This window comes from Orcinus orca, chromosome 3 (assembly GCF_937001465.1).
Source record: "Orcinus orca chromosome 3, mOrcOrc1.1, whole genome shotgun sequence".
Taxonomy (NCBI): Eukaryota; Metazoa; Chordata; class Mammalia; order Artiodactyla; family Delphinidae; genus Orcinus; species Orcinus orca.
Genome location: NC_064561.1, coordinates 87,194,526 through 87,771,241, shown reverse-complemented (window position 1 = coordinate 87,771,241; position 576,716 = coordinate 87,194,526). Strand labels below are relative to the sequence as shown.

General features: G+C 38.1%; 3 protein-coding genes and 2 long non-coding RNA genes across 16 annotated transcripts; 3 read left to right on the top strand and 2 right to left on the bottom strand.

Moving 5' to 3' along the window:
* Positions 1 to 135,354: 135,354 nt before the first annotated feature.
* DTWD2 (DTW domain containing 2) lies at positions 135,355 to 290,850 on the bottom strand. The gene is made up of 10 exons (XM_004267481.4): positions 290,750 to 290,850; positions 288,385 to 288,512; positions 286,709 to 286,846; positions 236,726 to 236,975; positions 229,187 to 229,975; positions 198,760 to 198,850; positions 194,662 to 194,756; positions 191,688 to 191,880; positions 141,433 to 141,561; positions 135,355 to 136,087 (listed from the first exon to the last, which is right to left on the bottom strand). The coding sequence occupies exons 5-10, from the start codon at positions 229,402 to 229,404 to the stop codon at positions 135,917 to 135,919; spliced, it is 897 nt and encodes a 298-aa protein (XP_004267529.1). The 5' UTR covers positions 229,405 to 229,975; positions 236,726 to 236,975; positions 286,709 to 286,846; positions 288,385 to 288,512; positions 290,750 to 290,850; the 3' UTR covers positions 135,355 to 135,916.
* Positions 290,851 to 291,303: 453 nt separating this feature from the next.
* DMXL1 (Dmx like 1) lies at positions 291,304 to 416,222 on the top strand. 4 transcript variants are annotated; one of them, XM_049708505.1, is made up of 46 exons: positions 291,304 to 291,583; positions 305,218 to 305,343; positions 308,415 to 308,486; positions 311,301 to 311,379; positions 315,921 to 316,053; positions 320,764 to 320,830; positions 322,110 to 322,288; positions 326,362 to 326,551; positions 328,097 to 328,265; positions 331,681 to 331,893; positions 333,754 to 334,007; positions 334,115 to 334,799; positions 334,890 to 335,011; positions 337,702 to 337,791; positions 337,872 to 337,974; positions 338,115 to 338,234; positions 338,521 to 338,742; positions 340,887 to 342,572; positions 343,796 to 343,903; positions 345,034 to 345,203; positions 345,718 to 345,815; positions 346,800 to 346,965; positions 347,787 to 348,042; positions 349,177 to 350,270; positions 350,723 to 350,914; positions 353,382 to 353,458; positions 355,681 to 355,808; positions 356,326 to 356,574; positions 356,908 to 357,021; positions 361,644 to 361,822; positions 366,638 to 366,768; positions 371,540 to 371,625; positions 373,037 to 373,238; positions 374,501 to 374,618; positions 377,848 to 377,910; positions 386,575 to 386,661; positions 389,221 to 389,342; positions 389,710 to 389,851; positions 393,280 to 393,330; positions 393,589 to 393,649; positions 397,771 to 397,898; positions 401,797 to 401,889; positions 404,449 to 404,540; positions 409,738 to 409,790; positions 412,130 to 412,347; positions 414,038 to 416,222. In XM_049708505.1, the coding sequence occupies exons 1-46, from the start codon at positions 291,497 to 291,499 to the stop codon at positions 414,260 to 414,262; spliced, it is 9,300 nt and encodes a 3,099-aa protein (XP_049564462.1). In that variant the 5' UTR covers positions 291,304 to 291,496; the 3' UTR covers positions 414,263 to 416,222. The 4 variants fall into 4 exon arrangements, with proteins under 4 accessions (XP_049564462.1, XP_049564463.1, XP_004267530.1 ...); XM_049708506.1 differs by lacking the exon at positions 356,908 to 357,021; XM_004267482.3 differs by lacking the exons at positions 356,908 to 357,021; positions 393,280 to 393,330.
* Positions 416,223 to 423,084: 6,862 nt separating this feature from the next.
* On the bottom strand, positions 423,085 to 425,022 carry LOC117200565 (uncharacterized). The gene is made up of 2 exons (XR_004482159.2): positions 424,712 to 425,022; positions 423,085 to 424,599 (listed from the first exon to the last, which is right to left on the bottom strand). It is a non-coding gene; the product is annotated as an uncharacterized LOC117200565 (long non-coding RNA).
* A 169-nt stretch (positions 425,023 to 425,191) lies between these two features.
* Positions 425,192 to 547,727, top strand: TNFAIP8 (TNF alpha induced protein 8). 8 transcript variants are annotated; one of them, XM_033423817.2, is made up of 2 exons: positions 425,192 to 425,349; positions 546,013 to 547,727. In XM_033423817.2, coding segments are annotated over exons 1-2 (567 nt in total). In that variant the 5' UTR covers positions 425,192 to 425,348; the 3' UTR covers positions 546,579 to 547,727. The 8 variants fall into 8 exon arrangements, with proteins under 8 accessions (XP_033279708.1, XP_012387646.1, XP_049564464.1 ...); XM_012532192.3 differs by lacking the exon at positions 425,192 to 425,349 and adding an exon at positions 485,381 to 485,837; XM_049708507.1 differs by lacking the exon at positions 425,192 to 425,349 and adding an exon at positions 509,099 to 509,120.
* Positions 547,728 to 565,022: 17,295 nt separating this feature from the next.
* LOC117200566 (uncharacterized) lies at positions 565,023 to 572,886 on the top strand. Of its 2 annotated transcripts, none has more exons than XR_004482160.2 (2): positions 565,023 to 570,613; positions 571,902 to 572,886. It is a non-coding gene; the product is annotated as an uncharacterized LOC117200566 (long non-coding RNA). The 2 variants fall into 2 exon arrangements; XR_007476392.1 differs by having other exon boundaries at positions 571,897 to 572,886.
* Positions 572,887 to 576,716: the final 3,830 nt, after the last annotated feature.

Below are 576,716 nucleotides of genomic sequence, written 5' to 3'. Positions count from 1 at the left end.
TCAGACACCTGTTATGGTCAAAAGGTCCTTCCTATGAATCTTCTTGAAGATGAAGCACTTTTGCAAAAGAAATCAGAGTATAACAATAACTATCTATAAATGACAAGAGACTTAAAAAGTCACTGTTAAACACCTGATCACAATGTAATTGATAAAGAAACTTGGTAACAGAAATTATAACCAATTATAATCCTAACCCTTGAAAACCTTAATCTCTAGCAAAAACCAAGAAGCAAGTAACTGTGATTTCCTGATTGGAAAACTTAATGCTTTAGTCTTCCTCTCCTAAGCAGGCAAAGGTAGGTAAACTGAGACCCACTCAGCAATTAATGTTCCAATATTTTATCCTATTTGAAACGACCCATGAATTCTCTTCTTTCAACTTTATTTTAGTTTCAAGTTACCAAAATCTGGAGAGACTATATTAGATAGACATTCCCAAAACATAATTGTTTCTAGAGAGTTTACCTAAAAGCTCTTTTATTTTCTCTTTTACTCTTAGAGATCACATAAAATTAAAGTTCCAGAGAGCAGAGGTAGATCATTTACATCTCAAAGGCCCAAGAGAAATGCCAATTCCTTCTAGAAAGCTAGCTTAACCAGTTACAAAAGTCTCACTTTGATACAATAGCAGAACCATTAGAGACCATTGTTCTCCAGATCTCTTGGCAGCCCCCATTCATCAAGGACAGCCACCACAAGGTCCCACATAATAGTGGACAGCCACCCTGAGATTTCCCCCACATCTTTCAGGATCATCCCTGGAACTTTTGGGCCCCAAGTGTTAGTGGATGGCCAGCAATATCACAGAGTAGTTTAGCTAACTTCTCGACACACATACACATTCTTGATAACAACTAATAACAACAGGAGCTAACCTATTATGAGAACCCCTCTATGACAGGCACTGTTCTCAGCACTCTGCTTGTATTAGCTCACTTTATCCTCACCATAACACTATGATGCAGTTACTATTATCATCCTTGCTTCTCATGTGAGGAATCAGAGACACAGACGAGGTAAGTAACTTACCCATGGTTACACAGCTAGAAAGCAAGGAGCTGAACCTAGTCGGGCAAGTGACAAGGCACATATTCTTTATCTCATCTATACTGCTGTATGTAAGCAATATGATTATTATATCCACTATGCAAAACTTGGCATGGGAGGAGGAATATCAGACTACTTTTCACTAGTCTTGTCACCAGGGTGACAGTTGAACTCACAGCCTAATCCAAGTGCTGCTTATGCAATAACAGTATTATAGATAGAGAAAAAGAATAACCACTCTTCCATCCTGACCCCTGGTTGACCCTCCCTCTACTCCTCTATGCCACTACTTTTTTTAAACTTTTGAATCTTATTTTATTTATTTTTTTATATGGCAGGTCCTTATTAGTCATCAATTTTATACACATCAGTGTACACATGTCAATCCCAATCTCCCAATTCATTACACCACCACCACCACCACCCATGGCTTTCCCCCCTTGGTGTCCATACGTTTGTTCTCTACATCTGTGTCTCTATTTCTGCCCTGTAAACCAGTTCATGTGTACCATTTTTCTAGGTTACACATATATGCGTTAATATACGATATTTGTTTTTCTTTTTCTCACTTACTTCACTCTGTATGATGACAGTCTCTAGATCCATCCACGTCTCAACAAATGACCCAATTTTTTTCCTTTTTATGGCTGAGTAATATTCCATTGTATACATGTACCACATCTTCTTTATCCATTTGTCTGTCAATGGGCATTTAGGTTGCTCCCAGGACCTGGCTATTGTAAACAGTGCTGCAATGAACATTGGAGTGCATGTGTCTTTTTGGATTATGGTTTTCTCTGGGTATATGCCCAGTAGTGGGATTGCTGGATCATATGGTAATTCTATTTTTAGTTTTTTAAGGAACCTCCATACTGTTCTCCATAGTGGCTGTATCAATTTACATTCCCACCAAGAGTGCAAGAGGGTTCCCTTTTCTCCACACCCTCCCCAGCATTTGTTGTTTGTAGATTTTCTGATGGTGCCCATTCTACCTGGTGTGAGGTGATACCTAATTGCAGTTTTGATTTGCATTTCTCTAATAAATAGTGATGTTGAGCAGCTTTTCATGTGCTTCTTAGGCATCTGTATGTCTTCTTTGGAGAAATGTCTATTTAGGTCTTCTGCCCATTTTTGGATTGGGTTGTTTGTTTTTTTAATATTGAGCTGCATGAGCTTTTTATATATTTAGGAGATTAATCCTTTGTCCATTGATTCGTTTGCAAATATTTTCTCCCATTCTGAGGGTTGTCTTTTCGTCTTGTTTATTGTTTCCTTTGCTGTGCAAAAGCTTTGAAGTTTCATTAGGTCCCATTTGTTTATTTTTGTTTTTATTTCCATTATTCTAGGAGGTGGATCAAAAAAGATCTTGCTGTGACATATGTCAAAGAGTGTTCTTCCTATGTTTTCCTCTAAGAGTTTTATAGTGTCTGGTCTTATATTTAGGTCTCTAATCCATTTTGAGTTTATCTTTGTGTATGGTGTTAGGGGGTGTTCTAATTTCATTCTTTTACATGTAGCTGTCCAGTTTTCCCAGCACCACTTATTGAAGAGACTGTCTTTTCTCCATTGTATATCCTTGCCTCCTCTGTCATAGATTAGTTGACCAAAGGTCCATGGGTTTATCTCTGGTACGCCACTACTTTTTGTAGGATCCAAAGTTCTTTGGGCATGTCCTGTTAACGTCTATGTCCTCTGGGCTTCATGCACCATCTAGCCCATCTCAGGAGCTTAATAACAATTTGTTTAGGTGAATTGAAGAAGTTCTACTCACGTTAGCAGTTCCTACCTAATTCTGGTCTGAGTCTGGGGTTAATGGTGGTCTGAGTCTGGGGTTAATGCCTTAGGAAACTCTAACACCTGGCCTTTAGGATTAAGTGGAGATTGATAAATGACATGCCTAATTCCCACCTGGGCTTTGAACCAATCAAGTTCAAATTGGGAATTTGATAAGAATAAGACAGATGGAATCCAAACACAGTATCAACATCTTACTGATTGAGTTAAGCTGATATTGTAAAATGTGATTTATATTTGTGGGTCCGTGGGCTTCACAACCCTGAATTCCATAATTAGACTTACTCACTGAGTTCTAGGAAGTACTGCACCAGGACAGGATTCCCTCTGGTAGGAGAACTGAGGCATTTTATGAGCATGCCCTCCTCTTGAAAAGAAAAGAAAGAATGGACTGTCCATGCCCATTTTCTCCTTCAACGTCGCCAATGAAATTGTCATTCTTCTTCCCCTGGGGAGAAATAAGTAAGAGGGCGGCTGTAGAAGAAGAAAGAAGAAGAAGAAAAGAGGCGGTAGAAATTTGGCCTTCTACTTGCTATGACCCTTGGGTGAATGAGAACCTGAAAGTCATGAAGAGAAAGCTTTGGTAGGACTGAGGACAGCTGATAGATTTCATCATTGGGTTGAGTGCTTAGTTATTACAAATTATTTACATTCCTATTTCTCTCTCTCATCTGTATAATGTATATATGCTGCATTTAACATCAACAATTAAAATTTTTCACTTTTAAGTTTGTGCTGCAAACCCAGAGGAATTAAGTATCACATAAACAGAATCTTCTAAAAGTTCAGCCCCAATTTTTATTGTGTGATACAATCCTGAACTAGCCTGTAAGTTTTTTGAAAATACAGATTGTTTTACTTCATTGTATTCCCTAGAATACTATGCATATAGTAATTTATCTACAAAAGTTTTCCCATCAATGCATTTATTTTTTTTCATTTGCAGTGTTATTTTTAAAATTTTTATTGGCGTATAGTTGCTTTACAATGTTGTGCATCAATGCATTTATGATGGAAGAAATCATAAGGAAAAAAAAATCTCATTGGCTATTCAACTTGTAACTCAAGAAGGAAGAATATATAGGCAGCTCAACTTATTAATCATTTATTCATATGTCAGTCTGAGGCACTAGGAAAAGATTTTCCCATAGAAGGTCTACAATATGTATCTTTCAATACAAAAATAACTAGAGTTAAGATTCATCTAAGTTTCAGATGAAAGCACTAACATCTTACCCCAAAAAGAACATTCTAGCATTGCACTCTGGACCTAGGATGGGGCACGAAATACAAAGAATGGAGACTGGGGGGATGGGAATGGGGACCGAAATGTGGGAGAGAGAGGCAGAGGGCCATGAGTCTGGAGTCAGAGAGCCGTCCAGAGTTTTTACCTCTCCTCCTTCCTTCCAGCTCAGCTGCCCCAACTAGATGCCCTAGCCCATCACTAGAGACAAGTGGCAAGCCAGAGAAAGGGGCTATAGGTGGGAGGAGAGAACTCTGTAGCAGGAAAGGAGAGGGGGAGGAAAGGGACAGGGGAAACACTGTTGTCCAGTAAGGAGGAAGGGGAGTCCAGCCAGCTGTGGCTAGGGAGGTCTTTCTTACGTTACCACCTGGGAGACCCTGGACTAATTATTTAACCTCTACCTGGTACATGCAATAATCAATTATTTACTCCACATGAGCCAAGTTCTAAGCACTTGTGTCATCTCATTTAATTCTTAAATAAATATTCTTAGGAAACAGAGGCCCAGAGAAGCTAAGTGTCATGGACACTGATGTCACCCAGATCTCCCTTCCCTGAAGGACCGTTGCCCCAGCTGCTGGCAGAGAGCTTTCCACTCCCAGCCCTTCAAGGATGTCTCAGCAGCAGAGCTGCCTCTACTAAAGTCACCCCCCCGCTCAGGGTGACCCACCTCCAATGACTGACCACTGTGAGGATATCTCTGCCCTTCTCGAGACAATTCTGTAGGGCCGTACTGGCTCCAGAGCTCTGCGACATGGCTGCCCGACTTGTCTCTCTGCCCGGTCCTGCTTCTGTCCCCTCCTTTCCTCAGGTGTTAGACCAATAATACTCCAGAGTAAGTAACTTGTATGCTAAACTCATCTCAGAGTCTATGCCCTAGAAAATCCAAACTGGGACACTAAGTAACTTGCTCAGGGCCCAAGGACCCACAGTGGGGACCCAAATCCAAGCAGAATGGTCCCGAGCCTGAGTTCCTAACTGCTCTGCTCCACTGCCTTCCACCGTGAGCCATTACTCCTTCATTACCCAAGACTCCTACCACAATCTACACAAACCCTTTTATCTAGACCTGACTTTTCATTAGGTAGACGGTTCAGGTAAAGATTTTTGCCTCCAAATTGCCACACAGAATTTTAACTAAACAAGGGAGAGGCATGCAGCCTTCTGTCTTTGGGGGTAGATCTCATATTAATAGAATCTCCCCTAATTCCATCTATCCCCTTTTTCAAAGTATTTTCCGTGGCATGCCAAGTCAGTGAGAACTTAAGATTTCCTGAACCCCAGAAGGGGAGAAACTAAAGTCTACAGAGCAAGCTCCCTCTTTAGATATCCCAGCTTAAAACTGACCATTTTAAAATTTGGTGAGAGATTGTCCACCCAATCTAAGAAGCTAAATTTCTAAAAGCTCACTTTCCATAATGCACAAGCTAAAACATTTTCCAAGTTAGTATTTTCTTCCACTCTGTTGGTATCCTCAGTTTAAATAGTGAGCCCAATTTCCACAGTATAGAAGGCAAAAACTGCCTGATATTGATTTAAACAACTGTGAGTTCCCCAATATACCTTGTTTTGATTTTGTTTTCTTTCTGCTTCTGCTGTGGGGTTCGTAGCTACCTCTTCTACGATCACAGCATTTCACTTACAAACACATCACACTGTCTAAATTTAACCTAATTAGCAAGTCAGAGCACCTAACCCTCCAGCATTTTCCCACTCCCCCAGCCACCCCCAGGTGCGATAGTCTCAGTTGTCAATGCAAAGTCATTTCCAGAAACCATGAGAGGATAAATGGAAACTGGTCCTGACCACAGAGAAAACAGTCATGTCCCCTCCATTTTCTGGCACCCGACTTTCTTTAATGGTTTTTACCTCTCATTAAAGAGTATACCAATTTCCATGGCTGCTGAAGAGCCTCAGGATAATCCAAGCTGATGCCTTTCATTCTACTTCCTGGTGTGTTTGTAATCAGGATGGGGCACTACTACGAACCCCATCTTAGATCTGTGCTGTTCTGTGAAGTAATGGTGTTCAATCATCATGCAGTGCATTTTCACCTTGCTTCTGATTGTTCTGGTCATGTCTGAGATGTAGCTTTGATGCATACATTGAATTGAAGAAAAAGGAAAAAGTAACAGAAAGAAGAGAGAGGGATTAGTAGCTCAAAGTCTTTTAAAATCTTGATCTCATTGAAATGAAAACATACTTTATCTACCTTCTTTAGATTTTGCTGATTGCATTAATTCCAGATGAAAAGTAAGTCAGTAGGTGCCTTTTTTTTTCCCACTCTCGTGAAGTTTTTCTACAGGGAGCCTGTAAAGGAAAACTGTCTCTCTCCTAGTGCTCTTAGGCAAAGCATTGAAGTACAATCCCAACAAAATCAAAGTGACAACTAGAAGGTACCCCTAATCGCCAGCTCTCTGAGTTCTTTCAGGACTTGAATACAATTGTCAATTATCAAGGCCTCTTTGTAGACCAGACAAGTAACAATTAATGCAAAGTCTAAATCAAACTTGCCAAAAAGACACTGCTGCCTTTTTACTTCTGATAGCAGTATCCAATGGCAAACCCAAGATCAAATAGTAAACTAAGGTATTCAGAAAAGCCATCAAAGTAACTATAAAATAACTTATTAAAATGTGTTAGTAATTGTGTTTAATGCAAATTCACATGGTCACAGTTACCATATTTTCCAAACCAAAAATGAACACATATCCAATACATGGTATGACCATAAAATTACTTCAGTAACTCTCTAGTGAGTGACTACTGCATGCTAGGCACTGTTCTCAGCACTGCAGATGAAGTTGTGAACAAAACAGGCAAGGCCCCTGCCCTCATGGAAGTTACATTCTAATAACAATTAGACATAAAATTTAATATTCCATAATCATATCTCTTCCATCCCCTTCACATCTAAATCATAAGAAAATAATGAAAAGGGGTTGAAAATTGGACCAAGAAATACTTAGGAATTGAGAAAGTCTACCAGTTCCTTGGGAGGAGGGGCTGGAGGAAGCTGAAGGGACTCACTCTCTTTACTGTCGTCTCACTTCTCTGATTGAATGACAGAACTGTTTGTCCACACAGTCCAGTCCCCTTCAATGCTAAATCACATTTAAATCATTCTAGACTAGAGAAAATTTATGCCACTTTTAAATCTTACATGGCATCCAAAGGAGATTGGGTTCTATTGGACAAGAAAAAAAGGCCTTAGTGAAATCATTTGGGTTTTTCAATTAAACTGGAATCCAGAGAGAACAATGAGAAAATGGTTGGACAAGGAGAAATGGAACTAAGTCTCTTCCTCCCCAAGCTTTCAAGACCAAAGTTATTTCTATCCGGGGAAATGAGAAAAGAATCATATGACTTACAAGCCCTTGGAGGGAGATCTTACTGGATAAAGCATCGTTGTTAAATACAGTCTTCAGGCCGCTGAAAGGAAGCAGTAATCAGGTATCCACACTTCTGCTCCCTTGACACTTAGTACTATTTGTCTGAATTTTCCTTTTAATGTTTCCCCCTTTCCTGTTGGTTGCTGTAGCATGCACTCAAAGTAGAAGTAGGGTTAGCAGGTTGGGAAGACTGTCTCACTTAGATGGTTTATTATTGGGGAGAATGGGGATGAAAGAACAGATTTTTTTCTCCCTCTCTGTATATACATTCCCTAAGCATCTTCACCCATTCTTTCAGTTTTATCCATCATTGATGTCTAATTCCAAATCTCTGCATCTAAGCATCAATATATTTTGTAGATGCCACACTAGTATTTAAAACTCAGCAGAGCCAGCACTGGCTCATGGCTCCCCCCATGTCCTACATACTGCTTCTTTTCATGTATCCTGTATCTCAATGGAGGGCACCACCATCATGTCCAAAGTCACCCACCACTCAAGAAAAATTGTAAGACGTACATGCAGCAGTTACCTATAACAACACCTGAGAACCATGAAAAGACACAGCTGAAAGAATTTTAAAAGGTCAAAAACAAATGGAAAAACATCCATGTTCATGTATTGGAAGACATAATATAGTTAAGATGTCCATACTACCCAACGTGATCTACAGGTTCAACACAATCTCTATCAGTGGTGGTAGCCATTAAAAAAAGTGAGAAAGAGAATGAATGAGAGGCCACGTTATTAGAAAATAACTTTTAAAAGAGACTTAAAAGACTAAGAGACTTGATTGGATGAGAGAAAATGGGCACGAATGAAAAATGGCCACTGGACTTGACATGTGAGCCTCTCCAGTCCTTCCCTCCTGAAGTCTGAGTTTGGGGAGGGTTGAAGTATGGGAAGAGATTAAGGGAATTGATCTCTACATCCACTTCCTTTCCCCATCCTTATTTAAATCCATCCTCTTTAGCCATGCTATTTTTCTTTTTCATTTAAAATGTCTTTGATTTTTGTTGTTATCTTCCCTGCTCTGCCCAACAGAAAATATAGCAATCACTCCTCTGTTCCAAGTTATTTATGAATATGTTGAAAAATGCACTCCTCAGATTTGATGTGTTCAATGGGCACTTCCTTTCTCTCCACTTTCTAAACTGAAACCAATACCCCATCAGTAACCACCCAATGAGAAGGCTGCACCTTCTCCCCATAATGGAGGGAATACCATAAAATGTCTTAAGAGAAAACGTGCATTTCAGAATAAAAATGGAATATGGGGAAGGATGGGGAATAAACTCCCCCCACCAAAGGAGGAGAGACATATAAGACTACATTGTGTTTTCAGTAGACAAATTAGCAGGATCTGTGCAAGTGATTTTCGCATAAACAACAAAGACCTCCCCAAATATTTCCTTCAATACATTGAGCAATATGCCCCAAAGCAGCCCTGAATGGGAGAAAGAAGCAAGAGGCTATCGGCCAAGGGACACTTGAGTCTTTGCTTTTATGTAATTTATTTCTTGTAAGTGACCTCTGCCACTTTGGCTTTATGTGTGGGCACTCACCCTTTACAAGCAAATACAATTATGAGCCATTTTCCTCTGTGTATAGTTAGATAATGAATTCTTCCTGTTGCAAAGTGACCTCAAGAGCCCGGGACCTCATTTCATCTCAATTTGTGCCAATGAAACGCTTGACAAATTGCTCTTTTTAGTCATGTATAACTTTGGGTTTTAGTCCTAAGCATTGTTGTGCTTCTGACAAGGACAAATCGGGCTATACGATTTGTTTCCTATCCTTTGTGGTGCCAGTGATTACAGAACCAGCTGGGTGGGATCAGCATTGAGTACTTCTTTGTGATTCATTTGCTTTGAGTACAATTACTGCAAAATCACAAAGTCCTGGATGGGCTAAAACCACCAAATGGAAAGCAAACTTACTTTAAATACGTAAGCACAGAAAGACACATACACATGAAGAGTGCAGTTTCAAGAGTATTCTTGGAATGTTAACCATTCCTTAGTCTCTAATACAAATAATTTCACATTTCTAGTCAGAGTTTTTGTTCTATGAGAGACCTAAGCAGAATAATGTTTCTCCTGGGGCTCTTGGCAAACACTGAAGGTCTCCTCCTAGAATTCTGTCATCTCTTTTTTGAACACAGGTGATAAACCAAATTTGCACATTGTTGATCTAAAACCTAAGTCTTTAACCTGAGCATAACAAAAATCACATTAGGAGACATGCCTGTCCAAACACTACAGTAACTGTGGCAGGTATGCTTGGAATAGCTGCCATTTGCTCATCTCTTCTCAGCCTGAAATTATTTGAGCTTCACCTGTTTCCATCTCAAATTATCCTATAATTGCCTTTCATATTATAGGGTTACACCAAAAGTAGCTACCATACCAACTGGCACCCAGACATCAGGGACATGGAATTGGCTGTCTCTTTCCTCACCTCATATGCTCTGATTAGTGTTCATACAATTACCTAAGGAAAGAAAAGTTTGCCTTAAATCTAGAAATTTACAACAGGAGTCATCTAACACATTCTTCAGTATGAAGTGCTCCCCAAAGTCACCCCAAAGTCACAAACCTTTATTTTTAAAATCTGCCAATTTGTTTGCTGTTTTGAAAATATACCTGCATAATTTGATTCTTGCTTTCCAAGTGGGAATATCAAAATTACATAATGATCATTGTGCACTATTTTTAAGATTTTTGTCTCAATTATTTGAAAAATAAAAGCTACTTTCAAACTTCCCAAAACTGACTTGGAAAAATTTCATGCACTACCCTTAGCTGGTTGTGAATTCCTGTTATGTCAGCCTCTAAATCAAAAGATATTAATGCTTACTCTGTTTTCTTAATAGAAGATTGTTTAACAGTTTGTGAGTACCTTTCCAAATAGGAAAAATGCTTTAAAATCTTATGGAAAACAATTTCTCTATTTGAATTTTTATTATGTGTACTGCTTTTAACTGATCATTAAAGTCTTCAGAAGGCCAGGAAATAACAAGGGCAATTGGGATGGGATCTACTATCCTCCACCTTGACACCTTCAAGTCCCGTGACCTGGGGCAGACATGTGGCTTCTCTAAACTTGAATTTCCTCATCTTTAAATATGGGAATAACTGGACTTCATTTCAAACAGTACAGTGGAACAGGTACTGTGAGCATCCCTCCCACTGACAATAACCAAAAATACTGAATAACATATTTTAAAAATCTTTTAAAATCCATCACTGTCATGGCAAGCAATAAGGACTCTTCAGGGCAGGAAAAAAAGAAGTGAACACTGGAATATAGAAAGGTGAGCAGAGCTCCGAAGAAGGTTTTCATCCTGAGGTCATCAAGTTAACCCAGTGACCCTGAGCCTCAGTTTTAAAAGGGGAAAGGAAACAAGCCTCAAGCTGCCTAGAGCTGTCTAATAGGAAATGTCTTCATAAAGTAGACTCTAAAGGCCTACGGAAGAGTAAAATAGAAATAAATGTTCCTTTCAGCAAGGGACAAAAAAGAAACTTAACATTTCTCAACCTGGCCACTGGTCTCCTCTGATATTTCATAACCATCACCAGTCACCATATATGCTTCTAGCCTGAGTTCTAACACTATCTTTGTGATCCAAAAAACATCAACCTAATTACATGAGTAGTGTCACCAAACATCCATCAAAAACAAACATAAATCCTATTTGGAGGAATGCACATTTTTTTCAGACTATAAAAATCCCATTAAATAACTTTCTAAGGAATATAAGCTCAGAGTCCATAGAATAATACCATAAAACACACACACACAAAAAAAACCCCAAGAACCAGAAGAAATCAGATCTACAAAGATTTTATCCACTGAAATTATCAAACTCAGATTATAAAATAAGTGTATTAAATATGTTTAAAGATATAAAAAAGATACTTAAAATATAAGAAGAGAGTAACTAAAATAAATAAATTTTGAAAAACTAAAACTTAAAGAAAATATAATACTTGAAATTTTAAAAATATATGCATGAAATAAATGGTAAACTAGACACAGCTGAACAGAGAATTTGCAAACTCAAAGGTAAATTTGAAGACATTCAGGATGCAGCAAAAATAGGCAAAAAGATCACAAAAAATAAACCAAAGAAGGTTAAAAAGCATGGCGGATAGAGTAAAAAAGGCTAACATAATCTAATCAATATCCAGCAGGAAAGAAAGAAAGAAGGAGATGAAATATACAAAGAGAGAGTGGCTGAGAGTCTTCCAGAACTGAAGTAAGATTATAAATCAGGTTTGGGTAGAGTAATCTTCCTGGGTAGAGTAATCTTCATTGTAGGCTTTTCTCTTTCATCACTTTAAGTATGTCCTGCCAATCCCTTCTGGCCTGCAGAGTTTCTGCTGAAATTCAGCTGATGACCTTATGGGGACACCTTTGTATGTTTTTTGTTTTTCCCTTGCTGCTTTTAATATTTTTTCTTTGAATTTACTTTTTGTTAGTTTGATTAATATGAATCTTGTTGTGTTTCTTCTAGGGTTTATCCTGTATGGGACTCTCTGAGCTTCCTGGACTTGGGTGATTATTTCCCTTCCCATGTTAGGGAAGTTTTCCACTATAACTTCTTCAAATATTTTTTCAGACCCTTTCTTTTTCTCTTCTTCTTCTGGGACCCCTATAATACAAAGGTTGGTGCATATAGTGTTGTCCCAGAGGTCTCTGAGATTGTCTTCAATTCCTTTCATTCTTTTCTCTTTATTCTGCTCCTCAGCAGTTATTTCCACCATTTTGTCTTCCAGCTCACTTACTCATTTTTCTGCCTCAGTTATTGTTATTGATTCCTTCCAGTGTATTTTTCATTTCATTTATTGTGTTGTTCATCTCTATTTTTTGTTCTTTAGTTCTTCTATATCTTATAGCAAAGATCAATAAAACTAAAAGCTGGTTCTTTGAGAAGATAAACAAAATTGATAAAGCCTTAGCCAGACTCATCAAGAAAAAAAGGGAGAAGACACAAATCAGTATCATTAGAAATGAAAAAAAGAAATCACAACCAACACCACAGGAATACAAAGGATTATAAGAGACCACTACAAAAAAGTATATGACAATAAAATGGACAACCACAAAGAACAGACAAACTCTTAGAAAGGTACAATTTTCCAAGACTCAGACAAGAAGAATTAGAAAATATAAACAGACCTCTCACAAGTAATGAAATTGAAACCATAATAAAAAATCTTACAACAAAAAAAAGTCCAGGACCATATGGCTTCACAGGTGAATTCTATCAAACACTTACAAAAGAGCTAACACCCATCCTTCTCAAACTCTTCCAAAAAATTGCAGAGGAAGGAACACTCCCAAACTCACTCTACGAGGCCACCATCACCCTGATACCAAAACCAGACAAAGATGTCACAAATAAAGAAAACTACAGGCCAATATCACTAATGAATATAGATGCAAAAATCCTCAAAATAATGCTAGCAAACAGAATCCAACAACACATTAGAAGGATCATACACCATGACCAGGTGGGATTTATCCCAGGGATGCATGGATTCTTCAATATACGCAAATCAATCAATGTGATACACCATATTAACAAATTGAAGAATAAAAACCATATGATCATCTCAATAGATGCAGAAAAAGGATTTGACAAAATTCAACACCATTTATGATAAAAACTCTCCAGAAAGTGGGCATAGAGGGAACCTACCTCAACATAATAAAGGCCATATACAACAAACCCACAGCAAACATCACTCTCAATGGTAAAAACCTGAAAGCATTTCCTCTAAGGTCAGGAACAAGACAAGGATATCCACTCTCACCACTATTATTCAACATAGTTTTCGAAGTCCTAGCCATAGCAATCAGAGAAGAACAAGAAATAAAAGGAATACAAATTGGAAAAGAAGTAAAACTGTTACTGTTTGCAGATGACATGATACTATACATAGAGAATACTAAAGATGCCACCAGAAAACTACTAGAACTAATCAATGATTTTGTAAACTTGCAGGATACAAAATTAATGCACGGAAATCTCTTGCATTCCTCTACATTAATGATAAAAAATATGAAATAGAAATTAAGGAAACACTCCCATTTACCACTGCAACAAAAAGAATAAAATACCTAGGAATAAACCTACCAAAGGAAACAAAAGACCCGTATGCAGAAAACTATAAGACACTGATGAAAGTAACTAAAGATGATATCAACAGATGGAGAGATATACCATGTTTGTGGATTGGAAGAATCAATATTGTGAAAATGACTATGCTACCCAAAGCAATCTACAGATTCAATGTAATCCCTATCAAACTACCAACAGCATTTTTTATGGAACTAGAACAAAAAATCTTAAAATTTGTATGGAGACACAAAGACCCCGAATAGTCAAAGCAGTCTTGAGGAACAAAACAGAGCTGGAGGAATCAGACTCCCTGACTTCAGACTATACTAGAAAGCGACAGTAATCAAGACAATATGGTACTGGCACAAAAACAGAAACATAGATCAATGGAACAAGATAGAAAGCCCAGAGATAAACCCACGCACCTATGGTCAACTAATCTATGACAAAGGAGGCAAGGATATACAATGGAGAAAAGACAGTCTCTTCACTAAGTGATGCTGGGAAAACTGGACTGCTACATGTAAAAGAATGAAATTAGAACACTCCCTAACACCACACACAAAAATAAACTCAAAATGGATTAGAGACCTAAATGTAAGACCAGACACTATAAAACTCTTAGAGGAAAACATAGGAAGAACACTCTTTGACATAAATCACAGCTAGATCTTTTTTGATCCACCTCCTAGAGTAATGGAAATAAAAACAAAAATAAACAAATGGGACCTAATGAAACTTCAAAGTTTTTGCACAGCAAAGGAAACCATAAACAAGATAAAAAGACAACCCTCAGAATGGGAGAAAATATTTGCAAATGAATTAATGGGCAAAGGATTAATCTCCTAAATATATAAACAGCTCATGCAGCTCAATATTAAAAAAACAAACAACCCAATCCAAAAATGGGCAGAAGACCTAAATAGACATTTCTCCAAAGAAGACATACAGATGGCCAAAAAGCACATGAAAAGCTGCTCAACATCACTATTTATTAGAGAAATGCAAATCAAAACTGCAATGAGGTATCACCTCACACCAGTTAGAATGGGCACCATCAGAAAATCTACAAACAACAAATGCTGGGGAGGGTGTGGAGAAAAGGGAACCCTCTTGCACTGTTGGTGGGAATGTAAATTAATACAGCCACTATGGAGAACAGTATGGAGGTTCCTTAAAGAACTAAAAATAAAATTACCATATGATCCAGCAAACCCACTACTGGGTATATACCCAGAGAAAAGCACAATTGAAAAAAACACCTGCACCCCAATGTTCATTGCAGCACTAATTACAATAGCCAGGTCATGGAAGCAACCTAAATGCCCATTGACAGATGAATGGATAAAGATGATGTGGTACATGTATACAATGGAATATTACTCAGCCATAAAAAGGAAAGAAATTGGGTCATTTGTTGAGACGTGGATTGATCTAGAGACTGTCATACAGAGTGAAGTGAGTCAGAAAGAGAAAAACAAATATCGTATATTAACACATGTATGTGGAACCTAGAAAAATTGTACAGATGAACTGGTTTGCAGGGCAGAAGTTGAGACACAGGTGTTGAGAACAAACATATGGACACCAAGGGGGGAGAGCTGCAGGGGTGTGGGCTGGTGGTGTGATGAACTAGGCAATTAGGATTGACATGCACACGCTGATGTGTATAAAATGGATGAGTAATAAGAACCTGCTGTATTAAAAAATAAATAAAATTAAATAAAAGATTTTTAAAAAATTAAATTAAAATTGCTAGGAAATATAAAAGAATCTACAAAAGCTCACAGAAAACATTATACATCATGGCTTAATTGAAAACAATCATATTTAAATCAAGAAAAATAGAAGGATGCCCATATGACCATTATCATTTTCTTTACCATAATGTGCTGGAGGTCCCAGTCAGCACATTTTGGTAAGGAAAATAAATAGATAAGGAGTGGAAAAGAAGAAACAATCTGTCATTAGTTATAGATAATTTCATTTTCCCTGTATAAAACCCAAGAGAATCAGTTAAATTATTAGTTTACAAAGTAGCTAGATGAAATCCATACATATAATTGTATTGTTTTACTTGCTACCAAAAATGACCCATTTAACTGTTTTTTTAAAACACCATTTATAATAGCAACAAAAAACCAAGGTACCTAGAAATAAATGTAATAAAAGATATGTGAGCACCATATGTGTAAAACAATAAAATTTCATTAAATGAAATTAAAGAAGATCTAAATCAATTAATAATATAATATGTTCATAGATATGAAGACATAAAAGCCATAAAAAAGTAAATTCTTCTCAAACTGATCTGAGATAAATTAATTCTGATAAAAATCCAGGCTTTTTACAATGCTTTATAAGCTGGTTCTTCTAAATTTATATAAGAAACAAAAGGTCACAGAAACAGACTCATAGTCATGGAAAACAAACTTATGGTTACCAGAGGGGAAAGGCTGGGGGACAGATAAATTAGGAGTTTGGGATTAACAGATACAAACTACTATAAATAAAATAGATACACAACAAGGTCCTACTGTATAGCACAGGGAACTATATTCAATATCTTGTAATAACCTATAATGGAAGAGAATCTGAGTAAGAATAGATATGTGTGTGTATATATATATATAATTGAATCACTTTGCTATGCACCTGAAACTATTAAAATATTGTAAATCAACTATACTTTAGAGTTTCCCTGATGGCGCAGTGGTTAAGAATCCACCTGCCAATACAGGGGACATGGGTTCAAGCCCTGGTCTGGGAAGATCCCACATGCCACGAAGCAACTGAGCCCGTGTGCCACAACTACTGAGCCTGTGCTCTAGAGCCTGTGAGCCACAACTACTGAGCCCATGTGCCACAACTACTGAAGCTCATGCTCCTAGAGCCCATGCTCCGCAACAAGAGAAGCCACCACAATGAGAAGCCCCTACTCACTGCAACTAGAGAAAGCCCGCGTGCAGCAATGAAGACCCAATGCAGCCAAAAATTAATTAATTAATTTTTAAAAAAAGAAAAAAAAAATCAACTATACTTTAATTTAAAAAAAATCAAAAGTAGTCAAGACACTCCTGAAGAAGAAGAATGTAGATGTAGAGGGATACCCCCACCAGATATCAACATGTATTATAAAGAGGAAAATCTGATCTTGGGAATAGAGGATTCCTTTAAAAAGACACACACACAACCATAAGTTGTAAAGGAAAAGATTAATGTATTCAACTAAATTAAAATTGAGAACTTCTGTTGGCAGAAGGCTACCATGAAAAATAAATAAATAAAAAGACAGGCTATAAACTGAAAGAAAATTTGTGACACTTAGGACTAACAAAGGATTCATATTCAGAATCTATAGAGAAGTACAAATCAACTAGAAAAATACAAAACAAAAGCGGGAAAAAGTGGTGAATGACAGGAGCATTTACTTTACAGAAGAGGAAACACAAGCATTGAAAAAGATTCTCAATCTAAACTGCATTAAATGCAAATTAGAACCACACACAAAAAAATACTATTGTAGGTCCATCAGACTGGCAAAAGTAAAAAAGCCTAAAAATGACAGAAGCTAGGAAAGAGTTAAAGCAACATATATTTAGACATTGCTAGTGTAATGTAAATTTGTGCAATTGCTTTGAGAAACAATTTGGCATTGTCCCATGTATGTGTATTGTATATATGCATATCCTACGATCCTAGGTATCTACATATAGTTCATTCCTAGCCAGCTACAATCAGAGTATAGTTATTCATAATAACAATTTTGTAATAGGGGAAAAAAAGGAAACAGTCCTGCTAGTCATATCAGTAGACTGGAAGATAAATTGTAGAATTTTTAATCAATGAAATACTATTCAGCAATAGAAAATAATTAACTACAGGTAGCCGCATCAACACAGATAAATCTCAAAAAAACTTACAAGACTCAGAAAAACTGTAAGTCAATAGGACCACGTACAGTATAATTTCTTATATGTAAAATTCAAAAGCTGCAACACTGAACAAATTTTTACATATTCAAACAAAGCAAAAGGATAACAAACACAAAATTAAGCATATTAGTTTCCTCTGAAAAGCCAGCAAAAGGTGGATGGGCTCTTGAAAGATACACAAGGACCTTCAAAAGTACTGGAAACATTCAATATCTTAAACTGAGTAAGACCCACATCTGTGTGTTGGTGTTACTTTTTTTTTTTTCCGGTACGCGGGCCTCTCACTGTTGTGGTCTCTCCCGTTGCGGAGCACAGGCTGCAGACGCGCAGGCTCAGCGGCCATGGCTCACGGGCCTAGCCACTCCGCAGCATGTGGGATCTTCCCGGACCGGGGCACAAACCCGTGTCCCCTGCATCGGCAGGCGGACTCTGAACCACTGCGCCACCAGGGAAGCCCTGTTGGTGTTACTTTTAATATCTCCCACATACATTGTAGTATTCCTTTGTACCCATGCAGTATTTAATAAAATTATTTATATGGGATTAATAACCCTTTCCCATCTACATGCAGGGATATTGTGATATTGTCTGATGATATTGTAACTTTGTAATCTGTTAACTCTTAATCATATGTAAAAATTATAAATATATATAAAAAACACATATCTAATGTTAGATGCATAACAATAATAATGTGTTCCATCATCTGTTATGCTTGGACCATGAGCCAGGAGAGCTTTGATCAGGAAATAGAATTAAATGATTAAAAGCAGAGAGACCCAGACCTTGGAGAACTGAAGAAATGTGAGCACGAAAAACCACCAGAGAGAAGTGTGTTGGGTTCTGGAACAGTTAGAGACTGTGTTCTAGAGGGGGAGGATAGCTGACTCCGATGAAAAATTCTAGCCACTCAGGCAATGCCAAGATCAACCAGCAGCCAGGTTGAGGCTTGGGAACTTTCAGGAGTGATCCTGCAGAGCGAGGGATCTGGGTAGACCAGGAGTGAAACAGGAAAGAGCAAAAAAAGTAAAAGTAGACTATACACACAGAGGCAGGGAAGAGACCAGCATAAACCGGAAAGGGCCAGAACGCTGTACAGAGCACTTGTACATTATCAGCTGCACTCTTCTTTTTTCTGACCCATAGTTATTTCAATTATTAGCGCTTCATTAATTTTTTTTTTCCTGTTGCACTTTAAATCAACAACCATTGTGTAGCCACATGAGAAGGAAAAACAGAAAGCTATTCAGGGCATTTCTTGGGCTGTAGTCTGAAGAAAAGCAAAACCCAGGGACAGCACACCAGCAACATTGGCCCACAGATGTGTTCTCATTGGCCTGCCCTGCAGTGCCACTGATGTTGTTGTTTTAACTTGAATTAGTTACCAAGGATTAAAACCCAGGTTTCTGGTTTGAGTTGAAATCAGAAGATATGGCAACACAGGGCCTGGATTACTAACAGCCATCTTCTGGAATGGAGCAGCCCCTACCTGCTTTGGGAGTGGAAGCATTCTGCAGTTCACAGAGGTCCCCACCCAGGTGACCCCACTCGTGTGTGTAGTCTGCTGTCCCCTGTCAGTATCTGACTCTGGTCACCTTGTTTGTACCTTTGGGAGGACAATAAAGATAACCATAAGTTTCAAAAATTAGTCTCCCAAATTGGGTGCTTGGGGGAGCAGCCCTTCACCTTAAAAATGGAAGAAGTAGGAAGAGACTCTTTTCAAAGTTCCCAGCTTGTCTTATGGTTTCAATTTTTATGTGCATACATTTATCATTTCCAGCCCAATGAGAGCAATAAAACAAGAATCTGTGATTACATAAGTTTCATTTGGGGAAGTTCAATGACCCTTTTAAATGTTTCATTTTTCTTGTTATTATTTTTATTGACCTTGCTAACATCTGACCTGAGCAGCTGGTCTTTGGAGAGCTGTCATAGGTGACCACAAGCTGGTGACCAGACACAGGGAAACATGAGGCTACAATGCAGTACAGCTGCCGTCTGTTTGGAAACAAAAGGCACTGCCAGTCCAACCTAACAGGCAGCCACAAAGAACAAGAGGTTCTGGGGTTAAATCATGGGGTGGATCAGGGATCTAGGAAGTGCTGTAATACCAACAACAGCTGCAAATCAAAGCAGAGCTGCAGGAGGAACCCACAGTAATGTCTGGATCTTTCAGGATACACAAACACACCCAGCATCCACGGTCCCTGGAACAAGAGGTAAGCTAGCCCCTAGAGAAGACCAAATTATATAAACCCACCTAACAAAATATCAGGGCAGAGAAGAAGCAGGTACAAATTATCAGGCCTTGTTGATAATACCTTCTTGTTGATGTGGTATATCAATATAAACCCACACTTTTGGGGTGAACCAGAAACCCAGTAAGGTGGTCTTGATCAACTAGTTTCATTTCAATACATGTCTCTCCCTTACTGAGAGATGCCCAATTTTTTCCACTGGGACCCAAACCCACTTTAAGTGGCCCTGCAGAGTAATAACACAGAGAATAAGCAGACTACCTTCTCCCATAAACTAAATTCTCCATGGTTCTATATTAGGCACTTATAGAAATTCTAAAAATTTAAATTGTCACTTATTATACCAATGCAAGAAGGTATGTGGAACATCTTAGTCCAGAGAAACATCAGGTTCAGGTGGCATTTCTTCCTTTCCTTGCTTTTTTTTAGAAGTTGAAATCAGAATACAGAGTTACTTGAACACACGAAGTGGTCAGCTTGTCAACAGCATGATTTCTTATCAAGAAGAGAAAGCAATATTAAAAATCAGAAGACTTGATCTATAATCTTAAGCCATAATCTAGATCCAGCTCTGCCACTTACTAGCCAAGTGATCTTGGGCAAGTCACTTCACCTCTCTAGACCTCAGTTTAATCACCCATAAAATGAGAATAAGAAAAATTGAGCCCTGTAACTACTGGGGTTGATAGGGGATCCAATAAAATAAAGCATGACAATACATTTCAGCAGGATGTAAAAATGCTTCACTCTTGTAGAAGACTATTAGTGGACCATTTTATATGCTGCCTTGCACTCATGCCAGGCTCATTTCAGTTTCTAGACAGGAAAGCATATAACAGGTACAGAAGAACCCAAGGGAAGGTTTGTAGTCATAACACAAGTATAATGGTTAATTTTATGTGCCAACCTCACTGGCCACCAGGTGCCCAGATTAAATATTATTTCTGGGCGTGTCTATGAGAATGTTTCCGGGTGAAATTAGCTTTTGACTTGGTGGACTCAGTAAAGTAGATGGCCCTCTCCGGTGTGACTGGGCATCATCCAATCCACTGAGGGCCTCAATAGAACAAAAGGCAGAAGAAAGAGGAGTTTGTTTCTTTTTTTCCTGCCTCACTGCTTAAGCTGGGACATCTCATCTCATCTTCTCCTTCTGCTGGACTGAGATTTACACCCTTGGCTCCCCTGGTTCTCAGGCCTTCAAACTCAGACTGAATTACATGACCAACTTTCTCACAGGTTTCCCCTTTGCAGATGGCGGATCCTGGGACTTCTCAGCCTCCGTTCATCACATGAGTCAACTCCTCATAATAAATCTCTCTATCTGTCTACACACACACACGCACATGGACACAAGTACACGTGTGTGTGTGTATCTTTGATTGTTGTTTTTCTGGAGAACCCTGACTAATGCAATAGACAACACTCAACCCCTGGGTTATCTGTTCAAAATAGATGGAAGAAAAGCAGAACTGCACATCATTCCTTCTGATGTAGCTGGCCTTAGCTGGCATTGCGTATCCACAGTCTCAACAACTCAGAGCAAGAAAGGCCTCCTCCCATTCCCCATTTCCTACCACACTAAAACCCAGGATTACACATCTAACTGAATGTTGTTCAAAGTTTTTCCAAAACGAACGATCAGTTTTACTCCTCTGAATTAGATCTCCCATGTTTCGAAAATTCTACAACTTTAAGTTTGGATGTGGAGCCAACAGCAGTCATATATCCAGTCTGAAATCTGCATGGAGCATTTCATAAGTACTCAGAACAAATGTGACTCTTTTATCTAAGTCATACAACGCAGTATCTAGCTAGATTAGACCCTAATAAGAATCATCAGTTGAAAATAAAAAGAATTAAAAAGATGCTTCCTGTTCAGATGTTGGCTTTCAAAATATGATATACTCTTGGTCAAGATATTTTAAGTGCTTTGTTTAAAATACTGACATACATGAAAATTTTAAATGACCCCCTATTCTCAAGTCTCTGTTGCATGCAATAACTTAATTTTTAAATATTTTAGTATGTAATATTCAATGTATACAATGGAATACACGTGAAACATATATAAGCTATGAAGCATAATAATACAAAGGACATACACAAGCCCACTATCCAATTTAAGAACTAGAACCCGTTTTAGTAACAGGAGTAGAGAGAATAAAACTAATGATTCAGGGTCTTGCAATGCCTGAAAATCATTATTCCAAACATCAGAATGCAGGGCAAACTGTCAATTAAGGGAAAATTGTTTCTTCACACCCACTTTTCCAGGGATATATGAATTAAAAACAAAAAAAAATAGCCAGATGAAGAAAAGCTTAAGTCAAAGGAATGACTCCCTAGTGGCAGCATTCAAACACTAGTGATGGACCAGTTGGTAAACTATCTTAGACAAGGAGCCCTCTTATATATAAGCAACGGCCAACTTCACCCATTAGGAAAAAAACAAAAACCTTGTAGGCAACACAATTATGAAATTCCATTATCTTCAAGTATAAACATGAGGAGCCGAGACCCAAGCTAAAAACAGACAATTCAGTCAAGCATTGTATTTTAAAATCTTGATTTGTAAACTACTCTTCATAAGAGATAAATTAACACAGGGCCACCAGCTTCAGTAAGTTACAGAGAGATATTATATTGAGGCACAACCCTAACTCTGGTTCTCCGCATTGTCAGTCTCTCCTGCCCAATCTTGGGTAGCAAACATACTTAGGCCTTTTCTTAAAGTGAAATCTTCTAGATCATATGCATTGCTCTGAGTGGCTCTTCTACTCCTGTTTCAGCAGTTCTGACTTTCATATAAAGAAGACAACACTAAATTCCAGTATGGCTTCTCAGCACATAGATCTTAGCACAGTAGAAGATCTAATGGACCAGTGGCAAAATTCAATCTGTATGACCTTAAGGAAATTTAACACTCTTCTGTGCTTTTCAACCTCCTCCTCAGAAACATGAGAGAACAGACAAGATAAATTCTAAAGTCCATTCCAATTCTAAAATTCTGAAACTGCCTTCGATTTTTTTTAACATCTTTATTAGAGTATAATTGCTTTACAATGGTGTGTCAGTTTCTGCTTTATAACAAAGTGAATCAGTTATACACATACATATGTCCCCACTGCCTTTGATTTTAACATTCAATCTATTTGTTAAAAGAAACGCATGATTCTTTTTTTTTTTCATTTTTGGCTGCTTCCGGTCTTAGTTGCGGCATGCTGGATATTCATTGTCATGCGGGATCTTTTTGTTGTGTCACGCGGGCTCTTCTGGGCTCTTCCTTGTGGCACGCAGGCTTCTCTCTAGTTGTGGCATGGCACACGGGCTCCAGAGGGCATGGGTTCAGTAGTTGCGGCATGCAGGCTCTAAAGCGCACAGACTTAGTTGTCCCATGGTATGTGGGATCTTAGTTCCCTGACCAGGGATCAAACCCACGTCCCCTGCATTGGAAGGTGGATTCTAAACCACTGGACCACCAGTGAAGCCCCAAAATGCATGATTCTTTTGTGCTATCCCTGAAATCTTAGAGGAAAGCCTCTCACCTCTGCCTTCCAATGTATTCTAATTTAATCCTTCTCTTTCCTGACTTCCAAAGTGTTTTTGTGGATTCTCTTTGGGATTAGAAATGAATCTTCCTCCAACCTAAACCAATGCCTAAAACAAAAAGGAAGACTAGGGCAAAGAATCTAGCATCCTTATGATTAAGTTTTCCCCAGAAGAGAACCAAGTTTACCCTGATCCACTTGACAAATACACAGTCAAGCAGCACCTCTTCTGAAGCTTATCAGGGTGGTGAGACCTTTTTACTAAGCTCTGTATTAAAAATAACTAACTCTACTCTCAACAGCCTTCCACTTTAAGTAAGTTTATTCTACTAAGAGAAGCTGTTTCTTGGGAGACTATTCTTAGAATTGTCAAATCTTTTTCACAATGAATACCTCTAAACCTATTTTGAATATAACAAAACAGACTTTAAACACAATATATAGAATGGTTTGATTACAAAGAGGTTCTCATTAATTAGGTTTGGGATAGTGTGTTTTATTCCAATGAAAGTCAAATATCCCCTGCCTTCCTTATCATCTTCTTGCCCATCTCAATTAAAAAGTTCAGACATATTGCAGGGTGAGGGGTGTTCCCAGGGAGCCACTGCTATAGGTATGAGAGAAGAGAGATCCAGCTAACTACAAATATCTCTCACTCAAAGTTCTGATAGTTTTATAACTGATTGCTTCTCCCCAGCCATGAAAATTTCAGTTCAGTTCACATAAAAGTTGAGCCACTCTTATTAATAATACTTAGAAAAAGAGGATGAATCCAGAATAAAGGTGGGTTCCTTCTCAACCAGGTCCAGCATGGTGTCACATTCAGAAAAAGACATTAAATTTGAAATCCATAAAAAACTGAAAGCAATCTAAATCATTAATTCAGTCTCTTGAAAAATGCCAAAGGGATCACTCTACATTATACTCAAGAGTATAAAGCCCTCTTCACCCATCCATTTGTAATAAGTAGCCCTCAGTACAGCTTGGCACTTGCACCACGCTCCTAATCTTACTCTTCAGCCCTCCCCCAAATAGTTCCTCAAAATTCAGCCCAAACTGGGTCTTCTCTCCCCATAATTCAGGGTTTTTCTGAGCAAAGCCTTTCTTTCAATATGAACTCGTTACACTTTCCAATATAAATCTGATGTAAATTGAGCCCTTCTTGGTTCCTTTCAGTCCCCAATTCTACCCATTATACTTTCAACCAAACCCCAGACCCATTGCTGCTACTGATAGCAAAAGACATGGGGGGAGAGGAAATATTCATAGTCAATGTTTTCAACCAGGTCATGAGGGAACTAACAGTGGCTGGTTATGGTCTATGAGCATTTAGCATTAACTCTCACCCCTTTCTATATACTTTCCTGTAAAGATGGGTCTTGAACATGAAAAAATTAGGTTCAAGATGCATATTAAGTTATTCCAATGAGATACATTTGCAGGAGTTTGGGGAGTAAGGAGGAGGCCATCTTCCTGCTGCTATTACTACGGACCAAGAGGTTCAAAGGGATGTGAGGTTTTGTAGCCAGCCTCAGGATTCGGGATTCCAGATGGAGACAGGCAATTACAGCAGCAACAGAAACCACAGCTGGAGCAGTTTCCTGATCTTTGGATTCCAGCTACAGTCTAAACACTTGAAATCAATAGATAAGAGGTAGCTCTCTGACTTCTGCTCCTCTGGTCCTTCCAAGTTTCTAAGTCCCTATATTAAATCCTTCCTGAAATATCCAGAGTGATTTCCAAGTTTGGCCCTGAACTGACAGATATTAAGGGGTATAAAGAAAGAAGATAAAGCAAAAGGCAAGGAGAAAAGAGTAGAGATTCTTCTGCTGGCACCTTTGAGACAGACAGAGAAAATTGTGACAAAGTAAAATTGGCATTATCCATTAGGAAAATGCAAATTGAAACCACAATAAGGTACCACTTCACACTCACTAGAATGGCTAGAATAAAACATTAGATAACAAGTATTGATAAAGCTGTGGAGAATTTGAAATTTTCATACACTGCAGGTAGGAATGGAAAATAGTGCAGCCACTTTGGAAAACAGTTTGGCAGTCCCTCAACATGTTAAACATAGAGTTATCTTATGCCTCAGCAATTCCACTTCTAGGTGTATACTCAACAGAAGTCAAAATATACATCTACACAAAAATGTTTACACAAATATTCAAAGAAATATTATTAATTATAGTCAAGAGGTAGAAACAGAACAAAAATATATCAAGCAATTATTGGATAAATAAAATGTGTTGTATCTATACAACAGAATATTTTTCAGAAATAAAATAAATGAAGTGCTCATACATGCTACAAAATAGATGAACTTGAAAACACAATGCAAAGTAAAAGAAAGTAGTCACAAGGACCACATATTGTGAGATTCAATTTATGTGAAATGCCCGTAGTAGGGAAATCTATTGACACAGAAAGTAGATTAGTGGTTGCTTAGGGATGGGGACTCAAGGAATAATGGATAAGGGGTGCAGAATTTCTTTTGGGAGTAATAAATCTGTGCTAAAATTGTGGTGATGGATGCACAACTAAATATATACTGAATACTGAATATATACTAGTATACTGAATATACTAAAGACACTGAATTCCACACTCTATATGGGCATATTAAAAGGTAATATACAGCTCAATAAAGTTGTTGCTTAAAAGATGCAAGGCAAATCTTGGGAAAGAAAAATGGAGCTGGAGGAATCAGGCTCCCAGACTTCAGATTATACTACAAAGCTACAGTAATCAAGACAGTATGGTGCTGGCACAAAAACAGAAACATAGATCAATGGAATAGCATAGAAAGTCCAGAGATCAACTCACGCACATATGGTCACGTTATTTTTGATAAAGGAGGCAAGAATATGCAATCGAGAAAAGACAGCCCTTTCAGTAAGTGGTGCTGGGAAAAGTGGACCACTACATGTAAAAGAATGAAATTAGAACACTCCCTAACACCATACACAAAAATAAACTCAAAATGGATTCGAGACCTAAATGTAAGACCAGACACTATAAAACTCTTAGAGGAAAACATAGGCAGAACACTCTATGACATAAATCACAGCAAGATCCTTTTTGACCTACCTCCTAGAGAAATGGAAATAAAACCAAAAATAAACAAATTGGACCTAATGAAACTTAAAAGCTCTTGCACAGCAAAGGAAACCATAAACAAGATGAAAAATAACCCTAAGAATGGGAGAAAATATTTGCAAATGAAGCAACTGACAAAGGATTAATCTCCAAAATTTACATGAACCTCAATATCAAAAAAACAAACAACTCAATCCAAACATGGGCAGAAGACCTAAATAGACATTTCTCCAAAGTAGATATACAGATTTCCAACAAACACATGAAAGGATGCTCAACATCACTAATCATTAGAGAAATACAAATCAAAACTACAATGAGGTATCCCCTCACACCAGTCAGAATGGCCATCATCAAAACATCTACAAACATAAATGCTGGAGAGAGTGTGGAGAAAAGGGAACCCTCTTGCACTCTTGGTGGGAATGTAAATTGATACAGCCATTATGGAGAACAGTATTGAGGTTCCTTAAAAACTAAAAATAGAACTACCATATGACCCAGCAATCTCACTACTGGGCATATACCCTGAGAAAACCATAATTCAAAAAGAGTCATGTACCACAATGTTCATTGCAGCTCTATTTACAATAGCCAGGACACGGAAGCAACCTAAGTGTCCATTGACAGATGAATGGATAAAGCAGATGTGGCACATATATACAATGGAATATTACTCAGCCATAAAAAGAAACAAAATTGAGTTATTTGTAATGAGGTGGATGGACCTAGAGTCTGTCATACAGAGTGAAGTAAGTCAGAAAGAGAAAAACAAATACCATATGCTAACACATATATGTGGAATCTAAAAAAAGAAAAAAGAACCTAGGGGCAGAAAAGGAATAAAGACATAGACGTAGAGAATGGACTTGAGGACACGGGGAGGGGGAAGTGTAAACTGGGACAAAGTGAGAGAGTGACATGGACATATATACACTACCAAATGTAAAATAGATAGCTAGTGGGAAACAGCCGCATAGCACAGGGAGATCAGCTCGGTGCTTTGTGTCCCCCTAGAGTTGTGGGACAGGGAGGGTGGGAGGGAGGGAGACACAAGAGGGAGGGGATATGGGGTGTATGTATACGTATAGCTGATTCACTTTGTTATAAAGCAGAAACTAACACAACATTGTAAAGCAATTATACACCAATAAAGATGTTAAGAAAAAAAGATGCAAGGCACAATGAGGAAAATATTAAAAATAAAAAATGAAGTTGGACCATGTGTAAGGGGGGAAGGCATTAAGGCACAGGTGCAGGAGTGTAGAGATAATTCCTAGTGCTCTGACAAATTCTTCTAATGTTCTTACAGAAAGATTTTCAGGAAGAGTTTAAACTCAGGAACCCTACACACTAGGGAATATCTACTCATCTGAGGTGATAAAGTATTTTCTATGTCAATTATCTAACTAATTTTGCATCTCAAAAACTATGATGGCAGTCATACCAAGATTTAGACATTAAATGACAAAGACATTAAATATTTGAATGGAATATCTGATACACAAAGGCAAATTTACTATGAAACTAATGAAGCTTAACCTTCATTCCTCCTCACTTGCCTGGGCCCCTTCTAAGGCCCTGGGAAGAGCCTTGGCAATGAATTCACAAGATCACGTGTTCTTATAAAATTTGCAAAAGTAAGGTATTTTTAAAAATTGATCAAGACTGGGGTTCTTTCCATTTAGACTGCCCTTCCATCACCCTTCTTCTTATTTGGGGTGGCACTGGAGTTGCTGCCAACATTTTGGGGATCTGGATATGGGAAAGTTGAGGAGAGATATGTTTAGTTTGGTATCAGGTATATATTTATGTGGTTCACTGTCAACTTCACACATCTCTTTTCTACCATCTACATACTTCCAGTGCCAGGTGCTGTAGGCCACATCCATATTGTCACACCACCTCCAGCTCTCCCAACTGTGTGTCCCCTTTCCCCCTCAAACCTCACCTTAAACAAAGCATGCTAGAGGAAGGATTGATGTATCTTATTCTCTCTAAAGAAACCTAGATTATAAAATTGTTATGTAAAATGTAAGGAAAATTATGCAGCCAAAATGCCTCATGCAGTTTCTTAATAAAAATATTATGTTAGTTTCCGAATTTTGTGAAGTTTGTAGTATTGGCCAGCTTTCCTTTAATGTGTTGTATGTTTTGATTTCTCTCATTCTAAATCAGCACTCATATCTAATCAGTACCTAACAGTGTATTTTTAAGCTTGTATTCTTTTTCTTAAAAAGGGTCTCCCAAACTGTATAATAATCTTCAGGCGCCACAGAACCTGAATCTATCCCTGGAGAAATATTCCTTTCCTCTTTGAATCCATCTTGTGTAAAGAGAGTAAAACAAACATACATGAATCTCAGTGAAAAGGCTGGACCTACCAAAGTTGAAGAGATGTGAATGGCAATGATTTGCACTGTGCCCCTTAATATTAAGTGGGTATAAAATGTCACTGGCCTTGTCATTATTTTGAGTAGGAACTTACTTGTCTTAATTTGGTGAATGGAAAAACCATTCCAAAGAGCCTTCACAGATTTACTTAGAACCTGGCCCCCTCTTCCTCAACCACAGATTCTTCTGCCATATAATTTTCAAGAACATGACTCTCACAGTTGGGCAACAGATGCTATATACATTTGTGATATAATCAATCATGTGTCTGAATAATGTATGTAAAACTATTCTCAAATTTTTAACCTGAAATCCCAATAGTATCACCTGCAAAAGATTATTCATATGAATAAAGAGATTTAATGAAGTTGTCAAATATAGAATAAACATAAGAAAATACAATTAAAAATTGATTGATTGATTTGGATCCCTACCTCAAAAAAAAGTTCAAATTGACTTAAAAGATAACAATGTCAAAATAAAACCCTAAAACAGTTACCTAAAAACACACATAAGACTTTCTAAATGCTCTAAATTTCATGTCAAAACTAGAAATCAGAAACAAAAATAATGAGTAATTTGACTACATAAAACTTTTAAAAGTTCTACATAACCAAAATAAAAACCATAAAACAAGATTAAAAGCAAAATATAAACTGGGGGAAATATTTGCAAAAAGTTAATCTCCTTAAGCTCTAAAAAATACCAAGACTTAAAAGTACAAGACTAATGCCTCAAAAATATATGAGTAGAGGATATGAATAGGAAATTGACAGAATGGAAAATCCCAGGATACAGGAAAAATATTAATTCAAATTAAAGAAACCATGACATACCACTTTTTGCCCACTAAATTGTTAACTTCTTTTCCCTGTGGGCTAATAATACTCAGCTTTAGGGAAGAAGGGGAGAAAGAGACATGTTACCACTTTTATAGAGAGCAATTTCACTATACATGTCAAAAGTTTTTCAATGTTAATGCATTTTTACCCAGCAATTTCATTCCTAAGAAAGAGTTCTAAGGAAATATTGTTTATAAAATTTTAAACTTTCAGAGAACCTGAAAACCCATCAATTAGCAATCAGTTAAATAAACAAACTATTAGTTAAATAAACAAACTATGGTCCTTATAACAGAATACAATGTATCTATTAAGAAAAATATTATAAAAAATATTTATGTCATAAAACATAGACATATTATGTTGCTAAGTAGAAAAAAGGTATATTATAAAAATATATGCAAGATACAATTCTTATAATTAGAGAAAAAGCAAGGTAATGGTAGTAGTAATAGCTGACATAAATACTCGTTATGTGTTTCGCATTGTTATAAGCCCACTGCATGTATTATCTCATTTAAATTTCACAACAATCGTATGAAGTAGTCACTATTACTATCTTTAACTTATAGTGGAGAAAATGAGGCATCAAGAAAACAAATAATTTGCCCAAGGTGAAATCAGGATTTGGACCCAGGTAATCAGACTCCTGCTCCTGTAGTCTTAACCACAATGCTAATTTCTGAGTTATATGATTATTAGATTAGAGGAATAGACTAGATTAACTGTCATGTTTTAGTAAGAAATTCTCCCCAAATATCAATAACATTTACATCTAGGAAATAGGATTATGGGTGGTATTTATTTTCTTATTTTTATTATCTGTATTTTCTAAATTTTCAACAAGAAATGTAAACTGCCACAAAGAGAAAGCAGAGATATTAGTTCTTATAACCTATTCTTTCTGCTCCTTTCCTATCAGTAGGTATAAAATAATTGTTCTAAATATCACTATTTCTACCTGTATATCAAGAGAAAGACCACCCACAGAACCAAAATATTTTAAAGTATTTGCTACCTAATCTTAAAGGCAAGGAAGTCCACCATTCTGGATTTCAGGGTTCTCTTTCATGATGGAAAAGGGAGGGTGAACATGGCGGGGAGGGAGAAGTGAGTGTGAGGGACAAGGTTTTAATCTGTCACAAACTAGTAAAAACTTTGTCTCCTACAGAAGTTGTTTTATTTATTCATTCATTCCAAAACTTAAATTCAGAAGTTTAGTAATTATATTAAAATCAAAATGGATCAAAGGGCCAGATGTTGCAGGCAGGATGACTAATCAAACAGAGCCTGGGTAATGTGCTTTACGCCTTGCTCAATGGGAAGTAATTACTCTAACATTAGCTTTACAGTGTTTAAACAACCATTTCATTATATTTTTTCTGCACTGATTAAATTTTCTCGGCATTTCTAATGCATCATTACATCTGCCTTGCATTTAGATAATGCACAGCATTGCTACCCATTAAAAAGTCCCTATTCTCTTTCATCACCTTAATAAATCTAATTTGGCTTTATTTGCATAAAGTTTGATAAAGAGTGATTAGCCCTCTTACAAATAGCATATCTTGGATGAAAATATCTCTTCTATAACTTGGCTAAAACAGCTCTTCACAGATTTATAAGTGAACCCCCCAGCAATAGCCACCTAAAAGTGAGGGGGGTAAAGGAAAACTTATAGCACAACTGCCGCTGTAGAATTACTGCCTGTGCCTTCCAAGACTGCTGTGGGGTGGATATGATAACCATGGGACCATCTAAGGCACTTTGCTTCTTATTCCTAAATATATAGCCTAAGGAATTATAATAGAGGACAAGAACATCAAGAATAAAAGCTCACATTTTTAGCCTTCTACTTCAATATTCACATTTACCCTCAACACATAGAGACTCAGGACATTTTAGCCCTTGCCCAAGTAAATGAACTGTAAAGTAATCTCTGGAAGATATTAGCTAAGATGAGAAGCTCTGCCAAGGTATCAGATATGCCAGGCAATTACTTACAGAAACTCAAACTATGCCAAGTCCTCAGGGGAACTTTTTTAAGCACTGCAAATAAATGGATTGTGTTGGTGAGTAATAGGTGATGACATTGATTCTGCCCTTTGAACTTAGGGTTTTGATAACAGAAACTCAAAACCGCGAAACAAGTGCCCTTGGAAATCTGAAATAGAGAGCACGAGGTCCTAAAAGGAAAGAGAATATCCACTGAAATCAATATGCCATATACTGCCTTTGCACTAGAGAAGATGATACTGGGAGTGGAGTGGAAAGAGCAACCCCTCATTTAATTCTTGTGACAGAATCAAGCACTGCAAAAACAGACTCCACCAAGGTTTGAACTCTCCCTTCTGAGTCAGTGACTCACTGTCCAATTCTATGTTGCTATTCATTCATCCTAACATAAGCCATTGGTTTTCACTTTCACAATGGGAAAATTACTGTGTATTGTAGAATTTACTAGATCCAAGTTCAAAGTCCTGTATTTCAAAACCCTGGACCTTCCCTACCTACACATCTCTCTCCCTTCCGTTCTCCCCTCTCTCTTATTTCCCCTAGTTCTTGAGCGTCCTCATGGGTCTACAGCTCATGTCAGAGTCCCACTCTGCCTGCTCCACTTCATCCCATTCTCACAGAACAATGTACAAATCCTAACATAATGACAGAAATTACAAAGTTTTTACTCAGTTTTGTGGGACTTAACCTCTACTAGGCTGATGGCCAGTGATGAGCAAGGGAGTCAGAGACAGGCTGCATATTCTTAAACAACAAAAGCTGTTATATAGAGGGAAATTTGACTCTGAAACTAGCCACCTAAATAACTAACGATGAAATCTTTAATGTATGAGAAGCCTAGGAATTATGAGAGTAATATGATAATTTTTCCTTTTCTCCAGGTGAGAAGAGCTATCGTACCTGATTGCTGATTACTCCTCCAGCCCTAAGACTCCTATCTCTCTGGGATGTGTGATTATGGGCTCTGATTTCACATGAGTTATTTTCTTATCTCTCTTCTCCCTTCCAGAATGGCCATCTTTTGTTAAAAAGAGAGAGAAAACAAAAAAGGGTTTTTTTGCTTCAGTCTATTGGAGTAGTAAGTACTTTTATTCTCACTCAAATTATCCAATGGGCAAAACACTCATTTCAACATAATTGATCTCATTATCTGTGAAAAGGAAAGATATAGGATTGATCAGAACACCCAGAGGTGGGATTGACTGATGGTTAGATGAATGACAGCTCCCTTTAAGATAGGCTGGCCCTCCTACAGCTCTTAGGCTCTGAAGCCATTCACTATCGGAACCACTTTTGCCTGGATGTAGCCATTTTCAGACATATTTCCAGAGAGGTAATGACATCAACTATATCCTTTCATCTTGAGTTTTACTTTACTCCTTTAATTCTGAGTTCTACTGCAGACGATGCAAAAAGAAATGGTGAAAAAAGAAACGGTGACTATCTTCAAGAAGATTATAATTAAGAATATTAATTCAACTTTAATTTCTATAATATGTGAATATTTTGACTGAATCATAGTTAAAATTTTGTTGGACTGGCATTTTGCCTTAGGCAATGTAATTTCAAAGTCTTCAGTATGCTCCAGTCCAGTGGTTCGCAAAGTGTGGTTCCATGACCTGCAGCATTATGTCACTTGAGAAGTTATCAAATTCTCTGGCTCCATCTAGGCCTACAGAAAAAAAAAGGTCTGGAGATGGGTCCAGCAATCTGTGATTTAACAGCCCCAGATAATTCTGATGCAGGTCAAAATCTGAGAACTTCTAATTTAGACTAACAAGTCTCCCAACTGTTACTACTCTTCAGAAGTTTCTTTACAGGTGATTGATTATTGAGGGACACTAAAAGAGATACCTAGTCACATTCATTGATTAGCACAGAATCTATGAGCTCATGAAAGAGAGTGAGAACACAATTCCCAGTTGGGTTTCAGGCCAGTAGAGGGTAATGGGCTCCTCAAAGAATATCACCAGAAAGAGTAAGTCCAGCAGCGTGGGTCAGACTGAAGAGTAGGCCTGAATATTAGGGGAACCTATGGCTCCTGGTACAGTCTATAAATCTTTAAGGTCTTTTGGGACCCTATGGTTCTATGAGGACAGAAACAGAGGGGGCTAATTGAATGGTCAGAGAGAGAACACCAGGGATCAGTGGACCTCGAGGAGGTCAGCAGTGGCACAGGTAGCAGCAAGGTTAGCCACCATGAACCACCAAGTAACTGACAGCAGACCACAAAACAGGGAGACTAAATTTTGAGAAGCTCTATTTCCAGAGGACGTATAAAAAGAGGATCTGGGGGAAAGGATGCAGAAAAAAGACAGAACTTCCTGTTATCCAAGTCTCTGGGGGCTAAGCACATTGGTTTCTACAGTTTTCCTGCACATAAGGTGCCATTCTTCTGACGGCAGGTGAAGCCAAGGAACGTAAGAGGTATATATTAGTGTACATGTACGTAGTGTATTCAGGAGCAGAAAAAATTCAGGGTTTCCCTTCCTCCATTCTCTGACAAAGACCTACGTTATCTCCCCGAGGCAGAATGGCTTTGAAAGGCATAGAACAGACCACACAGATGTCCTCACTGGTTTATTATAGCTTCCTCAGGGCCACCACCGCCATAGGGACTACCAGGAAATTTGTCCCATGGAGGGGGCTCTCACCCTCTCCCAAGCCACCACGCCACCTGACCTACAGGATGATCACTGTCCAGACTCGCAATGCTTTCTATTCAAATCACCTTCTAGGTTGACCAACCTCACCTCTCTTCTTATATGTCCTCATTTCCTGTCTATTCCCAAACACATAAACTCTCAACTGTACCCTACGACATTCATGGTCACTTATGAACAAATTCTGTTTATCCTCAGCTCCGATTGCAACTTGACTATGCCTCAAAGAGACTGCTTCCCCTGAGGCCTTCTCAGATGACGGCTATGTTTTCTCCCACAGCCCCTGAACCCGAGTTGAAGATTTTTGACCCCGACCTACCTACCACTGCCAAGACATTGCCTGTCTTCCTCCTCTCGTCTGCTCTTCTGAAGGCCACAACACACTGCTGTGTCACCAGCCACTTGCTGATGTCATCTGTTGACCGTGAAGTCACTTTCCTTCATTTGGGAAAGACTGACATCTGGAGAGATGTATTTCTCTCTAACAATACTTTCTACATTCTTGCTGATCTCAGTGTCCATGTATGCCTGGTTTCCTATATCTTAGCCTCTCAGTTGCTGAACTTCCTTTCCTCCAAATATCTCTTCCACCTCATATCCACTCACTCCAGACCTTGCTGTCACACCACATTCAAAATCTTGAGTGCCCACTTTCTCCTGTCCTTCCAAATGATGTATTCATGTGCTCAATTCCAATCATTCTTCCTCCCTGCAGGGACTTCCAGTCCACTGAGCTCTCTCAGTGTTCGCACACTTCCATGTTCTCACTTTCCTCCAACCCAGCTTAGATTCCATGGTCTAGGAACTCTAATAACTTCCTTGAAAATACTCTTAGCTCCTTTGCCCCCCTTCCTGGCATCATATGTATCTGGCAAACAAACTCTGGAAAATCCCAACTCTCTACATACAATATGACTACGTCTACACAGCTAAATAGTTTAGGAGAAAATCACCCATGACATATGACATATCTCCCTTTAAATATTATGTCCACAATTCTCAAATGTGCCCTCAGTATTAACCAGCAATTCTGTCACACTTCCCAAGTAAATCTGCCTTCCTACTATCTGAGTTAATCATTGTACAACTTCTCCTCTCTTCTGCAATAAACTTCTCATTCTTCAGAGAGACCAAATAAATGCAATCAGATAAGAGCAACCTATCTTCCCCAACCAAATCATTAGTAGGTTTGCACCAGTACTCATCTGGTTTTCCTCCTATTATAATAAGCACAGTAGCCTTAACCCTGTCTAAGATGCCCCCATCCTGTGTAAAGTCAACCCCTCTATGTCTGTATGGATTCCATTCCCCCCTCCTACTCAACAATTTTAATCACTCTCCCGCCTTCAAAAAAAAAGTATTTTATTACTCTTTCTGGCATTATTTCCATCAGTAGATAAGTTTGCCGTATTATTTCCCAGCTCAACAAATAATCCCTTGACACACATCTGCCTCCAAGCTCTGCCCATTTCTCCCCTCCCTTCACAGAAAAGCTTTCTACATCTCTCATCTAACTACTATGATCAAGTCTTTGCCCACCACTTCATAGAAAGGGTATCTATCAAAATCACCATGAACCTCTATTTTCTGCCCTCATTTTTGTCAATATATGGGAAGTTTCTGCAGCAACTGAATGCTCCCTAGATGAGAGGATACTGTAGTATTTAGTCATGGACCTTCCTCTCTTCTCTGTCCACTCTCTCCCTAGGTGATCCAATCTCAGGATGTCTCCTGCTGCATCGTTTGGTTGTATGTATAGATGCAGTGAGTCAGGACTGGGAGGATACTAGGGAAATACCATAATGTATTCGTTTATAAACTTATTGTGAATGTTTCCTTCTCTTCAGTCAAATTATACCAGGATATTATCTGAGTCCCATAATAGATTGAGCATCATGTAGCCAACAAAATCTCCTAAAAGTCATCCAGCCAAGACATCTCTAGTCTTTCCTATACTTTTATGTTATTTCAGAATCCTAATAGATAGGTCATGACAAATTAAAAAGGAAGACAGTATTATCACTCTCTAGAATCATTCTTCACATCTTAATATTGGGGATACCCTTTATACAAGGTTCAAATAAGTATTCAACAAAACAGCCTCAAATTAAAATTTTACACATATAGGTACTCAAATAAATGGTCATCCTTTGCCTCTTCAGAATGTGAATTTGAAAGAGAAAAATATTTCTAGTTAAGGTAGTCAGAGAAAGCTTAAAGAAAGCTAGCATTAAGTTGGATTTTGAATTCTGGATAGAATTACAAAAAGAAGTTATAACAAATACATGAGGAAGGAGAAGAACAAAGTGAATATGGAGAGAGGTAAGTACATCAGACTGGCTGAGGCATAGAGTTGGAGCTCGGTCTCATTTGGGAATGATATATAATGCCAGGGTTTGCTGTCATCAGTCCTCATAGAACCTGGAGTCCAACATCAGGAAGAACCTACTACCTGCTGGAAGGACCCCATGATACCAACCTGCTTCTCTGTCCTCAGCCTGTTGCTTGTGACCATGATACCATGCCTGCTATTCAGCCTATGTGTCCTGACTTCCTCTTCTTGCCTGCTTCCAGGGTCTTTCCAGATCACTCACCCTGTTTAAGTGCTCTCCCATGCTCTAATCCCAGCCCTTGGAGCAGCACTGGCCTATCAACAACCAAACTCGTACCATTGCCTCTTTGGAAAGTGAATCCCCAAAAGAAACCTATCTCTGATCCAACATCACAGAAACCAATAGGGAAGCAAGCACAATGGCCCATGTTTAAGGGAGAAACTGTCTGATCTATATTGTAAGGACAGGAGTGATGGTATGTACATATGTAGAAAAAGACTAAGAATTTAAAAATTAATTGATTTGATTGAATATAGCTCCACAAATGAGAGTGAGTCTCCAAGAGTAGAAAAAGGGCAACAGAAATAGGAAAAGGAGAAGAAGGCAGGGGATGAAAATGAACTCAGCTCTGTGACACTTCACTTGTTTCACCAGACCCAGAAATATGCAGTGAATATTTGTTGACAGACTAAATAAAACAGCTATTTTTTTTCTTTTTTTTTTTTTGGTGATTTAATTTCTACTTCTTTATCTTCTCCTATATACATGTAAAAACGCCCAAGCCTGGCTATTACCTTGTGTTAATTCTCATTGCATTTTTAAAAGTTAGGCTATGTAACACACTTTCAGAAAGTCGGCAGGGTGTAAACGACCTATCTCATCATTTTGTGTCACATTCCCTATGAGATTATGAAGTACTATGTGCTGTATGAACCATGGCACATTTTGGTCATCACTGTGTTCTCAATTTCAATTAAGGCTGAGAACGTCTGATGAATAGATGGGGGTGGCCAGGGGAGGGGAGGGAAGGGTCAGACAGGCTGATGGTCACATGAGCAGCCTGGCATATACTTTTTTGTTTTTTTTATTTTATTTTATTTACTTATTATAGAGCAGGTTCTTATTAGTCATCCATTTTATACACATCAGTGTATACATGTCAATCCCAATCTCCCAATTTATCACACCACCACCCTCACCCCCTGTCTCTTGGCCCCCTTGGTGTCCATACATTTGTTCTCTACATCTGTGTCTCAACTTCTGCCCTGAAAACTGGTATATCTGTACCATTTTTCTAGGTTCCACATATATGTGTTAATATACGATATTTGTTTTTCTCTTTCTGACTTATTTCACTCTGTATGACAGTCTCTAGGTCCATCCATGTCTCAACAAATGACCCACTTTCGTTCGTTTTTATGGCTGAGTAATATTCCATTGTATATATGTACAACATCTTCTTTACCTATTCTTCTGTCGATGGGCATTTAGGTTGTTTCCATGACCTGGCCATTGTATATAGTGCTGCAATGAACATTGGGGTGCATGTGTTTTTCTGAATTATGGTTTTCTCTGGGTATATGCCCAGCAGTGGGATTGCTGGGTCATATGGTAATTCTATTTTTAGTTTTTTAAGGAACCTCCATACGGTTCTCCATAGTGGCTGTATCAGTTTACATTCCCACCAACAGTGCAAGAGGGTTCCCTTTTCTCCACACCCTCTCCAGCATTTGTTGTTAGTAGATTTTCTGATGGTGTCCATTCTAACTGGTGTGAGGTGATACCTCATTGTAGTTTTGATTTGCATTTCTCTAATAATTAGTGATGTCATGGAGCGTTTCATGTGCTTCTTGGCCATCTGTATGTCTTCTTTGGAGAAATGTCTATTTAGGTCTTCTGCCCATTTTTGGATTGGGTTGTTTGTTTTTCTAATATTGAGCTGCATGAGCTGTTTATATTTTTTGGAGATTAATCCTTTGCCCATTGATTCGTTGGCAAATATTTTCTCCCATTCTGAAGGTTGTCTTTTCGTCTTGTTTATGGTTTCCTTTGCTGTGCAAAAGCTTTGAGGTTTCATTAGGTCCCATTTGTTTATTTTTGTTTCTATTTCCATTACTCTAGGAGGTGGATCAAAAAAGATCTTGCTATGATTTATGTCAAAGAGTGTTTTTCCTATGTTTTCCTCTAAGAGTTTTATAGTGTCCAGTCTTACATTTGTGTCTCTAATCCATTTTGTTTATTTTTGTGTATGGTGTTAGGGAGTGTTCTAATTTCATTCTTTTACATGTAGCAGTCCAGTTTTCCCAGCACCACTTATTTAAGAGACTGCCTTTTCTCCATTGTATATCCTTACCTCCTTTGTCATAGATTAGTTGACCATAGGTGCATGGGCTTAACTCTGCGCTTTCTACCTTGTTCCATTCATCTATATTTCTGTTTTTGTGCCAGTACCATGTTGTCTTGATTACTGTAGCTTTGTAGTATACTCTGAAGACAGGGAATCTGATTCTTCCAGCTCTGTTATTTTCCCTCAAGACTGCTTTGTCTATTCGGGATCTTTTGTGTTCCACACAAATTTTAAGATTTTTTGTTATACTTCCTTAAGAAATGCCATTGGTAATTTGATAGGGATTGATAGGGATTGCATTGAATCTATAGATTGTTTTGGGTGGTATAGTCATTTTCACAATATTGATTCTTCCAATCCAAGAACATGGTATATCTCTCCATTTGTTGGTATCATCTTTAACTTCTTTCATCAGTGTCTTATAGTTTTCTGCATACAGGTCTTTTGTCTCCCTAGGTAGATTTATTCCTAGGTATTTTATTCTTTTTGTTGCAATGGTAAATGGGAGTGTTTCCTTAATTTCTCTTTCAGATTTTTCATCATTAGTGTATAGGAATGCAAGAGATTTCTGTGCATTAAGTTTGTATCCTGCAACTTTACCAAATTCCTTGATTAGCTCTAGTAGTTTTCTGGTGGCATCTTTAGGATTCTCTATGTATAGTATCATGTCATCTGCAAACAGTGACAGTTTTACTTCTTCTTTTCCAATTTGTATTCCTTTTATTTGTTTTTCTTCTCTGATTGCCATGGCTAGGACTCCAAAACTATGTTGAATAATAGTGGTGAAAGTGGACGTCCTTGTCTTGTTCCTGAACTTAGAGGAAATGCTTTCAGTTTTTCAACACTGAGAATGATGTTTGCTGTGGGTTTGTTGTATATGGCCTTTACTATGTTGAGGTAGGTTCCCTCTATGCCCACTTTCTAGAGTGTTTTTACCATAAATGGGTGTTGATTTTGTCAAAAGCATTTTCTGCATCTGTTGAGATGATCATATGGTTTTTATTCTTCAATTTGTTAATATGGTGTATCACACTGATTGATTTGCATGTATTGAAGAATCCTTGCATCACTGGGATAAATCCCACTTGATCATGGTGTATGACCCTTTTAATGTATTGTTGGACTCTGTTTGCTAGAATTTTGTTGAGGATTTTTGCATCTATATTCATCAGTGATACTGGTGTGTAATTTTCTTTTTTTGCAGTATCTTTGTCTGGTTTTAGTATCAGGGTGATGGTGGCCTCATAGAATGAGTTTTGGAGTGTTCCTTCCTCTGAAATGTTTTGGAAGAGTTTGAGAAGGATGGGTGTTAGCTCTTCTTTAAATGTTTGAGAGAATTCGCTTGTGAAGCCATCTGGTCCTGGACTTTTGTTTGTTGGAAGATTTTTTTTTTTTTGCTGTACGCGGGCCTCTCACTGTTGTGGCCTCTCCCGTTGCGGAACACAGGCTCCGGACGCGCAGGCTTAGCGGCCATGGCTCACGGGCCCAGCCGCTCCGCGGCATGTGGGATCTTCCTGGACCAGGACACGAACCTGTGTCCCCTGCATCGGCAGGCGGACTCTCAACCACTGCACCACCAAGGTAACCCGGAAGATTTTTAATCACAGTTTCAATTTCATTACTTGTAATTGGTCTGTTCATATTCTGTATTTCTTCCTGGTTCAGTCTTGGAAGGTCATATCTTTCTAAGAATTTGTCCATTTCTTCCAGGTTGTCCATTTTATTGGCAAAGATTTGCTTGTAGTAGGCTCTTAGGATGCTTTGTATTTCTGTGGTGTCTGTTGTAACTTCTCCATTTTCATTTCTAATTTTATTGTTTTGAGTCCTCTCCCACGTTTTCTTGATGAGTCTGACTAATGGTTTATCAATTTTGTTTATCTTCTCAAAGAACCCCCTTTTAGTTTTATTGATCTTTGCTATTGTTTTCCTTGTCTCTATTTCATTTATTTCTGCTCTGATCTTTATGATTTCTTCCTTCTGCTCACTTTGGGTTTTGTTTGTTCATCTTTCTCTAGTTCCTTTAGGTGTAAGGTTAGATTGCTTATTTGAGATTTTTCTTGTTTCTTGAGGTAGGCTTGTATTGCTATAAACTTCCCTTTTAGAACTGCTTTTGCTGCATCCCATAGGTTTTGGATTGTCGCATTTTCATTGTCATTTGTCTCCAGGTGCTTTCTTATTTCCTCTTTGATTTCTTCAGTGATCTCTTTGTTATTTAGTAATGTATTGTTTAGCCTCCATGTATTTGTGTTTTTTATGTTTTACTCCCTGTAATTGATTTCTAATCTCATAGTGTTGTGGTCGGAAAAGATGCTTCATATGATTTCAATTTTCTTAAATTTACTGAGGCTTGATTTGTGACCCAAGATGTGATCTATCCTGGAGAATGTTCCATGTGCACTTGAGAAGAAAGTGTAATCTGCTATTTGGGTATGGAATGTCCTGTAAATATCAATTAATCTATGTGGTCTATTGTGTCATTTAAAGCTTGTGTTTCCTTATTAATTTTCAGTTTGGATGAACTGCCCATTGATGTAAGCGAGGTGCTAAAGTCCCCCACTATTATTGTGTTACTGTCGATTTCCTCTTTTATAGCTGTTAGCAGTTGCTTTATGTATTCGGGTTCTCCTATGTTTGGTGCATATGTATTTATAATTGTTATATCTTCTTCTTGGATTGATCCCTTGATCATTATGTAGTGCCCTTCCTTCTCTCTTGTAACATTCTTTATTTTAAAGTCTTTTTTTATCTGATATGAGTATTGCTACTCCAGCTTTCTTTTGATTTCCATTTGCATGGAATATCTTTTCCATACCCTCACATTCAGTCTGTATGTGTCCCTAGGTCTGCGGTGGGTCTTTGTAGATAGCATATATACGGGTCTTCTTTTTGTATCCATTCAGCAAGCCTGTGTCTTTTGGCTGGAGCATTCAATCCATTCACGTTTTAGGTAACTATCGATATGTATGTTCCTATGACCATTTTCTTAATTGTTTTGGGTTTGTTTTTGTAGGCCCTTTTCTTCTCTTGTGTTTCCCACTTAGAGAAGTTCCTTTAGCATTTGTTGTAGAGCTTGTTTGCTGGTGCTGAATTCTCTTAGTTTTTGCTTGTCTGTAAAGCTTTTGATTTCTCCATTGAATCTGAAAGAGATCCTTGCTAGGTAGAGTAATCTTAGTTGTACATTCTTCCCTTTCATCACTTTAAGTATATCATGCCACTCCCTTCTGGCTTGTAGTGTTTCTGCTGAGAAATCAGCTGTTAACAATATGGGAGGTCCCTTGTATGTTATTTGTCGTTTTTCCCTTGCTGTTTTCAATTATTTTTCTTTGTCTTTAATTTTTGCCAGTTTGATTACTATGTGTCTTGGCGTGTTTCTCCTTAGGTTTATCCTGTATGGGACTCTCTGTGCTTCCTGGACTTGTGTGGCTATTTCCTTTCCTATGTTAGGGAAATTTTCAACTATTATCTCTTCAAATATTTTCTCAGGTCCTTTCTCTCTCTCTTCTCCTTCTGGGACCCCTATAATGCAAATGTTGTTGCGTTTAATGTTGTCCTAGAGGTCTCTTAGGCTGTCTTCATTTCCTTCATTCTTTTTTCTTTATTCTGTTCCACAGAAGTGAATTCCACCATTCTGTTTTCCAGGTCACTTATCTGTTCTTCTGCCTCAGTTATTCTGCTATTGATTCCTTCTAGTGTATTTTTCATTTCAGTTATTATATTGTTCATCTCTGTTTGTTTGTTCTTTAATTCTTCTAGGTCGATGTTAAACATTTCTTGCATCTTCTAGATCTTTGCCTCCATTCTTTTTCCAAGGTCCTGGATCATCTTCACTATCATTATTGTGAATTCTTTTTCTGGAAGGTTGCCTATCTCCACTTCATTTACTTGTTTTTCTGGGGTTTTATCTTGTTCCTTCATCTGGTACATAGCCCTCTGCCTTTTCATCTTGTCTATCTCTCTGTGAATGTGGTTTTTGTTCCACAGGCTGCGGGATTGTAGTTCTTCTTGCTTCTGCTGTCTGCCCTCTGGTGGATGAGGCCATCTAAGAGGCTTGTGCAAGTTTCCTAAATAAAACAGCTTTGAGCTCTGACTAGATGAAGTTTTGGATATTTGCATTACAGTATGTCATAATCTCCTGAGTGAATTGTTTATATTTTTAATTTGAACTTTAAACATGCAACTGTCATTTTAGTAGACCAAATCAGACAAACAACAAGAATTATTTGCTACCTGGCCTTTGTTCTAACTTTAATTCTTTTAGAAATGCACAAGAAGATTCCATTCACTGTAGTAGGAATGTCAATGAATGTAATTGACTTCATCTGGAATACAGAGACAGTCCTACAAAGCCAAAAATATATATAAACCACTAAGCCTAGAAAAACATTCACTTATCAGTATTGAAGGGGTTTCTGAACTGCAGTGTTTCTTTACTCAGAATAAGAGCATTTGGTCTCTCCAGCCTCAATCGGTAAGTTTAAGCTAGAATCCAGAAACATTACCACAAGAAATCCTTAGGTTTTGCCAACTATGATTAAATGTAGTTTTTATGGTGGTAGTGCTTGGTTTTTTGTATGTTTGTACAGCTTTTTAAACTGTAGCTCAAGTAGTAAGCTTTATTTGAAGTGGTAAGAAACCCAAAATATCTTATTAAGGATTAAATTTTTTCAAGCCACTTGGATCCTGCTAAAAAGAAAGGAAGGAAAGAAGGAAGGAAGGAGGAAAGAGAGGGAGGAAGGGAAGGAAGGGTCCATTAGACTGATGTGGCTTTAATGTCCTGGCGGCCCACATAAGCAAATCAAAATCTAAGCCTGCAAACGACTCAAGGTTGTGAAATCAAAACTCAAAAGACAACCAATCACAAACAGCCAAGTAGGCTTTGAGCTCTAGCCAACCAAATAATTTTCTTTCTTTGCTTCCCACTTTCTCTACACGAGGGTTTCCCCTGGCTCCAGAGCACTTCTAACAACTTCTGGTTTGGTGCTGCTCAATTCCAAAAAATTTTTGCTCAAATAGACACTTAAAATTTTTAACATGCTTCAGTTTATCTTTTGAAGGAAGGAAGGAAAAAAAGAATGAAGGGAGGAAGGGGGGAGGAAAGAAAGAAAACTTCATAGTGCATTGACTATACTTTAAAGTGTTTGCCATCCATGTTTATTTCCCTGATGATTTTCCTCCCTTTCCTATTTGTCTCATGTATTCCTAAAACTCTGAAACAATCTCCTCCAAAACAGTGGACCCTGCATCTCAGCATTTAGTCTGATTAAGACACTTAGCCATGCCTACCATCCCTACAGACATTGAGCTCCAGGAAAGGCAGTTAGCCCATGCCTGATGCAGGGTAGGCACCCAAAAAACTAAACAAATTAATGAAAGGATAAACAGATGAATATGGTTATGTTCTGAAGCAAATGAACTCCAATAATACACAATGCACACTTTAGGTTTCTCAAACTTCAGATATCTGCACAATAGCTCACTGATTTTACTAAAACAGATTTCTTGGAAAGAAAGTTTCATATGACTACAGTAAATGCAAAACCAGTATCAGTTGACAGAAACAGGAAGCAACTATGAAAACAATAGATGTTCAATTTCTTGAATAAATGTTCAATTTCTTTACCTGGTAGGTGGTAACATGAGAATTTTTATCTTTTTTTTGGCAACAGCTTTATTGAGATATAATTCACATACCATAAAATTCACTCATTTGATATATATAAGCCAGTGGATTTTAATATATTCACAAATTTCTCCACCTTTCTCCAAATGGCTTCTCAATCCAGAACTGGGATTGATTTGCTGTGCAAATCCAGAAAACTTGCACAGGGCCTTTTCCTTTAAGAAGATGAAATTCAGATTATATTAACTGTCTGCAAATCAAATATTCTGTAGTGTGGGCATGCATCTTAATTGATTAAAACAGATTTTCTTTGGGTACTTGCAGTACTGGGTAGAGCGGAGGAAAGAGTCCTGCATTTTCTGCCCTTACAGCTATTAAATTCACATTGTGTGCATGTCCCTTACCCCATGCAGGATCGCAGGTGACAGTTCCACAACACCACAGAAGCTTCCTGAACATCAGTCCCCAGTGGGATCCTGATGAGAGGATTTCTTTCCCTTCACTGGGTAAGGTTCAGGATTCCTTAGTGCAAGTATGTGTATCAAACACTAAGCAGCTAGAGTCCACCTGTCAAGGATAACAAGTCCTCTGATTAAAAAATAAAGCCCATTCATGGAACTGGGGGTTGCCTGCCAGCAGGCTCTTTGCCACAGCTATTTTGAAAACTGGCAAAGAAGTGGGTGGAAAAATCATTCCTCACCCTAACAGATGAGTCTTCCCTCACAAAATAGATGAATTTAGAACACCTCCTTAGTCAGACTCATAAAGGCAAAGGTACAGAGGATTTTATGGAAAATGCTGACCTCCTAAGAATTAGTTTTTAAACTGAATTTTCCACTCTTGAGATGTTTGATAAACTCCTTGTCTCTCCTACTAAAGGTCATGCCAGAAAGTAACATACATGATTATTCACGCTGATCACCTACCTTAGCCATGTTTTACTCATGTCAAGTTTATACCCCAAATTCAACCTAATATTAAAATGTCTACTTATTATGAAATAACTTGCAAATTAGCATCTTCTAGCTTCAAACATGAATTCTAATTTGAATTTTTTTGAAATTTCAAGTAAAATATGCCCTAATATAAAAACAAAGAAAAAAATATGAATGCTGGGGAGAGGTCAGAGGATTTTAGTAGCCATTCAAGAGGACTGGGCATAGGAGATAGGTTTTCTTCCTGCTTCAAGTCCTTTCTTGGACTTCAAATATAGTGTAAGTGCCTGACATTAAGCTTTTGATTGCCAAGACATCATTTCAAAGACATCCATCTCAAATAAACACACTGCCAGCTGTATGACACAGCTACTAGCGAACCAGCTAGATAAAAAACAAGGAACCCTCACCCATGAAGTCCCCCTTTTAGAGAGCCCTGGAGAACTTAGGTAACTGATCACTTGAGTGACTCTGCTTCTTCATTCCTGCTCCCTAATTCCCACTCTTATGTCTTAAATTCACCAATAGTGAACCCTCAAAACCCCAGGTATCCCACCCTCAACCCTAATGAAGGCAGAGTCCCAGGTCCAAGCTCCCTCCATCTCTCTCAACCTCCACCTCATTGTGTGTCTCTTCGGACCTGAAAGTAATAAGCCTTTTTTTCGCCCCCCAGAGTTCCCTGATGGTTGTCGTTGAGGTGTGTCCTACAGTCATTATAAGAACCACAAAGGCCAGTCCAGCCACAGCATCAGCTCTGGTGCAGGAAATGTCTGTGGGGCTCGCCACAAGTAATAAGGGCCCAGGTGAGTCCCTCAGTCATTTCTAGCAGATAGTGTCACTATCAATAGGCTGAGATGGACACATCAGGTCACTCTTCAACTTCTCTGAATTAGAATTTATTCTCCTGAAGTGAGAAAAAGAATGATTGCTAATAAGGAATTTAGCCTGGGATAAGTAATGGAATTGACATCAAAGTTGGTTTCTTTCCACTAAGTGTATTAATGAGTTTTGATAATACAACACATATCCAAGGTACTTTAAGTATGTTGCATTGTTTTATTTTATTACCCAGCCCAGTTGGGGTAAGGGATGGGGGAGGGCTGTGTGTAATGAGAAAAGAATTCTTGTACTGACTATATTACATGATTCACATTCTTTTCACAATTTCAAACATATCTGAAATTGACTGCATCATAAAAACACAGTTGTCCAGTTGGGATTGTGATGTGTTGCCTGTGCATATGTGACTTTAGTTGTTATTACTGGAGACCTGTCAAGTTATGCCTATATTTGTTTATAAATTATTACATAGAAATTTACAACTGTGAAATCACATTTGACATTTGGGCAGCACAAGTAAATAAGAGGTGTGATATATAATTGAAATATATTCCTGAGATGCAAAAACAATATAAACACGAATTTAATGTGACAAATTAAATGTGACAGATACATGTAAGCATAACTAAGAACTGCAACTTGCCTTAATAAAATGTGTTTTAGGAGCCAATACTATTCGTATACTTTAAAGTATAATGACAAACTACTGACACAACTTCAGAGAAAAAATAGTGAGATTTTTACCATCAGCTCACATGCATTTTAAGAAGAAACATGATGGTCCTTAATGGGCATGTCTGTGTTCCTGAATGTCTCCTTTGTCCTATTTACCATCCAAGTAACCTAGAGTTCAAATTTAGCATAATTTGTAGTTCAGTTTTAACTTCGTATTTCCAACACTTTTATACCTCAGCATTGCTGTTTTCTAATCATATTATCATAAATTCATAGTATACAATCTATTCATACAAATCAAACATCAGACAAAATTCCCCAATTTTTAAACCTATTTTAAATTCCCCCTTTAAAAATTAGTTTAAACATGCCACACAACAGTAATACCAGCTAATGTCACAATGTGGCATTTAGTAGCTGTATTAGTAGCTTTGGTCATTGAATACAAGTTTACGTACGTTGTTTAAAATTGTATCTTTTCACATGTATGCTAGCTGATGACTTAGAAAGCAGACACTAGCAAACCAAAATCTTGAAAGAGACTAGAGGAAGGAGCATATCAACTGGTACATTTTCATAATGTGAGCCCCACAAGTATTTTCAAAAACCCCAAACTCTGAGGATGACTATAACTCAGATTTCATTTTCAAGAAAGTGAAATATTGGGTGTATTCTGATCAGTTGCCTGTTTGGATAAATTTTTCAAGTAGGAGTGCTTTCAAATTTCCAGCCAACACAGTCATATTTTTTCCTTTCACAAAAAACAAGATCGATAAATTACATCCTGGATTTCTATTCCTTGATCCCATCCTGGTCTCCAGCTTTTTGCCTTTTATGAGATGTACCCAACAGTACCCAGCACAACTCATCCATCTGACATGCCCACTCTTTGCCACTGTGGTTCAACATCCACAGCAATCTTTTGGGCAGGAAGCCAATCGTGTTTCCTTAGAAATCTTGGTTTCTGGAAGGAGCAGCCCTCTGTCTTCCTCATGTCAATGTGGGGAGGATCCCTTCAGTAGTTTTAATGTATTTATACAAGAAGATTCTTTCAAAAGAAAAGTGTTGGCCCAGGATCAAAGCAAAGTCATAACTAAATAACCCACAGTCTTGAAGTTTTACAACAAGCCATGCTTAAGAAATCAAAAAGACTACCATGAGAGAGAAGTATTCATGAGAGAACACAGTATATTAGAAAGGGTCAAGGGGTGGACAGCTAGAGGAAGTAAAAGCAAAATGCATGGAGAGGGCCAGAAAGAAGCAGGAAGAACCTCTTGGTGACCAAGAGCCAGAGCCAGTTATGCAGTTCTGGAGAAAGAACATCAACTGCCCTCACTGGCCTGGCTAGATTTTTGTATACTCAGGTGGAAATGTCAAGGGTAAATGTCCAGCACTCTGTTCAGAGGAAATGCCTCTGATCTTACCTCACCTCAGCTTCTCTCAAGCAGATCAAAAGTACAAGGCAGGCAGCTTTTGTCTTGAAGAATGAAGATAAAGGAAGGTACTTGCCAAGATGCAAAGCGGTTTGAAGTACAAGGTTGTCCAACTGGCAAAAGCATGAAAAAGAAAATGCATTTTTCATGACTGGCACTGGAATTGGGTCATAAAGTTCTACCTACAATCTCAGCAGTTCTACCCAAGAGGAAGTGATTCTTTGCTTCTGTGCTATATGACCATGACCTTCTCAATCACAGTTAGTTCACATGAGATACTGTAGCCAAAGTCTAAAATTTTTAATTAACTAAAACAACCTGTGGTATTATAGAAATCTTACAAATAAATCAACAGTTCTAATTACCAGTGAATTATATATATTAGCTGTTTGAATAGATACACCTTGCTCTTTATTAGCTCCATCCTTCTCTTGAAGAGTTAAGTCAGCCTGGATGGGCAACCATCCCTTAGAAGGCATGGAATTTCCTAACTACAGTCTGTTCATCCACAGTTACTGCTACCTCTTAGGGTGGCACCCACCGAGTGGATGGTATAACTAGAGGGAAAATTAGGCTCTCAGGGAGATAGACAGGTAGTTTTCAACTTTTCATGAGGCTGATTGTAGGCAGGGCTGTAACAGGAAGAGGTGGGATGACAATCCTACAAGCAAGCTGGAGAGAAAGAACCAAAAGCATGATCTGTGGCCACAAGAAGCCAAAGCCCTCTGTTAACCCAGAAATCAAAGAGGCCTTTGCTCCAAGGAATCCATAAGGCACCAGAGAAAGCCTTCCAAAAGGCCAACACCTGAACAAAGTGCAACCTATACCAGCCAAAAGACTGCAATTTGAGGCAAATGGGAAATACATAACATCAGGAAAATCAGCTTCCCTGGAAAGACAAGCTGAATACAGCTTTGGGCATGTCTGGAATCTGTACTGAAGAAAGGTTTGCCAGCCTAACAAGAGAGGGGAATGTCTAGGGAAGGCTCAGTCCTTGATACAGAAGAAGCTCAAGGCCTGGAATATTAAGAAAGGGGTGCCAATCAAGAATGCCAAGAGAGGAGGACCACACGCAACTCACTGGGAACAGAGAATAGAACCAAGTGTTTTGGGGTTCTAGAGACACAGCTACTGTGTACATGGGACCACAATTTGATGTCAAAGACTGAAAAGAAGGATCTAGTTCCACCCCACCTACTCCATCACCCTCCTCTTCTATTTGTTTATTCTCCAGTCTGCTTTTCTAACCTCACATTGGCATAGAGGCTGTCCCCCCATTCTTCCACTTATTTCTTCTGACTCTTCTCTCCTTTCCTCTCATTTTATGCTTCCTCTCTTTTATTTTCTTCTCCCTTTTTCCACTTTAAGTTCTCACTGCTACAATTTCATAAATGTTGAATTGTGACAAATTTTCCTAATAGGGAGAGTAGGAGAGATACAGAAGTGACAAATTAAGGGTATTGAAGTGAGTATAAGTTGTGCTACTCCTGTATGATTTCAAAAAGCTAATAGACTTGAAACACACTTATAAGGCTATTTACATGACTTTTCCCCAGCTTACATTCCATGACATGCTCATTACCTTTATTTAGTCCACCAGCAATGTCTCTGAGAATCATACCTTTCAAAGTTATAACAGCAGCAGCTCATCCAACAACTCAGAAACTAGAGACCATTCTCCCATAGTTCCAAAACAGGTCAAATATTAGGCTAGCCAAAAAGTTAGTACTTTTTGGCCAACCCAATGTTAATGTAAAATAAAGCAATTTTTCTTGCATCATTTGTTCTATTGATTTTCTTTTATTTTTAATTGAAGTATAGTTTGCTTATAATATTACATTAGTTTCAGGTGTACAACATAGTGATTCAAAATTTTATACATTATACTACATTTAAAGTTACTATAAAGTATTGCCTATATTCCCTGTACCGCACAATATATCCTTGAAGCTTATTTATATTATACAGAGTAGTTTGGATCTCTTAATTCCCTACCCCTGTCTTGCCCCTCCTCCTTCCCTCTCCCCACAGGTAACCACTAGTTTGTTATCTATTACCTATGAATCTGTTTCTGTTTTGTTATATTCAGTTGTTTGTTTTATTTTTTAGATTCCACATACAAGTGTCAATATATAGTATTTGCCTTTCCCTGTCTGACTTATTTCACTAAACATAATACCTTCCATGTCCATCCATGTTGTTGCAAATGGCAAATTTTCATTCTTTTTATGTCTGAGTAGTTTTCCACTGTGTGTGTGTGTGTGTGTGTGTATACACCACATCTTCTTTATCCACTCATCTGTTGATGGATACTTAGGTTGCTTCCATATCTTGGTATCTTTTTGAATTAGTGTTCTTGTTTTCTTTGGATAAATACCCAGGAGTGGAATTGCTGGATCATATACTACTTCTATTTTTAGTTTTTTTGAGGATTCTCCATACTGTTTTCCATAGTGACTGTACCAATGGGTTCCTTCTTCTCCACATCCTCACTAGCAAATACTTGTTATTTCTATTCTTTTTGATGATAGCTCTTCTAACAGGTATGATGTGATATTTCATTGTGGTTTTGATTTGCATTTCATTGATGATAAATGATGTAGAGCATCTTTTCATGTGCCTGTTGCTCATCTGTATGTCTTCTTTGGAAAAATGTCTATTTAGGGTTTCTGTCAGTTTTTCAACTGGGTTGTTCATTTTTTTGTTTTTTGGTGTTTTTTGGTGTTTTTTTTTTTTTTTTTTTTTTTTTTTGCTATTGAGCTGTATGAGCTGTTTATATATTTTGGAGATTAACTCCTTTTCTGTCAAATGATTTGCAAATATTTTCTCCCATTCATTAGGTTTTTTTCCATTTTATCAATCATTTCCTTAGCTGTGCAAAAGCTTTTAAGTTTAATTGGGTCCCCTTTGTTTATTTTTGCTTTTGTTTCCTTTGCCTTAGGAGACAGATCCAAGAAAATATTGCTACAACTTATGTCAAAGACTATTCTGCCAATGTTTTCTTGTGGGAGTTTTATGGTCTCAGGTCTTACATTTTGGTCTTTAGTCCATTTTGAGTTTATTTTTGTATATGGTGTGAGAAAATGTTAAAGTAGAATTATACTTGTTACAGGCTATCCTCCCACAGTTCCAAAATATTAATCCTCCCACAGGTCAAAAATATTAATGTAAAATAAAGCAATTTTTACATCATTTGTTCTATTGATTTTCATGCTTAGAAATCTGTCCCTTCAGTTTAATAGTGCAATGGACTGAATGTTCATGTCCCCCCAAAATTCATGTGCTGAAATCCTAACAACCAATGTGATGGTATTAGGAGGTGGGGCCTCTAGGAAATGATTAGGTCATGAGGATGGAGCACTCATGAATGGGATTACTGCCCTTATAAAGAGACTCCAGAAAGCACCCTTCCTCCTTCCACCTTGTGAGGACACAGTGAGAAGGCAGCCACCTATTAACCAGGAAGCAAGCTCTCACCAGATACGGAATCTGCCAGTGCTTTGATCTTGGAGTTCTCAGCCTCCAGAACTGTGAGAAATAAATGTTTGTTGTTTAACCCACCCAGTCTATGGTATTTTTGTTATAGCATTTCAAAAGGAATAAGATGAATAGTGACCTGTATTTTCTTCTATGGGTTTTATATGTTCATATTTTACACTAAACTCTAACCTTTCTGGGATTTATTTTTATATATGAGGTGGGAAGGGAGGAGGCTAACTTTCACTGATTTCCCCAATATTGTTTATGCACTAATCTATAGCTTTCCCATTGTTTTATAATATTCCATTATCATCTTTTAAGTTTTACTGGGGTCAGGATTTTAGGGAGTCTATGACCTGTCTCTGTGACCATGATTACATAAGTATTATAATATTATTTATCACTTATGTTTAGTAAAATGCATAAAGGATAGTATCCCATGAGAAGTTTTAATTGGTCTCAGACCTATCAGAAGTTCTGGGTTGCCACAAATGGAATATAGAACAAATCTAACCACTATCATTAGTTTCTGGATTTTTTATCCCTATGAAAAACTCAAGGGAATTCCCTAGTGGTCCAGTGGTTAGGACTCCACATTCTCACTGCCTAGGGCCTGGGTTCAATCCCTGGTTGGGGAACTAAGATCCCACAAGCCATGCGGTGTGGCCAAAAATTTTTTTAAATAAAATTAAACTTTAAAAAAAATAAAAGGATGCCAAAACCTCAATAATCACATAAATAATATTTAACAAAAAAAAAAAAAGAAAGAAAAACTCAAAACCAGGTGGCTGAGATGATGTAAAGCAACTTCAGAGAGAATCCTTCTCACTCTGTAGCAATTGTGTTCTTTACAGGAGACGTACAATTGATACTCTTTGCTTAGGTTTTATTTGCATTTTTCTATGTCTCTGCAATGTACAGGATTTAAAGGAGACAAAGGAAATTCTAAATTGGGGGAAGTTATGCTCAGCTACAACATGGTACTAATTTCATTTAGACGGACAATAGTCATCTGTCAAGATCCTCCTACTGAGACCCTTGGCTGTCTGAAGCCAGGAAAATACAGCAGGATGTCTAAAGACCTGGAATATAAAACTATCCTCCCTGTTCCAGTTTCTTTAACAATCTGAGCAATTATGTTATTAAAGACAACAAAACGAACATCAAGAAGAAGAGGGAACTTCAGAATAGATGGTGATTAAATGAGTTTGCCCACATACTTTTTTTGTTTTTAAAAGAAATATCGCTGGACTCTGGCAGAAAGACCAGTTATAAAAAATAGGCTTTGACTCCCTAATAAATTCCCCTAGGTAGATGAAATACAGGTTACCAAGCACAAAGTGATGGTACCCACTGTGCTAAAAGAATCTTAAATCATTATGATTTAAAAATAAAGTTCACATATTATTAAAAATTTCAAGCTAGCTATAACTGAAAGACAAAACAGTCCCCAGAGAAAACTCCTATCAAGATCTGCAAACTGTTTTGTAATTTACAACTTAAACTCTTCAAAATTAATCAAGTTTCAGTCTCCTTCAGTACTCAGAATTAAACAGTCGCTCCTTTCCTTCCACACTTCAACTGCAGTGTAATTTATACATATATTTGTGTCACAAGTCTGTTTGTGTGTGTGTGTGTTTGTGAGAGAGAGAAATAGAGAGATAGAGATAGAGATTGAGATTCATTAACTTATTAATTAGTTTTGATATTTAATTCAGGTTCATACTGTGAACTATTGCATCATTATCTGAAAATAACCCCAATGCTGTAATAAGAACACAATCCCAATTTCTACACAACAGAATATTAATGCATATATGTGGACTCTAGAAAAATGGTACAGATGAACTGGTTTGCAAGGCAGAAATAGAGACACAGATGTAGAAAACAAACGTATGGACACCAAGGGAGGAAAGCAGTGGGCGGGGGGAGGATGACCTGGGAGATTGGGATTGACATATACATACTAATATGTATAAAATAGATAACTAATAAGAACCTGCTATATTAAACAAATAAAATAAAATAAAGAAGAGAAATACCAAAACCACACACACACACACACACAAAAAACAATTTCTACAGGACAGAATATCACCTGTAAATAAAAAAAAGAGAGAGACTCTCTTTAAACTCCAAACTCAAAGAACAATTTGTATTACTTGTATCCCAAAAAGAGAGTCTTTCTGGAAGTCTCACTGCTGGGTTCCTTTAAATAAAAATTTCCCTTGGAGCACTTAAAACATATTTACTTTTCCAAAAATTCAGTTGACAAATAACTTTTCACATAAGCAGCTGTTACACTAGGTAAAGCAAACTTTCACATATGTTTACCTTCAAACCATATCATTTAGATTTAAATGTACTAAAATTCTGAAACATCATTTTCTGAAAGGGATGGTTAATTTTGGAGGGAGTGTTGCTGGGAAGGTCACAGAAACATTTACGGCAGTGATGGAAAAGAGGAGGAAGGGAAAGGGTGTCACGAGGCAGAAGTGAAAAGAAGGGTGCAGGTGGAGAGAGTGACATGAAGACTCTCACTGTTGCTTCATACAGCTGCCAAAAAGCAAAGCTTTCCTCCCTCGCCCACTGAGGTTTATGTTGACAGTCTACGAGCTGACTATGCATAGCAAATTGGCCAAGGGACCGCAGAACAAGCACAGCAACAACCCATAAGTCTTGGCCACCTGAGCCACTGGTGGCTTGAGACCACAGACCATCACAGCTAGTGGAAGCAGGCACAATGAAAACAACATACTTCGTCTTAGACAAACGTGCTATCACTTGAGGAGGTCGTGGAAGTAGCATAATAGAAGTTGCAAGGACTGAATGTTTATGTCCCCCCTCCCTGGTTCATATGTTGAAGTCTAATCCTGAATGTGATGGTATGAGGAGGTGGGGCTTTTGGGAGGTGATTAGGTCATGAGAGTGCAGCTGAAGAGACCAGAGTTGTGCCTTTCTGCCATGTGAGCACACAGCAAAAAGAGAGCCATCTGTGAACCAGAAAGTGGGTTTTCACCAGACACCGAATCTGCCAGCACATAGATGTTGGCCTTCCCAGTCTCCAGAATTAAACTGTGTGAAATAACTTTCTGTTGTTCATAAGTTGCCCAATCTATGGTAATTTGTTATCACAGCCTGAACAGACTAAGATAGGAGTACATCTTCAGTGATGGAACTGTAGACCCTAGTGATGCAGCAGAGTATCTGATAACCTCATTAGCATGCATCAAATTATTCCAGGTAGGTAACCAGCAAATCTGGCCTAAGTGTAAGGCCACAGGTGAATGAAAGATTCAGGTGGGCACAGGCAAACCATATCAGAAGAAATATGTCTCCCTAGACTTAGCTTAGAATTTGGGGTGGAGAAAGTTTGAGTTGGGGCAGCAGTTCACATTACAACTCTTTCAGTACACAAGCATAAGACTAATCGTGAACAAATCATAATACTGAAACGTGGCATGTGTGGATCTCAGAACAATGCATGGAAGACATAATGGCTAAAGAGTCCAGCTCACAATAAAAGAAAATAGCACCAGCTCTTAAGAAATTGCTGGGCTTCCCTGGTGGCGCAGTGGTTGAGAGTCCACCTGCCGATGCAGGGGACACGGGTTCGTGCCCTGGTCCAGGAAGATCCCACATGCCGCGGAGTGGCTAAGCCCGTGAGCCATGGCTGCTGAGCCAGCACGTCCGAAGCCTGTGCTCTGCAACGGGAGAGGCCACAGTAGTGAGAGGCCCGCGTACCGCAAAAAAAAAAAAAGAAATTGCTGTCTTTGGGGAACATATAAAAGTGAACAACTGGAATGCAATGAAAACCAATGTGCCTGGTGCTGTGGGTGACCAGAGGAAGACCTATATTCATACATGTAGCTTTTGGAAGCCCTAAATGTAATCAGCTAGACTTTATTTTTCAAACATAGCACCTATTTTTAAAGTTAAATCCATTGTTCATAAAGTGCACTGTTAGCGCTTTGGATCTTTGGATGTCAAGCCCTTCCCAAGAGACAGATACCCTCTAGGCATCTAGGTGAAGACCCAGAGTCCTGCATATTTTCCTCAGACTTGGGAGACTGAGGATTCGTGGACTTAAAGTTCAGAGACATTAAAGAAGCAACCTACCAGTTTGTTTTCTGTATCTATGAGTCTGTTTCTGTTTTGTTGTGTTTGTCTGTTTTGTCTTTTAGATTCCACATATAAGTGGAATCAGGTGGTTGCCAGAGGACAGGGGTTTAGTGCAGGGAGGCAGACAAAGAGATAAAGAGGACTGGGATACAAACTTCCAGTTATAAAATAAATAATTCGTGGGGAGGTAATGTACAACATAGGGAATGTGGTCAATGATATTGTAATAACTTTGTATGGTGACAGTTGGTAACTAGACTTAACATGGTGACCACTTCAAAGTGTATATAAATATTGACTCATACAATGTACACCTGAAACTAATATGATATTGTATGTCAATTATACTTCAATTTAAAAAAAGCAATGTACAGACTCAGGGTATAGAGTATCATTTTTTTAAGTCAATATCCAGTTTTACAACCAGTAATTCATGAAGAGAGGACAAACCATGGAAAAACAAACAATTAACAGTGATTGAGATAATACAAGTTCCTAGATTCTTTTTAAAAATTCAGTTTTTAAAGACAAATTAAAGCTAAATTGAGAAAAAGTATAAAAAGTGATATGGGAGCACACCCAAACAGCACTTTGGTTCTTTAACAACTAAAGTTAGTGTTTCAAGTAGTGGAAGAAGATGTGCCCAAATAATGTGAGCTCCCTGAGAGCAGGTACTTTGAGTCTTTCATGTTCACATACCAAGAAGCATCTACAAACTGAATTTCACGTTGAAATTCAAAATAAATGCCTGTTGAATGAAACAATGTTGGTAAATTCTGTACTGTTCTTATTCAAGTTGGAAAGAATTAAGACACAGCAAACTAATTTTCTATCCCTATCAGTATATATTGCAGAACTTAGTAAAGCAATATCTGACAAGACAAAAAACTTAAATTCAAATATCTTACAGAAGACATGAATTGGGGGAATATATCTTCATATCATATAGCATTTCTATGAAAAAAATAAGCAATCCAATAAGCTTAAAACAAGCTTTTTAAAAGAATAATCTAGGCTAGTGAACGTTTACTATTCTGGTATTTTTAGTCCCACAATGAAGCAGACTTTTACTAGACCTGTACTAGCCATTTCAACAAAGGGCAACCTGACAGGGGGAAAACTGTGCACACAGATCAATCAACAGAAGTTCTTCCAACCAACAGCCTTTACCCAAGAAACATTAGGGGGCTAAGTCAAGTTTCTGTAAAAATTAATTCAAATTTTACATGATATTACTATGCCTTCCCCTTGGTGAAAATGTCTTAGCTGGCTCAAAGCCTGTATCTATGTATTTTTTTAATCTAAATAAGCAATGATAATTTTGTAACCTGAGCATGCAGTCTTACCATTCATTGAGAAAGGACATCTGTATTTGTAGCAGTCACTGTTAGTTCTCCAATAGTTATTTCTCCCATCCTCCTGCCATCTCAGTTGTATCCTTCCACTTGCTCTCTGCTCTCAGCAAATCTGTTCCATTCATCATCCTCTCTCTCTTTCTCTACAGTCAATCTTTCCTTAATTCCATTCATAAAATAAATTACTAAAATTACTCCTATATTTTCAGTCTTTAAAAAATGTACTTTATCAAGTCTATGCACTTCCTTTAGCTTCCATCTTTATCTCTTTCCCCTCTATGCCAAGTCCCACTGTCCTGCCTGAGATATCTAGTCTACACATATTGTGTTCACTTGTACACCTCCCACTCAACTCTCATTCCATTATAATGTGATTGCCACCCTACACCATTCTACTGAAAGCACTCTTTCAAAAATTATATGGGCAATTCAGTACCTAAATCTAATGGGCCCTGTACTAGACATGCTGATCAATTCACCTGCCAAACTTCTCCTCTGACTTAAAGTAGCCAGTCCACAGTCCTTCTGAATGAATCTGCTGTGCCATGGATCACAGGCTCTGTCAAATAGGCCTGGATGTTCTCTCTACCATGAGATTCACCCCAAGCAACTCCAGAGCTCTCACAACTGATTAACCACAAGATATCTAATCTAAAGGCAGCCAACCCATAGGATGGGCCAGAAACTAGCGATTTGTGTGTACAGGCTCAAAAAGAAAAGCTTGGCTAGGTTCCCTCTCTCCCAAATTTGAACAAAGATCAAAGGAAATTTAGCAGTTGGTGAGGAGGGAATGTAGGCCACTGTGGCCAGATACGAGAAACCACAGAGAAGGATGTTGGCTGAGAACAGATAGCAGCAGTTGCTCAGAAGTGGCCCCTGGGAAAGGGGTGGAGGGAATAGCTTTGGTTCCTGGTGGCTTTCCAGATTCCAGTGGCTGGTGCTTTTGTGGTCCAGTTGTGTTTTGTTTTTGTTCTCAGGTCTACCTGAAATTCCATAAGTATCCTTAAAATAAATCCCAATTGCTGTAGCTTGAGTAGATTTCTTCCGAGCAAAAGATCCTTTTAAATCCTTATTTTATTTTGCCTCCTTACAACATTTTTCACTACTGACCAGTTCCACTTTTCTGAAATTTTCTCCTCCTTGCTTCTCTGACTGAAGGCTCCTCTGCTTCATCTCCTACCTCTCATTTCTTCTCAGTCTCCTTTGAGGGCTCCCCTTCCTCTGCCAATCCTTTAAATGTTTAGGATGTTGCAGTTCTTCTGTTGGCCTCAAATCCCTCTCCCCAGGAGCCCTTACTCACTTCATGTCCTCAACTCCACTCCAGCTGGAAACTCTTGGGATGTTTTTTATTCTGTCCAACTAACATGTCTTTTTGGAGAACTACATTTGCATTTATTAGAATTATCACTAAGTTATTCATCATATGGTTTTACATTTTTCATTTCAAAAGGTAGTTTGTAATATTATGGTGAATGTCCATGAAGAAGTTCTCAAAAAAGTAGCACATTAATGTGTAATGACAATTCTTCAACAGATATCTGATAAAGAGACTTCAGTAGAAGAATCTAGAGCAAAAATAAAATCAAATAAAACTTGGATGGATCTTCTGTTTAAATTTGTTCAAAGGGTTTTGGTTATATGCAGGAATCTTGTAATTTCAATTTTTATAAAGGTTGTACATGAATGTAATGATTAGGACTAAAGTCAGCTATGACTTGGGAAAAATCACTAAATATATGTAAGATCATTATGATAAGAAGGGTGTCAAGAATAGATTTAGTATCATAGAAGTTTAAAGAAATTTAAGGTCATAATATCCCATTGTCTCTTTTTACAGGTGAAATCATGGGGAATCAGAGAACACATGATTCGCCTGAAGTGACACAGCTACCTCATAGCAGAGTTGGACAGTCATTAAGATCACCTGACTCCTTGCCCAGAATCCTTGCTGGCATACCATGATCAACCAAATGCTCTCAAACTTATCAAGAGCAAATTGGCAAGAAGACATTTGCAGATTGAAGAAGACCTAGCCAGGAGGGCATTTATCCTCTCAACAGAATCACCCTCTATTACACATTTTCTTCCCAGTAGCCTACTGCATACAGGAGACAGGAAGCAGATGTTCTGAAAGCAGGGGTGTGAGAAAGGCAAACTAACACCTTCTCTTTGATGAGCTTGGAAGGACTCAAACTGCTCTCTCTAGAGTAGTTATGACAGCTGCTGAGATGCAGCAAAGCTTTGATCCAAGAGCTTGAGGTCCCAGAGCCATGAAGTCACCCCAGGAAGAGAAATAGGGTGAGCTTTAAATCAAATTTGGTAATTCAAGTCTGGGTGTGAAATATATTAAAATTAGAAAAAGTGGTGACAGACAAAAAGTTAGTGAAAAATGTACCAAATTATTTCATTAGAAAATTGCTCCAGAGTACCGTATTTAAACATAGTGTTTCCCATGCTCAACTGGTTTTTCTAAGGCGAATATGTATATGTGTGTATGTAAGAGTACATATATACCTCTATGTATTTATGTGTGCATATTTACATATATATGTATTTACCATTGAGAGAGAGAGAAGGAAAATTACTGCTGGAGCTTAAAAAGAGAACCTCATCTGAATTGGGAAAAATTAAAATCCTGTGGCTCAAAACACTAGGCATCTACCACTTAGTGACAGCATTTCCAAACTGTAAACCTAGCTTTTTTAAAGAGTAAAATGAATCTTTTCAAAAGCACATAAAATGTTCCAAAGTTATAAAACACTATATATTTATATATATATGCTTACATATAGTTATATATATAACTATACGTATTTCTTGTCACTTTGTGTTACATATGTAGAGCTATATATAACTATGCATATATGTTATATATAGTTTTATATACCATATATAGCCATAACCATATATTCACATACGTCATAGTATATAGTCATATGCTATATATAACTATACACACACACACACACAAAGTGACAAGAAAAAAACATCTGCAGCTTCTGGTTAAACTTTTCATATATTATGCCAAGAGAAAACATGGCCTGACTTCTCAGGGAAGGACTAAATACTGAAAGCCAAAGGAGCCATTGAACTGCAGCTGTAGTTGAATGGCTACTTTGAATTCAAAATTCCAGAAACATCTCAACTATCTACTCTGTGCAATCGGCCTATGTCAGATGATTTATATCCTGAGATAACCACATCCAGGGTAAAGTCAACATCTCTCTTTAGAACAGCAGTGCCACAGCCATAGCATGGTATATGCTTTAGCAGCTAATTTTTTACCTGTCAGGCATGGATGAAAATGCCCTTTTATGGCAATGTGCAGAGTCAGCCTGTAAACCTTAGAATCACCTAAATATTCTTTCTTAGTCTTCAAAATCAGCTCTCAGTTCCAAGTCAAAACTCCTTTCCCCAACTCCAAGGAGAAGGTCCACATTTCTAGCCTTCCTGGCCCCACGCAGCCCTTGAATATTCTCCCTGGCCTGGCCCAGCTCAGCTCTGGACATGTTAAATAGTGGCTTCCCAGCTCTCCCCTTTCCCAGCCCTCTGTTCTATCCTCCCTTTTCCTAAATGACCAGGGACCCTTAAACCTTGCCCTACATCCTCACGCTTTTTAATGATTCTCTCCTTTCTCGTAACACCTGATTGTCTACTCCGTAGGCCCCTCCCCTCAGGGCCACCTGCTAAAACCAACACTCCAAATCCAGCATATGCTTCCCAACAGAAGCTGTCAAGCCATCCTCACTCTGTACAGACAGTGACCTGTACTAAAGCCAACACACAATATAATCACTCAGCCTATCAGACGAAAGTGTTCTCAATCTACACACATTTCAGGAAGTTTGCTGTAAAAGGAAAAATTTTCAAAGGCAAGCAGAAATGAATCTCTCTCCTTGGAGACTGTCACTAACACTCCCACTTTACCACAGTCCTTAGCAATAGGAAAGCAACAAATTGATTCTTCTTTTGTATTTTTAACGTCTTTACCTCTTGTCAATGCACTGCTCTGTTTATAAGCAGCAAAATGTTTGGGATCAAACATCTGCTCCTCAAATCTGCTGCTTTTGGCAGGGTTTTCAGTGATACCCAAGACCACTATTTTGAACAATTTTAGGAATTCTCTATGATCCTTACTAAGGGCCATTCTCTTAAAATGCACTGGATTGCACGCTCTCATTGGGTATATTTACCTAACACAGAGAGATTTGCCTCTCTCTAGGTTTAATGCAGCCAGGAAATAAAAGTATGTTGTATCTCTTTACTCTGACTCCTACTAAATCACTCTCTAGCATACCCCATTTAGTAATTTATTGTGTTTATTGTCTGTCCACCACATAGAAAGTAAGCTCCAAGGAGGGCAGGGATTTGTCTTTGCTCTGTGATTAATCCCAATGGCCTATAACAGTGCCTGGCACAAAGTATAAGTTCAATTTATTTGTTGAATTTATCAAGTGAATTAATCTCCTGCTATGAAACTTTAACCTAAATGCTTTGGCACTTGGGATGTTGAAATAAGATACACATTTTGAATGGAGAAATACCTGTGGGCTTTGAGTGAAAAGTAAAATGAAATCATGAACATTCCGTCCTACACTAATGGTACAAATTACTCCAAGAGGGGTAAGAAACATAACATTTCTTGGTGTTCCACAATGAATCAATTCTGGCTCAATACCCCCACAGAATAAGTCTTTTGAGAAATCCAACAAAAGTCATCTTCTTGGATTGCCTTCCCTTCCATTCTTTCAAACAAGACATCTAGAGCCATGGGGTCCAGAAGAATGGGACAGGAGTTGCTATTCTATTTTGGTCACTGATACTCTCAATCTATGGTGAAGGAAATGACTGCTCCCATAGTCCTCTCTCCATCCCAAGCTCAGCAGCGATAGAGAACACTCACTGAAGCACCCAAGAATATAGCATCCAGCATCCAGTCTCCATGGGCACCACATGGCTATCTCCATGTGAGAGTCCTCCATCCACAAAGGCATTGCTTTTCAGTGAGATCAGATCTCCATTACTAACTGAAACTATAAACCCCAGTGCCTTTCCCAGTCCTCAAGTACCATACAATATTCCAGAATGCCGATCATTTTCCTCTTAAGTCCTTTCCCTTCCCATCTCTCAAACAAACAAAAAAATTATTCATACCTATTTTGCTATCTCTCAGCGGTTTTTGATGGCTTGTCCTTATAGAAGAATTGACCTCAGGCCCTAGAAACACAAAAATATCTGGTTTGCCTTTCTCAGGAGACAAATAAAATCCAGGTTTGGGCTTCCCTGGTGGCGCAGTGGTTGAGAGTCCGCCTGCCGATGCAGGGGACACGGGTTCGTGCCCCGGTCCGGGAAGATCCCACATGCCGCGGAGCGGCTGTGCCCGTGAGCCATGGTCGCTGAGCCTGCGTGTCCGGAGCCTGTTGCCCTGCAACGGGAGAGGCCACAACAGTGAGAGGCCCACGTACCGCAAAAAAAAAAAAAAAAAAAAAAAAAATCCAGGTTTTATGATATTCCTGATGGTGGTATAGTGGGGGATTCAGCTAGGATTGGGTTCAGCTGCTTGTGAAACAAACTAGAAAATAACAGTGGCTTATAAAAGACAAATTTTTACCTTATATCCCTTAAAAGAAGTTCTGACATAGCCCCTTGAGCTTGTATGGAGTCTTCTATCTTAATGCTCCACCAATTTTATTTTATTTTTTAACATCTTTATTGGAGTATAATTACTTTACAATGGTGTATTAGTTTCTGCTTTATAACAAAGTGAATCAGTTATACATATACATATGTCCCCATATCGCTTCGCTCTTGTGTCTCCCTCCCTCCCACCCTCCCTATCCCACCCCTCTAGGTGGTCACAAGGAACCGAGCTGATCTCCCTGTGCTATGCGGCAGCTTCCCACTAGCTATCTATTTTATGTTTGGTAGTGTATATATGTCCATGCCACTCTCTTACTTTGTCCCACCTTACCATTCCCCTTCCCCATGTCCTGAAGTCCATTCTCCAGTAGGTCTGTGTCTTTATTCCCCTCTTGCCCCTACGTTCTTCATGAGCATATTTTTTCTTTTTTTTTAGATTCCATACATATGTGTTAGCATACGGTATTTGTTTTTCTCTTTCTGACTTACTTCACTCTGTATGACAGACTCTAGGTCCGTCCATCTCACTACAAATAACTCAATTTCGTTTCTTTTTATGGCTGAGTAATATTCCATTGTATATATGTGCCACATCTTCTTTATCCATTCATCTGTCGATGGACATTTAGGTTGCTTCCATGTCATGGCTATTGTAAATAGAGCTGCAGTGAACATTGTGGTACATGACTATTTTTGAATTATGGTTTTCCCAGGGTATATGTCCAGTAGTGGGATTGCTGGGTCGTATGGTAGCTCTATTTTTAGTTTTTTAAGGAACCTCCATACTGTTCTCCATAGGGGCTGTATCAATTTGCATTCCCACCAACAGTGTAAGAGGGTTTCCTTTCCTCCACACCCTGTCCAGCATTTATTGTTTGTAGATTTTTTGATGATGGCCATTCTGACTGGTGTGAGATACATAACTGTAGTTTTCATTTGCATTTCTCTAATGATTAGTGATGCTAAGCATCCTTTCATGTGTTTGTTGGCAATCTGGATATCTTCTTTGGAGAAATGTTTATTTAGGTCTGCTGCCCATTTTTTGATTGGATTGTTTGTTTTTTTGATACTGAGTTGCATGAGCTGCTTGTAAAATTTGGAGGTTAAACCTTGGTCAGTTTCTTGATATGCAAATATTTTCTCCCATTCTGAGGGCTGTCTTTTCATCTTGTTTATGGCTTGCTTTGCTGTGCAAAAGCTTTAAGTTTCATTACGTCCCATTTGTTTGTTTTTATTTTTATTTCCATTTCTCTAGGATGTGAGCCAAAAAGGATCTTGCTGTGATTTATGTCATAGAATGTTCTGCCTATGCTTTCCTCTAAGAGTTTAATAGTGTCTGGCCTGACATTTAGGTCTTAAATCCACTTTGAGTTTATGTTTGTATATGATGTTAGGGAGTGTTCTAATTTCATTCTTTTACCTGTAGCTGTCCAGTTTTCCTAGCATGACTTACTGAAGAGGATGTTTTTCTCCATTGTATATTCTTGCCTCCTTTATCAAAGATAAGGTGATCATATGTGCGTGGGTTTATTTCTGGGTTTTCTATCCTATTCCATTGATCTATATTTCTGTATTTGTTTCACTACCATACTGTCTTGATTACTGTAGCTTTGTAGTATAGTCTGAAGTCAGGGAGCCTGATTCCTCCAGCTTCGTTTTTCTTTCTCAAGATTGCTTTGGCTATTCAGGGTCTCTAGTGTTTCCATACAAACTGTGAAATTTTATGTTCTAGTTCTGTGAAAAATGTCATTGGTAGTTTGATACGGATTGCATTGAATCTATAGATTGCTTTGGGTAGTATAGTCATTTTCACAATGTTGATTCTTCCAATCCAAGAACATGGTATATCTCTAAATCTGTTCATATCATCTTTAATTTCCTTCATCAGTGTCTTATAATTTTCTGCATACAGGTCTTTTGTCTCCTTACATAGGTTTATTCCTAGGTATTTTATTCTTTTTGTTGCAGTGGTAAATGGGAGTGCTTGCTTAATTTCTCTTTCAGATTTTTCATCAATAGTGTACAGGAATGCCAGAGATTTCTGTGCATTAATTTTGTATCCTGCTACTTTACCGAAATCATTGATTAGCTCTAGTAGTTTTCTGGTAGCATCTTTAGGATTCTCTATGTATAGTATCATGTCATCTGTAAACAGTGACAGCTTTAATTCTTCTTTTCCGATTTGTATTCCTTTTATTTCTTTTTTGTCTCTGACTGCTGTGGCTAAAACTTCCAAAACTATGTTGAATAATAATGGTTAGAGTGGGCAACCTGGTCTTGTTCCTGATTGTAGTGAAAATGGTTTCAGGTTTTCACCATTGAGGACGATGTTGGCTGTGGGTTTGTCATATATGGCCTTTATTATGTTGAGGTAAGTTCCCTCTTTGCCTACTTTCAGGATGGTTTTTATCATAAATCGGTTCTGAATTCTATCAAAAGCTTTTTCTGCATCTATTGATATTATCATATGGTTTTTATCTTTCAGTTTGTTAATATGGTGTATCAGATTGATTGATTTGAGTATATAGAACAATCCTTGCATTCCTGGGAAAAACTGCACTTCATCATGGTGTATCATCCTTTTAATGTGCTGTTGGACTCTGTTTGGTAGTATTTTGTTGAAGATTTTTGCATGTATGTTCATCAGTGACATTGGCCTGTAGTTATCTTTCTTTGTGACATCTTTGGTTTTGGTATCAGGGTGATGGTGGCCTCGCAGAATGAGTTTGGGAGTGTTCCTCCCTCTGCTATATTTTGGAGGAGTTTGAGAAGGATAGGTGTTAGCTCTTCTCTAAATGTTTGATAGAATTTGCCCTTGAAGCCATCTGGTTCTGGGCTTTTGTTTGTTGGAACATTTTTCATCACAGTTTCAATTTCAGTGCTTGTGATTGGTCTGTTTATGTTTTCTACTTCTTTCCGGTTCAGTCTCAGAAGGTTGTGCTTTTCTAAGACTTCGTCCATTTCTTCCAGGTTGTCCATTTTATTGGCATATACTTGCTTGTGGTAATCTCTCATGATCCTTTGTATTTCTGCAGTGGCAGATGTTACTTCTCCTTTTTCATTTCTAATTCTATTGATTTGAGTCTTCTCACTTTTTTTTGATGAGTCTGGCTAATGGTTTATGAGTTTTGTTTATCGTCTCAAGAACCAGCTTTTAGTTTTATTGATCTTTGCTATCATTTCCTTCATTTATTTCTGATCTGATCTTTATGATTTCTTTCCGTCTGCTAACTTTGGGGTTTTTTTGTTCTTTCTCTGATTGCTTTAGGTGTAAGGTTAGGTTGTTTATTTGAGATGTTTCATGTTTCTTGAAGTAGGATTGTATTGCTATAAACTTCCTTCTTAGAACTGCTTTTGCTGCATCCCATAGGGTTGGGTCATATTGTTTTCATTGTCATTTGTTTCTAGGTATTTTTTGATTTCCTCTTTGATTTCTTCAGTGGTCACTTCGTTTTTAAGTAGTGTATCATTAAGCCACCACGTGTTTGTATTTTTTAAAGATTTTTTCCTGTAATTGATATCTAGTCTCATAGCATTGTGGTCAGAAAAGTTACTTGATATGATTTCAGTTTTCTTAAATTTACCAAGGCTTGATTTGTGACCCAAGATATGATCTATCCTGGAGAATGTTCCATGAGCACTTGAGAAGAAAGTGTATTCTGCTGTTTTTTGGATGGAATATCCTATAAATATCAATTAAGTCCATCATGTTTAATGTATCATTTAAAGCTTGTGCTTCCTTATTATCATTTTGGATGATCTGTCCACTGGTGAAAGTGGGGTGTTAAAGTCCCCTACGATGATTGTGTTACTGTCGATTTCCCCTTTTATGGTTGTTAGCATTTGCCTTATGTATTGAGGTGCTCCTATATTGGTTGCATAAATAATTACAATTGTTATATCTTCTTCTTGGATTGATCCCTTGATCATTATGCAGTGTCCTTCTTTGTCTCTTGTAATAGTCTTTTTTTTTAAGTCTATTTTGTCTGATATGAGAATTGCTATTCCAGCTTTCTTTTGATTTCCATTTGCATGGAATATCTTTTTCCATCCCCTCACTTTCAGTCTGTATGTATCCCTAGGTCAGAAGTGGGTCTCTTATAGAGAGCATATATACAGGTCTTGTTTTTGTATCCATTCAGCCAGTCTACATCTTTTGGCTGAAGGATTTAATCCATTTACATTTAAGGTAATTATTAATATGTATGTTCCTATTACCATTTTCTTAATTTTGGGGGGTTTGTTTATTGTAGGTCTTTTCCTTCCCTTGTGTTTCCTCCCTAGAGAAGTTCCTTTAGCATTTGTTCTAAAGCTGGTTTGGTGGTGCTGAATTCTCTCAGCTTTTGCTTGCCTGTAAAGGTTTTAATTTCTCCATCAAATCTGAATGAGATCCTTGCTGGGTAGAGTAATCTTGGTTGTAGGCTTTTCCCTTTCATAACTTTAAATATGTCCTGCCACTCCCTTGTGGCTTGCAGAGCTTCTGCTGAAAGATCAGCTCTTAACCTCATGGGGATTCCCTTGTATGTTATTTATTGTTTTTCCCTTGCTGCTTTTAATATTTTTTCTTTGTATTTAAGTTTTGATAGTTCGATTAATGTGTGTCTTGGCATGCTTCTCCTTGGATTTATCCTGTATGGGACTCTCTGTGCTTCCTGGACTTGATTGCCTATTTCCTTTCCCATATTAGGGAAGTTGTCAACTATAATCTCTTCAAATATTTTCTCAGTCCCTTTCTTTCTCTCTTCTTCTTCTGGGGCCCCGATAATTCGAATGTTGGTGTGTTTAATGTTGTCCCAGAGGTCTCTGAGACTCTCCTCAATTCTTTTCATTCTTTTTTCTTTATTCTGCTCTGTGGTAGTTATTTCCAGTATTTTATCTTCCAGCTCACTTATCCATTCTTCTGCCTCAGTTATTCTGCTACTGATTCCTTCTAGAGGATTTTTAATTTCATTTATTGTGTTTTTCCTCATTGTTTGTTTGCTCTTTAGTTCTTCTAGATCCTTGTTAAAACTTGTATTTTTCCATTTTATTTCCAAGATTTTTGGCTCATCTTTACTCTTATTACTCTGAATTCTTTTTCAGGTAGACTGCCTATTTGCTCTTCATTTGTTTGGTCTGGTGGGTTTTTACCTTGCTCCTTCATCTGCTGTGTGTTTCTCTGTCTTCCCATTTTGCTTAAATTACTGTGTTTGGAGTCTCCTTTATGTAGGCTGCAGGTTCATAGTTCCCATTGTTTTGGTGTTTGCCCCCAGTGGCTAAGGTTGGGTCAGTGGGTTGTGTAGGCTTCCTGGTGGAGGGGACTAGTACCTGTGTTCTGGTGGATGAGGCTGGATCTTGTCTTTCTGTTGGGCAGGACCATGTCTGGTGGTGCATTTTGGGGTGTCTGTGAACTTATTATGATTTTAGGCTGCCTCTCTGCTAACAGGTGGGGTTATGTTCCTGTCTTGCTAGTTGTTTGGCATAGGGTGTTCAGCACTCTAGCTTGCTGGTCGTTGTGTGGAGCTGGGTTTTAATATTAAGATGGAGATCTCTGGGAGATCTTTCGCCGTTTGGTATTACATGGAGATGGGAGGTCTCTGGTGGACCAATATCCGGAACTCGGCTCTCCCACCTCAGAAGCACAGGCCTGACACCCAGCAAGAGCACCAAGACCCTGTCAGCCATATGGCTCAGAAGAAAAGGGAGAAAAACAGAAAGAAAGAAAAAAATAAAGTTATTAAATAAAAAATTTTAAATAATTATTAAAATTTTTAAAAATTGGGCTTCCCTGCTGTCGCAGTGGTTGAGAGTCCACCTGCCGATGCAGGGGATGCGAGTTCATGCCCCGGTCCGGGAAGATCCCACATGCCGCAGAGCAGCTGGGCCTGTGAGCCATGGCCGCTGAGCCTGCGCGTCCGGAGCCTGTGCTCCGCAATGGGAGAGGCCACAACAGTGAAAGGCCTGCATACCAACAAAAAAAAAAAAAAAAAAAAAAATGTACAGACACAACCCTAGGACAAATGGTAAAAGTAAAGCTGTACAGACAAAATCACACAAAGAAGCATACACATACACATCCACAAAAAGAGAAAAAGGAAAAAAATATATATATGTAAAAAAAAAAAGGAAGAAGAGAGCATCCAAATCAATAAACAAATCTACCAATGATAATAAACTCTAAATACTAAACTAAGATAAACATAAAGCCAGGAACAAATTAGATGCAGAAAGCAAACACGAAGTCTACAGTTGCTCCCAAAGTCCACCACCTCAATTTTGGGATGATTCATTGTCTATTCAGGTATTACACAGATGCAGAGTACATCGAGTTGAATGTGGGTATTTAATCCACTGCTCCTGAGGCTGCTGGGAGAGATTTCCCTTTCTCTTCTTTGTTTGCACAGCTCCTGGGGTTCAGCTTTGGAGTTGGCCCCGCCTCTGCGTGTAGGTCGCCTGAGGGAGTCTATTCCCTCCCAGATAGGACGGAGTTAAAGGAGCAGTGGATTAGTGGGCTCTGGCTCACTCAGACCAGTGGAGGGAGTGGTACAAATTTGGGACGAACCTGCAGCAGCAGAGGCCAACATGACATTGCACCATCCTGAGGCACGCCGTGTGTTCTCCCGGGGAAGTTGTCCCTGGATCCCGGGACCCTGGCAGTGGCGGGCTGCACAGGCTCCCAGGAGGGGAGGTGTGGATGGTGACCTGTGCTCGCACACAGGCTTCTTGGTGGAGGCAGCAGCAGCCTTAGCGTCTATTGCCCGTCTCTGGGGTCCGCGCTGATAGCCGCGCCTCCTGCCCATCTCTGGAGCTCCTTTAAGCAGAGCTCTTAATCCCCTCTCCTCGCACACCCCAAAACAACGGTCTCTTGCCTCTTAGGCAGGTCTAGACTTTTTCCCGGACTCCCTCCCGGCTAGCTGTGGTGCACTAGCCCCCTTCAGGCTGTGATCACGCAGCCAACCCCAGTCCTCTCCCTGGGATCTAGCCTCCGAAGCCGGAGCCTCAGCTCCCAGCCCACCCCCCCTCCCCCTGCCCTCTATCCCGGCGGGCGAGCATACAAGCCTCTCCGGCTGGTGAGTGCTGGTTGGCAGCGATCCTCTGTGCGGGAATCTCTCCTCTTTGCTCTCTGCTCCACTGTTACTGCGCTCTCGTCTGTGGCTCCAAAGCTTCCCCCCACCCCGTCCCCACCAGTGAAGGGGCTTCCTAGTGTGTGGAAACCTTCCCTCCTTCACAGCTCTCTCCCACTGGTGCAGTCCCCGCCCCTATTCTTTTGTCTCTGGGTTTGTTTTTTTTTTCTTTTGCCCTACCCAGGTACGTGGAGAGTTTCTTGCCTTTTGGGAGGTCTGAGGTCTTCTGCCAGCATTCAGTAGATGTTCTGTAGGAGTTGTTCCACATGTAGATGTATTTCTGATGTATTTGTGGGGAGGAAGGTGATCTCCACATCTTACTCCTCTGCCATCTTGAAGGTCTCCCCACTCCACAAATTTTAGCATGCCATCCATGACCTAAGGTGACTGCTCATGCATTGACCACATGGAAGAGGGTAAAGGGTGCATGCCAGATGTCTTATAAGATTTCCCAGCACTGTCATAATCTTTCACTACATCTCATTGGCCAGCACATAGTCACAGAATCAGACTAGTTATGAGGGAAGCTGGAAAGTAGTCTTTGTCCCATATGGCCAGATTGGATATTGGGGAAGGCAACGAGCAGTTTACACTCAGAAGGTGAACATTCATCGTGTTCTTTCATGAATTGGCAGCAGTGAAAAACAAAGCCCAGAGTTTTCTCAATAGGTATTCAAGCTGTGTTAAAATATTAATAAATAATTCTTTTATTTTTCCAAGTTTAAGACCCACCTCAAGTCTCAATTACTACTTGCCTCTACTTTGAATCAAGGTTAGGGAAAGAGATGGTCATTTGTCATCAAGAACTTCTTCCCAGAAGTTGTTCTGCCATCTGACTTGGTCTCAGATGCATAGATATTCACAGATATATAATAATGAAAGAAAGGGATGTAAGAAAAGAAAAAATCTAAAATAAAGCCTAATTTCCAATCTATGAAGGTTGGAAAAGAGGCAATGAAATAATAGAGTAGGTGATATTATCCTGTCCCCACCTCATCTCCCACCAAATTATAAGCTTGAAGAATTTGCATTATTGTTTTATATTCTCTAGAATCTTCTATATATTCAGCACTCAATGTATCTTTGGTACATTGAGTTGAAAATGGATAACAATGTAAACATAAGTAAGAACTTGAGTCATCAGGAAATAAACACTTTGACTTAAGAGGATATTGCAAGCTGTTCAAACACTGGCCACACACATCCTACTTGAAGGATCCATTACATGTCTTTTAGAATGTCACAATGTGGATGGAATTAAAACTCAGATGCTATCACCTAGGTAGGTAGAGACCTATCTTCATATCCTCTAGAAGGATATTAAACTGTATCTCTGGGCTTTCAGAATATATAACAAGGGAAACTGATCAAGTCTGGGGGTCTAGGGAAGGTTCCCTAGAAGAAGGGGCATTTGCTGTGCATCTGAAGGAATAAAATTATCAAGTGAAGAGGGAGAGGAAGAGATTCTACGTGGGGGATACAGTATGTGCCAAAGCCCTGTGGTAGGAGAAATAGAACTCGCTCAAGGAACTGAAAAAAGGACAGTGTGAGTGAGCATAAAGATCAAAGGGGGGAACAGTGCAAGATAAAGTTGGAGACTTACAGTATCCACTGGGATTCTTTGGTTGTGAGTCACAGAAGTGAACTCTGCCTCTTTCATCAAAATAAGGAGGAAGTTTTTTGGAAATAACTGAAGAACTCACAAAGTTAAAGGATGTTCATAAGATTTAGTGCCATCAAGGACACTGGTGATCTTACAAGTGCCATCTGGGTGGATCCAGAGTGAAATGGCTTGAAGGGTTATTAGTAAGTAGGGTGAAGGAGGCAGTGAGCACAGACTGGCAGTTGGGAAGTTTGGCTATAAATGGGGAGGTCAGAGAGAATGTGTTGGTCTTGGATATGGATGCAGGGTCAAAGAGGGCATTTTCTAAGATTAAGGAGTCTGGAGCATACTTCAATGCCAATGAAAGAGAGGTTAAGTATACAAGAGAGAAGGGATCATGTTTAGCACAGGTTTTCAAAAAAGAAAAGAATCTATATCATAGGCGAAAGAATTGTTCTTAGCAAGAAGGAACAGTTCCACGATTGCATGCCAAGAGAAGAGGAAAGAAGTGCAGATGTATAGAGATTCCTTTGTGGTGGTAAACGGACTCATTTCCCAGTTTCCTGATAGTTTCCATTTTGTTTTTGAAGTAGGTCATCTTCTGAGACAGGGAAAGGTGAGAGGTGAGTAAAGACGATTAGGAAATCTGAAGAAAGTAGAGAAGGTTTAAAAAGTCATTGGGGAGAGTGGGAGAATAAGGAACAAGAAATACAGCAGAGATGCCAGGTAGGGTTGAGGACCCAGTTGAGAGGCATGTTTCATATTCCTAAATACTGGTGCAAATGTGATATCGTACCCTAAAATCCTTTAAGCCAAGAACCGTCTTTGCATTCTCTGTAAACACAAGTGGGTGCTCAACATATTCTCATGGTTTGTCTATTTTCAGGCCTCAGTACCAAGAATAACTATGCCTCTCTCTTAACTTATTACTTTGTTTCTTATTTTAGGAACTCAATAACATTTAAATCAATTGCTTGAAATATTGGGCTTCCCTGGTGGCGCAGTGGTTGGGAGTCCGCCTGCCGATGCAGGGGACACGGGTTCGTGCCCCGGTCTGGGAAGATCCCACACGCCGCGGAGCGGCTGGGCCCGTGAGCCATGGCCGCTGAGCCTGCGCATCCGGAGCCTGTGCTCCACAGCGGGAGGGGCCACAACGGTGAGAGGCCCGCGTACCGCAAAAAAAAAAAAAAAGTAAATTTATAAAATGGTAAATTTAGGGGAAATAAAATGTATTCTTCCCTCTTAAAAATGGTTTATTGTTACTATTATAAAAGCTAGGGGAAATATTTAAAATCATAGTCTCAATATACTACAACCACTTTTAGGAAAACAAGTACTTTAAACTTAAGCTTCTTAATGGCAAGAGTTACTTTCAGTGTACTTCACACTAAATATCAGTGCTTTCTTTGAGTTTAAAATATCTAAAAGATAATCAAGCTGGCATAATGGTTAAGACTGTAGATTCAAATCTCCATTTGACTTTTCTCTGCCTGTGTGACCTCATAAAAGCCCCTAATCACGCTTTACCTCCAGATTGTTATGAGGGTTAAACGAGTTGATATAAGAAATGCTTAGAATAGTGTCTGGCATGTAGTAAGCATTCAGTCAGCATTTTACAAGCATTTACTGCTTCTATTGTTGTTTGTCATTGTCTCCATCATCTAAAAGATGTAGAAACTGGTATTTCTCCCAAGCACCACCAGAAGCTTAACACACCATGGGTAACTAATTTAGTTTAAGTTATAATGACTGACATTGGTAATGCTGGTCCTTTGGTTTTAAGAACATCTTATTTGCATTATCATAATGAGATAAAGCATACCTTCCTTTGTATTCAAATGGCAGAACCAAAGAACTAAAGACCCCAAGTTTATGTGAAAGAGAGTCAGACTGGCCTAGGAGCAGGGTGCCCTTAAAAGCATCCAAGCAGGGGTGAGAGAATCCCATTCTCTAACCTGTTTCACACTCTCACCACCAGTGACACAGAAAGGCAAAACTTGGCTAGGCCTTCTTCACCTACAGCTCAGGTCTCTGTACGCTTAGGTGGTTTTCAGGAATCTTCTCACCAACTTCTATAAGTATCCCCTCCAACGAAGTTCTTTTCAGTTCCTCAGAAATCATCCATCAGTCTTTGGTCCTCCTGGGCCTACTGGCAATTAAAAAGCAAACAACAAACAAAAATTGGCATCAGACAAACTGAAGTCCTCTGCTCCTCGGTTCTGCCACTCAGTAACCAAGGAATTTTGCAAGTTCCTTACACTTTCTGAGCCCTAGTTTCTTTAACTGTAAAGTGGAGGTAATAATTAGAGAAGACTTGTTTATATCTGTCCAGTGATAAAGCACCTGGGTTACCTTGTTCTGATGGTCTCAAGCAGAAACCACTCACTTCACACTGTCTTCTACTACAGGATCCCATCCTAGAAATCCTGACTCAGTCACAGGTACCCATAAACGAACTCCTTGTATATCATACAGAATCATATATATCACAGCAGTACCCATTCCCTGTGTTAACTACCAATAGTCAAATGTTTCTGTTACTAATTCTTTTGCTATTCCTTCCAGGAGCCTGAATTCCTGAAATTCAGCTTATAGCAGAGAGGTTTATATGAATATAAGCAAGAAGGAGAGACATGTGGGTGATAAGACTAAATGGTTCTGGTCAATTTATTATACTAACTACAACAAAAGCATGGAGGAGAGTGGAATCCTTTACTGAAGCAAACTACAAAATTAATTTTTAAGGATTTGATCAGTGATTACTCCAGGAATAAGAGTGTATTGTGAATAGTGAGGGCAATGATAAACTCCAGGGCCTTTTCATTTGTATAATAAACTGTATTATGATTGTTTATGATTTATAAAGCCCATGAAACCTACAAACACATCAATTTGTAGACAGGTATTTTTCCAGTCTCTGTTCTTGAACATGAGTACTTTTTGAACTTGAATGTACACCAGCTTCGAAACACACACTAACACATTTTACTTACATGGTTGACCCTTGAACAACACAGGTTTGAACTGCACAGGTCCACTTACATGCAGATTTCTTTCACTAAATACTTACTACAGTATTACACAATCCATGGTTGGTTGAATCCATGGAGGCAGAACCATATGGAGGCATGACTGTAAAGTTATAAGCGAATTTTCAACTGTGCATGAGGGTCAGCACCCCAGCCCCTGCATTGTTCAAAGGTCAACTGTATACAGTTAACTTCAGAAAGCTAAACTCCTCTTTAAATTTGTCAGGGTTTTTTAAAGAAGTTTGGTAAATTAATAAACTATCATAGTAGTTTTGGGTTAAAATTTGGAGAATGCCAGACAAATCTACATTATCCTTTATTCTATAAGTTAAAAGATCCCATCTGTGTTATCTAATGACAATTTAGACAAGAAACGAGCATGTTCTCCTTACAGTCTTCCCCCTTCCACTGGCTTCATGCAAAGGACTTTGAGACCCTAGGAGATGGAAGAGCCACAAGATGGTAGGAGTCTAGGGCCCCAAATTACCACAAGGAGGAAAGTCATCTGCCCATGGACCAGGAAAACCCACTGTGTTATCCAACTGAAATGTTACAGCTTATTTGTTGCAGCAGCTGTTACTCCAACCAACACAAAAATTAAACGCCTCTTGTAAATACTCAGACATAATTACAAATCTTTCCCTAACATAGCTACAATTTAGAACAAGATATAAGGGAATGGTACTCAAAGGCAGATGTTAAGACATTCCTGAGCAAGCATCATATATGATTATCATTATCTGATGACTCCAAACAAAGGGATTTTTGTAGACAAATGGTCTCTGTTTTTCCCCCACACACCTGAGAACTAGTATAAACTCCCAGATATAATTGTGGGTCTCAAAAAAGTGACCAACAGGGAATAATGGCTCCTCTTATGAGGAAGAGGAGAAATACAGCCTGCTCCTCGCAACAGTGCGATTGAGACTCCTTTCCTAGGCCCAGCTATATTTTCCCTCATCTTTTCTAACACCCCAAAACACTTCCAGGAAATATATACCACAGTAGTACATCAGAGCAATTTTGTTTCAGCACACTCTAGGCAGCTTTATTTTGGCCTGTATCTACCTGCTTAAGTTTATCAGAAAGTGGTCATTTTTTTGGATATACCCGTATTCAGCAATCACAACATTCCTCCCTTTACTTGCCTGCTTTTCATCTTTTCTCTTTTCATTTCAAACTATTTATTTTAAGCTAAAACCCTTTGACCCTTTGACCATCTTCTTCCCATCAGAAAATTTCTTCAACATCTGGTCTTGCTAATTTGCTAGACTTCCCTCCAGCATCTGAACTTTAAGGAATCATATAAAAATATTTATTGAATTCTTGAAGTGACCCCTGTAAGTAGAGGACACTGATTAGACTGAGCCCTTCCTTTCCTAAACTTGTATTTTAGATACATCTGACCAAACAGTTTTCAAACAGATAAAAAGTGGTTTCCTCACATTAAGCAATAAAAAACTTTTGGTCAAATGGAATTCTCGTTCATTTGAAAAAGGATTGGACCCATGGAAGAATTCAGGATGAGATGCAAGTACAAGCTTGGTTGTTAATTTTTCCTTGGGTTTTTTCTTTCTTTCATGAAAAGATTTAAGACACAGCTTTATACATTTAGGGGCATATTACTCAATTTACAGGAAATTCCTGGATGTTCTATAATTAAAAGCTAGCAGGACATCACAAAGGACTTAACTTATATATGAGATAATCTATTCACATTATTTCCTGGGAACAGAAAGGGTGGCATCAATAAGGAAGGCAAATATTACTAACTGTCCATAGACTTCCTTTCATTTCCGTGGGTACAGCTACAGCAACTTCCCTCTCTGTTTCCCTCTGCTGAATGTAAATGCAGTTTAGTAAGTGTATTGAGTGTCTACTATATGAAAAGCCGTGGAAATTCAAAAATGATTAAGTCATGTTCTCAGCCTCCAAGGGGCTTTTGATCCAGGGTAATAGATGCAATAAAAGGAATGAGATTTGGGATGATGAAAAAAATCTGGAAATGGATAGTGGTGTGTCTTCACAACAGTATGAATATATTTCATGCCACTGAACTGTGCACTTAAAAATAGTTAAGACGGTGAATTTTATGTTATGTATATTTTACCACAAAAAGAGAAGGAATAGAGACTCCCTCCTTCTTCTTCTGTCAGAGGAAGAACGAATCAAGATAAGCCAGCTGGTAACAGCACATTCTTTGAGCAAGAGAGGAGCAGGAAAAGCCAGCATGTAGGTCCTTCCCTTTAGGCTGCTCTCAGGCCCTGGTGATGGCAAAGACCCACATGCACTGCAGCACCATGACAGGTCACATATTGCTCCTGGAGGGCAAAGCCAGGGTCAGGCCAGCAGGGAAATGCTCTTTTATAGAGATGTATATGACCATGTTATCTCTGAGGAAAATTAACTCATGGTTTTTAAAGTTGTGCTCCCTTCAGAGACAACCCAGTAAAGGCAGTAGCTGGGCTCCTGCTCTCACAGAGGGCAGGGCCCAGTCACAGGGCCACATGCTCAGGAGGGCCCCTGTGTTTGGCTTAGTGCTCTGTTGTCACCATTTTTAAATTCTTAAGAATTTTTTTGACAAAAGGTCCCATATTTTCATTTTATACTAGGCTCAGCAAATTAGGTAGGTCACCAGTCCTACAGAGAGGGGAGGACACAGCCCCTTTTCCTCCAGAGCCTGTGTGAAGGGCAGAGAAGAAGGGCAAAGCTTGAGAGGACACACAGTCTGAGACATTTCTCGCATTGTGAGAAGCCAAAAGGAACCCAGGGAGAGAGATCTCCTATGGAAAGGAGTAGAGTTGTCCTGTGAGACCAAGAGACCCAAAGATGGGGTTGCACAAGAACGTGCATGCGTGTGCGTGTGTGCACGTGCACTTGTTTGTGGTGTTTGTGTGTGCATGCACACACACAGTAGAGTATGAAGCCAGTTAGAGGTGGACACAGGATACACAGGTCATAAGTTTGAAATGCCTTCCCTTGGGGAGTACAAGGCAACTTCTGAGTTAACTAGAACTTATACCTCTATAAAGTCTTTCTTCGAATACTCAACCCTTCAGAAAAGAGCTTTATATACTGACATTAGAGTAGGTTACGTGGGTCTGGTGGAGGCTGATAGAAGGACTGGGATAGGCAAGGTAGCTTTGTCCCTTTCCTTCTGAGTGACACTGCACAACAGCATTGGCGCCAACCTGTCACCTCACACCCCAGGCTTGCAGGAGGCTTTCTGAAATGACAGTCTCCCATAATATGGAAGGCACCCAAGAAGCTCCAAACTTCATGACACACATCTATAGTGAAGAATGGCCTTTAAGAAGAATGAAGGACCCAAAGACCTTCAATATTGTGTTGAAAAATAGATTATGTCATTATTACATAATCATTATCTCTTTCTGTACTGTTTGAATTTTTTTTTTTTTTTTTTTTTTTTTTTGCGGTACGCAGGCCTCTCACTGTTGCGGCCTCTCCCGTTGCGGAGCACAGGCTCAGCGGCCATGGCTCATGGGCACAGCCGCTCTGCGGCATGTGGGATCTTCCTGGACCAGGGCACGAACCCATGTCCCCTGCATCGGCAGGCAGACTCTCAACCACTGCGCCACCAGGGAAGCCCTGAAATTTTTATCATGGATATATATAACTAGCTTATTGAGGAATGTCTACTCATTGGGATGTAAACCTGATTTTTTTTTTTTGCCAGTAACTATTCCTAGATGTCTTAAATAAGTAATGCCTTCCTTAATATCATCTTGATCCAAATTTTAAAAGTTTTCAGACATTCTGACTTATACAAACAGTATCCTTTCATTTCCTAAGACTTGGCCCTACTTATTTTAAAAGTTTCAGTGTTACATCTGATTCTAATCTCATCTCTCTTACCCATCCCAACCCTAGGCATAGGCCAGAGCTCTGACTTGACTGGCCTGAAATGGACAGGTGGGCTGCATGGTCTGGTTTTCACATCATTCCTCTCTCCTTCCTCTACCTGCTGCTGCTTCCTTCCCTATGAGGGTGGGGCTGAGGTAGCAGGAGGAGAAATAAGAAGTGCCCTCCTGACTGGGCCAGGTCACAATCCTGCCTGAGGATGGCAGTAATTGCTGTTCTTGCTCACTGTATATGTTCTCTGGGTGGCTGGTGTGGACAGATGGTGGCTCCAACATGATGCCCTGGTAAAAGTTCACTCCCCCACCTCATTGTCCCTAATTCTCTGGCAAAGCAGACATCCAAAAAAGGGATAAAAATGACAGTCACGGGACTTCCCTGGTGGGGAAATGGTTGAGAGTCCGCCTGCCAATGCAGGGGACACGGGTTCGAGCCCTTGTCCGGGAAGATCCCACATGCCGCGGAGCAACTAAGCCCGTGTGCCACAACTACTGAGCCTGCGCTCTAGAGCCCTCGAGCCACAACTACTGAAGCCCGCGAGTCACAGCTACTGAAGCCCGCGCGCCTAGAGCCCGTGCTCTGCAACAAGAGAAGCCACCGCAATGAGAAACCCGCTCATCGCAACGAAGAGTAGCCCCCGCTTGCCGCAACTAAAGGAAGTCCGAGCGCAGCAACGAAGACCCAACAGCAGCCAAAAATAAATAAATAAATTTATTAAAAAGAAAAAGTGACAGTCACCTTTTTCATAGGTTTCCTTTAAACAAACAAACAAACAGGAATTCTTTGGGGACCTCCATCTGGCCTTAGGAAAAGGAGCATTTCCTCCACAGAAATGTGAGGGGAGGATAGCCTGTCTTCTCCTTGTGTGGAGGGAAGGCGGGTGGCATTGAGCTAATTTCTGAATTTGTTTAGATCTTAACCCTGAGAGGAGGTAGCTGAGCCACCTGCTGGCTTTGCTCTGAACCAAGAATGTGAGATTTAGCCAGCATTCTGGGATAACCTGAGCCTGCTTGTTACATCTGTATTAACTTTATTAAAAATGAAATAAAATAAAATTATAGTAATATATGACCTGTGCAGTGACAGTAGAGGTATACCCAGAGAACAATTTCATAACACAGTGGAGGGGCACTGCAACAAGACGAAGAGAAGAAGGATCAAGAACAATTTGCTAGAGGAGAGAATGTCCTACGTTCATGATGGGGAAACAACTTATCCTGCTGGAAATGTTGAGGAGGAGCAAGGTTTCTCAGCATTGGCACTACTGACATTTAGGCCAGATAATTCTTTGTAGTGGGAGGATGTTCATGCATCCCTAGCCCCTCCCCACTAGATGACAGTAGCATCCCTCCCCAAGTTATGACAACACAAGATGTCTCCAAACATTGACAGCCCTCACCCAGCAGAGCAAAATTGCCTCTGGTTGAAAACCACTGGGATAGATTTTTACAGACAGATGGGAAATCATGACCAAAGCCTCAAGGCGTGACATAGCATGACATTTCTGTAAACTACACATAGTTCCATATTACTAAAGTGTTAAGGGCAATGCAAGGAGTGGTGGGAGGTAGGAGTGGAGAAACATGGGAGCCTGATAAGAGAGGGTCTGATAGAGCATGCAGAGGTGAAGGAATGTCATCCCTTTTGTGATAAGTCTCAGGAAAAGAAATGACATATAGGCTCTGAGTTCCAGACAGATGGTAAGAGGGCATGGGAAGAATAAGACTTTAGGCAGTTGGATCACTCAGGAGCTTGTCAGAAGTCAAGACACAAGATGATGAGGGCTTCCCTGGTGGCGCAGTGGTTGAGAGTCCGCCTGCTGATGCAGGGGACGCGGGTTCGTGCCCCGGTCTGGGAAGATCCCACATGCCGCAGAGCGGCTGGGCCCGTGAGCCATGGCCGCTGAGCCTGCACATCTGGAGCCTGTGCTCCGCAATGGAAGAGGCCACAACAGTGAGAGGCCCGCGTACTGCAAAAAAAAAAAAAAAAGACACAAGATGATGGAAAGCACCTGAACTGGAGGAGTGGCAGGAAGAACAAGAACAGGTTGATATATATAGGAGGCCCGGGTGGATGGCCCTGAAGCTAATGACAAGAGCATACAGAAGGATGGGTGATCACATTCCATGGCTGGGAAGGAGGAAAACAAACGTGCATGTGTTGAGTTGTGGGTGCCTTCTTTCTCCTCTTGCTGGTAAATTTAAGATCTTAGCCTATGGAAATCTATTTCATCTTGACAGTTTTATGGATTTTCCAAGGATGAAATGTTCTGATTTCAAGCAACAAGGATGTTATATTTTGATTCTTACCACCTTAGGTAACTCGTTCAACACGTGAAGCATCACAGACAACACAGTCGTGCTTTGACAATAGTTTAGAATCCTTCATTTTCAAATGCCATTGTGACATTACTCCAACATTGACCAAATCATCAGCAAAAAGTTATCATGGTTTTGATATTGTCTCTGGAAAACTTTAGAGAGGCAAATGTACTAGAAGAAGAAGAAGAAAGGGCCTAACAAAGAATTTGATACAAATGACTTTGTCCCAGGTTGATACTTTGTTTTAGAAGAGAACATGGCTACAACTTAGCTTTGATGCATTATGAATTAACTCCAACGGAAACATTTCTGAAAAACTATGCAGCAACAGTACACAAATACAAAGCAATGTTTGTTGTAGAACTGATGAGCAAACATCATCAGCATTTTTTTTTTTTTGCGGTACGCAGGCCTCTCACTGCTGTGGCCTCTCCCGTTGCGCAGCACAGGCTCCGGACGCGCAGGATCAGCGGCCATGGCTCACGGGCCCAGCCGCTCCGCGGCATGTGGGATCCTCCCAGATCGGGCACAAACCCGTGTCCCCTGCATCGGCAGGCGGACTCTCAACCACTGCGCCACCAGGGAAGCCCCTCATCAGCATTTTTAATGTACTATATGGAGTGAATCTTTTAAAAGGAGATTCAGCTCCTAAATAAACTTTTCATGGTAAGCAACCCAGGAAGTTAGACTTTATTATCCTCTTTTCCTGTTCTTCTCAGTGGCCCAGATCATTTAAACTGATAAACAGCAGCTGAACTACACAAAAAGCTCCTGATAAACAGCAGCTAAGGGAGGGCAAGAAAGTAGCAAAATTCAACTATGCTGACACAGATCTTGATGAAAATCCAAAGACTGGCATATGTGGTAGCAACAGTGCCGCAAATGACACAGAAAAGCATTTGCCCAATCCCTTGAGTATATTTTTTGAACACTAATGTTACAAGAATGTATAAAGGATTCCATTTCCTGCCTGATACATTTTTTTCCCAGTTTCTTGCAGGGCCAAATGAAGATCTGGAGACTCTTCATATAATCACATGAGAGGAAGAAGCAAACTAAGGAAGTGGGGTAGGGAGGGGAGAGGGAGATTAAGAGTAATTTGTTCTGGGTTAAAATATTATACATGGGGTAGGATAAGGGTGTCCACATTTCTTAGGCATCCCTTGATTAATGGCATCTGCATTTCATTCTTGGTTGCCAATGCAAATTGCTTCACTTCTCTAAGAAACATTGTCCTCATCAGTCAAACGGAATCAGCACCATTCTGTGAGTAGAGGCTATACTGGTGTCTAATTTGACTGCTTTAGAAATACCTCTAGAGCAGTGCCACTCTAAGAACAGTCCACGAAGCAGTAGCATCAATATACATCATCCAGAATTTGTTAGAAATTCTGAATGACAAGCTCTACCCTAGATTTACTGAATGTATCAGAATCTGCATTTTAACAAGATATTCAAGTGAAGTTGATGGTTGATGCACTGCCCTAGAACCAAGCCACTGCCCTGCAAGCTGCCTGTTCCTAGTCCACTACTAGGTAAGTACAAGAATTAGATGTAAGGATTTAAAACTTTCATAGTCATGCGACATTGACACTGACATGTGGCCACATCCAAGGAGCAGTGGACTCATGTCCTTCAAAAGGAATGAGCCAGTGTAGGGTTTCAGCATTTGTGTGGTGAGTTGCATGTGGCACAAGCTGCTACCAGTCATGGACAGAAGATGACAACATCATCATGATGAATTTTAAGAAAGAAAAACTAGTTCTTTGTCACAGAGTCTGAAAAAGGTCGGCAAACTTTTTCTATAGAGGGCCAGATAGTTAATATCTCAAGCTCTGTAGGTTATAAAGTCTCTGTAGCAACTACTTAACTGTCATTTTAAAGCAAAAGCAGCAATGGATGATGCGTAAGCAAATGAGCATGGCTGTGTTCCAATAAAACTTTATTTACCAAAACGGGTGGAAGGAAGATTGGGCCAACAGGCTATATCCTGTGCCAACTCCTATTCTAAAGGATGACTATTGGCCAAATATAATGCCACCAGAAGATTATGCTGAATCCACTTGACACAATACAACCCTCACTTTTAAAAACTGAGGAGGTGATGACACAAATGGCCACTGCCCATTACTTATAATAGGGATTTACCCTACTTGCAGTGGCCACAGAAACAGAACCTGCCCTTCCCCTTTTGTTCCTATAATAGTGGGAAATCCATGAGGACAAGGCCAAATACATCTGGACAACCCTCAGCTGCTACCCTAGCAAAACAAGAGGATCAAAAAGGAAACATCCGGGCTTCCCTGGTGGCGCAGTGGTTGAGAGTCCGCCTGCCGATGCAGGTGACGCGGGTTCGTGCCCTGGTCCGGGAAGATCCCACATGCCGCAGAGCGGCTGGGCCCGTGAGCCATGGCCGCTGATCCTGCGCGTCCGGAGCCTTGCTCCACAACGGGAGAGGCCACAGCAGTGAGAGGCCCGCGTACCGCAAAAAAAAAAAAAAAAAAGGAAACATCCGCAGCAGAGAAGGAAAAGTTAAGTCTCCATTCCCCTGTTCAGGGGTCTACAAACTATAGCCATTGATGAATGTCATCTGCCAAATCCAGCTTGCCATCTGGTTTTTGTTTTTTTTATTTTGTCTGCGTTGGGTCTTTGTTGCTGCACACGGGCTTTCTCTAGTTGTGGCGAGCAGGGGTCACTCCTCATTGCAGTGCGCGGGCCTCTCATCGCGGTGGCTTCCTTTGTTGCGGAGCACGGGCTCTAGGTGCACGGGCCTCAGCAGTTGTGGCTCTCGGGCTCAGTAGCTGTGGCTCGCGGGCTCCAGAGCTCAGGCTCAGCAGCCGTGGCACACGGGCTTAGTTGCTCCGCGGTATGCGGGATCCTCCCAGACCAGGGATCGAGCCCATGTCCCTCACATTGGAAGGTGGACTCCCATCCACCTGTGCCACCAGGGAAGTCCCTTGCCATCTGTTTTAGTAAATAAAGTTTTATTGGAACAAAGCCATGCCCACTCAATTACATACTAGGCTGCTTTTGAGCTACAGTGTCAGAGTAGAGCAGCAGCAACTGAGACCTAACGGCCCACAAAGCCTAAAATATTCACTATTTAGATCCTTACAGAAAAATTGGAATCTCTGCTGTAGTTCCTGTCATAACTGGCAGCTCCTTGTTCCAGAATGCTCCGAGCAAATGGAGAAGAGGATGGGTTTCTATGTTGCCATTACTAGGATGGCTGCCAATTACTTTCTCTGAAAAACCTTCCTTTGCTAAACAAAGTAGAATAGTCAGGGAGGCTTCTTGCTGAGTTTCTCCCAACTTTCTTGGTGGCTTTCAAGTTCCTTTTAAGTAAGTTCTTTTCCTATTAAAAATATATAGACAGAGTTACTTATTCATGAGGCAGTCTACCAGTCATGTTAAAGGCAGCATTAACTTGGTGCCATTTTACATTAAACTCACACAAAGAATATTAAAAGCCTTGACAGCAAAAAGCTTGACAGGACAGACAATAACAACCTTGCAGCTAGACCTCTGGAACATTTCCAAAGTGGACGAACAGTTGCTAAACAAATGGGTTCTCTCATTTCCCAGAGAACTGGGGGCTGTTTTTGTCAAAGCTTCAAAGAATAGAAAGCATCATAAACACATAGAGCAAATTTCCACAAACAAAACCTTCCGGTCTTTGAATTCATTGTAAGTAACAGTCCTAACACAACAGGAAAGTAGGCTGCAACGGTTTGGGTAAAAGCAGAAACCCACCAAAAAAGCTCTGTGTAACATAGTGTTAACAAAACACAGTTGTGTCACTTTTAGCCAGTTGGAAGGAAGCAAGCGCTCCATCAGTTACCTCATGTTTCTCCAGTGGCAACCTTATAAGTACTACTAGTGCCACCTTATGGTCATCTGGTACTATTGCATGCCCCTAGTCACATGTTGGCCTCATTTTCCCCAAGCCAGTGAATAATGTGTATTGTACAATAGAATCATGGACTCCTGGACTCCTAGAAAAAGACCTCCAAAGATCTCTAGAGCTCTTCACAGGTTACAGAGATCCCAGACCAAGTTGCCTTTGAACTAACTTTTAATACTGCAAATGCTTCTTTGAGACCAGGTTAGCCACACTGGAAAGACAAGGATTGCATCTAACTCCACTTCTTGGCTTCAAAAGCTTGAGACTTCTCTGTCAGCAAGAGAGAGAGATGACTGTACTACTAATATCCCACTCACTTGCAGTTCTCCCCCCACCCCAAAGACAGTCAGGCAAAGGGCAGTCATTAGAGAACACAAGACGTACATTACTATTTGGAACCACTTTCCCCTGTTAAAGAGGAAAGGAACTCAGGTTTGGGACAAGACTGCCATGCTCCCCATGGCATTAGGGGTCAAATACTGGTTGGAAAAGTAGTTGTCCTTGTGTTTTGTAACTTTGCTGCAGAAATTAGATTAAGTAAATAGAGGGAGTACCCAGCACCTGTTGGAAAAAAAAGCCCACCTACACAACCACAAGAATAGAACTGGTCTCGCTCTTCACACACAGGATGTCTCTGCCTTTCCTGCCTCCATCCTCAATCACACTCTGGATACAGAACAGAGTAGGGCTTGGCCAAGAGGTCTCAAGAAGGAAGATCAGGAAGGGAAGGTTTAAAGCATGACAGGGAGATGAGGCCCAGTGGGAAATATATCAGGGCCTATGGGGAAAACGAGAGTTTCATTGGCTCTTTCTTGACAAAGATGTGGGCCTGGCCTACCTGTGCTAAATCTTTTGCTTCTGATTTGAAAAACATTTGGCTTCCTGAAAAGTAAAAACGATTAGAGGACTTTTCTTAATCCATCTTGTACATCCTCAGAATTGACATCAACAAGCCACAAAGGGAGCTTCTACCAGTACTCCCTGGGCAGAGTAATGATAGCAGTGATGCAGGGCCAGTGTGGCCCAGGATCCCCAAGGGGAGGGAGCGGAAGGATGTTCATAGGTATCCTGGGCTCTGTCAGGAAGAGGGAGAAATGCATCCCTCTGAGGAAAAAAAAAAAGGCATTTGTCTCAAAGAAAAATGGTTGCATTGGGGGGGAAATGTCATACTTAATGAAGCCAACCAATGGTAAAAGAAGCAAGCTGTAACCTCCTCGGAATGTTAGAAAAACAGTGTTTGTGCTGAGAAGATATTGTTATGATTTACATGTATAGCTGTCGTTTATTGATGAACACTGTTTTTCTTTAATCATACAGGCATCTATTACCCCTGTTGTACAGACGATGAAACTGAGGTTCAGGAAAGTTCAGTAACTTTTCCAGGGTCAATAGGGAGTCAGTAGGAATAACCCCAGTTCTGTCTCCAAGCCTATGCTCTGTCCACTCTGCCCCCTGTTTCCATGATGATAGAGGTTGGTTTGCTCTCGCAAATAAAGCCTGCACATGAGCACTTGTATTGAAATCCTCACATTTCTGAAACTGAATACCTGAAACACAGATTTCCACGTTGAGATCACAGACCTGCCGAAGCGCTCCTCTACAGCTCTCTCCCCACCCCCAAACTCCCAGCTGAGATGGACCAGAGGGCCCGAGGCTGACTTGAGCAACATCTCGACCTGCAGCCTGAGCCATGGTAGCTATGCCAACTCTTGCCAAGTCAACAGTCTGAAATGCTGGGCTTCCCTAGTGGCGCAGTGGTTAAGAATCTGCCTGCCAATGCAGGGGACACGGGTTGGAGCCCTGGTCCGGGAAGATCCCACATACCATGGAAAAACTAAATCTTTGCACCACAGCTACTGAGCCCGTGCACCACAACTACTGAGGCCCGCGTGCCTAGAGCCCATGCTCCGCAACAAGAGAAGCCACTGCAATGAGAAGCCCACACACTACAACAAAGAGTAGCCCCTGCTCGCCACAACTAGAGAAAGCCCGCGCACAGCAACAAAGACCCAACACAGCCAAAAATAAATAAATAAATTTAAAACAACAGCAAAAAAAAATATCAGAAAAGTATTTTTTTAAAAAAAGGAAAAAAAAGCCTGAAATGCATGGCCCATTCTTAACCCCACACAGTCATCATCTCACTGTCATCTTTTCTGTCTCCTGCACTTTTTACCTGGACTCTTCAGGGCGAGAAAATGGGCTACAACTTACAGGTAGACATTTTACACTGAGCTTTGCCAAAGACTCCAGCAGCAGACGCCAGCAGGACCCTCAATGATCGAGCGATAAGGAACATCTCCACAATGACTAGAGAAGATCCCAAAGACAGCACAAAGACCCTGAAAAGGACTAACTACCCTACAATGGTTTCCTTGAGGCCCCCCTCACTGATACCCATATAGCACCCTAGGGAGCAGGAAGCAGAGGGGCAAATCTTTGAGAGGAGGGGAATATCCTTTTCTGGCAGAAGTTTGAATTCTGAATTTGAATAAATATTTATCCAAAAGACACTGAGCTCACCTAACAGACTATTTAAAAACAGAAGAAACTCAATTACCAAGTAAGTTTTAGATTTATTTTTCCTGCTCCCAAATGGAATATAGGATTGAGGACAAGGTGAGATCACTTATGGAAAATAAAGAATACTACTTGTTTTGCACACTTCAGTTGTAATGTGTAAATGTCCCACATGTGCTTGTGTGTTTGTGTTATGTTTTATATCAGATAATCCAATTTCTTTTTTGACATGGTAAATCCATGCAAAGATTTCAGTAAGGCATTTTTATAAAGTCTCCTATGATATCTTTGTGAACAAGATGGAGAAATGTGGGCTGGATGATAACACGCTTATGTGAATTCTCATGCTGCCTATATTTGTTCCTTTTTGGACACCAAATTTTCAGTGAGACATTGACAAAGTGGATTTTCCTGTAAGAAAATGGTCAGAATGACGAAAAATCTGGTAATCCTATCCTAGGAGGGATGAAATGTTTTATCTTTGAAAAATGAAGACTCTGGGGGAAGCGGGAAGGGGTACGCATCTGTGATGGAATGGAATGAGTATACTCTGCAAGGCAACCGAGGTTCAAATCATGAATCTTCCTTTACTACAAAATGCTTTGTGCCATCCACATGCACTTACCATGCTCTGTATTGTAACTCCACCGTTTGCAACAATGTCTGCAGGGCAGAGTGGGCAATGCAGGACAGTGGGAGACAGAGAGCCAGAGCTAGAGAGAAGGGGGTAAAAAAATGAGAAAACTTGGGAGAAGAATCCACAGCCCCAAGGAGATATTAATATTCACAAAGTAAGTTCATATTATAGATATGGCATTTCTGGAACAATTCCAGATGGAAGGCAACAGGGTTCTATCACAAAGCAGAGGGAATATGGCTTCAGAATGGTCAAGTGGGGTGGAAATGGTAGGAGGACCAAATCTGGAATAGGGCTGTATCCAAGGGAGGTCCTTCTAAGAAATGGTGGGAATGATTACAAATGGGCCAAACCTGGATGTGCACCTGGTGAGAAAAGAGCTGGAAAGTAATCCCTTGCCACTCTGGCTATAAGGGAGGATTTCTCAAAAACTCTCCTGAAGGAGAGAGATGTGAAGAAAGTCCAGGAAGAAGGGGATTTGTCTGTCCCAGAGGAGACAGAGAAAGCTGCCCCCTTTCTAGACCAACTGGACCATAGACTTGCCTGAAATTCCTCTTTAGGATGATCATTCCCTTGCCTTAAATGTAAATGCGCCTTAAGAGTTTCTTATCAAAATGCCAGTAACCTTGGGAGAAATAATATATTAAGCATTACAGTGCATTAAGACCTTAATGAGGCTTAGTTCCAGTAGTGACACTCATCTCCAGTAGTGGCAGCAAACTGGGATCCAGACGGCAAGTTTAGGAATCTGCTTTGTCTAGTTTAGATAACTGGTTGGAAGACCAGACGAGGGCATGATGCGTTGCCTGGAGTTGGAGGGTCTTGGCAGGCAGAGCAGCCTGAGAGCCCTGCATATCTAGAAGCAAGGACAGTTGGAGAATGAGGTCCAGGAAAGAGGAGAAGGACAACAGAGGGGATGTGTGAGGGTTCCTGAGTCAAACCTCACCCACATCATGGTCCAGCTAAGGGCCATGCCTACCTATTGCTGCTTTATTTCACATCTTTTTGCCAACAGCAAAATGAACATGCACTCACTCAGTGAGTTTCTTCCATTATTTGAAAATATTATTAATAGAATAACTGAAATAAAACCATTTGTTCATTTATAAAGCATGAAGTCACTAAGATTAGATGGTTTTATCGATGTCCTTCAAAGCAAAAATTAGACATTTGTCTTTTGCAAAATGCAAAGACTCAGTTTCTCCTTACCTTTTTTTTCACTCCCAGAACCCAGAAAATACTAGAAGAGAGAGAAAGGAGACACCGAGGAAGCCAAACTAAATGCTCCAAAATAAGTGCATTAAAAGCATGCATTTCAATTACATGCTACATGCAAGCCATTTCAGTTCTCCTCATCTTAGAAAATAAGAGGGAAGCCCAGCGGTCTCCTAAAATCAGCTATATCAATAGTTCTCTGAAGAGACAGCTATCAGAAACAGAGAAACACCCAAACTAAGAAAGCTCAACAACCTGGAGTCATCTGCACAGAAATAACTCTAGTTCTTTCCATGAGGACACTGGAATGTTAAAGTTTACGATTAAAGCAAGGTTATTAAGAAAAGATAGAATAGGATTAAATTATTTTAGGAATACCTGCCTTCAGCTAAGCGTCACAACCTTTATTATCTGCATTCTATATTGGTGTCCTTCTAATAATTGAAATTATTTAATATCTTAAATGCATCCCTAGGCATAGAAGAGTTAATAAAGATCAAACAGCCACTGAATTCTCAAGTCTTGGACTGATGAGAGGCAAGTAATCACACATATGGGGTTGTGGTCGGGAAAAAAAATGTGGAAAGGGTTAATGTGTTACATAAGATCAGACGTGAATGGGACTCAACTATCTTGCAACAAACACGAAGAAACACAGAGACCTGTAGAAATAACATGATACAAAAAGACTCCAGAGAGAACAGATTAGAGATTCACCAAGCCAACCTATCTGAGACGGCCCTTCACTTCTAACACCAAGAGGTGGAGTGTGAGAGCTTGGAGGCTCCTCAATAAATCAGGTGGCAGGGGCCACTGGATAGGGTCTTCTCATTCCAACTCACCTGCCTAGATCTGACCCTGACTTAGTTACATTCCCATAGGTATTACTCCTATAGAGAATAATCTATAGTCTATCTGAAAAGAGTTCACTCCACCCCACCCAGGGGGGTTGCATCAAAAATACACACTAGCTCATGGAGCGCAATTTGTGAGAGATTCACTGGTATTTCTAGGACTGAGATGGGGAGGACATAGGATATAAAGGATATAAATTCCTATTTAGTCCACACCTTCTCAATAAACATTTTTAGGAAAGCCTATATGAGGAAGATATTAAATATGATTAGCCTCACACAAGTCAGCATAGAAATTCAAAAATCTATCAATTACTAAAAACAGGAAATTTTATTCACCAGGTAGCACTTTCACAAAATACTGTTTTTAAAAATAAACTATTTAACTAGACAAGAAAATTATATGTTTTTAAACAAGTTACATTTTGTTAGATGTGATAGACACTTACCGTTGCCTTTCCAGCTTCCATTACACCTTCTTATGCCCTTAATTTTCAGAATTTACCCCTTGCTCTCTTTCAATCCACTGGACTGTTCAGGGCTCCTCAGGCCCCAGAGGAAGTCAGAGACCCAGGCCTAAGGCAACCAGTGCATAGTATTTCCCTACATTATATTGATGGTTGACGAGGGGGTGGGCATGTGATCTAAATCAGTTCAATCAGAGTGAATCCCAGAGGTTTTCCAGGATCACCTGGAAAAGAGGCAGAGGGTAGTGAAGCTCTGAGGCTGGAACAGGTGCAGCAATTGCTGCTGCCCATGCAGGGAAGACAATCTGGAAGAAGCAGAAATGGAGAGATGGAGAGAAATGGAGTCCTGGTGATGTAATCTGAGCCCCTTCATCGAACAGCCCTTACTTAATACCTTTCACTTTTGACAGCCATTAAATTCCCCTTTTGCTTAAGCCCATTTGTGTTGGTTTTCTGTTAATAACCACTAAAATCACTGGCTGTAATGATTTCATATAAATGAGATGCTACCCTATGGAAATGTGTATTTATAGAGCCAATATGACTGTGCATCGGTTAATACTTTTCCCTCTTTCTCTAGATTCTGTTTTCCTCTTATGCTAAACCTCAGGAATTACAAATTCTTCCAGATCATAGGCCTCTCAGCTTTTGCAGCTATAATCTAACACACAATGGAATATTTCTTCTCGCTTTCTTATAACCCCAAAATCAGAATTATTTATTTTCACTGAATTTTCCTTAATTTTTTTCTCACTAAAGTTTTCTTAATTTTTTCTTAAACTTTTCTTAACTTTTTTTCACTGAAATCTACTACAAAACATTTCCTCTAGAATAAATGTTTTCCCTGAAAACTGCAATGACAGAGAACAATGGGTTTGAAATGGTAGATAATTCAAAAATTCCTCTTACGGATTATTCTCAAAGATAATTATCACATTTGGCCTATATAACATTAAGTTGTATGTAAAATATATAGAAACAGTTTAAAAGGGAAGTAGGGCCCCAATCTAAAACAAGCAAAAAAACAAAAACAAAAAAACCCTGCCTATGAGTAAAAGAGTCAAATGTATTTCAGACATGAGTCCAGCACAAAGGGTTACTCTAAACCAACCACATATTAGGTTGCCAGCTTCAAACCCAAGTCACCCTCCCACCAACCTCAGAGCCAGTTCTGGGATCCCTCAGCAAGGTTAGCCTAATTCCTCTTGGCTCAGCCTGAGCTGGCTCTCTCTCTGCACAGCAGTGTTCACATGCCCTGCGATGGAGAGAGCGAGCCTTCAAAGTGTTTCTTTTTGAACAGGCATAAAGTGCCTATTGAAGCCCAGAAAGCCGCCTCATTGTGGGGCTGACCTCGCCATGCTGCTCACATTCCCCAGAGGTACGGACAGTAGTTAGAGCTGAGGAAATGTCATTCAGCAGTTTTGTGCAAATGAAATTTGAGAAATTTGCACGATACATGTGGAGCCCATTGTTCATATCTAAGCTTGTTAGCTGTTTTCCTCCTGGGAGCACAAAAGCGTTACTGAGAGTAAAAAAGAAATCCCACTGGATGAGGGGAAACCTGAGGGGCCCCCCGAAGGACCCTTCACTGCAGGCCTCATTTCATGCCAAACGACTTCTGCAGAGGCCCACTGAAAGGAGGTCACAGGTATTTACCTTTCTTCCCCGTCTGTTTCAATCAGTTTTACAGAGAAGAAGCGAAAATGCCAATACTCTCCTCATTCTTGAGCCCTCAGTGCATTCATTTTGCAGATTTCTTATGGAAGAGTAGACTTTTAAAACAAGAAAATGTCATTGGAACAAACTTAAGCTTCATCTACAGATACACTGATTTCTTACCTTAGCTACACTGGATTACATCCACCAGTCCTGTCATTTCTTACAAGTGATACTATGTCAGAACAGAATAGTGATTGCATTTATGGCCTAACACACCCTTAAACATCACCCACCTCTAATAACACTGCAACAATGCTCACACAGAGAATTGTACAGGGGATGAGAAGAAGACAGAATAATAGTTTATAAGTACAGTTATTTGATTATTCGGTTAACATATGTAAAGAAAAGTATAAATAATCCAAAAGAGTGGATATTCCAAAATCTGTCTATATTTGCCCTTGTATATATGGTTAACTATGTCTGGTAATTAACCTCAATTAATATATTTGTTTTCTTAAATGTTAAATGTTAATTAAATACATACTTTATGCCAGGTACTGTGCTAAGTGCTAAAAAATGAAAAAGAAATATCTGCTTTCAAAGGTTCTTCCCTGTGGTAAGAAAAACAAGAAAATGGACGAGATTCTATAAAGTTTAAGTAAATAATGTAGAGTATTAAGGGAAATGAACACACATTCAGGCGCAAGTGTTAACAGAACAGGCCACATGGCAAACTGCCAAGAAGCTTCTCAGGATGGACTTACCTTGCTAAATTTGCATGTACGCGGCCTGGCCTCCTCCCTGGAAAGCTCAGAAATCTGATTTTGTCAGCACACCAAGCATGAATCTGTCTCTGTAACATTAACTTATATTAACTGAGCTTAACAATACTAATGCATAACCCAGAATTCTAACTAACTAGTTTATAATGAAACTTGCACTGTCATGAGGATTAGGGACAGAGGGCTTGTGATGACACAGCATGTGCATTCTGCTTCTGAAGACAGATCTACCTACACATTCTCAACCTCACTTATATGCAGAAAAATACCTAGATAATTACAGAGTCAAAACTAGGGAAATTACTTGAATGCAACACACATTTGATGACTTCAGGCTATGACACCATGAAGAATCCAACTACACACTAGTGAGACCTGCTGAGAATACCTGAACAGTCAAGACGACAGTCACCCTACCCCTGGCCAAGGCAACAGCATGCTTTCCCTGATGACCAACCTACTTCCTCATTAACTCATTTTTTTAATATACTTGATTTTAATGTATGTACATATTTTTATGACTACAGAAAAACTGAGAACAAAATTTAAATTAGCTGTAATCACCTCCTAGATATTGGAATGCATTTCCCCCCAATCTTTATTACATTTGCATAGATAGACAGATAGATGATGAATGTATGTATATATGCACATACATATACATATATATGTATATGTACCCATGGTAAGCTGGGGGCTCTGGAATGTCATGTCAGCATGGTGTCATACCCAAAGGTATTTCAGTTCAGCATCTAAAATAATTGAAGAGTAACTTAAGTATTTGCAAAAGTCCCTCGCAAAATAAAAGAAAAAGCAAGAATATATCTAGCAGAAATTCTTAAAAACCTTTTACCTCATTTGATTTATTCTCTCTCAATTCTCTCCCACCCCAAAAATATATTTAACCCCTTCAAAATTCACTCAGTCTTTTCAAACCAACAAGCTTTCTTGCTTGCTCCTTTTTCTTCTTGGTCTTTCCATTTCCAGTGTAAATATGGCTATTACCCCATCAGCATCAACGCCATTCAGCAACAATTTTCCCCACTAATCTGTAAGCAGAGTAAGGGAAGTAAACATGTCTTTCTTCTTTCCAGATAAGCCCTAGTGCCAAACAGAGTGTGTTAATACGTTTGTGATCACTGACAATACACACACACACACACACACACCTATACACACTCACACACACAGGGTTTTACAGAATTGAATTAATCCTCTATATACCTTTGAATCACTTACATTTTACATTGTGAGCAATTTCCAAAGTCATAACAATTTCTTCCTATAGACTTCTTATCAGTTGCATAATATTCCACTACATAACTATTCCATAATGTCATCATTTCCCAATTTGGATTTTTTTCCCTTTTCTCTGTATAAATAATGCCTCACAAAACATCTTTGCACAAAACTGTCTCTGATTATTCCCTTAGAATGATTTTCTAGAAGTGGAATCACTGGACTTGACTCAATATGAACTTCTTAAGGTCTCAATACAGACTGCCAAATGGTTTTACAGAACAGTTGCAATTCCAATCCCACAGTACATAAGAGTGCCCTTCTCCCTGAACCCTTATCAGCACAGAGTAGAGAAGGGTTTTTTGCCTTTATCTTTTCAAAACTGAAATTTGGAAAACAATATATTTCTTTTAGATATATTGATACCTTCAGTAAAGACTGACTTGAACTTGGAGTCGATATGTATTAAATCTTACATATTACACAGTTAAAGTTTCCAAGGTGACCCTACATCCTCTATTTCCAAGTTGCTGCCTTAAATTTTTCTGGAACAAGGTGAAGTGTAAATGAATAACATTCTCTAAGTTCTGGTTGAGCACCTCACTGCTGCTCCCAGGCAAGATAACTGAGGACTATGAGCAATAGAAACATGTAAGAAAAGCTTTAGGGGGTCATTGAAGGCTTTTTAGAGGAGAAAAATGATCAAAGGGAGTTTTGAACAAAAGCTCTTTAACAGCTAGACCATGGAGGTAAGTGCACATCCTGAATTGTTACATTAGTGGCCCCCAGTGAACCATGTGTCCTGGCATCCAGGTCCTTGTAGAGTCCTTTCCCACACTGACTCTGAACTCAGCCACATGACCTGCTTTGGTCAAGGGAATATCAGCAAATATGACACCATGGAGGCTTTATAAGCACCCATTCATTAGGACTAGCCGGCCATCATGTGAAGAAGCCCAGATGAAAGATCACAAAGACAGAGAGGATCAGTCATCCCAACTATTCCAACTGAGGCACCAGACACATGAGGAAGGCCATATGAGATCCTCTTATCCCAAGTCAAGCTGCCAGCTAACTGCAGCCACATGAGTGAGCTCAAGTGAGACCAAAGAAAAAATGTGCAAACAAATCAGAGTTGCTTTCATCCATACATCTAGGGATTTATGCAGCAATTGACAACTGATCCAACACATTCTAGGCATAATAAATAGCATTCATTCAACATGTATTGAGCACTTGGAGTGCACAGTCCTAAAAGAGAGACTTGCATGTTAATAAAATAACTACACAGTGTGACAAAGGCTGTAATACTTGATAGGTATTACAAAGGATAATAAAGGAAGGAGTTCTCTACCCTACTTTGGTTAGTCAGCAGTTTCACAGGAAAAAAGAAAAAGACATCAACTTTGTCTTGAAAAATGACCATGCAGACTCAGAAGAAAAAGATAATCATGGGTAGGGGCAATGACAGTGCAGAGATGAAGAATAAAACAGGATGTTCAGGAACCTGCACATTACTTCATCTAGTAAGAGTACAGGTACGTGTTGGAGAGAAGAAAAAGACGAAGGTCTTCAGGCTCAGATGAGAACTAAATAAATTCTTAGTAGCTCCATTTTACAAATATTACGTGGGACAGTCAAAATAGGAGTAAGTTTGTACTCTTAAGCCTACACTAACCTGCCTTTCTAGAACGTCCAGCTTGTTTGGATCTAAATGCATCACTCTTTATAAATGTCGCATTTCAGTTTGAGCTTAGGTGATAAGGTATCAAGTTGGGGAGAAGTATTCTGCAGTGATGGATCATATCCCACTCTGGATAGCTCATTCAGCAATAAGGTTATTCCAGTGAATTCCTCATTCTATGTCCAATATCTAACATATAATTCAGCTTGATTTTAGAAATTTTGTCTTAAAATTATAGAAACCTGATATGACTTCGCCCAACAAACAAATTTTAGACAATTTAGGGAATGGATATAGAGACCCAAATGATATCCAACAAATAACATGAAACCAGCAGCATTAGACTTTGAGTATAGTAATTGTCTATACTAATTAAAGAATTAGGTCAAGTTTGTTGTTTTAAACAAGCCACTAAAATTTTTGATACAAAGAAGCTGAGAGTAAAATGAAATAGCATGAGCTTATCCTTAGCTGGGAAGAATTAATTTATTGAGTCTCTAAACTCCATTTCCACGTAAAGGCAGGATTTTATATTAGTAAGAATATAACATAAGAACAAAAAGAATAAAGTAAAGACAAAGTCAAATTCTAATTTGTAAATATCTATACTGGGGCTGGTTGTCCAATAACTGTTTTATGTGTAAAAGAGAGAGCTATAACTCGCGACCTGGTCTAAGAAAATGTGTTAGGTACAAGCTCAAGAACGGCCCTCCACACAGACACACACTATGAAGATCCATCCCAGAATAGATAGTGCCCCCCTAACCTCATCAGTTGTTGATATGTACAGAGGAGCCTCCCTCTCACTCCAGATAAGGCATGACAGACCAGGCAACAAAATTAGTGAGGGTCAATATAATAAGAGTCAGCAGTTAATCGATTGCAGAAGGAAAGCTTCACTGAAAGGAGCCAGACCTCTGTTTTCTCAGGATAATCAAATGCCTGACTCATGCAGACTCATAAAATTGACTTGTTTTTTTCTCGGTCTAATTGACTGATGCCTGCGTATTACATAAACCTTAGGTGTCCTCAAGATAAGACTTAATACTATACTACTAAAGCCAGACATCTAATTACTTTCATTCCACATGAAAGATAGCCCAGTGAAATGGACGGATGTTTTTCCCACCAAGACAAGACCTTTCTTTCAAAGTGTCAGGGAGCTGTGCATAAGCCCTACTGAGGAACATCTTCTGTAAGTCATGCCAATCAGATAAATCTTTAGCTATAAATAGTAAAGATGAAGTTATAACTATGAAATACATTATACGCGTAACTATTACTCTGCATTCTGTTTTGCTTGTTCAAAACTGACCCTAATATAGTATTTTACCACTTTAAATCTGATTTTTATAAATCATAGAATATTAGACTTAGGAGGAACTTTAGAACTTTTCTAGCCTAATAAATCAAAAAGCAAAACCTCATGTACAATATCTCTGGAAAGCTATACAACTGAACTTTATTATGTTTTTCTCTTGCAAAATTTTTAGTATTTCTGATTTAAGAAATCCTCAGATCAACTCCTATCTTTATATTCAAATATTTTTCAAAAATTTAACTATATATCTTTAAAATAAGTAGTTTCTAAATGTGGTTCTTATCCAATATCTCCAGCAGTTAATATTTTGAGCACATTTTCAAATATATATGTATAAATTACATACATGTGTTTCTTTACTATTAAATCAATAAAATACATACATCAATATGAATTTTTAATTAAATCATTTAGAAAAATAAAGAGTTCTGTATGACCCATTAAACATAGTAGATTATACATGCACATTTATCACTACTTTGTCCCAACCCCACAAAAGTGACAGTAAAAGATTTAGAGATGACAGAAACCTGAAATCTTGCAAGTAATGGGGGCAGGGGTGGGGGCCTGAGAGAAGTAAAGTGACTAGAAAGTTCAATTCACAATACAGATTTCTTCTAGAAGCACTTAGAAACTAGAGGCACTGTGTAGAAGTTTGGGTTGGAACATGAGGACTGGTTGGAAGATCCCATCTCCACTTTACATAGCTAAATGACTCCCCTCACACCTCACCGCAACCTACACATTCCAGCAAAAGACAGTAAGTTTACTTTCTAGAAAGCTTTGCATGGTTGAGTGAGGCACTGTACTGAGAATGATTAAGTTAAATTCTACACACAGAAAGATGAGCCCTCCAGTCCCCTTCCTTTATTCAGCTACCAGAATGCTAGAAGTCAAGTTTATTCTATCCATGCATGAAACTAGAGATTCCTCTGAGGAAATGGAACTGGTAAACGAACAGCTACACTATTTGGCCATTCCAAAGCGAAAAACCCTGCTCATTGCCTTTCTACCCTATTATGGAGCTCCCCAATAGATAAGCCTCAATTGTACATACAGAAATTTCATTAAGCTTTTTAGTGTCTCATTCATTAATATGAACAAAGAGCCAAAGATCACCAGAAATTTGAGAAAGGTCTCTAGCATGAAAAATAGAGATCAAAACTAATAGAGAAAAATAGGCACTCAGAAGAAATAGAGCACAGGTTAAAAACAACAAACTATAGTCAGAGCTCTAACAGAAGCTATCATAACTCTGAAACAAGAATAATGTGTTATAGTCAAAGAATAAACATAGAAAAAGAAAGACTTCTTGGAGATAAAAATGTTAGCCAAAAAATAGTTCAATATAAGGATTGGGAGATAAGAATGACAAAATATACCAGAAAGTAGGACCAAAAAACAGATGGAAAACAGGAAAGAAATAAGAAAATTAAAATCAACATAGAAGTTCCCATATCTAATTAATAGGAGTTCTAAAAAGAGAAAAAGGAAGTAACTAAAACAAAAATAATACAAGAAAAAGTTTTCAGAACTAAAGGATATGAGTGTCTAGATTGAAAGGAACCAAGTACACTGCACAATAAAAGAAGAAATATCTACAATAAGACATATAATTGTGAAATTTCAGATCACTGGATGAGAAAGGAACTTTTATAGAAGTTCCCAGAGAAAAACAAAACATCAGAAATCAACATGACATTGAATTTCTTGATAGCAACTTTGGAACTTGGAAGCAGAGGAAATAATGCCTTATGAAGAAAAAAAAATATTTTTAAACTACAACACTATCTTCATCAAAACTATCAATCAAGGCACTTCAGACATGCAAATTCTTGAAAAGTTTATCTCCCACATGCCTTCTACCAGGAAGTCACTGGAGAATGGGATCCATCAAAATCAGGGAGAAAAGCAACAAAAAGGAAAACATGAGACAAAACAAACTAAGAAATCAACAAAGAAAAGAGGCAAAGGAATTCCAGGATAGTGAAGAAAAGTCAAAGGATGATAGCTATGTAGTAGATCTAGAAAGCAATCAATCCATTGTAATAATAATGTAAATACTGAATGTTAAAGAAAAATTTTACATAATCATACTGAGACAATGGCAGTAAGGCAAGAGTATGAGTAAGCAGAATATAGGAGAACAAAATCCTCATCTTTCCCAACAGAAGTCAACAGGCAATGTCTACAACAGAAAAATCAAGAAATAGTAGTATGGGTGTACTATTTAGAAACATAAAGGTAAGTGGCAAAGGAAAGAGCCTCTGGGGAAAAGGAATAAGGGTAGCAATGGGTGTAACTGGGAAACACTATTTTTCTGTTATAAACTTTTTAATGTTTAAGCTTTGTACATGTATTTCATTCACAAGAAATTAAGTTACAAAGGAAAATTAATAATTCTAATATATTCTTCCTGGAAGTGAGAGGATTATAGACTCTGAGTATGCACATTCCACTTTGGAGACCATCATTTCATACAATAAAACAAATAAGACCTTATTTCAATATAGCAAGTCTTCCTAGGAGCTCTGCAAATGACAAGAGATCACAGAAAAATATAAAATTCAGAGAGAAGGCTCTAGCCTATCTCAAATAATCTATAAACAACATTTCATGTAAAACCAGGTAGCCTATCTAGACTAAGTCAGTTCTAGACATCCAGAAGCCCAGTTCCCTTTCCCTGTACAAAGCAATGATTCTGGTTCCATACTGATTGGAAAAACCACCTGGAGGAACACTAGTTTAAAATGCAAACTCCACAGTCTACATGGCTCCATGGGTTTTTATTTAGTAGAAAGTATAGCACTGGAACCCAGGAATCTGAATTTTTACAATTGCCACAGGTCATTTTATGTCACTGATGCCCAGATCTTAAGAAAGAACATCAAGGTGTTCTTCCTAAATTCCGTATTTTAAGGGTAGGGATTGGCAAACTTCTGTAAGGGACCAGAGAGTTCATATTTTAGGCTTAACCAACCATACAGTTCTACTGCAAGTAATCATCTCCACTGTTGTCGTGTGACAGCAGCCATAGACAATATGTAAACAAATGACTGTGGCTATGTGCCAATAACAATGTAGTTGTGGACACCAAAATTTGGATTTTATACAATTTTGACCTGTTACTAAATATTATTCTTCCTCTGCTTTTTCTCAACCATTTAAAAATGTAAAAGCCATTCTCAATTCCAGGGCCTTACAAAAACAAGTGGAAGACCTGATTTGGTCCTCAAACAGTATTTCCCTGACCCCAGCTTCAGGGCACTCCACAACCACTAAATGAGCAGTAACACCAAGAGGAGTCCATGTGAGGAAGGAAGCTCCAGAAACCAATCAGAAAAGATCTGTTATTTGACATAAATCAACCATAAAACCTCTAATACAAACAAAGCAAACAGCAAAATTGGTGCTTCCTCCCCTCCACATGTATCCTATTAGGGAGAATAATTTATGACTTCCTCCCACTCCCTGCAGTCTTACCCCATTCTTCCAGAAGCATTCCTTGATGATTATATTAATCTGATTTCACCCAAATAAAAAATACTAGGTGGGAAAGGTGAGCACACAGAGTGATTTCCTCAAAGTCCTTTCTTCTTCTATGATTAGGACTCCCTTCAAGAATCAGGCTTTCAGAGGGATTTCACACTGTCTTCTTAGTTTAACCATATGAATTTTTAGGTTATCTAAGCAAATCAGAGTTTTGGGCATCCAATAATATGCTTAAATTTTAAAGTTCTCTGAATAACCAGCTACCATAATACTGAACAAGGATCTTAGCATCTAAATAAATCATTCATCTTGTCATTAACTTAATATTTATTGTGTGACAATATAGGATGCACAAGTTAATAAGATTATATCATTAAACTAGGAGGTGGCTTACAGAAATTGGTCCCTAAAATTCATTATGGGTTTATAACCCTGATAAATTCTACATCAGTTTATAGGGTTTCAGAAGCATTTTTTTGACCAGAACATTAAATGATTCTTCTCTCAGGTTTCAGGCTTCCACTAAGATGATCTGGCACCTGTGAGGCTTTCTCTGTCTCACATTTTTTTCCTTTCAAGCACCCACATTTAAATTAACAACAATTTCAATTAAAGACTAGCTTGGAAACATCTGATTTAAGGTTCCCGCCCTTAATGTTTAGTATAAAAATACACAGACCATGCTGACATATACAGCATTACACTGTTTATCATTAATGTATTGTTATTTTAGATTTTTTTGACTGACTAAATAAGCTTATTAGTATATGTTTATATCTTCAAGTTATAAATCAGAGTGTTTTGCAGGAATATAATCATTTAAACTTTTCATAAATAAAATTTGCATATTAAGATCTCAAATTACATCTTTGATTTCATCATGAGAGGCAACTGATGATTCCAAAACGTAGTGCAATTTTTGTTTGGTTTGTTATAAGTTGAAAATAAAAAGGAAACGGATACTTCTGCGCAGTGTTTGCAGGCCTTGGTCAATACTGAAATAATTGCATGGCCTTGGAAATGAACTGTCTACAATCTGCTAGCAGCTCTGCCCCATTTGCCTCTTAGATGCCACTTCACATTCAGATCAAGAGTTTTCTAAAAGTCAATGAAACTGTGATTTGCCCCATCTTTTGAGTAATTCTTACTGATTTGATCAGTTACTCCACCTTAAAATTCCTTAAGACTTGAAAAATACTAATGTCAGTACCAGCCAGGAGAGCAGATGTGTAGAAAAGTAAGCAAGAGACGGCACTGGCATTTCAACTCTATATTCAGTTGCATCTCAGAGGTGCCCAGAATTGTTTCCAATTCAGTGTAAATTCTTCCCTGAAATCCTACAGTCCTACATATTACATACACACATGGGCATTCTCTCCCCTTCTTTCTCTTTCCCTCCCTCTCCCCCCCGCCATTTTCTCTCTTCTTCATTTACTGCTCCACACCCACCCTACTCTTGATGCTCTCCAGAAAAGCTAGCCACTTCAACAGTTTTACATTCACCTAACAAAATTAAAATACTTCCTCAGGTGCACATTCTATAACATATGCTTTTAACACCTTGTCTCAACTCAGGAGTAAAAATTAAAATAAAGCAGAGCATCAAGATCTCACATAAAAACTCTTTAGATTTACATGAAAGCAACAGAAACATAACCACTTTTGCTTTAGTCTCTGGTATGCATCTTCAATATGCCCTACTCACCGCCCCCCCCACCAGATATAAACATTCTAGGAAGGTGTAGAGAACAGTGGAAGGTGAGCAGCCTCTGAATCTGTGATCAGTTAGATCCAGTGCTTTGTAGGGCTCCTTAACCCACTGTCCCGTGCTTGTCACTTATTTTCAAGACAGACACTATTCCTTCAAAGCAATTTGCTCATTATTCCTATACAATGAAATTTTTACTCAAGTACTCTAGTTGGAATCAAAATTGTGTAAAATGTTTCAAGTGCAGACAGAAGCAGGAATCAAAATTGTGTAAAATGTTTCAAGTGCAGACAGAAGCAGCAGAATATGTCCTCACTAACCCTGCCTCCACCCCAAGGAACAAAGATTTTGAACAAGCAACTCAGTTCATATAGAAATATGATAGTTTTCCACCAGAAAGCTTATACTAACGCTTCTGGCAAATGTCCATGTCCACAGTAAAAACTGAAAAATCTTAGAAACAATATTCTTGTCACTGTTAATCTGTTCCATTTTTGTACCTTTAGATTAGACAGACATGATGGGAGCAATATATCAGCAGCTATACCTACAGTGGGATTCGAAAACAAAAGGTAGAGGCTCAACTGACCACGGGAGCCAGGCAAGTAACACATGTGACTGTGCTGGGCCAGGGAAAAGTGGAAACTGAAGAATACCTGTCCAAAGGTATGGAGGTCAGGCAACACTGACCTCCATCTGACTGTTGCCACGGAGGAATATAAGCTCAAGGAGGCAAAATCTTTTAATTTTTTGAAAGAAAACAGAAATCTGAATTCTTAAGTGAGATTTCCAATATGAAATGCCAGCAACTATTTCTTTTAAATTAAACAATGTGCAGGTTGTAGAAACATTTTATTTCACAGGCGACCAGTCTGTCATATCTATATATCTAAAACAAATTGTTCATCACAGCATCTCCAACTCTACCATCAGGGAGCAACTCTCTTGAATGAGTCTGTGACAAACCTGAGGCAAGAAGTACCACAGAATGATGTCCCACTCACCATCTTCCTTAGGACTAGTGACTGGATGCTTTGGTAAGAGGAACACAAGGTCATGATTAGAAGTGGACTAAGGCAACGTTTGCTCTCTTCTATCAATGGCCACCTTAGTGTGTGAGATAAAGGTGAACTAGGTTGAGAATGCAGGGAAGCTCCACAGAACAGTGGCTAGCCTTCTGTAGAGAGATGATTTAGCAAATACCAAGGGGACAGAACAAGTCCAGATTCTACTGTGTTACACAGCTGTAACCCTAAGGCTTGGATCCCAGCTCCTGATGATGCCAGGGGAAGGGCTGATACATCCTCCAATAATTCATCTTCAAAATCCTACATTCCAAGGGCTGGGGCCCTTGTCCAGAGCCTTCATTCAGCACTGTCACACTTTTGTGCTGTGCTCCAGAAGGTGAAGGTCAATGAGGAACTGAATTCTCCTATTGCTCCTCCCCACTCTAGGTTTTTTTCAATAGATGCTGTTACAGGCCGGAGTGTACTGTCCAGTCACCCACTCTTTCGATGCCTTTAAATGGACCTAGATGAGGTTTTAGGGAGAAAGCAAGGTCTAGACTTTAGGTGAGAAAGATGAAAAGAAAGTCTTTGAGGTTTAAATATGATCAAGCCCAACTCCCTGGGGTTGAAAGTAAAATGGGGGTTTAGGCAGGACAGAAACCTTGCCACAAATGCAATTAATAACAATTCCCCTTCATCAGAACTCTCAGTAATCAGTAACAGAACAGGGTCCAGTGAAAGCAAGCAAGCTGGGATTCACAACCAACAATGGGAAGTTAATTATTGTTGTTATAGAAAAGAAGACTGATAAAAGCAGAAAATACTGTAACATTACAACTTGCAGCTACATATTCGATATCAGCCAAGATCAGCTAGTAAAGTCTTGATATTGCTCTTGTACATTCCTGCTGTTTCAGGTCAGCATAAAAGTGACTGGTTATAATAGTGATCAAAAAATAAGTTTTTGTTGAAAGATATTTTGACCTGTTAAAAGCTTATACAGATGAAGTTATGTTAAGGTACAAAGGTTTGGGCTCCCCAAAAGTTTTAAAGTAAAAGAAAAGATATCCACAATTCTATATGAAGAAATGTTACCTAATTACCTGTAAGATCCACGAAAATTTCAAATGAAAATGTTCATTAAGGTAGATTGGATTATTGGAAGTCAAATTTAGATGAAAGAAAGATGACTGTAAAATAAAATTAACATGAAAAAACGTTAGCAATTATTTTGTCATAGACTTTGAGTAAAAAAGACGATTTTTGGGGGGCCAAAAAATTTAATATTACAGAAAATATTAATCAGTAATTAAACAAATCAGAAGAGATCCCCAACACTCTGAAGCCTTACAATGTCCAAGTGTCTGATGCAAAAGTAATATAAATGTTGACTTTCTTTCAAATCAATGGACACCTTCATGAAGGATTTATACTACAAGAGCAATTAGGCTTGATGTACAAAAATGGTGAAGTGTTTGGGTTTTCTTTTTAACTCAAAAGGAACAAACTACAATTTCTTCACCATATTTTCACAGTAAAACTAGGTCGATTTCCACTTTCATATTCTGCACTGAAGTATTTGAATAATAAATAAACAATCAAGAGATAATTTTCTTACATTTAAGAATATGAAAAAAATTGATCCATGTTGTGGATGCAATTCCAGATAGATTCCTAAAATATTGTGGAATATATGTATAACATCCTGACCCAATTATTCTGATGGGGATAGTGCTCCTTGGGATATATATATGCAGGTATATTTTTAAAGAAATAACTTCAATAATTTTATAAAAATTTTCTACTGTATTTCATAAAGGAATCTTTGTGACCAGGGGAGGGACTTACTGTTCTCAAGACTGATGGCTACACAAGCCTCTTAGATAGCCTCATCCACCAGAGGGCAGACAGCAGAAGAAAGAAGAACTACAATTCTGCAGGCTGTGGAACAAAAATCACATTCACAGAAAGAGAGACAAGATGAAAAGGCAAAGAGCTATGTATCAGATGAAGGAAGAAGGTAAAATCCCAGAAAAACAACTAAATGAAGTGGAGATAGGCAACCTTCCAGAAAAAGAATTCACAATAATGATAGTGAAGATGATCCAGGACATCGGAAAAAGAATGGAGGCAATGATGGAGAAGATGCATGTTTAACAAACATCCAGAAGAATTAAATAACAAACAGATGAACAACAAAATAACTGATATGAAAAATACACTAGAAGGAATCAATAGCAAAATAACTGAGGCAAAAGAACGGATAAGTGACCTGGAAGACAGAATGGTGGAATTCACTGCTGCAGAACAGAATAAAGAAAAAAGAATGAAAAGAAATGAAGACAGCCTAAGAGACCTCTGGGACAACATTAAACACAACAACATTCACATTATAGGGGTACCAGAACAAGAAGAGAGAGAGAAAGGACCCAAGAAAAAATTAGAAGAGGTTATAGTAGAAAATTTCCCTAATATGGGAAAGGAAATAGCCACCCAAGTCCAGGAAGTGCAGAGAGTCCCATACAGGATAAACCCAAGGAGAAACACACCAAGACACACAGTAATCAAATTGGCAAAAATTAAAGACAAAGAAAAATTATTGAAAGCAGCAAGGAAAAAAACGACAAATAACATACAAGGGAACTCCCATAAGGTTAACAGCTGATTTCTCAGCAGAAACTCTACAAGTCAGAAGGGAGTGGCATGATATACTTAAAGTAATGAAAGGGAAGAACCTACAACCAAGATTACTCTACCTGGCAAGGATCTCATTCAGATTCGATGAAGAAATCAAAAGCTTTACAGACCAGCAAAAGCTAAGAGAATTCAGCACCACCAAACCAGCTCTACAACAAACGTTAAAGGAACTTCTCTAAGTGGGAAACACAAGAGAAGAAAAGGACCTAAAAAAAACAAACCCAAAACAATTAAGAAAATGGTCATAGGAACATACATATCAATAATTACCTTAAACGTGAATGGATTAAATGCTCCAACCAAAAGACACAGGCTTGCTGAATGGATAAAAACACAAGACCCATATATAAGCTGTCTACAAGAGACCCACTTCAGACCTAGGGACACATACAGACTGAAAGTAAGGGAATGGAAAAAGATATTCCATGCGAATGGAAATCAAAAGAAAGCTGCAGTAGCATTATTCATATCAGATAAAATAGATTTTAAAATAATGTTACAAGAGACAAGGAAGGACACTACATAATGATCAAGGGATCAATCCAAGAAGAAGATATAACAATTATAAATATATATGCACCCAACATAGGAGCACCTCAATATATAAGGCAACTGCTAACAGCTGTAAAAGAGGAAACTGACAGTAACACAATAATAGTGGGGGATTTTAACACCTCACTTACACTAATGGACAGATCATCCAAACAGAAAATTAATAAGGAAACACAAGCTTTAAATGACACAACAAACCAGATATATTTACTTCATATTTACAGGACATTCCATCCCAAAACAGCAGATTACACTTTCTTCTCAAGTGTGTATGGAACGTTCTCCAGGATAGAGCACATCTTGGGTCACAAATCAATCCTCAGTAAATTTAAGAAATTGAAATCATATCAAGCATCTTTTCTGACCACAACACTATGAGATTAGAAATCAAGTAACAGGGGAAAAAATGTAAGAAACACAAATACATGGAGGCTAAACAATACGTTACTAAATAACCAAGAGATCACTGAAGAAATCAAAGAGGAAATCAAACAATACCTAGAGAAGAATGATGATGAAAACGTGACGATCCAAAACCTATGGAATGCAGCAAAAGCAGTTCTAAGAGGGAAGTTTATAGCTATACAAGCCTACCTCAAGAAACAAGAAAAATCTCAAATAAACAATCTAACCTTACACCTAAAGGAACTAGAGAAAGAAGAACAAAACCCAAAGTTAGCAGAAGGAAAGAAATCATTAAGACCAGAGCAGAAATAAATGAAAAGGAAACAAAGAAAACAATAGCAAAGATCAATGAAATTAAAACGTGGTTCTTTGAGACGATAAACAAAATTGATAAAGCATTAGGCAGACTCATCAAGAAAAAGAGGGAGAGGACTCAAATCAATAAAATTAGAAATGAAAAAGGAGAAGTTACAACAGACACCGCAGAAATACAAGGGATTCTAAGAGACTACTACAAGCAACTCTATGCCAATAAAATAGACAACCTGGAAGAAATGGACAAATTCTCAGAAAGGTATAACCTTCCAAGAATGAACCAGGAAGACATACAAAATATGAACAGATCAATCACAAGTAATGAAATTGAAATTGTGATTTAAAATTTCCAACAAACAGAAGTCCAGGACCAGGTTGCTTCACAGGTGAATGCTACCAAACATTTAAAGAGCTAACACCCATCCTTCTCAAACTCTTCCAAAAATTGCAGAGGAAGGAACACTCCATAACTCTTTCTATGAGGTCACCATCACCCTGCTACCAAAACCAGACAAAGATACTACAAAAAAAGAAAATTACAAACCAATATCACTGATGAATATAGATGCAAAAATCCTCAACAAAATACTAGCAAACAGAATCTAACAACACATTAAATGGATCAAACATCACGATCAAGTGGGACTTATCCCAGGGATGCAAGGATTCTTCAATATATGCAAATCAATAAATGTGATACACCATATGAAAAAATTGAAGAATAAAAACCGTATGATCATCTCAATAGACGCCGAAAATGTTTTTGACAAAATTCAATACCATTTATGATAAAAACTCTCCAGAAAGTGTGCATAGAGGGAACCTACCTCAACATAATAAAGGCCATATATGACAAACCCACAGCAAACATCATTCTCAATGGTGAAAAACTGAAAGCATTTCCTCTAAGATCAGGAACAAGACAAGGATGTCCACTCTCACCACTATTATTCAACATAGTTGTGGAAGTCCTAGCCATGGCAATCAGAGACGATAAAGAAATAAAAGGAATACAAATTGGAAAAGAAGAAGTAAAGCTGTCACTGTTTGCAGATGACTTGATACAATACATAGAGAATCCTAAAGATGCCACTAGAAAACTACTAGAGCCAATCAATGAATCTGGTAAAGTTGCAGGATACAAAATTAATGCACAGAAATCTCTTCCATTCCTATACACTAATTATGAAAAATCTGAAAAAGAAATTAAGGAAACACTCACATTTACAATTGCCAAACAAAGAATAAAATACCTAGGAAAAAACCTACCTAGGGAGACAAAAGACCTGAATGCAGAAAAGTATAAGACACTGTTAAAAGAAATTAAATACGATACCAACAGATGGAGAGATATACTATTTCTCAGATGGAAAGAATCAGTATTGTGAAAATGACTCTACTACCGAAAGCAATCTACAGATTCAGTGCAATCCCTATCATACTACAGAACAAGAAGAAAAAATCTTAAAGTATGTATGGAGACACAAAAGACCCTGAATAGCCAAAGCAGTCTTGAGGGAAGAAAACGGAGCTGGAGGAATCAGACATCCTGACTTCAGCCTATACTACAAAGCTACAGTAATCAAGACAATATGGTACTGGCACAAAAACAGAAATACAGATCAACGGAACTGGGTAGAAAGCCCAAAGATAAACCCATGCACCTATGGTCAACTAATCTATGACAAAGGAGGCAAGGATATACAATGGAGAAAAGATAGTCTCTTCAATAAGTGGTGCTGGGAAAACTGTACCACTACATGTAAAAGAATGAAATTAGAACACCCCCAACACCATATACAAAAATAAACTCAAAATGGATTAGAGACCTAAATGTAAGACCGGACACTATAAAACTCTTAGAGGAAAACATAGGAAGAACACTCTTTGATATAAATCACAGCAAGATATTTTTTGATCCACCTCCTAGAGTAATGGAAATAAAAACAAACAAATGGGACCTAATGAAACTTAAAAGCTTTTGCAAAGCCAAGGAAACTACAAACAAGACCAAAATACAACCCTCAGAATGGGAGAAAATATCTGCAAACGAATCAACAGACAAAGGATTAATCTCCAAAATATATAAAGAGCCCATGCTGCTCAATATTAAGAAAACAAACAACCCAATCCAAAAATAGGCAGAAGACCTAAATAGACATTTCTCCAAAGAGGATGGACAGATAGCCAAGAAGTACATGAAAAGTTGCTCAATACCACTAATTATTAGAGAAATGCAAATCAAAACTACAATGAGGTGTCACCTCACACCAGTCAGAATGGTCATTATCACAAAATCTACAAAAAACAAATGCTGGAAAGGGTGTGGAGAAAAGGGAACCATCTTGCCTGTTGGGAATGTAAATTGATACAGCTACCATGGAGAACAGTATGGAGGTTCCTTAAAAAACTAAAAATAGAATTACCACATGACCCAGCAATCCCACTACTGGGCTTATACCCAGAGAAACCCATAATTCAAAAAACATATGCGGGCTTCCCTGGTGGCGCAGTGGTTGAGCATCTGCCTACCGATGCAGGGGACACAGGTTCGTGCTCCGGTCCGGGAAGATCCCACATGCCGCGGAGCAGCTGGGCCCGTGAGCCATGGCCGCTGAGCCTGCGCATCCAGAGCCTGTGCTCCGCAACGGGAGAGGTCATGACAGTGAGAGGCCCACGTACCTCAAAAAAAAAAAAAAAAGACACATGCGAGGCAAGCTTCAAGATGGCGGAAGAGCAAGGCGTGGAGATCACCTTTCTCCCCACAGATACATCAGAAATACATCTACATGTGGAACAACACCTACAGAAAACCTACTGAAGGCTGGCAGAAGACCTCAGACCTCCCAAAAGGCAAGAAACTCCCCACATACCTGGGTAGGCCAAAAGAAAAAAGAAAAAACAGAGACAAAAGAATAGGAAAGGGACCTGCACCAGTGGGAGGGAGCTGTGAAGGAGGAAAGGTTTCCACACACTAGGAAGCCCCTTCGCGGCCGGAGACTGCAGGTGGCGGAGCGGGGGAAGCTTCGGAGCTACGGAGGAGAGCGCAGCAACAGAGGTGCAGAGGGCACAGCAGAGAGATTCCCGCACAGAGGATCCGTACCCAACAGCACTCACCAGCCAGAGAGGCTTGTCTGCTCACCCGCAGGGACGTGTGGGGGATGGGAGCTGAGGCTCCGGCTTCCTAGATCGGATGGCAGGGAGAGGACTGGGGTTGGCTGCGTGAACACAGCCTGAAGCGGGTAGTGCACCACAGCTAGCTGGGAGGAAGTCCAGGAAAAAGTCCGGAGCTGCCGAAGAGGCAAGAGATTTTTTCTTGCCTCTTTCTATCCTGGTGCGCCAGAAGAGGGATTAAGAGTGCCGCTTAATGGAGCTCCAGAGACAGGCGCGAGCTGCGGCTATCAGTGCAGACCCCAGAGACAGGCATGAGACGCTAAGGCTGCTCCTGCACCCACCAAGAAGCCTGTGTGTGAGCACAGGTCACTATCCACACCATCCCTCCCGGGAGCCTGTGCAGCCCGTCACTGCCAGGGTCCCGTGATCCAGGGACAACTTCCCCGGGAGAACGAACAGCGCGCCTCAGGCTGGTGCAACGTCATGCCAGGCTCTGCCACGGCAGGATCGCTCCGCACTCCGTACCATTTCCTCCCCCCAGCCTGAGTGAGCCAGAGCCCCCGAATCAGCTGCTTTTTAACCCTGTCCTGTCTGAGCAGGAACAGACGCCCTCAGGCGACCTACATGCAAAGGCGGGGCCAAATCCAAAGCTGAACCACAGGAGACGTGCGAACAAAGAAGAGAAAGGGAAATCTCTCCCAGCAGCCTCAGGAGCAGCAGATTAAATCTCCACAGTCAACTTGATGTACCCTGCATCTGTGGAATACCTGAAAAGACAACGAATCATCCCAAATTGAGGAGGTGGACTTTGGGAGCAACGATATATTTTTTTTTTTTCCCTTTTTCTCTTTTTGTGAGAGTGTATGTGTATGCTCCTGTGTGTGATTTTCTGTGTATAGCTTTGCTCTTACCATTTGACCTAGGGTTCGGGCTGTCCATTTTTTTTTTTTTTAAGTATACGTTTTAGCTCTTGTTATCATTGCTGGATTTGTTTTTTAGTTTGGTTGCTCTCTCCTTTCCTTTTCTTTCTTTCCTTCTTTTTTCCTTTTTTACTTAAATTTTTTTGATAATTATTTTAATAACTTTTTATTTCCTCCCTCCCTCCCTCCCTCCCTCCCTTCTTTCTTCCTTCCTCTTTCTTTCTTTCTTTCTTTCTTTCTTTTTTTCTTTCTTTCTTTCTTTCCTTCCTTCCTTCCTTCTTCTTTTCCTCCCTTTTATTCTGACCGGTGTGGATGGCAGGCTCTTGCAGCTCCACCCAGGCATCAGGGCTGTGCCTCTGAGCTGGGAGAGCCAAGTTCAGGACACTGGTACACAAAAGACCTCCCAACTCCACGTAATATCAAATGGAGAAAATCTCCCAGAGATCGCCCTCTCAAAGCCAAGACCCAGCTCCACTCAACGAACAGCAATCTACAGTGCAGGACACCCTATGCCAAACAACTAGCAAGAGAGGAATAAAATCCCACCCATTAGCACAGAGGCTGCCTAAAATCATAAGAAGGCCACAGACAGAACAAAACACACCACCAGACATGGACCTGCCCACCAGAAAGACAAGATCCAGCCTCATCCACCAGAACACAGGCACCAGTCCCTTCCACCAGGAAGCCTACACAACCCACTGAACCAACCTTAGCCACTGGGGACAGATACCAAAAATAATGGAAACTATGAACCTGCAGCCTACAAAAAGGAGACCCCAAAAACAGTAAGTTAAGCAAAATGAGAAGACAGAGAAACACACAGCAGATGAAGGAGCAAGATAAAAACCCACCAGACTTAGCAAATGAGGAGGAAATAGGCAGTCTACCTGAAAAAGAATTCAGAATAATGATAGTAAAGATGATATAAAAGCTTGGAAATAGAATGGAGAAAATACAAGAAATGTTTAACAAGGACCTAGAAGAACTAAAGAGCAAACAAAGAGATGAACACCACAATAAATGAAATTAAAAATTCTCTAGAAGGGATCAATAGCAGAATAACTGAGGCAGAAGAACGGATAAGTGACCTGGAAGATAAAAGAGTGGAAATAACTACTGCAGAGCAGAATAAAGAAAAAAGAATGAAAAGAATTGAGGACTGTCTCAGAGACCTCTGGGACAACACTAAATGCACCAACATTCGAATTATAGGGGTTGCAGGAGAAGAAGAGAAAAAGAAAGGGACTGAGAAAATATTTGAAGAGATTATAGTTGAAAACTTCCCTAATATGGGAAAGGAAATAGTTAATCAAGTCCAGGAAGCACAGAGAGTCCCATACAGGATAAATCCAAGGAGAAACATGCCAAGACAAATATTTATCAAACTATCAAAACTTAAATACAAAGAAAAAGTATTAAAAGCAGCAAGGGAAAAAGAACAAAAAACATACAATGGAATCCCCATAAGGTTAACAGCTGATCTTTCAGCAGAAATTCTGCAAGCCAGAAAAGAGGGGCAGGACATATTTAAAGTGAGGAAGGGGAAAAACCTACAACCAAGATTACTCTACCCAGCAAGGATCTCATTCAGATTTGATGGAGAAATTAAATCCTTTGCAGGCAAGCAAACGCTGAGAGAATTCAGCACCACCAAACCAGCCTTAAAACAAATGCTAAAGGAACTTCTGTAGGCAGGAAAAACAAGAGAAGGAAAAGACCTACAATAACAAACCCAAAACAATTAAGAAAACTGTCATAGGAACATATGTATCGATAATTACCTTAAATTTAATGGATTAAATGCTCCAACCAAAAGACATAGACTGGCTGAATGGATACAAAAACAAGACCCATATATATGCTGTCTACAAGAGACCCACTTCAGACCTAGGGACACATACAGACTGAAAGTGAGGGGATGGAAAAAGATATTGCATGCAAATGGAAATCAGAAGAAAGCTGGAGTAGCAATTCTCATATCAGACAAAACAGACTTTAAAATAAAGACTATTACAAGGGACAAAGAAGGACAGTACATAATGATCAAGGGATCAATCCAAGAAGATATAACAATTGTAAATATTTATGCACCCAACATAGGAGCACCGCAATACATAAGGCAAATGTTAACAGCCATAAATGGGGAAATCAACAGTAATATAATCAGAGTAGGGGACTTTAACACCCCACTTTCACCAATGAACAGATCATCCAACATGATAATAAATAAGGAAACATAAGCTTTAAATGATACATTAAACAAGATGGACATAACTGATATTTATAGGACATTCCATCAAAAAATAACAGAATACACTTTCTTCACAAGTGCTCATGGAACAATCTCCATGATAGATCATACCTCGGGTCACAAATCAAGCCTTGGTAAATTTAAGAAAATTGAAATTGTATCAAGTATCTTTTCCAACAACAATGCTATGAGACTAAATATCAATTACAGGGGAAAAATCTGTAAAAAATACCAACACATGGAGGCTAAACAATACACTACTTAATAACCAAGAGATCACTGAGGAAATCAAAAATTACCTAGAAACAAATGACAATGAAAACACAACGACCCAAAACCTATCGGGTGCAGCAAAAGCAGTTCTAAGAGGGAAGTTTACAGCAACAAAATCCGACCTTAAGAAACAAGAAACAGGGGATTCCCTGGTGACGCAGTGGTTGAGAGTCCGCCTGCCGATGCAGGGGACACAGGTTCATGCCCCGGTCCGGGAAGATCCCACATACCACAGAGCGGCTAGGTTGTGAGCCATGGCCACTGAGCCTGCGCGTCCGGAGCCTGTGCTCTGCAACGGGAGAGGCCACAACAGTGGCCCGTGTACTGCAAAAAAAAAAAAAAAAAAAAAAACAAGAAACATCTGAAATAAACAACTTAACCTTACACCTAAAGCAATTAGAGAAAGAAGAACAAAAAACCCCCAAAGTTAGCAGAAGGAAAGAAATCATAAAGATCAGATCAGAAATAAATGAAAAATAAATGAAGGAAATGATTGCTTATTGAAGCAAAGATCAATAAAACTAAAAGCTGGTTCTTTGAGAAGATAAACAAAATTGATAAACCATTAGCCAGACTCATCAAGAAAAAAGGGAGAAGACTGAAATCAACAGAATTAGAAATGAAAAAGGAGAAGTAACAACTGACACTGGAGAAATACAAAGGATCATGAGAGATTACTACAAGTAACTCTATGCCAATAAAATGGACAACCTGGAAGAAATGGACAAATTCTTAGAAATTCACAAACTTCCGAGACTGAAGCAGGAAGGAATATAAAATATGAGCAGACCAATCACAAGTACTGAAATTGAAACTGTGATTAAAAATCTTCCAACAAACAAAAGCCCAGGACCAGATGGCTTCACAGGCGAATTCTATCAAACATTTAGAGAGGGGCTAACACCTATCCTTCTCAAACTCTTCCAAAATATAGCAGAGGGAGGAACACTCCCAAACTCATTCTACGAGGCCACCATCACCCTGACACCAAAACCAGACAAGGATGTCACAAAGAAAGAAAACTACAGGCAAATATCACTGATGAACATAGATGCAAAAATTCTCAACAAAATACTAGCAAACAGAATCCAACAGCATATTAAAAGGATCATACACCATGATCAAGTGGGGTTTACCCCAGGAATGCAAGGATTCTTCTATATATGCAAATCAATCAATGTGATACACCATATTAACAAATTGAAGGAGAAAAACAATATGATCATCTCAATAGATGCAGAGAAAACTTCTGACAAAATTCAACACCCATTTATGATAAGAATGCTTCAGAAAGTGGGCATAGAGGGAACTTACCTCAACATAATGAAGGCCATATATGACAAACCCACAGCCAACAACATCCTCAATGGTAAAAAACTGAAACCATTTCCACTAAGATCAGGACAAGACAAGGTTGCTCACTCTCACCACTATTATTCAACATAGTTTTGGAAGTGTTAGCCACAGCAGTCAGAGACAAAAAAGAAATAAAAGAAATCCAAATCAGAAAAGAAGAAGTAAAACTGTCACTGTTTACAGATGACATGATACTATACATAGAGAATCCTAAAGATGCTACCAGAAAACTACTAGAGCTAGTCAGTGAGTTTGCTAAAGTAGCAGGATACAAAATTAATGCACAGAAATCTCTTGCATTCCTATAAACGAATGATGAAAAATCTGAAAGTGAAATTAAGATAACACTCCCATTTACCATTGCAACAGAAAGAATAAAATACCTAGGAATAAACCTACTTAAGGAGACAAAAGACCTGTATGCAGAAATCTATAAGACACTGATGAAAAGAATTAAAGATGATACAAATAGATGGAGAGATATACCATGTTCTTGAATTGGAAGAATCAACATTGTGAAAATGACTATTCTACCCAAAGCAATCTACAAATTTAATGCAATCCCTATCAAACTACCAATGGCATTTTTCACAGAAGTATAACAAAAAATTTCACAATTTGTATGGAAACACAAAAGACCCCGAAGTGCCAAAGCAATCTTGAGAAAGAAAAACGGAGCTGGAGGAATCAGGCTCCCTGACTTCAGACTATACTACAAAGCTAGAGTAATTAAGACAGTATGGTACTGGCACAAAAACAGAAATTAGATCAATGGAACAGGATAGAAAGCCCAGAGATAAACCCACACACGTATGGTTACCTTATCTTTGATAAAGGAGGCAAGAATATACAATGGAGAAAAGACAGCCTCTTCAATAAGTGGTGCTGGGAAAACTGGACAGGTACATGTAAAAGAATGAAATTAGAACACTCCCTAACACCATACACAAAAATCAACTCCAAATGGATTAAACACCTAAATGTAAGGCCAGACACTATCAAACTCTTAGAGGAAAACATAGGCAGAACACTCTATGACATAAATCACAGGAAGATCCTTTTTGACCCACCTCCTAGAGAAATGGAAATAAAAACAAAAATAAACAAATGGGACCTAATGAAACTTAAAAGCTTTTGCACAGCAAAGGAAACCATAAACAAGATGAAAAGACAACCCTCAGAATGGGAGATTTGCAGATGAAGTAACTGACAAAGGATTAATCTCCAAAATTTACAAGTAGTTCATGCAGCTCATATCAAAAAAAACAAACATCCCAATCCAAAAATGGGCAGAAGAACTAAATAGAAATTTCTGCAAAGAAGATATACAGATTGCCAACAAACACATGAAAGAATGCTCAACATCATTAATTATTAGAGAAATCAAAACTACAATGAGATATCATTTCACACCAGTCAGAATGGCCATCATCAAAAACTCTAGGAACAATAAATGCTTGACAGGGTGGGGAGAAAAGGGAACCCTCTTGCACTGTTGGTGGGAATGTAAACTGATACAGCCACTATGGAGAACAGTATGGAGGTTCCTTCAAAAACTAAAAATAGAACTACCATACGACCCAGAAATCCTACTACTGGGCATATACCCTGAGAAAACCACAATTCAAAAAGAGTCATGTACCAGAATGTTCATTGCAGCTCTATTTACAATAGACAGGACATGGAAGCAACCTAAGTGTCCATCAACAGATGAATGGATAAAGAAGATGTGGCACATATATACAATGGAATATTACTCAGCCATAAAAAGAAACGAAATTGAGTTATTTGTAGTGAGGTGGATGGACCTGGAGTGTGTCATACAGAGTGAAGCAAGTTCAGAAAGAGAAAAACAAATACCGTATGCTAACACATATATCTGGAAGCTAAAAAACAAACCAAAAATGGTCATGAAGAGCGTAGGAGCAAGATGGGAATAAAGTCGCAGACCTACTAGAGAATGGACTTGAGGATAAGGGGAGGGGGAAGGGTAAGCTGGGACAAAGTGACAGACTGGCGTGGACATATATACAGTACCAAATGTAAAATAGATAGCTACTGGGAAGCAGCCGCATAGCACAGGGAGATCAGCTTGGTGCTTTTTGACCACCTAGGGGGGTGGGATATGGAGGGCGGGAGGGAAGGAGGTGCAATAGGGAAGAGATATGGGGATATATGTATATGCATAACTGATTCACTTTGTTATAAAGCAGAAACTAACACACCATTGTAAAGCAATTATACTCCAATAAAGATGTAAAAAAAAAAAAAAAAACACAGTCACCCCCATTGTTCACTGCAGCACTATTTACCATAGCTAGGTCATGGAAGCAACCTAAATGCCCATCAGCAGACGAACGGATAAAGGAGATGTGGTACACATATACAGTGGAATTATTAGCCATAAAAAGGAACGAAATTGGGTCATTTGTAGAGACGTGGATGGATCTAGAGACTGTCATACAGAGTGAAATAAGTCAGAAAGAGAAAAACAAATATCGCATATTAACGCATATATGTGGAAGCTAGAAAAATGGTACAGATGTACCAGTTTGCAGGGCAGAAATTGAGACACAGATGTAGAGAACAAACGTATGGGCACCAAGGGGGGAAAGTAGCGGGTGTGTGAGGGTGGTGGTTGTGTGATGAATTGGGAGATTGGATTGACGTGTATACACTGATGTGTATAAAATGGATGACTAATAAGAACCTGCTGTATAAAAAAATAAAATTAAAAAAATTTTTTTTAAATCTCTATTTTTGTGTTCAGATAATTAAAAAAAAAAAAAAAAAAAAAGACTGATGGCTACAGCTACAGCATTTAGGGAGCCTGAACTCCCCCTCCTCTGAACTAACCTTGTGTCCCTCTTCTCTTCCTGCTACTTCTAGTTTATAATGGAACTGCCAAGTGCCCTTAAGGGCTCTTCTTCTGCCAGTCCTGAGAGTTTCACTCTAACAGTTCTCCTCAGTACAGTTGACTCCCTGCACTCTAATGCAATGACGAACCATAGCTGGCCCACCTTGAGCACTCAGCTGGAGACAACCACAATACAAAGTCTAGGGGGACTTAACTGGGGAGTGAAGAGTAAGACTTTAAGCATAAAACCCTTAAACAACAAATTTAGCCTTTCCTTCAAAAGGCAGCATACACATTTTTAAATTTCACATACTGCAGGGACCAATGTTTCTCTTTGCTCTTCCTGACTTTTGAGCAAGTCAGGCAGTTTGAGAGCAGAACACCTGATACTATGGTATAGACTTTATCATTCATTTCCTACTTAAAATGAGTGGGAAGATACACCACTGACATTATATTTGAGATGCTGCTGCAGAGTCTGTCACAGAATTTCTATCAGAATTTTTAAATCTGACAATCAGGAACCTGGCTTATAATAATATCAGGCTAAGTCACTCTAAGAATACAAAGAGAGAGAAATCTTCTAGATTTTTTTTTTTTTTAATATATGGGCAAATAAGTTGAAAGAGGAGCAAAAAGTTGATGCAAGAACTGTATCTTGTAAAATAATGCAATTCTGTATGGCTGATTGGTGGATTTCTAGCAATACATAATGAGAATTTTATTTGTGAATTAGGAAACAGATTTCAGATTTTGATCATTTAAAAAAAGTTTTGCAAAAGTAAAGATTAGGGATTGATAAGCCATTTATTACCTTACTTCATTTGCTCTATGCAGTCCTAGATAATAAATTAAAAGCAGTTCTAACAGATGTATGATGTCCATTAATGAACAATTATTTTAGGACTCTTCATACACTGCCCTATTTTCTATTCCATATTATAACAGCATATTTGAGGCCTCTTTGTTCCATAAGTTAATTTCAGAAATGTTTACCTACATGTTTCTTCATAGATTTTTTTTGCTTATTCATATATATCTAAATAATTAAATAAAAATATCTCACCATATCCTTGAAAAATACATTTCTTCCTTTGGTGCATGTTATGGGTAGTGCTGTACTTATAATCAGAAAGTATTTTTTTAGCCTCATCTTTTGTGGAAACTCTGTATTCACATCAAGTAATGCTAGTACAACTCCAGACAACAAGCACTCAAGCTCTTTCTGGTTCTATTTTTAAAAAGATTGTTTTGACAGCTCTAATTATGGCATACAGAAATACCAGTCAGGTAGCTGAACTTGTGTTTCAAAGACTATCCTTCAGGGCTGGATTCATTAAATATTAAATATGAGCATTAAGAATATCATACATTTTACATGGAATATTTTGCTTTCAACATGATTTCCTCACTGAAATTGTTGGTCAGTCCAATCCCTTGCTACTATCTTACCTGAATTATGCACTAGGCAAGGCATTTTCTTGTAGAAATCAGCAAGTCAACTAGAACATCCTCTCTGCAGGAAGGCCCTGTCAACATATATTACAATAGTTTTTCTGCATTATATTCTGATGATAATAAAGTGAAGTAGGTTAAGAAAAGAAAATTAATTTTCTTTATAAGAAACATCTAATGAAGCTTTTATTCATTTCTGACAGGGATTCACCACATGTTGAGAATAACATCCCGGGCTCAAGAGGAAAAATCAGATTCCACTCCCCATTCAAAAAGGAAGTAGATGCAACATGGTTTCTAAAGTAATAAATTAAAGAATTAATGACTAGATCACAAGGATTGAAACAACTATTTGAATCAAACAAGTATATATAAAATATTACTGTTGTTATAGCCTTCCTTATAAAGATCCAGACAGGATTAAAGTATTTACTAAAGACTACTGATGCCTACCACTGTGGTTAAAAGTATTCTATTTTTTTTTCGATAGACATTTATAACCGCAAAAAGAATTAACTGGACAGTCGGGTTGAGCGAGTTGGCTTTTTTCTTTTAAGAACAAGACATTTGAAATGCTAAGCGGACTTCCGGGAAGATGGCGGAAGAGTAAGACGCGGAGATCACCTTCCTCCCCACAGATACACCAGAAATACATCTACGCGTGGAACAACTCCTACGGAGCACCTACTGAACGCTGGCAGAAGACCTCAGACCTCCCAAAAGGCAAGGAACCCCCCACGTACCTGGTTAGGGCAAAAGAAAAAACTAAACAGAGACAAAAGGATAGGGATGGGTCCTGCACCAGCGGGAGAGAGCTGTGAAGGAGGAAAAGTGTCCACACACTAGGAAGCCCCTTCGCGGGTGGAGACTTCGGGAGGCGGATTGGGGGAGCTTGGGAGCCGCGGAGGAGAGCACAGCAACAGGGGTGCGGAGGGCAAAGCGGACAGATTCCAGCGCAGAGGATCGGGCCGACCGGAACTCACCAGCCGAGAGGCGTTTCTGCTCGCCCGCCGGGGCGGGCGGGACTGGGAGCTGAGGCTCCGGCTTTTGTCGGAGCGCCGGGAGAGGACTGAGGTTGGCGGCGTGAACACAGCCTGCAGGGCGTTAGTGCACCGCGGCTAGCCGGGAGAGAGTCCGGGGAAAAGTCTGGACCTGCCGAAGAGGCAAGAGACTTTTACGTCCCTCTTTGTTTCCTGGTACACGAGGAGAGGGGATTAAGAACGCTGCTTGAGAGAGCTCCAGGGACGGGCGCGAGCCGCGGCTAAAAGTGCGGAGCCCAGAGACAGACATGAGATGCTAAGGCCGCTGCTGCCGCCACCAGGAGGCCTGTGTGCGAACACAGGTCACTAGCCACACGCCCTTCCGGGGAGCCTGTGCAGCCCGCCACTGCCAGGGTCCCGGGATCCAGGGACAACTCGCCCGGGAGATCGCACGGCGCGCCTCAGGCTGCAACGTCACGCCGGCCTCTGCCGCTGCAGGCCCGCCCCACACTCCGTGACCCTCCCTACCCCCCGGCCTGAGTGAGCCAGAGCCTCCGAATCAGCGGCTCCTTTAACCCCGGCCTGTCTGAGCAAAGAACAGACGCCCTCCGGCGACCTACACGCACAGGCGGGGCCAAATCCAAAGCTGAGCCCCTGGGAGCTGTGAGAACAAAGAAGAGAAAGGGAAATCTCTCCCAGCAGCCTCAGGAGCAGCGGATTAAAGCTCCACAATCAACTTGATATACCCTGCATCTGTGGAATACCTGAAGTCAACGAATCATCCCAAATTAAGGAGCCCTGTGGATGAAAGGCTCTTGGTGCTGCAGCCAGGAGTCAGTGCTGTGCCTCTGAGGTGGGAGAGCCAACTTCAGGACACTGGTCCACAAGAGGCCTCCCAGCTGCACATAATATCAAACAGCAAAAATCTCCGAGAGATCTCCATCTCAACGCCAGCACCCAGCTTCACTCAACGACCAGCAAGCTACAGTGCTGGACATCCTATGCCAAACAACTAGCAAGACAGGAACACAACCCCACCCATTAGCAGAGAGGCTGCCCAAAATCATAATAAGTCTACAGACACCCCAAAACACACCACCAGACGTGGACCTGCCCACCAGAAAGACAAGATCCAGCCTCATCCACCAGAACACAGGCACTAGTACCCTCCACCAGGAAGCCGACACAACCCACTGAACCAACCTTAGCCACTGGGGACAGACACAAAAAACAACAGGAACTACGAACCTTCAGCCTGCAAAAAAGGAGACCACAAACACAGTAAGATAAGCAAAATGAAAAGACAGAAAAACACACAGCAGATGAAGGAGCAAGATAAAAACCCACCAGACCTAACAAATGAAGAGGAAATAGGCAGTCTACCTGAAAAAGAATTCAGAATAATGATAGTAAGGTTGATCCGAAATCTTGGAGATAGAATGGACAATAGAATGGACAAAATGCAAGAATCAGTTAACAAGGACCTAGAAGAACTAAAGATGAAACAAGCAACGATGAACAACACAATAAATGAAATTAAAAGTACTCTAGATGGGATCAATAGCAGAATAACTGAGGCAGAAGAACGGATAAGTGACCTGGAAGATAAAATAGTGGAAATAACTACTGCAGAGCAGAATAAAGAAAAAAGAATGAAAAGAACTGAGGACAGTCTCAGAGACCTCTGGGACAACATTAAACGCACCAACATTCGAATTATAGGGGTTCCAGAAGAAGAAGAGAAAAAGAAAGGGACTGAGAAAATATTTGAAGAGATTATAGTTGAAAACTTCCCTAATATGGGAAAGGAAATAGTTAATCAAGTCCAGGAAGCACAGAGAGTCCCATACAGGATAAATCCAAGGAGAAATACGCCAAGACACATATTAATCAAACTGTCAAAAATTAAATACAAAGAAAACATATTAAAAGCAGCAAGGGAAAAACAACAAATAACACACAAGGGAATCCCCATAAGGTTAACAGCTGATCTTTCAGCAGAAACTCTGCAAGCCAGAAGGGAGTGGCAGGACATATTGAAAGTGTTGAAGGAGAAAAACCTGCAACCAAGATTACTCTACCCAGCAAGGATCTCATTCAGATTTGATGGAGAAATTAAAACCTTTACAGACAAGCAAAAGCTGAGAGAGTTCAGCACCACCAAACCAGCTCTACAACAACTGCTAAAGGAACTTCTCTAGGCAAGAAACACAAAAGAAGGAAAAGACCTACAATAACAAACCCCAAACAATTAAGAAAATGGGAATGGGAACACACATATCGAAAATTACCTTAAATGTAAATGGACTAAATGCTCCCACCAAAAGACACAGATTGGCTGAATGGATACAAAAACAAGACCCATATATTTGCTGTCTACAAGAGACCCACTTCAGACCTAGAGACACATACAGACTGAAAGTAAGGGGATGGAAAAAGGTATTTCATGCAAATGGAAACCAAAAGAAAGCTGGAGTAGCAATTCTCATATAAGTTATATATATATATATATATATATGTAGTTTGCTTGAGTGCAGTGTTTTTTGTTTTCTGTACTGAATTCATTAGCATGGGTCGGTATAAAATTTAGCATAGGTCAATATGTAATTTGTAAACTAATAAGGTCTTAAAAGTGAGGAATTAAGTCTTTTAAATTTAATTATTTATTGTAAAGAGCAGAATAGCATACATAAACAGGTGCCTAAGGAAAACTTGTATTCTAATATGGAACTCTCATGAACACCTTTTTTTTTTTCTTCTAACGGTATGATAGTAGGCCATTTGATTATTTTTATGGCTTTAACTTTACAACAATGAAATATTCGTAAATTTTAAAAAGTATTTTTCTTTATTTGATGCGGGTGGGATACTGGAGAAATGAAAGGTCAAACATCTATTGAGGAATCCATACTTGTCTATATATTGTGTACTTTTATTTCAAGAACTGATTTAAAATTCCTAAAAGGATGCTATAATAAGTTATTATGCCATTTAAAAAAAAAAAAATGCTAAGCAATTTTAAATGCCCAGATTATCCCAGAATCAGGTCCTCTCATTGACTGGACTCAGAAATGACTTTAGTCAAATGGAAGGGGGAGGCTGGAGGAGATTGGTCTAATGTTTGCATCTCTGTGCTGAGACTGCTTGCTGTTGATTCTGCTCTGACCTAGGTACCTTAGTTTCCCAAACCTGATCTTACTTCCCTATAAATTAAAAGGAAAATTTAAGAAAAAAAAAAAAAAAAAGAACAAGACATTTTTAGGAACGAACATTTATATGAAAGTGCCCTACCATTTTCAAATTTTCCTATCTAAACTTCAAAATAATGGAAAATCCAAATAGCTAGATTTTTTTACATACAATATTGTACTAAAGGCAGTGCCTGACACCTACTAGATGATAAACATATACATGTTGAATGAATGATAAATAAAATAGATTAGAAAATGAAAAAAGTCAAGGTCTGCATGGTATATCTCTTTCCATTCTTTTGTCTTTAACCTTATCTTTACATTTAAAGTGTCTGGTGCACCTTATAACATGTTTACAGTTGGGTCTTACTCCACTAATCATCACTAATCATCAGAAAAATGAAAGTCAAACCCATAATTATGCAGTCACTATGGAGAACAGTATGGAAGTTCCTTCAAAAACTAAAAATAGAATTAACATATGATCCTGCAATCCCACTCCTGGGCATATATCCAGAGAAAACTATAATTTGAAAAGATACATGCTCCCCAATGTTTACTGCAGCACTATTTACAAAAGCCAAGACATGGAAGCAACCTAAATGTCCATCAATAGATAAATGGATATAGAAGATGTAATGTATATATAAAATGGAATATTACTCAGAAATAAAAAAGAATGAAATAATGCCATTTGCAGCAACATGGATGGACCTAGAGATTGTCATACTGAGTGAAGTAAGTCAGACAGAGGAAGACAAGTATCATATGATATCGCTTATATGTAGAATCTAAAACAACAACAACAAAAAACATATGAACTTATTTACAAAACAGAAACAGACTCACAGACATAGAAAACAAACTTATGGTTACCAAAGGGGAAAGTGGGGGGAGGGATAAATTAGGAGGTTGGGATTAACATATACACACTACTATATATAAAACAGATCACCAATAAAGACCTACTATGTAGCATGGCGAGCTATACTCAGTATTTTGTAATAACCTATAATGGAAAATAATCTGAAAAAGAATATACATATATATACACGCATACATATATATATAATTGAATCACTGTGCTGTACACCTGAAATTAACACAACATGATAAACCAATTATACTTCAATAAAAAAATAAAAAATTTTAAGAACCACAATGAGATAGCACCTCATACCTATTAGAATAGCTATCATCAAGAACACGAGAGGTAACAAATGTTGTCAAGAATGTTGAGAAAAGGGAACCCTTATACACTGCAGGTAAGAATGTAAAATGGTACAGCCACTATGGAAAACATTATGGAGTTTCCTCAAAAAATAAAAAATAGAACCACCATATGATCCAGCAATCCCACTTCTGGGTATTTATCTGAAGGAAGTGAGATCAGAATCTTTAAGAGAAATCTGCACCCCCATGTTGTTGCAGCATCTTTCACAATAGCCAAGATATGAAAACCACCTAAAAGTACTTCAATGGATCAACAGATAAAAGAAAATGTTACACACACACATCACAATGGAGTATTATTCAGCCATAAAAAAGAAGTAAATCCTGCCATTTGCAACAACATGGATGTATCCGAAGGGCACTATGCTAAGTAAAATAAGCCAGAAAGAGAAAGACAAATATTAAATAGTATCACTTACGTGTGAAATCTTAAAAAAAAAAAAAAAAAAAAAAAAAGCTGACTTCATTGGAACATAGAATGGTGGTTGCCAGGGGCTAGGGGTAGGGGAAAATAAGGTGATATAGGGCAATGGGTACAAATTTTCAGTTATAAGAAGAATAAGTTCTGAGGGTCTAATATATAGCATGGTGACTATGGTTAATAATATTTGTATATTTGAAAGTCACTAAGAAAGTAAATCTTAAAAGTTCTCATAACAAGCAAAAAAATTGTAACTATGTATGGTTATGGCTATTAACTAGACTTACTGTGGTGATAATTTTGCAGTATATGCAAATATCAAGTCACTATGTTGTACATTAGATCCTAAGCATTCTCACCACATACACACACAAAAGAGTTACCGACGTAAACTATGTGAGGTGATGGATATGTTAATTATCTCGATCTTGGTAATCATTTTACAATGTATATGTATATCAACTCATCACATTGTACTGTACACTTTAAATATATACAATTATATTTGTCAATTATTCCTCTATAATGATAAAAAATCATTTTTAGGATTTAAAGATTTACTGCATGTTCTGACCTCAGGATGAATCCCATCATACTTTACATGTCCAGCCATTTCAATTAAAAATACAAACTTCCCCTGTTTGAATAAAAAAATTTTTAAAAATTTTAAAATTTTAAAAAAAGAAATACAAACTTCCCAGATTATCTATCATCCTATAGACTCACCACTAGGCATCTCTAATAATCCCATTTTCTACTCTTCCCATCCTTACAAACTGTGATACTGTGATTTATAACAAGAAATATATATTTCTTCTTCCCCATTTCTGGCACAGAGCTCCTAAACCCCTTGGAATTTCCTAAGTGATAAGAGCAATAAAGGTGTCTTGACGTTCATAACAACCCCCTTTCAAACACACCTGAGTTTATGTTAACAAGGTGACTTTTGGAAAGCACCTGAGGATGGGGGCTTGTTGCCAGGAGAACCAACCACATGACTGGAGGGTTGGAAATTTCAGTCCCCCCATGTTACTGCAGGATTATTCACAATAGCCAAAATATGGTAATAACCTATATGTCCTTCAATGGATGAATGGGTAAAGAAAATGTGGTGTATATAAAATGGAATATTATTCAGTGGTTTTAAAAAAGGAAATTCTGCCATTTGCAACAACATGGATGATTCTGGAGGTCATAACTCTAAGTGAAATAAGCCATAATTAGAAAGACAATGGAGAGCAGAGGGCTGGAGGCTGAATCAATAGCCAATGGTCATTGATTTAATCAATCATACCTATATAATGAAGCTTCTGTAAAAATCCAAAAGGACAGGGTTCAGAGAGCTTCCAGGTTGGTGAAAACATGGAGATTCAGGGACAGTGACGAGCCTAGAGAGGACATGGAAGCTCCAAGACCCTTCCCACACACCTTGCCCTTTGCAGTCTCTTCCATCTGGCTATTCTTGAGTTCCAGCCTTTAATAATAAACTGGTAATCTAGTAAGTAAAATGTTTCTCCAAGTTTTGTGAGCCATTTATTATATAAATGAGGACATTGCTTCCCCTGTGGCTCTCCCAAGCAGAGGCTGCTTTTCCTCTCATATCCCTCATACCTCAGAGCCTGGAGACAGTATAGTTCTCTTTGATGGCCATTGTCACTTTCCATCCAACTCACTTGGTCTTTCCTCCTTCTTCATTAAAAACCTCTAGCACCTCTGATATGCACTGCCAGACTCTATTACCCCTTACCCTCCTTGTTGGCATTATCTATTAACTCCCGGTCACTTCCCCTCATTTGCTGATGAATTCAGCGCCTACTTTCCACCATTACTCTTATTATTCTTGGGGACTTCCACACCCCAAAACTTGGCCATCCAATTCCACAGTCTCTTGATTCTTTACCTAGCTCTAAACATCTAGTCCTCTACCAAACTTTAGCATCATTTCTAACGTCACACATTGGAAACTGTTATCAGTAATAACTGTACCACCTTTGAAATCTCAATTTCAAACTTCCTGTTCTCTGACCCTCACCTTCCAGCTTATTTATCTAGAATACCCATTCCAATAATTCTATGACCTCACTAAGATTCTCAACCAATGACCATACCAATTTTTCACTATCCATGGTCCAGATGCCCTTCTCTCCTTATAAGTCCAGATTCTACAGTCTAGTATTATTACACAGTACCCCCAATCCCTTACCCTCTCTCCTTCTCTTTTGCTCACTGAACAGCACCCCAATCCAATTATCTGCTTACTCTAGGACTAGGCACCACAACAGAATGTAGAGCATGCCCACATACACAACTCACATAAGCATGCTAAACAGATCTGCTTCAAATTTATACTCATGTATCTGAAAGGCGCACACAACAATGCCAAACAATCCTAGTCCTTGCCCCAGTAAACCCACTCTCCAGATAAATACTTCATGTCCTCATCCTCTCTCTCCATAAACATATCTCAATATCCCCCTTCATACTTAGTTGATAACTTTACCACTTTCTTCACTGAAAAAATACAATCAGATAAAAAACATGTCAAATTTTTTCTTCAGCAAGTCTACCAATCTTCCCAGACAGCTATCCTTAATATCACGTATCTCAAAAAAAAAATTCCTGTCCTTTGATCCCTCTGAACTACTATTTCTCTGAAAAATTCCTTAAGATTATTTACGTGCTGCATCCTTCTCATCATTTAGCACAAAACTGAAAAGTCACCTCTTCCAACAAAGCCTTTCCCAACTACTATGATTGGACTCTCATACTCTGCTACAGGACCCTTTCCCATAACAGTTATCAATACCTGAAATTATTTTATTACATCTGTCTCCAACCACCAAACTTCAAGTTCTTGGACACAGGGATTCTGTCTTCAACATCACTGTATTCTCTAGTACCTAAAATAGTGCCTGACACATACTAAGAGCTAAATAAAAATATCTACCAAATAAATGGTTTATTGGAATGATTACTTAGAAACACTAAGTAGACCAAGATCTATCTACTAATAGACATAAAAGACAGACCTCACAGACACTTTTACTATATAGTGAAACCTGGTATTTTATGGATACCCAAGCCTATTTCACTAGTAACATCATGTCCAATTATCCAAAATAATGGTAGATGCATGGAGAGATATATTACCTAACAGACTTTGTTCTTTGATGCTAAATACTAGGAATCATTCATATATTTCAAATTAAATATTTATGATATTTTAATAATAATGTTACTGAGAATCACAAAACATAAACAATTCTATTTTTTAAAATAATTCAAATAACTTACAACAAAAATTAGTAGAAGCATTATACAAAGTAAATATTGTCATTAGTAATTTATTTCTTTTCAGATGGAAATTAAGTTTAATATTGTATTAATAATTTACTGAATATTAGGTATTACAAATCACAAATGTTTAGTTCTAAGTAAAAACTATTACTATACCCCATAAACATAGACATTAGTAAATTTTAAGCTAAAAAGACCGGGACTCTTAAAAGTAATGAAATCAATTCCCATAAATTAAAAATCAAAAAGTGACATCATAAATTCCCTGGCAGTCCAGTGGTTAGGACTCCGCGCTCTCACTGCCAAGGGCCCAGGTTCAATCCCTGGTCGGGGAACTAAGATCCCACAAGCCACGCGGTGTGGCCAAAAAAAAAAAAAAAAATTCAATGGCCTAATCCCAGGCCTACAATCCCCATTTAATCTATACTTCTCATCACCAATGATCTGAAAATAAAGGAGATCATTTACATTGGTATACTGACATTATTGAATTTACCAAATTCTTTTCCATACAGAAGTTTCCAGGACCTTTATGAGCAAATAAAACCATCCAAAGATATGAATAAGTTAACTATCTAATTGCTAGAATGCAGGAGTCCTTTATCAAAAAGGTACCTTTCAGATCAAGAAATCAGAAGCCTTGCTTTATATGTTGAATCTGCTCATAGATATTAGAAGGAAGGAAGGGACATAATTTTGTTTCCTGGACAGAATCACAGTAAGATCTTGCAAAGATGAGAAAGAAGTCCAATTTCTCCAAAGAAGACATACAGATGGCCAAAAGGCACATGAAAAGATGCTCAACATCACTAATTATTAGAGAAATACAAATCAAAACTACAATGAGGTTTCACCTCATACTGGTCAGAATAGCCATGATCAAAAAGTCTACAAACAATAAATGCTGGAGAAGGTGTGGAGAAAAGGGAACCATCCTACACTGTTGGAGGGAATGTAAAATGGTACACCCACTATGAAGAACAGTATAGATGTTCCTTAAAAAACTAAAAATAGAACTACCATATGATTCAGCAATCCCACTCCTGGGCATATATCTGCAGAAAACCATAATTTGAAAAGATACATGCACCCCAATGTTCACTGCAGCACTATTTACAATAGCAAAGATGTGGAAGCTACCTAAATGTCCATCAACAGAGGAATGGATAAAGATGTTGTACATATATACAATGGAATATTACCCAGCCATAAAAAAGAATGAAATAATGTCATCTGCAGCAACATGGATGGACCTAGAGATTATCATACTAAGTAAGTCAGAGAAAGACAAATATCATATGATATCACTCGTATGTGGAATCTAAATTAAAAACTGATACAAATGAACTTATTTACAAAACAGAAACAGACTTAGAGATATCAAAAACAAACTTATAGTTACCAAAGGGGAAATGCAGCAGGTGGAGAGGGATAAATCAGGAGCTTGGGATGAACATGTCACACACTACTATATATAAGATAGATAACCAACAAGGATCTACTGTATAGCACAGGGAACTCTACTCAATATTGTGTGATAACCTATATGAGAAAAGAATCCGAAAAAGAATAAATAGATGTATATGTGTAACTGAATCACTTTGCTGTACATCTGAAACTAATACATTGTAAATCAACTATACTCCAATTAAATTAAAAAGAAAAAGTGACATCATAATCTGTTTTCCCTACTTTAACCTACTGAATGAACACTTTATGAATTAAAGGAAGAGCCAATTTGTTAATGTATTTTGCCTGAAAGATACTCATTATTTCTACTAATCTTTACTTTTCCCTTATTCACTAAATGGATATTTTTCTTTTATAGAAAACTATATGCCATGGGTAAAAGTATCTGTCATTGTCTGTCCCATAGAATTTGAATTTGCAAGAGTTCTGAGAGTTACTAAACAATAACTATTAAATGTGATGTTAAAACGTTGGTTTCATTTCTATAATTGTAGATAATCCAGAGACGTGAAAAGGCAAGCTTACATTTTAGATCCAAAATCAAGGTTTTTTATATACATTTTTAACTGTTTCTTCATTGATTCTATTAAGAAAGAAGCAACTTTAGATATAAAATTATTTAATAAAGCCAAAAAAAACTCAGATTTATAAAATCTGATGATTTTTTCACATTGTAAATTACTGCCTTTTTCATATCAATTATGTTTCCCATAAAATTAAATATATACCAAAAATATAAGAGATTTTTTACCTTGTAAATAACATATTTAGAGACAGAAATGGATAAATGCTTTTAGCATACAAAATCAATGAAGAGTACATCTGTGAAAATAATCTTGAGGCAGTTGTACTTTCTAAAATGTTTTAATGCCTTAATTCCTTAATATACTTTTAAATAACAATAACAGTAAATTATAATTTCTTATTCAAAGGCCATCTATTTCAGGTTTTTTAATTCCTTATACTAAAAAATTTCTTTAAAAAATAATTCTTATGTTGTTAGTTCAAGTGAACAATTATTAAAGACTAATAAACAATTACTTGTTTGTCTAATATGTTTTTTTAAATAGACTAAAGGAGCCAAGTCATCTGCACAGAGTAAGTCATGGAGCACTGATTTCCTGCACAAATTTTAAACATAAAATTATAAACTATTAAGACCACTACAGGATCTTTTGTAAAGAAAAATACTTATGTAAGAATACATGAATAATTTGTAAAAAATTTTTCTACAAACTAGCACACAGGCTAAGGATAGTAGAAAAGGATAGAGGACAATGAGGGGAATGAGAGAGGGAGAGGAAGAGCCTAGGAAAGAAGAAGCAAGTGTGAAAAGAAAGGAGGGAGGATATGGTGACTATTGTTGATTAACACTGAATTGTATAACTGAAATTTGCTAAGAGAACTTAAATGTTATCACCAAAAAAAAAGTAAATATGTGAGGTGATGGATGTGTTAATTACTTCACAGGGAAGAAACCTTTCACAATGTATATCAAATCATCATGTTGTACACTTTAAATATCTTAAAATTTTATTTGTCAATGATACCTCCATAAAGCTGAAAAAAAGAGAAAGGAGGGAGAATATGCTAAGCAAAGCCAGTAAATAAAAATTTAGTCAGAAAAATTAAGGGGCAGTGATTTATTCTATGCTATAGGACAGAATTAGATGCAAAGTTTCATTACATCTAAAACACAGTCTACTTATCTATAAAAAAATCCACTCATACCTATTTTTAAGGAATAAATCTACATAGCAAAAATCCAGTTATATAAAACTTTTGAGTTCACTAAGTCAAAGCTAATTTTTTACTTAGAGCATCAATAACATTTACTTCTACACCAATGAAGTTGTATCCATGATCAACAACTTACCTTCCTGAAATTCAGTATCATTCAATGGAAAGGATTCTCTATTAGCATGACCACATTTTTAAACAGGCAATTTAGGGCAATAAATGGGGATATGTGATGAAGAAAGCTATACAGAAGTGCTCTTCTACATAATTCACTAACAGTGGTGGTGGTGAGGAACTTGCTCCTTCCAAAATCTTAGGGAGAAGACCGTAACACTGTAATGGTCACAGCTAAGAAAAGTTGGTTTGGAGTCTTAAAGTGGAGGAAAATAATTTTTCTTAACGTGACTCTCATGTTCCACATGAGAAATCTTATAATCCGAGCTATAGAAAGTTTCCAAGCACTGTGACTTGTTTCATATACTGTAGTTCTCAACCCTTTATACTCACATGTGCATAAAATTCTCAAAATAACATCACTCATTACACAGTGATTTTTTAACACACCACAAAAAGGCTGACTAAACACATGGTCACCTTATATATAAAGGAATACTCTCTGAGTTACATGGTTTAAATAACAATTCACAAAACAATCTACCCCACATCAAAGTGTAGAGTATACATGTAAAGGCTATATGTATACTCTACAGCTACAAATCCACAAAACCTAGAATTAATCCAGGCAACTCAACCAGATACAAAGCATCTGAAGTTAAAAGTCAACTGATATAATAAAAAAGTAACGACTTTTAAAAACCAGATTAAGTTAAATCCTCACATAATACTACACATTTTGAAAAATTTTAGTAACTAAAAATATTAATAATAGTTTTTAAAATGTATTTAAAAATGCTTAAAGAGAGTAAGTGACTAAAAAAGCTCTGTATACTAGAAAAAATAAAATGTGTGTGTGTATGTGTGTGTGTGTGTGTGTGTAAAGCTTACTTTTAAATCTAATGTTTAGTTTTTCCTTACAATTTAAAACTACATACAGGAAACTCTAGAAGTCATAAATAAAGAAAAAACAAAGTCCCCTCTTCTTGCTGAAATGTGTACATAACTGCAGTAGATGTAAGTTAGATATAAATATATACTACATGTATGTCTCTTATTCTATATAGAAATCTCCTTAAATATTTTCCCAAGGGAGTGGGAAAAATTTATTCTCTCAAATTGAAAGTTTTTGTCCACTAAAAATATTTATATTTGTTCTCAAAATTATAGCTGTCTTATATTCTACAGTTATTTCCATGTGAAAACTTCAATATAAGTAGTTTATCACAGTGAATAAACTTGTTCAATGAATACTGAGAAATCTAAACTTATCCAGATTGCATACAAATGAAAATGTGTGCTATTTCAAAATTACATGCACCTCTTTAAAAATCAGGGCTCTATCAAAGGCAATCTACAGATTCAATGCTATATCTATCAAAATTCCAATAGCATTTTTCACAGAAATAGAACAAATAATCCTAAAATGTGTATGAAACCAAAAAAGACCATGAATAGCCAAAGCAATCTTGAGAAAGAAGAACAAAGCTGGAGGTATCATGCTTCCTGATTTCAAACTATATTACAAAGCTACAGTAATCAAACAGTATGGTACTAGCACAAAAAGAGACACATAGATCAATGAAACAAACAGAGAGCCAAGAAACAAACCCACACTTATATGGTCAACTAATCTACCACAAAGGAGGCAAGAATATACAATGGAGAAAAGACAGTCTCTTCAATAAATGATGTTGGGAAAACTGAACAGCCACATGTAGCCACATGCAAAAGAAGGAAACTGGACCACTATCTTACACCATACACAAAGATCAACTCAAAATGGATTTAAGAACTAAAATGTAAGACCTAAAACCGTAAAACTCCCAGAAGAAAACATAAGCAGTAAGCTCTATGACATAGGTCTTGGCAATGCTTTTTTGAATCTGACACCAGAAGCAAAGGCAGGCAATAAATGCAAAAATAAACAAATGGGAGTACATCAAACTGAAGAACTTCTGCACAGCAAAGGAAACCATCAACAAAATGAAAAAGCATCCTACTTAATGAGAGAAAATATTTGCAAATCATATATCTAATAAGGGGTTACTATCCAAAATATATAAAGAACTATTACAATTAAATATCAAAAAAACAAACAATCCAATTTAAAAATGGGCAGAGGATCTGAATAGACATCTTTCCAAAGAAGACATAGAGATGGCCAACAGGTACATGAGAAGATGCTCAGCATCACTAATCATCAGGGAAATGCAAATCAAAACCAAAATGAGTCACCACCTCACACCTGTCAGAATGGCTGTCATCAAAAAGACAATAAATAACAAATGCTGGCAAGGATGTGGAGAAAAGGGAACCCTTGTGCACTGCTGGTGGGAATATAAATTGATGCAGCCACTATGGAAGGCAGCATGGAGGTTCCTCAAAAATTGAAAACAGAATTACTATATGATCCAGTGACTCCACTTCTGGGTATTTATCCAAAGAAAACACTAACTCGAAAAGATATCTGCACCACCATGTTCATTACAGCATTATTTACAACAGCCAAGATATGGAAACAACCTAAGCATCCCATCAATGGATGAATGGATAAAGAAAATGTGATATACACGTGCACGCACACGCACATATATATATATATATATATATATAAAGGAGTATTATTCATCCATAAAAAAATAATGAAATCTTGCCATTTGCAACAATATGGATGGACCTTTAGGGCATTATGCTAAGTGAAGTAAGTCGGACAAAGAAATGGTATCACTTAAATGTGGAATCTGGAAAAAAAAAAAAAAAGCTTATAGACAGACAAGCTCTAAGATAAAGAAAATAGACTGGTGTTTACCAGAGGCAGGGGTGGAGGTGAGGGTGGGAGTGAAATGGGTGAAGAGGGTCAAAAGGGCCGTTTTTAAACAAGTAAGTCATGGGAATGTACTATACAGCATGGTGACTATAGTTAGTAATACTGTATTGTATATTTTAAAGTTGCTAAGAGAGTATATCTTAAAACTTCTCATCACAAGAAAAAAATTTGTTCTAATTATGTAAGATGACAGATTTTAACTAGACTTATTGTAGTGATCATTTTGCAACGTATACAAATACCAAATCATTATGTTGTACACCTGAAAATAATGTTAGACAGTGAATATACTTTTTCTAATTAAACTTTAACTTTAAAAATATGGGCAATTAATCGCACACTTAAATCACATTGGCTGAATTCAATTTTAGTCCCTAAAGAATACTTATTTATGAAATAAATAAATTCAACCTAGATTACTTGATTATTATTTTCTTTTGTTACTTATTTCAAACTATAATGTTCATGTGCAAGATTATCCTCTATTATTGGTCTACACCTAATTATCTATAAATACTAACAGAAACAATACTGAACCAGTCAGGCACATCAATTTCCTTCCATTCCCTTTTATTAATAAGTACTTCTAACCCAGCTCAACAACTAATCACATTTCAAATTACTGACTTGAAAAAATGTATTAGAGGCACATTTTAAAAACAAATACAGTACAAAATCTTGCTTTTCACTGAATCACTGAATTTTGTTTGTTTGTTTTTTGGCTATTTGGATTACTTTCTTCTTCTGGGTAAGTTTAGTATGTAACTCTCATTCTTTAGACAAAAACCCACAGACTTAAAATGTATAAAAAGTTAACTCATTACTGTCAGCTGAAGACAACAAAACTAGCACCATAAGAACAACTGTACTAAATTTTAATGCTGTTCATTAATAGTTCCATTTTCCTGAGTTTGCGTTTGTTCTTTGGCATCGGCTTAGGATATAATCCATTTTTCAGAAGGTGTTCCTTGCTGAGGCGAATTTGAGCACCATGCTGAAGCTGGAAAGAGCATAAAGCTTGAAGAGGGCGAAGCAAAGTCTGTTAAGATAAAAAAAAAAGATACTAAAAAAAGTGTGACAAATCATGATATTCTATCTAAATTTTTTCTTTAGAAACAGGGGTTATTATTTTATTATTAGCTTTTAACTATGAAAAGCAATAGGCAATCAAATATATGATAACTTCTAAATAAATAATTCATTTAAATTCATACCTTACATACCACTAAGGAATTCCGGTAAGACACAAATACTAATTTTCCATATAGGTGATAAAGTCTAAATTTAGTTTTATACTTTAATATATTCAAACACTACAAAAACTGTTGCCATTATAATAACTAATCTGTAACAGCAGACTAAAAGAGACATTTAGGTACAAATTAGTTAATTCAGTTCAATCACAGACTAACACAAGCTTCCCTCTACTTGCTAACAAACGGATGATGGCAGCAATGCGTAAGTTTACTAATTCTCTCACACTACTCCATGGCCCACATACAAGTTAGATAACCAGGTGTGGGTGCATTCGAAATAACTGTAACTGTATACATACCTGTCTGAACTCAAATACCTATAGGGCCAGACATATAACATAAACATGTGACCTAGGTGGACCTATAAGGTAACAGAGAATGGTGGAGGTTGTCAAACAACTGAGCATATGTCCTTCTTAAAGTTATTCAAATTCAAAAATTAGGAAAAAAATCACAAAACATTAAGCTAGTGTTTAAACATATTTGAGTCAGAGTCTTTCCCTGGGCCTGAGTTCCCTGATCTAACACTTTTAAATAACAAACTTGATGGTGCAGATTGTTTAAAAAGAAAATAAAAGGAACAAAGATAGATTTAACTACAAAAATTTCACAATGTCTATGTGAAAATGTATTCCCCCACATATACAACAAAAGTGGCAGCAGAGGGCTTAACAGCTTTAATTTACAATGAACTCTTACAAATATGTGGCAGTCACTGGTAGTTGCTCTCCATATCCATTCTTTTCTTCCTTATTAAAAAAAAATCTAAAATTTTATTCAAGGTGGCAATGTGTCCAGCTAATAATACTACATTGACTAATGACAGTTTATCCAACAAGATGTAAGTGGAAGGCCTTGGGTTGGGACAGACCTGGCAGGCATAGGCTTTTGCCTTTTCTTCTTGCCTGGAACGTGATTGCCACATGTGGGATGACCACTATGTGACTACAGGACAATAAACATGAAGATTAAAGCCAAATACATACAGTGATGGACAGAAAGACAGAAGAAATCTGGGTCTCTGATGTCCTCTTCAGCTGCATCCCCAGCCATAGAACACTAACTTCAGCATTTCTTAATACAGGAGAAAAATAAACTCATATATGGCTCAACCACTGCAGTAAGGGCTCTGTTACATGCAACTAAATGTAACTCCTAACTGAGACACACCAGTAAGAAAAAGACAAACGTCTTGGAAAAGCTCTGCCTGACATTATTGTAGAGAGTCTCTTAGGTATGTTCTCATAATTTCTTTTCATATCTTCAATTCTTCAAACAAGAGAAGAAATATAGAAATGACTATAATTACTTTACAGAGTCAACATAAGGAAGTGATTGAATCCTGAAACATCATACCTAGGAAACATACCTTGGACCATATACAGACTGAGACAATTGCTATTTTATGACATTTATTAGAGTCTTCATAGATAGAAGAGTATTAATACTCCTCTGATTAAGGGCCTCCAACTTTTACTTCCTGAAGATAAGATTCTATCAATTTTCTGAGTAATTAAGACAATGAATTTTGGAGATAGATCTGTGGTAGTCACTAGGGCTGTTCACAAATACATCAGTTCTCTTTCATGATACATGATCAGACTGCATTTTCTAGCCCCTCTGAAGTTAGGCATGGCCATATAACTTGACTTGGTTAATGAAATGTGAGCACAAATACTGTGTGTCACCTCTGGGCAGATGCTTTAAAAGTGGTGTATGATTCCCCACCTCTCTTTATTCCTTCCTTAATAAAAGTAGAGTGATGTGTCTAGATGGTGCATCCATCAGCCTGGATCCCTAAGTGACTAACTATAATTAGCAGCGGTCCCCCTGGCAATCCCACTGTACAGGCAGTGTGTTATGCCATTCTGATTTGGGGGTTTTAAGTGACTGATGCAATCACTTACTAGCTATGTGTTCCCAGATAAGTTAACCTCTCTTTGCCTCGTTTTCTTCATCTGTAAAGTGAGGAATATTATGTCCACCTTATAAGGTTATTATTATGGTGCACTCACATGATACATTTAAAGTGCTTAGCATATAACTTGATTGATAATAAATGATAATGTTTCTCTCTACATTCATAACATTATATTTTGGGCAATGTGAAACTATATGAGAGGTTTACTGGTTCAGAAGAACAAAGAAAATCCTCTACTTACAAAATTAGTTTCTAAAAGTTTATTTGGGGGAAAATCAGTGTTCTGTAAATCCTCTGTCTATAGATGCAACGTGACAGTTTCAAAAGACCATTATTAACAACTACTGGTGATGAGTAGAGCTAAGACATTTAGGTTACAGCACAAAGCTTTGCCACTTCTAGTTACAAAAGTTCATAAGGCTTCCAAGGTATTAGTAACCCTGGTACATATTATAATGGCAAAATGAAAATCACCAACTTTCAGTTCAATTTTTCTGTCAATCTATAGACAAGAATCAGAGGCGAGGAAAGGCAAAAAGGTGAACTCTTCTTGAGAGCCCGGTGTCAGGCAATTAACATACATTACCCCATTCGATTCTCATAACAATATTATGAGGTAACTATTTTTTGTATACTGCAGATAAGAAAACAAAAACAAAGAGATTACATGAATTGTCTTTTGGCAAAAACTGCTGATGATAAGTGATAAAGTTTTAACTCAAACTTGCTTCAAAACTCATATCATGCTATCTCCAAGTGACTGAAAACTGCTCAAGAATAAAGGAAGAGAATGAATCAACAGACTAAGAAGGCCATTCTATGCCAAGTTCTTTATTTTGAGGAGCCCTACCTCTACAGAATGAAGCCAGCTGAAAAATTACTACTCTCCCCATCATCTTAAGGTTTTATTAGGATGCCCCTAATACAAGGTTATTGGGGGGAAAAGGCATGTTATAGCTTTCCTCCCCAGGAAGGAAAGAAAACACCTATTTCAGAGCAGATGTTCAGAAGAATGTACTAATTTTTTTATTGCAGCTATATTTAAACAAGCTGGACTTGGTGTTCCCCCACTAAGAAAGCTAATTGTTTGCCAGATGTAATAATAAGCAACTTGGGATGTTTCATATGCTTTTTTTCTGCTCATGTTTCTGCGACCATCTTATCAGCACCTCCCAAATCACACGTCTGATTATCAAACATCCTTCTTCTACTCCTAGTCACTATAGTATAACCACTCCTGGTGACCAAAGCAAAAAGAATGAGAACTCCAGGACCCCACTTTTGCTTTGGGATTTTATGTTCAACTTGATCCACAGAAAAAAATAAAAGCTCCAAAAGCTGAAGAGATGATAGATCCTTATACGCTTCTGTCTCTTAAACTCTGCCTGTTGTAAGATATTATACTAAAAACATAAGACAGGTTTCCTGCTGTGACAGTACATTAATTAATATCAGAATAATATATCTAATAAAGCTGGAAAGGGGGGAGCAGTAGCAGCATTTGTAGTAGTAGTAGTAGTACAAACCCTATGCCAAACCCTAGCCCTATTATACTATAACTACTACTACTAAAACACCACCGTTACCAACATTAAAGCTTCTGTTTAGGAATGCAGTAAAGATCCGATTCCAATTGTGGGAATAATAAATATAAATCCATAGAAGATTCTTTTTATAAACCAAAAGAAGAGGAAAGAAATTTTAAATTTATAGCCAAAGACCATTATATTTTTCCCTCAAGATTTAAACTTTTAATGAGGCCTATGTCTGATGTTGGCTGATCCTAGGATTTTACATCAACAAAAAGGAAAATACAGAGACTGTACAGAAAGCAAGCTTAAACAACAGCCTTGGCTTCCATCTTTCCTTTAAGACACCTAAAAATAATGTTGTTTTCTGCTGAAGAACATACACAGATGACGGTTAATAAACAAAACAGAGAGACAAGTATAGGGGTATATTAAGTGTTATATTGACGGAAGGTACATGGGAGTAGGTGCTAAAGTCAGAGGGGAGGAAAAAAGTCTGAGAACACTCCCTGGCTATTTGGAGGAAGGATTTAGGATCCCTCACGCATTTTTTTCCCTCAAAAGAAAGAGAAATTGCCTAGACCCAAAACTAAGTCTACTCACACAGATACACACAAAAATAGCCTACTCATGAAAGCCTACTTCTTTCAAAAGAAGAAAGTCTCCAACTCTGACACATACCATGGCTTAGGGTAGGGGAGAGGAAAAGGGCAATTCAATGCTTCTGGCATTCTTTAACTCCCCTTGCTTTGGAGGTCTTTTGTTCTTTTTCTTGGTAACTAATCCACTTATCCAGTTACTCTGACCTAAGCTTTTATCCATTATTGGAATTTCCCTCATGGCTAAGGCACACTTTTATAATAGAAACCATGGTGTACAATGAGAAAGACAGAAAGAAGGCAGGAAAGAGCATATTTTGTGCGTGTGCGTGTGTGTGTGTGTGTGTGTGTGTGTGTGTGTGTGTTAGAGGAGGGAGTTATAAAACTCCATTTAGTTTGCTATTTTTTTCTCTTGTCATAAATGGAAAGTTTCTTACATGTTCTAAAAGGTTGAGATGTTGGTGAGCTCACTGAAACATTATTATTTACTAATGATTATGAATTATATATGAAATCATCAGGCTTTCATGGAAATTAAATAAAATGTTGATTGCAGGTTATAACCTTTTCATATTCTGTAGGCTTTTTTCTCAAGAAAAATTATATCTTTTTATACCCTAAGCAAGGTTAATAAGATAAATAGGAAGTTGGTATATCTCCTTGAATAAAAGCACCAATGGAAAAAATCTTGCTGTAAAATGTTCTTTTAAATAAAAAGAAAAAAGTCTAGTACAAGAGAACACAAAAGACTAAAACAGAAATACAGACTACTGAAAGACATATCTAGCCCCAAAAAACTATATTTAATGTTATGCTATTTAAAAACGATTTAGCATATTACAAATGGTGTTTGCACAGCTTAGAATGAATATTTAAATAATGCAATCTGGAACGTTAAACTAACAGAGAAACACCAGAGGGGAAAGGAAGGTTATAAAAGTGCACAAATTTCTATCACAGATACAGTCTACTTGTCACTTAAGTTACAAATTTAACAAGTTATGCATTTTTAAATTTTCTAGACAAAAATCTAACCAAACTCCTACTTTCAAAAACTATATAACTTTCCAAAGACATACCTCTTGTATGTAATTATTTTTCTCCAAGATAGAAAGAGCAACAGCTGCACACTCCAGTGTAGAAAGGCACCTATTAGTTGGTTGCGCCCGAATTACATACTGACTAGAAATGCTGGTTTTTAATTGCACCTGAAATCAAAAACAGAATAGAATGTAATTTTTCTTTTAAGTTTAAAACTATAAGGTCTGTTTTTTATTTTATTTTATTTTATTTTTGCAGTACAGGGGCCTCTCACTGTTGTGGCCTCTCCCATTGCGGAGCACAGGCTCTGGACGCACAGGCTCAGCGGCCATGGCTCACAGGCCCAGCCGCTTTGCGGCATGTAGGATCTTTCTGGACCAGGGCACGAACCCATGTCCCCTCCATCGGCAGGCGGACTCTCAACCACTGTGCCACCAGGGAAGCCCCTAAGGTCTGTATTTTAAATACTAATTACTCTAATTTCCTTCCAAAATTGCCAGTTTATAAATATTAAATGTATCAATATCTTCTATACATAATATCCTTTTATTATTGTTTTGTTAAATAGAAGCAAGAGGATAGTTACACATCTGACAAACAAAATGTATTCAAAATATATACAAATTCCTACAAATCAAAAATAAAAAGACTAATAACCCCCTCCCAGTGGGCAAAAAGAGTGAACAGACACTTCACAAAAGAAGATATACAAGTAGCAAATAGGTACATGTAAAAGGGCTCAACATGATTTAATGTAAATTAAAATCACAATGAGGGGCTTCCCTGGTGGCGCAGTGGTTGAGAATCCACCTGCCAATGCAGGGGACATGGGTTCGAGCCCTGGTCTAGGAAGATCCCACATGCCACGGAGCAACTAAGCCCGTGCGCCACAACTACTGAGCCTGTGCTCTAGAGTCTGTGAGCCACAGCTACTGAAGCCCGTGCACCTAGAGCCAATGCTCTGCAACAAGAGAAGCCACCGCAATGAGAAGCTCTCACACCGCAATGAAGAGTAGCCCCCGCTCACTGCAACTAGAGAAAGCCCGTGTGCAGCAACGAAGACCCAACACAATCAAAAATAAATAAAATAAAATAAAATAAAATAAAATCATAAGAAGATAACATTTCACTCATTAGAACAGTTAACATCGAAAAGACTAACACCACCAAATGAGGATAGAGTAAATGAAACTCTCATACACTGAAGTGGAAGTGAAAATGGTTTAATCACTTTGGAGAACTGACGATTGGGATATTTTATTTTCTGGTTTATTACTCCATTATTTCTTAAACTGATAAGCATATATCTGTGTGGGTGTAAATCTATATAAACACACAGAGATACACACACATACCAACACACACACACACACACACACACACACATATATCCTCTTTTTAGATAAAAGTAGCATACTACAGATACTTTTCTCCATCGAGATAATATTTTAGCTGAGATAGAGTCAGACATGAGAAAGGCAATAGAAAACTGAATGTCAGCATTTTGGCCCTTTGATTCCTACTTTAATTAAATGAAACTCAAGTAATCTTACACTCATAAAGCCCACAACTCTGACCAAAATCACATTTAAGGATATGTGATGGGAAATATGGTTTTTCCACTCTGATTGCTTTTTGTTCAAAAAATTATCCTCTACAACTTGTTTCCTTTCCTTCCTCAAAAAGAGATGAGGGGAGAAGGGGGAGGGAGGGAGAGAGAGAGAGAGAAACAAAATGGGCATCATAAAAGATTCACTATAGAATGTATTGCCCTATATATGATTTTGGAATATATTCTTTAAAGCATAGTTGACTAATTATATTTTAGATATCATATTTAAATTACTCTGCATTTCTACCAATGGACAAGATGAAAAACAGATGCAGGGAGAGAAAGAGATGGAAGAAAACGGTTGAGAAACATGTATAATGATAAAAGAAAGCCTATGTTTAAATAACTGTAAGAATAATTCATGATGTTGATTAATTGTAATTACTAAAAGCTTTGATATTTCATCAGGTCAACTAGTAGAACAGAGTACAGACAACTACTGCTTTCAATACTTAATTCCAAGTCATCACTGGAGGAATTTATAACAAGCATCTGATTAAAACAAAACCTTTGGAAAACATGCAAAATTCACAGTGGATTTTGTTTATTGGAATTAATTTGATTTTTAAAAGAAATTTGTTATTTTGGGAGGGTGTTTTATTTCTTACTGTGGCTCACACGGCTGTATGAAAACAGAATTTGAAATATATGATTTGTTAGAAGACTTCAGAATATCCTTCACAAATCATCTCTCTGGGAGTTACCTAGTAACTGGATATATTAAAAGAGTATATATAACTAACATCTGTCATATTATTTGGATACCTGTTATTAAAGCATGCTAATGTGATCTCACGGCACCTCCTTTTACGCTTACGTGCTATATCACCTTCATCACACACTTAATTCAGTGAGTAAATGACCAAGACTAAAAAGAAACCCTGTTGATCCATCTTCTTGAGAAGTCACAAGCATCATAATAATTTTTCAGAAACTGCCTCATCTTCATGAATAAGTGTTCAAGAAAATCCAAGGCAAAATTCACTATTATAAGAAATGAAAAAAATTAACATATGATGAAAGTATGGTATGTAGAAAGAGGAACTACTGAAAGACCAATGTTATTATATCAAAGTTGACAATAATTAATCACTTAATTTCAGTCATTTAGTTTCTCAGTTTCTGCTCACTTGATAAAAATCAGATAGCTGGACCTGATGGTATTAAAACCTATTTTTTAGTGATCAATCCCAAGATCATATAATGTATATGTAATTTTAATGCTACATTAATTATATATCATTATTGTTAATATATTATGTATAATTATTATATACAATCTTCATTTCCAATTTTTGGAAGCCATGCTGATGCAAAGAATGCTTCAATAATTTTGATCTTCTTGGAAGTTGGTTCTCCATGGGTAGAAGTTGTATGAGTGCTCTTAATGTGACTTCTTTAGGAACAGGAGTATCATTGGTTGGTTCAGAATTCTACTGGTATAGGTTGTAAGCCTATAATATAACTCCCATTTTAGAAAGAGCCAACTCATCCAAATTTGACTTCTAGACTGAGCTTCAGAACTTTTCCACTGATTCTCTAAAATTTGAATTCCTTAAAATTCTTTTGTTGTTAATGCCTTCCTTTATTTTCTTCCATTAAATATATATTTAATATATAAGTATACCAGATAACAGTTTGACAGCTATGATCACTGTTCAGATGCTTTTTAAAAGGGTTTTTCCAAATGTCTCCTTCCTAGATAGACCTTTAGCTATTTTTGTGATTTGTGTCATTAATAGTGTGGAAGTCATAGCATGTTCAGTGGTTTAGTAATGACCTTTAGGACTCAAAAAAATATCCAAAGGATTAACATGCCATGGCTTATGTTTGCATAACACGTCTTTAAAATAATTTACTATAATATAGTTAATTCTTTTATCAAGAAAAATAAACTATAAAAGACCTCAAAATTAAAATTTTAATCATCTCCACACACACACACACCCAACAAATGCTGTATTTTTATAATTTGATGGTGATTACGTGTTATCTGTTCTCAGGCTCTTTTAAGACAAGTTTCATTATTACATAAAACTATTGTGCTCCTCACTTAATTATTAAGAGTCACAAGACATTCTAATCAGTTGATCAGCTTCCTTAAAGGTTTCTAGGAAAATCAATCTATTTTGCAGGCTTTCTGAAACAACCCTAGTCTAGACCAAGCTAAAAAAATTCTTTCTACTAACATTCTGAATTCCTTACCAGTGGAAGACACACATAAAAACCCTCCTTTCTGAAGCACCCTTTTTTCTATGATCTTTCACAAACAAGAATCAGTATCTGAGCTTATGAGCTGCCCTTTGAAGGAGAGGTACTAAATCTTTTCTTCTAGCCCCAATCCCTCAATCCACTTCATTCCTTTAATTTCCTCAGTTTAGTTCAACACTATGATCTAATAGTGATAAGAGTCCAGCTTTGGCATCAGACAGTTGCCAGTTTGAACAGAGACTTAACCACTTATATGCAAAGTCTCATGCACTTGGACAGTAAGTGCTATTCTAGAAAATGTACATATATTGTCTCATTTAATTCTCGCAAAGAACCTATGAAGTACTATTATCTCCATTTTACAGATGAGGAAACCAAAGTACAGAGAGGTGAAATAACTTACCCAGCGTTCCAAAATCAATCATGGTAAAGCAGATAAATGAATTTATAGTCTTCTTTGAGAGCTTGAGCTCTTCATAACTAGGCTAATAATTAAATGGATGAATTCTTAAGCAAATCCCAACATATTAAACAAATAAAACAAAGCTATTCTGCTGGAAAGCAAGGCTGAGGGACTCCTGAATAATTTTAGGGGTCTTATGAACACAGTGTAAAAAAAAAATGATAAAGGGGGAGGAGTCTTCTCAAGAATGAAAGTTTCTCACACATATCAATATCTATGTCTTGCTCCCATCTTCCCACACTATGAAGCCTGTAAAGTTTTTATAGAAAGTTAAGATTCCAGGATTAATGTTGAAACTCAGAAAATTTGATAAAAATAAGGTTAAAGGGGGCATTAGTTATAGATAAAATGATAATATTGTGCTACTTCCAAAACACATTATTGTTTAAATTTTTTTTTCTGAGTTGACCTGAGAAACTTCATTTCATAACAGTTTCTATGGTAAAGCACAATTCCAAAATTACCAAAGAACTTGTAGAACGAACACATTGGGTTTAAAATTTAGTACTTTCAAAAAAAAAAAAATTTAGTACTTTCTTACACATTAAAATGATAATTAAAGTTACACATTGCTTTTCCAACACACAAAAACTTTGATGTTAAAAATGCAAACATACAATTCAGAAGCCTAAAAATTATGCACTTACAAATTTCAAATTTAAGCAAATCTAAATAATGATACAAAATTAAAATTCTGTTGAGTGACATATTTAATCAAATATCTTGACTAGTGTTTTTTCCTACTAATAAAAATATTTAATCTACCACATAACTCCAAGTAGTGCATATCTGAAGTCACTGAGAACTATGGGTATGGAAATATCTAGAGAAGGAAAGTAAAAACACATAGATTCATGAGATCACAGAATTGGAAGTTATCTTTATAAGTCAAATAGTAATCTCCACGTTCCCAGGCATAATTATTCTTTTAAAAAGTTTAGAATGACAGAATTAAAGTTTAAAATAATATTGAAATATAATAATTTCTCTTAAATAAAAAAAGTTTTATCTGAGTTTTTAAGCTTCCTCTTTAAAAAAAAAAGAATAGAGACATGAAAACAAAAATTCCTTAAGATTATTGGCTACCACCCCTGGTGGCGCAGTGGTTAAGAATCTGCCTGCCAATGCAGAGGACACGGGTTCGAGCCCTGGTCCGGGAAGATCCCACATGCCGCGGAGCAACTAAATCCATGTGTCACAACTACTGAGCCTGTGCTCTGGAGCCCGCGAACCACAACAACTGAGCCCACGTGCCACAACTACTGAAGCCCACGCACCTAGAGCCCGTGCTGCACAACAAGAGAAGCCACCGCAATGAGAAGCCCGCGCACCGCAACAGAGTAGCCCCCACTCGCTGCAACTAGAGAAAGACCGCACGCAGCAACGAAGACCCAACGCAGCCAAAAAAGTTTAAAAAACAAAAAAACATTATTGCCTACAATAACTTCAGAGTGATTTCAGTAAATTAACAAAACATTACACCATTAAACAAGCCAGAAAGAAGAATGTGACTATAGATTACACGTCTTGGCATTACTTTCTGCTGCTATTTTTCTCAGCAATACTTAATGGAGACGAGTCTCTGTTGAAAAATGCTATAGAAACTAACTTTTGTGATATCTCCTGAAATTGAAATTGTCCAAACTAAGCATGTCTACATGTATGCATTTATTCATACTGGGCTTACCTCAATTTATATCCTTTATTAGGAAACTTAGAACAGAAACTGATTTAGGATATTAGAAATTGATTTACTAGTCTCACCTAAGTAATAACCAATTTTATAATGTCTTGCTAGTGAAACATTTTCTCACCAAAGATAAATTTCATTTAACAATTATCATTTCTACTCACTTCAAAAGCTGTCATGGCTTTATAAACAGCTATTGGAAAATAAATCGTAAATTAGCCTAGGTGTGAAATAAAGCACACATTAAACAATTACTTCATAAGTTCAATTTGTCACATAAAATTTTTATTTTAAAATTTACTGAGTTAAATTGTACACTCTTTTACTTAACAACACTTTTCTATAACCTTGAATTAAAATAATGTGCATTTATTGGGAGACAGAAAAGCACAGTAACTAAAAGCATAAGAAAGGAAATTATTAACTCTACATAATAGTAGTATGACCTCAAACAAGATTTAAACTCTCAGAGCCTAAAACATTAACAACCTTAAAGAATGATTGTGCTCGGGCTTCCCTGGGGGCGCAGTGGTTGAGAGTCCGCCTGCCGATGCAGGGGGCGCGGGTTCGTGCCCCGGTCAGGGAGGATCCCACATGCCGCGGAGCGGCTGGGCTTGTGAGTCATGGCCGCTGAGCCTGCGCGTCCGGAGCCTGTGCTCCGCAACGGGAGAGGCCACAACAGTGAGAGGCCCGCGTACCGCAAAAAAAAAAGAATGATTGTGCTTTAAGATGCTAATATATGTGAAGTGCTCAGCAATGCCTGCCATACAGTAAGCAGGCAATACAGGCAAAGATGCTGATGAGGGTGGTACTGATGCTACTGATGTTAACCAGGATAGTGCTAGTGATGATTTACAATGCTTTCTTCACAATCTAATGAATAAGTGTGAAGCAACTCAGCTTTATCGCAATAAAGCCAGATGAGTAGCCTGACCAAGAGTGTGGGATAAGATAAAACTTAGAGCTAGAAGAATGTCAAATTTTACAGGATGGAACAGGTAGATGGAACAGGTTCAACAGCTATTGAACAGGTAGAGAAAAAGCAGTCTTAGAAGCAGGAGAAAGAACCAGAAAGGAGTTTCACGGAATAACAGAGAACAAGTTACATTGCCAGATAAATAAAATATTCCTAACAGTAAGAATCCTGAAAAAGGCAGAAATATTTTCATTAAAGATATAATTTATATACAAGGAAAATATTCATATTTTACTCTTTTGCCCTTTAAGTACATGATCTAAGCATCATTAAAATGTGCAATAATTCCCAAAGTACTGAATCTTGTATCTAAATCTTTGATATTTCTTTAAAACATTCCCAAACAACACTATGTAACAGAAGAGACAGACCAAGAATTTATAATGATTTTTGAAAATACTTTTAAAATGAAATTTTTTTCATTTCTTGAATGACCTTGCATGACTATTTTATCTGCCTAATATTTTCAATATATTTTCTCATCTTCTTCTACCTCTGCACATGTGTAACTTATCTGTAATGTTTAATTGATTTTATGACAGTAAAACTGGCAGACGGACATAAAAAAGAATTGGCTAACAATAGGGTGCTATGTTCCTTTGAAGAATACAGAGTACAGAATACTTAAATGATAAGAAATTATGAGTTGCAGAATATCACAATTTTTTTAACTGAAGTATAATTAACTTACAATATTAAATAGTTTCAGGTGTACAACATAGTGATTTGATATTTTTATACCTTTTATTACCTTTGATCATTTTACACCAAAATGATCACCAGGATAAGGATAGTTAACATCTGTCACCATACAAAGTTATTACAATATTATTGACAATATTCCCTATGTTGTACATTATATCTCCATAACTTTGTAGCTGGAAGTTTGTACCTCTTAATCTTCTTCACTTATTTTGCCCATCCCTTTACCCACCTCCCCTCTGGCGATCACCAGTTAGTTCTCTGTATCTATGAGTCTGTTTCTATTTTATTATGTTTGTTTTGTTTTTTAGATTCACACAGGGGAATTCCCTGGCGGTCCAGTGGTTAGGACTCAGCACTTTCACTGCCATGGCCCAGGTTCAATCCCTGCTTGGGGAACTAAGATCCCGCTAGCCACACAGAGTGGCCGAAAATAAAAATAAAAAAGTGATATCACACAGTATTGGTCTTTCTCTGTCTTATTTCACTTAGCATAATACCCTCTAGGTCCATCCATTTTGTCACAAATGGCAAGATTTTGTTCTTTTTATGGTTAAGTAATATTCCATTGTGTATATATACCACATATTCTTTATCCATTCATCTTTTCACAGACAATTAGGTTGCTTCCATATCTTGGCTATTGTAAATAATGTTACAATGAACACCGGTATGCATATATCTTCTTTAATTAGTGCTTTTGTTATTTTCAGTTAAATACCCAGAAGTGAAGCTGCTGAGCCATACAGCAGTTCCATTTTTTAATTTTTTGTTTTCCACAGCATCCGTACCAATGTACATTCCTATCAACATTGTACCAGGGTTCCCTTTTCTCCACATGCTTGCCAACGCTTTTTATTACTTGTCTTCTTGATAACAGCCACTCTGAAAGGTGTGAGGTAATCATTTCATTTTGGTTTGGATTGCATTTCCCTGATGACTAGAGAAGTTAAGCATCTTTTCATGTGCCTGTTAGCTATTTGTACGTCTTCTTTGAAAAAATATCTATTTATGTCTTCTGCCCATTTTTAAATTAAATTGTTTGGGTTTTTTGATATTGAGTTGTATGAGCTTTTTTTAACCTATTTTGTGTATTAACCCCTTATTGAACTTGTCATTTGAAAATGTCTTCTCCCATTCAGTAAGGGGATTTTTCATTCAGTTGATAGTTACCTTCACTATGCAAAAGGTTTTCAGTTTGATGTAGTCCCACTTGTTTACTTTTGCTTTTGTTGCTCTTGCTTAAGAAGACAGATCCAAAAAAATATTGTTGAGACCTATGTCAAAGAGCATACTGCCTATGCTTTCTTTTAGGAGTTTTATGCTTTCAGGTCCTACATTTAGACTTTAATCCACTTGACTTTATTTTTTATAGATGGTGTAAGACAGTGGCTTAAGTTTCGTTCTTTTGCACATAGCTGTCCAGCTTTGCCAACATCACTTACTGAAGAGTTTGTCTTTACCCCCATTGTATATTTTTGCTCCCTTTGTCATAGATTAATTGACCATATAAGTGTGGGTTTATTTCTGGTTTGTCTATTCTGTTCCTTTGATCTGTGTGTCTGTTTTTGTGCCAGCACGATATAATTTTGATTACTACAGCTTTGTAGTACAGTTTGAAATCAGAGTGCATGATGCCTCCATGTCTGTTAATTATTTTCTTAGACTATTTAATAGAGCTAGTGAAATCCAAAAAGTGAATTGGCGTTTCTTAAATAAATCCATTCAAACACAATTTGGACAACATCAAGTACCCTGCATAACAGCCATTAATGATATAATATATTCCCCTCAGAAATATAACATAATTCTGTCAACTTTGTAGCACGAAGAATATGTGCATAAATGTCAGATACTGAATTTGACAAGTGAGTTAGTTTTTATTGACACAAATAAGGCTGAAAAATTACCACCCAAAAAAAGGGATGAAAGACTGATAACTGCAATGAAGAGTAAAAATAATATGGGAAAAGAACACAAGGTAAAGAATTCTTTAAAAATTACAGGAATTTCTTTTCTATTCAGTAGGAAAAGATCTGATTTCAAATTAAAACTTAATTTCCCCAAAGCTTATCATTCACTTTTCAAATGACTTAAAGGAAAATTCTATTAGATGGTTAATCAAAACACTGGCATGGGCTCTTCGGTGGGGCTAATGGTGGACTCTGGGAGGGCTCATGCCAAGGAGTACTTTGCAGAACTTCTGTTGCCAGTGTCCTAGTCTCCACGGTGAGCCACAGCCACCGCCCGCCTCCACAAGAGACCCTCCAACACTAGCAGTCGAGTGGCGGACAGGGTCTTGGTGCTCTGGACGGGTGTCAGGCCTGAGCCTCTGAGGTGGGAGAGCTGAGTTCAGGACATTGGTCAACCAGAGACCTCTGGGGCCGATGTAACATCAAACGGCGAAAGCTCTCCCAGAGATCTCCATCTCAATGCTAAGACCAGCTCCACTCAACAACCAGCAAGCTACAGTGCTGGACACCCTATGCAAACAACTAGCAAGAGAGGAACACAACCCCACCGATTAGCAGAGAGGCTGCCTAAAATCATTATGAGGTGACAGACACCCCAAAACATACCACCAGATGTGGACCTGCCCATCAGAAAGAGAAGATCCAGCCTCATCCGCCAGAACACAGGCACCACTCCTTTCTACCAGGAAGCCTAAACAAACCACTGAACCAACCTTACCCATTGGAGGCAGACACCAAAAACAACGGGAACTACGAACTTGCAGTCTGTGTAAAGGAGACCCAAACACAGTAAGTTAAGCAAAGTGAGAAGACAGGGAAACACACAGCAGATGAAAGAGCAAGGTAAAAATGCACCAGACCAAACAAATGAAGAGGAAATAGGCAGTCGATATGAAAAATAATTCAGAGTAATGACAGTAAAAATGATCCAAAATCTTCGAAATACAACGGAGAAATGCTTAAAAACGATCTAGAAGAACTAAAGGGAAAAAAAACAATGATGAACAGCACAATAAATGAAATTTAAAATTCTCTAGAAGGAATCAGTAGCAGAATAACTGAGGCAGAAGAATGGATAAGTGACCTGGAAGATAAAATAGTGGAAATAAATACTGCAGAGCAGAATAAAGAAAAAAGGATGAAAAGAATTGAGGACAGTCTCAGAGACCTCTGGGACAACATTAAATGCACCAACATTCGAACTATAAAGGTCCCAGAAGAAAAAGAGAAAGAAAAAGGGACTGATAAAATATATGAAGAGATTATAGTTGAAAACTTCCCTAATATGGGAAGAGAAATAGTCAATCAAGACCAAGAAGCACAGAGAGTCCCATACAGGATAAATCCAAGGAGGAACACGCCAAGACACATATTAATCAAACTATCAAAAATTAAATGCAAAGAAAAAATATTAAAAGCAGCATGGGGAAAGCGACAAATAACGTACAAGGGAATCCCCACAAAGTTAACAGCTGAACTTTCAGCAGAAATTCTGCAAGCCAGAAGGGAGTGGCAGGACATATTTACAGTTATGAAAGGGAAAACCTACAACCAAGATTACTCTACCCAGCAAGGATCTCATTCAGCTTCAACGAAGAAATTAAAACCTTTACAGACAAGCAAAAGCTAAGAGAATTCAGCACCACCAAACCAGCTCTACAACAAATGCTAACGGAACTTCTCTAGGCAGGAAACACAAGAGAAGGAAAAGACCTACAACAACAAACACAAAACAATTAAGAAAATGGTAACAGGAACATATATATTGATAACTACCTTAAATGTAAATGGATTAAACACTACAACCAAAAGACACAGACTGGCTGAATGGATACAAAAACAAGACCCGTATATATGCTGTCTACAAGAGACCCACTTCAGACCTAGGGACACATACAGACTGAAAGTGAGGGGATGGATAAAGATATTCCATGCAAATGGAAATCAGAAGAAAGCTGGAGTAGCAATTCTCATATCAAACAAAATAGACTTTAAAATAAAGACTATTACAAGAGACAAAGAAGGACACTATATAATGATCAAGGGATCAATCTAAGAAGAAGATATAACAAGTGTAAATATTTATGCACCCAACATAGGTGCACCTCAATACATAAGGTAAATGCTAACAGCCATAAAAGGGGAAATCAACAGTAACACAATCACAGTAGGGGACTTTAACACCCCACTTTCATCCAATGGACAGATCATCAAAAATGAAAATAAATAAGGAAACACAAGCTTTAAATGATACATTAAACAAGATGGACTTAATTGATATTTATAGGACATGCCATCCAAAAACAACAGAATACACATTCTTCTCAAGTGCTCATGGAACATTCTCCAGGACAGATCATATCTTGGGTCACAAATCAAGCCTTGGTAAACATAAGAAAATTGAAACTGTATCAAGTTTCTCTTCCAACCACAACACTATGAGACTAGATATCAATTACAGGAAAAAATGTATAAACAATACAAACACATGGAGGCTAAACAATACATGTCTAAATAGCCAAGAGAACACTGAAGAAATCAAAGAGGAAATCAGAAAGTACCTAGAAACAAATGACAAGGAAAACACGATGACCCAAAACCTATGGGATGCAGCAAAAGCAGATCTAAGAGGGAAGTTTATAGAAATACAATCCTACCTCAAGAAACATGTCAAATAAACAACCCTTATATCTAAAGCAATTAGAGAATGAAGAACAAAAATACCCCAAAGTTAGCAGAAGGGGAGAAATCATAAAGATCAGATCAGAAATAAATGAAAAAGAAATGAAGGAAATGACTGCTTATTGAAGCAAAGATCAATAAAACTAAAAGCTGGTTCTTTGAGAAGATAAACAAAATTGATAAACCATTAGCCAGACTCATCAAGAAAAAAAGGGAGAAGACTCAAACCAATAGAATTAGAAATGAAAAAGGAGAAGTAACAAGTGACACTGCAGAAATAGAAAGGATCATGAGAGATTATTAGAAGCAACTATATGCCAATAAAATGGACAACCTGGAAGAAATGGACAAAGGCTTAGAAAAGCACAAGCTTCTGAGACTGAACCAAGAAAAAATAGAAAATATAAACAGACCAATCACAAGCAGAGAAATTGAAACTGTGATTAAAAGTCTTCCAACAAACAAAAGCCCAGGACCAGATGGCTTCACAGGAGAATTCTATCCAACATTTAGAGAAGAGCTAACACCCATCCTTCTCCAACTCTTCCAAAGTATAGCAGAGGGAGGAACACTCCCAAACTCATTCTATGAGGCCACCATCACCCTGATACCAAAACCAAAGATGCCACAAAGAAAGAAAACTACAGGCCAATATCACTGATAAACATAGAATCAAAAATCCTCAACAAAATACAAGCAAACAGAATCCAACAGCACATTAAAAGGATCATACACCATGATAAAGTGGGGTTTATCCCAGGAATACAAGGATTCTTCAATATACGCAAATCTATCAATGTTATACACCCAATTAACAAACTGAAGGGTAAAAACCATATGATAATCTCAATAAATGCAGAAAATGCTTTTGAGAAAACTCAACACCCATTTATGATAAAAACCCTCCCAAAAGTAGGCACAGAGGGAACTTACTTCAATATAATAAAGGCCATATATGCCAAACCCCCAGTCAACATCGTCCTCAATGTTGAAAAACTGAAATCATTTTCACTAAGATCAGGAACAAGACAAAGTTGCCCACTCTCACCACTATTATTCAACATAGTTTTGGAAGTGTTAGCCACAGCAGTCAGAGACAAAAAAGAAATAATGGAATCCAAATAGGAAAACAAGTAAAGCTGTCACTGTTTCCATATGACATGATACTATATATAGAGAATCCTAAAGATGCTACCAGAAAACTACTAGAGCTAATCAATGAATTTGGTAAAGTAGCAGGATACAAAATTAATGCACAGAAATCTCTGGCATTCCTGTACACTAATGATGAAAGAGCTGAAAGAGAAATTTAGGAAACACTCCCATTTACCATTGCAACGAAAAGAATAAAATACCTAGGAATAAACCTACCTAAGGAGACAAAAGACCTGTATGCAGAAAACTATAAGACGCTGATGAAGGAAATTAAAGATGATACAAACAGATGGAGAGATATACCATGTTCTTAGATTAGAAGAATCAACACTGTGAAAATGACTCTACTACCCAAAGCAATCTACAGATTCAATGCAATCCCTATCAAACTACCAATAGCATTTTTCACAGAACTAGAACAAAAAATTTCACAATTTGTATGGAAACACAAAAGACCCCAAAGTGCCAAAGCAATCTTGAGAAAGAAAAATGGAGCTGGAGGAATCAGGATCCCTGACTTCAGAGTATACTACAAAGCTACAGTAATCAAGACAGTATGTGGCACAAAAACAGAAATATAGATCAATGGAACAGGATAGAAAGCCCAGGTGTAAACCCATGCACATATGGTCACCTTATCTTTGACAAAGGAGGCAAGAATATACAATGGAGAAGAGACAGCCTCTTCAATAAGTGGTGCTGGAAAACTAGACAGCTACTTGTAAAAGAATGAAATTAGAACATTCCATAACACCATACAGAAAAATAAACTCAAAATGGATTAAAGACCTTAATGTAAGGCCAGACACTATCAAACTCTTAGACGAAGATATAGGCAGAACGCTCTATGACATAAATAACAGCAAGATCCTTTTTGACCCACCTCCTAGAGATACAGAAATAAAAACAAAAGTAAACAAATGGGATCTAATGAAACTTAAAAGTTTGCACAGCAAAGGAAACCATAAACAAGACGAAAAGACAACCTCAGAATGGGAGAAAATATTTGCAAATGACAAAGGATTAATCTCCAAAATATACAAGCAGCTCATGCAGCTCATATCAAAACAACAAAAAACCCAATCCAAAAAAGGGTAGAAGACCTAAATAGACATTTCTCCAAGAAGATATACAAATTGCCAACAAACACATGAAAGGATGCTCAACATCACTAATCATTAGAGAAATGCAAATCCAAACTACAATGAGGTATCACCTCACACCAGTCAGAATGGCCATTATCAAAAAATCTACAAACAATAAATGCTGATGAGGGTGTGGAGAAAAGGGAACCCTCTTGCACTTTGGTGTAAAGCGATACAGCCACTATGGAGAACAGTATGGAGGTTCCTTCAAAAACTAAAAGTAGAACTACCATATGACCCAGCAATCCCACTACTGGGCATATACCCTGAGAAAACCATAATTCAAAAAGAGTCATGTACCAAAATGTTCATTGCAGCTCTATTTACAATAGCCCAGAGATGGAAACAACCTAAGTGTCCATCATTGGATGAATGGATAAAGAAGATGTGGCACATATATACAATAGAATATTACTCAGCCATAAAAAGAAACGAAATTGAGCTATTTGTAATGAGGTGGATAGATCTAGTGTCTGTCATACAGAATGATGTAAGTCAGAAAGAGAAAGACAAATACTGTATGCTAACACATATATATGGAATCTAAAAAATAGGTTCTGAAGAACCTAGAGGCAAGACAGGAATAAAGAGGCAGATGTAGAGAATGGACTTGAGGACACGGGGAGGGGGAAGGGTAAGCTGGAACAAAGTGAGAGAGTGGCATGGACATATATACACTACAAAATGTAAAACAGATAGCTAGTGGGAAGCAGCCACGTGGCACAGGGAGATCAGCTCGGTGCTTTGTGGTCACCTAGAGGGGTGGGATAGGGAGGGTGGGAGGGAAACGCAAGAGGGAGGACAAATGGGGATATATGTATATGTATAGCTGATTCACTTTGTTATACAGCAGAAACTAACACACCATTGTAAAGCAATTATACTCCAATAAAGATGTATAAAAAAAAAATTCAGGGCTTCCCTGGTGGCGCGGTGGTTGGGAGTCCACCTGCCGATGCAGGGGACACGGGTTCATGTCCCGGTCCGGGAAGATCCCATATGCCGCGGAGCGGCTGGGCCCGTGAGCCATGGCTGCCGAGCCTGCGTGTCCGGAGCCTGTGCTCCGCAACGGGAGAGGCCACACAGTGAGAGTCCCGCGTACCGCAAAAATAAATAAATAAATAAATAATTCAATACCTCTGTACATTTTTAAGAGTTTAAAAATAAATAAATAAAAGACAGATCATCCTCATAAATAAATAAATAAACAGATAAAACATTGGCATGTTAATTCCACGCTTCTTATGGAAAGCATTAATTACAATAAAAGTATCACTATGATGATATACAATATTTAACAAATTGTGGTTTACTGTTATGTTGCTTTTCACCATCTGCTTAATGAAAGGTTCTGTACTTTAGCTTACTATTATTTTATTAAGATTCCCATCAATTCCTTAATCCATATAAAAGCTATTTGCATGTATTTAATTTATTGGCAATATCTGCAGCCGAATTCCATCTATCTGTATTAATTAGTTCTTTTTCTACTAGACAAGGTTAGCAGTCTCAGCCAGAGACACAAACACGTAAGTCTTTGTAACTATTAGCATGACTTTTATTTTTTAATAACATTCTTTCCAACAACAGTACTCAATTCCAAGTCAATATCCTTTCTAGACTGAATCTCTGCAAATGCCTATCTGGACATCTTGCTTCCACTTCAATCTTCTTATAAATCCTTCTATATGTATCAACCAAGTGAATTTCTAAAAAACAAACTGATCACATTACTCCTCATATTAAAATTCTTAGCTTGCCACTAGGCAAAATCCTTACCATGGTCTATAAACTATCCATTTCATGAAGAACACTCTTTCCCCACCTCCCTCACTACATAGCCAGACTAAGTATAAAAAAGTATTTACCTTTTCTTTGCCTGGCTAACTATTACTATCCTTCAGTTCTCAAATGCTAAAGAGGTCTTCATGAATTCCCAACTTCAATCAAATTGCCGTTTTAAAGCACCCCCTATACGTCATTCACAGAATTTAATTTGTAATTATATACTGACCTAAGTGGCTATTTCCACACAAAGTAAGCTCCATTAAGGCATGGATTATTTTACTTACAACTTACTGCATTCTAGTGTCAATAACAGTGCCCCATAGTGGCTGGTATTCAATAAATACTGGTTGAATGAATGAACGCTGATGATAATCATTAGAAAAGAAAAAAACTATAGCTATGAATTCAAACCCAGCAGTTAAATACTTAAATTTACGGTTTTTTGGTAACTTTGCTGGGCAAGGAGATGTGGAAATGAGAGGTGGAGAAAGGATTTGTATAAAGACATTAGGGTTCTCTGTCTGAATTTAAACTTATGAAGTTGAGGGAATTCCCTGGGTGGTCCAGTGGTTAGGACTTGGCGCTTTCACTGCCAGGGCCTGCGTTCGATCCCTGGTCAAGGAACTAAAAACCCGCAAGCTGCATAGCATAGGCCAAAAAAATAAATAAGTAAAATAAACTTACAAAGTTGATAAACAACTGCTTTAGTCAATTATTAAATTTTATATAGAAAAGGTGGAAATGGGAAACAAATATTATTAGTCATAATTTATCTCTTTTGAGGGACTTCAGTAAGTTGTGTTTTAATTTTTTGTTTTTTGTTTTTTAGGTAAGACGTGGGTTTATTTAGAAATACACATTCCATAGACAGAATGCAGACCGTCTCAAAAGGCAAGAGTGGCCCCAGGGCATGGGGTCACCTTGGAAAGTGAGAGCGGCCAAGGGAGAAACACCCTCCACAGACAGAGTTCGGGCCATCTCAGAAGGTGAGAGGCCTAGTAAGTTTATTAAGCAGGGAGAGCCCACTGACATCACACAAATCCTTTAAGAACTAGAAATTTAGCCAGTTGTTCATATTACAGGAAAAGAAATGCAATTCCTTTTAAGCTGAGAAATTTGTAAAAAAAAATTGGACTTTGTGAAGCAAATATGAACTGTTTAATGAAAAAATATATATATGTATATATATAAGGTGCATATCAAATCCTCTTGTAGGAATTTTAAAGGGATTACCTTCTTTTATTCTATGCAATTCTAACATTGTTTTCTATAATGCAAAATCTGAAAACTTTAAATATTTTCAGCAATTTCTTTTGAGATACTGGAAAAATTCAACCAGAACAAAACTCAGCATGTTATTGAAATCTACATCAAGAACATAAATAAGTTATCTTTTCCAAACACTATGCTTTAATTCAAAGTGACATTTTTAGAGCACCTATTTGGAGAAAAAATTCTAAAGGGAATAAATGTCACGCAATTTTTTAAATTATAAAATCATATAAGGAAAGTAAGTCACAAAAACTTTTTCTTTAATTATATTTGTCTAATCACATATATATGTACATAAACACATGCATAATTATTCTACCATAAAAATGGAGATACCAAAAGCTTCTAAATTGTCAACTCAAGAATATGTATAAACTTGATACCATGGGAAGCCAGTGTTTCATGGTCAATTACATTATATCATTCATATGTTTCTAAGACATTTAACATTCTGTATAAAGTTGGAATTTTTTAAAAGATTTTCAAATAATCACAGAGACTCACTTTTAGTAACCACATCATTTCTATTTTCTTCCCTTAAAATAAAAATGTTTATAATCTTTTGCCCCAACTTCTCATAATAACATATTTACATTTAGTTACAGGTGCTAAAAGAAATTATAAAAAGATGAAGTACCATGCAGAGGATATTTGTTGAAAAACTTATAAAATAAACTTTTATTTATAATGAATGGTTTTGGAATTGTTTAATAGTATTGCATACAAGTGGATACTTAAGTACTGTATCTGTAACAATGTAACATATATTAGTGGTCTTTTGACCACTCAAACATCAGCTTTAGTTTTAAATTTAGATATACTTGATATCAGTGCAGAAAACACTGACCCAAATTTGGACTTATTAAAATTCTGGTGAAAGATAAATATGCTTATCTGAAAGTCTCAAGTGAGAGTAAATGCTGGGCTTGGTGATTTTCAAAAACAAATATCCTTAGTATTAAGTCCAACATGACAGCTTTGTAGACTAGTATATAACTCAAGGTTAACATCTCATTAGCAAAATATTAGAAAAAACTTTGAATCTGTGCTTTTACTTTCAATAGTCATCTATGTCTTTTCTAGATATTAAAATTTCATGTCAATTATAAAAGACCTGTAAGATTTAGAAATGCATAATATAAAAAGTGAGAGTACCCTGTAATGTCACCACCAAGAAAAAATGACTACCATACAGTATTATTTCTTCTAACACCTTAGTTTTTAATTCATAATTATAAAATTTTTAATATCTACAAAAGAAAATATGCAATATTTGAGTCATGAAGAATGACTAAAACTGGCATCCCTGAATCTTTTAGTAACTAGTTAAGAAATACAATAGAAATAACCAAAATGATTGACACTCTCAGGATACCCTTCCCAGTATGCTCCACACACTCACAGAAATACAGAGAAATAGACAGACAGATAGATAGATAGACAGATAGATCCATCTATACATCTAATTTCATTTAAGAATGTCCTTAGTGCAGCCACTGTGGAAAATGGTATGGAGGTTCCTCAAAAAACTAAAAACAGAATTACTGTATGATCCGGCAATTCTACTCCTGAGTATACAGCCGAAGAAAACAAAAACATTAGTTCAAAAAGATACATGCACTCCGATGTTCATAGCAGCACTATTTACAATAGTCTTGATATGAATGCAACCTAAGTCCCCATCAACAGGTGAATGGATAAAGAAGATGTGAGATTATATATATATGGTATACACACACACACACACACACACACACACACACACACACACACACGGAATACTACTCAGCCATAAAAAAGAAGGAAATTTTGCCATTTGCAATAACACGGATGGACTTGGAAGGTATTATGCTTAGTGAAGTTAAGTCAAACAGAGAGAGACAAATACTGTGGGATATTACTTATATGTGGAATCTAAAAAATAAAACAAACTAGTGAATACAACGAAAAAGAAACAGACTCACAGATAAAGAGAACAAACTAGTGGTTACCAGTGGGAAGCAGGAAGGAGAGAGGGACAAGATGGGGTATGGTAAAAGATACAAACTACTATGTATAAAATAAATAAGCTACAAGGATATATTGTACAACAAAGAGAATATAGTCAATATTTTATAATAACTATATATGGAGTATGATATTTTAAAATTGTGACTATGACATATACCTGAAATTACATAATACTGTAAATCAACTATACCTCAGTTTAAAAAATGAAACAAAAAGAATATCCTTAGTAAAACAGTGAAAGCTCTCCTAATAAACTTGACCTCCTCCAAGATAACCACTAGTCTTAATTTTTTATTATTCTTTTAGTTTTGGGTATCCTAAATAACACATTGTTCAATTTTGCCTTTTTGAACTTTATAAAAAAGGTTTATATTCTTCTGTGACTTGTCTTTTTAACAACATTATATTTCAGGATTCATCCATCCATATTTATTCCTATAGCTGCAGTTCATTCATTTTCATTTCTGTCTTACAGTATCCCTGTATGTGAATTTGCCACAATTTACATATTCACTGAAACATTTGAGCTGTTTAGAGTTGTTTGCTATTATAGGCAAACTAATAAAAATTTGTGTGTCCTAGTACAGAAGTGCAGGTGTTTCACCAGAGTACGTATCTAGGAGTAAAACTGATATCAAAGTATGGGGTTATGCTTTCCTCATGAAATAATGGCAAACTGTGTTCCAAAGTAGTAATATTTTATATACCCTTCAGCAGCGAATAAGAGTTCCACTTGTTCCATTTCATCTCCAACGTTTGATAGCATCAGACATTTTTAAACGTTTGTTAATCTGATGGGAATAAAGCGTTTCTCATTGTGGATATTTTGTATTTTTCCTTTCATCTACTTACAAAAGAAGAAATGTGGATGTGTATCTTAAATGGGACATCTTTAAAAGACCCAAAAGAAATACGTGTATATAAGAAGCTTAGAGACCTCTGAAGAAAAAACAATAAACTACCCAAAAGGAAAGAAAATAGACACCAAGCTTGGTCCAGAAACAGAACTTCAGAGTTGTAAGGAAGAATTACATCTGGGTAGCTGATTACACTGTTTCCAGAGCTCACGTAGAACACCATTTGAGTATTTTCAGCAATCGCCAATGGTGGAGGATTTACTGGTGACCATGGTCAGACCCTATGAGGCAGGAGCAGGAACCAGTGAAACAAAGGTGATTGTTACTATGAATGACCTCAATTTCAACACCAGCCTAGGATTCTGGAGGAATCTTGGTTTAGTAATTTCTACTACTCGCCTGTCACACCATTGAAGGTGGGCTGACTTGCATCTCGACATCCTAAGAATCTGACATTATCTTGAACATAAGAGGTTTATGAATGTTTTTGGAAAGATATCCATGTGAAGTAGAAAAGGCATTAGATTGGGCACGAGAAGGTAAGAGTTCTAACGCTGGGGTCACCAAATACATCTTTATGACTCTGGCCAAGCCACATAACTTCTGTGAGTCTTAGTTTTCTATAATACCTGTTGTGGCTTGGTACAGATATGAGAAAGATCAAAGGAACATGAGTATGGTAAATCACTCTGTAAACTGTAAAATGCTTTACAAATATAGAGTTAACAACATTTTTAATGCTGATAACGTTCAAACTTGCACATCTATGCTGTGCAATTTGTAATTTCAAAAGCCAGAAAGTTGACTAAGCTATAAGTAAAACAAAAGTTTTTAAAAATTTAAGTTACCTCAATAGTAGTCTCTACTCTGACCCTAACTAGGTGAGTGACTTTTCCAATTGGTGTGTGTGTGTGAGCTTTAAGCTTTTTTTTTTTTTTCACTTAAGTAAAACCTATGTGTGTGTGTTGGCTCCAATTTTTATAATATTGGGTTTTCTGCCTCTTTCTTAGTGATTTGTACTATTTTTTATATTATGTATTACAAACATCTTCTAACTGTAAAGTACATTTTTAACTCTACTAATGTCTTTTAATGACTAGACATTCTTAAAATCAATGAAATATAATTTATCAACCTTTTACTTTATGGTTATTGCTTTTCATACTATGTTTAAGGAATATTAGACACCAAAGTCGTCTAAAAAGAAAAGTGACAATGGTATCTGCAGACACACAGGGTTGGGTATGGGCCTGTTCCCACCAGCCAGACTAGAAAATCTCATGATTCATAGGTTATTGAGCAGAGTACACAGAAAGGTCTTTCCTCTATAGTGGGGAATACGCAGCCCTAGACTGAGCACTTGAAAAGTGCTCATACAATTATACTCGCTTGCTTCCTTTTACACATCTGCCATCATCATGAGAGTATGACTGGGATAACCTACAGGAGAATGAGAAGTGGAAGAGCTTAATCATGTCGGTGACCATCCAAGAGCCAGTCTACACCAGTTATAAGAGTGAGCCCAGCCAAGACCAGCAGAGCTGCCTAGCCAACACCTGACTCTGTAAGCAATAAACTTACTTTATACTACTAAGATTATGTGCTACTAAAATGCTTCTGGTTGATTGTTACACAGAATTATTGTGGCAACATGTAATGGAAACACTGTGTAAACTTTCACTTTGATCTTAAGGGAATCACAGAGCTTTGTATATTTCAAAATGAGATCTTCTTCTGCCATCTAAAATAATAAGATATGGGCTTCCCTGGTGGCGCAGTGGTTGAGAGTCTGCCTGCCGATGGAGGGGACAAGGGTTCGTGCCCCGGTCCGGGAAGATCCCACATGCCGCGGAGTGGCTAGGCCCGTGAGCCATGGCCGCTAAGCCTGTGCGTCCGGAGCCTGTGCTCCGCAACGGGAGAGGCCGTAACAGTGAGAGGGCCGTGTACCACAAAAAAATTAATTAATTAATTAAAAATAAAATAAAATAATAAGATAGTTGAACACTTGAAAATGTACACTTAAAATGGTTATAATGGTAAATATTATGTCATATGTATTTTAACACAGTAAAAAATGGAAAGGATCTTTCCATTATATAATGCCAGGCATTAATACCAAGGATGACATTAAATACTCATCCCCAATCTAGGCCCTATCTTACTCACTTTCTTGCCCTTTTACTACTTGCACCTTATTTTCCAAGGATCCTGATCATCCTTACATACATGATGCTTTTTCTCTTGAGACTGTGCTCCCACTTTCCCCTTTACAGAAGCGTCCTTCCTTCTCTTTCCTGCTCTCTCTGGGTGACTCAACACATTCCTTAGGTGGGTTAACACCTCTTCTACAGGAAACATTCCATAACTTCCCCTGCCAGGACACATGATATTTCTCTTCTTCCAAAATACCTACTATCAAGTTCTTGACACACTGTACTGTAATTATATTTATGTATTTATCTCCTCCAATTCAACTGTGCAACTAGAGAAAAGAAACCTTGCTTTTTCCTCATACTTGTGTTTATGGTACCTAAGAAAGGGCCTGGCACATAAGAGGTGCTGAATATAATTTTGCTTTATAAATACATATGCAAGTAAACAAGCAGACAAGCCAACCAGTCACACTCCCCTCCCAGGGCAGAAAGGAGGAGCTTTACCTTCTAATTCCTTCTATCCCTTTTTCCTCACCACTAAGGAAAGTACCCTGGAATAGGATCTCATTAACTGAAAGAAAAGTACCTAAGATTTATGAAGAAGACAGTAAATAGAAAAGCAGTTTCTGTACTCAGATACTTAGTGATAGTTATGAAAAAAGAAAAATTTTATACAGTAGCACAGCTCTCTGTAAGTACTCTGAATCACAAAATACTGCACAGCTCCAAATATGTTTCCTGTCTCTGTAACGGGAGCTACTTTTAAAAGTAAGAAAAGGATAAGGAATCTGGTCCCCTAACAACAGTTCAGTAAATATTAAAATGCAACTTCAGGAAGGAGATTCGCTTAAAAATGAGTTAGCATGACAGCAATAGAATTTTTTTAAGTAAAACTACTAAACAAGTAAAAGAAAGGACAAACCTGTTTCCCACACTGATATTCAATGATATTCCAGAGTTTATATTTCATACACAAATTTTTATTTGCTGTTGAAAATACCACTTTAAATAAACTTTAAATAAATATATATTTCTTTAAATAAAGAAATATATATAAAGTAAAAATATTAGATTTTGGTTAAGAGATTGATGAATGAACTACTGTGACTTATTTAGATTTGGCTCACTTTTTAATAAACCTTTAGCAGGAACACTATGAGATTTTCAAAACTATAGAACAATGAAGGTAAACAAAATTCCCTAGCTGGATTAGGAAATGACTTCCCATTAATTAAAAATATGAACAAACAGAACACTGTGTAACTTCATTATTCTTCTAACTTGTTTTTCTTACCCTTAGCTTTTACTAATAATATTCCCTCATTCATGATAGGCTAGCAAAGATTAAATAAGGTAAAATGAACAAATAAATAAACAGAATAGATTCCTTCATCCTTATAGTTCTATAAACCAATGAAATAATAATCTTATCTAATTACATTATTTTCCTATCTTAGAAAAAAAATTATTACAATTGGTTGTATCTGAACTTTTAAATGTATTAAAGATAATATGTATGAGAAAATAATTCCATTTTAAAGAAAACTACTCGGAAAAACAAAATGAATATCCATATTTCCTTGAAATCTTTTTTATCATGGATCTATGTTAAAATATTATTTGAAATAAAAGCTACAAAAGGTTCCTTATCTATTTATTTTTCTGCCAATATGTCAGGTTACCATACAATATATCATTATTTTATGCACCCCCATAATTTTAATAATCAATGATTAAAAGTGATACAAAGTTAAGGCACAGAAATCTCTTGCATTCCTATACACTAACGATGAAAAATCTAAAAGAGAAATTAAGAAAACACTCCCACTTACAATTGCAACAAAAAGAATAAAATCCTAGGAATAAACCTACCTAAGGAGACAAAAGACCTGTATGCAGAAAACTGTAAGACACTGATGAAAGAAATTATAGATGATACAAACAGATGGAGAGATATACCATGTTCTTGGATTGGAAGAATCAACATTGTGAAAATGACTCTACTACCCAAAGCAATCTACAAATTTAATTCAATCCCTATCAAACTACCAATGGCATTTTTCACAGAACTAGAACAAAAAATTTCACAATTTGTATGGAAACACAAAAGACTCCGAATAGCCAAAGCAATCTTGAGAAAGAAAAATGGAGCTGGAGGAATCAGGCTCCCTGACTTCAGAGTATACTACAAAGCTACAGTAATTAAGACAGTATGGTACTGGCACTAAAATAGAAATATAGATCAATGGAACAGGATAGAAAGCTCAGAGATAAACCCATGTACATATGTTCACCTTATCTTTGACAAAGCAGGCAAGAATATACAAGGGTAAAAAGACAGCCTCTTCAAAAGCGGTGCTGGGGAAACTGGATAGCTACATGTAAAAGAGTGAAATTAGAAAACTCCCTAACACCATACTCAAAAAAACTCAAAATGGGTTAAAGACCTAAATGTAAGGCCAGACACTATAAAGCTCTTAGAGGAAAAAATAGGCAGAACACTCTATGACATAAATCACAGCAAGATCCTTTTGGGCCCACCTCCTAGAGATATGGAAATAAAAACAAAAATAAACAAATGGGACCTAATGAAAATTAAAAGCTTTTGCACAGCAAAGGAAACCATAAACAGGACCAAAAGACAACCTCAGAATGGGAGAAAATATTTGCAAATGAAGCAACTGACAAAGGATTAATCTCCAAAATATACAAGCAGCTCATGCAGCTCAATATCAAAAAAACAAAAACACCAATCCAAAAATGGGCAGAAGACCTAAATAGACATTTCTCCAAAGAGGATATACAGATTGCCAACAAACACATGAAAGAATGCTCAACATCACTAATCATTAGAGAAATTCACATCAATACTACAGTGAGGTATCACTTCACACTGGTCAGAATGGCCATCATCAAAAAATCTACAAACAATAAATGCTGGAGAGGGTGTGGAGAAAAGGGAACCCTCTTGCACTGTTGGTGGGAATGTAAATTGATACAGCCATGGAGGTTGTATGGAGGTTCCTTAAAAAACTAAAAATAGGGGCTTCCCTGGTGGCGCAGTGGTTGGGGGTCCACCTGCCGATGCAGGGGACACGGGTTCATGCCCCGGTCCGGGAGGATCCCACATGCCGCGGAGCGGCTGGGCCCGTGAGCCATGGCCGCTGAGCCTGCGCGTCCGGAGCCTGTGCTCCGCAACGGAAGAGGCCACAACAGTGAGAGGCCCGCATACCGCAAAAAAAACAAACAAACAACTAAGAACAGAACTACCATATGACCCAGCAATCCCACTACTAGGCATATACCCTGAGAAAATCATAATTCAAAAAGAGTCACGTACCACAATGTTCACTGCAGCTCTATTTACAATAGCCAAGACATGGAAACAACCTAAGTGTCCATCAACAGATGAATGGATAAAGAAAATGCGGCACATATATACAATGGAATATTTCTCAGCCATAAAAAGAAACTAAATTGAGTTATCTGTAGTGAATTGGATGGACCTAGAGTCTGTCATACAGAGTGAAGTCAGAAAGAGACAAACAAATACTGTATGCTAACACATATATATGGAATCTAAAAAAAAAAAAAAATGGTTCTGAAGAACCTAGAGGCAGGACAGGAATAAAGAGGCAGATGTAGAGAATGGACTTGAGGACACGGGGAGGGGGAAGGGTAAGCTGGGACAAAGTGAGAGAGTGGCATGGACATATATACACTACAAAATGTAAAACAGATAGCTAGTGGGAAGCAGCCGCATAGCACAGGGAGATCAGCTCGGTGCTTTGTGACCACCTAGACGGGTGGGATAGGGAGGGTGGAAGGGAGACGGAAGAGTGAGGAGATATGGGGATATATGTATATGTATAGCTGATTCACTTTGTTATACAAGAGCAACTAACACAACAATGTAAAGCAATTATACCTCAATAAAGATGTTTAAAAAATTAATTTAAAAAATGATTAAAAGTGATATAAAATAATATCCCTGAAGATGACGAGAAAAAATAAAACTGACCTAAGTAACTTTGGAAAACGGTATTTTAACTTGCTACTATTGAGCTGAAGATGAAAAAAACTGTACATAAACATAGTAGTCTTGTTGGTGTGTTTTCTTATGGGGACGGAAGTTAATAACTCTGAAACTAGTTTACATGCACTGAATTCAGGTTGAACAAATAGACAAACTGTAGTAATGGAAAGGAGGTTCCTCAAGGTCAGAGAACAAATTTACAAATAAGCAAGGGAGAAAGGCTGGAATGAACCCTGTGGTGCTGGATTACAGTTGGAGACACCAGTACAAACTCATTTGATTTAGTATGTATGCAGATACAGAATAGCTAGATGTGGAAATAATTAGAGATGTATGTACACATACATTTCCTAGGGCTGTCAACTGAGAGGCCCTATCAAAGTAGCAGCAAGCATACCTATAGCCCACAGATTAGTTTCTAAATATAATTTTTTTGTGTGTGTGTGGTACGCGGGCCTCTCACTGCTGTGGCCTCTCCCATTGCGGAGCACAGGCTCCGGACGCGCAGGCTCAGCGGCCATGGCTCACGGGCCCAGCCGCTCCGCGGCATGTGGGATCCTCCCGGACCAGGGCACGAACCCGTGTCCCCTGCATCGGCAGGAGGACTCTCAACCACTGCACCACCAGGGAAGCCCTCTAAATATAATTTGTCAATGGAAGGAACCAGGGATCACTGGAGAAATGGCTGAGCTGGAGAAATTTTAGGACTGGGGCAGGAAAAATAGAAGATGAGCCTGGAGTACATTATAGTGACAAAAGGCAAGGAAGTACTTGAGAGAGGGGAAAAAAGGCTGAAGCATGTCAGAAGGACACAGGAACCAATCTGAAAGAACTCCCAATGGTCAAAGCCGATATGGCAGCTTTATAGTTTCTATCAAAATTTGAAACATGAATACTCTTTTTTTTTTTTAACATCTTTATTGGGGTGTAATTGCTTTACAATGGTGTGTTAGTTTCTGCTTTATAACAAAGTGAATCAGTCATACATAAACATATGTTCCCATATGTCTTCCCTCTTGCGTCTCCCTCCCTCCCACCCTCCCTATCCCACCCCTCCAGGCTGTCACAAAGCACCAAGACAATATCCCTCTGCCATGCGGCTGCTTCCCACTAGCTATCTACCTTACTACGTTTGTTAGTGTGTATATGTCCATGACTCTCTCTCGCCCTGTCACAGCTCACCCTTCCCCCTCCCCACATGAATACTCTTTGACACAGCCATTTTACTTCCTGTTATCCACCAGATAAATACACATGTATACACATGTATTAGGATGTTTACTGTAGCACTGCTTATATAACAGCAAAGAGCTGGACACAAACTAAATATACAGCAGTAGGGAAATGGTTAAATAAACTACAGCACATCTATTCAATGGAATGCCATGAAGTACAGTTTTTTGGTTTGGGGTTTTTTTTTTTTTGTATATCTTAGGTATTGACAAAGATTTCTATAGGTGAGGCACTGTATTTTAGTGGCTGAAAGAATTCTAAAGCCAGACTAGAACTCGATTCACATCTAGACTGTTAACCACTTTTTATAACTTTAGACAAGTTCTTCTACCTTGTTGTGCTTGTAAACAATAACCTTGTATTTTACTGATTCTTAGACACGCATTTTCTCTCCACATTTCAACATCTCTAAAATTAGAATATGTCTTATAATAGAATTTTAGGTTCCTAAACTTCAGAAACAAACTGTTTTAAAAGTTCATTAACTCAAAAACACTCATCATAATCAAGTGGTAACAGCTGGGATTCTCTTCTGACTTTTTAAAAATCTCTTAAAAACACACTGCCTAATTTTCAACTGGAATGGGTTTTTTCATTAGGTTCCAGACACAACTAACTTGTTATTATTTTTCCTTGTTTCTTTTTTAAAAATACATCTCAGTTTTTTTTCCATTCCCATATTATTTCAATTCTCATATATCTGTTAGGCTTTGAGACCTCTATAAACTCACACTACTGGCAAATATCAAGTACTAAAATGCATTCAAACTTATATATGAACCAAGACCTAAACTCTCTAATTTAAGTAAGTATTTTGCTTTGGGATTTTCCTTAACAACTAAGGTAAGTATGCTTTTTGGTATTTTCATATGGCTTACTGAAGCACACTGAAAATCATTTCAATCACCTTAAAATTCTGATGCTATCAGCAAAACATTACATGCAAATGATCTGATCATCCTGATTAGTAACTTTGTACAACAGAATTAATCTCACAGTTTTAATGTTTTATATCAGATTTTGAATGCATTCTAATATACATCTATTTTGGAATATACATTTTATTTCTCCAACAAAACATTTAACAAGAACACTACCTTGTATTTATCATATGTTCAAATTCACACAGAAAAAGCAAACAGTGAAGGTTTAAATACCAATCTTTAACATATCTATTAAGTGACATGAATCTTACAAGAACATGATCCAAATGCTATCTTTGCTTTCTTTTTTTACCAGATTCCTATGACTCTAAATACCATGATCTAAGACTTTTTTTTAAACCTCCAATGCTTACTTGAAAAAATGAGATTTGAGATTTTGAAAGTTCATGAACCTAAGAAATAACATGGTTTATAAGAGTATTATCAATTGAAAATATCATTTCCTTCTAATGACTACCAACATTATTTTAAACCCATTTTTCTAGAACATCAACAATTCTCTCAAAAAATAGAGGAAAATCAAACACTACTCATCTTAGAGGGTAAAATTACTTCAAAAAATAAACAGCTGGCAAAAATGACACTTGAAAATGGTGGTGCTATGAGTTCGACAAATATTTATATTTTTGTACCTAATGAGTAGAAGAGACAGAATAGTATAGTTCAAGATAGACATCAGATTTTTGTAAATTTACAAGGGTTCTTCTTCTGTAGATACAACTTTGCAGCTATCAAATGAGAAACGAATAGGCAAAGAGAAACATGGAAACTATAATGAACATTCCCCATCTCTGTTGAACCATATATAGAATATTGCTAATAAAAATTTTCCAGAAGCACTAAAATTTAAGAGAAATGTACACTTCTCACTCCATGAAGTTTTTGCATGGACACTTACTTTCATTTCTCTTGCATAAATACCCAGGAGTGGAATGACTGGACCATATGTTATGCACATGTTTAACTTTTTAAGAAACTGACAAACTATTGTCTAAGTGGCTGCATCATTTTACATTGCCACTAGGAGTGTATGAGAGTTTCAGTTACTCTACAGCTCTGCCAATACATGGTGTGAACAGTCTTTTTTAATTTTAGCCATTTTAATAGGTGTGTAATAGTATCTCATCGTGGTTTTATTCGTATTTCTCTAATGACTAATGATATTAAGCATCTGTTCATGTGCATATTTGCCATTCATCTATCTTCTTTGGTAAAAGTGTTCAAAACTTTAGCCCATCCATTTTTTTAATGAGATGTTTGTTTTCCTATTACTGAAAACTGAAAGCTCTTTACATATTATGAATACAAGTCTTTTCTTCAACCTATTCTTTACAAATAATTTATCTCAGTCTATGGCTTTTCTTTTCATTCTCTTAACAGTGACTTTTGAAAAGCAGGAGTTTTTATTCTGATGAAAGTCCAAGTCAATTTGTTCTTTTACAGATGGTGCTTTGGGTGAAATCTTGAACAAACCTAAGATAACAAAGAAAACTCCTCCCGGGGCTCTGGTCCTTCTCTCACAGGTACCACCTTGCATTAACAGGCCTCAAATAAAAATGAGTAAGCAAAAAAAGAAAAAAGAAACAAACACAGGATCCATACAAAGCTATTACCAGAAAATTAAGGAGAAAAATGAATCGGAAAAACAAATGACAAAGGAAGAATAATTTAACATCAAGCAATAAATTACAGTACATCCATACATGAGATACAAGGCAGCTAAAAATGCATAAGGAACCTCTTTACATAGAGATACAGACAGGTCCTAAAATAAATTGTTAAATGAAAAAGGCAAGGAACAGAGGAGCAGGTATCTACCACATATCTAGGAAAGGGGGGATTTAACTGTATATAAATAAAATAATCTGGAAAAATACATAAGAACTTGACATATTGGTTACGTCTGGGAACGGGAAATGGGTACATGGGGTATAGAGGCGAGAAGAAGACTTTTCACTCTATACTCTTTCATATCTTTTAAATTTTCAGCCATGTGAATATCTCACTTTTATTAAAAATTAAATTCAAAAAAACTGAATGATACTTATGGTCTTTTCAACAATTATTTAATTATTGTGATGCAAGAAAAAGATTAAGTCATTGCTTTCTGAGACTAAAATGTATCCCTTAAAAAATACAGTTTTTCAGGAAAGAATGAAGAACTTTACTCAGTTTTCTACTGAAACTCAAGACCCTCTAGCTTCAGAAATATATACTACATTCTGTTACTATTTGGTAATATAAAGCAAAGTATAATTTATTAACTAAGAAAAAAGTAAACGAATTAGGCAAGCCTCAGTTAGCCAACGACATTATATACATTAGAAGTAAATAATACTTAGTAGGTACACACTATGAGCCAGGAGCTATGCTAAATACTTTGCCTGTATTATCTCATTTGAATGTCACAATAATCTATTAAGTAAATGCTATCACTTCTATTTTCCAAAGGAAGAATCTAAGAGCAGAGGTAACTTGCCATGTCAAACAGCAAGTAAGTTGTGGAGCCAGGTATAAAGCGAGGCAGTCTGACATCAGGGCCTGGGCTGATACTCATTAGGCCATGAGGCCGGTCCTACACATTCCATTAAATAAGGTACAATAAAGTTCTAGGCAGATAATCTTGTATATACTCTTCAGTAATTCATATTTTATAAACTCTGAAGTTCTTAGATTTTGAATTAATTCATTTAAATTTCTGTGTATCGGACTTCACTGGTGGCGCAGTGGTTAAGAATCTGCCTGCCAATTCAGGGGACACGGGTTCGAGCCCTGGTCCGGGAAGATGCTGCAGAGCAACTAAGCCCGTGCACCACAACTGCTGAGCCCACACGCCTAGAGCCCGAGCTCCACAAGAAGAAAAGCCACCGCAATGAGAAGCCTGCACAACCCAACGAAGAGCAGCCCCCACTCGCCTCAACTAGAGAAAGCTCATGCACAGCAAAGAAGACCCACCGAAGCCAAAAATAAATTAATTAAAAAATTTTTTCTATGTATCTTTTTTTTTAACATCTTTATTGGAGTATAATTGCTTTACAATGGTGTGTTAGTTTCTGCTTTATAACAAATTGAATCAGTTATACATATACATATGTTCCCACATCTCTTCCCTCTTGTGTCTCCTTCTCTCCCACCCTCCCTATCCCACCCCTCTAGGTGGTCACAAAGCACCAAGCTGATCTCCCTGTGCTATGTGGCTGCTTCCCACTAGCTATCTATTTTATGTTTGGTAGTGTATATATGTCCATGCCACTCTCTCACTTTGTCCCAGCTTACCCTTCCCCCTCCCCATATCCTCAAGTCCATGCTCTAGTAGGTCTGTGTCTTTATTCCCATGTTGCCCCTAGGTTCTTCATGACCTTTTCTTTTTTTTTCTTAGACTCCATATATATGTGTTAGCATATGGTATTTGTTTTTCTCTTTCTGACTTACTTCACTCTGTATGACAGACTCTAGGTCCATCCACCTCACTACAAATAACTCAATTTCATTTCTTTTTATGGCTGAGTAATATTCCTTTGTATATATGTGCCACATCTTCTTTATCCATTCATCCGATGATGGACACTTAGGTTGTTTCCATCTCCGGGCTATTGTAAATAGAGCTGCAATGAACATTGTGGTACATGACTCTTTTTGAATTATGGTTTTCTCAGGGTATATGCCCAGTAGTGGGATTGCTGGGTCATATGGTAGTTCTATTTTTAGTTTTTTAAGGAACCTCCATACTGTTCTCCATAGTGGCTGTATCAATTTACATTCCCACCAACAGTGCAAGAGGGTTCCCTTTTCTCCACACCCTCTCCAGCATTTATTGTTTGTAGATTTTTTGATGATGGCCATTCTGACCAGTGTGAGATGATATCTCATTGTAGTTTTGATTTGCATTTCTCTAGTGATTAATGATGTTGAGCATCCTTTCACGTGTTTGTTGGCAATCTGTATATCTTCTTTGGAGAAATGTCTAGGTCTTCTGCCCATTTTCTGATTGGGTTTTTTGGTTTTCTAATATTGAGCTGCATGAGCTGCTTATAAATTTTGGAGATTAATCCTTTGTCAGTTGCTTCATTTGCAAATATTTTATCCCATTCTGAGGGTTGTCTTTTGGTCTTGTTTAGGTTTCCTTTGCTGTGCAAAAGCTTTTAAGTTTCATTAGCTCCCATTTGTTTATTTTTGTTTTTATTTCCATTTCTCTGGGATCTATGTATCTTTGAAAACTGGTGGACCTTACTTTTTAGATAGAATGCAATCCTTAGGTTATAAATTACAGCAAGTCACCAAAAGGCAAAATCCTAGTTTCACAAGTTTTGTGCTTTAATTACATGAATTACCTTCTTTAATTCAGATGTCTAATGAAGGCAGAGGCAGAAAGTGTTTTTTAAAATGTATATAGTGCATTATTATTAATCAGGTAAAAGAACAGAACAAAAATACATGGAGGGCTAAGTGTGAAATTTTGCAGGGTGACATTCTAACATATTTATATAACAATTTTATCAAAAACGAGATTTCTTTAGTAACCTCTAGATGCAATAAAAGAGATATTTTAGTATGTCTTCTTTTTTCTGACTAAATTTGGCTACATTTTTCCATTTGTATTCAGGTTGTTTCCCGAATCTATAAGAATTCTCCTGATTCTTTTTTAAAAAATTATTTTCATTATTAGTATATCAAAGTATTAGAAGGTCAAGTATTTTTTAGCCATCTGTTCCAACTACAGCATCCACATCACTTCATAAACAGAGGCAGTTTTATCGACCATGCCCTGTAAGTGAGGCACATAATCATACCAGCTGCCCAACTAGTACAAGCATGCCTGCTATGCAAACAGCTCTTCTTTCTCTGAAATAATTGTGTCCACTTGGCCAATTTAATGCCGTGCTTCTCCAGCATTCCCTCTGCCAACTGTGACAGCTGTTGCAAGAAAGTCTACAGTGCATCCACTGCCACTCACATCCCACCCTAAACTGGGTGCAAAACATCTCTGAATAATGTACTCCTCTGAAAGAATGCAGTAATTAGAGGCTTAAACGCCGTCAGTATCATAATACGGCTCACAAGAAGTTACGGTAATTAATATATACAAACACAAATTCATTTCACATTACTACTTTCACATATCACAACCCAGTAAGATCCATTGGATCAAACCATTAATATTTAATAAATAAAATGCATTACAAACCTTATAACAGTCATTGAAGTGACCAGGATAACCAAGGAATTACTACTGATTGAATTAAGACCAAACAGCTCTTATCTTAAACTTCTCTTAACCTCAAGCATCCAGAAGACACTCACAAACTGTTATGCAAGCAAGACAATAAAATAATCTAGCTCAATGTTGTCTAATAAAAATATATTGCAACACACGTATGTAATTTTAAATTTTCTAATAGCTGAATTTTTAGAACGAAAGGGAAAAGGTGAAATTAATTCTAATAATATATTTTATTTAACCAAAAAGATCAAAAATAAAATATTTTAACATATAATCACTATAAAAGTTATTAAGAGATTTTATATTCTTTTCTTAAAACCAAGTCCTTGGGCTTCCCTGGTGGTGCAGTGGTTGGGAGTCCGCCTGCCGATGCGGGGGACGCGGGTTCGTGCCCTGGTCCGGGAGGATCCCACATGCCGCGGAGCGGCTGGGCCCGTGAGCCATGGCCGCTGAGCCTGCGCGTCCGGAGCCTGTGCTCCGCAACGGGAGAGGCCACAACAGTAAGAGGCCCGCGTACTGAAAAAAAAAAAAAAAAAAAAAAAAAAAAAAAAACCAAGTCCTTGAAATCCACTGTATATTTTATATATACATAACATCTTAATTAAGGGGCTAAATATCAAACATAAATTTTTAATCTGTATTTAGATTTCATCAGAGTTTAAAAAGTAGTTCATGTATCTAAGTTGTTCGAAATATACTTCAGTTTTCCAATAACACATTCATGTACCACATAAACACATGCCTTCAATATTTTCATACACACTGACAAAATTGGTTCATCTTTTTTTAATTTTTTATATCTTTACTGGAGTATAATTGTGTTACAATGTTGTGTTAGTTTCTGCTGTACAACAAAGTGAATCAGCTATATGTATACCTATATCCCCATATCCCCTCCCTCTTGAGCCTCCCTCCTACCCTCCCTATCCCACCTCTCTAGGTCACCACAAAGCACCTAGCTGATCTCCCTGTGCTATGCAGCAGCTTCACACTACCCATGCATTTTACATTTGGTAGTGTATATATATCAATGCTACTCTCTCACTTCACCCCAGCTTCTGCTTCACCCCCGCCGTGTCCTCAAGTCCGTTTTCTATGTCTACGTCTTTATTCTGCTCCTGCCACTAGGTTCATCAGTACCGCTTTTTTAGATTCCATATATGTGCATTAGCATATGGTATTTCTGTTTCTCTTTCTGACTTACTTCACTCTGTAAGACAGACTCTGGGTCCATTTACCTCCTTACAAATAACTCAGTTTTGTTCCTTTGTATTCCTGATTAATATTCCATTGTATATATGTGCCACATCTTTATCCACTCATCTGTCTATGGACATTTAGGTTGCTTCCATGTCCTGGCTATTGTAAATAGTGCTTCAGTGAACGTTGTGGTAAATGTCTCTTTTTGAATTATGGTTTTCTCAGGGTATATGGCCAGTAGTGGGATTGCTGGGTCATACGGTAGTTCTAATTTTAGTTTTTTTAAGGAACCTCCATATTGTTCTCCATAGTGGCTGTATTAATTTAAATTCCCACCAAGAGTGCAAGAGGGTTCCCTTTTCTCCACACTCTCTCCAGTATTTATTGTTTGTAGATTATTTCATGACGGCCATTCTGACTGGTGTGAGGTGATACCTCATTGTAGTTTTGATTTGCATTTCTCTAATGATTAGTGATGCTGAGCACCCTTTCATGCGTTTGTTGGTAATCTGTATAGTTTCTTTGGAGAAATATCTATTTATTCTTCTGCCCATTTCTGGACTGGGTTGTTTGTTTTTTTGATATTGAGCTGCATGAGCTGCTTGTATATTTTGGAGATTAATCCTGTGTCAGTTGCTTCGTTTGCAAATATTTTCTCCCATTCTGAGGGCTGCATTTTTGTCTTCTATATGGTTTCCTTTCCTGTGCAAAAGCTTTTTAAGTTTCATTAGGTCCCATTTGTTTATTTTTGTTTTTATTTTCATTTTTCTAGGAGGTGGGTCAAAAATGATCTTGCTGTGATGTACGTCATACTGTGTTCTGCCTATGTTTTCCTCTAAGAGTTTTATAGTGTCTGGCCTTACATTTAGGTCTTTAATCCATTTGGAGTTGATTTTTGTGTATGGTGTTAAGGAGTGTTCTAATTTTATTCTTTTACATGTAGCTGGCCAGTTTTCCCAGCACCACTTATTGAAGAGGCTGTCTTTTCTCCACTGTATATTCTTGCCTTCTTTATCAAAGATAAAGTGACCATATGTGTGTGGGTTTATCTCTGGGCTTTCTATCCTGTTCCACTGATCTATATTTCTATTTTTGTGCCAGTACCATACTGTCTTGATTACTGTAGCTTTGTAGTATAGTCTGAAGTCAGGGAGCCTGATTCCTCCAGCTCCATTTTTCTTTCTCAAGATTGTTTTGGCTATTCAGGGTCTTTTGTGTTTCCATACAAATTGTGAAATTTTTTGTTATAGTTCTGTGAAAAATGCCATTGGTAGTTTGATAGGGATTGCACTGAATCTGTAGATTGCTTTGGGTAGTAGAGTCATTTTCACAATGTTGATTCTTCCAATCCAAGAACATGGTATCTCTCTCCATCTATTTGTATCATCTTTAATTTCTTTCATCAGTGTCTTATAGATTTCTGCATACAGGTCTTTGTCTCCTTAGGTAGGCTGATTCCTAGGTATTTTATTCTTTTTGTTGCAGTGGTAAATGGGAGTGTGTCCTTAATTTCTCTTTCTGATTTTTCATCATTAGCGTCTACAAATGCAAGGGATTTCTGTGCATTAATTTTGTATCCTGCTACTTTACCAAATTCATTTATTAGCTATAGTAGTTAGCTATAGTAGTTTTCTGGTAGAAAACTACTGGTTTTCTGGTAGAATCTTTAGGATCCTCTATGTATAGTATCATGTCACCTGCAAACAGTGACAGCTTCACTTCTTTTTCGATTTGGATTCCTTTTCTTTCTTTTTCGTCTCTGATTGCTGTGGCTAAAACTTCCAAAACTATGTTGAATAATAGTGGTGAGAGTGGGCAACCTTGTCTTGTTCCTGATCTTAGTGGAAATGCTTCAGTATTTCACCACTGAGAACGATGTTGGCTGCTACTCCAGCTTTCTTTTGATTTCCATTTACATGGAATATCTCTTTCCATCCTCACTTTCAGTCTGTATGTGTCCCTAGGTCTGAAGTGGGTCTCTTGTAGACAGCATATATACATATCTTGTTTTTGTATCCATTCAGCCAGTCCATGTTTTTTGGTTGGAGCATTTAGTCCATTTACATTTAAGGTAATCATTGATATGTATGTTCCTATTACCATTTTCTTAATTGTTTGGGGCTTCTTATTGTAGGTCTCTCCTTCCTTTGTGTTTCCTGCCTAGAGAAGTTCCTTTAGCATTTGTTGTAAAGCTGGTTTGGTGGTGCTGAATTCTCTTAGCTTTTGCTTCTCTGTAAAGGTTTTAATTTCTTTGTCATATCTGAATGAGATCCTTGCTGGGTAGAGTAATCTTGGTTGTAGGTTTTTCCCTTTCATAACTTTAAATATGTCCTGCCACTCCCTTCTGGCTTGCAGAGTTTCTGCTGAAAGATCAGCCGTTAACCTTATGGGGATTCCATTGTATGTTATTTGTTGCTTTTCCCTTGCTGCTTTTAATATTTTTTCTTTAATTTTTAATAGTTTGATTAATATGTGTCTTGGCATGTTTCTCCTTGGATTTATCCTACGTGGGACTCTCTGCACTTCCTGGAATTGATTGACTATTTTTTCCCATATTAGGGAAGTTTTCAACTATAATCTCTTCAAATATTTTCTCAGTCCCTTTCTTTCTCTCTTCTTCTTCTGGGACCCCTATAGTTCCAATGTTGGTGCATTTAATATTGTCCCAGAGGTCTTGAGACTGTCCGCAGTTCTTTCCATTCTTTTTTCTTTGTTCTGCTCTGTGGTAGTTATTTCCACTATTTTATCTTCCAGGTCACTTATCCGTTCTTCTGCCTCAGTTATTCTGCTATTGATCCCTTCTAGAGAATTTTTAATTTCATTTATTGTGTTGTTCATCAGTTTGTTTGCTCTTTAGTTCTTCTAGGTCCTTTTAAACGTTTCTTGTATTTTCTCCATTCTATTTCCAATATTTTGTATCATCTTTACTATCATTATTCTGAATTATTTTTCACGTAGATTGCCTATTTCCTCTTCATTTGTTAGGTCTGGTGGGTTTTTGCCTTGCTCCTTCATCTGCTGTGTGTTTCTCTGTCTTCTCATTTTGCTTAACTTACTGTGTTTGGGGTCTCCTTTTTGCAGGCTGCAGGTTCGTAGTTTGCATTATTTTTGGAGTCTGCCCCCAGTGGCTAAGGTTGGTTCAGTGGGTTGTGTAGGCTTCCTGGTGGAGGGGACTGGTGCCTGTGTTCTGGTGGGTGGGGCTGAATCTTGTCTTTCTGGTGGGCAGGGCCACGTCCGGTGGTGTGTTTTGGGGTGTCTGTAAACTTAGTATGATTTTAGGCTGCCTCTCTGCTAATGGGTGGGGTTGTGTTCCTGTCTTGCTAGTTGTTTGGCATGGGGCATCCAGCACTGGAGTCTGCTGGTCATTGGGTGGAGCTGGGTCTTAGTGTTGAGACAGAGATCTCTGGGAGAGCTCTCGCCAATTGATATTACGTGGAGGTCGCTGGTGGTCCAATGTCCTGAACTCGCCTCTCCCACCTCAGAGGCTCAAGCCTGACACCAGGCCAGAGCACCAAGAGCCTGTCATCCAAACGGCTCAGATGAAAAGGGAGAAAAGAAGAAAATAAATTAAATAAAATAAAAATAATAATAAATTTTTAAAAAATTATTAAAATTTTAAAAAATTAATAATAAAAAATAGGAGAACAACCAAACCAATAAACCAATCCACCAATGATAACAGGCACTAAAAACTATACTAAGAAAAACTTCAAAATCAGAAACAAATCAGTCACAGACAACAAACCCCAAGTCTACAGTTGCTCCCAAAGTCCACTGCCTCAATTTTGGGATGATTCATTGTCTATTCAGGTATTCCACAGATGCGGGCTACATCAAGTTGATTGTGGGGATTTAATCTGCTGCTCCTGAGGCTGCATGAAGCTCCTGGGCTTCAGCTTTGGTTTTGGCCCCACTGCTGGGTGTAGGTCGCCCTCAGGCATCTATTCCCACCCAGACAGAATGGGGTTAAAGCAGCGGCTGATTAGGGGGCTCTGGCTCACCTATGCCAGGGGGAGGGAGGAGTACAGGTAGCTATAATTGGATTGCGGAGTGCGTCTGTGGTGGCAGAGACCCGTGTGACATTGCAACAGCCTGAGGCATGCTGTGTGTTCTCCCGGAGAGGTTGTCCCTGGATCATGAGACCCTGGCAGTGGCTTACCCAAAGCTACCTTCTTCCTACATTTGAGCTTACCAAATTATTTTTTACCCAAAGTATTAATTGGACTGTGTCTCTTTTATCACATGACTCATATAAACTAAATAAAAGTACATGCAAGTTTTCAAATTTTGAATCAACTGATCTTTGCTATTGTGGGAAAGATCTTACATCCTATGAGCTACTGTACAGTGCCTTAAGTGAAAATCTTATATTTTTTGTATTCTCCTAAGTTTTTAACAAAATTTCCACAACATAATCATCTTTTTTACCACCTCACCATCTAAAAATGACTTACATGTGATCACGTAAGTTTTTAAAAACCTAAGAAATCTATTAAAAACCTACTGCCAATAATAAGCAAATTTTAAAAGGTCTCTGAAAAACAAGGTCAATATACAAAACTGAACTGTATTCCAATATATTACAACAAACAATTAGAAAATTAAATCAACAAAATATAATGTCAATATAATAGCATCAAAAAACATGAAACACTTAGAGATAGATTTAACAAAATATGTGCTAGACCTAAATGCTGAAAGCCACAAATTTTTTAAAACAAATTAAGGAAGAAAAATTAATAGAAAGATATACCATATTCACGTTTATGGACTGACAGACTCAATTGTGTTAAGATGTCAATTTTCTCAAAACTGATCTAAAGATTTAAGGTAATCCAAATCAAAATTACAGCAGGCATTTTGGCAGAAACTGACAAGAAGATTCTAAAATTTACATGAAAATGCAAATGACTGAGAATTAGCCAAATCAATTTTTAAAAAGAACAAAATTGAATGACTTTATAATACCAGACTTCAAGGTGGTCTATAAAGAAAGCTACAGTATTCAGGACAGAGTATTATCACTATAAGGAAAGGCACAGATCAATGGAACTGAATATAGCATCCAGAAATTGATCTACCCATACATATTCAATTGATTTTTTTAAAGATGTTAAAGTAATTCAATGAAAAAAAAGATAATTTTTTCAATAAATGGTGGATAGTCACTGGGAAAAAAATAAACCTCAACCCTTAAGTCACACTTACCAAAATTAACTCAAAATTGACCACCATAAAAGCAAAACTACAAATGGGGCTTCCCTAGTGGCTCAGTGGTTAAGAATCTGCCTGCCAAAGCAGGGCACACAGGTTCGAGCCCTGGTCCAGGAAGATCCCACATGCCGCAGAGCAACTAAGCCCGTGCGCCACAACTACTGAGCCTGTGCTCTAGAGCTCACGAGCCACAACTACTGAAGCTTGTGTGCCTAGAGCCCATGCTCCGCAACAAGAGAGGCCGCCACAGTTAAGAAGCCCGCACACCGCAACAAAGAGTAGCCCCCGCTCACTGCAACTAGAGAAAACCCACACACAGCAACAAAGATCCATTGCAGCCAAAAATAAAATAAAAAATAAAATAAATAATTTTTTTAAAAAAGCTACAAATGTTCTAGAAGAAAGCATAAAAGAAATAGTTGTGATGTGGAGGGAGGTAATTTCTTAGGATATGAAAAACATGAAACATAGAAGAAAAAAATTATAAGTTGGACTTCATCAAAATTATAAACTTCTGCTCTGTGAAAGGCATTATTTAGAAAATGAAGAGATAAACCACAATGTGGAAGAAAATCCACTGCATATATCTGACAATATACTGATATCCAGAATATTTACAACTCATTCATAAAAAGATAACTTAATAATAAGAAGATACATAAATGGTCAACAGTCAAACTAAAACCATAGTTACATACCACTAGTCATCCATTAGAGTGGCTAAAACTAAAAACATAGGCTATACCAAATGTTATAAAGGATGTGAAGCAACTGGCTCTCAAACACTATTGGTGGGAATATAAAATGATATATATTTAGAAAACAGTTTGATAGCTTCCTATAATGTAAAACATACACTTACTGGCAATTTCACTCCCAGGTATCTACCCAAGAGAAATGAAAATATATGTCCACACAAAAACCTGTATAAGAATTTTCACAGCAGTTTTATTAATAATAGTAAAGACTGGAAAGGACCCAAATATCTATCAATAAGTAAACAGATAAACAATTACCCATACAATGAAATACCACTGAGTATAAAAAATGAATAAATTATACACATGCTTACATGGATGACTCTCAAGAGCATTTTGCTAATCAAAAGACATCAGACATAAAACAGTACATACTATACGATTACATTTATTTAAAATTCCAAAAGGCAGGGGACGGGGAATCTACTGAAACAGAATTCATATCAGTGATTGTCTGGGGCTGGGATGAAGGATGGAGAAATTGAGCACAAAAAGGACAAGGAACCTCTAAGGGATGATGGAAACATTCTACATCTTGATTGTTGTGGTGGTTACATGATTATGCATTTGTCAAAAATCATCAACTGTATATTTTAAATAAATTCATTTTACTTCCTATAAATTATACCTCAGTAAAGTTAGTTTTTTAAAACTATAATGAGATACCATTTCTCACCTATCCAATTGACAAAATTCAAAAGCCTGACAACAAATTTGTTGAAAAGGCTGTTCGGAAGCAGGCACTCTCAAACATTACTGATAGGTACGTAAAATGAGAGAAAATAGTTGGAAAGAAATTTGATAATATTTATAAAACTACGTAAGTATTTACCCTCTGATCTATCAATCCCATGTCGAGGAATTTACCCCAAATTTACCCCATGATTTACACAATCAGGAAACAACATATATACAACATTATTTGTCAGAGTAAACACTGGAAATCATCTAAATGCCTTTCTATGGAAACTGGTTGAATAAAGTATAGTTCATCTATTTAAAGGATATAAGGAGTACAGGTACTATAAGCAAAAGAATAAGGAAGATCTCTATAAACTGACATGGAGTGATTTCAACGATAATGGTGTTAAGTTAAAAAACATGCAAAAGAATATGTATAGTAAGAGAGTTTTGTGTAAAAAACATAGAAATAAGACTATGAATATATGTATATATCTGCTTGCTTCTTGAAAAATGCTATAATATAAGAATAAACAAGAAGTTAGTAAAAGTTATTACCCATGGAGAATATGTGGAAACAAGGAAGAAGGGATATGAAAAAGAGTGAGACTTCTGAGTATAGTTTTTTATACAGTTTTCATTTTTGTAGATGTAACTAAATTACAGATCTTGATATAGGAAGACTCTCTTGAATTATATGGGTGGGTCCAATCTAATCACATGAGCCTCTAAAAGCAGAGAGCCTTTCCCAGCTGGTCAGAGAGATAGGACTGAAGGGAAAAAAAGAAGAAGAAGAAGAAGAAAAGGATGCATGAGAGGATCTCAACCTGCTATTGCTGGATTTGAACATGGATGATGAGTACCACTAACCAAGGAAGGTGGACAGCCTCCAGAAGCTAGGAACAGCGTTTGGCCAACAGCCATCAAAAAATCAGGGATCTCAGACATATAAGCACAGTATTGGAATCCTTCCAACAACCCAAAGGAGCAGGAAACAGATTTTCCCCAAGGTCCTCCAGAAAGCAACACAGGAGAAAAAAACATAGGAAATCAACACCTTGATTTTAGTCCACGAATTGTACCAGACTTCTGATCTTCAGAACTATAAAATAATAAATTTGTGTTGTTGTAAGCCACTAAATTCATGGTAATTTGTTAGGGCAGCAACAGAAAACTGATAGAGGTTTCAAAAGTATGTACTTGCACCAATGTCTTTCTTCTAGTCTTCACCATCTATCACCTGGACTATAAGTTGTTCTGTCTCCAATCCTACTCTCTTTTAATGCACTCCTGCACTCTGTCAGAAGAGTGACCTTTCTAAAATGTAAATCTGATTGGAAAAGGTCATTTCACTTTTTCTACCCATCCTCACTTGGGATTCAATACAATCCCACTCCCACTTACTTTATATTGGAAAATAAAAAACAGATGCTAAAAGGTATACAGAAATGCAAAGGAAATCCAAAACAATTTTCACAAAAAAAATTAAAAAAAGGAAAAGAATAGAGTTGGTTGGCTTACACTATGTGATTTTAAGACTTACCACAAAGCTACAATAATCAAGGCAGAATGGTATTGACATTAAAGATAAACACATACATAAGTGGAACAGAAACAGAACCATAGATGGTCAAGGTATTTTCAACAAATGAATCACAGTAATTCATTAGAGGAATGACAAATCTTACCCACAAAAGGTACTGGAACACCTACATAGCCATATCTTTTTAATGAAATTTTACTTTCTTCACACCACACACAAAAAATTAACTTAAATCAAAAATATCAGCTAAAAATGTATCACTCAAACAAAAATATATGACTTCTAAAAGAAAAAGTAGGAGAAAATCTTTGTAACCTGTGGGTAGACAAATATTTCTTAGGATATAAAATATACAAACCATTTTTAAAAAACTGATAAACTGGACTTGATTGAAATTAAAAGCTTCTGCTCTTCAAAATCAACATTAAGAAATGCAAAGGCAAAACATAGATCAGAACAAAATATCTGCTACACATATGTCTGAGAAAGAACTATTCTGCAGAATATATTTAAAACTCCTGTAATTCAATACTAAAACAATCAATCCCCCCAAAATAGGAAAGGACACTTCACTAAATAAAAAATATGATGATCAACTAAAAACATGCAAAGATGCTCAACATCATTAATCACCAGGAAAATGCAAATCAAAACCACAATGAGATACCACTACTCTGCCCTTAGATTAGCTAAAATTGAAAACACTAACAAGTGTTGGCAAGAATGTGGAACAACTGAAACTCTCATACAATGCTGATGAGGAAGTAAAATGGTATAACCACTTTGGATAACTGGCCATTCCTTATAAAGTTAAACAAAAGACACAGGAATTCCACTCCTAGGTATTTACTGAAGAGAAATAAAAGCATGCAACACAAAAAGACTTGTAAAAGATCATTCAAAGCAGCTTTATGCAGCCTTTTTGCTTCCTCAGAAACATAATATACTATCAAACATCCTTTCTTTCTGTGACACACTTGACCTCTCGCTCTCAACTAAATCCTTCCCACTGTTTTTTAATTATACTTAAGTCTCCCCTACTTGAAATATATAATAAACGAAAACATCTTCCACCAAGTTCACAATTCCCTTGTTTCTACCTCACTTCTCTTCTTACCAAACTACTTAAGATAGTTTTCTATACCAACTGGATCCATTTCTTCACCTCTACTTGCCACTTAAGCCTGACTGCCTGGTTTCCATCCTATCACTCCACTGTAACACTCTGACTAAAATAAACAATAACTGTCATGTCACTAAAACTAATGGATACTTCTCAGTACTCACTTAACTGATCTCTCAGGAGCATTCAACTTTGCTAACACTCTTCTTCCTTTGTTCTCAAGACACCACATTCCTTTAGTTTTCTTTCTACCCACCTGGCTACACATTCTTTGTCTCCTTTGTGGTTTCAACCTTCTCTCCTGGTTATTAAATACTCAAGTTTCTCAAGGTCCAATCTTAAATACTTGTTTTTAACTCCATATTCTCATTCTAGATAATATCATCCATAACCTGGTTTCACTTGCCACCTAAGTGGAAATGACTCACAAATGTATATACCTCAGTCTTTAACCACTCCCGTAAACTTTAGATTGAAAATTATTACTTTAAAGGGATTCTAAATTCTCAAGTTCATTTTACTGGAAATAGTTCAGAAGATATATATATATATACGAAAACATGGTTAAGTGCAGAGATTCAATATCTAATTAATAGTTTAGGATTATCCTAAGGAAGTAGTATACCCTGATGGAAAAAACCTGAAAGTCCCTACTATTTCAACTTCAATATATATATGCTAGTGAGAAAAAGGAAGAAAGTAGATATGAGTGAGTCCACACTGTAGGGCTGCCCCCCCAAAGAGAGTGACCAACAGTGCAAACATCCATATCTTTAGTGACACTGAAATGGTGGTCAAATAGCCAAAAGCACTCTAACTTGTGAGTGAGACAAGGTCAGAAGAGTCAGGTGGATGGTACCACCATGATCCTATCTTTGGAACAAGATTCCAGTCAGTGGGTGGAGCTTCTGTGGTCCAGTTTCTAGGAGCAAGAACTAGGGAGGTGGGGATTTAAGGCAGAGTTCAGTCCCACTGGGGGAAATGGAATGATAAGTCAGAAATCAAGGCTGAAATTCAATCACCTAACTGAGCACTCTAAGTGCACTAAAGCAGAGGGGAGACTCACTGTGATCATGAGTGTCCAGGGTTCACCTCAGGTATCCAAATATCAATCTCAGAACATCCCTGATGCAAGTGGACTGCATAATATCCTGCCTGCCTTGATCAACATTAACAACAACAACAATCATCTAAACACCAGGACTCAGGATGGTAGTGTGGTGCCCCTAAAACTGAACAGATGCCCATGAGCAGTGGGATTTGGAGTCATAAGATCTCCATTCTCACTCTAGTTCTTCTATTTTCAAACTTAAAAAATCACTCTAAGCCTCAGGTTTCTCATCTATGAAGTGGGATAATTAACAATACTATTCAAATCCACAGGAAGATGCAGAAGAAAGGAAATGACCAAAATGCTAACTATGATTATTTATGGATAGTAGGATTTCAAGCAATTTTTATTTTCCTCTTTGAAATTTCCTGCTCAATGTAGAAAATTTTCAAAATAATTACAAGGAGGATAATGAAAAACCTCTTGTGTCCCTAGTACCCAGAGTTTTGAGCTTCCTTCTAAGTCTATCATTCTAATTTAGAGATTATTTTTATTTAAATCTCAAAAACAGAAAAAAATAGTATTGTAAATAATTGGAGTAAGCTATGAAAAGAGACAACTTCTTAAAATGAGAGCCACATAATATTCACAAATATGAACTATTACAATCCATAGCATATACAGAATGCCAAATTAACTGCTACTATAAAACATTATGATTCAATTTTTAAAAAATACTTATTCAAACCATCTAACAATTTGCTTAAAGAATGAAATTATATAATGCATGCTAAAATTTTCTAACATGCAATATTATCCAACAGAGATGTCATTTATTGTTAATACCAAAAAATAAACATGATTGCTGAATACAAATAAATTAGGATTGAATAACATTCACTCAGGAGTCCTGAAGGAACTCAAATGTGAAGCTATCAAACTATGAGCTAAAATTTGTAAAAGCCGCTGAAAGATTTCAAGAATTTTTCATGATATTCATTTAAAAAAAGGCTCCAAGGGCTCTCAAGGAACTACAAACTGGTGAGTAAAAAAGAAATATTTCTAATCACAGGTTTGAAAATTTTCCACTTAAGTAAGAATAATTTCTAGCCATAAAAAGTAATAATATTTTCTGCAAAGGGAACTCATGCCTCCATGGTTCTTCTGGAGGAAAAAAATATATATGGTGCATCTCAGCCTATCATATTGCATATAGGTCAGATTTTTCATTTTCAAATGAAAAAATGAACCTGGACACGGTTAAGATAAAAATAACTAGAATAGTCACTCTCTAAAGAGGATATAATAAAAACATTCTCTTCTTAGAAATATGAAAGCCAAAAGAAGATGTTACATGTTAATAAAATCACAAAGAGTACAGATAACATGAACACAGAATTATTCAGCAGAACAAAAAGATATCCCTTAACACTCAAAGGGAAGGTAGTTTGGGGAAAACAAAAGGAATTAATAACCACACATTACAAAATATGTGGTAATACAGGGAATTCAGAACTCCAATTATTCCAGCTAAAAATAATAATATAAGCTATTTCAGCAGTATAAAATAAATAAATGATCGGTCTATTCAGGATAGTCTGATTCTTAATTGGCATTTTAGGGCTGTAATACAGGAGAGGCCGTATGTAGGCAGTCCAGTCAACAGTCCCAGCTGAGCACAGCCTTCCATCCATCGCTGCCAAAGTGCCAGATTCATGGAGAAAGCTCTTGGACCCACCAGACCAAACCAACTATTAGATGAAAATCACCAAGTGACCTCTGACAACAAGTCAAACTGAATTCTTGACCAACAAAATCGTGAGATACAATAATATGGCTGTTTTAAGATACTATGTTTTGCAGAATTTTGTTACGCAGTTTGTCATGGGTTCCCAAGACTACTCACAGGTCTAGTGATTCACTAGGACTCACAGAACTCAGCATCTAGTTCAACGTATGACTAAGACTTATTACAGCAAAAGAACACAAAGCAAAATTACCAAAGGGAAAAGACACATGTCCAAATGAAATCAGGCTCAAGCTTCCAAGAGTCCTCTCCCAGTGAGGTCGAAGAGGATGCACTTAAATCCTCCAGCATTACACTGTGACAACCTGTGTTAAGTGCTGCCTACCAGAGAAGCTCATTAGAGACACAGGGCCCAAGGTCTTTACTGGAGATTAGTTACATAGACACCCTCTGCCTGGCACGCACCAAAATTTCAGACTCCTACAGAAAAGCAAGTATTCATTGTACACCACATTGTTTGTACAACAGTGAGCCACTCATCCTTTAGGGAAAGTTTATATCTGTGCAGCAAACTGTTTACCATTCACATTCTCAGATGCCAAAGGCCGTTCTTGCAAGAATGTTTCTAAGGGGCTTCCCTGGTGGCGCAGCGGTTGGGAGTCCGCCTGCCGACGCAGGGGACGCGGGTTTGTGCCCCGGTCCGGGAGGATCCCGCATGCCACGGAGAGAAGCCACTGCAATGAGAAGCCTGCACACTGCAACAAAGAGTACCCCCCGCTCACCACAATTAGAGAAAGCCTGTGTGCAGCAACAAAGACCCAACACAGCCAAACATAAATAAATAAAATAAATTTAAAAAGAAGAAAATGTAGGAATAACTTCATTAAAAGCACACAAATAGAAGCTTTCCATATACCTTTTTCAATATAAAATAGCCCAGGCATGCCAAAAATAACAGCATAAAGTAAAACCACAATAACAAACTAAAAAAATGTAAACACTTTCATTGTTAAATAGAGAAGGTAAATTTTTTATATTCATAGAACATGCACAAAAATTTTCCATGTACTTACCCTGATAAAAATCATAAAATTATTCACAATATTGTTGGCAATGTTATTTTATCATGATCCAACAAAATAAAAATAAAAATAGCTACAAAAATGTTATAACACTTGAGAATTAAGAACTCTGATAATCCATGGGTAGAAAGAAATCAAAACAAATTACAAATTATATCAATGGTATAGATACAAAAACACATCAATCCAAAACTATAGGATACAATGACAATTATACTAAGAAGAAACATTACAGTCTTCTTTCCTTTTATTATTAAAGAAGAAACTCACTAATCTTAATAAAGAAACATAGTACTTATAGCACAAATCTTACAATCAGAAAAAATAATTTAGCTGAAAAAGGTAAAATAAATTGATCAAGCTAAAAGTTCAAATTGATGAAGTAAGAATAAAGTTTAATAGCCATTAAAACAATCTAAAGGCTAATACTTCTAAAAGCTCAATAAACAAGGAAATCCCTCTTGAGTCTGTTCATGGGGGAGAAAAGTGTGTGTGTGTGTGTGTGTGTGTGTGTGTGTGTGTGTTTATGATTAGAAAAAAAAAAGGGAAACATCCAGAAGAAATTAAAATAAGTACTTAAGAATATATAGGTATATGGCAAATAATCTGTTAACCCAAGGGAAAGGAATAATTCCCTAGAAAAGATAAACTATTAAAAAATGAAGCAAATAGAAGTAGAAAGCTTGAATAATTTTCATGAAAGAGTTTGAAAGAAGGGTTTTAAAGTTACCATTTTAAAGAGACCAGTATCAGGTGGCTTCACCATAGAGCTCCATGTAATTTTTAAGGAGCAAAACTATTTTTTTTTTCTTCATTCACAATTTTTATTTCTTGCAGTGAACTTTTTATATCTTCAAAGTCAATTTGTCTTTAAAAAAATTAATACTTCTTATTCATGGTACAATCCATCCCCCCCTCCCCCAAGGAAAACAAATTCAGGGACGGAGTCATTTGGGGGAAGTTGAAATAGGTACTATAGGTTCGTGACAAAGGCTTCCCAGCCCACCGTCCTGTACATATACAACAAAATGGCAGCACCTCAAGTTCACCTAAATGAAGTTAGGTTAACTATTATTTAAACTATTCCAAGTCACAGAAAAATATTAAAATCTCTCCTATTTATTTGGTGAAGTTACCATTATCTTAGTACCCAAATATTATAATAAAAGTACATAAGACATATAAATTATAATTTAAAGCCATTAAATAAAATATAAGCTTCTGTAATATATCAAAAGGGTAGTACAATATGACCCAGTAGAGTTCATTCTAATAATACAAGAACAGTCCCACATTAGGAAATGTATCATCATCAATTACATCAACAAATTGAAGGATAAACCATATGATTATAATCATGAATGACAAAAAAAAGTATTTCATAAAAACTCAGTCATGCCTAATAAGAACAAAGTAATTTAGTATTCCAAAAATATTTAAACATAACACTTCTTAACAAAAACATTAATACACATAGAAATAAATAATCCTTACACTGCTCTGATTAAATGTCTGAGAAACTTTTATTACAGCTAAATGCCTAAACTATGGTGAAATCTGATGGTAGGAACTGACAAAGAAGGACAAATTTGAAATTTTCTGCTTACATATAAAACATACACACAAGCATATACATACCTCTGTACATAACATTTGCATATCTAAACACCATCAAATTCATATATAAACGCATATGTGTGTCCTCTCACAGAAAATATATACATGTATAACTATACATTTGTATTTACTCTATGTTAAAATACTAGTTTACCTGTTTAGGCAGTCGGAACAAGGAATTCTTGTAGAAAATGTCCTTAGCCTGGCTCCATGTACCATCGATGATGATGATTGTGGAAGGATAAATAGGAGAATCTAATATAAATTCTTCCAAATTAGCAGCTTCAGCCCCTGGATATAATATTAATGTATCAGACTTCCGACAAACAGTTGAAAGTTCAGGATCTCTAAAAGTTTAAAATAAAAGTCTTTATTAGCCTGGCGGGGGTGTGGAGTTTTATTATTCTTATTGAACTTCATTCAAAAATACATGTCAAAGCATTTTGTCACTAGAGATATAATAAAGAATGACACAGCCTCTGTCTGCAAGCAACAAAACAAACTTGAGGGGGAAGGAGACAAGTTAAAAGTCAATTAAAGACAATAAATGGTATAATCTTCAAACTATAATAATAAGTAGCATCTACAAAAATATACAGCCAATACCAGCTCTAACAACGTCCTTTTAGATTGGTATCAAGGTAAAGATAGGGGCTTTTGCCACTCATAATACACATTGTACTGAAGGTCCCAGTTACTACAATAAGGCAAGAAAAAGAAATAAAAGGCATAAACATCAGAAAGGAAGAAATATAAATGACCCTATCTGCAGATAATCCTACTTACATTGAAAGTTCTAGGGAATCTACAAAACAATTTCTACAACTAACAAATACATTTAGAAAGTCATAGTATACAGGGTTAATATACAAAGCCCAACTGTTTTCTTATATACTAGTGGCAAAAAACTGAAAATAAGTATTTTTAAATTCCATTTACAAAGGATACTAAAAGTAATAAGTCTCTTAATCATTCCCCCATGGTTACATCACATACTCTAACAAAAAACTAAATCAATCATTCAGGACTTCCCTGGTGGTGCAGTGGTTAAGAATCCACCTGCCACTGCAGGAGACATGGGTTCGAGCCCTGGTCAGGGAAGATCCCACATGCTGTGGAGAACTAAGCCCGTGCGCCACAACTACTGAGCCTGCGCTCTAGAGCCCGTGAGCCACAACTACTGAGTCCACGTGCCACAACTACTGAAGCCCTCACGCCTAGAGCCTATGCTCCACAACAAGAGAAGCCACTGCAGTGAGAAGCCTGTGCACCTCAACAAAGAGTAGCCCCCACTCGCCACAACTAGAGAAAGCCCGCACGCAGCAACAAAGACCCAAATGCAGCCAAAAATAAATAAATAAATAAAATAAATTTATAAAAATAAATAAATAAATCATTCAATTATCAGATTAATATTAAATCAATAATCTTAGTCAGCTTTAGTTTAAAATCCATACGTGAATAATAATTTACTGAGTAAGCACTATATTTGGTACCATCAAAAATACTGAGCTTAGGGCTTCCCTGGTGGCGCAGTGGCTGAGAGTCCGCCTGCCGATGCAGGGGACACGGGTTCGTGCCCCAGTCGGGGAAGATCCCACATGTCGTGGAGCGGCTAGGCCCGTGAGCCATGGCCACTGAGCCTGCACGTCGGGAGCCTGTGCTCCGCAACGGGAGAGGCCACAGCAGTGAGAGGCCCAAAAAAATAAATAAAAAGAGGCACAAAAAAATAAATAAAAATTTAAAAAACTAATAATACTGCGCTTAATATCATAGGCTCAAAATGGGATAGGCTATTTAGAAAAATATCAAGTTTCTCATCCCCACGCACATCTGTGGAAGGGTTACATAGCCAAATGTCAGGGATGACCCAGATGGTTTCCACTTCTACCACCATAGATGCTCACCATTTTTGCAATAAAATAACCAAGATCCAAGCTGGCAGATTATATATCCACATCTATCCAAGAATTATAAAGAAACTATCATTATAAAGAGCCTCTGTGTGAAAGAAGTGTCACAGTGTAAATTATGTGGTTGCTCCCCATGTGAAGGGCTCTGGATGGTGCTTCCACTCCCAACAAAATGGCAGAATCTGCAACAGCAGCACCAAGCCCAGAGCAAAGCTCACCTCTGGGGGACAAGGCAATGCAAACTGTGCAAAAGAAAAATCTATATGAGAAAAGAATGCCTAACCAATAGTTTCAGAGAAAGGAAAAAAATGATTTTATAAAGTTCTAACATGATGTTTTCATAATACAAAGCTAAAATAATAAAGGAAGGAAAAAGTTTGGTCAATTCCTTGGGCTTGGTGCTGCCACTAGTCTTACTTAGCATTTTCATAAGTGAACTGAAAAAGAAATCTAAAAATATATTTAACTGTGTAGATAGGATCAGAGTAATTTGTGAAGGCTCTGAATAGGTAGAAAAGCAACAAATATGCTTCAAAGGTAAGAAACAACTTGTAGAAAAATTTCAATATACATACAGTATATTATATATATTTATAATAATGGGTTCTGTAATACAGTGTAAAATAAGATCCAAGAATATTACAGAACTGTCTGTGAAGATATCAACTAACAAACTGCTGCACATACTGGGCCTCATCAAAAAAAATATTTTAAACACAACAAGAGAAGGCATTCTATCATTTTTTTAAAATATGGATGTGCCTATAACTGGAACACTAAATATAGTTCTAGTCAATGTACCTTAGGAAAGCCTTCATGGGCTAGAAATGAATATATGTTTATATAAATGTATATCATATATAATTGTAAAAGAAAAAGAAAGAAAAACATTAACTAAATCTAATACAAGTACACTAACATCTTGAAATAAAATATCTTAACAAAAATGAAATAAACAGGAAATATACATGCCTTTTAGGCTCAACATATATACCATGGAATTTAGATAATGCTATAATTTGTTTATTCCATTTTGGTCTGTTTTTGTTTATGTTTATGTTTTGCTTATCTTGTATTATTTTGAGAGAGAAGGCAGAAATTAAATTTTTTAACCATTTCCAATGTACCACGTTCTAGGTCTAATAGGTAACTTGAAGGAAACCATTTTTAAAGTAAAAAAAGAATTCATTTAAATTGCCCTAAAAGTTAATTTACCTTTCCTCACTGAAGCGACGACCAATCTTGACTTTACACTTATCTTGGGGGAGACATGCTGCTAGCAGAGGAACTGTCCGCAACACCTTGTTTTCCTGTAATTAAATAATTAATTAAAACGTAGATTCTAATTAGATAAACACGCTTTTAAAACCTTTTGATGAACATCTGATTCACAGCATTATGTATAATTTTCACAAGTCTTTTACTACAGACCACAGTTTAATAAAAAGAGGTACAGTTTCTCTGACTTATCAGTATTAAATATAATACAAGTGTATATTTTTATTCTATTTGGGTGTATTTACATGTTTACTGATCAAAAAGGATAACATTATTCTAAATAATAAAGATTATGAAAAATGTAAATTTGTGTTTAACTAAATTGAATTCATTTATTCTGACAAACTTTTTATTTCACTAGTAATTACATTTTGTAGTATGTCAACTTGAAGGTAACTGCCTAGATATTTATGCCCCAAAAGCAAGGAAGTGCTCAAAAAAAACCAAAACAATAGGGCATATCAAAGGGACACAGAAGCCAATCTTAAAGAGCACCCAATGGAACAACTTGAGCAACAAAATAACAGTATTTGGATTATAACCCAAAGTATAAAATAAATACAGAGTCTAGACTGATATAAATAAATGATTGAATAAATAAATGGGAGAGAAGTGACAAATCTTCCTCATAGAAGAATTCCAAGTAATAAACATAAACTCTCCCCTCTCCAGGAGGTGGAGTTTAATCTCTCCCTCCTACTTGAGTGTGGGCTGGATTTATGGCCTTCCTTCCAAGGAATAAAGTATGGAAAAAGAAAAAAATTATAACTTTAGTGTGAAAAAAGCTGGTGACCATTTCTGTAAATTGCATTAACTATCATCATAGATAATGTTCACCATAAATCAGTGGGTTTTTTTCAACGTCCTAACTTCCAACACTAAAAACCACCTTTCTGGTTGCCACAAGAATTCCATTCTTAATCCTTAGTAAAGTCAGGTGCTTAGCTATTCTGCTTTAGCCTCATACTTTTCTTGGTTATTTTGGTCTATAGTGCTCAGTCACTGCCTGGCTCTTCTCCACTGGCCCATCTCGGAATGTCATGCTTGATCAAATAAGTGACAGAGGCCCTCTCTAATCAGTTTACTTACATAGAGCCCAATGTTAGCTTTACCAGTTTATATAATCCTGCATATACATATCCTCACAGTGAATAACTTGTGTCTATAAAAAAGACAATGTACTAAAGGAATACCAAATATTACTTACTTTCCTTTAGGAATATCAGTTATTTAGTAAATATACAAAATAATAAAGTTATATATGAATTTATAAAAGTAATTAAAAATAAATTTATAATTACATTATTTACGTTTAAACAGAAACCAAAAGTATTGTAGTAACAGTATTCAACCACCACAAACAGACACATAGATACACCCTCAGGGACATTTTTGTGTTTACCTCTTTCACCCCTGGGTCTTGGAAGTATTGATTAAAATAGCATGTAAAAGGTAAATTTGCAGATGCTGAGAGTAGTTAAACTGATCTACCTAATATAAAGTTCAAAAAGGAAACAGAAGAGTCTGAATTTGCTGGGATTTTAACTAAAAAGAACATGTAGCAGGCTGGCACTCTGAGGAAGCCTGAAAACAAGTTGGAGCAGCTCGTATGATGAATGGGACTAGCAGGAGATAGGCGAGAGGGAAGTTTCAGGACATTTTCCAGCGTCTCATACTGTTTTCCTCCCTCCTTACCATCACTATTGAGACTTCGACACATAATTAAATCACTTTCCAAACTTTTGTCAAAGTAACACATGTAAAATAGTCAAATTAAATGGTGCCTAAAGATTTGTAATGTTCCCAGATACACTCCCCAATACTACTTCCTAGAGGCAATCACTTTAACTCTTCTATTTCTTCCAGTAGTTATGTCCATATTTCTATATATGTCTTGCTATTTCTTATCAATTTTAGCTATTATCTAAAAACTACCATTTATTATCATAATAGCTAACTTTAACGTATATAATTCTAAGTGCATTTTATATATTATTCATTTACTACGCACCACCACCAAGTAATGAAGTATATTTTTTATTATGTCCATTTCACTAATGACAAAACTGAAGCACAGAGAGGTTAATTATCTTGCCCAGGGTTACAGAGTTTACAGAGCTGCTAAGGATTTAAACTCCTGAGCCTTACTCTTAACTACAGCATTCTATAACTACAGCCTCTCGTAATAAATGAAAATTTAGCTTTCTTACAACACTCCTTACCCTTACATCTTCTAATATTTTTAGTTAAATCAATAAACAGTATTTACATAATTAATGCCTACATATACGTAGTTCACAAAACGCCAAGCAATTTAACACGTTTCTTTCTTGTAAAGTATTTTTGTTATTCTTGAGATAACTGTTTTGTTTTTATCCTTAAGTAATTTTCTATATGCATATACCTACTCTTTGAAATGCTCCATCATATCACCTCCATTTCATCCACTCCATCAAGTCTTCTTTTCTCAAAGCCCCCTCCTAGAGCCTATCCAAATGGTTTTCAATCATTTTTTAGGGGAAGTCATCAAATTGGCCTATTCTTTTATTGAAAACAGTATGCTGAGATTAAGCACAAGGCAGCCAAGTATGATTGACTTAGATTAAGATTGTAAAGTTCCTTGGAACTTTAAGGAAAAACAATATGTATGTACTTGTACATACATAAAATACATTTATAGCACACACAATTATGGATGAATCATCTAAACTGTGAATTAACTATGAAGGAAGGAAGGAAGGGAAGGAGGGAGAGAAGGAGGAGAAAGTGGGGGAGGGGGTATGGAGGACAAGAGAGGAATGAAGAAAAAAAGGAACAAATAAGAGATATGAAAACATTAAAACTGCCACAAATCTATGAAAACACCTACATTTTAAAAGCCATCTTATGTCTGGAACCATACAACAATGAAAAGGCCCCATACTATGCATATGGCAAAATGAAAACAGCACTCAACATCAAAAGTCAAGTTTTAGCCACAACTGTTATGGCCAGTAAGCTATCATTTTATGTAAATTTGAGCTGCACCGTGTTGTATGTTTAAACGCAGTAAAATAATGCTAGTGATTAAAGTGTCACAATCCTGACAAAAGCATGTTGTTAACACTGAAAAAAAAAAAGGCTGCCCAACAAATGAAATATTTAACAATTTGCAATAAAAGAATAATTGCTCCATCATTTGGAAAAGGAAAGTGACAGATTAATATACTTTAATGTCTTTGTTAAAGTCTTCAAGTGGTATACACCTCAGAAATTTAAGAAAAAATTATTCCTCCTTCAAAAGCCTGGAAGAGTTTTAACTTCAGTTTACAGTAAACCCATTTTTGTACCATGCATCAACTAGTTTGGTATTGATGATAATTTCTGGTTTTCTATGATCTCCTTCGCTCCTCTCTTCATTACTGCAGTTAATCAAGAGTTACTAACATACATACACACTAGCACATGCATAATTCTCACCAACATATGAAATTATTAACTAAAAAGTCTTTCTATACAACACGTACACATATTTTTATATATTTATTTTTATATATACATGTAAAACATACATATTTGTTCTATTCACTTAAAGAAGTAAAAAATTTATTTTACGCATTCATTTTATAACACTAAAATGCTGAGCATTATCTCTGCCCTAACAAGAAAAGACATCAAAGGATACAAGCTATGACCAGAATTTAAAAAGCAATAATTTCTTAGCTCTCTACTCACAAAATCTTTTTTTCCTCTATACAAAATTGTTGGAGTTCTAAACTTCTATATATTCAATATTCATTATACAATTCAGTAATGTACTTTCTATGAAATAACACCATTTTATGAAATAACACATTTTTTGTCTGTCTATAAAGCATATGATACTATACTATCATATAATATATAAAAGAAACTATTTTTTTCCCAAAGAGAGCATTTATCATCAATTTATTTTCAAAAATGCTGAAGAGCTGAAAGGGATGAGTATGTTCATCTGTATGCTTCCTCTTGTATCCTAATATTCTATCTGAAATTGTGTATTTTATAACATCTTACCTCTGCTGGATGCTGAATTATGTACAAGTGGGTAGAGATGTGTAGAGGATGCACTGGTAGAAACGGACACAAACACACTTTCTGAGGTCGGCTAAAGGGCAGAAAAAAAATGAAAACCTGTATGTTTAAAACAAAATTATATACCAATAACCTAAAATTTGAACATAATCTCACTTCATTATATAGATTTGCTAAAGCTGCATTCTTTAAAATGATACCAAGAATGAATTTAATCAATCATATTTTCAATATGAGAATTTGAAAAAAGACTCAAGTAAATTTTTTACCATCCACATAGATCAAAGTACCTCAAAAAATCTTGCCTTAATTATCTTCAATGGAAGAATACTCATAAGTCACCACCATGGTCTTTTTATTCATGAAGAAACACTTCTAATAATTTGCATTCCAAATCAAGAACAGATCTCATGTCAAAGAGAAACCTGGCAATTGATCTAAATCATCTGAAGTTGGAGAGAACAAAATGATGATAAAATATTAGAATATAATTACCACCTAGAAGAGAGTTCTAATCAAACTTAGCCATCAGTCAACATGGAGAGCTTACCAATTGTGAGAAGAAACCCAAACGGGCCACCAAAATATTTTTGGCTAGAATTATATCCACAGAACACCAGTTTATCCTTTTGTTTTCCCTTTTGTTATTGTTTACTTTGTTGTTTTTGTTTTAGTTACTTTTTAGTGCTTTACTATTGTTTCAAAAATACTTATTACAAAATTCAGATGGAATAAAAGGGTATACTTCCCATCTCAGTCCTCCAGTCTGGTGCATTCTCTTCCCTAAGGACAACCAGTGCTTAGTTTCTTGTGTGTCCTTCCAAAGGTATTGAAGGAATATACATGGATAGTTTACCATTATATCCTATATTTAATATGTGTGTTTATAATATGAAATTCAACAAACGGCCAGATACAGTATATGATGGAAGTAAATTTTCACAATGGATCACTATTATAGGCAGATGTTACATGCCATTACAATAGTACACAAGTGAATGTTATATTAAAGGGAATTCCCAACAGCATACTTACTACTAGAAAACTGATCACTATCAACTGTTTCCTCAATTTTACTTATGTTGAGTTATAGCCTAAGGTAAGAAATACTTATATTAATAAAACACAGTGCAAGTAAATTGGTTCAATTATATCTACCACCTCATTCTACAAGAAACTGTCAAACCTTTGCTCCTGCTGAAGAAATCATCTAGACAATATCTTACGCAAAGGTAGAAATGTATTGTACAACATGACCCCACTTGCCCTCTCCACCAATGAACCCAGAGTGGATGATTAACCAAAGGAAAATCAATATACTTGTTTTCCAGTGATGTCTGAAATGATTCCGTGTGACTACTCAGACCTACAATGGGTTCCTTCTCAGGAATGTGAGATTTATAGGAATGGAGAGTCTTTCAGCGGTCCCAAGAAGACCACTTAAACATAAGTAAACACCGGAGCAGTGACTGATGGAACTACGTATACTGACAAACAGATCAAGGGCTGCAATTAGAAAGGATTTCCCATTCAATAGGAGGAGGAAGAGAATGAGATACATTAGAATTCTAAAAGTTTAAGTTTCTGATTTTTTTTAAAGATTTTTTTGATGTGGACCATTTTTTTTAAAGTCTTTATTGAATTTGTTACAACACTGCTTCTGCTTTATGTTCTGGTCCCTTGGCCCCGAGGCACGTGGGATCTTAGCTCCCCAACCAGGGATTGAACCCACAACCCCTGCATTGGAAGGCAAAGTCTCAACCACTGGACTGTCAGGGAAGTCCCTAAGTTTCTGATATTTTTATATGAAACTCTGCATATGACTGCAATGCATGATCAGATGTCAGTAAAATTCTTTTATAAAATGTAATTTAAGATCAGATGAAGCCATTTTTTAAAAATCAGAATTTAACTGGATATCAACTTACATATTTATAAATTATATGATTCTAAGAATATGAAAGAATGCAAAAATGTCATATGTCTTATGCAGGAAGCATCCACATATCAGCAGGGCCAAAGAACTGCAAAATCCAACAAGTAAACAAGCTGAGTGAAAGCTGTAGATTTCTGTGGGTAGCAGAAAACTAGGTAAAATAAACAGTTAAAATAACATCTTTAGTTCATGACATATATAGTAATTATAAAGGTCCTTAGTATGACAGTTAGGATAGTGCAAAGAACTGCTTTAGCTATTGATAGCTCTGGGTTTCATGTCTGACCAAAACCTCTGTTCATGGGGGGAAAAAAAGTTACCTGGGATAGTAATTTCTTTACTGGAAGGACATGTTTGATCTTTAGGAAGATTTAGAATTAAGTAGTAATTTCTTTACTGGAAGGACATGTTTGATCTTTAGGAAGATTTAGAATTAAATAGTTTGGAGAGTTCTGCTTCCAGGATAACAGGGAAAGTTGCTTCAGAGACCCACACTCCAGTGAAACAAGCAAAACTGACAAATACTGTTTTATAAAACCACCATTTAAAGTCTCTGGAGGGACTTCCCTGGTGGACAAGTGGTAAAGAAGCCGCCTTCCAATGCAGGGGACGCGGGTTCAATCCCTGGTCAGGGAACTAAGATCCCACATGCCACGGGGAACTAAGCCCACATGCCACAACTGCTGCGCTCGTGTGCCTCAACTAGAGGGCCTGTGTGCCACAAACCACAGAGCCCACGCACTCTGGAACCCGCGTGCCACAACTAGAGAAGAGTAAACCCACACGCCACAACTAGAGAGAAGCCCACGCACCACAAGAGAGAAACCCGCACGCCACAACAAAGAGCCCACACGCCACAAACAAAAGATTCCACGTGCCTCAACAAAGTTCCCACGTGCTGCAACTAAGACCCAACACAGCCAAAACTAAATAAAATAAACAAATAAATAATAAATAAATCTTTTTTAAAAAAACTTAAAACAATAAAGTCTCTGGAAATTGTCCTAAGGGCATATTCAAATGAAGAAACATTATTCAAGAAAATCTATGAAAACTTGGTATTGGGATAGTTTGTGGCATTTGAGCCATAACCCATTTACTACCTTGCCCCAGTTTAGGTTGACAGAAACTCCACTCCAGGTAAGTGTGGCCAAGAGAACAGAGCTTCCTCTCAGCTTTCAATCAAGACTTACCATATGTCACAGAGAAAGGTAGACCATCAGCATCTCTCATCCTTCCAACTCCAAATTGAAGAAAATAAATTCCTGGTGAGTGTGGCCAACAGAGCAGTCTCCCTTCCTCCACCCAGCCTCCAGTTAAAAAACAGAAGCTGTACCACAGTGCAGTAGGCTGAAAATGCTGGGACCCCAACTGTTCTCACCCCAGTTCACTCGTAGGACAGAAGTTCAACACCAGAAGCAGCAAGTCAGAGGCTACTGACTAGACCTGTGCCCAGAACAGTGACTCAGAGAATCCACGTTGGAGGAGAGGCAGACTATAAGAGAGCTCTGAAGCTCTCCCTAAAGTAACTGACTTTATTTGAAATGGAGTGTGAGAAGTTCAAGCCTAAGGGTGCTCTCAAAAACAATAACTCTTCTTAATTAAGAGCAACAGCTAAATCATAGGCCAGCTAGTTCATCAGAAAGAACCATGGAAAGAGACAGCTAAGAAGAACACACATGCAGTCAGAAAAAAACTCAGAGTGGCCTCAAAAACTACCCCTCTCCAAATTTAACTGGATCAGACTGCTGAGCAATTTATTCTCCAGGGCACTGTATCGAAATGATAAAATGATCAACTGATAATTAGTGGAGCCTACTGGACAGGATGCAATACCAAAAGAAGAAGGCAGCTTAAAAGAAAGATGTTGTAAAGAGATACTCAAAGATAATCTACTAAAATCATTGTAATACTGGTGGTGTTTGCACAACTTTGCTAATATTACAGAAAACCTCTAAATTATACACTTTAGTAGGATAAATGCCATGGTCTGTCAATCGTATCTTAATAAAGCTGGTTTTTTAAAAAATATAAAAATGCAATGAAAAAAGAACGTTCAACCTAATTAGTAAGAAAGAGGCATTTTACCACTATTTGACATCATGTTATGTTAAGGTGGGTTTCCTTCTCTACAATGTAAGCTACCTAAGAGCCAAGGACTTGACCTACTTTCTTCACTTTTATATCCCAGCACCTAGCATAGTAAGCTATCAATAAATACTGTTGAATACATGAGGGAATACCTTTGCATTCCCTCTTACCTTGACCTTGAAATTCCTTTCTCCTCCTACACAATTTCTTATCCTATCCTTTCATTTTCTTACATATCAAATACTGATCTCTCCTTCACTTCCTCTCTAGTACTAAAGCAATTAGTTTGTATTATAAATGAAATTCAGAGTCCCAGATCTTCCTTTGACATTTTTGTTGTTTCGTTTCCTTTTGGCCACAACGTCCAGCTTGCAGGACCTTAGTCCCCCAACCAGGGATCAAACCTGGGCCCTGGCAGTGAAAGCTCCAAGTCCTAACCACTGGACCACTAGGGAATTCCCTCAGATCTTCCTTTGTTATCATTTGTGATCTTTCTGGTAAGCAATACCATATAGGGAGAAAAAGTATTTACTGAAGAAAATATTTACTTAAAAAAAAAACAGCTAAGCACTTTATGTACAAACATTGTTAACTGTGATTTAAGCTAAACCTAATTGTTTTGGTTTATGCTTTAACATGCTCATAAAATATCACTACCCATTTATTTTAAAGCATGTCCCCTTTATTAACCCCCTTATTAATTAATTAAGAATTTTGCTTATTTGTTATTAACAGCAATTTTTCTCATACTTTCCTACTCCACAATTGTCTGCATGTACTATGCTGGTGACTAGCTATCCAAATGTTAAACCATCTCTTACCAAACTAGTGAATAAGTGCAGAGAAATTGCTCTCCTCAATTTAAAATCTTTTTCCAAAAGAATAAAATACCTAGGAATAAACTTAACAAAGGAGGTGAAAGATCTGTATATTGAAAACTACAAGACATTAATGAAAGGAAATGCAGAACACACAAATAAATGGAAAGATATTCTGTACTCGTGGATTGGAAGAATTAACATTTTTTAAATGTCCATACTACCCAAAGCAATCTACAGATTCAATGCAAACCCTATCAAAATTCCAATGACATTTTTCACAGGAATAGGACCAAAATTCCTTAAATTTGTATGGAACCATTAAACCAAACAGCCAAAGCAATCTTGAGAAAGACAAATAAAGCTAGAGGCACCGTGCGCCTTGATTTCAAACTATACTAACAAAGCCCTAGTATTTAAACAGTATTATACTGACATAAAAACAGACATAGATCAACAGGACAGAACACAGAGCCTAGAAATATACCCATGCATGTATGGTCAATTAATTAACAACAAAGGAGCCAAGAATATACAATGGGGAAAGGACAGTCTCTTCTAAATGGTGTTAGGAAGGTTGGACATACAGATGAATGAAAATGGACTACTATCTTATACCATACACAAAAATCAATTCAAAATGGTTTAAAGACTTGAGTGTAAGGCTGGAAACCATAAAACTCCTAGAAGAAAATATAGGCAGTAAGCTCCTTGACTTAGGTCTTGGTAATGATTTTTTTAATCTGACACCAAAAGCAAAAGCAAAAGCAGAAATAAACAAGTGGGACTACATCAAACTAAAAAGCTTCTGCACAGAAACAGAAACTATCAACAAAATGAAACGACAACCGACACACTGGGAGAAAATATTTGAAAATCATATATCTCATAAGGGGATATAAAGAACTCATACAACTCAAGAGTAAAAAAAAAAAAACAATCCAATTGAAAAATGGGCATAAAATCTGAACAGACATTTTTCTAAAGAAGATATACAGATGGCCAACGGGTACATGTAAAGATGCTCTACATCATTAATCATCAGGGAAATGCAAACCAAAACCACAATGAGATATCACCTCACATCTGTTAGAATGGCTACTGTCAAGGAGAATAGCAATAAATGCTGGAGAAGGTGTGGAGATAAGGGAACCCTCCTACACTGTTGGTGCAAATATAAATTGGTGCAGCCACTATGGAAAACAGTATGGAGATTCCTTAAAAAAATAAAAATAGAACCGCTATATGATCCAGCAATTCCCCTTCTGGATATTTATCTAAAGAAAATGAAAACACTAAATCAAAAAGATATCTGCATTACCATGTTGAGTGCAGAATTATTTATAATAGCCAAGATATGGAAACAAAGTGTCCATCAGTAGGTGAATGGATAAAGAAATTGTGATATATATACAATGGAATATTATTCAGCCATAAAAAAAGAATGAAATCTTGCCATTTGTGACAACATGGATGGACCTCCAGGGCATTATGCTAAGTGAAATAAGTCAGACAGAGAAAGATTAATACCATATGATCTCTCTTTATATATGGAATCTTTAAAAAAAACGTAACAAAACAAAAAAACCTAAGCTCATAGATACAGAGAAAAGATTGGTGGCTGCCAGAGGCAGGGGATGGAAGGGGGAGAAATGGATGAACTGTTTTTGTATTTTTTAGTTTAAAAAAATTGAACAAAAAAGTAAGTAAAATTTTTAAATAAAAATAAAATATTTTTCCAAAGAAAAAAAAAATCTCCCTACATTCAAACTTAATCCTTGAAGGCTTAAATATTTCAAGTCAATAATGGATTAAATAATTTATAAATCCAACAAAATTTTATTCAAACATTTACTGTACATCTTAACTATGTACCAGACATTAAGCATTTGGGACAATAAAAGAGAGAAAGATTACTGCCCTTATTGAATGTGTATGTTTTCACTGTGCCAGAAAAAAATTTTTTAAAAGTTCCTTGCTTCCTATGAACTATTATGGATGATAGGAAAAAAACAGATCAGATAACTACACATCGAACCTTATTATTTATCATTATTTATAAATAATGAACATTCATCTTAAAATAAAAATCAAACTACTTTTACAATTTATATAGATCTAAGGAAGAAAATTTAATATCTGAATAAATATCAACAGGTAAATTGGGTATAGGTTTAGGGAATAACTATTAAGATATGTCACTGACAATATCATTGTCTTGCTATGTGATCCTGACTGTGTCAGAGGTTTTCAATTTCCTTCTTCAAAGAACTAGTAATAAGATACCAAGAAAGTTCTGGTGAATAACTACTGAATCACAGGCAAATGTAATAAAAATGTAATTTTTCAACTAACTTATAACAGAATGACCAAAGTAAGAGCTGAGATTTTTTTCCCTCTTCAACACTTACAACACATTGAAAATGTATTGTAAATACTGTTCTCTATCACTGGGGTTTATCTTCTTTAAAATCTATACAACCAATTAATGTTCATTATATTCTTAACATATAAATGGAATTTTCAAATAATTTCCCTGAACAAATTTTATGAAATAAGCTTTTTCTTCTTTTCTCAATAAGGTTGTAGAAATAAATACGTAGGCTTCCTGTCAGACTAGGACTGACTGGCTTCTGAAGTGAATGCTGTAAAACAGGGGTAATCTGTCACTCTGGGTATGCTATCTTTGACAGCCTGTAGGGAAATAAAATTATATCTGACATATGACTAGAGATGCTAAAACCTACAAAAACATCTTCCAAAAGTTTAATTAATATTTAAAAGTTTAATTAATTTCTAACATAATATTCACTGAAAGCTATTTTTCTCATAGTACTAATAAGGCATACTTTAAAGATTAGTGAATACGGGACTTCCCTGGTGGCGCAGTAGATAAGAATCCGCCTGCCAATGCAGGAGACACGCGTTTGATCCCTGGTCGGGGAAGATCCCACATGCCGCGGAGCAACTAAGCCCATGCGCCACAACTACTGAGCCTGTGCTCTAGAGCCCACATGCCACAACTACTGAGCCCATGTGCTGCAACTGCTGAAGCCCACGCGTCTAGAGCCCGTGCTCCACAGTAAGAGAAGCCACTGCAAAGATAAACCCACACAATGCAACAAAGAGTAGACACCACTTGCCACAACTAGAGAAAGCCCGCACGCAGCAACAAAGACCCAACATAGCCAAAATAAATAAAATTAAATCTTAAAAAAAAAAAGATCAGTGAATAGATTTACAAGAATCACTATCTTTAAAAGAATTTCTTTTACCCACTAAAAAAAAGCAAATGTAGAGCCCAGAAAGATAACGCACCTCAAGTTTTCCAACACTCAACAAAAAATTTTTAGTCCCATAGACTGAAAAAGCAAAGAACAAAGAGTTTCATCACTTTTCAATAGATCAGTTGAATAGATACACTGCATTACACATAAAAATGGCAACAACTTTCTAATTTTAAAACAGACTTTGAAAAACGAAATGCCACAGTGCCCTCTACTGTCACTTTAAAGAAACTTAAATAATCTGTAAAATAAACTCTAGGTTTTACATTTTTGAAACTATATCCAATATAATCAATGAAAGAAGAAACAGCTTTTCGTTATTAATATAATATTATAATAAAATTTCATCTCATAAAGAGAAGCAATCTCAACCATGTATGATTGCTTCAAGTGTAAAAGAAATGATATTCTCATAACCCCTTAAATCTGTTTTTTATCACTACATTATTTTATTTTATAAATGCCTTCAGGAGTAGAGGAACAACAGACTTAGAAAAAAAATCACTGTTATAGGAGAGGAAGTAACTCTCTAAAGATAATAAATACCTTTAAATGAGACATATTGACCTAGGCACGCTTAGAAGAGTGGTGTCCAAAGTGAGTTAAGTAAAATATCCCAATGGGGTGCAAAAAGATAGTATCAATATTATCACTTCTATTTATAATTAAACAACTAATATTTAGTACATAGAATAACACTCCCTCTGTGAGATGGTATATCACATGGTAATGTGTCAGGATATGCAGTATCCTAATAGAAAAGGAGGAGTTTCATAACATGAAGTGTTAACAACAGCACCCACAAAGAAACTATATATACCCACAAAGAGTCTATACTGAAGAAATTCTAATTACATAATCACAAATAAATAAGTATATGGCAGAGCTGTTCCTTTCTTACTGCTACTTCAAACTCTTCATTAGAGTTAATAAATCTAATCAGATGACGATAACTTTAAAAAGTAGAAATTATAAAGATTATTTGAACTATGAAATCACATCTTACTATCAGTAAGTTACTATCATAAACCTTACTGTAAGTATATATTATGTCTCAAAAATACTAAATAATAAGACTAGGACCCCATCACAATTAGCAAAACATTTTTAAATAGTTTATTTCACCATTATCTCTTCCCTTTTTATCTATGTTTTTTTATGGTTTAAGAGGCAAGTCATACATTAATATATGATAAATGTATATTATCATAGATAAATATGTATACCTATTAGAACTACATCCTAAATATTTTAACCAACTGTGGTATGTATTCAAAATAATTTAGAGATCACTGGCCTAGAGATAAGCTTGTTCCTACTATAAGATCTACAACTAGGAAAAATTTTAGTAAGTGTTATTATATTAAAGAAGCCTTCAGGGCTTCCCTGGTGGCGCAGGGGTTGAGAGTCCGCCTGCCGATGCAGCGGACATGGGTTCGTGCCCCAGTCCGGGAAGATCCCACGTGCCGCGGAGCGGCTGGGCCCGTAAGCCATGGCCGCTGAGCCTGCGCGTCCAGAGTCTGTGCTCCGCAACGGGAGAGGCCACAACAGTGAGAGGCCCTTGTACTGCAAAAAAAAAAAAAAAAAAAAAAAAAGAAGCCTTCAGAGGAGCCAGATGCTTGGAAAACAAAAGCCTTGTGTCCAGAGAGATGACTATATACAGCATCTATATAAAGCCCCTACTAGAGCTGCAATGACAAAGTGACAGGTCAACTGAGAATCTTGTCATAAAGTAATCATCTATAGTCAGTTATCCTATTATTTACTTTGTCTTCTTATATCAAAATAAAACAAATATAAAAAAATAAACATCTTTCTTAATAGCAAGTTAAGTAAATCACTCTTTGCTCTACAAACTCTTATTTTATACTTTCATAATTTGTCTTAAATATTTATTACATAGACATGTTTTCCCTCACATTCAATTCACTATGAATTCTAGAGGAAACAATTTCTTAATTGTTTTTCTATGACCCAAGCTGTGCCTTTACTGGATAATGAATTAATAATGATTGAATGAATAAAGACTACCCATATGATTCATCAAATTAAGCCTCCAGATCCATGTGCAGCAGAATTCTATGCTCCTTAGCCATTGGTCAACTAAAGGGGACAGCATGAATGGCCATCCTGACAAGCAAGGAGTCAGAGGTTAAATTGTTCCAAGGACCAGCTATATCTCAGTAGAGATATTTTACAAAGAATAGCATAGAATGAAGGGACCATGTTACTAGAAAACATCTTCATTTTCTTTATTCTTTCTTCTCCTTTCCCTTGCCTAAAAGCTGTCTATATTTTAAAATGCAGATTTGGAATACCTGATTTATTAAGGAAATATTCCTCCTAAATTTATATAAAGGTCCATTTCTTCAAAAGAGCAAAAGAGAATTGAGAACTTTCTTTGATATAAGAGACAAAAATATATAAGGTTTAAGATAGGCTTACTTTACTACATAAGAGAACACAAGAATGGTATGAATAAGCCACCGATTTTGATGTCCCTTAAAAAGTATTTTTCATCAATGGAATATTTATTTGTAGCTGGAAAGTGCGTATTTTAAAAGCCCTAGGATTATAAAATCTCCATCATGAGGCAATTTAATTATGGTGACCTGCAACATTAACACATGCAAAGTTATTTACTTGCCCTTAATCTCTGAATCTAGAAAAACTACCCAAACAGGGAAGAAGATGACTACAAAATAAACCAATTTTGTAAATAATAATAATGATAATTCATGGAGGAGAAAAAGAATGAGGGAGGAGGGAGAAAAAGAGGGGAAGGAAGAGGAGGAAAGAGAAAAAGATAAGAGATGAGAACAAGGAGGAAAGGGAAAGAGGAAGAATTTAACAACTGCACAATTTTGTGCAAATGTGCATATGCTATAGGCACTATGCTAAACACTTTACCTTCATTTAATTCTTACAAAACCTGTCAAACGAAGGTAGTATTATTGCCCTAATTTACAGATGAAGAAACCAAGGCTATGAAAGGTTAAATAACTTTCTCAAGAGAAAACAGAGCTGGGGCTAGAACCCAGTTCTAATTCCAAAGTGTATGCCCTTAATCAATACATTTTGTTGATTCCATATAAGCATTTAATGTCAATAAAAAGTCTTAACATAACTCTGTAGTGCTTCCCTAGGTCCCAGAGGCCTACCACTAAAATTAAAATATTTGATGATAAATAAACCTAACAGGCTGAAAGAGACAAAGAAGAAGCAAAAAGTCAAAGTCAAAGAAAGGTCAAAGAAAGAACATTCCATCCAAAAGCAGGAGAATACACATTCTTTTCAAGTGCATATGGAACATTCTCCAGGATAAATCACATGCTAGGCCACAAAACAAGTCTCTACAAATTTAAGATGACTGAAACCATATCAAGCACCTTTTCTAAACACAAAGGTATGAGACTAAAAATCAAGTACAATAAAAAAAAATTGCAGAAAACACAAACACATAGAAACTTAATATGCTACCAATGTGTCACTGAAGAAATCAAAGAGAAAAGCAAAAAATATCTGGAGACATATGAAAATGGAAAACACAACAATTCAAAATCTATGGGAAACAGCAAAAACAGTTCTAAAAGGAAGGTTTATAGCAATACAAGCCTACCTCAGGGAATAAGAAAAATCTCAAAAAATCAATCTAGCCTTACATCTAAAGGAAGTAGAAAAAGAACAACAAACAAAACCCAAAGTTAGATTCAGGAGAAGATGGTGGAAGAGTAGGATGCAGAGATCATCTTCCTCCCCACAGATACATCAGAAATACATCTACACATGGAACTGCTCCTACAGAACACCCACTGAATGCTGGCAGAAGACCCCAGACTTCCCAAAACGCAAGAAACTCCCCACGTACCTGGGTAGGGCAAAAGAAAAAAGAAAAAACAGAGACAAAAGAATAGGGACAGGACCTGCACTAGTGGGAGGGAGGTGTGAAGGAAGAAAGGTTTCCACACACTAGAAGCCCCTTCGCGGGCAAAGACTGCGGGTGGTGGAGGGGGGAAGCTTCAGAGCCACGGAGGAGAACACAGCAACAGGGGTGCAGAGGGCAAAGCTGAGAGATTCCCGCACAGAGGATCGGTGCCGACCGGCACTCACCAGCCCAAGAGACTTGTCTACTCACCTGCCAGGACGGGCGGGGGCTGGGAGCTGAGGCTTAGGCTCTGGAGTTTAGATCCCAGGGAGAGGACTAGGGTTGGCGGCGTGAACTCAGCCTGAAGGGGTTAGTGCGCCACGGCTAGCCGGGAGGGAGTCTGGGGAAAAGTCTGGAGCTGCCGAAGAGACGAGACCTTTTCTTGCCTCTTTGTTTCCTGGTGCGTGAGGAGAGGGTATTAAGAGCCCTGCTTAAAGGAGCTCCAGAGATGGGCGCGAGCCACGGCTATCAGCGTGGACCCCAGAGACGGGCATGAGACGCTAAGGGTGCTGCTGCAACCACCAAGAAGCCTGTGTGCAAGCACAGGTCACTGTCCACATCTCCCCTCCTGGGAGCCTGTGCCTCCCGCCACTGCCAGGGTCCCGGGATCCAGGGACAACTTCCCCGGGAGAACACACGGTGCACCTCAGGCTGCTGCAACATCACGCTGGCCTCTGCTGCCACAGGCTCGCCCTGCATCCGTACCCCTCCCTCCCCCCGGCCTCAGTGAGCCAGAGCCCCTGAATCAGCGGCTCCTTTAACCCCGTTCTGTCTGAGCGAAGAACAGATGTCCTCTGGTGACCTACACGTAGAGGCGGGGCCAGATTCAAAGCTGAACCCTGGGAGCTGTGAGAACAAAGAAGAGAAAGGGAAATTTCTCCCAGAAGCCTCAAAAGCAGCGGATTAAAGCTCCACAATCAACTTGATGTACCCTGCATCTGTGGAATACATGAATAGACAACGAATCATCCCAAATTGAGGAGGAGGACTTTGGGAGCAAGATAGATTATATTTTCCCCTTTTCCTCTTTGTGTGTGTGTGTATGGTTATGCTTCTGTGTGAGATCTTGTCTGTATAGCTTTGCTTTCACCATTTGTCCTAGGGTTCTGTCCATCCGTTTTGTTTGTTTGTGTTGTTTTGTTGTTCACTCTTCAAAATTTTTTTTCTTAATAATTATTTTTTATTTTAATAACTTTATTTTATTTTATCTTACTTTATTTTTTTATCTCCCTCCCTCCCTCCCTCCCTTCCTTCCTTTCTTTCTTTCTTTCTATTTATTCTCCCTTTTATCCTGAGCTGTGTGGAGGACAGTCTCTTGGTGCTCCAGCCAGGCGTCAGAGTTGTGCCAATGAGGTGGGACAGCCAGCTTCAGGACACTGGTCCACAAGAGACCTCCCAGCTCCACGTAATATCAAACGGTGAAAATCTCCCAGAGATCTCCGTCTCAACACCAACAACCAGCTTCACTCAACGATGAGCAAGCTACAGTGCTGCACACCCTATGCCAAACAACTAGCAAGACAGGAACACAACCCCACCCGTTAGCAGAGAGGCTGCCTAAAACCATAAAAAGGCCACAGACACCCCAAAACACACCACCAGACGTGGACCTGCCCACCAGAAAGACAAGATCCAGCCTCATCCACCAGAACACAGGCACTAGTCCCCTCCACCAGGAAACCTACACAACCCACTGAACCAACCTTAGCCCCTGGGGACAGACACCAAAGAAAACGGGAACTACGAACCTACAGCCTGCGAAAAGGAGACCCCAAACACAGTAAGATAAGCAAAATGAAAAGACAGAAAAACACACAGCAGATGAAGCAGCAAGGTAAAAACCCACCAGACCTAACAAATGAAGAGGATATAGGCAGTCTACCTGAAAAAAAATTCAGAATAATGATAGTAAAGATGATCCAAAATCTTGGAAATAGAATAGAGAAAATGCAAGAAACATTTAACAAGGACATAGAAGAACTAAAGAGGAAACAAGCAATGATGAACAACACAATAAATGAAATTAAAAATACTCTAGAAGGGATCAATAGCAGAATAACTGAGGCAGAAGAACTGATAAGTGACCTGGAAGATAAAATAGTGGAAATAACTATCACAGAGCAGAATAAAGACAAAAAAATGAAAAGAACTGAGGACACTCTCAGAGACCTCTGGGACAGCATTAAACACACCAACATTCGAATTATAAGGGTTCCAGAAGAAGAAGAGAAAAAGAAAGGGACTGAGAAAATATTTGAAGAGATTATAGTTGAAAACTTCCCTAATATGGGAAAGGAAATAGTTAATCAAGTCCAGGAAGCACAGAGAGTCCCATACAGGATAAATCCAAGGAGAAACATGCCAAGACACATATTAATCAAACTATCAAAACTTAAATACAAAGAAAACATATTAAAAGCAGCGAGGGAAAGACAACAAATAACACACAAGGGAATCCCCATAAGGTTAACAGCTGATCTTTCAGCAGAAACTCTGCAAGCCAGAAGGGAGGCATTTCATTTTGCTTATCTTACTGTGTTTGGGGTCTCCTTTTCACAGGCTGCAGGTTCGTAGTTCCTGTTGTTTTTGGTATCTGTCCCCAGTGGCAGGACATGTTTAAAGTGATGAAGGAGAAAAACCTACAACCAAGATTACTCTACACAGCAAGGATCTCATTCAGACTTGATGGAGAAATTAAAACCTTTACAGACAAGCAAAAGCTGAGAGAGTTCAGCACCACCAAACCAGCTTTACAACAAATTCTAAAGGAACTTCCGTAGGCAAGAAACACAAGAGGAGGAAAAGACCTACAATAACAAACCCAACACAATTAAGAAAATGGGAATAGGAACATACATATCGATAATTACCTTAAGTGTAAATGGATTAAATGCTCCCACCAAAAGACACAGACTGGCTTAATGGATACAAAAACAAGACCCATATATATGCTGTCTACAAGAGACCCACTTCAGACCTAGAGACACATACAGACTGAAAGTGAGGGGATGGCAAAAGATATTCCACACAAATGGAAATCAGAAGAAAGCTGGAGTAGCAATTCTCATATCAGACAAAACAGACTTTAAAATAAAGACTATTACAAAAGACAAAGAAGGACACTACATAATGATCAAGGAATCGATCCAAGAAGAAGATATAACAATTGTAAATATTTATGCACCCAACATAGGAGCACCTCAATACATAAGGCAAATACTAACAGCCATAAAAGGGGAAATCAACAGTAACACAATCATAGTAGGGGACTTTAACACCCCACTTTCACCAATGGACAGATCATCCAAAATGAAAATAAGGAAACACAAGCTTTAAATGATACATTAAACAAGATGGACTTAATTGATATTTATAGAACATTCTATCCAAAAACAAAAGAATACACATTTTTCTCAAGTGCTCATGGAACATTCTCCAGGATAGATCATATCTTGGGTCACAAATCTAGTCTTGGTAAATTTAAGAAAATTGAAATCGTATCAAGTATCTTTTCAGACCACAACGCTATGAGACTAGATATCAATTACAGGAAAAGATCTGTAAAAAATACAAACACATGGAAGCTAAACAATACACTACTTAATAACGAAGTGATCACTGAAGAAATCAAACAGGAAATCAAAAAATACCTAGAAACAAATGGCAATGGAGACACCATGACCCAAAACCTATGAGATGCAGCAAAAGCAGTTCTAAGAGGGAAGTTTATAGCAATACAATCCTACCTTAAGAAACAGTAAACATCTCAAATAAACAACCTAACCTTGCACCTAAAGCAATTAGAGAAAGAAGAACAAAAACACCCCAAAGTTAGCATAAGGAAAGAAATCATAAAGATCAGATCAGAAATAAATGAAAAAGAAAGGAAGGAAACGGCAGCAAAGATCAATAAAACTAAAAGCTGCTTCTTTGAGAAGATAAACAAAATTGATAAACCATTAGACAGACTCATCAAGAAAAAAAGGGAGAAGACTCAAATCAATAGAATTAGAAATGAAAAAGGAGAAGTAACAACTAATACTGCAGAAATACAAAGGATCATGAGAGATTACTACAAGCAACTCTATGCCAATAAAATGGACAACCTGGAAGAAATACACAAATTCTTAGAAAGGCACAACCTGCCGAGACTGAACCAGGAAGAAATAGAAAATATGAACAGACCAATCACAAGCACTGAAATTGAAACTGTGATTAAAAATCTTCCAACAAAGAAAAGCCCAGGACCAGATGGCTTCACAGGCGAATTCTATCAAACATTTAGAGAAGAGCTAACACCTATCCTTCTCAAACTCTTCCAAAATATAGCAGAGGGAGGACCACCCCCTAACTCCTTCTACGAGGCCACCATCACCTTGATACCAAAACCAGACAAGGATGTCACAAAGAAAGAAAACTACAGGCCAATATCACTGATGAACATAGATGCAAAAATCCTCAACAAAATACTAGCAAACAGAATCCAACAGCACATTAAAAGGATCATACACCATGATCAAGTGGGGTTTATTCCAGGAATGCAAGGATTCTTCAATATACGCAAATCTATCAATGTGATAAACCATATTAACAAATTGAAGGAGAAAAACCATATGATCATCTCAATAGATGCAGAGAAAGCTTTTGACAAAATTCAACACCCATTTATGATAAAAACCCTGCAGAAAGTAGGCATAGAGGGAACTTTCCTCAACATAATAAAGGCCATATATGACAAGCCCACAGCAAACATCATCCTCAATGGTGAAAAACTGAAAGCATTTCCACTAAGATCAGGAACAAGACAAGGTTGCCCACTCTCACCACTACTATTCAACATTGTTTTGGAAGTTTTAGCCACAGCAATCAGAGAAGAAAAGGAAATAAAAGGAATCCAAATCGGAAAAGAAGAAGTAAAGCTGTCACTGTTTGCAGATGACATGATCCTATACATAGAGAACCCTAAAGATGCTACCAGAAAACTACTAGAGCTAATCAATGAATTTGGTAAAGTGGCAGGATACAAAATTAATGCACAGAAATCTCTGGCATTCCTATATACTAATGATGAAAAATCTGAAAGTGAAATCAAGAAAACACTCCCATTTACCATTGCAACAAAAAGAATAAAATATCTAGGAATAAACCTACCTAAGGAGACAAAAGACCTGTATGCAGAAAATTATAAGACACTGATGAAAGAAATTAAAGATGATATAAATAGATGGAGAGATATACCATGTTCTTGGATTGGAAGAATCAACATTGTGAAAATGACTCTACTACCCAAAGCAATCTATAGATTCAATGCAATCCCTATCAAACTACCACTGGCATTTTTCACAGAACTAGAACAAAAAATTTCACAATTTGTATGGAAACACAAAAGACCCCGAATAGCAAAGCAATCTTGAGAACGAAAGAAGGAACTGGAGGAATCAGGCTCCCTGACTTCAGACTATACTACAAAGCTACAGTAATCAAGACACTATGGTACTGGCACAAAAACAGAAAGATAGATCAATGGAACAGGATAGAAAGCCCAGAGATAAACCCATGCACATATGGACACCTTATCTTTGATAAAGGTGGCAGTAATGTACAATGGAGAAAGGACAGCCTCTTCAATAAGTGGTGCTGGGAAAACTGGACAGGTATATGTAAAAGTATGAGATTAGATCACTCCCTAACACCATACACAAAAATAAGCTCAAAATGGATTAAAGACCTAAATGTAAGGCCAGAAACTATCAAACTCTTAGAGGAAAACATAGGCAGAACACTCTATGACATAAATCAAAGCAAGATCCTTTCCGACCCACCTCCTAGAGTAATGGAAATAAAAACAAAAATAAACAAATGAGACCTAATGAAACTTCAAAGCTTTTGCACAGCAAAGGAAACCATAAACAAGACCAAAAGACAACCCTCAGAATGGGAGAAAATATTTGCAAATGAAGCAACCGACAAAGGATTAATCTCCAAAATTTACAAGCAGCTCATGCAGCTCAATAACAAGAAAACAAACAACCCAATCCAAAAATGGGCAGAAGACCTAAACAGACATTTCTCCAAAGAAGATATACAGACTGCCAACAAACACATGAAAGAATGCTCAACATCATTAATCATTAGAGAAATGCAAATCAAAACTACAATGAGATATCATCTCACACCAGTCAGAATGGCCATCATCAAAAAATCTAGAAACAATAAATGCTGGAGAGGGTGTGGAGAAAAGGGAACACTCTTGCACTGCTGGTGGGAATGTGAATTGGTTCAGCCACTATGGAGAACAGTATGGAGGTTCCTTAAAAAACTACAAATAGAACTACCATATGACCCAGCAATCCCACTACTGGGCATATACCCTGAGAAAACCAAAATTCAAAAAGAGTCATGTACCAAAATGTTCATTGCAGCTCTATTTACAATAGCCCGGAGATGGAAACAACCTAAGTGCCCGTCATCGGATGAATGGATAAAGAAGATGTGGCACATATATACAATGGAATATTACTCAGCCATAAAAAGAAACGAAATTGAGCTATTTGTAATGAGGTGGATAGACCTAGAGTCTGTCATACAGAGTGAAGTAAGTCAGAAAGAAAAAGACAAATACCGTATGCTAACACATATATATGGAATTTAAGAAAAAAATGTCATGAAGAACCTAGGGGTAAAGCAGGAATAAAGACGCAGACCTCTTAGAGAACGGACTTGAGGTTATGGGGAGGGGGAAGGGTGAGCTGTGACAGGGCGAGAGAGAGTCATGGGCATATACACACTAACAAACGCAGTAAGGTAGATAGCTAGTGGGAAGCAGCCGCATGGCACAGGGATATTGGCTCGGTGCTTTGTGACAGCCTGGAGGGGTGGGATGGGGAGGGTGGGAGGGAGGGAGACGCAACAGGGAAGACATATGGGAACATATGTTTATGTATGACTGATTCACTTTGTTATAAAGCAGAAACTAACACACCATTGTAAAGCAATTATACCCCAATAAAGATGTTAAAAAAAAAAAAAAAGAAAGAAATGAAAAAGAAAGGAAGGAAACGGCAGCAAAGATCAATAAAACTAAAAGCTGCTTCTTTGAGAAGATAAACAAAATTGATAAACCATTAGACAGACTCATCAAGAAAAAAAGGGAGAAGACTCAAATCAATAGAATTAGAAATGAAAAAGGAGAAGTAACAACTAATACTGCAGAAATACAAAGGATCGTGAGAGATTACTACAAGCAACTCTATGCCAATAAAATGGACAACCTGGAAGAAATACACAAATTCTTAGAAAGGCACAACCTGCTGAGACTGAACCAGGAAGAAATAGAAAATATGAACAGACCAATCACAAGCACTGAAATTGAAACTGTGATGAAAACTCTTCCAACAAACAAAATCCTAGGACCAGATGGCTTCACAGGCGAATTCTATCAAACATTTAGAGAAGAGCTAACACCTATCCTTCTCAAACTCTTCCAAAATATAGCAGAGGGAGGAACACTCCCAAACTCATTCTACGAGGCCACCATTACACTGATACCAGAACCAGACAAAGATGTCACAAAGAAAGAAAACTACAGGCCAATATCACTGATGAACATAGATGCAAAAATCCTCTACAAAATACTAGCAAACAGAATCCAACAGCACATTAAAAGGATCATACACATGATCAAGCGGGGTTTATTCCAGGAATGCAAGGATTCTTCAATATATGCAAATCAATCAACGTGATACACCATATTAACAAATTGAAGGAGAAAAACCATATGATCATCTCAATAGATGCAGAGAAAGCTTTTGACAAAGTTCAACACCCATTTATGATTAAAAAAACCTGCAGAAAGTGGGCATAGAGGGAACTTTCCTCAACATAATAAAGGCCATATATGACAAACCCACATCCAACATCGTCCTAAATGGTGAAAAACTGAAAGCATTTCCACTAATATCAGGAACAAGACAAGGCTGCCCACTCTCACCACTCTTATTCAACATAGTTTTGGAAGTTTAGCCACAGCAATCAGAGAAGAAAAGGAAATAAAAGGAATCCAAATCGGAAAAGAAGAAGTAAAGCTGTCACTGTTTGCAGATGATATGATTCTATACATAGAGAATCCTAAAGATGCTACGAGAAAACTACTAGAGCTAATCAATGAATTTGGTAAAGTAGCAGGATACAAAATTAATGCACAGAAATCTCTGGCATTCTTATACACTAATGATGAAAAATCTGAAAGTGAAATCAAGAAAACACTCCCATTTACCATTGCAACAAAAAGAATAAAATATCTAGGAATAAACCTACCTAAGGAGACAAAAGACCTGTATGCAGAAAATTATAAGACATTGATGAAAGAAATTAAAGATGATACAAATAGATGGAGAGATATACCATGTTCTTGGATTGGAAGAATCAACATTGTGAAAATGACTCTACTACCCAAAGCAATCTACAGATTCAATGTAATCCCTATCAAACTACCACTGGCATTTTTCACAGAACTAAAACAAAAAATTTCACAATTTGTATGGAAACACAAAAGACCCCGAATAGCCAAAGCAATCTTGAGAAGGAAAAATGGAGCTGTCACCCAGGTTATTATAGTAAAAACCTTATTGTAGTCAGAGATGGAAGGAAAAAGTTAGTGCACTTACCCTGAGGATCAGAGAGGTGTATTACTGGCAGCGCCCATCATATTTAACTCATCAGTCTGAGCTGTGTATATCCAAGTGGAGATGACAATACCAAAAACTCAATTAGTAGGTTCAATTTTAGCTGCCATGCTAGATTTATCAGGGGCATGAAAGAAATATTAAGATAGCAGAAAGCGTTCTGTGGTCGAGGCAATGTGGATGGATATATAGAAAAATATTTGAAAATCTTTGTATCTCCTGTAAATGCCAGAGAGTATCTGTCACAGAAGAGGCACTATTCAACCAAGTAGGCAGAATGACTCAGCCAGTTTTCATCAACCGACCTCAGTAAACAGCTACACTGATGCTGTCATGATGGGCACCTGAACAGAACGACCATAAGTAAGGAGGAAGGCCATGTATGAGCGCTACAAGTGAGGTGGATGGACCTAGAGTCTGTCATACAGAGTGAAGTAAGTCAGAAAGAGAAAAACAAATACCGTATGCTAACACATATAAATGGAATCTAAGGGAAAAAAAAGGGGTAAGACGGGAATAAAGTCACAGACCTACTAGAGCATGGACTTGAGGATATGGGGAGGGGGAAGGGTAAGCTGTGACAAAGTGAGAGAGTGGCATGGACATATATACACTACCAAACGTAAAATACATAGCTAGTGGGAAGTAGCCGCATAGCACAACAAGATCCTTACTTATGATAATTGCTGCATTTTTTCAGTGATTTCTTTCTTTGAGGGTTTGTATTAAAGATTCAATTTCAAGTACATTAAGGGTGATATATATGCTTTGTTAACTACTCAGATAACTGTGTACCTTCAATTTTGTGGAAATTGGAACTCCTGTGCATTGCTGAGGGGAATGTAAAATGGTTGCAGCTGCTATGGAAAACAGTTTGGCAATTCCTCAAAAAGTTAAACACAGAACTACCATATGACCCAGCAATTCCACTCCTAGGTATATATCCAAAAGAATTAAAAGCAGGAACTAGAATAAATATTTGTATACCAACGTTCATGGCAACACTATTCACAATACCCAAAAAGTGGAAACAAACCAAGTGTCCATCAACAAAAGAATGGATAACAGATAAATTAAGATGGCATATACATACAATTCAGCCATAAAAATGAAATTTTGATATATGCTATAACATGGATGGACCTTGAAAGCATTATTCTTAGTGAAATGTCAGACAGAGAACAAATATTGTGTGATTATACAAAGTATCTAGAATAGGTAAATTCATAGAAACAGAAAGGAGAATAGAGATTACCAGGGGCTGGGGGGAGGAGGGGATGAGAAGATATTATTTAATGGGTACAGAGTTTATACTGGGGATGATGAAAATTTTCTGGGTATAGATAGTAGTGATAGTTACACAACATTATGAATGTATTTAATGTCACTGAATTGTACGCTTATAAATGGTTCAAATGATAAATATGTTATATACATACTAACCTGATTTTTTTAATTGACCTGCCAAATAACAGATTTACACAAACAAGTAGATCATACACATCTCTTTTTTTTAAGATTTTTTTTTACAGCTGTTTTAGACTCACAGCAAAATTGACGGGAAGCTACAGAGATTTTCTATATACCCCCTGCCCAAAGACATGCATAGCCTCTCCATTATCAATATCTCCCATCAGAGTGGTACATTTGTTACAAATGATGAACCTACAAAGACGTTTTGCATAGACTTTTAAAAATAATTTTGAACTCTCTATTGAGTCTCTGTTGAGTCACGGTCATTACATTTTTTTTCCTTTAATTCTTTGAACCTATTATAAGCGTTGCTTTGAAGTATTTTTCTACTATATCCAAAATCTGGATCCACTCAAAGACAGTTTCTATTTGCTGTTGTTTTCCCTGTATGTGAGTCACACTTTCCTGTTTCTTTGCATGTCTAGTAAGCTTTGATTAAAAACTAGACGTTTTAGACAATGTAGTGTAGAAACTCTGGATTCTATTTAATTCTTCTGGATGCTGTTCTTTGGAAACTTGCCTGGACTTAACCTGCAGACTCCCTCCTCTTGTAGTGTGCAGTCACTGGTATGTCTGTTCAGTTTTCTTTTCTTTTTTTAATTCTTATTTTTATTTATTCCTAGGGGTCACACCTGTGAGATCAGACACATTTCTATCAGGTCAATCTCTCTAACTCTTTGCAAGGTCAGTAGAATCATTCCATACCTTTCTGTTTTTTTCCTTGATTAATCCTGGAACACTTCTACTTACTTCACTTCACTGCTCCCTTTTTCCCCACAACTTTTCCACTAGGCTTCCAGTAGACAAAAAACAAGAAACAAGCAAACTAAAAACTCAGCAGAGAAAAAAAAAAAAAAAATCCTATCAATCAATAATACCTTCAAATTTGCCTTTCTAACTGAAATGTGAAGAGCCACCAAGAGAAATGAGAGCTGACTATAGGCAGGTAAAGGATTCAGGAGGTAAAAGGTGGACCATAAAAAAGGCAATAATTAAAATTGCCCATCCCAAAATAATTAAAACTAGCCATGGACAAAGGAAAAGGAAAAGAATCTATGGATTAGAAGAAGGCAAAGGAACACCTCACTGGAAGTATATATTATATGCAATAGGAAAACAAAGAAAGTCATACTGTTCATTTTAGTATAATTCATTATTACGTGATGCAGTAATGAAAATATGAAAGTTAAAGCACCTCTGCCTCTGCTACTCCCCTGACCTTAAGAATATATAAAAGAGAATAACTATTTAAATCACAAAGTTGTCTTATATAGTAAATAAAAACATACATGTAAGAAAGCACTTTGTAACCTGTGAAGTCTTTTAAAATAATGCCAAATTTATTTAGATACAGAGAACAAACAGGTTGTTGCCAGAAGGGAGGTGGGTGAGAGGATAAGTGAAAAAGGTGAGGGAAATACAAGATGTACACACTTCCAGTTACAAAATAAATGTTACCTGTATGAAATGTACAGTGTGAGGAATACAGTCGATAATTATGTAATATCTTTGTATAGTGACAATGGTAACTAGACTTATCGTGGTGATCATTTTCTAATGTATAGAAGTATCGAATCATTATGTTGTACACCAAGAACTAACATAGTGCTGAAGGTCAATTATACTTCAAGAAACAAACTTAAAGAAAAAGGTGAGGAGTGGTGAGAGCGGGAGAATTGGATGAAGGTGGTCAAAAGGTACAAACTTCTAGTTGTAAGATAAATAAGTATCAGGGATATAATGTACAACATAATATAATTAACACTGTCGTACATTATAAATGAAAGTTGTTAATCAAGTAAATCTTGGGACTTCCCTGGTAGTCTAGTGGTTAGGATCCAGCACTTCCACTGCCGTGGCCCAGGTTCAATCCCCAGTCAGGGAACTGAGATCCCACAAGCCACGCAGAGTGGCCTAAATAAATAAATAAATAAATAAAGTAAATCCTAAGAGTTCTCATCACAAGGAAAATTTTTTTTTCTTTTTCTTTTATTTTTTATCTACATAAGATGATAGATGTTCAATAAACTTAATCATTTCATGGTGCATGTAAGTCAAATCATTATATTGTACATCTTATACAGTGCTGTATGTCAATTATATCTCAATAAAACTGGAAGAAAAAAATAAAATATATTACACATTTTAAAAATAAATGAAAAAGACAAATTTTAGACTAGACTATTAAGGAATATATTCTCTCACTACATAAGCATTAACAGAGTTATGAATTATTAATTTGGGGCAAATGTAAACATACTTAAAAAATTAATGTCTTTTGATATTCTTTGAAGAAAACTTCTATCTATCAGAGGGTAATAATAATGTTCTTATTTTTCTTGGGGAAAATAAATCAAACATTTGGAAAGCTCTAAAGTGGTTTCTTAAAATTGGTCACTCCTCTTTGGAGACTTAATTAAGAAAAAAATTCCCTCTTGAGATATATCATCTTTGCTCAACTTTGAACATATGATTAGCTTGCACAGTAATTTGTAAATCAGTTAGCTTCCCACATATCTTAGGAACGAACTAGTTCAAAGAATAAACATATTTTCTGTATTAACAAGAAAGAACAAATTAACTTAGTTAATGCACAAAGAATTAAATTTGCACGCTATCAAAATTTTTACCCTAAAAATTACCATCAATAATCTAGTTTATTTTAAATTTACCAAAACAGTTGGTTTTCTAATTCTAAGTGTTGATACCAGTTCAACAATCTTAATTATTGTAAACTAATTGCTTTGGGAGTTACCATTTTTCACTTCTACCTACAAAACCTGCAGACTGATTTACCCTCCTGCTCAGGCTGACCAGGCCACAATGACGTACATGAGACCCAGATCAAAAAGCAAATGCCTATGAGAGGCAGGCAGTTAACCATAGTTGAATTAAGCAGGAATGACTGGGAGCAATGATGACCTGGACAGATCACACCCAATCTAAAGGCACAACCAATACTCCGCTCAGCCAACTATTTTGCTCAGGCAGTTGGCCCCCAAGCTGCTAGATCTTCCCATTCTCACAGAAAACAGAAATCTGGATTTTGATATAAAACACCTTCATTTTTAACTATTAGCAACTGGTAATTTAAAACTGGTAAAAATATAGTTTTAAACAAAACATCTGTGGGGCTGCCAGTTTGTGGCTCCTGTATTCTTCTTAAACACCTGCAACCTTCCCTGCTTCGCTTTCTCATTATTTTATCCCCAGCACCTTCTTCTCCAGAATAACCAAGCCTAAAGAATACGGAAAAGGTTAAGACATGGAATAAAGATGCTAGACGTTGTTAAAGGGTACAAAGTTGGAACTAGAAGGGGAACAAATGCTGGAGATCTAAGGCACAGCATTGTGATATAGTCAACAATACTGTCTAATATACTTCAAAGTTGCTAAGAGGCTACATCTTAAGTCTTCTCAGCACAAAAAAAGAAATGATAATTAGGTGACAACAGCTAACCACTACCAATGATAACCATACTGCAATACATAAATGTATCAAATCAACAGGATGTACACCTTAAACTTATACAAATTATACAACTAATATATCTTAATTTTTATTTTTAAAAAAAGGAGCTAAAGAATACCAAAGCTCAGGAATCCTGTTACTAAGCTTGAAGTAAACATACTTCAGCTTAAAAAGTATGAAAATCAGAGCTACTCCTGCAGCCTTAGTGGCTGTACTTCAACTAGTGACTACATCCACTCGGCAAACAAAATCATAAGGCTTCTTCAGCAAGCGTGGAGCGTAGAGCAAAGCCAAGCATTTGCAAGAGCTTGGAAGCCAAGTGGACTGGAGCTGGAGACCCAACTCTGCTACTTGATTGTTACCTCTACCTTCTTATCATTTAAAAGCTAATGATATCATCAATTCTAGAATGCTGTTAAGAGAAATAAGTAAAATATTATACATAAAGCACCTAGGCTTGGTGAATAACCTGCAGATGACCAGTGCTTAATAAACGGGTGCTAAATATATTGATGTGGCTTATTATAATCCTTACAACTTTGTACTTTGGTAAGAAGAAAGCACTGGAGAGAGAAAAATTTCTGTCTCAGGGCCTATCTGTGTCAGTTTGTGTACATGTTCTCCCTGCTGTCTTCCTCCCTCAGACAAATTAAAAAATACTCTGTATTTAGACATTATTCCATTATTCTTATGATCAATGAATTTCAAGTGGTTTCTAACTCTTGTCCTCAGGCAGGAATATAAACAGAAGATATAAAAAAAAAATTAAGATGTCTGGCATTTTACTGGAATAAGGCCCTAACTCTTCCCAGTCAAGCCTTTTACCATTGTATCACCATTCAGTTTGCATTTTTCTTAATATATAAAACAGAGTACAAATTGTGATAAAAGCCACCTATAGAAGTCAAGTTGTAACCTCCATTCAAATATAAAAATACTTCAGTGGCTGTTTTGTTGGGTTCTAGTGCTTTAGGCTCAAACTCCCTAACACAGTTTATTTGGCCCTTCCCAGTGCAACCACCATTAATCTCTGCAACCTCGTCTCTCCTTCCTTTCTGCCAAGCTCTCCAAATACACTGTACTCTATACAATGTACTCCTGTAAATGCTGTTCCTTCTAACAGGGACACACTTTTTATAAAATCTGTATCTTGCAATAACAAATTAGTTTGGGATCTTTTAAAGAATATTTCATTAATGTTTAAGATATGTTGCATTTCTAACGAGCAAGATTCTGCTGAGAAGTTAAATTGAGTTTGCACTTCCTGAACAAAACCAATCTCTAGAATTCCTTAGGTTGTGACAACTATAGTAATGTGTTTAGAGAAATGAATAGCGTTTTAAATAAATGGCCAAATAATTGTGACTTACTGATCACTCAAATCTAAGAATGCATTTTAATTTTAAAAACTATTATAAGCATAAATGTAAACAAGTTCACTCAGGGAACTAATTAAAACCCTAACCGCCTAATAAAATAAAATATAAAGAGCTATAAATATTATACTGATAACACCTAAATATTCTCCATAATTCTAGAACTGCATCTAACCAATTAAAACAAACAAAATGCACAGCATGCCAAGGGAAAGAGTCTTTAAAAGGTAGAAAATTTCACTAGAAAAAACAAAGTGCAAAAATGTCAGAATGAATTATAATGCTAAAGGATTAACTAAATGAAACTGAAAACAAGCTAAAATCCAGCAAGTCATTTTTACTTTTTAAACAGTAGATCAGGTTAGAGGGTAGAGAGGGATGAAAAGGCAGAGCCAAGAGGACTTTTAGGGCAGTGAAAACACTCTGTATGCTATCAATACTATAATAGTAGATATATGTTATTACAAATTTGTCCAAACTCAAAATATGTACAACACCAAGGGTGAACCCTAATGTAAACCATGGACTTTAAGTGATAATAATGTGGCAATGGAGTCCATCAATTGTAACAAATGTACCACTCTGGTAGGGGATGTTGATAACTGGGAAGCTATGTATGTGTAGGGGCAGAGAGTACATGGGAAATCTCTGTACCTTCCTCTCAATTTTGCTGTCAATCTAAAAGTGCTCTAGGGCTTCCCTAGTGGCACAGTGGTTCAGAATCCGCCTGCCAATGTAGGGGACACGGGTTCGAGCCCCGGTCCGAGAAGATCCCACATGCCGTGGAGCAACTAAGCCCGTGCGACACAAGTACTGAGCCTGCGCTCTAGAGCCCACGAGCCACAACTACTGAAACCCGCGCGCCTAGAGCCCATGCTCCGCAACAAGAGAAGACACCACAATGAGAAGCCTGCACACCACAACTAGAGAAAGTAGGGCACAGCAACAAAGACCCAATGCAGCCAAAAATAAATAAATAAATTTTTTAAAAAATAAAAGTGCTCTAAAAAATAAAGTCTATTAATGGGGCAGAGAGGAGGAGATAAGAAAAATTATAAATCTTTGCTAGCCACAGAAGACTAATTTTTAAACTATTATAACTAGCAGTTCTGAGTAGACTAAAAACTACATGATAAAGCTAGCATAATTTAGCTCTGGATTTGTATTTGAAATACTTTTCTTTCCACCTCCTAGTGAGAGCCCTTCGAAGCATTTTTTTTTTCTTGGGGGGCTGTGTTGAGTCTTTGTCGCTGTGCGCAGGCTTTCTCTAGTTGCGCGAGCGGGGGCTACTCTTCATTGCAGTGCACGGGCTTCTCATTGCGGTCGCTTCTCTTGTTGCGGAGCACGGGCTCTAGGCGCATGGGCTTCAGTAGCTGTGGCTCGCGGGCACTAGAGCGCAGGCTCAGTAGTTGTCGGGCACGGCTTAGTTGCTCCACAGCATGTGGGATCTTCCTGGACGGGGGCTCGAACCGGTGTCCCCTGCATTGGCAGGCAGATTCTCAACCACTGCGCCACCAGGGAAGCCCCGAAGCATTCTTAAGTGCTATCTCCTAACAACTTTAGACAACTTATTTAAATAAATTGTATTCACACACCCCGTCTGTTCCAACACACAGTCTCTTTTAGACACAAATTATTCACCCTCGTCAAAGGTCTACTGAGTATCTACTGCACATAGTACATTCAGAAAATATAAAAAGATCCTTACACTCAAGATCCTTCCTCTGAGGTCTTAGAATTCAGCTCTGGGAAAAGGTCAAAATGGCCCTGGTAAGAGACTCCAAGTATGCAAATGCTAAAGACAATCAACCAGCCGGTTCTTCTGTTCCCCTTCTTGGAACACTTCTCTCTTGGCTGAATCCTTCTTATCTTTCAAGTCTCAATATAAAGGCTATTTCTTCACAAATCTTTCCTGACACCATCCTGCTATTTTCTATGGCAGAATCCCACTTCTTTCATTGCTGTTCTTTTTTTTCCAATCTGTAATTACATATTTAGTTGCTTGTTTACTGGTTTATCATCTGTATCCAATAACAAACTGAACACTCTATGTGGACAAAGGCTCCACCGTATTACCAGTAATTAGCAAAGCACTCAGTACTCAATGATTAAATGAATGCGTACATCTGGTGCTCAGGAGAAAGGTCTGAGCTAGAGAGACTGGAGTAGAGGTGATAACTTAGCCATGAAAACTAGTAAGATCACCTGTGAGAAGTGTATGGGGTTAGAAGAGAACCTAGAACCAAGACCTTGAGGTAGCCCAACATTTAGAGTTTTAATAGAACAGGCAAAGAAGACTAGGATACAGAAGTCAGATAAATCAAAGCGAAACCAAAGAGACAGTGTTTCAAGGAGTGAGTATTTCAACTGCAGAATTCTGCCAAGAGGTCCAGTAAAAAGTGAACAGAAAAGGATCCATTAGATTTCACCTCATTAAGGTTAATGGTGACTTTAGTGAGAGCCATTTCAGAGCACCTAGGATCTGAGGACAAATTACAGAGTGATTCCCAGGTGAGGAAGTAGAGACACTACCTAATTGTTAAAAGTGTGAAGGACAACAGAGAGGTAGTAACCAAGAGAGATGATCCTGAACACCCAGGAGGTAAATATAATAGTATATCTGTATAGCATGAGATTCAAACAAGCAGGGAAAGCAATCCTCACAATCCTGAAAGTACACCAGCATAATTCAAACGGTCAAATAATGTTAATTGTTGGTGTTGCTAGTTTAATAAATTGTCTCCCCATTAGACTATAAGTGACCCAGTGAGCGCAGAGATAACGTATGTTTTATCCATGCCTAGGTTTCTAGGAACCTAGAACAGTGCCTGCCACACAGTAGGTGCTCAATAAATATTTCTAAGTGAATTCATAATTCTGAATACAATGTCAACTACTGGAATAGCCACCTTGATTGTCTCCTCTGATCCATTTTTTCTTTTTTTTACTGTGAGATGACTATGTCACATAAGCATAAACGTGTTTTTACAAATATTACTGTCATTACGCCTTACTTCCCCTACCAGACACTCAAGCTTCTTAACAGCGGAACTTCTGTCTGCTCATCCCATGACCCGCTCAGTGTCTTGCAGGAAGAAGTAAGGCTAAATAATCCTGAACCTGGAGAAATGGCTTCTTACGAAAGAGCTGTGACAGGTATTTCACAGTGATTCCAAGGTCAACCAGTGGACCCTGCCACCCCAAGCGCGGAGACGCCAGAACCAGCGCTCCCCCGGCCTGGAACCGCAGCTGCCGCCTCCCCGGCAGAGGGCGCGGCAGCCACCGCGATACACATCCCCCTCCAAGTCGGCCGCCGGCCTCAGTCCCCGCCCCCGCCCGGCGGTCACCTGCAGCGGCTGCACTCGGGCCTCCGCTCAGCCGGCTCCACTGGCAGTTCCCACAGGCCGTCCGCACTAGCCCCGTCCGCCTCCGCGTCCAAGGCAGTCGCCGCCGGGGCTGAGCCGCCCTCCCGCCGCTCCTCCTCGTCCTGCTTCTGAGACCTAGAGGCCCCGGGTAGCCGCCCGACGGGGTCCCTGGGTGTTCGCGCCTCTTTCTGCAGCTCCATGGCAGGCGCTCAGGTCCGACCGTCACATTGAAGCCCCGCTGCCGCCAGGGGACGCCACAAGCTGGAGAAACCAGCCTCCGCCGCCCGGCGCCACGCACGCACGCCACGTACGGGGGGCGGGTCTCCGAAGCCCAGGCTGGAGACCCCGCCCCGCAGCGGACAAGGAATGAACCCATTGGTCTGTGCCCTGTGGGCTAGTTCACCTAGAACCCGGAAGGGAAGTGTGGATCGTCCTGGGGAGCAGGTGAGGTTAGGAAAGCGTCTCGGGGAGAAGTAAAGGACTCTCCTCTGAAAACACCTCAGGTGGCAAACTTGAATGTACTTTCCTTGTTTTCACCCCTTTAAAAGTGAAAATATAATGGAATTCTGCGTTTTCCCCCTTAGGAGGGCAGTTTAAGAATTAGCTCCGTGACCACGCGCAGTAACAAAGACCCAATGCAGCCAAAAATTAATTAGTTAATTAATGTAAAATTTTTTTAAATAAAAATTTTAAAAAAGAATTAGCTGGGTGAATGCACACAGCAGTCTCAGCATCTGATGTACTTGATCAGCTTGTGTACTTGTTTCAGGCCTACAAAGGAGAGGTTGTACCGATTGAAAGTTGAATTCACGGCTGGTCTGTTTCAGCGGCTTTCTTGCTCTAGAAGGGCAGGGACCTGTGTCCTGTGTCTTGTACTTGGTATTTCTACTCGTCATCAAGCATACTGTTTTACGCTAGACACTAAACATTTGTTGAAATGCGGTTTTTAAATTGTCCGAGGCCACTAAGATCAAAGTAAGAGAGCTGAGATTTCATGTATGAGGGGAGAAGTAAGCCACAGAAAGATAACTACCTTGCCCAACTTTTTACAGCTCTGGAAAACAGCAATATAGCCCGCAGTTTTTTAAAAGCCAGAATGAACTTTACGTCAGAATGAAAGTGGCACTACTTCTTGCCCTATATCGGTGCTGATTGTTTTCATTTAATACTTTGTTACTTCTACCAACATTCATCGTTTTAAACAAAAATATTAAGTTTTTACCGGTCATATGAGTTAAGTTTTGCAATCATAATTATCTTGATTCTAGAGCTATGAAAGTTTAAATAAAAAACAAAGTAGATTTATCACTAACAGTAATAGAGCAGTATTGTATTTCTTAAAATAAAGTGTTTATCTCACTATTAAGTTTTTAATCATCTTAAAATCAAGCCTGTAGGGCTTCCCTGGTGGCGCAGTGGTTGAGAGTACGCCTGCCGATGCGGGGGACACGGGTTCGTGCCCAGGTCCGGGAAGATCCCACATGCCGCGGAGCGGCTAGGCCCGTGAGCCATGGCCGCTGAGCCTGCGCGTCCGGAGCCTGTGCTCCGCAACGGGAGAGGCCACTCCGCGTTCTGCAAAAACAAACAAACAAAAACAAAAAGTTCAAACCAGAGATTCCTTATAAAAGTTCAAGCAATACAGATTTAAAGGATCCTATATGGTTAGTCACTACTCTTGCTAGACTTATACAAATAATCAGGTCAAGTTTATTAAATCTAGACTTACTTTGCAAACAAATTAGTCTTAATTCGGCTATCTTTGTTAACAATTAGGGTGAGATTTTAGAGAGAATAGTTACCTTTCAATTAAATTATAATACATACTTGTAGATATTAGATTTTTTTGCTATTAACTTTCCTTGAGGTTTTGTAATTTACCTAAAAACTAGACTGAATTTTTTTAGTTTTCTCCAATATCTGGCTACAACTCTCTAAACTAACTTTTCCAATTTCTTCCCATCCATTTGACTTGGAATCACTGAGACCTAAAACTTTTCCTGAAGCCCTGCAAACTGAAGCTAAACGACTTGATATAAACTTCAGAGAAGTTGCCACAACAGCTTATATTTAAATAATCCTTGTGCCTGTTACTGTATGTCACTCAGAAAGTTTACCTGAACACCCAATGACATCATCAGAGACGTTTCAAACTGCAAAAGATGCTTGGACACTGATATCTAGAAATTCTCTTGACTGACTGCCCCCTGGGCTAAAAAACTGGTTTATAATCTGCTCCAATTCTTAACCTATGTTTTTCTTTTGTTTCCATAGAAGTGCCTCTTATTAAATATCCGATTCCTTGCACCATAGATCTGGCTTTGGGAGCCCAGATGCATTACTGAAATGAGATACAACTGTTTAAATGACCTGTTCTCAGAACTAAGAAACTGGTTCAATGAAATGGAGGACTCTGCTAACCTGTTCTCTCTCTCCACTGTCACCAGCTCAGCTTTGACTATGTGAAACTTCCAGGGAAGTTTCAGAGGAGAGAACTGTTGGAGCCCAGAGTAGGTTGTGCAAAGTGTGCCTCAAGGGCATATTGATTATTTTGAATTAAAATTACTTAAGAAACAGCGAACACAAGAGGGACACTCTGACCTTCCTGTCTCCCTGAAAGCAGGAAATCAGTGTTTCATGTGAAAGGTGCACCCCTGCATCTGGAGGTAGAAGGACACCCTTGTTGTCAAAGATAAGGAATTCCAGCCTAGAAGCCTGTGTAAACAAACATTGTTACTTCTTTAATTTACTACCTCAAGCCAAAACTCTGTTTAGATTCTTCACTAATAGGGCATTCAAAACCTACACTTCATTGTCCTGCCAATTCCTCACAAAGTCACCTAGCAAGTATAAAAAATGCCTGCTTTGGCCACTTCCCATGTCTCATTTCTCTGAGACCTCCATGCACATGAATTAAAATTGTTTCTTTTTCTCTGTTAACCTGTCTGTGTCAATTATATTATTAGTCCAGCCACAAAAATTCAAGAGGGGTAGAGGGGGAAATATCCCCCTCCCCAACTGGTTCTTTTTGGCTGGGCCTGAGAATTAAATCGACATAAGACAGATCAAAAGGAGAAAAGAATACAACTTTTTTTAATGCAAGCTTTTTGTCACACGAGACCCTTCATAAGGAATAAGATCCAAAGATATTATGACACCAACTTGTTTTTATATTAGGTTGAACGAAGAGGCAGTCGTGGAAAAGTGACTCAACTATGTGGGCAAGCTAAAGGAAGATAGGAATTATTTTAACAAAGTCTGTTTGGATGATAGCATTCTCTTGATCTTAATTAACTTCCTGTCCTTGATGATTAGAATGTACCTTCCTTCTGGTATAGGGAGGATATCTTTCACATAGGAATTTCACTTACTGCTTTTAGGGAAAAAAAAGTAAAGTCAGAGTGTTTGTCTTCTATCTGCAGTTTTTCACATGGCTTTAACTCAAAGGAGTCAATATGCCAGAGAGGCATATATTTGGGGAAGCATGTTCTGAACTCATCCCCTTCCTCTATCTTCAAAGCCAGTAATGGCAGGTTTTGAGTCCCTTTCGTGGTTTGACTCTCTCCTGCCTCTTCTTCCGTAGTCACATCTCTCTGACTCACTCTCTGCCTTCCTTTTCCACTTCCTTTTCCACCTAGATAATCCAGGATAATCTCCCTATTTTAAAGTCAACTGATTAACTGCTTAATTCTATCTGCAACCTTAATTCCCTTTTGCTGTGTAAAGTAACATAGTCTCAGGCATAACACCAGGGAGTGCAGAACTTGAGGGCCAAAATCTTACCTTCCATATCTGCACATCTAAATCTATGAATGCAATTCATATAAACTTCACATGAAAAAGAAAAAGGAAAAACATATACCCAAAGTATTACTGATACTTACACCAAGGTACTGGGATTAGAAGTCTCTGTGTGAGTGTGATTTTCCTCTATCTTACAAATGTTCTGCACAATGACCATGTAAACCACATTTTTAGAAAGAAGAATTCAGAACATTAACAACTAGATATCAGAATATTAAATGGTATGATTAATGGCAAGTAATATAAAGTGGAAGATGGTTTCTATTAATTCCATTCCTTGTTTTCCTTAGGCTACCTTTCCTTAAGACTGTATTTTTGGGTCTTTTTTATGTGAATTAGTAGTGAGTCTAGTGATTCTTTTATTTAATGCAAGTTCCCTAAGTACATGTGTCATGATTATTTTGACATAAATTGTTCTTAAGTGACCCAGTTGATGATAGGGAGATGATTGCGTTTCCCTCACCCCCAAGTCACTGGACCCTTTGGTTTTCCTCAAGGATCTACTCTAATTTTTATATTTCCTGACTGTGCAGTTATGCTTTCATATTTTCTAAAAATCCTAGGTTTACTTAACTTGGAAATTTATTATCCCTTATCTACACATACAACTTGGATCCTCTGCTCACAGGATTTTTTTTTTTTTTTAAAGCATCTTGTTTGCTTAGATTTGTTTGTTTTACCAATTAGTTTTGGAGACACTCATTTTTACATTTTGAATTAAATATCCCTGCATAGAGTTAAATAATTAAAATTTATAAATCCAATTCAGATGACTGGCAAATTTTTTAACTTAACTATTTTTATGGCCAAGAATTACCTCAATTATTAGAAACAACTGAGTTTTAGAGCAGGAAGGGAATGTGAAGATCATCTAACACGGTGCTTTTCCAGCCTGTCTTACATGGGAATCAGAGGAAGAGCCCCACCCAAAGCCAATTAAATCAGAGCCTGGAAAGAAAGAGGGAACCCCAGGCATCAATATTCTTCTTGCAGCTTGAGTTGAAAACCACTTATCCTAAGATCCAGCTTTTTACAGACGCGGAAGCTGAGGCCCAAAGAGAGGAAATGGCCAGGTAGAAAGTTTAAAACTCCTGACTTCTAACCTAGTGAGTTTTCCCCTGACCTTGTTGTTCTCAATCTTTGCGGTGTCAGGGAGCAGAATTCGCCACCCTAAAATGTCTCTTTAGCATGCAGATGATTTCAAGCTGAAAAAATGATCAAGGCCCAAGACTCAGGAAGAAACTTTGATTTTCCCCCTAACTGCCTAAAAGAATGTAGGTAGGGCTTCCGTGGTGGCGCAGTGGTTGAGAGTCCGCCTGCCGATGCAGGGGACACGGGTTCGTGCCCCGGTCTGGGAGGATCCCACATGCCGCGGAGCGGCTGGGCCCGTGAGCCATGGCCGCTGATCCTGCGCGTCCGGAGCCTGTGCTCTGCAACGGGAGAGGCCACAACAGTGAGAGGCCCGCGTACCGCAAAAAAAAAAAAAAAATGTAGGTAGATGACCTGTTCCAGTTACAGATAACTAGGAGACAGGAAAGTCTGCTAGAATTCCTCTGTGTCCCATTGACTCTGCACGGACCGGCAAACATTTGTCTGCCAAACATTTGCTTTCCTACCTAGAAGTCAATTTCCTTCTCCCCTTAGAAACCCCAAACCGCCACCTCCAACACGCTCCGTTATGTTCAGCTGAAAATGGTACTTAAGGTGAGGGTTTCAGCCATTTTGGCAAGTTACTCAGTTTTCCTGAGTCTCTCTCATGTGTACGTGTTATTAAACTTTCGTTCGATTTTTCTCCTGTTGATGTGCTCGTGTCAATCTTAGACCAGCCTGAAGAACCTGGAGGGTAGAGGAAAATCTCTTCCTCCCAGACAGGGATGCTTAGAACCCTCTTTAGAACATTCATAATTACTTGATAAAGCCCAAAGTTCTACCTCCAGCCTAATGAAGCAGAATCGGTCACTCCCTAGGTAGTTCAGATGAGCACCAAAGTTGAGAATCATTGCATCTTACCTAAAGTGGTGATTTTTCTCATAGGAAAAGAACAGAACATAATCATAATTTCTCTCCTCTATCTTTTAAAATTGTCAGTCTATGCTTTTGTTGGGAGATATATATATATTTTTTAATATACTACAATCCTATTTAAGGGGACATTTTCACCACAACAATAATTTGTTACCACTGTTGAGGAGGGAGAAATTTTCTCTACCCCTCTTGAGTTCTTGTGACTGGACTAATAATAAAATTGACACAAGATAGGTTAACAGGAGAAAAACAAACAATTTTAATTAATGCGCATGGAGGTCTCATTGAAACGGGATCTAGGTAGTGACCAAAGCATACAGCTTTTATACTTTTGAGACGAAGAAACAATAAATTTGTGAGGAATTAAGAGGACAAAGAAACTTGGGCTTTGGGTGCTTAATTAGTGAAGAACCTAAACATTTTGTCCTTGGGGTAGTAAATTAAAGTAGTAACAATGTTTGTTTATATAGCCTTCTCCACCCTAAATTCCCTATCTCTGGTGATAAGCGTGTCCTTCTACCTCCAGATGCAGGGAATGCACCTTCCATATGAGAAATTTATTTGCTGCTTTCAGGGACACCCTGAAATGACATCCTGTATGTTAAACAGTCTCTCTAAGGGGATAAAAAAAATCTCAACCTTGAAATTCCTTGAGGAAAAACACCTCCTGATAGCTGTGAGCTGCAGGGCATCTTGATCTAACAAGTCATCTGTTGGCAATACCTCATTTGAGCCAATAACTAAAAGGCATATGCCCCAACAACCCTAGTTCTCCTTTTAATTTTCTCTGTGTTTTGAATTGAAGTATAGAGGGAAATATGAACTTTGCTTAAAAGCAACCTGGCAATTATGTTCTGCTCTTCATCCTCAAATATCCTTGAGGGAAAATGTTGCAAAAGTAATTATTAAATAACTTTTAGTTTTCAAAGTTGAAGTTCCAAAACCAGTATATAGAGTCACAATCCTTGAGCAGAGAGAGAGGACAGGTTTTGTTCATCTTCCTTACTCAAAGCAACAACCCTGTATGTGAGCTCCTATAGCAACCTGCTAGGACCTTAAACTCAAGACCTGTGCCTTTCATCACCCTATTCTTGATGTACTGAGCCCATCCATTAACAAGGAGCTTCAAAATGGTTCTAGAATTCATCCTGAGGTGAAAATGAGAAAGGAAGGGGGCAGGGCACAACCTTTAAAAGAATGACATAGCCAGAGGATACGACATAAACTGGTTAGAATCAAATTGGTCTAAGATGGTGGACAAGCTGACTTCCACTAGACCTTGAGCCTCATTTTACGCTCATTTTAATACATTAGCATATGCTAAATGACACATCCACAGGCACCATGACAGTTCCGAGGCTGACCATAAAAGGCAGTAAAGTGGGCGGTGGCCCAATTCCTGGAAATCCCCACCGCTTCCCCAAAATAGTTGGAATAATCCTCTCACTCATTAGCCTGTGAAATTACCCAGCCCTATAGAAACTGACAACCCTGTACCCTGGTGCCTCTCTTGCCTTCTAGGATGGCCCACACTCTGTGGAGTGTGTTTCTCCCATGGCTTCTCTCACCTTCCAAGATGGCCCACTCTGTCTATGGAGTGTGTATCTCCCTGAATAAACCTTTCACTTTACTATGGCTCACTCTTGAATTCTTTCCTGCGAGAAGCCAAGAACCCACATTTGGCAGCTGACTCACCTGAGACCTGGGAAGTGACCATCCTCTCCAGCTCCACTTTCTTTCCTGCAACAAAAAATGGAAACACAGGGGCTTCCCTGGTGGCGCAGTGGTTGAGAGTCCGCTTGCCGATGCAGGGCACACGGGCTCGTGCCGCGGTCCGGGAAGATCCCACGTGCCGCGGAGCGGCTAGGTTCGTGAGCCATGGCCGCTGAGCCTGCGCGTCCGGAGCCTGTGCTTCGCAACGGCAGAGGCCACAACAGTGAGAGGTCTGCGTACCGCAAAAAAAAAAAATAAATAAAAGCATGGAAACACAAATCATCATCATGGAATTATGGAATTCTAGAACCGCTGGGCTCCTCAGAGATGACCTTCTATAATCTATTTATTTTATAGCTAAGAAAACTGAGGACCACACATTTTAAGTTACTAATGAAAGACCTGTCAGCAAGGCAGTACTAGATAGAGCCGAGTCCTTACTTCCTTTCATGTGTATTCTTAAAGGTACTGTAGGGGAACAAAATTTGCCACCCCAAGATGTCTCTTTGCCATGTGGATTATTTCCAAGCTGAAAACAATGAAAACCCAAAAGAATCAGGAAGAAATTTGGACATTTCCCTTAACTGCCTAAAGAACGCAGAGGACCTATTCCAAGAAGGAAACTACCACTGTAGATAACTATAGTGTGAACTAGGTGTAGTAGACAGGGAGGAATCTAGCAAAGTCGACTTATTAAAATTCCTCTCTGTGCTATCATCAGAAGACCACAAATAACAAATGCTGGAGAGGGTGTGGAGAAAAGGGAACATTTTTACACTGTTGGTGGGAATGTAAATTGGGGCAGCTACCATGAAAAACAGTCTGGAGTTTCCTCAAAAAACTAAAAATAGAACTACATATGATCCAGCAATTTCACTCCTGGGTATATATCCGAATAAAAGGAAAACATCAATTCAAAAAGATATATGCACACCAATGCTCATAGCAGCATTATTTACAATTGCCAAAATATGCAAGCAACCTAAGTGACCATCAACAGATGAATGAATAAAGAAGATGTGGTACACACACATACACACACACAAATTGCTGTCTGTGTCACACTGTCTCTGCCTGGCCCAGCAAACCTTTGGGGGATTAGTGATGGGAGTAACTGAGTGATAATGCTGTCATCAATTGAGATAGGGAAGACTGGGGTGATGAACATGTTTGGGGGAGATGGGTATCAAAACAGGGTGCCAAGAATGCTGTTTTGTCCATGCCATGTTTCAAGTACCAACATTGAAATTAATATAGAAATATCAAGTATGCAGCTGGATATAAGAATCTGGACTATGAGGGAGAAGACAGGGATAGAAACATTAAATATGCTTCTTTTCCTTCCAGTTTTATTGAGATATAATTGACTTACAGCACTGTGTAAGTTTAAGGTATAATGGTTTCACTTACATCATGAAATGATTATCACAGTAAGTTTAGTGAACATTCATCATCTCATATAGACATAAAATTAAAGAAACAAAAAATTATTTTCTTGTGATGAGAACTCAGGATTTATTCTCAACAACTTTCATATACAATATACAGCAGTGTTAATTATATTCATCATGTTACTAAATGTGCTTTTGATTTTAAAAAAAAAAGATTCAGCTATACCCTAGAAATACCAGGGGTTTGTCTGATTTGAGAGGGAACGGCAAATTAAAAAAGCCATCACTGTACTATATGTCGCTTTTACTATAGCCAGCTCCACTGATCTTTTCCAATCCCTTTGATTATATTATATATTTTCAAGAGGCCTGGAACATGAAGGTGAGCATTTATGCTTCTATATCTGTTTTTAGTTTATTGTTCGGGAGTAGGGCTGGTAGTGAAAGGAATGGAGAACACATGAACAGGGAAAAATCTGATATTTCTCAAAACAAATGTAAATTATTGAAATAGCATATATATGACTTAACAGAACTAGAATTCTAAAATAAATATCTTTTGAATTTCATTATAATACTAAGCTCAAAATTTCTGCAAAGATGAATGTGCTATAGCCTTGCCACTGACATACCCCTTTGAACAGTTCAAATACAGCAGCATTATATTGAATTCCATGCTGAAGCAGATGATACTATAGCAAAGCCCTGGTGTTATTTCTGAAATTATAACTTACATTTACATAGCACTTTACAATTTATAAAGTCTTTTTACCAACATTATTTCATTTTGCTTTTCCCTACAGCCTTACAAAGTAAACAAGATGTTTATTTTTATTTCTATTTGCCAGATAAGGAAAAATGCCAGCCTCTGAAAATGAAATGGTTTGTCTAAATTAAAATGGCTATTTTAAATTTATTTATTTATTTTTGGCTGCGTTGGATCTTCGCTGCTGCACACAGGCTTTCTCTAGTTGCCATGAGCGGGGGCTACTCATCGTTGTAGTGGGCGGGCTTCTCGTTGTGGTGGCTTCTCTTGCTGCAGAGCACGGGCTCTAGGCGTGCGGGCTTCAGTAGTTGTGGCACGTGGGCTCAGTAATTGTGGCACAGGGGCTTAGCTGCTCCGCAGCATGTGGGATCTTCCCAGACCAGGGATCGAAAAAATAGCTATTTTAAGTGACAAGACTGTGTTCAGAAACCAGATCTTCTAACTCTGAGGCTGTTTCTTTCTGTGATACCATAAAACTTCTTTAATTTTTTCTACACTGTTGAGTGGATATTTATTAATCGTTTCCCCAATTTCATAATAAACAAAATTGAGATAACTTAGAGTGAAATGAATGTCTTTACACCATGAAATTATATCGGAAAGAGCTAAGATTAGAACCTACATTTCCTAAGTTGCTGTTTCTTAACTAATCCATTAGACATTCACTGATGATTCAGCTAGAGATGTTTACCACTGTAAATCATTTCTACTACATAAATGCCTTGAGCTAAAACCTATGAGCAAAATATGCCTGGCAATAATTCAATTTCTTACCACTTTTACTACATTTTTTTCAAGTTTTCAGAGATAATTCATGTTTTTAAAACTTTCTTGAAGGAGGAAGTTTAAAAATCACAAACTTGCTGAAGCAGTTGTGGCTGTGACCAAAAAAAAAAAAGAGGAAGTTTAAGAAAAAATGTACAAATAAATGTTAGAATATCAGGTGTTAGGATGCTTGAGTGGACTCATTGTGGCAGTCACATATGGGAAATCTGACATTTCACATGTTCCATTTTGAGACCTGTTATACACAAAGCCCCTATTCAATGAAAATCACATTATATGGGCATATCATGGATGACTTTTTGTAGTTTATTTTAGAAAAGATGTGAGTACCGTTTAAGACTAGCCCAGAAAATCGTAAGTTGGAATTTTCTCCTCTAAGTATCATGTTTCTCTTCTAAAATATCTCTCCTTTTTTGTACAAAATCATTGTCAAATAATAGCTTTTGAATACAAACTCCAGAATTAGAACTCAATACGGTAACATCTTAGATGACAAGAATTAATTTTGGTCTGAGACATATGGTTTTATTCACAATGACTTGTTACTTGCCCTGGAAGTACTCCTATACTAAAAACACATACATTGACCCACACCTGTTACATAAAACGGGCCAATAGTTGAAGACCAAAAAAATTCATATTTTTCTATACATGTATTTAGCAAAACCAAAATTATTCTAAGACAATATAATCCAATGATGTGAAACATCAGTGGTGTATATAATCCAAAATAGTCCATAATTTCCAAAAAGGAATTTAGGACATGCATTTTAGTAAGACATGGATATTTGACATCCTGAGAATTCACAACTCCTTAAAGAGATTAGGTTGTATTATGAATACTGAAGATCTAACTAGACAGGAGCTAGGGTTTTTAAAATTTTTTTCGGCTGCACAGCCTGCAGGATCTTAGTTTCCCAGTTCCCCAGCCAGGGATCGAACCCATTCCCCCTGCAGTGGAAGCATGGAGTTTTAACCACTGGACCACCAGGGAAGTCCTAGGAGCGAGGTTTTATATTCTGGCTCTTAACTGCAATATTTTCAAACCAAGAATCATGACGAATTATCTAAAATAGTCTGAAATCAGTCCTGCTCTAGGTAACCCGTGAAGGCTAGCCAACACGCTTCTAGCTCTTAACCCAGTTTCCTGCCCCCATATCCCAAAGTCCTCTTCCCAAAGACAGAAACTGTTGATTCCCTGCCTGGCCCCATGCTTTGCAAACAGTGCTGTCTTTCCTTCAGTGGGACAGTTCAAAAGTTCTTTTTTATTATGCTTTTCTGTATTTTCTAAATTCTCTATATAAGCAAGTTTAAAAATCAGTTTTTAAGAAGCAATAAAAATATTTTTAAGGGATTTAAGGATTACGAGTTCAATATGCAAGTGATTCAGTAATAAGTGATACCTGGTCTTGCCCTTTGTTACATCCTAGTTCTGATTCCCAATAATGATCACCATTCTCAGACCCTAGGCCTTCCTGGTTGGGAACTCTATTTCCTTCCCTCCACTATCACAGAGGGCTTAGAGACCTTCACTGAGACTGCTTCTTGCCACTCTCATTCCTGAAACCCATTAACTGCTGGCTTATTTCCCTCTTACTGCTTGCTATAACATCACTTTCAGGTCACTCCTTTTACATCTGGTTAAGCCTTCCTGATGGTGACCACTTCTCTGGCTCACCACTATTATCTGTTGTCGTATCTCCTAGAGATTAAGTTCTGTTAAGTCTTGGGGAGGTAACAAACAGATGGCCCATAGGGGAAATTTGGCCCAGTAACAGTTGGCTTGGCATTATCAGTATTTGAAATTTTAAAAGGTGAATGTCTTTAGACCAAAAATATGTTCTCTGGTTTGCCACAGTCTCCAGCACTCCCTATTGTATTACACCTGCCCCTTTATTAATTTGTTTAACTGCCTGAGACTTGAAGTTATTTGAGTTAGACGTCTAGAGAGAGAGAGCCCCTCCAACAACCATTTTTTTTTTAAGATTTTTTTTTTTTAACAGAATCTTTTTTAAAATTTCATTTATTTTGGGCCATGTTGGGTCTTCGTTGCTGTGCACGGGCTTTCTCTAGTTGCGGCAAGTGGGGGCTACTCCTTGTTGCTGTGCATGGGCTTCTTACTGCAGTGGCTTCTCTTGTTGTGGAGCATGGGCTCTAGGTGCACAGGCTTCAGTAGTTGTGATGCGCAGGCTCAGTAGTTGTGGCTCGTGGGCTCTAGAGCACAAGCTCAGTAGCTGTGGTACAAGGGCTTAGTTGCTCCGTGACATGTGGGAACTTCCTGGACCAGGGATCGAACCCGTATCCCCAGCATTGGCAGGCAGATTCTTAACCACTGCGCCACCAGGGAAGTCCCTCTCCAACAACATAACAGAGCTCTCATCATCATCCCAGCTGGGTTCTATTTACCCAGTACCTCAAAAGAATGTCTAATTCCAAGTCTCAGTTTCTCTTAGTCTTTCTGGCTCCATTGATACAAGTCCATTGTGTGAAACGACAACACCATCTCAGATGCCAAGAAAGTAGGGGATGGAAGGGATGACATTTGAATGCTACTCTGGAATTATTGACTTGTACTGCAACCCTTGTACTACATACCTCCAAATTACAGATGCACTCTGAAAAAAATCTAAAAAGGAACTCAGCAGAAGAAGGAAGCAAAGAACAGCCCAGATATCCATGAAAATGAAAATTCTCACTACTGATGTGAGAATTAACCACACTTTTTGGTGAACTAAAAATGAGTATCACAAACACGGATGTTCCTTGCTGGGCCTCTCCATGTGTAGTAAGTCAGGGCTCCCTCCAGAAAGTGCCTTCAGACCTATGCCCACATCAGCTAAGTATTCATGCCTGCATTCCATGCAGCATATTAGGAATTTGTGGAATGCTGTAAAGCATTTCGTATCCATCTGGGGAAGATTTGGAGGGGTAAAGAGTCAGGATAAGTGGAACAAAGAAGGAGAAGTCATAGATTCCGTATGGAATCTATGACTTCTCCTTCTTTGTTCCACTTATCCTGACTCTTTACCCCTCCAAATCTTCCCCAGATGGATACCTAGGGGTAAGATGGAAATAAAGACACAGACCTACTAGAGAAGGGACTTGAGGATATAGGGAGGGGGAAGGGTAAGCTGTGACAAAGCGAGAGAGTGGCATGGACATATATACACTAACAAACGTAAGGTAGATAGCCAGTGGGAAGCAACCCCATAGCACAGGGAGATCAGCTCGGTGCTTTGTGACCACCTAGAGGGGTGGGATAGGGAGGGTTGGAGGGAGGGAGACACAAGAGGGAAGAGATATGGGAACATATGTATATGTATAACTGATTCACTTTGTTATAAAGCAGAAACTAACACACCATTGTAAAGCAATTATACTCCAATAAAAATGTAAAAAAAAAAAAAAAAAAAGAAGTCAGAATGGCATAAGAAGCAAGCAAGCCTGAGTGGAAGTAAGGAGGAGGGAGAAAGGAAGGCAGGGAAGCAGGAAGGTAAATTAACAGTTTATTGAGCATGTACTAGGTACCAAGTGTGCTCATTCCTTTTATACACATCATATTTAATATTCACGCCCCCTTAAGTTCAGAGAGTTAAGGACTTACTCAAGGTCACAAAGGCACAAAACAACAAACTTAGACTATAAAGCCAATTCTAACTCAAAAGTCCACTCCCTCTTCCTAACCACAACTCTCTCAATGATGATTTATTTTAACCAGTGCAGCAAGCAAGTCTTAAAAAACAAAATTCAACTGAGTACATTTGAAGATCTAATTGGCTTTATTAGGCCACTTAGGAATTGGGCAACATTCCATCTAGCAACTGGAAGGGAGCTTGGAGGGGTTGTATAGATGGGGCAAGGAAGCTATTAGCAAAAGAAAGGATTAATTTGGGGCCAGGACATCTTTTGTCGGGGAGAAAGGAAAGGTGGAAGAGTTTTATCATGCAAATTGTCTATTTCCCCTGGGGTGGGGGGGGGGCGATAAAGAGGGCCCACGTGGCAGATTACTTCATTGGTGCTAACCAGAAAATTCCAGACTGGTTGATTCAGCTTACATTTCTGGTGAAGATTGAAAAACTGCAATTAGGTTAGGTATTAAATCTAGCTTTGGTACCATGGGCTTTAGTAAAGTGACGCCATTTGGGGCCTGTAGTTTTTCTCTTTAACAAGAGCTAACTCAATAGTGTTTTGGGAATGGGTTGAAAGACTAGGTAAATTAAACTTTCAAAACAATCCTGTGAGATAAGTATTGTTTTTTCCTTTTTTCACAGAGTCAGAAACTAAAGGTCAAAGAAGTAAAATAACATACGAAAAGCCAACCACTTTTGCAAACATCAGCAGTATTACTTGGTGTATGCCTTAGGCAGAAGGGTCCCCCATACTCTGTTCATGTTGCAAAGAGATGAGTTAGGTAGGGTCAAGGTGAAGGGGGATGTATAACAGGACTGTGCTTCGAGAGAGGGATCCCACCCCCTGTTGCTCTCTACAGGGCAAGATGGGAGTGGACTTAGAAGCAAGGGACATAAAGTCTGGGCTTGTGCGCTGAATGGTCTGAGCTTAGGTGCCATTTGTCTGTGAACACTAGCCGTTAGCTCCTGTGGGAAGTTGGCTTGTTGTGCAGCACTTCCCATGGGGAGAAAGGAAATCACTGGTGCCGCAAGAAGTTGTTTGAGACACAGCCCCTTCCACTGGTGAGGGAAGCAGGGTCCCCTGCCCAAGCTAGTTCATCCAGGCAACCCAGAGAGAACTTCTACAGTCATTTATTGGACAATCCAACTTCTCTTTACTCATTCACCAAAAATAGTGGCAGAACAAGGACTTAAATCATGGTCTTTTGTTTTTAGAATCCGGGTCGAAGTTGGAAAGCTAACCCTGGTTGAGTGAAAACAACAGCCAGATCCAATGGCTATGGCAAGCTCAGAACTGTTTCACGACTTATTTGCGATTTCAAGTGTTCAAATGGCAGATGATAGTCAAATAGAAAAATGACAGCATTCTGGTTCCAAGTGATGGAATCACTCATAACATCCTAGACACAGCTAAGAGCTTGAGGAGGAAGACGTCTCCAACTGGGAGAGAAAGGGCACCTCACTGACTGACAAAGGAAGTCAGGAAACCATTTCCATTAAATTCATTGGTTGAATTAAAGGGCAGCCTCATAAATAACTGTACTCTCTATTCTTCACCACAAAGGTTCTTTATGATAGAATTTTCCGTATAGACAAATATAGAAGATCAAAGGACATTTCTACTTTAAGAGGGTTGGATCTGTCCTAATAATTTTTTTTTTGCGGTACGCGGCCCTCTCACTACTGTGGCCTCTCCCGTTGCGGAGCACAGGCTCTGGACGCGCAGGCTCAGCGGCCATGGCTCACGGGCCCAGCCGCTCCGCGGCACGTGGGATCTTCCCGGACCGGGGCTTGAACCCGTGTCCCCTGCATCGGCAGGCAGACTCTCAACCACTGTGCCACCAGGGAAGCCCTGTCCCACTAACTTATAATATCATTTTTGTTAGTAAAATGAAGTAGACTGTATGTAATGAGTCCTACTGTGAATATTTTTGTGAATAACTACCCCACGATTTTTTTAAATTTCCAATTAACTTTTTAACTATAATTAATTTTTAATACAGGTTTCCTTATAGTGTGTTTACAGTTTTCTCTATTATATTTTCATTTTATCTCTATAGTAGCTTTAGAGTAAAAGACTTGCATTTTTCTTTATTCTCTAAAAGGTGGAGAGATGTTTTGTTATATCATGTGATAAACCGTTCTTATTAAGCAAGTACTGGTCTGAGAATGCACCTGTGTTTATTCCTTTCTATTCTAAAACTGAACCAGAGATGACAGGCAAAAAATAAGAGGCTTTCTTTTTTTAATGAAGCTTTTTTTTTTTTAATAAGTAGCTCATTGATGAAGTGATATTACCTCCTTTCTGTCTGAGATCAAAATCAGGGCTTCAGAGAACAAATTGGTGGTTACCAGTGGGGAGAGAGAAGATGGGAGGGGCAATCAATATAGGGGTAGGGGATTAATTATTACAAACTATTCTGTGTAAAATAAGCTACAAGGACATATTGTACAACAGAGAGAATATAGCCAATATTTTATAATAACTATAAATGGAGTATAACCTTTAAAAATTGTGAACCACTGTATTGTACACCTGTAACTTATATAATGTTGTACATCAACAATACTTCGATAAAACAGTTTCTAAATCAGGGCTTCAGTGTTCATTTACTCTTACATTTGCTCCTTGGAGGCATGGATCTGCGGATCAGATGACATATTGCTAAAGTACATGATTCACGGAAGTCATTTAAAGACAGAACATTCACCCTGTAAATAGATTTATTCTTTCTCTCTCTTCCTTTTATTTCCTTCCTTCTTCCTTCTTTGCTTCCTTCCTTTTTCCCCCTCTTTCCTTTAGCCTATAAGTTAACCCTTAAATAAACCTAATATTAATAATAAAATTATATTTTATGATAAAAGAACTGAGAATTTAAATATAAATATGAGAAAGTAACATTTTTCTTAATGATATTTTACAATATTTTACTTCCTGCATACAATTCACTATATTATTAATATAATATGTGCTTTGAACCTGTATATTGGTAGTTTTTGCGAGACCATTTCTTGGTACTTGGGTCAGTGGGTAGGTGGGTGCAGTGTGTCTTAGACTTAGCTTCGCCAAGGCATAGCCTGAAACCAGGATTTGAGTGCAGTTAGTTTACTTTGGAGGCGAATCTCAGAAGCAGCAGTAGAGGAATGGGGAAGTGAGACAGGGAAAGGAAAAAGGAGCAGCAAAAATTATTATTATTATTAAGCAGATTACAGCTGTGGGCAACTGAGACTCAATCCTGCTGGATAACTCTGGCAGATAGGTAGAAATTGCTATTGAGTCATACCACCAAGAGCTAGGGCTCTCCCTGAGGGAGCAATAAGATATAAACATGGAATGAGGGAAGATAAGAAAGATCAGGTGACATTTGATTGGAACTATTAGTATTAGTAGAAACTCAATTTTTAGAAAGCATATATAGGGGTGTGTGTGTGTATATATATATATATATATATATATATGAGCACACATACATACCCACGCAGAGTGATGGCATATCTAGTGGGAGAGTGAGGTTTTGTCTGTGGGTTGACTGAACATTTTAAAGGAAAGGACCCATACCTGAGGGAGCTAAGACAGGTGGTAGTGACCTGAAATGATGTGAGAAATTCCCAAAGGGGAAACCCAGAGGGAAAGAGTTTTCTCTTTCTTTTTGGACAATATCCTTCTGGATCTCTTCTCTGCTATAAACTGGACATATTTTGCATCTTATTCAATAGGAAACTTGCCTAAGTCACTTTTCCCTTAATCAGTTCAAGAAAGCAAAATAACATTTACCATAAAATAAGCTTTTCTTCATTTTTATAAAATAAACATAAGGGACTAAGTATGCAAACTCAATATTTGATAAATAAGAGGGTTGTAGAAGTAAGAGGAGTAGCATTAAGTAGAAGATTTGACACTTTGTTTAAAAAACAGAGTGAGGTCAGCTGATTCATAGTGGCAGATAAGGTAATTCTTTTGGATCTTTTTGCTGAGGACAGCTATACCTCTGCAATAAATATAAAACATCTGCTCATGGACATCAGTGAGCTAAGAAGTCAATAAAGAGGTACTGGGTCAAGATGCAGGCTAGGACAGAACTACAGAAAATGAACCTGATATTTGGGAACACTTCTATTCTGGGTATGTATATCAGTTACTGAAAGAAGTTACTAAGAGTCTGAATATATTGATGTGCATAAATATATACTTGCTCTCCTTTCTCCTCTTATCTTCCTTAAAATACATTAAAATTACATAAATTAATAATTATAACAATGTTGGGTCTTTTGACATTTACAGATATATAGGTGAAATATGTATAATAATAATAACACAAAAACAGGGAAGGGGAATAAATCTATAAAGGAGTAATGTTTCTACATCTCACTGAAATTAAGTTAGTATACTTCTGAAGCTGATTGATGCTGATAAATAAAGAGGTATATGGTAAGCCCTAGAGTAATCACTCATGAAACAACCACCAAACTAGTGGAAAAAATCATTAATGAAGTTAAAATGCTACATTACAAAATATTCACTTAATGAAAAGAAAGAAATAAGGAGAAATAGAAGAACAAAACAGCATGATATATAGAAAACAAAAAAATCAAATGGCAGATGTAAATCCAACTATACCAATAATGGCATAAATGTGAATGGACTAAATCTAATCAAAGCTAGAGTGTCAAACTGGATTTTTAAAAAAACAAGATCCAGTTACATGATGACTACAGGAGATACATTCAAATATACAAAGAAGATTGAAAGTAAAAGGATAGCAAAAGCTAAATCATTTAAACATTTTCTCCTATGTTCAAAGCGATTCCCAAAACCCATCCCAGGTCCCTGAAAAAACTTTGGAACAGGGACTTCCCTGGTGGCACAGTGGTTGGGAATCTGCCTGGTAATTCAAGGGACACGGGTTCGAGCCCTGGTGTAGGAGGATCCCACATGCTGCGGAGCAGCTAAGCCCAGTGCGCCACAACTACTGAGCCCACGCACTGCAACTACTGAAGCCCGCAAGCCTAGAACCTGTGCTCTGCAACAAGAGAAGCCACCACAATGAGAAGCCCACACACTGCAATGAAGAGTAGCCTCCGCTCACCACAACTAGAGGAAGCCTGTGCACAGCAATGAAGACCCAACACAGTCAAAAAATAAATACATAAATAAATAAATAAGTAAAAATTTTTTTAAAATTTGGAACAAATACCCTTTGCCTATGGGAATTCTGATCACTTTTCAAAGTTCAGTTCAAGTTCATCCTCCTCTGTAAAGACTTTCCTGACCATTCCCAGAGCCTTCTCCCACATTGATGAATATCTCCAGTCAATATTGTTTGTACCATTTTTAGTAAAGAGTATTTCCAATGAATAAATTAGTATCTAAAAGCAAACAAAATTAACTTCCTTGATTTTTCCTGGGGCTCTGCCCATATCTCAGATCACTCTTTGCTGGTTCTGTATACCAGCCCCCCTTCCCCTTCCACAATGCTTTCAACTGGCAAGCACCTGCAGCACCTTTACCTCAATTTATACTACTGGGACTTAAGTGACTTCCCCTTTTTGTATACAAATTGAAAAATTATTTCTTTTGGGACATATAACAAGGCCTATTAAGCTTTATAAATATCATACTAGTTTATTCTGAGTAGTTCACTACCTCAATTTATTGTAAGTACTTAAGGTAAACTTAGTAGTATTATGTCTATGAGTATATATATATGAGTTGAGATTTTTTTGTCTTGGTAAGAAAAAATTATCAGACAATGCAGTAGATACTTCAGTACATCACCCAGATCTCCCCTTCAGGACCAAGGCACTCATTTTCCCAATTGCCAGTGTGAGCCCTTACTGGGAATCGTCCTCAGCTGAACAGACCTGCCTTGCTCAAGGTTAGACACCCTTCTTAGGTGTCCATATGGGGATAAAAAGGCCCAGGCCCCAAACTCAGTTGAGCACAACTCAGAAGAACCATCCCAGACCCATTTTCCCGTAAATTCCATAGGAGACCTCTGTTGCAACTACACTGAAGTTCACCTTTTCTCACTGCCCAGTCCTGCTCCAGTGTTTTTCCCAAGAGCATTCCTGATAGATCTCTTAAATGCAAATCTTTGTCTCAGAGTCTCCCAAAGAACTGTCCTAAAACAAAATCATGCTTGGCATATGTATCAGTTTCCTAGGGCTGCCATAACAAAGTACCATAAACTGAGTGCCTGAAACAACAGAAATTTATGATCTCACAGATTTGGAGCTAGAAGTCTGAGATCAAGGCATTGGCAGGGCCGTGCTCCCTCTAAAAGCACTAGGAAAAGGTCTGTTCCAGGTCTTTCTCCTAGCTTCCAGTGGTTCTTAGTGGCAGCGTAACTCCAGTCTTCCCCTGGCATTCTCTCTGTGTCTCCATCTCTATGTCCAAATTTCCCCTTTTTATAAGGCCACAGTCATAATGGATTAGCGGTCACCCTAATGAGTTCATCTTAACTTGATCATCTGCAAAGACCCTATTTCCAAATAAAAGCATGTTCACAGATACTAGGGGTTAAGATTTCAACACTTTTGGGGGAAAATAAAATTCAACCTATAGCAGCATATTACAAGAATCAACATACAAAACATCCTGTTTATTTCAAAGGGCCTTTTTTTAAAATTTTAAATATATTTAATTATGTACTTATTTTTGGCTGCATTGGGTCTTCGTTGCTGCGCGGGTTTTCTCTAGTTGTGGAGATAGAGGGCTACTCTTCGTTGCAGTGCAAGGGCTTCTCATTGTGGTGGCTTCTCTTGTGGAACAGGGACTCTAGGCTGAAGGCTTCAGTAGTTGTGGTGCGTGGGTTCAGTAGTTGTGGCTCACGGGCTCTAGAGCGCAGACTCCATAGTTGTGGCGCACGGGCTTAGTTGCTCCGCAGCATGTGGGATCTTCCCGGACCAGGGCTCAAACCCGTGTACCCTGCATTGGCAGGTGGATTCTCAACCACTATGCCACCAGGGAAGTCCCCAAAGGACCTTTTAAAAACACAAAACATAAAAACTTAGTCTAGGCAGTTTCATCCTCATCGGCCTGGGACTAACTGAGAGTCACAGTGCAACAACAGTACTTCTCTGACTTGGCTCAAACAACTTTGCAAGAACTCCAGCTCCTCAAGGTGTTCCCAGACTGTTTTGAGGTCCTCAGAGGGTGACTTTTTTTGTACTCTGTGGACTACTCTGTTTTTTCATATGTACAATAGTATCCATTATTTTTCTGAACTACTGCTTCACCTGATTGAGACCATGTAATCTGCCCTTGCTGATACCCAAAGCTCCTGACACTTTTCTCCTCAAAGTGTCACCACTGTTAGTGGATATTGAATCCATTCTTGTTTGCACAAACTACATGGTCTTAATAAATGCAGCCCTATGTGATTGGGCAAGTGCTTTCAGCACAACCTGCTTCTTCTCTTTTTTCCACTTCTTCCTCAGGAATGTCTTGGCTGATCTTGGACCTTTGCTCTTCTTTATTATATACATGTTAGAGTCAGCTTGTCAGTTACAAGAAAAAAGGTTATATTGAGGTTCAGATTAGAATGTCATTGAATCTATTGACTTTTTCATGTATTGCATCTTCCTGCCATGTGGGAAGTTGCCTTGATGCAATGGTGGCCACTAAGTATACTCCCTGGCAAGCTATCCCGGACATCATAGGGCAGAAGGGCTCAAGGCTAAATTAAAATGCTCAAATCACATGGGTTGTTAAACCACTTTAACACACAGTGAGAAACAGGAGAAAGAGAGGAGTAAGTTAATACACTTAGGATAGGATCCAAGCTGGGCGGAAGGGCCACAGTACCTGGCTCTGTTTCTCTCTCCACCACATGAGCCTTACTCACTGATGGTGTGGTTACAAGGCCCAGTGCTGAGGTCTGAGCAAAGCAGCCCAGACATTAGGTGCCTTGGACCAATGATACATAATTGCCCTATTGGAGAGACTCAGGGCCAAATACACTTGGTTACAGCTGTGGTTTTCAATTAGCCTATTGAACAATCTTGAGTTTTATTTGTGTTTACTGGGTAGAGAATACATGGGGCCAGAATGGATATCAAAAATGGATGGAAGTTGAATTAAGACCTCATGAATATTGAGTGCTTTCATATGCTATGCATACTTAGTGTATCCTAAATATTAAGTGCCTCTTGCATATTTAGTATATCATGAATATTTAGGTATTTAGTGATTCATGAGAATTAAGTATGTCCTGGTCCTTCCACCCTTTCCTATTTAACATACACGTGCACTACATACTAACTTCTTATTTATACTTAACACATCTAAAGAATTTTATTAATCTCACTTGCTTTCTTTTCTTTTGTAGCAGGATTTAATATTCTCAAACAATACAATACACTAACTATCCAAGAACATTGTACATTTTATTTGGTTTAATTTACTTAAATCTCCTTCAGTATCTTTCAGTGGTTTTTTTTTCCCGCTCCTTAAAGGACTTATACAACATTTTTAAATGATTTATTCCCAAGTACCTTATATCTTTTGTAGATATTATAAAGGATCTTATAAATCTTTAATGACACCTTTAGTGACACTCTCTAACCCTATTCAGGCAAAGCATTATAGTTGAAAGAGCATGATCTTTAGAGTCAGATAAAACCATGTTCTCTGCTTACTAGCTATGTGATCCTGGGCTTCTCAACCTCTTGGAAGGTCAATTTCCTCATTTATAAAATAAGGATAAAAATACCTAGCCCACAGAGTTATTGTAAATTTTGAGACATTTTGTCATGTGGAGCTGTCCTGTGCATTGTAGGACGTTTAGCAGCATCCCTAACCTTTATCCACTGATACCAACAGCATACATCACCCACCAACCCCACCCCCCTTTTTAAAAAAATGAGAAAATATGTATAACATACACAGAACTAGTAAGTTCTCAAACATTGGTAGTCATTATTAATGAGCCATTCTGGGCATCTGGATAACCGAGTTTTTATATTTTACAAACCTAGAATCTCTTATTTCAATCAGATTTGACAAATATATTTCCAACATATGTTAAATATCTGCTTTCAAACAAAATACAGAACTAAACTGAACATTTTGTTGATCACTTGGAATCATCATTATGAATTATTATAATTTCAATAAAGGGGGAAGAAATATACACTTGAATGCCTGCAGTGTTATAGGCAATTTATGTCCATCATAAGATTTAATCCTCATAATAGCTCTTAGAAGCAGGCACTGTTATCCCTGTCTTATAAAGAAGGAAGCTGAATTGCAGAGAAATTAATTTCACTCATGCTAAATCACTGCTAAGTGACCAGGCCTGTCTGATTTCGAAGTCCATGTCCTATTTGCCACCCCAGACAGCCACATGATAAATCTGTCAAAATGAATAATGCATGTGAGGCTATTTGTCCTTAAATAGCCCAGATCACTGTATATTTGAGTTTGTGTGTCTTGTTTTGCTCTGCCATGGACTTGTGCAGCAGAACCTGTTGATTCTGCAGGCCATCTTCTCTACAGCCATCCTTCTCTATAGCCTACACCCCAGATTTGTTCCTTGCTAAGAGAACCCCTGCTTCCTCAGGTCTAGGGTAGCCTTTAGATTTAAGGCAGACTAGACCCCTCCCCAGTGATCTTGTTTGGTGCCAATTATTGTCATTCCATTCCCCTTGCCAACAACTGGTTTAAGCATGGGCACGTGAAGCAACTTTGGCCAATGAGACATGACAGGAAGCCTACTAGGGGGTGTCCAGCAGAAGTTTCTCCTGGCTCATAATAATAGACCCATGGAAGAAAGTGAGTCCTCTTCTTCAACTTGATGACATATCATCTTATATCATCTTGTGATCATACGGGGACATGCCTCAGAGCAAGAACAAACATGCCAAAGATGACAGAGCGCAAAACAGAAAAAGCCTGAGCCTTTAATGATATCATAGAAATTAATACACTGTACATTTCAACAAGGTACAGCCTGGGTATGCAGCTGGTGTTTTTTGTTTAGTTTTGAACGTGTAATGTGCCGAACATTAGGTAATACCTCCCTTCTTACATGCCTTCTTTCTAATAGACGAAAAACATTTGAAAAATAAAAATCAAAGTTAAGAAGGTAACAAAATGATTGCCCTGCACCCTTCTCTTTGTTTTTGCTCTGTAAAGTTATTTAGGAAATAGTCCTATCTCAAGACTATTCCAGACTTAAGAATGTTAGGGCTGGCTGCTTCACTACTATGGGAAAAACAGCAAGAAATGAGATAAGATGTCAGGTGTTCGTTATTGTGCCAATTTTGTAGAACACTGAAAAAACATTCCCTTGTCCTTAAAGGAGAGTGTCACACAGGAGGCAGATGGCAAAAATGTTTATCATGCCTCTAAATCTCTCCTGCAGTTCTGCCTATGTGGTACATCAGAGGTACCATAATGATCAAGTCCGGCGGCCAACCTGTCTTAAGCATTTTAGGTGCAGGATAACTTTATCACTACTGGTCATATTATTTTTGCTTTTCTTTTTCGCCTTCTCTTGGGGACTCAAAGCATTATTTTGTCTAAAAGTATATTAATATGAGACAGTGTGAGAGCTTTTGGCCTAGCTATAATAGTTTGGGGTCTACTCATGGGTAACACAGAAGGACCTGTCCATTCTTACGTTCTATTTATCTGTGCCTTATATGTTAGCATACATACTCAACAAATTATGGTATGAGTGAATAAATGGATGCTAGTATAAAATAAATGTAAACAAATTTTGATTAATGTATTCATTCATTCTCCTTGCTGTTGTAAAGTTTATTATACAGTCATGACAAAGTAAATAGATAATTATAACAAAGAATTATAGATATTACGCTAGAGGTATACACCGGGTACTGTGAAAGAACAGAAGCATGGCTTTTTCAAGATGTGTATTTCAAGCAGAGGGAACAGCATATTCAAAGCGACAGAGAATTGTACATTGTCTGTTGTGGCTGTAGTGAAGAGCTAATGATGGCCTGCTCACACCTGTCCTTCCAACATTATTCCCAGAACCACTATCTTGGTTATGTCAATCTTTGTGCCTTTCAAGCCCGCATTAGGCAATTTAGCTCCGGGAGCAAAATCAGAAAGATGATGAGGTAGAAAGAGGATAGATGGGTAATAATGAGCCATAAGTGAGCCGAAATGTTGACTTAATCTGTGGGGTAAAGAACATATACGGGCAGAAAAAAGACTATGTGAAGCAGTTGGTAATTGGAGGAGAAGCAAATAGATACCTTGAAACAGATTCAAAGAATGTAGTAGAGATATATTAAGAGGGGAGCCCATAATTGTTCTAAACTTCAATTCCTATGGTATCACTATTTTCCTTATTGATAACTACCACCTTAAGAAAGTTAGTCTGAATGAGTTTCTCTGTTCTTTACAACTCAGAGTGCCTAATGAAAACCATCCCTTGTTGGTTCTCTCTGTTTCTGTTAACTAGGATTCTTCCTTCATTTTCCTATTTTCCCATAAATATGTCACTTTCATCCCTGCCTGTCTTCCATCTTTTATGTCATTTACCTTAGATGAATTCCCTTTTCTTCCCTCTAACTAGTCATTCAGCTGACATTTTGAGCCTAAACAAAGTGCAAGCCACTTTGCTAGATGCTGGGGCTACAGAGATGACTCACACGCGGTCCTTACCTTCATAGTTGGAAACAACCTAAATGCCCAAAGAGATATGTTTAAAGTAATTATGGTATGCCTGACAAAACACACCACTCAACAGCCCTTATAATCATTCTAAGAAGAACATTTAGTGACTTGGAGAAATTCACAAAATCTAATGGCAAATGACAAAAGCAGGTCAGGGTAATAGTAGAGAATATAGGCCACCAGCTTTGTTTTAGGCTTTGTAGTCAGATAAACCTACATTCTAGAGTTGGCTCAAATACTTTCTTTTTTTTTGGCTGAGTTGGGTCTCCGTTGCTGCACACGGGCTTTCTCTAGTTGCAGCGAGCAGGGGCTACTCTTCATTGCGGTGCTCAGGATTCTCATGCGGTGGCTTCCCTTATTGTGCAGCATGGGCTCTAGGCATGCAGGCTCAGTAGTTGTGGCACAAAGGTCCTTGAGTGCAGGGTGTTCAGTAATTGTGGTGCGAGGGCTCAGCAGTTGTGGCTCACTGGCTTAGTTGCTTGGTGGCATGTGGGATCTTCCTGGACCAGGGATCGAACCTATGTCCCCTGCATTGGCAGGAGGATTCTTAACCACTGCACCACCAAGGAAGTCTCTCAAATACGTTCTAAATGTATGACCTTGAACATGTTACTAAACCTTTCTGAGCTTCAGTTTCCTTATCTATAAAATGGGGATAATTAATAGTACATATTTTCATAAGGGTCTGGTGATCATTAAATGAGATAATATATGTAAAGTACTTAGCGTGGTGCCAGCTCATAGTAAGTGTTCAATAAACTCTACCCACTATTAGTATATCATAGTATACTGAAAAATATATATACATTAAATATATACATAGAAACTGGAAGGAAATATTGTAAAATGTAAATATTGATATTGCATCTGAGTGATATGACTACAGATGATTTTTGTTTTCTTCTTTATACTTTTATGTGTTTTCTACATTTTCTACAATGGCAATATTTTACCTTATAATAAGAAAAAAGTTATTTGAAACAATTATTAATGTTCTTTAAAACATGTTAAATATTTTCTAATTTGATATTTTTAAACAAGTCAAATGTTATAAGTTTTTAATTAGTAAAGTTAGAATTAGATTCTATTATAGCTTAAATTGTGATATTATTCTAAATAATATGCTTTTATGTATCCTAAGTCTATTTTACAACTTAAGAAATATGAGAAGTTAATGAAGAACACTGAACTTCCCTTAGAAAATATATATATCAAACATGTGCTTATATAGAAAGCCCTGCTTTAAGTGAACCGTTTTAGATTTAAATTTGCTAAAATTATAGTGTGTATGTATCACCACAGCAGCAGAAGCTGACTTAGCAAAATAAAATAAAACAAGATAAAATAAAAATGAAATGAAACCAATGTTGTAAACACTACATGAAGAGTCAGGAGAAAAAAATATTGCTAGTCCCTTGGGCTATTGATGTAACTACACCAGTGCCTATACTGAGGAATCACATGCTAACTATTCAAAACTGAAGCACGGACTCAAAGGTAACAAGACACAGGCTCAGAAAATGTGGAATACCTAAACTATCCATGAATCTGAAGTCATCACACTTACTGATTTCTTCTTTTTCTTTTTAATTTTTAGCTGTGATGTGCAGCTTGCGGGATATTAGTTCCTCAACCAGGGATTGAACCCAGGCCCACGACAGTGAAAGCACCGAGTCCTAACCACTGGAGCACCAGGAAATTCCCACACACTTCCTAGTTTCAAACAATATTTTAAAGTTATAGTAATCAAAACAGTATGGTATTAGCATAAAAACAGATACATAGATCAATGGAGCAGAATGCAAAAGAATGAAACTGGACCACTATCTTTCCGCATACACAAAAATCAACTCAAGATGGATTAAAGACTTGAATGTAAGGCCAGAAACCATAAAACTCCTGGAAGAAAATATAGGCAGTGAGCAGTGAGCTTCTTGATATCGGTCTTGACAATGATTTTTTTTCCTTTGGATTTGACACCAAAAGCAAAGGCAACAAAAACTAAAACAAATAAGTGGGACTACATCAAACTAAAAAGCTTCTGCACAGCAAAGAAAACCATTAACAGAATGAAAAGGCAACCTTCAAAATGGGAGAAAATATTTCAAATCATACATCTGATAAGGGGTTAATATCCAAAATATATAAAGAACTCATACATTTCCTGGACAAAAAGCATATAATTTGATAAAAAAATAGGCAGAAGAACTGAATAGACATTTTTCTAAAGAGGACATATATATAGCCAACAGGTATATGAAAACGTACTTAACATCACTAATCATCAGGGAAATGCAAATCAAAACCACAATGAGTTATCACCTCACATCTGTTAGAATGGCTATCACCAAAAAGACAAGCAATAAGGGTGGTGAGGATGTAGAGAAAAGGGAACCCTCATACACTGTTGGTGGGAATGTCAGTTCGTGTAGCCACTATGGAAAACAGTATGGAGGTTCCACCAAAAATTAAAAATAGAACTATCGGGCTTCCCTTGTGGCGCAGTGGTTGAGAGTCCGCCTGCCGATGCAGGGGACGCAGGTTCGTGCCCTGGTCCGGGAAGATCCCACATGCCGCGGAGCGGTTGGGCCCATGAGCCATGGCGGCTGAGCCTGTGTGTCTGGAGCCTGTGCTCCGCAACGGAGGAGGCCACAGCAGTGAGAGGCCCGTGTACCACAAAAAAAAAAAAAAAAAAGAACTATCATATGATCCAGCAATCCCACTTCTGGGTATAATTCAAAGGAAGTGAAAACAGGATATCAAAGAGATATCTTAACTCCATGTTCATTGCAGCATTATTCACAATAGCCAAGAAAGGGAAACAATTCTAAGTGTCTGTCAATGGGTGAGTGGATAAAGAAGATGTGATATGTATATATACAATGGAATATTATTCAGCCATATTAAAGAAGGAAATCCTGCAATATACACCAGCATGGATGAAACTTGAGGTCATTAAGCTAAGTCAAATAAACCAGAGAAAGACAAATACTGCATGATATTACTTATATGTGGAAGCTAAAATAAAATGTCAAACTCATAGAAATAAAGAGAAGAAAGGTGCTTGCCAGGGGCTTGGGTGGGGATGGGGGGTGGAATAAGGAGAGGTTAGTAAAATGAGTAAGGTATGAGGATATAATGTAAAACATGGTGACAATACTTGATAACACTGTATTGTATAACTGAAATCCCTAAGAGAGTAGAACTTAAATATTCTTACAAAAAAAAAGAAAAGATAAGTATATGAGGAGATGGATGTGTTAATTAGCTAGACGGGGGAAATCCTTTCACAATATATGTGTATATCCAATCACCACAATGTACACTTTAGGTTAAAAAAACACTTAAATATGAATTTTATAATTCATTGACTTTTCCCATTATTAAATGATACAGGAAACTGCCTTAAAGATTTATACACTTTTAAAAAAATGACTACTTTGTTATAAAGCAGAAACTAACACACCATTGTAAAGCAATTATACCCCAATAAAGATGTTAAAAAAAAAAAAAGTTTTATGGGCAATAAACACAGGATTGAATATACATATAAATATATATTCATACATCCATATGTTTATGTATGCATGAATCAGTCACCAAATCTTATTTGTACAATGCCATTGTTAAAGGTCAGAGTTACAAAAAGCCTGTCAAGGGTTAAATTTGTTATCCAAAGCAAGGTGATGTGAGACCTTCTCAGCCCAGGGTCCCCTGAGGAGTCTTAAAGGATATATTCATGGTTTTCCCTGACTGACTTAGTGGCAGTGTATCACAAAAGAACCTTGGTGAGAAGTAAACTAAAACTATTTGGTGAGAAGTAAACTAGAACTACTTAGTTTCTGATGCCAAAGAGCAGGAAAAAAAAAAAAGATCTTAACTTGGTGTTTAAAATATGCCAACTATAACAGTATTGCAAAAGTAAATATTTTCAATGCCATGAGAAATAAAATATGCTCTATAACAATCAGAAGAAAATAAAAACATTTTCAAAAAACAAAACAACAAAAAAAAAATGACTACTATATGTTATTTTTCAAAAGGGCAAATGTTATAGGAAATGAGTACAAAAAAATAAGAAACAGAAAGTGGAGGTGGTTTACAAGGGTTTTAATTTTGCTGCTTGCTTTCACCCAGACAGAAAAACCTGCAGAGAGCTTTAAATACTATGCATGTGCTGATGATTTTGAAATTTACAACTCCTGAAAAATTCTTCTCTTCTCTTCATCCCAAACGTCCTCTTGCTTGTTCTTCAACTCCCAGCCTGAATGTCAATTTCCAGAGCTCCTTTTCCTGACCAAGACTAGGTCCATTTCCTCCAAGAGAGGAGCTTTTAATCCTTATGACTTTGACCCACAGTAAGAAATATATTTCATATACTGATCTGGTGCACACACAGGGAAATATTCATTCCTGAATATCTCTGTGTGCCAGTTACTATAAAGCATGAGAGATACAAAATGAATAAGACTGTTAAAAACTCTTGTCCTGACAGAGCTTACATTCTGGTGTTCCTGCTTCTGCCTTTACCTCCCTTAAAGCTATTTTGAATCTAGCAACCAGAGTGATGCTATTAAAACATAAGTCAGATCATGTTACTCTGTTGCTCAACATCATCCAATGGCTTCCCATCTCACTCAGAGTCAAAACCAAAGGCCCTTCTATGAACTACAAGGCCTTACATGCTCCAGAAACCCCACTTGCCCTTTTCCCTCATAGTCTGCTATGTCTCCCATTCACTCCCCTTTACTCACTTTGGCCTTGCCTTTCTTCAAACTCAGACAGGCCAGGCAAGATCAGTGCCTTTGCCCTGGCTATTGCTTCTGCCTGGAATGCTCCTCCTCCAAATATCCATATGACTTACTCCCCCAGTTCTTTGAGGTCTTTACCCAAAAGGCACCTTCCCATGGAAGTCTTCCTTGGCTACTGTTCCTAAAATTTCAACCCATACCCCTGACATTTTATATACTCCTCCTTGCCTTTTGTTTTTCAGTTTTATCACCTTCTAATATATTCTATAGCTTACTAATTTATCTTATTATCTATCTTTCTCCTAGAAAGCACACTCCCTATGGTCCTGGATTTTTGTCTTTATTCACTGACTATATAAACTGAAATTTTAAAATTCACAAAATAATACTTACCTTATTAGGTGTGATTTACTCTGATATTTTCTGTTATTCCTTTTATTAAAAATACTGGTCGTAAGCCACTAGGTTGGTTTCATGATCCACAGTTTATATTATACTGCCTTCATGTATGGTCTCATAGTGTCGTGTGTTTTTGTTTCATAGCATATCTCCTCTCTGTCTCTCTCTGTCTCTCTCTCACTACTAGTCCCTGCCATACTGTGAGTCCTATGAGGGTCAGGGCTGTCTTACTCAGTACTATATTTCTAGCACCTAGCATAGTACTGTAACAACTCCAAATCAGGTAAAAGCAGAAAGGGAGCAGAAACTGTAAGCAGAAGTTAGCCACCAGGCAGATAATGAGCAGAAGCAAAGAGGGAAGTAGAAACTATGACCCATGAGAGAGAGACAGAGCTGTTTTAAGTCCATAAGTATCTTTTTAGCAAACTTCTTTACCCTCTTTCTTAATTAGAGTGAATTTTTTATCTTTTAAAAATAATGCTACATAAATAGAAGATGAATGAAACATCTTGATCAGTCAGAGCAAACAATCCAAACACTTTAATAAAATAAATACTAATAGTTTCTAAATTTCAGATGGGTGTTAATGGATAAATGGAAGAATTACTTTAAAGCCTGGAGATGAGAAAGGCAGGAGAGTATGTTTGCTTCAATCAGCCCTCCATGTCCTTTTACCCGCTAGCCAACTTCCTTCTTTGCTCTGCTGCATGGCTGTGCCACACAGGGAGAGCTCCTGGCTGACCCCTTGCCCAGAAGGACAGATGTTCTAGATTGTATAAGGAAGATGCTTTCAAAGGTAAAGAGAACTTACAGGAGTAATCTCTCTCTGGGTGTCTTCTCTTCTTAGAGGTTTAGGTGAAACAGGCCTGATCCCCACCCAGGAAAATGTCTAGGTAAAGAATTCAGGCTTGCTCAAATTTACATTCTCTGTCTTACTCTTTTTCATTCTAGCACATTTCATTACTCCAGACTTCATTTTACACAAGAGTTTTGAAAGCTGAGTTTCACCTTTCACCAACTTTCACCATTTAGATGGTCCAGTTAAACTCACTAGATTCGATGTTGGAGAAAGGAGATAAAAATCCCAGATTGAAATAGTGTTCCTATGGCTGTGCTGTTTTTGGTTTTACACACACACACACACACACACACACACACACACACACTTTTTTTTGGAGTGGTGTTTGTTTGGAGATACATACATATGAATTTCCTTGGCAGTGAAGATTTAACCCTGAAGCTATCAAAGTTTAAGCTTCAGTGCTTCTCATTTTCATGGGGCCCTTCTAAGAAACGAATCTAATTTTGTCTATATTTTTTAAAAGGGCCTCCAGAAATGGATAATTTTCATGCCCTATTAAAATCTGGATCTGCCTGTGTCTTCAGGAACATTACTGGTAGTATAGTCTGATTAAGAGTAGAGCTGTGTGTTTTAGGAACTCAGGTCTGCTCAGTAGTCCTGGCTCTCATGAGCCCTGACAGCTGTGTGGCAAGTTGAGGAGTTGCTGCTGTGACATTAAAAGAAAGGGAAAAATGGAACTTCCCTGGTGGTACAGTGGTTAAGACTTCACGCTCCCAATGCAATAGGCCCAGGTTTGATTCCCTCATTAGGGAACTAGGTCCCACATGCATGTCGCAACTAAGAGTTCACATGCCACAACTAAGGAGCCCGCCTGCTGCAACTAAGACCTGGTGCAACCAAATAAATAAATAAATATTTTTTAAAAAATTCTTTTTAATTAAAAAAAAATAAAAGAAAGGGGAAAAAATATGGAGCAATTTTTGGTTTCTTCTTAGCCACTGAGGTGGGTAAATCAGGGTTCATAGGAAAGTACAAACAGAGATGAGCGACCATAGCTTAGCAAATGAGTATAGAAAGAAGTGCCAATAGCACAAGTAAATTCTGAATAAAAAATATATAATACTTTATAATCTTTATTTGCCTTGTGATTAAAACAGATCTTTAGTTAATCTTGGTTTGAAATGTTCAAGATAAACTGGAATTCTGGACAGAGAGGTATGAGATAAAACTGAATATTCACGTAGTTTTCAAGATCATTGTTATAAAAGATAACATGAGAAACATTTTTAAAAAGTGGTGAAGGCATGACACCTGCCTTGAAACAAATGAATAGAAACTATATGTGTCATTTTCAGGTTGAAGATTTTAAGAGTAAGTGTATAATTTATCATGCTCTCTTTTCTCTTATTCAGCAACCGGTGATGTCTAGATGGTGGAGGTTATGTTAAGCTGTGTATCTGAAAGAGGAAAATATGGAGCAGAGCTGTAACTAAATTATAATAACCACATGTCACACAAACAATAAGTGAACCTGGGGTTGTTTATTACAGCAATATATCCTAACCTGTTCTAAGTTTTGAATGTTTAAAAGGTCTATTTCCTTTAAACCACTTCAAATTATTTCTAACTGATGTATGTATGATGTGGTTAAAAAAAGGTAGACATATTCCACCATTCACTATCTGAAAATATTAAAAATCAGAAAAGAAACCCGGGTAGGATACAATACGTTTTGCTTTAATCCTCAGCCTTCTATTCCATCACTATAGGTAAATTGAACAAATTATTTTACTTTGTCCCTTTCTTTGTAAAATAAAAGGTGTCTACCCAAAAAAAAAAAAAAAAGTAAAGGTGATTCTGGAGAGAGGAGGAAAATATCTTTCATACCTCCTTCCCTATTAACCATGAGACAAAGGAAATATCCCCAAAGGATATGGGGCCTACACAGGAGACTTGATGGAGAGAGAGTACCATTCTAATAGGCCCTTAGAAATCAAATAGGATTGTCACCTCAAATCCACTATATTTAACTGCTCAATAGGGTAGAAAATTGATTGGGATGAATATCTGACTCAGAGAGAATCAGAACTAAAAGGACTCTTAGAAAAAGAAGCTTTAATCCTCTTTGTTGTATAAATATTCTCTTTAAAAGATCATTGGTCTAAAGTCACAGAACGAAGACTGAACCCCAGCACTTGTAATTCTCAGACGAATGCACTTTGTAGGACATCTTATTGCTTCTCCATTTCAGAAAATCAAAATCCATGTGCATTAATTCTACTTGCCTGAAGTTTTTTACTTCCAAATTAGAAATCAGTTTCTTTTGCCTGAGGAAAAACAATCTCTTATTTCTTTTAGGAGCATTAAATGTGGCTGGTTGATGCTTTCATGTGACATTTGATTTAGTTATAATAAAAGTATAAAGAGAAATACTAATTTTTCCTATAATTAAAATTGCCAAAAATTCCACAAGAGAGATAAAGTATTTTAAAATCTTCAGCATCTATATAACATGTTTTACTTTTTAGATGTTTGTGGTGTTTATATAACACATACAACTTATCTGGTCAGGCAAATGCAGGCTAGCATACAGTTCTCCTACTCATTCTAAAATATAACCTAGTTTTTAAAAATTACTTTTGGGGGAATTCCCTGAAATAATATCCATGATATCATAAGCTTGAGGTGCTATTTATATTTTTATATATTCAAATATTTTAAAAATATTAATCTGTGTACTACCTAAAAGCACCTCATTGTGGGAAACACTGGTATAGTTCATGGAAAGAGCACTGAATTTGGAATAAAAAAAAACAGGGCTTCAAAATTCAGTTCTGATTTTTTTCTGTTATATTTCTTTACCACTCTGAGCCTCTCTCCTAATATGTAAAATGAAAGAAGATACCCGTTCCGCTTTCCTTCCTAGGTTATTGTGAAGTTTAAATTGCGTAATGGCCATAACACTTTGAACTGTGAAAAACATGTAGAAGATAAGAAGAATTTTATATAGGAAAATACATAATAAATATAAAACAGTAATACATAGGACAATAATAAAGTCAACTAGTTTTATGCTTACTGTATTTAAATAGTTACTTTTTAATCTGCAAGACTATACCTTTCTTTATGAAAGCAAAAATTGGGGTATAATATAGGGTTGCTATCTATCCCATCAACGAAACAACTGAGGGGGTGGGAAATCCTTGCCTTTTTCAGGAACAGAACCATTCTGTTCATTAGTTTGGTTTTAGCCACTGCAATCCCATAGTCTCTGAGGGCCATCTGCAGGGAACAGCCCAGAAGAAGGCAGAGCAGTGTGTGACTCTAACAGTGCACATATATCGACATGAGTGATCAGTGCAGAGCCAATATAAGCCATGTTTTTTTAATCAGTCAGTAAAACTTAAAGAGTGGATTCTTACACTCTCTTGCTACGAGGAGTCAGCTGAAGAACTGCTCTCAGGCTTCATTCAGGGTCACCTAGAGACACAGCAGCCTCTAGGAATCACTGATATCTGAACATTGAACATCAAAGGGACTTTTACAGGCTACATTCAGCCTTCTGAAGTCATGCTAGGTATTCTCGAGAAAATAGAACATGTCTAGGCTAGCATGTGTCATAAGGCTTCATATTTATCTCTGGTGTGCCTTAGCCTGAATACTAAGGTTCGAGCAAATGTGTCAGCACTATGCTATATACTTTTGCTTGTGTTAATATATTTAATATCTATTAATCTTGCCATTTGTGAGAACTCTAATGTTAACTAATGTTATCTAACTCTAATGTTATGAACGTGCCTTATAGCCTAACAAATGTTCAGATTTACCCACATGGTTATAAACAAATTATTCAGCTTCCTTAGGTAAAATTCCAATTATCTGTGATGGCTGGACATATGACTGTTTTACATATGACATTTAAACTGTTAATTTTTTTTTAAATTAGAATATAATAAACAGTATTAAACTTATACTTAATACATTTAAATCTTTTTATCTTAATCATCACTATAAATTCTATTATAATTGTAATGCTGTATTATGGCTATAAAATTATAGAAAACAAAATTGAATTCATATTAATCTCATGATTATTTCTTGTAATCTTAAATGCAGAAAAAATAGTTATTTGGATTCTCTGACAGTTTGGCTGAGAGATAAATAAGAATTTATTATAATTGTCAATTTTCCTAATTAGCAAGAAATTAGAATATGATTTTTTTAAGTTGTCAGCTATGCCCAGATAGGACCAGATCATCTCGTAGTGCCAGCAAGTAAGGAAATGCTAAAAGAAACAAACAAAAAAACAATGATGAAGTGTATCAAAGCAGCAACGGAGCCAGTTGAAAGAACTCCTAAGGGCAAAAAGCTGGAACAATTTGAGCCACAAAATAAAGTAGCGTGGGATTATAAACCAACATATAAAGTAAAAATCCATGAGTACGTACTAATATAACAAATGACTGAATAAATAAATAAATGGGGGAGAAGAGGCTAATCTCCCATTCAAAAGAATTAAGAAATAATTTCTGTAGATACTCTACCCTGAAGGATAGAGACCATAACTCCTGACTTACAGAGTTAAGGAAACTCCGAAAGTGTTGTCTGTGAATAGTGTCTTCCTTCCATAGAGTACAGTATGGGAAGGTGGGAAAAAGAATGAGAAACACTACATCAGCCAGTCAACATCAACAGTGATAAACCAAGTAGACATATGTAGCCTTAACATACGATGTGGTGAAAATGGCACTTCACCTCTGTGGTATTCTCCCAAAAATGCATAGTCCCAGTCTAATAATGAAGTAAAAATCAGACAAATCCCAATAGAGGAACATCTTACAAACTACTTGACTAGTAGTCCTCAAAACTTTCAAAGTCATCAAAAATTAGGAAATGTCTGAGAAAGTGTCACAGCCAAGAGGAGCCTAAGGACATAATGACTAAATGTAATGTGGTATCTTAATGGGATCTGAGACAGAAGCAGGGCATTGGGTACAACTAAGAAATCTGAGTAAACCACGGACTTTAGTTAATAATAATGTATCAATATCAGTTCATTAATTATAGCATGTGTACCATAATAATGTAAAATGTTGAAAATAGGGGAAACTAGGTACGAGATATATGGTAACTCTCTAAACTATCTTCTCAATTTTTCTGTAAATCTAAAACTGTTCTAAAAAATGAAGCCTATTGTAAAAAGAAAAGTTTTCAGTTATTCTAATAAAAGCATATCATTTATATATTACATCGTACTTTTTGCTTAATGGTAAGAGTATTAGGAGAATGACATTTTTTAATCTTAAAAAATTAAGGTAGGTTTAATTCTACTTAACCAAAGTGTAATAAGCAACTGATTTAATTAATTTAATTTATGGTAGGCTCTGAATATTGTGTGGATTTCTCAACTTAATTAGGAAAACTTTTACATTAAATCCAGTACTGAATGTTTGCTTCTTTCAATTTATTTTATTTAACCTAATGACAGAAGCTATAAAACTTCTAATGAGATATTTCATTTGGAGGGGAGGTGGGTTTTTTTTTCCCCGCATAAATAAGTTATCCCAGAATTGATCTCCAACAAAACTAAAACCTCTGTTTCAAGTTTTATAAACTATATTTAAAAATAAGACTCTCTAACGTTGTAATTTGCCACCACCTTTTATATGTGCATTCAAGCATTTCACAGCACCTTATGGTACATTTATAGTGACATTTCCTAAATGAGAGAAGCAGATGAGTCAAATGACTTATACCAGACTCTCCATGAGTCAGAGGTGGAACTGTTCCATTGAGTCATTAACTGTCAGTCCTAAAGTAATTTTCAGGATAATTATTTAAACAACAACCATCTGAAATCAAAGTAAGGAAATAAAATAAAAGCCATTTTCCTACTAGTTTTCAACAGTAGGTTGTACGAGAACAAATTTGGGGGATTCAAATATCTAAAGATACCACTAAACTGAAATACAAAGACAGTGCTCTCACTTTTTAAAAAAATTTATATTAATATCTGTTGCATTTATGCTAACGTTAGGGACAAATACCCTAAGCCACTTAGAGCTTAAATCCTACTCTAAGACCCTTTTTTTCTATTATTGTGCCTATATAGGAAGTACCTTAGACAAGTCAATAGCTGTCTATTAATTCTGTCATTACTCTCTCAGTATCCTAGCTTCTGAGGTAACCACCTTATAAGTAATGTAACAAACAATGTTGTATCAGAAAACATAATTCTGAAATTTTTGAATGCCATAAACCAAGAGTATCTGACCGCAGAGTTTTCACTGCTCCTTCCTTTAGTGATGAAGATTCTTATGAGCATATATACCAGAAATAAAACATCAATGTTTTGTATACAATTCTGAATTCTTATTAAAATTAGTTCTCACTTAGACCTAAAAATAGTCTGGGCCCAGGTAAGCTTCTGTTCAATCTACCATGTGCAAGCCTGTGCGTGTAAGAAACTGTATTTCAGGTAAAATCCATTTAAAGCTGTACGTTTTTTAAAATGAGTATTAAGCAGAAAAATACTCAACCTGAAGCACACTGGGAAAAATGATATTAACACAGATGATCCAGTAATTCTGGAACTGCTTGACATTGTCACAGGAGTCTCTAACCTTGTTGGTGGAAGCCTTGAGGGCAAGAATTGTTGTGTCAAGCAAACAGCAGACTCTAAACAAATTCCTGGTTGCCTAGTTACAGTACTCGATGATGAAAAAATAAAAACACTATTCCTATCAGTTAGTGCATGTTCTGTTAGTATAAATTTCTGGTGACATAACTAATAAAATGCTGGGACCTTACCCAAAGTGTGTATATAGTTTTGTATAATATAAGGCCTTGTTGAATCCTAGGGAAGTAGGAATAACACCAAGAAATACCCCAAAGCCCCCATTAGAAAGTCATCTTATGAACTCATAGGATGTACGCTGAGGAGAATACTTTGCCTTATGGCTTCATTATAACACTCTTCCCAGGGCCCCAAATTGAGGACTCCTTTATGGGTGGGACCATGCACCTTCCCTCACAATCACCTCATAAATAATTTCCTCTAGTGGAGCCTAACACAGACTTGTGTCATCAAAGAAAGTCCAATTTCACTAAATATCTGTTTAACTCAAGTTTCTGTTTAATGAACCAATTCCCATATCCAAGCAAATAACCCATTAATAGTAAGGCAGGGGATATAGTTCAATAAATTGCATTGAATGGAAAGCTCCATATAGAAATGTTGTTCCCAAACATAGGTATATCCAACCTGACTATTTTAGAATTAAGTCTTTATGCTGTAACTGATTTTACATGTTGGAACTTTGATGGTCTACCGAAGAGAGGAGAAGGACAGGGAAGTGAGGCAAACATGGAGAAACCCACTGGGGCAGCTTTAAAAAAGTGCAAAACTCATGCTGTCAGGATAGAGGAGGTAGGCTAAGGACAAATTTACTGCTAAAAACACGCAGAAAGAGGTAGAAATAAAACAGGGGCACTTTGGTATTGGATTTGAAGCCTAACTTGACATCCTCCCACATGATGAGATTCAATAGCAACAACAACAAAGAATTCTCTAATATGAAAGTTATCCGTGTAACTGACAGACAAACCCAAGAAAAGACACTAGTTTACTAATTTTTTTTAAAGATCCATCTAGACTCTGTAACACTTGGTTTTCTTTAAAACATTCTTTAAATTAACCCCAGCAATTGTGACATTCTACCAAGTTCATCAAGTGGGAGTTCAATTAAACTGAATGTTTTCATTTTGTGAATCAATTTATAGCAAATGGCCAGCAGGGAGAACGACTACTTAATGTTTAGAGGCTGAGCTGAACAGGTGCTTAGGTTAAATGAGATGTGTCAAAAATCAGTACGACAATATGTCTGGAAGAGTACCCAAAACACAGTGGTTGGGCTTCCCTGGTGGCGCAGTGGTTGAGAGTCCGCCTGCCAATGCAGGGGACACGAGTTCGTGCCCCAGTCCGGGAGGATCCCACATGCCGCGGAGCAGCTGGTCCCGTAAGTCATGGCCGCTGAGCCTGTGCTCCGCAGCGGGAGAGGCCACAGCAATGAGAGGCCCGCGTATCGCAAGAAAAAAAAAACAAAACACAGTGGTTACCTCCGGGAACTGGGTGGCTGGGAGACGAGGGCAGGAGAGAGACATCTTACTATATACCCTTTTGTATCTTTTAAATTTTAAATCATGTGACTGTACTATCTATTCAAAGAAGTAAATACAATATTTTAAAAGTTAAATTAATGTGTTTCCCTTAAAATATTGAGAAGACCAATGACAACATAATCTCTTAGGAAAATTGTATTCTTGAAACAGTAAAATATACAGCAAATGCCATTCTATCCCTCAGGTTAATGAGCTGTGCTATCTTGCAATCATAAAGAATGCACTCAATCAAGTGTCTTCTGGTGTCAAAGAGCAGTACTCCTAAAAGCTATTTAAACAATTGTATGTGTCGTTATACATTATTTAATATACCTTTAGGGCAAAAAATAAATGTGATTCCAAACTAATACTATTAGCTCCTACAGATAAAAGAGAAAGTTAGAGTATAGAGGGAAAGCAATGTTAGGTTTCTTTTTCTTTTTTCATCTCGGAAGCTTTTACTGATCCCAGGGCTGACAGAAACATAAATCAAACTTTGAAGAAGGAGGATGGACAAGACCATAAATGACAGACCTGTGAATTATTCAGTGTAGATTATTTTAAATCCTATAATAAAAATATTTCTAATTAACTATATTATTACTGCTGATGGGTATTAAAATTACTGAATCCATTCATGACAACAAAGAAAAGCCCTTGGAATTACTTCTCTTTAAGGCTAGAATCATCAAGAAATTGGAGAGAGACAGAAAAGAGCAGCCAACAGAATGTTGTACAGAAGATGGGAGAGCATAATGACAATAGTGTTTTCCTAGACCCACTTCTCTGACTCTAGCTCTATACTTGTACCCCTTCCTTCCTTCCCTCCCTCTTTCCCCCATTCCTTCCTTTCCTCCTTCCTCCCAACAAGACATTATCCCAGGCAACAGGAATTCTAAGAGGTATCTCTTCGATTTGTACACAAACAATCAAAAAAAATCACATATAGCCAATAAATGACAAATGCCATAAACAGAGCTATGAACATACAGGAAGGTGCAGATTCTGGTGTATTCTGACCTGGCCACATTCTAGCGCCATGAGTCCCAGTGTTGCCACAACAACATTTTTGCAAATGAAGATAAAGTTTGGATTAAGAGCTGTGATAAGGGAAAGAGAATTTAATAAACCTACTGAAATGAATGGTACACTCAATAAATAGGTACACTCAATTCTGCTTCCTCTTGGCAATTATAGGCAAATATATTTTCGTTATAAGTTTAAATATAAGTTTTCGTTAATTTATTATTACAATTTTTAAAAAAGTGTTTATTTAAATGATCAATGGCAGTGCTTTGAATATTTGAGAGCAACTCATAATGTAAAACTACTATTTTGCATTAGAATGCATTTGAGCAAGAGTGGAGGTAAAGGTTTACCTTTCTTGTGACGTTTTGCTGGAGCTAATGGTAAGAATAATTTTAGTCTGTTAGGACAGTAATGAGCTTTAAGCAGAGTAAACTGGATGAGGGAAAATGGTAACTAAAATTTTGCCAGAGTTAGTCCACAGAGAAGGTAATCCAAACTTCAATATACATGCAAGGCATTTAAATCCAAGGAAATACTGTCTGATTCTTTTCCTATTACTCTTTAAAAATGTTTCTCCAAACTCTTCATACATGCTTTTCAGCTAATGCCAACTGGCTATGGCTTCTTTTAGCTGCTTCTAACAGATTCAGTTCAAGACTAGATTAGATACTGCAAGGCTTAGTGATGGCATAAACAATCTCCCTCAGCTAAACTGACCTGAAATAGTAAGGTAAAAAAAGCAAAAAAGACTGAGATGCGAGGTTCATAGAGGAAAGGAAAACATTCAGTGTACTCAGAGGGCATTCATTTAACAGTATTTATATACGTGTCTACTGTGGCCCAGACATAGGATTGTTCTCAAATTGTTTCTATATGTCTAAATCTACAATGAGAAGCACCACTTCTGAACACATTTAAATTTGTGATAATCATGGTTAAAACTAGGAATATCAGAAGGGGCTTATATGCATTATTATTTTACTTAAAACAGCAATAACCACCACGAACATTTATTATAAATCACATATTAAGTATTTACTGTTTGTCAAAACTATGCTAATCTCTTTACATTCATTTTCTCATCTAAACCTCACAACAACTCTGTGAAGAAGGTACTATTTTTAACCATTTTACAGATGGGAAAATCAAGGTAACTGACACCCAGTAAGTGTCATGACTGACTTAAAAGCCCACACACATCCTCTGTGCTATATTAACTTGGAATTTTAGCAATTTTCGCAATGAGGAGAAAAGAACTGGTGTTATTTATGTCACTACGAAGTGATTCACATTGGCATCTTGATGGCAACTGCTCATATAAATTATTTCAATTTAAGCCAACTTCATCCTCTAATTTTACCTTTTAGGTGAACAACATTCCAGTTAGGCATACAGTTTTGGCTGTAAAACTAATTTGCCAATGTTAATAGAGCCTTTAGTATGGTCCAGGTGCTGGCCTGAGGTAGGTGTTATTTTTGTCAACCCTACTAAAGCCCTAAGGGGTTTAGTTTATACTGCTAGTGAGCATTAGAGCTGGGATTCAGACACAGGCAGTGTGACTCAAAGGCTCCATGTCGCTGCTCTATACAGCCCTTCAATTAAAACAGGCTAATGAGCCAATAATGATAATGAATCTTGTGCCTTGAGATGTGAGGGTCAAGAGCAGAGTGCCTTAGGGGGCCCAGGAGTTCCATCATTTTACAGCATAACATTTCCTCCTTTGGAGATACATATTAAGTCAGAATTAGGCATCGGAGAGGAGAGGAATGGCCATAGCTATTCAAGTGGCCTAGGGGCCCACTGTATCAGCTCCCACTTAGGACCACCCACTTCCTAAAAGAGCAGCTGGTAAGGTGCACTGAGGGCTTGTTATTTACAGTTTGGGAATAAACATGAAAATCTTCAGAAAAGATACATTTCAGATTGCCTGTCATTTACAGAATATCTGCTCCTCCTGTCTTACTGAGTCCCTAACCTTAGGTAGGTTCAATGCTCTACGCTTGCTCATCTTTGAAATGTCTTATTAATGCCTGAGTGGAAGGCACACTACTAATACAAAATATTAATTATACTTATCTTCAGGATTATAAACATAACTACAGATTTTAATGAGGTGGCATAAATTATTAACATTTATTTAGGGCTTTAACTTTTCACAATCTTATTTAGAAGGCACAATTTGCAATGTCATTTCCATGTCTTAGTTGCAGAAACAAAGTAACACTTTGGCAAAGTGACTTGCTTAAAGTTATGCAGCATACTGATAGTGGATATTCCTAGCCTGGATAGCTCTTTGACCAAAAGTTCTTATGCCATTGGTGATACAATAACAGTAGCAAAATGTAACGAGCACTTAACATGTACCAGATGCTGTGCTGAGCACTCTAAGCACATAATCCAATTCTTACAACAACCCCACGAGGAGGTTATTATTATTCCTATTTTACAGATGAGAAAATGGAGTCTCAGAGAGGTCAAATCATTTACCCAAGATTACACGCTTATTGGCAAAGAATCAGGATCCAAACTCTAGTCTCTCTGACTCCTAAGACTTCCCTCTAAACCCTGCAGAATAAGAGTACATGTGTAAAATATTTCCCTTACCTAAAATGTTTTAAAAAGTGAGAGGATGGGAGGAAGGGTTGCACATCTGGGCCATGAAGAAGGAAGTATGGTTATTAGCTTAACCCTCGAAACCTAAGGTTCAAAAAAAAGAAAACAAAGGTATGACATGTTCCTGTGTCTATCATTAGGTTTTACTCTGCTTATGTTCTAAATAAAAACCTACTGGGTTAAGGGCATTGAACTGTAGTTCAGCTGATTTAACTGTAATACTCCTCTCCATGTACAATGTTTACTAACAATGTTACATAGCAATAATAATTAGGAAACCATTAAGTGACAGCATGTAATGTTGGTTTTAGGTTGTAAAAGGATACTACAAAAATAGGAAATGATACTTGTGGGTACACATATACAGCTATATGCACATACACAGACACACAAATGTATATTTGTTATTCAGGTATAAGAATATTGGCCAAGTCTAAAAGTTGCTTTGTGCACTTGAATATCAGAATATGACTGCTTTTCAAATTGAATAACATCTGGTTAAAAGTAGGTACATTTGCACAAATTTATGCTTGTCCAGAATGAGGTTTCAAAAATCTGCAGCAACTAGATTGTGGTAGGAGAAGGTATATATTGAACATGTGGCATAATTCTTTTCTTAAAGCTAAGTCTTAGGGCAGTTAAAAATATAAGTAAGACTATTTATCAGGATCAAGATATATTTGTAATAGTAAAAACAGAAACTTTCAGGTAAAACACCCAATTTATTAATCAAGAATTATGCTTTTACCAAATTACTTCCTTTCCTTTAAATTGCTTTCTTTATTCGAGGCAGGGATCAGGGTACCCACACTTCCCACGATAAACTGATCTCTTATTTCGGTCAGCCAATTTTTCTAGCCACCCAAAATGCAAGTCCTTGTGTAATAGGGAAGAGCCAAATCTGACTACTTGTCGGATCTGTTTCTCTTACTTTAACCTTTGCTTCCTGTTACTTTTGATCACTACAAGGATACTGTCTATACACCATGGTCTGCCTCAGGGAACCCTGCCTCTCCCTGAATGTTAAACCAGAGTGCCTTTGTTCAGGGAAACATCCTGACCCTGTCCACCTGTGGATGGCTGCAAGAAAGAAGAAATTAACACATACCCTCCCCGAGGCTGGCCATTCCAGGGGATATTTGCAAATCTTATGCCCTTTTTACTTTACTTCCTCATCTCCTCCCCTTCTCTGTTTTATAAAAGAAACTGGTATCCAAACCCCATAAGATGGTTTTTCGGAGACACTAGTCTACCATCTTCTTGGTCTGCCAGCTTTCCGAATAAAGTCGTACTCCTTGCCTCAACACCTCGTCTCGGATTTACTGGCCTGTCATGTGGCAAGCAGAGCGAGCTTGGACTCGGTAACAGAAGGAATGTAGCAGGATTTAAAGTATATATTATAACAATGATCAGAAATATGTAACAGAAAATGTAATAGGATTTCACAGGAGGTAAGTTTATTTACGAAGAACTGTGGTGTGTTTTCAGTGAGAATCAAAGATTTTACAGTATGGAGGAACATCAGATTTAAAGGGGGTCCCCCTAACAACGTGTCGATGTTTCTACTAGATTAGTTGCTGTGACTACTGTCGTTAGACAAAGCACAGTGGGAAGCTGATTATAAATCACAAAAGGCCCGTTCATGTTTAGGTTTCAAAAGAAGAGGTTTCCTTACCAAAGACTTAGTTCCTAAAGCTGCTTTTAACAGACGCTATTCAAAGACGTCATTATTTCAGAAGAGTTGGGAATCCACTTTCTGATAAAGTCAGTGCCATCTAGGATTCTTCGTAATTGTCTTTGTTACTGGCCTGGAAAAGTTTTGAACAGCCTATAGTCTGTCAGAAAGAAAGGGTTTATCTCGTCCAGATATATTATGTCCTAGCTAAAGAACTTTGATAAAATTATAAATTCTCTTTGGGAAACTTATGGCCTTTCTGAGCTAAAACAGTAAGTAGAGAGAATCAGTCTTAGGACTTAGATCATCTTTAGAACACAACAAAAGGTCATCCACATTTTGTTTACATGTAGAATCCCTGAGAAATTTATAGTCTATGAGGTCGTGGTTGTGGAATTGTGAAAAGCAAGAGTGTACCTCTGAAATTCTAAGCATAACTGTCCAGGATAATTACTGATTTTCCCAGGAAAAGGTAAACAAACATTAACTATTTGATCTAGAGGAAAATGTCAAATGGTGGAATTTCCTGGGAGAATCATCAACTCATCAACAGAAGGTATCGAACAACAGTTTACATCCCAAGACTTGCCCCCAAAGCCTCACCTTGCTGTGTCTACTAATTCTAAACTATAACATCCATGTAATTCATATAACGATCCATATGCAATCCTAATCAACACTCCTCTCCGCCTAAAGTTAAAAGATCTGCCTTGAACCAAACTTCACAATCTCAATAAATACCCCAACTTTGTCCTCTCTCTGAGACACCATTAAGACACTTTTGTGGTAGTGTTCTCTCTTACTGCAGTAAACAATAAACTCAGCTTTGTCGTATCCACAGACTGTTTAGCTGATGTGGGGGAACGAGCATTTGACCGTCCCTGGAGATTAGGGATTATGTCTTATTTATTTTTGTTTTTTACAATGCCTAATGAAACTTAATATACCCAGTAAACACTCTAAAATGTTGCAACTTAATATTTGCTGAATAAATGAATGACTGCAATATTTTTAAATGTTAGGCAAGTTGGCAAAACTCTTTCTGAGAGGAGGTAGTTCTCATGAGTGGTGGTACCACCTCTCTAGGGAGACTTTGGGTTAGGATTGCCAGATTAAGCATTTAAAAATACAGGGAGGGGGCTTCCTGGTGGCGCAGTGGTTAGGAGTCCGCCTGCCAATGCAGGGGACACGGGTTCGAGCCCTGGTCCGGGATGATCCCACATGCCATGGAGCAGCTAAGCCCGAGCACCACAGCTACTGAGCCTGTGCTCTAGAGCCCGAGAGCCACAACTACTGAGCCCACAAGCCACAACTACTGAAGCCCATGCACCTAGAGCCCATGCTCCACAGCAAAGAGAAGCCATGTCAATGAGAAGCCCGAGCACTGCAATGAAGAGTAGCCCCCGCTCACGACAACTAGAGAAAGCCCATAAGCAGCACGAAGACTCAACACAGCCAAAAATAAAGTAAATAAAATAAATAAATTTTTAAAAATAAATAAAAATTAAAAAAATAAAAATACAGGGAGCTGGAGCACAGAGGATTTTTATGGCAATTAAACTACTCTGGAAGATGTACATACTACTCAATACATGCCATCATACATTTGTCCAAACCCATAAAATGTACAACACCAAGAGTGAATGGTAATGTAAACTATGTTCTTGAGGTGATAATGATGTGTCAGTGGAGATGCATCAGTTGTAGGAAATGTAACTTTCTAGTAGGAGACGTTGATAATGGGGGAGGCTATGTATGTGCAGGGGACAGGTGTATATGGGAAATCTCTGTACTTTCCTCTTAATTTTGCTGTGTACCTAAAATTGCTCTACAAGAAAAAAATCTATTAAAAAAATACAGGAAGCCCAGTTAAATTTCAATTTCAGACAAACAATAAAGTATTTTTAGTATAAGTGTATCCCATATATTTGGAACATACTTACATAAAAATTATTCTGAAATGATATGAAATCCAAATGTTATCTGACAATCCTATTTAGGATATGTACAGGGTATATTTGGTTGACATGCTGTGAGATGGGGGGCAGTGGGGTGTGTGAGCCCTGTTGGCAGAGGCCAGGAACACTTAATGTCCTGAAATTATGGGACAGTTCCATGCAACAAAAAACTGTCCCACCAAAAATGCCAATAGCACCATTTGTGAAAACTGGCAGACTTGCTGGGTAGGAAAAAAACTTTTCCTCTACCCTCTTCTGTATACTAATCGGGGGACTGCACATTAAAGTGACAAAAGACAAAAGACAGACTAACAGGAGAAAAACAGTTTATTTGTATGCATAAGGGAACTAACAAAAGAAGTAGCTAGCTCATTAAGTCGTTGAAGTTAGAGGTTTATATACCTGACTCAGTAAGAGAAAAGGAGAGAGGAGAAAAGACTTCTTTGGGAAGAATTATAAGTTTATTTAAGAGAGACAAATGGGTTTTAGGAGAACAAAGGAGAGATAGAAGTTTGTGATAATGTTTTTCTAAGCAGGTACCAGTGGTTTTTCCTCTTAAAGGTTATAAATCTCACCAGAGAGGGGATTTATGATAGATTTACTCTTGGCTTCCTGGGAGTAAAAGCTGCCAGAAGAGGGAATTTATGGCAACCTCATTACCCAAAAGTTTCTGCTTTTAATAAAGGAAGCTCCAAGGCAGCTTCTTTCTTCATCTGTTGAATCTCAAATGTCTTTAGCTTAAAATAATCTTTATACCAACTCTGGGGGTCTGAGTGGATCCCCATAGACTCTTCTGTTTGGGCTGTGCCGCGAGGCATGCAGGATTTCAGTTCCCTGACCAGGGATGGAACCCGCCCCCTGCAGTAGAAGCTTGGAGTCCCAACCACTGGACCACCAGGGAAATCCCTTCCATAGGCTCTTATTTGTGAATTTTCTTTCTTCTTTAATGTCTTTTGTGTACAATCTTTGGAAAGAATATTCTTAATTACAAGCAGAATTTGTTAATAACTTTTCCTATTTATCTTCAGAGGAAGTCAGCTGTGATACACTTGAAAAGACAGAAATTGAAGCCTACGGTTTGAATGTGTCTAAATAACTTCTTTTCTATACTATAGACTCTCATAATAGTGCAGTCCTGTAGTTCCTTTTTTTTTTTTTTTTTTTGCGGTACGCGGGCTTCTCACTGTTGTGGCCTCTCCCGTTGCAGAGCACAGGCTCCGGACGCGCAGGCTCAGCAGCCATGGCTCACGGGCCCAGCCGCTCCGCAGCATGTGGGATCTTCCCGGACCGGGGCACGAACCCGTGTCCCCTGCATTGGCAGGCGGACTCTCAACCACTGCGCCACCAGGAAAGCCCTGTAGTTCCTTTTTTAAAAGTAAAAATCCAAGGGTCAATGTACTCAAAGTTAGAATTATGAACAATTTCTTCATTCATTAATAACATTGAAAAACCAGTGTGGTTCTTTTTCTCAATTTATATAATAAAAAGGTACTGTCAACTGAAAAATACTGCACAACCTAAAAGGAGTTTTTGCCAAAAAAAAAAAATAATAAGGTAGTTGAAACACGAAGAGATTACCGCTAATTAAAGAAAATCAGACATCTCAAATTAATGAATTTAGCACTTTTCTATATATGGGAAGATGCAAGAGTCTGGGCTTATTGAAATTGTTCCTTTGATATGCACCTTAACTATCTAGGGCCAGTATCCTGCTTTTCTCCATCCTGAATCCCCTCAGGGTGCACAGTCGGGGACAGCTGCAGTGGCTGATGGCTAGATGGCCTCAACATCTTTGTTTACTGATATGGCAGGCCCTCAGCCACAGTACAATGAATATTCTTTGAGTTGGGAAGTTACTAATTAGTAGCACTCCTTCACAACATATGACATGGTCACAGTCTGAATGAAAAACAGTTGTTTTGTTTTTCTAAGTTTTTGAGTTTTGCAGGGATCCAAGGTCTGAAAAATTAAGTTACACTTTCCCAAATATCAGCACTTTTTTAGTGTTTTACTTAAAACCTCATTGAGAAGTACAGAGATGCTTAATGTGACCCAATTCAAAACTGAATGGAAAAAAAAAAAAAAACTGAATGAAAAGAAAAACAAATACCATAATTAGGAGTAGTTGTTAGAAACACTTTCAGCTAACTTATTTGGGATAGAAACATCCATGCCTTTCGTTCCCTTAAGTATATATCTGGGGGTCATACAGGAGAATTCCAGGAAAAGTTAGCTGCTACTACAAGAAATCTGTAGTTCTCCCAAACTGACTGGAATCCAAAACACAAATCTACCTTAAACAGTTTTATTTTCATAAAATATTTTCATATGCTCATGTTTTGGTTTTTGAAGTTTTGTTTGCTGTTCAAGTCTGAGATTTTTCTTGTCTTAGTCCTCAGTTTTTGAGTTTTATCTCAGTTTAAATGAAATCTGCTCATATTGGAAGTTCCTCAAGCAAATATTTTCTGGTTGTATTATACTTTTTCCCAGTGAATAATGTAGCAGACCGTTTGGTATCCTACCTAAAAGCCATTTCCAGTCCCCTCCTTTCTTGTATTTCTTTATCTAAGGCTAAAAAGCCAGTTATTCATTCACTTCCCAGCCTCCCTTGAAGCTAGGTGTTTGCAATGTGACCCAATTTTGGCCATGGAAATACAATAGGAAGTTTGCTTGTAACTTCCCAGAAAGATTTTCCTCGCTGGTAAAAGAAAAGTAGAAAGTGAGGACAATGCCTCTTTCCTTCCCCATCCTTCCTGCTTTGTTTTCTGGTGAGGAAAAATCTGGAGCTGCTATAGTCAACGTGTGCCCATCAGGAGAAATCCCACATTTTGTTGCTGTACCATCCTGGAACTATTTTTATTGTATGACATACTTATATGTCTTTATTCTTTAAGCCACCACTGGCTGCCTAGTCTGTTATGTACAGCCTAAAACAGACTATATAAATATTATTTATGTATTAGAATATTTACTATATCTGTCATGTTTACATTTGTTGATTAGGAAACATATGGTTATGTTCCATTTGTTCCTCCCCTGGAATGACTGCCAGAAAGTTGAAAAGGTTCTGTGGAAACCTTTGGAGCAATTTAATATTTCAATGAGAAAGGAAGAGGGGGACATATAGACAATTGCAATCGCTCTATATAGAAACATCATTAAAGGGATCCGTAACTAGGAACTGCCATATTAATATGAATATGCCTTCTAAAACTCAATAATTTTCTAATCCTATCCCATCTCTTACATGTATTCCTTTTTTAAATAGCTTTATTGAGACACAATTCACATATTATAAAATTCATACTCCCTCTTTGGAAAGGATTAGCATCCCACTTTGCAGAAAAGATGAAGACTATCAAGTTGAACATTTCTTGCCCCACCTCTATCCTCTCTAACCAATGGTCTCTATTTCTACACTTACCATTGACAATTCCAACCCCTCCACCCTGGATTCCTTATATCCTTGGTTTTTAACTCCATCAAGAATGTTTAATATCTTTACATTTATGTAAGGAGGTAGCTCTTAGATGGGCCTTTCCAAAGGAGACATAAGCAATAGGGTGTGACCCAAATGGGGTTAGCTAAGCAGTGTGGTCAGACAGCAAGAGGCCTGGGCAGGGCAAGATTGCTGACTAGACTGACGCAGCAGGGCTTGGCAAGTTTAGGAGACTCAGCAGGCTTTAAGGCGTCTTCAAAAGGTAGCAATCAAGGTCAGAGAAGCAAACTAATTAGACCCTTCAGGACAGTGCTCCAGAGCCAGTGCTACAAAGAACTTGTTCTCTGACTGAAGCCTAGGAAACCATTGCCCTTTTGTCAGTTGTAGTCTAAGTATTCTCCAGTCAGCATCTTTCCCTGTCAGAGCTTTCTAGATATTGGGGAAAACTAAAACAAAAATTAAAAAGATTTTAAAAAGAAGTATGGGGGAAAGGAAAGAAGGAAGGAAAGAAAAAGGAAGGAAGGCAAGGAAAAAAAAGAAGATACTGTCTTCATCTATTCAAGAGCTCTCAGTGTCCAAGTCAGATTCAAGGCTTGGCTGAAGGACTGAGTCCCTCATGGTGGGCTAATTCTTCCAAGCCTTGTAATTTTCTTCATAGTTTTCCTTTCAGTTCCTGCCTTGGGAAAAGGACAATAAGTACAAAGGCAAAGACAATTTATAGATATTGCTGCCAGTTGATGCCTCCTTATGTCCTTTTTATGCATTTAGAAGGTCACCAGTGATCTAAAATCCTAAATCCAATGCCAATGCTCTCTTCTTAGACTTTAATTATTTTCACAATCTGAGAAGCATAGTGTTTTTCAAGCAACATGCTTCTTAAAGTCCCTGCTATGTTTCCTTGATGCCTCTCCCATGCGCCTGACTACATTAGAGGAGCTGACTCCTGATTACTACTATTGGGTAGGCACTAAGCTTTAGTTTTTGGTTCTTCATTCCTTGCTTTCTTCACCTTCTCTCCTTAGAAACCACCTTTCTTCCTGAGGGTCAACTCCTGACACTTTTAATGTCTCTTTCTTGGTTTTATATTACTAGCTCTGTAATCATTCCTGAGCTCCAATCCCATTTCTCCAACTATCTTCCACCATGGATGTACCATGATTACTTCAAATTCAAACACTGAAATTAGTCTTAGTCTTGCCTACCCAAAATGGCTTGTCCTGCTATAGTCTCCTTATTTTTCACACATTAGTAAAACGCCAGTCATCTAATGCTGTCAATGAGCAGCCTGTCTCCATTCCTACTCTTCTATGAGAAAATTTCAAAATCTTATCTCCCTTTTTTTCCAAGATAAAAACTTTCTAGGAAGAATATTAAGCAAACAAATGTACCATGTTAGATACCATACGCCATTATCAACGAGAGAAATTTAGAAACAGGTAAAAAATAACATCGTATATATTTTTAAATTTCATTTTTGAAAATCACAAACTTGAGGATTTTTTTTTTCAGAAATAAATACTGTTAAAGTGACCTTTTCATGTATAGCACAAGGGCATTTCTTTTATCTACCTCTGGCTCTTAAGATTCAGAAAGAAAAAAGTCCTATTTACTAAAAATCCATTATTGGTTCAGATAGATGTGCTTTAACTGAAGCACTGTTTACAACCTGGAACTCTCTGTAGATGCTTTTGATCCAGAAACTATAATCAAAAGCCTCTGCACTGAGCATAAGGCAATGTACTTCTAGAACACAGGAAAATTGTGGCCATCTGAATTCCTGGCAATTTCAGCTACAGAAAAGAGTTTTTTTAAGAAAGCTGCTTACTGAATTTCCCTCTTAAAAAGGTTCTCTTTTTCTTTCCTCTGTTGTATGGAAAGGAAAAATCAGCAGGTAAGGTCAGAATAAGTAATTTATTCATTTTTCAACTCTGTTTTCTTTTACTTGCTCAGAGCTCTATTATACGTTTTCTGTGGAATTAATTTTTTACCTGGTGTCTATACTTTTATTTTTTTAAATCCTACAGGCAGGAATTGAACCAAGTTATGTTGAATTATGTAAAAAGCACTTTTCAGGAATGGTATTCTTGCCTTTTTCCCATAGCTAATGCTGTTCCCTCTGCTACTTTACATGCTAATATTTCCCAGATTCAGGAAAATTGGAACTCTTGTGCTGGTTGGACTATAAGTTACCATGTATTAGCCTTGTGATCCAAAGTGACAGAAACAGAATTAAAACTCAAACTAATTTTAGGGGTGGGGGAAGCAGGTGGGGAAGATTTTGGTCTTACATAAATGGGTAAGATGGGCACTACACAGGACTGGACCAAGGGTTCAAGTGAGATTGTCATGACATCTTCTTATTTCCAATCAAAAATGAACTTTACTTTTCTCTCTTTGTTCTTTCCTAAAACACTCAGACATCACTCTATGTTCAGAGATGGTGGTCCTTTCTTTCAAAAATGTAACTGTTCCCTGCCAGCTACAGCAGAGAAATCCCAGAGAAGGGTTCTGATTGACCCAGGGGTCCATCCCTGAGTCAATCACTGTGGCCAGGGAACCTAAAATGAGCAGTATAGCCTAGAGGTTAATAGCATGTACTCTGATGGAATTTTGTAGATTTATGTTATCTCCTTTTAATGTACTCTCTGATACTTGCCAGGCTCATATCCCGTTTTCATGGGAAGTCCCACTGCCATTTCCCCAGTTCAGTGTAGGGCCCTGGAGCCAAAGCGTTGACCAGTGAGAGGCAGCCCAGGTTCTGGCTGTTCACTGCTCTTTTCATCCATACCTATATAACAGCTATTTCCACTTCCTTAGGTAGAAGAAGAAAAAATAAGGATATACTCTCAGTCCACTTCTCTCTAAATTTGGGATTATTTGTGAGAATTCTAATGATTTGATTGTAACTTTCAAGGATTGCTTCTGGTAAATACAAGTAGAGCCACACTAAGCTTCAGCAAAATCTTCCACTTGTACATTGGTTGTAATTTTTTCTGGTTTATCTCTGTTCTTTTCCTAACGTAGCTATTACTAAAAAAATTTTGCTGGTAAAAAATAATAGTAATAATTTATATTGGGACTTCCCTGGTGGCGCAGTGGTTAGGAATCTGCTTGCCAATGCAGGGGACATGGGTTCGAGCCCTGATCCAGGAAGATCCCACATGCCCTGGAGCAACTAAGACTGTGTGCCACAACTGCTGAGCCTGCGCTCTAGAGCCTGCAAGCCACAACTACCGAGCCCACATGCCACAACTACTGAAGCCCATGCTCCTAGAGCCCATGCTCTGCAACGGGAGAAGCCACCGCAATGAGAAGCCCATGCACTGCAACGAAGAGTAGCCCCCGCTCGCTGCAACTAGAGAAAGCCCATGTGCAGCAATGAAGACCCAACGCAGCCAAAAATAAATAAATAATAATACATATATATGTATATATATATATACTTTTATTTATATATACTTATTTATATATATATGTATAATTTATAGAGAAAGTGTTAATTAGATATTGGTGGACAGAGTGTGTGACTCAACTTCACTCCCCCATCTTCATGCAGAATTAGCCTCAGCTTATATTGCACAATTAAAGGAGCCACTCAAGTGACTCTCACCTAGACATAGATTGCTTCAAGTGTACTTGCTATGTTGTCCTAGGCAGAAAAGAGGCTCGCAGTTTCTTTTATTGGAAAATTTTGTGTCCTGCCTCCTCAGTTATTCTATAATACATACATGAGTGAGTGCAAGCATAGCTCTGATAAGCTTTTTTTATAATCTAATTGGGTAAAAAACCTTTTTCCCCCGTGCACACATCTTGTTTTCTTTGCTTTCAGAATATATGTCTTTTGTAATTATTCCTTCCCATGTTTGAGAAACATTCCCCAAATTTCTGTTCATTCACCTCCCTATCTTGTCTTACTGTTTCAGCTAGGAGGAAGTGGAAGGCTCTGATCATTTACCGAATCATAGTCCCCCTTCTTTTTTTTTTTTTAAGACAATTTTTTTAGAGAAGTTTTAGGTTCGCAACAAAATTAAGAGGCAGAAGCAGAGATTTCCCAAATACCCCTGCCCTCACGCATGCATACCCTCCTCATTATCAACATCCCTAACCAGAGTGGTACATTTGTTACAACTGATGAACCTACACTGACACAGCATAATCACCAAAATTCATGGTTTGGACAAATGTAGAATGACATGTACCCATTTTGACAGTACAGAGTATTTTCAACATGCTCTTAAAAAGACTCCGTGTTCTACCTAGTCATCCCTTACCGCCAACCCCTGGCAATGACAGATCTCTTTACTGTCTCCATAGTTTTGCTTCTTTCAGAACGTCGTATAGTTGGAAATCATACAGTATGTAGTCTTTTCAGGTTGACTTCTTTCACTTAATAATATGCATTTAAGGTTCCTCCATGACTCATCATGGTTTAACAGCTCATTTCTTTTCAGCTCTGAATGATATTCCATAGTCTTGATGTACCACAGTTTATTTACCTGTTAACCTACTGAAAGACAGAGTGTTTACTTCTAAGTTTTGGCAAGTGTAAACAAAGCTGTTATAAACATCAGTGTGCAGGTTTTTGTATGGAAATAGTTTTTAACTACTTTGGGTAAATTCTGAGGGGCATGATTGCTGGATTGTATGGTAAGACTACATTTAGTTTTGTAAGAAACTGCCAAACTATCTTCCAATGTGACCATACAATTTTGTGTTCTCAGCAGCAACGCATGAGAGTTCCTGTTGCTCCACATCCTCTACAGCATTTGGTGTTGCCAGTGTTCCAGATTTTGGCCATTCTAATACATATGTAGTAGTATCTCGTTGTTTTATTCTGCATTCCCTCATGACATATGATGTGGAGCATTTTTCATATGCTTATTTGACATCTATATATCTTCTTTGGTGAGGTGTCTTTTAAGGTCTTTGGCCCATTTTTCAATCAGGCTGTTTGTTTTCTTATTGTTGAGTTTTAAGAGTTCTTTGTGTATTTGTGATAACAATCGTTTATTAGAAGTATCTTTTGCAAATATTTTTTTCCCAGTCTGTGATTTGTCTTCTCATTCTTCTGACATTGTCTTTCACAGACCAGAAGTTTTTTTTATTTTACTGAAATTCAGCTTATCCATCGTTTCTTTCACGGATCATGCCGTTGGTATTGTATCTAAGAAGTCGTCATCAATCCAAAGGTCATCTAGGTTTCTCCTATGTTATCTGCTAGGAGTTTTATAGTTTTGTGTTTCAATTTTGGGTCTGTGATCCACTTTGAGTTGGATTTTGTGAAGGGTGTAAGGTAATTTTTTTGCACATAGTTATCCAGTTTTTCCAGAATCATCTTCTTCTTTTTTTTTTTTTTGCGGTACGTGGGCCTCTCACTGTTGTGGTCTCTCCCGTTGCGGAGCACAGGCTCCGGACGTGCAGGCTCAGCGGCCATGGCTCACGGACACAGCCACTCCGTAGCATGTGGGATCTTCCCGGATCGGGGCACGAACCCCGCATCGGCAGGCGGACTCTAAACCACTGCGCCACCAGGGAAGCCCTCCAGCACCATCTTTGCTCCATTGTATTGCCTTTGCTCCTTTGTCAAAGATCAGTTGACTATAGATCACAGTCTATTTCTGCATTCTCTGTTCTGTTCTAGTGATCTATTTGTCTATTCTTTCCCCAAAATCACACTGTCTTGATTACTGTAGCTGTACAGTAAGTCTTGAAATCAGATAGCATCAGTCCTTCAGATTTGTTTTTCTCCTTCAGTATTGTTTTGGCTATTCTGGGTATTTTGCCTCCCATAAAAATTTAGAGTCAATTTGTCAATATCCACAGAATAACTTGCCGGGATTTTGATTAGAATAATCCCTCCACTTCATTACTGTCCCAAAGCCCAATGCTCTCAAGTTGCTCCCGGCTAATCAAAACTGCCTGCTGCTGTCTTCCACATGGCCTCTCCTTTGCCTTTCAAACTTACATCTCTTGACTTCTGCTTCCCCCTTAATGAAAACTCCAGTAGGTGTTAGAAGACCCACAATCTGATGCATGTGACTTATTGGTAGTTCCAAAACATTCCAAGAAGTACTTGCCTTTAACCAAGTGAATACCTATAATTGTCTGTGTATCAGGGAGTTTTCTGGTTGGAGATGTTTATTTTACCATTTAATAAAAGCTGCCCTTTATAGTCTGGGCGTGGGTCAAGGTAAGGAGGTGAGCTTTCCTTCCATCTTGTGGAAGGAGGAGAAAACTGTTTTGGGAAGATGGTTCTTTTTACCAGCTGATCACTGAAGACTCAACTTAAAGAAGTCCTGTCTCTTCTCATCTTGCCAGCTAGGGAATAAATAGTAGGCCCTGACTGAATCCACTTTGGGATTCAAGGGGCTTTGGAGAACACTTAAAGGGCCTTTGCAGCCCAAGAGATCTGAGTTCAAATCTTTGGGTGGCAACATGACCTTGGCCAAGTTATTTAATTTCTTTGAGTTTAGGTTTCTTCATTTGTAAAACAGAGATATTACCCTTAGAGTGTTGTTGAGATTTAAATGAGATAAATAAAATACCTATTACAGTGCAGATCGGGTGTTTAATAAACACTAGTTTTTATAAATAATTGCCCTTTAATAGTTTATGGGTGGAAAACCCTCCAGTTGAGCAAGTGAGGGTGAGCCAATAGTATTTAATGGCCAATAGTATTTAATCTTCAAATATTAGAGGTATTGGAATTAATTTTTCTATAGTAACAGTATTATAAATAATGGCTAGGGTCCTATATCATTGCTCAAATATCTATTTAACCTATAATATTGCTGATGGAGTTTTCTATAGTAAGGTTGCTGTTGGCAATACAGGCAGGTTTCTGGGGCAGTCAATATCTTAGATGCTCAGAGATCCTCATTACTTTTGTGAGATAATGAGTTCAGAATGCTTACATGAAATTCCAGCAACATAGTCCTCCTGATTCAGTCTTTGTTATAGGATTAGGAACTCTTTTCTTCTGACCTCCCTCATCTGTTGGGTGTTGGCTGTGGGGATGGAAGCCCCTCTTGGTGGGTCCCTTGGCACAGGCCCTAGGAGGAAAGGGATTTATATTAATGAGTTTAGGATGGCAGGGAGGAGGGTAATGACAGGGATGTCAGTAAATAAGCTAGTGAGAAAGAGGCATGATTACTTCTCCATCTGAGCTGACTTCCTATATGCTCCTCCCCCCACCAAAAAAAAAAATCTCAGAGTTTAGCCTGTTTGCTTTTCCTTACACTGTAACCACCCCTCAAGTCTGATAAAAGTCCCCTTTCCCTTTAAGACCAGCACTGAAGAGAGCATATCTCTTTGTCCTGCCAGTCCCCAAAACCACAGTACTTTGGTTTTCTAAGAGATTTTGCTGCTAGCAATAAGGCAAAATAAGGCAAAATTTTATTTAAAAAAAATTATTTAAAAAAAGGCTTCCTTTTTCAGACCCATCCTTCCTCTTTTATTTCTTAGAAATAAAGCTGAAGAATAAAACTAAAGAAACTACAGGGAAAAAAAGAATGAAAGAAACTAAAGGGAAAAACCACAAAGGCACATAGCCTTTGAACATTCAAAGGACAGAATAACAAAATTCAATTACAGATCAGGGAATAGTTAGATTCAAGAATTCCCCTGGACTTTCTGTGTTAGGAGGTGGACTTGTGGCCTTTGGGCGGAGGGGACAGGGAAGGGAGGATGAAAGGTATAATTTACCTCCATCTCTTCCATTTCCTTATCTTACTAATTTTGCTACAAGGTCAGAGTTATGCTCAAGTTGCATAAGAAGTCAGGACTGGATTTAGGGTTGAATAGAACCTTGTTAAGGGGGAGGTGAGTGACATTACAGGGTGATCTATGAAGAGCAGCAGTTTGAAAGTAAAGGGATTGTCTATGGCCACTTCTCCAAGGTGGTTCTTCAGGGACTCTTTTTATATATATGTAAGTCAGGTCCTGTCTATATTCAGGGTTCAACTATTAGTGAGGATCTACTCTGTGCTATGATAAATATTGGGGAATCAGGGATACAATAGATGTATTTAAAGATGCTTGTGTAATCATCAACATGAAATGTTTTACTAATTAAGCTGAGTGGTCATGCAGTACAACAACCAGTCTGCACAGCAAAAGCTATTTCATAGATCATAGAGCAGTAGAGGATTATTCCTATAAATTAGGGGTCGGCAAACTTCTTCTCTAATGGGCCAAACAGTAAATATTTTGCTTTGCAGGATATACAGTCTCTGTTGAAACTACTCAGCTCTGCAGTTGTAGTGTGAAAGTAGCCATAGACAATATCTAAATGTCTACGCATTGCTGTGTTCCAATAAATTTTACTAATGGACATGGGAATTTCATACAATTTTCATATATCATGAGATATTTTTCTTCTATTGATTTTTTCCAACCATTTAAAAATGTAAAAAACATTCTCAGCTCAAGGACTATATAAAACCAGACAGCAGGCCGTAGCTGTAGTGGAATAAATAGATATAGTAAAAGGATTTAGTTGTTTCATTGAAAGAGTTCATCTGCTAAACATCAAAGATAGGTTGTTGAATGGGCATTTTTTTCTGAATAAGAGTAAAAGGAATGTCCTCACTTTTCATTAGTTGTTGTACTGTAGTCCCATAGTTTTGGATACAGACTGGGATGGCCTCAGAACATTTGTGGCGTCTCAAACATCACTGGAAAATTTGATTTGGACTGAGGTTTGACACTATATGAAAACTTTAGAAAGAATATGTCAAAAGGTTAGATTTAACTTAATAATAATAATGAGTAGCTAACATCTATTGAATTCTGACTATGTGCTAAACACTGTGCTCATTTAATCTTCATGGTAATTGTCTGAAGAAAGTCTATTACTATCCCCACTTTACAGATAAGGAAAGTAAAGCACGAAGAGATTAAGCAACTTGTCTAAATGACTGATTAGGCCAGGAGTCAAACTCTTATTTCAAGGATGAAGGAATTTAATAAAAACTAACAGATGTTTGTATGGAAATATGTTAATATAAATGTTTCAGACATTACACGAAATTTCTAAAAATCTTATATGTTCTGGTATAAGTCATAATTCTAGTTGTTACTTTAAAATATATATCTCAGAAATAACTAAATTTCCTTGCCAATTGCATTATTATGTATTTTCATCAAATCTTTAACCGTGGTCATTTTTAAGTCTTTTGTCATTTACAGACAGTTCTGGGTGTACTCTGATGCTTTTGCAAAAATATTCCCATAAAAGGGTTTCATCTTCAAGGAATTCATGGAAAAGACTCTGACAAGTACAGGTTTCTGGTAATTGACTATACTGCTGAACTGAATGAATAAGCATTTTCAGAACTCTAATGGAAAACTGATGAATTCATAAAAGTGCTAACAAAAGATCAAGATGAAAAAAAAATTAATTACATGGGACTGAGTGAACTGATAAGGATGATTACAAGTTTTGTGACTTTCTGTTTGCATAATAAAAAAAAACCTAACAGATGTTTATCAGGAATAAAAATGCCAAGTAAAATGTGTTGATAATCAGGTTAAACTTGTTAATTTTACAGATGACGAAAACAAAGTTTACAAGACATTTTCCATGGTCACACAGCAAATGACAGATCAGGAGTAGGTCTCAGATTTTCTGACTACTAGGTCCCTTAGTTTCTTTTATTCTGCTAAACAGTATGCCCTTCAAAACCAAAAGATAGGCAGAATAGAATGAGTAAACATGTTAAACTTTGGTCTATACACAGAATTTATGTGGAATATAGAAAAACCTTGATTCAAGATCTAAAATATAAAATTAACTTAAAGTCATTTAAAATAAAATCTGAATTAATAATTAAAACACAAACTAAACTGTATGTTAGACCTCAATAAAATAGGTTTTTTTTTTTAAGACAAGTTATGTTTTAAATCCCTTATTTTTATGAGGAGACTGGGATAAATAATGGAATTCATTTACATCTTTCAAATTAAAAAAAGGGAGATGGCTCTTAAATTTATTTTTTTTAAGGTTTTATTATAGTTGATTTACAATGTTGCATTAGTTTCTGCTGTACAGCAAGGTATATCTGTTATACATATATCCACTAATTTTGAGATTCTTTTCTTAAACTTATTTTTTAAGTAACTTTTTTTTATTGCTAAATTAAGTATATGTACACTGCAAAAAACGTAGGGAAAGCAAAAGGAAATAAAATTACCAGTACTCCTCCTATCCAAGTAATAGTGTGAACTTTTTGGGGGGTTGTTTGTTTTGCTTTCTGTTTTTTGTTTTTTTACCACAAGAAAAGGATATAAAATCAAAATCAGTTCACCAATTTTTAAAAAAAAACTACTTTTTTTTTTTTTTTTGGTGGGGAGTTCCTATTTACATTCACTCATTTAACATTTTCTGAACACCTAGGTTGGAAAGCGCACTGCACTAGACACTTGGGATACAGGACAGTTTGTCCCTAAGAGGGTACCTGGGAGGAGACATAAAGAGATGTTTATCAATAATAATACAAAACTTGTGTTAAAATACAATTAGAGTTGAATCTCACAGTTGAGACTGTGACACTAAACATTCTGGAATTCTTAGGTTTTTCCAAAACAGCTCAACGCAGGGCTGGTGCAGTACTGTTATCAGCACTACTTCAAAACGAATGTTAAGTTAAACATTGGCGAAAACCCTTCATTTTAGTACTTGTCAAATGTTTAAACCTTTCAAAATTCTCCTTTTTAGCGAACTGGAAACGCGCGTCCGGCCGAGGTAACCATTGCGCGGGGACAGAGACACTGCACGGTTCACATTCACTTGGAGTATTCGCGGGACGCCTAGGGGAGCGGTGCTTGTTGGGACTTGTAGTCTCTACCGGGACCGAAGACACCGCAGCTGCATTTATAATGCACTTCTCCCTTTTAAGCTTTCTGGCCCAAGTCAGATTACGCCCCAACCTAAAGCATGATTTCACAACCCTTACCTCTTCCAAGGCTCTTTATGTTTTTACTAGGTTCCTTACGTTCAACATTCAAACGCACATCGTCCCTCACAAGCCTCAAAGAGATTGGTCTGTCCTCAGCAGTGGGCGGAGCCTTAGGTGCACTGGATCTCTGGATTGGCCAACATCTCACTCGAAGAGGCGTTTTCCACTTGCCGTTCTGCACACTGTGGTAAAAAAGTAAATCGTTTACCGCAGTGTTCCTTTTCGCCGCGAGAATCTCGCGATATTTCCACCAAAGGGACCTAGCGACGCGTAGAGAGCCGCGGAGGCCAGTGGGGGTGGCCGGCACCGGAGCAGGGAAAAGCCAGGTTAGGGGGCCGAGGACTAGCGGGTGCTGCTTGCGCCATTCGGGTTCGGTCCGGGCCAGCCACCCAGAACCCAGAGGAAGTGTTGTGGACGGCGTGTCCCTCCTGGCCGGTTAGTCGGCCCGGGGTCGCGGCCGCTGGGTCAACCCCGAGTTTCACCTGGGCCCGCGCGGGTTGTGACAGGTGCGCGGAAGAGCGCGGCGCTCCGCCCGCTCGCCGGTCCGCCCCCTCCGGGCCTCGCCTGCGCGGGCTCGGGATGAGCTGCGGGCCGCAGCTGAGCGGCTCCCGCTCCTGGCGCCTGTCGCTGCCGCCGTCTCCTCCCAAGAGCAGCCGCCGCCCGTGAGGGAAAGAGGGAGGGAAGCGGCCGCTGACCCCGGGCATGAGCCGGACGCGACATCCCTTGCTGGATTAAGGCGCCGACATGAACCTGCACCAGGTGCTGACCGGGGCTGTGAACCCTGGCGACCACTGCTTCTCCGTGGGCAGCGTCGGCGACCAGCGCTTCACGGTGAGTGAGGGAGGCTCCCGCGTCGCCCGTGGCGAGTCCGCGCCCCTGAGTCAGCCGGGCTCGGCCCAGAGTGACGGGCAGAGGCCGAGAAAGCCTCGTCGCCCTCGCGGGGCGTCTCCTACGGAGGTCCCAGCTCCTTAGGGCCGGCGTACCTGGCCTTTGAGAACGAAGGAGGCAGTAACGCTTCGGTCATTGAGTTACTTAATGTACAGAGGCTAAACTCAGAAGTTAGAATGTTTTGTAGGATTTTTAAAGTTTTTAATCTGACGTCCTTGGGCTGGGGAGGTTTACTAAAATCGTTTATCCGAGAATCGTTGGTGTGTAATGTGTATGTGGGCTTTTTATTGCCCCACTCCATAGGCTCTAATTGTCAAGTTGAGGAATAGTTGGGATTGGTTTCATTTCTTCCTCTAAGTTTAGGTCAAGTGTCTTTGTAGTTGAAAAGAATGGGTGTTTTAAAAACAGGTAGCTGTCAACAACTAGCGCTGAGTGAAAACAGTGCTTTTCACTTATTTTTCTTTAAATTCACTGGGAATAACTTTGGAAAGAAAAAACTATTTTTCGTAAATGGTTCACTCCTGCCATCCTTTGAATTCCATATGTAACAGTTTAGTAGTCCTGGGAGGCTTATATTTATTTTAGATTGTTCACATTAATTACTAAAAGTTGCATTACTGTTTCTCAGTAAAATTCCTCTTTGGTGTGTAGTGGTAATTCCAGGTTAAAGTTTAAATGAAAGTGTCTTGTTTTTCATTTGTTTTCCCCAGATAGTGAAAGGAAGAGGGCCCCAAACTTTTGCTGTTTATCAGTATATTGACATTTTCTGCCTTAACTATAGCGGTTTTTTTAAAAAAGAATTAAGTATAGTTTTTATAATAATTTCAAGCTATAAGTCAGTATTGCACATGATAGCCTATATCTGAATATATGTATCGTGCTCATGATTTTTGGTACAACTTGAATAGCTATCTCTTAGTTGTGATTAAAACTTAATTTTGCATAAAAAAGTGAAACAAAATAAACATCTTAGTAGATGCCCTAGGTTTTCTTCTCAAACGATTTTGACTTTTTTTTGTCATCTTTATCAGTCGGAATAAATAATAGGAAAAAAAAGTAGTTATTATTTAATATGGTATAGGCATTTAATACCTGAATTGTGCTTTTAGATCTGTGCCAACCAAGTACTTTGCTTTTGAATAGAGTCTGTACCTCCCCTGTAGAGTGACTCATACACACCTTAACTTGCACTTGACACTAGCAGTTTTAGAGATTCTAATTCTAAATGTTGATCTCGCTTCAGTGCTCAAGAGGAGGGTGACTCTGAGGGTCTCAGTGGGCAACCCTAGTCTCCCTGCAGTTGAACATTGCTCACTGCTCTTGCTATTTAGAAAATAAAGATCATCCTAAGAAGATTTTGCCAGTGGGAGATTATAGGATGGTAACATTACATTCTCTGTCATCTCCTAAAATTATGAGTGCTTCCTCCAATGTAAATTCTAACAACTTTTTCTGAGAAGGCATTCAGAATCTATGTAAGCAGTGATATGAACTTCAAAGCATATACAATATGATGGCCTATTTATACACCTAGATGATCCTTCTAAGTGTATATAAAATCTTGGTGAATGCTTCTGTTATGTTAAAGGAGAAATGAGTTAATGTACCAAAGATAAGACTATCCTACGCCATCATGTAGCTTGTTGCACAGTTCTACTGAATTATAAAGTCTGTTTCCATAGACCAGGCTTTAATCATCTCCCACCAAGCCTACTGCAGATTTCTTCCAGATCTCAGGAATCAGTCCAGTAAATAAGGTAAAAATAAACATTTTGTTGTTATTTAGTATAAAGAGATCCCAGGTCTCTATAATTTTGGTGATAGTTTATTAACAGTCATCTTTTTTCCTTTGCAGCTAATCCATCCCTGACTGTCTAATATTAAATTGATATTCCGTTATAAACCAAGTTTCTTGCCCTCAGTCTACTGGACACTATATGCATCTTAAATTTATCTCTCTTGAAACTACTGTCTTTGCTAAAATGTAGAATCTGTTGTTTACTCCTTGAATTTTGTTTTTAACCTCTTTTGATTTTGGCTTCTTTTTCTTTTCATAGAAAGAGAGCAAACATTAACGGTAGATGGTATGTGCAGACTAAAAAACTCTCTCCAAATTCCAGTTTTACTTGAGCTAGGGACATGAAATCTTCTTGCAGGCCCACTTGAAGAATTACTTTGTTTGTCCTGTTACATTATGCCTTCTCTAAAGACAAACTTTACATTCGTAATTCATCTCTTTGCATGTTTGCAGATAACTTATTTGTTCTTGTTTTGAAAGATTACAAGAGATGAGATCTCATTTTTTGAATACAGTCTGACAGGTTTTAAATTGAAATTGAGTGCCATTTCTCATGGATTCTTGATTTTAAAATATGAAATTACTAATATAGTTAGTATATGTAAGTATTAGATACTTTTTTACTACTTAAACTGGCATCAAACAATTTTGACTTTTCTCTTAATAAGAAAGCTTCTAGTAGGCAGATACTTTCAAAGCACTTTATTTGCACTTTCATTATATTAGTGATCTGTCTTGCCTTGTGTATGTCTTCCACAGTTTCATTGTGAGTGCCTGGAACAGTGATTGAAGTACTGGTGTCACCTAATAGTAGAGTCATTACCTGAATTTGATTTCCAACCTAGTCCTTATAGTTAGTTATGTATCCGTGGGCAAGTTCTTTTACATTCTTTGAATTTCTTTTTTTCTTATCTGTAAAGTGGGGCTAAAGAAGAACTTATTCATAGGGTTGTTACATGAAAAAGTGCTAAGTTCATTGCTTAGTACCTGTAAAACCCTTAAAAATGTCTGTTATTATAAAGGCTAAACTCATTATGATGTATAGCACATAAAAAGTGCTTAATAAATACTGGTTGAATTGATGACTAATAGATAAAGAAGCCTTATCTATGTAATTAAAAATTGTGTTTTTAAAAAAATATTTTTAATAATTTAGACTAGAGTCCAAATAAAATACTTCAATTAAAGTTTAAAATTTTTTTCCAAAGTCATTTATTACGCATTTTGCCATAAATATCAGGTGAGTAACCAGGAGAGATTTCAGATATCCGAAGCAAAAATTCTTTAATTTTTCTTTATTTACATGAATTTTTCTCTCACTCCTTTTCCCTTGTTAATTTCATACTGTCTTTAGAGTGAAAGTATATGAGCAACCTGGTCCTAATCTGTTGACAACTTTTGTTTTTAGAATAAAAATTTTATTAGTAAAAGACAAATAATAAGTTAAAAACAGGCATAGTTAGTTAGAATCTGGATTTTCTAATGTTTCTGTGCATGCAATAGATTATCCATACTTAGTGTTGAAATTGTGTTTTTAGTGAAATGGAAAGGGAGATAATTTCCAAGAGACAGATTGTGTTAATATTTAGGACTTGCTGTCTCTAGTTTGGAATTTAAATGCCTTTGTTATACGAGGGATAACAAACATGTAATAACTCCAGACTCCCTTTTGTATTAGACAACTCTGTGTTCCCAGCCAAGGGGACCCAGATTAGAAGTCAAAAGACTGACTGCAGCTATCTGGGTGTTGGTAGAGAAATGGAGGCTGAATTAGCATTCTCCTTCTTTCTGTAATAGTAGTTTAACTTTTTGTTTTGTTCATTGTAGGGAAACCTTTATAGGAGGTTCTTATTTTGGAGAAGCACGTTAATGTTTGTGGATGGAGAGATACAGGAGGGGAAAGTTTGATACTGTTTGTATCTGGAGAAAGAGAATGATTTTTGTGGTACTCATGTGCTATTACGAGTACAAATTGGACTTCTTTTTACGTATTTAGCCTATTTAAAAATTTTATGTTTTAAATAGTATTAAGGTTCCTTTAAAATTATTGAAGTAATACGAATTCTTAATGTTGTGTTTAAAAAAATGAGAATAATGTTAATTACAACATGCCAAACATAACTCATTTAACCAGGAAGTATACCAGGAAGAAATTCTTTGGGATATTTACCTGGTGTGGTTGGTTAAAACAAAACAGTGAAAACAGGAAATCTAAGTACAGAAATCACAGGATTTCCAAATTAGAATGCTGACTGTGGCGGCCTTGGGTAATTTTTGAATATTGGAGAAGGTTGTCTGCCAAATTTAAAGTTAAAAATCATGTTTCAGTTGTATGCTTGAAAGCACACATATGAACTCAGTTCTTTCTTTGCACCTTGTTTAGTCTCAAAGTTAGTAAACCCAATATTATGTATGCCTAATAAAAGGATTTTCGTTTCTCAATTTAATTTTCATTGCTTTGTAATAGGTTATTCTGATTATAGATCTTTTGACAGAAGCAGCTAGTGTACCAATTACAATATATACATATTAATTTTGAAGCTTAGGTAGTGTGGCAATTTATTTGATGAACCAGTGCTGTTCTTTTTGTTTTGATAGTAATAGGGCACCTTGAAATGAATTTTTCAGGACAATTTATTTTGGAAAAAATCTATAAAACTAGTTTTAGATTTTGGTTTAGAATGTTATGTATAGTATTACATCTTAGGTTTTTATTTAAAACCAGGGAGATGGGTTATTTTTATTTAAGAATTTAGTAAAAATGGATTATTTTAAAATCACACAGAGCACATTTTATTTTTTCTTCTTTATTTTGTTTATGTGTGAATTACATTGATTGACTTTTAAAATTGAAGTACAGTTGATTCATAATACTGTGTTGGTTTCAGGTGTCCAGAAAAGTGATTTGGAGATTGTGTGTGTGTGTGTGTGTGTGTGTGTGTGTGTACACACACACACATATATGATTATGTTCTATTATAGGTTATTACAAGAATATTGTCCCCTGTATTATACAGTAAATCCTGTTGCTTATCTGTTTTATGTATAGTAGTTTGTATCTGTTAATTCCATACTCCTAATTTATCACTTGCCCCCCTCCCTTTTCCCTTTGGTAACCATAGCTTGTTTTCTATGTCTGTGAGTCTGTTTCTGTTTTATATATGGATTCATTTGTATTATTTTTTAGATTACACATATAAGTAATATCATACAATATTTGTCTTTCTCTCTATGACTTCACTTGGTATGATATTCTCTAGGTCCATTCATGTCACTGCAAATGGCAATATTTCATTCTTTTTTATGTCTGAGTAATAGTCCTTTGTATATATGTACCACATCATTATCCATTCATCTGTTGATGGACACTTAGGTTGCTTCCATGTCTTGGCTGTTGTAAATAGTGCTGCTATGAACTTTGGATGCAGAGCCCATTTTGAATTAAAGTTTGTTTTCGTGTATTTCCATGCTTATTAACTCATCATGTTGTATAAACTCTAGAGATTGAATTAATTTTAATAATATATTAAAAATATCCATAAGAAGATATGTTTATTTCAAGTGATTTTTGCATGATATCCAGTTTGGATTTTCTGTACAGATTCATCTCTCTATTTTTCCCCCCCAAGCTTTATTGACATACAGTTTACATGAAAATTGTGTAAGTTTAAGGTGTGCAGTGTGATGATTTGATACACATATATAGTGTGAAATCTTTACCACAATAAGGTTAGTTAACATATCCTTTAACTCACATAATTACCATTTTGTTGTTGTTATGATGAGAACATTAAAGCTTTATTCTAATAGCAACTTGCAACTGTACAATACAATATTGTTAACTATAGTCACCATGCCGTACATTAGATCCCTGGAACTTATTCATCTTATAACTGAAAGTTTGTATCCTTTGACCAACATCTCCCATTTCCCCCATCCATAGCCCCTGGCAACCACCATTCTATTCTGTTAGTACAATGTTTCTATTAGTACAATGTTTTTAGATTCCACATATAAGTGGAATACATTATTTGTCTTTCTCTGTCTGACTTAGCATAATGCCCGCAAGGTTGTCACAAGTGGCAGAATTTTCTTCTTTTTTATGACTGAATAATATTCTTTTGTGTGTGTGTGTGTGTGTGTGTAAAACATATTTTCTTTATCCATTCATTCACTGATGGACACTTAGGTTGTTTCCATATCTTGGCTATTGTGAACAATGCTGAAATGAATATGGGAGTGCAGATATCTCTTACAGAGATTTCATCATCTTTGGATATAATCCTAGAAGTTGGATTGGTGGAATATATGGTAGTTCTGCTTTTAATTTTTTCAGGACTCTTCCATACTGTTTTTTACAGTGACTGTGCCAATCTACATTCACACCAAGAGTGCACAAAGATTCCCTTTCTTCACATCTTCACCAACACTTTTATCTTTTTGTTGATAGCATCCTAATGGATATGAAGTGATATCTCATCCAGTTTTGATTGGCATTTCCCTGATGAGTAGTGATGTTGAACATCTCTTCATGTACCTGTTGGCCATTTGTACATCTTCTTTGGAAAAATGTTTGAGTCTTCTGCCCATTTTTAATTGGATTGTTCATTTCTGGTAATGAGTTATATGAGTTCCTTATGTATTTTAGGTATTAACTTTTTTTTTTTTTTTTTTTGGCGGTACGCAGGCCTCTCACTGTTGTGGCCTCTCCCGTTGCAGAGCACAGGCTCCGAATGCGCAGGCTCAGTAGCCATGGCTCATGGGCCTAGCCGCTCCACGGCATGTGGGATCTTCCCGGACCGGGGCACGAACCCATGTCCCCTGCATCGGCAGGCAGACTCTCAACCACTGCACCACCAGGGAAGCCCTAGATATTAACTTTTTATCAGATAAGATTGCAAATATTTTCTCCCATTTTTAGGTGGCCTTTTCATTTTGTTGGTGGTTTCTTTTGCTGTGCAGAAGCTTAATGTAGTTTTACTTATCTATTACTGCTTTTGTTGCTTGTGCTTTTGTTGTCCAAAAAATCATCACTAATTGTCAAGGGCCTTTTCCCCTATGTTTTCTTCTAGGAGTTTTGTGGTTTCAGGTTTTAGGTTTAAGTTTTTAATCCATTTTTGAGTTGATTTCTGCATGTGATGTAAGACAAGGGTCCGATTTTATTCTTTTGTATGTGGATGTACAGTTTTCCCAGCATCAATTTATGGAAGAAACTGTCTTTTCTCTGTTGTATATTCTTGGCACCTTTGTCAAAGATTAGTTGACCATATATGTGTGGGTTATGTCTGGGCTCATGATTCTGTTCCTTTGGCCATGTGTCTGTTTTTATGCCAATACCATACTGTTTTGATTTTTATAGCTTTGCAACATAGTTTGAAATAAGGAAATGTGATGGTTCCAGCTTAGTTTTTCTTTAAGATTGCTTTGGCTATTTGGGGTCTTCTGTGGTTCCATGTGAATTTTAGGATTTTTTTTTTCCCTATGTGAAAAATGCCACTGGAATTTTGATAGAGATTACATTGAATCTATAGGTGGTTTTGTGTAGTATGGACATTTCAACAATATTAATTCTTCCAGTCCAAGAACAGAAGATGTTTTCTCATTTATTTGTGTTGTCAGCTTCTTTAATCAATGTCTTACAGTTTTCTGTGTACAAGACTTTTCACCTTGGTTACATTTACTCTTAAGTATTTTATTCTTTTTGATGCTATTGTAAATTGGATTTTCTTAATTTCTTTTTTGAATAGTTTATTGTTAGCATATAGAAATGCAGTTGATTTTTGTATGTTGATTTTGTATTCTGCAGTTTTGCTGAGTTCATTTCTTAGTTCTAACAGTTTTTTGGTGGAATCTTTAGGGTTTCTATATGTAATATCTTGTCTTCTGCAAACAGACAATTTTACATCTTCCTTTCTGATTCGAATGCCTTTTATTTCTTTTTTTTGCCTAATTGCTCTGGCTAGGACTTCAATATTATGTTGAATAGAATCGGTGGGAGTGTGTGCATCCTTGTCTTTTTCCTGATCTTAGAGGAAAGCTTTTAGCTTTTTATCATTGAGTATATTAGCTATAAGCTTGTCATATATGGCCTTTATGGAACCATCCTTGCATCCCAGGGGTAAATCCCACTTGATTATGGTATAAGATCTTTTTAATGTGCTCTTGAAATCAGTTTGCTAGTATTTTGTTCAAGATTTTTGCATCTATATTCATCAGGGAAATTGGCCTCTAATTTTCTTTTCTTATAGTGCCTTGTGTAGCTTTGGTATAACGGTAATGTTGACCTTGTTAAATGGCCTCTTCAGTTTTTTGGAAGGGTTTGACAAGGATTGGTGTTAATTATTCTTTAAATGTTTGGTAGAATTCACTGGTAAAGCCAACTGGTCCTGGGCTTTTATTTGTTAGGAAGTTTTGATTACCTTATCAATTAGTGTATTATATTTTCTCAGTTTTCTAAAAGAGTAAATATTGATAGTGATAACCCACACAAACTAAAGCTCTTGGGGAGGGAGAAGCTAGGGTGGTTATCCTCAGTATTTTCTTAAGTGTACAAAGGATTACTGAAACCAGAGAGTTTGAGAACCATTGCTTTATAGTATTCCATTGTATGATTATACTGCAGTTTTTTTTAAAAACTTTTTATTTTACATTGGAGTACAGTTGATTAACAATGTTGTGTTAGTTTCAGGTGTACAACAAAGTGATTCAGTTATAAGTATCAATTCTTTTTCAAATTGTTCTCCCAATTAGGTTGTTACAGAATATTGAGCAGAGTTCCCTGTGCTATACAGTAGGTCCTTGGTGGCTATCCATTTAAAATATATATACTACAGTTTATTTATGTGTTCTATTATATGTTTGAGTTGGTTCTACTTTGGAGCTTTTATGAATAGCTATGAATGTTCTTGTACATGTCTCTTAGTGTACATATAGACACATTTCTGTTGGGTATAAACTTAGAGGTAGAATTGCTGGATCATTGAGTGTTCCTGTGTTTACCTTTCCAAAGTAGTGGGACCATTTTATTTTACATTCGTATCAGCAGTTATGGGAATTCTGGTTGCTTTACATCCAAAGAAGTCATTTTTAATTATAGGAAGAAATTAGGGGACAGTTATTAAATTCACATCATGTTTATTTATAAGGCATTGTATGGCAGCATAGCAGAAGGAGTAAGAGCATGTTCTTTCCCATTAGTTATAACTTGCTTTCAGTCTCATTTGTGTCTGATACTAGCTCTGAGACTTGAGCCAATTACTCAAAGTTCGAGTTTCCTTATCAGTAAAATGGATTGATTATAGTAAATATCTCACAGGATTTGTTGTGAGGATTAAATGGGATACCAGTGAAAAGCACTTAGCATTTGGCCCTGTCAAGAAGAAAAAATAGGCTCAGATGACTACAGTGAATGAAAGATAGAAGAAAACACAAAAAAGTGCCCCCCTCCCCGCCCCCATCTCTTTTTCTGGCTGTTTATTTGTATCCTTTATCACACTGGTAAGCATAAGTGTTTCCCTGAGTTCTTCGCACTGTTTTAGCAAATAAATCCAAGGGGGAAGAGGTCATGGGAACCTTTGACTGGGACAGAAGTTGTGGGTAATCTGAGGACCTACTACTTGTGATTAGCATCTGAAGTGAAGGGCAGTCTCAGTTAAGGCTGAGCCCTTAACTTGTGGGATCTGATGCTATCTCCAGGCAGATGGTGTCAGGACTGAGTTAAATTGTAGGATACTCAGTTGGTGTCACATAATTGCTTGCTTGGTGTGGTTAAAACCCCCCCATATCTGTTGTCAGAAGTGTTGTAAATGTGGTAATAATGTGAGAGCAAAGGAGAAACACGGGAGGAAGACTAGTTTTTTCCTTCTCACTCTCCAAGGCTGCAAACATGTAGTCAAATTCTGTGTTCATAAGTTACTTAGTTCCTTCCTGCCTCCTTTCTTTCAGTGTAGATATAGTATTTGTTTGAAATGTACTTAGTTCCTTTGTTTCACCTCCCCCCCATTCTGATTGATTTAAATCAATTTTTTGAATATGTATGATGTTAACGTGTTTCAAAAGTCATAACTAGTGTCCACTGGTAGATGAATGGATAAAGGTGTGTGTGTGTGTGTGTGTGTATACATGTATACACACACAGTAGAATATTACTCAGCCATAAAAAAAGAATGGAATCTTGCCATTTGTGACAATATGTGTGGACCTGGAGGGTATTATGCTAAGTGAAGTAAGTCAGACAAAGACAAATACCATATGATTTCACTTATATGTGGAATCTAAAAAACAAAACAAATGAACAAACAGCAGAACAGTAACAGACTCATAGATACAGGGGACGAATGTGGTTGCCAGAGCGGAGGGAAGGGGGAGGTGGGAGTGATAAGTGAAATAGGTAAGGGAGATTAAGAAATAGAAACTTCCAGTTACAAAATAAATGAGTCATGGGCATTAAATGTACAGCATGGGGAATATAGTCAATAATACTGTAATACCTTTGTATGGTGACACATAATAACTAGACTTAATGATGATCACTTTATAATGTATGGAAATGTAGAATCACGGAGTTGTGCACCTGAAACTAACAGAGTACTGTAGGTCAGTTATACTTCAATTTTAAAAAGAAGTCGTGAGTATATAAAAAGTTATACTCAGAAGTGTTATTCTTTTTTTTTTTTTTTTTGATGCCTCTCTCCTGTTCTTTTTTTTGTTTTTTAAACATCCAGCGCTTTTTTTTTTTTTTTTTTAGATGTTGGGAGTAGGAGTCTTAGTAATTTATTTATTTATTTATTTTTGCTGTGTCGGGTCTTCGTTTCAGTGCGAGGGCTTTCTCTAGTTGTGGCAAGCAGGGGCCACTCTTCATCGCGGCGCACGGGCCTCTCACTATCGCAGCCTCTCGTTGCAGAGCACAAGCTCCAGGTGCGCAGGCTCAGTAGTTGTGGCTCACGGGCCTAGTTGCTCCGCGGCATATGGGATCTTCCCAGACCAGGGCTTGAACCCATGTCCCCTGCATTGGCAGGCAGATTCTCAACCACTGCGCCACCAGGGAAGCCCCAGAAGTGTTATTCTTTGCTTCCACTTCATCTTCTCCCCTTTTGTAGGTATCCAACTTCATTTTTCCCTAGTTTTATTCTCCCTTTGTTCCTTTTTGTAGCAAGCCAGGTACATGTGTTTTATTTTCCTTGTTCCTTACACACAAAAAATTGCCATATATGCTCTTTTCTACTTTTTTTTTTCACTTTATAATATCCCCTAGAAATCACTCCAAGTCAGTTCATAGATTTCTTCCTCATTCTTTTTATAGCTGTTTAATACTCCATCGTGGCTATGTACCACAGTTTATTCAACCAGTATTCTGTGCACAGCAGGATTTTTAAGGAGATGTTTACACATTCTTGAAAATGATTAAGAAATGGAACAAAACACAAATAGAGTTTGAGTCTCTAATGCATTTTATATTTAATTAATTATACAGTCAAATAAACTATAAAAATTAAAATTCTGTAGTCAAGAAAACCAGGAGGTGTTTTTATTATAAGCCCCAAGGATAATAGTCAACTGATGAAGTGTAAACTGCAGTTCGTTATATTTGTTTTTTGTTTTTTCCCCATTTACCAGTTTATTGCCATCCATTAGTTATAACTCTGAAAGAAGAAAGTGAGGACTAAATGACAGAGATATTCCAGATGAAGATCAATAATTTTTATTCAATTTAAAGTTTGCCAAAACTAGGGATAGATAGCTTTGCACCTTCTAGTGCCGTCACTAAGGAAAAATTAACTGACAGGCAGTGATAGTATAATAGCAGCAGCAAAAGAACAAGGGTAATCCAGAACTGGATAAGTCTTTGAATGATCAAGGTTTATTTGTATTATAAGTTGGCATCTTTCTATAGGGATAGATGTTTATTTCTGAGGTAACTTTGCATTTATCAAGTTTATAAATGTTTAATACTTGTTGAATTAAACAGTAATTTTGTGAGGTACTTCAGGATTCATGTAGACTTAATTCAGGAAAACTTAGAGTCCTGATTGACAAAAATAGGTGCAACACAATATCTGTAAGTAGATATATAATTGCAGGTAAACAAAAAGAAGGCAAAGTTATGAACACATTTAAAAATATATATATATATATTCTAGTTAATGGAAACTGAAAAAATTTTGTTTAGTGAGGAGGAAATCTACATTGTAAACATTCCAAATTTAATACAGTATTTTGGTAAACAGTGACAATCAGTATTTTATCAAAATTTAATATTCAGGAGAAAATCAGTTTCTAAAATATTAAGGTATTTTAGAGTATTGTTAATGACATTTTTCATAAATTAGTTTTTGGAATTTATTCTGGCTGTTAGTCTTGTGACAAGCCTTATGATCCTATTGTGGATATTTACACCTAGGTGAGCAGACCATCATGAGGTTTTTTGTTTGTTTACTGAGCCAGTTTTTTCCACTGTGTGGCACTAGTAGAAACAGACTTGATTTCCCCTAATTCCTTTTAGGAAAATTCCAGACAAGCATGCTTAACTAGGGAAGTTCCTGTTCTGACATCAAAATAGCACTAGATCAAAAATCAAGAGATCAGAGTTCTCAAGCCCACTCTGCCACTAAGAAGTTGTCAGCCAATTTAGGCCTCATTTTCTTGTTGATAATGTGAGCAGATTTATTTGTATGTTCTTTCAAGTCCCTTTTCTAATATTTTTTGGTAGCTTGTACAGAACCATTTTGGCTTTGGTAGGAATTACGGTCATGAAGTATATATTAAGTATAATATTTTTTACATTAAGTAAGGTGTATGTATATGTGCAAAAGTGATGAGAAAGTAAAGAATTACTAAAATTTTAAGAACTTAGGATGGAAAGCAGTTTGTGATAGATATTTTATTTTCAGAATTATGCTGCATGTAAATTCTAGGATGACAGCCACGTACTCTTAAATGGAAGAAACTCCTGTGATCTAAGAGCAGAGAACAAGATAAACTTGAACCCTACTTTTTCGTCTTGGACCTTAACTTGTAGTAATGGAAATGGATAACAAGCAAGATATTTACAAATCGTGGTATATGCTATGAAGAAGAAAAAGAGTAGTGTGATGGAAAGTAATTAGGGGAGGGGGGAAGAATATTGATCAATATGAGTATATTCAGGAACTGAGACATGAATGTTGAAAAGAAGCTAGTTAGACAAAGACCAGGCAGATAGAAGGAAGGTAAACCACCTTGAGGTGAAAAAAGATTGTTATGCCCAAGAAACAGAAAGAAGGGCAATGTAAGGGCAGGAGCCAATTGAGGGAATGAAAGAGTAGCTTGAGATGGATTTGGGGAATTAGGACAATCATTTAGGGCATTGACATTGATAAGAAGTTGAGATTTTATTCCAAGTGCGATGAGGAAACTATTGAAGGGAAAATTACGTGGTGTAATAAACATTTTTAAAAGATCACTCTTGTCTGTGTGTGGAAAGGAATTAGAGGGAAGCAAGAATGGAAGCAGTCAGAGTATAAACAATAATGCAGGAGAGAGATTATGGTAGTTTAGATAAGGGCAGTAGCATTCAGTGGAGATGGAAAAAGTGAACGGAATTGGTATATATTTTGCAGAAAGGACTGACTGATGGGACTATATATGGGAGGTAAGGGGAATATTCTCAAATAATAAAGATTTTTAAAAATATTTAAAATTAGTCTGTTAATATTTAACGCCAGTGTTCTACATGATAAATATTTTCTTGACAATTTTATCATTTTTATTTTACTTTGTTCATTTTTTTCTTTGTTTTTAGGCTTATGCCTCTGGATGTGACATTGTTATACTGGGAAGTGATTTTGAAAGACTGCAAATAATCCCAGGAGCTAAACATGGAAATATTCAAGTAGGATGTGTAGATTGTTCAATGCAACAAGGCAAGGTTTGTAATCTTGTGGTGATATGAGATTTGTTTTGAATATGGTTTTTGTAAGTATAGTCTCTGAAGTATCTATTTCCTATTGAATTAGAGACTTGCTGTGTTTCCAAGACAATGTAGCTACAGATTTCTTTGGCTCTCTAAGATGCACTCTAGAGAACAAAATTCCTGACTCAGATGTATCTTAGAGATTGTCAGGAATTCTGTTCTCATATAATCTTGAAATATAGCATAGTTTTCTCCATGAATTGACAAACAAATGTAATATTACCTGTAGAATAGGTGTAAAGCTTACTTATTTAAAAATTGATTGGATTGAGGGAAAGGAATGACAATAAACTTCAGTCTATTTAGAAATAAACCCTGAAAAGAAATTGTTGTCAGAGTCCTTTTTTGTCTGTAAACAGGTAGTTATCTCCTTGTAACTTCTAGATAAACTTTGTACAAAAATGAACATAAATTGATAATTTTTTAAATAATTTATTCCAAGTCTATAAGAAAAATGAAAAATTTAATTTGAACTTCTGTTTACACATGGAAAGTATAAAGTTACCTTGAAAGTAAAAAAGCAACAAAAACAAAAGAAACAGGGAATGGGCTTCCCTGGTGGCGCAGTGGTTGAGAGTCCGCCTGCCAATGCAGGGGACGCGGGTTCGTGCCGCAGTCCGGGAAGATCCCACATGCCGTGCGGAGCGGCTGAGCCTGTGAGCCATGGACGCTGAGCCTGCGCATCTGGAGCCTGTGCTCCGCAACGGGAGACGCCATAACAGTGAAAGGCCCGCGTACCGCAAAAAAAAAAAAAAAAGGAAACAGGGCATATGATTTAACATCAGGTTAAATACAGTTCTGTATAGTACCAGAGTTGGGAGAGTTATAACTTATAGGCAGTATAGTGTATAGCTTAATATAGCACCATATAGGCATAGATGACCAGGCCTAGGTACAGTTGCAGCTAGACTAGGCTGAACTTTGCAAATTTAATTTTTTTGGTAGATACTTAATTCATGTATATTGTTTGTGATTCTACCAGAACATTTTGTGTGAGAAATCAAAATGGGCCCAACCTTATTTTTTTTAATGTAATCATTCCTAATAAGGCTGCCATTCTGAAAAGTTACTTCTTGGGACCTAGTTTAAAGATACTCATAACAAAGGAGTTTCAACTCTTGTAGTCTTTGCCTACTTTTTGGACTACTGTTCTTTTTGTTATTCCTGTGTTCCTTCCTTTCAGTAGAGTTACAGGTATCTCATCTGTCTTTCTTTTCTTCATGCCTTTCATTCTCACTGTACTACGAAAGTGGTTTTTATTATGGAATGCTAAAAATCCTTGAGACTTTTTTCCCTTTCTCTTCATGTTTGTTTGATCTCGTAGCTCTGTAGTTCTGTAATCTTGATTGTATATAAAAACTTACTTATACCATTTAGATTCACATAGGGCTTGTTAATGTTGGAAATCTAATTTTAGAAATTTTTAATATGAGTTATCTTTTAATCTATATTACATGAAATCCAGGTTAGAATGAAGAGGTCATTTGGTTTTATAATTATTCTAATAAAGGGTAAATTTCCTTTGTTTTACAGATAACAGTATACTCAAATGATTCCTTAAGGTATCAAGATGAAAATTTGTAGATTTTGGTACTTGGGATTTCTGTTTACCTTTTAGAAGGAAATGCTTCTTGATACCATAGGCATCAATATTTTATCATTACTGTTTTTTATTTGTAGTACTACCAGATTAATTTTCCTAAGAAAATTCATCTGCATTTGACTTGTTATTGATTTGCTTAAAACCATTCTTAGTTTCCCATGAACTTAGAAAAGTTCAAATTGTTCACCTTGGTTTGAGACCTTATTTAACCCACTCACACTTGCCTTTTTGGCCTCATGTCCATTATTTCTCTCTTCTGCCTGGGCTGGTGCTCAGTCACCTCCCAACATACTTTACCTCTTTTAATATTTACACTCGTGGGGACTTCCCTGGTAGTCCAGTGGTTAAGACTCCACACACCCAATGCAGGGGCCCCAGGTGCAATCCCTGGTCAGGGAACTAGATCCTGCATGCGGCAACGAAGATTTCACGTGCCGCGACTACGACCCGGAGCAGCCAAATAAATAAATATTAAAAAAAAAGATGTACACTTGTGTTCATACTATGCCCTATTTCTAAAATTGAACACTCACTGCAGTTTGAAATTCTATCCACGTTTAAAGGTGCAAACTAAATACTCCCAGGTGAAGTCAGTGCAGATGATTTCTACCTTCTAAGATCTCCTCAGAACACTTTAAAATATCCATTGAAAGTTTTTTTTTCCATATGTATGTTACATCCTCATTTCTTACTGTCTTCACTAGATTATATGTTCTTATTTTTATCCCTGATCATTCATTCTATCTATATATCTGTCTGATTTCTGATGTTTTGATGTTCTTCATTTGTGACTCACTCAAGCTATAGTAGTAGCTACCTTATAAAACAGAGCCAGCAAGGGTTATGCTTCATTGATTTAAGAGTAAATATTTGAAAGTTACTCAAATAAAATAGAATATTGAAAAAAATATACTCCTTAGAGAGTTTACAAAGGAATAGATCTAAGTTTCACTTCTAAAAAGTTAAATATACACTGACAGAATTCTGAACTTTGAAGACAGATAACCTAAAAACTTGATTTTTAAGTCACGTCAAATTCCATACTTGACAAGGAATACATCAATACATTTTCTTCTGTGAGGAAGGGAATTAACATTTACTATGCATCTTATATAGATAATTCTTTTCCAGATGCTTTACAAATGTTATTTCAACCCTCAAAATAATCCTATTAGGAAGATAGTATTATATATACTGTAAATATAGATAGAAACTAAGGTTCAGAGAGCTTAACTTGCTGGTACACAGTGACAGCACTGGAATTCTGATCCAGACATGGTAGTCCCCAAAATTGACATTCTCAAGTATTGGTGAAAGAAATTTTGTGTTGGGTATTTTTTAAGTTATACTGTTAATTTCTTTTGTTCTTTTGATTCATAAGTTAACATATCCATAAGTTTTCTTTCTTTTTTCTTTTTAAAAGATTGCAGCATCCTATGGAAATGTTGTATCTGTTTTTGAACCAGTTAACCTACCGAAGCAAAAGAAAAATTTGGTCAGTAATTCATCTTTTTCTCTTAGAAATGAAAATGTGTTGTGTATTAAAATATACCATTTTTAGAGTACAAAATTAGAGTGATCACATAAATCAGTATAAATTATACACTAATTAAAGACGTGTTAAATGCCACTTCCTTATTAAAGATGTATGTTTCATTGAAGTAGAATTAAACTAAATTGTGCATATGAATTATCTTGAAATGCTTTTCTTTTTTTCCATCTATCATTTTTTTCTTTTATTAAGTATTTGAAGAGTCAACAACTTGAAACTTGTTAGTTACTTTATTGCTAGTGGCAAACATCATTGTCCAGTCATATGTGGCACTTGTTCTTTGTTTCTGTGATCTGCTTTTAGGTAGTTTTTCTGCTTTATATATTTTGTTCTTAAAGTGACATGTTTTAATTGCAAAGTCTTAACCTACCCCCTGAACTTACTTTCTTGCACTTATTATATCATGTAATAATTGTTAGTGGGTCAGTGAATTTTTTTTTAATAAAGAAACTATATTCAGAAATAGTTCCTGAGAGTTGGTTAAAACTTTATAATTTATAAATATTGAGGTTATGTAGTAGATTTCTTGGGTGTTTAGATGCTCTTAAAGATAACAGTCAGAACAGGCTGTTTTATCCATTTCTACTGAAGGTTAAGCTAGTGATTTGAACCATGTGGAAGAAGATCAGCATGGTGTGGTCTAAAGAGCATTGTAGTAGGAGTCATAGGACTGGTTTATTTCTCTGCTGCTCTGTAGCTATTGAAACTAAGCAGGTCAACCTTAAGAGGCTCTTTGCTCAATTCTGAAATTGGTTAATGTTTGTTTATTTTTGATGTCAAAGACTGTGGAAATGTGTTAAATGTAAAGAATTAAACAGTGTGTCAACAATAGATTTACCTTATATATCTTTTAATAGCTTTCATTTCATTTTCACTTAGCTCATTAGTATCTTACAAATTCCCTCTGACTTAGTTGGGTAGCCGTTACTTCTTTTTTATAAATAAGGCAGCAGAGACCCCAAAATAAGTGACTTGAGCAATGAAACAGCTATTGAGCCCCAGAACTAAGAGAGAAACTAGTTGTCTTGATTCCTGGGTGTGAGCATTCTTTTTCCCTACCTTGTGTTAATGAAAAATATTTTCTCTGGGTTAATTGATATCCATTTTAAAATTTCATGGAAGGAGAGTCCACAGTTTTCTCCTCATTTCTATTTGTGTTTATATATTACCTAATGAATCCAGTGTTAGAGGCTCTCACACCCTTATGAGTTAGTAACTGATAGCACTAAAAACAAATTTTAAAGGTGGTTGCTCCATCCAGAACACTGTATTTCAAATAATACTCAATAAGTATTTGTTGAATGAAATAGCTGACTTTAAAAAAAAATCAGTTTGTTATGTTAAAATGCCTTTATTGATAAGGGTAGAATTGAGAATTTCAGGTTTTGCCCATTTTCTCTTGTACTAATTATAATTGTTTAATATAATAGTGTAAAAAATTCAATAAGAAGAGGCTTGTTTATTGGTAGGCAGCACTGACTTTGCAGAGAGGGTGAAAAAAAAGCCTGATGAATAAAGGGAAAACTGGATCAAATGGAAAAATCATAAACTTGGAAGATGCACAAAATCTTGAATTCCAGGATATAGTCTCAGAGAATCCTTAGAGCCTCATAAAAAATATTATATTCTTTTATTTGTACATTCTGGAATATTCTTTTAAGATGGTGGTTCTTCACAAGAGGTACACTTCAGAATCACTAGTTGATACGTGTGTCCATATCCTGCCCTGAGGAATTCTAAATATGTAGGTGTGGGATTGTGCCTGTGTGCTTGTACATATAGATCTAGAGGGAGTTCTGATGTGTGCTGTGATTGAGAGCCATTCCTGCAGGATAGTGTTTCATAAAAGCATATTCTGCAGTCCACCTGTATCAGAATCACCTGGAGATGTTGGTTTAAAGTACAGATTTCCTGTGCCCAGTTCTGGACCTTTTGAATCTGAACCTTTGGGCATGGGTCTTGAGCATTTGAATTTTTAATAAACATCTTAGGCTGTTTTCATACTAAAGTATGGGAACGACTACATTAAGATAGTGTTTATGGATCTCAATGTATTAGAGGTTAGAGAAGTCAACTTAGTAGGCCACAACCTGAATTTAAAAGAAAATGAAATATAATAGAAAATGTTAAGAGTGCATCACATGTATTAAGGGTGAACTTAGATTGCATTTATGTGTGTGTATGTGTGTTTGTTCTGGGTTATAGTACAACATGTATTTCTTACTGGTTTGCAGGTTAAAAAAGTTTGAAAAATATTGCATTAAGGAATGAAAAGCCCTTAAATTATGTAATGTAAGGGAAGTGTTAACATCTCTTATTCTGAATTTTCACACATAACCGTACGCCCTCAGATGAAGATGAAACTTTATAGAGGAGGAATCCTCAAATAGCAGACACAGACATATTTAAAATTAAACCTTTGTAACTATAATAATAATAAAGTAATAATTATAACTTTAAAAGGCTGAGGTTAATATATATGTTGTCCTAGTTGGCAGATACTTATTGGTTGTTTAAATATACTAAAGACAGGCTTTTGGACTTCTAGGAATGGATGTTCTCTCACTGATCTCCTCCATCACATATTCCTTATTTTTCTTGACAAGCTGAACATTTTATTCTCTTTAAGTATGACTACATGGTCAATTATACCTAAAAAAAATGAGTACATGTATTGTTAAAAATAATTAGTGTCAGTATATACATTTGACAGAAAAGATGCCAATAATTATTGACTAAATGACTTTTTAATTTTAGGAATTATATAGTCAGTGGCAGAAAAGTGGCCAATTTTTTCTGGACTCAATAGCACACAATATAACTTGGGATCCTGCAGGTAAGAATACAAGAAGAATTAACTGAAGTGAAATAACACTTGTCTAGGCTATTGCTTTTTTTTCTTACCTTCATGTATTTCAGTTCTGCTTTGTGTGAAATGGTGGGGAACACAAAAGTAAGTAAAACAGGTTGTGCTATTTTAGAGCTTATACTGAAATGAGGAAAATATGCACCATAATAGTGTCCAGCTATTGTAGGAATACCTGTTGTTTTGGGAAGGAGACACTAATTCTTTGTGGGGAATCAAAGTTCCATTGCAGAGGAGGCTTTTGCCATGAGAGTAGATAGATTTTGACAATGAAGGTGGGGATAGGTTGAGGAAGGAAAAAAGAAGCGAATTCTAAGAAGAGATAATGTGTATATGTATCAGTTATCTATTTCTGCATTAGAAAATCATCCTAAAGTCATTTTTATCAATTTACCAGAGTGAGCAAAGAGGAACAAAGAAAGAAAGCATAAGATATATTCTAGTAATGGTTAGTACTTCATTGAGGCTGGAGTGAGTCTGGTGATGAGATAAGAATACAGCATATATGGAAAGCCTTTACAGTCATGTGAAGAATTAAAGAATTTTAATTTAATTCCTTTTAATTGTATAAAATGTATAGGTTTTTGAAAATGGCTAGTGACAGGCTAAGATTTATGGTTTTGCCAGATTCTTCTGGTAGCAGTAACTTAGAATGATCAGACACAAGAGGAACAGGAAGATAAATACTGTATTATCTATAATTACCTTTGGAAAGTATGCATTCACAGTAATCTGAAAGAGAAATAAGAGCTTGTTTCAGTGCCTTTATCATAGTAGGTGCTCAATTAATATGGCGTGACTAATGAAAGGAATACATGGATATGAAATGCATTTAGGTAGTCGAATTGACATTACTTGACAACTGGATTTCACATTATTCTGAGGGTATCTTTGATCACAAGAAGAGTGATATGTAGGAGTTAGAGATAGTGGAACATAAATTTTATTTGGATGTATGGAATTTGAGATGCTTGCATATCCTATAGCAGTATTCATTAGATCGTTAGAAATTTGAATCTAAATTTATGAAAGAAGTTATCTTTGGAGCATAGAACTAGAAGTCATCAGTTAAGATAGATAAGATAAATTTTAATATAGTAGATAAAATGGCTGAGAAAAAATGTTAATTTAGAATATGAAGTTCAGAACCTTGGGAAATTATTTTAGAAGGTAAAAGAGATTATCTTAGATTAATTAAAAATCACATAATGTTTAAAGATGTTTTTTCTCATGAGATTGATGCTTACTAGCTGGTAGCCTACAGGTATATTTTAGGCATACAGTGAAAAGAGTAAAAATTTGTCCTGGGTTCAAATTTGGCATTTAGTACAGCACTTTGACTATAACTCTACTCTGGATAGGGTCGCTGATGTCCAGTTTATGCCTGTTTCCTCATAAGATTATTAGCAGTGTCACCTTTACTTTCACAAGTGTTCCTATTTGGATGATAAATTATATGGTTACTCTATGATAACACTACAATTTATTATAATTATTTGTTTACCTTTTTTTTATTAGGCAAGGGCTTAGATTCTATTTTATTCAGTATTTTTTTTATCTTTAGGGGTCCATCATATATTAAGCTCTCAATAAATGTTTACATATATGACTACAAGTTTTGTGATCATGAGCAGATTACTTAACATATCAAGAATGGTTAACTCACTTTAAATTAAGGTAATATCTATTTCACAAGATAGTTTTTTAATGATCAGATATGGTAGTATATATGAAAGTAGTTGGTACTTTCTGTAAAAAGGTATTTATGTAGGTACTTACCTATAAAAAAATATTGTTAGCAAGTGAACTGGCTACTTGAAGTCTCATGAATAACTGTAATAAAAACATTTATTATTTGAATTGAGTGATATTTCTTTAGTAATGACGTAGTAGTTGCCTGGAATTTTTGTACCTGCAGTCTGTAAGTACTAATTCTTTAGAAGGTAGTATTGATATTGTTATTGATATTGACAGTATTTTAGTTCTTCTAAAATCATCATTACAGAGTAGTATTAGAAGATAACTACTTATTTTCTTAACATATCTAGTAGTGACTTGCCAGTATTTCATGACCATTATATTTTAAATCATGATTTATTTAAAATTCACATAAAAGTTTATCATTTTTCTTTTTATAATCAAAAAGTTTAAAATTTAAGTGGTTTGGTTGAGAAATGGGTTATTACTGTAATATATATTGGGGAGCTATTATTACTTTTGTAAATGAACTTTGTAATTATTTATATAAACAGATTTAGAATATATTAAGTGAAATACTAGTATTTTGGTTTTGATGAATATTTACTTATTAGTATATGCCAGGTATTGGGATATAAAGAATATTTTTCAGATGGTGCTAGTAAACTGACTATAGTGCCTTTGTGTTGTCTCCAAACGCACTATTGCATCTTGCTTAAATCATAAGACTTACTATTTTAGACTTAATGCTTTTTTTTCCTACTTTGATATCTATACTTCTGCCTTTCTGTTCAAATCAATGTATTATGCCATACCTTACCTACTTTTGTTTCATTCCATAACTGGGATGAATTATTTTGTGTTCTATATTAATTTCTTAATCCTTCATGGGTTACCTTAGGTTCACCTTTAGTTTATGTTAAAGAAAACTTGTCAAAACTGAACGTATAGATACAGAGAACAGATTGGTAGTTGTCAGAGGCAGTGGGCTGGAGTAGGGTGGGGTGGTATTGGGGAGAGTAGATGAAATAGGTGAAGGTACAAACTTTCAGTTATGAAATAAATAAATCCTGGGATGTAATGTATGACATAGTGACTATGCTTAATAATTCTGTATTGTGTATTTGAAAGTTGCTAAGAGAAAGTAGATCTTAAAGTTCTCATAAGAAAAAACATTGTAGCCATGTGTGGTGATGAATGTTAAGGAGACTTATTGTGGTGGTCATTCACACTGTATACAAATATTGAATCATTATGTTGTAACCTGAAACTAATACAATGATACATGTCAGTTACATCTCAGTAAAAAAAAGAAAACGTATGTATGTTGCTAAGCTAAACAGTGGAATGATAACCATATTTAAATAGAATGTCTCATTAGTATCAATACTTTCTGGGCTGTTTTTATCTGTCTATAGGACTTTCCACCTAGTTGCTATTATTTATTGAGCTTCTGCTAAGTGCCTAGCCTGTGCTAGATATGTAATACATATTATAGCTAATTCTTAAAACAGCTCTACACAAACTTCTAATTTTATAGGTGAGAAAATTGAGACTCAGAGGTTGCCCAACCCGATCAAATTCACATAGCTGATTGAGTAACTTATTTGGGATTTAGACACAAGGATTTCTGATCTAAAGTCAGTGTTTTGCCACAGACTCACTTTTTAAATAAAGTGATCTTTCCAGAGAGATAGAATGCCTTATTTATTGTCAGCTTTTTGGCCAAAATTGTACTGCCTTTATTTTCTTTGATAGCACAATCTTCCACTCAATTCCCCAAGTCATAAAGTTGGAATCTCCCCTTGAAACCTCTTGTATCTCTCTGTTTTTTACTTGGTGTCATGCCATGAAAATTCTGTTCTTTTTTTTGAAATGGCTTTTAAATCCATGCTTATAACTTTAATATTTGATTCAGATCCTCATGATTTCCCATCTGTATTTATTATAGTCATTTAATCAGATTTCCCAGCGTCTTACAATTTTCCTAATCTCGCCTGTCTCTAGAGTTACAAAGAATCATAATTTACCCTTCTTTGTTTACTGGAGTTTTTGAAAGTATGGTGAAAATTATGGATTATCTCTCTAGAAAAATGCGCAAAGTATACCTATAACTTTTGCATGTATGTCATTGGAAGGAGGTTTATGGGCATCTTATGTCCATCTGTTGACAGCCCCTCCCAGTTGAGACCCCTTGTTCTAAAATACAGATACACTTATGTAAACTACACCCCCCCTAAATAAAACCTTTAACTTCCAGCTACCTATAACAAACTCTGAACTCTTTATGAACCTCAAAAATGCTTCACAATATGATCCCTTTTTTCCAAACTTATTTCTTTTTCTAGGTCTACTACGTACCTTATCCCTTAACTATAATGAGATTATGAGGCATTCTCTGGAATATATTTGAACTTGCATGTTTTCATGCTTCTGTTCATAATATTTCTCTACTGGAATGTGAACCCATCATGAAAAAGGACAGTCTTTCATTTCTTATTGTATTGCCAGTGCCTAGCACAGTGCCTGTTACAAAGAAGATGCTCATTAAATGTTTGTTGGATGAGAGATGATAAGATCTGTTCCCTTTTTTGTCTTAAGTTTCTTCAACAAAGTTAAAATATAGCCTTACTCCCCCATACCCCAAATCTCTTTTTGTTATTTGACTTTTTAAAAAAGTTGTATTATCTTTATAGTATTATATAAAACTCTTGAGCATGTACTTAACTCACTAATTAAATACCTAAATAATAATTGGTGAATGATATTGATATATATATATATTATTTTTTTTTGATATATATATATTTTAGGCAATCGTCTTTTAACTGGTTCTAGCTGTTTGCAACTGTGGTCCAGTGCTAACTTGGAGAAATCAGCTGAAGATGAAAATCCAGATAAAACAGATCTTAACTTTGGGGATTGGAGATGCATTTGGCATTGCAAGTAAGCAATTAATTAGGGGATTAAACCAATAAACCTGTTCCATGTGGTCTTATATTATAAATGCATTTTAGTTGGTGTAAAACCATACTAACATAAAAAGTATTGATTTTGACATGCCTTTTCTTATATACAGAGGATTCACCATTTCCCATGTTCTGCAGACCCTTTTTTACTTTTTTTAAATTGTTGAATAAAACAACTAGGAAGAAACATAGAAATGCGTTAGGCCTATATGAAGATAGTTAAGTAAGAACTTGCTAAATTATACAAAAGGAGACAGAGACACCTGTCATGATTTTGAATGGAAGTTTTCCTATTGTGAAGAAGTATATTTTTCCCAGACTAGTCTGTATGTTGAACATCATCCTTATCAAAATCTCATTGGAATTTCTACTTTTGAGCATAGTTCAAATTTTATTTAAAAGGACAAATATGGGAAAATCAGGAAAATCCTGAAAGAAGAAAAGAATGAAGATATACAGTATAGTAAAATGAATTCTAAAGCTACAACTGGTCAAGCAGTTTGTTGTTGATACAGGAACAGATAGATTAGGGTCCAGGGTTAGACCCAATTATACATGGAGATTCAGTATATAAGGTGGCATTTTACATCAGTAGGGCAACTTGCTAGCTCGGTGGTGGAGAAAATGACGTTAGAATCTCTTTCATACTTGGCACCAAAATAAATTTCAAAGGAAGAAGAAGCAATATCCATACAATGAAAAAATTTTAGAAGAAAATATTGGTGAATTGTCATAGTTTAATACTACCATGTCCAGTATGATAGCCTCATTTCACTTGAGCCCTTGAAATATGGCTAGACTTAACTGAGATGTCCTAAAAGTATAAAATGAACACTAGATTTCGAAAACTTTGCACAAAGAAAAAAATGTAAAACTCTTATTAAATTTTAATTGATTACACACTAAAATGGTAATATTTTTGATATATTGGTTTAAATAAAATATACTTAATTTCACCTGTTTCCTTTTACTTTTTTAAATGTCACTACTAGGAAATTAAAAATTACATATTGGGCTAACATTTATCACTGTTGGATGAGAAGTGCTATTTTAGAGTTATGGAAAAAATTTCTAAATATGACACCAAAACTAGAAACTGAAAGGAAAGAAAAGGAAAAAATTAATAGTTTTGTGTATCAATAAAAAATTTCTGTAAAGCAAAAAGACCATAAGGAAAAGAACCAAAAACTTGTTGGGAAATATGTGCAATTTTGGGTTAATGCCTTTTTTAAAAGGAGGTCTTAAAAATTAACTAGAAAATAACATATCTCAAAAGTAAACAAAAATGGACAATGAAGAGAAAATTTTTTTTGAGAAAAATTTTAAACAGTAGTACATATGAGTAATGAGCATATTAAGAGTTGATTGACTTCACTCAAAATCATAAAGAAGAGAATGAATAATACCTATTACGAGTGAGTGGAGAAAAGGTATTCTTATATACTCTTAATAAGGGCATACAATTGGTATCATCTTTCTAGAGATCAATTTGGAAGTATGAATCAACAGGCTTAATTTTTCTTATGCCCTTTAGATAGCAAGTCCAAGTTTCTTTCATTCATTCAACAAATATTTGTTGAGTGCTTATCATGTTCCAGACAGTGGTAAAAGCGCTTAGAATATACCTGTGAACACATAGGGGGAGACAGACAATACACCAGTAAATCAGTATGACAGGATGTTAGGAATGGCATTCTTCCTGAGTCAGTTTTACATATTTTTAAAAAATTTATTTTATTTTTTAAAATTTTGGCTGTGTTGGGTCTTCGTTGCTGCGTGCGGGCTTTCTCTAATTACGGCGAGCGGGGGCTACTCTTCGTTGTGGTGCGCTGGCTTCTCATTGTGGTGGCTTCTCTTGTTGCGGAGCACGGGCTCTAGGCGCGCGGGCTTCAGTAGTTGTGGCTCGCAGGCTCTAGAGCGCAGGCTCAGCAGTTGTGGTGCATGGGCTTAGTTGCATGTGGGATCCTCCCAGACCAGGGCTCGAACCCGTGTCCCCTGCACTGGCAGGCGGATTCTTAACTACTGCGCCACCCGGGAAGTCCCCTGAGTCAGTTTCATATGAAGCAGTAATAGGGTATAAATCAGATAACAAAGTCAGAGTAAGGCAGACCTCCTATATGTATAGAATATACAAAGGAGATTTCAAAGGAGCTGGTTCTGTGTTTTTTTGCACCCCCTCAGCCAGATCATGGGTGTTAAAAAGGGTTTACATGTAGAGAGGAAATAAGATTTTGCAAAGATAATTCTTTAGAAAGAGCTAATGGGGGAGAGAAGAACAAAGAAGTGCTATAGTGCCTTCACTGCAGATCTAGTAAGGGGATTCCTTGGTTTGAACTGAGAATTTGAAATGTATTTCTTGCATTTGGGAGAGGGGAAGGATATTAAGTTAAATCATAATCAGAGTTATACAGTGGGAACTTGGACTAGACATACTAATTGTTTATTTGAGGTGGTTTGTTATTTAAGTAAGCAATAAAGCCTTGGACTAGAAACTATGCCAGTTTTATTTTAGAATCCACTGAAGATTACACTAACTGGAATACATTTCAAAGTTGGGTTTGATCATACATTTGTGGTGCATTTAGAACACTGCTAATACCTGTTAGATGAGGACCAGTAGGTACGATAGAGAATAATTAAGTAGGGTAGGGGGAAGAAGAGTAGAGGTGACATTTGAGTATAGACCTGAAGGAAGTGAGTGAGTAAGCTATGTGTGTGTATCTTCTGGTGAAGAACGTTGTAGGAGGAGGGAACTAGTGCAAGGCTCTGAGGTAAAAGTGTATGTTACCTTGTGGCTGGAGTAAAGTGAACAAGGTGAGGAGTAATAGGGGAGTCAGGAGTCAGCTTATAGGTTATTGTGAGACTTTTGCCTTTTATTTTGAGTGAGTTGGGAAGGCCTTGGGGGTTTTAAGCAGAGGGTGTGTTGAGATCTAGTGGATTGGCCAAAAAGTTCGTTTGGTTAGTGAATATGTTCAATAAAGTTCTTCGTGAAAATGAAAAATGTCTCTTATTTTTACTTAAAACCAAACGAACTTTCTGGCCAACCCAGTAATTCTCTTTTAAAAGAACTGCTTTAGCTACTGTTTTAAGAAAAGACTGTAGGGGCAACAAGGTCACAATCATGGAGACCAGACTTTTAATTATTTGTTTTAAAGATGTCCTTAGGATTAACCAGATGCTTAAAAATGTGTGTGCAAAAATGTGCATTGTACTACTTAATGTTCATGACATATTTTAAAATAAATATTACAAAGCAGATTGTAAATATGGCATCAGTTTCCATCTCCTTCCCCACACCCTTCCACAGAAAGTAGATGGAGAGGGAATATGGAAGAGGTCTGGAAGTCAGTGTATTAAAATGTTAACAGTGATTTTGCATGGGAATGAGTGTTGTGGTAATGGATGATTTTATTTTCTTCCTTTCACCCATTTGTATCAATATTTTCTCTTATGTATTTGTAACATTTAAAATCAGGGAAGGAACTTCCCTGGTGGTCCAGTGGTTAAGACTCTGCGCTCGCAATGCAGGGCAGCTGGGTTTGATCCCTGGTCGGGGAACTAGATCCCGCATGCCGCTATTAGGAGCCCGCATGCCGCAACTAAAAGATTCCGAGTGCCACAACTAAAGATCCTGCACGCAGGAACGAAGATCCTGCGTGCCGCAGTAAGACCCGGCACAGCCAAACAAACAAATAAGCAAACAAATATTTTTTAGAAATCGGGGAAAAAGTTATTTTTATTTGGAATGAAATGTGACAAAATATCTCTTTGGCCTGCTTTACAAATAAATTTAGGATGAATCTATCTAAGCATGAACTTGGGTAAAGAAAAGGAAAGCAATCACAGTGAGAAGTGTCTTGAGATTAGTATACGCAGGTAGCCAGAAGGGAAGGTGATGAAGGGAAATGAGCCGAAGCTCCTTGGAGAAGAAAAGACAACTATGTACCAAGTATGTTGGTGAACTTGGAAGACCGAATCCATGATAGTTGCAATTCTCCCATTAACCCATACATAATCTTTAATTATGCAAATGCTGCCTTAAGGCAGAATTCGTTTTAAAATACTGATTTACTGTCCTTGTAAATGTATGTTGGAATATAAGTATCTATGGCTCTGGAAATTAGGTTTCCAGATTAAAAAATGAAACCTTTCTTTCTCACATCCTAAGGGAATGAGACCTATGGCTCTTTTGTCTTAAGCTTTGAAGACTGACAAGTCAGGGCTTCCCTGGTGGCGCAGTGGTTGAGAGTCTGCCTTCCGATGCAGGGGACACGAGTTCGTGCCCCAGTCCGGGAAGATCCTACATGCCGTGGAGCGGCTAGGCCTGTGAGTTATGGCCCCTGAGCCTGCTCGTCCGGAGCCTGTGCTCCACAACGGGAGAGGCCACAACAGTGAGAGGCCCGCGTACCGCAAAAAAAAAAAAAAAAAAAAAAAAACAAGTCATTCCTTACATGATTCTTATGAATGGATATTTTTACATAAAAAATAATTTTTATATTTAATATTAAGTTTTCTATTTTTTAATTTATTTTATATTTATGAGATATACTTATAAGTGAGTGTGAAACTTGTTTTATCACAAAATTTTCTATTTGAAGCAAATTGCTGAATATAGTTTAGAGAAGTAATGTTGCATTCTCTTATTTAATTTTCCTTGAAAATTATTTCTTGTCTGTTTAATTTACAGAACTGCTTCCCAAGTTCATTTAATGAAGTTTTCACCAGATGGAGAATTTTTTGCCACTGCTGGGAAGGTAATTTGTAAAAATACTATTGTCAAGTTGTGTTTATGGTATAGTTTGAAATGTCAAAAAAAATTAGCTGGCTTCATTAAGTTGAAAACATTTTCTGTTAAAAATGTTAAATAGCAAAAATTGGCTAAATATTGTGTTAAAGGCAGTATGGTATAATTGAAACAACGTAGATCAAAGGTAGATCTGGGTATAAATTTGCCATTTACCAACTGTTTGATCTTGGGCAAGTAGTTACTCTCTTTGAGCCTTGGTTTTCTCATGTATAAACTGAGGATGATAGTACCCACCTCATAGGTCGTTGATCATCAGATTAGTTTAGACAGTGTATGTAAAGTGACTGGCACAGAGTCGTGGATGAAGTATACTGTCAATAATCAACTATAACTACCATTTATGTTATCTTTTAGCTGACAGCTATATTAGGCTGTATTTACAGTAAAAGAATTTACAGACTTTCTAGAAGGACATTTGTAACTTTTCTTTGTTATTACCTGTTTATTTCAGAATAATGTATTCCCTTGAAATTATTTTATTTTTAATCATTGGTTCACAGAGCACTTTACATACAACTAATAGTCTGAAGTTATTGTTCCCATGGCTCAAAACCTGCAGACTAAGAATATGAGATATACCTTAAACCCTCAGTGAGGTTTTTTTAGGATAAAAGTAGAGGTGTTTAATCTAATTGACTTTACAGTCAGCTTTGGGAATGCAATTAATAGCTTAAGAACAGAACCTGGTACATGCTAGTCTCTCTTGTTCTTGCTTTCCTTCTCAAATTAGGAGATGCAATTTTGATTGTGCTTAGAATATTTTACATAGTAGTAGTTGCTAACTAGTTATCATCAACATTTTCTTTGAACATTCACATGGTAATTTATAAAAACTGTGTTTTCAAAAATCAACAGTCTTTTGAAGTCTGCTAATAGTAATGCTTTCTTATTTGGTATTTGGCTAAGTGGGCACGTGAAGCCCTAACTTCATCTTTAGGTCTTTCCTAAATGACTTTATTTTCCATACCAAATGGTAACTAGCATTTTCTTTGAACCAACCCTTGCAAAATACACACATCCACACACATTAATTCTTAAAGAACAGTTAAGGAATGCTAGTAGAAAAGTATCAGAATCAGAGATTTTCTTCCTAATTTCTCCATGCCCAACTCCTCTTCACATCCCTAAGTTCCTTTAATTGGGGAGAAAAATCTTACTTTTGGTATTTGACTTAACCTTTAATTTAATTCTGATCTGGATGTTTTTTGTTTTTTTTTTCCCCTTAGGATGACTGTCTTTTAAAGGTATGGTATAATGTAGAAAACTGGCGGACATCTGTTACCTCTCCAGATAAAAGTTCAGAAAAACAATCCCAAGGAGAAATTGACTTTTCTTTTGTATATCTGGCCCATCCTCGAGCTGTAAATGGATTTTCCTGGCGTAAAACAAGCAAATATATGCCTAGGTCAGTGGATTAGTCATTTTTCCCATGTATTAAGAGAACATCATCTTTGTGACTTTGACTGCTTTTCTCACTTTGAGAATCATTCCTTTAGGATTTTTGCCTGTGAAGATCAAGTAATACTAGATCGTTCTTGGACTGCAAACCTCTGGCCACCGGTTGACGCTTAAGAGGAGGGCCATATGAAAGGATAATTTACCTCTAGATCAGATATCTTTAAGTGACAGAGTTGTGCATCGTTTTCTTCTCTATGTTATGTATCCAATTCTTTCATCTCTTAATCATTCTCCAAATTGCCATTTGCATCAACTTTTTCACATTTCACTCCCTTATCTTGTCCCTTCTATATCTCCTCTGGTTTCCCTTTTTTTTTTTTTCAATTAAAAAAAAAAGGCTTTATTGAGAACATATACCATAAGGCCTCAAATATTTCTTTAACTGCACCCAGCATCTTTGAGGAGAAGTGCATGGGTTAATACATTATGATGCCGTAAACTAGGTATTAGTTTAACCTACACATGCATGCACGAACACACCTGTTAGTACTTTTTTTCTTTCCTGTAGTCCTTGCAAGACTTGATAATCCTGTTGAATTTTTGCCTATATTTAGTAAGTTACAGAGCTATTGTATTACTTAAGTATAGGTAGAAATCCTTTTTGTTCCACATGGCCATTTTCAATTTGGCCACACTATGGATCAGTACAGGTTTTCCCTTATCTTTTTGTCATCTGAGATGTCTTAAGCTGATCCATGGTAGCATACCTAGATCATTTGTTGACTTTAGTTTTGCTCTTCTGAGCCAGCAGAGTATACCTAGATTTTTAAAAAATTATTTTAGACATTTTTTAGAGCAGTTTCAGATTCACAGCAAAGCTGAAGGGAAGGTACAGAGATTTCTCACATAATCCTGTCCCCCACATATGCACAGCCTCCCCCATTATCAACATCCTCCACCAGAGTGGTACATTTGTTACAGTTGATGCTTATTTCAACACATTATTTTCACTTAAAGTTCATAGTTTACTTTGTGGTTCACTCTTGGTGTTGTACATTCGATGGGTTTGGATAAGTGTATAATGGCATATATCCATCATTGTTATACCTAGACTTTTTTGAGCTATTTTGGAGTGCAGTAGTTACCATTCTTCCTACCTCAGTCCTACAGTCTAACAAAGCATAGGAGTAGGACACTGTAGGTACAGTGATGGTTCTTTTGTTAGAAGTATGTTTCACAGTTTTTGGGCTAAGGGAGAGTGGTGTGGGCAATCTGTATTGTTAGCAAAAGCACCTTTACTCCAGCTTCACTTTGAGAACTGTTGCTCTAGTACCTCTGAGATCATTGCCCACACGTATAAAAACGTGTTTAGAATAGAATGAGCTATGACAAATGTAAAGTAAAAATAGCTGTCATCACAAACTGTTAACCTTTTAGAACTATCAGAAGATTACATTATTTCGGAGGCTGATTTCTTCTTTTATTCCAGGTATTTTCATATGCAGCCAGTTAGACCACCAGAATACTAAAAATGAGGCTTGAGAAATATTTTATCTTTTGAGAGAGGACAGTCACATCTACTCCTGACCTAGTTCATTTAGCGTTGGCAAAAGTGATCACAGTAGATACAGAGGCAGTACCTTAAACTGGGGCATTACGAATGCCCAATGACAGCAAAAAGGCATATTAAGGGTTTTTTTTTGCCCTGCTTATTTTATCTCTTATCAACTAAATTCTGCAACATAGGGAGCTGATACAGAGCTAGACTTTTCTGTTAGTTACGGCATCTTTTCAAGGTTTCCAGAATTTCATTTTTGGATCCATTTCATTAAAGAACCAGCTAATCTCCCTTAGTTCTTTTAGTTTTCATTTTTGTTTCACCAGCTGCCTGCAGATATATAGTGGGAAGGCTGACCCTTTCTCATGAGGATGAAAGAGATCCCATCAAAAGACCATTATCCTTTCTGATATGGAATCTTAAAATTAAGATGCTTAACCAGACGGTAATACTTTATATAAAGGGCCTGCTGGCTTGAGAGAGAAGAATGGGGAAGTGTTTGTAATGAGCATGTACTTCTTTACAAGTTAAAAATTGTTGTATGTAGGACAGGTTAGGAGGTCTGGTTATATCCCCCTAAAACGTCCAAAAGTTGGTTCTACATAACTAGTTTCAAAAGCATCTTAGCCTTTTGTTGCATCAACACAGGGCAGCTAAATAAAATAAAATTAAAAAAAAAAAAGATAGGACAGCTGTTGCAGACACTTACCCATCACATGGTTGCCCATATAAGGTCATTCATTTATATATATATATTTTTTTTTGGTTGGGAGGGAGAGTGCTACACCTGAATATGATATGCTTATTGGAGAGAGAATAAGATACCTTGATGAAGTGAGGAAGGGGGGAGGTATTGCCTGAGCAGTGCCTCAAATACATCTGGATATTTCTTTTATGCCATGCTTATATTACCTGCCAGCTGTTTGTAAGGTGTGGCATTATTTGTAAGGCGTGGTATCCTGAAGAGAGTCATCTGGGATTGAAGCCCTGTCCATGCTTCTGAGTTTTGCAACTTTTTAGCTTGCTTTGTTGGTCTTGCCTAAGTTCTGTACCTCTCCTGATTGCTGTCTGTTCAGGCCTTTAGTCTCCTATCTTCTGCTCTTTCTTTATAAGCCTTCCCATTCTGCCATTTACTGATTGGCACTATGAACCTTGAACTTCCATATTGCCTTTTTGTATTTTCTTCTGTTTCTGTTTATTTTTAATCTCATTGCTACTGCTTGTGTGTATTTAAATGTACTAGAGAGAAACTAAGGGAAGGAGGGGAGGAAAAGGTCAGAGGGAGATAGAGGGAAAAAGAGGGAGAAAAATGAAGGAGGAAGAGGAGGGAGAGGCATAAGGCTGGGGAAAGGAAGGAGAAACAGAGGGTTTGGAAAGGTAAGAAGAAGGAGGGGCCCTAGGAAGGGGGTAGCGGTGAGAGGTAGGAGAGGTGGAAAGGGAGGGGGGGTTGGAGAACGTGAGAAGCAGAGAATTATAGGAGAAAGCAGAGGGAGAGAAGCCCAGAGAGTAGATGGAAAGGGGAGAAAAGTAGGGGAGTATACACAGAGGGGGAGGGGAAGGGAGGGAGGTGTTAAAACAGAGGAGGGAATCTGAAGGAGAGAGCTACCAAGACAAAGCAAGCTGTTCTCCCTTTTCTTCCCCTTTGCTATTGTTCTTAAATCAAGTAGATACGTTTGTTTTAAAAAGTGACTACTACAGAATATTTTAATTTTTTTCTTTAACTTACTGGGTTACTTGATAGAAACCTACTTACTGATTGTTCTCTTTTAATCAGATATGTTTGAATAAGTGTCTTTTATAGGATATTGCAACTATGTTTTTTTTTTTTTTTAATTTCCTGGGTTATCCAGTAGAAAGGTAGTCTTAGTTAATAGGGTTTCAGCCTTTGAGCTCTTGATGCTTATGGGGTTTATTAACATATATGTAATTGTTTTGTTATTATTTTGTGGGGTGGCAAGACAGTAAATTCACTGAAAGTCAAAAATGACTAATGAAGGAGGTGGCTAAAAAATCATGAATTTTTCTATTGCACTTGACTGCTTTTGTCATATGTTAGGCAAGGAAAGAGTAAGTGTACTGGTTACTTTAGCTTATTAGTGACAAGTGCATGTACCTTTACAGGAAGTAAAAATGAAGCATTGTGAAATAATTCAAATAAACATCCACTGAATAAATCAGAAAATTTTAATAGAAGAAGTCAGGTTTTTTCCTTGTTTATTAACTGAGCAAGTATGGTATGATTTCAGTTTTTGTTCTTTAGATGTAAGAAGAATCTTAGACTACTGAAACAGGAACTACTGAGTTCCAGGCAGAAAAGAATAGGTTAGCAAGCATTTGCTGTAATGAAATCAAATACCCAACTCAGTTGTAATGGGTTTGACTAAATACACTACATAAATGTATATTGACATTTTCTTCATTGATACCTTAGTTGTGTGCATTTAAATAATTATAGAAACATTGTAGAATGTGATACTGTGGGAAATTTATACTTTTGCCTCTAAAATCTTTTTATTCCTTAGGGCTTCTGTATGTAATGTACTGTTGACTTGCTGCAAAGATAACATATGTCGTCTTTGGGTAGAGACATTTTTACCAAATGATTGTTTGCTCTATGGAGGTGACTGCAGCCATTGGACTGAACCAATTAATTTAACAAATAACTTCAAGAGAAATGCTTCCAGTAAAGAACGAGTTCAGAATGCTTTAGATGTGAGTGTTTTTGTTAGATGTTATTTCCTACAAGTTTTAAAATCTTTCGTACATGGCCTTTTTTGTAATATTCATCTTAATTAATATTCAAAGTCATGGATAGTTATGAAAAAACATATATGTCTTAGGAAAACAGTTCTGAGAAGATTTTCGGGTGTTTTTGGGTTCAACAAGTTTTCTTAAGGATTTTGTCTAGCATAAAACTGCCTATAATTACAAAGTTAACCTTAGGTTAACTGATGATAACAAAAGGATGATTATACTTGACTTAGCTAAAATAACGTAAATTAAGATCTGAGAATGCAAAGATTTGACTGTAAAAATAATTTATTATTTTTCTTTCTTTAGAGCTTGGGGTGTTCGTCCTGTCATAATTACAGGAATGATTAGAGTAGTTTATCAGATTCTGTTCTACATTTGTTATCTTCCAAATCTCCAAGAACTTGAATTATTTACCTTACTAATTACTATAGTATGGAAAGCAAAAGCCAGTTTTTGGTGTTGGGGGTAATTCAACATAGACTAGTTAACACAGATTCTTCTTATTATTTTCTTAATATTGAAAATGAGAAAGTGACCTAAAAATGATTTATCTTTGAATGTTTTGTATGAATATGGAACCACTATTTCTCAAATTTAGATAGTATTCTAGTGACACAGAATATCATTAAGTATATATTGTGTAGAGACTCAACCACTGATAGAATGGTTATGTGTAATAATAGTTGAAAGAAGTCCTTGACTAGGAATCTGAAGACCTTTGTTTCACTTTTAGATGACCTTGTGTTCTCTATAAACTATTTTATCATATGAAAGATGAGAATAACAATATTTGCATTGTCTGCTTTATGGGTCAAATGAGATGATCTCTGTGAAAGTGCTTTGCAAACTATGAAATATCATCCTAATGTATCATGGTAGTTTTATTCAGTGCTTTGTGGTCATAGGAAGTAAACTGAGGATACAAAGAGAACAGTATACATAGGGACATCATTTTCCACACACACATTGTAAACTTTTTTAAGTTTAGGAAGTTAATTCTCAGAAAATATTAAATAAAAATTTAAAGTATTGTGTGATGGTTAAAAGAAGAGTCAAGCAGTTTAAGTTCCAGGCTTATTCCAGGTTTCAATTTTGCTGTACAAAAATACTGCAAGAGGGCTTCCCTGGTGGCTCAGTGGTTGAGAGTCCGCCTGCCGATGCAGGGGACACGGGTTCGTGCCCCGGTCCGGGAAGATCCCACATGCTGCGGAGTGGCTGGGCCCGTGAGCCATGGCCGCTGAGCCTGCGCGTCCAGAGCCTGTGCTCCGCAACGGGAGAGGCCACAACAGTGAGAGGCCTGCGTACCGCAAAAAAAAAAAAAGCAAAACAAAACAAAAACAACAAAAAAAATACTGCAAGATATTTGTACATATAAACTTATCTGAAATAGGATATATGTACTATCTAACAATCATTATGTAACCTATACATATATGCTTATGACAATACAGGCATTAGTTTTACTTTGTTTTGCATTGTTTGACTTTGTTTTTATTCTCACAGGTAAATCTGAAACATTTTCGTAGAGGTCGGAGGAGATCACTTGCACTTGTAGCACATACTGGATACCTGCCACATCAGCAAGATCCTCATCATGTTCACAGGAACACTCCACTGCATGCCAATGCACTTTGCCACTTTCATATTGCAGCCAGCATCAACCCAGCCACGGGTAATAAAGCACTGTTCAGAAAATGTTTTTCAAATTGAGTAGATTGATTTTTATAACCAATAAGTTATACTTTTACTTTTTTAATAAGTAAAAAATTGTAGGTGACTTTCTTAGCTAACTTTTCATTTTAGCCAGCTCACTGATTATAGAAAAAGAAGTTTTTATTTACTTGTTTGCTTCTTAAGTCTGTGATTTGGTCTGTAATTTTAGATCTTGATAAGTCATTGAGATTCTGTATTTGATATCTGAGATTTGAACTAATACATAACAAAGAGGTTAACACCTCAGAGTAGTATTTTATAATTATTGTATAGTTGTTCAAACGAAACCAATGTGTTTTGTACTTGATCTTTGGAGCCATTTCAGAAATAGGGCAGAAATATGTAGAAATTATAACTGGAAGAATTAAGAAACTTATCACTGTAGTCAAATAGGTACTATGAAACAGACTGAAAGATCTAGAATACCTGGGTTTATCTATGAATTTGAAGACTGAAGTGTTTATCATTTTAGTAAATATTTTCTGTGAGTTTAAAAACCAACTGGTCACAGTTGGGGGCATTTAAAGTGGAACCTTAGAATATTACTGGGAAAAAAGTTAAAAATAATATTTGCACATGATAAATGCCATCTGTACAGGAAGTGTAAAGTAAAATCCTCCTTTTACCTCTATTCCACCCTAGTCTTCCTTCCCAGAAGATAACCACTGTTGATGAGTTTTTATGTATTTTGAGATATTCTTAAACATAAATTAAGCATAACCTATTTCCATATAACACACTGGATTGCATTCTTCAAGAAACATAGCAATAAATACAGTCCATTAGTTACTTGAATCAAAGTGAGAAGTACTTTGATAAGTTAAAAAGTGCTGAGATACCTGTGGTAGGAATAAAGAGTATTTGCTGATTTTTAAAATTTTATATGGTTAACTACAGTCCCAGCTCTAAAAGAATCCAAAATCCATGAGCCATGAAAATGTAAATGGGAGAATATTGAATTATTTTTATTAAAAAATTGTTTTATTACCTTATCAAAAAATGTACATTGTCAGCGCTTATAGTATCCAGAGGCAACTCTAGGTCGGTGGAATAATTTTGAAAGTCTTTGCTGAGTAAAGGACAATATTTTGAGAATAAAGAAAGCTTGAATTCTCACTTTAATGGAAAAGGCTGAGGTATTATGAAAAAAATAAACCCTAAGTTCCTGTGTAACATCTCCCTGACTACCTTCCAATAAGGAAAACTCTAAAACCTTTCTTTAGATTGTGGGTCCCTAAGAAAAATTCATACATGTAGGGCAAATCAAAGCAAAATAATAATATTAGGAGCTATATTAGATCTTGTGAAAACTCCTTTCCCTAAATTAGGTCTGTTAGAATGACTTTCCTGCAAGGCCCAACTCAGATATGGCTTCACTTATTTGTCCATCAATGGAAAATGATACAGGAGAGGAGTTCATAATAGCGTGTTCTCTTAGTTCTAGTTCTTACACGCTTTCCATGAAGATTTCTCATAAAAAATGACTTTATCAGATTCTTTGGGTGAAGTCAGGAGGCAAAGGAAATGTGAGTATCTTTTCAGCCAGAATGCTTCTGCTAAAAGTCAGCATAAGCCCCTAATTTTGTGTACTTTACAGCTAGGCCTGTGATCTACTTTAGGCATTGCTTATCTCTTCTGAGTTGATTGTAAGTTGAAAATCAGAAAATGCTACCCATTTAGTTTTCTTGGGGACACTCTTTCAAACCCTAACACTATTGTGTATCTACCTAGGAACAGTGGGATTGGCAGTTCAGCCCCTCAAGGGTTTTATTGGGTGTTTAGTCTGTGCCAGTATAGGAACTGGAGATAGTGGTAGGAACTGGAGGTACAGTAGTGATCAAAACAGTGTGGTCCTTGCTCTTAGGAAGCATATAACTAGGTAGGAGATAGATAAATATTAATCAAATAATTATACTAATGAATATATAATAATAAACAGAGCGCTTGGATTAGATAATATCCATCAACTCTTAGAACCCAACGCCAATAAGAAGGGACAGAAAAAAGATTCTTTTTTTAACATCTTTATTGGAGTATAATTGCTTTACAATGGTATGTTAGTTTCTGCTTTATAACAAAGTGAATCAGCTATACATATACATATGTCCCTGTATCTCCTCTCTCTTGCGTCTCCCTCCCTCCCACCAGGAAAAAGATTCTTCTATCCTTTCTTTTACCATTCATCCCCTATAATACTGTTCCTATGGGTGTCCATCAATAGACGGTATTTGAACAAATACTTAAAATTGTTTATATTTCCTTTTAAAAAAAATCAGTAGATTTGCTCTGGAGAAAATTATTTACCTTCGCTGAATCCATTCCAGCCTATAATGTTCAGCAGACACCACGATGATCTAGATTTGGATTTTATTTAATAATGATAGACAAATTTTTCTTTACCTCTATTAAGTTAGGATTGTCATTTTTCACAATTTACTCTGAATTTGTACTTCAGTATACTTAGCAATGATTTCAAAAGTAATACCAAGGAACAATTTTTTGTAGCTGAGTTGGCTTGTCTTGAATGCTTTTCTTGAATGTAAGGGAACCTCAGTTTCATACTTTCTAACTTCAATCTTGATGCTAATAAATAAGCAGTGTCTATCTTAGAATTAGATAGGTAGGTCATGAAAAAAGTTAATATGAAGGTCTGTTAAGTAAAAGAAAGTTGTTGCTGTTGAGATAAACATATCACTGGTTCCTTTGACAACTTAATGATGGCATTTTTCTTTTCTTTTTTTTTTTTTTTTTTTTTTTTTTTGCGGTACGCGGGCCTCTCACTGTTGTGGCCTCTCCCGCCGCGGAGCACAGGCTCCGGACGCGCAGGCTCAGCGGCCATGGCTCACGGGCCCAGCCGCTCCGCGGCATGTGGGATCTTCCCAAACCGGGGCACGAACCCGTGTCCCCTGCATTGGCAGGCGGACTCTCAACCACTGTGCCACCAGGGAAGCCCTAATGATGGCATTTTTAATGGTAGATCAGGTTAAAATATATTTCTAACCGAAGTTTCTATACAAATTAAGAAGACTACCCTATTAACATGTCTGCAAATTATAGACATATTTCTTAATGAGAATATTTTTTAAAATTATAGAAAAAAATGTATATGTATGTATATATAAATAAGTTATGGTATATAATGTAGAATTTTATTTCCTTTACAGTAAGTGTTTTAAATTTACCATGTAAGTCTGTTTTCATGAATAATAATTGTGTGAACCATTATACTGTGAGTCTTATTTATAGGTTAAATAAAATGTATGGCAGAGGTTTAAAGATAAATGTAACAGTAAATAATAAAAATAAGAGACATGGATGTTTTATATGCTAGCATAATAGAAATTTTAATATTTTTTTGTTGTTGTTCTTTATAGACATTCCACTTCTTCCTTCTATTACGTCTCTGAGTCTAAGTGAAAATGAAGAGAAGAGTGGACCTTTTGTGGTACACTGGCTAAACAATAAAGAATTGCATTTTTCTTTGTCCATGGAAGTCTTTTTACAACAACTTAGAAAAAGTTTTGAGCAACCATCTTCTGAGATGAGTGTAGAAGACTCTAATCAGGCAGATGTAAAATCTGATGAAGGTAAAGCTTTAAGAAGGATAAAAATTATAAAGTTTTATTTAAAATAGCAAAGATTTTTATATTATGGTAACACCAGCTACTGTTAGAAATAACCTTCAAATTGCAGTGGCTTAATACAAATTTGGACTAGCTCATTTAATAATCCAATGTAGATGTTCCTGTTCCAGGTGGCTTCTTTCCTGATGATGATATAGGGACTTTCTCCATACTTATGCTTCTGTCAGCCACTAGGGTCTTGCTACTTAGAGGACTATCTGCAGACTAGCAGCATTGTCATTATTAGGAATGTACAATCTCAGGCTCCACCTGGAGCTACAAGAATCTGTAATTTAATGAAATTCCCAGATGAGTTATATGTATATTAAAGTTTGAGAAGCAGTACACTAGGGCCTTAAGGTTTGCATTCAGCCTCAGTCAAGTAGAGAGAGAAATCAAAAATGTTTTTGTTATTTGTTCTAATTACAAGATTGCACGTTCCCCTTTAAAAAAATTTAAATTAAACAATACAGGCGTGTATAAAGTTTCCATATTGTTAAGTTTGATGAGTGTCCTTCCAGATTTATTCTTTTCTATGCTCACAGAAATATATGCATAAAGGTAGTTTTTTTAAGAGTTGTACTATGGGAGTTCATTTTTCAATGAAAATAGTGTGCTGCAGCTTGCTTTTTAAATTCAGTACCAGGCACTTTTCTTTCTCATTTTTAACAGCTCCTGAGTCAAGAGACTCAAGAGAAAACTTAAGCATTTTTTCTGATGATAGCCATTTAAATTGATTTAAATTGTTTTTCACTATATACTGATAATGGTAGAGTAACACATCTCTTCATCTTTGTGTGAATTTTTCTGTAAGGTAGATTCCTAGATGGGGAATTAGCATAGTGTATAAGCATTTTTAAATTTCAATAAGTTCTGTCAGATTACCCTCTAGTAATGTTTTACCAGTATATGTTCCCTCTAAGTATATGCAGGTATCCTTTTTTCACATCCTTGCCAACACTGGATCTTTTTATTTTTTGGCCGTTGATATGGACAAAATGGTGTCTTGTTTTACTTTGAATTTTCTTGAGTTAAATTGAGCAGAATTATGTTAACCCTTCTGTGGTTTGCCTCTTCGTGCCTTTTGCCTAATTTTCTGTTGAGTTATTTTTCTTTTTCTTAATGATTTTATGTCTTGACTAATTTTTAAAATCTGGTAAACAAGCTAACATTTTTTGATAGTCTCTTAAGAAAGGCTTTGTATTCCTAACCAGGAATAGGGGCTTGGATGTAGAGGTCAGAATATACATATTTATTTGTATTAATAAGTTGGCATGTGTTGAAGGAAATCTGGAAATTAGGCACTATAAAATGTATTTCTTTAAAATAGTTTCTTTAAGGTGTCATATCAGTTATAAATGCTTACACCTAGAGGATGGCTAGTGTAGTTGACTTAGGTTTTATGAATCTGACATTATGAAGAAAGTACAAATTACATTCCAATAATATATTTTAAAAATTCAGCCTAATTTCAACTCCCTCATGTTAACATGAGCAAAACTAGGGTCCAGAGAAGTACTGTGTCTTACTTCTAAGTAGTTACTTGTGGTACATCTGGGTTTGGAAACCAGTTTACCTACTTTCCAGTCTAGTATTAGTCCTTCTACTAATAATCCACTGAATCAGCCTTATAGGCCTTCTGAGTACTGAGTTAACTCCGTGGCCTTATATTCCTGGAGCAAAGTTATTTTTTAAAGGGAACCCCATTTCTTGTTTATATGAAAACTTATGTTTTTCATTTTGAATGCATTTGTAAAGATATTTCTTAATTTTTAGTAGTAGCTTGATTGTATTTACTTGGTTCATGAACCCTTTTGCTTATAGAGATCGATGACGGTATTGATGATCTGAAAATAAATCTTGAAAAGAAGGAATTGGGCAGTGATAAATTGGTACCAAATTCAAGTTCTGTACCATTACCATCAGCTGCCATTGATCATCAGATTGAAGTACTTCTGTCTGAATGGAGTAAAAATGCAGACATGCTATTCAGTATTCATCCCATGGATGGTTCTTTGCTGGTTTGGCATGTGGATTGGCTGGATGAATACCAGCCTGGTATGTTTCGTCAAGTACAGGTATTATTTTTATGATCTCTGGAGAGCTACTTGTTAAATGTGGGTACTGTTTTGTAAAACCTCTTTATATAATTTCATGAATTCTAATGCTACTTTCTTTCTTCTAGGTGTCCTTTGTTTCCAGAATTCCTGTAGCTTTCCCCACAGGTGATGCAAACTCTCTCTGTAAAAGCATAGTGATGTATGCCTGTACCAAGAATGTTGACTTGGCTATTCAGCAAGGGAAACAAAAAACTTCCAGCCTGACACGTTCCACATCAATGCTTATATCTTCTGGTCACAGTAAATCAACTAATAGTTTAAAATTAAGCATTTTTACCCCTAATGTTATGATGATTTCAAAGCATGCTGATGGCTCCCTGAATCAATGGCTTGTCAGTTTTGCCGAGGAATCTGCCTTTTCTACAGTTCTCAGTATTTCCCACAAATCCAGATATTGTGGTCATCGCTTTCATCTTAATGATTTAGCTTGTCACTCAGTATTACCATTATTGCTGACAACGTCACACCATAACGCATTAAGGACACCAGATGTTGATAACCAAAAGGAACCTTATGGTGCTGTGAATATTGAAGAATGTTCTTTGGCACAACAGAATAAAAGCACTATTGACATGGCCTTTCAGGATCCCAATGCAGTTTACAGTGAGCTTATTCTTTGGAGAGTTGATCCAGTTGGGCCATTGTCTTTTTCTGGAGGTGTTTCTGAGCTTGCCCGGATTAATTCTCTCCATGTTTCTGCATTTTCCAATGTGGCATGGCTGCCCACTCTTATACCCAGTTATTGTCTAGGTAAGGATTCTGATTTTTATTTAAGAACTTGAGATTTTCTGACATTATTGCTTAAGGGTTAAATTTCAAATGTTTTTAAAATACATCTAGGTGCATACTGCAACTCTCCTAGTGCATGCTTTGTAGCAAGTGATGGACAATATCTGAGATTATATGAAGCAGTTATTGATGCCAAGAAACTTCTATATGAGCTTTCCAATCCTGACATTTCTGTAAGTAAATGGCTTTTGAAGCTAAGAATATAATATGTTTTTAGATACTTTATACTTATTGGGCATGTTCTAGAATTGTGACATATAATTTGTAATAAAATGTATATTTTTTAGTAATTTTTTTCACATTTTACTCTTACAGTGATTCTAGCCTCCTTTAAAAAGAAACCATATCTTTCATTCATTCCAAAAGTAGAGTCTAGTGTCCTACAATATGTGTTTCTGTTGTACTTTTTTTTTTTTTTTTTTTGCGGTATGCGAACCTCTCACTGCTGTGGCCTCCCCCGCTGCGGAGCACAGGCTCCAGACACGCAGGACCAGCGGCCATGGCTCACGGGCCCAGCCGCTCCGCGGCATGCGGGATCCTCCCAGACCGGGGCATGAACCCGCGTCCCCTGCATCGGCAGGTGGACTCCCAACCACGTGCCACCAGGGAAGCCCACTGTTGTACTTCTTTGCTCAGAGATAAATGGGGACTACTGACAGTATATGGAATTATGTTGGTTCATCTGCAGGTTTTTTTCTAGGCAAGGGAAGCTGAAATAACAGGAGTGGAATTTTAATCTTAACCAAGAGGAAAGAGCTTTCAGCTTGGTTGCACTACAGGCAGGAGTTTTTTCAACACCATTGCAAAGCTTTTGTCTTATGACAGAGGGCACTTGTTCCTGTGCCCAACTAATAGCAACCCACCATCTGCATTGTCTCAGCACCTCCAAAAGCCAGTATTTCCATTCTTTTGGTTTTTGTGTTTTTAAATATGCCCTGAGGTAACTTTCAGCCATACTGAGCTTCCTGTTTAAGAGAGTCAAACTGTCCTCTCAACCATCAATTAATGTCTTTGTTAATGCTCTGGTTACAGAATTGCATAGGTGTCAGTGGTCTGTTCCCATCTTGATTTTTCCCTGTTATTTTTATTGCATGGTTTTACAGAATACAAAGTTTTTCAAAACATATATAGTGTTAAATTAGAAACATATATTTCTCGAGGGCCTTCTATTTTTCAGGAATTGTTTTAAGTGCTGGAAATTTAGATGTGAGCAAAACAAACAAAAATCTAAGCTTACATTCTAGTGAAAGAATATAGAAAAAAGGTAAAAATATATTAATAAATACTTTGGAGAGAAACAATGTTGCAAAAGTAGTATGGAGTGCCAAGTAAAGTGCTGGTTGGGGAAAACCTCACAGAAGTGGTGCCATTTGAGTAAAGACCTGAAGGAGATAAAAGAGCTACCTATATCGATATGTAGAGGGAAGAGTATTTCAGGAAGAGCCAGTGTAAAGATCCTGAGGCCAGAGCATGTTTGGTATGTAAGGAACGTCAAGGAGGCCATTGTGGCTGGTGCAGAATAAGTGAGATGGAGAGTAGTCAAAAATAAAATCAGAAAGTGAGCCTGGCCAGATTGTATTGAGAGTAACTTTGACTTTTACTCTGAATGACATAAAAACTAGTGAAGAGAATGACAGTGATATGATCTGACTTAGGCTTTTAAAGGATCACTCTGGTTGTTATATAGATTAGACATGGGAAGCAGAAGTGTTATCAGAGAGAACAATTCAGGAAGCTATTACAGTAGTCTAGGAAAGAATCAAAGGGGTTTAGAGTGGTAGGAAATGGTGGTGATAAAGATGCTAAGAATTGGTCAAATCTGGATGTGTTTTGAACATTGAATAGTAAGGATTGGACTGGATATGGGGTTTGTGTGACAAAAAGAAGATGACTCCCAAAGTTTGCCTTGAGATGAGAAGTATAAATAGCAGTTTTGGGGGTTTTTTTTTGGCCACGCTGCCTGCCATGTGAGATCTTAGTTCCCTGACCAGGGATTAAGCTGTGTTCCCTGCATTGGAAGTGTGGAGTCTTAACCAGTGGACTGCCAGGGAAGTCCCTAAACAGCAGATTTTGAGGAGCAGGGAGATTCAAGAGCCGGGCTTTAGACATGTTAATTTTGAAATGCCTGTTTGATATCCAAGAGATCTAGTAAGCTAGTCTCTGGAGTTTTGAGGGAGGCCTGGTCTGAAGATAGAAAATAAGTAGTTGTCAGAATATAAAGTTGTGGAGCTGAGTGAGATCACTGAGGGAGAGACTATAGCTGGAAAGTAGAAATGATAGGAGGATTGAACCCTGGGGCATTCCATTGCTAAAAGTGAGGTGAGCGTGGTGTATAATGGAAGCCAAAATGAAGAAAATTATTTCCAGGAGGAAGGAGTAATCAACAGAATCAAATGCTGCTGATGGATCCAGTATGATGAACATTGAATTTAACAACGTGTGCTTGACTAGAGCAGTCAGGAGATAAGTGGCTCAAGAAATCAGCATATGTAAATAGTATGTTAACTTGTTTCTTTAGCTTTCTTTGTCAAAATTAATGCTTAAAAAACCTTGATTCTTAGAACATTTCCATGAGATTGAAGTCAGTCTTTCACACTTATAAATATAAAATACTTTTTTTCCCCTTAACAATTACCAAGCATTGATTTTGGTTTTCTCTGCACCAGCTGAGCTGTAACTCTCTTCATTCCTGTGTAATTGCTTTGTAAAATCGTAAAATGTTTATAATGAAAAGGACTTGTGAATTTATTTAGTCTCACCTGAACTTATTTATTATTTGTCTGTTATGCCTGAAATTTTATGTCACTTGTTACTATTTTTTTTAATTGTTTAATAAAGGAGATATCCATTTTTTCAAAAACAGAAATATGTTGGTGAAGTGTTTAACATCGTAAGTCAACAGTCAACAGCCAGGCCAGGATGCATTATTGCATTAGATCCCATTACCAAACTTGTAAGTATTATTTTTCTGGCCACTTAGCATTAGGTAAATAATATGTATGTCAACTTACATTGGTATTTATTTACATTCAGCAAGGCAGAAAAACCCAGCTGCTTCATGTTTTTCAAGAAGACTTCATTTTGAATAACCTTGAGAAGAAAAGACTAGGAAAAGACAGAATATTATCTGATGCAGGTAAAGAAGAATTTTTCATGAAATGAGAAATAAAATGTAGAGTATGTTAGGCAAAGATAAATTGATATAATATTTATATAATATATAAAGTTATCTCAGCTTTCCATGTTAGTAGTGAAATACACCATTTATACCAACAGGCAGCTCACCTAATGAATTTTCGGAAAAATTCTACCTAATTGTAATAGAGTGCACCCAAGACAACCGTTCGTTGTTACACATGTGGAATTTGCATTTGAAGTCCATTCCTGTCTCATTGGGTGAGTTTTGTTTTTTTTTAAACTTTAAGTAGGCTTAGGTTAACAAATTATATATGGTTAGATAGTTCAGTGGATATTTTTTAAAGCTGTTTTTATTGAGGATAATTATAGTTTATTCTGTTAATTAAGAAAAAAAACAATTTTCTGATTTTCTTGCCGTAAAGAATCATATTAATATGTTAACTTTTTTGTCTTTTATAAGGTGGTTTTGGATTATAAAATGTAGCAATTGTAATGTTTATAGGGTTTCTCTCCCAGTTTTTGGTTCTTTTTTTATGTTTTATAGATGAAAAAGTAGATACAAAAATATCTGAAACAGTTTGGCAGCCAGAAGAACATTATTCTTCTTCTCCAGAGAAGATCTTATCCCCTTTTTCACAGAAGTATCAGGCTTGCAGAGCAAATCTCCAGAGTACCAGCAAGTTGACTCTGTCTTCAGAAATGGTTTATAGCCAAGAGTTGCATTTGCCAGAAGGAGTTGAGATAATAAGTGTTAAGCCATCAGCAGGTTTGTAAATTTTGTAAAAGGAGACTAATCAAACTTCATAATGCATGAGTATTTACTGTGTATTTAAAAATAGGTCCAACTCCCAGTTTTAAAATCTACACAGAAACAGAAATAGAATATCTTTAAGTACCCTAAATTAAAAATTTAAATTTCTCATTACGTTTTCAGATGACTCTGGCATTTGTCAGCCAGTTGTGGTCTTAAATATTGATTTCCAAAACAAATTTTTATTATCCTTTTGTGAAGACAAAGCGAAAGTTTCCAGGGCAGAGATAATAATGGGGTGGCACCTTATTTGCCAACTTTGATAATGCTGGTATTGGCTGCCTGGAGCTCTGTGCTGTGAAGGATTCTAAGTGTGTAGTTCCTGATATATATATTTGTCATCCTTATCCTTAGGGCAGTGGTTCTCAAAATGTGGTCCCCAGACCAAAAGCATCAGCATTGTTTGGGAAGTTGTTAGAAATAATAATTCTTGGGTCACACCCTAGACTTACTAAATCACCAGCTGTGAGGTGGGACCCAGCAGTCTTGTTTTGACAAGCCTTCCAGGTGATTCCAGTGTACAAAAAAGATCAAAGTATCAAGGGTATCATGAAAACCAAGACAAAAATCCATCTTTTTATCACCTAGTTCTTTCATTTTCATAGTCACAGTGTGGGTTTTTGGTCTTCTTTACTTGTCTATCACTTTCGACTAATTACTTTGAATGCTTTTCAGTTTGCCACATTATCAGGTACTTAATCTTTTCTAATTGGTGAAGTTAGCAGGAGTATTAACAGTGTCCTGATAACTTTTACATTCTGGGTTTTTTTTGTATATTTTAATAAAAGAGGCATCAATGCAAGGCAAGTTAAAGTTTGAAATAGAATGACTTTTGTATTGGCACAGTTTTAAGAGCTGTTATCCTTAGCCAGAGCAGTATAATCTTCACTACTGAATTCTATTAAAAAAACTATATGGCAGATCTAAGAGAAACTGAAGATGTTTCTAAAAATAATCCTTGGCGCAAGTTGAGTTTGAAAGAAAAGAGAAGTCCTAGGGCAAAGGAAAAAATTTGTTTTGTTTGGCAAAAACAGTAGCATGTGATAACAGCTTTTTTCCCTAGTCTTGAGAATTTTTTTTTTTAACCAAGACTTTTGGGAAGGGTAAGCTCTTTATTCTCTGTTCAGTTCAGAGAAACTAATAGACAGTGTTAATTGTGTCCTTATGCAGTACTGCTAAGTCCTTGAGGACTTAAAGAAAAACTTATGTTGAAATATGCTTTTAAAATATAATAAATGTTCTGTATAACATTTCTGTATTACGATTAGCAGTTTATGTTTAATAGTCTAGGATAGGGATTGGCAAACTATGGGTCACCTACCTTTTTGTAAGTAAGTTTGATTGGAACGTAGCCACACCTATTTGTTTACCTTTGTGTATGGCTGCTTTGTTCTACACTGGTGGAGTTGAGTAGCTGCAACCGGGACTCTGTGGCTAGCAAAGCCTAGTTGTTACTCTTTGGCCCTTTAAGAAAAAGTTTGTCAACCCCGATTTAGGAAATTAAGAGTATGTAATTACATTAAGCCCAAGCAAACATATGTCCCACTTAGGAATCTTCTCAGCGTCATTTATATGAAATACACTTCAATCATGGAGGACTCTTTTAGTACTTAGGTAAGCATGAGCCATTCACAAAATTGTATTAAAAAATATTATAGAGAAGTAGCCAGTGAATATTGACAAATTTTAAAAAATGTATTGATATCTTTAAAGTGAGATTTATAATAATATATAATGCTAACAAAGAGTTGTGAAAAGAATGCTGGATTGAAAACCGGGACTAGAATTTAGGTTTTCTAATTCTGTCTTAGTCTAGCTATTTGATTTAGGCATAAGATACTTACACATTTAGTCAAGAGTCCTTACTTATAAATTATTACGGAGTTCTCTTTCAGCTCTAGGTTTTGGTAATAATGTCCTTTTTATGTACCTTTTTGACGTCATTAAAAGCGTCTTACTGATCTTGCTGATCCTTAAGCTAAATATTGATTGTCATGTTGTTAACACTAGTTCATGCAAAAGACTAAAACCTTTAGTACAAGAAAACAGATTTATTTAACCAAATTTCACATTTTGTTACTGGATTATTTTTGTTTTAGGACATCTGAGTTCTTCTTCCATATATCCCATATGCAGTGCTCCTTATTTATTGGCAACTTCATGCTCAGATGAGAAAGTAAGATTCTGGAGATGTAGAGTAACAGCTGAAGAATCTGCCACTTCAAAGAATGGAGAAATGGATCTTATATACATTTGGGAAGAATGGCCGTTACTTATTGAAGATGGACTGCAGAGCAATAGTAGTATAACTGTACCTGGTAGGCCTATAGAAGTCAGCTGTGCACACACAAATCGTTTAGCAGTAGCATATAAGCAGCCTACGTCTAATAGTAGATGTTCTCAGGACTTTGTGATGCATGTAAGTATTTTTGAATGTGAGTCTACAGGAGGTTCATGCTGGGTCCTTGAACAGACAGTTCATTTAGATGAGTTAAATACAGTGTTGGATTCTGGCATTAGTATTGATAGCAATTTAGTGGCCTATAATAAACAAGAGGTATATTTATCCAGTAAAGAGAGTGTCACATCAAACACAAAGCATTTAGTTCACTTAGATTGGATGTCTAGAGAAGATGGTTCTCATATTCTTACTGTAGGAATTGGATCAAAACTTTTTATGTATGGACCCCTGGCTGGCAAGGTACAAGAACAGACGGGTAAGGAAAGCCTGGCATTTCCTCTCTGGGAAGGTACTAAAGTTGTGCCTCTTTCTAAATTTGTACTGTTACGAAGTGTGGACTTGGTTTCTTCTGTAGAAGGCTCTCCACCTTTTCCTGTTTCTTTATCATGGGTCCGGGATGGCATCCTGGTGGTAGGAATGGATTGTGAAATGCATGTATATTCCCAATGGCAGCCATCTTCTAAACAAGAACCGGTTACAACAGATTCATACAATGGGAGCACTCCATCTATAATAAGTTTAATAAAACAGAGTAACTCATCAAGTTCTGGATTACATCCTCCAAAGAAAACCCTGACTCGATCCATGACCAGTCTTGCACAGAAAATTTGTGGAAAGAAAACTGCGCTTGATCCTTCTGTGGGTATGGAAGATTCAGGTCTTTTTGAAGCAGCTCATGTTCTTTCCCCAACTTTACCTCAGTACCATCCTTTGCAGCTTTTGGAACTCATGGATCTTGGCAAAGTTCGGAGAGCAAAGGCCATCTTGTCACATCTTGTCAAGTGCATTGCTGGGGAAGTTGTGGCTCTGAATGAAGCTGAATCTAATCATGAACGCCGCTTTAGGTCTCTCACCATCAGTGCTAGTGGAAGCACTACTCGAGACCCCCAGGCATTCAACAAGAGTGAAAATACAGATTACACAGAAATCGATTCTGTCCCTCCACTTCCTTTATATGCCTTACTTGCAGCAGATGATGATAGCTATTACTCATCCTTGGAGAAATCTAGTAATCAGAGTACCTTAAATAACTCAAACCAGTTGTCAAAAGAAAGTTATGATGAGCTTTTTCAGATGTCAGCTTTAATGACTGATAGTCATGTGTTAAAGACAGAAGAAGAAAATACAAAGCGCAGGGTTATTGACCTTTCACAATACAGTCCAACTTACTTTGGTCCTGAGCACGCTCAGGTTCTTTCTGGCCACTTACTTCATTCTAGTTTACCAGGACTCAGCCGGATGGAGCAGATGTCTTTGATGGCTTTAGCAGATACAATTGCAACTACCAGCACTGATATTGGAGAAAGCAGAGACAGAAGCCAAGGTAAAATTAAATTGGGTATAGGATTAGAGGAAAAATTGATGGTAATATTTTTACTTATTTTTTTCACAGAAAATAATCTTAAATAATTTCTGTAAAAATGACAGCCATGAAGGTTTTTAAAATCATCATTGTTGCCTTCACAGTATTTTTAACTTGAATATATATTATTTATCCCATAAATCATAGTACTCTGAGAAAGTACACAAAGATTCATTATGCCAAGTCATTTTTACCTGTCTACTTAATAATGTTAAGAATCCAACTAATTGCTTTTGAGTTTAGCAAAACTTAACATTCTTAATAAATAATTACTTTAGAAACCCCAAAATAAAAGGTGCTTTCTCCTTTATTTGTTTTTCACATTGTAATAATTCACTGTTAATTTGGGTTTTTTAATATTGAGGTTTTAAAAAAATTAACATTAAGGTATACTCCTTCCTAGAATAGCAGCAAGCAAGCCTAATAAAATTAGGTCTTTTCCTCACCCAAAGAGCATTTTTTGTTTTTAACCTCCTGAGTTATGAATAAATTTGTAGAATTCCCATCAGATTTCAAATAAGATCTGATTAACAGTCTAGCCTTGTGCACCAGATATGTCAGTAGGATGCCCCCCTTAAAAGGAAAATGTGGGGTAAATTTAAGAAAAAAGAATAACAATAATAAAAATAAAAACTTTAAGAAAAAATAAGTTGGTCATGAATTGCGACATGAAATAATATTAGTAGATATTATGTTTTGATGTGACTGTATTACAAGTGTTTTATGTTTTTATTCATTTAAAGTAAAAATCAGGCCCCCTTACCATATAGCCATTTCTTCCAGTGTTAGCAGTTATTGGAATGGGTATGTGACTTGAATCAGTATGGATAATATTACAGGGAAGGTTAACCTATTTTAAAATTGAGTCACATTTAAATTAAAATATTCATGTCAGAGGAGATTATTATTAAAAATATGTCAGAGATCCTGAGTCAATTCATTCTCTTCTTTATTTTTTCAATTATTTAACGATACAACTTTTTTCTGTAATGTATAATTATATAGGAAAAAGAAATACTAGATAATATTTAGACTGAAAACTTTTGTCAGTTTCACACAATGTTTTGTCCCTGTATTTGGTGCTGTGACATACCCTGCTTGCCAGAATTATTAGCATTTACTTGTGTTTTGCTAATGAAATGGGTTTTTACAAGTAAAAATACCTTTTTTTTTCTTTTTTATAGGTGGAGAAACTCTTGATGAATGTGGCTTAAAATTTCTTTTGGCTGTTCGACTTCATACTTTTCTTACAACTTCTCTTCCAGCTTATCGAGCTCAACTCCTTCACCAAGGTGATTTTGGCAATAATCTAGTAAAAGGAAGTAAGACGAGTAGAAGAGAGGCTTAAGAACATTTAAGTTTGTTTTTGCCCAGATATGATAATGCCAACAAATTTGACACATTCTGAATTGCCTTAATTTATGTTAAAAATGTTTGCTTTCATCTCATCCTCTTTGCATAAAAATACTGGAGAGGGCTCCCCTGGTGGCGCAGTGGTTGAGAGTCCGCCTGCTGATGCAGGGGACACGGGTTCGTGCCCTGGTCCGGGAAGATCCCACATGCTGCGGAGTGGCTGGGCCCGTGAGCCATGGCCGCTGAGCCTGCGCATCCGGAGCCTGTGCTCCGCAGCGGGAGAGGCCACAGCAGTGAGAGGACTGCGTACCACCAAAAAAAAAAAAAAAAAAAGCTGAACGATAAACCCCACATGTGTGGACCAGTAGGTTGAGAGACTTGCTAATGTAAATGATGCTTTATAAATATAAAAGTATCTTATTAATATAGTGATTATGGGGTAATAAAAGTTATTATGTGCTAGGTACTATCCCAGATGCTTTAACTATATTATTTCTTTTAATCCTCACAACAATGTAATGAGGTAGGTGCCATGATTATTCACATTTTGTAAATAAGAAAATTGAGGAATCAAGAGGTTAAGTAGCTTGCCCAAAGTTATATAGTTAGTTAGGGTGGAGCTAGAATTTAATTTATGCATTCTGATTCCAGAGTTTTTGCAGTCTTAAGTTCTGTTCACCAGCTGTACTGTCTCCTTGGTGCTTTTTTGATTCCATGGAATTAAATCCACACAACAAATGTTGACCAAAGGATGTCAGACATACTAGAGAATAGAAAGACTCAGCACAGTGGCATTTGCCCATAAGCGTTTTTCCTTATCTTTTTAAAAAACTATATTTTAATTATAGAAAATGTATGCTCATTGTAGAAAATATTGATGTGATGATTGAGTTACTTGGAGAAGCAAGAAAAAAGACCCATATTCCCTCCAACCCCAAACAGTTATAACTCTGGGAGTCTTATATAAACTTTTAGGCATTTTTATTGCAACTATGGAACACACATTTCTGATCATCATTATATAATCATATTTATTTTCTTATAAACATTATTTTTGATGTTTCTTCAGGCCTGTCTAGTAGTCATTTTGCCTGGGCCTTTCATTCAGTAGCAGAAGAAGAACTGCTGAACATGTTGCCAGCAATGCAGAAAGATGATCCCACATGGTCTGAACTTAGAGCTATGGGTGTGGGGTGGTGGGTCCGGAATACCCGCATCTTACGCAAATGCATAGAAAAGGTGAGTGTTTTATTTTGGTGTAAAAATGAATTAATATATATTGCATGTTTATTTACATGATATTCCATATTTCCTCTCCTGTTACTCTTTTTTTTTAGCAGTAAAATGCTTTTAAATAGTCTTTATATTTCAAAATAGCATAATTTTTAACAATTTATATTCTAATTCTTAAATTGCTAGTTGATATATTAGCATTTTTTATTGATATACACAAAATAATATATATACACATTTAGGAAAATAAAACAGTACAGAAGAGCTTGCAATGACAAGTGTAGTCCTGTTTCCATCTCTGTAATCTTGGAGCCCACCACCATGATTACTTTTGTAATTATAAAATAAATTAATAAATTAATAAATTTACATATACATGCATGTGTTCATACACATATTTTTTAGTTTATTGAACATTTAAGTAGAGAATGTATGACAGTCTCGTATATGAAGGAAAGTATTTGTTTATTTAATTAAAAACTGTTACCGTGAAATTTTGACCAATATTTTCTAATTATAGGTAGCCAAAGCAGCCTTTTATAAAAAGAATGATCCTTTAGATGCTGCCATTTTTTACCTTGCAATGAAAAAGAAAGCTGTGATTTGGGGATTATATAGGTAGGTGAAAAAACTGCTTCAAAATGAAAAACTTTCCATAGAGTATGAAGTAAAGATTTCTTGTTCTTGTTAGTGTGATTCATGTGGATTCTTAGTTATTTTTGTATTTAAGAGATTTCATGTGAAAGAAGCCCAGGTTACAGAGCAGAAGAATCTTGATGAGATCACATTAGCGTTTTTTAGGTTTATCAGTCCAGAAAAACATTTTTTTTTTGCTTATTTTAAGAACTTCTCATGATGCTCCTGTAGAACAAAAACTAAACCAGAAACTTTATCTGGAATGGGGAAGAAGATGAATTGGTGGAGCTTTGAAGATACATCTACCCTCTGCCCTATCAAGGAGCTCTTGGACCAGGCTATTCTTCCAAACCACCCTCTTCCTAAGGGCCCTGACCCCATTCTTGAGCTAGAGTCATTTAGAATTTTTCTCTTTCACTTGTTCTCAGCTAGACTTGGTGAGCGTGATCGCCATAAATAGTTCATTATTCATTTGGGGTTCAGTTCTAGATATATCCATATGATCAGCAACCTTTGGGGGAAAATCATGGTATCGATCAGTTGTAAGAGACTAGATCTTTTAGGATTGTTTTGCTTCGGGACAAATTCCTTGGATTTTTATCATCAAAGTCATCTTCAGGTGGGCAGTGGGGCTAAAGGCAGTTGATTAAGTTTAAATGGTAAAATAGCACAGAAGTTAATGTAAATTATATATTTGTATAGATTTAAAAATAATTTTTCACAGTGCTGTTAATGTAGTTTCTTCGTAGTTTGAAAGAATGTTTTCAATAATCTCTGAAATTTATATGGAAAAGTAAATGTTTACCATAAATGCTATTTTTGCTCAGAAAAGCAGCAGATGTATAGTAATTTATGAACTGGTAAATGTTTCTTTTGAGTCTTAACTTTTAAGTGGCTAACTTCATAACAATTGGTTTTGATGTAGAAGCATTATGTTCCGAAATTTTCAAACTTTTTTCTTTATAGATCCCAAAAAGATTCCAAGATGACACAGTTTTTTGGGCACAATTTTGAGGATGAGAGATGGCGTAAAGCAGCTTTAAAGAATGCTTTTTCTTTGTTAGGAAAACAAAGATTTGAACATTCAGCAGCATTTTTTCTTTTAGCTGGTTGCCTCAGAGATGCAATTGAGGTAATGAATGAATTTTTTTAAAAATAGCATTGTCATCCTTTTAAGCTCTTCATGGTTTCAATTTTGTTTTTTAATTTCAACTCAAGTATAGTGGAACTAACACAAGGCTTAATGTCTAAAGGCTTAATGCCTAAAGGCTTAATGCCTAACTGGTAATATTTAATGGTGACTTTAAAATTTTGTCATTTAGCTTGAATGATATTTATACAGAATTAAAATTAACCAGGTTCTGTTGGTTGGTAGAGATAGGTAGTTGATCTGACTCTTAAAAATATTTATGAACAGTTAAAAAATAAAATATTTGTCCTGTCACTTTAAACACATTCGGACGTATATTTGGCTCTGTGTTAGTTGACAAACCTTAGGAAATTTTTAGCTAATTATTTCTAAGTAAACCTTACAAAAAGTTATAAATATTTAAAATATAACATTTCTGTTTCAAATTTCCCTTTTGCTCAGAGTTTCATACAAGTGATTCAAAACATCTTTTTGATTTGGAAACATTATAGTCTGCTGAGGTGGATGGGGAAGGGTAAAAGCTCAAGAATAAAACAAAGCGTGTCATTTTAGCAATTATTTAGTGGTTTTTCATTAGGCTAATTCTTTTTGCAAATATGTATTTAGTACTACCAGATAAATTAACATAAATGTTGTCAAGTAGATTTGCTGAAGGAAGCAGCATATGTTTTGTTTATTGTCCTTGTTCACTATTTTCAGATATTAATAAAGCTTTGTGTTCATCTAGTTATTAGTGAGTTAATTGAGTTTACCTTAAAATGAAAGATACCCTTATTTATAAACAATATTTCTTGTTTTTGAAGGTATGTCTTGAGAAACTGAATGACATTCAGTTGGCTCTTGTAATAGCAAGACTCTATGAGTCTGAATTTGATACATCTGCAACATATAAATCTATTTTACGTAAAAAAGTTTTGGGAATTGAACTCAATGAACTCAATTTGTTGAATATAAATATGCATTATGATCCTTTTCTTCGGAGTATGGCATATTGGATTTTAGAAGATTATAGTAGTGCTCTGGAAACATTAATAAAGCAACCTATCAGAGAGGATGATGGTAAGCTATACTTCTAAGATGTTAATGTTTAAGAGTTTTATTAGTGTTCGTCAGGTTCAGAGCACACTGTTGGGTGCTAAGGATAATGCAGAGCAAATTGAAGACGTACATGGTCTAAGACTTTATGGTTTAGTTGGGGAGACAGAGTTATGTATACAGTTTTTTATTTTTTATTTCCCCCCCCACCAGGAAGCTAAATCCTTTGAAAACCAAGGACTTTGGATTTTCTTATTGAACATAGATGTTTTCAACGTTTGAATATAAATGTTTTGAAGAAAATAGTGATAAACAGGGAAATAGAAGTGGTTGGATTTCAACTATAATTTTAAGGTTGACTAGATAGGACTGAATTGGATATGGAATATGAAGGGAATGAGAGTGAAGTTTAACTCCTGGGTTTTTAGTTTGAGCAATAGATAAGTGATAGGGGGAAGGCTAGGAGCAGAGTTTGGAGAGTGTTGCTTTAGATAGAAAAGACTTCTCAGATAAGGTAACCTTTGAGATGAGACCTAATTGAAATGAGTGAGTAATCAGTCAGTGCAGGTATCTGGTTTTTAGGCCAAGGGCACAGTAAATAAAAAGGCCTTGAGGCAAGAATATGTACATGTAAATGGAAACGTAATGTAGGCCTTTGGATATAGCATTCTAGATTTACAGGGTGAAATTGCTACTAGAAATAGAGATGTGCACGTTATCACATATAGATGGTATTTAAAGCCGTGGGACTGCAGGAGTTAACTCAAGGAGTGTAGATAGAAAGGAGGTCAAGTACTGAACTCTAGGACACTCAGCATTTAAAAGTAGAGAAGATGAGGAAGATCTAGCAAAGCAGACGGACTGAGATGAAGTGTCCAGGAAAGTAGGAGAAAAAGAACTAAGTGTGTAACTGGATGTTTTAAAATGTCTTAGATTGTTTCCTGAAGAGATGTGAAATCAGCATAATCTTTGTTTTCCTACTATGTTAGAACGCTTTCATTACAACTGTGTTCCTGTCTATTCAGTGCTATGTATTAGTTTGGTCTCTTAAATTTTTCTTAGAAGACCAGGTAGATAAAGGTGCCATGGTAGAGAAAAAGGGCTACAGTACAACCCTTGAAGAATTTTTCTTGGCTCATAAAATGAATTTACTTTCAGATCAAGTCATGATGTCAGCCTGCAATCCTGCCGTTTTTAATTTCTACAATTATCTAAGAACACATCCTCTTTTGCTGAGACGTCATTTTGGATCATCTGATGCATTTTCCGCACACATGAGTTTAACAGGAAAAAGTGGACTGGCAGGAACAATTAATTTAAGTGAAAGAAGATTATTTTTTACTACTGCCAGTGCTCATTTAAAAGCTGGCTGCCCTATGTTGGCTTTGGAAGTATTATCAAAGATGCCAAAAGTCATCAAAAAAACGAAACCTTTTTGTAGAACATCTAGTTTTCTGGATACTAGTAAAGTCTGTTCTCCTTCTTCTCCATTCAAATTGGATGCAAGGGAAGATAAGTCTTCTGCTATTGATTGGTCACAGTCACTGATGAATGGTTTTGGATCTTCTTCAGAGGGTTCCTCAGAGAAGCAGTCAAATTCCACTCTTTCTTTTGACTGGAGCCAACCAAGTATTGTATTTCAGGATGACTCTTTAGAATTAAAATGGGACAGTGATAACGATGAAGAAAATGAGGATCTCCCTGTTTCAATGAAAGAACTAAAACCTTTACAGAGAAAAGTAGGGGAAAAAATAGATGAAACAAGTTCTAAGTACACAGACTCTCTCAGCACACTAGATGAACATGACATTTTAAATCCATCAGAAGATATCATTGCAGTTCAGTTAAAATTTAGAGCATGTTTAAAGATTCTCACGGTAGAACTTCGTACTTTATCTACTGGATATGAAATAGATGGTGGAAAATTGCGATACCAGCTGTACCACTGGCTTGAAAAAGAGGTGATAGCCCTTCAGAGAACTTGCGACTATTGTTCAGATCCTGAAGAATTACAGTCTGCATTTAGTGAAAATGGAGATGCATTTGGATTAAATGAAGATGCTGAAGATTTGCTTCATCAAACAAAAGTGAAACAACTGAGAGAAAATTTTCAGGAAAAAAGACAGTGGCTTTTGAAATATCAGTCACTCTTGAGGATGTTTCTTAGTTACTGCATACTGCATGGATCCCATGGTGGGGGTCTTGCATCTGTGAGAATGGAATTGATTTTGCTTTTACAAGAATCTCAACAGGTATGTAACTTACATGATAACCAGTCAAAATACTACTTGTATGAAAAACAGTTTTTGAGATTGCTTTTTTAGTTTTAAAATGTTAAAATTGTTGATTTTCTTAATTATGGTTGCTTTAAGGAATTCTGCTTTTTGTGTGGTGCTTCATATTATGGATTTCTAGAGTTGTGAATGCATTGTGGTTTAAGGACAGTTTGATATCAGACCCTGTGATCTGCTTAATTCATATTAAACATTCTTATACGAATGCTTTGTGAGATGATGATACGAGCGTATTGTCCCATCAGTTTTCATTATAATTGGTGGAAGGTTGATCGTCCCTTCTAACTCTGTAAAAGTTTGTTATGCTTTTAATTTTTAATTGTTCTGAAGTTTTTCAAAGAGACCCTGAATTACTTAATGGATTATAACTATAAATAGTTGATTAACCTTTTTTCCCTTTGTTTTTTAAGGAAACAGCAGAACCAATATTTCCTAGCCCTCTTTCAGAACAAACCTCAGTACCTCTGCTCTTTGCTTGTACAGCCAGTGCCAAAACAGTAGTTGCCAATCCGTTACTGCACCTTAGTAATCTAACACATGATATTCTGCATGCCATAATAAACTTTGATTCACCACCCCATCCTGATATCCAAAGCAATAAAGTAAGTATGCTTGGTTTCAGACATTTAATTTACCTATATACTATGATAAAACTAAAAGAGAAGTGTTAAGGCTTTTTATAAACAATTTTAAATATCATCCTATGCATAGTGATTGTTTCATTGCCAAGTTTATATTGGTTTTGATCAAAGAAAACTTTTGGTTGTAGGCCAAGTTCATCTTACTTGTATTACTTATACCCAATAGGGTACTTCAGTTTTAAAGTTTTACTTCGTCTTATTTAACTGCATCATTTTGGTAAGCATAATAGTGTGTATGCACATTTATGAGTAAATCTTCAGCAGTACACTTAGCCAAAAAGCTGGGGTTTTTTTAGAGACAGAAACTTAATATTATGTAAAAGTACTAGTATCTCTTTTTTTTTCCCTCATAGTCTGCATTTGATTCTCTCCCCCACCTCACAGGCTGTGATATCATGCCATCCATTTTCTTTTTGTCTAGTGGTAGCCTCTCCTACAGTTTTACCTTCCTGGATAACCTTAACCCTTATAAATTAATTTTGTCACTTTGTTTCCTATACTGCTCAGTAGAATAAATGCCCACATTGCATATTATACAATTAGGAATTTAATTTTGTTTAGATTGTGCTGATTTTAACTTTATTCCATATTCAACTTTAATAATAAGCAAATAATAAGCATAACCCTGGTGTATCAGCTTTTGCTGCTTAAGAGCCACCCTGAAACATTAATAGCTTAAAATAGCCATGATTTATTTTGCTCATGATTCTATGGGCCAACTGGACTGATAGCTGGATACCTTCATTTGTCTTTGGTCAGCAGGCAGGTTGACTGGATTCTGGATGACCTAGGATGGCCTTATTTACATTTCTGGTGGTTGGCAGACTGTTTGCAAGGCTGACAGGAAACTTTGGGATGACCAAAGACTTTGGGATGTGTCTCATCCTCCAGTAGGCAAGCCTAGAGTAATTAGCCTGGGTTCTCTAAAGAAATAGAGCCAGTAGGGTGTGTACGTGTGTTTTTATAGAAGGAGCCTTGTTGTAAGCAGTTGGCTCTCTTAATTATGGAGGCCGAGAAGTCTCAGGATCTTCAGTTGGCAAGTTGGAGACCCAGGAAAACAGATTGTGTAGGTCCAGTCTAAGTACAAAGGCCTGAGAACCAGGATAGGTAATAGTGTAAGTTCCAGTCCAAATTCCAGCAGGCCTGAGACCCAAGAAGAGCCAGTGTTTCAGTTCTAGTCCCAAGGTAGGAAAAGACCAGTGTCCCAGCTCAGTGCAGCCAGGCAGAAGTTCCCTCATACTCAGCTTTTTTGTTCTATTCAGGTCTTCGATTGATTGGATAAGGCCTGCTCACAATCGGGAGGGCAATCGTCTTTACTCAGTCTACCAATTCAAATATTAACCTCATCCAAATTTACCCTAACAGACGCATCCATAATAACGTTTGACCAAACGTCTGGGCACCCCTTGGCCCAGTTAAATGGACACATGAAATTAACCATTTCACCTGGATTATTTCATATAGTGGTTCCAGGGGTTTAAAGAGCAAAAGTAGAATTTGCAAGGCCTTTAGAGAACTCGGTTCAGAAATAACGCATCACTTCTGCTGTGTCCTCTTGCACAAAGCAAGTCTCAGCCCAAATTCAGTAAGTGGCGAAATAGACTCCACCTTTTGATTGGAGAAGCTAGAAAATATTATCGTTTTTGTAGTCTGTTGTATGTGGTCTTCGCTGTCTTCATTCATATGATGTTGTCCTTGATTTTAATTCATATCACATGTCTATTGATCATTGAAGGAAAAATAGCAATTAGATTTTAATATGCACAAAGAGTATCATACCTTATAATTAGATCAAGAACCTGGTCTTTTAATAGTCTAGCCTCCTTTCTTACCTAGATTAAGCTTCTCCCTCATCCTCAGATCTACTCCTGTTACTTCTCTTGTCATGCCATGTTTGGAGCCCTGTCTTCCTCAGTACATGTATTTGCCTTTCAGTTGCTGTCTTTCATACCTTCTTTCTCTAAAATTTCCCTCTCTTCAAATTGTTTTCTGTAGTAACTCGACTGTGTGATAGCATATTCTTCAGTGATCTGTTCATAAGTGAACTGTCATTTACCAGGCTGGACTTCATATTTTGGTTGAAGAAGGAGCAGTTTAAGTCTTGGAGGGCTTGCTTTTAATGCATGGCTCATGGCACTACTGAATAAGCTAACATCTGTTCTCGTTTGCCCTTAAAACAAATTAGGTAGTAGGTGTCTGTTTTATAATTTCTGCCAAAGTCCTCAGGTTTTGTGTGTTTGTTTGTGTGTGTGTTTTTAATTTGTTTGTCACAAGACCTTTCAGACAGAAATGAGTATTAGGGAGAAAAAGGAAATAGTTTATAAGGGCAAAATCATTTTTTCATCTTTTTAAAAATGCTGATTATATTAGGTCTTGAAAAAAAGCTACATTTTTCAAAGTTATAACTCTGTTGTTTTTTTTTTTCCAGGTATATGTAATGCATACTTTAGCAGCTTCACTTTCTGCTTGTATTTATCAGTGCCTTTGTGGTAGTCATAACTACAGGTAAATATCTTGTGAAATTTAAGAATGTTTGCAGTAACTGATGAGGTTTGAGAATTTGTATGCTCTTGCTCTAGAAATACTGTGTACTGCAGTCCACCTTAAATAATGCAAAAAGCATATGGCTTAAGTGTTGAGTCCTTTTTTTTCATCTTTGAAATTTTAGCATACGTCTTTATGGCAAATGTATCTCAAGTAAACTCTTCACAATATAACTTATTTAGCAGCCTTTTATTGATCACTGTCTAATGCTAGACATTGTGATATACGCTGGAATAAGGTCTCCTTCCTTAAGGTCAATCTAGTTAGAGACAAACATGTGAAATGATAAATGATGTGTAACATGACATCATACTTAAATGATATGTCCTATAAGATGATAGGTAGTAAAATCTCAGGGAGCACAGAGGAGGGAGTGACTGACTTGGAATTGAGAAAAATTTTACAGAGTAGTTGATTATGATTTTTCTCTTTATGTCCTAAGGTTTCACTTAGGACATAAAGATAATAAAGCCTAAATAATTTAAAGCCTAGATAATTTATCTAGGCTTTCAAAACATGTTGTTTGACAGTGTGGGGGTCTGTATCTTTCTTTAGTTCTTTGAAATTCCCTTACTCTATTTCTTCAAATATTTTATCTTCTCTCTTCTCTTTCCTTATATGAGACAGATATTGGAACTTGTGGGTCCCTCTTATTTTTCTTTTAGCTTTCCTCTCAAATGATCCCTTTCATTATTTCTTTATTTATTTTTTGCTTCATTTCAGGAGAAATCCTAGCTTCATTTTCCAGACACTAATTCATTCTTCAGCAATGTCCTATCTTTTATTTAGCCTATTTGAGTTTGTTTTAGAAATTCTATTTTCAATTTTAGTATCTCTTTATTTATTTTAATAGCCACTTAAAAAAAATAACTTACTGTTCTTTTTTTAGTTTTATTTTTTTTTAACATCTCTGAGTATAAACCACTTTCCTTAATGTTCTGGTAAGTCTTTGCTTCCTCAGGTGTAGGTATGTCGCTGAGTTTGTTTTCTCTTACATGATGTCAACATTCCTTTGTGTTGATTTTTGATTATCTGTTTATCTTATGTGTTTGAATTCTCCCAGGGGTCACCTCAGCTTACTACTCTGGTTATGTATTCCCATAGTAGCTTCAACTTGATTTCTTTGACCTTGGTCCTCCAAAAGTTCACTTTCTTATTACTGAGTATGGCTTTGTTTTCATCAACATATTTTTATCTTTCTTATCATTTCCATAGGCTTACTTTAGCAGGGGAGATTTTTGGTTTTTGTTACTCTTCCATCTTGAAAATGGAAAGTAAAGCAAGAGAAGCTATTTCCATATGTATCAAACTGTTAGAACTAAGACAACTTGCCAGTTAGAACAGATCTAAACAAATAAGTGTGCTATTTTTAAATATTATATTCATTTATTTAACATATGATATAGGAACTACTGACAGGGTTTAACAAATTTTTCGTACCATTTTTCTATTGTATTTATTTCATAGTTTGTGTCAAGCTGTAATTTATTTTGTCCATTGATCAGTTTATTTAGTTTTAGCTTAAAGTGCCATTTAATTAGAGAAGCTTATGCTGAATTCCCAAACTGTGTGAAATCACTCCTCCCTTTTGCTTTCATATCACTGTATGCATAGGTTTTGTCTTTAAAAAGAGTATGATAAAATTATTTGTGTCTGATTCCCCCACCAGACTATAAATCGCATGAGGACGGAAACCATGTGTTTCATTAAACACCTGTTATCTGGTGCATATACCTGATATAACCTACCCTAGTGTAGGGTAGAATAGCCATTAAATATCAAATTGAACCTAAACTGACTTTTTCAACTCAGTAACCTTGTTTTAAATTTTGATATATAAGCTTGCTACTTGTGGTCAATAATGATTTAGTTTTTTCATTTGTACATATTTTATGTCTTACAGTAAATATATTTAAAAGCTATCATATCTGTTTTAATTTAGAAAATTTAAAGGACACTTTGTTTTATTATAATACTAGACTATAAAGCACAGTACTTAGGTGTAAAGCAGTATAACTAATACACAAAATTTTGTATTTAAGGTACCCTAGATGATAGATCTAAAACATGGAAGTATTACGTGTGAAATTCATTTTAGATCATTGTATGTTATTATTGTTTTATTATATCGTTGTTATTGTAGGTCATTATAGATTGTTATTATTTAAATTTTTTTTTCTTAGTTCATTTCAAACAAATCAGTTTACTGGAATGGTGTATCAGACAGTACTGCTTCCCCATCGACATTCTTTGAAAACAGGAAGCTTAGATGAAGCCATAACTCCCAATACATCACCAGCTCAGTGGCCAGGTATAAATAATTTATATATGTGTGAGTGTTTTTCTTAGCCTTATTGAATTTAATCAGATGAGGAAAAAGTAGGTTTGGCTTGGGTTTGTTGTATGATAATCATTGTTGTTAACTATTGTTAGAATTGATACCAGTTTATTATTCACCACTTATTACAAATTATCCAGTTATGTAATGTTAGTTTTTCCTTTATCATCATACTAAAATAACTCAAATATTTTGTTATATCACTTTTTATAATTTTGCTTTTGTCATAATAGAAAAACATTTGTTATGGCAATGAAATTTTATCTATCAGATTTGAATCAGATTACAGATTTCCAGCGTTTGTCTAAATTGAACAAGTAGCTCAACATTTATGCATTAACTGCAATAACCTCTACTAGTCTATGAATCTATGGCAGAAAATATTTTAATCCTGATGCTGTAACTTTTTTCAAAAATTAGGAAATGTTGATTATTTATTAATTTATTGTCAATGATAGCTAATGGTAGCTATGTTTGTTGTTTCTCCTAGGAATAACTTCTCTAATTCGACTTTTGAATTCTTCTGGGGAGGAAGCCCAGTCAGGGCTTACAGTCTTGCTCTGTGAGATTCTCACAGCAGTGTATCTTAGTCTCTTCATCCATGGCTTGGCAACACATTCTAGTAACGAACTGTTTCGGATTGTGGCCCACCCTCTAAATGAAAAAATGTGGTCTGCTGTATTTGGTGGAGGTGCACATGTTCCCAGCAAAGAACAGACACGCTCAAAAGCTTTACCTGGTTAGTTTTTAAACTGTTTTATTTGTTAAGGCTACAGCTTTATTTTTTCATCTGAATGATAACTTTGTTAAATGTAATTACATTTTAATTCATTCACAGAAAGTTCTGTTACAGACCATTTTCTTAAAGCATGAACAAATAGTTTTGTGGTAAATATGCAGTATAAAGTTTCTGGTGTAATTATCAAACTTTAAGATACTCATGCACCAGTGATTAGAACTATCTAATGTAATTTAAAATCTTTTACTATTGAAATTTTCATTTGTTTTGAAATGTACTGTAACATTGGTTTTTGTTCTATCCCAAATCAGATCTCTCTTCTTTCTTTGGCAGGAAGGTACTTTGCTATGCCTAGCCCCCACCAGGTAGTGGTATTCTCCATGGAATGTGTGGGCTTTTCCAAAGCTCTTTCAACCATCAGTTCTCATAGCCCTCCCAGTCTTGCAGGCAAGATATTAGCTTTAGAAATAGGCTTTTACAGTTCAGCTTGCTTTGTGTTGTTTTGGAAGGGTTGGGGTACAGTGGGCCAGTTTTATTTTGTTTGGCACTTAGCAAACTGAAAATTTTCCATTAATCAAGTCATATTTTTGATTTAAAACAATGATTAGCATTTTAGAAAACCATCCCTGCTTTTTTATTATGCTTTAAGTTCTTCATTTTGATGTTTTCTATTCCTTAGACTTTAACATATTTTTAAATGTGTAGAAATAAATAAACGTCAGTGCTAATCATGATAAATCAGACTATGGCTTGAAATGACTGGAAAAACATTTCAAATAAGGCTGCTTTATGTTCTGCATATTATGATTCCAGCCATTAGGGTTTTGGATTTCTAAGTGTTCATAATATCATGCAAAGTAAGTATTTTAAACAATTGTATTACCTTTTCTAACTTTCTAATGTTGTAACTGTAGGTACTGTATTTATTTAAAGACTGAAACAAGCTTTTGACCTGAAAAGAATCTTCATGATGCTTTCTGCCTTTAAGTTTTCTTTTTTTTATTAGCCCATATGTGATAATCTTGGCTTTAAAATTTTTAACAGTATTTTAAATTTTGTAACATCTCCTTTCTAATTTTTAAAGAGTAATTTCCTGTGCTTTATTTTTTATATGGATAAAAATAGAAAAGACTAACTTATGAAACTCATGTTTGAATATATACTTAACTTCAGGTATTTGAATTCATTTTAGAAAAAATTTCAAAGTCTGAGAGGGAGTACGATTTATAGGTCTACTGAGATTAAAGACTGTGATCTTGTTATTACAACATGTTATAAAGGGATAAATTCTTGAAATAGAATGTCCACATACTTGTAAAAAATTAAAAATACATTTTTACTAACCAGTCAGCAAGCCTCAACTTCAACAATTCCTGGAGCATTTCTGAGCACAGATACATAAACAACCTTACTCAAAGTCCAGGTTGTTCTTTGTTTAACCACTCAGATATAGCTGTTTGTAGTTACAAATATCATATAATCAACTCTATCTCACCACTTACTGAATCCGAAATAATCAAAGTGAAAAAATTATCTGCATCTGTATGTTTAACCTCTTGCATTGGGACATGGTAGCCAAATAATACAGGATACTTAAAAAATGAGGTTTACTTAGTGATGGGGCTGGATATAGCCACATATAGATTATGTGATGCTCATCTGTCTATAAGAACCCAGAAACAATTCTGAATGCAATCAATCATGGATGTAACTGAAGGAGCATGTACAGAAAACATAAATGATATGATTTATCAGTTTGCTAACCAGAAAAAAGAGTACGCTCATTTAATGATGAAACCAAAGTTCTGCTGTTTCTAAAGCTGATTTAGTTTGTGAAGGAACAAGTAGAAAAAGAAAAAAATAGAAAAACAGAATAAAGGGAAGAAGTGAAGATACTAGGTAGTAAAGGCAGTAATAGTAATTAGAAGTAGCAGTCCTATGAGGCAGATAAACTGACAGTTGGAGAGACAAAATCTGAGAACAGAAAATCAACCAAGACAAAGGGACAAGCAGGGGTGGCTTTCAGTATAAGGCAGAGTTCTGAAATCTCAGTTTTTGAAGGCATTATTATGTTGTTCTGAAAGCACACCAACTAAAGCAGCACAGCAGCTTGATAAATTTTAGGTTGTAAGTAAGCAGCCCTGTATGTTTGAGTTACTGTTGAATGTAATCATGATGTCTTAAGAGTGTAATTAAATTAGATAATATTCAGTATACATTGTTGACCAAGGGAATAAAATGATGCGTTTTAGAAAAGTTGATCTGAATTCAGCCAAAATTGTTATATATATTGATATATTTTTAGTTTCTAGTGTTTAAATATGGCCAAATGAAAACTGACAGGTCTAGAATATTTCATTTTCCTGACAACCTGTTCATCTATTCAGTGTCAATGTATTGTATATTGAAGATGAAATACATGCTTAGAACCCTTAAAAATCTGTTTTTAAAAAGTGTTTTCATAAACTTAGTACTATGAGAAGATTTTAAAAGTTACCATTTGTTTTCCTTGTTCTGGTATAAATTCTGATTTTAATTTTCTTTGCAATAATGGTCTTATGAACTAAATTTTTCTTTCTACATGTCTATTATATACTTAATGTACTTTTAGTGACATAAAATTTAAATATGACTTAAGCTTTGTAATATAAGAAAATGGTAGATGATTTTTATTAGACTTTAACTCAGCAGGTCAGAGTTCTTAACAAAAATGTTAAGGTACATAAATCAGTATTTTATTTTTTAATCAAATTTACTTTGTGATTCCTACATATGTTAATGAGGGATTTATTTTTTCTAATTAATTAAAACTATAGCGTGGGTGAATGTTCATGGAGTTCTGAATTATTCTATTATGGTTAAGTTTTAAAGTAGATGATCATATAAGCAATAGCAGTTTTTGAAAAACTACTTTTTTTTCTGCTAACAGTGAGAAATCCATACTTTTGCTTTTTATTGCATATTGTAAAGCAAAACAAAATATTTTAAGAATTTTTGTTGTGTTTCGTAATAATGTTTGCAGGTATAAGAATTGTCGTTATTCCTGTGCATACCTTAGTTTTTCTTTACCTACATTCTAACTTCTTAATGCCCCTTATAAGCTCTATCTATATCCAAGTTCCATTTCTCCCTAATGCTGATTTTTTTCTTTTATTACTAGTAAAGTAGCCATTTACTACCTTAATAATGGAACAGTAGAATCAGTTTGTATCCAAGGAGTGACACAGTTCTTGATATTTTATTATTAGCTTTTTTCAGAAACAAATGGTTAAGCACCCAGCAGCTACACAGTTTCTCTTGGTGCCCCTCAGCTTCATGACCACTCGAACCCAACGTGATATAAGCATAAAGTTGTCTTAGGTCTTGCTGCAATTTGAGGGAAAAGAAGAGGGAGCATCTACCCTAATGATAAGCTTCAAATCATTTCTTGTTTGCTAGGAGGTGTCACTAAGGTCTTTTAATTTGTAGCATTTCAGGTAATATAACATTCGGTACTGTGAACCTGTTTGCCGTTTTTCCCCTGTTGTCCTTGTGCATCAGAAATGTTTCAATAAGAAGTTTTATACTTCTGAAATTGAGTCTGTAATTTTAAATGTTTCCCCTCAGTGTGGTTAATTTCTTGTTTTCATGTCAATTATCTGGGTTCACACACTGTACTTGCAAATGTTTTTCTCTCTTAAAAAATTTTTTTTATGTTTTGCTTTAAAAACTTTGCTTTTTTATGACATAGCAAGCTTGGTAAAATCTGTGAATTTAGCATTGTAAGTTTTATTTTTCCCTAAACGTCTGTGTTCACATCACATGCCTTCTAATAATCTAAAAACAAAACAAGGAGAATAGTAATATTTGTCAAGTGATAAATTTATTTTAAAGCATAGCATTAATTTTTTTGACAGATTAAAAAAATACCCTTATATTCTAAATTTTTTACTCAATGAGAATTTGGTAAAACCACTGTTTAAGTTTTATAATGTATATAAATGTATGCAACAGATATATTAGAAACATGATTGTTGATTATCAATTGCTTATAAGATCAGAGAGAAAAAATTACACATTGAATATGATGGTTCTTTTTAAAGTCATTTGAATGATTACATACCACTTTTTAGCAATCCCTTTGTATACTAATTTTATTCATCTTTATTTCATTTTTTCTGAAGTAACTAAATTATTGTTAGACTCAGCTTGGCTGTAGCTTGATATAATGCATGAGCATGCTGTTTATGCAAGCTAAGTAGCTTCAAGCAATAAAACAAAATTGTATTAAAACACAAATACTTGTATTCCTTTGGAAGGTAAGTGACTTCTTGCTGTAACCATTAAAGAAGAATATTGGTGTGCCTTAATATGGGGTTGTTTACCTATCTTTTAGACCATGACTATGTCCAGGAGATCCTTGATTTTCTATTGGTGATTTGCATCTAGTGACTTAGTATTGATTAAAGATTTGTATAACTTGTTTTTCTTTGCTAATGCCCTTAATACTCTAAGGTAAAATACTAAGAGAATATTGACTGTTAAATGTTTAGAAGTTAAAACAATAAAGATTGCATTTTCTCCCTCTTCTTTGTTGTTCCATTGAGTAGAAAATTCTACCTCCAAGCCATTTCTAAAAGTCTGAATCAGTTTAGTAGGTAGTTTTGGTGTTTGAATTTTTTAATATTTTCAGTGAAAAATTAGTAGTAGTTTTTTAGTAGATAAAAGGCCGAGTGATTACTGAAGAATCTCATAACTGAGTTGTTGCCTTTAATTACCACTGACATCCCATGGTATTCTTCCCCCCCCCCGCCCCATGATATTCTTAAAAAACAAAATAGAAAGATGTAGATAATTTAGATAAGTCAACATTCAGAGAGTAAGGGACAAGATGAGATAAAAACAAAGATCACTATACAAGATGATTTTTGTCTCACTTCCTCCACTATTTTCTTACCTTACTATCATAATAATCTCGGTTTTGTGTATGTACTTACTTGTAGTTAACCTTAGGTCTTATGTAAAAATAGATGAAATCAGAACAATGAAAATTGTACTTATTTTATAATACTTTATTTTGTTCTTGTTAGTTTCTTCACTAGTGGAAGAAGGAGAGAAACAGAACAAACGTTTTAGGCCATCAAAAGTGTCTTACAGAGAATCTGCCTCAGTGACCTCTTCCTCACCACCAGTAAGCCAGGAATCACTGATAGTTAAAGAGAAGTTCATTCCACCTGAGCTCAGTATCTGGGACTATTTCATTGCCAAGGTAATACAAGTGTTATCCACATGATTATTTGTGTAGTTAAACAGAAATGAAACTGTTTAAAATAAGTAATTGTTGGTGTTTCCAAATATTTTTCCACACTGGTTTAGAAAATTTTCATTTTATCAGGGTACATTATCACAAAATATACCCTAAAATATTTTGGACATATTTCAACCAGGTTTTAAGGCAGTTCTTTTATAAATTATGATCTTTTCATTTTAAACAAAGCAACGTTCTTAGTAAGATGAAAAGATAAATTGGTTATTAGCACCTTAATGCTTGATAGTAATTAAGGAATCAAGACTGCCAGAAGTCAAAGTGCCATCCATACTCTAATTCCTTTTCTGTACTCCAGGCAGTCTTGCATTGTCCTGATATACACAGATTGCAGTTTTTAGTTAAATAACATCAGTCCCTCAACAACACTGTTCAATTTTAAAGTTACCACAATTTATTAAATATGAGTAATCGCATAAAGTACAAACTTTCCTGCTAGCTATTCAGTCCACAAATCACTATGTAAATAACAGATGCACCTCATGATCAGTGACCAATCACAACAGTTCTTTCAAAGTCTGTCAGTGATTGGTCATTTAGTACCCGTTATTCAGTATTCAGTTCATACACAGACAGAAAGGCATGTGGTTGTCTTGCCTCCTTATCTCCCATAATAAACTCAAGTGACATTTTACAAAACTGGCTAATCAGAAGAGGGAATTGGCTAACACAGATAAAAGTGCAACTGAAAAATGAAAAGTGATAGTGATAGTACTGGAAGTGAAATTCAAATCAAATACAAGTAAAGTTATAGAAGAAATAGCTAACTTTGGGAATACTGACATTGCTGTCATTTGATACACTTTAGATGTACAGCCAGAGGCAATTAGTAAAGGCCAGCTTCTCAACATAAATGAGGAAAGTGTGGCAAAAGGATGAAGATGTCCCAGAGATAGTGAAATTGGCAAAATACTTCACATTAAAAGAACTCTGGGTAATATTTCACAACATTGAAAGTGCAAAGAGTAAAAAGTTGGACGCTGATACAAACTTAGAAAGGAGTATGACGATTTGCTAACGATTAGAAAAGGAGCTTGCTTTGATTCCTGAGTTAGAAGAAGGCCAGCACTGTTCAAAGTACTCTTGATAAATTTCTTACAAAGAAATAAAACACTTTAATTCTCACTGTTTCTAATTACAGTATACTAAATAAGTATTGTTTTTACTATTTTTTTTCATTTTCCTATACATTTATAGCTGACTGTAAAAGTTTTTAATGTTCTGACAAATTTTTAAATGGTCACAGAACATTTGTAATTTTTGCATGCTTCAGGGTAAAGAAGGGCATTTATATCACCTTGTTTCACATTGCCTTTTGCAGTCATTGATTCATTCAACAGATGTTTATTATGTACTCTGTTTATATTGGAATATCTTTATTTCATCTTCATTTTTAAAGCATAGTTTTACTTTTGCTGGGTATGTGATTCTTGATTAGCAAGGCTGCCTTTAGTTGTCTTGTTCCTGGATCTGGTTAAATTTGGGGCTGGTCTGCCCTTGTTCCAATCTGTATCTCAGCCTCAGGCTAGTTGAAATGTTAACCTTCCCTAATTGTTTGCTGCTAAGAACTCTTGTTTTTGACAATGCTGCTGGGCATGGAATTCGTTGTTGTTGTTTTTTTAATTGAAGTATAGTTGATTTACAGTGTTGTGTTAATTTCTACTGTACAGCAAAGTGATTCAAGTATTCATTTATATACATTATTTTTCATATTTTTCATATGGTTTATCACATGATATTGAATATAGATTGAGGACCTTGTTGTTTATCCATTCTCTGTATAATAGTTTGCATCCCCTAATCCCAAAGTCCCAATCCCTACCCCACCTCCCTCTTGGCAACCACAAGTCTGTTCTCTACGTCTGTGAGTCTGTTTCTGTTTCGTAGATAAGTTCATTTATGCCATATTTTAGATTCCACATTTAAGTGATATTATATGGTATTTATCTTTCTGTTTCTGACTTACTTCACTTCTTTTTTTTTGCGGTACGCGGGCCTCTCACTGTTGTGGCCTCTCCCGTTGCGGAGCACAGGCTCCGGACGCGCAGGCTCAGCGGCCATGGCTCACGGGCCCAGCCGCTCCGCGGCATATGGGATCTTCTCAGACCGGGGCACGAACCCGTGTCCCCTGCATCGGCAGGCGGACTCTCAACCACTGCGCCACCAGGGAAGCCCCACTTCACTTCTTATAATCTCTAGGTCCATCCATGGTGCTGCAAATGTCATTATTTCATTCTTTTTTTTTTTTTTTTTTTTTGCTGTACTTGGGCCTCTCACTGTTGTGGCCTCTCCCGTTCCGGAGCACAAGCTCCGGACGCGCAGGCTCAGCGGCCATGGCTCACGGGCCCAGCCGCTCCGCGGCATGTGGGATCTTCCCGGACCGGGGCACGAACCCATGTCCCCTGCATCGGCAGGCGGACTCTCAACCACTGCACCACCAGGGAAGCCCTATTTCATTCTTTTTAATGGCTGAGTAGTATTCCATTATATATATGTGCCACATCTTCTTTATCCATTCATCTGTCAGTGGATATTTAGGTTGTTTCCATGTCTTGGCTGTTGTAAATGGTGCTGCAGTGAACATTGGGGTGCATGTATCTTTTCGAATTATAGTTTTCTCTGGATTTATGGGCATGGAGTTCTTATTAAAGTCAGCCCCCTCTGGCCAGGCCACAGAGTTCTTTGTCCTCACAGGCTGCTGTCCCTGATAGAACAAATGGGCCACAGAGGGCAGGGGTTGGGTTAGGAGTACCCCCTGGCCCAAATGCCAGATGCTCACTTTTTACCAGAGATTCAGTAGTTTTTCTTGAATAAATACTTCTCTATGTGTTGTATGTATTTGGTCAGTTTCCAGTATCTTTAAATGGTTGTTTTTGACAACTTTTTCCAGTTTCATTACTTCTTTTTGGGAAGAGGACTTACCAAACTCCTCACTCAGCTTTTCCAGAATTTCTACCCTCCCTGCTATGTTTCTTTATTGGGCTTCTTTGGACCCAAGATTTTATAAGTTTTCTTTTCAAATTTCCCACATCTCTTCTTTCATCCTCACTCTTAACTGATGACATCATCTTATGTCATTAAAAAAAAAATAGAACCAGACAAAAGTCTTTCATCATTCTGTCGTGAAGCCCTCATCTTGTTCTCTCTTGTTATTATCAAGGAAGCATCCTTCCTATCAAAGATTCATTGCTATTCTGAATCCTATCCTTGTTTTTCTTCTCTACCCTTCTCTCTTCACTACTGGCTCTTCCCTTCAGAGCAGAAATGTGCTCTGCTGTCTCCCATTCCAAATCCTGCTTTGATCCCAAAACTTTTTCGAACTATTATCCCATTTCTCTGCTTCCCATCCTCCTTCAACTTTTCAAAACTATAAACACATTATCTTTCTATTACCATAGGTCCCGTTCATATTTACCCATTGTATGACTCGTGACACAACCACCCCACTAAACCTGCTGTTGTTGAGATTCAGGTGGTATCCATGTTATCAAGTATAGGAAACTTCTTTGTCATCATCTTATATGACTTCTTAGCAGTATTCAATCCATGTGACTATTTCCTCCTTTTTGAATTACTTTTCTCTCTTGTTGTATTGATACCAGTCTCTTCTAGTTTATTTCCTAACCTTACTATTTATTCCTTCATAGTCTTCTTTCTTCTTCCTTTTCTGCCTGACCTGTGAATCTTGATCTTCTTCAAGATTTAGGTTTCTGATATTTATTTTCTTTAGTACTTCCCATGTCACAACCAAAGTCCTCCCATTTTAGTAAACGGCATCTTCATCCTTATAGTTGCTCAAGCCAGAAACCCAGAAATCGTCTTTTCCTTCTCTTTCCCTTGCTCTCCAAATTGATCAGTAAATCTGTGCTTTCCCCCAGATATACCATGAATGTGTTATTTATCTCCATCTCCATCACACACCTGTATCCAGACTGCCAACTCTTGCCTTAGTTACTGATGTCTCCATTTCTTCTCTTGACATTTCTCTCATAAGGCTATGGTCATAGTAACATTCCTAAAGTATAAATCTCAATACCTATCCTCTACTTAAAACTCATCAGTGGCATTCCATTACACTCTTTACTGTGTTGTACAAAAACCCTACCTGATCTGTCATCTGCTGTTCTCTTCAGCTTTTCTCCCAACACAACCCTCTTGCTTTAGTAGGCTTCAGCCGAACTTCTTTTTTTTTTTCCATACCAAACTCTTTTACCTTATTAAAGCCTTTTTACATACTATACTACCTAAAATGCTTTTCTTCCCTCTTGTTAAATGGCTTATTCCTTCTTGTCCTTTAGGTCTCACTTAAATGACACTTTTCAAAGAGGCCTTTCATGATCAGCTTATCTCAACTCTTGTTAATATTCTTGATGCCAATGCTATTTTCTTCTTTATAACACAGCTAAATACAATTTATATTTAGTTTTCTATTATTTGCCTGTTTTTTTCCCCCACTAAAATATAAGAGCTGTGAGGACAGTGACTATATATATGTCTTAAAATTTCTTACATTGAGTATACTTTTCACACATAGTGGATACTTAATAAATTTTTGTTGATTGGATGAATAAATAAGGGAATTGTGTAAAGTGATGTTGAAGGCATAGAATGTCAAAAAAGAAGCAACCAAGTACTGGTTACTTTACTTTCTTATAACAAAGTACCCCAAAATGGGATAAATTGCTAATATTAGACTGTATAATTGAATGTGTTAAATCAGATAGTTGGATGATAAATTCTGTAACTTTTTTATTTTAGCCTTTTCTACCTGCTTCTCAAAGTAGACCAGAATATGATTCAGAGGAGAGTCTGGAAAGTGATGACGAAGATGAAGATGTTTTAGCTTCAGATTTCCATCTCCAAGAGCATTCTAATTCAAATTCATATAGGTATGGAATATTTAATTTTAAGCTTCTTTAAAAAAATTCATTATGTAATTTTGAAAATAATACATGAAATTAATATCTTGGTGAATTATATTATAACCCAGATCTCTTTAGCTGAAATTGTTAAATTCCCTTCCTTAACAATAATTTGACAGTTAATTTTTGATTACCCTTGAATGGACAATCTGTACTTTTTTTCAGCTCTCATAAATCTTGCTGTCATATCATTCCTTGCCCTTTGCTCCCTACAATAAACTGCATTGTTTTAACCTAAAAGATCTAATGTCTTTTCAGTACACTAGTACTCAAAGATGTTAGTGATTTCTTTCTTAAAAATGGCATATGTGGAACACATATAAAAATCATAAATGTTCAAATACCCTCAAAGCTCCAATGCTACATTATTATCCTTACATGTATAAGTGATAGTATGATATGTTGTTTATATCTGAAAGGTGTATATATTTTATTATGACATGGTATGTTAATTGATAGAAAAATATAACTTTTCCAAAAGAAACAAGTAAGTATATTAGGGAAAATGAAGTACTCCTTTATCGAAAAGAACAGTTTTTATGAGATTTTTAAAAAATTAATTTTTATTGGAATATAGTGGATTTACAGTGTTATGTTAGTTTCTGCTGTACAGCAAAGGGAATCAGTTATACATATACATATATCCACTCTTTTAGATTCTTTCCCATATAGGTCATTACAGAGTATTGAGTAGAGTTCCCTGTGCTATACAGTAGGTTCTTATTAGTTATCTGTTTTATATATAGTAGTGTATATATGTCAATCTCAGTCTCCCAATTTATCCCTCCCCCGCTTTATCCTTTTTCACCTTGGTAACCATAAGTTTGTTTTCTACATCTGTGACTTTATTTCTGTTTTGTAAATAAGTCCATTTGTACTATTGTTTTAGATTCCACATATAAGTGATATCATATAATATTTGTCTTTGTCTGACTTACTTCACTCAGTATGACAATCTCTAGGTCCATCCATGTCGGTGCAAATGGCATTATTTCATTCTTTTTTGTGGCTAATATTCCATTGTATATATGTACCACATCTTCTTTATCCATTCCTCTGTCAATGGACATTTAGGATGCTTCCATGTCCTGGCTATTGTAAATAGTGCTGCAATGAACGTTGGGGTGCATGTATCTTTTCAAATGATAGTTTTCTCCATATATATGCCCAGGAGTGGGATTGCTGGATCATGGTATAGTAGCTCTATTTTTAGTTTTTTAAAGAACCTTCATACTGTTCGCCATAGTGACTGTACCAATTTACCAATCTACATTCCCACCAACAGTGTACGAGGGTTCCCTTTTCTCCCCACCCTCTCCAGCATTTATTGTTTGTAGATTTTTTGATGATGGCTCTTCTGACCAGTGTGAAGTGATTCCTTCTTGTAGTTTTGATTTGCATTTCTCTAATAATTAGCAGTGTCGAGCATCTTTTCATGTGCTTTTTCGCCATCTGTATGTCTTCTTTGGAGAAATGTCAATTTAGATTTTCCACCCAGTTTTTGATTGGGTTGTTTGTTTTTTTGATATGGAGCTGCATGAGCTGTTTGATATTTTAGAGATTAATCCCTTGTTGGCCACTTAGTTTGCAAGTATTTTCTCCCATTCTGAGGGTTGTCTTTTTGTTTTGTTTATGGTTTCCTTTGCTGTGCAAAAGCTTTTAAGTTTAATGAGGTCCCATTTGTTTATTTTTGGTTTTATTTTCACTACTCTTGGCAATGAGTCAAAAAAGATCTTGCTGCAATTTATATCAGAGAGTGTTCTGCCTTTGTTTTCCTCTAAGAGTTTTATAGTATCCTGTCTTACATTTAGGTCTTTAATCCATTTTGAGTTTATTTTTGTGTATGGTGTTTGAGAATGTTCTAATTTCATTCTTTTACATATAGCTGTCCAGTTTTCTCAGCACCATTTATTGAAGAGACTGTCTTTTCTCCATTGTATATTCTTGCCTCCTTGATCGTAGATTAGGTGACCATAGATGGGTGGGTTTATCTCTGGGCTTTCTATGCTGTTCCATTGATCTGTATGTCTGTCTTTGTGCCAGTACCATACTGTTTTGATTACGGTAGGTTTGTAGTATAGTCTGAACTCAGGGAGTGTGATTCCTCCAGCTCCGTCTTTCTCTCTCAGGATTGCTCTGGCTATTCGAGGTCTTTTGTGTTTCCATACAAATTGTAAAATTTCTGTTCTAATTCTGTGAAAAATGCTATTGGTAGTTTGATAGGGATTGCACTGATTCTGTAGATTACTTTGGGTAGTATAGTCATTTTGACAATATTGATTCTTCCAATCCAAAAACATGGTATATCTCTCCATCTGTTTGTGTCATCTTTGATTTCTTTCATCAGTATCTTATAGTTTTCTGAGTACAGGTCTTTTGCCTCCTTAGGTAGGTGTATTCCTAGGTATTCTATTCTTTTGATGAGATGGTAAATGAGATTGTTTTCTTAATTTCTCTTTCTGATCTTTCATTGTTAGTGTATAGGAATGCAAGAGCTTTCTGTGTATTAATTTTGTATCCTGCAACTTTACCAAATTCATTGACAAGCTCTAGTAGTTTTCTGTTAGCATCTTTAGGATTCTCTGTGTGTAGTATCATGTCATGTGCAAATAGTGACAGTTTTACTTCTTCTTTTCCAATTTGGATTCCTTTTATTTCTTTTTCTTCTCTGATTGCTGTAGCTAGGACTTCCAAAGCTGTGTTGAATAAAAGTGACAAGAGTGGACATCCTTGTCTTATTCCTGATGTTAGAGGAAATGCTTTCAGCATTTCACCATTGAGTATGATGTTAGCTGTAGATTTGTCATATATGGCCTTTATTATTTTGAGGTATGTTATCTATGCCCACTTTTCTGGAGAGTTTTTATCATAAGTGGGTGTTGAATTTTGTCAAAAGCTTTTTCTGCGTCTATTGAGATGATCATATGGTTTTTATTTTTTAGTTTGTTAATGTGGTGTATTACATTGATTGATTTCCGTATATTGAAGTATCCTTGCGTATACTGAAGTATCCTTGCATCCCTGGGATAAATCCCACTTGTTCATGGTGTATGATCCTTTTAATGTGTTGTTGGATTTGATTTGCTAGTATTTTGTTGAGGATTTTTGTGTCTATGTTCATCACTGATATTGGCCTGTAATTTTCCTTTTTTGTGATGTCTTTGTCTGGTGTTGGTATCAATGTGAGATTTTTATTTGCTGGTTTCCTGTGTTAACCTGATTTTGTTTTTTTGAATATATGGAATATTTACATGGCTCAAAAGTCAATCTGTGTAACTCAACAACAAAATAACTCAATTAAAAAATGGGCAAATAAGTTGAACAGACATTTTTCAAAATAAGCACATGAAAAGATTCTCACTATCACAGATTATTGAGGAAATGCAAATAAAAACCACAATGAGAGATCCCCTCACACCCATTAGATTGGCTATTATCAAAAAAAACAGAAAATTACAATGTTGGCAAGGGTGTGGAGAGATTGAAACCCTTGTCCACTGTTGGTAGGAATGTGAACTGGTGCAAACCACTGTGGAAAACAGTATGACAGTTCCTCAAAAATTAAAAGTAGAATTACCATATGACCCAGCAGTTTCCCTTCTGGATATATACCACAAGAAATTGAAAGCAGGTGTTGAACTGGTAGTAGTACACTCATGCTCATAATAGCACTATTCATAATAGCCAAGGGGTAATTGCAACTCAGGTGTCTGTCAGCAAATTGAATGCAATAAAGAGTGTGGTAGATACATAGAGTAGAATATTATTCAGCCTTTAAAAGGATGGAAATTCTGACACATGCTACAATATGGATGAATCTTGAGGACATTTTGCTAGGTAAAATAAACCAGGCACAAAAAGACAAATGCTTGTATAATTCCACTTATGTAAGATACCTAGAATAGTCAAATTCATAGAGACAGAAAGTAGAATGCTGGTTGCCAGGGCCTAGGAGACAGGGAAAATGGGGAGTTATTGTTAAATGGTTATAGAGTTTCAGTTTTTCAAGATGAAAATAATTCTGGAAATGGATGGTGGTAGTGGCTGCACAATATGAATGTACTTAATGTCACTGAACTGTACACTTAAAGGTAGTTAAGATGTCATATGTATTTTACCACAATTTAGAGTAGTAAAAAATCAGTAATCTAAGAAATAAATTTTTTGCTTGAAAAAAAAATGCCAAGGTATCTTTTTTTAATTAAAAAAGGAAATCTGTATAAAAATATAAAATCTGAAGTCTCATATCCCTTCCACTTGAGTCCTCCTCTATACCCTCTACAGATACTTATTTTTATTAGTTTCTGGTTTATCCTTCTGTTTTCAAAAATAAGGGTGTGTGTGTGTCTCTGTGTGTGTGTAAAATTTATTTCCGCTGCTTTCTTACACAGAAGGTAGCAGGTAGCATACTATATAATGTTTATAACTTGCTTTTTATTTATTAATACATGCTGGGGTTCACTCCATATTAACATTTAAACATCCTTTTGGCTACCCTAAAACATTCCATGATTCAGAGCTAGTTATTCAACCATTACAATTACTCTGATGGGTAATTTCTACTCTTTTGCTGTTGTAGATAATGCTGACATGAGTAACTACATGCATGTATTGTTTTGTTTTTGTGGAGGTATATCTTCAGGGTAGATTCCTGGTAGTGAATTGTTGGATAAAGAGTGTGTAGTCTTCTCAATCCGTAAGTAAATTTTTAACAGATCTACTGTTGCTTTATTTTTAGTTGGTCATTGATGCGTTTGGCAATGGTGCAGTTGGTGCTCAGCAATTTGAAGACTTTCTATCCCTTTGCAGGTCATGATCTCGCAGGTAATAAATAGCTTAACATAAACTTATATTGCCATTGCTTTTGATTGACTTATTTTGTATTGTTTTTCAAGTAGTGGAGAAAACGTTTAGTAAGTTCCTATGGGTCTATCATATTGTTAGGTGCTTTTAGGAGGACAGGGTCCAAGAAAGCAGGGAATCTGAAGCTGATGTGATTGACTGTATTGAGACTGTGTTTATGGCTCTAGCCAAGGTGTTGAAGATTTAATAGTTGTAGACACGTAGGAAACTAAACAAAAGCAAAAATTTAGTAATTATTAACTCTGAGGGAGAAAAAGGTTGTACAGGAAAGAAAGGGGCATGATAGTATACCAAGTAGTTCAGCTGTGATCTCTATTAACATATATATAAAACAAAGTAGACACTAAATTATCAATCTAACTAAAAATTATTACGGACTGTATTGGAATGATGGAGAGAGGGGAAGTTTATTCTCATATTTCATAGTAGTAAATCAGTAGATCATTTCTAAAATAGAAAAAAATCATAAGCATATTATTTAGATTTTTGAAGGTAAACAGCAGAAATAGCTAAAAGTTGAAAGGGGGATCAGGATTCAGGAGTATGGAAGTGTAGAACTGGAAAGTGCTGACTTTTGTAATAAGTATTATTTCACTTTTTTTACCTTGTATATTATTTTACTTTTCAAAAGAAGTCTAGCTATGTGCTGTACATAAATTGGGCTGATACAAAGGCTTAAAGCAATTAATTTTCCTCCCAAACATATTTTTATAATATTCAGGTACATTTTTTGTGCGAAATTAAAGTCAAAAGCAGAGATTGCTATAGCAGTTATTTATTTATTTATTTAATTTATTTATTTTTGGCTGTGTTGGGTCCTTGCTGCTGCGCCCGCCTTTCTCTAGTTGCGGTAAGCGGGGGCTACTCTTCATTGCAGTGAGCGGGCCTCTCACTGCGGTGGCTTCTCCTGTTGCAGAGCATGGGCTCCAGGCGCACGGGCCTCAGCAGTTGGGGCTCACAGGCTCTAGAGCGCAGGCTCAGTAGTTGTGGCACACGGGCTTAGTTGCTCCACAGCATGTGGGATCTTCCTGGACCGAGGCTCAAACCCACGTCCCCTGCATTGGTAGGCGGATTCTTAACCACTATGGCAGTTACTTAAATCACAAGTCACAAATGTTATTCCAAGTTCTAGTAGTAAAGGTATGATGTAATTTTGACCTAGATTGCCCTTTTATTCTGTTGTCCTAGGCCACTAATTATGTTGAAATGCTATACAGATTTATGACATTCTTTTCAATCCTCTGGATTTCTGTGCCCACCTCTCTTTCGCATCGCCTCTGCCAAAATGTGTGTTTATATCTTATTCTCTACATTGAATATAGCATTTTACTGCAGAAGATAAATGTGGGTCAATTTTATTTTCTCTTTATAGAGCTTCCAGTTAGTTCACCACTTTGTCATGCCGTTCTAAAAACTCTTCAATGTTGGGAACAAGTTCTTCTCCGACGACTTGAAATCCATGGGGGGCCACCTCAAAACTATATTGCAAGTCATACCTCTGAAGAGAGTGTGTCTGCAGGTCCTGCAATTCTCCGCCACAAAGCTTTGCTGGAACCTACAAACACTCCTTTCAAGTAGGGTTTCATATGAATACTGTTCTAATATGAGTTTTATTAAATCAGAATGTCATCAGGTGGTATTTAAAGAAAAAATATTTTAGTACTTCCATATTTAATTTGCTGTTCTAGGCTCATATCTGTGTCTTTGTGTGATGCATTTTGTAGTCCGGATGTTAGCAAACATTTCTTGCAAAGGTTCATATAGTAAATATTTTAGCCTTTACTGGCCCTACAATCCTTTTTGCAGCTATTCAACTCTGCCATTTGTAGAGTAAAAGCAACCATAGACAGTAAATGAATGGGCATGGCTATGATCCAATAAACTTTATTTTAATATTTATTTTATATTGGAGTGTAGTTGATTAACAGTGATGTGTTAGTTACAGGTGTACAGGAAAGTGATTCAGTTATACCCATGTAAGTATTCATTCTTTTTTGAATTCTTTTCCCATTTAGGCTATTACATTGTATTGAGACAAGTTCCCTGTGCTATACAGTAGGTCCTTGTTGCTTATCTATTCTAAATATAGTAATGTCAATAAACTTTATTTTTGAATATGAAAGGTAGGCTGGATTTGAGCCATGGGCCAGTGTTTTCTGACATCTACGTTGGAGCAGACCTATTTGGAATAGCTAGTTAGCAAACTGTTTTACTGTACATGAGGAGATAAAGCATTTGCACCAAGAGGTAAATCAATTCATTGCTTGCTTCATTAAGAAAGTCTTACTACAAAAAATGTTAACTGAACTAAACAGTGTACTTAGTGGCTTAGTGACATAGTTGATTTACATTCTTTCATGGGCTCTTACCTCACTGCACATCAGTAACACAGTTCATGGTCCAGTATGTGTTCACAAACAACACTTTGAGTAGTTTTGCTTCTAGATCTTTTGTAGGAAGCATACCTCTTTTGTTAGATCTTATGTTCTTAGGTTAAAGGTCATCAAACTGCAGCCTGTGGGGCCAAATCCACTCTCCTTCTGCATTGTAAATAAAGTTTTGTGGATTACAGCCACACCCTTTCATTTTAGTATTACCTATGGTTGCTTTCCCACTTCAGTGGTGAAGTTAAGTAGTTGGGGGAGAGACCATATAGCCCACAAAGCCTGAAATATTTACTATCTCTTAAGAAAAAGTTTGCTGATTCCTACCCTAGATGATGTGGTCTGATTCTAGTTAATCTATTATTATAAACATTCATATAGCACCAAGGAAATATAGTCAGATTAACCAGAAATCTCTGAAGTGTATGATGAAACATATTGTCTCTCTGTAGATCTAAACACCATCTGTCACTGTCTGTGAAGAGACTTTGGCAGTACTTGGTGAAGCAGGAAGAAATTCAAGAAACCTTTATCAGAAATATATTCACAAAGAAAAGGTGTCTAAATGAGGTCTGTATAAATTAAAACTTGTTTGCTATTTTATTATTAAAGTCTTTTGTATTTTTAACTATAAAGAATAAGTTGCATTTTACAGACTTTTAAAAACTCATTGTTTATGTCATAAACATGTATTATGTAGTTAATACATAGAAAAAGAGAGGGTCAGTATTTTCCTAACCAATTTAATTTAAAGTAACTAATTCAGATGTGTTTGGGACTTTTATTTCCCAAAAAGATACTGTTTGACTTAAGATTTTTTGTCTTGTTTCCTGGTTTTGAGTTGTCATGATTACCATTTTAAGAGGCAAAGTGGAAATTTCCCATCATTTTCATGTGATAAAGTTTATCTTATAAGTTTCATTGAAACTAGGTTTGTATACTGCAAACATTTCAAATATGTACATTTTCCCTTTTTTGTATTGATTATACTTCTTAGTAAAATTTTGCAGACTGAAATAAGTTTATAATTATACTGTAATTGGTTGATTATACCTTGATGTTATTATCATAAAGATTATTTTTCTCATTTAGTTCAGTGCTACTAGTAAGTCCAGTTTGAAGATATGGGGAACCTGTACTGGAATATAAATTAACATATTGCCTCTTTCTTTGAAATAGTTTTGCTATTAAAAAGTTTTGGATAAATTAAACAGTGGACTTAGTGATGCAGTTAATTCCTTATCTTCTCATGGATCAGTAACAAAGAGTTCAAGACTGGCGGCTGGTTTGTGGATCACACTTTGAGAAGCACTGAACTAATCTAAAAGCAAGCTTTGCAGTTGTTGAAGTGGGAGGAGAAAAGGAAGATATTTCAGTTGGAAAAATAAGGAAATAGAACAGCTTCTTAATAGACAAGTTAGCAAAAAGCAAGATGGCATCTAACCTTATTGAAAAAGGAAAATTACATATATCTCATTGTCTCTCAGTTTAAGAACTAATTTGTAAGAGGCAACTGCATGTGTTATTATTTACTATTTGCCTGATTGTGTAAATATATTTGAATAGCCAAGTCAGGAAACAAAATATATAGTGTTCTTGCTAATAACTTAGAAGACTTCTGACATGTGTACCTTAGTATAACATTGAAATCTAGGCAAACAATAGATACAATTAGATATAATACAAATTAATGTATTTCTTTTTAACCTTATGTCAGATATATCTTAAATATTTAGTATATGAATTCCCTTTAAAACAGTTTAAGAAATTTTTTTGATAAATAAAATTAAAAATGAATGTGCTAAAAAAAAATGAATGTGCTAGATAAGAGTGTCAGAGTAACTATAATATGTTTACTGCTGAGGTAATGTTTCTTATTTTAAATATACCTTTGCCTAAAATAATTTATTACAAGTTAAAGCATCCTGATAATGGTATATGAAGCACTGCTGCATTCTGTATAAATGGCATGTTTACTCTGCTTGTTATTACTTCTTTGATTTCTTTGATGTGCCGTGTAATATGAACATGCAAATATGGCATAGTAATTTCAAGTACAAAATCATTTTTTAAAAACCGTTGCCGTATTTGATTAATATAGTTATGAAGATAAAAACATTTCTCCACTGCTGATATATTTAGTGCATTTGGGAAATGAAATCATTCTCAAAACAAACAAAACAGAAAACTAGTTTACCACTGGATTGTCTAGTTGAATCAGGAAATAGAGTCATTAAGGAAATAGAGGAGCATAACCAAGCCAGAATGCATATGGAGGGATAATGGATAAATGAGTACAACTATTCCTGTTAAATTCCTCTGCTGTTTTATTCTTAGTTTTCTTACGAGTTTCATGATATCTTAAGAAAATTTTAGTTATTTTTGTATTGTAATTATTTTAATCAGAAGCATGAATATGAATGTTGCACTGAATGTTTTATAGCTATCATTAAGCTAAATATTTTCTCCGATTTTAGTTTTTTTAAATCTCTAAAATGAATATGATATACCTTACAGTACTTTGATTAGCAGAACTTAACTTATATAAAACCTGGCGTGATTAATGGTAGTTATTAGAAATTATTTGTTACTACTTTGTTGTTTTATTCTTGATGATAGTGACATTTTGATAAAGGAAATATGAAAAGAAAAATTTTATGTAGTAAAACATAGATTAGATGGAATTAAATAAAATATTAACTTTATAGAGTTGGTACAAAGTTATTTAATCTTTACTGGAAAGTTGACTAGCCTTTTTGTGGTATTAACAAAATTACCTTCCATCTCTCTGCTTTATAAAATGATGATTATACTTAAATAGTTGAGCCCAAGTCCCTGACTTTTCAGATGGTTAGGAAATATTAACAGATGTGTGACAGGCCTTGAATTTTCAGTGGGAGATGTTGGAGAGTATTTTGAGAGTGCTGTTTTATTTATTCCTTTACATGTTTGGAAATGAAATTTTCTTCATCTGACATTAAAATCCTGGTGTATCCTCAGTTCTTTTCTTTTCGTATATAATGTAGTTTGCTGGCACATGCATTTTTAAAATAGAAGTTCTTTCCTGTTTGTGCTTATTTGGAAGTAAAGTATAGATAGCTGCAAATAGACTATCTGAATCATAACCAACAACAACAAAAATGCTTGGCAGCTGTCATTTTTATCCCCAATTCCTTTTTCTGTTTTTTTTTTTTCCATTTTCTGAGAACTAAAGATCGTGAACCATCTCTTTCTTTAACAAGTGCTAATATCCCCTTTTAAAAATGATATGTGTCTCCAAGCATTTTATTGACTGTTTCTGGCTAAATCAAGAGAAGGAGAGAATTAGAAACCTAGGAATCAAAAATTTTCTAATCAGGAGGTCTTCCTTGAGGAATGAGGTATCATAATGGAGACAAGACTTAATAGTGTGTAAGAGAGCAATTTTACTTTAATTTTCAGTTGATAGTACTCTGGCACTAGTAGCTCTGAAATTTGTAGTATAAAGTACTTTGGGCTCAATCTTGCTTTAATGTCAACGTTTCAGATGAGTTAAGTGGGTAAAAATTTCTTAAGAAATAGAATAAAATTTATAGTGATAGTTAAGGAGTTCCGACGGATTAAGTTTTCCCCAAACCCCAATCATGCATCCCCACACATGCTTCTTTTAAAATATATGAAATTAAAAAAAAATAACTCAGTCCAGTGTTGTTTTTTAGTAAATTTAGTTAAAAATAAAATTAAAAAAAATATCCCCAGTATTTTGCATGTTACATCTCATCCTTACTCTTTGTCATGTGGTTATTCTTTCTTGATGAAGTCATTAGAGGACAGCTGTGAAACCATCAAAAATTCTATGATGGAGGAGCCAAACATCAATAAGGTACAAAATATCATTCAACTGAAATTAGAAATTGCATTCTTTAACAAGAAAAACAAAGTGTTTGCATTTTAGTTTTGGACTGGACTTTGTTTCTAATGCAATTAAATTACTATTCCCTCAAATTATTCTTTTTTTAACAAGTTAAATATTGCAATCATAAAAATTGTTTCTGTTTTGTTATTAAGACAATGCAGTTTTAAAGGGAGTTGAATGTATCCTGTTTTGGCTGCAGATTTTTCTGAGTAAATAAAACTAAGGTTCTTAATAAAATGTAATTACAGTAGGTATTATAGAAGTATAGTAGTATTGTTCTGTTTCTGCAAGTATCACTTTTGAAGATAAAATTCTCTCCTATGATGTAAATTACTTGAAATATATCAAATACTATTATGTAGCCTTTGTTTTACTGGTATCAGTAGCATATAGCACATTGCCTTATGCATAGTAAGTACTCAGAGTACTTGAGAATAAGAGCAGAAAGGATGAGAATTTGTACAATCATAAAATAACTCCCAGATGTTCTGTGATCAGACATTCAAATACAACTTTTAGTAGGTTGGTATTTAATTTATATGTTTCATATTCTTATTTTAAGACAATCTCAACAGAGTAATTTTTAGGGGAATGATTTTTCAAAATATTTTTTTTAAGGCTACTAATTTCCACTTCTTTTTCTTTCCCAAAGGATTCTATGCAATTAATTTAAAAAGACTGATTTGATATAAAGTGTATATTGTAACTAAAACTTTGGCAAAGTAAATATATGCCGTCCATACTTAACTTTGGAAATTTCTAATGGCCTTCAGAAGTTTTGAGGGAACGTAATTCAGACTTTTAATCAGTTAACAATATTCTTTGCCTGGGTACTCATTAATTATTATAGTCTATACATTAGCATGAATTCTTATCCTAAGACTTTTCTTTTGACAGATTTTATAAAATGTTAATAATCAGAATGTTGTATTTCTGTAGTCATCACACTACATCAAAAGGCAGTCATTCTGTTTGGTTAACATCATAACAATTTTTGGCCAGAATTTTCCAAGCCATCTGCTACAGTTTTATTTTAAACAGGTTTGTTAGGTATACCTGACTTAAAGTAACTGCACATATTTATTAAAGTGTAGAGTTTGGTCAACTTTGACATATGTATACATTGGTGAAGCCATCATCACAATCAAGATAATGAATATATCCATCAACCTCAAAACTTTAATTCCTTCCTTGCTTCTCCCTTCCTAACTTTGCCCTGTTTCTCTCAGACAACTACCAATTTGCTTCCTGACATTACTGATTAGTTTGCATTTTCTTGAATTTTATGTAAATAGAATCATACAATATGTCTTTTTTTCTCTGTGTCCTTTCTCTTAGCATAATTATTTTGAAATTCTTCCATATTGTTTATTTCAGTAGTTCATTCATTTTTATCACTGAATTATATTCATTTTATGGCTATACCACAGTTTGTTTGTCCATTTACCTGTTGATGAACACTAGAGCTGTTACCATTTTGGGGCTATTTCAAATAAGACTACTTATCATATTCATGCACAGGTTTCTTTGTATGGGCATATGCTTTCATTTCTCTTGTGTAGATGCCTGGGAATGGAACGACTGAATCATAGTGTAGGTGTATGGTTAACTTTTTAAGGAACTGCTTAAGTATTTTCCATTGTACCATTTTACATTCTCAGTGACAGTATATGAAATCAGTTGCTTAACATTCTCACCAACACTTAGTATGGTCAGCCTTTTTATTTTAGCCATTCTAGTAGATGTGTACTGGTAGTTTGTTATGGATTTAATTTGCATTAAGCATCTTAATCATGTGCTTATTTGCCATTTGTGTAACTTTTTGGTTGAAGTGTCTTTTCAGATGTTGTGTCTGTTTTTATAGGGTTGTATGTTTGCTTAGTTGAGTTTCAACAGTTCCTTATGTATTTTAAATACAAATTAGATATGTGATTTTAAAATATTTCCTCTTAGATGATTTCTTGTCTTTTCATTCTCTTTACAAGTTCTTTTAAACTGCAGACGTTCATTTTCTTTCTTTTTTTTTTTGCGGTACGCGGGCCTCTCGCTGTTGTGGCCTCTCCTGTTGCGGAGCTCAGGCTCCGGACGCGCAGGCTCAGCGGCCATGGCTCATGGGCCCAGCCGCTCCGCGGCATGTGGGAATCCTCCCGGACTAGGACACGAACCCGTGTCCCCTGCATCGGCAGGCGGACTCTCAACCACTGCACCACCAGGGAAGCCCCAGAAGTTCTTAATTGATACATTGGAGCTCATCAAAATTTGTTCTGTGTATGGATTTTCTTTCTATAAGAATTTTGCCTAACCTAACGTCACAAAGATTTTCTCCTGCTTTGTTGATGTTTTATAGTCATGGTTAGACCTATGACCCAGTTTCAGTTAATTTTTTAATACGGTGTGAAGTATGTATTGTAGTTACTTTTTTTTTTAAATCTGTGTATCAGTTGTCCCACCACTTTGATTATCCTTTCCTCCACTGCATTGCTTTTCTCTCTTAAAAAGTCAGTTGACATATATCTGGAAGTTTATTTCTGGACTCTATTTTGGACCATTGATCTATTTGTTTATCTTTATGCTAATACCCTACTATCTTACTGCACTAACTAGAACTACCAGTCTAGTATTGAATAAAAATGGTGAAAACAGACATTTTTATCTTGTTCCTGATCTTGGGGAGGAAGCATGCAGTCTTTTGTCATCAAGTATGATGTTATCTGTAAGGTTTTTTTAGAGGCCCTTCATAAGACTGAAGAAGTTTCTTTCTTTCTTCAGGTTGTTGAGAGTTTTTAATCAGGCATGGATGTTGGAATTTGTCAAATGCTTTTTTTTTTTCTCCTGTTGAGATGATCATATGGTTTTTCTGCTTTGAGTCTGTTTAATATGGCTAAGTAGATTGATGGCTTTGTTTGATGTTAAATCAAGTTTGCATTCCCAGGGTAAGAACCATATGGTCATGATGTGGTATATTTTTAATATATTATTAGATTTGATCTGTTAAAATTTTTGTTAAGAATTTTTGTACCTATGTTTATGAAAGATACTGGTTTTTAGTTTCTTTTAATGTTTTTGGGTTTTTTGTTTTATCTTTGTTTTTTTTCGTGTGTGTGTGTGTGTGTGTGTGTGTTTTAACAAATGCTGGCCTCACAGAGTGAGTTGGAAAATGTTCTCTCCTTTTTAATTGTTTGGAAGAATTTGTGTAGAATCAGTATTATTTCTTCTTTAAGTGTTTGGTAGAATTCACCAGAGAAATTTTCTGGGCCTGGAGTTTTTAAATCTACAACTTCAGTTTCTTTCTTTAACAGATATAGAGCAGTTCAGGTTTTCAGTTTCTTCTTGAGTGAGCTTTTGGTAGTCCATACCTTTCAAGAAATTTATCTGCTTCATTTCCGTTGTCATATTTATTGATGTAAAGTTATGCATAATATTCCCTTATCCTTTTAATACACAGTAGAATCTGTGGTGTTATTACCTCTCATTTCTCTGCTATAATCTTGAAAACAAAATTATTTCTTAATATTTATAGTCCCTAATATTTTGGGTATTGGTGTCATTTTATATTCATCTGACTGCTTCCCATTTCTTTCTAGTATGCCTTTGATAGTCTTTAGATCTCATCTTCATGTTTGTTTTATTATATCATTAGAGTAGTGCTGAAGTACTCCAGGCATACAGCTTTATATTGTAGAAAGTCTTAGTAACTGAAAACAACTAATGAGACCTGGAGTACAGCTTTTCTATAGACCTGTTCTGTGACACCGAGCTCATTCCACCCTTGAAGTCTTATTTACTAAATGAGAGTTGATAGTTTTAAACATGCTGTTGCTTTAATTGAAATAGTAGAATCCTGGATTTAGTCTGTTAGTACTATTCCCTTCTTCACTCCTAAGGGAAGCTTTGTGGAACCCAGACACTATTCAGATCAGTTTCCACATAAGATTTCCTTTTTTAAAAATTTTGGTAAAATATATATATAAAATTTATCAGTTTAATCATTTTGAGTATACAGTTCAGTGACATTAAGTACATTCACATGGTTTTGCAACCATCACTACCATCCGTCCCCAGAACTTCTTCATCTCCCTAAACTGAAACTCTTTACCCATTAAACAGTAGTTCTCCATTTCTGCCACTCCTCCCCCCAGCCCCTGCCAATTACCATTTTACGTTCTGTCTATGAATTTTACTTCCCTAGATACCTATATAAGTGGAATCGTACAATATTTGTACTTTTGTGACTGGCTTATTTCATTTAGTATAACATCTTCAAGGTTCATCCATTTCGTAGCATGTTTCAGAATTTCCTTTCTTTTCAAGGTTAAATAATATTCCATTATGTATATATAGCATTTCGTTTATCCATTCAGCTATTAATGGACATTTGGGTTGTATCAGTCTTTTGACTATTGTGGGTAGTACTGCTGTGAACATTGGTATACAAATATCTATTCCAGTCTCTGCTTTCAGTTCTTTGTGTATTTACCTTGAAGTGGAATTGCTGGATCATATGATAATTCTTTACTTTTTTTTTTTTTTGAATTTTATTTTAGTTTTTTTACAGCAGGTTCTTATTAGTCATCAGTTTTATACACATCAGTGTATACATGTCAACCACAATTGTCCTGTTTACTTTTTTTTATCTGTTTAATCTCATAAAAACTCTTTTAGCATTCATATTTGGGTTTTTTTCCCTCATTTATCCAGCCCAATCACATTTTATAAGCATGACTTGAAACCTTATATTAAGATGACCTTTAAGACCATATTCATTGTGATTTTTTTTAACATCTTTATTGAAGTATAATTGCTCTACAATGGTGTGTTAGTTTCTGCCTTACAACAAAGTGAATCAGCTATAAACACACACATATCCCAACATCTCCCCCCTCCTGTGTCTCCCTCCCTCCCACCCTCCCCATCACACCCCCCAGGCGGCCACAGAGCACTGAGCTGATCTCCCTGTGCTATGTGGCTGCTTCCCACTAGCTATCTGTTTTACATTTGGTAGTGTATAGATGTCCATGCCACTCTCTCACTTTGTGCCAGCTTACCCTTACCCCTCCCCGTATCCTCAAGTCCATTTTCTAGTAGGTCTGCGTCTTTATTCCCATCTTGCCCCTAGGTTCTTCATGACGATTTTCTGTTTGTTTGTTTTAGATTCCATATATATGTGTTAGCATACGGTATTTGTCTTTCTCTTTCTGACTTACTTCACTGTGTATGACAGACTCTAGGTCCATCCACCTCATTACAAATAGCTCAATTTCATTTCTTTTAATGGCTGAGTAATATTCCATTGTATATATGTGCCATATCTTCTTTATCCATTCATCTGTCGATGGACACTTAGGTTGTTTCCATCTCCTGGCTATTGTAAGTAGAGCTGCAATGAACATTTTGGTACATGACTCTTTTTGAATTATGGTTTTCTCAGGGTATATGCCCAGTAGTGGGATTGCTGGGTCATATGGTAGTTCTATTTGTAGTTTTTTAAGGAACCTCCATACTGTTCTCCATAATGGCTATACCAATTCACATTCCCACCAGCAGTGCAAGAGTGTTCCCTTTTCTCCACACCCTCTCCAGCATTTATTGTTTCTAGATTTTTTGATGATGGCCATTCTGACTGGTGTGAGATGATATCTCATTGTAGTTTTGATTTGTATTTCTCTAATGATTAATGATGTTGAGCATTCTTTCATGTGTTTGTTGACAGTCTGTATATCTTCTTTGGAGAAATGTCTATTTAGGTCTTCTGCCCATTTTTGGATTGGGTTGTTTGTTTTTTTGTTATTGAGCTGCATGAGCTTCTTGTATATTTTGGAGATTAATCCTTTATCAGTTGCTTCATTTGCAAATATTTTCTCCCATTCTGAGGGTTGTCTTTTGGTCTTGTTTGTGGTTTCCTTTGCTGTGCAAAAGCTTTGAAGTTTCATTAGGTCCCATTTGTTTATTTTTATTTCCATTTCTCTAGGAGGTGGGTCAATAAGGATCTTGCTGTGATTTATGTCATAGAGTGTTCTGCCTATGTTTTCCTCTAAGAGTTTGATAGATTCTGACCTTACATTTAGGTCTTTAATCCATTTTGAGCTTATTTTTGTGTATGGTGTTAGGGAGTGATCTAATCTCATACTTTTACAGGTACCTGTCCAGTTTTCCCAGCACCACTTATTGAAGAGGCTGTCCTTTCTCCACTGTACATTCCTGCCTCCTTTATCACAGATAAGGTGACCATATGTGTGTCGGTTTATCTCTGGGCTTTCTATCCTGTTCCATTGATCTATATTTCTGTTTTTGTGCCAGTACCATAGTGTCTTGATTACTGTAGCTTTGTAGTATAGTCTGAAGTCAGGGAGCCTGATTCCTCCAGCTCTGTTTTTCATTCTCAAGATTGCTTTGGCTATTCAGTGTCTTTTGTGTTTCCATACAAATTATAATTCTTAATTCTCTCCAGCCCTGCTCATTTCATGAAGTCCAGACTTGCATATATAATCTATTAGTTACCTCCCCCTCAATGTCAAAACATAGAATTTTCTGTCTTCCCCTAATCCCAACCTAAACCTATTCTTTCCTTCACTTTTGTCTCAGTATCATTTTTTGAGAACGGTCTGAAAACTGGGAGTCACCCTTGCTTCCTCTCTTTTACTCACTACTGTAGTCTCAGCCCATTGGCAAAATTTATCCTAATGCTAACCACTTAATCAGTACCACCATTCCTACTCCTCTAATCAAATACACCACTGCCTCTTACTTCAGCTACTGTAGTTGCCTCTTAACTAGTTTCCTGGCAGCCAGTCTCACACCCCTTATGTTTTGTCCCACAACATCCAGAATTATCAAAACCCTCCAATGGTTTTCTAACCTTAAAATAAAACCTGAATTCTTTATTATGGCTTTTAAGGCCCCATGCAAGCTAAACTGTGCCTACTTCTCCAAATTCATCTCCTACAACTTACGATTGTTTTCAAAATTGAATATGCATAAACTCTTGATGCCAAACACCATTCCTTCTACCCCACCCCACCCCCTTTAATTGATTCTCACACAGATCTTCTTGGGACCGCACTATTGAGAAACAATGTTTTAGTAAATCTAGATAATGAAAGGACAGGAATGTATTCCCACACTGAAGAAGCGTTTATGAAGTTCATGCTTTCCTCTCTGTGAGTGTAAAGTTTGAAGAAGTGCTGCCGGTGAAACTGAAATTTTCCACCCACCCATTCATTACCAGCAAATAGCATATCCCTCTATTCCATGGAAATATCATTTGTCTTTATTTCCAATTTCTTCAACACCCAGTAGTGGACCCTTAGTGTACTTTAGATACCAGGCAGATAGGTGGTTAAGTTGGGATTTTGGTCATGAAATTACAGAATTTGACTTAGACATTCTTACTGGATGATGGACCTCAACCAGAACTAAAACTTTATTTAGAAAAGAAGTTGACTTCTCAAATCAACCTAAATGCTGGTACGAGCAGTGAAATTCTTTCATGTTTGTTATCCAGTTGCATTTAAGATTAGAGTATATTTGACATCTTTACATCCAGTGACTATGAGTTTTGATTGCATATGGTTATTTTGGTTTGATTATGTCTCTTTCAACTTTGCAAATGAACTGTCATCTTAGTTGCCATTTTTAAAAATACTGCTCACCCTACTCAGTTCTGTGGTCAAACAATGGATGGGGATTGGTGATATTTTATCTAAATTTTCCAGGAAGTAAATTTGTTTTCTGATTTCAAATTAATAACTTTTGCACTGCACAATGAGTTGTGAAACAATTTATAATAATTCATTTTAAAGTTTGAAGGTTAGGATAAAATAAAATGAAACAAAATAGTACATTAAGTAACATCTCCAACTCTTAACAATTGCCTCTTCATTTTACCTCTGTTTATTTTAGTAAATGTTGATTTTATACAGTACTCTCTTCTGAGTTGAAAGGTGTATATACCTTCTGTGGGGTAAGCAAAAGGTCAAATAATATTTCCCTTGTCCAAAGTATATTGAATTATGGTTTATTCAGCTATTAAAATGATTACTGACTTGGGCAAATTACTATGCCTTTCCGGATTTCAGAGTCCTTTAATAAATTAAAAGTTATTTTAGATAAAGAGTCAGTAAAATATATTCAGCTGGCTGTGTCCTACTTGTTCTTCTGTAGGCCATGAGCTAAGAATGGTTTTTATATTTTTGAAAGGTTGTTTTAAAAAAGAATATGCAACATAATTCTTTACTGGTCTGCAAAACCTAAGATATTTACCTTCTGACCTTTTAATATTAAAATATTTAAAATATCAAAGGATTATAATACTACGAAACGCGGTAAACTTATCTTAACGTTAATAATTAGAATGTCTTAAAGTTAACTTATTGCAGCTTAAGAACATAAGCAGTTAATGAAGTTGTATATCAATGATCTTTTTATATATGAAAAAGCAAATTTGAAAAGATGTAAATTCCTCTTGCCAAATTTTGTTTTAGAAATAAGTAACATGTAAAATAGTACCTTTGGATTTGAAATACCTGAAAAGTTTCTTAATTTATGCAAGTATTAAATGAAAGACTGACATATATTATGTTTTTTCATTTACTAAAATCACTGTATTTTTGTATTTTCTTTCCCTCCATTTAGATAGAAGCAGATTCGGGATATCCTGGAGGTAAAGCAAGAATTATTCATAAGGAATCTGATATAATTACTGCCTTTGCTGTTAATAAAGTAAGTACATAGACATTTTTCTTTTCTTTGATTAAGTATTCATAGTTGGAGAATGTCTCCTGTTCTGTCAGTTTATTCAGTAGCAGTGTTTCCCTTTCCCAGAGCTACTTTCTACTCCTTAAATTGCAATGTGAATACATTTTTTATTTTATAAAATGATTATATTGTTTGATAATTTATTTGATCTTGGATATATAGCAGATAAAATGTTTTATTACTACACAGAGAGAGGTCTCAAGTATTTATATATGCAGTTGCCTTTAGAATTTATTTATTTTATTTTATTTTTATTTTTTGGCATGCGGGATCTTAGTTCCCCGACCAGGGATCGAACCCATGCCCCTTGCAGTGGAAGCACAGAATATTAACCACTGGACCGTCAGGGAAGTCCCCCTGCCTTTAGAATTTATACAACACATGCAGCTAATCCAAAGAAAATGTTTCCTGTTTTCTTTATATGAATATGTTGAATGTGATTCTTCGTATAGATCAAAATTAAGCTTATATGTGACTCACAGAAATTCTCCCTCTTTGACTTTCAGCTATAATAGCTGCCCAACTAGAGTGTTTTCTTTGTATTCCTTAGCTTTCTTACTCAATATCCTCCTTAGAGGTGTCTATAAGCTACTTACAGAAGAGGTAGCCTTCGGTACAGTGGTCCAAGGTTGAAATTTATCTTAGTCATTTTCCCCTCCTATCTTCCCTAATTGCCTTACTGCAAAATGTATAGGGACTTCTAGTTGATTCTTCATCTTCCTATGCTATGTCTGTCTTTTTTTTTGCCCTCACCGTGCGGCTTGTGGGATCTTAGTTCCCTGACCAGGGATTGAACCCACACCCTCAGCAGTGAAAGCGCAGAGTCTTACCCACTGGACCACTGGGGAATTCCCTATGCCTGTCTTTTCTTTGATTTCACCGAGATAGATCCTTTGTCATTCTGTCCTCATCTTTACCTGTGTTCTTCATCTCATATTCCTCATAGACTCTCCCTAACAGTGACTAGTTCTGTTCATAGCAGGCAAGTTTGGGATTCGCCCCTTAGCCAGGCAGTTCTCATGATGTAGTATCTATATAATATGATATATACATATTACACAATACAAATATAAAATTATTATTTACACTCAACAAGTCACTTCCTTCCCCTGAAGAAAATAAGGTTTTAATATTTTGTGCTATAAAACAGACTAGCTTTTTTCTCTTACTTGGATATATTATATAAGTAAATAGTAATGAACAGTCATATACAAAGTCTCCTGTTGACTCTGTAAGAGTGTACTTGTTTAATTTTTATTTCTTCAAATATATTGTTTTTACATCTTTGTTAAATTTGTAGCTAAGAAATATCCTTTGCTTTAAATTGCAGTAATTTAAAATGCTGATGAGATTGAACTTTTCCCCATTTGTTTAGTTGTGAATTATCTGTGTCAAGAATGATCTGAGATTTTCCCCTGCATTCAATGGAACAAGTTAACTTTCACAGTTTAATGGATACTGTTAGAAGACACAAGACCAGAGACAAAGGACAGTTTATTACTAATAGCAAAAACTAGAATGTTAGCATTTTTGCTCTGGTTCCCTGAGGTACAGTTCCCACAAAGGGACAGCAAGAAGGCCAATGATACCCAAATCTTTTCTAATGTACATTAAGCTTATCTGCCTTTTGATCTGGAGGGAGAGACTATAGCTGTATAGACATCCTGGCAATAACACCATGAAACAAAGGCAGTCATTGACTAACTCACAAGACATACAAAAGTGGAGAGTCCCATGGAGAATTACCTTCCAACAGTCTAGTTAATATCCTTTTCCCACATATCTCTGGGGTCTCAGTTTTTTCTTATTAGTTTGTATTTAGCATTTTACATAATGGAAATACTAATCCTGTTTTCTTTTTGCTGTCAATATCTTTTCATTTTCTGTTTTAGAGATACATGTTTTAAATTTGTAGATGTTTAAAATTTTCTATCATTTAGTCTGACCAACTTTTCATTTATGATTTTTTCTGACATACTTCCTTCACTCTTCTTCACCTCTTCTTTGTGACCCTTTCCCAAATTCTGTTTGTCTTGCCTAAGATTGAAAGGCTTTAGGTGAAAGTGATACCATCTTATTTGAATAATTCACCATTATTTCTTTAGTTTGGAGTTCCTTATCTCCCTTACCTTTCCTTACCTCCCAGGGCCCCTATATTGTTCAACATCTCACTCCACATTTCTGAACTGTGCAAACCTTAAGGAGATTGTACCATTCTAGTAGACTAGAGAGACAGTGCTGGGAGAAGAAATGAAGTGGCATGTGCATTTCCATTTATAGCTGACTTTCTGTTGAATGCTCTGGAATTCTTAGAATATAAACATATCTCCAAGCTCAAGCTGATGATTATTTCACTCAAAGTTATTTATTAAAATTAATTTAAAATATTTGTGAAAATACTATTTATTCTATACCTTAAAGTTATCATTTCTAGAGGCTGTTTTGTAGTCTCCATTTTCAAAAGTAGCGCATATACATGTTACGCATTTTTATTTAAAAAGTACTGTATGATTTATTTTTCAGGCGAATAGAAACTGCATAGCAATTGCTTCAAGCCATGATGTTCAAGAACTAGATGTTTCTGGAATTCTGGCTACACAGATCTATACTTGGGTAGATGATGATATAGAAATGGAAACCAAAGGGTACCCTTATACTTTGTTTTTATTTGGTGACATTGCAGTACAAATAATGAAATCCACAGAACTATACCTTTCAAATGATTTTTTAAAGGAATAGTCCTAGATTGTAAGCAAAGTGGAAATTGATACGCTAAAGAGTAAAGAAGGGGTGGCTGGAGCTTTAAAGAAGGGAATCGAGGGTTAGAAGAGAATAGGTGAAGGGATCTGAAATTGTTCACGTACGAAATTATTGTCTGTAAGTTGAGAGTTCAGAGCTGAAGAAAATTAATTTTAAAGGGAAATACAAAGTCATATGTTAGAGCTTTCAGGTATAACAGAAGAAATGAAGAACTGATGGGTTGCTTTCATTCTGGCTGATATTCCTTTGTAGGTCAGAAGATTTCTTGGTTATACATGCTCGTGATGATTTAACAGCTGTGCAGGGTACAACCCCATACACACATAGCAATCCTGGTACTCCAATTAACATGCCATGGCTTGGTAGTACACAGACTGGCAGAGGAGCATCAGTGGTATGTAAAGTTAAACATATTTGTGTATAAATGTCCTGTTTTTCTCTCTAACTTAATAGATAAAAGATGATGTAAATTTTTTTTTTTTTTTTTGTGGTATGGGGGCCTCTCACTGTTGTGGCCTCTCCCGTTGCGGAGCACAGGCTCTGGATGCGCAGGCTCAGTGGCCATGGCTAACGGGCCTAGCCACTCCGCGGCATGTGGATCTTCCCGGACCGGGGCACGAACCTGTGTCCCCTGCATTGGCAGGCGGACTCAACCACTGCGCCACCAGGGAAGCCCTAAATATTTTTTTTTAATTCTTAATTTTTTTAATAAGTCATACTTGTTGGAAATTATAAATTTTGATTCGAAGAATAATATGTTTTCATTTGAAAAGGGTAACAAAAATTATTTTAAATAAATAATTGAAAATACAAAGAGCTATATTTTAAGTAATAATTATTTGGAACCAAATTAGGCCTCAGCAAACTATGGCCTATGGGTCAAATCCTGCCTACTACCTGTTGTATCGACAACATGCTAAGAATGGTGTTTGCATTTTTCAGCTGTTGAAAAAAAATCAAAAGAAGAATGGTATTCTGTGACACATGAAAATTATATGAAATTCAGATTTTATTGTCTATAAATAAAGTTTTATTGGAACATAGCCACACTCATTTTTTTAATATTTTGTTTATGGATGCTTTCACATTACAGTGGTAGGATTGAGTATCTGAGCAGAGACTATATGCCCATAGAGTCCAAAACATTTATTATCTAATTCTTTATGAAAAAGGTTTGCCAACCCCTAGTCTAGATAATATTTTTAAATGGTTATCAACTAATAACTGTTAGTTGATGCTGAGACAAATAAATTTTTCTTTTTTTGAACAAATAAAAATGATATAAATTTTTTTTAATTTAAGCAAAATATAATATGCAGATGAACTGAAACAGAATTTTTCTGTAGTAATGGAGGATCTTCTTGAGCCCTGATTACCTAAGCTGTGATCCATGTTTATACCCACATGAGATTCCTTTGTTGACACTTAGGGTATAGGAATTCATACACAGAACCAAAGAAACCCAGCACCAGCAGTTCTTTCCATGGCTTTCTAGGTGGTAGGTGGGTTTTGTAAGGGTAATTATTTAAATAAAGGCTCAGTCATCTTTAATAATACCTGATAATATTTTATACTTAATGCAGTTCCTTTATCACTCATATAACCTTATTATTGTTTGAGATATCTGTTGTAGCTGTTGTAATTACTCCTACTTACCATTCTTTAGATGAAGCTTGAGATCCAGAAAAGTCAAGGAATTTAACTCAGGTCGCTATCTCAAATTTGTGGTAGAGCTTGTGTTAAAGCCCTCCATTCCCCTTCACTCATTGATTTCAGGTAGGAGTGTGTTAAGTATTAAGAATTTGAAAAGCAATCTAGTGATTATTCAAAAGAAAAGAGTTGGTCATTAATAGTTAAATTTTTTCCAATGGACAGATACATTAAAATTCATTTGTAAAACCTACTGATATTATTATCTTTTAAAGAACTTAAAGAGAATATACAAAATATACAAAAAGAAATAATAAGCACTTTTTCCAACTCCATTTTCAGAGAATATGATACAATTCTTCCTGTAACAGCTTTCTTTCTGGTCTCTCTGCTTCTATACTGCTCCCTCTGTTTTATACACAGCAGGCAGAGTTGCTTTTTTCTAAAAGATCATTCAGGTTATCACTCCAATGCTTAAGACTTGAAGATTTCCCAGTACAGCTTTAAATCAAGTCCTTAACATGGCCTCTAAGGCCCTATGTGATTTAAACTCTGCCAGCCTCTGCAGCAGCATCTCCCGTGTTTCCACACCTGATTCTCTTTGCTCTGGTCACACTGGCCTTCTTTCTGTCACTTGAGCACATCAAGCTCAGAGCCTTTACCTTGTGTTCTGCTTGAAATACTCTTCTTCTGTTTACCATTCAGATCTCAACTCAAATTCCCAGAGATTTCCCTTGCTTCCTTAGCAAAGGTATCTGCTGCTCCCTACACTACTGCCAGTCACACTGTTATCTCATTTGATCATCATATTATCCCATTTTATCATCTCATCAGTTTGGAAATTATTCATTATTTGGTTGTCTTTTTTAATACCCTCTGCAATGCAAGCTCTTTGAGAGATTATGTTATGCCTGCCTTATATATTGATGATCTCTAAGTAGAATAGATCTCTAAGTAGAACATTTAGTAGGTGCTCAGAAAATATTTGTTTATTCTCCAGAGTATTATAATATGGAAATTTACCATTGTTATTCCTCTTAGGACTGAATTTTCTTCCTATTTAAATGTTAGAAGGACATCTTTTTTAGTTGGGGTCATTGTGGTTTGTAAACATAAGTATTGGGATTATCCCACTCCATCCTCAGGAAAAAGACACCAATATAATAAGGTGGTTCCTTTTTATATGGATCTTCTAGAATAATTAATGATTTCTTTCCCTTATAATATTCTACATATGCTTTCAGAAACTTATTTAACTTTCTTTTATTTTTTTACTCATGATTTTCCTTTGATGCTCTTACCAGAAAAAAAATGATAATTAAAAGAAAGAACAGGAATCTTTAGACTTTTTCTAAATTAAGAGGGGCAAGGGATTTAAACATGAAGTTTACTAAACAGAAGTAACATTCAGAAGGTTGTTTTTTGTGTGTAGAGAATTTGATCAAAATTTTCTTAATCCTATTATTTTATTAAATTATGAATGCTAATGAATACTAGTTATGACCAATTTCTGCTGTTTTGGAGTATAACTGCAGCCATATATATCTTTCAGTGTTTCTATCCCTCACTGATTCTGCTGGCCTAGTTCCTTCCCTCCCTCCCAAATCCCCACTTTACTTACAGCTTTAGGCTAATTGAACAATTTAAAATCCAAAAGAACAGTAACAACAAAATATACATGAACTGGTGCTACAAACTTAGGATAACCTATAACTATAGTTAGAGTTATAAGTAGGAAATAGTCTATAAATTAAAATTATCCCTTTAATTTCACATATTTAGTTTACTCTTATTTGACAGGCTATGTAAATCATTCAAAGCATAATTTTAAAATGGGTAAATAAATAGTTCCAAACTATCAGTTAAAAATTTATTCAGTTTTCTGTTTACCTCTTTTTTTTTTTTTCACATGCTTCTGCCTGTCTTTTTTTTTTTTTTTTTTTTTTTGTGGTATGCGGGCCTCTCACTGTTGTGGCCTCTCCCGTTGTGGAGCACAGGCTCCTGACGCGCAGGCTCAGCGGCCATGGCTCACGGGCCCAGCCGCTCTGCGGCATGTGGGATCTTCCCAGACCGGGGCACGAACCCGTGTCCCCTGCATCGGCAGGCGGACCCTCAACCACTTGCGCCACCCGGGAAGCCCCCTGCCTGTCTTTTTAACCTTATACTATTCAGGATTGTTCCAATAAATTTAATGGGATAAGAAAAGAATTGGCAAGAAAGGAGGTAAGACTAAATTCTTGAGGTGAATTTGTTCTTAGATACTAGGTAATGATGCAGAAAATGTATGTACACTTAAATGTTAGAGAGCTGAGCTATTAAATTTCATTTCTGTTACCATGTTTAGTATTTTTAGCACCCATTACAATAGTTATGGAATCATGTAAAAATAAATAAATGTTATTTGAATCTCCTGTCACAATTTAAATTTTTAATACTACTTTTTATTGTAACTGTAAAAGAATGATTTTTCTTTGTTAACAGATGATTAAGAAAGCCATTAATAATGTCAGAAGAATGACTTCTCATCCATCTCTTCCTTACTGTAAGTTGATAATAATTAGCCATTATTTTAAGGAATTTAAAGGAAACTTTTAGTTTCAATTGAAAGATAGTCAACACTTTATTTTTTTTGTAGGGAATGTTTGCTAGCAAGTAAAATCACTTCAAAATTGGGTAAAAATAGAAAAAGTGATTTTCCTGAATTAATAGAGAAGGCTAACTTAACATGTAAATTTTTAGCATTTTGACTGAATATTTCTGTTATCACATTTTATTTTTGAACATTTTGCACATTGTTAAATTGTAGTTGATAATTATTGTTTTAATAATTGGATCACTCCCTTTTTTATTACATAGAACAGAACCGTATCTGGGTCACTTGTAGCCTCCTCATAATCAGTTTGTATTTTATTAACATTTTGTCAGTTTGTCTTTTATCAGATACACTAATAGTAAGTATAGGAAATGGTTATTACTACATTCTTACATTCTAAGGCAGGATATATTTATTTTTAGTTAATCTTCCTAGGAATCTCAAAAGTTTTTCTTCCTTTAACAAAGATTTAACGGGGAATTTATTGGAAGTATTGAAGCAGAGAAAAAATAATAGAGACAACTTTAACTGGTGGGTTGGAATCAGTATTCATATTGGCATGTGTGTATTCCAGGTTTTTTTTAATATAATTTTTAAGTAGTGCCCTTCATCAAATTGTCCTACTACACAGTAACAAAAATAGTGAAAATAGTGCATGTTAATTAAGAGGTACTCATGTCCTTCCAATTTAATAACCTATAAAAAAATTGTACCACCTTTTTTATGAGAGATGTTTTGATAAAATAGGAGTGGCAAAACGAGTGTTCTTTTCTACCTAATTATAATAAGTCTGTAAGCATCTATTATCAAAGTTATATACCAATGTCTAATAAAATAGGAGTGGCAAAAAGAGTGTTCTTTACTACCTAATTATAATAAGCGCTGTAAGCATCTATTATCAAAGTTATATACCAATGTCTAATAAAAGGGTTGAAGAGAACCATATATTTAAGATGAAGAGGGTAACTTCTGTTACTTATGCTAGAGGTATAAAATAATATTGAAAATTAGCCTGTTTCCACTACATCAAATTTATTCAACACTAGAAGTATATGTTTTCTGTCCACAAGTCTAATGTAAAGTAAGAACTAAAAACAATCATGAAGCATATAGAGGAAGGAGTCAAAGGTGTTTTATTTACAAAGCTTAAATAATATTAATCCTCCAGCAAGAAAATTTGGCATTGTTTAAAATCTATTCTTACTCTATACAATAGGGTTTAGAAGTTTCCTGAAATATTGATGGGATTTCATTATTTCTCAGTCCCAAAGCATGTATCATGACAGGTGACTAGTTTATAAATAGGCTCTACGTCAAGCCCATAAATTTAAATAAAATAATCCCTAGCTTCAAAGGCAATTAATGGACTTATTTTCAGAGTTATTATGTAATATCATGTAACTTCTGTCTTGCAGTAAGTACTTTCTCTGTTCAGAGAAGAACTACTGTAACTGGCAGATAAGAGACTTGAAAAATTAAATGCTAATTAAATTAATCACTGAAATTTTTTTACAGTATATTTTTTCATGTCATGAACAAGTCTCACAGATAGTAATTTAGTTCAACAATAGGCTCCTTTCATGTACTGGAAATGTTTTGAAACAAGTTTTTAAAAAATTTTACTCTGAATTACAGATACCTCAAAATAGTTCCTTCCTTCCTTTGGAATAGATTTTTAAAAAATCTTAGTCATTGTAAACCAAAACTTTTGGACTTCTACTCCAGGGAAGTTTTTTAGAAGTTAATCTAATAGGTTGAACTGAAATAGAAATGTAAGTCTTAAAAGGAAAGCCTCATTTCAAAAACAAAAAATGAATATATTAAGATTTTTAAGGTTGCATTTAACTCTTTCGTTACATGTATATGATGTAACAGACTTTACTTACTAATAAGGAATATTTGCTCAGACACCTGGTTATAGGAACGTTTGTGGGTTTTTTTGTTTGTTTGTTTTTGTTTTTTAAAGAATTAATTTTTGGCCACATTGGGTCTTGTTGCTGCGCATGGGCTTTCTCTAGTTGTGACGAGCGGGGGCTACTCTTCGTTGCGATGCACGGGCTTCTCATTGCAGTGGCTTCTCTTGTTGCAGAGCACAGGCTCTAGGCACGCGGGCTTCAGTAGTTGTGTTGCACGGGCTCAGTAGTTGTGGCACGCGGTCTCTAGAGTACAGCCTCAGTAGTTGTGGTGCATGGGCTTAGTTGCTCTGCGGCATGTGGGATCTTTCCAGACCAGGGATCGAACCCGTGTCCCCTGCATTGGCAGGCAGATTCTTATCCACTGTGCCACGAGTGAAGTCATGGAACCTTCGTTTTTTTAAGTTTTAGTTTATAAGGTTTTAAGAGTGTTTCATTTTACATGTGAGCTACTAATAATTAGGGATTTTTTTCAAATAAATAAAACCATAAATAATAGAAAAATTTGAGTGGTTTTTAAATGCATCTAGTCCAATTTATTTTTTTTGATTAAGCTGGGCAAGACTATAGAGGAGAGGGAGGGTAGAATTAACATCCCTAGTCTCAAGAAATTCTACCCACCCTTCCATCCCAGCCCAGTGTTAAAACATGTCAAAACAGTTGAAGCTCCTTTTTTTTAAATACTTGGATATGAATGAGGGAAAGTTGACTAATGTATGACCAGCAATGTGCTAGATACTTTACTTTTACATACATTAATATAATTTCTCACTACCTCTGTACCACATTAATACTGATAACTATTCTTAATGTAGATTTGGCCCTATATGTTAGGCATATTTCTGAATGATTTATATGAATTATCTCATTTACTTCTCAGAACTGTCCAGTGACTTATATATCATTAATGATATATATCACTATTATAGTGGCTTATATACCTTTTACTAGAAGGAAATAGGCTCAGGGAGATTAAGTAAGTTTCCTAGTAACACACAATTAGTAAATGGTAAAGTAAAGAATTTAATAATTACTTAGTTTGTTCATATTCCTTAATGAAACAGATAACATATATTTGAGATATCAGATCAGACAATAACTATTAGAAATGATTTTTTTAGCATGACTTTCAAGACCTTGTACAATCTTTTTTTCAGAGAAAAATGCATAAATTTAAACATCAGTAGTATGACTGATAAGAATTGGCTGTTAAAAATCCCAAGATTTTATACTGCTGAACTGAATGAATAAGCATTTTCGGAACTCTAATGGAAAACTGATGAATTCATAAAAGTGCTAACAAAAGATCAAGATGAAAAAAAAATTAATTACATGGGACTGAGTGAACTGATGAGGATGATTATAATTTTTGTGACTTTCTGTTTCAATAAAAAAAAAACCCACAAGGACTCAGAATCAAAAAATATACAAATCAATTTTCAGAATCAAAAAATATACAAATCAATATACAAAGTAAAGGAGCTGTTACTGTGGAGGATTACTGGACTGAATGTCAATATTATATGACATAGTATGAGTGTGTTTCGTGTTTGGTAATTGCAGTCATTGTTGCTTTTGTTGTGGTCATCCATTTACAATGCTTGGTGTCAGTTTATTTATCTCTTGTAAAAATAAAATACAGTGTGTGTGTGTGAAAAAAAAAACCCAAGTTTTTTTTTTTTAAATACAGTTGACTTATTAAAGTGTTGTGTTCGTCTCAGGTGTACAACATACTGATTCAGTATTTTTATACATTACAAAATGATCACCATGATAAGTCTAGTTACCATCTGTCACCATACAAAGTTAAGTAACTCCAAGAATTTGATTCTTTATCATAAACGTTATCTACTAAAGGCTGTTAAAACGTAACTGAGATAATTTCAAAAGGAAATAAAGTTTATAGAGGTCTGATTTAATTGCTTCTGTTGTTTTGTGTGAGGATATGTTCTGTCAGTTGAAAGAACACCATGTAATCATCTGTTTTTAAGATTGAGAGTATTCAAGTGAAATTTCATACAAAGGTAAATTCATGTGAATTGACTATGATTCATTTCTTAGGTATTTCTTCCGTAAAGATTTTCACATTGGATTAAAAGATAAATTTGCCAAAGATTCCTGAAATAAATTTGCAATTTTTTCCCTCTTATAATGCAGATCTGACAGGAGCTCAAGATGGAAGTGTGAGAATGTTCGAATGGGGCCATTCTCAACAAATAACCTGTTTCCGATCTGGTGGCAATTCAAGAGTTACAAGAATGAGATTTAACTATCAAGGAAATAAGGTAGTATATAAAAATGTAAATAGGGAAAATGGTTTGATTTCATTAAGGGTTTATGAATATTACTCATTTGGGTTTCTGAAGAGAACAGCTCAATGAGCTAATGGTGAAGTATTAATCCATCTTATATGAATTCTTTTTAAAGAAATTCCTCTCAAAACTTAAATTCACTTGGTTCTTCCTGGAAAGACATTATATACATTTCCATTAAAATTCTCTTATATGATGCTTAAGGACCAAATGATTATAGGGCCATCTTATATTACACATTTTTTATTAAATACATCTGCTTACTTTACCCTCTGGGACCTACTCAAAGTATGGTCAAGTACCAAGTAGTAAGTAACATCTGGGAGTTGATTAGAAATGCAGGTTATTGACTCTAGTCCAGACCTATCAAATCACCATCTGCATTTTAGCCAGATACTCTTGTGATTTGTATACAACATTAAAGTTTTGAGAAGCACTGCTCTAGAACAGGGTGTTAGAACAGGGTGTTAACAAACTACGGCCTAGCCACCTGTTTTGTAAATAAAGTTATATTGGAACACAGCTAACCCATTCATTATTTGTTTTCTATGATTGTTTTCCCAGTACTGCAACAGAGTTCAGGAGAACAAAGACTGTAGCTGGCAAGCCTAAAATATTTACTATATGGGCCTTTTAATAAAAGTTTGCCAACCTGGCTCTTACCAGCTTCACTTCCCGTAATCCTCCTTTCCTCAAACTGCCTCTCTCTGCTCCTCCTATCTTACTAGCACTTTAAACAACTACTGAAGGGGAAATCAGCCTGCTCTTTGTCTTCAGGGCCATGCTTCACTAAAAACATTCACACAGGCCCTAGCTGATGGTTCATCTTGCCTTTCGTTTTCCCTCAACCTCCAAACCTTCCACCCTCCTTACGTGTTACTTGTGTCATGGTGTGCTGCAACCTTTTTGCCTGCCACATTTATCAGATGGCTCTTATCATTTCACAGAAGTCAGTGATAATTTTTCATGTAGTTATGAAACAAAATTGAGAGCTTATAATTTCTTAATACCAATTAGCAATATTCTTTGCTCCTTAATGGGAAATTAAGGGGATTTAATCTAAAAGCCTTTAGAATTCTACTGTACTTTCAGCTGTATAACCTATCCATACCACTTATGTGCTCATATTTTTCCACTTTGGTTTGTCAATGTTACATTGTTCCTAACTAATCTCTGTACTTCGACCCTGTCTCTCTAATGCATTCTTCATGTTGTCAACAAAGTTATATAACAAATAGCGTAGGGAATTCCCTGGTGGTTCAGTGGTTAGGATTCACGTGCTTTCAGTGCCGAGGGCGCGGGTTTGATCCCTGGTCCGGGAACTAAGATTCCACAAGCTGTGCGGTGTAGCCATAAAAGAAAAAAGAACAAATAACATAATTATATAACTACCCTATAGGTGAGATCATATTGTCCTTTTCAAGAACCTGCAGCCTCCTCATTTTATCCAAAAGCCCATATTCTTTAGTGTGGCATTCAAGTCCTTCTACACTTGGAGTTATTTTATAGATTTTACACTCACTACAACCTTCTATATAGGCTATTTTAAGTCACAACAAACTTCCTTATTGTCTTCCCAAGTCTCTTTGACAGGCAGTCAGCTTACTGTTGATTCACCTTAGCCATGATGGTGCCCAAGAGCACGACACCTAAGTGTGCTATCTCCCTTAGTAGGGAAGCCTACTGGAGTAATTGGAACAGATAACTCATACTACAGTGTATCACAGTAATGCTGATCATTTTGTCAAAAGTCATTGGACATTGCAGAAAAACCAAGAGGATAAAAGGGAGCATTTAGCAGAAAAAAATGACCTGTGAGGAATAATTCCTTGGATTTAGGAAGATCCTACATTGTAAAACAAGAATGGGATTTTATGAACCAAAGGCAGTAGAACAGTAAAGAATTTTTAGAAGTTAAAAACATATGATTCCCCAAAATTAGGAGTAGAGGAACTACTGATTACAAGGGCTGAATAGCAGAATTGAAGTATTTGAAAATCAAGTTTGTGACTGGGAGGTACAAATTTGGAATTTATTCCATGGTGAAAATAACCCAAGAAGTAAATTGAGACTAGACCCAGGAAAATTTATAAAAGAAATTTAAAAGATGTATCAGAAGAAGAAAAAAGGTGATGGAAGAGAAACATTATATTAAAAGGAATAATAAAATAAAAACTTCCCCGAAGCAAAACATGGAATTTTAGAAAAAGAAGCACCTACCAAGTACTAAGCAGAAGTATTGAGAAACAGCACGTGCCTAGACACAGCCTGATTATTTGATTTTTGTTTTTTTTAACTGAAGGATAAAGAGAGCTTCTAGAAAGGAGTAGGGGTAAAAATGATTGCTTACAACCTCTCCACCCCCCTATCTAAAATTAATGGCATTGGCCTCCTCAAAAATAGAGGTTACAAATAGACAATAGAACAGTATTCACAGAATTCTGATGGATAAGGAATGGGGTTGATGTCTATCCAAACTGTCATTTATATTTGGTGGCAAAATAAACACATTTTTAAGTATGCAGAGAATTAGCACATTCCATATACCCTTTCTGAAGAACGTACCTAAACCTACTCTAGAAAACATAGGATAAACCACAGAAAGGATAAACATCAGAAAAATATCTGTAACAAAAATAGTAAACAGTGGATTAATATTCCTACTATTAGTCCTATCAGTCAGTTTTGTAAGAAGACAATGAAAAAGAAGACAAAGAATGAACAATTTACCAAAAAAACAAAACCCTATGCATGGCCAATAACCCTCACTAATAACTGAAGAAATGCACATTAAAATGAGACTTTATTTCTGATAATCAACAAATATTATAATTTTGTAGTACGCAGTATTGACTAATGTGTAAGAAAAATGGGTGTGTAAATTGATATTACCACTTAGGATTTAATTTTGGCTTCACCTACCAATTTTAAATGATGCCCTTTGACAGAGCTTTTTCTTTTCTAGATGTCTGTCCTATATAAATACTCAGAGGTGTATATGCAAGAATGTTCAAAACAGTACTTTTTATTATAGGAAAAATTGGAAATTCTATAAGGAAAAGCTTTAAAAAGTTACAGTGCAACTATATAGTGTAATACTGCACAGCACAAGAATGAGGTAGATTTATAGATACCAATGTGAAAAAATGGCTATAATAAGTAAAAAATGTAACTGTAGAACTGTATATTATCATCATAATTTTTAAAAAACCTTGTATCCTTGTATGTATGAATGTTTGAATATTCATAGAACAAATCTGAAAGGGAACACTATCAAATTGTTAATAGTTGTTATATCTGTAGATGGGAGAGGGCAGGAGTCCGAATTAGACATTTGTTTTATTTTAAGATCTGTATCATATACTCCCTTACTGGATTATTTTGTCATCTTTCCAGTCAAAATGCTCTGAGTTTCCATAGTGGAATTCTTTTACTGTGATAAACTTTGTTTCATTTTCTGCTGTTGTTTATGTGTTTTTCTTATTGCATATCTCTGGAAGTCCGTCCTTTGTCTTTTTTAAGATGAACAGTTTTTTTATCTTATATATGCTAAAACTTTGTCACATGGCTTAATGTGTAAATCCAGTATTCTATTTTTGGAGTATTTACAGAGAATATACAGACTGTGCGGTCGGTTAGTATAATAAATTGAATGTCTGATGTTAGTTTCCTTTATATCCACCCTGGAATTTTTTAAAGCAATAGCTAAATGTTTTTCTGGACTAGATCCATGTGTAGGTGAAGTGAAAAGTCAAGCAACTTATCAGTCAAATGTTTAAGAGTTAAAGTATGAGATTCACAGTGAGGGTAAGGGTAAATAATGTGCTTTTTTATTTGTATTAAATACTTTTAAATATTTTTTTTCTCTAAGTTTGGAATAGTTGATGCTGATGGATATTTAAGTTTGTATCAAACAAACTGGAAATGTTGTCCAGTTACTGGAAGTATGCCTAAGCCATACCTGGTAAGCCAAGAATTCCTACCTTTAAAATTTTTTGAATTTTTATTTTAAAGAAACCAAGAATATATACTTGCAAGAAATATCAAAGCCAAAATACAAAATCTGTCTAGTCTTGTGTATTCAATCACTTTACTATAAGTTTCTGTCCTTGTATTGTGTTGAAAATTACACTGTGAGGTATAAAAATCCTTAGTCTCTGGTAACTTGGAGAATAAACCTGTATGAAAGTACCTGTTTCTGATGGCAAGGGGAGATTAGATATGTGGTTACTCAGAGGCAGGGGTGGAGAGGGGAAATTGGATGGAAGCAGTCAGAAGGTACAAACTTCCAGGTAAAAGGTAAGTAAGTACTGGGTATGTAATGTACAACATGATTAACATAATTAACACGGCTACATGTTATATATGAAAGTTGTTAAGAGAGTAAATTCTAAGCATTTTCAGAATAAGGAAAAATATTTTTTCTTTCATTTTATATCTATGCGAGGTGATGGATGTTACTAAACTTATTTCATGATGTATGTAAGCCAGAACATTATGCTGTACTCCTTAAACTTATGCAGTGCTTCATGTTAATCATTTCTCAAAACTGAAAGGAGAAAAAAAAAAAAATAAAAGTAAAAAAATCTCACCAGAAAATGTAAATAAATAATAAAGCTTGTGGATTAGTCACTCGATAAAGACCAAAGTAGTAAAATTAATTAAAAATGCAATGATTGGGCTTCCCTGGTGGTGCAGTGGTTGAGAGTCCGCCTGCCGATGCAGGGGATGCGGGTTCGTGCCCGGTACTGCAAGATCCCACATGCCGGCAGAGCGGCTGGGCCCGTGAGCCATGGCCACTGAGCCTGCGCGTCCGGAGCCTGTGCTCCGCAACGGGAGAGGCCACAGCAGTGAGAGGCCCGCGTAGCACAAAAAAAAAAAAAAAAAAAAAATGCAATGATTAGTCAAGGGATAAATAAAATAAAAAGATGTTAAAAAAAAAAAAAAAGAAACCTGTATAGAACCAACATGGTAACTCTGGAGACCCATGAGTTACTCAAGCCCTTTTCTAGCCTCACTAAATGGCAGTGGCTATGATACCTAAAAAGGATGATCAACAGACCAGTGCATCTGGTTGTTTTTCTGCAGTTATTATCCCTTATGAACAAAGTAGAAAGGGTATCCTATAGCTGGTGCTATTTTCTTGCCCATCTCTTAAAAAAAAAAAAAAATCTCTATTCAGGACCACACAGGTTCAGTGAACCTTCCGCAGCCTCATAGAACACTGAATTTATATTTGATGGATTCTTTAGTGAAGCCCTTTATAAGACTAAGTAATATCTATCAAGAAAAAAATTAAGAATATGGGTTAAAATTCCAGTAATTCATCCAAGGTTAAATGCTAGAATAAAGTACTGGTCTAAGTGAAAGCAAGCAAGGGAGTGTTGGTGAGGGTACCTTGAAAGAATATTTATTTTTCCTCATATTTTCATTCAGGCAGCAGATTAAATGTACAGATGGGCCTTGAACAACACAGGGGTTAGGGACACTGGACACCTCACCTCCCCAAGTTGAAAATCTGCATATAACTTTGCAGTCACCCCTCCATATCCATGGTCCTGCATCCACAGATTCAGCTAACCTTGGATCATGTAGTACTGTAGTATTTATTGAAAAAAATCTGTGTATCAGTGGACCCATGCAGTTCAAACCTGTGTCGTTCAAGGGTCAACTGTACAGGTTTATGTTTCTTAGGGGACTGCCTTTGTTTTAAAACTTCTAAAAAGACAAATTGGATTAAAAATGAACATTATTTGCTTTTGGGGATTAAAGTAGATTTTGTTTTAAAGACATATCATCTAGCCCAGCTGCAGTGGTGGTTGGGGGCAATGGGGAAGTGACTCACAGGAAAACTTTTTCATATGATGATTTTGACATATTTTTAAATTTTATTTTTTATTGAAGAGAAACATCTGAACAGACATAACTTGGAAGCCTTTATAACTGACTAAACCTCTCATAGTAGTTTGTTATTGTTTGAGGGAATATTGAGAAACATTGTAAATTTTCTAATTTGTTGACTATTAGTATTATGTTTTTATTCACATATTTGAAAAAGTATTTGAAAGCTTAAATATTTCTGAAAATAAATAATTCAGTCTGAGATCATCTAAAATGCTAGTTTTTGTTTTCTAAGACAATTTTCACAAGTATTCTAAGAAAAATGTTTGAACTTAACTTTCTTTTGTTTCCCTTTGAACTTTTGGTTGAACAAAAGCGGAGGTCATAAAAGGTCATAACGTATGCATCTTATTTAAATGGTTCAGGGAAAGGGGTGTGTGTGTGTGAGAAAGAGAAGAAGAGGCAAAACAAATGTGCCAAAATGGTAAACATTGGTGAATCGGGGTAAAGGGTATATGAGAGTTCTCTATTACTCTTGCAACTTTTCTAAAATCTGTGGGGGAAAGAACACAAGGATTTAAGTAAGCCACAAATTACATGATCGTTTTTTGATTAATACATCTACCTGCTTATAAAATTGTTTGTGACAGCAATAAACATGTGTTGTTTATAACCATTGCAGACTTGGCAGTGTCATAACAAAACAGCCAATGATTTTGTCTTCGTTAGTTCCTCCTCTCTGATAGCTACAGCTGGTCTTTCAACTGACAATAGGTAAGAGATTATAACTGAAATTGAAGTCTGTGTATGTATAGCTAAGCTTTATTTTTTAATTGCTTAATGTCCTTATATCTCAATAATGTCATAATTACACCTTTAAATATTTTTATTTAAAGAGACTTGTTTCTTAGAGCTTTTTTAGTGTTTTAATTGTAAAGCTAAGGAAATTCTGGTGACATTAAAGACAAAATCCATTCCTTCTGGATTTTTAGTATTCCAATGTTAAGACTTTAGTGTAGGATAAAAGAATTTGATTGTTGGTAGAGTTTTTCTCCATATTATTTGCTATGTGTTAAGAAAGCTTGAGGCCAAAAAAAAAAAAGAGTATTATTTATTGGCCATGCTATTTAGTTAAACCCTTGCCACAGCTTTATTATATCGCATTATCAATGTTTCACAGTAAGAACACAAGAAGCTGAGTTGTATAATAACTAGTAAGTGACAGCCCGTCCCCATCTCCCCAAATAGCTTAAATATGCAAAAAAAAGTCTCCTCCCTCCATGTCCAGGCACACTTTTTACTTTCCTCCTACAGCTGAGTTCTGTGATTAAGGCCTTCTGAGGTTGCTGAGCTTTTGTGTTTGTCCTGAGGCCTCACTTTACACTCAAAGTGGGAATTTTAGGAATATGGAGTTTTCAGCCCGTTTTTCATAGAAATTCTTATACACATTTGTGCCTTCTTTGTAACTCACAGAATGGAGTAGAAGCTGCTCCCTTTTGTAGTAGGAATAAGTTTTCTTTGTACTCAAGAAAATTCGGTGTGTCCTGCTACTTATGTATGTGGTCGAACTATTAGATTAGAAAATCAGTGAATACAAAAAGTGGTTCCCATATTCAGACTTCATATAGTACTCCTTGTAATTACATGTTAATCTAAAGTTATTCAGTTTGGGAAGCTATTAGTTTTTTAAATTTTTGTCTAAAAATTAATCATACATAAATATATTGGCTACTTGTATTCGATGCTTTATAAATTTAAGAACTTTCTGTGTGAGCAAGGTTCAAGCGAGCTATAATGAGACATATTGCTTTTTTTCATTGAAGTATACTTGATTTACAACATTATATTAGTTACAGGTATACAGCATGGTGATTCAGTATTTTTGCAGATTATACTTCATTATAGGTTATTACAAGATAATTTTTACAATTCCCTATGCTATACAGTATATCCTTGTTGCTTATCTATTTTATATATAGTAGTTTTTATCTATTAATTCCATATTCCTAATATGTCACTCACCCGTCTTCCCCTCTTTGGTAACCACAAGTTTGTTTCTATATCTGTGAGTCTGTTTCTGTTTTGTATATACAGTCATTTGTCTTTGTTTTTAGATTCCACATGTAAGTTATATCATATAGTATTTGTCTTTTTCTGTCTGATTTATTTCACTTAGCATGATATTCTCTAGGTCCATCTACATTGCTGCAAATGGCAGTATTTCATTCTTTTTTATGGCTGAGTAGTATTTTATTTTGTGTGTGTGTGTGTGTGTGTGTGTGTGTGTGTGAGTCACATCTTAATCCAGTCATCTGTTGATGGGCACTTGAGTTGCTTCCATGTCTTGGCTATTGTAAATAGTGCTGCTGTGAACATTTGGATGCATGTATCTTTTTAAATTAGTATTTTCATTTTTTCCAGATATGTACCCAAGGAGTAGAATTGCTGGATCATATGGTAGTTCTATTTTTAGTTTTTTGAGGAACCTCCATACTGTTTTCCACAGTGGTTGCACCAATCTACATTTCCACCAACAGTGTACAAGGGTTCCATTTTCTCTACACTGTCTCCAGCATTTATTGTTTGTAGATTTTTTTGATGATGGCCATTCTGACTGGTGTGAGGTGATAACTCATTGTTGTTTTGATTTGCATTTCTCTAATAGTGAGTGATGTTGAGAATCTTTTCATGTGCCTGTTGGGCATCTGTATGTCTTCCTTGGGAAATTGTCTATTCAGATCTTCTGCCCATTTTTTTATTGTTTTTTTTTTTATATTGAGTTGTATGAACTGTATGTATATTTTAGGTTTTAACCCCTTGTCAATCATCATTTGCAAATATTTTCTCCCATTCAGTAGGTTGTCTTTTCGTTTTGTTGATGATTTCCTTTGCTGTGCAAAAGCTTTATGTTTAATTAGGTCCCATTTGTTTATTTCTGCTTTTATTTCTTTTGCCTTAGGAGACTGATCTAAGAAAATATTGCTACAATTTTTGTCAAAGAGTGTATTGCCTATGTTCTCTTCTAGGAGGTTTATGATTTTCCATTCTTACATTTAGGTCTTTAAACCTTTTTGAGTTTATTTTTGTATATGGTGAACAGGAATGTTCTAATCTCATTATTTTATATGTGGCTGTCCAGTTTTTCCACCACCACTTGTTGAAGAGACTGTCTTTTCTCCATTGTATATTCTTGCCATCTTTGTCATAGATTAACTGACCATAAATGCTTGGGTTTATTTCTGGGGTCTCTGTTCTGTTCCATTGATCTATGTGTCTGTTCTTGTGGCAGTAGCACACTGTTTTGATTACTGTAGCTATGTAGTATAGTCTGAAATCAGGTAGTGTGATTCTTCCAGCTCTATTCTTTTTTCTCAACATTGCTTTGGCAATTCAGGGTCTTTTGTGATTCCATGTGAGTTTTAGGATTATTTTGTTCTAGTTCTGTGAAAAATGCCATGGGTATTTTGATGGCGATTGCATTAAATCTGTAGATTGCTTTGAGTAGTGTGGCCAATTTAACAATATTAATCTTCCAGTCCGAGAGCACAAGATATCTTTCCATTTCTTTGTATTATCTTCAGTTTCCTTCATCAGTGTTTTATATTTCAGAGTATAGGTCTTTCACCTCCTTGGTTAAGTTTATTCCTAGGTATTTATTCTTGTTGATGTGATCTTAAACAGGTTGTGTTTTACTTTCTTTTTCTCATATTTCATTATTAGTGTATAAAAATGCAGATTTTTTTAATATTGATCTTGTATCCTGCACCCTTGCTGAATTCATTTATTAGTTCTAAATTTGGGGGGTGAAGACTTCAGGGTTTTCTATCTAAAGTATCATGTCATCTGCAAATAGTGACAGTTTTACTTCTTCCCTTCCAATTTGTTTTTTTTTAATTTAAAAAGAAATTATTTATTTACTTTGGCTTCACCAGGTCTTAGCTGCAGCATGCAGGATCTTTAGTTGCGGCATGTGGACTTCTTAGTTGCGGCATGTGGACTCTTAGTTGCGGCATGTGTGCACTATCTAGTTCCCTGACCAGAGATCAAACCCAGGCCCCCTGCATTGGGAACATGGAGTCTTACCCACTGGACCAACAGGGAAGTCCCCTTCTCTTCCAATTTGGATGCCTTTTATTTCTTTTTCTTGTCTGATTGCTGTGGCTAGGACTTCCAGTACTATGTTAAATAAAGTGGAGAGAGTGGACATCCTTGTCTTGTTTCTGAATTTAGTGGGCAGGCTTTCAGCTTTTCACTGTTGAGTATGATGTTGGCTGTGGATTTGTCTTAAATGGCCTTTATTATGTTGAGGAATGTTCTCTCTATACACACTTTGATGAAAGTTTTTATCATGAATGGACATCTCAGTAGACAGTTTTTCTGTGTATTTTGAGATGATCATGTGATTTTTATCTTTCCTTTTGTTAATGTGATGTATTACATTTATTGATTTGCAAATGTTGAACTATCCTTGTGACCCCAGAATAAATCCAACTTGATCATGGTGTATGATGCTTTTTATGTATTGTTGGATTCAGTTTGCTAATATATTTTGTTGAGGATTTTTGTATTTGTAGTTATCAAAGATACTGGACTGTAATTTTCTTTTTTTGTAGTGTCTTTGTCTGGTTTTGGTATCAGGGTAATGGTGGCCTTGTAGAATGAATTTGGGAGTGTTCCCTCCTCTTCAGTTTTTTTGGAATGGTTTAAGAAGGATAAGTGTTTGTTCTTCATATGTTTCGTAGAATTCCCCTGTCTGGTCCTGGACTTTTGTTTCCTGGCGGTTGGGTTTTGGTTTGTTTTTTTTTTTTCCCTTACAGATTCATTTTCGTTTCTAGTGATCAGTCTGTTCAAACTTTCTGTTCTTCTTGACTCATTCTTGGCAGGCTGTATGTTTCTAGAAACTTGTCCATTTCTTCTAGGTTGTCCAATTTGTTGGCATATAACTGTTAATAGTATTATAATTCTTTGTATCTCTTTCGTATCAGTTGTTATTTCTCCTCTTTCATTTCTTATTTTGTTTATTTGGGTCTTCTCTCTTCTTGATGCGCTGGATAAAGGTTTGTCAATTTTGTTTTCTTTTCAAAAAATCAGTTCTTAAAAATAAATCAGCTCTTGCTTTCATTGATTGTTTTTGTTGTTGTTTTTTTTAAGCTCTATTTTGTTTATTTCCTCTCTGATCTTAATTATTTTCTTCCTTCTGCTGACTTTGGGCTTTGTTTGTTCTTTTTCTAATTCTTTCAGGTGGTAAGTGATAGGCTGTGTTGTTTATTTGAGAAGGCCTGTATTGCTATGAACTTCTCTCTTAGAATTGCTTTTGCTTCATCCCATAGATTTTGGGTTGTTGTGTTTCCATTTACATTTGTCTCAAGATCTTTTTTGACTTCCTCTTTGATTTTGTCATTGACCCATTGGTTTTTTAGTAGCATGTTGTTTAGTCTCCATGTGTTTGGGTTTTTTTTCCATTTTTCTTTCTGGAGTTAATTTTTAACTTCATACTATTGTGGTCAGAAAAAAATGCTTGATACAATTTCTATCCTCTTAAATTTGTTGAGGCTTGTTTTGTGACCTAGTATGTAATATGTTTTGGAGAACATTCCATGTGTGCTTGAAAAGAATGTGCATTCTGCTGTTTTGGGGTGTTATATTCTGTACATATCATTTAAGTTCAGCTGGTCTATTGTGTCACTTAACACCACTATTACCTTACTTTCTCTCTGGATGATCTGTTCATTGATGTTAGGGGGGGTGTTAAAATCCCCTGCTATTACTGTATTATTGTCTGTTTCTCCCTTTATGTCTATTAGTATTTGCTTTATATATTTAGGTGCTTCTGTATTGGGTGCATATATGTTAACAAGTATAATATTCTTTTTGTATTGATACCTTTATCATTATATAATATGAGACATATCTATTTTTATTCTGTGGTTAACTTCTTATGTCATTCAATAATCTTTTTTTTTTTTTCCAGAAACATATGTTTGTGGGACACTCTTGTAGCACCTTCCAATAGTTTAGTCCATGGTAAGTTTTGAAAGCATTTTATGAATCACAAACTCATAAAGTAAAAGTGATGTTTAAATGGATTTTTTTTTTAATGACACACTTAGTAGTCTGTGAGGTTTATTTTTGACCATGGTGGCAAAGTTTAAAAGCAGAAAAAATGCTGTATATGTAATTAACTCTTCACTGTACTTTAATGAAGGACAGTGGAACATAGATAATATAAAAATCATTTGTTTTTACTTTGAATCTGATAGCACAGGTCCGAACATCAGTTACAGTATTATATCCCCTCACACCACTCTTACTCAACTTTGTACTTGAAGTTCTAAATAAAGCAATAAGACAAGAAAAGGAAGTAAAAGTTATCCATATTGGAAGGGAAGAAATAAAACTGTTTATGCACAGATTACATGATGGTGTAGAAAATCCCAAAGAATACAGAAAAAAAACTGCTGGAACTGATGTGCAAGCACAGCAATGTCACAGGATACCAGGTCATTATACTAAAATTAGTTGCATTCCTTTATCAACAATGAACAATTGGAATTTGAAATTTAAAAAATTATTACCATTTAAAAGAGCACCCAAAATAATGAAATACTGAAGCATAAATCGAAATATGTATAGCATCTGTTGGGAAAAGCCACAAAAAAAGTAAAAGAAAAAAAGGTCTAAATAAATGGTCATCATGTTCACAGATTGTAAAACTTGATATTGTTAGGATGTTACTTCCTCACAACTTTATAGATTCAGTGGAATTCTAATTAAACCCCCAGCAATCTGTTTTGTATATATCAACAAACTGGTTCTAAAGTTTATGTAGAGAGGCAAGAGACCTAGAATAATGCATACTGAATAAAAACAAACTTGGAGAACTCACATTACCTGATTTCAGGACTCACTATAAAGCTACAATAATCAAGCCATTGTGGTACTGGCTGAAGAATAGACACAGATTAGAGAGCCCAGAAATAGACCCACACATAAATAGTAGACTCATTGCTAATAATGGCACAAAGATAATTCAGTGGAAACAGATAGTCTTTCAACAAAAAGTGCTAATAACAATTGGGTGCTTATATGTGGAATAATGAACATAGGTACAAACCTTACCCCTTTCACAAAAATTTACTCAAAATCACTCATGTAAAACATGTAAAAACAAAACTGTAATACTTCTAGAAGGAAATATAGGAGAAAATCTTGGTGACCTCGGGTTTGGTAATGAGATTTAGATACAACACCAAAAGCACAATCTATTAAAGAAATGATATATTCAAGATTTTTTTAAATTACCGTTTTTCTCAATACCTGAATAGCAAATAAGCATATAAAAGATGCTCAACATCAGTAGTCATCAGGGAAATGCAAACTAAATTCACCATAATTTATCATACTACTCTGTATACTGAAATGGCAAAAATTAAAGGTTCTAGACTACCAAGTGTTGGTGAGGATATGGAGAAACTGGAACCCTCATGATTTGCTGATAAAAGTATAAAACAGTACAACTGCTTTGGAAAACTGTTTAGCAATTTCTTAGTGAAGTTAAACATGCATGTAGCGTGACCCAGCAGTATATAGTTTTACATATGTACCCAAGAAAAATGAAAACACATGTCCACAAATAGACTGGTATTAGGAATGTTCTTAGCAGCTTTATTTATAGTAGCCCAAAACTGGAAACAACACAAATGTCCAACAGGATAACGTGGTATATTTATGTAATAGAATACTACTCAGAATTTAAAAGCATGACCTACTGATACGTGCGACACATCTAAAATGTTATGTTAAAGAAAAAGAAGCAGGCACAAAAGAATATATACTATAAAATTCCATTTATGTGAAGTTCAAGAATTGGCAAAACCAATTGGATAGAAATCAGGATAGCGATTGCCTTTGAGGGAGAGGCATGAGGGAACTTTCTGGGATGATGAAAACAGCTGTGTTAAAAGCCGTATTTGGTACAGGGCTAATTTTGCCCCTCTGTTGAGGCAGTACCCTTCTCAGTACTCTATACGATGCCTTGTGAATTATGAGGGTTTTTTCCCAGTATGGCTGGTGGAAATAGGAACCCAGATCAACTTGGGTTCCCCTTTCTTATGCCACGGCCAGAAAATACTCTGTAGGCAATAAGCTGGGGCAGTTATGTTGGTCACCCAGTTTGTTTCCCATTTTGCAAAGATCATTCTTCATTGCTTAGTGACCGGTGTCTCAAACCATTGTTTCCTGTATATCATTTGATATTTTAATTGTTTTAGGCAGGATGGCAAATCTAATCTATCATTCTACCTTGGCCAAAAGCCAGAAGTCTGTTTCTTATACTATTAAATAGTTTTTACTTTTTTTTCCAGCTTTTACTTGTCATGATAGCGGAGCCACTGTTTTAGCATATGCTCCAAAGCATCAGCTACTAATATCAGGTGGCAGAAAAGGCTATACATGTGTTTTTGACCTTCGGCAACGACAGCAGAGGCAGCTTTTCCAGAGCCATGATTCTCCTGTTAAAGCCATTGCTATTGATCCAACTGAAGAGTACTTTGTTACAGGATCTGCTGAGGGCAACATAAAGGTAAATACAGTAATGCCACAATATCTATTACAATATGAAAAGAAATCTTTAGAAACCTTAGATCTTTAATCATATTGATGACACCAGTCTCTTTAAATAATAGAAGTATTAATTCCTTTGTAGTCAACAAGGTTAATTGCTATTTAATAAATCTTTTAATGAATGAAATAAAATAATATTTAACTTGAAAAATGCCTGTTTTTCAGTTGTTTTCAAATATGCTTAACTAATGCACGCAAAAGAACTGGATTTTCCATGGATATGAACATATTTCAGACATTAGAATTAGTCTTGACTCCATATTCAGAGTTACTGAATTCAGTTTCAGGGGCTGTGAGATATGCTGACATTTTCCCTTATTCCAAATTTCTCCCCATTTTGTCATTCATAGTATCAGCATCCAACAACTCAGTGCCTGATTCAAGAATTCTGATGTACCTGGATAAGCTCTGCCTGTAACAGTCCTTCTCAAACTCCACTGTGTTTCAAACTTAGAAGTTTGAATGTTAAGCAGCTTGTTAAAAATGTTAAGCACCTTGTTAAAAATGCATCCCACTCCAGAAATACTGTTACTAGGTCCTATCCCAAAAATACCCATTTGGTAAGTCCAAGGCTCAGGAATGTGCATTTTTGGAACACAGAAATAGTGGTTTTGATGGCAGGTTCTCTGGCTACACTCAGAAGGATCTGCAGGGATAAGACTAGTCCCTAAGTTACTCTAATGGTCAGCAACCCACTGGAGGAGTCTAGTTTCTTAGAATCCATTAATTTAAGTGCTACTGAGTACTTAGTACAGGTAAGTTGGACTGCTTTGTTAGAACTTCCATATTGTTTTCATAATTCTCAGCCAGAAGAAATTGAAGAATTTCAAAAAGGTTTTTCTTAAATATATACAACAGCTTCCATACAGAATTCTTTTTTTTTCCAGTTTGAAGCTAGTTTCTTATTTGAACTGCCCTCAGTTTAGAATAAGTCATACCATGTTTTAGATTAGTTATTTAGATTAGTTTGTACTTTCATTCTGAGGTTTATTATTTAATTAAGTTATAAGATTTCATAGTATACCAGGTAGTATTCAGGACTTACAATTTAACAATCATGTCTAGAGTAATATAAATTAATGAATTTCTTAGGGAAAAGAAAGAAATATTTTTTTTTAATGTGATGTCAAAACATCAGAAAGTTGTAATAATTTATCTTGCAGCTGGAATATAGTTTTGACTGGTCTGAAGGCCTCTAGGTGTTTGGTATTTTCCTCTTTCCAGCGGTTCTGATCCCTTGGTGGGTACTGTATATTATGGGGAAAGAATTACCCCACTATACAACTACACAACAGAAACTTCGCTGAGAGATAGGAAATCTTGATTGTAGTTCCTATAACATTACAAGTTTCTGTTGCATTGTACACCTAACCTCCTTGTACCTAAGTTTTCTCGTCTCCAACTAAGGGTTTAAAGTACCTCCTCTCTTACTGGATTGATTTTTGAAGAATGTGATAATATCAAAGAGCTTTGGAAAATTGCAACACCATATACAGAATCAAAATGTTATGACTATAAGCCTACACAGATTTTTCTCCATTTTTGTTTTAGAAATTCCTTATTTGTGCAGGAAGACAGACGTGAATCTTTTGTTTGGATTTTTAAGGTAATGTGAACCCCAATTTTTATTTTGTTCTTATATATTTCAGATTTGGAGTCTCTCTACCTTTAGTCTTCTCCACACTTTTATCAATGAACATGCTCGGCAATCCATTTTCAGAAATATTGGAACCGGAGTGATGCAAATTGAGACAGGGCCTGCAAATCACATTTTTTCATGTGGAGCTGATGGAACAATGAAAATGAGAATACTGCCAGATCAGTTTAGCCCATTAAATGAAGTGTTGAAAAATGATGTGAAATTTATGCTGTAACATTTTAACAATAAGATGTATAATTTATTACCTATTCCATGAAGTGGCCAACACATATGATGTACAGTGATCAGTCTCTATGCCACAGATAAGCTAATGCTTTCCTGTTTTCATATTTATTTTATGGAGCTTTGCCCTTGATGCACTGATGCCTTAAAAATTAATAAGGTCATTCAAAATTAGACTACATTGCCTAAAGTAGAATGTATAAGTAATGCTGTAATAATACATATTTATAGTATAATGAGTATATCATAGTGTTAAAGGAGTTTTGTTTTCTTGTTGTTGATAAATTCTTCTGCAGATATCTCTGCATGAATTTGTTTCACAGTAAAAATACCCTTTATGTAAAGGCAGTTGCACATCAGTCATCACTTAATTCACCACACTCTCACTGCCTTTTTCAAACTTACACATCTCACACTCCTCTCTTAATTAATGATAGATTGATATTTGGGTAAGAATCAAAAAATAGTGAACATCTCCATTAACACTGTCTTTGGGACTTTAGTGACAGGTGAGCCAAATGCCTCGTTACGTAAAGTTTTCATCAGTTTCCCCTCTGGACCCCAAGTTGTGTGTGTGTGGTCGTGTATATATATGTAATGTATCTTATACATCTTATTTGAACTTTGTGTGTGTGTGTGTGTATATGTATATATATATATATGTGTGTGTGTGTATATATATATATATGTGAAAACTACAAGTCTTTTCATTTGTTTTTGTGCCATAACAACTACTGCCACCAGAATAACAACTTTTTCTGCAACTGTTTTTTTCACCTTTTTTTTTTTAAATTTTTGAATTCCCATCCTAATTTTCAAATAAATTTCAGGAAAACTTCCAAGATTATTATTTTAAAGATTACATTGAGTCAGATAAGACTTAGCAGGCAATAATGATTCTGTGTTGGCATATATGAGATACTTAAGCTTATAAATTTGTCAAAGGATTTCTAGGCACCATACATTTTACTTAAATTTTATTTTATTTTATTTCTTATTTTTTAGGTGCTTTTAGTCTCAACGTTCTGAAAACCTCATAGCAGTGTTTTTAGAAACAAATGTGAAAACAGTCAAATTAAATAGATAGTATTTACAAATGTAAAATACCTGCCAGATCTACCATTAAAAGATAATAAACTAAGCCTTATATTTTATTATTTTTTGCCAAAATATATTATTTTATTATAAAATATGACCAAAATATTAAAAATGCACAATGCTTTTAACTTAAATGTGCTAACCCTATTTCTGTCTGTTTTGTGCTATACCTTTTCTGATTCAGAATTATAGAAAACTTGATAATACTTGATTTTAACCAAGAAGACTGGAGGCAGATGGGACTAAGAGTTTAAGGGACAATTATATACTATTTAGCTTAAATATATTTTAATAGGAATATTAAGAGAACATTTTTATGTAACAAAATATGGAAAGCTATTATCTTGGAAACTAAAGAGTCAAATGAAGCAAAGAAATGAAGGGCTGGTAAAATGAATTTTGTAATATCCTCAGGATACTTTTAAAAGTATATTGTTAAAAGATTTTGTAAATTGTATTCATAATTTTAAATGTGTTGAGCAAGTTGCAGTGAAGACACTGTTATTATGTAGAGAGTTGATGTGCACATAATAACCTGTACCTATAAATTGTGCAATAACGATATGTGACTATTTTGCCATGGAGAAATCTGTGACAACATTGCAAACAATACTATTGTTTGATGTAGTTAATATTAAGTTATTCCTCAGTAATTTCTTCATGAATCAAGATTCAAAAGGCTTTAAACACTTTCAGTGAGATAGAAAATGTATTATTATGCTTACTAGGAAAAAGACATTGTGGATGAAGAATTAAGCATTTTAATTGAGGGTTTATATGAATAATAAATTATGTAAGCCCATATGTATTTACATCCAGAGTCATAATATTTTAAATAAACAATCATGCAGTAACTATTTTTAGCATGCTATTGTTTTAAGTAGTATTTATGCCACTTTAGTTGACTTGAGTGTATGTGACATTTTAAATTGGAGAACTTCTGTATTGTATTTGGTTAATGTAGGAAGAATTGCATAATTTTCCCAGATACCCTGTTCTTCCTTCTCTATAGTCTTTAACTTAATGAATAAGCATTATTCAAAAAAGGTGAGAATAAAAGTAGTTGGAATGTATGTTTAAGTATAAAATGGTTTACATATACGTAAAATTTCATCCACACTAATGAAGTAGATACATCAAAATACATGTTTTAAATTGTGTGCTTTCTGAGAATGAGGCTTTGTAATGATGGAAGAATTCACAACATTGTGAGTCTCATTTTCTAAAATGTAGGATTTTTCTTATGTAGAATCATGGGACAGTCAATTCCATCCTCCTTTCTTGCTCTCTCTGTCTTGCCCCAATTCATTTCTTCTCTTTAAAAAATTTTTTCAAAACCATTGAGGAATTTCTCAAAATGGTCTCAACAATTGGAACAAAATACAGAGATATACCTACTTAAAGAAAATCCTTATACAACCTTAGAGTGGTGATGATCTTTTTATAACAGTGTTGGAAACCCAGAGAGACATATTTACTAAACAAAGAGTTTAAATGTCATATTGCAAAAGACCACAGTCTAAAGAACAGGTAGACGAGAAGAAATATGTGTATAGGAATAGGAAAAATGTTAACGACCCTAATACAAAGAGAATTTTAACATGATAAGTAATGGAGAAGTCACACAATTCACAGAACAGGACATGGAAAAGTCAGCAAGCACAAAGTATGTTCATCCTCACTAATAGTTAAAGGAATGCTTTAAAAAAAAGAAATGTGTTACCACTGTTCATCCATCAAGTTAGTATAAAGTCAAAACACAGTGACATCAGTTTGGTGAAGATGCAAGGAAGTGGGCACAGTGAAACATTGCTGGCAGGACTAAACTGCTACAAAGTTACCTAGATACATATTAAAATTGAAAAACATACTTTCACTGAGCAATCTTTTGAGAGATTATCCTTTAAGATAAAAACACCTATGCATAAAAATATATGTATATGGATGTTTATTGAGACATCTGATGGAGCAAGAAAACTGGAAATCTAAATGTTAATTAGTGGGTAAATTTTGGCATAAATTTTGGTACATCCATACAATGGAATATTCTCAATGGTAAAAGAATGTTAGATTTGTATCTGTTCATCTGAAAGGAGGTTGGTGAGATAAAATTTCAAAGTAAAAGGTGTTATATCCCTTATTGTTTCAGGTTTTTTCAATCTTTAGTTTTAGTATATATGTAGGAACATAGAAATGTGTATGGAAGAATACATACAAAGCAAAACTTTAACATGGGAGAAGGGAAGAAGGAGGTAATTCTAAACTCCTTTAAACCCCACTTGGTAACATGATACCCGAGATGGTTGTGTATGTGTTGGTGAAGAAAATCTGTATTTTCATACCAAGAAGGACAACGACTTTGGCAACTGCTCTGTTGAGTGAAGTGGTCTTGTGTCAGGAATATTCCTCTTTGAATTGTTGAGATATTTTTGATGCTTGATATTACTTAAGTAGAAAGGTTAAGATGTTACCCTTCAGGGTACTTGGAAAAAGTTGAACATAGATTAGTTAAATGTACCTGTCAGCGTTAGATATGTGTATGGCTTTTGCTACAGTTATTTTCAAAGCTAAATCTGTTTTGAGTTTTTTAGGACTTTTCTTCCCCTTCTGCTTACTTGGTTGTCTCCTGTATGTCTGTGGCCTATAAGTCAGGGAGCTAACACAGAGTTGCAGTGTGACATTATTTCACAAGTCTCCTTGGAACAAGAAAAATTTCTTAATGTTCTCCCACCGCAAATACAGATAGGTAATAGAAACAATTTGGTGGTACAACCCATTTCTTTCCACAGTGAAAATGCCTTACTCCTGTATGCCCTTTGTAACAGAATCTAAGCAGTGCAGTGTATCAGTCCAGGATATGTGTTTTAAAAGTTTTAAAATCTATTCCTCCCACATGTAAAACACTCCCCCAGAAAAACTCCAATGTTTTCATCCTATTACTGCATCAGGGTTAGGCATTTGAACCCCAGGGTCCTGATGTCTAAATCAGGTTCAGGTGGTATATGTGGCTCCTTAAATGAGGTTCCCTAAGTACAGTACTCAGTTTAAAGATCCATGAACTAATGAGGCAAGTTATGTGCCTCCCACATGTGAAATGTAACAGTGGTGAGACAGAGAGGCGATAGCTATCTCCCATTCTAAAAGAGGAAAAGTAAGTCACATGGTAGGTCCTGGTCCAGAGGGATTCTGGAATTTAGCTGGGTACATGTCACCAGTTCCTTGAGTACTCTTGTTCCCTGCAAGTAATTCTCTACAGCTCTTGGCTCCACCTTCTGGGCTGCTTTTTTCTATCCTTAAGTTATTCTTTTTCCATAAAAGTGGCCCAGTGTTTTTAACGGAAGTTTTCTCAGCCTGTTTTCCTGGATAGAGAAGTTTGAGCATTCAAAGACCTCTTTACATTTTATACTGTCCTGTCCCCTATGCTTCAGTCTAGTAAAATTGCTTTTTAAAACGTTGTGGGGGGCTTCCCTGGTGGCGCAGTGGTTGAGAGTCTGCCTGCCGATGCAGGGGACATGGGTTCATGCCCCGGTCTGGGAAGATCCCACATGCCGCGGAGCAGCTGGGCCCGTGAGCCATGGCCGCTGAGCCTGCGCGTCGGGAGCCTGTGCTCTGCAACGGGAGAGGCCACAACAGTGAGAGGCCCACGAACCGCAAAAAAACAAACAAAAAAAACCGTTGTGGGTTTCTTGTATATTAAATTATAATCCACTCATTAGACAAAAGCCACACCCGTATTTTATTTCTCTACCTTGGGCCCCCTGTGAGGTTGCTGTGGTGTATACCACCTTAAGATTCTTAGAAATCTTAGTGTCTCACAAAAACGGTATACATGGTGCACCCAAAAATCTTTCTGAGATCTTAACAAAAGGACTTAACCATAACCTTGGCTGTGTTTTTATTCTGAGACCATTTGCAATCCGCCACAATACTGAATACACTTTTTTAAAATCCATGTGGCCATTTTTATGTAGAGAGAGACAGATGAACAGACCCATGTACACACACAGAGAGAGGAAGCACAGGTACATGGAAATAACTAGCACATCAACTCTTTACTCTGAAGACTGATAATGAGAGGGAAAGAAGTGAGGCTATTGAAAGAGGACAGTGTGGAAGTCAGAACCCACTAGGGGAGGGTGCTGTGCTTTGAGTATTCCAGGACTAAGGTGGGAGCCTTTTTTGTTTAAAATCACGTAATGCCTTGCCAATGTGGGCTAGCATTTCATGGGTGTAAGCGCAGAAGAGAACTCTTGATAGAGGCAGGAATTTAGACCCATATGTATAGAAAAAGCCTTTCAGAGTAGAATTATGCAGCTAAGGACCAAAAAATAGACTGTAGTATTGGGGATAGGCTCAAGTAAGATTTGAGATGGTCAAAAAGGAGAAAACAGTTCAGGTGAGGAAGAACCCACAGAGATGAAGAATCCAGTGGTGTAGTCACAGAAAAATAAGGGTTCTGGGTAGGGGCATCACTATATTTTCTATAGAGGAATGGCTTAAGGGATGAAAACCTGGAAATATGCAGAGAGCTTGGTTTCATGTAGAGGGTGGCTGATCGAATTGGCTAAGAATGTGGATGAAGTTACCTTTAATGCAGGCAACAGTTCTAGCAAACTTTCTTAGGAAGAGGTGTATTTTAGTAACATCATAGGTAAGTAATTCTGAATAAAAAAGTGAAAAATGCTCTATGATGAAGGTATAATCACTAGTGGTGTATAATAGTTAGGAGTAGGGGTTGAGGTATATGGAAGTAATAGGAAAAGATCACTGACCCCCAAATCTTGATTTTTGTTCTATCCCCAAGTTTCTAGTTTGCATGACATTGAACAATTCTCCTACCCTACCCAGTATGCACCTTGACTTCTGTTAGGAAAAATGTACTCTTTACCATACCCATATTGTTACTCTAAGAACAAGATTACATGTTATGGTAAAGCTCTGAAAAGAAATGGGACTGGGAATAGAGTTGAAGCAGTAGACAATCAGATAGTGACCTTAGAGGATGGTGAAGTTATAGCCATGTTTTGAATCAGGCATGTTCATTGATATAGTCCCATTAAAATGTAGTTAGAGCACAAAGGCCACATAGATATTTCTGTGGGCTGTGTTCAAGGTGCACATCCTTGCTTCAGTGATTTTAGTGCCAGAAAATGTTAGACTATCTTTCTTCTCTCTCCATGATGCCTGGAGTGCCCTTCTGCCGGGCAAGCTTGAGTTCATCCTTTTCGACTTGGTTGGATGAAACCTTTGTGAAATTCTCTCCATTCCCCCAAGGAGTGTGAGTCACTTCCATTCTCCTCCCAGAGTATTTATGCATAGATTTTTATTGTACGTTTCACAGTGCCATGTAGTTATTTCCTTACACTCAAAAAGAGGAGGCTGACACTGAGTAAGCAGAGAAGAGGCTTGAAGCAAAAGAAGAGTACAAGAGGAAGCTGGGTCAGAAGATTTTTTCAACTTTAAGCTGTCTGATGTTAGTTCCTATACCTTCGACTGGGCAGAAGTAAAAATAGAAGGTATGCACAGAGGTATTTTTGGCATGCAGCTCTCATTACAGCTCTCTCCACTTCATGTGATTTATAGGGTTTGGGGGGGTGGAGTTTGGTCTGAAAGGATTCAATTAATCCAGAGACAGCTGCAATTATTTTAAAATATAATTAGCCGTTGAATAATGGATTAGTTATTAGGAGCTTCCTAGATTCTATGTTTTTTACAACTCCGAACTGGAAGTATGCAAGTGCTAGTTTGAAAATGAAATGATCCAAGTATCTTTTGGCCCAAGTAAGATAGGAAAGGTAATTATCTTACTAATTTCTAAATATTATCACTCTGTGTAGTAAGGTGGAATCCAATATCTTTATTAGAAGAAAGACTGGTTGTTCTTTGATGACAATGATGCAAGTTGCCTGGGATTGTAGAGGCCCCTTACCAGGCCTCCTAAAGTAAGCGCTGAGGCAATGCCCACTCTGAATCATTTCAGCTATCAGCTCCTGTAGTCACTCAGGTCTAGATGGCCCTAGTAAAGAGGGTTGCGGTGAGAGAAGGTGGTAGGATTCATGGAGATTTTTAAATTTTATCATTTTAACATTTTAGCATTTTTAAATATTTTGTGGGGAAAGCATAGAAATTGAGAGGTCCAAGATAGAAAAGAAGGGATATTCAACAGAATGTGGCCCCTGTAGATAGAAGGGAGGGCTCCTTGGGGACCCAGAGAACTGGTGGATGGGTTTGCTCTGATCCACTGGGGTGAGAGAAAGGAAGTCAGTGTGACTGTTGATATAGATGGCATTTTTGGTAGCTGGGGTAGGAAGTAGAGAAAATTCTCTATTGATGATCTATATATTTCCTTTGGGGCTTCCCTGGTGGCACAGTGGTTAAGAATCCGCCTGCCAATGCAAGGGACATGGGTTCGAGTGCTGGTCCGGGAAGATCCCACATGCCGCGGAGCAAGTAAGCCCGTGTGCCACAACTACTGAAGCCCACGTGCCACAACTACTGAAGCCCGTGCACCTAGAGTCCGTGCTCCGCAACAAGAGAAGTCACCGCAATAAGAAGCCCACGCACCACAACAAAGAGTAGCCCCCGCGCACCGCAACTAGAGAAAGCCTGTGCACAGCAATGAAGACCCAACACAGCCATAAATTAATTAATTAATTAATTATTTTAAAAGTTCACTCTATATTTTATTTGAAATAGGAGGTGAGATTATATATCAAGAGCAGGAGGGGTTAGGGGTGCAAAAGATGTCTTGAGGAAAGGGATAAAGATGGAACACACTTCTCCTTTCCATCCATGATGCAGGAGAAAATCCTCATGAATCTGCAGAGCATCAGGTTTTACACTTTTTGGTGCTTCTTAAGTAGAGCTTATGAATAATGTGGATGGCTAAAAATATTTGCCAGGTAGTAGAAGGAAAGGACAATGTAGTAAAGCAATAGGAGGCACTAGCAGTGAGTGACTGAGGTATTGGCTCTTGGGGTTAGGCTGTGTAGGAAAGGAAGCCAACTGGGAGAAATGCAAGTCTGCATGAGGTAAAAAAAGAGTGTGAGGACCAAGGATGAAAGGCTGCAGTAGGGGTGTAGAATGATGGAGATAAAGATGAAAGAATCTTTTTCTATAAAGGTAGAAATATCTCTGGAGATTGCTGCTCCAGGGTGCAGCTTGAGACAAGGGAGACTGAAATGAAGCAATGGTGAAAGTTACTGGGGTTGAGGTTACAGACAAGACACCATGACATCCTGGCTGACTCTCCCAGCAGTCACACAGATGGGGCTCCTATCTCACACAGTAGAAGAAGCCATGTTTCATTAAGGTTTTGTGCTTTGTCCAAAGTATCCAGCTTACACAGAGCAGACCCATTATTAGGACTCTCAGTTCGTGGTGACAAATATCACTGCCCATGGGCTTTCAGGGATCGTTTCTAATGATTTTGAGGAGTAGGGGAGGCCTGGGAGTGTACAAACCTTTTTAATCCTAAAAGGACCTGCCTTTATTACTCCCTGCACTGCGTGGCACTACCAAAGACTGAGCCTGGCAATCCAGAAACCCCATAAAGTGACCTAGATTATTCTCTTTCCCTTAACCCTCACATCCCATTAGTCTCCAGGGCCTGTGTTAAGCCTTGAAACCATCTTCTTTCCATCCACTTAGTTTAAGCATTCAGCGTCTGTAATTATTTCCTATTACTGCCACAACAAATTAACAGCAATTTAGGGGTTTAAAACAACATACATTTATTATTTTACAGTTCTACAGGTCAGAAGTCCAGTATGGGTCTCACCAGGATAAACTCAAAGTGTCAGTAGAGCTGAGTTCCTTTCTGGAGGCTCCAAGGGAGGATCCATTTCCTTATGGTGGTAGAACTGAGATTCCCATTTTGTTGTTGTTGTTGACTGAGGTCCATTCCCAGCTTCTAGAGACCACCCACCCTCCTTGGCTCCTGACCCAGGTCAAGCCCTTCTCATGCTTTGAATCTCTGACTCATTCTTCCACTTTAGGGGAAGCATATGATTAGATTAGATCCACCCAAATAATCCAGGATAATCTCCCCATCTCATTATCTTTAACCTTAATCACACCTGCCAAGTCCCTTTTGCCATGTAAGGTAACATATTCACAGGTTCTGGGGATTCTGGTGTGAACATCTTTCCTGGAGTTCTTATTCTGCCTACCACTGTATCCCAACCTGACTTATTTCAATAACTCCATAAGTCAAGTTTCCTGGCTCTGGTATTCTCTATGCTGTTTTCAGATTAACCTTTCTAGAACATTTGACATGTCTCCCATGCTTAAAATCCTTCTGACTTTCTCCAAAACAAGGGTCAAATTAATGTTCTTCAGCTCCTATTGGAAGAACGCGCTTAGATTTGGTCCTTTTCTATTGTTTTAGCTTCATTCCAATCTCCACTTCTTCCCTAACCCTTCTGAATGCTTGAAAAATGTTTACTGTGTCCTTTCTCCACCTATAGGTGCTGTGAAGCTCCCATTTCTTCTTCCAAATTGAGCTTAGACATCACCTCCTTCAGAAAAATCTTCCTGACACTCCCCTCCCCATAGCTATAACGACAGGAACAGTGTCTTAAACATCTCTGTTTAAGAGATGTTTACGTCTTCTGTATACATCTTCTGTATATTCCTATTTTGGGCATTAAACCCAAATGTGTTGTGATTTTAGTCTATTTCACCTAACAAGTGTTTACTTTCCTGTGTCCCAGCCATGCTCTGCCACTTCCTAAATGTGTAACTTTGGGTAGGGTATTTTACTTCACTATGCCTCCCTTTCCCTTTGTAAAACTTAAAGTAGCTACAGGATCTACATTTATAAGTTGTTGTGAGGATTATAAGTGACCTGCATATGTTAAGTTTTGCTAGTATTATTCATATTCCCAGCCCTCTGCACAGAACTACCATATAGTAGGTGCTTAATGGAGGACGGGTTCATCACACTCCTACGAAGGTCCAGCACCTTCGCCCTTGAGAATGGCTACCCCGGGTCAGGGCTCTTCACCAGAAGGAAGGCCCAGATTCGGTCCCATTCCAATGAATAGCCAGCCTTCGGCTCCGTGGGCAGGGGCAGTCACTGAAGTCCACGGGGGTGCCACAGACCGGTCTGGCTTCCCAGGAGCCAATGAGCCTTTTAACTTTGAGAGGGAGCCCTGCACCCCCCGCGAATTGAAACTAGGAATCGCTAGCGCGTCAGGTATCGCCAGGTAGACTTGAGGCCAGTAGAGGCTGAAACACACACACACAACGTTAAGAGCAGGCGGGATTTAGGGGCTTATACGGAAAATGATGATGAGGATGATAACGGCAACAGATAACAGATGATAAAATTCATGCGTACTTGTTAGGTGCCAGGCATGAGCTCACTTAACCGACTCAACTCACTACGAGGTTGGTATCTCATTTTCACAGTTGAAGAAACTGAGAGACCCGAAAGGTAACGTCTTCCTTGCATATCTCCCAAGCCTGTCCTGGCTCCTCGCGCCCAAAAATCTTGCCTTGCAGCTCAAGTCCAGCTCCCAGGTAGCTGTCCAGCTCTCCTCCGCGGTCTCCGGAGCTCTGGCCACTCCTGACCCCCAACGCCAGGCCCAGTCTGCCCAGTCACGGCCGCTGGGGTTCTCCTCCCGTCCCCGCCCTGGACCGCTAGATCCTCCTCTACCTTGCCTCCCCGGCTGCTCCGCTCTTCCTCCTCCGCACGCTCCGCCCCCGACCTCCCGGCTCCTCCTCCTTGTCCGGCTCCGCCCCCAGCCTCCTAACTCCACCTTCCGCCCCGCCCCCGGCTCCTTAGCTCCTCCTCCTACCCCGCCCCTCGTTTCTTTTGCCTTGCCCCTGGCTCCCTTTCTCCCGCCGTCTCTGGCCCGCGCTTTGCTCGTGAGTCCGCGGGGCCCCGCGAACGTTCAAGAGTCTAGGCAGCTCCGCGCCGTCAGATCGCCCAGCTCGCCTCTCGGCGTCCCGGCGCCACCGGGCCCCCTCTTCCGAGTAAGTGCCTCCTGGGCGCGCCGGTTCCGCACACACCTCGCAGGGCTTCCCCGGCTGCTGGGCTGTGGGCTGCTCCTGAGGGCGCGCGCTTTCAGCTCGCCGAGAGTCCCTGGAGTGGGTGGGAGTGGGTGGGAGTGCGTGTGAGCGAGTGTGTGTGTTTGTGCGTGTGTGTGCAGACGCGCACAAGTCCGAAAACTACGCAGAGTTTTACTCAGTTCCTGCAGCGCAGAGACAACCTGAGACCTCCAGCTCGGGGCCCTTACCGATTTGGGCTGACCCCTTAACTTCCACCTCCTGCACTGAGCCCCATCCCTCCCTATTCCTTGCTTCCTTCTGCAGACGCGGCCCCCACTACGTGTCACGCCCTCCTGGTAACAGCTCCTGCTGTCGAAAGGACTGGCCCGGTTATCAGGATGCCCCAGATTGCAGACCGAGATGCTAGCCTGAGATTGTAATCCAACCCTGCATTGTAAAATGGGCAGGGACTAGAGTTTTGCCTTGAGATCGTTCGGTGGAGACTTCCTTTGAGGAAGAAAGTTTGTGTGTGTGTTTGTGTGTCCGCCCGTGTCTTTGCGCGCCCTCTCGACTCTCAGCCTTCAAAACCTGATGCAAGAACACTTGATGAGCGCCCCCGGACCCAGGGCGGCTGATAGGCATGTTCAAGACCACTCTGACCAACCGGGCTTGGGCGCCTAAAAGATGTTTATTGATTCAGTGACACCCTATTGCTAAAGCCAACTGATAAAACACAGCCCTAGGTAGGAAGAGCAGTACCCTGAGAGAATCATGGGAGGAGGGAGACAGTAGTTGAGTGTTCAGTGTTGAAACAAAGAAATCCTGGAGTTACTTAAGACTGATAATTCCATCCTTGCATAAATTATTTTTATTGGGGGTCAATACTATCTCAATGTAGGGTGTATTTCTGCCCTAAAAAGCAGATTTAATTGATAGCAGTACAGTACTTTAATTCATCAATAAAATGATTCCCTGGTTGCTGAGGTCCCATCCAATTATGATAGTCCCTGAATTCTTCTGTATCTCAGTTTATTCTTGCTATCTTCTTGCTGTGAAAGTAGAGATACCCATAAAATTTCCCCACCTTCATGATAAGAATTCATTTAGGAGATGCTGGTAGGGAAATGACCTGTTGAGTAGAAATTATTCATTGAGGCATAAGGAAAACAAAACTATGTGGTTAAAGGAAATAACCAGAACAGAGCAGGCTTTAAGTTGCCATTGTGAAAGTTAGAGCTGATATGAAAGTTAGAGCTGATAAATCACTTTAAGTGCCGCTTATCACAGCAGATATTTTTATCCTGGTTTGAATCTTGTGTTACACAAAAGTGTTTCCACAGTGTTTTAACTAAGGAAACATTATGCTTTGAAATGTAAACATATGACTCCATCTGTCTTTAAGGAAAGAAATAATTATCACACTTAATTAAACACCTGGAAACATTTATTGCCACCTTCTAATTAGATCTGTCATGGGGAATTGTCAGCAAGTTATTGTTAATATTCTAGCCAGTAACACAAGTGGCTTTTTCGTAGATTTTTGGGGCGGGGGATGCCAGTTCCCCTTCATATACATTACTTGTCTCTGCCACTTCTTGCTCAGCTTTTGAGTTTTTAACCTGTAATTTGAGTAAATAAAGTTTAGGGAAGTGGACTACCATTTACCTCCCTGTAAAATATGAATACCTTAGGTATTGAATGTTTGGTGTTAAGGTCTTTGCATTAACAGATATAGGTCTTCTAAGCCATTATATCCATCTAGATTATCTGCTAATTTAAGAATCATTAATAAATTATTGAATATAAGAAAGTTCCCGCCAAATTGTAGTGCTCCTGCACAGATGCTCCTTTAAATTTTTTTTCTTTAAGAGAGACTTGAATCTGTAGTGCCTTTTGTTCTAATGTGTTTAAATTCAATGAGGAAAGGGATGGCATGAGCTGGAAAATCTGCTTATCTTTGTTGCCTCTTAATTTTCTGTTTCTGACTATATTGCTGGATATAGTCTTCATCTGTGTTGTGAGTGTTGCAGACAGGCTGTTCTGGGAGTCCAGCAGAATGGCAGAAACTGAGGGTGAGCATGCACACTGCAAGGGCCAGGAACAGAGTATTTTATGAGGACTGTTCTCTGCAATTTTTTATTCTGTTGAAATTGGAGGAAAGGGTGTGTGGAGAGAAATGATTGCATCCAAACAGTACTCATTAGGAAATGCAGTTTGGGGGAGGAGGGGATTTCTAGGTGGTTTACGACTTGGGGAACTTCAGGTAGCTGATCCTTGAAGCTGAGGCTGCCACAGTGCCAGGCACTCGCGAGACCTCATAGTTAATTGATTCAAATTAATCCTTGTCTACTTGGATCAGCCCCTTGGAATGAACACATTTCCTTCTTGGAGATTTCTTTCGTCCTCAATCAGAATTGAGCTTTGCTTCCACACCATGCAGAAGAGTCCATTCTCCACCCCCTCCATCCTTGCCTGGTACAAATTGAGGGCTTGACCATGGGATGACCTCCAGGAGGCAGAGGAGGGTGGGTGATAACAAATAAAGGCCACCTGTTTTCTCACGGAGGGAGAAGGGAGCGGTAGCACAACCCCAGTACCATGGGCACTGACTCGGGCACTGGGGACATGCACAGGGGCCCACCTGGACAAAAATGGGACAGTTTTCCTCAGTTTGGCATTCACAGAGATAATCAGCTCTGCTGCAGAGTTTAAGAGAAGGCACCGTGTGGTGCCAGATAAACTTTTATCACCTCAACTCTCCTCACGCTGCCCACATCCTGCATTTAATACCAAATGCACAGAGTAAGCATTCAACAAACACCGAAAAGGAGCTTTTAACACCCCAACCTTCATGTTTCCCTGTGAGAAGCAGTTTACTTCCTGCTCCCCCATCTCTGGTTTTGATGACTTTGGCCCTGGGGTCTGAGCCAACTGCAGTTTCTAGACTTTTGTACCTCAGTGGGGCTTCCCAGTAGCTAAAAACAGATGGTTCATTGAGGGTAAAAAAAAAAAAAATCAGTGAACCTTGTTGCAAAATGTAAACGAGGTCAAGTAGTAACCAGTGAACGTCAGTTCGCATTCTATATTTTGGCCTTAAGAAAAGGAAGTGAGCTACAGTAGGAGGTAGATAATTCTAGAATGTGAGAGGCACCATTTGGCCCATGAGTCTTAGACTACAACAGTGGCCGTTATACAAGTTTGTAGGCGCATCCCCTCTGTCCAGCTTGCAGGGGCACCATTCATTCACGCAGCAGGCATTTATTGAGCTCCTACTGTGTACGTGGCACTGTGCAGCCCTCTCATGTTTGCACCAAGGCCTGGGATCCAAGAGGACCAGTGACTTGCATGAAAATGTTTGCTGGTAAGAACGAGTCCCTGAAGATAAATTGATAATGGCAAAGATGGGTTCAGAATTCTTCTGAGTTTCACAAAGGAAAGTAAAGGCAATTCCTTAGAACAGTAGATGAACCATTTTCAAAATATTTTTTATTTCTCAATAATAAGAAGTTGAAATAAGCATCTTTCATCTGACGTCTGTTTCAAATCACCAGTGGTATAACTGCAATAAACGTGATTCCATAAGATTTGGTTTTCTTGGCCTTGCATGTCAAGCATGGAAGTTACCTGAGAAATTTGTTTTAAAATGTCACATGCTCCAAAATAATCAAATAACATCCACCCATCCTTTTAGGGATAGGTTGCTTTTTCTCTAGAAGAAAGTGTTTATGGTTCAGAACCAAGGTAGCAAAGATGCAGAGCCAGCTGCAAAGCTGGATGGGCGTCAGCAAGTTTGTTTTCCCAGGATTGTGGAGGTTTTTTTGGCCGCCCATGCGGCTTGTGGGATCTTAGTTCCCCAACCAGGGATGGAACCCGGGCCCTCCGCCGTGAAAGCTCAGAGTCCTAACCACTGGACTGCCAGGGAATTCCCGGATTGTGCTTTTTTATATAGAACAAGAGGGGTGATTGACCAACATGATGATATTTCACTCAGGGTGACCAGGGGCTAGGCATGCAGCCACCTTCCCCACCAAAAAGAAACAAAAAATGGCTGGGAGGTCACAGGAATGGGCCTCCCCTGGAACAACCCAAGCTGACTTATAAGCACATTGGGGTTTGTTTCTTTAATAACAGAGAATGGAATTAAGTCCAAAATTCCACTTGTCGTCATTTCCTTAAACATTGGGAATGAAGATGACTTTTAGTTTAGTCAAAAAGTGGTTGGGTCACGTGACACTGTTGGAATCAGCTGTTCATGTCTCAGCCACCACTAGCTGTGTGACTTGGGATAAGCTACTTCAGCTCTCTGAGCCTATTGCTTTACCTAAAAAGTGGGGATGGTATTTCTATCATAGGATTGTTGTGTGGATTAAGGCAGGATGTTCCTCTCCTGGTGTCCAATGTGCAGAAGCAAGTGGTCTACTTTGTTGGATTGGCCACATTGCTCTCATTTCAAGACGATGGTGTTTGTACTGGGCCATAGTGGAGCAGAGAGGGAGAGTGGTGACTGTTACCACATGTGCTTTTAGCATGAACTTTCCTTTTTTTGCCTCTGACGATGCCAGAGAAGCCCAGAGAAGGGGGTGCATGTAGCGCAATTTCAGTTATTCCCAGCTGCAGGGTCATGTGATTATATAGGGAAATCTTGCTGCTGCTGCTGCTGCTGCAGCTGCTAAAGAGAATGAGCCAGAGCAGGGCATCTGGGTTTTATGTGTCTGAGCAGAAGAGCCATGGCATCCAGTAAACCCTCCCTATCCATGAGAGACACTTTTAAAAGGCCCGTTACAGTTCATTTGTGAGCAGTGGGTTGGCCTTTAGCCTATGGAGGCCCTTATTTAAAACAGGTAATGGATATGAAACCAGGTTTTCCAAGCCAGACAGGAAGCTATGTCTCAGCTGCCCTTGGTGTTGCAAAGGGACTCGGGCTGGCATGTCTTCAAGAGAAGTTGTGAGAGTTCCGAGGGGCAGAGGGCAGGGACATTATCTTCAAGGTTGTCCACTGGGGCAAGCTCTTCTGGGAACACAGCACTCTGCAGGGCACACAGGACACTCATGAATATTTGAAAGGAGCCAAAAAGGAAGAACCAGCCCACCTGGCCAATACCTTCTCTAAGCCTGGCTCTTATTCCTTCAAGCCAAATTCATTTAGTTCAAGCCTTCTCCACTCACAGCTGTTATTTTATTTATTTCAAAAAATGAGTTCCTTACGACTGTCAACCAAAGTGAGGGAGACAGAGGTTGTGGTGTGTCCTGGTGGAGTCCCACTGTCCTCATCCTTTCCCATCTCGGCCTCTTGAGTTGTGCTCAGGCTCTCACATACATGTAGATGCAACATGTTCTACGGAACATGTTGGAGTAGGGAGTTCTATGGAAATGCCACCGTCTTCAGAGAAAAACTGCAGGTACAATGTTGGCCAGAGGTTGCAAAGTTCAAAACAATCTTTGATGACTCAGACCTTTAAGAAAGAAGTCCAATACCTGATTCCACCCCTCTGTGATTGGGAAACAACTCCCTTTTTCTCCCTTTCTTCTCTCTTGAAAAAGATGAGGTAGTTTTCTGGGAAGTGGCTGGTGTTTGATTCAATACTATCACCGCCCTGGAAGGGCAGAGCAGTCTAGACTTAATGATGGAATTCTTTCTGCCTTGGTGCAAGGATAGGCCCCCCGGTGACTCACAGAGTGTACCTGGGAGAGGTGGTGAGCTCAGCCCTCCCTCCCCGAGCATCCGGTGATGGTCTCTGTGTTGCACATACTTAGCCATTTTGCTCCTTTGCTTTTATGGCCTGGAACACCTGAAGGTTCCTGAAAGAACAGCCGCTCTTTTTGCCAAGGAGAGAGACTCTGTGTCGACAAGGAGCCTCCCGGGTTCCTGCCCTGTGGTTTGAGAATGCAATTATCTGGGCAGCCACAGAGGTGATCTCCCAAATGAAATTTTGAACTTGTCCAACGTGCTATATTTTAGGGCTCATCTGGGGCCATAGTTCCACCTACTGTGGCATCACCAAGGCCGGGCCAGGGAATCTGCCTTTCTAACAATTCTCTCCCCGCCCCCCCATGCCCACCCCTGGGGACTGATGCACAGCAAACTGAAAACCCCTAGCCTGGGAGATCGGTTGTAATGTCTCGTTCTGTAAAGATTATTCAGGCAGTATCTGTAGGTGTCTCCCCACCTCCTTTTTTTTTGGCAGTGGAAAAGTGCAAATCTCTTGAAAGTACAGAGTGACTTTAAAGTTTAAAAAAGATTAACATAAACGTGCACAAAATGAACACCTGTGTACCCATCCTAGGAAATAACAAAGTGGTTTTTCAAGTAGGTCCTCACTGGGTTAAAAATTGTTGACCAACAACCAGGTCAAGAACAAAAAATAACAACCAAAACCAGTAGTGGCATCCCACAAATGGATCCAGGAATTGAACGCCATGAAGCAGAGACACCAGGGAGTCTGCTCAGTGTTCATTTGTTCACAATCTAGATTTCGAATCACTGGCAATGCTGACCTCATCCTTTAGTGTGCTGCTGACTTGAGGACACCTCACGCTTTGTAGATCACTGACATGGGATGGTCGCCCTTTTTCTAGGAGTGGCACCTGTTGGGAGGAGCCCCAGGCCCAAGACTCTTGAGTTGCCAAGTAGCCTGTTTTCCCTTCCCTGCGTCTACTCCCCTGTCCTGAGGTCCTGGCACCTCCAGGAAGCTATCCTGTTCTGAGAGTGCCGTGCCCCTCTCATGTTGAAATGGTGGGTGATGGGAAAATGGACAATAGACTGCTGAAGCTGTCTTGCTGTAACTTCCTCCCCCTCCCCCTCCTCCCCCTTTGTGCTCTACTTCCTCTTCCTTCTCTTCTTCCTCCTCCTTCTTTTGCTTTTTTTTTTTTTTTTTTTTTGCATTTTGAGTTGTGTAAGTACTTGAGACTTTCTTCCCTACTTCTGAATTCTGGTCAGTTTTCAATTTCTCATTCTAACAGGGGCCTTGAAAATTATTTAATAATGGTCTGCTACTGATGATACGTAGTCCTAATTTTAGTAGAACCACTATTTTTTCCCTCTAGGTTGAAATATTTGACCAGGGACCCACAAGTATAAAAATGGACTGATCTGAGTCTTGCCTCAGCCTTCCTCTCTAGCCGGCAATCCTCCAGGTTTGCTGCTCCCGAGTCCAGCGCACAAGGGGCCTTCTAGCCTCACAATTTGGGAAAAGGGGCAGGTGGAGGAGGTTGGGAAGTGACTTGCAGAGACAAACCACAGGCCAGAGAATGAATCACCACAGTCTTCCTGGTGCATACCTGGTCTCTGAGTTCCCTACAAGCATGTCCACCCCAAATTTTACCCTTCAGTCAGTCTTTTCTGTTTCCTTTCATGGTTGCCCTAGTATTTGTATATTCATGATAACAGATAGTATACCAGATCACTGTAACGGTTTGCTAGGGCTGCCATAACAACATTCTACAGACTGGATGGCTTAAACAATAGAAATTTATTTCTCACAGTTCTGGAGGCTGGAAGGCCAAGATCAAGGTGTTGACAGGTGTGGTTTCTCCTGAGGCTTCTCTCCTAGGTTTGCAGATGGTCACCTTCTCATTGTTTCCTCACATAGTCTTTTCTCTGTGTGCATGCATCTGTGGTATCTCTCTCTCTTTCTTTTTATGAGGACAGCAGTCATATTAGATTAGGACCCCACCCTTTTGACCTCATTTAACTTTAATTATCTTTCAAAAGGCCCTATCTCTAGTCACACTGGGGATTAGGGCTTCAGCCTAAGAATTTGAGGGGGAGGGGGCAGAATTCTATCTATAACAATCTCTTTTGTAAAGGTATTACGGGGAATTCCCTGGCAGTCCAGTAGTAGGACTGGGCACTTTCACTGTGGTGGCCTGATTCAGGAACTAAGATTCCAAAAGCTGAGCAGCACGGTCATAAAAAAGGGCAGGAGTATTACAAATAATACCCTTTGTGTTATTATCATATGGTTTACGTCTACATATATAATCTTCAGAAATCATGGTTATTATTTTTTACTTTAAACAATGATCTTTTGAAGAAATTAGAACATGAGAAAAATTTTTTATATTTATCCACTTACTTGAGGCTCTTCATTCTTTAGTGTAGATCCGTTTCCATCAGGTATTTTTTAATCCTTCAGCCTGAAGAACTTCCTTTAATATTACTTGTAGCCCAGAGCTGCTGGCAACAAATTCTCTGCGCCTCCTTTGTACATGTGCCCCTCATGTCTGTGTGTCCAAATCTCTTCTTATAAGGGTACCAGTCAGATTGCATTAGGGCACACCAGAAGAACCTCACTGTAGTTGAATCACCTTTTTAAAGACCCTATCTCCAAGTACAGTCCCATTTTGAGCTCCTGGAGGTGAGGACTCCAACATATGAATTCTCTTAGTGGGGGGGGACACAATTCAGCCCATAACAGTTAGGATACTTTAGGCTGCAGGTAAGAGAATGCCCAGCTACCAGTGGTTTGAACAGTAAAGACATTAAATTATCTTACGTGAAGGGAGTCTGGGGTTGATCCAATCCAGAGTTGAATCAGCGCCTCAAACAGTATCATCAGGGACCAGGTTCTTTCCATCCTTCTCTTCTCCCATCCTTAATACGTTACCTTTTTTTTTCTGCAGACTTGCCACCTCATAGACAGAAAATAGTTTCTTCTGCGGTGGGTATCACAGGCTTTTCCAAACTCATTCAAAGACAGGAGGAGCTTGTGGATGTGGGGAGAGGGGTGGGCAGAGAGAGCAGCAATAAATCTGTTCTCTTGTAATGTCCATCTCTTTTCTTTTTTTTTTTTAACATCTTTATTGGGTATAAATGCTTTACAATGATGTGTTAGTTTCTGCTTTATAACGAAGTGAATCAGCTATACATATATCCCCATATCTCCTCCCTCTTGCATCTCCATCCCACCCTCCCTATCCCACCCCTCTAGGTGGTCACAAAGCACCGAGCTGATCTCCCTGTGCTATGCGGCTGCTTTCCACTAGCTATCTGTTTTACATTAGGTAGTGTATATATTTCCATGCCACTCTCTCACTTTGTCACAGCTTACCCTTCCCCCTCCCTGTCCATCTCTTTTCATCAGAGGATAAATCTTTCCTGAAGCCTCCTCAGGCCTCACTGGCCACAACTGAGTCACAGCTGCAAGGGAAGCTGTGAAAATAAGTAATGGACATTAAGGGAAAACTTCTACTTTGGGAGGTTGGCTGTACCAATAGGAACAAGGGAAAGAGGCATGATTATTGGGCAGATAAATAATATCTGCACCAGCCCCAGGCTCCCATGCTCTAGAAGCTGTCTAGCTGAGCCATCACTATTACTGATAATAATCATCTCAGGTTTTATTGGAATTAAAATTATCTACCCATGATGAGTAGTTGGGAGAAAAACAAAGATGTGGAAGGTGTTAATCACATATATGAACTTAATTACTACTAGTAGTGAATGTTTAATGTTGTGGGTTTCTAAAAATAGTAGTATTTACTTTGGAGACAGCATGCTGCATTGAAACCCAGAAGATGTTCATCAAATAGAGAATTCTTTATCTTTATGGAAATGTTTACACCCCCAATAACAGTAATCATGACAAACACTTTTTGAGTACTTATGATGGGCCGGGCACTGTGCTAAATGCTTTATACACATTATTAAATTCATCTTCCTAACAGATCTGTGAGAAAGGTATTGTTGTTAATCTGCATTTGCAGATGAGGAACTGAGGCTTGGGGAGGTTAAATAACCTGCCATAGATGCCTGGCTGAGCTGGGAGTCACACCCGGGCAGTTCAGCTTCATCCCATACCTGTGCTTTGAACTGCTACAGGATATTACCCCTCAACAAAACTGCTAAAAACTCCCTCATTTTCTGTACGCTCTCAAAAGCTGTTATCTTTCCAACCCGTCAGAGCCTTCCTCATAGTTTATGTCTCATTTTATTGTTCATATTTTAAGATTGAGATATAATTGACATTCTGGTGTTTTTAGTAGTAGAAAGAAGAACCTTGAGAGTGTGCCCAGCTGACACTGACTCACCTGGTGACCTTCAACAAGCCACCACAGTCTCCTCTGAGAGGTTCAGATTAAGACTGAGTCTGCGGGGCCACATCCAGGCACTTAGGGTCTGTTGTTCACAGACCGTTGCCCTCTGCAGATTGTACTAAAAGTCCTATGTTTATTTCAGATGTGATTCACAAATGTATTTCAAAGTAAGGATGTGGAAGTTCAAGATGAATGGAGCTGTACTTCCCAAATTGAGAAGATAACATTTATATCCTTTTTCATACTGGGAAGAAGTTGGACAATTTTAATAACCCAGAGGAATGTGTCTTTCATTATTGGCTTGTACAGAAGAGTGCCAATCTGAGTGATGGCAAATTTGTCCTCAGATTATAGAATCTTGTGTGAGGCAAATTTAGTAAAAGCTGGGAAAACTTCCTGATGGTCATTGTGCAGAGACTGCACCCTGCAGAATGCTTGGGCAGCTGAGAATTGGCTTTAGCAGAAGCAGGACTAGGTGTGCTTCTCATCTGGTGACTCTAATAACAGGGACGCAGTGGAGACGCTGTTCCAAAATGCAGTGCAGACATTGGGAGCCTGTGTTTCTTCTCTTAGTCCTGAATTCATGTTGCTAAAGTTGTAATAACATCTTACGTGTGGTAGTTTTTTGCGGTACGCAGGCCTTTCACTGCTGTGGCCTGTCCCGTTGCGGAGCACAGGCTCCGGACGCGCAGGCTCAGCGGCCATGGCTCACGGGCCCAGCCGCTCCGCGGCATGTGGGATCCTCCCGGACCGGGGCACGAACCCGTGTCCCCTGCATCGGCAGGCGGACTCTCAACCACTGGGCCACCAGGGAAGCTCCTGTTCATTTGTTTTTTAATCGACCATTGCTAATAACAAGTCTGGAGCTGAGTATGGGAGTAAGGGGTGTAAGTTTCTTGTCTAATTCTGGGAACTCAAAGCTGCCCTAGGTTCGTATGCTGAATGCTACAACTCTGAGTCAAGTGATTAATCTTATGTCTGTGAGAAACCAACACCCAACAGCTCTTTGCAATTCCAGTTAGGCATCCTAGAGGTCATTTTGAATTAAGAACACCTTTGAGATATTTTGGAGTACATGATTTGCTATAAGCTTTAAAAAATGATTTGAAGTGTTATAAGGCAAATTTTCATTAAAACAGTATAGATGAAGTCATTTACTGTCACCATGAGCAGTTCATTGAAACAGAAGTCCTTCATAAGATACTGGCTCCCAGCTGACTGGCTGCTTGGCCCCTTCCCCTCCTCTATTGCCTTGCTGGGTTTTCCATCAGTTGGCTCTTATTGTGCTGACTCGCCTAGATTCCTTTTTTTTTTTTTAACTTAGTGACATTTTTTAAATTTAATAATTGAAAATCCATTCAATGTTTCTGGTCAGAAAAGTCCACATTGTAAAGACTGCAATTAAAATTGTGGTTCCATGCAATTCAGATGAAGACTCCAATTGGATTTTTAATTTGAAAACTAGCAGATACTATTTTAAAGCACATCTGGAAACACATATTCTTTTTTTTTTTTAACATCTTTATTGGAGTATAATTGCTTTACAATGGTGTGTTAGTTTCTGCTTTATAACAAAGTGAATCAGCTATACATATACGTATGTCCCCATATCCCCTCCCTCTTGCGTCTCCCTCCCTCCCACCCTCCCTATCCCACCCCTCTAGGTGGTCACAAAGCACCGAGCTGATCTACCCCTGCGATGCAGCTGCTTCCCACTAGCTATCTATTTTACATTGGGTAGTGTATATATGTCCATGCCACTCTCTCACTTTGTCCCAGCTTACCCTTCTCCCTCCCCATATCCTCAAGTCCATTCTCTAGTAGGTCTGTGTCTTTATTCCCGATTCTTTTTTTTATAACTTAAAAAAAAAAGAAAATGTTACTTTATTGCTTTTTCTTAATTGAAGTATAGTTGATTTATAATATTATATTAGTTTCAGATGTACAACATAGTGATTCAATATTTTTATAGATTATATTTCATTTAAAGTTATTATAAAATATTAGCTATATTCCCTGTGCTGTATGATATATCCTTGTAGCTTATTTATTTTGTACATAGTAGTTTGTACCTCTAACACCCTCCCTTCGTCTTGCCCCTCCCCCTTCCCTCTCCCCAGTGGTAACCACTAGTTTGTTCTCTATATCTGTGAGTCTATGTTTTGTTATATTCATTTGTGTTATTAGATTCCACATGTAAGTGATGACGTACAATATTTTTCTTTCTCCGTCTGACTTATTTCACTAAGCATAATACCCTCCAGTTCATCCATGTTGTTGCAAATGGTAAAATTTCTTTTTTTATGGCTAATATACCACTTCTTTATCAATTGGTCTGTCCATGAGCCCTTAGGTTGCTTCCATGTCTTGGCTACTGTAAATGATGCTGCTATTAACAATGGGGTGCTTGTATCTTTTTGAATTAATGTTTTCAGTTTCTTTGGATATATACCCAGGAGTGGAATTGCTGCATCATATGGTAGTTCTATTTTTAGTTTTTTGAGGAACATCCATAACTGTTTTCCATAGTGGCTGCACCAACTTACATTCTCATAACAGTGCATGAGGGTTTCCTTTTCGCTGCATTCTTGCCAGCATTTGGTATTTGTGGTCTCTTTGAGGATGGCCATTCTGACAGGTGTGAGGTGATATCTCATTGTCGTTTTGATTTGCATTTCTCTGATGATTAGCGATATCGAGCATCTTTTCATGTGCCTATTGGCCATCCATGTGTCTCCTTTGGACAAATGTCTATTCAGGTCTTCTGCCCATTTTTTTATTGGGTTGTTTGGTTTTTTGATATTGAGTTATATGAGCAGTTTGCATATTTGGATATTAACCCTTTATAGGTCACATCATTTGCAAATATTTTCTCCCATTCAGTAGGTTGTCTTTTCGTTTTGCAGATGGTTTCCTTTGCTGTGTAAAAGATTTTAAGTTTAATTAGACCCCATTTGTTTATTTTTTTGCTTTTGTTTCATTTGCCTTAGGAGACAGATCCAAAAAAATATTGCTTCGATTTATGTCAGAGTACCTATGTTTTCTTCTAGGAGTTTTATGCTTTCCACTCTTACGTCCTTTACCAATTTGAGTTTATTTTTTTATATGATGTGAGAAAATGTTAGATTTTCTTAACACTTTTCTTCAAACTTTTTTATTGTAAAATAAAACACAAATAACAACAACAAAAAAACATACATATAACGAATGCACACCTTAGTGAATTATTATAAGGCAAACACTCATATAACCATCACTCAGGTCAAGAAATAGAACTTTGCTAGCTACCCCAAAAGTGCCTTCACATACCCTCCCTAATCACATTACCCTTCCTTCCTCCAAAAGTAAATGCCATCCTGACCTTTATAGTAATCACTTCCTTGCATCCCTTTATGGTTTTATCACCCAGGTGAGCAGCCTGATACACTGTAGTTTAGTCTTACCCATTTTTAAAAAAACTTGTATCTTTTAAGTCTCTTTTAATCTATGGATTTCCTTAACATCCTCCCTCATTTTAATTATTTAAAAGAATAGTTTTTTGGGGGGGCTGTTTGATCTGTAGAGTTTCCACAGTCTTATTAACAAGAAAGATGCACCCCCCCCCCCCAGGTACATTTCAAGTTATTCCTTTGTCCTCTATTTCCTGCATCTGGGTCCAGAGGATTGATCAGACTCAGGTTTGATCCCTTTGGCCAGATTACAGGTGCTGTTGTATCCTTTCATTGGAAGGCACACAACATCTGTTTTTTCTACTCTTTTTTTTGCCTTTAGAAGCTGTTGATCCTCAAAGTCTAGACCTATTAATTCATTGGAGATTGCAGAATAGTGGTATTCTAATTCTACCATTTTGCTTTACTTTATTAGCTGGAATAATTTTATAAAGGTAGACTTCCCTTCAATCTGTTATTTGATTACACAGTGGTACAGGTCACATAGAAAAAACAAGGTAAACGCTCAGTTCTTTCCTTTGATTTACCCAGTTTTCGAGAATTGGTTTCCTGTCATTCTCAGAAGGTGACCAATGGTTTTTTTAAATTGGTATGATCATGGAATTAAATATACTTAATAAGACTCAGATTGTCCCATCTTTGACCAGTGGGAGCTTCTTCATGTTGGCTCCTAGGTCCTTCTGACATCCTTAGCTTCTGTGTTATCTGGTGTGTTAAGGTGATCCAGGCCTGTCTTGTACATTTTCTGCCTAGACCTGGATTCAACCATTTCTTCAAGAATCCCTGGTTTATTTTAATGAGAATGGTGTCTCAGGACCATAGCCCAAGCACTAGAGATGTGCATTCACTGCAGTAGTCATTATTTCTAGGCTGTTTCATTGGTCAGAGCTGAGAAAATACACACTCACACACACACACACACACACACACACACATTTACATACAAACATATGTACACATATAAAGATAAAATACTTTGTGAGTTCATGTTGATATTTCCAAGTCAAATTCGAGACTAGGGGGTTTTGTTTAACTTCTTCTATGTTACGTTTATATTTCCTTTCTTTCGTACTTAGAATCTTTGCTTTTTAGTCCCAAGGGAGATAGAATATCTTTTAATTACCCATTGATTACCCTGTATTACACATACATCAGTCTCCAAGTAATCAGCTATGATTAATGAAAACAATAAAAATAATTTATTTGGCATATGCCCTACTCATTCTTCCCCAATTTTTTTATGGTTGTACTATAGCTGCATTGTCAGATCATATAGCCATTATATACTAAAATATCTCCCATTCAATGCACATTTAGTCTTATTTCTACAGGTAACTATATATGTCATGCTTATCATCAGTCCTCATATCACTGTCTCTACAAATTTTGATTGAAGCTGTTTCTCTAGTGGATTCCTTAGGTAGGGCTTATGGGAATAGTATTCCCTAATTCCTTTTTTCCCCCTTATTTATTTATTTATTTTTGGCTGCGTTGGGTCTTCGTTGCTGCACGCGGGCTTTCTCTAGTTGTGGCTAGCGGGGGCTACTCTTCGTTGCGGTGCATGGGCTTCTCATTACCGTGACTTCTCTTGTTGCGGAGCACAGGCTCTAGGCGCGCAGGCTCAGTAGTTGTGGCACAAGGGCTTCAGTAGTTGTGGTTCGTGGGCTCTAGAGTGCAGGCTCTAGTAGTTGTGGTGCACGGGCTTAGTTGCTCCGTGGCATGTGGGATCTTCCTGGACCAGGGCTCGAACCCGTGTCCCATGCATTGGCAGGTGGATTCTTAACCACTGCGCCACCAGGGAAGCCCTCCCCCTAATTTCTTGATAAAACTTTGTGACCTTTATACTAAAGGTCAGTTTTGCTGGATAGAACATACTTGGCTCACATTTTCTTTCCTTGAGAATCTTAAATATGTTACTTCATTTTCTTCAAAGTATTGTTGTCAAAAGTCTGATAATGATGATAATCTAATTTTCTTAGCCTCTATAGTTCGCTTTTGAGAGCATCCACTATACATCTTTTTCCTTCAATCTACTATCTATCTAGCATTTCTGCACAGTGAGTAGTGAGCATGTATGTAACCAAATCCAAGTTTATGACTTGGTCAACCCTGGTGCCGCCAAATAATTTCTCTCTCCTGTTAACCTAGAATGAGCCACTTGCTCTTAGTAACTGTAGTTTTTTATCTTTGTAACCTCAGCTGTACCTTGTAAGGTGTACAGAGCACTAAATATATACTTGTTTATGACATAAATGAAGTGGAAGGATGTGGGTTTTTTTCCTTTCCTTTAGCCTGTTAGTAACTCCCCCGCCCCTTTGACTCTTTTCCTCCAATCAGGCGCGGCCTTGCCTCAGACACAGCTGTGCTCACAGAGGCAGGCTCTTCCCTGAGCAGGTGTGTGGGCGCTGCACCCGTGGGACCTTGTCCCCATATTCACCGTGTCAAGTTGTTAGACCATGTTCTCGTGATACTGCTTTTTCAAGACGAGCAAACTAGGAAGCCCTGTCTCAGAGTGTTGGCTCCACACCAGATGCCAACCTGGTCTCCACACCTGCTTGCCCTCTGTGTGGTCAGTACTTTGACTTCTCCTTGTGGGTGTTACGGCCCAGGCCCCTGGCATATGGGGCCCAGACCCCCTCCTCTCTGAGGATGCTGGGGCTGCTGCCTGCCCTTTTCTTTCTTGGCTGACCTTTTTCCCCTTCACTTCTTGGTCACCAGAACCCATGGCAGGACATCATATTGGGAACCCTCACCCAGACGTGATCCCTGATACACTTTCTTCAACATACACACTGTTTAGGTTTTGAAATGTAAATTCCAGTTGATTGGCATGCATGCCACTTTGGCCAAAGCCTCTTCTGCTTGTTGCTTTACTACCTGGATCAGTCATGCTCTTCGTTTATCTGTTGCATTTGTGACCTTTGACCTCTGGTATCCCACACTTCTCGGAGCACTCTCATATGGGCATGACCTTGCCCAGTTTTAGGCCTGGGCTGCACTACAATCCAGTGATGTCCCTGCCCTGGCTGTCCTTGTTAGGTCTTGGCCTGTGGCCGTGCTTTTTTTTTTTTTCCCTTTCTTCTTGAGTACCTCAGGGCCAAGGACATTGTGATAGATGGCTTTTTCTTCTTTTTCTACTCCCAGCTGCCTGTGTTTTTGTCTTTTGCCTCTCGTTGGCTCCTGGTGAGCCAGCTGTGGTGGTAGAGGCTCAGTATTCATTGAGCACTTACTATGTGCCAGGCATTATACTAAGCTCAATGAATGTTGAGCCTCTACCAAATCCTAGGTTCTGTCATTATTATTCCCATCTTAAAGATGAGGAAACTGAGACCATGAGAGTTTAAGTCCTTACCCAGGGCCAAAAGCAAAACTGATATTCATATCCTTTGGTTCTTAACCACATTGCTCTACTTCCTCATGAAGAAACATAGGCTCAGCAAGGACCTACTGTATAGCACAGGGAACTATATTATTTGATATCTTGTAATAGCCTATAATGGAAAAGAATCTGAAAAAGAATTGATAAATATGTATGTATAGCTGAATCACTTTGCTGTACACCTGAAACATTGTAAATTACCTATACTTCAATAAAAAGATAAAAATTATATATATTAAAAAAAAAAACCCACAGGCTTTACTGAGGAAGCTTGTGGGTCTTGCCCAAGGTCAGTAACCTTGCTGAGCTCTGGAGGTTGGATGGTGGAGCTGACAACTCTATAATGTTTAGATCTTGAACAGAGTTTTCTCAGAGCTATTCAAGATCCCTGATTTAGACTGTGCAGCATGAATGGGAGGGGGAGTGGGGAGTAATAGAAATATGGCTCCAGAGTCTTACAGCCTGGAATAGTCCCAGATCTGAAAATCTATTGTCAGGACTGCAGACAACTTGAGAGCTGCATGTCTTACTGATAATAAGTCAGCAGTGTTAGCAGCACTTGCTTGTTAATGCCTCCACAAGGGGCAGGAGAAGGCAGGTGAAGCTTAAATATGTCAATATTGACACTTGTTAGACATTCTAGTCGTGAATTTGGTGGACGAAGGAGTTAAAATTATCTAAAATAAGGTTTTTAAGAATTTCTTCCTATCCGTGCTATCTCTACATATGTTCTCAGAATTTCTTTTTAAGCATTATTATTTCTACCCAGGGAAATATTATAGACCCATTTTGCTTACATGATGTTTTTGAAATAACTGAGCAGGAGATGCAGATGTTATTTGGTACCACGTAATGGAAAAAGCTCTGGATAGGTGAGTGGGTGCTTTGCGGCAACTGGCTGGGTGATTTTGCTGAGGCAGTCACCCCTCTGGGTCTTAATTGCCACATCTAAGGAATGTAAGGTGTAGACTACATAATCTCTAATCCCTTACAGCTCTAAAATTCTGTGCTTCTGATTGTTGATTGTTATCATCTGCACTTTTCATTGCCATTTTAAGCGTGGAAACCAAGCCACTGGTAGAGCAGGAGGGGTGGAGCCCTGGATTCGTCTGGAAGAAGGAATGCCACCCTGCCCCAGTGTGGAATGAGGAATTCTATACCAGGGGCTCAGGGTGGGGAGCTAGAGCTCTGACCCTGAGTCTTTCCAGGAGGCTTTAGGACTACAAAGTGAGATACTCCTGTGAGTAAATTTATTTTTAGGTTATCTTTGTGTTCCCCTTCATAAGACAAGTGACTGCTAACTATACTAACATCCTAGGAAATTTGCTAAATGATGTCTTACACCAGAGATCCCACCTGTGACTATCCAAGAAGCTGATACGTGTAATCATGAGTGAATTCGGTCTGAGACAAAGAGTTCATTGCAGTGTTGTTTTTAGGAATAAACAAAATGAAAACTTTAAACAACTTAAATATGCATTGACAGCTTATATACGTTACGGTACTTCCGTGAGATGAAACATCATGCAGCTTTAGAATAAGGTTGGTCTTTGTGCATGGATATGGAAAGATCTCCAGGACAGATTAAAGCAAAATAATGATCTCATTATGTTTTAAAAAAAATGTATATTCTATGTTTATGAGTGCATAAGCTTTTTTTTTTTTTTAAAGAATGAACAATACACTATTAATAGTGGAACTTTGGATTTGAAGAAGGGAAAGGAGGTTAAGTTTTCATTTTATACCTTCTATCATTCTTAAATTTCATAATAAAGATACATTTGGAAAAGGAGAGAATTTAGATTTCAGTTGAGTTTTTGAGGCAGTCTAATACTTCCTTAGAAAAATCCATATAAACAAAGCATACTGAGCAAAGCAAGGTGTTGTCTATAAACACTAGTCTCCCAGCTTTAGGTAACCCCCCCCACCTCCTCTTCTTAACACACAGTCTCAGATTACGCGTCCTCTAACCCCAAATTGTCAGTGGCACCCAATGTCTATCAGAAACAAGTCTGGAAGAGCAATATGGCAGAGCAGCAGCACATGGGCCTGCTGACTTGTCATCCATGCATTCGGCAGTATTTGTCGAGGACCCGCTGGGCACCGGGCATAATGCTAGCTCTGGGATATGTAGGGGATGGGCGTGCTTTTCGGAAACTGTACGTGACTTCTTGGAGCCTCAGTCTTCTTACTTGTAAAACAAGTTGTTGGGACTAAATAGAACAGCAAATGCAAGACTCCTTGCCCAGGCCCCAAAGAACAATATTTGCTCATTTGCTTCACCCTTCTCTCCATGTTCAAGGCTAGGTCTGATCCCCACTGCTCTTCTGCATGTTTCCTTTGGTTCCCGTTCCTAAATTGTGCATTGCTCTAGAACACACGCCAGTCTTCCCTGCTTTTGTCTTTGCTGGTTATATCCCCCTTTCCTGCATGCCCATTGCTTCTCTTTCCTGGACAAACTTAAATTTTCCTTCAGGATCCAGTTCAAATGTTGCCTCCTCCATGCAACTTTTCCTGGTTCTCTTCTTTACCAGGAAAAAAAGTCCAAAAGTAATCTCTTCCTCTCAAGAATGTGAATAGCTCGTTCTGGTCTTCCTATCTTTATGTTGATTATAAGTTATGACATTGCACCTTGATTTGCAGCTGTCTTCGCCCTACTAGATATCTTTCCTGAGAGCAGTAACTAAGTTTTGTTCATCACTAGAAGTTATCTCTGTCCCCATGTTCTCAGGAAATACGAATGACTTCATTTTTATGATTACCCAAATATCATTTTTACATTCATTTAAAAGATTATTTTAGTTTCATGTTCTTGAAATCCACTACTAACAGCAGGTTAGACAGAGTTTCTTTTCCCCTGCAGGGATTAAATTTGGAAATTGTGGAGTTGTTATCCCTGAAGAATGTTCAAGAAGAGACGGGCAGGCATCTTTCTAGGGTGGTCCAGGCAGTTACCACCCTTCACATGAGTAACTGGCTCATAAGATCTTGTCTGATGAGGTGAGATCTTATCCTGATAATTTAAAAAAGCAAACAAGCTATACCCACTATTAAGACAACTCCAAGCAGAAGTAAAGGAAATGAGAAAGAAAAAAAAATAGTAAGATTTTAGATGTGTGTGAGCCAACAACTTGTTTCATTTTTCCTATTTCTTTCCATCCTTATCCATAGTTAAATATTATAGCTGTGACCATAGCATAGACACAGTTTAATATTCTGCTTTTCTCTTAACATTATTTCCTACACAATTTCCTATGTTTTTATGGACATTTTGATTCTGTTTTTCTCAGTGAAATGATTGGAATTCAGTTGATGCCTTTCTTGAGCAAGAAATGGAGATTATAAAGCAAAGATGTAGGCTGAGGGAATGTCAGCATTGTGTATTTTTAAAAGACATCATCTTATTCTGATATTGCTGAGATATACTGGAGCAAAAATATTAACAAATGATTTGATTGAAGTTTACAGCACAATAAATGAGATTAAGATCGTGAGCCACTTTAAAATGTTTTCTTAAATGAAATACACATCTTTAAGAGATTAGACAGAGTTTTGCCCAAGCAATGGCTCTTTATTTACAAAGGTGTGTTGGGAACAGCTGGAAGACAGCCTTTCTTTATCAGTAGGTTTGTGTAACTAGCCTCAAGTTGTTTGCTAATGAAGTTCAGGTCTCCCACACTAATAGAATGGAATAATTTTACATGGAAGAATCAGACCCTAGCCTCCTTTTTCAGAAGAAACTAATCTGACTGGTGCCTATAAGCAATGAGGTGTGTTTAACATGTGGAAATCATTAGGCTAAATACCAGAATCTCTTTGAGGTCTGTGGATATAGTCTCTAAAGAGAGAGAGAGGCATTTAAAATTAAGCTGCGCAGAATTCTAACAAGCACTGTATACTCATTCTTGGAACGAATCTTCTTTCTCTGGCCCTAGGCTAAATTGACTAGATTTGTACTCCCTTTGTTGATTTAAAGCCACATTCACTCTTTTTTTTTTTTACGGTACGTGGGCCTCTCACTGCTGTGGCCTCTCCCACTGCGGAGCACAGGCTCCGGATGCGCAGGCTCAGCGGCCATGGCTCAGGGGCCCAGCTGCTCCGCGGCATGTGGAATCTTCCCGGACCGGGGCACGAACCCGTGTCCCCTGAATCAGCAGGTGGACTCTCAACCACTGCGCCACCAGGGAAGCCCCATTCACTCCTTTTTAAAATGAGAACCAACTGTCTTCTAATGTGATTTTGTAGCTTTCCTATCTGGAGATTCTTAATTATTTTGCTATTTCTGTCATCTGTCAGAATCATTCATACACATGTCAATTCAAGGTAAGTTTACCTTCTGGGCCAGCTTGCCTGTTAGGAACTAATATATTTTATAATTACAGACGGTCCCTGATTTACAATGGCTCGACTTACAATTTTTTTGACTACAATGGTGGGAAATCCTTGTGCATTCTGTAGAAACTGTAGTTCGAATTTTGAATTGTGATCTTTTTCTGGGTTAGTGATAGATGGTGCGTACTCTCTTGTGATGCTGGGCAGTGAGCCTCAGCCACGTGCTCACGAGGGTAAACTACCCATACACTTACAACCATGCTGTATCCACACGACCATTCTGTTTTTCACTTTAAGTACAGTATTCCATAAATTACATGAGATATTCAACACTTAATTATATGAAAGCCTTTATGTTAGATGATTTTGCCCAGCTATAGGCTAATGTAAGAGTTCTGAGCACATTTAAGGCAGGCTAGGCTAAGCTATGATATTCCATACATTGGTGTATTAAATGCAATTTCAACTTATGTTATTTTCAACTTATGATGGGTTTATCCATCTTATGGTTTATTTCAACATACAATGGGACCCCCATTGTAAATTAAGGAAAATCTGTATCCTTGCTTTACTCTAGTTATTGTGTATAACCGCCTATAATTTAGCATAGGAATGATGATTGGATTTCTTTGTGTTTTCTAGAGGGGTGACTGCATCCTTGTGTGATTATTTATGGTTTGGTCTATAAAAGGACCCCAAAAAATTGGTCCTGTTTTTTTTTTTCTTCTGCTTTCATTTATGGCTTAAAGAGAGGTATTCAGTCTTACTAGTCACCCAGACCAGCTACAGTGAGTCCCAAGAAGACCTACGAGGACTCTGTTAGACCCTAACTTAGTCTGAATTCCAAAGAGGACCTGCACTGGGCTGGAGCCTCTCTAAAATGAGAGGATTCACAAGAAATCTTCTCAATGAGAAGCCTATGAAATATCTTCGGTTCTGGGGATTCTACCAGATTTAGGCTGTTTAGACACGGCTGACCAACAGCAAATCCTTTAAGTGGTTACTATTTATTGTTGCCAGTCTCCTCCCCCCCATCCCATGCCTGACTCCTGCCCTGCCCCACCGCCTATGTATCGCCTGTGACACTGTGAAGCTGCTCTTGCCTCGGGATAATGTCAGGGTGGGAGGCAAGACCTGAGGTAGAGATGACACTAGGTTTCTCTGTATTCCTGGCAGTGTTTCCTAAAAGCCAGGGCTGAGATCAGAATCCAGACTACCAGCTGTTACAACTTTCATGATGCCAAGTCTATAAAGTTAAAAAAAAAATTACAGAATCATCCAAACTGATATGAAGTCAGCCCAAGGCACAATTTCATCAATGGTTTCATTTGGTTTTTCTGTTCTTTTATCATTTAGTCAACTAATGATTACTAAGTGTCCTACTAAAGCATGGAGAGAATTGAAAAATGACAAAGAAGGTCCCTCCCCTCTGGGAAATGTTAATCTAGTTCTAGGGAAAAGGTTAGGATGCAAATAATTGGAATGCTGACTGCTACTGAGAGGTGTATTAGTTATCTATTGCTGTGTAACAAATTGCCCTAAAACTTAGCAGCTAAAAATAACAATAAGCACCTATTATAACACACAGTTTCAGTATGTCAGGAATTTGGGAACAGCTTAGCTGGGTGATTCTGACTTGGATTCTCTCATGAGGTTAGAGTCAAGAAGTTGCAAACATCTGAAGGTTTTTCTGGGGCTTCTTCTGGATTTTTTTTCTGAGGATCCTATTCCAAGATGATTCACTTACATAGCTGGCAAGTGGGTGCTGGGTCTGAGCAGGAGGCCTCAGATCTTCACTATGTAGCCCTCTCCATAGGTCTGCAGGAGTGTCCTCATGACATGGGGTGGATGGCTTTCCCCAGAGTGAATGATACGAGAGAGCACAAAGTGGAAGCCTCACATGTCTTTTATGATCAAGCCTTGGAAGTAACACACCATCACTTCCACAGTATTCTATTGGTTACACAGGTCATTGTGTTCAGTGTGGGAGGAGACTGTATCAGGGAGTGAATATCAGGAAGTGAGAATCACTGGGGGGTCAAGAGGAGACTGGCTATCTTAAGAGGTAAAGATCTTGTGCACTAATGAAAAAAAGTGTTGGGAGTGCCCCTGGGAAGGAGATAGAATGTAAAACTGATGGATTTTCAGTAGTTGAGGTGGTGGGAAAGGGTGTTGAAGGACAGGGCGTCAGGAGATAAGAGGGGATTGAACAGCATTAGGTATTGGTGTGCTCAAGGAACATTCGGCTGGAGCAAAACCTGGCAAGGCGAAAGATGCAGGGCCTGTGAGGTCTTGAGGGCCAAGCTGGGGAGTTTGGACTTTCTTTGATTCTTAGTGATGAGCCCATTTGAGGGTTTTTGAGCAGGCGAGTGACATAATCATTGACATTGTTCAGCTTTAATCTATGTATGAGCTTTAGGGTTTTGGTGCCCTTACTTCCTTTTTTTTCCTTGGTATTATCCAAGTTGTCAACTCTGTAATTTCTAAAATTCTGTAACACTTCTAACCATGCCCCCTAATCACATACTTCCTTGCACTGTTTAACTTTTCATGTTTTTGTCTTATCGCAAGTAGATTACAAGGGTCATAAGGGCCATATCTTTATCCATTTCTATTTCCCCCGCTGTGCCTAGCGCACTGGGTACCCAATAAATATTTGCTAACTGATTGGATAATAGCAGCCAATTACTATATTTAAGTATAGCCACCGCTTCCTTCCTGTGGTGCATAATTTGGAGCTAAACATTTTTCAAAAGAGAGAGCAATTGTAGTAGATTTGATTTATATAGGTTAAAAAAAAAAGTGTTCAGAAGCACTACTGTGTCCTTGGTATTGGCCAACATATTTATAGGAAACTTGGGATAATAATTTTATTTTTAAAATCCCATGGATTATTTTAATCAGCCTCAAACAGAGTTCTAATTTTGCCTAAATTAGGCAAATGGAGTAATAACCGGCCACAGAGTGAAGTCAGGGCTGCTTGCCTATTTGAATAGTAAAGAGCAGCCGTTTTTCATGCACATGTAAAGACACTGATGAAATAAAACTCTTGCTTAGAATTTGGGGCAGGGTTTTATCTCCTTCCCCTTAGCTTGAATGAAATTTTCATCATCCCTGTAATTTCATTTACCAAGTATTTCACCACAGTCTCATGATTGTTGGAGACTCCTGGTTTCAAGCTAGCAAAGACAATTTTTCTTTCTTCTCTTGCAAATCCCTCCAAACAACTAAAAAAGGCAAAAGATTAGGAATATTCTCTACACACTATATTCTCATAAACTTAGGAGATGTCTAGAACCCTAAACCACACAGGACTTGAAGAAGGAAAGCAGATGAACTGATGACAAATGAGTTTGCAGAGAGAAATGGTCAAGAATAAAATACCTGCAGGAGGGTCAGGGGAGAGGACCAGAAGCAACTGATGTGCTCACGGAATCCCAGGAGGGCTCAGCAATGAGTTTCCAGATTCCCCAGAGGTGAGCAGTGGGCCTTAAGATGGGAGGGAGGCTGTGAGAGTCGACAAGAGGTGAAAGGGAGTCCAACGTTGACTAAGGAGAGAAATTCTTCAATAGCAGCTCTGGAACAGAGAGAACAGCCGGTCTGGAATGGAGCAGAGTGAAGAGGGTCTCCAGGAGAGATGTTTCTGGGGAGGGAGGGGAACAATGAAACTGACTAAAAAAGAAGAAAAAAGAAAAAAATGGGAAGTTCTGGGTCTAAATCCTGTCTCTGTTACCAGTGAACTGTGAATCTAAGCAAATCAGTTAATGCCTCTGGACTTCAGTTTCCTCTTTTGTTAAATAAAAGGTTGCAACATGTGATGTTTAAGGTCCATTCAAACTCTGATGTTTTGCAATGCTATTGGGTAGAAGGCAATAAAACCCCAGCAATTCCACTTCTAGGGTTCTGCAAAGAGAAATAAAGACATATGTTCATACAAATACTTCTATGAAAATATTCGTAGAAGCATTATAATAAGAGCCAAAAACTGGAAACAGCCTAAATATCCATCAGTTGGTGAATGGATAACAAAATGTGATATATTTATACAATGGAAAAGTATTTAGCAGAAAAAAGAAGGTACTATATCTGCTACAACATGGATGAACCTTAAAAATATTATGCTAAGTGCAAGAAACCAGATGCAAAAGACTACATATGATTCCCTTTATATGCAATGTCCAGAAAAGGCAAATGTGTAAAGACAGAAAGTACATTAGTGGTTGTCTGAAGCTGAAGTGAGAATGGGGATTAAGGGCAAACAGGCCCTTGTGGGATGATGAAATGCTCTAAAACTGGCTTGTGGTGATGCTTGTAGAACTTTCTAAATTTACCCAAAACCATTGCATTGTACCTGGGTTGTAAATTATATCCCAATAAAGGTGTAAAAAAGAAAAGGTAACCAACAAGGGGTAAGGGATGGAAAGGTGTAAGTGAAACAAGATTGGCAATTTGTTGATTTTTTTTTTTAATTTGTTGATTATTGTTGAAGGTGGGTGATTGATAGTAAGGGCTCATTATACTCTTCTTTCTACTTTTGTGTATGTTTGAAATTTTACATAATGAAAAAAGTTTAAAAATATAAGGATAAAGAGAAAAAGGCAATCACAAGTCTATTACTGTGTGGATGTCAGATAACAATTGCAATATGTATTTTACATGTTATAGTGGGGAATTTAACCCCCATTGACAGCAAATCCATAGTATATCAGGTCACCTTTTTTTTCTTTTTTAACTTTAAAAGAAAATTGAGATATAGTTGTACAATATTATATAAGTTACAGGTATACAACATAGTGAGTCACAATTTTTAAAGGTTATAGTTCATTTATAGTTATAAAATATTGGGGCTATATTCCTATCAAGTCACTTTTATTATTTATTTATTTTTAATAAATTTATTTATTTATTTTTAGCTGTGTTGGATCTTCGTTGCTGTGTGCAGGCTTCTCATTGTTGTGGCTTCTCCTGTTGCGGAGCACGGGCTCTAGGTGCACACGCTTCAGTAGTTGTGGCATGTGGGCTCAGTACTTGTGGCTTGTGGGCTCTAGAGCTCAGGCTCAGTAGTTGTGGCACACGGGCTTAGTGGCTCCGCGGCATGTGGGATCTTCCCGGGCCAGGGCTCGAACCCATGTCCCTTGCATTGGCAGGCAGATTCTTAACCACTGCGCCACCAGGGAAACCCCAAGTCACTTTTAATGTGTTAGCCCTTCCCTATACTTCATAAGGCACTTGAGAAAATCATGGTGATCACATTGTCAGAAAAAAGGTTCAATTTTGATCAGCATATTCCATTTAAGTAAGTGTCACATATTTTAGAGAGGATAAAGTTAAAATAAGCTTGACGGCTTTACAGGGAACCCTCAATCTTAGAAAAGTAGACCATCTAAAACCATGTCATTTGTAATAGTTGTCAGTAGCTGGATTTTTTTTAATACTTGAAACTTAGAATCAGTATCCCATTGTAGTTGCTTTTTATTGTCAAAACTGGGTAAAAGAATGAGTATTATTTTCCATGCTTACTGTATACTTGTACAAAGACCTATTTTTAAACCTCATATCAACATTCTGAAAAAGATCATTTTTTTGTTCCTATTTTATGATGAGGAAAGTTAAGGCCAGAGAGGCTGGATAAAGTACCTGAGATCAGGCAGCTGGTACATGTTAGTGCTAGGACTGCCTGTGACCTGACAGGCTGTGCTCTTACCAATTTTACTCTCCTGGTTGTATTGGAACATATTTTCTGTCAGAGGCCTTTCTTCCACAAACCTCAGGCTAACTGATGTGATGTACTCCCTTTGTGGAATGCACTTGAGGTAGATGAGAAAGAGGAAGAGGCATTCTTCTGGGGTGAGGGACCGTAGGTGTGGATGTTAATTACGGCAGTGACCATCTTTGAGGCAGGTTTTAGGCTGCCTCACGCTAAAAATGTTACACATGGGTCCCAAGCTTTGATTTGAAAGTGATGGAGACAATTGTCTGGAAGTCAGATCGCTAATTATAAGCATGATTATTATGTCTTCTCACCTGTCTCTTGGCTTCCAGTCCATTGCACTTGTCACCCAGTTGTGTTACTTCCATGTGTAAAAACCATCAATTAATCAACCACATTGCCTACAGATTAAAGTCTGTACTCCTTAGTGTTCAGAGCTCCTCATATCTTGCTTCACCCTGTCTTCCTTTTTTTGTTTGTTTTTTTTTGCGGTACGCGGGCCTCTCACTGTTGTGGCCTCTCCCGTTGCAGAGCACAGGCTCCGGACGCGCAGGCTCAGCGGCCATGGCTCACGGGCCCAGCCGCTCCGCGGCATGTGGGATATTCCCGGACCGGGGCACGAACCCGTGTCCCCTGCATCGGTAGGCGGACTCTCAACCACTGTGCCACCAGGGAAGCCCTTCACAGTGTCTTTCTATCCTTCCTCCCACCATTCCCCATTGGGCACCATATTCCCGGACCATCTGGATACTCCACAGTTTGTATCCTTCTGTGAATTGTTTTGTTCCTACTGATTATCTTTCCCTGGTCCCCCTTCTCTACTGGGCCAGCTCCTAATCAGCTTCCAAAGGCCCAGTGAAACATCATCTCCTACGGGAAGGCTTCTCTGATCCTCCCTCAGCAGCCCTAGGCACTTCCTTCTCTGGATCTTCATGTTACTTTCTACATAACTCAATTATATGTGATTTTTATCTGTTATTTATGTGCCCCAGCTCCTTCAGGCTGAAGACCTGGTACCGCATCTTTGTGTCTTATCACCCACTTCTATGTCTGACATTTACTAGGCCTTCAGGGAATATTGGTGGAACTAATTTTTCCATAGAACTCTGATGTACAACTTTTAAAGACTTTTAACAAATTGTCTTTATGTGGAAAAGAAATGGGAACTGGCCTGGAAGTATCAAGACAGAAAGGCAGGGTTGGTTAATCATTCATTAGATATTTTGAATCATAGGACCAAATGTGGTGACCTATTTGGGGTCAGACTGGCCAGTGCATTGAACTTGACCTTCAAACCAAGTCAAGTATGTTCAGGTCATTTTGTTCTAAGCTCTAGTTTCCTGTAACTGCTTACTGGTATTTTATGGACAGGAAGATCCCTGTGCTTTCCTGGTGATAACCTCAAAAGGCTTATATTCCAAGGGAGATAATCCAGAAATATGGGCATCTGTTTATGAGAGAAAATAATTTCTAGAACCTTGAATAGTTATTTTTTTTCCTCTGCTTCTAGTATGTTTCCTGCTAGTCACTGGGTAAGTGTTAAAAATAAAAATTCACCTTTCTTTGGGAAGGATGGGCTGAAAATGACTTCTGTTTCTCTTGAGAATTGGTTCTGCAGAACTGTCAAATTATTCACCCATATTGAGCAGGGGGGCATCTGATTTTCCACCGTGTGCCCCCTCCTCTTTAATGGATGTTTTATGAGCTCATATGGAGGGTGTTTCTCATCTGACCATCATCTTTTCATCAGGGTTAGCTGGCTCAGTGCATTAATTTCCATTCTTTTTTTTTTTTTTTTTTTTGCGGTACGCGGGCCTCTCACTGCTGTGGCCTCTCCCGTTGTGGAGCACAGGCTCCCGACGCGCAGGCTCAGCGGCCATGGCTCACGGGCCCAGCCGCCCCGCGGCATGTGGGATCTTCCCAGACCGGGGCACGAAGCCGTGTCCCCTGCATCGGCAGGCGGACTCTCAACCACTGCGCCACCAGGGAAGCCCTAATTTCCATTCTTAATTAACACTTGAAGCATATGAGCTAAGACGGTTCACCTACAAAAACAAACGAAAACCCCAAACTGCAAAACAAAGCAAGTTTCCTGTCACTTGCCGAGGAGAAAACTGAAAATAACCCTGGACTTTCTCCCTGTCCTCATTTTGCATCACCATTGAAGGAGAGATACTTCCTAACTTGGATTTTCCACTTCTCGTTAGATATTTGATATTGTAAATTGTTATACTTTGAGCCATTTAAACTATAATTTCTGCCTTCATTCATTTGATTTTATTATGTTTTAGAACTTTGTTTGGGAAGACCCACCTGTCATGCCTGCCATATCCTACTTCTCTTCTCTGCGAAAGACTCTTCCTATGCCCTAGAGCCCTATAGAGCAGAAACCACAAAAATTGGAGTAACTGGGGAACCGGGGCCTGGTTTCCGGGTGGATTCCTTTAGGGGAACAGCTCTGCAGCCAGAATAAACATTCCAATTTGGTTAGAGATAACTACTTGGTTTTCCATTACTCACACCAACGAGGTCATAAAGGGTATGCTTACTGTAATGAGCATTGTGTTTTGCTTAAAGTATTCGTTGCTTGGTGGAAAATGCTCAGAGTTCCGAAGCCAGAGGATTTGGTCCCAGTTAATGTTTTGCTACTGACGACATGTTACGCAGAAAACACTTTGCCTCCTTCCTTTTCCCTTTGCTGTCTCCTGCCGTGTACAGCGTGAGGAAGGCTGTGTGCTCCAGGATGGGCTCAGGTAGATGGACATGAGCCTTTGGAGGGTCAGCACCACTACACATCTTGACTTGAATCTCAGAGCCCTCAAAGATAGGAGACAGGGCTTTCTCTCCCGCCATCCTGTGGGTACAAGTGGGTGAAGTGAACCCAAGGAGATATGTAATGGCATAGAAACCAGAAGTGTTGAATGCTTGCTTCAGACACATAAAACTGAAAGGAAAAACAAGTTGAATTCAGCAGACGTTCCACGCAGGAGCAAGAATAACCATGGGTAGAACAGGAAGCGATGGGAGGAAAGGGCGAGCCTCTCCCTAGCACTGGCATATGCATTCATGAGATGGTCACCCTTCCTGTAAGTTCTCGCCTGTCGCATTGTGTAAGTGAACCCAATAGCAAGAAGTAAATATAAAACAATAGTTAGTTTCTATCACCTTGTGCAATAGTTTCCCACCATTGTTTGGGGGTGAAATATTTCACCTAAGTAAATTTACCAGGTAAGTGGTTTCCAACTGTCAACATTTCAACCAGTTTGAATAGAAATATTCTCAACCTTTCTGCCCTCTGTCTTCTGAGTATAAATGGAGAGACTGCCCTCCATGGGTCTTCCTGCTGAGGACTCTTTTCTAGGACAAGAATCCCATCCTGTCCCACCCAAGCTTCAAATTCTCAAAATTGCTCCCCCTGCTTTCAGGATCAGTTCCAGTCCAACTTTCCAGCCTCACTTCTCCTTTTCCAGAGGCATTCTGTACTTCAGCCCTTCTGAAGTATTTCTTACAGTTAGTTGACTCTATAAACTTTCACACATATTGTCCCTTCTGCACTGATTGCCCACCTGCCACATTGCTCTGGACTCCTGATTTGAGATGCTCCCAAGTGTGCCCTCCTTCTCTAAACCCCCAATACCCCCATATACATTAGATGCTCCCCTTCTGGATTCCCCCAGGGCCTTGACTCTACTGTAGTTGTGGGTCTACTGGCCTACCTCCCCCACACCAATAATTAGAATAGCATTTATTGAGCAGTTACTAAATACTAGGCACTTTTCTAAGCCTTTAATTTGTATTAACTCATTTAATCCCCATAGCGACATTTTGCAATAGATGGTATTATTTTCTCTATTTTAAGGATGACTAAACGGAATCACAGGACATTGTACAACTCACCCAAGTCTTGCTGCTACTGTTGATAGAAGTAGGATTTGATCCCAGACACGCTGGCTCCACAGCCTGAATCACTACACCCTCTGCCTGTCTGAAGGGGCTGGATCCCTCGTTAGGGAACACAGTGGGCACGCTGTGTTTAAGGGAATGAATGAGTGAGTGAGTGCAATGATGCACTGTGAGCTTACAGAGGCCATTTGGTCTGAAACAAGGGATATACCAGTGTGGCATTTAAACGTCTTCTGTATAACTTAACTTCTTCCTCATTGTTGGTTGTCAGTTTTTGATGTGCTCCCTATGAATCTTACCTTGACTAGTAAGAAAAATCCTTAATGTCTTCTTGTTTAAACACAGATGGAGTTGCCTAGGGAGGGGGTAGAATGGTGACTGCTGCAGAAGATAGTGATGGCCTTTTGGGAACTTGTGGCCCTCCATGATCCACAGGGAAAACTGAACTCTTTCCCTACTTTGATGATTCATGGTGCAACCAAAGTCCTCAAAGCCTGCACTTCGGAATCCTTATCTGAATATAACGCATAGTCATCACCATTACAGGCTTATTGGCGATGTTGTGAAATCAAAGGCCGTTATTCTACGAACTCACTTCTCTCAGATGAAAGTAGCATAACTACCCCTGTTTTCTTTTCAGGGAATAATTTCCTTTCAATAAACTGATAGTATCCTGTTAGAAATTATTTTAAGTGATCTTCTATATAAATCTTGTAGCACAGGTTCTGTTTTGGATGTATCAGGAAGCAAGTCAATACATCTCTGTTTAATACCAACTGATTTAAGTGATATATTTCCCTAAATTCTAACCCTGTGTTTGAAGCTGCACTGCACCAGAAAAGAAAAATCCTGAAGGAATGGTGAGGTGAAAAGTATTGTTGAAAGAGGACATATAATTAAATCATTTATAAATAAGTCAATGTAATATGCCTTCTATCACAATATAAAGAGGAAAAAAATGCCACGTTACTTAGAGGGAGGAAGGAGGTAAACTTAAATCTTTAAACTCCAAACTGAAACAACAGAGGAAGAGGCATTTGAAATGTAAGTTTTGGTGCTGTGAGTGCTCGGGTACAGGCTCACCCTATGAGCAGAACTTAAGTAAGCTGATTTGCAAAAGAAAATGGAAGGTCTGAGAAAATATTGGGTATTTAAAACATCCTGATAGTCATTTTAGGAGTTGCTCCCCTCAGAAATGAACTTCTTTTTCAAGCGGCCATTTTCTTATTTTAATAAATGGGGGAGGGGTATACTTTCTCATCAAGGAGGAGATGAAGTTTCCAAGTGTTTGCTTCAGTTTATAACAACAGTTAGAATATAAAGGTCTTAATCTCAGAAGATTTAGATCCTCCCTCTTTGAATGGTAGTATCAATTCTAATTTTTATTTTTTTGCTTTTATTTGTTTTTTTTTTTCCATTTTCTTTTTTTTTTTCAATTCTAGTTTTGAAAATCATTTAGAACAAAATTTGTTAAACTCTGTTACCTCTAATCTCTTTTCTTTATGTATTATAAAAGTTACTCACCTTATGTGACAGAGGCAAATATTCAGATCATGGTAACTCAGGCCTCTGGTGGAATGCTACTGGAAATTTCTTCGCCTTAGACCTGGGTAGGCCAAAGGATTACCATCCCCGCCTCCTCCGCCCCCTCACTAGTAATTCCAAGGATGGAGGACCACAAGGTGAGAAACACTGCCCTAAAGTTTCACCTTCTGAGGGTTCTCCAGGGCCTGAGCTTACCTGTGCTCAGGACCTGGCCCTTGTCCTTCTGGCTGTCATCCTCTGCTGGTGTGGTGGACCTTGGCCAGACTCTGTCTCTGCCCCTGCCCCCCTTCTCCCTCAGAGAAGGACACTTGCTTGCTTTGCTTCTCCATCTTCCCAGAGGGCAAGACTTACTCTGAATTCCCAATCCTCTCCACCCCCAGCATGAAAACCGAGCTATAGCTTTTGGCAAGACTTGCCTCAATGATCAGAAAGGTGCTGCGAGGTGCTCAGGATTCCTTAGTGAACTTTCCCCTTCTTGGTCCTTGCTTTTCATTTTTTGTAAAATAAAAAATATCATGGGGGTGGTTTTCCCAAAAGGGATAGCCTGCTCCAATGGCTGTCCAAGACACTTCTTTTTAGGAACCTAAGAGGTTCCTAAACTACTTACATGTGGTTTGTTTTGTTTTTATTTGGAAGTGATATGTGTTCAAGGAAACACTTCGAACGTTAAGAAAGAATATAGGAAAAGTAAAATAAAACAAATAAGCATCTTTTTCTTCTCCTCTGTTATGATTAGAAGTAATTTTCCAGAAAATTTTTATGCATGTATATTCAAGCATGTATATTATATATGTACACAAATAGGATCATACCACTGTATTTCATGAGCTCTAAGATGCCATTGCTTGGACACTAATTTCCCAGATGTTAAGATATGAAGAAATGCGCATTTTATAGTCAAGAAGATATGGAATGTTACTTTTAAAACTTAGACCTTTCTTTTTTCACACATATTCAGTATCTCGAGCATCAGTCCATATTAGCAGAGAGATCTTCTTCATTCTTTTTACTTCATGGTATTTTCCACATTCCAAATCTATGTTCAAATACATATGCCATATTCCAAATCCATGACTGTGTCATGATTTGTTTAAGAATTCTCTTATTGTTGAGCATTCATGGTTTTTTTCTTTTCTTTCTTTTTTTTTTTTTTTTGCGGTACGCAGGGCTCTCACTGCTGTGGCCTCTCCCGTTGTGGAGCACAGGCTCTGGACGCGCAGGCTCAGCGGCCATGGCTCACGGGCCCAGCTGCTCCGCGGCATGTGGGATCTTCCCGGACCGGGGCACGAACCCGTGTCCCCTGCATCGGCAGGCGGACTCTCAATCACTGTGCCACCAGGGAAGCCCTAGTGCAACTTTTATAAAATTCTTTTACTGGCTTTTGTGTTTTCAGTGTCAGGATGGAGCCAAACACACAGATGCATAGCTTCTGCTAGGGGTCCCTCGTTGAGAAAATTTCCGGAAAAGTGGATAGACACATCTAGTTAAGCATCCATCTTTATCCATTCATACCATAATCTTTCATTCTAAGTTGGCTATTTTTCTTTTTTTTTAACGATTCTAATTGGAGATGCATTGTAATGTTGTAGTCCTTCCCCTAAAACTCCTGCTATTAAATTGTGTATCCTGCAATCAATTGAATCAAAATACGATGTATTTTAGTAAGTGTGTGTGTATGTGTATGTAGATGCCCTTCAAGACTTATTTGGAAATGATTCTTATTCTAATTTAATGATGAAAATATAGTTGTTATTTTCGCATTGAAGCAGTCTTGAAACAAGCCAGAGTTTTACAGCCACACTGTGTTTATCATCAGCTACTACTCTCCTTTAGAGTCTGCACATGTAATTTAAAAACACACATTCATTTACTGAAGAGCCCCTTTTCAAGGAGAAATCAAGTCACAAACAGCACCTTGAGAAGTACTAATGCCAGTTCACTTAGAATTACAGAATTTAGAAGCTGATTCCAACCTCCTTAACTTACAGAGGAGGACTGTAACTCATGACTCAACACGTGGTATTTTGTGCATCATGCCCAACTGATAATTGATAGTAAAAGAATATTATTAAGTGAATATTGCAGAGCTCTAAGGCACACTTGAGTCATGAAATGACAGCGTCAGTGCAAACGACAGCTTTCCCTCCTGTCCTGCTGACGTTCTCACAACCTGCTACCTGCAAATTCTTTTACGGTAACCTGCGTCATTTCCCAGGGGTTTGGCATTGGCAAGTCTAGCCCCTCACACCTGTTTCTCGCTTTCTGTTTAATTCATACAAATCTCCTGTATTTTTCTCTCCACCACTCTTCCGCCACCTTTAATTTTTAGTTTCTCAGCTGGTGTGCAGTACGTCACGCAGGCTGCCCTCTCCTGCCTCTTGGCACCAAAAGGCTTCCATTACACCAGGGGTGGCCTTGTGAGTAGGTCTTAAACAGTTGGCACTTAATAAATGTTCTTGGCTGTCTTAGCTTTTTTGGTTTCTCTTAAGACTGTTCCAATAGTGCACTGGCAGGCTGTCTGAGCCAGTGTGCCCCTCTGTGCCCCATAGAAGCTGACTTATTTTCTTTCCAGCTATCATTTACCTAGCTGAAAAACAAAAGTAGTTGTGCATGTGTGTAATAAAATGGTTAAAAGTGCTTCTTGTTAGCTGTCAACCAGTATTGAAGGAGACAGTTATTTACATTTTCGTTGCTTTTTGCGAAATGCAAAGATCAAAGACCTCTGCTGCAGTTTCCTCAACTAAAACCACAGCTTCCTTCCTCTGGATTAAAAGCCTCTATAACATGCCTAAGTATTCGGTTTTTCTCACCCTGAGTGGCAAATAATAGTTTTATTGGACCAGGATGACATGTGGCCACTTCGTCTGTGAGTGCCCCTGTATCTCTGAACGGAAGCCCTTGCAACACACTTAGAGGTCTATTTAGAAGCATATTTTGTCTTTCTTTCTTACAGGAAGAAAAGACTTTGTGGGCATGCTCCTCACTAGTTTTCAACTTTTTTTGGTTATGAACCCTTCTGAGCATCTGATGAAAGTTTGAGGGGGGTGAGGCGTGGTGACCCAGGATAGCCGTGGTTCATTCCAGCACATTCTCCGAAAGTGATACCCTTTCAAGAGTTGTTTAAATAATATGTGAACAAGATGGCTCCTCAGACTAATGAAAAGATAACAGTAGAGGAATTAGGGTAAGAGCAAGGGTGGGCAGTTCTACACCTGATTGAAGCATCAGTGCTCAGACTGTGGGAGGGGGCAAAGGAGACCAAGTGGGGTCATTTGGTGACACCCCCCCCCAACAAAAGGCACAGCAGCACCCCAGTCTCAGGACATTCTGATGCCCCCAGAGCCCACTCGGGGGCTGCTAGGGATCTGCAGGCCTCAGGTTGGAAAGTTCTGCTCTCGGGCTTGATGGGAGTTATGTGTGGACCCAAGAAACCTAGGGTGGGCCATTACCTGAATTTCAGCTCTAATGCTTCACAGGTGTGAGGCCTTGCCTGTCAAGTTACTTCACTTCTTTTAAGTCATTGTTTTCCCACGGAAAGTGGAAAGAAAGAAAACCAGGCACACAGGATGGTGGGAGGCCTAACTGGGATGACATGAATAAAACACCTGGCATGTTCAGCAAATGGCTCTTCTTTTCCCTTTCTTTGTCCATCTTTGGCTTCTTTTGTGGGGAGACATTTTCTTCCCCAAGGAGATGGATTTCACAGAGTAACAGAAATCCCTAGCTGCACTGGGGCTAATTGTATCTCAGAACTCAGATGCCTTTGTAGAGGTTGGGAAATAGATGTCACTCCTCCACGCTCCTCTCCCCCAAGATGTCCCCAGGGGCACTGGAGCTGGCTCTGTCTCTGGTAGGCACTGCATGAAGACTGGAAAGGCAGGGGGCCCATCCTGGGAGGGCCCCGAGGGGAGGGAGCCTGGTGCTCACTCATGGAAATGGAACCTCTCCCTAGGACAGTAACCCCAGCAGAAGACACTCCACTGGGGAAGGCAAAGCAGGGCAGCGCCCCCTAGAGGATTCCAGCTCTCCACAGTAGAGAGGAGAAAGGTCTCAAAGCTTGGAGAACACAGAGAACCAAACCTGGCTGGGCTAAAGCCTAGTCTTAGAGCTGATGAAAATGCTCTGAGAGCAGGGGTTCACCCTTCCTTTCCTTCTCCTTTTCCTTCCCCTTCTCTTTTCTCCAAGATCCAAAAACACTATACTCCAAAGGCTTAAATATAACCAGCTTTGGTTGGTGTTTGTTTTAAAGGAAACAAAAGGAGTAAATGGCAACGTGAATTTTGAAAGGTAAAATGAGTATGAGTCTAGTGCACGAACCCTTTTATGTCAATAGAAGGGGAAAATAAGGTGATTAGCAAAAGTGCAGTAATATTAGTAAGAAGTGCTGATGCAGGGACCTTGTGGGTGTTGATTCAGGGAGGAGGAACAAAGCTCAGGTTTGTGGAGTTTGGGTATTAAGCAGAAGAATACAAGTATGTACAGATCTGTGGTCCTTTTGAGGTTCGGCAGACTGTTACATCTGTTGCTTCTCCAGGATGATTGCAAAGTACAGAACTGGCTTCCTCCTTGCAAAGTATTTCTTCATCCAGTTTCCATCATATCCTTGAAGTACCTCTCCTTCCCTCCAAAAGAATTCTCCTTCTTTTGCATCCTTTGTATTTCTTTCTTTTTTTTTTTCCCCTGAGCTCTTTTTGTCGTGCTGTTACAAAATAGATGTAGCATCATAATATGGACTATTGAAAATAGCACTAGCTGATAACCCTGTAATTATAACTCAGAATGAGTGTAAATGGAATTCTTATCTAGAACATTTTCAGTGGGAACCCAGGCATTATGTTTATCAAGGGTAAAATGTTGGCTAATGCAGAGCTGTACTAGATCTTTGTGCTTTGGGGTGTTACTTCCACTTTTCTGATAGGCAGAGTTTGATAAGGCCCAGGGTTGGGGGGAAAGTGGACAAACAGGGGCATTCTCAATCTCAAACACTATTGATAAGATTGCAAATTGGTGACTTTCTGGGGAGCAGTCTGGCAATATGTATCAAAATTTGAAACACATATATCTTTTGCCCCTGCCATTCCACTTCTAGGAATTCATCCTCAGGTAATAATTGGACACATGCACGAATGTGTCATGCTCAAATGTATTCTTAGGATAGCCACTGCAATATTACATGTAACAGAAAAGGATTAGAAACAGCCTAAATGATCATCAAGTTTAACCAAACCTAGATTAACTAAACTTAAATTAGTTATGACACTGCCCCATGGTGGACTAGTGTTGAACCATGACAGGAAGAAAAAGACCTATATATTCACTTTGAAAGTTGCTCATAATATATTATTGAATTCCAAACTAATGTGTATAATATGATATTTTTTAGGTAAGAGTGAAGGCATTGAGAAAAGGAGTAAGCATGCTTGTTTGACATTTAAAATTTTGGAAGAGGGAGGTGGGGGAAACTAGTGAAGGTGGTCAAAGGATACAAACTTCCAGTTATAAGATAAATAAATTCTGGGGATGTAAAATACAGCATGCTTACTGTAGTCCACAATACGATATAGTATATCTGAAAGTTGCTAAGAGAGTAGATTTAAGAAGTTCCCACCATAAAAAAGAAAAAATTTGTAACTGTGAGGTGATGGAAGTGTTAAGTAACCTTATTGTGGTAATCATCTTGCAATCTACACATTTATAAAATCACTGTGTTGTACATCTTAACCTAATACAATGTCTATATCAATTATATATCAATAAATCTGGGGAAAAACTTTGGAAGGAAAAAACCAATGTTATCAGTGATTCTAACTGGGGAAAGATTGGGAAGGATACTATAGTTTGACAGAGCAGCTTGAGCTAGAGTTTGTATTTGTTTTGTTTTGTTTTTTAAATTATTTTTTGTTTGAGCCAGGGTTTGGAAACAGAGATCTGGATTCAAATTCTGGCTCTGCTCCCTCCTAGTGTCATGACCTTGACATTTTGCTTAACCTCTCTTTCTCTGTGCTGTGGAACTCATCATGGCACTGACCTCATATTGTGAGAATTAAAATCAGAGTAAAAAATATAAGGTACTGGGCTTCCCTGGTGGCGCAGTGGTTGAGAGTCCGCCTGCCGATGCAGGGGACACGGGTTCGTGCCTTGGTCCGGGAAGATCCCACATGCCGCGGAGCGGCTGGACCCGTGAGCCATGGCCGCTGAGCCTGTGCGTCCGGAGCCTGTGCTCCGCAACGGGAGAGGCCGCAACAGTGAGAGCCCGCGTACCACAAAAAAAAAAAAAAAAAAAAAAAAAAAAAAAAAATATATATATATATATATATATATATATATATAGTACTTAGTTCACTTGGCACACAGTAACTAGTAAGTGTTCAGCATACTGTAATGTTTATAAAGAAAATGTCTTACTTTTATCATTACAGAAAAAGGAAAGCTATTTCAGTGGGAAGTGGTGGTTTGGGTTAAGAAGCTTAAGTAACATTCTCAAGAGCTAAAAGTAATCGCCACAGGGAACAGATTTGTTAACAGGGAAGAGTAAGAACTTGTCAAGTTTGGGAAATAAGAATGTGAAAGAATATCAAAGGGCAGAGGGAACCTAAAGGCAAATGGGGTAAGTTAAAGTTCTGTAGACACTAAGCAGGATACAAATCTTTAAAGAGAAAATAAAGTTAATTGGGACAATCTGTACTTGGAAAAAAGACTATTCAATAAAAACCAGGACAAATACTTGTTTTGATTGTAATTATAATCTTTATTTTGGCTTCAATATTAAAAGGGGTTAAATATATTGAAAGGATATTATATAAAGTAAAAATGGTTGACAATACTCCAGGAACTTTCCAGAACAATTGGATAAGAGTGGAGAGCTTTGTATTTGTCATTTTTTGTCATAGTTAGTTCAAGGTCAATAATTTATGTTTGATTTCAAAGCTACTTAAAATTTCCAGAGAAAATTATTTTCTACTTATTTTAAAAGTCCACTTTTTGAAATCAGCCAGTCTCAAATGATTTTTCCGGAAACCTTAAAGACAACTGGAAGTCTGGCTGGGAGCGCTCAGTTTATAAAAGGCACAAGGCTTGGAGCAGCTTCTTTCGGGGCCAGGGTGCGGGTGGAAAGAGAGAGGAGAGTGGGGAGACCACTATTGCCAGACCTGCCAGGGTGCTGAGGCTTCCTGAAGGATCCCATAGTAGGCACAGGTTTTACCATTTTGTTTTATTCTACAGGTGCCCTACAACAGGGGAGGGTGCAGCATTTGCTGAAGTTTAATACACTCTAGAATATGGGAGCTGCCTTATTAACCTGTGATTGATTTAATAGAATTCTCAGCACCTTTAATAACTTCATTAAAGTACAGACAATGTATGCTTCTTTTCTTTTTTTCCTAGTTTTATTGAGGTATATATGGTATCTAGCATTGTGTGAGCTTAAGGTATTCAATGTAGTGATTTTATATATGTATATATTGCAAAATGTTTGCCAAGCTTGGTTAATGCATCTATCACTTCATATAGTTATAATTTTTTTCATGTGGTGAGAACTTTTAAGATCCGCTGTCTCGAATATACAATACAGTATTGTTAAATTTAGTCACCATGCTGTATATCTCCATGATTTATTCATCTTATAATTGGAGGTTTATACCCTTTGATTATCTTCACCTATTCCCTCCTCCACCCCCTCCCCTCTGGCAACCACTCTCTGTTTCTGAGTTTGGGGTTTTTTGGATTCTATGCATAAGTGACATCATACAGTATTTGTCTTTCCCTGCCTGACTTATTTCATTAGCTTAAGGCCCTTGAGTTCCATTCCAGTTGTTGCAAATGGCAGGATTTTCTTTTTTATGGCTGAATCATTTTCTTTACCCATCATGCATTGATGGACACTTAGATTGTTTCCATGTCTTGACTATTGTAGATAATGCTGCAGTGAACATGGGGGTGCAGATATCTCTCTGAGATAATTTCATTTCTTTTGATATAACCCAGAGGTGGAATTGCTTGATCATACAGTAGTTCTGATTTTCATTTTTTGAGGAACCTTCATACCGTTTTCTACAGTGGCTGCACCAATTTACATTCCCACCAGCAGTGCACAAGCCTTCCCTTTTCTCCATATCCTGTCAGCAGTATCTTGTCTTTCTGATGATAGCCATTCTGACAGGTGTGAGGTGATCTCTCATTGTGGTTTTGATTTGCAATTTCCTGATGATTAGTGATATTGAGTACTTTTTTCATGTACCTGTTGGCTATTTAAATGTCTTCTTTGGAAAAATGTTTATTCAATTCCTTTTCCCATTTAAAAATCAGATTATTGGGACTTCCCTTGTGGTCCAGTGGTTAAGACTCTGCGCTTCCACTTCAGGGGGTATGGGTTCAATCCCTGGTCGGGGAACTAAAATCCCATGTGCCATGCAGTATGCCCCCCACTAAAAAAGTCAGATTATTGTTTTTATTAAGTTATATGAGTTCCATATATATATATATATATATATATATGGATATCAACAAAACTTATCAGATATGTGGTTTGCAAATATTTTCTTCCATTCCATAGATTGCCTTTTCATTTTTGTTGATCGTTTCTGTTGCCATGCAGAAGCTTTTTAGTTTGATGTAGTCCCACTTGTTTATCTTTGCTTTCCTTGCTTGCGCTTTTGGTGTCATACCCATGAGATCATTGCTACGGCCAATGTTAAGGAGTTTTACTCTGTGTTTAGTTTTAAATCTTACATTTAATCCGTTCTGTGAGTGGTGTCAGATAGGGGTCCAGTTTCATTCTTTTGCATGTGACTATCCAGTTTCCAGCACCATTTATTGAAGAGACTGTCTTTTCCCCATTGAATATTCTTGGCTCTCTTGTCAAATATTAGTTGACTATATATGCATGGGTTTATTTCTGGGCTGTCTATTCTGTTCCATTGATCTATGTGTCTGTTTTTATGCCACTATCATACTGTTTTGATTACTACAGCTTTGTAATATATTTTGAAACCAGGAAGTGTGATGCCTCCAGCTTTGTCTTCTTTCTCAGGACTGCTTTGGTAATTTGGGTTTTTTTGTGGTTGCATATGAATTTTAGGATTGTTTTTTTCCTATTTCTGTTAAAAATGCCCCTGCAATCTTTATAGGGATTGCATTGAATCTATAGATGGCTTTGGGTAATATGGAAATTTTAACAATTTTAATTCTTCCATTCTATGAGTGCAGGATATCTTGCCATTTATTTGCATCTTCTTCAGTTTCTTTCATCAGTGACTTATAGTTTTTAGTGTAAAGTTCTCTCACCTCTTTGGTTAAGTTTATTCCTAAGTATTTTATTTTTTGATGATACTATAAACATTTTCTTAATTTCTATTTTGTATAGTTCATGGTTAGTGTTTGGAAATGCAACTGATTTTTACGTATTGACTATGTATCCTGCAACCTTACTGAGTTTATTAGTTCTAACAGTCTTTAGGTGGAATCTTTAGGATCTTCTGTATATAAGATCATGTCATCTACAGAGACATGTATGCTTCTTTTAAATTCTGAGATTGTATATTACGAAGCAGCCCTACGATGGGGTGGTTTTAGTTGGTACAAATAAACAGAACGTGATCCTTGTGCTTAAGAAGTTCGTACTCTGGGGAGACAAAGCTAAAGCACATGAAACATTTTCATGCGTCTAGCTTGGCTGATTCATTTATTCAACAAATACTTGAGTGCTTACTATGTGCCAGGTATTTGTGTATTAGGTTGGAGTTAAGGGCAAAATCAAGTTAAATTTTCTACACTGTAGAATAATAATTACTCCACACTGTTGAATAATTTGTTCAAATGCAATTAGCCTACAATACAGTAGTGGCAATTGTAGCATAATGGTTATGAATGGCCTGTGTTTGTTTTGTTCACCCATAGATCTCCAGCAAGTGGGACAGGATCTGTCTCATAGTAACCATTTAGTAACAGCTGTGGACTGAATTAATACTCATAGCAATAGTCCATGCCCTTTGGGAACTTACAAACTAGTGGTAAAGCAGTTTTTCTCAGGAGATATGTCCTATACAATTTTTTTTTTCCTTTTTCTCTCTCATGAACACAAACAGGTTTCTTTGACAAATAAGTGGTGCTCTATTATGTGGGACTTCTCATTTTCATTCCTCAAGAGGGGTGCTAGATATAGCACGTAGCATTTACTAAACTCATTTGAACATTAATGTGTACGGTCCTGGCATCTTTGGGAGAGGTGGATTTGGCCATAAAAGTCCCAGGAAATCTGGAGAAGGAACATGCCAGGAGTACAGGGAACTTTATCTCTTAGACTCACTGATCTATCTCTAGCGCCAAAAACAATGCTTGGCACTGCTTAATAAATTTTGGGGGAGGAAGGGGAGCACCCCAGATTCAAAGATGAGAGGTCTCAGTAGGGTAGTTTTGCCTTAGACAATTTTTAACATCTATCTAGCTATCTAGCTATCTAGCTATCTAACTATCTATGAATAAATAAATGCAATAAAGGATTCAAAGTGAGCGACATGGGTCTTGATTCAGACATGGAGAATGGGACTCTCAGATCCAGGTCACAGAGGTTAGTGTGAGCAGAGAGTGTTTGGGGGAGGTAGTGGAAGTTGGTCCGACTAGAGTTTTGAGGTTGTGTAGTGGGAAATAGTGAGGAGAATTCTGGATGGCAGGAGCCTTCAGAGGTGTGCAGAAGAGTTGGGAGCGTCACAAAGAGGGAACTCTTGCAGATTTTTTAGCAGAAGAGGGACAACTTGAAAGCAGAACTGAAAGAAGATTTGACATCTGTGTGCAAGATGGGTTGCAGTTATGTGAGCTGTTTTGAGCCAGAGGCATTTGCAAATCCAAGAGTGAGAAATGAGAGAATCTGAGCAAGGACAATAGAGCATTAGGGAGAGACTTCAAAGAAGAATCAGTAAAGCATGGTGATTGTGAGGAGTCAAAGCTGAACTCCAGGATTAATTTTGGGCAAGTTCAAAGACATACACAGTGTCCTGTGGTCTTGTTGATGGAGTCTGGGATGAAACTAGATATCACACATCCTCTCTATATCTGGGAAACTTTCTCCTAACCTAGCATTTCCAACCCAAATCATTGAGAACTTCAAACACTTTTAATGGGTGGAGTTCAAGTCATTGATTTTGGTTCTTTTTGGAGAACCAGGGGAGGCAGCATTTTGTGGTGGTTAAGACCATGGGCTTTGGTGCCAGAGAGAAATGGGTCCAAGTCCTGGCTTTACCTTGGGTAAGTTTCTTAAAGTGCATAAGCCTCAATAACCTTATGTACCAAATGGGGATAGTACTGACATCTCCTTTACAACTGTACACATTGTTAACACTCAGTATACAAATTGCTGGTTAGTGTCCTTCCTGAACTGGGAGAAGAATCACTATAATGTTTGTATGCATATGTCTACTTGCGTTTTTCCAAATTAAAGAACAGCAGTCAATCTGTTAGCACAGCCAGTAGGTTGGCACATGGTTGACGGGAAAGCCACAGCCAGAGACCAGGCAGTTAGGGGAATAGTGCCCTCCGGGGCAGTGCCATGCCATTCTCTGCAAAAATTGGAACTAAGCCCAGTCTTGTGGAACATACTGAGGCTGGCAGAGGACACAGAGGTGTAAGGGGAGGAGGGAAGAATTTGGGCTGTTCATGGCCTTGGAGTTTTTGCACAGGACTCAAACTTTGCTGTCAGCTCCAGGTAGGTCCCTGGTAATGTCATCTACTGCAAAGATGAGCCCCCCCCGAGGAAGGGCTTGATTTCAGTTCCCCTGTGGGTTCTCTGTCTTTCCAGCCCACAGATGGTTTGTTTGCTTGTTTATTATTTTTAATGAACTCAGCATTTCTCCAAGGCCGGTTTTGGTGCTCATTAAAGAGATGGCAGCTCCAAAGTTTCTTCATTGTACAGCTGGCGTTGTTACCCTGTGAGGACATAGTCCTGTTTTTCCTATCTGTGAAGCTTTGTTTCTAAATCACCCCAACTGCGGAGTATTGGCAGATACAGTGTTAAGATTCAAGTAAATGTTTATGCTGTAGTTCCTGTCCAATCAAAAGGAAAAAGAAGTTGGCAGATCAGAGTTACAGTTAACCTTTTTCCATTTCCTCTACCTTTTTTTGGTTTACTGTAATTATGTAGATTCTAATACCAAGATAAGAATACTCTAATTTGGAGGAACATAGTGCATTTTTGTGTTGCCTTAAATTGATTTAGGGACTTCCTTGATATCATTGATACACTCTAGGGCAGAGATTCTCACACTAGGCTGCATATTTTAGAATCTCCTGGCTTTCAAAAATTCAGATACCCAGCACCTAGCCCAAATGAATTAAATCAAAATCTTGGGAGGTAGGGGAGGGTAGGATAGGGTGAGACTTGGAATCAGTATTTTTCAAAAGTCCTCAAGTCCTTCCAGTGTGTAGCCAAGAACCAGTGCTTTAGAACAGTGGTTCTCAACCAGGAGCAATTTTGCCCTCAACCTCCAGGGGACATTTAGCAATGTCTGGAGACTCTTTTGGTTGTCACAACTAGGGGAGGGGTGTCCTACTCGCATCTACTGGGTAGAAATCGGAGATGCAGCTAAACAACCTGTGGTGGAGCAATTCACAGGACAGCTCCACCATAACAAATAATCCCTGGGCTCTAAATGTCAATAGTACTGAGGTTGGGAGACAGTGCTCTAGAATAAACAGGCCTAAGAAATGAGATGTGCCAGAGCAATGTATATACCCATTGTGAGGAAAGCATAGCACGTAGAAATTTACATTTTTGGCCTCCCAGCAAGATGAGGGGAGGGAAGTGCCTTAGTAAATGCCACTACCTCTTGAGTCTTTTGTGTCTGCCATCACAGGGGTCTGATAATGTGGTCCTGGCCTGTCCTTGTAGCTGGTGCATCTCCTGGTTCTGATTTTTTAGACAGACTGTCTTCCTGTGGTTCCATAAGTTTATTGCACTGGAATGACTTGGAATTTAACCTATGTAAATTAGCCAAAATAAATAGTTTTTAAATAAGCTTTTTTTTAAAAAAATAAATTTATTTATTTATTTTTGGCTGCTTTGGGTCTTTGTTGGTGAGCGCGGGCTTTCTCTAGTTGCGATGAGCAGGGGCTACTCTTCGTTGTGGTGCGTGGGCTTCTCACTGCGGTGGCTTCTCTTGTTGTGGAGCACAGGCTCTAGGCACGCGGGCTTCAGTAGTTGTGGCGTTTGGGCTCAGTGGTTGTGGCTCGCGGACTCTACAGCGCAGGTTCTGTAGCTGTGGCACACAGGCTTAGTTGCCCCGCAGCATGTGGGATCTTCTGGGACCAGGGCTCAAACCTGTGTCCCCTGCATTGGCAGGTGGATTCTTAACCACTGTGCCACCAGGGGAGTCCCTAAATAAGCTTTTGAGTTGCTTGTTTTTTTAAACAAAGTCTTCTAAAATTAAGGAGTGAACCATTTGAAAGTGATTATATATGGACTATAAGAAATATGATTTTATGTGCTGTAGAGCGTTCTTTCTCTTCTTTTGATTGGGTAAGAGGAGCCTAGGGAAGCCATTTTTAATTTAACTGCAGTATAGTTTTCTTTAATTTTGAGACATTCAGGAGTACTTTTATAGCAGGTTCTTTAACCTACATTTATTAATTGTGTAATTAATTTAATGAACTTTATCTCCCTCTGCACACACCCAGTTTTCCAGAGTGTTAACACACATAAAAGATATTTGCCATAAACAAGTTGTCTTTTCCTGGGTACACTTGTCAAATTTCATTGATGTGGTGAAATTTAATGTTAGATATAAACATAACCTATTGAATATACTCAAAACTGTTTGTGTTTCCAAAAACCTATGAAAGTAGATAGCTAAAGCTCTTCAAGTTGCTCTGAATTCATTGATCGTCATGCAAGTGGTTGATTACCAATTTTTCAAAAAAAATTTTTCCTTTAAAGAGATTTCAAGAGATTTTAAGCAGTACTTTTAATCCTCTACATCAACCTTTTGTACTAGAATTAAATTCATGTATATGAATCTGGGGTTATATCTATAATCATTTTTCAGTTTTTTCCTTTTTGGGTGGGGTGTACCCTTTGACTCCAATGTAATGCAGTTTATTCATTCAGTAAATATTTCAGGGCCTACTATGAGCATTTTGCATTAATTAAAATAATGGCTTTAAAATTGTTTTACTCTAGTTTAGTGTGATTTGAGGCACTTTGCCAATACTCTTTTGTGCTGGGTCCCTTTTACACCTAGTGGTTGGAATGTTTTAAATTAAGACTAGAAGAATAACAGCTCATGTAATATTTGGCATGAATACTCCAAACTTCTCTGTTGGGATAACGTATCCCAGTTTTCACTGAGTTTTAGCAATGACTCCATAATCCAAGGGTTACTTTAATTTTAATCTAAGCCTGTTTTTTTGTAGCTGTGCTTTTAAATTAATTTATAATTGCATTTTAAAAATTTCTCTTTGGGTATATAAACATTTGGTTTTCTCTTTTGACTTTGGAGTTTTGTTGAATGAAGTTTGCAGAAAATTAATCCAAATTTATGATGTAGAACTTACTGAAAACTTGACTGCCATGAGAACCATCACAAGGTGTGCTTAATAACAGGTGTGCTTAATAGTAAATGGTCAGTATTCTGCTGAGACTCTCAGTGTGCATATGTAGGGTGTGTGTATGTGTGTCGGGGGAGAGAGGGAGCTCTTCTCTACTGGGTTTGGGGGACAGGATGGAGAGGAGAAGAATTAAATTAGTGCTTAAGAATTAAATGGATCAAGCCCAAACCTAGAAGTAGAAATCACCCAGAGACATTCTGGTTTCTTGGAAATGAGGGTTATTGTGGATAATCTGTATATCTATGGGTGTAACTTTTACTGCAATATGCTTGTCTATACCTTCATCATATTAAAGAACAGCTGGGTTGATTGGTAGCCCCTGTCTAGATAGTTTCTAGAATAGGGACCTATTTTTCAGCACATGTAAAAAGAACAGATTTGGTTTGGGGCATATGGGATTACTAAGAGTGGAGAAAGAGTTAATTGTTTCCCAATGTTTGAAAGACATAGAAGAGGGATTAGACATGTTCTTTGTATCCGGAAGATATGGAACCAGAGCCAGTGGATTGAAATACAGGAAAATAGATTCTGTCTCAGCTCAAGGAGTATCCAAAGAGATCATAAACCATAGAGTTGTGAGGAGTTGTGAGGAGTAGGGTGGATGGAGTGAAGAGGTGTAGAAATTCCCTTTCAGTGGAGGTTGTCAGGAAGACCATGAATGGGAAAGGACACAGGGGATTTGGCAGTGGACTAATAGTGGACACTGGACAAGATGATCTTTATGTTCCATTCCTGTCTAGCCATTCTGTGATTTTTAGGGCATATTACCTCCCCTGAGCAATGAAAAATGAAGACACCTGGCATTTGAAGGAGAATTACAGTTTCATTAGTTTAGGGTCCTTAATGACTTTTCCTCTCCAACTTCTGCAAGTCCTCCTGCAACTATACCCCCTCTTCTATAACATCCTTTTCTTTCTCCATGTGGGAACATCCTCATCAACATCAGAATATGTCTTTTTGTCACTCATCTTAAAAAGCAAATGATGCAGAGAAGAATGCACTTGTGCAAAAAATGTCAGCACATTGAGACTCAGAGAGAAAAAATAAAACAAAAACAAATGAAAAAGAAACTTCCTAAATCCAAAGTAGCCTTCCAGCTCTCACCTTGCTTCTCTGCTCTTAGGTCCGGTGGAACTTTCCCAAGGACATATCTCTGCATGTGATCTCCCCTTCTCACTGCCCTCCTCACCCCTCTCCTCCTCCAAAGCCGTTTCCGTCAAGGTCACCAGAGACCGCTATTTTAATGAACCCCGTGGCCACTTCTCCATCCTCATTGCCCTGAACCTCAGCAAGATTCAGCATCGTTCATCCCTCCCTCCTCTTGAAACACTTTCTTGACTTGGCTTCCAGGGCGTCACACCCACCTTTTCTTCTATCTCCTTAATTCCTCTTTCCGAGGGCCTCTGCCATCTCCATACACTCTGGACAGTGTTTCTTTACCTGACTTGGGTAAAAAATTGAGAGAGAGGCCAGGTCTCACTCAAGTCTAATTCATTCAGAATCTCTGGGGAAGACCCGTGGGCATCAGTTTTTAAATTAAAAAAATTTTTTTTTATTGAAATGTAGTTGATTTACAGTGCTGTGTTGGTTTCTGGTGTACAGCAAAGTAGTTATAGGTTATTACAATATATTGAGTATAGCTCCCTGTGCTATACAATAGGCCCTTGTTGGTTATCTATTTTATAGATGATAGTAGTATGTATATTTTAATCCCAAACTCCTAATTTATCCCTCTCCCCTTTCCCCTTTCATAACCATGCATTTATTTTCTATAGCTGTGTGTCTATTTCTGCTTTGTAAATAAGTTCTTTGCATCATTTTTTTTATATTCCACACATAAGCAATATCATATGATATTTGTCTTTGACTTACTTCACTTAGTATGATAATCTCTAGGTCCATCCGTGTTGCTACAAATGGAATTCTTTCATTCTTTCATTATTTCATTCTTTTTTATGGCCGAGTAATATTCTATTGTCTATCTGTACCACATTTTCTTTATCCATTCATCTGTCGATGGACCCTTAAGTTGCTTTCATGTCTTGGCTGTTGTAAATAGAGCTGCTGTGAACATTGGGGTGCATGCATCCTTTCGAATTACAATTTTCTCCAGATATATGCTCAGGAATGGGATTGCTGGATCATATGGTAGCTCTCTTTTTAGTTTTTTAAGAAAACTCCATACTGTTCTCCATAGTGGCTGTACCAATTTACATTCCCACCAACAGTGTAGGAGGGTTCCTTTTTCTCCACATTTTGTTTTGCTTGTTTGTTTTTGTTTCTGTTACCTGGCTATACTAACGTGCAGCCAGGATTGAGAATCCAGGTGATTTCATCTAGTCCCACGGAATAAATACCAAATTCTAGCTAATGACTCCCAAGTTAACGTATGTCACACATCTTCTCCGAACTCCAGACGTGGTGATTCTGTTGTCTCTTTTAAATTTCCTCTAGGAATAGACTTCTTGATTCCACTGCCACCCTTCTCCCCTCACCCAAACCTGCTCCTCTCCTGGGTTTGTCCTTCTCTGTCAACACATTTGTATACAGAGCTCTCAGGCGAAAACCTTTGGTGGCATCTTGATCCCTCATCATTTCACAGTTAGTCCAACAGCCAGTCCTGTTCGTTTTTCTTCCAAAGAATATCCCACATCTCACCACTTCTCCTGCTACCACCGTTTCTCATCTCAATGGCCTCAGTAGCCTCCTAACGCCCCCTGTGCTCTTGCCTCCCCCTTCAGCCACTTTTCATGTAGTCAGAGTGCTCTTAGCCATCAGACCGTGTCACTCCTTTGCTCTAACCCCCCCTGTGCCTTCCCGTCACAATCAATAAAGTCCACCCTCCTTACCCTGAGCTAGAGGGCTCCCTTGACCTGGCCTTGGCCTAACTCTCCAACCTCATCTCTTACCACCCCTGCTTCCTTCACTCCTCTTGGACCACATTGCCTTGCTGGCTCCTCGACCTCTTCCAAGCTTGTTCCTACCTCAGAACCTTTGCACCTACCCTTCCCTCTGCCTGGAAGGCCCTTCCTCTTAGCTCGTTCCTTGGCTCTCTCCCTCACTCTTCAGATACCACGCCATCCAAAATGCTCCTCTCTCCCCATCACCCTCTCCCTTTCTTCTAGTTTATTTTTTCCTTCCACAGCATTTATCTCTGCTTGACATCCTGTTTTTCTGGCTGTTTCACTAGAACTTTTGTCACTGCTCTGTCCACAGCACTGTAAGCAGTGCCCATACACAGTAGATGACCAGTAAATACTTTTGACTGAACAACAGAATGCCACTTGTGTAACCTTGTGTTTTGTCACTTCTGTGGCCCTTGGCCCCTCTTCCAGCCGCTGAGCAGACCACGCTGGCTTATGGCCAGGATCTCCTGCCAGGTTGATCTCAGAACCTTCTCTCTTCTGCTGCCTCCCATTTGGGCCCTGCCTGCTCACAGACGACTCCAGAAATATCAAGGGGTGGGGAAGAAGTCAAGCAGCATCTGGCATTTAAATGGTGGGTGCATGGCCACCGTTCAGTTCCTTCTTGACGGCTCAGCACAAATCCCTACTGCTCCTGGTTTCTATATGCAGTCTTTTCCTTGACAATCCACCCTCCTGGTTTCTTTCTTTTCTTTCTCTGTCCCTTCTCAGTCTCCTCTGCAGGCTCCTTCCTCTTCTTTGTCCATCCCTTAAATGTCAGTATTTCTTAGGGCTGTGTTTGGGTTCTCTGCCCTTCTTATTCCACTCTGTCCCTTCATGATCCCTTCCATTCCTAGGTCTTCAGAGTCTCTACATGGTAATGACTTCCAAAGTTATATTTCAAGCCTAAGCTAGCCTTGTCTGTCCAGTTGTAAAGTGTTTATCAATACTTGGATATCTCACAGGCAACTCAAATTTGATGGGAAGTAAGCTGAACTTACTTTCTCTTTGAATTTTCCCCTCAGTAGAGGATCCAATTGACTATCCAGAAGCCTGGAGGGCACCTTCCTGTGCATCAATCAGTTGCCAATATTATAAGTTCTCCCATTAAATAGCTGTAGAATCTGTACGCTTCTTGTCACAGCCTACTGCCACCAACTAAGACCAGATCTCCACCATCATCTCTTACCTAGATTCCCTTAAGGACAGTTGACATGCCACACGCCCCCCTACTCCCACCTCCATACCAGTCTGGCTCCCTGTGCTGCTCTTGGTCTTTATAAAATATCCATCTGATTGTGTCATCCCCCGCTTAAGATACCTTATTAGAGTTTTGATAAAGTCTAAAATTTTAAGTAGGGCTTATAAGATCCTTAATAACCTGTTCTCAAACTGACTGTAGCTGTTAGAGTATCTTGGAAGTATCTGGTTCCTTCCCTTCCTCCTTCATACCCCATCCTACCTCCCCAGGGGCTACCATTGAGTAAGGCCTCAATAAATAGTGTTGAATGAATGTGGGAAGGCAGAGGCCCTGGACTGTAATTGTGAGTGTCCTCAAATTCTGATTTAATTTGTCTTAAAATTTCTAAGGTTTCCAGAATAAAAAAAATTCGGTTTTTGTGTACAGTCCCCCGTATACGTTTCCCTCAGCTCCGTGGCTTCCAGGGTTGTTAAAAACAGAACTAAAAGCAGTATGTGGGATTCTGCTGGCAAATCATTTCCAATCTGTGCTCTTTGAGTGGCCGTTAAGTGCTGAGCTTAGGAGGCTGCCAAACAGGACATGGGAACCAAACCGCATTTGTGAGCCAGTGGCCAGCAGGGAGGCACACTGGCTGAATGGGCCTCTGCAGCGAATGTTTTCAACTTGGGCCTGCGTAAGCCAGCATCAGAATACCTGAGACTTGTTGTGACTTGTTTGAATAGTTTATTACATTTTCAAACCTGTTTGGGAAGAAGGCTTACGCATAACAGATTGTTTGGGGCTTGCAAAGTAAATCTTATTTAAAAGAAATAGACAAAAATGTAATCATGTTTAACCTGTAATAATATAAGTGAGACTGTTGATCTCAGTTGTAATGAATCTAAAGAAGAACGGTAAAAGGCTTTTTCCTTAGAAGATCCAGTTTGGCATTTCAGACTTCAGCCCCAGGGCTGGGAGCTCCTGGGTGAGGTTTCCAAGTCTTCATCCTCTTCTATCTTCTAACTTCTTTAAAACGAGGATCCGAGGGGCCTAACAGTCAGTGCTGAGTCAGAGGGATCAGCGAGCAGCAAGAAAGGAATGACACACTTCCTGCCTCAAGTTCTAGGGAGGTTTTTTTTGGTTTGTTTTTCTGTTTTGCTCTGAAGATTCCCTAAAAAGACAGAAGATTGCCCTGGCCATCTCTTGATCAGCAGCCTTTATTATTTGGAGGAAATCTACCCTGCTATACCTTCTTGTTACTAACAGGTTTTTGAAAACCTTTTTCCCTTATTGCAAAAGCATCACATGGTAGTGTAGTGTATTTTATCTACTATAATTTGACAAAAAAGTGAAAAATGAAAAAAAATGTTACTCCTTAATTTCAGCACTGGGAAACAAACATTTTGTGAATATTACTCCAGGCTGTTTTGTGTATGCCTGTGGTTTTTCTCTACAAAGATTGTATAGTACTTAATATGATTTCTTTTATATATTGCTTTGTAGCCTTTGTGAAGAGTTCTCATGTTATTAATTACTCTACAAAATCATTTTTCAATGCTGTATTACATGCCATTGTATAGATATGCCATAATTCACTTAACCAGTCCCCTATTTGGACAGGTGAGCTGTTTTTAACCTTCACCATTGTCATAACACCACGCAACACCCTTGCTCTGAGCGGCTGTCCGTACCTGTCTCTGTTTCATTGGATGTGTTCTTGGAAGTAGTTCAAAGGACACGCGGAGTTTGAAGGTTTTTTTTTTTTTTTTTTTTTTTTTTTGTGGTAGGCGGGCCTCTCACTGTTGCGGCCTCTCCCGTTGCGGAGCACAGGCTCCAGACACGCAGGCTCAGCGGCCATGGCTCACCGGCCCAGCCGCTCCGCGGCACGTGGGATCCTCCCAGACCGGGGCATGAACCCGTGTCCCCTGCATCGGCAGGTGGACCCTCAACCACTGCGCCACCAGGGAAGCCCCTGAAGGTTTTGATCTTTATTGCCACTTTGCCTTCCAGACATTTGTCCTGTTTTACATTCCCACCATATAATATAAACTTCTTACCATGCCCTGGGTGGCCCTACCTATTCTGGCCTTTGCCCGACTCCTAGCTGCTTCTTCCCTGTGCTTTTCCAACACTACAGCCACACTGGCCCCCTTTCCACTCCTCTCCCTGGAGTGGGCCAAGCTTGTCTTGTCTCAGGCTGGAGCACCTGTTCCTCTTGCTGCTTTTCCTGCTCTTCTTCTAGCTCTTGACATATACCTCCGGTGCCACCTCTGCCAGAGTGGTCTCCATCGGAACCCCCTGTTCATGTCCATCCTCGCCCCTCTTGAAATCTGTCCTTTAGTTATTTATGTGTTTACTTGGCTGCCAGATCTCGCTCCCACTGAATGTCAGTTCATGTGTTTTATTTCCCACCATGTGCCCAGCACCTAAGTCAGTGCCTGGCATGCAGGAAGTACCAGGTAAATGCAGGTTAATTTTGTTGAATGAATGAAGAAATCTCCCTGTTGCCTAGGGAAGTACAGTGTAATGGGATGATGAGATGTATATAGCAATGGCTCTCCCTTGGGACAAAATGGGCTAAATGTGGTAAAGGAGCTTTGAAGTTGCCTAGGAGACAGAGGAGTAGGAGGTAGCTGAAGGCATCATGACAGGCCTGCTGTGAGCTGAACCTTGGGAGGCTGGCAGTGTTTTGTAGCTCCTGATGGTGGGAAGGACCCCAGAGGCCAAGGAAAGTGGGTGAGCAGGGGCCCGGAAGTAGAACAGTGCTAAGCCTGGTGGGGGCAGGACTGGGGACCGCGTTAAATCCTGTGCTGCCAGAGTGGACTCTGGTCCATGAGCAGCTGGGAAGCACTGCACATTCCTCATCGGAGAGTGATGTCATAAAGTGAGGATGGGGAAACCCTTTTTCAACTCAGTTCTAGGCACAGATAGTGGCGTCTTGGTGCTAGAGCTGTGCTTTGAGAAGATGTGCCATGAGGGCAAGTGAGTGAAAGGAAGCAGGAAGTTGAGGCCAACGGATGAGGCCTGAGGTAGGGCACTGGGGCTGGAGCAAGGGGGAGGCAGAGGGGCACTGCAAGGGTGGGGAAATGTGAGAACCTGGTGGCTGGCAGGGGGAGAGTGAGGTCCACGATGACACTGAGGTTTCAAGTCTGAGCGGCTGATGGGAAGATGGGTTACGGAGCCCAGAAGAGAAGCTCTTTTGGGGTAAGGAGGCATATGAATTGAGTTTCAGCCCATTCTTTTGCTGTATTTTTTCTTACATATAAATTTATTTATTTATTTATTGGCTGCGTTGGGTCTTTGTTGATGCGTGCGGGCTTTCTCTAGTTGCGGTGAGCGGGGGCTACTCTTGGTTGTGGTACATGGGCTTCTCGTTGTGGTGGCTTCTCTTGTTGTGGAACACAGGCTCTAGGTGCGCGGGCTTCAGTAGTTGTGGCATGCGGGCTCAGTAGTTGTGGCTCGCGAGCTCTAGAGCTCAGGCTCAGCAGTTGTGGCGCACGGGCTTAGTTGCTCCACGGCATGTGGGATCTCCCCGGACCAGGGCTCGAACCTGTGTCCCTGGCATTGGCAGGCGGATTCTTAACCCCTGCGCCATCAGGGAAGCCCTCCCTTTGCTGTATTAGTGAGCATTTTCCAGATTAAACTAGCCCATGTGCTCTCCATTGTCCTGAAGGACTTTGGGTGACGAGAGGATAGAGGAGGGGAGACAGAAATGTATGACAGGATAGGAAACTCTGGGCTCCAGGGGCCCCTCCTCATCTGTAAGAGAGGACTGCTTAGTGGGAAGGGAAAATGGGGCTCCGACATCTCTCCAGGAGGTGAGAGGTGGTTTGCTGGTAGTGTCTGCTCCTCAGTCACCACATGGAAGAAGCTTGTTTGATGTCAGCCAGTCGTTGGGTAAATTTGTTCAGCTGTAAATGGAGGAGGATGGGGTGGAAGACAAGTGCTGATGGTGGGTGCCTGAGCAGGGCGGCTCTGAGTACAAATGGGATGAGGCCCAGAACTGGGTGACACAATCATCCTTCCCCTGCAGATGGTCAAAACTGATGTGTGTGGGCTTCCCTGGCGGCGCAGTGGTTGAGAGTCCGCCTGCCGATGCAGAGGACGCAGGTTCCGTGCCCCGGTCTGGGAAGATCCCACATGCCGCGGAGCGGCTGGGCCCGTGAGCCATGGCCGCTGAGCCTGCGCGTCCGGAGCCTGTGCTCCGCAACGGGAGAGGCCACAGCAGTGAGAGGCCCGCGTACCGCAAAACAAACAAACAAACAAAACTGGTGTGTGTGTTTCCTGGGGCAAAAATCAAGGAGAAACTTTACTCAAGACATGCTGTAATTTCTAATGGCTCTCTAAACTGAAACATTTCTGAAAGTTGTTGTTGTTGTTTTAATTTAGCTTTCCATATAGCCACATGGGTAAAACTACAACATGAGAAAGCTCTCTGTCCTCTAAAGGAGAATGGAGAGTAGAACTGCTTTGATGGCCTTCTCTGGAAAGTTGTCTTTTCAAGAAAGTAACCTTCTGCCACCTTGAAAGCAAAGGGTTTAACAGAATGCAAATGAGAACGGTGGAAGCACAGATGGAAAGACAGCAGAACTTGGTGAATGAGAGACCATCCAAACCAAGAGAGGAATCAGTGATGACTGGCTGACAGGGTGATGATGGGATCCACAGAGGTTAAAAGAGGGAGGGAAATGATCAAGTTTGGCCATGGAAGGAGGATGAGGAGTTCAGCTTGGGAAGTATACGTTGTATATTAACTAGAAATTCTAGAAATTTATAGAGAAATTAACTCTACCATTGGAGAGTTTTTCTTGATAAATTTAGAGTTTAATTAGTTTAGTATTTTATTACAAGGGATCGTGTTCAGTTTCACATGAAGGTTTGCAATGGAAGAATGCTATAAAATGTCAGGACTCTGTTTATATTCAGCTCAGCAGAAAATAAACCACATTCAAGTGCAACAGGCGCTCGGTGTTTCTGTGCTCTGTAAAGGCTGATTTAGTGTCTTCATTGGTGGTGTGAGCGTGAAGAGAGATTGGAGCCTGCATCATAGGAAGACAGACATAAATGCTCCTTCTAGAGTCCTAAGGTCTAGCTCTGGCCACCACTGCACTGCTAACCAGCCAGGCGGTTATTTATTTATGTATTTATTTACTCATTTGTCTGTTTGCTTGCTTCTAAGTAACATTTTATAAAATTTATCCTTAAAACCTACAAACACGTGATAGAAAAGTCTGCCATCCCACACTTACATTTTATGCAGCCCATCTAGGAGGAGGCTGCAAATTGCAGTCAATGTGAGGATGGACTTGAGAAATCTCCACCCCCGCCCTGTCTCTGAAGCCAGGGCTGGCCCCCAGCAGCTCCCGTTCCCACTGTTGAACTCACTGCTCTGCCCAATCTTGAAAGGTGGGTGGCCAGCTGTTCTCTATATTTTCCAGACAGTCCCCTATTTGTGTTTTCTGTCTGGTGAACCAAGGACAATTTCGTGATATGATATGAAGAGAAAAAAGCCAACAGATTTGGAATGAGATCCTTATGTCCCTATCTTGGCATTGCACTGAGCGGGTATGTTAAATTTATGGAGCTTAGTTTCCTCGCCTGTAACCCGGGGATCATGGTGCCCACCTCCCAGGGTCTCGGTGAGGGCTGAGCGAACGTAGGGAAATCATACACGCTGCTTGGCATCTAGCGGGATTTCCCGACCCTGGTCCAGGCAGGAACTGTGTGCTTCTGTGCTGGGGGAGAGAGGGTGAGTCTGACCATCCGCTGCCTCTGTGATAACATCCAGAAAACGCTTCTGGAGCACCTTACCAGTCTCAGGCACTGAGTCCCCTGGAGTAATTCCCCTTTAGAGTGCCTTCCTCCCTTGCCAATGACTCCTTCCTCCTTGAAGAAGAGCAGATGGGCAAAGGAAGCAAGTTGAATCAAGGAGGAGACCCTGCTCAGTTCTCTGGTTTTAGGGAGGCCATTGAGAGGGTTGAAGTGGCTGGGAGAAGGCCAGAAAGGAGGGTCCAGATAGGACTGATGGGGAAAGGGGAGGGTCAAAAGGAAAGAAAACAGCACTGCTCTTGGCAGTCACTAGATCATGCACTAGGGGCTGGAGAGCACGTGGGAATGCCAAAGCATAAAGATCAAGGTGTTTTGCAGACATTTCCAGTTCTGACCCAGAGACTATAGAATCTGTTGAAATAAGTGAAATGCAAATGTTCATGCAGCCATGAGGATGTGGGTGGCCATAGAGGAAATGTTTTTCCTGGGGTGTGTAATAAGCAGTCAGTGAAACTAGGCCAGAGAGAGAGCATGTGTTCTGGAGGTCACCCTGGGTCTCATGGCTTAGATCTCATGGCTTCTCTTCTCAGCCCTGCCCCAACTTGCAGGGCCCTGTTGAATATGCTGCTTCACCTCTTTGAAATTGCGCTTGCCACCGGGGTGTGGAGACAGTGGATTGAAGTGATAGTGCCTTGCTCTGAGATGCCTAGATAATGGGGAGGGCATGCACACTCAGAAGCAGAATCTGGTTTTCTAAAAGCCACCGTCACGTGCTTGCTTGCAGATAGCTGGAGAAGAAGTACCACGTAAGACGCACTCAGACTTCCCTAACGACGGCTTATTTAGTGTCGCTGCCAGGCTCTGGAGTGCCTCTATCACCAGCAATGCCAGTTGCACTCCCGGGGGTGTTGGGGTGCTGAGCGGTACCTTGCTTCAGCTGCAGAGCTGAGCTCACCGGAAAGAGAGCGAGCCATGCGTTCTCCTGAGCACCAGTCACCTTTGTGAGGCTGGATCCGGACAGAGACCTCGGCCACTAGGCCATCACGCAGGGTTTCCAGGGATGGAAGTTCCAGTTGCCTCCCGTCTCCCTGTCTCAGGGCACGGATGATGCTTCTGCACTGGGCAGCTGTCACAACTGTTGATCCTTAGGTCTGTCAGGAACGTCCTAATTGCAAGTCCTAGGGAAGCATAGGAGAGCTGTGTTTGTATCTCCAAAGGCAACTGAAGCACGTTAGATACCTTGTTAGATTCTGTGAGTTTTGGGTGCTCCACAATCTCCCTGATCTTTAACCTCTGTCTATGATTCTTCTTTCTTTCCAAATGGAGGATGAGCAGAATTTAAAATTACAACTGCTGGGACCGCTTTAAACGGCAAACTTTGAATAGCTCTGAATACGTAAGACCTCGGCATTCTGGTCTCAAGTAAGAGAGGAAGGAGGGATGTCTTAAGGACATGACCTCCTGCCTGATCTGTAGCCCAACCAGATGTGTTGCTTTTCTTTGGCCGCACCGCATGGCTTGCAGAATCTTAGTTCCCCGGCCAGGGATCGAACCCGGGCCCCAGCAGTGAAAGTGCCAAGTCCTAACCACTGAACTGCCAGGGGATTCCCTAGATTTGTTGCTTTTTATTCTCCCGTTGTTGGAGTGCTCTCTCCAAAATCAAGAATTGGTTCTCCTGGGTACGGAGGTGCCCAACTGATACATGAGACTCTAATGCTTGCAGCCTTCTCTGCCCTTGCCTCTCCCAGGCAGGACTTGCATGACTGTGTCTGGAGCATGTGTGAGGGCTGTGCTGCCATGTTGGCAGTTGTTTTCTGTGATGCTGTGCACCTCTCCCTCCTGCCTTCCCTTCCTGCAGCTTCACTGTGCTGCTCTATTCACAGCAGTGGACAGAGTGGCTCCTGGTAGCCACCTAGCCATGCAGCTACCCCCAAGACCACATTTTAAGGAAATGTGAAACCCTGCTTCCTCTGTTTAGAGGAAGCATTTCTGCTCTTTACATTTTGTAACTTACCCTTGGAATTGCCAGTGTACCGGGGTTTGAGAGGTCTTTCTGATTTGGAGTCCTTCGCTTCCAGGTGGAGTTTTCTCTTGGAGTCTTCTTTGACCGTTAGTCCCTGATGAAGTTGTCATAGCATCAAGGGGCCAGTCAGAATTTGGGGAGGTAACACAAAGGAACACAAAAGGGAGGTTTCTAAGGTATAAACTTCAAACCTCTGTGAGTTAGTCACATGATAATGCTGGCTGAAGGAAATGAGAAAAGCGTAATATGTTTGTCAGTTGGTGTTGATTTGGTATTTCTTTCAGCCTCCTCCCTGATTTAGTGGTAGGCATTTGATTTTTATTTATTTGTTTATTTTTTTGCTGGGCAGCTTGCGGGATCTTAGTTCCCTGACCAGGGGCCACGACAGTGAAAGTGCTCAGTCCTAACCACTAGACCGCCAGGGAATTCCCTATAGGCATTTCATTTTATTTCAGGTCAACAATAATGCTTATTGCTATTTGAGCATTTGCTGTGAATCGGGCAATATGTTATTTGCTTCACATTGTTCTCTTTACACCTTGATAGCAATTCTACGAGGTAGATGATGTTATTCTCATTTGACAGAGAACAAAATTGTTCAGAGAAGTGAAGTAACTTGCAAGTCTACAAAACCAGGAAGTGGCGCAGCAGGTATTTGAACCTGACCTAGCAGACTCCAGAGCATTTGTCCATTGCATTCCACTTGGGATCTTTTTTGCTGAGTACCTAGTAGGCTCAAGGCAGAGTGTTACTGCTGCAGAAGATAAAAGTAAAATCAACAAACTTGGGCTTCCCTGGTGGCACAGTGGTTAAGAATCCGCCTGCCAATGCAGGGGACACAGGTTCCAGCCCTGGTCTGGGAAGATCTCACATGTCGCGGAGCAACTAAGCCCGTGTGCCACAACTACTGAGCCTGCGCTCTAGAGCCCACGAGCCACAACTACTTAAGCCCACACACCTAGAGCCCGTAGCAATGTTGTCCAAACTCTCTTCTCTAGTTTTCCTGAGAACCAGAACACCTTTAAGCAATACTTACTATTAATAGACATTCATGTTTATACTGGCCAGGTAGGAATGAGGTTTTTTTTTAATTTTCTTTTTTCTAGGCGTCTATGACTAGGGCTACTTCTTTTTTTTTTTAAAGTATCTGCTCCTCTTTCCTAACATGTTGAAACGTTAGACTTCCTGTTTCTGCTTGATTTTGAAACTATCCCCCGTTCACCTATCACAGGTAATCCCTGTGTCTCTGTGTAGTCGTAGTTTACGGGTAGCAAGTGCAGGCAGCAACCAGTCCGTCCCACTGTGGATGCGGAGACCTCTCTGGAGTCACAACTAAAGGCTGCATAATGTATTCCACTACAGGTGACGAAACCCACGTCCCAGAATAACAAGCAAAACAACTTTTGAAGTGACTGTTGTTGACCACTGTCTTCTGTGCATTGGTTTGATAAACTTATGGTTGATTTTTCAAAAGGACGGTATAAATTCTGTTGAATTATTCTCAGGGAGGACTGACTTTCCCTGAAAGCGATACGGATGCCAGAGAATACACATCAACAGTGTGGCTGTGTATGTTCCTCTGGTCTGTGTGACTCTACCAAGACTCTGTGAAGCTCTCCTTCTGATTGATACGGGGGAATATGCTGAAACTACGTGAGTTAACCGTACCCTCAGACTAACTTCGATGTAACATCTTTGTCAGAATCTGGCAGAATGTTCAGATGACTAAATACCGTGGTGTTGCTGTCTACAGGGAAATAATCTTTGGTCACGGCCTTAAAGTGGTTGTGTTCACTGTTTTGTTTTGTCTTTTTTTGCTATGACTCTGGGTGTGGAGAACCGGTATTAAGCTGAGGGACGTTTGAGTACTGTGGGTGGAAAAAATGGCATCTGAAGTTTGCATGTAGACAGTTTCATTTGTACACAAATGAAGGATTGAAATGTTTCAGAAATGGGGCTCTGAACCCATCGAGAACTTTTTCACATAAAGTTTCTCCTTTTGACAATTTATATGTGTTTACTAACTCTCAGACATCTCTGGATCCCAGCGGTCTGGTAGTGGCAGTAACACCTTGAGAACTGCAAACACAAGGGTGTTTATTTCTGTTTTCGCATTATGTAGGGGTTTGTCAGAATATCGCTGCTACCATTTCCTCTAACAGCCAATAAGGGATTTAACCCCACACATGAGGCCTTTTGTACTTTAAAAATAGACCTTAGGCTTGTTTTCAGCCTTACTTAATGCTTCTGTAAGTAAACTTAATTTTAAGATAAATTGGAAACGTTTTCAAGGATTGAAATAAAGAGAGCCTTTTAAAATAGCCCTTAAGTTATATTGGTATTTACACACTCTTGTTCAAGTCTATACATAATATTTGTTGAGGTTTATCTAAAATTTTTCTGCTCAAAAGACTTTCTGGACCTTAAATTGAATACTAGGAAGGAACTAGAAATTGGAAGACATAGATGAGTGTTAATATATCTAGTTTCTTGGCCCATGATTTTTTTTTTTTACATCTTTATTGGAGTATAATTGCTTTACAATGGTGTGTTAGTTTCTGCTTTACAACAAAGAGAATCAGTCATACATACACATATGTTCCCATATCTCTTCCCTCTTGCGTCTGCCTCCCTCCCACCCTCCCTATCCCACCCCTCTAGATGGTCACAAAGCACCGAGCTGATCTCCCCATGCCATGTGGCTGCTTCCCACCAGCTATCGATTTTGCTTTTGGTAGTATATATATGTCCATGCCAATTGAACCTCTCGCAGCCAATGCTATTTCGTAGAGCCGTGACTACTTCTGTTATGTGGAATGTGGTCACCTGCACATCATTTATATGAAATGTACATTTGCCTACCAGATGCCCAGAGCTGTGTGTGTGATTGTCGGTCAGCTTTCTTTATATATGTATATAGGCACATTCTATCCAATATATAAAACTGGTTATGTGTCTGTGACTGTATATCATGGCATATATACAGTTGGAATCAGAGCCAGGTTTGCTTGGGCAGGTTTTGTGGGAGAAGTGAATTTTGGGTAGAGTTCTACAGCGGGGGTTAGGGTAAGTAATGTACTTTGGCAGAAAGAAGCGGACATAAAACTTCCAAGACTGAAGCAATTATATTAAATGCATTCATGAGTAAGCACGAACCATTTAGGAGCAAACGTAAATTATTGGTTGAAAACAGCCAGGCTAAAAGTGAAGAGGAGGCAAGGAGATAAGTGTATCAGAGAGCAGGAGGGGTGTGTGGGAGCTTCTCTCTTCTGTGTGGCTGGTAAATGTCAGCGGTGGATACCAGCACACCCAGACCATGTTGCCATCTAGTGGAACTGGCTGAACTGCACGGGGAGCATCACCACCTCTTCTCATTGCAGGTTAAATTAATAGCGTGGTCATCTTGGCAATAGAGAAGCTTACTTCTCTTTCCCCTGGGGATTTTAGATGCAGAGTTTGAGAAAGGAGTTGGATGTAACTGTGCTCCCCCCAAAAGTATTAATTTTGACTCTAGAAAATGGAGCTGAGCACCAGTATAAAGAATCTCCTGTAGACAACGTTTGGAGGCCGTGGTCTTGCTGAGACTGTAGGGTGTATGTGGCCCTTCAGCAGCTCAGAGCATGGAACGTGCCGGAAGCAGCACTTGAGAGGGTCTGCAGCAGAGTGAAAGCCCACCACGCATGTCTCTGTGTTGGCTTGTTGTTTCATGTGGTTATGGAGTCCAACCTGTACAGTGGTGGCAGAGGACAGCCCTTCCTTCGGCCATGGACACCGCAGCCCACAGACCTCAGAGCTGGAAGTCACGGTAGAGAGCTGTACTCTTCCTGCCCTCCCTTCCACCCACCCGTGCATGCATCCATTCAGCAAAACTTAATGAGTTCCTTTTCTGTATCAGGGACTCTTCCAGGTACCAGGGATACACCAGTGAACAAAACAGAGAGAAATCCCTGCCCTTGGAGAGTAGACATTCTACTAGGGGATATAGACAATAAAATAAATAAGTAAAATATATAGTAGGTGGGATACTATTAAGTGCTAGGGAGGAAAAAAAATTTTTCTAAGCTGAATAGGAGGATAAAGATGGGTATGGGTGTGTGTGTGTGTGGGTGTGTGTGTGTGTGTAGGATTTGTAATTGTGTGTCCTCACAGAGAATGTGATATTAGACTCACCTGAAATATGTGAGGAAGCCACACCTGTGAATAGCCTGGGGAAGAACATTACAGGCAGAAGGAAAGCAGATGCAAAGGTCCTGAGGTGGGAGTGGACACGGTATTCCAGAAACAGCCCTAGTACTGATAAGAAAGAGGACAGGGAATGAACCAGAGAGGTGGTGAGGGGCCCGATAAGGTGGCACGTTGTGGACAACTATGATGAATTTGACTTTCACTAGGCATGAGATGAGAAGCTGTTTGATTTAGTCTAATATTCTCATTTTACAGATGAAATTTAGGACAGAGAAATCAAATCAGGCGTCCATGGTTATTCAGCATGATAGTGCCAGAGCCGGGATGGGAACCTGCCTCCTAACGGCCCACTGCCTGCCCAGGTGGGGTGCACAACCACACACAGGCCCAGACTTCCACGTGCAGTGGTTTAAGAGGAAGCCAAGTGCTGGGGGCTCCTCCAGCAGCTGTTTGGTTGTTCCCCCAGCGTGAACTACCTACCTATAGAGGCCCCACAGCAAACACAAGAAAGGATCAGACCTCTGAACTCAGAGGAGTCCTCTGCCCAGAATGCCTTCCTTTGTTTGAGTATAGAGATAAATCCTTGGATTTTCCCGGTGGTTACACACAAGAATCTACAATCTTGTAAAGCCTCCCTACGTTCATTTCTAAGTTAATTGGGTATAGTTAACATTGGGTATAGTTAACATCCAATTCCTAGAGTCCTATCCAATTCCTATAGTCCCAAATGTTTTCAGTATCACACATCTCCATAAAATTTAATAAGATGACGTATTACATGTTACTTAAAATGAACTTGAAACAGAATTACCAGCTGAGGAGAGAGCAAATGGTTACCATAAAATACAGTTTGACTTGGACAAATTTTGCCCAACATTCTTGCTTTACTGTGAGCCAATTCAAGCTTTTTTTTTTTTTTTTTTCTGTCTATCTCCTTTAGATCTCATGACAGATGTCCTCTGGACACAGGCCAAACCCTCTAATCTCACTTTCTGATGAAGGTCAGACTAGTGCTAAGTCTAGAAGAGAATGGCTTTGTGCTGTGGTCCACATCACCTCATGTCCTTTAATCACCTCACGGTGGCCTGTATCTTGTGCACAAAGCAACATGAGGTCTTTGCATAAGGTTGTCCCATCTTGTGGAGAGAACTAATTCATCCCTATCTCTTGCCCTTTCTTTTCTTTCCTTTCCCCCTAAAGCAAAGCTCCCACTATAGGTAATGTGAGATTTATATCATCATCTTATTTTGCATTTATATTTGTTTGCATAGTACTTTCTCTCTCACTTTCTCTCCCTCTCTCTCTGGGTTTTTTTGTTTGTTTGTGTGTTTTTTGCCAAACAAGGTAATTTCATGTGTTCATTTGTGTACATTGTCTTTAAATGAGCTCTGAAACCCCACTGCCATTAGCGTTGCATTCTTTGGAATCCTTTCGGTGGTTAAAGTCTTTGTCTCCCCCTGGAGCCAGAGGGCACGGACCCCTGTGGTCCTTTGATTCCTGGTCTTGAGGAGAATAATGCTCCTGGTGGAGCTGGCTTTGGTGAGAACCTGAGAAGGAGTGCTTGCTGGAGGAGATTCCATTATCAAAACTCAGGACAACAAAGCAAATGCAGAAATGCAGGTGTTTTTGTGGAGGTTGCTAGGAGCAGTAAGTGGGCCTTAAGAAAACTTGACAAGAACCATTTCTACATTTCTGGCTTATGAACAAGTATTTGCTGCACGTGGGTGACAGACAATGAGAGCGCTGCGTCAAAGGTGCCTCGAAAGACAACCTAATTAAAAACTTAGCTGATTTCTCCAGTTTCCAGAAAGTCCTTCTGTTGGAATTTAGTGTTTCAGCTGTAAGACTGCAGTGGAAAGCTAAGCGTTTTAGCTGTGTGCTGTGTGTGTTTGTAACAAGCAGCCCCAAAGGGACTTTGAGCACATCCGAAGGCAAAAATCTGGCCTGACCTTATTAGGCCAGTGTTTTCCATTGTTGATCTGCCCCTTCTCTGCTATTTAACAACTTCTTAGCCTTCAAGGAATGTGTCCCTGAGCTTCTCACCATACCCTTAGCTCCTGGGAGAAATTCCAAAGTAGGCCTGACCTGACTCTAGATTGGGATCTGGAGGTTTTATACACACACCTTCCCAGTTCCTTGTCCTGACTGCCTTCCAAGTCTCGCTCTTTCAGCCCCTGTGAGGAAGGCAGCCACCCCACCGGGGCAGGGATGTCCTCACACAAGGCCCATCAAGATGTCCCATCAGGGATGGTGGGGCAGGGCCATGCTGGGAGTGGAGGAGGATGCCCAGGGACCCAGGTCCTACCTCTCATGCTCCCCTCCCTCTGTGTGCCACTAAGGTATCTCAGCATCTCCTCCCCGCCGCCCCCCACCCCCCAGGTTTCTGCTCTCAGCTACCACTGCCATCAGGTAGACAGGACTTAGCCCTGCAGGAGGCGGGGCATCCAGGCTGCACTCTGGCCTTTGTTAGGCAGCAAGCTTGAGGAAAGGGGAAAGAACGGTTTGGTCAGCTGTGCATCCTCAGCCTCCATTACCCACTGTCCTTTAGGGACCGGGCACACGGTAAGGCTGGCAGCAAGGTTAGAAGTCCTCAAGCACGCTCCTCATCTGCGGCCCACGATGTTGTATCAGTTACGGCTCTTCTTGTGCAAGAAAGGAACCCTAGTTTAGACTGGCTTATACAAAAGTGGATTTTTCATGAGTTGCATAAGTAGAATGAGATTTGATTTAGCAGTGCAGTGATGTCAAGGACCCACTTTTTTTCCAGTCTGCCTTCTGTGGTTAACTTTCTTCCTCAGCTGGCTTCTTTCATGCTGGTTAAATGTCTGCAGCAATTCTAACTTCACACCCACAATACAGTGTCCAGAGGAGAGAGAACTGGCTTTTGGTAATTCTATCAGAGGAGTGAGTGACCTTTTCCAGAAGCCCCCAGCACATTTCTGATGTCTCACTGACCCAGATTGGGCCACGTGCCCAATCTTAAGCCAGTTTGTTGAGTAAAGAATGTGCTGTGTTGATTGGCTTAGGCTTGGGTTGCCTAAACCAGTCACTCTAGGGCGAGGGGGACGGGATTACTATGACTGTGCGGAAATGCTCAGGGCTGAACCTGAGAGCTGGAGGCTGGGGTCAGTTTCTCCCTCAAACAGCATGCTGCTCCACAAGGAGCAGGCAGGCGGGCGGAAGGAAGTGATGGGAAGTCGGCCACGGTGTCTCCTACACAGGCTTCCTTTCACCGTGTTTTTTTTCTTTCCCTGTTGCTTCTTATTTGGTGTCTGGCTATGGTCTAATACAGCAAATGGAGCCCGGCATATTGGATTACCAATCCCTCTCCCCGCTCAGTGACAAATGACACAGATGCTATCAGGGAGAACAAGGATACAGAGTCCATGAACCACAACAGTACTGCAGATCAGAGAGGGAAATTCTCAAACACAGACCTGGTCTGGTAAGCATTGAGCGATGAGAATAAGAACTAGAGAAGATTAATTACAGGCAGGCTGTTCAACCTATGGTAATTATACACCCCCATAGAACACTGGAGTCCAATATAAAATTTTTTTTAAAATCTGTGTAAGAAGTCCATATGTCCCTGTAAAGAATACCTTACACTTTCTATATATGCGCTTAATTGCCATATTTGATTATTTTATCTATTTTAATGGATATTACTGAACTCTGGATAATGTAAAGACCTTGAAGCTGCACACAAATAAACAAAACAGGGCAATTAGTCATAAGGAGTTTCAGGTAGTTGATGCTAGATGAGACCTCCAGGAGGATGGCTGTCTAGGACAGGGGATGGGGCTGGAGCAACATTCAGAGAGCTCTTGAGGGAGTGAAAGGCACGGTGATATAAAGAAAACACTGCTTTTGTGATGAGTAAATTGGGATAGAAGAGGTGCCCGTTTATCTTTGTAGATGAAATCCATGGCTAGGGTATAGGATTCCAAACTCCCAAACCTTGTCCCCAGCCAGCCGGTATTCCCTGCCGCATCCCCAAGGGAATACATGCACAGAAGGCCAACCAAAGCAGAGGAACCCCTTTATTATCAGTGGGCTTTGACCCAAATCCCAGTGACGACCTCGAACCTGGATGCCCATGTGGGTCACAGAAATCAAGTCCAGGAACACTGGGCCAGGCTGCAGAAGGACACGGAGGCTGCCCTGAGGGGCTGGTCACAGAGAGGACAACCTCCACTGTGGAGGTCTCAGAGATCTATGTTCTAGTCCCCCTTAAGACGCTTGTGTGATGAGCCTTTGGACTGGTCATATCAGCTTACTGGACCTAATTTCTCATCTGTGAACAAGTCTGAGGAACGAGGAGATTGACAGGACCTCAAAGGCTTCTTTAAGCACTAGCTTTCTGATTCTTGGATTCTATGCATAGTGCGATAGGAAGTGTAATTTGGAACTGAGATGAGTTTCGGTGTGAGGACCTAAATCCTCTTTGCCAGCACTTAACGGACAGACAGGTGATGGCCCAGTTTCTGTATTACATGCCATAAATGTCTCAAATAGCCATCAAGTGGCTTGACTGTCTGAGCACCGGGTGTGAATTGCTCCAAATTGAGTGCTGTTAGTTGGATCCTACAGATGCTGTGGTATAGCCACAGCTCACTGAATAGAGGGATTGTTTCCTTTGCCAAGACAGGCTTGGAGTTTGGCTGCCAGCCTTCTGTTCTGGGCCATCCAGATGTCAGGGATCTTGTGGGAGCAGTGAGATCAGTCGGTGACTCGTGGCAGATGCTTCTGTTCAAAAGTGGTTTCAAAGCCATGGTCACGTGGCTTATCCTGGGACAAGTGAGTCCCACTGGTGTTTTCAGTCTCCTGTTTTGTTAAGAGTCTGATTGCAAGTGGTGCTGCACACTGTTGTGGTTTATTGTTTTTTGTTTTTGTTTTTTTGGTTTTTTTTGCGGAGCACAGGCTCCAGACGCGCAGGCTCAGCGGCCATGGCCCACGGGTCCAGCCGCTCCGCGGCATGTGGGATCCTCCCAGACCGGGGCACGAACCCGCGTCCCCCGCATCGGCAGGTGGACTCTCAACCACTGCGCCACCAGGGAAGCCCGGTTTATTGTTTTTTAGCGATCCTATTACTCAACAACCCACACATGCTCCACTCTGAAACGTTAGCCCTACCTTAGTAGGAGAGGTTGTTTGTTGTTAACATCAGTCTGTTATAACGGTGGTCCCAAACTCAAATGTCTACAAGAACCAGGCAAGAAATATCAGTGCATAAGTAGTGCTTTATATGAACAGTTGCAAGTGTTGAGACCTGTGGCAAACTTGCAGAGAACAGTTCTCATCTAAAGGCATTGAAGTTCAGATGAAAAATAAAACTTATGTGGCCCAAGAAAACTCTGAGCTGGATTCAGTCCTAAGGCTATCAGTTTGTGATTCTTGGGCTATAAGCCTGCTAACTTCAGCTATCATTGATATGTTTGCTCAGCGTCAGAGATGCCAGATTTTATCGAAGTGAGCTCTTTGTATTTTTGTTTTTATAGTAGATTTTAGCTTTTTACCTTAGGTTAGAAAACTGGCTATCACTGGGGTAAGTGGGCCGCCATAATTTTTACCCACAAATTGCAAATACTTGAAAAGAAATCATGTCCTCAATGAAAATCATTTCTTTGGTTCAGTGGCCTTTGGAGGCAGAATCAATTTAGAGAAGCAGAGATGGAAATCTCGTCAAAACAATTCTGAGTATTTTACATCAGTAGAAAAATTTACATCACTAAAGATAAGGAACCCCAAGCATTTGAAACTCACCCACCTGCCTGGCAAGTTGTCCGCCGGGTTTGTTTACTCCTCTTTGCCTTTTCTTGGGGTGAGGCAGGCAGGAGATTAGTGAGCAGAGTGGAGTTGGGGATGGGATAAACTTGCATTTACTCTTTTCCCAGCCCTCCCCTCCCCCAGCCCTTCCCCTGCTCCCCACACTCTTAATTTCTGCATTCCTGCTACCACCTGGGATGCCCAGTGAAGGAACAAAGAAACCAGTGAGTTCATTTACTCTTAGATGTTAGTCATTCACAGGCCTCTCCAAGATACGCTTGTATTTTTAAAAGAACCTGATGGTAGAACAGAAAATAGGGCAAAGTTTAGCCCAAAGTACCGCCTCTCTAATGAGAGTATTTCCTGTAGTGCTAAGAGGGTAATTTGGGGCTTGGGAGCCTCCCAGGTGCCTTAGAGATAACACCTTGTGTTGCCCTGTTTCAGGTAAGACCTGCTGGGCTAGCACCAGCCACTGAGCTTGGAGAAGGGGGTTCGACTTCATTTTTTTTTTTAATATAATTTAAACTTGTGTGAGAGTCCATGCAAATTATTGCAAATGTGTTTTTGTAAGAGATTGACGGCACCAGATTCCCTGTGTCTGGTATTGGCCAGTGGGAGAGCTTTGTGAATTTAAATATTCCTTCAGCAAAGTCACTCAATTCAAGCTGTGCTAAAGTTGTGTTCTCTTGACACTGCTTTCTCCTCAGAGTACTCTTCCAACTTACTCTTCTCAGTGAGATTCCATAAGTGAATAGTCCACCAGTCCTTTTTCTACTACCTTAATACCAGTTTATTCTGCATCCCCTTGCAATTTGGCTTTTATCTCTAGTTCTGTTACTCTATCGTCTTTCTCAAAGATCCCCAGTGGCCAGTTGATTTTCATATCCATTGGCTTTTTCTTTAATCTTCCTTTCAGTTATTCTTTCACCTGTGGACTGTTAAACATGCTGTTAACTCTACCTGAAACCATTCTTCCTTCTTTTCTCTCCCATCTCCTCTTCCTTGGCTAATTCCTTGACTCTCAAGTTTTAGCTTAGGCATCACTTTTTTCAGGAAGCCTTCCTTGATGACTCCCTCCCCCAGGTCCGATTTAGGTACTTGTCCTTTGAGTCTTCATAACACCCCCTACTTTTGTGCTATTGCACTTATCATACTGTATTTTAATTAGTGTTCTTCACCCTCCCCCACTGTACTGCGGGCTTTGTGAGAGCAGGTACCATGGTTGTTTTATCTACACCATTTGCCTTATACCTGTACACGGTGGATGCTCAATAAATATTTGTAGAATGAAGAACTACATAAATGAAGATGACATCTGAACAGTGACGTCTTCAGCTTTGTCTAGAACAGATGATGAACCCCTGACTTCTTCCATCAACCTTTGGTTCTCCCTAAGTCCCTTGGACCTCCAATTAGAAGATGTAGAGCGGTTGTTAGATACTGTCAATAAGAAGTGACATCTGACTCTGAAGAAGAAGACAGGTGTCAGGAAATCCTGACCATTCCCATTCAGCCACTCATGACCAAGCAGAAGCCCTCTGCATTGCTTATGTTGAACAAGTCAGGGTCACCTATGGATGAAACCAATGGAACATATGAGTTTTAAGGGTTCTGACCACCAACAGAATGGGAAACACGTTGTTCAGGAGAACAGGCAAGTTGGTGGTGATGATTTTATCATCATTATGGAGGAAGAACTTAACGTCTGACTGGCAACTGTAGAGAAACATAGCCTAAGAGAGGAATTGATAAGTACTGTGTAGATACAAAACTGTGTAGATGGTACTATGCTTTGCAGGCCATTTAAGAAATTTTCAAGATAATTTTAACCATTTGCAATTTCATTTTACTGATTTTAGAACCCAATGTCCCTCCTCTCACCTGTGAAACATTACTCTCCTGTATTAAGAGAGTTAGATCTGTCTGTAGATCTATGTATTAGGACAGGCTTTATAGAGCAGTTAAAAAGAATGTGAAATGTTGATCACATGCTTCTTCTTGTCTCTTGAGATTGGGTAGGAATTGTTGACCGGGTGTAAAGACAATGAAAAAGGACACATTTGGGCTTCCCTGATGGCGCAGTGGTTGAGAGTCCGCCTGCCGATGCAGGGGACACGGGTTCGTGCCCCGGTCCGGGAAGATCCCACATGCCGCAGAGCGGCTGGGCCCGTGAGCCATGGCCGCTGAGCCTGCGCGTCCGGAGCCTGTGCTCCGCAATGGGAGAGGCCACAACAGTGAGAGGCCCGCAAAAAAAAAAAAAAGGATATATTTATTAGGCAAGGCTTAGTGAAAAATGTAGGTCCATATATATATTAGAGAATAGTGTAATTAACAACAGTAGTCTATTTTGTAGGAAAAAAATAAAGTATGTTCCACAGCCTTTGTTTAGTGAAGAGGAGATATCCTATGCAATGTGTTGTAGAAATATTTTCATCAAAGGCTGTGAGGCCTGTAGAAACAGCAGGACTCCCTGAAGGGCCCTGGCTGTCTGGGAAATTGGTCTGGTAGAAGAACACATCCCCACACTGGTTGTCCTGCTCTGACTCAGACTCAGATGTGTGAGTGGAACCACATTCCCCCTGCCACATCTGTTCCTCCTCTGGACTTGCCCTTTTCTATTCATGTCTGGCTCCCTCTTCCTCCGAGTCAGCCAGGCTCAGAGCCTCTGGGTTGGCTTTGCTGTCTGACCTCTCTTACTGCACTATATTCCTCTTCTTTTGGAGCATATGGCGCATTTGCCTTGAATTAAAATGATCTGTGCTCTGCTTATTCAGACACATCCTAAGGTATAGGAAAGTAGCATGGAATGAGGTCAGAGGGACCCGCATTCCAGTCTCAGTTCACATTCAGTCCTAGCTAAGTGACCTTGGGCCAGTCACTTATTTCTCTGAGGATCTGTATCGTCTTCAGAAGCAGATGGAGCCAGTAATACCCAAGATTCCTTCCTTACAGGATTATCATGAGGATCAGTGGTGATGTGTACAGAAGCACTGCAAGAGCTAGAAAATACCACCTTGCTGAGATATCGTAAGAGTGGAGATACGTTCTGTAATGTGTGGGGCATAATACCTAGCACATAGTAGGTGTTTGATAAATTATACTTATTGCTGATGATATTAAGACATAGCTTAATTGAAACACATAAGTTGTTTGGTACTAAACTGGGTTGCTGGTTCAGAATTTGGGGCTATGGCCAAGTGGGATACTTTTTCCTTCCTCTGGTCCAGATAACAGGATGTTTGGGACAACCAAAGTGCTGCCTTTCTACATTCACAGGTTAATTCCATCCGTTAAGAAAACAGATGGCAAAATTAATTACATGTTGTGCAACAGTGGATCCCAAATTGGCCTCAGAAAACAGAGCATGTTGTAAGTGCAAACAGCCTCTGAGGGAAAACTTGCTCCTAAGAGACTTGCTTAATAGAAGGTTTATCACCTCAGAGGAGGTCATGCCTTGAGCAAAAGAGGTGTCTGGAATTCTCCTCTGGGATTTATTAGTATATATTATTCAGGTGGCCCAGTGCCGGATGTTAGTTCTTAATTTAAAGGAAACAGCATTCCCACTCTGAGGAAGGTGAGGCTGCTGCTCTTTTAAAGTGGGCAGCTTCTGCTGGTACCTTGCTGGCCCTGGAAATTCCATCAACTGAAATGAAATTTTGTTCAATCCATCTTATTCATGGCTCCTAGGACAACTGTGGTGGGTTTGCTAGAGGGCTGGCGAGGTTGCCTCTATAAAGATAAGCACAATCCATTAGTTGAAGCCTAGACTCCAGGGTCTTCTACTGGGGCTGTTTGCATTTGCTCAGCACTCTGTTTATGAGGATGTTAAGAGGAAATGCCTCCATTCTGTGCATGTTGTAAAACAGAAGGTTTGCAGCTGTCAGAATTATTTTCTTCTTGGCTTTTTATCCGATAGAGTTTTGGATTGTTGTAGATTACCAGCCTCAGTTCTCCAGATGCAATGCAAATTTTCTTGTTTTCTGTCTTTGAAGATAACAGATATTTATGTACACAGTTCCTTGTAACATACTTTTGGGGTAAGGAGAAATTAGGCTTATTCTTACATGTTGTCATAATTCAATATTATGAAATGATTGAATGATTGTTTTATTAGTTATATAGTGCCTTCACAGTATCCAGTGTGTTCTACTCTCTAGAAAGGAGAAAAAAAACCCCACAAGATATAATCTTATGTTCCAAATAGCTTACAAATCTGCCTCAGAAGACAGCTAACATCCAGAGTATCAGCTTTAAGTGTGTTAGAAGTTCACAGTGGAAGTTAAGTTCACTGTGGGCTTCAGTAGGCTTTATGGAGGAGTTGAGACCTGAACTAGGCTTTGGGGTTAAAAAAAAAAAAAAAAAAAGAGCGTAACAGCAGAAAAAATAGACTGCAGCCTGTTCTAACAGTGTGGCTGCACAAGATGTGTCATAAGGTTTGTTTCCAGTAATTTCCAGTTAATGGAAACAATTGTCAAAGTTTCTGAATGATTACTTGCTTTTCAAATCATTCATGTGTACTTGTGTATGGAGTGGGGAGCAGTCATGATTTTGCCACTAGTAGCGTCATTTACACTCACTTGCATTGCCAGCGCTTTCTTTGGGAGAGAGAGGTTGTTGTTCCAGCTGGCATCCTGGGCACCTGGCCCATAGCCTGCTTAGCTCAGCTGCTTTCGTGTGTGCAGTGACTGTGGCAGGTACGAATCATTGTATTTCTAGCCTCAGTGGGCATTTGAATTTTCAACCCATGGTCTCATTTAAGGGAAATCAGCTTGAATCTGTTAGATAATACCAGCTAGCGATGATAGTTAGACTAACAGCTGTGGGAACGGAGGGGAAAAAGGCCTATTTGGGAAACATTTTGACTGTGGGACTTAGATTAGAAATAAGGGGACACAAAGCAGCCTGAGTCAATGATAATCATAAGTTTCCAGCCATCATTGCCCGAGTAAGAACGAATTTAATATTATGAAGAAAACCAAGATGCTGGGGGTGGGGGAGGGATCTATCTGTGCCTTCAAGTATAAGGATACTCCCTAGGTGAGTGTCCCTCCAAGGTGAGCCTAAGGAACCTTCCAAGCAGACTTGTCCTAAGGGCAGCTGGAAACATATAGGCCGGAGCAAAGGTTCCCAACATCTTTACTCATGGAACCCTTAGTGTCTCAGTAATTTTTTCATATTATTTCTAGGATACAAGAAGTACCTAGCAGTTTCACTTATGAAGTGCTTAGGTCCCAATAACTTAATAAGTAGTTATGTACTATTAACTTTGTAGCCATGTGAAAAAATAATACACATAAATTGAAAGGTTAAAAAATAATGTTTTTATTTCATTCTTCACCAGTTACTTACTAATGGAATGGGTGCATCTGTTGGGCCTTGCATGTTTCAGTCAGGATCCAATCAGGAGATAAAGCACATGATAATTTGAACAGGAAAGTTTAATATAAAGAAATATTCGCTAGCAAACAGTATGGCGGCTCCTAAAAACTTAAAAGTAGAATTACCATTTGACCTAGCAATTCCACTTCTGGGTATATACCCAAAAGAGTTGAAAACAGGGACTTGAACATGTATTTGTATACCTATGTTTATAGCAGCATTATTCATGATAGCCAAAACGTAGAGGCAACCCAAATGTCCATTGATGGAGGAAGGGAAGAAACAAAATGTGGTATATACACACAGTGGAACATCATTCAGCTTTAAAAAGGAAGGAAATTCTGATATATGCTCCAACATGGATGAACCTTGAGGTCGTTAACTAAGTGAAATAAACCAGTCACAAAAAAGACAAATACTGAGTAATTGCACGTACATGAAGTACCCAGAGTAGTCAAATTCAAAGAGAGAGTGTAGGATGGTGGTTGCCAGGGGCTGAGGGGAGGGAAGAATGGAGAGTTAGTGTTAATGAGTATAGAGTTTCAGTTTTGCAAGATGAAAAGAGTTCTGGAGGTGGATGGTGGTGAGGCTTGCACAACAATGTATGTGTGCTTAATACTACTGAGCTGTACACTTAAAAACGTCTAAGATGGTGCATTTTATGTGATGTGCATCTCACCACAATTGAAAACAGTAGTAAGAAAGAAAAAAAGTTTTTAAAGAAATATTCATTTTGATGAGGGTTGGCTGTTAGGAAGTAAAGAGAATTCTGAAGAACAGAGGAATAACAAATATAAGGAGCAGCCTCTTAAGACCCCTGGGTTTGAAACAAGGCACCAAACCCAAACTTGCTCTCTCTTCTACTGTGGACCTTGTTGGGGAGAGGATGGCTAGCCTTGGCACCTTGGATGGCAGAGAAGTCACAGTAGCGCTGTGCTGGTAGAACTTGCTGGAAATCCATCCTCTAGGATGCCGAGGAAATCTGTTCATGGGGAGGTTTCCCACCGGAGGGGCTCTCCTACAAAACCACCTAAGGGGGACGCCAGCAGAAGCTGCTGGAGGCTGGTTGGTGCTGACCACCATGTACAGCAGCGGCCAGTTGCTGAAGAAGGTACCTGCATTGCAGGAACTGGGGGCTGGAGAAGCCATGTATGCTTGCGGCAGCTTGCAGCAAGAGCACACCAGAACCAGGAAACAAAAGTTCCTCTTCCTGTAATGTCTCTCCATGGCACTCCACTGACAAAGCTTAGGGTAGAACCAGCTGGCAAGAGAAAAAATATGTAAAGTTCCATCTTTATTTTTGCAGAGGGTGAATTGGAGCTGTGAGGCAATAAATTGATCACTGGCCACCTCACAACTTCTTAAAACCTTGAAATCAGATTGTATTCCACTATCCTAATTTCCTGTTTCACATAATATTTGCTTTTTAGTACAGCAACTGCCTACAACCCAGCTTTGCAAAGTAATGCTCTCATCCAAAGAAATATAACAGTCTAATGTTACACTGCGAACTAGCTTGAACTACTAGTTCACGCAGTGTCTGAGAGATATTGAATAATGCTATGTCTTCCTCAAAAATTTAAAATATCCTGCAACACCCCCTCGAGTTTGCTGTAGTGCTCTCAGGCACCATGGCACACAATTTGAGGACCTCAGGGCTCAAATTGTGAGTCTCTTTCACCAGCTCTGACCACATCATTCTAACATACGAGAATCTAAGGTACCGATTTGGTTAAGAGTACAGAAGAGTCAGGTGTAATGTAAAAATTGTATAGGGTCAATATTGTTTCTGAAAACCTTTTAGGAAGTTACCAGATTGGAGAATAACATACCATCTTCCAGTAAGTATAGGACTTATTGTAAGTGTTTCCTCCAGCATTGGAACAAGTTCCTGTTTCTTTTGGACTAGATTGGATAGTTGCCTTGTCTTTAGAGGTACTTTGACATAAAAAAAAACATGCATAGCCTTAACCACGACATTCACCATCAGTGTATGAGATGCCCCCAGTGTGAGAGGCAATGCAGAGACAAGGGTCAGAGAGGGACCAGCAAAGCCCCAGCTCCATCTCATGCTTACTCTTCAGCATAAAATCATTTCATGGTGGCTGATGCACCATTTAGGTTATTATTTTTCTCTCTCTGTCTGTTTTGGGTTGATGGTACATAATTGAATTTGAGAAAGTTGAATGGCATGCGATGGGGCTTTGCTGAATTCAGTAGTAAAAATTCTATTGAAATAGTTTTCAAATTTAAAAAGTTAGTGATTTGTAGCTTTCTTCTATTTCTACGAGGAAACGAATGGACTTAATAAGACCTTTTTTAGGTAGGTAGGCAGGTATACTGTTCACGTCACCACTTTCCCAGAAAATACATTCATTTTGGTGATGTTTACAATTTTGTGAATCATAACTGTTACATATTTCTATAGCTCTTTAAGGAGAAGCTGAATAACTTAAGTTTTGTAATCTGACCTATTCAAAAGGAAAAACTTCTGATCCATGCCTTTCAGTGCTACCTGCAAAACAACCTCCCTTTTCCTCCTGAAACCCTGTTTGGATAAGTTCTGCTTTGGTTCACATTTTCATCACCTGCGGAGTTTGTCTGCTGAGTTTCAGCCTTGGCTGCTTTCACCTGGCAAGCCTGTCTAGCCCTGTAGCTTCACCTCCCAGCGTTTTCTGTCTCTTAAACAGTGACGAGTTGGCACGAATATTAACTTAATAGAGAATCTACCCATGTCAGAAACTCAATGTTAAAATCCAAATATGACAACTTGGAATGGATTAGACTTTCAAACAGATCTCAGACCAGGAGGCTATGGTCCAAATTCCACATATGAGCACTACTTCCGTTTTCTTATGGATTTCAAAATTTGGTCAGAAACCCCGATAAAGATCTTAACTGCTCAGATGTGATCGAGTAGGGACACTACCCAACCTGTCTTGGCATCCTTTTCTACCCCCTTAGAGTGAACACACGGAAGAGAAAGAGGTTGTCACTGCTGCCGCCTCAAGCAAAGCTGCTTGCTTCTGAATACTTCATGATAATCAATAGCAGATGTGTGGCCAGCCCTGGAAAGTTGCATAACTGTCTCACATTGCATTCTACTGCAATTACTAGCCAATACGAGGGGGTCTCCAGTAGGCTGTTGAAAGAGAAAATTCAGTTAAAAAAATCTTTGTTTATCTCCTCATAAAATTATTTCCTTGCAGTAAGCAGTAAAGGTAGTGGTTAGAGTGGAAGTAGTTTGAATGGTACTGCCCTTAAACTTGAATTTCAGTTCATTATAAGGAGGAACTTTCTAATGATTAGAGAGGAAGTGGGACCCTGTTAAAGGAGTGAGTCTCTGTTAATAGAAGTAATCAAGGAGATTCTGGATGAATGCTTGCTGCCTGTGACGTGTCTAGGAGAGTGCTTCACAGCCAGGTAGAGGATTCGAGTAAATGACCTCTAAGGTCAATTCCAAGCCTGAGTTTCTGTGACTATGATCATTGATCACGTTTTCCTCCCGCTCCTTTACTGAAGATAAGCCAGGGATGCATAGGTCAGGTGTGGCACGGCCTTCTGGGTCCAGTCTCAGCCCTGCCCCTTTTCTTCCTGGCGAATCCCTTCTGTAGCCCCTCTCAGGTTATCCCGTGTTGACCCCATTAACCTGGGCACAGTGAGGTTCGGCCCTTTTATTTTCACTTTCCATCGCTGGACCACACACATTAAATTGCCACACCTATCTGGAACTTCTGTAGGGCCAGCATCTAGGGCTTCCAAATAGATGCTCCACAACCTAAAATAATCTGGCCTTATTCATGAAAGTATTTGCAACAGGGATGAGGGGGACTTCATAATTTTCAGTGCTTCATCACATTCTTGACTCATATTTTTATCGTTGCTACCTTGTGAAATAAGTGGCATTATCCCCATTTTACAGATGTGCAAACAGAAGCTCAGAGAGCTTAAATGGCTTGCCGAGTTTTAGAAGAAAAGTGATAGAAGAATGAATAGAAAAATAAAGTCCTAATGTAAATGAGGCAGTGCTTACTGAGTTTGTGGTAATTAGGCCCAGTTCTCCCACATTGAGTCTGGTGTTCTCTTCTCTGCTCCTGGCAGCCAAGGAGGTTTAGTCAGGGTCCTGAGCAAACTTTTACTTTAAAAAAGAAAAAAAAGAGCTTCCCTGGTGGCGCAGTGGTTGAGAGTCCGCCTGCCGATGCAGGGGACACGGGTTCGTGCCCCGGTCCGGGAGGATCCCACATGCCGCGGAGCGGCTGGGCCCTGTGAGCCATGGCTGCTGAGCCTGTGCGTCCGGAGCCTGTGCTCCGCAACGGGAGAGGCCACAACAGGGAGAGGCCCGCGTACCACAAAAACAAAACAAGACAAAAAGACCTGTAGTTTCATGTGGCTGAATAAATAGGCGCTATTAAACTTATGGTTTATTTAAAGCATTGAATATCAGGAATGGAATAGCTTTGATTTGAGGCTGTGATCTAAGCATTTGAACAGAGTGATTTGAGCATTCCATCCCAGAATCATGACCAGCTCAAACGTTCTGAGAATCTTCCAGTATAGCAATCTTTGAATTATTCTTCTGCAAAATAAAGGACTTGAATTTTACGTGAGTAGTTTAATAGAGGGAGAAGTTCTGGATATAGGAAACAGGAGGCCTGGTTTGCATTTACTGTAGTCTCAAAAACATTATTACTTAGTTTTGTGACCTTGAGCAAATTTTATAACCTCCCTTTCTTTAATTACATATCTGTAAAATGAGTATAGTGACCCAAGGGAACTAACTGAGAAGTCTGAATAAAACATATATAAATGCAAGGCATCATAGCTAAGTATTACAAAAGAAAGACCCAAAGACATAAATTCTTCAGATAGTATTTTCGGACCTGATTTTGAGTGTGTGTGTGTGTGTGTGTGTGTGTGTGTGTGTGTGTGTGTGTTTCATCATCTGCTAAAAGTTTTTAGCAAGGAAGATTTCTTAGGAGAGAAATAAAAGCAAACACTGATAGTCTAGGAAATAAAAGCAAACACTGATAGTCTAGGAAACAAGTGTCTCCCAGATGTATTGTTGTCTCCCTGTGTGCGCTCACTTCAGATGTCAGCACTTCTTCCCATTCCCTCAGAATTAACCACTCACACCCAGAGCATTAGTGAGCCTGGAGGATACACTGAAAATGCCATAGGGAAGAATGAGGAGAGGGTTTACCCAGAACAAGCTTCAGACTCCCAGGCAGGGCCCTGGGAGGCAGCTTTCCCCATCCTCCGTCTCCACACTTATCCTCAGCCTTCTTCCTTGATTCACAGCAGTTCTGTCCCTGCCTCCCAATCTCCTCCACCTCATCCCAGTACCAGCAGTGCATACGCAGGAGGCCACTTGAGGCTCAGGGCTTGGCCTCCTGAGAAGGTGTGTAAGGAACCTCCACTGTCATTTGCAGGGCCCTTTCTCCACTTTTGGTAAATAAAACTTTCTTAAGGAAGAAGAGTGAGATCACCTGGGCCAGGCAGGGGCTCTGGCGAGACACCCATTTAGCCCCACCCCTCTTTTGGAAGGTTAAATACAAGAGAATGTCTGAGGAGAAGAAGGATGCAAAGCCTGCAGCCCTAACCAGGTGAGACCAAGAACACAGATCCTTCTGTGAGGAGAGGGATTGAAAGCCAACTTTATACATAGATCATGAAAGCCTTTAAAGACTCTCAAGGGTGTAGACATAAATAACAGAAGAAAAGGCGAAGAAAGCCTCAAAGTCAAATAGAAGAAAAACACTTTTTTTTTTTTTTTTTGCGGTACGTGGGCCTCTCACCGCTGTGGCCCCTCCCGTCGCGGAGCACAGGCTCCAGAAGCGCAGGCCCAGCGGTCATGGCTCACGGGCCCAGCCGCTCCGCAGCATGCGGGATCCTCCCGGACCAGGGCACAAACCCGCATCCCCTGCATGGGCAGGCGGACTCTCAACCACTGCGCCACCAGGGAAGCCCAGAAAGCCACTTTTTATACCAAGTAAACAACTCTTTTTTTTCCCCCTGACCTTAAATGTTGTTTATACAAATTCAACCTCTTGTCAGCAGGGTAGAAATAAAAATATTGATGGAATGACCATTTCTGCAGCATGGTATTCTTATGACCTAGAAGCCATTAAGTCTATAACAAATTGACAGAGATGCTTAGTCTTTTTCACTACAGAGAACTTACAACATTCTTGAATGGGAGCAGAGTATGTGGTACCTCCTGAATGAACTGTACCTTCTCTTCCCAATTCTGCTGGCTTCTCTTCTGTGTAAATCTGAACACTTGCTGCCCTCCCCTGTTCTTAGCAGACATCTGGGCCACTGTAAGCAAAAGGTCCAAAGCCCAGGCATTTTCCCAACAGCTTTATTGAGGTATAATTTAAGAGGAGATGTTTCTGCTGTTCTGTATAAAGTTCAGTTGAGAGGTGGTGTTAATAAACCTTTCTTAGAGCCAAGATCACTTGGAAGGTTGAACTCTTTAAGTCTCTGGTCAAAATTACCAAAATTATGCCAGTAAGCTCCATGTGAGCAGAGCCCTTTACATGTGACACATGTAAATATTCGATAATGACTGACTGAATGAAAAAAAACCAAACAAACAAAAAACAGAATCTTAGCCAGCACTGTAACTCTCCCGTCTTGATACAGAAGGTGGGAGAGCCACTGTTGGACATGGGTAGAAGTTCAACATAGTATTTAAAAGCAGTTTGGTATTAAATGAGAAGTGCTGCTAACTTAGTTGCTATTTTGTATCAGGTGGTCTGTAAGAGATTGTTGTTGTGACTTCAGAGCGTATTCCAAGCCACACTAAGAGGTGGTGGAGTGTTTCTTAAACATACAGAAGTGAACAGGTTGCACTTACACCAGACAACAAATCATTATGATGTACTGGAGCATATTTACTAGGGCTAAAAAGTAATCTCCTTTTGAAAACAGAGCAAAATCAAGACGAAGTGACTGACCTAGTATCTGTCTGTTGCCGTAGACAACCAGGGAAACCCCAGAGAATCAGCTGCCCTTTGTCACCATTCTTTGGTGGGAGGGGGGCAGTGTAGCTTCAAGTTGTACAGGTGACTGAGGCGCATCCTTATCCACACAATATCTTTTTTCTCTTATTCAGTGAATATTTATTGAATAGATACTATTTTTAGGCTAGTATACAGAGAGTGTTGTGGAAAAAATAAACATAGAAACCCTTGGGTAGTTTTTTTGATGATTTCATAGAACACATACAAAATATATACACCATTTTAACCGACATCCTCGTGTCATATATTATACAGTTGTAGTTCAGAGGAGTGAAATAAGAAGTTGGAAAGAGCTGATTAGAGGCAGACACTGAACTAATACCTTATTTTACTAACACAGTCAGCTGGTTTCTTAGGCGGTTAAGGAGATTTAGATAAATTTACAGTTAACCACAAAACAAAGAAATAAATGCTTACAAACAGTGAAACACACTTCTGTAGAACTTCTGAGAAGGACATGGACACTTTCTTATGGAGAGGTCCTAGAATATCTGGAATTTTGGATCCTAAAGAAGAGTGGTTTTTGGGGAGTGGGGGGGGAGGGTAGGACAAGATGGAGAGAGGCTGTGATACAATCTTTTAAAATAGACTGAGCATGCCTTGCACTTGAGCTATATCAGGACATTGTTCCCCAAGGTGACTTCTGGACTGCATTTAAATACAAAAGTTTTTTGCCAGGTTTCCTGAGGATCCCAGCGAAAGTTCAAAGATCAACCTAGCTGCTAAAATGACTCTAAATTGAATTAGGAGGCTGACACAGCAGCGCTTGAACTGCTCATTCAGCAGTTGTTCTCCTCTGCTACACTGAGTGGAGCTGAAGGCCTTTTTGTGAACCCAGTGTAAAACAAGTCGGACCTTAGGATGTGTACTTTAACACACCTTATGTGGTTTGTACGTAATTGGACTTGCAGGAGGACATTTCGTAAATCATTCTTATGGGGGCACTTTCTGAAGGAAGAAGGTAAAAGTGAGTCCTTCCTGTGGCTGATGGGGCCTGGACTTTGGGTTGCGTGAATCTGCGTAATCATCGCCTTGAAAAGGTGTTGCATCTTACTCCAATTATAGATGAATGGGAACTATCTTTATGTAGTTCACAGCCCTGGTGAGATCCTGCAGGGCTCCTGGCTGACATCTGTGGAAGTCTGGGCTGCCATGGGGGAGGGCAAGGACAGATGGCTCTTGTGGGGTGAGGTGGGGAGGCTTCCAGAATGATTCCTTGGATGAGACAGGAAAGGTCGCTTCTGACCAGTAAGGGAGCCTTTCTTTGGGTTCAGAATGACCTTCATATCTCCTCCGTAAGTCTGAAGTTACAGAGTGAAGGTATGCATCCTAGCAGCTCAGGATGTGTGGCAGGGGGGACCTCGCATTTAACTGCGATTTTTGGAAGGGTGCAGCCTGTTACCCTTTTGGTGGTGAGGTCAGTTTCCGGGAGGCTCCACAATACTGATATTTTCCAGATGTTTCTCCTCTTTTCTCCTTTCTGACTGGCTATGTCTTCCTCTCATCATCCTGCCCTTTTAGTAGAATTGAGATAAAATTCTTCTTGGTGTCTTAAGCATGTTAGAATCACTCAGCAGTAGGAACTGATTTAATATCTAGGTCTTATATTAATATTTATAATAGCCTTCACTGCTTGTGAACAGCATAAACACTTCTTTTCTGTTCAAACCCAATACTGAAATAAAACCCAAGAATATCTTTTACAAAAATTTACTTTTAATAGTGGTGGTAGTTTGTAATAATCTGTGTAGGATTTTATGGTTTTCATATCACTTTTTGCTTATATTACCTTCTTCAATACCAAACATAAATTTGTGAAGTAAATAAAATTGATTAATCCTCATTTTCCAGATGAGGAAGGGGAGGCCCAGAGAAGTTAAAATAATTTGCTCAAGGTCATACAAATAATAAATGGCAGAACTAAATCTTAATTCAGATTCTTTACATCTGTTGTATATTCTTTTCATTAAATTTACTATAGGGCCTCTCTTCTTGTTTTTTGCCCATATTTAAAAAAAAAAGGGAAATGAAGAAAAAGAAAGCAGCTGGAAAATATATTTATTAAAAGAATGTAACTTTTCTCACAGTTTCCTATTGGATCTTTCAGGGATGTTATTTGAGGGCCTGTTGCCTTAGATTGGTAATAAAACTAATGCTCTGCAAAATACCTCATTAAGACAGGTATGTCGGTGGCAGCTCTGGTCTCCCATTCTCCAAAGGAAAAATTAAGGTTTCACAAAGCTAAGACGTCTTCCTCTCAGCCGGTTGTAGGAGCTTGTGGACCCGACCAGGGGGCAGAATTGAGATCTGTCCTCCAGGCTCTCCAGCCTCTTTATTCTATCAGCATTTCAAAAGCCTGACTACCTCCCCACCCACGCCTCCTCTTTCGGCTTTTTGGAAGGAATTTATCCCTGGTAGTTGCTATTAGCGCGGGGAGGGAATCGCCCCCTCTGTCTGGGGGATGGCCCTTGCGTTAACTGCAGAGGAGTTAGTTCTCCCGGGTTGGGGTTTGAGTAGGAGTGCTCGCCCGGGTTATACGGAATGAGAAAGCCGCCTTGTCTACTTTTCCTGCGCAAAGGTAAGGGGTGGAGGTTACACCCCACTTTCTGATAAAGGCCCCCCTCTTGGGCTTGTGAAGCAGGTACCTTCCAGGCACATGGATCAATATCCACGTTACTTTCCTACAAAAATAACCGGTAAAACCGAGCAGCTTTAAAATCCTTCATTTTGGGCGTATAAAGCCCCAAGACACAGAAAATTAAATGGGCGTCGAAAAATGTAACCTAAAGATGGAGAAGCATTCTTTGGACTGCGTATGCGTTTATGCCTTATGTAAAACAGCAGCGCGCGCCGAGATGGGTCTTTTTTCTTCCCTGCACATTGATTTACCAGGCATGGCCCGTCCGGGGTCCTGGCGGCCAGCACCCCTCTGCCCGGCCCCTCCACAAAGTCAGCCCCACCTGCGTGCGCCCGGCCACCAGCCGCCAGGTCGCCGGCGACGGGCTGGGGCGCGCGCCCCGGGGGCGGACTCCCGCCGCCCAGCTGAGACGCGATTCGTCACTCTTGCAGAACTTTCCCCCTGAAAATCCCTGCACCAGAACCAGCCCTCCCGCCCCGAAGAGGTTTTGATTTTAGTGGCTTTCCTTCCTTTTATTTTCCGTCGTGTGCGGGTTTGGGCTGCCGAGCAAATTTGCAGCTCGTCCATGTCAGCGGCAGTCGCTTCTGCTACCGCTTACCCTGACACCATGCACTCCGAAGCAGAAGAATCGAAGGAAGGTACGAGTTTGATTTTGCTGGGGGCCCCCGCCAGATTCTGCGGAGGAATGTGGAAGTAGGGCGGAGTAGGGGAGCAGATGGGAATTTAAAAGTGCGCGATGGTACTTTGTCCGCTCTCCCTGCGCCTTCGCTGCTCAGTTAGAGCCGAATGTGCCGAATCCTAGACCCTTCTCACCCCGCGGCCGTTCAAAGGGGAGGGGAGGAAGAGTCGGACCTAGCTCAGCCAGCCCACTAAAAGCTGCTTTCTAGATTTCTCTGGAAACGAAACAGCCCCAGTATTGACTCCAAGAACGCAAAATGTACTTGGAAGAGTGCTGCCTGCCTGCATCAGGACAGCCGAAAGCCGGATCCGCTGGAAGAGCCTTAAGAGTCAAGGGTCTCTTGAAAAAGGGGTTTAGAAATTGGAAACGTGGTGTGTTTCCGGCTAAAAGGGGAAGCTGCGTGGGGGGGGGGGGGAGAAGTGAAAGATCTTTATTTGGGGAATAGGTTGGCTTTTTGTTTTAATTTTCTTGTTGGCTGTTCAGCAGTGAATTTATTTTGTTGGAGGCTTTAAGGGGGCTGAGAGATGAGGGAGGCCTTGTGCAGCTTGAAACTGAGGAGAGTTTGTCCGTTTCCAGCTTTGCCAAAGCAGAGGGTTTCATTTACTCCTAACAGAGAGCGGGTGACAGGGCTGGAAAAGCTCCAACCAAAACACAATTATACGCTGCTGTTAGTTCGGGGAGTTTATTTGTGTGTGAGTGTTTGTATGCTTTGTTTCCTGAAACTTTATGTATACAAAAGTCCTCTTGTAAGTTGAGGTAGGAGTAGGGATAGTTGGGGGAGTGTTCAAGATTGTGAAATTTCTTTTCTTTTCAAGTGGCCTCTTGGGAAACTGGTAAATTTCAAGTCAATCACAGCAGCTCTGGGAGCGTGAGGAACAGAAAGGAGCCCCATCGTTTCCCCATTTGGTAGATACCAGTCAGGGAGAGCCTTTGAAACTTGTCCTGTTCTTTTACTGAGTCTCATCCCCAGAGTAAAGCCCTGAGTTTCAAGATGTAGTCTGTGTGGGCTGACGTCTACTTTATTATGCTGTGTGAAGGAAGCAGTCAATAAAAACAGGCTTGTTTAATAGAAATATGGGGCTGGTGTGAATGAAAAATGACAGCCAGGAGCATTGTTTTTAAGCTTGATGTGGAGTTTGGGGGGTTAATGTTTCCTTGCTGCAGCGGAGTCTGTCCTGATGGAGGCTTTTCCGTTCTGTCTTTTAGACAGCAATTTACATAAGTCACAAGTAATCGGAGGCAAATAGGAAACGGGCTGAGCGAATCCAGTGGTGAACTTTTCTATGAATTACGAGTAGCACTTACATTGGTATTTTTCTCCCAGGCGTGTTTTTTTCTTTTGAAAAAAAGTGAGTGGGGAGAAAGTGGAAAACAGTATCCCAAAGCATATGATACATTCTTCTAACAGCACCCACATTCTTCTCTCCTTCCTAGCTCACCCATTGCAAGCCTGAAAACTGGAGTGTGAAGAGGTCTTGTAACGTGCACCCCACCTTACCTTATCCCTCCATTTGCCATCATTTACATTCTACAGATCTGTAGCAAATTATCCTGCCTCTGCTTTTTACAGAAAGCTCAGAATGTTTCTTTTAAAATAATATGAGGTGCTAGAGTTTTAAATTGATGGCAGTTAGGGTAGGATATGGAATAACTCTTGAGGGAGATTGAATAAATACTTCATTAACAAATGGAATCATGGTAGCCTCTGCCTGGAAATAAAGGATGAGTGTCTGTGTATATATGTGTGTTTTGTGTGTGTGTGTGTGTCCCTGGCAGTTCTGGCAAGACTGGTTGTTGGCTGTGATCTAGAACCCTCCATTTAGCTACCACCACTCAGAAAGGAACAATGCTGTTTAAATAGCTCCAGTTACCTTTATTCTCTATCCTTACTAATCCTGTCCCCTCTCCTTAGCTTTTTTTTTTCTCCTTGTGGACTTAATGTGTCCCGTTTAGTATGAGATCACCACAAACTCTTCACAATGTCTGCATTACAAGAAAACTGCCCTTGGATGCTTCATGCCTGATTTGCTGTAATGAGAGATACTTTTAAGTCATTATTCTGAACCACAGTTTGAGACTAGTATACTTTGTTTGGGGTTGAATCTGAAAAAAATATCAAGTGGGATTCAGAAATCCTTGGAGGCCAACATATTTGTGTATGTGAGTGAATGTAGAAGCAAATGACTGGGGATATTGTTAAGCCATCATAGCTTAGGACGTACTTGACTCTGTGCCAGGAGTGCTGAACCTCCATCCCCGGTCAGTAGCCACCTCCTAAAGAATTGATTTAATTTTGCCTTACAAATGAATAGGTGATCGTGCTTGAGTATTAAACAGAGAAAAAAAACCCAGACCTCACTTTATTAAAAGCTGAATGAGTTTAAGATATCCAGACATAATATGAATAGGAAAGCAAGAGAAAGGAAGGAAGAAGCCTACTTTATTAAATTGGGGAAGGCCATTGAAAGAAGGATATCAACAGTTTCCAGTGGATGGAGGCTTCCTGAGGAGATGGGTTGATGGCCATATTTTTGGTATTTAATTGATTCCTGTTGAGTAAATTAATTATAAAGTAGGGGAAATGAATGGCAGTTAAGATCTCAGAAGCTCTTTCTAGTGTCAGGCATCAAGGAATCCGGGGCTCTTCTGTCCTGGTTATTGAAGCTTTGGTACCAGAAAGCAAGGAAGCCATTATTAAGGAGGGGTTGCTTTGGGAGGGTTGAGCTGTGAGTGAGCCCAGGTCCCCTCCTCTCTTGCCCATAATAGCACTTCCTGCCACCACCTCTCTCATGCCTCACCAGGCCTGCTATTTCACAAAGAAAACAGTAGCCATTAGACAACCCCCTCCCAACTTACTGCTTCCAAACTGACAGACTCACCTTCACCCACACCCACCCTCCCGGTGTCTGTGGAACAGGCGTGGTTCCTGCTGCGGAGGCCACTCCTTCCACCATGGGCTCCTAACTGCATCAGTTGGCCCCATGTCTTTCCTGGCTCCTTCCCTTCTGTGTATAGATGGGCTCAAGCTCCCTACTTTGGGGTGTTGGCACTTGATGGTCTTTCTTCCCGAAATCCTTCTCCCCACCTGACCCTCTTTTCCTGGTCAGGTCTTTGGAGAGGCTCTTTCTGAACCTGCATCTTAAATTAAGATACCCGGACTTCCCTGGTGGCGCAGTGGTTGAGAGTTTGCCTGCCGATGCAGGGGACACGGGTTCGTGCCCCGGTCCGGGAAGATCCCACGTGCCGCGGCTGGGCCCGTGAGCCATGGCCGCTGAGCCTGCGCGTCCGAAGCCTGTGCTCCGCAATGGGAGAGGCCACAACAGTGAGAGGCCCGCGTATCGCAAAAAAAAAAAAAAAAAAATTAAGATCCCCTTACTGCCGACTCTCAGGACACCTAATCTTTTCCTCACTGGTACTCACCATGTTGTTTAGCATCTTTCTCTAGACCACAAGCTCTTGAGGGCAAGACCCTGTCTGTTTTATTCCCCCCACTATGTCTCCAAGACCTATACAGTGAGAGGTGATCATTCAGTATTTATAAAATGAATGAATGATCTTCATTTTTTAAAGGTAATCCTCAGTACTTTGTTAATTTTAGGCACTTATTTCTCCTTTAAAATGAACCTGCTTTTCTTTTTCTTTTTTTAACCTTTTGCATGGTTCCTACTTTCTCACTCTTTGTCATCCGTCATCCACTGAAATCTGTCTTTTTCTCCACTACTCCACTGAAGTTGCCCAAATCACCAGTGATTTCCAAGGTGCTGGGTGACCAGTGACCCAGCATTCATATTTTCGTCCTGATCTTGACCTTTTTTTGCAGCATTTGACACTAGAAGACCAGTGTCCCTGCAGTCCTAAACTCCTTCCTTAGTTCCTATGCCTCTACACTCTCCTGATTTCCCTTCCTTTTTCTAGCTGTTTCTTTCTAATCTCCTAGACCTCCAGCCTGGGCTTTTCTAAGAGCCATCTGTACAGCCAGGTGCCTGGTAAACACCGTGCTTTTTTTTTTTTAATTGAAGTATAGTTGGTTTACAATGTTGTGTTAGTCTCTGGTGTACAGCAAAGTGATTCAGTATGCATATATATTTCACATTCTTTCCCATTATAGTTTATTATAAGGTATTGAATATAGCTCCCTGTGCTATACAACAGGACCTTGTTGGTTATCTATTTTATATATAGTAGTTCATCCCAAGCTTCTAATTTAACCCTCCCACCCACTTTCCCCTTTGGTAACCATAAGTTTGTTTTCTATGTCTGTGAGTCCAGGTAAATACCATGCTTTAGTGAGTGTCAAATAGGTATCCCATTCAACAGGTCTACACTGAGCCCATCATTTCCTACTCTTCACAAATCTGATCCTCCTTTTGTGTCATCACTGAATATCACTGCACTCTTTTTGGCTCCCAAACTACAAATCTGCAAGTTGTCCTTGACCCTACGCTCTCCTTTATCTTCAGCTTCCACCTGGCACTTCATCCTCCTCATTACCTGTTGAACGCATCTCCTTCTCTTCATCTTCCTGGCCCCTGCCTTGGTTCAAGCCCTCAGCGTTTGTACCCTCCTGATTACAATAACTGCTTCTGTCATCAGGGTTCTTGGTTGAAAGGGATGGAAGTTGATTCCTGCTATTATGAGCTGAAGAAGGTATTGAAAGTAGCTCACAGATCCACAAAAAGAATTAGCCTCTGAAAAATGCATCAGGAAATGCAGCTAAGCATCTCCTGATTAGGACCTCACCGTGGCCTTGGCCTCCTGTATATTTTTCAGTTCTATCACTGATGGGACTCCAGATGTGATTGAATATTTGGTCATCCTCGACATTTAAAAATCTCAGAAATAAGCCAGCTGATTTGTCAGTGCTAGATTGTGTCCTTGCCCCTTGCTGCCTGTGGGAGAGGGGACTTCTGGTTCCAGCTTTGGGAGTGAGAGGTAGGGGTGTGACTCCTCCCATCACTTGCAAAATGAGCGTTTCTTCAGAAATAGAAAGGGACTTCTGACATGGATCACCAAAACAGCAACAGACATCTACAACACCACTGGACTGGTTCATCCAGCCCAGTGGTGTTGCCCTGTTTATTTACTTCCTTGTTCCCTCAACAAATGTCGTTTCTTTTTTGGGGATCATTCTCTTGCCCCTCCTCAAGTGGGTAATGTCTCACTTACCTAGTGGACCCAGTTTGGAGTAGGTGATCTTTCATGGCATTCCCATAATACCCTGTATTTCCCTCAGTAGTACCATGTTTTCATGTATTATGGCTGTTAATTTTCTTTTCCTTTGCCTCCACTTCGTTATAAGTTTTTTTGGAAAGCAACATGTGTGCATGTTTTGTTTTGTTTTTGCTTGACCTAGGGCCTCTCTTATATAGTAGGGCCTAATAAAGCATTGTCAAATTAATCAATTTAAAATGAGATTACATGATATGATGAAACTTTTTAGAGCAATGCTGAGAAGTTGTCTAGCCTCACTTTTACAGGAATAGTGCCTTCCAAAACTAGAGGACAAATCTATTGAGTATTTCTTAGAGTCTCCACTAAAGTACTTTTTTTTTTTTTTTTTTTTTTTTTGCTGTACGCGGGCCTCTCACTGTTGTGACCTCTCCCGTTGCGGAGCACAGGCTCCGGACGCGTAGGCTCAGCGGCCATGGCTCACGGGTCCAGCCGCTCTGTGGCATGTGGGATCCTCCCGGACCAGGGCACGAACCCGTGTCCCCTGCATCAGCAGGCGGACTCTCAACCACTGCGCCACCAGGGAAGCCCTCCACTGAAGTACTTTTAATGGCAGAGGCAAAACAAGCATGTGTCTTTGATCACTGGGGTTGGGACCTAAGGTGGCTTATGAACATCTCAAATTGCCTTGAAGACTGAAGAAACCATTTTGAAATTAAAATGTACTGAGTGCTTCCATGTGCCAGGCACAGTGCTAAGCATCTGTTTATGTATATTATCTCATTTAACACTGGTTTAATAACCCTTTGTTTGAGTTCCACATAGCAATTAAGAAAACTAAGGTTCAAAGAGGTTAAAAACCATGCCTGAAACCACAAAACTAGAAAAGGTAGAATCAAGATTTGAATGGAAGTCGACTATCCATAGACCCTGGGCTTTCAACCGTGATGTGGTACTTCCAGGAATGTCCAAAAGCTGCTCTCCCCCATCCTCAAGTAATCTTGGCACTCAGAGGATGCTCTCTGTGGTCCTGTGTCCACTTGTACCCCATTTTTGAGAAGACAGGAGTGGAGAGACCAGATGTCTCAGAGGAGAAAGAGAAGAGCCCAGGCTTGAGTACATCCTTCTACCCCTGATGCAGGAGATCTAGGAACCCAGCAGGACTGGGTGGGAGGTACCTGGAGCCTACTGCAGCAAGAGGGACCAGAGTACCTGTGGGACAAGAGAGGGACCTCACTTTCTGAGCCAGTGGCCAGCTTGAGAACGGAGAGCTTGGATTCCCCAGGTCACTGATGTGAAGCAAGGTTCAATTACGTGTGTGTTAAGTTATTACCACGGGGTGACTTTGTAGCATCCACTGAATTTCAAGTTTCTTTTAAATCTGCAAGGACTATATACACATGAGTGATTCTCAGCACAATTGTGTTCTACTCACTTAATTCGTCATGCCTCCTGATAATATGTTAATTTGTTGGGCATGTGCACAGGCATTTGCACTCTCAATTGTAGCCCTCCTCAGCTTTAGTATCATTTAACAGGTGCCTAACCTATTCCTCAGTGCTTCTGCAGTGGTTTCTCTGAGCTCCAGGTTGCTTTGAGTCCATCTCGCTAGAGACCGCCAGAGCTGGGGTTCCAGTTCCTGGTGGGTTTTCAGGAATGGATCAATCAGAGCACCAGTCAAGTGACTGAGATCAGTCAAGTGCCAGGACAAGGTATGCCTGAGCTTTGCCCCACCCCCAGCCCATGTGCCTTGCAGAACCTTGCCGGGATCTCATGGTCAGCATTACCCCACCTCCCAGGAATTTTAAATCTTCAAGGAGACAAAAAGTAGAGACTTCCACTACAAAGAAGGGGACCAATACCTGTCAAAGTATTGATCACAGAAAAGTTCAGTTCCGTGGTGGTGATTTATTAATATCCTCTTCTATAATCAGAAAGCTCAGTGGTATCGTTTAAGCTGCCCACACCAGGTGGTGTCCTCCCTGTTTTAGATAATCATGTTCATTGCTAAGCATTACCGTACCGGTGTTCTCCCCTTTCCCCTCCTTTCCCTAGCCCTTGCTTTGCACAGGGAATGATGAGTTCAGAGGTAAAGCAGTAGTTTGGCTGTGACAAAATGCACAGCACTTGGTGCAGCTGACCTTGATGTCATTTATAATGTAGAAGGTGCAGCCTGTGCTCTAAAACATTGGACTTTGATGTGATTGTTTCCTTTTATATAGTCATTAGCCTTGGAGCGCAATGTGCTGACAAGGACTAAAAATGGAAAATCCATTTAGAGATCTGTGCCATACTGTCTCCTCTGCAGTGGACATCACTGATAACCTGGTATTGCCTGACACCCCCAGCTCTGTAAGCCGAATTATACCGGGGCCTTTTTCTTCCTCACTTCTGAAATTTTCATCAGACTGAATTTGCTTCACACCTTTCTTGTCCTCACATGAGGATGCCTTGGAACAACCAGGATAACATGGATGATTAAATTCCCTGCTCCTGGGACTTCCCTGGAGGTCCAGTGGTTACGACTCCATGCTAGGGTGGGATAGGGAGGGTGGGAGGGTGGGAGACGCAAGAGGGAAGAGATATGGGAACATATGTATATGTATAACTGATTCACTTTGTTATAAAGCAGAAACTAACACACCATTGTAAAGCAATTATACCCCAATAAAGATGTTTAAAAAAAAAAGAAAAAAAAAAAAGACTCCATGCTTCCACTTCAGGGGGCGTGGGTTTGATCCCTGGTCCGGGAACTAAGATCCCGCATGCTGCTCGGTGCAGCCAAAAGAGAACAATAACAAAAACCAAAACCAAATTCTCTGCTCCTGGTTGCTGATAATCCAGGAAGTAACCAAAAAATGGGTGGGTAGAAGAGAATGCAGTAGGGTGAGAGAAAGTCTCGGGACCCACTGATTTCATTTCAGCATAATGCAGTGGCTAGATCTGCCACAAACCGTTTGTCAGCATTTCCATCTGTATGAGAAAGATGCTGACAACTTGAGAAACATTGAGATGAACATGGTCGTATACTTCATTCAGTAGATTGTGCCTAAAAAGATAGTATAAGCTGAATTTTTAAAAAAATCAAATCAGTATATATATCTGAAATATTTAAGGAAGATCTACAGTGAGAAGCCTTTTATAATTAAAATGATTCCCCCTACAAATACAAGTAGAATCACCATGAATTTTTTTTTTTTTTTTTTTTTTTTTTTCCGGCTGCACTGCACAGCTTGTGGGATTTTAGTTCCCTGACAGGGATTGAATCCAGGCCGTCAGCAGTGAGAGGGTGGAGCCCTAACCACTGGACTGCCAGGGGATTCCCCAGTCACCATGATTTAGAGTTAAAAGCAACTTTGCAGGTCCATTCGTCTAACCTTTTCATTTAGAAATGAGGAGCTGAGGCCCAGAGAGGTGATGTTTAGGCCCTTTCTACCCACCTTGTGCCTGTTTGGCAAACAAGAAATTTTGCAAGCCTAGGTTTCAGCATCCTGGATTTTTGCATGAGATCTCCTGGAAGCAGGACAATCTAATCTGTTTGTGTGGGTGTCATTCATTACCTTTTGGGGGAATTTATTTCACCTTCTCTTATGTGTACCTCAGGAAAGTAAAAGATGAGGAGGCATTGTGAAATAAAATTTAGCTCTGCAATAGATCCTTTTAGATCCCTGGTTTTGAAGGTGATAGACTGAGTGAGAAGCAATTTAACAGTGAGCTCACTTGTTTTCATTCCTTTGAGAACATCACTTAGGAAAATTAGCTCAGTAGTTGCTTGGGCAGGGGTGCTCTTCCTTGGGGAAAAGGTGTGCATGTATGTGGGTGGGAAGGGAGTGGGCATTAGACACTGGACATGCAGTTGCAGGAGCAGATGGGCGGTCCACAGCCTGGTTTTCCCCGGAGCACTGTGGGCCCGGTGCATGCTGGGAGTCAGAACATGTTCTTTTTTGAGAAGCAGCCCACTGCTCCCCCCACCGCTGATCGAGATACCTGAAAGAGCAATTGCTTAGATCTTTTTTCTTCCAGTTTTGTTAAGATATAATTGACATGCAGCACTGTGTAAGTTTAAGGTGTACAGCATAATGATTTGACTTAACATCATGAAATGATTATCACAATAAGTTTAGTGAATATCTGTCATCTCATATAGATACAAATTTAAAGAAACAGGAAAAATTTATTTTTTCCTCGCGATGAGAGCTCTTAGGATTCACTCTCTTAAAATTTTTCGTATATAAGATATAGCAATGTCAATTACAATCATGTGTCTTAAATCTTGTTCTAGACCTTGAAGGAGAGTTAGGTGTAGCCCTGTAGTGTGTCCTGAGTGACTGACTGCAGAGTGGGCAGTAAATGGCTGAGGGACTGCTGCTCCGGGAATCTGTAAGACTGTAAATCCTGTGTTGTTAGGTTGGTACCTACGGTATTTACGGTTTTAAAGATGTATGGGGGTTTGTGTTTGTATACATAGCATCGTCTGTGGACTTACATTGGAATTCAGTCTCCAGCTTCATCGTGACAAACAACATTTAATTTTATAGATAACTGGGAGTAAAGTTTCTTCCAAGGAAATGCTGAAGCAAAGAGGCCACTAAGCAGAATGCCCTAAGTGACCATGACAGCTTGAGGCCTGAAGCCTTAAGACCTCATGTCCCCAAGTCAGGGTTGACTGTCAGGAGGAAAATAAGGAATTTATGAACTTTCCTTCCAGTGTGACCTGCCCTGTATCCTTGATGCCAGCTCACCTGGCCCAGGTATGTGTTTTCGTGTGGCCCCCTCCGCTAGGCGGAGGAGCTGGGGACCAGAGGTGTCCCCAGAAGTACAGGCTGTTCTGCTCACCATGGACAGTCCTGTTTCCCAGGTGCAGCCTCTCTCCCTCAATCACTGCTGCCTTCCCTGGGCTACTCATAGCAGCAAATGTTGACTGAGTTAGTACTTCCTCTGCGGGGCCTGGAGAAGCAGATTGTGTGTATAGAGGGCCCTGCCCTGACAGAACTCCTGGTTCAGGCCATCACACACAGGACGTGTGCATTCATAGGACAAAATACATGATGGGGAGCTTAGGTTGGGTACAGGTCAGAAGATGAGGCAGCAGACCCTTTGAGAATCTAGAGGAGAGAGTGTTCACCAGACATTGTCGTGGGCAGCAGTGCCTTCACAGAGGGGTTAGCTGGGACTTCAGCAAGGCCCTTTAGGGAAGAGCAGAGGAGAGTGAAGGAAGGAGGTTTACGGCAGCATGGAGTGGAGGGTTCATGGGCAGCGTTCGTGGGCTGTATTGCAGTGGTACATGGCGCCAGCCTAGAAGCCAAGCTGCCCAGAGGGACATTATGGGTAGCAGACAAGGCACTGGGAATCAGGAGACCAGTTGTACTCCTGACTTTGCCCTTGGTTGTCTGTGCAACCTTCAGCCGCTGATTAGTCTCTCAGAACTTCAGTTTCCTCGTTAGAAAAATGAAGGCATTGACATTAGACTAAAGCATGCCTGAGATACCATTTAGGAGGCAAACACGATTATTGTAAAGAACCGGGGGGTTTTGAGCTGGAATAGGGTAGGTGCAAAGTAGTGTTGTAGGAATATTAGGCTGACAAGAACCCCGGGTTGGTCTGGAGGATCAGCTGAGCCCTGGTAAAGGACCCTGGGCAGAAAAGTATGTGACTCTCCACTCAGAAGAGGAGAATTGATTTCCCTTACGTGATCTCTGAGGGTAAGATTGAAGAGAGAGGTGGGGGCTGGTCTGTGGAGTTAGTCTCTGAGAATACCCACTTTTACAAGGGAAAGAGCTAGATGCATCCAGTAAAGGAAACAGAAATGGAGACACTCAAGAGGTAGGAGGAAACCAAGGAGAGAACAGGGCTTTAGAAGCCAGGAGGACAGGAGCCCCATGGAGGCAGTGGTCAGCCATGTCTAAGGAGAGGTGCTGTAGAAAATTGCTTTGCTGTCTTCTCCTTGGGCCTCAGCAAAAGCTTTGAGCCTGTGTTTGAAGAGCTCATCTGCTAAGAATACGTCATGAGTGTTCCATCAATATTTAGTGGACACCCTAGGAAATGAGGGAAGGCATGCGGGGCCCAGGGGATGACTGCCCCATCTGTGAGCAAGCACCCAGGCTCCTGAGGAAGGGAGACTTTGATCACCCTAGGACCTTCCAAGTCCTAGTTGCCAGTAGCTTCCTTCCTGATCTCCACCGCCATCACCTCTGACCTCTCCCTGTGGCATTGCACAAAATCAGCACTGGTGCTTAAGGGTAAGAAGTGAATATAGGTAGGAAATTTAATCCAGCTCTTCATGCTGGGAAAAAGTTTTGGCCAGTCTGAGAATTAGGGAATTTTTCTCTCTTCCCTTTCACCTTTACTTCCTCTCTGCCCCATTTTTTTTTTTTCCCCATATGACAGGAATGCATGTTTTGGAAAACCACTGGTGGTTCTGCCAGGGGTACCCTAGATTTGACATATACTCTGAAGCTCTGAGGGTTTTAGTCTTTTACATGTTAAATAGGATTTGAGCCACACTAGTAAGTTGAGCCTTTCTGAGGAATTTTTCATCTCTCCTGAGGTGAGCACCAATGAGATAATGCTATATCAGTGATTAGACAGCTTCACCCAGGAGGTGCTGGATAAATAAGGAGACTTATAATCACAAAGACAGAACCCACCGTGGCCTACCTACAACATTTACCTGGTTAAGAAGTACTCATTTCCCATTCTGTAAAAAGCAAGCAAGGATGGGCTTGCTCCAAGGAATGTTTTCCTTCTGTAAAGTTATCTGATAACAGTAAAGTATTAGTGCACTGACTGTTCTCCTTATTGTAAAGCACGTACAAAACCATTTTCACCTTTGAGGGTTAAAATTAGAATTAAGTCAGTTATGAAACAGCTAGAATGAAAATGCACCCCTCTGCAATATCACAAGTCTAAACGCTGGACTCAGGTTCTTCAGACAAAGGAGATAATTAAAGACGGAGTCTCTCCAGAGTTTCCAAGGAGGTAGAATTCAGGGGCCAGTAGCGCCAACAAAAGGGAAGGAGAAGAACTACTGGGAAACAAGAATAGTGAAGGAAGTCGAGGGAGTGGCCGTTTGGCAGGTTTTGACATTTCAAGGGAACAATGAGGAAGAAATAGTGAGTGAGAGGGACGGGGAGTGGCAGGCAGTGGCAGGCACAGGGTGGGACCCAGACTTGATGCGGAGCCTCCTAGGAGAGAGAGGGGAAGGGAGGTGTAAGGAAATAACTTGGAAATGGAAAAAAAAAAAAAAGATAATTTATGCAACACTAGAGAGGCAAGAGACCACCGTGACTGAGGTGAGAAGTTTTGGCAGTTTATTTTCTTTGCTTGTGCAGTTAACAGGAGGTATGAAGGAGTGCTGGTCTCCAAAGTTAAGATGCAGCTTGGAGCCCGTGAACATAGTGGCGTTTGGAGGACACACAGCACTCCAGTTCTTCTCAGGCAGGATTAATGCAGGGGCCCATAAACAAGGACGTGACACTGAGGAATGCTGCTGCTTTTCCAACGGCTAAATCGGGCTGGTCTGAAGCAAGGTCTGTGTTGTGTTGGCTTGGATTCCTAGTGACTTTCTACTGGGTTATAAAAATGATTTCCTCAAAAAGCTTGCCAATGGCAGATGATGAATTAGAAAAGCAGTAATACCAGCCCGGCGGAGTCCTCTCAAAGCAGTCAGCTGTACCGTACCATCCTTTGGATGGAAGGCCAGTGGGACTTTTAGTGCATGGCTGTTGGAGGAGGAGAGAACCATTGTCACCCTCCCCCAATGACGCTGCGCCTAATTTCTGTGGCTTCACTCATTAGCAAGTCTCACTTGCTAAGTGAGCAAGCTCACTGAAGAATCTCCGGCGGAGGGTTTTTATGGGCAGAGCTGGTGTCCATTATTTGGCTCACACGATCATTTGCTCAGACTTGATGATCAAGGGGATAATCCTGGAAGTGCAGGAGCTGTTACTTGACGTTCTTGTTGTCGCCGTCCATCCCAGCATGCTTTGGGGCTGCTCCTCTGCCAGCGCTTGGGGCGGGGGCGGGGGGGAGGGGAGGTGTTCCTTGTGCTTCTCAGCAGTGGAACTTCAGCTGGCTTGTCTCAGCATGTATAAGGGTTAATCAGGTAAATTATAACTGAAGCCTGACGTAGCCCTCAGGGCTGCTAGGGAAAGGGTCATTCTTACAATCCTTAATTGTATTCCTCTCTTTCTCAACGATGGGTTTTTAATGTAACATTATGGTGTTTGACCAGTGGATAAAGACCTTCCTGATCTGTATTTCAGTCCTTCGTATTCTTGTTTCTTTAAAATTCTCAGGTGACCCTTCCTTTAAAATATAATTAGATTAAAATTAAACACAAAAAGGAATAAATTGATTCTGTTGTTGTTGCTTAGTTCCTTGAGATCTTCTGCATCTTGGGGCATTTTTGTAAATGAAGATGTGGAATGTCAATTGGACTATTTAACCCAGAGGGGGAGTGAGAGAACTGTTATATTTGGTAGTAATACTGGAATATCACAGAAACTACCAGAAAATAGTCTCTTAGAGTAACATTGTATGTTCTTTTCTTTCTGTTTTGTTTTCCTGGCACCATCTATCCTTATTCTGTGAAATAGTCAAACCTGTTTTCCTTGTATATCTTTTAAAGCTTCAGTTAGCCAGATGTTTTTTAATGTTTGATGCTGTTTTCTATTCCATGAATGACTCAATTGACAGAATGTAAGCAGCTACTAAACTTGGCAGTTTGTCGCCATCATCATGCCCCTGGACAGGAAGTGTTCAGTATAGATATGACTAACCAGTTTCCAGGCTTAAAAATAAAGTGGGGGATTTCTGGACAGAATAGATCTTTGTCACTCAGTTCAACATGGCTATAAGTGTGAAGCTCTCAGCAGCCACTTGGCTTTCTCACTTTTACCAGGCCGTCACTTCACCTGACATTTTCTGTTATACAGATTGAAACTTTATGGTGTTGGTGGGTTTTGGTTTTTTTTAATGAAATAAGAGGATATTTGAATAGACGTGAGAATCAGCTCGAGTCAGTATTCTTTCCTTGTTGCCTCCTTTATTTTTAGCTCCTTTTAAATCATCACCCCTCCTGAGGTAGGTAATGGGGAAATAATCTTCACCTGCGTATGTAGCAGCTTAAACTGAAAGCGTCAAGAACGTGCCCAGACAACTGTATACTCAAGACTTGTCTTCTTGAATCTAAGGTATACTTGAAGCAGCATTTTTTTCCCCCAAAGTTACTTCCAATCATTCTAGTGATTCTTCGATTTCTTTTGTCAGATAGCAACTTAGGAAGAATCTATACTATTTTGACAGATACCAAAAGGTTTTTTAGCACCTCTCTGCACACGGTTATTGTTTCAGGACTTCAAAGATAACTTCATATTTTATTTTGTCTTGCTGTCTCCCTAAATAACATAACTTTCCCTCTCTTAATACAGTTTTTTCTCTCCTTTCTTTCTAATTCTAAACAGCATTTTTTTTTCTTTTTTCTTTTTGGTCTTAGGGATTTAAGAAGTCTTAATGCCATGTTCTTTGGAAATGCTGAATTAGAGACAACATTTATTAGATGAGAGTCTCTAACAACAACAACAAAAAAGTGTTTCTCTTAACTCTGTGCAGGTGTTTGAGCTTCTATTTGTTTTTCAAATAAGAAACTTGCCAGAGAATGATGATTTAAAATACAAAATGCATGCAAAATATTTTTAGTTTGGGTTAGGGTGAGGTCTGTAATGGTTCTTTGGGACAACTCAGCTTTATTTGCCAAATTTAGAAATAAATCATAAATTTATAAAGAGCGGGGTTCTATTTACCATACTTGAGCAGAATGTGGCTGTGACTCTGAAATGATGTTTCTTCTCCTGTGCTCCTCTTTACCGTCTTCTCTGTTTTCGAGTTCCAGGCAGGACAGAGTAGAATAGTCCCTGCTATGCCTTGGATTAGAACTTGATAAAAATCAAGTCTTTTAAAAATATAGGACTCCTGTGCTCCAAATAACCTATACCTGTTCCAGTCAGATGTTTTCAGGGGGAAAAGGGGAACTGTGTATACAAGCCAAACTTTCACTGAATAAAATGATTCCCTGATCTGAAATGTTAATCTTCTCTACCTCTGTCGTGAAGACTACTTCTCTATCTTTGTCGCCTTGTTGTGGCAAGACTCTTCTAGTTTTTATGATGTTGGGCACAGTGTAGGGAAACGGAAAATACTTGGTAACCAATGAAGTGTGAGGGTAGACATGTGGTCCAGAGGGTAAAATATTTTGCAGAATTTAAACCTCTGCTATTTTCATGAGATTGATGGATTATCCAAACATTGATGATGAGTCATCATCTGGCCTTGCTGTCTGGGTTTTAGGTACAGGAGGGGACTGTGCTCGGTAAGTGGTTATACCATCCATGGTGCCAGCTGTCAGCTGAAACCAAGATGGACATTCAGAATATACTGTGCATATGAGGGGCATTTAAGAGAAGGCCTGTTAGGACTTTCTTTGTGCTGGTTCCTTGGAAGCCTTCGGGGTGATAATCAGTCTCTTACCTAGTGTTTTGAATCACAGTGGTCATGCCTAGGCTCAGCACAGACCCATGGGTGGGCTTTAACCAGACCAGAACTGTCTAGGCTGCTGGAGTCTGTAACAGGCTAACTTATTACTCTGTTGAAAAGTTGATGGGAACTGGAGAGTTGTCTTTCAAATTTGGGTCAGGTGGGCTTCATTATCAGTGCACTTCTGGCACATCTTGTGGGGCAATAGAAAAGGGAGTGTTTTAGGCAACTCTTGTGTTTGAAATGCCTCTTTTTTTTTCTCACTAGTTTTTTGTAGCTGTTGTTGCCACAGAAGCATCTCTCTGTTTCAGCTCATTGGAATTGTACATCTGTGGAGTTCTTCTTGCGTTCCAGCCATTGTAGCTTATCACTAGTTAAATCTAGTTTAAAATAAAAAGCAATTTTAGGAGAAAGATTAGAGAAGAAAAAGATGTTAGTTGATTGAGGGACAGAGAAACAGTGGGCAGATCCAGATGTAAAACGCTTTGGGGCTGGGTAAAGCCTTCTAACAACTAAAATCTCAGCTTTCACTTCTTTATATCTAGAAGGTAAGAAATGGACTTCATCAGAATTTGACAGCAAATGGAAGGCCTCAGCCCTCTTTAACCATGCACATACATGCTCAGAAGTTCTATAAAATAATGGATGATAAAGGCACACTGCTGATCAAAATAATATGAATTGTGCCTGAAAAGAAAATCTTGCCTCTAAGACCAGGAGGGCTCCCAAAGTGGCCACCGCTTTGCCTTGAGCCCAAAGACAAGGGAATAACTGTTACTAAGACCTCTACTGACCCAACACTAGCCTCCAACCAGTGTTCCGGTCATTTTTCAGCTATCCCTCATGATGAAAAAAAATACTGTATTAAAATATTTCAGATTCTTTTTCCTCCATCAGAATGAAGTGAGCTGTAAGTCAGCTCAAGAAAAGATGACCCAACCTCTGACCCCTTGATACTTTATTAGGAGACATTAAAACTTTGGAGACCTGGGAGATTATTGAGGCCTACATTTGGAACCTAGAATCTTAATCCAAGAATTCTAAAACATTCTCTTTTTTTTTTTTTTTGGCCTGTATCTAAGGTTGCTCTATTTTGTGAAAATACCAATTTAATGGAAGAAAAATACTCATAGATGCTAGACACTTGCTATTCAAGAATTCAGTTTCTTTTGAGGTTAGCTAGAGTCTCTAAACATTCATTTAAACATGGTTTCTAAGTTTCAGTGGGGGTAGTACGACATATGGTTTTATTTTATTCTGTAGTATGTAGTGGAAAAAGAGTTCATTTTGATTTGTCAACAGGGAAAATATGGCAGAATTCATTTTGGATATTTCCTATAGATCATGCCCTGCATTGGAAAGTGGGCGGAGTTCTGGCATTTGTGTATTTGTATGTTTCAGGGAAATAAAGGTACAGAGAAGCACTTGTCCATTGCCTAAATAAAGACTAACTGTACAGCTGACAGCTTAAAAATACTGTATGAGATGACATTTCATGTCCAACAGTAGCATCTGTTTCCTTCATTCTAAGATCAACAAATGGCATTAAAAATGGATGCTGAAAGGGGCTCCCCTGGTGGCGCAGTGGTTAAGAATCCACCTGCCAATGCAGGGGACACGGGTTTGAACCCTGGTCTGGGAAGATCCCACATGCCACGGAGCAACTAAGCTCGTGCACCACAACTACTGAGCCTGTGCTCTAGAGCCCGCAAGCCACAACTACTGAGCCCGCATGCCACAACTACTGAAGCCCATGTGCCTAGAGCCCACACACTGCAACAAAGAGTAGTCCCCACTCACCGCAACTAGAGGAAGCCCGCGCACAGCAACGAAGACCCAACACAGCCAAAAAAAAAAAAAAAGGATGCTGAAAATGTAAGAGGAAAAGCCATTGTTTCTGGCAAATTTGTTAACTCCCCTCACCATCCTTTTCAAAGCAGGAGTAGACTGAATGACATGAATTGAAAATTAACAGGAGATTAGTTCAAGGGGGAAACTTTTCGGTTAGGATAGATTTAATTTTCAGATTTAGAAACTGACTCAAATCATACATTCTAAAGACTTGATTCATCTTTTTCCTAAGCATGTAATCTTTACAATTTACATTGTCTCACCTTAGAGATAAATTCAACATTATTCTTCTAAGATATCTTCTATTTTTGCAGGACTGAGGGTATTAGAAATCATATGAAAAAGAAAATTTCAAAAAAAGTAGATTGTCTTTCTCCATAGAAACAATGCTTTAATTGGAGGTTCTATTATTTATCAATATAAAATAACCACTAGATATGATCAGGAATATTTCCCAAGAACAAAGATATGATCATAAAACTTGCTAATCATTTGACTCAGAAAATTTTATTTCTAGCCTTATAAATGAGCATCATGTGCACCGTGTGTACTGATCTTATAAGGCCTCCAATCTTTTAGATTAATCTGGATACCATAAAAGTACAAATTGAGCATCACAAATTGTCTCTCTCTCTCTCTCTCTCTCCCTATATATATATATATATATATATATATATTTAATGTTAGGTTAGTAGACACTGCTTTTATTTGCCTGTGGAAATCTTTGTCCTGTGTCTCTTTATCAAGTTGAGCCAGGTAGTGTGAACCGATTCTTTCTGGGCATGTGTGACACCCGGAGTCATCACAGAAGGTGCTCAACCCCTCTGTCCACCCCAGAAACAAAGCCTAGACACCTACCCCCTTCCCAGCCTGCTAGGCACACTTCCTTACCTTTAAAACAAAACCTGACCTAAATAGGATAGCTCTTACTTAGCACACCAATAGTAATTGTATTCAGTGCTTTATAAAATCCTTAAATTTAAGAAAGCAAAGGTATGCAGTTATTTATCCCTGTGTCTTTCACCATATTGGGCACTTTATCTATTAGGACATGTTTTAGTTCATTTAGAAACTGGTTTGCAATTTTTTAAAGTCACTTCAAAACTCTCCTCGCTGGGGATGTCAAGACAGGCATATGCCACGAATCTGACCAGGTGTAAGTTAATGCCAGTAGCTTTCACCAGAGAAGATTATGTAGTATGGAAGACCTGTCTCTGTCCTTGAGGGCCTTTCAGTCCGGAGAAGATGTCAGACATGTACACGAGGAAGTACATACAAGGGGGATGCCACATCCGGGTTAGAGAGGTTCAGGAAGGGCTATCCGTGGCCGAGACCTCTGAGGCACAACTGTTGAGATGAATGCATTGGCAGGAAGCTTTGGACAGGATTTCCCAAAATGTGGTGGCTGTACCGTTGGTGGCGGTACGGTAAATGATTTTAGGAGGCCCCAGGCACAGAGTAAGATCATCTTCAGTAACTTTACAAGACGATTAGTCCCTTTCAGCTCCCTTGGAATCCTTTACATCATTCCCAGAGAATGCCTTTTTGGGGCTGTGTGACCTTTGCCACCTTATTCACACTGACTCACCCCTTTTGTGCCACGCAGTTAGACATGGGGCTCATGGCCTTTGGCAGACAGCGATATCTGGCTAGAAATGAACAGTAATGGGTTTTTTTTTCCTCAGTGAAATAATTTTTATGATTTAACAAATTTTTTTTGATTTAACAAATTTTTAATGATTTTTATGATTATGGTATATTTAGGGGAGGAGTAGCAGTTTCCATTCACATTGTGTATATGGTTCCTTTGATAAATAAATTTTTTTCAATAACAAATAACCAGAGGGAAATAAAATACAGATAGTAAGTAGAAAACAAAGGCAAGTATTTGCAGCAACACAGATGGACTTTATGCTAAGTGAAATAAGTCAGGCAGAGAAAGACAAATACTGTATGTTATCAGTTATATGTGGAATCTAGAAACTACAATAAACTGGGCTTCCCTGGTGGCGCAGTGGTTGAGAGTCCGCCTGCCGATGCAGGGAACACGGGTTCGTGTCCCGGTCCGGGAAGATCCCACATGCCGCGGAGCGGCTAGGCCCGTGAGCCATGGCCGCTGAGCCTGCGCGTCCGGAGCCTGTGCTCCGCAACTGGAGAGGCCACAACACTGAGAGGCCCGCGTACCGCAAAAAAAAAAAAAAAAAAAGCAAAGGCAAGTTGTGACAGTGGTGCTCAAAGGATGAGGGTTTAGAGTGCTGCTCAGGTACACACAGGATGGCTTTTTCAGTGAAGAGAGAGATTTCAGCAAATATGCTGGGGTGGAAAATGCAAGGCATTTGGAGGAGAAGGTGGTGGAAGCCTAGAGATGTGTTGACAAGTCAGAACTAGGAAGTCTTCTTGCTCAGCTTGATTGCCAGCTAGGGGAACAGAGGGCTGCGAGCGCTTTGGAATCACTGCCAGAGTCACACCCAGGTCTGAAAAGTGATTCAGAAGGATTTGAGTCCCTGAGCCTTTAAAGCAGGGGTGGCTAACTCACAGGTCTTGGCTCATTTCCTGGCCTCTGTGGGCGTGTGGCCAGGTGGTTAACTGGACAGGACCTGTTTCTTACTCCCTTGTACCCCTTGCCCCCAAATGTTACCAGAAGGTCAGATTTTTCTTGAGAAATGGGAAATGTGAATTTTTAGGTCAATGCTCCCAACTTTTACATGGTTTTTACTAATTAGAAAAACAAAATTAAAACATTATGAGGGCCCATTTTGGGGTTGATGAAGTGTTCTGGAATTAGATAATGATGATTGTTGCCCATTGTGAATATAATAAAAATCACTGAGTTTTATCCTTTTGAGATGGTTACAATGGTGATTTTTTTTTTTTTTTTTTTGCGTTACACGGGCCTCTCACTGTTGTGGCCTCTCCCGTTGCAGAGCACAGCCTCCGGACGCACAGGCTCAGTGGCCATGGCTCACGGGCCTAGCTGCTCCGCGGCATGTGGGATATTCCCAGACCAGGGCACAAACCTGTGTCCCCTGCATCGGCAGGCGGACTCTGAACCACTGCGCCACCAGGGAAGCCCTACAATGGTGATTTTCATGTGATATGAATTTTATCTTGGTTTTAAAAAGAAAAAAAAAATTATGGGGGCCCAACCAAAATGTGTTGCCAGCCCAAAGTTTGTAAGCTCTGTTTTAAATGGAGGAATTACTCTTTGCTACTTTTGATAATCCCAAACCACCTTTCCCCAGGGAAGCCAGCGACCAGGAGTTAATGGGGGTCATATTGTAACCCTGCATTAACCTCTGGGCCTCTGTTTTCCGCCTGTGGTCTCCATGGCTTCTTCCATCTCTAAAAGTAGGACTGGTGACAGAAATGGGGAGAGGTGGGATGGTGGCCTTAATTCTGGAGCACTGAGTGAGTGGGTGGAAAGACAAAACTACAGAAAGGTGGGCGCTGCCAAAGTGTTTCAGAGAAGTGATTTATTTTGTTGTTATTTGGCAACTGGTGGTAAAATTGATTGGTTACGTTATTTGCCAAAGTTTATTTTACCCAAATATCTACCATTAGGGAAGTAATCCATCTCTAAGACAGCAAGTTAATGTACTTAAGGAAATGATTTTTAGTTCTTAAAAGAGATTGACTATAATGACCTTTTTTAGTTATTTTCTTTAATGGAAAAATGAGTTTAATATACCAAGTATGACTCAACATGAAAGAATTATGATTATTTTAACAAAACTGTTTGGTTTTATTATTTTTAATTCTAAATATAATTTGAAGTTAGCCAATTTCAATAAGGACAAAATAGAAAACTTAAGATTTTTATATTATAACCCTAACTTAATTTTCAACTTTTTATTTAACAAACTAGCAAAGAAAGGAAGAGTTTATGCCTTTTTAAATTTCCAGTTTCTTATGAATATATCCTTAAAAAATGCCTTTTTTAATCTTAAAAAAGCAACATCTCTCTGAAAAACAGAATTATCTTATCTCTGCAGAGTGTGGGTTATTCAGTAATTTTTACCAGTTTCAAGTGTTATCAAAAGATGACTTTTTTTTTTTTGGATGCCTATCTTAAGTTACGAATGGACTCATTTAGAATAAATTTTTTCCAAAGGATTATATTGCAATATTCGTTTCTTAGGTAAATTTGAGATATGATATTTGAGGTATGCTACCTAATTAAGTATTTGAGATATGCTACTTAATTAAAGTATTTGAGATATGATACCTAATTAAAATAATTCATTTATAGTTTCTTATGTCTTATAAAAAACCAGTACTCTTTTCTCACTCCTCCCCTGGCTTCCTGTTCCCCCAGAACAACCTGGGAATCTTTTTGACCCAGCAGATACATTTTAAAGATTAATTGAGCATTTATTGTGGCAAGGAATACATAATAAATTATAACCAATCACAAAGATTTTACTTTCAGGGAAAATGGAAGCAAATAATTATGATGTAAAGCAGTTTGCAAAAAGAGTGAGAGAGAGGATAGAACATTTCTGACAGGGTTAGTCAATAAAGCCTTCAAGGAAGATATATTTGGGAAGGATCATTGAGGAATGGATAGGATTTCACCCAAGATGGCTCCCCCTTGCTTCCTTCAAGTTTCTGCTCGAATGTCACCTTTCCAGAAAGGCCTTCCCTGACTAAAATAGCAGGGATAAAATAGCATAGTCTCCCCCTCACCCCCAGTCTCCTCACTACCCCGCCCCCCAGCAAAAACACACACACTCCCTTTACTTTTTTCTAGCCCCCTGCCACTATTTGACCTGTTTATACACATTGTTTAATGTGTCTTAGGTTTTGTGTCTTAGGTTTCCCTCTACTAGAATCTGTGCTTCTTGAGAGCAGGCATTTTGGTGCTGAGTAAAAAATGTGTTAAGTGAATGAATGAGTGACTGACTGGGAGAAGGCTTTTCTGCTAAAAGTCTGTTTACTGTGTAGCGCTCCAAACTGGTATGGAAAATCCAAGTTCCACTTCTCCCAGGATATTTAGAAATTTGGCAAATTCACCACCTCTCTGAGACTCAGCGAACACATTCTGTAGAAATTAGGGGGAGATTTTGATGCCTGTAACTAAATAACAAGTGTTATGAAAACAAATTATTATTACTCTTAACCTTCCTACCTTTTTACCCAGCAGACCTTCCGTAGACACTCACTGACCATACATAATTTAGGTTTAAATTATTTCTAAAATCCATGGGACTTACACATGCCCTTCTGTTTCTGACATACAGGTAGAATTCTGCGGGGCAGAATTCTAATTCCAAAGAGCCCATAGGAGTTCCGTAGGTTGGCTCTGAAATGTAGTCCCATTTATTTCTTTAAGGCGAAGTCATCCACACAAATGGTTGCCAAACCCAGGAGCTGAATGTAACTGGGTGGTGATGGCCAGGGAGGACCTGTGGTAAACCAGGCAGGGTGTTCTCCTTCTAAAGGCGGCAGCCACAACTTACCTCAAGACCACGGTTGCCGTGTGGGAATGTGGGCCCGTTTTGGTCAGGTCTTATGATTATTAAAAAAAAAAAAAAAAATCAAAAACACAGATTTTTGAGGTTAAATTTTTTAAAACGTGGACCACTAACTCTAAGATGAATACAACACTGTACAGGCCAAACAACGGGGTGTCCAGGTTACAACCTCTACAAGGCATCCTGATCTAAATAAAACAATGGAGGATACCTGAGCATTAAGAGCAGGGAGAAAAGGTTAGAAAGAGGGGTAGAAATCACTTTACAGAGAACCTGAGTGCCACACTGGAGGTAGCCAGCTGTAAGCACACTGGGTTTTCTTTTTTCAAGGTTATCTCCTGGAGTTTTAGAGCTTCAGTGTATCTTGATACTTGGAATGAGATAGTTCACTTTAAGGCCCAGCAGATCCCATCTTACCATTTGCTTACCTTTAATGGGATCTGGCCTCTTAGGGCTTGACATGGCTATAAAATGCTGGACCAGCTTAACCTTTTCATACAGTTATTGTGGAAAGGTTTTGTCAAGAATGTGGGGAGGCTATGCCAGGATGCATATTTGACAGATGCCCAAGCTGAGGCCAAGAAGTCACTGCTCCTAAAATACTCAAACAGATGGCTTTGGGATATTTTCATGAAAAATTCCAGAACATTTGCTGTAGGGATTGAGTTAGCTAAATATGGTCACTTCGCCAAACAAAAGTTGCTGGTCATTCTGTATGTTCTGGCAAAGGACAGGGGAGAAAAGCAGTAGACAAAAAAAAGAAAAGAAAATGCATATTGTCCATGGAGGATAAGTAAATTTATTTGTTAAGCTCTAGATATATGAAATTGAATTGATTTCCTGACACATCTTCATGAATTGCCGGAGAAGATAGTGATAGGTTCCATGGAAGCAGATTAGAGCAGTGGGGTTTGTTTCACTCCATGGTAGCTGGAGGGCAGGTGTTAATGCACTTTGAAGAATAGAGAGATGAATAGAGTGGTACCTTAGTTGTCAAGGATTATAATCAAGTAAGATAAGATAGGAATTTAATTCTCCCACGAGGCAGAAAATACATTAGAAGAGGGAACACTTTATTCTTTTCTTTGGATTTGGGAGATTACGTCCCCGCTGGATTTGGAAAACCTTCTTGGAAGTGGTGGTGTTTAAACTGAGCCTTAAAGGACGAGCAGGACTTTTTCAGGAATGGAGCAGGGTGGACACATAATTTTTATTTTCTTTATTTTTTTTTCTCTTCTCTGATGTGTGAGACCCATCCTCCTTATTTTTTGGTTCAAGGAGTTGCTTTATCTTGGGGAGCAGATAAGCTCTAAAAAGTGGGATTATGCAGCTGGCTCAGGAACATCACAGCATTTGATAGAAAATTCACTTTTCTTACAGAGCAGCCATGCACCATAGTTGGCTGCCATGTACCTCGGCTCTGCCCCTCATTCAGTGCCCTTGGACAAGTCCCTTGACTACTAAGCGTCAGTTCTCTCATCTGCTTCTTCAGGGTTAAATAATAATAAGAGGATGAAAGCAGAACAAACCCTTTCATAAACACATGGAAGTGTTATAGTGCAAATATTTTGCATACTGTGGAGTGCCATGCAAATGTCAGCTCTAATTTGACTGTCTGCTTGTCTTCGTTATAGGGCCAGGAGACCAGACAGGGTGTGTTGACCATCGATGCCAGTTTTAGGGGCTGGTTCGATAATTAAACTGCACTTCAGTGCGTTGGCTTTTAAAGTCTGTTACTGGTTTTCGAAGCCCGGCGTGAATATAAATATTCATCCGGAGCCAGGGCCTCTGGCAGGATGCGAGAACTTAGGGAGTGGAAAAGTGTAGAAAATCGTGGAGCTTGTTTAGAGGATTTTCCTCCACAATCTGGTGGAAGCTTGAATTATATCAACAATGGAAAGGCTTCATGTCCTCAAGAAAATATGTAAATAAACCCAGCTTAATTGAAAAGTCTTCAAGAAAAATATATGGTATCCTAATCCAATGTAATAAATAAGGAAGGGTTCATTTAATTTAAAAAGAAAAAGAATAGTTCACTAAAGTCAGTTTGGTATAAACACATGTAGGATATTTTTATTTAATTTCAAACCCATATGAAGCTTAGTGATAGAATTATTAGGCCCTGTTCAAATTTTGGTTAAAGTATCATTTAAAGAGACTAACTTTTCTATTCTCTTGGAGGCTTTAATATAATAAGCTGTTTTCTGAGAACATTTTCTCTGCATTCTGTGCACAAGCTCACGTCTAGTTTTGGGTGAAAAAAAAATTGACTGGGAAGTTACATCTGTTCACAGGCTACTTAGAGCATGTCTTCATGGCCAAAGTGTGTCTATTGGAAAATTGTAAAGTACAGCATTGTAGGAGTACACCTCAGAGTAGGGGTCCTCCAACTTTACTCTCCCTCAGAACCATCCATCAGGGTGCTTCTTCCAAATGCAGCTTCTTAGACTGCAGTCCTGAGGATTCTGATTCAGTGGGTCTGACAATCTGCATTTCGAAGAAAGCTCCAGGCCCTTCTGATGCACGTGGGCCTTGCCACGGAGAATGCTGCCCAAGTACCTGCTGTATCTGTCCTCTCCCTGCCAGTGCTTTCTCGCAAACTGAGTACCTTTGTAGTAAGTTTTCCTGGGCCTCGACAACAAGCTATACATAGTTTGTGTTTAAAGTTTCTCTAAAAGCCATAGGACCCACATGCATCCTTGGGTTTCTAACATATAGATAGGTACGCTGCCGGGCAGAATTTTTAATCCCTAACTCGCCTGTAGGAATTCTGTAGGTCACCCTGGAATGCAGTCACATTTATTTCTGTAAAGCAGAGTCTTCTTTTTCTTTTAAGGCAACCTCCTGGGTCAGTCTCCACTTGTGAAACCTTCTGCAAACCTAGTTTCCCTCCATCACCCCTTTGAGCAAAATTATCATTCCCTCTCTTTGCTACCGTCACGTTTAGGATTCTGCCAAGCTGTGTGCTCATCTGCCCCGCACCCCAATGCCACATTAAACTGAGTGTCCGGAGAGAACTGGAGAGAAAGGATCGGTTGTTTATCTCTGAAACCACAACATTATAAACACTCAGAAGTTTTGTTGAATGATTCGTGTCTTCAGGTTAATGTCCTCTCTTCTTTCCTCACTCCTGTTTCACAAGTCATGATCACAAGACTCGATCATCCCATACCAGCCGATCTTCTACAATATCTACCTTAAGAATCAGGATGACAACATTAATGACAACAGTAATAATAGTTCATGTTAACTGACGCAATTTTTAAATATCTGGCACTACCCTAAGCACTTTATATGGATTATTCTCATTTAATCTTCATAACAACCTCAGGTATCCTCATTTGCATATGGGGATACTGAGGCACAGAGAGGTTAGGTAATTAGCCCCCGGGACACGGGCACTCAGTGGCAGAACCAGGCTTCTGACCCAGACGGTGTGCCTCTGGAGCCCACGTTCACAGTCACCACATTACCTGGCTTTGCCTGACTCTCTTTGCACAAGACAATTGTGAATCCGTTCCAGAGGATTAGCAAGAACTCAAGTCAGTTTGTTAGCCAATAATTCTCACTGACCTTATCCTACAAACTTGTTAATGGGTCGTCTGAGAAGTTAGGTTGGAAAACTTGGGTAGGTAAAATAAAAATGTTACTTTACTGCACTAATCCTCAAGACCTCTAATATTATTAGTACATTTTTTGCAACTCAAATGGGACCTTTGTATACATCGTTTCCCAAATGTATTTAGCTCGAGGGAATCACCCCTGCCACCCCCTACTTAAGACTCTTAACTTCTTGAAGAATTAGGTTTTTGTTGTTTTTAACATAATTCGGAATAAAAGCTGGCTAGTGCTCTTGTGGGGTTCCCAAGAAATTTCTCGGGTCCTAAATATTTGGGTAACCCTTACTTTTGACCCTTTCTTATTTAGTCTTGAGTGTCTTTAGTGCCTGAGTCGTTAAGTAGTCTTTAGTGACCACTTACATTTACCTGCTGGAACAATCACAGATTTGTTGTCATAGTGTAATTACTGATAGTGCCCTTTTCGAAGGGACCCCATTTGGATGATAAACTCTGCACAATTGCTCTAATCATAACTTCACCCTCCCCCAATTAAATAAAGACTTCTGTTTCATACTTACTACCTTCTCATCACTCCCTGAAGGACTCTTATTGCTACTACATGTATGGGAACAAAGGTAATAGCCATGTGCCTCTGGCATCTCACCATTTTATGTCAGAGTCGTGCAAGGAATTATAGAATTCCATAAACTGGAATTATGCAGTTTATAGTCTCTCATCACTCAAAAGTAGCATTTCTTAAGAATTGCAAGCCTTTAAGACCTCTTCACCTTGCTCAGAATCTATCTATTCATATATATGCTTATCTATGCAGAAGAGACAGCAAATCTGAAAGGATACCAAAAGTCTAAAAATAGTTGTTACCTCTGGGCAGCAGTGGTTGACATCAGTACTGCGTAGTGGTGGCAAAGCTGAGAGAGACTTCTCACTTTAAATATTTACACTCCGGCTTTTGAGTAACGTAAGCATATTATTCTTTTTAATTATATTTTTCAATGTTTTAAAACTATTCTGAGTTTTCCCTGGAAATACAGGCTATTTCAAGCCCAGCTGGGTTGATCTACCTTATGGAATCCATGTCTTTCCTCCAAGGGAGACCTGCTCTCTTTTTTTTTTCTTTTATTTCACTTCACTTAGTCAAATATTATTAGGTCTTCTCATACTTCAAGAGAGAGCTTTTTTTATGCTTGTGTGTTGTAACATAATTCTTAAGAGAATAGCTTGGAATTGGACATATCTGGGATCAAGTTCCTCTCTTCCACTTACTGACTGTATGGCCTTGAGAGAGCAACTTAATTTCTCTGGGCCTCCGTTACTGTATCTGTAAATGGGGATAATGACAACCTCCCTCTTGGGATTGTTGTGAAATTTCAATAAGATAATGCATATTCTAGGCAGTTCTGGGGATAATGTAGTATAAGTTCAAAATATGGTGGCTAGCCAGTGGGTTCTTATGACTGTAAACCTCTCACTCTGAGTAGCCACAAAATTCATTTCTATTCCTGTAACCTCTTTTCTAACATTTACAAGACTGACATTCCGTGGGATCCAACCATACCACTTCATATAAATATCATCAAACTTTCTTCCAATCCTGGTATTAGTGCACCTAGAGGCAGCAGGGATATCTTGTCAGAGTTTATGCCTTTCAGAAAGCAGTCAAGGAGTCAACATGATTCCTGGAGCAAATTAACCAAAAAAAAAAAAAGCAGAGATGGAGTCTAATATGACGTTAAAGGTGTTGAAACTTAGGAAATGACATTTTCAATTTCAAAATCATCACAAAAGTAAGCCACAGGAATGAAAGACACACAGTTGAACCCAAAATCGTGATGAAAAGTTTCTAGAATTCAAGCAACAAAAACAGCCCAAGGTCACACGGGGAAAAGCCTTCATAGTGTTTTCTTTAGGACATAATTCCTCTTGTCTACAAATTTGGAAAATAGAAGATATAAAGAGAAACGAGTAGAAAGAATACAGTGTGTGTAAATATTGGATTTGAATTCCTGCTTCTCTATCTCAAGTGTATTCAATAAGGGAGCAAAACTCAGTGTGCATTTGTGGTCTGTCGTCATGAGCCCAGCACGCTGCTGGGGGTTTTCTGATTTGTAACTCAGTAACTCTCACTTAAGCCATACCACCTTGAAATGATGCCCTACTTAGCAGATGAGAAAACAGATTCAAAGAAATTGAATTGCACCCAGGTCTACAACCCAGGACTCTCGACCTTGATCTTTTGTTTCCGTCCATGCTGTTCTTACTTGGCAGGAAGTCCTGCCTTTGGGTCTCTAGTTCTCTGGGAAGCTTTGGGAAGTCTGGGGGAGAAGCTAGGACTTTATGGAGTAATCTTGTTGGCCTCCATGGACTTTCACTTTGGCTTTATATGTGGCCCACTTCCTTTACATTGTTTCCTCTCTTGCACAGCTTTGTATGGACGCTGATACTGTTTGTCTTTTTGTGGGGTGCTTCAATTCTGTTCTCCTGGGGCCAGTTTTCTCTAGACAAAATACACTTGTGTTACCTATCACAGTCCTTGTGGTACTGAATCTATTGCTAACAACAGATTCAACACCTAAGAAAAAGAGAAATTCCCCGATAAAGGAAATTTTAATATATTTTAGTTTTTTTAATGTCATCACGGAAAGGATCTATAACTCGTTATTCACTAAACCGTGTGAGGTCTTTGTTTTCATACAACCGTCTGGCATTTTGCATTTCTAAGCTCCATGTTACTTCCGGAAGGGGTTGATTAATTTTCACCAAATGTCATTCAGTACCAGAGAACCTCAGAAGGTATTTGAAGTTTAATTTGTTGACTTCTTTAAACAAACCTGTGGAGAAAGCTGTTCAGTGATGGGTATTCTGTGAGATCCTCCTCTGTGCTCCATGTCCATTTATCTTTGCAACCACTCCAAGAGGTGGGGATCATTAGTCCCATCTTGTAGATGGGGAAACTGAGTCTCAGTAATATGCCTGAGCAGTATGGCAGTTCATGGAACCATCAGCTACGGAATATTGGACTTTTATAAGTACACTCTTCTTTTCCAGGACCCTGGGGAAATTAGTTGCTGCAGGAAACATGTACTAGTTCTCACTAAAGGGTTATATAGACTGCAGTTTTGTTTTGGTTTGTTCTGTTTTACTTTATATGGTTTTGATGAAAAAATCGTAATATGTGTTAAAAGGTATGTTTTTAAGAAGATCAACTCATGAGTCTCATAAAAATACAAAAGGGACATGCCGAAGATTTTACTTAACTCGTTAACTAATGAGGAACAGTAAGCTCTTATAATCGTTTCAAAGGAGAATGCCAAGTGTAACACAGGCAGACAAGAAAATGAGGGAGCAATTGCACCTTCACTAGACAGAATTTATTTGTATCTGTGGAAAAGAGCCATTTGCACTACCAGATTTACTTAGAGTTGTGAAATAGCTACGTAAAGAACAAGGAAAGGAGGCTGCAAGGGGGTGCTTTATAATTCCCAGTACTCCATTGAAAACCATCCAGTGATTTTTTTTTTCTTTTTCAGCCCTTTTTAAAGTCACCACCTTCCCTGACATTTGTCTTCTTTAATATGTTGACTTTTTAAATGAGCATGTACTTTTCTGAAGGTGGTAGAAGACACAGAGTGAATGACTTAGCTTGTCCCTGTGATGAGGCATACCATTGGTTTTCAACCACTTGGGGTCAGGAAAATGCATACACACCCAACTTTGCATTCGCCATCAGGTTAAGGACCTTAGATGTATTGATTTTTCTCAAGACTATGTTCTTTTGTGTTAGAGTCTCCATCTGTGACCTGAGGGCGATTGGGGGTTAAGGGTCCCGGCACTTGTCTTTTTCTCTCTGGATAAGATTGCCTCCAGCTTGCTGCCATGGTCATTTCTTCTGGTCCTTCCAGGGTCAGCCCCTCCCGCAGTTTGAATGTCTGCTGCTTCTGCTGATATAGCCCTCTCCCCACCCCTCACTCTCTTTTTCTTTCTTTTTTCTTTTTGGTTTTTTGTTTCTTCTCTATCCTGTTGAATTTCCCACTTTGGAATTTTTGAGTGTGGAGGCTAGTGTCACACATATATCAGCAGTGTCCCAACAATTCCTTGCTTTTCTCCTGGAGCACTACCAAATCCCAATGTAGGGAGGTCAACTCTTAGCTGTTTAACTTCTTGTGACAGTGTTTACTGTTGGTTATGGCTCCATTCTTATCCCCAAAGCTGTCTTTTTACTAAGCCCCATTTAGATTTGGAGTAATTCAAATGCAAGAGAGCTAAGGTTATATATTTGTTTAAAGAACTTTTACTAACAGACCAAAACAGCCAGTCGTGCTCTTCAAATTGTTTTCTTTTCCATCCTTCCTACTACTGGGCCCACTGGATCAAATTTTAACTAGGCAAGAATTAGCAATGACATATATGTGCATCTGTAGTCACCGTTTAAAAGTTCCAAGTATAACAAATTTGATGGGTGAAAAATTATGTATTTGATGGTGAGGTTGTAAAGAAAGTGACTTGAGTACTTCACTATATTAGCATTTTCTTAACTGGGGTAATATTATGGGTAATTCTTGTTAATTTCAGAGAACTATAGTTTTTCATTAATTAATGTCATGAAAAGGTTTTGGGGTTTTTCCCCCTATTCTAAGCACTTTTTTCCTTTTATACAGGGTCATTATAACTTTGACATCAGTGTTTATCTCCAGATTTATAATTGTTGATGCTAAAAGCAGGATTCCCTAAATATCAGTTTGCCTTACAGCAAACATTGCTGAAATGGACTGTTTGATTAACCCAAGAAAGGCGATGTAAAGATGTAGAGGAGGGGCAGTGAGATAAGTAGATGTCAAATAACATTCACACATATTTCTGAAAACAGTCTTAAATGGTTTTGATGTAGTGGTAATCCTTTGTATGTTTTTGATATAAGGTATCATTTTTCATTAGTCAACAGCGTACATGTATATTTTTAAACACAAGTGAATCAGTACTTCCAGCACTTTCTTCTTTGAGAACATCTCCTATTCATACATCTTAGTTGCTTCCTGGGCATACCTTTGGTTATGTGTTTTTCATCATAGATCCAGACAGAGGGAGAGGTGGGCCTGTGTTTAATCTTCCACTGTAGCTCAAGTCAGAACCACTGTACCCTGCTTTTATGCTAAATATTTGTATTACTGTCCTTTGATGTTTTCTCGTTGTACATAATAAATCTTTCCTCTTTATTTTTTTTACATTTGCATTTTTTAAATTATAGTTAATTTACAGTGTTGTGTTAGCTTCAAGTGTACAGTACAATGATTCAGTTATATATATATATATGTCAGATTATTTTCCATTATAGGTTGTTATAAGACATTGAATATAGTTCCCTGTGCTATACAGTAGGTCCTTGTTGTTGATCTCTTTTATACATTGTAGTGTGTATATGTTAATCCCAAGCTCCTAATTTATCTCCCCACCCCATCCCCTCTGGTAACCATAAGTTTATTTTCTATGTCTGTGAGTCTATTTCTGTTTTATAAATAAATTCATTTATATCATTTTTTTTTAGATTCCACATATAAGTGATATCTTATGATATTCATCTTTCTCTGTCTGACTTCACTTAGTATGATAATCTCTAGGTCCATCCATGTTGCTGCAAATGGCAGTGTTTCATTATTTTTATGGTTGAGTAATATTCCATTGTGTACATATACCACATCTTCTCTATCCATTCATCTGTCGATGGACACTTGGATTGCTAAATCTTTCCTCTTTAAAGGAACTGATTTATGACAGTAAGAGAAACCACACTCTGAGGTACACTTCAAAGGAAGAAAACCACATATTTAACCAGGTAAAGCAAATATCTGTTTCTCTAGCTTTTAAAACAAACAAACAAACACCCACATGTGTATTTAGAACTCTCATTTTGCAGGTCAGCATGTTTTCACAGAGAAGTATTTAAGTATAGTGAAGAGAGGGGGGCAGTTGACTCCTGCTTCTGTCAGAAGTGCCGTGTACCAGGCACCCTTGTAGGTCCAGGAGACGACACAGTGAATAAGATTTACAGCTTCTGCTCTCAAAGTGCTTACATTCTATTAAAGGAAGGCAGACAATGAAAATGTTAGCAAATGATGAGGATTTCAGGAACAAGGAAGTGCAATGGTTAGCAAAGAATTTAAGTGAAGCATCATTTTCTAATTTCCATTTTTAAAAACCCTGGCTACTACATTGGAAGCGATTGGAAAGGGGCTTGGACTGGGCTGTTGTCCATGGAGATGGAGGGAATTGGATAGAATTTAGAGAATTGGAGGAAGGTAGGATGGAAAGAACTTGGTAATGGACTGGGTAAGGGAGGGGATGGTATAGTGGACGACTCCCAGGTCTCTGACTTGAGCACAAGGATGGAAGGGATGCTATTAATTAAGATAATAAAGAATGGAGGAGGAGCCCTTTGGGGGCAGGAGGGAATCGAGGATTCAGTTTTGGACATGGTATATTTGCGATGCCTGCAAAATAGCCAAGGAAAAGAAAAACCTTGAGTGCATTTGCAAAATGAGTCCGGAAAGGAGGTCAAGGCTGAGTTATAACTGTGGGAGTCATTGGCACATGGGTGATATCTGAAGCCATGGAAGTGGTTGAGATCACACAGGGGTGAGGACTGTGAAGGAGAAAAACTTGGTCCAGGACTAGCTGTGAGATACACCAGACATTTAATCGATCTAGTGGAGGATGTGGAACTGACAAACAAGCCTGAGCAGGAATGGCCAAAGGCAGTTAATTTGCAAGAAAAAAATAATCATATTTCATGATCACAGACCACACAGTCCTGGCCAGCAGCTCTCAGCCACAGCTCCCAGTTGGCTCTGAAAAAGCCTTCACTAATGCTAGGAAAGAAATCTACTGCATGCATGTCTTCCCTGAGGAGGGGGAGAACGAGTTTCATCCTCATTTTCAAAGATGACTGTACTGGATATAATCCAAAGGATAAGATGAAAGTATGAAGCTGTTGCTGTGTTTCTAGAACAGGGTTTGAAGTTCCTTTGAAACAAACGTGAAAGCCTCAGAGGTCAACGTCTCTGTCCTGGTTTAGTTTGGGTTCCTAGTAAATGGAGAATGATCTTGCTTAGTTGGCAGCCGCCTTTCTCTTGCGAGAAGTTAAAGCGCTACACCATAGAGTTATTTTGTCTTTATGCTTGCAATTACATGGGAAGTTTAGATTTAATAAGAAAACTAGTTTAAAAGACATACGAACTTGCAAGTGCAGCCTTGGAAAAAGGAGCACAGGGGAATCCTTCGAACCCATCTCCCTCTGGTTTCGATTATTTCACAATGTACGGTATCGCCATTTAATAGGCATTGCAGTAAATCCCAGATGGGATGTCTGTAGACGGTGCCACACTCTAATCAATTAAAAACAATAAACTTTCAACTTTATATAAAATAAATTCCTGAAATCCTAGTTGGTTACTGTGTATCTGAAAATTTGGGGGTATCCCTTCCTATATAAATAAGGTTTATTATTTGTAGAGGTCTGTGTCTTAAGTTGAGTCGTGGAAGATGGTCCCTGGTCTTAATATGGTAATATTAATATTAAGTAACTACACGTGTGCCGTTCATTTTGACATAAATTCTTTCGTGTAAAGCCATACACTCTTGCAAACTATTGAAGAGTAGGAATAGAAATGGACTGCTGCTTAAATGATGAAAGTATTAAAAAGCTTGGAAACTCTCTTTGTCAAGTTGGCTATTTCTCGTGCTCTTTCACTTTCCTTTTCTTTCTCAAAATCAATTTCAGTTCTTCTGCAGTTTCAGTTCATGTTTCACAAGTTTAAATATCAGCATTTGTGAGGGCACCATTTCTAGTTCGATCAAGATTTTCTTGCAGGGTGTATGGCCGTGTACAGTTCTGAATGACATCCTGGTCATTAGGAATCACTTGGCGGCTACCTGTACCATATACCATGAGCTACTTTGGCCCAAATTTCAAATCTGACATGGCAGTTCCACATTGAGGGAGTTAATCTCTTATGTACCTTCCCAGCCTGGATTTGGGAGCGGCTACCTTTTTGTTTTCTAATGTTGCCAACCTGTCCAAACTAGAAATAATTTCGTAATTATTTCTAATAATATCAGTGATGCCCTGACTCATTCCTACATATCTGTATTTTTAAGCCTTTCATCTTTCATTACTGAATGACTGCTTTCCAACACCCAGGCACCTAGGAGAAGAGGGAGAAAGCACAGTTGTAGTGAAGCAGTATACGCAGAGTGGGAGAGGATTTTGGAGAAAAACTAAACTTGGTTTAGGGAATGAACATTTATTGAGCATCTTCACTGACTGGCTGTAAGTTAAGAGCATCACGTAGGGTCTCATTAATATTTAATATATACAGCTCTTATTTTTTGTGTCTTAAATCTCTAATTAAATTATGAAAATTTAATCAGTGAGTTCAAAAGTGAACTCTAAGCATCTGCTTTTTCAAAGTATGTTGTTCATGTGGCACGTTTCATTAGTTCATACAGTAGGGTTTTTTTTCTCAAATCGTAGAAAAATTTAAAGGTCACAATGGCCATTCATTAGAAATAGCAAGTGACAATAAGCTCTCCAAGGAATATTTCTTTCCAACACTCAGCTTCGGGGAGTTGAAATTCAGGGTGGTTAGGTTGATCAAACTGGTAAATGCTGACCAATGTCTTGGGAAATTTGACTTTTTGCAAATTTTGGACTATAAAGCAGGGCTTTCCTTTTGATTAGCTTCCATGAATTTGTCAATTTACTCAATATCACGGCTTTGTCATTTATTCCTCTTACATTTAAATGGGTTTCTATAAATCATTCTTGGTTACTGTTGCTCAGAGAACTATTGTAGAGTTGATTTTATATTCCTTATGTAATTCTTATAAAATTAAAACTAGGGAAAAATAACAGAAAAACTTACTGCCTCTTGAGACATACTATCTTTATAATCAGAGCCCTTTAACTCGTTTTTTGTTTTTTTTAACTTGTTTTTTTTAATTTTAGCATTTTTAAAAATTTTATTGGAGTATAGTTGATTTACAGTGTTAGTTCCAGGTGTGCAGCAAAGTGACTCAGTTATACATAGACATATATTAATTCCTTTTCAGATTTTTTTCCCATATTATTATGGAATACTGAGTAGAGTTCCCTGTGCTATACAGTGGGTCCTTGTTGGTTATCTATTTTATATATAGTGGGGTGTATATGTTAATCCCAAGCTCCTGATTTATCCCTCCCCCACCCCCAGAGTCCTTAAACTGCTAAACAATGTATTGGCTACAAAGCAGAAGGTGTAAAACACTTGAATTGCCAAAAAACCTTAAAGATTATGCACAACCACCCATTAATTTCACCAATGAGAACCTAATTCCCCAAAATGTAGGAAAATTATTTTAGTTCTTTTCTGAACAGAAACTAATGTCAGTAGATGGGAGGCAAACCGTAGAGTGGGAAAATGGGAAGGAAAATACTCCTTCCAATGAGATTTTTAATTTGCTTCTCTTGCTGATATTTACTGAATTTTTATCCTCCTCCTCCCCTTTGTTTTTAGTGGCCACAGATGTCTTTAATTCCAAAAACCTGGCCGTTCAGGCACAAAAGAAGATCTTGGGTAAAATGGCGTCCAAATCCGTCGCTACCACCTTAATCGATGACACGAGCAGCGAAGTGCTGGATGAGCTCTACAGGGTGACCAAGGAGTACACCCAGAACAAGAAGGAGGCAGAGAAGATCATCAAAAACCTCATCAAAACAGTCATCAAGCTGGCCATTCTTTACAGGAATAATCAGTTTAACCAAGATGAGCTGGCACTGATGGAGAAATTCAAGAAGAAAGTTCATCAACTTGCTATGACCGTGGTCAGTTTCCATCAGGTGGATTTCACCTTTGACCGGAATGTGTTATCCAGGCTGTTAAATGAGTGTAGAGAGATGCTCCACCAGGTCATCCAGCGTCACCTCACCGCCAAGTCACATGGACGGGTTAATAATGTCTTTGATCATTTTTCAGATTGTGATTTCTTGGCTGCCTTGTATAATCCCTTCGGAAGTTTTAAACCCCACTTACAAAAACTGTGTGATGGCATCAACAAAATGTTAGATGAAGAGAACATATGAGCATGTGAGTTGAGATTGTGACTGCTCGTGATTTATTTGAAGATGGAGCACTGCTGATTTATGAAGAAAAAAAATAATGTTTTAAAGATTACACATATTTCAGAAAGACTTTGCCCAATTCAGTTGTCAGACATTAATGCTAATGTTTTATGAGGCTTGTTTTATTTGAAGCAAAGCATATTGCCAAATATTCTGGTAAAAAGCTTCCCAGCGGTTAGCAGATCATGGGAAGATGTATGGTTGCGTGATGCAAATATAGAGTTATATAAAGAAAGATACGTGTGGCTCCAAACCTCAAGACATCTTTTTTAGGGCAGTTGTTATGTTGGTGGCACATTGGATATTTCTGTCATGTACAGAATTGTGTATTTTGATTCACCTTTATTCCTTACTATGTATGTGTACCTCTTTTAAAAAGCCAAGAGCTCTCTCTTACTGTCATTTCTCCTTTTGAAACAATTCCATTTTCACGTTTACCTTTTGTTAAAAAATCTTTTGTTAAAGACTTTGTCACTGACATTCAAGAATTCCATCTTAATTAAGAATTAAGATTCAAGAATTAAGGCAGTCACATTGAACCTTCAGAAAAATAGAAAACTGCTTCTCTGAAATCAATATTGTAGAAACCAATTGTATTTGACATTATGAATAATGTCTAACATAAGACTATGCTTCTGGAATCGAGTCCTGTTTTTCAGTACCAACAGTAATACTTCCCAAAACATGAAAATTCCCCAAAATGGCATACCATTGCCTTGAAATGCTTGCTGAGGGCTTAACTTATGTCATCTTGAAAATGTGCTGATGGAATCTCCATTTTTCATACCTGTTTTAAATGTAAGAGACAAAGAGGAAATCTAGATCATTCCCGATATTGGGACAATAAAAAGTAAGTGGTTTTAAGAATGATAAAACAATCTTTACGTTAGAGACGAGCCCATCAGAATAATTTAATTTAGGGGGATGAAAGGCAAAAGGGAAGACAGGATATTGCCAGAAGAACATGGGAATGAAAATGAATGCATTTCAATGTTTAGTAAGGTTTGATAGGTAAATAAAGAATGTCACTTTTTTATTTAACTGATAAGGTTTTTGCTATTTTGTTATTTGCTATTTTGATGAGTAAACCAAAGAATATTTGCATTCCAAGCAGTTTGTGTGTTGTTTCTATATAATTTTATGTGTGAATGATAAAGTAAGCATTTGCTTATTTTGTAAAAAAAAAAAGAAAAGAAAAGAAACCTGCTGGCCAACTGTATCACCTAGGAAATAACAGACTCAGTCACCAGTGTTAAATGTTTGCAATGTCACTCTGTCTGTGATTTAGTGTACTCTTTTGCCTGTCTCCCAGAATACTGATGTTAAAATGATAGCTCACCAGGAAAGGCCCTACAACTAAATATTCCAGAGGTTGAGATCTTCTTTAACCCACTACAGCCTAAAGGAGGTGGTAACTTTCTCTGGGACCCTCATGTGCTTATCTGAGTCAAGCAGCAGAGGCAAAGAGTATCTCCCTGTTTGATATTAAATCCTGACACCAGGACTTGAACTGAAATTACTATCTTCACTTCCCAGGGCCGGTAGGTGACCACTGTAAGTTAGCAATAGCATAGTGATTGCAGAATTGATCTGTCTAGCTTCAGAGCCTGCTAAATAGCTTCTAAATTTAGTTTAGCAGCCTTTCTTGACCAGCTCTGCTTTCCTCACTTGGGAAAACCTAACCTGTGTTCTGTGGAAGCTACTGATCTGGTGCATTCTACTCTACCAGATTCCCTCAGCAGAGGGAGTGCGGAAAACAGTGCTCGGGCAGTTGGTGGGTGCTTCTTGCTCATCTCTAGCTATAGACAGGACCAACCAGAGAGAGAGGACCTAGGGATAAACTTAGATCAGTCTGGGCCCTTTTGGATCATAGAGTTGTGCCTTCAGACTAGCAGTCAGATGTGCATGGGGGAGGGGAAGGGCAGTCCTTAATTTCACACAGAAGGAAGGCAGTGAGGAATATCCTGAAGGAGGAAAGCCTATTTGCTTCCCTCTCTCAGCATCATCTTCTGGAGGGAACCCATCTCCTCCCCAAACCTGTACCTGGAAGGCATGCCTCAGAAGGATCAGTGACAGTCTTGATCAGCAAGTTCATTTCTGATGCAACAGGACTCCCCTTGTGCATGAATTTATTTGGGGTGGAAAGCTGGAAAGAATGCACATGTGCTTAGGATAGATAATTTTGAGCCAAGTTCACAGTCATTTTAGGGTCTTATGAAAAAATGAGTCTTTAAAAAAATCATGAATTGTATTATAATTGGTTTTTAAAATTTTTTGATGATGGCTTCTCTGCAAACATTATGAGTTAATATAATAGGTGAGTGATAATACTAGTGTTAACAACTGACATTACAGAGTAGATATTATGTGCCAGGCACAGTAACTCATTTAATCGCCGCCACAACCTTCACCGTTTTACAGATGAGGAAACTAAGGCAAGAGAAATTAGGGAATTTGCTTGAGGTCACATAGCACTTGTGTCAAAACCAGGATATTAAGAAAAGCTTATTTACATTTAATGATGGTATATATAAAAGCAATTCTAGAAACATCGTTAGTTCAGAGAAGAGTGGGCAGTGTGCTTCTGAAATGGATTTTCACATAGTGGCATTTTAGAAGGTATTTAAATCACACAGGTCTGAGCTGTTCTCTAAAGATCTGGGTATGGTTTTATACAAAGACATCTTATGAAGTTTTCAACATGGCTCCTAATTTGGGGGCATCTCATGGCTCAAATTTCTGTCCCTTCTGGAACTTCAATTCAAGGTGTTCCCAATTAATGATGACTTTGAACACTGACCCCTGCAGTACAGTGTGCCTCTCCCCCCGGGTGGTCTTTCTGTGGATGCACAAGGCGCTCTGTGTGCACGCAACCAAGACAAGCAGAAGTTCACCACTTCTCCAGTTCCCCAGAAAAGGCATGGCATCGATTTAAAACTTCAACATTATTTTCCAGGTTTAGAGGCTGGAAATACCTGAGTAAGTAAGTTTAAAAATAGTCTTGTGTTTTTCTGCTTATTAGACCTTTCATATAGAACTCAAAATTAGTTTAAAAGAACAAGTGTTAGGAACTTTAATGGTACAGAAATAATGCATTTTTTTTTGGTGTTGTATATCAGTATCACTTATTCATAATTACCTGGAAAGTTCTTTTTCTCCCACCATCTTAATACTTAAAAAAACAGAAAACTTAAACTTTCTGGTGGGTTCCTCCCCACTAAAGGATTAAAATAACACTTTTTGTGCTCTGTACATATCAATTGGATTTTTACTGAGAATTTTAATTTATCCTTGAGATACTTGATGAAAGCACCTAAGTTATAATTTAGCATACTGACCTTGACAAATAATAAATGGAAGATGAGTGTGCCTATCCCTATGATGAAATATTTGTAATAAAAAGTTAAGTGCTATTTAATTGCTAGGAAATGAAAATATCCTCATAAAACAAAATTAGCATGTTAATAGTATGTATAATATTTTTACATTTTTAGCCAATCTTGCATTTCCAAACTGGCATTATCTAAATTAGTTGAGCTTTGCAATATTTGAAAAATCACTGTTTTACTTGGTCTATTGCATTCATGGATGTAAAGCTTCTATGTAATTTGTTAAACTCAAAGCAGGTTTTAGTACTCAGTGCTGTTTATGACAGATAAAATTTTGTCCTAGCTCTGAAATAATTTTCCTTACTGTGATTCAATTAAAGTCTTTATAGAAACCCCCTAATAAAATTACTGAGGCACTAACCAGAAAAATGAGTTAACTTTTTCCTTCTAAAATAGGACAGTAGGGACTTCCCTAGTGGCACAGTAGTTAAGAATCTGCCTGCCAATGCAGGGAACACAGGTTTGAGCCGTGGTCTGGGAAGATCCCACATGCTGCGGAGCACCTGAGCCAGGGCGCCACAACTACTGAGCCCATGAACCACAACTACTGAGCCCATACACCACAACTACTGAAGCCCGTGCACCTAGAGCCCATGCTCTGTAACAAGAGAAGCCACGGCAATGAGGAGTGTGCCCACTGCAATGAAGAGTAGCTCCTCGCTTGCCACAACTAGAGAAAGCCCGTGTGGAGCAACAAAGACCTAATGCAGCCAAAAATAAATAAATAAATAAATTTTAAAAATATAAAATAAAATACGACAGTAGGAATATATGTAGGAGCTTATAATCACATATCACTCTCATGGCAAACTATTGAAAATCCATTTTCTCTTTTACTGAGGTGTCCTGATGGTTACTTGTGTGTGCCCAGAGCCAGAAAGACACTTTTATCTCAGTGAATTTCCCAAAATGGAAATATTTTTGTGTAATATTGATTCATGTCTGTCTAGCCAAAGATGTGTTTTCCATCTAGCAAGGAACATCAGCCCCGAGTTATAGAGGATAAACCTCTCCAAAGACATCCTGTCTGCTGAGCCCTGAAAAAGGATACAGACAGACAAGTCAGCCAGCGTTCACAGTTAAGAGAAAAACATCTGTGCCTTGGAAAATGTTCTCAAGTACAGAGCATTGTGCTCTGTGTCCACCAAATTTCCATGCAGTCTTTGTAAGAGTAGCCAGCCAATGGATAAGGCCCCTCATCTTCCTTCATGGGTGGTCAAGGAAATTCTCTGCCTTCCCCAGGAGCAGCTGCATAATTGTTATTTCTGCCTCGTGGAATAAGGTGGCTGATAAGGCACTTGGGGTTTGTTCTTAACAGAAGGAAAGAATATTTGATTTTTTAAAGTATGTGTTTTGATTCGCAGAATGATCCAAAACAATATACTTCTTTGTACTTTGGTTTTTCCATTTAAAAGCTTACAGATGGATGAAGTCATTTAAAACTGCCTGATGTGAGGTTTAAACACAAGGCATGGAAGTGAAAACTCTTGAGTTTACTTACCTAGATGGTCACCATTATCTGGGATGATTGACGTTTTATAACAAGCCCAGGTTCCATTTTCCTGGAAGTGGGCTTTTATCAGACGAGCAAGAGCCCGTCCTAAGTGACTTGTCAGCTCTCTTTTAATACCACTTGTTTTGCCTGTTTTCAAGCAAATTACAAATATGTATAAGACATTTAATGTCCTAGAAGAGGACTTGCTGATGATTCGATAAAAGTGCCAGCATTATTACTGTTCCCTAATCATATGGATTTTTGTGTTCTCATGACCAAGGAGGCACATTTTTAGCTTGCTGAAATAGTCACTGGAGAATGTGCAGTGAAATCCATGAGTGGAAATGTCCCATAGTATTTTCAAACACTGTGTGTCAGTAGCTTGGCATCTTTTCCTCTTGGGGACTCACTTGAGGGTGGCCAGGGGGAGCCCAGCAGCCGTACATAGGGTGCGCGCTGGAGCAGCTGAAACAGTGTTTCCAGTTCCTTGTCTGCCAGGAGGCTCTCGTGCCTTATCTCTAAAGTTTGGATAAAATCAACTACCTTACAGACTCATTTTAAGGATAAAATTAAACAAAACATGAAGGGCTTTGAAACCTCCTGAAGACTATTCCTGTGTGAGGTATTGTTTACCTAAGCTATGAAAATAAGCCTGAACCCAAAATAAAATGAACAGTAGACTTCTGCAGCCTGAGAGAATTTTATTAAATCCTAGTCCCCTTTAAAAATTGTTTCTTGCTTTAAATTTAGAAAATTGTTTGGGGTTGAGTAATAGTTTCTGACAGTTACTTATGTATGATCTCTTAGCCAATTAAATTCTGAATCTCTTCAATTATTTTATCATTCCTGCTGGTTTTAGTTATCTAGTGCTACCTAACAAGCCACCCCGAAGTGTCGTGGTTTAAAACAATAACTATTTTGTTATGGTTCTGTCAGTTGACCGGACTTGACTGGGCAGTCGCCTTTGTTGGGGTGTTATGTGGCTGCAGTCAGATGGTGGCTGGGACTGATGTCTTCCAGAGATTTGACTGTGCCCCTGAAGGGTCTGGGCCTCTCCTCTTGCTGGGGTCTCTACTTACTGTTACTCAGGGCATCCCTAAGAGCAGGGGCAGAAGTTTCCAGGCCTTCTTCAGGCATATGCCCAGAAGAGGCATAGTGTCACTTCTGCCTCATTCTACTGGTTTAAGCAAGTTACAGGCTATGTGTAGGATCCTCAGGACTGCCTTCAGGTCTGAAGCTTCTCTGGAAGGAGAGAACTCCGAAAAGCAATTATACTCACAGTTAAGATTTACTACAGTGAAAGGTTACAGATTAAAATCAGCAAAAGAAACAGGAGCATAGAGCAGAGTCCAAGAGAAACCAGGTGCAAGCTTCCAGCTGTCCTGTGCCAGTAGAGTTTTACAGATAACACTTAATTGTTTCAGCAATGATGTGTGATAGCACATACAAAGTGTGGCCAACCAGGGAAGCTGACCTGAGCCTTGTTGTTCAGGGTTTTTATTAAGGGTCCGTCACATAAGCATGGAATGCCCATGTGACTGACCTTAGTTACTCAGTCTCCCTTTCCTCCAGAGGTCAAACTGGTACAGGTTGGTCCAGAGTCCCAGGTGAATAAAAACATGTGTTTACCATAAATCACAGTTAATATAAACTATCTGGTTGTGGCTTAAGCCCCTAGATATACAAAGGCACTCTTATCAGATAGAATATACCAAGGTCTTAGAGATTATCTCCCAGGATCTAGTCAAAGGTCAGTCCTTTCTTTGGAAAGTTCAGGGTTTGACCATCCCAAGCCCCCTGAGTTATCCCTTTATTGCATGCAGGCCCAGTTCTGATTTAGTCTAGAAAGGACTACACAAGGGCACAAATTCTAGGATGAATGGCTTTGGGGGCCCATCTTTGGAGATGAGGTGCCGTATCATTATTTTCCCCTCATGGCTCCAGAAGAGACACCAGTATACTTAAGGAGTCTGGAGTTCTTCATGGAATAGTTTGTTTTAACTGCAAACTGAACATGTATATGCATTTATATACATTTTTATTTATAAACATTATATACTTTTATATGTATATATAATGAAATAATATTATGAAATGGGCTGACCTCTTAATAACAACATTCTTGTCCATGTGAAGATGTGAGTCCCATCTATGCCCAATAAATTAATCCTTTCCATTTAAGAACCACACAACAACACCTGGTTCCTGTACCTGAGGAGTCACTGAGTAGTGGCACACTGACAATGCACAGGTAAGTTACTAAATTGGTATTCCCAGGATGAGGGGGTGTCCAAGGCTTTGTTAGCTTCACATAGGCTTTCTGGCTTTAAAATGCATGCTTTAAAAGCAATAAGCTCAAAGTACTGTCAGATTTCTCTTTCAAAATCAATGGTAAGTGTGTGTGTGTGTGTGTGTGTGTGTGTGTGTGTGTGTGTGTGTGTGTATAGGTAAAAGAAAAATGTTTACAGGCCAAATTTTTTTCATGCAAAATAAAAATGATTGTAAATGAGTCTGTGGCAAAATATTGAGTACGAACTATACTGAGGGGAAGAATCTAAGAGAAAACTAAGAAGTAATATTTTAATTTACATTTAATTAATATTTTAATTCTTGGGAGTATCTGAGAAATAGCAACAGGAACGATTTTTTTTTAAACTTTATTGACGTATAGTTGATGTACAGTGTTGTGTTAATTTCTGCTGTACTGCAAAATCATTCAGTTATACACATAAATATTCTTTTTCATATACTTTTCCATTATGGTTTATCCCAGGATATTGAATAGAGTTCCCTGTGCTATACAGTAGGACCTTGTTGTTTATTCATTCTATATATAATGGTTTGCATCTGCTAATCCCAAACTCCCACTCCTTCCCTCCTCCACTCCCCTCCCCCTTGGCAACCATGAGTCTGTTCTCAATGTCTGTTTCTGTTTCATCTGTGTCATATTTTAGATTCCACATATAAGTGGTATATGATGTTTGTCTCTCTCTGACTTCATTTAGTATGATAATCTCTAGGTCCATCCACGTTGCTGCAAACGGCATTATTTCATTCTTTTTTATGGCTGAGTAGTATTCCATCGTATATATGTACCACATCTTTATCCATTCATCTGTCTGTAGACATTAGGTTGTTTTCATGCCTTGGCTATTGTAAATAGTGCTGCTATGGAGAGGAAAGGAAATAGAAGAGGAAAGAATTTTTAAATCATTTTTCTTTCAGAAATAGATTGCAGGTCAGCTTGCAAAGCTAGATAAACTCTGGTTTCATATCTTTGTCCTCAGTGAGGTATATCTGTGACCCCTGAGGCCTCAGGCCACGACACAGAAATACGTGATTGAACTGACCCAGGGAGAATGGCCCTTCCACGTTTCTTTCCAGCCACACCACTGAGCCAGGTCTCACTGGGTCCTGCCCAACATTTGGTTCTGTCTGCTCACTTGTCACTAATCATTAACAAAGTCTGAGGGCTTCCCTGGTGGCGCAATGGTTGAGAATCCACCTGCCAGTGCAGGGGACACATGTTCGAGCCCTGGTCTGGGAAAATCCCACATGCCGTGGAGCAACTAAGCCCGTGTGCCACAACTACTGAGCCTGCGCTCTAGAGCTACTGAGCCCACGTGCCACAACTACTGAAGCCCGAGCGCCTAGAGCCCGTGCTCCACAACAAGAGAATCCACCGCAATGAGAAGCCTGTGCACCGCAACGAAGAGTAGCCCCCGCTCACTGCAACTAGTGAAAGCCAGCACACAGCAACGAAGACCCAATGCAGCCAAAAATAAATTAATAAATAAAATAAATTAAAAAAACAAAGTCTGAGTCTTGGAGACAAAGCATTAACAAACAGCATGTCCTCTTACCAGCAAAGGAATGGAGCAGGCCCAGGAATACAGCCTGAGGATGAAGCCTACCTAGTATGGGGTTTAGACCGTGACTGTGTTTCATCTCCAGTGGCTTTCCCTGTGGCTCTAGACAAGATAGGGGTCTTTTCCTTTTCACTGGGTTACATTCAGAACATGATAGGATTTTTAAATTTCTCCTGATTACAAAAAAATGGTCTTTTGAAGTTTTAGTTTGTTTCCTCTATCTCTTGACTAACCATGCAATTTCAACCAAGAATAAATAATATGTAAACATGACTGATGGCTTAAAAACCTATTCTTTGTTTTGAACTATGTTCTAAAAGTTTGGCTTTTATTAATTAGCAGGCCAAGAAGGAAGATGGCCTCTCTAATCTCCATTAAAGTTGCGTTTGCCACACTTTCTTCTCCCAGACTTTAAGAGCAGCAATCCCACTGATAGGACGTTGGTTCTTGTTCCTTTTAGCTTCAGGGAAAGGAAAGCTGCCATCTTGGTGAGAAGCTCTGACTTCCTGGTCGCTGTCAGTAGAAAATGAGTTCAGAATCTGAGACAGCCTAAGCTTTTCAATCGTTTTCCAATGGTGATTTCAAAACAGGTGTTAACCCTAACAGCTTACCTTTAATTCTTCTGGTTGGGTCTCATAACATTTAAGAAAAATCTTTCTAAACATATATGAAGATTAAAGTTTTATGAGAAGAACCTGAAATTCTAAGTTGATGTGAAAACTGTTACACAAATCAGACAAGAGAGATAAACCAGTGAGTCTAAGAAGCATAGTTTGGTTGCCTCTTTCCCTCGCCATCTGATAGTATTTTCTGTAGATGTACTTCCATGTGAGGAATGTGTGTTTTCGTCTGACAGTGCTTGACGCTAAGGTAGGAATTCTGGGGTCACAACCCTGCCTGAGGGGAGCAGTATTTGCAAACATGTATGGGACTAATCTAAACTGGATAGGGTCAAAGATTCTTCCTCTGTTTTTTTTTTTTTTTCTCTTTTAAACGTTTCATTTAAAAATAATTATAGAGTCATTATGCATTGTAAAAACAGTGCAAAGGGTTCCTTTTACCCTTCATCCAGCTTGGTCCAAAGATGACCTGTTGTATAGGTGTAGTACAATTCCAAAACCAGGAATCGACATTGGTATTAGATGATGATTTTATTTAGTTTTCACTAAATAAGGTTCATTTTTTTCTGACCTGCATTCATGTCTGTGTGTGTGTCTGCAGAGTTCTATGTAATTTTTTTTTTATACAGCAGGTTCTCATTAGTTATCCATTTAATACATATTAGTGTATATATGTCAATCCCAATCTCCCAATTCATCACACCACCACCACCCCAGCCACTTTCCCCACTTGCTTTGTTCTCAACATCTGTGTCTCAATTTCTGCCCTGCAAACCGGTTCATCTGTACCATTTTTCTAGGTTCCACATATATGCGTTAATATATGATATTGGTTTTTCTCTTTCTGACTTACTTCACTCTGTATGACAGTCTCTAGATCCATCCACATCTCTACAAATGACCCAATTTCGTTCCTTTTTATGGCTGAGTAATATTCCATTATATATATGTACCACATCTTCTTTATCCATTCGTCTGTCGATGGGCATTTAGGTTGCTTCCATGTCCTGGCCATTGTAAATAGTGCTGCAATGAACATTGGAGTGCATGTGTTTTTTTTTTTTTGTTTTTTGTCTGTATTGGGTCTTCGTTGCTGTGCGCCGGCTTCCTTTAGTTGTGGTGAGCAAGGGCTACTCTTCGCTGCGGTGCATGGGCTTCTCATTGCAGTGACTTGTTGCAGAGCACAGGCTCTAGGCACACGGGCTTCAGTAGTTGTGGCACGTGTGCTCAATAGTTGTGGTACACAGGCTTAGTTGCTCCGCGGCATGTGGGAACTTCCCAGACCAGGGCTTGAACCCGTGTCCCCTGCACTGGCAGGCGGATTCTTAACCACTGCACCACCAGGGAAGCCCCTGCATGTGTATTTTTGAATTATGGTTTTCTCTGGGTATATGCCCAGTAGTGGGATTGCTGGATCATATGGTAATTCTATTTTTAGTTTTTTAAGGAACCTCCATACTGTCCTCCATAGTGACTGTATCAATTTACATTCCCACCAACAGTGCAAAAGGGTTCTCTTTTCTCCACATCCTCTCCAGCATTTGTTGTTTGTAGATTTTCTGATGATGCCCATTCTAACTGGTGTGAGGTGATACCTCATTGTAGTTTTGATTTTTATTTCTCTAATAATTAGTGATGTTGAGCAGCTTTTCACGTGCTTGTTGGCCATCTGTATGTCTTCTTTGGAGAAATGTCTATTTAGGTCTTCTGCCCATTTTTGGATTGGGTTTTTTGTTTTTTTAATATTGAGCTGCATGAGCTATTTATATATTTTGGAGATTAATCCATTGTCCGTTGATTCATTTGCAAATATTTTCTCCCAGTCTAACGGTTGTACTTTTGTCTTGTTTGTAGTTTCCTTTCCTGTGCAAAAGCTTTTAAGTTTCATTAGGTCCCATTTGTTTTTTTTTATTTCCATTAATCTAGGAGGCGGATCAAAAAATATCTTGCTGTGATTTACGTCAGAGAGTGTTCTTCCTATGTTTTCCTCTAAGAGTTTTATAGTGTGCGGTCTTACATTTAGGTCTGTAATCCATTTTGAGTTTATTTTTGTGTATGGTGTTAGGGAGTGTTCTAATTTCATTCTTTTACAAGTAACTGTGCAGTTTTCCCAGCATCACTTATTGAAGAGACTATCTTTTCTCCATTGTATACCCTTGCCTCCTTTGTCATAGATTAGTTGACCATAGGTGCGTGGGTTTATCTCTGGGCTTTCTATCCTGTTCCATTGATCTATATTTCTGTTTTTGTGCCAGTACAATATCGTCTTGATTACTGTAGCTTTGTGTTATAGTCTGAAGTCAGGGAGTCTGATTCCTCCAGCTCCGTTTTTTTCCCTCTAGGCCACTTTGGGTATTTTGTGTCTCCATACAAATTTTAAGAGTTTTTGTTCTGGTTCTGTAGAAAATGCCATTGGTAATTTGGTAGGGATTGCATTGAATCTGTAGTTTGCTTTGGGTCATATAGTCATTTTCACATTATTGATTCTTCCAATACAAGAACATGGTATATCTCTCCATCTGTTTGTATCATCCTTAATATCTTTCATCAGTGTCTTATAGTTTTCTGCATACAGCTCTTTTGTCTCCCTAGGTAGGTTTACTCCTAGATATTTTATTCTTTTTGTTGCAATGGTAAATGGGAGTGTTTCTTTAATTTCTCTTTCAGATTTTTCATCATTAGTGTATAGGAATGCAAGAGATTTCTTTGCATTAATTTTGTATCCTGCTACTTTACCAAATTCATTGATTAGCTCTAAAAGTTTTCTGGTGGCATCTTTAGGATTCTCTATGTATAGTATCATGTCATCTGCAAACAGTGATAGTTATACTTCTTCTTTTCCAATTCGTATTCCTTTTATTTCTTTTTCTTCTCTGATTGCTGTGGCTAAAACTTCCAAAACAATTTTGGATAATAGTGGTGAGAGTGTGCAACCTTGTCTTGTTCCTGATCTTAGCGGAAATGGTTTCACTTTTTCACCATTGAGGATGATGTCGGCTGTGGGTTTGTCATATATGGCCTTTATTATGTTGAGGTCAGTTCCCTCTATGCCTACTTTCTGGAGGGTTTTTATCATACATGGGTGTTGAATTTTGTCAAAAGCTTCTTCTACATCTATTGAGATGATCATATGGTTTTTCTTCTTCAATTTGTTACTATGGTGTATCACATTGATTGATTTGCATATATTGAAGAATCCTTGCATCCCTGGGATAAACCCACTCGATCATGGTGTATGAGCCTTTTAATGTGTTGTTGGATTCTGTTTGCTAGTATTTTGTTCAGGATTTTTGCATCTATATTCATAAGTGATATTGGTCTGTACTTTTCTTTTCTTGTAGTATTTGTCTGGTTTTGGTATCAGGGTGAAGGTGGCCTCATAGAATGAGTTTGGGAGTGTTCCTTCCTCTGCAATTTTTTTGAAGAGTTTGAGAAGGATGGGTGTTAGCGCTTCTCTAAATGTTTGATAGAATTCACCTGTGAAGCCATCTGGTCCTGGACTTCTGTTTGTTGGAAGCTTTTTAATCACAGTTTCAATTTCATTACTTGTGATTGGTCTGTTCATATTTTCTGTTTCTTCCTGGTTCAGTCTTGGAAGGTTATACCTTTCTGAGAATTTGTCCATTTCTTCCAGGTTGTACATTTTATTGGTGTAGAGTTGCTTGTAGTAGTCTCTTAGGATGCTTTGTATTTCTGTGGTGTTTGTTGTAACTTCTCCTTTTTCATTTCTAATTTTATTGATTTGAGTCCTCTCCCTCTTTTTCTTGATGAGCCTGGCTAATGGTTTATCAATTTTGGTTATCTTCTCCAAAAACCAGCTTTTAGTTTTATTGATCTTTGCTATTGTTTTCTTTGTTTCTATTTCATTTATTTCTGCTCTGATCTTTATGATTTCTTTCCTTCTACTAACTTTGGGTTTTGTTTGTTCTTCTTACTCTAGGTCCTTTTGGTGTAAGGTTAGATTGTTTATTTAAGATTTTTTTTGTTTCCTGAGGTAGGATTTTATTCCTGTAAACTTCCCTCTTAGAACTGCTTTTGCTTCATCCCATAGGTTTTGGATTGTCGTGTTTTCATTTTCATTTGTCTCTAGGTATTTTTTGATTTCCTCTTTGATTTCTTCAGTGATCTCTTGGTTATTTACTAATGTACTGTTTAGCCTCCATGTGTTTGTGTTTTTTACATTTTTTCCCTGTAATTGATTTCTAATCTCATAACGTTGTGGTCAGAAAAGATGCTTGGTATGATTTCAATTTTCTTAAATTTACTGAGGCTTGATTTGTGACCCAAGATGTGATCTATCCTGAAGAATGTTCCATGCACACTTGACAAGAAAGTGTAATCTGCTGTTTTTGGATGGAATGTCCTGTAAATATCAATTAAATCTACCTGGTCTATTGTGTCATTTACAGCTTGTGTTTCCTTATTAATTTTCTGTTTGGATGATCTGTCCATTGGTGTTAGTGAGGTGTTAAAGTCCCCCACTATTGTGTTACTGTCGGTTTCCTCTTTTACAGCTGTTAGCAGTTGCCTTATGTATCGAGGTGCTCCTATGTTGGGTGCATATATATTTATAATTGTTACATTTTCTTCTTGGATTGATCCCTTGATCATTAAGTAGTGTCCTTCCTTGTCTCTTGAAACATTCTTTATTTTAAAGTCTATTTTGTCTGATATGAGTATTGCTACTCCAGCTTTCTTTTGATTTCCATTTGCATGGAATATCTTTTTCCATCCCCTCACTTTCAGTCTGTATGTGTCCCTAGGTCTGAAGTGGGTCTCTTGTAGACAGCATATATATGGGTCTTGTTTTTGTATCCATTCAGCAAGCCTGTGTCTTTTGGTTGGAGCATTTAATCCATTCACGTTTAAGGTAATTATCAATATGTATGTTCGTATGACCATTTTCTTAATTTTTTGGGGTTTGTTTCTGTAGGTCCTTTTCTTCTCTTGTATTCCCCATTTAGAGAAGTTCCTTTAGCATTTGTTGTAGAGCTGGTTTGCTGGTGCTGAATTCTCTTAACTTTTACTTGTCTGTAAAGCTTTTGATTTCTCCATCGAATCTGAATGAGATCCTTGCTGGGTAGAGTAATCTTGGTTGTAGGTCCTTCCCTTACATCACTTTAAATATGTCATGCCACTCCCTTCTGGATTGTAGAGTTTCTGCTGAGAAATCAGCTGTTAACCTTATGGGAGTTCCCTTGTATATTATTTGTCATTTTTCCCTTGTTGCTTTCAATAATTTTTCTTTGTTTTTAATTTTTGCCAATTTGATTACTATGTGTCTCGGCGTGTTTCTCCTTGGGTTTGTCCTGTATGGGACTCTCTGTGTTTCCTGGATTTGGGTCGCTGTTTCCTTTCCCATGTTAGGGAAGTTTTCGACTATAATCTCTTCAAATATTTTCTTGGGTCCTTCCTCTCTTCTTCTTCTGGGACCCCTATAATGCGAATTTTGTTGCATTTAATGTTTTCCCAGAGGTCTCTTAGGCTGTCTTCATTTCTTTTCATTCTTTTTCCTTTATTCTGTTCTGCAGCAGTGAATTCCACCTTTCTGTCTTCCAGGTCACTTCTCCGTTCTTCTGCCTCAGTTATTCTGCTATTGATTCCTTCTAGTGTATTTTTCATTTCAGTTATTGTATTGTTCATCTCTGTTTGGTTTTTAATTAATTCTTCTAGGTCTTTGTTAAACATTTCTTGCATCTTCTTGATCTTTGCCTCCATTTTTTTCCCGAGGTCCTGGATCATCTTCACTATTATTCTGAATTCTTTTTCTAGAATGTTGCCTATCTCCACTTCATTTAGTTGCTTTTCTGGGGTTTTATCTTTTTCCTTTATCTGATACATAGCCCTTTGCCTTTTCATCTTGTCTATCTTTCTGTGAATGTGGTTTTAGTTACACAGGCTGCACGATTGTGAGTTCTGTGTAATTTTATCCCATGTATAGATTCGTGTAACCATCCCCATGATCAAGATACAAAACTGTCTTATCATTACAAAAGAACTCTCTCATGTTACCTGACTCTCTGTACTCACACCCATTCCCACTCCATTCCCCTCCCATCCCCACTCCATTCCCCTCCCATCCCTAGTAACCAATCATCTGTTCTCCACCTCTACAGTTTTATATCTTTGAGAATGTTGTGTAAACAGAATCACACAGTATGTAACTATTTGAGATTGACTTCTTTTTCACTAAGCATAACGCCCTTGAAATCCATGGGCATGCTGCATGTATCAGTAATTCATTCCTTTTTATTACTGAGTAGCATTCCAGTATATGGATGTATTAGAGTTTATTCAACCATTCACCCATTGATTGACATTTGAATTGTTTCCAATATTTTCTTATAAATAGAATTTCTATGAATATTTGTACACATGTTTTTGTGTGCAAAGAGTTTTGTTTCTCTGAGATAAATACCAAAGCTTGTGATTGTTGAATCATATCATAAATACTGCAAAAACTATTTTCCAGAGTGGTTATGCCGTTTTACGTTCACACTGGCAATGTGTGAGAGATCAAGTTTCTCCACATCCTTGTCAGCATTAGGCATTATCACTATTTTTTTTTTTTTCTGCAGTATGCGGGCCTCTCACTGTTGTGGCCTCTCCCATTGCGGAGCACAGGCTCTGGACGCACAGGCTCAGCGGCCATGGCTCACGGGGCCAGCTGCTTCGCGGCATGTGGGATCTTCCCGGAAAGGGGCACGAACACGTGTCCTCTGCATGGGCAGGCGGACTCTCAACCACTGTGCCACCAGGGAAGCCCTATCACTATTTTTAATTGTAGTTGTTCTAATACGTATGTAGTGATAGCTCATTGTGATTTTAACTAATGACGTTGAACAGCTTTTCAAGCTCTTAATATTGCGTTTACCTTTTTGTTTTAAATTTTCATTCATTTCCTTTTGTTCTTTATTTTATTCCATTCTCTCCTCCTCCTCCTCTACTTCCCTCTCCTCCTCCTCTTCTCAGTAAACTTATTGAAGAATAACATACATATAGAAAAATCATAAAGATACAGTGCTAGAATTTTCTCACAAAGGAAACACACCTGTTAACCAGCAGTCTGATTAAGAACATTTCTATTACCCAGAAATCCCCACCCAAGGCATCCAGTATTTTGACTTCTAGCACTAGATTAGTTTCGCCTGTTTTTGAACTTCATATAAATGGAATCATTCAGTATGTACTCCTTTGTGTGTGGCTTCTCTTACTCATAAGATTCATCAAGTATTGTCTTGAATCGTCTCTAAGAGTGACTGACTGCCAACTTTAGGCAGCAAATACCATGTGGATACTCTCCAAGGTATGTTGTGGAATTAAAAGAGCCAACCAACAGTAGTTCTGATGCCTGATAAACTCCAATGACCAAATAATATTGTGGGATGATGATGATGGTGAGATGAATTCTGAAATATAAACTACTGAGCCAACCTCCTACCCTCTCCACCTTCTTGGTCCACTTGTCAAGGGAGTAAGAGCTGATTGTAGGAGGGATAGCTTTGGTAGTGGGGAAGCAGGTATTATCAAAAGCAAGGCTAATGAGTTGGAGCAGGCATCCTACTTCCCTGAGTGGTGTTGAACCATCACCATCAGCTTCTTGGCATCTCAAGAAGGGGCATTCCTAAAGGTAGAGGCCAATTGCCTGATCTGTGCCTCCTAAACCCCTCCCCCACCTTTCCTCACACTTAGCAGCTCTGCTGCTATAGTTATAATTTGAAAACCCTACCTACAAGTGACAGTGGATCAGAGAAGCTTTGATGGAAGTTTTTACAGATGATAAAATTGTTCTTTGCTCCAGGAAAGACAAAGTGGCACGTTGAGGGTTATTTCAGTCAAGATCCCGCATGCTGCAGAACAACTAAGCCCATGAGCCACAACTACTAAGCCTGCACTCTAGAGCCCACGAGCCACAACTACTGAACTCGTGTGCCACAACTACTGAAGCCAGCGCACCTAGAGCCCGTGCTCCTAACAAGAGAAGCCACCGCAATAAGAAGCCTGCACACCACAACGAAGAGTAGCCCCTACTCCTTGCAAGCAGAGAAAAGCTTGCATGCAGCAACGAACACCCAACACAGCCATAAATAAAATAAAATAAATAAATTTATTTAAAAAAAAGATTAGTTCTTGCAGAGATAGAATGGCTGTCTCTGAATTTAATCCTTTCCTGTGTTCTTCTGAATTTTCTGTCCTTTCTGCAGATATCTTATATTGATCATCTTGGGATTCAGACTTTCCCACCCTGAATATGATGCTATTGTGAAGCATTTGCTGGGGCTAAAATAACATAGCTGTCTTATATCGTACTTTTTCACTATGAGGTATGTGATGTTTATCCTCTACTTTATAGAAGAGAAACTAACACTGAAAAGATAAGAAAATTTCCCAGTGACTCAGCTGGTAAGTGGCAGAGCCAGGACTTGAACCCAGGACTGATACCGAGAACCCTACCCTGTACAGCACCCTATGGCTCCCAGAAAATGGGTAGGTGGCTGAGTTGAATCCTGAGGATTCTCCTTCTCTAGTTTCAGATATTCAATGGCAGAATGTTCTGTGATGGGTCAAAGAAAGTTGCTGTCAAAAAATTACCTAAATCATCTTAGTCCTGTCCTTACCTATGTGAGGCTTGTTCATACATATCCAAATTCGAATGCTGAAAATTATTACAAGTAACAACTAGCTTGTTACTGACAGCAATAAAATTGAGATCCATACTGTCATGTCCACAAATCAGATGATTGGGTTAAACATCTGGATGAGGGAGTCACTTGCAGGCTGTGACCTTGTGCAGGTTACTATTTTCTCCATCTCTTGTTATTTTTATCCGTTAAGTGAAGATAATTGCAATACTTAAATTATCCATGTAAATCACTTAGGTAAAGAAGAGCATTTAGCATATAATAAGGGCTCGATTCCTGTTAGCTGCCGCCATCACCACCATCATCATCGTCATCATCACCACCACCTGGAGAATGTGGACAGGGATGCGGAGGTGATGGGAGTGGTTTTTAGTGTGAACTGAGGCCACATCGCTGGACTAAGATACTCTGTAGTTAGTAGCTGCCTTTTCTAAGAAAATGCTTGCTGTTGAATTTTAGATTTGAAACTAAAATCATCATCCGGGCTGTTTTATGAAGAAGGAATCAGATGCACAGAGAATTTATCTAGGAAGCTTAATACTTGAGGCCTTTTAAATTAGCAGTTTATATTTGAGGAAGATTCGTATTTGGAGATAAATGTTAATCTTCATTTTGAAAATATTCACCAGCTATCGTGTTGCACCTTTCTCTTTACTTTTGAAATGTAATAACATATTCAACCAAGGGGACCAGGGCTGTGCTAACGGTTTCATCCAACCAGAGCCACATTCCGTCTTAGCAGTTCACTGGCTCCCTTCAACAATGACTCCTCTCATTCACCGGTGCCAGGCTGAGGTCATGTTCTCGGTGTATCACAGCTCTAAGAAAGGTGATTGGTCTGTTCCTTCTGCATCACTCTTGTCCCTGGCTGTAGATTTGACACAAATTCCATGTACACTATATGTAAACCATATGGACACCATCTGAGAAGAACCTTTCTCCTGTGTTCGCTCTTCAGGATAAGCTGAAAGCTTCTGAGCCTGCTTGCCTCTGGCTCCTTTAGTCTCTGTTATGGCTCCTTTGTTTTAAATCCTGGAATTTCCAAGGTCATGACAAGGTGAGTGTGGGGAAAGAGGGACGATTGATACTTGTTACATGGCTCTGGATTCACAGGTATTGACTCTGGCATAACTTAATTGTTGAGTGAGAGATGCTTTATATTAACTCTTTAAATCTATATTTTGCCCGAACTTAGGACCTCTGCCCATAGGTTGGCAATCGTTATCTGGCCATGATTTTAGGAATTGTTCTGATTTCTAATGTTATGTCATGTTGTCATTCAAGGGCCCAGAGTTTAGTTAAGAGTATGTGTAGTTGAGTCCCTAGGCTCATAGGGTATTAGGACCTAACATCGTTTACGTTGTGGTCATTTACATTTTGTTGCTCAGCATCCATTCTTTCTATTGTTAACAACATGCTGGTTTCTCTGTAGGACAGCAGTACCACCTCCCTCCAGCTCTCTATCCAGATGCTGATGGTAAGTCTGATGACAGTTGAGCACATGACGTGGGTCTGGTCAATCAGAGCATGGCCTCCCCTTTGTGTCAGTGATTGATTCAAGAATGAACATGCAATGCAGCTGTGCCATCAGGCTCAACTGTAAATCATCCTAGGACTTTTGCTAGAGATACAGGGAAAGAATCCTTCTGTCTTCCCCCCGGACTTGAAACTATGAGGCTGTGAGTCTGGAGTTTCTGGCAGCCAATGTGCTGCCTTGAGGAGAGAGGCAGGCTGAGAAAGAAAGGAACCTGGAAAGTGGAGGGATGGAGAGATGGAGAGAAAGTGAGTCCTGATGCTATCATCTGAGGCAGTACTTCCAGCCTCACCCGCAGTCGCCTTCCCCTGGACTTCTCCAGTTTCAGGAGCCAATACATTTAATTTTTTTGCTTAAGCCAGTTTGAGTCAAGTTTCTGACTCAAACTGATTGAGTTTGTATCTGACTCAAACTGAAAGTTCTGATTGATACAAGATGATTTCTAGGTTGGTTTTATATTCGCTGTGGAAAGTGCTTGCTCTTTTAGAGAAGGGAGAGGGAACCTAAGAAAACTTAGTGCCGGGAAACTTTGCCTAGAAACAGACTAGTAGGCACCTGACCTGGTCAGTGGAGACAGACCAGTTAGAACTCAGAATTAAAGTCTGTCCTAAAGTATCATGAAAATATATTGATTCAAATTAAGTTTTATTATTTTTAAGCATTTGCAATCACTGAAAGTATTTTGGAAGACTGCAAAGTGGCCTAATGTTAAGGAAACAAGCTTCGTAGTTGGAGTTTGGGAATGTGATTTCATTTCTTTGAAACTTCTTTTCTTTCACTTCATTTCTCAGTTTCCTCATCTGTATAATGGGCATATCCAGTGCCTATCTCAAATAATCACTAAGGCACATGAAACATTCATAGCAGAATGTCTAGTATATCCTCAATAAGTAGAAGCTATCACCCTTAATAATGCTCTGACCTTTTCCTTTTAGGATTGTGTAATGCATCATATGATATCTTTGAGCCAGAACTGAGTCAAAATAATGTGAACTAGAAGGACAAACTCTCTAGAAAGAGGATATTAGGGTTTTTAAACATTTCTTAGGCTGACTAAAATTTGTTTGCTAGCTCTTCCAAGTTGGTAAGTAAAAGGAAATCTAAGTACTGGTTGTTTACTTATATTTAGTGAAGGACCAAGTTATCTAACTGAGTTCCTCTTGTTTAAGGTTGCTCTAAGTTGTCAATGACAGTCCTCCTGATGGAAGTAAGAGTTCAGGCCAAGCTTCACCTCCTGGGCACTTAAAAACAAAGTGAGAAAAAAAAAGATAACACAAATCAAAACCCTAATCAAAACCAATCTTTATTTAGTACCATGTGCCTGGCACAATGCTAAACTCTCTCTGTGGACCATATTGTCTCCATCACAACTCTAGAGGGTAGGAACTCTTATCACCATTTTACAGGTGAGAAAACTCAGGCTCAGAAAGAAAGTCTGTTAAAGGGCACACAGGTGGTATGTGGTGGAGCTGGGATGGTAGCTGCCCTTTTAACCACACACACACTACTCCTTGCCTGTGCACTCTCCAGTCTAGCAGGATGGGAGTCCGCACCCTCCAGTTCCTGAGCCCACATTTGTTCACGGTAGATCTGAGAGCATCAGGAGACCTAGTTCCTAGGAGTCAGTACCCCCAGGACCATCCAAAAGGCTGATAGTGGGATGTTCCAGTGGCAAATTACACACTGTGGGGGCAGAACTGGATCACTTTGAGGAAAAAGAATGTCTCTCCTGGAAGAATTGTTATATTCTCATTATATCTGCTTGCTGCTCTGAAAATCTGGAGATGTCTCACTGTGGAAGGATAATCACTCTTCCCTAGTGAACCACTCAATAATTGATTTGATTACATGTGGTTAATACAGGAACCAGATGTGGGTAAAAAGTATCTACTCTTTTAATTTATTTTGTTTAAATACAATGCTGAAAGGGGGGAATAGAGATGTTTATTTGAAACAAATGATTTATTTTACATGAATTTTGTACAGATGACCTGGCTTGTACTAAGATGAATTTAAAACAGTGGTAATGAACACCTTCCATCACCCTGACCATCCTTGAAGTTTCCCCTATCACCATGATGCCTATTATCTGAGGTCTTTTTTGTTGCTGTCAGATGTTATCATTGGCTTGTCTCCCTGTGATGTGTGTGTGTGTGTATGTGTGTGTGTGTGTGTGTGTGTGTGTGTGTGTATGGTGGGGGGGGTGACTTGCTGACAATAGAAATTAACAAAATATATGAGCAGAGACTCAAACAGTATTGAGTGAATGGATACTAATGAGCCTCATCACACGGCAATGACCTGGTATGTGGTTGTGAACAGTCAGAGCCACCACACTGCACAACACCAAGGGCTCCATGTTCACTAGACTCAGACATCCAAGGTTCCCTGGAAGCTAAATGGGCCTGTGCAGGGTATGATAGAGAGGGAAGGCCTGAAAAGTGGTGGAGGTAGACACGTGTTACTCTTTGGCTGCCCAGAATTCATTTACACTATTTCTTTTTTTTAAAAAAAAATTATTTATTTATTTGGTTGCACCGGGTCTTAGTTGCAGCAGGCTGGCTCCTTAGTTGTAGCAGGCAGGCTTCTTAGTTACAGCTTGCCAGCTCCTTAGTTGTGGCATGCAGACTCCTTAGTCGTGACATGCAAACTCTTAGTTGTGGCATGCATGTGAGATCTAGTTCCCTGCCCAGGGATCGAACCCAGGCCCCCTGCATTGGGAGCGTGGAGTCTTATCCACTGTGCCACCAGGGAAGTCCCCATTTACTCTATTTCTAATAGCTTCTCACATTAACTGGGGATCTACTCTTCTCCTATGCTCAATGTAGATAGAGCTAATTTCACCCCCAGCTCTAAATGTGGCCTGTGACCCAGGTCTGACCAATCAAAGCTTCATATTCCCCTGACTGCAGAGATGGATCCTGACAAGCCACCGGGACTTCACGTTCCTTTGCTGAGACTTCTTAGAGCTTGACTTAGAGACTTGGCCTGTGTGCAAGGCTGGCCTGCTTCTCAGGCGTTTCTGAGCTTTTGGGGCCGAACTGTAAAATCATGTTGACTTGAGCAGATCTAAAGCTGGGAAGGAACACTGATACAATGGCAGGAATACAAGTATGTGGTGAGTTGGAGGCATATATTTCTTAATGTTAAATGAGCATTGTAGAAGAGGGACCAGTGTTCATAGCAAAAGAGTGTTAGGGAGAGGAGTTTTGGGAATTGTATCATGAAACGTTCTGGATCTGAAGTCTGTTGGAAGATTCCAAGATTCAAGATGTGACATGTCTCCCAGGTTGCAATTAGCTCCCCCAAGCTTTCAAGATGGCTGTTGTACAGGGCCATGGCTGTATTCTCAGTCCTTTAGCTAGCTGAAAGTTTTCAGGCCAAAAGATTTCGCCATTGCTCTTTCTTCAGCCACCTGGAGTCATCTTCAGTCTTTAAGACATCTTGGTTATGTTTTTTCCCATCTCCCAACCTTTCTCCCAGCACCATGACTAGATTAAGCTTTGCCTCTGACAGTGTTTTTTAAAAATTCACATTTCTATTCAGTACAACACTTTGAACTCTTTGGAGAAGAGTTATCATAGGGATCTAGTAAACGAGGGAACTCTTGCGGCAGTGATTTGATAATTTATTTTCAAGAAAAGTTTTAAATCGTAGTTTGGAAACCTGTTCTGTTGAATCCAAACAGGATTAGTAAGCATCAGTCAGGACTCAAGGAATCACATTTCTATGGTCACAGTCATAAGTTATCTCCCATTGTATTTACTCTTCCCTGTATTTTTTGCCTGACATTCTGCCTGCAGCGTCTGACTAACTCTGATGAGGGAAAACTATCTTATTCAGCTCTATTCATCATTTTTTTTTTTCCCAGGCTGTGCTAACAATGAAAAAATCCCCAAACACCCTGGACGGTTAATTCGGTATAATGGGCTACCATTTACGGGGCTCGGAGTTTTAGAACTTCCCCAGGCGCAAAGGACTCAGCAATGATTGTGGATTATAACTGAGGATTTCTATTTATGTCATTCCAAGAAAGGTGTGTTTTCTTAGGCTCAAAGTCTGACCTTTCTCCTTATTGAGTGCTTACTGTTGGCCTTTGAAAGTTACTCATTGGCCCCTGTATTACCTAGTTACTTTAGTGCTGTGGTAAGTTAATTCAAGAACTACTCGAATCACTGAACATGGCATGTGTTCTCATAAACCAGATATTTGGGCTTGGGTGGTGAATCAGAGAGCAGAGGCAGGCACTGAAGGGTGTCTTCAGAGATGAGACAGGAACCCATTTCTGTGTGAATCGGTATCTGGGAGCATTCCTCTGGAAAGTCAGCCTGGGACAGCATAGGAGAAGTAACCTGCTCCCGGTTCTATTTTCTTCATTTCTACAGAGAGATCTGTAGGTACTGGGCCTGCCTTTGGCCAGAAGAAAGTCTCTGGATTATTAGAAGAGGTAAGAGTGTGGGGGGAATAGAAACAGCAAAAGTTCTGTTTTCTCCGAAATGCTAGAGCCTAGCCGTATGAGATGTTTTTGTGGCTCTTTACTCCCTCTTGTGGTGATGTGGTGCCACTGTTTTCTAACTATCGTGGACCTTCATGTTTCCACCTGAGGCAGAAATCACCAAATTGTTTAACATACTCAGGTTAGATGTAACTACCCAATAAGGCAAAGAGCAGAGGTTCCATGCTACATTTGGACACACCTCTCACAGAGTTAAGGGATTCATCTGTTAAAAGTTGTAAATAAGCGTGTAGATCCACTGTTCCCACCGAGAGATGGTTTCACAAATACTTTTCCCCCAAATGTTGGACTAGTATGGGGATTTTAGGATCTGCGGATGAAAAAAAGCACCAGACTTCACCTTTCCATTCCACTTGATGGTAAATAGTATAAAGTTTCCCTACCAAAAAAATGTAGAATCTGAATTCCTATATACATTCCAGTGACATTTTATCAATCTCTATATAAAACGATATCACATATATACATATTTTACTGTGAGCAGTAATAAATATTCTTTATTTTAAATTTGGCACATTGCACTTTAACATGACATCCGAACATTTCTCAAGTGGATGCCTACTCTGTAAAACCGTATATTCAGCTCATTGTCATTTCTGTACAGAAGTATAAGTAAATATATGTGATATAATACGTGCAATAATACTGGAATTATTTTATTTATCAGATATTTTGTCCTCTATCATATACTCCACTCTGCAGTACAGGGAGGAGCGGAATAAATGGCATAGTTTAATTGGGAGGTCTTCTCTTTTTTAAAAACTTGAATGGAATGGGCAGCTGTACAAGAAAATGTGCCAGAAGTAGATTCTATTTTTCTAGTAAAATGAGCTGGCAGAAAATTTTATAGTGCTGCGCATTGCTTTAGGATCATTCTCAAAATGAGCAAAAAGAGCATCCGTTTGTGTCGCTCAGTAGTTTTAGTACTCTGGTAAACTATTCTACAGTAAAACAAGAATAGACTCTTTTCAGGCACAGATTCTATAAAGGGCATCCTTTCACTGATGTGGCTGGTTGGGCATGGTCAAGGTCGCTGTAGACACTTGTCTTCCCTGGTGTGGTAGGCAACCTCCGAGATAGCTTCTGTGATCCTCCCTCCCCCATCTTGATATTCACACCCTTGTGTAATCTCTCCCTTTTTAGTGCGGGCTGGATTTATTGATTTGCTTCCAACGAACTGAACTCCACAGAAGTAATGGGATGTTATTTCTAAGATTAGGTTACAAAAAGACTATGGCGTGCCAAAACTTGGAAGCAACGAAGGTGTCCTTCAGCAGATGGAATGGTAAATAAACTGTGGTACATCCAGACAATGGAATATTATTTAGTGCTAAAAAGAAGTGAGCTATCAAGCCATGAAAAGACATGGAGGAAACTTAAGTGCATGCTCTAAGTGAGAGAAACCAATCTGAAAAGACTCCCCACTGTATAATTCCTACTATATGACATTCTGGAAAAGACAAAAAAAAAAAAAAAATGAAGACAGTAAAAAGATCCGTGGTTGCCAGGGGTTAGGGAGAGAGAGGGATGAACAGGCAGAGCACAGAGGATTTTTTAAGGCAGTGACAGTATTCTGTATGGTACAATAATGGAGGATACATGTCATTATACATTTGTCAAAACCAATAAAATGTACAATACCTAAATGTGGACTTCGGGTGATAATGTTGTGTCAATATAGGCTCATCAGTTGTAACAAATTTACCACTCTGGCGGGGGATGTCCACGGTGTGCATGTGCGTGGTTGTACATGTGTCGGGGAAGGGGTTATATAAGAACCCTCTGTACTTTTTGCCCAATTTTGCTGTGAACCTAAAACTGCTCTAAAAAATGAAGTCTATTAAAAAAAAAAAGAGGCTATGGCTTCTGTCTACGTGCCTTCTCTTGCTCTCTCATTTGCTCGCTCTGAGGGAGGACAACTGCCAAGTTGTGAGGAGCTTTATGGAGAGGCCCACGTGGCAAGGAACTCATGTCTCCAGCCAATAGCCAGCAAAGACCGGAGGCCTGCCCGTGGCCAAAGGAGTGGGTTCAGAGTGGAACCTCCCCCAAATGGGCCTTGAGATGACTGCAGCCAGTCAACACCTTGATTACAGCCTTGTGAGACACATTTTGAGAAACTCTGAGTTGGAGGTACCCCCTTAAACCAGGCCCAGATTTATGACTCATAGAAGCTGAAATAATAAATAAATGTTTGTGATTTTAAACTGTCTAGGTTTTGTAGTAATTTGTTGTGTAACAACAGATAACGAATAAACTTGTTAAGCCACTTCTCATATACAAATGTTGAAGGGATTCTTTAATACTGAGAATTAGATGGAAAGTACCGAACCCATGGTTCACGCCAGGGACTCTACCCACAGGTAAGCATAAATATATCCAACCACCTGTGATTACAGGTGACTACAGCTATAGTCACTGGGTTGTTCTAGAGTAAACCTTCAGTTCCTCTGCATAAGAGGAAGAAAATTAAATTTTACTGAGCATTTACTACTTACTAGGCACTTAAATGCAGCGAAGAGTAGCCCTCGCTCGCCACAACTAGAGAAAGCCTGCATGCAGCAACGAAGACCCAACGCAGCCAAAAATAAATAAGTAAAATAAATAAACAATAAATAAATTCATTAAAAAAAATCGAGGTGTCACTTCCAAGTAAAAATAACTTGTATCACTCTTTCCAGAACTTTTCCTTGCATTTTCTCATTCTATATTTTCCACTAATCTGTGTTAAATCATTAGGCTTTCCTCACAGTCTACAGTCATAGTGGGGTATTTTATACACATTTTTCTCAGTAACTGATAGAACAAGCAGGCAAAATATCAGTAAGGATATAAAAGTCTTGAAATATATGATCTGCAAACTTAACCTAATAGCCATGTATAGAACCCTGAGCCCCAAACTGCAAATTACACATTCTTTTCAAATATACATGGAATCTTTACTAACATTGAATCAAATTTTACTAAAATTGGGTCATAAAGCCAACCTCAATATGTTTAAAGGATTGAAATCAGAATATGTTCTCTGATAATAAGGCATTCAGCTCAAAATCAACAATAAAAAGATTACTAGGAAATCCCCATATATTTGACATGAAGAAATATATCTGTAAATAACTCATGCATCAAGAAAGACATGATCATAGAAATTAGAAGACATTTTAAGCTGGAAAATCTCAAAGTTTTCTAGGAGTGAAAAGAAAAGTTTTCTAGGAGGAAAAGAGAAGCAAGGTTGTGGATTATAATGATGAGTCATGGAGTCTAAGCAAGACAGAAAGGAAGACAGAAAGAGGCTCTGGGTGTCCAGAGAGACACGGAGGGATGCGTTGGAAGTTGCCATGAGAGGGAAGGATTCTGCAATGGGAGTACTTGAGCTGGAAAGGTTTGGATGCGAGATTGCCGAAGTGGTAACTGGTAACGAACATGTCCAGGGTGTGACTATGGGAAAAAGTTGCCAAAGTTGACTGGATTAAAAAGTCACTGGAAGTGCGGGCATTAAGCAACTAGGAAGCAGGGCATTGGCTGGATCATGCACAGGGCTTCTAAAGTCTCCAAGCATAATGAAAGGAGCTGAGGTGAAGAGTCACGTAGCAGGAAATAAGCCATGTGATGAGTGAGAGGGTGTGAACAGGAAGGAGGAAGATTGAAAGCAATGAGATGTGAAAGTGGGTAGTAAATCCCAAGTGGCTCAATGGTCATGGGAGTAGGTGTCCAAGACAATCCAGGTTACTCTTAAAGCACATTTCATCAGGTACCTTCTACAAAGAAAGACAAAACTGGCAGTAGCTCACTATATACTAAAACTGGTTTTCATAGTTTAGACAATGCATAGAATTATCAGTTGCTTCCAACTGGGAGAAACCAGCCAAGTTCTTAATCTTTTTTTTTTTTAACCCTTTTTAAAAATTCAAGTATAGTTAATTTACAATGTTGTTTCACGTGTACAGCAAAGTGATTCAGTTATTCATATCTATCTATTTTTCAGCTTCTTTTCCATCATAGATTATTACGGGATATTGAATATACTTTCCTGTGCTATACAGTAGGTCCTTGTTACTTATCTATTTTATATATAGTAGCGTGTATCTGTTAATGTCAACTCCGAATTTATCCTCCCACCCCCTTTGGTAACCATAAGTTTTGTTTTCTCTGTCTGTGAGTCTATTTCTATTTTGTAAACAAGTTCATTTATCAAGTTCTTACTCCCTATTTGGGTTTTCTCAGCCTCACAATCAGCTTTACTTACTGTGCCTCTTTTCAGTCTTACCAACTTTTCCCTAAGAGGTTTTGCTCACTACGCAATACACACGACTGCTTGCGGTTTCTCTAAGGGAGATATACATCCTGTAATTCAGGTTTGTGTCTGAAGCAGAGTTCACAAGCTCCACAGATACTGTGTTTAGTTCAGCGTGATGCAGCTGCTTGTAACTGAGAGGGTTTTAAGCTACACAACACATGGGATTTTATGGAGCTTAACTTGTTTTTAGAAGTTATTCATTTGTATAATTACACAAGTAGCTTTTCAGGTAAAAAACAGAAAAAGCCAAAGTCCTCTTGATCATTGCCATGGTCCCAAATCATGCCCAGAACTAACCACTTAATCAGGTGGTATGTTCTCCTGGGCTTTTCTCTACGCATTTACATTCTTGTAAGTGCACAGAGGGGAATATGTAGTTTTGCACAACGGATCATTTTACTCCCCCGCTTCTGAAGCGCTCCCCATTATAACTAGAATAAAATCCATACTTTCCACTGTGGCCTCCAAGATTCCACACTATCCGGTCCCTGCCTCCCTCTGTGACCTCCTCTTGTGCCAGGAGGTGAGATGGTATTCTCCCCACAGGTCCTTTGCATGTACTGTTCATGCTGCTTGGAGAGCTCCGTCACAATCCTTGCTTGACCGTTTCTTCTCAACTTTCAAGTCTCAGCTCAAAATTCATATGCTCATAAGCCTTTCCTGGATGCCCTCGCTAAATTAGTACTTCCCTCCTCTGTCTCAACTTTCTATCTCTTTCGAATCCTGTTAGCTTGTTTCAGGCAACAGAGTTCTACCACTGGGGTTTGAATCCTCTCTTTACTACATGCTAGCTAAATTACTTCACCTTTTTGCACTTTAGGTTTCCCATCTAAAAATGAGGATAATTATGCACTTACTTTTTAGGGTGTTATGAGTTAATATTTGTAAAACATTAACAAGTTGCCTAGAACGTAATGCGTTCTGTTTGATAAATTGATACAATTTTTCGTTAGCACTTGCGATGAGATGAAATCATTTCTTCCTTTGCTGTTTATCCTCTCCCTTCTCTAGAATGTAAGATCTATAAGTGCAGGGACCTTGTCTGTTCTGTTCTTAGGCCAAGAACAGTGCCTGACTCATAGCACCCTTAATAAGTAAAGGCTGAATGCATGAATATTCAGATCTTACCTCCTGCATAGGGTTCTGACTGCACAAGTGGTAAGTTTTTTTTTTTTTTTTTTAACTTTTGGCTGCATCTCACTGCATATGGGATCTTAGTTCCCCGACCAGGGATCGATCCTGTGCCCCCCGCAGTGAAAGTGTGGAGTCTCAACCACTGGACAGCCAGGCAAGTACCAAGAGATAAGTTTAAAATGGAAAACATGGTCCTGCTTTTATTAAAAACTTAACTTTTATACACTGTCCACCACTTAGTGCTATCACCATATCTTGCCCTGTTATACCAGAAATGGATGTAACTCCTCTAACCTCCAAAGTAGGCCTAACCCAGCTGCAATTCTCTGTGTCTTACTTTTCCGAAGAGCACAGCAGAACAAAGACTGCTAACATGTCCTGCCCACTGTCTGCAGCACATGGTGGGATGTAGCTCCAGGACCTTGCTTCAGATGTGCAAGATCACCCATCCATTAAACCATTGATGTTTCTATTGCTGAAAAAACAAACAAACAAAAAACAAAGAGCACAGCATACAGAAGGTCCGTGTAGCAGCAGCCTCACTGCTGGAAAAACACTAGCAGCAGTTATCATAAGCAAAAATGACACTCCCAGATTCCAGGGCAA

Bases quoted from the DNA above. Each gene is read 5' to 3' on its own strand.
- DTWD2 (XM_004267481.4), bottom strand. From the start codon at position 229,404: ATGGAGCTGCAGAAAGAGGCGCGAACACCCAGGGACCCCGTCGGGCGG. The intron at 191,881-194,661 runs GTAAATTAACTT...TTAAACTTTTAG, and splicing joins CGTCGCTTCAGTGAGGAAAG to AGATCCTGAACTTTCAACTG. The intron at 136,088-141,432 runs GTATGTCTTTGG...TTATCTTAACAG, and splicing joins AAAATAATTACATACAAGAG to ACTTTGCTTCGCCCTCTTCA.
- DMXL1 (XM_049708505.1), top strand. From the start codon at position 291,497: ATGAACCTGCACCAGGTGCTGACCGGGGCTGTGAACCCTGGCGACCAC. The intron at 331,894-333,753 runs GTAAAGCTTTAA...TTTTGCTTATAG, and splicing joins AGATGTAAAATCTGATGAAG to AGATCGATGACGGTATTGAT. The intron at 345,204-345,717 runs GTGAGTGTTTTA...TTCTAATTATAG, and splicing joins TACGCAAATGCATAGAAAAG to GTAGCCAAAGCAGCCTTTTA.
- TNFAIP8 (XM_004267484.3), top strand. From the start codon at position 509,746: ATGTCAGCGGCAGTCGCTTCTGCTACCGCTTACCCTGACACCATGCAC. The intron at 509,819-546,012 runs GTACGAGTTTGA...CTTTGTTTTTAG, and splicing joins AGCAGAAGAATCGAAGGAAG to TGGCCACAGATGTCTTTAAT.